General features: G+C 51.6%; 2 protein-coding genes and 4 long non-coding RNA genes across 8 annotated transcripts in view; 1 reads left to right on the top strand and 5 right to left on the bottom strand.

Annotated features, from left to right (window-relative positions):
• The window catches only part of FOXF1 (forkhead box F1), a 4,045-nt gene extending 580 nt beyond the window's left edge, over positions 1 to 3,465 (bottom strand). Inside the window, exons 1-2 of the mRNA XM_027513869.1 lie at positions 2,415 to 3,465; positions 1 to 984 (exon numbers count right to left, since the gene is read on the bottom strand). The exon at positions 1 to 984 is cut by the window's left edge and continues 580 nt beyond it. Of these exons, the coding sequence (XP_027369670.1) occupies positions 824 to 984; positions 2,415 to 3,402 (1,149 nt within the window). The 5' untranslated portion in view covers positions 3,403 to 3,465 and the 3' untranslated portion in view covers positions 1 to 823. The remainder of the gene's footprint in view (positions 985 to 2,414) is intronic.
• Positions 3,466 to 200,914: 197,449 nt separating this feature from the next.
• Positions 200,915 to 449,660, top strand: LOC113875455. Its single transcript, XR_003506248.1, has 5 exons — positions 200,915 to 201,149; positions 202,572 to 203,079; positions 285,908 to 285,956; positions 441,387 to 441,551; positions 449,383 to 449,660. It is a non-coding gene; the product is annotated as an uncharacterized LOC113875455 (long non-coding RNA).
• LOC113875454 lies at positions 267,530 to 272,200 on the bottom strand. Its single transcript, XR_003506247.1, has 2 exons — positions 270,920 to 272,200; positions 267,530 to 269,858 (listed from the first exon to the last, which is right to left on the bottom strand). It is a non-coding gene; the product is annotated as an uncharacterized LOC113875454 (long non-coding RNA).
• LOC113875456 lies at positions 397,995 to 400,555 on the bottom strand. Its single transcript, XR_003506249.1, has 3 exons — positions 400,175 to 400,555; positions 398,514 to 398,653; positions 397,995 to 398,207 (listed from the first exon to the last, which is right to left on the bottom strand). It is a non-coding gene; the product is annotated as an uncharacterized LOC113875456 (long non-coding RNA).
• A 28,105-nt stretch (positions 449,661 to 477,765) lies between the features above and the next one.
• On the bottom strand, positions 477,766 to 499,439 carry IRF8 (interferon regulatory factor 8). 3 transcript variants are annotated; one of them, XM_027513873.1, is made up of 9 exons: positions 499,373 to 499,439; positions 495,337 to 495,511; positions 489,177 to 489,360; positions 486,614 to 486,702; positions 485,494 to 485,599; positions 484,423 to 484,470; positions 479,998 to 480,384; positions 479,232 to 479,347; positions 477,766 to 478,790 (listed from the first exon to the last, which is right to left on the bottom strand). In XM_027513873.1, exons 2-9 carry the CDS (start codon positions 495,508 to 495,510, stop codon positions 478,614 to 478,616), a joined length of 1,281 nt encoding a protein of 426 aa, XP_027369674.1. In that variant the 5' UTR covers position 495,511; positions 499,373 to 499,439; the 3' UTR covers positions 477,766 to 478,613. The 3 variants fall into 3 exon arrangements, with proteins under 3 accessions (XP_027369674.1, XP_027369672.1, XP_027369673.1); XM_027513871.1 differs by having other exon boundaries at positions 484,423 to 484,473; XM_027513872.1 differs by having other exon boundaries at positions 484,423 to 484,473; positions 499,288 to 499,412.
• A 68,393-nt stretch (positions 499,440 to 567,832) lies between these two features.
• LOC113875458 lies at positions 567,833 to 570,000 on the bottom strand. Its single transcript, XR_003506250.1, has 2 exons — positions 568,124 to 570,000; positions 567,833 to 567,969 (listed from the first exon to the last, which is right to left on the bottom strand). It is a non-coding gene; the product is annotated as an uncharacterized LOC113875458 (long non-coding RNA).
• Between the last annotated feature and the right edge of the window lie 3,865 nt (positions 570,001 to 573,865).

Genomic DNA, 573,865 nt, shown 5'->3' on the forward strand with positions numbered 1-573,865 from the left:
CAGCTGGGTCTCGGGAGAAAAAACACCCACCAAACAAGTCAAAACAAAGTTCGAAACCAAACCAAAAAAGCCTGAAGAGAAGGAAGGAGAGGAAGGCGGAGGAGGACGGTGGCAGAGGCCGGGAGAGCCGCCTGCTCCTGGGCTCCTGGTTTCTTTCCTAAGATGAGCAGTGGCTTCAGAAATGCAAGTTACTCGCACAAGGATCCACCTGTGGCTGACGGGAGGACTTCTGAGGTGGGGAGGGAGAGGGCGACTTCTTGTCAACCCCTCCTTTCCCTACAAGAGACGGCTCTAAAAAGGAGACGCGCATTCCAAGACATTCTTTCCAAAAAAATTAAAAATAAAACGATAAATACTCAACCAAAAAATAAAAGTATTTGATAATGACGGTTTCACACGTTTGCCTTTCTCCTAAAAACCTTCCCCGACATTTGCCGTTGGAGGGGAAGAGGGGGAGAGACCGTAGCAGAAATGCGTGTTCAGATGTTGAGAGTTCTTCCCCAACACAGCACCTTCTCAGCCGGTTTCAGTCGGATCAAAAATAGATACTTATTTATCAACAGCTGCAGTCAGATCAGGCCCCCGCCATCACCATAAAAAAAAACTGCTGAGGGAGTGGTGGTGGGGGGAGGTGCCGACCTCGATCGGTCTTTGCCTCACGGGATCCCTTTCCCAATAATCCGGTTGGGGAGGGGTCAAACCCTTTTCTTCTGCTGACGGTTATACCTCAAAAAAAATAAAAAATAAAGCAGTTTCTGGTGACGGGTTCCGAAGTCCCTGCGCCCGGCTGGCCCCTGCCCGGAGGGGCCCCGGAGCTGTGGCCTCACATGACACAGGGCTTGATGTCTTGGTAGGTGACCTGCTGGTGGTAGTAGGAGCCGCCGCCAGCCGAGTGCATGGACGAGGATGCCATGGTGTTGAAAGAGAAGACGAACTCCTTTCGGTCACACATGCTGGGTGACTGCGAGTGATACCGCGGGATGCCTGCGGGGGCGAGGCGACAGGAAAGGGGGCATTAAAGGGTGGCCTCCGGAGGCCCAGGCTCCAGGTGGAGAAGCACCATTACTGTGGGGGGTGCCCCGGGGGGCAGGCCTGCCTGGCTCGGCGCTGGGCCGAGGCCTCCCCGCGTCCCAGCTCCCGGTTTCAGGTCTCAGTCGGGCCGGCGCCCAGAGGGAAGATTCCCCAGACACGGTCAAGGATCCCTGCAACCCTGGGTGCCCGCTGCCCCAGCCTCTCCCTCCGTGGACACTGAGCCTGGCTTGGGAGGCTTCCGGTGGCGGACAGGGAAGGGGTGAGAGGGGCCAGCAGGGAAGGTCCAGCGGCCTCCACTTCCAGGCAGCCTGAGGCCTGGGCCTGGCGCCGGGCAGCCACCTTCCAGCCCCTGGAGGCAGCAGTGTCCCCAGAGCAACGAGCCAGGCCAGCAGGGGCCAACACAGGGGCAAAGAGGGCTTCTCCAGAGGAAGGGTCTTTGGGGAGCCAAGCCTGCGGGACCTCTGGAACCCCGGCTGGAGTTTGAAGCAGCCGCAGTTGTGCGACCCCCGTGGAGAGAGCCCTCCATTCTCCAGGCCCGGCTCCTGCCTCCCGCTGGCTGCTGACAGCTGACTCCTGACAGGCCTCTGCTTGGATCCCTCCAAGCTCTTTCAAGAACCAGACCCAGAAGCCTGCTAGCGTGTGCTGAGACGGAGGGTCCAGAGGAGAAGATGGCTGTGCATCTTTTTTCTCAGGGGGGGATTGGAAGCGGAGCGGTACCTGTGGGCCTGGAAACCTGGATCCTGAGAAACAGAGTCTGTTGGGGCCCGCAGTTCAGACCTTCAATCTGGGGCCCTCTCAGCCTCTATTGCCACAAAAAGCCCCCAACTCAATCTGGTTCCCGAAAGGCCGGGTTCTGAGCCTCTGAGTGCCAGCACCAAGCCCCGCCGGCTTTGGGCCTAACTCTTCCGTCCAACCCGGCTCAGAGCAGAGGCGGCTCTCCCGAAGCAGGGCGAACAAGCCAGCTGCCCTGGGGACAGGCCAGCTCCATCCTGGGAACTGGCCCAGGTGTCAGGGAGCTAAGGGACCTGAGGGGACTTAGAATATTGCAGTCTAAGTCTTTGAGGTGAGGATGGGGCCTACCTGGCCAGGCTGGGGCTGCCAGCATCTATCTGGGTGTTGAAACAGAAAGGAAAACGGAATGTTAGTCTATGGGGGGACTCCAGGCTGCACTCAGCCCTCAGATGGGGAGAGGTGGACAGAGAGACACCTTAGGGAGCTGAGGCCTCCGTGGTGCAGTTTGGGGACTGGCACCCCACGGAGGTGGCCGCAGGCTCCAGACCAGGGCGCAGGCAGTCTGGGGGCTAGGTCTGTAGTGCGCTCACAGATGTCCACCGTAGCCCCCACCCCCCAGTCCTGGGGACAGCTCGGGGCTCCCCACTCACCTTGCAGCTCAGCAGGGGTGTTGTGACTGTTCTGGTGCAGATACGGCTGGTCCAGGGAGTGCGTGGAGAGGCTGCCGGACAGGGGGTTGGCCGTGGGGTTGCAGGGGGACAGGGGCTGCTGCTTGATGTAGGAGGCGCTGCTGTTGAGAGCCGCCGAGGCGGAGGGAGGCCAGGCGGCCGCGGAGCCGGAGTAGACGGCGTGGGGCTCCATGACCCCGCCTGCCGCCGCGGGCAGCAGCGGGGAGGCGGGCACCGAGCCGTCGTGGTGCGGGTACTCGCCGGCCGCTGTGCCTCCGCAGCTGCCCATGTACGAGTGGCCGCCGTTGGCGGGCAGGTGGGGCACCGAGTGGCTGGGCAAAGCCATGCCGTCCACGTTGCCCGGCAAGTGGCCGTTCATCATGCCCAGACCTCCCTCCAGCGCCAGGCTGTTGGGCGGGCACGAGAGGCCGCCGGCAGAGCCCTGGAAGCTGTAGGTGTCCGGGAGGTGGTTGAAGCCGAGCCCGTTCATCATGCTGTACATGGGCTTGAGCGCCTGGCATTTCCTTCGGAAGCCGCGCGGCCGCCGCCGAAAGGAGCCCTCCTCAAACATGAACTCGCTGGCCGGGTCGATGGTCCAGTAGTGGCCCTTGCCCGGCCGCCCGAGGCCCTTGGGCAGCTTGATGAAGCACTCGTTGAGCGAGAGGTTGTGGCGCACGGAGTTCTTCCAGCCCTGGTAGGAGCCGCGAAAGAAGGGGAAGCGGCTCTGCAGGAACTGGTAGATCTCGCTGAGCGTCAGGCGCTTGGTGGGCGAGCTCTGGATGGCCATGACGATGAGCGCGATGTACGAGTAGGGCGGCTTCTCCGGGCGCCGGATGCCGGCGTTCGTCTTCTTGGCCTTGGACGGGCCGGACGACGCGGGGTCCATGGCCGCGCCGCCTCCCCCGCCGCCGCCGCCGCCGCCGCCGCCGCCGCCGTGCGGTGGCTGCTGCTTCTCGGGCGCCGAAGACATCGGGTGGCTGCTGCCGCCGCCGCCGCTGCCGCTGCTGCTCTGCGCGGCCGACGAGCCGGGAGGAGGAGGAGGAGGAGGAGGAAGGGGAGGGGGAGGGGGAGGGGGCCGAGGGGGAGGGGGCTGCGCGCGCGGGGCTGGCTGCACCTCTGCCGTCATCGGCGGCCGCTTCTCCGGAGCTAGCCTCGGCGCGCCCTCCCCCGCCTGCCCGTCCTCCCCGAGGAGCGGCCAGGTCCGCGGGCGGTTGGCGCTGAGCCCCCCGCTCTCCCTCCCGTTCCCTCCTCCCCCCTACTCTCCTCCCTCTTTCCCTCCCGCCCTCCCACAAGGAAGGAGCCGAGCAGAGGCTGAGAGCAGCCTCTTTGCAGCCTGGGCGGAGGCCGCGAGGAAGCCCCCACCACACACACACCGGTTTTTTTGAGGGGGGAGGCGCCCCCCTCTCGGGCCTGTGGCCGTGCGCCCCCGCGGGGAGCAGCGCTCGGTCCTCGCCACCCGCGGCGCTCGGCTCCACGACTCCAGCCGAGGCCGCCCGCTCCGTGTCGTCTCTCGGCGGCGGCGTCTCGCGCGGGCCGGCGTAAGACCCTCCAGGAGTTCCCTCCCCTCCCAGCCCCCCTCCGGCACCCCGCGGTGGTGGGCGCTTAAAGGGCCCCCACCCTCGCCTCCCAGCGGCCGCCTGCGGAACCCGCCCCGCCTCCACCAACCTGGCTAGCAAGTGTTAATGCGCCCTCGGCCCGGGGTTCAGCCCAGCTGCGCGCTGGCCACCACCCCCCGCCCCCCACCCCGCCTTCCCTACCCGGGCCGCGCGGAGGAAAACGCAGCCGGAGTCCCAGGCCTTCCCCGACGCGTACTGCCCGGTGGCGAATCGCAACTGCAGTGGCGGCTGTGACCGCCGGGTCGTGGCCATCGCGGGCACAGCCGGCTCGGCTACGAGTCCCCGCGGCCGGCGGGCGGGTGTTCCAGCGAGGGACCGCCTACCCTCTCTCCCCGCCCCGGGAAGGACTGCGCCGCGCCCGGGACTTTTCGGACTCGCCCAGCAGCGCGCGAGCAGGCGGGCAGCCGCTGGAGCCGAGCGCGGGCGGAAAACGAAAGCGCAGGGCGGATCGCTGCAGCTTTGTCTCCGGCGCCGCGGGTCGTTCGGGGAGCGAGTGAGAACCTCTGGCCTTGCGGGGAACCAGGACCCCACGGGCTCCTTCAACAAGTGGCGGGGCGCGTTCACTAACTTGTGCACTCGTGCGTACACTGATGCACAGGCAAACGCGATAAATTTCGCAGACTCAGACCTGCAAACACAACCGCGTTCGTTCCCACTTACGCACACATGGCGCTCAGGCATGTGCGTGCCCACTCACGCGCTCGCTCACGCACACACAAAAGGCCCAAAGGAGCTTCAGTTCGCACCTACTCTCACTCGTGTGTACACCAGCCACGCTCTGATCTGAGCCCACACATAGCTCAGCTGACACCCCCACCCCCAACATACACGCTGAAAACCCGCCTATTTGGCCCCGCGATGCTTGTGTCCCCGCTTCGCAAGAGCAGGTTCCGATTTCTCGCAGATGGTAAAGGCCCTGGCAGGAAGTTTATACGGCTCAACGTAAACACGTTCTGGGGGATTCTTTAATAATAATAATAGAATTCCGCGTGCGCGGGGGGGAGTTGGCCTAATGCCCCTGTGGGCTCGGCCTGCCGCCGCCGCGGGGGCCTCTGACACTGCGCGCCAGGCCAGGTTCCGGAAGACAGTCTGCGCGGGCGGGGAGCGCGGGCCCGGGAGGCCCTCGCGCGCCAGGCTGCCCGCAGCAGGGGGCTCGCACGCAGCCTTCCTCCGCCACCCTCCGGGAGCTGGGGTGCGGGCTAGGACGAGGTGGGGGGCGGAGGCGCCGAGCGCAGGACGGCGCAGGAGCCGGGCGCGACGTCGCACGCGGGGAGCCAGGTGAGTGCAGTTCGCTCCGCAGACTTCCGAGGAAGGAGGCGAGGGGTGTTTTCGCGGGTCATCTCGAGGAGCCAGGACGCCGTGCCCCGGCGCGAGCAGGGGCGAGAGGCGTGTGCTGGGCTCGAAGTGTGGCACCGCGGCGCTTTTCAAAGCCCACCGGCCTCCCTGGTTTCTCTGGCCTCCTTGTCACCCGCTGACCCACCCCTCCCTCGCTCCGACGCCTGCAGCCTCGGCGGTAGACGCCTTGTCGCCTTCGGGGCGCCTGGCACGTCCGTGCGAGGAGCTGGGCGTCTCGGCGGCGTAGCCTGCCCTGGCGGAGCGCGCTCTAGGCAAAGCCACCTTCTCTGCGCCGCGCTTCCGCTCGGCTCTCCCGGGGTCTCGGCTCCGCACGCTGGCAGGGGCCGGCTGGGGAAGGGGAGAGTGAGAGACGTGACCGCGTAGTGTGTGGTTGTGTCTTCGCGCAGGTAGACGCGCGCTGGCAGACCCATCTCCGCTTGACACAGCCCGGCCGGCACCCGCCGAACGCAGGCATCCTGAGCAAGGCGCACGGCCTCCATCCGTCTTTCCAAAGAACACCCCTCACACGGCTCAGGCGCCCCAGCCCTCGCACGAGCGCTCAGGCCCTGCCTGCCCACGGAGGACACACTTTCGGTTACGCGCAAACACTCCTGCCCTGCACGTTCGCCCATGCACAGCCGGCCGCACAAGCACAGCAGCTCCACTCGCGCGCGCACACGTCCACGCACACGCACTCTCATATTCTCTCTCCATCACTTTTTTTTTTCTTCCACCAAACGGCCGCTGCAGGGTAGGCGGCCCCGCGGCACCGGGAGGGAAGTTCCCGCGAAGGGGTCGCTACCGCCCGCTGCTGGGAATGCGTCTGACCTTTATAGAAGAGAAGCTAGCCAGGGAGATGGCCCTCTCCCAAGGCAGCGAGGGGCGAAGGCTCCCAGAAAGTGATAGTGACACCTCCCTTTCTCTCGCTCCTCCCCCACTGACAGCTCGCCTCCAAAATGAGGGGACTGTACGGAGCATGAAGATGGGGGGCCTTTTCCCAGCAACCCCCTTCCCTCTAGGCCCTCTCTTAGGTGGGGAGAGGGCTGCAGAGTCCATCCTTGGGCTAACCGCAGATCAGTTTTCCTAGCTTCTGCACATCACTGTTTTTTCACCGGCTCCCTGTGGGGCCCCTGTGGATTGGGGAAAAGCTTTGGCCTTCCTGGAAGGAAGTGTGGAGCTGGGCCCCACCTGGCCTCCATTTACCCCTGAGGTCTAGCAGTAGAACAGACTTTGCAGGGGTAAGGCCAGCAGTTACTGTGCCCAGGGAAGGGCTGAATGGCCTCGGAGCCTCGGGAGTGTGGCAGACGGAGGCTCTCCCGGCACCACATCTCCACCGGGGCAGCAGGTAAAGGGGGAGGAAATGTGCTCCGGCTCTGTGATCCGGAGGCCCCCCATTCTGGAGAGAACCTCAGGCATGGTAAGGAGGGCTTTCCAGGTGCCCAGAGACCAAGCTTTAGGCTCTTTAGATGCTCCCGAGAGCTCTCGCAGATCGTAGATTTTGGAAATGGAGAAACTGAGGCCCTGGCCTGGCTCGGCCAGTGCTGCCAAGCGAACACCTCTCCGTGGTTCTTCTCCACCTCCAAAGGCTGGCTGTCGGAATTTTGCCCTCCCAGATGCCTCCTCACAGGCCTGGGGTGGAGGGAGTGAATTTTAGAAATCCTTCCTTTGCCCCCACCCCCATCCCTGGCTTTCCAGGCTCAAGGGTACTGAGACCCATTAGAGAACCGATGGCGATAGAGTAATAGACGACACAAGCATGTGGTAATAACAGAACTTACCGACCGTTGGCCACGCACCCAGTGTTGAGGTTTGCCTTATGAACACCTCCGGATGTTCTTAACCTTTCTCTGGGCTGTGACTCCCTTTGATAAGCTGTTGAAATCTACAACCTTCACACACACCCCTTCCAAAGGACACATACCTGCGACATTTGTAAAATGATTTTCAAGGTTTCACCAAATTCGTGGAGCCCACCCGTGAATCCACAACCTCGCATCCATAAACTGAACCCAAGACTCTGGCTAACACCCCCGAAGATACTTTTCTAACCTTCACAGACAGTCCTACCAGGTCAATATTGTCCCTTCCTTTACAGATGGATTCAGTGACTTTGCCCGGTGTCCTAGGTCACCCTGCAGAACTAGGATACAGCCCCCAAGTACAGGGCAGAGACCCTCAACCTGTAGACCCACAATCGGACGTGGTCTGGGTTTGAATCCAGCCTTCAGTGTGTAGGAATGCATAAGCCATTTGTGCATTAGTTTCTCCTGGTTTGTTGGTTGTTGTTTTTTTTTTTTTTTGGCAGGGAGCGGGCAGGAGTTGTTGATTTATTTTTCCCCAGTTGACTCATTGGGTAAATTTCAGGTGTGCAGTTGATTTGATACATGTATATGTTGCAAAATGACTCCATCCTGTCACATAGTTACCATTTCTTTTTCTGCGGTGGGAACATTTAAGGTCTCTTAGGACCATTCAAGTATATGATACAGTGTTATTAGCTGTGATGACCTAGTGTCTTCATCTGAAAAAAAAAAAAAATGGGACTGAATAACGGCATCTTTTTCTTAGAGCTGTTGGGAGTTAGACAAGACTGCCCAGAAAGCCAGGCTATCCAAACAGACAGAAACAAACAAAACCCCCAGGGGCCCAGCTCCAGGGACGGTCGGAGAAAATGCAGACGGGGGATTCCGGCTGCTTTCTGCTCTCGCGTAAAGATTCATCAAGAACCCCCTGCCACCCCAAATCAAATCTGCGCTCCAGCGCAAGCCCTAGGAATCCCCAAATGGGGAGGGGGCTGTAAAAACAGACACGCCTGCCATGTCTCCCACTCCCCAAGCCCGAGGTATTTTTACTGGCTAATTGCTTAAGTGAAGCCGCCCGGGCCGAGAGCGCGCCGTAACCCGAGCAGGGAACCAGATCCAGCTCGGATTGTGCCCGGGCCGGCAGCGCGGGCGGGGGCGGGGGCGGCCGCCGACCACCCACCGCGAGGGCAGCCGCCCCGCCCGCCGCCGCCCCTGCTCTGCATTACCGCCGGCCCGCGCCGCCCTCGTCCCCGCTCCCTCGAACCCCTTCCCGGGCGACGTCCAAAGGCGACACAAGGTAGTGCGGGCGGACCCCAGACCAACGTGGGCGCTGGGCAGTAAAGGAAGCCGCCTGGCTTGGGCGCCTCGGTGGGGGTTGGGGGAGGGATATTTGTGGTGAAAATGTAGCCCCCGGGTCGGGAGACTGGGGCGGGGGGAAGTCAGGGTCAGGAGGAGAGCGGGTGTCCTCCCCACGATTGTAGGATGGTCTGTGCACAAAGCGGGATGTTTTTCTCTGCAGACTCTAAAGGGGCACACGTATGGCGAGTGCCAATGTGCAGAATACCGTCCAGAGGGCAAGAAGTGTAGAACTAGAGGGACACCCAGTACAGCCCCATAAGCATAAGCGTGATTGTGTCAGGTGGGTGTACAGCGGCAGGCCTGTGTGCACAGAAGAGCACGAGGTGTGCAAACATGATGCTTTCTTATGCTGAACGTTACTAAGGTGGGTGCACGTGTGCTGAATATGTGAAGATGGGAGTGATGTAGCACTCTGTGTGTGGAATATGGAGTGCACCAGGACTCGTCCTGTACACCAGCTATCATAAAGTGGGTATAGTATATATGGGGTTGCGCACACGGAGTCGTCAGGGGCGTGCACAGGGCCACGTATTCTGGACAGAATGCCACAGGCTCTGTGGGCTACATGATGCAGAGCTGTGTGCACTGTGGTCAGGTGTGCTTCTAATGGGTTATGTCAGACGCGATAGAGCGGTTTTACACATGGTGCATGCCTGTGCACACGGAGCGCCCTGGGCTGCCTCTTGCAAAGAGAGGGATCTGCACAGGGACGCCGCATCTACCCAGAGCGTCAGGCGGTGTGTTTGCAGTGGGGTGTGGTGATGTGAGTAGGAGACTGCACTCAGCCGAACACCCGAAAGCAAAATGCAGAGATCACACAGCTAATGGTCATAGAGGCCCGACCCTGGACCCTTGCTAGGCACCTCAAGGTCCACTCTAGCTCAGAACCCCTCACTGTAACCCTGGGAGGCAGGTTCTGTTTGGATCTTGGGGTTCTCCTACTCTGTCTGTAGCGACAGAGCAGCTTTCCTGCCCTTAGATGTGCTGGGGAGGAGGCATGGCTTGGAGGACCATCTGCCTTCTGTGCGGGTCTTTGTGGGGTTGTGACCGCAGAACCGTGCGAGCCTCTGTGCAGCCCACAGGAAAGTCGCAGAGATGAGAAATGCAGGCAGAGTGAGCACTAGAAGGGGGCTCCCAGGGAATGCCACTGGCAAGGCTCCCACTCCATGCTGCACTTGCCCCATTGCTGCCAACCAGACTCCAAACCTAGTAAGTCCGCTGTTTTCTCTTGTCAAGGCAAGCCAGAGTCTGGGGCCCTCTGAGAGTCTTCCTGGGGTACCCCAGGTGAGGAGGAGAGAGCCACACCCTCTGGCCGCACTGGCCTGGCCACACCCCCTAGGCTCAGATGGGGCTCAGAAACCCCACCTGTGGGGACTCCCCCCCACCAGGGCCATGCTTGGGGGGCAACTGTGGTGGGGGCTATCCATGACCCAGGCCTGGCAGTTAATCTTCCCCGTCAGTTGTACAATTGCGGAGAAGTTCATGTTTTGGTCAAGGGAAAAAAAAGAGAGAAACTCGTATTTGTGCTGCTGCAGTCCTGAGCTTGCCCCTCCACTTGGCCTTTTACCCAAAAGCACGCATTTTCCATGACGTTCTTCAATGAAATATTTGACAATGCTGCAACCCAGGAATTTACAGCCCTCTTCCCCGCGAGATTTTTGTGAGTTTTCTGGCCTTAGCGGTGCATCCTGCTCTGAGGAACAGAGAGCACTCCGGGGACAGTGCGCGTCCTGGGGCTCCCACCCCGGATGCCTGGCCCTCGGCTGTGCTCCTTCCCACGGGCGGGCTCCAGAGTATCTGAGGTCTCTTCATCCCAGCTGCCTAGACGGCTGCACTCAGAAAGACGCAGAGAAGACGTTAGTCCCAACGTGGGGGTGGGGAATGAGGATGTGTGTGCCAGAGAGAGTGCCTCCCAGATCTTGTTTTTGAGCAAGGGATCCGCACGGAGGGAGAGAAAGGCATTTCCCAAAAGGTGCAGCAGAGAGAAAGGGGCCAGTCCTCAACACTGGCTCACAGGGTGGAGCAACCAATGGAAAGAAGCCCTTTGGAGGCTGGGGGAGTGGATAGTGAAGACCGAGAAGGCAAAAACGACTGAGTTTTTTTTAAAAAAAAAAGAAGGAAAATACAAATTAAAATTTAAACATCAGGTATTTTCTGTTTCTCAGATTTGAGGGGGAGATACAATAACCCACACAGTTTGTGGGGAAGAAGGGGTTGGCAGAAAGTGAGACGAGGGAAGCGGGAAGCGAGGACCAGGCCAAGCAAGGCCAAGGTGCGGGGGCGGGTGCTCAGATTTGTTTCTTCATGAAAAGTTGCAATTTGCTCCCAGAAACCTGCTGGTGTGTGCGAAGTGTGTGCCTGTTCACCTTCACTGGCAGCTTGCAAAGCTCTATTCCCTCTCAGAGGGTATTGAAAACGCGGAAACAAGTGCTGTTTCTAGGGAGCAAACAGAATTGGAGCAGCCCAGGGAGGCTAAGGGAGGGAGAGGCTTACCTGCCTGAGGGCAGCCCACAGCCCCCTGGTCTGCTGAGGAAATGGAGGTGATGCCCCCTCCCCATGCTTCCCCGACTAGGTCAGGTTTGGGTCCTTCTGTCCCAGCAGGGTTGTATCCAGGCAGCCCCAGGGCACGACCTCCCCATCCCCCCAGGACTTGCACATGGGTGTGTGGGCTTGCACAGCCTCGCCAGTGTGTTTTCTGCACTTTCAGTGGGGGAGCCAGCTCTATGTGTGTGATGCGGGAAGAGGACACAGCGCCCTTCAGGGCCAAGTGGTACCGGGAGGCCTGCCCTGTGCACCCAGAGTGGAGGCACGGGTGACTGGAAACAGGGAGACCCTTTCCCGCCCCAGAGAGGTTACCAGAGCCCAGACACTCAGCGAGAAGCAGGGGCTCCAGCAGAGGGGTGCAGGGGGTTTGCTTGAGGACAGAGTGGACATCTAAGGAGGAAGAGACGGATTCAGAGGGTGTGTGTGTGTGTGTGTGTGTGTGTACACATGGCCCCAGCTGAGCACAAACTGGACATCTCCCTCTGGGGTTCCAGGCACTGGGTGGGCAGTGGCCACTCTGATATGGAAGTTTCTCTGTGTCCCATTTTCAGAGGAGCGGGTCCCAGACCTCATCCCCGTTAACCCTGGGGTGGGCTTTCCCAGGAGAGGCTGTGAGGCCCTCTCCAGTGTCCCCGAGGGCCCGAGAGGGAGGAAAGCAGGGCAAGGAGGCCAGGGCAGCACAGAGCCAGAAGAGCCTTCCCAAGTGACTTCACCTCTGGGTGCCTCCGGTTTTCCTTATCTTAAAGTGGGGAGTAAAGTCAGACACTCACAGGGCAGCCTGAGAACCAGAGAAGAAACGGAAAAGAGCTCTGACCAGGGTGTGAGAGGGGGCTAAAGGTCGGGGGAGCAGCCACATCCATGCAAACCAGGGCAGAAGTCTTAAATAAAACTAGAGAGACTTGGCTTCCACTGCTCATTGTGTGGCCTGGGGTTGGTGGCCTCACCTCTCTGTGCCTCAGTTGCAGAACCAGTACAGGGGCAGTACCTCCTTCTCGGTGGCAGGTATCCAACTGTAAGTAAGGCTTGACCTGGTTGTTAGCACTGGGGGTGCTCCCTCATGTCTGGTGTTTGGGGGTGAGGTCCTGTGGGTCTCACCTTGGTGGACTGAGCTTTGGCAGCGTGAACTCAAATAGAGGATCAGCTCACATGAGACTTCAGACAGGTCCCCTCCCCTGGGCACCCTATTTTGCCCCCACCCCTAATAGTGTGGCACCTACTTCAGAGGGCAGGGCGTCATCAGTGGGTTGGTGGAGGAGAGCCTCTGCTGGCCGGTGACAACTCAGAGTTGACGTGCTGACAGCCGGCAGGTTGATGAAGTCTCAGGTGTGCCCCTGCACCAGCCAGGATTGGTCCCCAGTCACCCTCTGCAGTCAATAGAGCCCCGTGAGGGCTCCCATCCCTCGTGGGGAGGGAGCTCTGGGGCAGGGGCCCAGCCACCAAATACCTGGGTTAGAATCCCGCCCCCTCTCCCTTTTCTGGCCCAGCTGCTAGGCAGTCTCTTTTTGGCTTCCAGATCTCTTCAAGCCCCTCTTCTCATTTGCATGGTGGTGAAAATATAGATATGCCACCCTGGGGCCCCTGTGAAGACCACAGGAGAACAGCACTGCCTTTGGGGAGCCACTGAACGCCTGCTGTGTAGCAGTGCAGGGCTAAGGAGCTGCTGTTGCTGAGCCCACTTTGCAGACTGGAGTGTGGGGCTCAGAGTGAGGGCCCCAGTTTCATTCACTTCCCTCCTCAAAAGGGCACTAGTGAGGGGGGTCCCAGCTCGGGCACTGCCAGGAAGAAAAGGGGAGGCTCTGCTTCACTTCCCCCACAGCTCTCTGCTTTGAATAACAACAAAAGAGTACCCTCCAGCCTGTAACCACCGCAGCATGGGACAGGGGCTCTGAATCACTGCCCCGCACTCCCCAAGAGCCAGTTTCCCAGAAATGCCAGGGACAGTGAGCGATGGGGCCTGGCCTGAACATCCCCGCTCTGAACAGGGAGTCTGTTTTGCTAGGAGTAGGGGCTCATCAAGACCATCAACTGCCCTCCCCCATGGCGTCGCCCTGACAAGAGGGTATTGCCACTCTTTTCTGAGGAGTTAAATGGGTGCAGGAGGATTTGGGGAAAGACAGACATTGGAGCACACTGGCTCCTTGGGGGCCTATGGGTCCCTGTCTCCCCCAAGAGCAAACCTCCAGTGGGATCCCTTGCTGGGTTGGGGGAAGGGGTCCTGACCAGCCGAGGCACTGGGTCTCCACTTGAGGCAATTGCAGAGCTGGCCCCTTGCGGCTCCTTGCCTTTAAAACTGCTTCGTGTCCCTTGATACTATTCTTATTTTTGCATCTCAGCCAATGCCCACCTTCCTATCAGCCAGCCGCTTCATACCCCGTAGAATTTAAAAATTTACAAAACAGTAGTGTAAACATAAAGTAGTCACTCACACTTTCTGGTTCTTTTATTTTGAAACGTACTTTCTCAATGCTTGAGCTACGCCAAAGCTTGGAGCAGTTTGATCACACACGGCTCCTCGAGGGGGTTCATTTGAAAAACTTATTTCCTGGGGGCACTTGGTTTTCATTTAAATACTTCATTCCTCTCCTCCAGCACCAATTAATTTTATCCCAGGTATTTTTCTTAATAATCAGAAATTAATTACATGAAAAAATTCTATCCCCGACATGGGAAGATCTGCTATTTTAAAAAGCACAAACCTCAAAATGTTTTAAACATTTTGTTATATCTCAGGGTTAAGATGATCGTTTTATCTCCGTTCTCCTCCCACCGCCCTTTCCCCTGTTAAAATTTAAGAATGAGTTGGATTCACGTGGTAGCTGCAGGCTAAGCTTCCGCGGGGTCATCCCCACCCCACCCCTAAATTGGGCTAAGACCCATGTAATTCGCCATGAAAACTAACTCAATTAGGAGTCAAATTTGCCCTTTGTAGGAGACCAGTAGTGAGTATCCTAACACCCCTTCGCGATCACCCCCACGCTTTCTCCACGTTTTTTTGCAAAGCAGCATTTTCTGAAAGACTTAGCTTCAGTCTCAGTCAGCCCCTTCGCCGGCCGCCTACCTGCCCCTAACTTCTTTCTCGCTTGCTCTTTTTTTTAAGCAGCCAAGACTCACTCTAGCTTTGCGAGTCTGACTCGAGCCTTCTTTAGTCGCCTCCCAGAAAATAATTGTGGAGTGCTGGCGTTCGGCCGAAACGGTGGCTTCTGACTCGCGCAGGAAGCTCAGAACGCGTTTCTCTCCGCGGGGACCCAGGCCCACCGGGGCTCCGCGCCGCGCGCGCCACCCCCCGGGGTCGGGGCCGGCCTGGCTGCGATGTGAGTCGTCGTCCACCGAGGCCCCGGAGGCGGCGGCGGCAGGGTCCGGGCAGACCCGGCTGGTTACTGCCCCTCTCCTTCTGCGACGAAGCAATTATTTTAACCGTGGTTTGGGCTAATGATGGGTTCTGCTTGCTTGAACGCGGTGTTTATTTTACCTCGACCATCCCCGGGGAGGGGGCGTGCGGCGGATGCTGGAGTTGCAAATTCGAAAACTCTCGGGCTGGGGCAAGGTCTTAGGAGATGAGGCAGTGAGCTCTCTCTTCTTACTCGCTTGGTCCTGCCTGGGTGGGAGCCGAGGAAGGCGGATTCAGCCTTCTCCTGCGGGCTTCTGAGCGGAAAGGCCGGGTTCTGGGCGCCCAGACGCACCCAGGACTCTCGCTCCCGGAGAGGCGCCTTCTGGAAGCCAAGTACGAGCGCATCTCCGGCCCGGTCGCTCCCCTTCAACAGTGGTGGGACTGCCTATTCTCGGATACGGCGGGCGCTGGACGCACGAGGGGAGAGGGGTGGATAGGAAGGGTCTCCGCTGGACTCTGGATGCAGCCTAGGTTACCACTAGAGGGTGAAACGCCTAGTCAGACTCTAAGGTTCAGGAAGCCCGGGTGCCTCCAAGTGTTGTTTTCTCCTCTTTTCTGCAAAACAGGAAAATTCACTTAAAGTGCAAAATTGCTGGGGATGTGTCTATATGGGTAACGGGAAATAGCGGAGACCAGAAATTAGATAGTAACGTTAAGAGGAAAAAATCGTCAAAAGTCTCTTCCTTGGACAATTCCAGCTACGTTTTGGGGGGCTTGAATTAGACAGGGAATCGACTCTGTTCTTGACTTGCCTGTGCCCGTGGGGAGACGCAGTCTGGACCTGGGGCCTGGACCAGGCGGGCTCATTTCCAATTGCGGTCTCCAAAACCCTCTCGATTTTTAATTCGTGCGTGTGTGGGTCCCGAAATGGGTCCAGAGAGGGGTGGAAGAGAACGAAGCTCAGACCCTCCGCTCTGGGCTGAGTTCTTGTTTGGGGCGGGGCGCGCTGGAGGAGAGCCCCGTCGGCGCAAGGATCGAGCGCACTCCGTGCAGGGTAGGGGCCAGGCCTTCGTGGACGCGGACGCGGGAGACCGGCGCTCCAAGGAGAGCCACCAAACGGTCGCCGCGTCCGTTTACGTGGACCGCAGAGACCACCCCGCAATTATTGCTCTTCATTCACCAAAAGCCCACCCCAGGCCGGAGGTCCCAGGCCGCGTGGACCCCCCAGCCTCCGCCCCGGGCTTCTTCCTCCATCCTTCCAGGCGTCCAGCTGAAGGAAGCCCGCGCGGGTCCCAACCCAATTAGCTCGCCGCAAGGCCGCCGCCAGCCACCAGCTCCTGCTGCAATTAGGACCGCGCCGGCGAGGGCGGGGGTCGGGCAGGTAAAGAGGGACCAATTTGCCCCGAGGCTTTATCAACAAGTGGCTTAACTAGGAATTTACATTGACAACTCAGCACCTCCGTCGGGGCTCCGGTGGCGGCCCGCAGGGATGACAGGCTGAACTGGGGCGGGGGGTGGGGGGGGCGGCCCGAGACCCAGGAGGCCTCAAGCCCCAAAGCCACACAAAGGCGGCCTCCTCCTGGGCCCCGCGCGCCGCTTGGATCGCGTGGACCCGGGCGCCCAGGGGCGCGCCGCGAGGGCAGGGGTCTCGGCCGGCGGGGGCCGGTGGGCGCTAGGCCGTCTTTCCCGGCAAAGTAGGTGGCCCTGTATATTTTTGTTCAAGTGGTGTTTATGTTAATGAAAAAAGGATGGAATTACAAACAGCCCGCCGATGGAGCTTCAGCCTTAGGCCCTCGCGGTGCTCGCCTCCCAGGCCCAATCAAAAGGCGCGCACCCTGTGTCGCTGGGACTCTCAGCGGAACCTTCTAACGGGGAGAAATGATCATGGGTCCTCCCTCCACGCAGCAGAGTGGGGACTCTGTTTGCTATCACCCACCCCAACGACCACCGCCACCCGCAGTAGCACAGTCAGGTTTCTGGGTAAGAAAAATCCCGATTCAAGTCCTGCAGTGTCCCTAAGAGCACCCAGACAGTTCCTTTGGGACCGCCCGCAGCTTCAAGCCTCTCCCTGCTGCCAGTCTTTCCCTTGTCTCTTTTCTTTTAAAATAATTACCCCAAGCTTTGACGTTTGCTTTCTGGCCCTGATGACTTTTTTGCTGGGGAAAAGCCGTTGGCTTTCCAAAGGCCACCCCAGTTCACTCAGATCAAGAGACTGTTTTCTCCTTTTCTCCACACCCATTGCCCTCTTTTCGTCTGTTGACTCTCAGCACGGCATGTGCTGGCTTTCGCCTCCTTTTCCTTTAGCTGAACGAGAACCAGAGCAGGAAAAGCAGGGCCCTGTGGAGAGATGCCGGGAGGGCTCCCACCGCATTCGGGAGGCATGCTGGGCCAAGACAACGATGCTTCCTCTTGGAAACTCACCCCCAGCCCTTCTCCGAACACTGTGCCCTGGGAGTCTGGCAGCTGTATGGTCAAGTGGGGCCTCATCTAATCTCCTGGAGGGCCGGGCTGGGAGATCTCTACAGCCCCTCACCACGCTCTGTTTGCATGGATGCTGTTCCCACCTTCTGGATCCGTTCTGCCCCTCCCAGCTCTGTGTACAGGGCGCCCAGAAACAGTCCACCTGGGCTTTCAGCTTGGGGAATTGGAGCTACCAGCAGCATCCGGGCACCACACTCTGGGTTCTCAGTCTCTTCTCCCGGGTACTACAAAGTCCACAGACGATGCTCAGAGAGGCTTTGCTGGCCAGGCTCAGCCTGACTCAGCAATCAGACTAGAACCCAAGCAGTAAAGAGGTCGTGAGACCCAAAGAGAGGAAACTTTTTCCAGGAAGAGGAAAATAGGGAGTTGTCCCTTAGCCATAGAGTTCTGCAGGTGGACTCCTCCCGGACTGGAGGGAGCACCGACTCCAGGTTTAGGTAGCTTGTGGGCAGGGTTGGAGAGGACTCACTCCAGGAGAGGAGGTAACTGGAGGGCTGTGCCCATTCCCTCTCTCTGCCACTTCAGGGTGCCACGACAACCCCTGGGAGCTGACCTGGGACCCCTCTGTTGGGTCTGGGAGGTTGGATCCTGGCGTACTTCCCGGGGCTTAGGTAATGGAGGCAGTCGAGCTGTTCGGAGCTGGGGGTGGGTGTTCTTAAGTCAAGACCAAAGGATCTTGAGGTGGGAGGTGCGTTGGGGAGAAAGCATTCCTGTAGCTTTCACTGCTGTGCAGAGTCCCTTTCTTACACACTCTCTCCCAAATAAGAACCACCAAGATGGAATAAATTGGGCCCAAGTCACGGTTATTGGCACTCCTTTCTTTCAAACAGTTACCATTTGTCAAAGCCCTCCGCACAACTGACACTCCCTTGACGGCTTTTGTAGCCTTGACATTGAGCAGCGGAGAGAAAAATCCAAGAGGGTGACCGGGTGCAGCCTCCGCTGCCGCAAGCCGGAATCCACCCCTCTCCTCCGGGGGCGCCGAGGTCACAGGCCACGTTTTTCACGCAGAAGCCGCGGGGTCGATGGCCCAGAGGCGGGTCGCTCGGCGGAGCCCCTCGCGAGTTTCCTCCCGGGCTGCGAGCCGCGTCACCAAATGGTCCGCCTGTGCGCGTTTCTCCCTCTCCGTAGCCTTCAACAGGTGCCGGGCGCCCGCGTTCCGGCTCCCTTCTCTCCCCTCGCCCTCTCCAGCTGTGTGTGCTGGGAACACTTCAAACCGCTATTTAGTCTGTTGCGATTGGTGGATATGCACAACCCAAGCTGAATGCCCAACTAGCCGGCCTTGCCTTCTGCCAAGGAGAAGGGGAGCGGTGGGAGGGTAGCAGGGGCTTTTTTCCGAGGGGCTTTGGAAACCACGGTCCAGGCAAAAAGAGGGAGTTAGTTGCCACAGGGCCACGCTCCATGGTCCAGCAGCGGCCCAAATCCACGCACACCCAAGGGTTCCGGGAGGCGCTGACATGGACCGCATGGCTGCACTTGGCTCTTGAGCCCTTCGACCTCCTCGGCGGCCCAGGCGCCGAGGGAGCCGCTTTCTCCGCCTCACCACTTTCTCCGGGGCTGGCGGATGCCAGATGCCGAGCTCTGAACTTGCCTGCGAGCTGGCGGGGCCCCTTCTGCGCGTCCCAGCCATTTATTCCATCCTGCAATTAAACCCGAGGTCAAATATCTCCTTAACGACGCTATCAGGCCAGCGGCTCATTATGGCGTATATTTAGCCATAAACTAGGGGTTGTAGCAAGGAGGAGATGAAAATTATTGTGTTCTGGGAAAGAATCCTTTTAGCAGAAACCAGAGCTGTTATTTACCAGGGAGAACTAAGTACAGGCTCCGGCTTCTAGGCGACCCCAGGCAGGACAAGCTGCGCTGCCGGCCCTTGCCGCCTTTGCCCCGCGCCCCTGCCCCAGGCCCCCGCCGGCTTCCCAGGACCCAGAAGGCGCGGCCCCAGGGCGCAGGGAGCTGCCCTGCAGAGGAGCTACGTGAATATGCCTGCGGAATGGTCTGGAGTTGGCGGGTGGGGTGTGGTGTCAGAGCATGTGGCTTCTAGAGTGAGTCTCTTTCTCCTGTGCAGCCTTAGGTGGGTGACCTAACTTCTCTGCACCTCAGTTGCCTCATCTGTAAAATGGGGGAGAAGTAATACCTTCTCCGTCGCAGCTGAAGATAATAAGTCTGACCCAGGAGGAAGTTTAGTAACTGATGGCCCAAAGAAAAGTCATGAGGACGCTGATTAAAAAAAAAAAAAGCAACTTCATAGGGTGCTAGAATGAATGATTGAATGAATGCAAGTACTTATGTAAGGCTGGGGGAGACTTGGAGTCCAGGGTTGGATGTGCCCAGTTTGAATGAGGCCCAGACCATTACCAGCTGTGCTTCCATACACACTGCAGATGCTCAGGTTGGCCCCTGCAGAGCTGAGGGGACAGCGTGTGTGGGTCGAAGCCACCCCAAGTTGAGCCTCTCAGGAAATGACCAAGTGACCCACAGGCTACAAATATTTGGACAAATGAAACAAGGGAGTCCCCAGTCTAAATGTTTGCCCAGGGCCTCTGAAGGAGGAGATTAATCACAAGGCTGGTGGGCCCGCCCCCTCCCCAGGCCGGGCAGGTGTGTCCTAGGGAAAAGTGGCTGTGGCCCCTCACCCATGCTGGCCAAGGGCCAACTCCCCTGGCCTCTGGCCTGAGCAGGACACCAAAATCCCATCCCTTCCCCCATAGACATCTTGCCCAGAAATTCTGGGAGCTCCTGCCGGATGGATGTGGGTTGTGTTGGGGTGGGAGCGGATCCCTAGACCTTCCTGTTGAACACACATACGATACGTGCATACACACACACACACATACATGCATACACACGTATGCACACACATACGTGCACACACACACATTGAGCAGCCAGGTCACCCACTCTACCTCCCCTCTACAGGCCCTCACTGCCCCGGGTGCAGTCCTGTCAGCTCAGCCACCTCCCTGCTCCCATGCTGCCCACCTGCAGTGAGACAGTAGCCAGTCCTGGGGGTCCCCCTGAACTTCTGGAAAGGGGAGGAGCACCAGCACTCTCCAGTCATGGCTACTTCCAGAGGGGTTTGCAGTTCTGAGAGGGAAGTGCTGGGTGCTGGGCCGTGCTCTCTGTCACAGCTCTGTAATCATGGCCAGGTGCCATCCATCTCTGAGCCTTTGTTTCTCCTTCCGGGCAACGCAGATCCTGTGTTAGCACTCAAGAGGCCAGGCCGGCTACCTCTCACGTTGGATGTCAGGCCCTCCTTCTCAGTTTGATCAGCTCTCTCTCTCTGAGGCACCAGCCCATCACCTTTAGGACACACACACCAGGGACTGCATAGACCTTTACCCCTGGGTGATGCAGATCCAGGCTTTTCCAATGGCACAGGGAGAAATTCACTACTTAATCACAGGCTTCACTGGTGGTCCAGGGGTTAAGAATCCACCTTGCAATGCAAGAGGTCCCTGGTCCCAGAAGATCCCTCAGGCCGAGGAGCTGCTTACCCCCAAGCACCACAACTATCTGAGCCTGCGCTCAGAGCCCAAGAGCCAGAACTACTGAAACCCTCCCACCCAGAGCCCATGCCCTGCCACAGGAGAGGCCACTGCACTGGGAAGCCTGCGCCCTGCAACGAAGAGTAGCCCCTGCTCGATCCAGCTAGAGAAAGCCTGCACACAGCAACGAAGACCCAGCACAGCCAAAAAAATAAGTAAATCTTAAAAATACTTAATCCTATGGCGTTCTGATTAAATGAGATCACAAGATGTAACTTTTGTTGGTCAATTAATATAAATGTATGTATGGTCTATTGCTAGGGATCAATGTGCTTTAAAAGCTGGAGTGTCTCTGGGCTGCACGCTGTATTACTCGGAAACTCCACGGGGCAGAGACAGCAAAGAATGACACAGGCAGTAAAGGCGGACGCGCATCCCCAGATGTGTCCACTCACAGTCACTGGCCTCAGGTGGGTCCCGAGGCAACAGCTTAGACAGGCTGGGGTTGCCTTGGAGACAGGCTCACCGCCAGGGCTGGGCTCCTTGCTGCCATTCAGGTTGTGTTGCTGGGAGGGTCTCTATCCAACATGACAAATGCACTCAGCCCGGCATGGAGACGCTGCTGCCCAAAACTTTTTATTTCATTAGAAGCGTGTTTACCACCCGGAGGGCTGGCTGCTCGGGTGAAGAGCCCAGCCTACGATACACAATCCTCCAGTTGTCCCCTCCAGGCCTTTGAAATGGTGGCTCCTGCACAAACTAAGTTCGTTCTGTTCAGAAGAGTGTTTCTATGCTTTCTTCCCCTGCAAGAAGAATGCCTGCCTTGTGTCAGGCTCACTCAAGCGGTGGAGGAAATAGCAGAAGATCCAGAAGGATTAGGCTAATGAGACAACATTTTCCCTCTGGGATCATATTTTGGTCTGTTCTCTCTTGGGTTAGCCTGGGTTTCTACAGCTGACCTGTAGGAAGACCGGCGCTGTGCACAGACTGACACTGGCCACCGGCAGCTGTCATCTCAGTTAGGACACCAGAGTGATGGCCCCAGGACAGCGGTGTTCGTGGAGCACTTCCCATGCATCAGGCGCCACGCAGAGTGTTGTTACCTCCTTCAGTCCCCCAAAGAGCTTTCTGAGAGCGACTCTGAGAGGCCTGCCCCCATCCTGCAGATGGGGTCGTGGAACCCAGAGAAGGCCTGGCTCATCCCATCACAGGTTTCCGAACGACAGAGCCCAGGGCCAACACAGCATCTGGCTCCAGAGCCTCAGTCCCCAGGGGTCCTGGCTGTCCACTCATCACCACTGACACAGACCCTAAGATGCAGGGTGAGGAGCTGTAGGTGGTGGTGCAGGAGGTTGGGGCCTGGCATGGGTAGGTATTCAAATAAACGGCCCACTTTCCATACTGTGTTCAGAGTTTTCTGAGCACAGTGGACTTTGAACCATCCTAGAATCACTCCTGAAGTTCTAAAAATTGCTTTCGAAAAAATTGAGTGTGAGCGCAGACATTCTTGTGTGTGATAACTGAGTGTGAGCATGGATGTTCTTGTTGATGCCTGAGATGTCTGTGAGGCATCTGGAACATGTGTTCTTGATGAGGGGACTTTTCCAAACTGCAAAGAGGTGACCCAAATTTGAAGACAGCCTTGGGATGCAAAATGCTTCGTCTGAGCAGCGGTTTGTCACCGTCTAAACCAGCTCCGTCCTTGTCTTTTAAAGATACTGAGTGAGATATGTACCGATGGGGTGCGCTTCAGAGTAGCCCAGGGCTCGGGGGCAGGGGAGGGGTGGAGATGAGGCAGGATTGGACAGCAGTTGGTAAACCGTGGGCAGTGGGCAGACGGGGCTGGGCAGAGCATTTTCTTCCCTTTTCTGTACTTGATGATTTTTATGGTGAAAATATTTCTTTTAAAATAAAAATCACCTTGTCCTCATAGGGACCAACATGGTGGGGTGGGGAGTGGGGGCGGGGAGCAATGTAGAGTTCAGTGATAAGGGTGGGTTGTGTGCACACACACCACACCCCCCCACATATAAACACCACATCCACACACCACACAAACACACACCACATACGCACACCACATACACACACACCACACAAACACACCACACAAACACACCACACAAACATACACCACATACACACACCACACAAACACACACCACATACACACACCACATAAACACACACCACATACACACACCACACAAACATACACCACATCCACACACCACACAAACACACACCACGTACGCACACCACACACACACACCACACAAACACAACACATACACACACCACACAAACACACACCACATACACACACCACACACACACACACTATACATACACACACCACACAAACACATACCACATATACACACCACACACACACACTACACAAACACACACCACATACGCACACCACATACGCTCACCACACAAACACACACCACAAACACACACCACATATGCATACCACAAACACATACCATATACACACACTGCACAAACACACACCACATATGCACACCACATACACATACCACATACACACACCACACACACACCACACAAACACACACCACACACACACCACATACAAACACACATGCACAGAGAGAGATGAACAGAAAGGAATCCTAGACATTTACAGCTAGAAGGGGACTTGACATGGTTTCCTTTCTTTCTCCCATTTTACAGTGAGACATAGGGAGCCCAGAGAGGGTAAGAGGCTCATCCAGGCTGGCACAGCAGGCTCAGTGCTGGTGCCAGGACCAGATCACATGTGACACAGGTTTCTGCCCCTTCCTCATTAAAAAAAAGCCAAAAAACCATGTCATGTAGCATAAGAAAAGGATTTTGTATTTGCTGTTGTACACAATGGTCGGAGTGGCTGGTCAACCAGGTCTCGTACTAAACACCTGGGTAGGAAGGTGAGCAGTGGACTTGGACATTCCGAATATCTGCGTACTTCTTGGTCTTGTGCCCAGTTTCCATGAGGTGGGCTGGGGCCTCCCATGTTTCTTGGGATGTTTTGAGATCTGCTGAGCCATCTGTATAAATGTGGAAGCTGTACACTGCACTGTCATAGCCTTTTCATCTACTTACACATCCCAGCCATGACGACGGACGTGACGATACCCTCCAAGCATTTTACGTAGAATGGGGCTTAACACAGGGGATCTGGGCCTCCAAAATGATCAGACAGCCTAGAGGAGTGCATTCTAGCGGGGCTTCTAGAACCGACATTCCGAGAGCTGCATTATCAGCTCAGACAGGAGGCAGGGGGTTGCCACTGGCTCTGCCGAATTCAAGGATGGCTGTGCCTGCCGTCTAGGATCAGATTGGGAAGCCGCGCCCATTGCCTCCCACCCCCATCCTCTCACCCCCACCCCCTGTGCCGAAGGTGGGCAGTTGGATGCTGGGAGCTGCCACACCTGCAGAACCCAGCAGGAGCCGAAACTGTTCCAGGCTGCCCTCTCTCCGCCTCTGGCTGCGTCTCATTGGCTGAATCTCATTTGCAGCTAGCACTTTGGATGCAAGGGAGTCTGGGAAATGTAGTTCCTGACTCTCTGGATCAGGAAGATGCATATGAAAAGGGAGTGGGTGCTGGGAGCCAGCAACACAGGTCCCGCCTTCTGTGTCCAGAGAGAGGGCTCTGTTCATAGTTCCGTGTCACCACTCCATCCACTAGCTACCCATCTATTCATTCAAGAGATGTTTACCAGGTGCCAGACATCACTGAGGTGGTGAACACGGAGCTTCCATTCTGGTGGGCAAAGAGTTAGTAGCAAGGACACGCCAAACAGAAAAGCTAGTTTCAAATGGAATGAAGTGCAATGAAGATGGAAAACCAGGCAGTGAGATGGAGTGATGGGAGAGGAGGGCTCAGCTGAAGTCAGCAGGGCCTGATGACAAGGAGGCTGTCCTCAGCAGGTGCAGAGGCCCTGATGTGCAACAGGGGGATGACTGCCAGAGTCCTCCCCAGGAGGCTGGGGTGCCTGAAGTCAGGGAAGAGGGAAGAAGAGAAGGCTGGGAAAGTAGAAAGAGAGGAGAAAAAGTGGGCAGGGGCCAGAGGGATCCTGCCCGTCTAGTGGGACTCGGAAAGTGTGGGTTTTGTCCTGAATATGGTTCAGTTCAGTTCAGTCACTCAGTCATGTCTGACTCTTTGTGACCCCATGGACTGAAGCATGCCAGGCCTCCCTGTCCATCACCAACTCCCGGAACTTACTCAAACTCATGTCCATTGAGTCATTGATGCCATCCAACCATCTCATCCTCTGTCATCCCCTTCTCCTCCTGCCCTCAATCTTTCCCAGCATCAGGGTATTTTCCAATGAGTCAGTTCTTCGCATCAGGTGGCCAAAGTATTGGAATTTCAGCTTCAGCATCAAGTCCTTCCAATGAATATTCAGGACTGATTTCCTTTAGGATTGATGGTTGGATCTCCTTGCAGTCCAAGGGACTCAAGAGTCTTCTCCAATACCATAGTTCAAAAGCATCAGTTCTTCGGTGCTCAGCTTTCTTTATAGTCCAACTGTCACATCCATACATGATTACTGGAAAAATCATAGCTTTGTCTAGATGGACCTTTGTCAGCAAAGTAATATCTCTGCTTTTTAATATGCTGTCTAGGTTGGTCATAGCTTTTCTTCCAAGGAGCAAGCGTCTTCTAATTTCATGGCTGCAGTCACCATCTGCAGTGATTTTGGAGCCCCCCAAAATAAAGTCTTTCACTGTTTCCCCATCTATATGCCATGAAGTGATGGGACTGGATGCCATGATCTTAGTTTTCTGAATGTTGAGCTTTAAGCCAACTTTTTCACTTTCCTCTTTCACTTTCATCAAGAGGCTCTTTAGTTCTTCTTCTTCCTGAATATGGTGGCTGACCATTGAAGGTTTTTTGGCAAAGAGAATGGTGGTTTTGAACCATATCTGAAAATTCTTCACTCCCCCTTCTCCCAGAAGGGATGGAGGTCTGGATGCCCCTCCCTGGAAGCTGGGCAGGACGTTGAGGCTGCCTCAAAGATAAAATGTGGTGGAAGTGAGGTGGGTGATGTCCAGGGTAGGGGAGCAAGGGGGCAGCTTGTTTGGCCCTCTGAGGACACATGCCTTTGAGTCTCAAGTGGCCTTGAAGGGAGTCAGCTCCTCAGAAGCCCTGTGCTGGAGACACTGTGTGGAGAGGTCTCATGGAGACAGGAGGCCCCGAAGTCCCCGCAGTCCCAACCCTATGGTTACAGGCTCCCAGCCCAGGGCCCAGACGTGTGAGTGAAGGAGCCGGCGGATGACCTCGCCTGGCCCCCATGGAGCATCGACCACATGAGAGCGCCCGGCCAGAGCCATCCAGCCTGCCCCGCTTGGCTTTCCCACCCACAGACCCGGTGAGAAATAGTAAAGCCACTGCACTTTGGCACGGCCTGCTGCACAGCTGTAGATTACCCGGAAAAAGTCTCATTTACATTTTTCAAGTAAACTTTGTATTGAAATAAAACCTCCACACAGAGAAGTCCACAAATCAGCTGGATGAGTTTTCTCAAAGGCAACCTGTCCCCAGAGGCCCCTCGTGCCCCTTCCAGTCACCCCCCCACCCCCAACACACACACAATGGCCTGGAAGTCTGTGTCCCCAGGTTCCTTACCCCAGGGTGATGGTTCATGGGACGGAGGCTGTGGGAGGTGATGAGTCCACTTGTCCCCCGCCTTGGGGGTGTCTGGGACACCCCGTGTGTACACGTGGTGGACCACGAGGCAGCAGAGAGAGCCTGCCTCGCGTGAACACTGCATAAAGGGGCCACATGGTACCGAGTGTGCCCCTCTGGCCCGGCGTCTGTCTGCCCTCCTTGCTGTGTGTCTGGGGCTCACCCAGGTGGTTGCCGGAGCCGCAAGGCTCATCCTCCCCCATGACTACATGGCATCCCGTGGTGTGATGGGACCCGGCTCTGAATTCCTTCTGCTGTCGCTGGACGCCATGTGCTTGGTTCTATGTGGAGTCCATCACCATCAGGGTGACTGTGTAGGACGTGCCTTTTGGTGGACATGTGTGTGCATTTCTATTGGACCTTGTTTCTGTATCTCTTAGCAAGTAAGAGACCATCCTACATGTAGTGACTTAAAACAATCACCCTCTTCTTCTTTCTTGAGGTTCTGTGGATGGACTGGGCTCAGCTGGGCAGCTCTTCCACTCCCCATGACGCTCCACTGTGACACCCGGGCTGCACGCCCAGGCCGGCCTGCTCTCCTGGCCAGTTCTGGGAGCCCAGCTGAGAGTTTCGATCGGAGTGCCTCAGTTCTCCTCCCAGTGCCCTCACCATGTGGCTCTGCATCTTAACAATAGGTGCCTGGACCCTAAAAGGAGGGAAGTAGGGGCTTTCAGCCTCTGTAGGACCTGGGCTCAGATGCCCAGGACCATTGTCCTACTCCCCAGAGCAGAGAGAGGGCCAGCCGTCCTGGACAGAGGACTTCCCTGTGCCTCCAGGGGGCTGGCACTGTCAAGACCATCTTTGGAGCTTATGAGTAGATTGTGGGTTGATGGGCACTGGAGAAGGTCCACTCTGGTCACTGTGGGGAGTGGCCTATGAGCTCAGCATCCACCAGGACTCTAGAATCCCTTCCTGGCCCTTCTCACCTTGACCTCAACCTCCACATTAAAAGTTGGCCCTCTCGGAGCCCCTGACTATGAGCAGAGAACAAGTGTCCAGACTCCCACAGCCTGCATCCTGACTGATGGCCAGAGAAGCATGCTGAAGTTAGTCCCCGGCTCCTGCCTCTGGCTTGGGTTCCCAAGGGCACACCCACCTCCATGAATCAGATGCCTTCATGGAAATGGTCCACACTGCACCCCAAACCCAGATCCTGCAGTCCAGCAGCAGTGTGGGCATAAACTAAGTCTCATGTCTGTCCAGTGTGGAGCCAGTTAGACTGTTCCTCAGCATGGAGCTTGGGGAACCTGGAACATGGGTTGGCCCAGATGCCCCTCTCCAAGGGGATGGACTGGACGACCGAGCTGTGTGTATGTGGTGGAGTGTGTGCAGTGCTGAAACCGTGGAATGGAGCTGCTCACAGCCGCGTGAACAGCTTCAAAGCGTAGGACCCTCAGAACCAGGGTGGAGGCAGTGGAGCGTCCTGAGGTGGAGCTCAGCCTCTGGAGCTGTAAGGCGAGGGTCCAAACCCCCACTCCCTCACTGACCATGACCTTGGGCAGATCACTTACCCTCCTTGGGTGCTTACGCCCTCAAAATATGCAGGACAGCGGGCTCCTGTGTGGATGGCTGCTCCTCGCTGCCCCCTGGGGCCGTCTCCACGGACAGGACGGGGAGAGAGGGGCGTTGCTAGGATGCTGAGTGCTCGCCAGAGGTGTGGAGAACCACTGCCTAGTGATAGAGAAGGCACAGCTAGGGCCGCCCCGTATCCTGGGACGGGACAGTCGTGCCTGCTGTCTTAGTTTTTTTGTTTTTTTTTAATCCAGCTTAGACAAAGATGGACAATAAGGGTAGTTTTAAAAATGGTATAAAGACTTCCCTGGCGGTCCAGTGGCTAAGACTCCACACTCCCAATGCAGGGGGCCTGAGTTTGACCCTTGGTCAGGGAGCTAGATCGCACATGCCACAACTAAGACCCGGTGCAGCCGGAAAAAAGAGAAGGACGCACAGAGTGGAGAACCGCACGTGAGATGCAGGGAGAGGCCACGTGGCGGCAGAGACGGAGGCTGGAGCGCTGCGTCTACGTGCCGAGCGCCGCTGACCCCGCCAGCGGCCGGCGCAGGGAGGCCAGGGGTGGTGCCTCCAGAACGAACCGGCCTTATGCACACCTGGACGCTAGACTGCCCGCCTCTGGACCTTCGAGGGGACACATTTCTGTAGTTCTAAGCCCTGTGGTGCTTTGTTATGGCAGCCCCAGGGAACCCATACAGATTTAAGTATATAATTTTGTGTGTATTTGTTACATAAAAGATATTTGTAAATCTTTGAGCAGTGAATAAAATTCATTAAATTGTGTTGTAAAACAAAAAGATAAATAATGTTATCTATACATTTTCTATGCTTGTAAGGAAAAACATCCAAGCCTACAGAGGGTTCCTCTTGTTTTAATTATTTCATTCCTTTAAACAACAAACAATGTGGCTAGAATAAACAGATTTTTTTTTTCCCTCGTGAAACAAACAGAAAGGGTTCAATGACTTAAATAGGTAAACCATCCCACCAGCGTGGAATCCGGGCTCGGGCTCCAGACAGAGTCGTGTGTGTGGCAGCATCTGTGGAGTTTGGGGCTTTGCCCGTTTCGTGGGAAGGAAGCGGGGCCTTTTCCGAGAAAGGCTCCCCAGCGCGCTGGGCTCCCTGACTGGCTCGGGGTGTGAACCAGCTTTAGAGCTGCTCTGCATCCCCAAAGCCAGCAGCCTCCGCCCTCCAGACAGGACTCTGCTCCTGGGACCCCATCTGTCCCTGAGTCTCGGGCCACAGCCGTCAGAACCTCCAGCGGCTGGCCCTTCAGTCTGGAGAAAAGAACATCCACTCATCCCACTCTCCAGCGCTCCTGGAGTTTCCCCGGGGGCCTCTTGTCTGGCCCGAAGGTGGGAAGGTGTCAGAAAATTCCAAGGAAGTTGCTCTTACTGTTGGGAGTCATCAGTGATGCTAAGGGGATGCTGGAGGTCTGTATTCCTGCCTTGAAGAGAAGTCAAGGCCACCTGAGCAGGACGCCCTAGGAGCAGCAAAGAATGAGCCGAGACACAGAAACCTTTTATTTTGAGTCAGAAAGACGGAGGATTGTTCGAGACCCCTGAGGGCTGATGCAGGATCTGAGAACCCGGTGTTCTTTCCTGCCTGCTGTCTACTGGATCCTGTCGGGTTCATGCAATGGACTTGCAAGGCAACTGCTGGTTACATAGGAGTTCACCAGTTTCTAAAGCTCCTTCTCTATATAATTGGGAACATCACAGTGGGGAAACAGGAAAGGACACCAACATATTCTAAGTCCCCAGCACAGCAGGTTCTTCTTTTATTAATTTTCCCAACGTTAGGCAGAATGACCCCATTTTGCATCTGGAGACAGTGAAGCTCAGAGAAGTTAAGGAGCTTGCCCAAGGCCACACAGTGAAGATGGGACTGGGCGGGGCTTTGAACACAGATGCGGGTTCCAACGATGAGTGCACCAGTCTCTCCTGGTCCTCACACTCCTCTAGACCTTGCCGCCCCGCCTTCAAGTGTGGACCTGGGCCCTCCCTCTGATTCCCGGCAGGCTCCGTGACCACCCCTACCGGAAGCGGACAGCAGAAGCGACAGGGTGTGACTTCTGAGGCTTTGGGATGCTCATTCCTGGAGCCCAGCTGCCGTGCTCAGAGGAAGCCCTGGCAGCCTGTGAGAGCCTCACGTGGAGAGGACCCAAGGCCCCCGGCCCACAGCCCTGGCTGGGCTCTCAGTTGCGTGGGTGGGTGGGTGTGCCATCTCGGAAGTGGGTCCTCCAGTCCCATTAACCTCCCCTACTGTTGTTGTTCAGGCCCTCAGTCGTGTCCGACTCTTTGCAACCCCATGAACTGCAGCACGCCAGGCCTCCCCTGTCCTTCATCATCTCCCAGAGTTTGCTCAAACTCATATCCATCACGTTGGTGATGCCATCCAACAATCTCATCCTCTGTCACCCTCTTCTCCTCCTGGCCTCAGTCTTTCCCAGCATCAGCGTCTTTCCCCATGAGTTGGCTCTTCACATCAGGTGGGCCAAAGTATTGGAGCTTCAGCTTCAGCATCAGTATCTTGGGTAAGCTTTGGCAAAAAAAAAAAAGGTAGGCACTGTAATCAGGTAGCTGTGAAAACAGCTGCCGTCTTTGCCCACATCCAGCATGGGGGTCCTGGGGCAGAGGTGGCTGGAAGGGCACACACCACGGGGGAGAATTCATGATGGCTGGATGGCAGCCAACCGCCGGGGCTGGGCCTGCCCCTCACCGCTGTGAGGCTGAGTCCTCGTCCTCACGATGCCCCTGATGGCCAGTCTGGACAACCTAGCTCTGGACAGCTGGGTCTGTCGGGCCCCAAACAAACACGCAGAAATAGTCACCCGGTTTTACTGGGCTGGCACTGTGTAGCATTGCGCTGAGAGCCTTGTATTTCAAAAGTTGTTCCATCCATCCTCATTTTATTCGAGAGGAAACTGAAGCTCAGAGAGTCACGCTGCTAGGAAGCAGCAAGCCGAGAATCCCAACCTCCCAGACCCGCCCCCCACCCAAGAGCCTACCCTACTGAACCTGAACTCTGGATCATCACAGGCTCCCCCTGCCCAGGTGACACTGCTGCTTTCGGGGTTATAACGTGGGTTTGGGGACTTGAGGCTTCACTGTCGTCTTGATGGTCCCCAGTGTGGCCCCAGGTCGCCCCTTCCCAACGCCTTGTAACTCTGTTCCTTAAATTCCTCACATGTCCTTCCGCTGACAAACCCTCTTCTTCCCCACACCCCCACATGCTGTCAATTCAGTCAGGATGCACCTGGCTGCACTTCACAGAGAAACTGGCTTCAGCAGTGAGGACGCGTGTGTTTCTCACATAAAGCGTCTGCTCTTGGGGGGCCACGTCAGATGTGGTGTCTCAGTGCATGCATGCACATGTGTGTGTATTCGTGTCCAGCTCTTTGCAACCCCATGGCCCGTAGTTCACTGGGCCTCTCCGTCCATGGGATTTTCCAGGCAAGAATACTGGAGTGAGTTGCCATTTCCTCCTCCAGGGGATCTTCCTGACCCAGGAAATCAAACGCTCATCTCCCGCGTCTCCTGCATTGCAGGTGGCTTCTTTACCTTGGAGCCACCGGGGAGTCCCTGTCTCAGTGCTTATCCTAGAGTCACTGAGGACCCAGATCTCTTCATCCTTGTTCTCTGCTGTCTTCTGCACATGGTGCTTATCTTGTCACCTCATGCCTATAGGCTGCTGCCATAGCTCAGACGTCACACCCTTTCTCTCACATCCCGAACAAGAAAGAAGGCAGCAAGTGAAAAAAGACACTTTGCTTTTAAAAGGGAAGAGCAGCTTTCCGAGAAGCCCAGCCGAGATAGATGGTTTCACATCATTGTTTTGAGCTCAGATTCTGGACAGACTGGGTTCAAACCCCTGCTCTGCCCTTACTAGCTGTGTGGCTGCGGGCAAGTTACGCCATCCCGCCCTGTGCCTGTGGCCCCTTCCATGAAACAGGGCCGGCTCTGGGAGTTAGGAGGATTAGGGAGCAGGGTGTGTGAAATGCAGGCACAGGGTGCGCTGCCACTGCTCTTAGCCTCGCCAGCCGTTCTGTGGCTGAGGCTGCGCAAAGGGTGTGGCGCAGAGGTATAAAGGGTCTGCCTGAGAGCCCTGCAAAAAACGAACCGTCTCTCGGGGACTTGTATTACAAGCGCGTGAGTATGAGGCATGAGAGCTCTGCTTGTTGCAGCCGCTGTGCTGGGGTCTCGCTTGTTGTAGCTTTATATGACTTGTAACTGAGTGTGTGCTGAAGTCTGAACCCCTCTGCACTTCCCCGAGAGGCAGCAGTTCACCCCGGGAAGGATTAGCATGTCATGGTAGGAATGCAAAGAGAGAGCTTCCACTTCCAAAACAGGCCCTCGGGGTCTGCGGCTTCCTGACGGTCTGGAGACTTTGAGAAGACAAGTGTTTCCTGCATTCTAGTCACTGCCCTTACGCTTCCAGAGGCAAGACCCTCGAGGCAGGCTGGGGTGGGGGGAGGGTCACTTGAGCCCAGGTGGTGGGGCTACACTCAGGCCCCAGCATTGAGAAGGGAAGCCGGAGAGCAGTGAAGTAAGGCCGCCAGGCATGGGACCAAGGTCCTCAGAGTCGACTCTGATGGGGTGTGGGGTGGTAGATGCCATTGGAGAAGCAGGGATCTGAGAGCCTTGGGGCTGGTAGCAAGTCCCTGGGTCACTTGTCCCCTGCTTTTTACATGGAACCACACATCTTCTGCAGAAAGGAGACAGAGACCTCCAAGGTGGCAGAGAGCAGTAGTAACCAGTGTGTGAGTGTCCCGTGGCCCTGAAACAAAGGACCACAAGCAGGGTGGCGTAAAGCAGCAGGAGTCATTCCCAGAGAGGCCAAAAGTCTGCAGTTGGGGTATTGATGGGGTGTCAGATACACACCCCCAGGGGCCATGCCCCCTCCAGAGGCTCCAGGGGAGGGTCCCTCCTGCCTCTCCTGGATCCTGGGGGCTCCAGGAATCCTCGGCTTATGGCTGCTTTGCCTGGTCCCTGCCTCTGTCCTCACCTGGCTTCCCCTCTTCTCTGTGTGTTCTCTTCTGTCACTTATAAGGACACTGTCCCAGGATTTAGGGCCACCCCAGTCCAGTCTCAAGACTCTTAACTTACACGCGCAAAGATCCTTTTTCCAAATGAAGTCACTTTCCCAGGTTTCAGGGGTTAGGACACGGACATTTCATTTTGAGGGATCATCACCGACCATCAGTAGCCATTCAAAGGCCCCCAGCTGCACTGAGATAGTGGAAGTTGTAGAAGAAACTGTCCCATCTCATTTGCCTGGAAAGCAAAGCTGGAGTGTGGGGGCGGGGAGGAGAGGGTGGAAGATGTGTTTGCAGGTGTGGGCTTGGCGGCGGCCATAAAGGTCCAGATGCTGTGTGTCTAAACGAGGGAGAAGCTAAAGCCCGCCCGTGGGTGGCGTCCCACACAACGTGTGGGGCTGAGGGGCGGGTCCATGGTGTCGGGGGCCAGAACTGTAGTTTCTCTGGTTCGTCGGCCAGCCGTAGACTGCTGCCCCCGTGTGCATGGCTCCACATGAGCGAGTCCAGTGCTGGGCAGGGGAAGGACGCAGGGGCAGGGTTGAGGGGCGGGCACCCCCAGGGCTGGTGTTGAGGTTGGTGTACATGATGGCACGGCCGCCCAGGTTCCCCGCGGTCAGCGTGTGTATTGGTTTCTCGGGGCCTGTCTGCTCTGCTCGTTCACTGCTTGGCGCCGCTTCCCTGGAGGGCACGTTGTGCCGTCATCGCACCAGCACCTGGTCACGTGGCCACAACTAGCTGCAAGGAAGTCTGGAAGTGGATTCTTTACGGACAGTGGCCAACTGCTGAGCGGAAAATTCGATTACCATGAAAGAAGGGGGAAAGGAGGTGCCGGTTGACAGACCGTGTCTGCAAAGGAGGGGACTGGCATTCTGGGGACAGGCTCAGCTTCTCCTGACTCCTCGGCTGCCTGGCATTTGCTGGAGGAAGGGTGATGGATCTTGGCCTGGGAAAGCCCTTGGCCTTCACACTGACCTGGGTCCTTGGGCATAGCAGCCATGGGCCGTCACCAGCTTAGCCTTCTCCTTGTGCACCAGCTGGCACCCCAGCATGGCAGGGGTCCAGCTCTGTCCTCTGAGATGCTGACCCACTTCCCGTGCAGAGCTGAGGGGAACTGCGTTGACAGATCGCTTAGACGCCACACACCACCTGGGCGGCTGTCAGTGTGCTGTGCTTGTTGAGAAGCTGCAACGCTGTCCAGCCGACAGCCCTGTGCAGAGTGGGGCCAGACACCCCCTAGAGTAGCTTGTCCACGGCCATCGGGGGCCCGCAGGCAGCTCCAGCACCACTCTTCTTCGGGATGTTAGGCAGCCAGCAAGCTCAGTGAGGTCACTGTCTGCAGGATGACGAGGCTGCCTCCACTCCCTGGCAAGGTCCTGCTTGCCTTGTTTGTTTCAGATCCTCCTGCCAGACCCCAAAACCAAGCACCCGCCCCATCCCGTTGTCTTTGAGGCTCACTTCATTTTCACAATGGAAAATGAAATTGCCTTTTGTGGGAGGTGTAGCTCTTCCTTTGTCTCCCTACTCCAGCTCACCCCCTTCATTCATTTATTCAGCAAATAATAAGGAAGACACATACATTCACTGAGTCCCTGCAAGGGGCCAGGGCCTGTGCCAGAACTTGCCAGACATCTTCTCCGTGGCCAATCGGTGTGTGATGTCATGGCTAGGCAGACACAGAGGCAACAATACCACGCATAACTGTTGTGTCAAACGCAGCATGGATTGTCCACGAAGAATATGAAAATGGGCCTAGCCTCACTAGGACTCTTGAGGAAGTGCACATAAAAACATCCAGGGAACCCCACCTCTGGGTATATTTCCAAAAGAACCGACGATAATGTTTTGAAGAGATATTTGCACATCCGTGGGTGGAAGCAGAGCCAGTGTTCATTAGTGGATGAGTGGATAAACAAATATGCTCCATCATCTAACGTAGTATTGAGCTGTAAAAAGAAAAAGAGCAACGTGGATGAATCTTGAGGGCATTATGCGAAAGTGAAGTCAGCCAGTCACACAGGACAAATACTGTGTGATTTCACTTATACAAGGTACCTAGAGTAGCCAGATTCATAGAGACAGACAGGACCATGGTGGGTGCTGGGGTCTTGGGCAGGGGAGATGGGAGTTCAATGGGGTTTCAGTTTGGGAAGATGAATAAGTTTAAGGAGATCTGTTTCACAACAGTGGGAACATACTTAACACTCCTGAACTGTACACTTAAAAATGGCCAGGATGATAACGTTCATGTTATGTGGCTTTTTCTTTGGTGGGGGGATTCCCTGGTGGCTCAGACGGTAAAGAATCTGCCTGCACAATTTTAAAAAAAAACAAGGAAACATTTTTTACCCATTGAATTATATTAATGGTGGGAGTGTCAATCAGTAAATAATTTCTAGGAAAATAATCTAGAAATGTCCTTAACATCTTAAATGCACGCATCCTTGGATGCCTCAGTGTCTCACTTGAAAATCTCTAGAAACAAAGAAGGTGGCTGGTTGGTGTAAATGAGATCCATGGAGTCCCTCAGCCCTGCGCCCAGCACCCCACAGCACTCAGACGTAGCTGTGGTTACAACCATCACAGCATTGTAACAGTGACCCCTGCAGTCAGGGGTCTCCAGGGCAACAGAAACAATAGAGTGAGTGTAATGTATAGGAGAGATACATTATACGTATGAGGTATGTGAGGAGAGTCACTTCAGGGAACTGGCTTTTTGCAGGAATGCCATTGCAGAGGCTGGCACCTCCGAAACCTGCAGAGCAGGCAGGAAGCGCAGGCAGACTTTCTTCCTCTCCAGGAAACCTCGGTTTTGCTCTTAAGACCTTCCCCTGATTGGACGAGGCCCACCCACACAATCCAGGGTCACCTCCTTTACTTAAAGCCAGCTGACTGTCGATTCTGTCCACACCTCCCAGATATCTTTGGAGCAACACCTGGATGAGTGTCTGATTGAATAACTGGGCATGACAGCCTGGCCAAGTCCTCATCAACCAGACTGTTGCAGGGGCTCACACTGCCAGGCTGGGTCCCTCTTCCCTGCAGGGCTCTGGAGATCAGGCCGGGCAGCGAACAGCTCCGTCAGTGTCTTCTATGGTTCCACTGGCTCAGCCCATCCAGGCAGAATTATCTCAAGGGATTTGCTGTAACATTGAGGTTTTAGCTACTCATCCTCCATGTCTGAGTTTGTCAGTTTGACCAGAGAAGATCTGGGTCTTCACCATTTGCTGGCCTTTCTGCCTCCAGGCAAGTGGACACATGGACGGCCTGCCGATTAGAGGTGGACCCTGCCCATGGGTTGATGGTGGGGCCAGGAAGCGAGGATAGCCATAGCCGTGATTCCTGAGCACTTACTAGGCACCAGGAGGCTTTAATCACGTTACAAGTATTAACCCTATCATCACACAGCTGGATACTGATTGTACATGCGTGCTCAGTAGCTCAGTCTATCCAACTCTTTGCGACCCCATGGACTGTAGGCCACCCCCACCACCACCCCCGCCCCCGCAGGCCTTTCTGTCAATCAGATTCTCCAGGCAAGAACACTGAGGTGGGATTTCCTCCTCCAATACTGGATTGCCATTTCTTCCTCCAGGGGATCTTCCCACCCCAGGGATCAAGCCCACATCTCCTGCGTCTCCTGCACTGGCAGGTGGATTCTTTACCACTGCGCCATCTGGGAAGCAGCACTATGCTGCTGCTACTGCTGCTGCTGCTAAGTCGCCTCAGTCGTGTCGTACTCTGTGCGACCCCAGAGACGGCAGCCCACCAGGCTCCCCCGTCCCTGGGATTCTCCAGGCAAGAACACTGGAGTGGGTTGCCATTTCCTTCTCCAGTGCATGAAAGTGAAAAGTGGAAGTGAAGTCGCTCAGTCCTGTCCAACTCTTAGTGACCCCATGGACTGCAGCCTACTAGGCTCCTCTGTCCATGGGATTTGCCAGACAAGAGTACTGGAGTGGGGTGCCATTGTCTTCTCCGCGGATACTATAATTACACCCATTTAAGGACAAGGAAACTGAGGCCCCAAAAGGCTAAGTCACCTCCTCAGGGTCACGTGGCTAATACATGGGGAATCAGGGTTCAAACCCTGACCCTCTGGCTCCAGAATCCATCCTCCTGTGCCTATACTGTGTGCCATCCTAGAATGTCACTGTCTGTCCCTTTGTCAGGCTGGGGAGGTGACAGCTGAGGGCAGGGCACACATCTGGGAGCCTCAGCCCCAACTCCAAGCTCCTCTTTGGACAAACCCAAACTTCCTCTCTCCCTTGAGGACGCATCTCCTTGTCCAGAGCAGGGCTTAATCCCCTCTGTCTCTTCTCTGGAATGTTTCGAGAATTTGTGTCTGTCAAATGCTTTGGAGAAACATGAAAAGAATTTTTTAAATGCCAAGTCTTTTTTTTTTTTTAAATCAATTATAGATTTGCCTTTGGAGGTAACCCTATGACAACCTGAAATCCCAAACCCTCATCCTACCAGAGCGAACACAAATAATCGCTCCGCTGGGCTTTCAGCGATCGCTTAGAATTTCACGTTCACAGGCACTGAGCCGAGAAGTGGGGTCTGGAGAGGGAGTCTGGAGCCTCGAGCCCCGCATGCTCCCTAAGCGGAGCCGCGTGGCACCGCTGCAAGTGGCGTGTGCACCGTCAGAGCAATTCTGGCAGGCCCTCTTGAGGGGCCTGGTAACGAGACACTCCGCAAACTGGAAGACATTAGCCCCAACCACAGACCATCCAGTTGGTCCATCTTCCCAAATGTGTGAAGCACTTGGTTTTAGAACAACAGGAAGACGGGAATCACCTGGAACCGCAGATCTGAATTTCATCCTGGCTGCCATGTCCCCCAGGGAAGCCCTGTTTCTCTGTCGGCGAAAAGTGGCGGGCACAGCACCACCTGGTGCCCCCACCTCCATCTTGGGGCTGGCATATCTCAGGGAGGGTGACATCTCCATGCCCTGCATCCCAGCCTGGCGCGCTTGCACAACGAGCCCGCCATCCAGCCAGGCCTGGAAACATGAGTGCCTCCACTGAGTCCACCAGGCCTCAGAAACCACCACAAAATCACTGCCTTCCCTCTGCTTTGCTTTGCAGAGCTGCCCCCCTCTCATGGCAGCTCCAGGAGGCCCTTCTGACAAGAGAGCATTGTGGCTGGGGTCTGGCCCCTCCCCGCCACAAAAGGGCCTTTCAGGGTTGTGATCTGGGAGGTGGGGACCGCACGCCTGCTCATTAGCCAGCTCCGGGCGCGACGGCCCCGGCTCACCGAGTGAGCGGTACCTGGAACCAAATGCTCTCATCTGGAATCAAGCGCTTTATTTGATTTTCAACAGGGAGCTCTCCTGCCGGCAGCAAACTTGTTTGTCCAGGGGGAAGTGGTTGGCTGTTTACACCAGCAGATGACATAGGACGCTCGTAGTCCCGCTGTTGGAAAAGCGATTGCCTTCTGGAAGAAAGGCTATGTTCAAACGGATGGATTTATGGCGTCGCTGGTTTCGGAAGGACACCAAAGGGATGGCCGGCCCTGGTCACGTGCGGGGAGCTTGGCGGCTTGGAGGAAGGACAGGAGGGAAGGAAACTTCATGCTCTGTCCTTCGGGCCCTGGGAGCCTTCAACCACCTGAACAAACAGCTAATTCACAAGGCCTCCATCCTTAGAAGGCGTCTGAGAGAGGGCGGGCGGGTGTGGACGACAGCCGGCTCGTGGAGAGCGGGGCAGTGTGCGCGTGCCTCCGCCGGGGATCTCAGATCTAATTGCTTTCAGCAGAGCCCGGCCCGCCGTGTAATTAAGCCAAGGGGGCTGCGGGCTCCCAGGTCTAAGTGATTTCATGTGCTTTCAGTGATTGTGCTGAGCTCCTTGGATGAAAGTGCTGCTTTATTTTCACCTACAAGATGGTTCCCAGGGAGGACCTCGCTGGGGCTGGGGGCTGCTTTCCTGCGGCGGCGGTGAGGGTGGGTAGAGCAGGAAGAGGAGCTTCGGGGGCCCCGCCACGTCAGCCGGGGTGGCCCTCGGGCCCCAGGTCCACGTGGATAGCCGGAGCCAGCGTGTGCCTCCTTGCAGGACCCTCTCGTCGAAGCCAAGGTTTTATCACTGGAGCCTCGAGTGTCCCTGCTCTTTGATCCACCTCTATTTTTGTCATTAAAAATGATCAAAATGACCCAAAATGTAAGTAAGGGAGGAGCTGGGCAGGATGGAGACTGCCAGAGTGTGGTGGAGCTTTATCCATTCAGCCCATGAAAGCTGCAGAGAGGAGTGGTCCAGGAGAGATTCTGAAATGGGGGGAGAGGCACCCCAACTGGGCATCTGGGGAGGAGGGAAGAGCATGAACCGGATTCCACCCTTGCTTGAAAAGTACCCCCAACAGTTCAGAGTGTGTTAATTTTCAAAAATTTATTCTGTTTCCCCTCATCATCTGATAATACCCTCTGGCCATGTGGCCTCGGGCAAATTAACTTCTCTGAACCCTTTAATTTTTTTAAGGGGTAAAACAGGATGATAATACCTACCGGCTGCCGGGGAGTTATTGCAAGGATGGAATGAGATATGTGTGTTAAGATATACACCTGTTGACCTAAAAAAAAAGTGCATATTGTATTGTCAAATGAGAAAGGAAAACCTGTTGTTAAAAGATAAGAGCAATGGCAAAACCTCGCATGGCAGATCCTAGGCTCCGTATACAACACTCACAGTGCGATGCGGCTGGTACTATTATTAACCCCACTTGGCAGATGAGGGAACAGAGTTACAGAGACACAAGTAACCTGCCCCCAAACACACACAGCTTTAAGTGGCCTAGCCAGGATCTGTGCCCTAAACCACGGTGGTGCCCCCCATTACCGCCCCCTGTTCTGTAAACACAAACCTCAGTAAATCCCCGTGTGTTTATGTCAACGTGGAGCAAAGTGTGAGAGGGCACACCCAGACACAATCCCCCAAGGTCACCTTGGAGCAGGAGTGGCAGTGGGAACAGAGATGGGGGGGGAGAATATTCGCTGTAGGTCTGGGTCATCTTCCATCACTTGTCATTTTAAAGATGAATTTAATAAAAAACTTTTTGAAAAGAAAGAAAATGGTTTGGACTCCAGAAGCTTTGCGCGACTTCTCAATTCCCCGAGTCCATTTGTTTGGCATCTTCATGAGACTGGAGCAGACAGCAGGTGGGCTGTTTTGTGGTCAGAGTTGGTTGTCAGAAGAACAATGGTGTGGGCTTAGGGTGTGTATTCCTGAGATCTGGCCTGAGTTTCTTTGCTTCTGGCTCAGCAGTCCTGGGTGCTCGGCGGGGAAAGGGCCTGTGGTCCTAGCAGTGCTGAAGCTCCAGTGGGGACAGAATGACACTGATGAATGCCAAGTCTCCCAGGATTTTGTATGACCTCCTAGTGACCCCCTCTCCCGGCCCCGGCCCCGACAAAGGGCAGGCTCTTCTCTAACTGAAGCCCCTCATGCTTACCTTTACATGAGGTCTCGGTTCTTGGCTGGGACAGGCTAACTCCCGTCTGGAGGCTGACTGTTGGCCAGCTTGCCGTTTCTTGCTCACTTGTCAACCAGACCCAGGATCTCTGCTCAGGGGCAGGCTGGAGCAAGTGGATTTCTTTCTTGCTCTGCTGACATTCTTCCAGTATTAGTGGATATGTTACTTTGGCCCAAAATATGGTAAAGCCTAACGATGTTAGTAAAATGGATTACTGTCTGCTCTCCCTCACATTTCCTGGCATAGGAGTCAGGGCAGAAATACAGCTATTGTGACTTGGGGTTTCTTTGTCATAATCATTATATATATATATATATATATACTCACACACACACATATATATATACACATACATATATTAGAAAATACAGAGGGAGTCTAACCTACATGAAGTGAGCATCTCTCTTGAGTTTCATGAGCTGGGGTTCAGAATTCTTGATCTCCTGCTGTCTCAGTTTGGACCTCCAAGAAGCAAAGCCTGAGCCAAGACCTGGGTGGTGTGGTTTACTTGGGTGAGGGGAGCTCATGCAGGACACATGAGGGAGTTTGCAGACTGGGACGGGGAGGAAGCAAAGGGTGCCGTAATGCACTATGAGTGAGTGAGGTCCCCAGAGGCCCCCTGAGGACCCTGGTGGACTGTCCCAGACCCCGGGATGCGGAGGGCTGGGGTGGTTGTCCAGAGCCTGCTGGTTGAGGATGCCCTGGACAGCAGCCTCCTGTACTTGACAGCTGCTCCTATACACGTCTGGCCAGTTCCCTTGGGGACAGAGGAATCCCCAACCCCCTCCAGTGGGTCAGATGAGGTGGGACATCATCAGCGAGCTGGGCAGTGTGCCTGCTGCTGCAGGTACCATCAGGTGGGCCAGGGGCATTGGGGCCAATGCGTCAACCCCCCTGCCCCCCCCAATATATTCGTACATGAAAGGGTTTAGGTCCTTGAAAACCTTCTCTCACTCCTGTTGCCTCACTCGTCAAGAAGTATGTCTCAGGGAGTAAAAGTATTGCTAAACGTCTAAGGAGTACTGTCATTAAAATTAATCATCATGTACCCATAATTAGAATTAGGATTGGCTTAAGATAAGAGATGCACAATAGCAATTGCTAAAGTCACTGATTCTCAAATTTTAATCTGCACATAGATCAGCCAGGAATCATGTTTAAAATGCAGATTCTAATCCAGTAGATCTGGGATAGGGTTGAGCTTCTATATTTCTAACAGAAATGCTGGCTGCTGGTCTGTGAATCACAGATTGAGTAGCAAGGGTTTAAAAGTTAGAAGTTTGTCTTTCATGAAGATACTGACAGATAGCCTGGGCTAGTATGCATTTTTCTATGTAGTCCTCAGGGACCAGACCTCTCCCATCTTGTTACTGTAATGTGAGCAACCTCCATTCCCCAGATCCAGTGGATGGCCCAAGATGGCTGCCTCAACTCCAGCCATCTCACTTACATTCCAGTTAGCAGGAGACAAAGGGAGGAAGAGGGGCCAAGTTGCTGTGGTTTTACAAATTTAAGCATTTTGTAGATCCGCATGCATTTGTAAGAAATAATGCAGAGAGAGTTTATGTACCCTTCACCCAGTTTCTCCCAATGACAACACCTTGAAAAGCAATATTACAGTATCACTAACAGGATATCGACATCAACATAATCCTCTGTCTAATTTAGATTTCTGCAGCGTTGCTTGTACTCGTGTGTATGTAGTCCTGTGCCATTTTATCACCTGTCTGTGCTTGTGTATCCACCACAGTCAAGATATACAACAGTCCCATCACCAAAAGGCTCCTGGGCTGCCCTTTATGGCCATGCCCACCTCCCTCCCACCTGTGTCTCTGGTCCTTCACTCCTGGCCGCCAGGGGCAGAGAGTTTTGGCCAAGGTTTTTTTTTTTTTTTTGGATGCACCATGTGACATATGGAATCTTAGTTCCCCAGCCAGGGATGGAACCTGTGCCCCCTGAATTGGAAATGTGGTGTCTTAACCACTGGACCACCAGGGAAGTACCATTGGCCAAGATTCTTGATTCCAATCATCATAGTAGTATTTCCTGTCCTTAAACTCCATGTAATAGAATCCCAGAGCGTATACTCTGTATCCAGCTGCTTTTTGTCGGCATGCTTTTGAGCTTCATCCCTCATATTTTCCACATCAGGAGGTGTGTGTGTATTTTTAATTGCCCCTCATTCCATTACTTAAGTAAACGATAATGTGTTTGTCCAGTCACCTGTTGAGTCATTTGGCTTGTTTCCACTTTTTGGCTATTATGAATAAAGCTGCTATGAAAATTTGTACCCCTGCCCTTTTAGGGAACATTTGTTTTCAGTTATGTTGGGTAAATGCTCGGGAGTGGAATTGCTGGGTTGCAAGGTAGACATATGTTCTGCTCAATAATACACCACCGAGCTGGTTTCCAAAGTGACGTGTTTGGTATTGTCAGTGGACTTCGTTTCAGTCATTCTGGTGTGTGTGTGCTGTCTCTGTGTGGTGTTGGTTTGCATTTCTGATGGCTAATTATGTTGAGCATCTTTTCATGTGATAAATGGCTTTTTGTATAACTTCTTCCTTTTTTTTTTGGCCACAGCATACAGCATGTGGGATCTTAGTTCCCTGACAGGAATGGAACCCACACCCCTGCAATGGAAGCTCAGAGTCTTAATCACCAGACTGCCAGGGATGTCCCAGTATATCTTCTTTTATGAAGAATCTGTTCAAATAGTTTGCACATCTTAAGCATTGAATTCCCTTTTTTATTATTGAGTCATACGAGTTCCTGTATTTTGGATATGATCCTGCGTTAGACAAATGTTTTGCAAGCATTTTCTCACAATCTATAACTTCCCTTTTCATTTTCTTAATGGTGTCTCTTTTTTAAAAAAGAATTAGTTAATCAATTATTTATTTATTTTTGGCTGTGCTGGGTCTTTGTTGCCGAGCGGGCTCTCCTCTGGTTGCGGTGAGCGGGGGACGCTCTTCATTGCGGAGCGTGGGCTTCTCATGGCAGTGGCTTCTCTGGCTGCGGAGCACAGGCTCTAGGGCGAGTGGGCTTCAGTGGCAGGGGCGTGTGGGCTCAGTAGTTGTGGAGTATGGGCTCCGTTGTTCCAAGGCATGTGGGATCTTCCCAGACCAGGGATCGAACCTGTGTCTTCTGCACTGGCAAGCAGATTCCCTGAGCCACCAGGGAAGCCCCAGTGGTGTCTGTTAAAGAACAGAGGTTTTAAATTTTGGTGAAGTATAATTTAGCAGTTTTTAATTTAGTTTCTAGTACTTTTTGTGTTCTCACTAATAAATTGTATTTTGTCTATGTGTCTTGGCTCCTTAGGTATACAGTCCACCTCAGATTTTTGTGTATGGTGTCAGAGAAATATCAAGGTTCATTTTTTTCTCCCTAAGGATATTCAGTTGTTTCAGCAGCATTTGTTATAAAGGTCATTTCCCACTCTGAATTTATAATAATTATTGATATTTACAATTTGTGTTTTCTCTATTTTTTTGCTTGATCACTTGACCTAGAGGCTTATCAATTGTATTAATCTTTTTTTTTTTTAAAGCTTTTGGCTCTTAGTTTTTTCCTGTTACTTGTTTTTTATTTCCTTGATTTCTGCTCTTTATTATTTCAGTCTGCTTGCTTTTACTCACATACTTATTCTTCTTTCTCTGGCTTTCTACCATGGATGTTTAGACCCGACTTCAGACTCTTCTTCTTTACAACAAACACACGCCATCAGACCTGTACGCTTCTCCGTGAGGAACACTTTAGCTGAGTGCTGGAGATCATCACGTTTTGCTTTCATCATCATTCATTACAGATTATTTCATAATTTCCCCTGTGATTTGTTCTACAGTCCATGGGTTCTTTAGAAGTATGTTCCTTAATTTCCAAGTATTTGGGGATTTTTTTCCCCCAAGCATCTTATTGCTGTTTATCTCTCATTTAACTCTGCTGTGGTCAGAGATCACATTCTGTGTGCTGGTCCCCATGACAGACGCGGCTTGTTCCATGGTCCAGCGTGGGGGTCTGTCTTGCTTGTTCCGTGGTCCCGTGTGGGGTCTGTCTTGCTTGTTCCGTGGTCCCGTGTGGGGTCTGTCTTCCTTGTTTCGTGGTCCCGTGTGGGGTCTGTCTTCCTTGTTTCGTGGTCCCGTGTGGGGTCTGTCTTCCTTGTTTCGTGGTCCCGTGTGGGGTCTGTCTTCCTTGTTTCGTGGTCCCGTGTGGGGTCTGTCTTCCTTGTTTCGTGGTCCAGCGTGGGGGTCTCTCTCGCTTGTTTCATGGTCCAGTGTGGGGTCTGTCTTGGGGACTGTTTTGTGTGCTCTCTGAAAGGCCCACCTTCTATAAAGGTGGTTCAGATCGCTTCCGTTTTTACTGATTTCTTTTGTCTGCTCATTCTATCAGTTATTGAGAATGGGATTTTAAAATCTCCAGTTACAACTGTAGATTTTTAAATTTCGCCTTTTTTATTTACTGTGTAATTTGGCTTTGTGATATTTTGAAGCTTTTGTAATTCAATGCATACACATTCACCTATCTACATAGACTTATATATATTTACTAATCACCATATATACAATACATGGTACATACATATGTGTATATAGCATATGTACTTATATACCATATGTAAATATATACAGCATAAATATGTATATGTAAATATTGATACAATATACATTTATTTACACAATTGTATATGTGTGTGTATATATGGCTCATTCTCATCTCTGTGGCCCATCTGTCCAGTTTTTAGCTTCTCATCCCCCTGGGGGCCTCCTTGCATAGACAACCACTTTAATTCTTCCAGAGTTTCTTTATGCACATGAGTAAATGCACATGTATATGGTATTTTTCTCCCTATACAAAAGTTAGTCAATTACATGCACTCTTTCGAGATTTGACATTGCCATGATGATAAAGAGGTGGCAAGAATAAACAGAAGAACTGTACAAAAAAGATCTTCACGACCCAGATAATCATGATGATGTGATCACTCACCCAGAGCCAGACATCCTGGAATGTGAAGTCAAGTGGGCCTTAGGAATCATCACTACGAACAAAGTTACTGGAGGTGATGGAATTCTAGTTGAGCCATTTCAAATCCTGAAAGATGGTGCTGTGAAAGTGCTGCACTCAATATGCCAGCAAATATGGAAAACTCAGCAGTGGCCACAGGACTGGAAAAGGTCAGTTTTCATTCCAATCCCAAAGAAAGGCAATGCCAAAGAATGCTCAAACTACCACACAATTGCACTCATCTCACATGCTAGTAAAGTAATGCTCAAAATTCTCCAAGCCAGGCTTCAGTAATACGTGAACCATGAACTTCCAGATGTTCAAGCTGGTTTTAGAAAAGGCACAGGAACCAGAGATCAAATTGCCAACATCTGCTGGATCATTGAAAAAGCAAGAGAGTTCCAGAAAAACATCTATTTCTGCTTTATTGACTATGCCAAAGCCTTTGACTGTGTGGATCACAAGAAACTGTGGAAAATTCTGAAAGAGATGGGAATACCAGACCACCTGACCTGCCTCTTGAGAAACCTGTATGCACATCAGGAAGCAACAGTTAGAACCGGACATGGAACAACAGACTGGTTCCAAATAGGAAAAGGAGTATGTCAAGGCTGTATATTGTCACCCTGCTTATTTAACTTCTATGCAGAGTACATCATGAGAAATGCTGGGCTGGAAGAAGCACAAGCTGGAATCAAGATTGCTGGGAGAAATATCAATAACCTCAGATATGCAGATGACACCACCCTCATGGCAGAAAGTAAAGAAGAACTAAAGAGCCTCTTGATGAAAGTGAAAGTGGAGAGTGAAAAAGTTGGCTTAAAGCTCAACATTCAGAAAATGAAGATCATGGCATCTGGTCCCATCACTTCATGGCAGATAGATGGGGAAACAGTGGAAACAGTGGCTGACTTTATTTTTCTGGGCTCCAAAATCACTGCAGATGGTGACTGCAGCAATGAAATTAAAAGACGCTTATTCCTTGGAAAGAAAGTTATGACCAACCTAGATAGCATATTAAAAAGCAGAGACGTTACTTTGCCAACAAAGGTCCGTCTAGTCAAGGCTATGGTTTTTCCAGTGGTCATGTATGGATGTGAGAGTTGGACTATAAAGAAAGCTGAGCACCAAAGAATTGATGCTTTTGAACTGCAGTGTTGAAGAAGACTCTTGAGAGTCCCTTGGACTGCAAGGAGATCCAACCAGTCCATCCTAAAGATCAGTCCTGGGTGTTCATTGGAGAACTGATGCTGAAGCTGAAACTCCAATACTTTGGCCACCTGATGCGAAGAACTGACTCATTGGAAAAGACCCTGATGCTGGGAAAGATTGAGGGCAGGAGGAGAAAGGGACAACAGAGGATGAGATGGTTGGATGGCATCACCCATCAATGGACATGGGTTTGGGTGGACTCTGGGAGCTGGTGATGGACAGGGAGGCCTCATGTGCTGCAGTTCATGGGGTCACAAAGAATCGGACATGACTGAGCGACTGAACTGATACTGATGATAATCTTGGCACCATTTTCATGTTGGCCTGTGACAGCTCCCTTGTGACAGCTGCGTAGTACTCCAGCTCTGCTCATGTTTCCAGCCCCACTGAGGGATGTGTGTCTGGTTACAGCCACTTCTGGTCGCAGTGCTGCCTCTCTGTCCTGCTTCTGGATTCCTCGCTGCCCTTGCCTGCTGTCTATACCCCAGCCCGGGAACTGGGCAACCAAACAAAGCTCCCTGTCTGCTCCAAAAGGTGGGGCAGGGGACTGTAAACACTGTGCCTTTAAATCTTCCCCCTCTCACAGACGTCAGTCTCACCCTCCTAGAGGCTCTGTCTTCATGTCCAAGCATAAAGCTGCCCACCCCCCACAGCAGCCAGTGAACAAGTGTTTGTGTACGAAGTCCTTTTGTGCACATACTCTGAAAACAGCGATGGCATTTTGCAGCTACTGCTTCTGTCATAGGCACTATAGTCTAGTGATAACAAGTCTGGCCCCAGTTCTGCTGAGAGTTTGCTGTGTGCCTTTGGGAAGCACTTGGCTGTGGGCACTAGAACGGTTTATTTGTTGTTTAGTCGCTAAGTCACGTCCGACTCTTCTTCGACCTTATGGACTGTAGCCTGCCAGGCTCCTCTGTCCATGGGATTTCCCAGGCAAGAATACTGGAGTACTGGAGGGGGTTGCCATTTCCTCCTCCAGGGAATCTTCCCGACCCAGGGATCGAACCTGCGTCTCCTATATTGTCAGGCAGATTGTTTCCCACTGAGTCACCAGGGAAGCCAGCAAGCATGCTGAGGGGGGTGCTATCCTCTTAAGAGCACTGCAGATGTAATCCCTTCTGGTCCTGCTACTTTCTCCATGGATCCTTCTGAGGCACAGAGAGGTTAAGTATTTGCCCAGAGTCACACAGCTCAGCAGAACTGGGATTTAATCCCAGCAACCTGGATTGGGGTTATTAGGACAGTCAAACCCATCAGGGAACAGAGAGCATTTAGACAAGGACCTGGTGCACAGTATGTGCTCAGTAAGTGTCAGTTAGCTCTGGTTGTCATCACCTGCCCAAGGAATTGGAAGGCAGCTCGTCCTGCCTAGGCGGGGAGGCTCACTTGGAAAAGCCAAAGACTCCCATTCACCCCGTACAACTTTTAAGCACACCGAGTCCACGGAGTAGAGGGCGGAAGAGCAGCTGCCACTGAGATCAGGTGGGGAGCGCCTGTGAGTGGGTGAGCCTGGGTCACCGGTATTAAAAGCCAAGCTGGAGCCTCCCTTCCCGTCCGTCGTGCTAGCGTGGGACGCTGTCAACATGAAATGTGCAAGTGATTTAGAGCCCCTTTGCTCCTCTCTGCAGCAAACAGAGAAGCAAAGAAGTTAGCAAGCTTGTTTTGGCAGAGGAAAAAACATAAAATGCCCAAACCACAGAATTCTCAAAAATATTGCTAAGCACTAATTTCACTAACATGTTAGACAGCCTTTCGGATCTAGGCAATCTTGTTCCTCGGCTGGAAACAGTTCCCGAAAGCCATGTGATCTCAAACCCACCCTGGGCATGTGGGGCTGATGAGAAAGTCAGCCCCTGCCTTCGTCCTTGGCCTCCCAGCACAGCCGAGCCGGACGTTCCCAAAGAATCAGCCCAGGACCTTCCCGAAGGATGCTGCTGGTTTGCAGAAGCCCCCGCCTGCCCGCCCACCAGGCCTTCCTGAACTCAGTGAAGCTGCAGAGGTTTATGTGCCCTCGAAATACTGTTAGACCAAACCCACCCCCTGGGTCAAAGTCACAGACCCAGAAAGACGACTTAAGGGTGCACACGGAGCTCCTTGTTGGCATATAACCCATCTTTCAAGGTCAGTGTCTGTATTGAAAACGGGCAATAGAGCAGCAATAGGCAAATAGAACAGCATCCTTGTTAAGAAGGTAATGAGTCACAAATGCTATTTCGATGGTTTTCTTTGAAAGAAATACACATAACCAAACCAATTTTAATTAAAGATCTTGTCTTTGTAATCAGGCAGCCACAGATGAAGGCAAAACCGCTTTCATGTGGAATAATAAACACAGCGCTGAACTCGTTTTCCCATAAAAGGGCAGGGTGGGTTTTTTTTTTTTTTTTTTTCAAATAAGAAAATAGTTTGTTCCTAGCAATACGGGGGATACAAGAAAAAAAAAAAAACTGCCTTTTGCAAAATACAAAATTTTGAATTGCCCTCACACCACCCACCCTCCCCGAGAAGCCATTTGTTGATGTTAAACCAATTGGAATGTTTGCCAAATTCACATCCCAGTGAGGATTATCTGCTCTTTGAGATTAGACATGCGATCCTGATTTCTAAGAGAAAAACGCGGTCAAAAACCAAATAAACATACCTACAAGTACATCTAAGGCGCAAATGGTGGAGACATGATTGTAACACACCACAGTGTGTATTTCGGCGGAAGAAAGAACCCTGGACATCAAAAATGATGTTTTGATTTTTAGTTTTAAATGACAACAGAATTGAAATACCTCCCCTAAATACATCTTCCGTAACCTGCAAGGAGATAATCATCTTCACTGAAATATGCATGTAATTCAATGATCCACGGAGAAGAAGGCATCGGAGGTGGCCTGAGCGTGGCCGCTCACTCCTGTTTCCTGAGTCACATCTTTACCACGGAGTTCCCGGGTGGAGGCCCGTGGACCGTCCTGCACACCACGCCCATCGTCGGGCTGAGCCTGCTGTCGGACGTGGCTGGACACCCTCTGACCAAGGATGGCTGCGAGGGCAGTGGTCACCTTGAAGCCTCTTGGCATTCCCAGTGCCAGGAGCAGGAGGCACTGGGCCAGTGTCTGCCGAACTGGACGACCCTCAGGGCAGCAGGATGGGGTGACCACGTTGATCCTGGGGGGCTTCCTTAAGCATCTTGGGTTGAGTAACTGTCTGTGCTGGTCTTACAAGTGAAGAACTTGTCTGGCGATAACCAGAACGTGTGATGGGGAAACAGCGAGGCTTGAAATGGAGGCTAGCTTCTGTTCTATCTGAGTGTCCTGCAAGGAGACAGGGGCACTCTCTGCTGATGCCACCAGGCAGGCTGGTACCCGCATGCTGGGCAGCATCTCATAGCCATTCTGAATGGCACATCTCTGTTACCTGCTCACTTGGGACCACATTCCATGTAGCAGCTGGCCTATCCCTGTGTTTGGTCAAATCTGGTTCTGAGAATAGCAAATTGGCTCTCATTATTACTGTGTCTGGGGAATCCCTGATAGGAGGCGGAAGACATGGCCCTTTCCGCTTGCCCCCATGTGAGGCTGGTGGCCCAGCAGCACCCCAGGTGCTCAGGACACACTGGCCATCCTCGTCCTCCTCCTCGAAGTCTCAGAGCCACATAGAATTCCAGCCCAGTGGGGATGAGTGTGGGAGGCAGTGCGGGGCTGCACCCGCCTCTGGTGTACTGGCTATGGGACAGCTTCTCGTCAGCAAACGAAGACGACAGCCACCCTCGCCCAGTGGAGGCAGCAGCCTGGCCCAGGTTTTTGTATAGATCACACTCCAGAGGCTGAGGACGAGAGCAGAGTGGACCTGCCTGCACACGCAGACCATGACCACTGTCCTGCCAGAAGACAGGAGCACGCTCTGCCCCACAAGTCAGCACTATGTCCCCTCCCACAACGTTCCTTCCTGCATCCATGTTCCAGGCTATTCTAGGCTCTCTTCTCAGAATGCCTAGGAGTGTCCTGGGACAGAGCTGGGCAGGGGGGTCACCACAGTGACAAGGACAGCAGGGATGGAGTCCACCCCTCAAATGGCCTTTCTGGTGTGTGGTCTGGAACAGTTTCCCTGAGCCTGGAAATGGGGTGGCTTTGTTCCGGCTCCTCCCCTCCCCTCCCCCAGCCCACTGGGGACTTGCTGGCATTGAAGAGAGAAGAGGACCATGACTGAACCTAAGGAGGGGGGCACTGGCCATTTGGCCAAGGGACACGTGGACCACAGACAGCAGGTCATCGAGTCCTGAGTCAAGAAGCCACCTGAGAAGCCACTCCTGGATGACCAACCGTTGTGCACGTCGACACGCGCCCCCCATCAGGTGCTTGCTAGTCTTTAAATCAGCCGGCAGCGTTTCAGCCTCAGGGGCAAATGACCTTGCATTTGTTATAAGTAGTGAGTGTCTCCCTTTAAATCAAGGACGAGTTCTTTTAAGGCCTTACCTGCAATTCATTGTGTAGGCTTTAATTATCTTCAGGGCAGGGGGTCCCCACCTCCCTGAAGGACCCAGTGCCTCCCCAAACACACTAAGCTCCCTCTGGACTTCCTTCTTCCTGAAATGCCTCCACTGAACCCCGCCAACCTGCCTCTCCCAGTCAGCACACCCTGCAGGTTGCAGCCATGCACAGCTGCCCCTAATCCCCGAGACTGGGCCACGTGTCCCCTCTGTGTAGCCAAGGCTGATGCTCCTGTTGCAGGGTCATCACTTGTGTAGGTTTTAATTGTCTTCAGCTGGAAACGATAGAAACCCAAAGTAACAGTTGCTTAAAGTAGGCAGTTTTGCTTTTTTTTTTTTTTTTCCACACCTAAGTTTGGAGTCAGGCAGGTCAGGGCTGGTCTGCTCCTTCATAATGACCTCAGGATGAGGTTGATTAACCTACCACATAGGTCCTCTTTGTCCAGAGCCACCTTGCTCATGGTGGCCACTTCAGCACCGGCCCTTACATCTCCATCCCAGTCAGCAGGAAAGAAGATCTCTGAGAGGGAAGGGCAGAAAGCCAGGATCAACTGTGTTGTTGTTTGAAGGAAGGGCCGCCACACTCTGCTTCATCTGATTGGCCAGAGTGTAATCACATGGCCATGTCTAGCTGCAAGGGAGGCTGGAAGATGTAGCTTTCATTGTGGGTGAACATGTGCCAGCTGAAATCAGTTCTATTACTCTGGCCGGGGGGGCGGGGTGGATGGGGTGGCAAACATGGGAGGAGAGCTGCCGCCTTGTCCACACCATCTCTTTATTCCTAGTGCTCAGCTTAGAGACAGACTGCTGGATATTCTGAGTGGATAAGTGATGCTTGAATGACTGAGTGAGAGTCCATGGTGGGCAGCAGGACCCGGCCATGGGCTCCACTCTGCAAGGGGGGGCCCTCATGGGATGGCAGGCCCAGGGCATCCTCAGCTCAGCTGCTCAGCAGCCCCAGGGAGCATTGTGGTAAAGAGGGTCAGGACGCTTTGATTTCCAGATGCCCAGGGCCAGGGGCTGTGAGCAGGCCTGCAGGGGAGGGGCCATCTCAGCACCCGATGGGGCACTTGGTGAGGTTCCTCCTTGCCTCAGCTCCTCTCCCATCTCAGTGCCACCGTCCTCTCTGACTTCTGGGGTCTGAGCCTGGCACAGAGCTTCAGCAGGTAACCCCGCCCCATTGTCTGTATTTAATTTACCCTGTGTCACTGGGGCCTGGCTTGCAGACAGCTGTGCAGAGGGATCATCTTTTACAATCCAATTAGCAGCAGACCCCCCAGACACTGGGGAGACCCGAGGCGGTCCCCTTCCCACAGTGAGGCTTGCTGCCCTGCCACGGAGCTGGGCTGCCTGCTGTCTGGAGGGAGGGAAGGGGCAGGCAGAAAGGAGGGGGTGGTGAGCCGATACTCTGGCAGGGGGAAAAGGAGGACTCTCCTGAACTTGGCCCGACCGAGAGTGAGAGGCAGGAAAGGCCGAGCCACCCACGCACTTCCCCATATGGCCTCCCAGCTGCGACTCCTTAAGCTCCACTTGGGGCCAAGCTTGTGGACGACTCACCTTCCTTTCTCTCCTGGCAAGAAAATGACAAGGGGCCTTTTTTCTGTGTCCCCCATCCTCACCTGGGGTGGAGCAGAGAGGAATCTCCTGAAAGCCAGCAGGTGTCTGCAGCCGTCACATCCAGCCTGCTCCTCCTAGAAGGAGAAACTGAGGCTCAGAGGGGGCCCAGGAAGTGGGGGCTGGCTGGAGACCACCCCCCATCATCCAGTCACTAGCAGCCTGCTAGGTCCCCCAGGAGGGCCTGTTTTGCACCATTTGCCACCTTGCCTCAATTATGCCTCTACCAAGAAAAGCACGCAGTACCGGATGTCAGGAATTTACCCCAATTTCCCGCTGGGAGGCTCAAAGTACCTTGTTTCGTAATTTCCTCCACCCACTTGACATCATCGGAGGCCTCCTCCTGGGATCACGCATCCCTTCTCTGGATGAGGAAACTGAGGGATGGGCCAGCTGATGAGGGAGAGAGGGGGAGCCCCCGGAAAGATGCTGCCGGCGGTCCCTTGGCCAGGCACCAAGGCTGGTCTGGGTCCCCAGGGGCTGCCTGTGGCATCATTCTTGTGTGGCTTTTGCCCCCCCCGAGCCCTCTTTCAGCTGATGGCATCCGTCAAAGTCACGGAAAGGCATCACTAAGAACAGAGCCCCCTTTGAGTCCCGAAGGACCAAACGACCCCCCAGACCGAGAGTGAGCTGGGCTGAGGAGGTGAGCAAGCCTGGGTCCCAGCTGGGGTAGGTCGCTGGGTAACCGTAGATGCCCTGAGTGGCAGAGAACTCCTGCTTAAAACAAGGCTGGGATTATATGCCCTTCACCTTCCCGCCCTGGCATCCCATTCTTTATTTTTCAGTTCCACGTCAGATGCTCCGGACCCACGAGTCCAGTTTAGCCTCCTCCCCCGTGCTGATATATGGTACTGAGCTCCCCGCCCTACATGTCTTCCTAGGGGCTGGGGTGTGCCCGCAAGTCTCCTGGTTTGGGAGATCGGCTCACAAACTTGGCCCCTTGCTAATTATCCCTCCCAGTTGTCCGGCCTGATAACTGTTGCATTTGGAAACAAATGACACCCTTTTCCTACATCTGCTCCAAATTTGTCTCTCAGAAATTAGAGAATTTAGTTATGCGGTATTACATGGCAGTCCAGCCGGGCCTTGGAGTGTGGAACTGATTGGATATTCCACCCAAAATAAGTGGAGTTTCGAGCTCTTTCCAGGAAATTGAGTGGAACACGCAAACTGACATCCAATATTAAATATTATATTTGTATGGTTGTTCTGTAGAGTTCCCTGGCATCCGACATCTGGGAGTGAGATTTATAAATGCAGAAACTGAATACCTGGTTAGAACAGTGCTCATCAGAGCTGAGAAATTAAAATATTACTGTGTGCACTCCAAGGCAGGCTGCTTATAAAGGTAGAGCTATTAAAATATGATTAGCTGACCCGTATTTTGTCTCAAAAATGTCATACACCATTAAAGTTGAGAAGACTTTGATGCATATAGCCCTGGCACAGGCTTTGCCCCGTCAGCAGCAATGTGCTCGGGAATGTTCACTGCAAACGTACAGGCCCGAAGAAGGAGGGGCAGCCGCCAGGGCCGCAGGACACCCAGCACCTGGGGACTCAGGCGCCAGGACTCAGGAGCATCTCAGGCCGAGGGCCAGGTTCCCCAGAGTGCATGGGGCAGCCGCAGGAGTGGGTACAAATGTAAGGGAGTGCCAAAAATCTTGGTAATCAAGATAAGTTCATATTTTAGTATAATATTAAAAATCAGAATAAAACAGACCAGAAAGAAAACCACCCTGGCCAACTCCTACCTGCTGTCTGGCCTGTTTTTATAAATAAAGTTTTATTAGGACTGGGGCCAAGATGAGGGTGTAGCAAGTGAGCAAGTGTTGTGCCAATTCAGGACCAGATTCTGTCCTTACTTTAAATTTGATATTTTGTCCATCAGGTTTTTAAAAAAATTCATGTATTTGTCATCCATTTAAATTTGGGGCTCAAGGTAAATACCTTATTCCGCCCCCGCCCCCCCCCTTCCCCCCGCCACAGCCCCAGCCCTGGATGGGAGAGCAGTCTCAAGTAGTGACCCTCTCACCCCCAAGCCACCTTCTTGTTCTCAGTGGTTCTTCAACTGGACCCTGCTTCAGGGCAGGCCTGGGAGCTTCTGAAAAGATTGCCGCCTCCCACCCCAAGTTTCTGATTTGGTAGGTCTGGGGCGGGGGCCAGAGGCCATTTCCCTGGAGCTGGTGCTGCTGTCAGGGACTTCACATCTAAGGATGTGGGGAGAGGCTCTGGGAGAGGGAAGCCGAGGGTGAAAACAGGGAAGCTGGAAGCAGACTGTGTCCTAGGGACCCTTGCAGTGCCGGAAGGAGCGCCAGGCTACTGCTGCGTTTCCTCAACGTTGCTCCCGAGTCTCCATAGGAAGCTTCTGTGAAAGACGGATTCCCAGGACCCACCCCAGACCTTCTGAATCGGAGCTGGCCAGGGTGTAGGAAGGTTTATCTTTGACCCCCTCCCAGGTGGCTCTGATGCCCACAAGTTAGAACCAGCCATGATACTTACCCCCCACCTCCTCATTATGAATTCTTGGCAGGGGGTTATTTTAAAATACCACTTCCTGCACCCAACTCAAATCATCTGAATCCAGATTTCTGGGCATTGCCTTAGGTATCGCTAGCTTGTGGGACTCTCTGGATGCTTCTGCTGCTGCTGCTGCTAAGTCACTTCAGTTGTGTCTGACTCTGTGCAACCCCAGAGACGGCAGCCCACCAGGCTCCCCCCGTCCCTGGGATTCTCCAGGCAAGAACACTGGAGTGGGTTGCCATTTCCTTCTCCAATGCATGAAAGTGAAAAGTGAAAGTGAAGTCGCTCAGCCGTGTCCGACTCCTAGCGACCCCATGGACTGCAGCCTATCAGGCTCCTCCGCCCATGAGATTTTCCAGGCAAGAGTACTGGAGTGGGGTGCCATTGCCTTCTCCCTGGATGCTTCTAATGTGCTCCATCAGCCAGGCCTGACGAAGCTTGAGTTCAAGGGCTTTTCCAGGGTAGGCTCCTCCCCTCACCACCCATCATCACCATTGAGAGAAAAGAAGCGCCCGTGCTGCACCAGCTCGGGGAAGGACGGGCGGCCACAGCTGAGGGACCACATCTGGGCAGACAGCCGTCGAAGAGCGGGTCGATGCAGAGTCATCGAAGAAAATTGCATCTGAGAACGTCGGGCAAATCACCGTGATTCTGTAGGCTGGTTTTCCTTGCAAACCACTGAGGCCTGGCATGGGCCCAGATATAATAGAATTGACCATACTGCCCGCTTAGGATGCAGGCCTCGCAGCCTCATAAAGGGCCTGAGAGATCTGTAAACTGAAGCACCAGCCCCATCTGCACCCCGTCATTTGTTTGGCTTGGCAGAGGCGAGAGTTCATGCCTGGCATTATTACTATTATGATGGGATTTTCATGGTGATTCACCTCCCACAGCTCAGCCTTCCCCTCACAGCCTGTGAAGGAAACCTCTCTGACGTCGGTGTTGCCACTAAGATTCGTCAGGGTGGTTGGAGCCCCTGGGCCTGAGTGGGGTCGCGGTCGCTGGGCTCTGGCTGCTTGGAGGGCTGACCTGTCTATGTCCTCAGGGGCCTTGACCCTCTGTGCGTGGCGCACATGGTGGGTGCTGGCTTCACTCGGCCAGTCTGCTCAATGCTGGGCAGGAGGAGCCTGAATTCATTCAGGGGCTGCTTCTGGCTGAAGTGGCCAGCCCCGTGGCTCAGCCTTCCCTCAGCCACCAGCCCAAGGAGGAAGAGAAGTTGAGTTAACCTCAAATGTTGGGCAAAGTTGAACGCATTAGGTGCGGGGCAAGACTAAGTGTGTGTGTGTGTGTGTGTGTGTGTGTGTGTGTGTTACTCTCAGTTGTGTCTGACTCTGTGTGACCCCATGGACTGTAGCCCGCCAGGCTTCTCTGTCCATGGGATTCTCCAGGCAAGAATACTGGAGTAGGTTGCCATTTCCTCCTCCAGGAGACCTTCCTGACCCAGGAATCAAACCCAGGACTCCTGCATTGCAGGCAGATTCTTATACCATTTGAGCCACCAGGGAAGCCCATGGGGCAAGACTGCCTGGGTTCACATCCAAGCTCTGACACAGACCTGCTGGGTGTCCTTGGACATCACCTAAAAACTCTCCATGGGCCTCAGTTTTCCCATTTGTTAAATTAGTATTTAACTCCAGAATACCACATGTGCTCACTCTGTCGTGTTGGACTCTTTACAACCCCAGGGACTGTAGCCCACCAGGCTCCTCTGTCCTTGGGGTTTCCCAGGCAAGAATACTGGAGTGGGTTGCCATTTCCTCTTCCAGGGGATCTTCCTGATCCAGGGATCAAACTTGCATCTCCTGCATTTCCGTATTGGCAGGCAGATTCTTTACCACTGTACCAGCAGGGAAGGCCAGAACACCACCTAGGGTTGTCTAAATATAAAATGGAATCAGCCATGTAGAGCAATCTTGGAACAGTACATGACCATGAAATTAACTTATCAGATGTCCGTCTGTCTAGCCATATCTCTATACATCTTTTTTTTTTTTTTTTTTAATTTATAGGTATCAGACTTCCCCTCTGGGGTCCAATTATTTAAGCTGAATGCCTGTGTTTAAGGTTTTCACCATGCACATTTGCAGTCCCTACTGAAAGGCAGCTGGCCCTTGGTAGCCTGAGGGATGGAGTCAGAATCTGGAAATTTCTAGGCAGAAGTAAAGGAGGAAGAAGGACTCCAGGGCGCTCCAGGAAGAGGGAGTTTCAGGAGCAGAGGTGCCCACTAAGGACTGGGCTTACTGAGGGCAGAGGCTGAATGCCAATCATGCCACCCTCCCCTCTGTAGGACTTGGCACAAAGCCGGCTCATCAGAGCCTCGGGCAGGATGGCTGCAAGGCTGTCCCCAGGGTGCCATCCTTGGCACCTTTCTGGGTGCTGCTGGAGCAGGTGGATCTGTGGCTCCACTCACTGGACCGAAAGGGCCTGTGGGAAAGTTGGCCTTTGCTCTCCCCAAAGAAGCCGGCCTGGGGGCGGGGGTAGGATTGTGTTCCCCCACATAACTGTGGGAAAGTTCAGACACAAGGGCAGTTAAAGTGCAGGTACGGCAGTCACCCACACGCCCGCCACACCTCAGCTCTCGGGCTCACACCTTACTGTTCTTGCTTCACCTGTCCATCTGTCCATCGCTCCATCCATCACTTCTGTATCAGTTTTATTTTATTTTGTATGCAGGCATCAGATTGCTTGACCTCTGAGGCTAACTAACTGTAGACGAATGTCTCTGTTTGAGGTTTTAATAAAGAGGAGCCCCTAAGAAATGCAGCTGGGGCTTCTCGATGACTCCCTCTTGACACATGTGGACGAGGGTGGGAGGGCGGTTCCTCGGGACAATGGCCCTGCTTCCTCACCTCTCATCCTCCTCCAAGAGTTAACACTGCATTTCCTCAAGCTCAAAAATAAATCAAAAATAACTCTGCCTAGCAGGTTTATTTTTTCCTTTTATAACATCATTAATCTTTCCACTCACCCATCCATCTATTCATCCATCCACCCATCCTTCCATCCCTCCTCCATCTACCCACCCACCTACCTATTTAACCATCTACCCATCCACCCATCCATTCATCCATCATCCATCCATTCACCAATCTATTCATCTATCTACCCATCCACCCATCCTTCCATCTATCCACCCATCCACCCACCCATTTATCCATCCACCCATCCATCCATCCATCATCCATCCATCCATCCATTCACCCACCTATTCATCTATCCACCTATCCTTCCATCTATCCACCCACCGACCCATTTATCCATCCATTCATCCATCCATCCATCCATCCATCCACCCACCCATTTATGATCCACCCACCCATCCACCCATCCACCCATCCATCCATCCATCCATCCATCATCCATCATCTATCCTTTCATCCATGCAAAAGGCATTTACCCAGAGCATCATTATTAGTTACCCTATGTCTCTCATTTAATTCCATGACAAGTCTCCCAAACAGGTACTATTATTATCTTCTTTGGCTATGTGAAGAAACGGAGGCACAGAGCTCCCACAGGCAGCACTAGGACTTGACCCCAGGCTCAGGGCGCTGTCCACACCAGTGCTTAGAGCTGTCTGACTCTTTCCCTCACAGGGCCCTGGCAGTTCCAGAGGGTCAAGAATGGAAATGGGTGACACCACCCTCACTTACAGAGCTGTGATCTCAGAAAGTGACATCATGGACCCCAAGTTTTAGGGAGCCCCCAAACCCAGAGTGTTCCTTCTGGGGAGCTGGGGTTTCATTTCACCCCCATCTGGAATACAGGGAGGGTCAGCTTTGAGACTGGCTTTGGGGACTTGTCCTGGAAGGAGCGTGTCCCACCCACCAGAGTCTCGTGCAGTCATGTCTGGGAACAAAACCGCATTTCCTGTGTTTACCAAAGCTGTTCTGTAGAATGAGTGGAGACCCAGGTCACTCAGCCCAGGCACATTCCAAAGGGACCAGCCACCCAGGAAGCAGTCAGGATCGGGTGCTGGGTGGGGGCTGTGCAGGCATTAGCCCCAGGATTGCTGGGTGACCTTGAGGTGCACGTGCGGTGGATCCTGAGCCCTATCGCCCTGCCCTCTGGTGCAGTGAGTGAGGGTCCTCAGAGCGCTCCTGACCCTCTGTGTGCCTGGGCAGGATGAAAACAACTCTAGAGATGGCTCCAGGACAAAGGCGGGGAGGAGGTGGGAGCCCACCTCAGTGGTCCCTCTGGTTGATGCAGGGCCTAGTGGAGCTGCTCTGTGGAAGCCCACCTAATTCTCCGGGACCCCCAGCTGCTGGTCCTGTGTCTGCAGGGTGAGGGCTGACGGACCCACCTTGAGGCAGCCCATCTCCAACTTGATTTGGAACATTGGTAGCACCAGACGGCGTGTTAACCCACAGATGACCTGGCCTGCCCCTGCCCCTCTCCCCTCAGCTTCATGAGGGCTGGGTGACACTGGAGAATTGACTCCACCAGGTTCCAAGTGATGCTGTTGCTGTAAGTCTGGGGGGCCAGACCTTGAGAAGCACCCCCAGGTGCGTATCCATCACTGCTAATGGCATGTGGGCCAGTCCTGCCTGTAGGCACAGGGGCCCTCAGTCACTGTAACACAGCCAGTTCTGACGGCACAGCCACACAGAGCCCCTGCGGAAGACACAGCCACGGCTCCCAGGCTTCACCCACTGGTCTCCTGGCCGACACGGGTGTACCAGCCGTGAGCTGTGCCATGTTGGAAGCCAAGGCCCAGTGGAGCTAAGACCCATAGGTCTTCCTTGCTGAGCGCTACCCGCGGCTTCTCATCCATGCAGTGGGCCTAAACCCTGTCTCAGATGAGGTCATGTGTGATGAGGTCATGGGTTCAAATGCTCAGCGCACAGCACACACAGGCAACTGGTGGCACCATGGCCTGTTGGGCCAGCGGGCCATCTCTTTCCTGCCTGAAGCCTTGCTGGCCCCTCCTCAGGAGTTCCCGGCTCTGTTTCTGTCATCATAAAAAATGATCTTTCCGTGAGCGAGCCTCTACCCGTGGAGGCTCGTCAAGAAATTTCCCCAATCTACTTCCCTCCCTTCACCTCCTTGAGGTCAAGTGGAAATGGCCGCCAAAGCAGGGCCCATGGACGCATCAGGGCCGCCCAGTTGGCCCCAGCCCCTGCCCTGGGCCCTGTGCCCCGGTGGCCTGATGGACGGGTTGGGCGCAGGTCCTGGCCACTGCCCAGGTGTCAGGGTGGGGAGGGGGTGTCTGCGGCCAGCAGGGGCGGAAAGCGCCAGGCAGGGAGAGAGAGAGGCGCATGAATAATCCGCTGACCTTTCCTCTCCGTGTTTGGGCGAACCTAAGCCTGTTTACAATAAACCCCAGGGAGATTTTTCATCCTTCCAAATGGAACAAGGGTTATGTAAGCAGAGAGACCTGGAGCTCGGCAAACACCTGCTCCGGGGGGCCCCACGGAGGGAGACGGGGGGGAAGAGGGGCCCTCCGCTGACTCATGACCAAGTTCAAGATGACATGGGCTCCATCAAGCAGGAGGCTGCTGGGAAGGGCAGAGGGTGCTTCTGGGGGGCATCAGATGGGCCGTACTCTTGGGCCACCCTCCTCCACAGCCTGCACAAGTCAGGAGGGCTCACGGTCTTGTACCACTGCCCCCCACGGCCTCCAGGAGTCTGCCCATCTCTAGAGTTTATTTCAAAATGACCCTGGGTGTCCTCCGTCTTTAAACACGGGCCTGCATATTTCCTGATGATAGTAAGGAGGACAAAAGCCACTCACCCCTCCTATGTTTTTGTCTTTCTGCTTTCTGCATCCTTGGGGACCATCAGCAGCAACTCGACTCAGGTTGTTTATGTACAGACACTGGTCTTTCATCTTGGGGTTTAGGTAGGTGTGTTGTGCTAAGTAAGTTAAGCCGGACTGGGAGCGTGAGGTCAGCAACCAACGCTTTGGAGGGTCTGAGGGATTCCTTTTGGAGGGTCTGTGGGACCAGCTCTAGGCTGGTTGGCACACTGTACCCATTCATGATTTGGCAAGGCTGGCTCAACCCCACTTGGGGCGACCTCTCCCCACAATTTCCCAAATACAGACCTCGACTTGCCAGTCCAGAGTGATCTTGACCTCCAGCTCAGACCACACCATGTCACAGGAGAGGAAGGAAGGCTTCTATAGTGCCCCCAAATGTCCCGCTCTGGTTTACAGACTCTCTGGCAGGCAGTGGCGGGTGGCATTTTCCGAGACGGCTGCGAGGAGATCCCCCACCCGCCACAGGTGGGGGTCTGCGCTCTCCTCCGTTTGCGTCTCAGTGGCCCCGCGCCCACAGCAGAAGTGGAGCCGTCTGACTGCCCCGAGGGGGCCCGGAGAGGGGACACACTTCTGTGTGGTCCTGTCAGGACATTCCTTCTGGGAACCCGGCCACCGTGACGTGGGGAAGCCGAGAGGCCCACACGGAGAGGTCGACGTGGAGGGAAGCGAGGCTGCGGATTCCCAGCTGACAGCCAGCACCTCCGCCAGCACAGCGCCATCTTGGAGGGGGGCCTCCAGCAGCGCCCAGTCAGGCCGCCAGGGCTGCCGGAGCCAGGTCTGCAGCCCTGGGGGTCCGGCTCCAGAGCCAGTGGCTTCTCCTGCTGGCAGCCATTCCTACGGGTTACGAACTCTCCTACCCCTCAGGCCCTTTTCGGCAGGGCCCCACTGCCTTTCCCAGGCTCCTCCAAGGCACCCACCACTTATCCAACCGTCCAGCCATGTGCCCGGTGATCCGCCGGCCGCAGACCCCTCCCAGGCTTCCTGCCACCATTGCACCACTGTGTCCTGGGTCTGGAATGTCCTCCATTGTAGAAAGCCGCCCACCCATGTATGAGGCCAGTTGGGCTTCAGAGCTTCTGCTGGGGTGTGAAGAGGGCAGTGACTCCCAGAGCTTTGGACACACAGAAGAGCCCAGCCGTGACATGGGGCGGGGGGCACATCTGACTGTAACCTGCCGAGGATCCAAGGACCACCGCCCGCTCTGATTCCCTGTCCAGCCCGGCCTGTGCCCGTCTCGGGAGCCCTGTGCCCTGTGCCCACGGACTGTGGCTTCCTGTGAGCTCAGGGCGAGTGTGTCCTGCACGTCCGTGCACTCGGCCCCGAGAGGACCAAATGCAGGGTCACTGCATGTTGCCCGGGTGGTGGGCTGCCTGCCTCACTGGTCCACCCTGCTCACCCAACACCAGCTCTCCTTTCGTTCATCTCATAGGCCCACCCGCCCCACCGACCGGGCTTTCTCTGGGTCCCACATCCATTGACACGCCCACCAGCAACTGGGCAAAGCCTGGTCCCCTGACCCCAACTCAGGGTTTTCTGTTGCACACCACTCCCATAGAGTGTCCTGTTGGGCTTTCACAGTCACCCCAGTAATGAATCCTGTCTTCATCTTAAAGACCTGGGGTCCCAGGCCCAGAGAAACTGAGTCACGTGCGGAGGCTGCACGCTTAGGAAACAAAGCCTGAACTCGGCCTGTCTGCTGACCCACCGCCTCTCTCCCCATCACCCACTTCGCAGCAGTGCCACCTGCTGCCCCCGCTCCTGCAGCTTGCCAGCCTGGCTTGCAACAGCGCTGAGGTCCTGTCAGTCCCGTCCTGTCAGCCTCCCTTTGCCCGGCTCCCTGGCACTGTTCCCGAGAGTGGTGAGTCACCCAGCTCCAGGGCAACCTTGACTCACTCGCCGCTGGAGCCCTCCAGCTGGAGTGTTCTCCTCACGCCAGAGCCCATTTCAACATAACGGGGAAAAATGGCTCAGAGTGAGTTGTCCTGGCATTGATGTTCCCTCTCCTGGCATCCCAGAGGCCCCACGTGCCTCCTCTGTGCCTGGTGGACTCCCAGGTACCTTAAGGCTTTTGGCTCAGATGCCCCTTCCCCCAGGAAGCCCTCCTGGCTTCCTCCCCCGTCCACTCCAGATTTGTACACCCTCATCAGGGCCTTTCCCCAGTGTTCTTATTGCTCGTTGCTGCCCTGCAGGACCCTCGGCCTTGACTCCCCCACCTGGCCCTACTGTGCCAAAGCTCAGAGAGGTTGGGACATTTGCCCAGTGTCACACAGCTGGGAAGTGGCAGAGCCCAGCACACGCTCAGACAGATTGGAGCCCAGTGCTTTGCCTGCGGGCAGTGCAGCCTAGTGGCTAGGGAGGTGAAGAGGGCTAGGAGGCTGCTCCTGCCCCTGGTGTGGGGTCTTGGGCAGGTGACTTCACTTGTGACATTGTTTTCGAGGCACCTCTGGACTCTGAGTGACCACATCCCGGGCTCAGACAGGAGGACAAGGCTGGCCGGCCAAGGAAGGCTGCCTGCCTGTGCCTTCCCCCACCCCCCAACTTTGCTTCGTTGCCTCTGCTCTCTGCTTTAGCCTGGACCTGACCCCTGACCCCAGGGCTCAGCAAGCAGTGCTGAGTGAGGTGTCTGCACCTGTACAGTCAGGCCACTCATGGTGGTCGTTCTTTGGCTGGCTGGCCACGCCCTGCCCGACCGACCAGGGCATGCTTACCTACCATCCCCTAGCACGGGACTGACCTTCCTGCATGCTCGCCCCAGGCCCCAGGTGGTGATTGTTCTAATCAAAGGGGCCCCTTGCGGCCACGTGCCCACTGCTGATTTCCCTGGTAACTAATGAGCCCACCTGAGGTCACTTCCCCTGTAACTGGTAACCTGCCCTTTCCCGGGAGCGAAGCCTGCCACCGTGTCCTGCCTGCCGTCCACCACACACAATGGGGCGTCTCTCCGGGACTCTGCTTCAGACGTGTAAGCTCCCCCACCCATTAAACCACAGATGTCTCTGTCGCTGCCTCTGGCTCTTTCTTCAGCCTGGAAGCTGCACAGACACGGGGCTTGCAGGCCTGCAGTGTGCAGTCCCACAGCTGGCAAAGCAGCGAGGAGACCGAGGAAACTACCATGAGCGCCGAGATGTCGGGAAACACAGGACGGGGGAAGGAAAGTTATGGGGGCGTCCACTAACATGTGGACACTGACGCATCGCTGGGGGAGTCCCGCTTGGCTGTCCACTGGGGTGGGCCCCGTGGTGACTAGTGGAGGGCGGCGTCTGGAGAACAGTGGCCTCTAAGTGTCGTCTGCTGGGATGTCAGAAGTGAGTCTTCTGTAGTTGGCTATGAAGGCTGAGTAGAAGGAATTGGTATTTCTCTTGTGCCTTTGAGATGTAAATGGTCTCCCTGGGCTTGCTGGGACTTTGTGATCTCTAAGAGTAAAGGAGAAAAAAAACTTTTAGGTAAGCTCTATAAAAATAATTATGTTTTGGGAATGTCTATCTAAAATAGCTCTCCAGACTTTGATGACCTGAAACTAAATTAAATGAAGAGAATCATTGATTACCTGGGTCATTTAAAATAGGAGAAAATACTGGGACATTAATGACTGGACGGGTCTTAAGTTTACCTACCCTTGCTTTCTTAGGAGAGAAAGACTAAAGCATAAGTTTTCCAATCAGGAAATGCATGATTACATACTTCCTGGTTTTTGCCAGAGATTAAGGTTTCAAGGGTTAAGATTATATTCAGTTGTAATTCTTATAACCAAGTTTATCGATTACATTGGGTTCAAATGTTTGTGCCTTTTTAAGTCTTGTCATTTTTAGACTGCTGTACTCTGATGCTTTGGCAAAAGTGCTTCATTTTCAAGATTAATAGCAAGGACCTGTTGACAATAACAGATCTCTGATAACTTTCAGATTATATTGCTGAATTGGGTAAGAACTTAAAGACTGCTAATGGAAGAGTTGATGGCGTCATAAAAAGTTTACGAAAAAGATTGGTTACTGAGCGAACCGGTGAATATGGTTGTATTTTTTGTGGGTTTTTGTCTGCGATGTTTCTAGTGTGTTTTTGCTTTTTTTGGCTGCATCTGGTCTTAGCTGCGGCACGTGGGGTCTTCGGTGCATCACGTGGGGTCTGTCTGCAGTGCATGGACTCTCGTCGTGTTGCACAGGTTCTGGAGTGGCAGGTTCGATAGTGGCTGCATTCAGGCTTAGCTGCTCGGTGGCACATGGGACCTTAGTTCCCTGCCCAGGGATCTAACCCGCTGTCCCCTGCACTGCAAGGTGGATTCTTTACCAATGGACCACCAAGCAAGTCCCTGTTACTGGCTTCTATCTGTGTTTTCCAGGTAGAGGGAAGCCCGTCCCCTCAAGTTGGTTATGATTTATAGGAATTTGGTCAACTATACCTGTGGGTAGGATTAAAAGTTTTTTCTTTTCTCTCTGCCTGGTCTCTCCAGAAATTGGGGACCCTTAGGTTCCGAGCAGCCTTATCAGCTGAATGGGAAAGTCTATCTCCTGGCATGTGCTGGAACCTCAGTATCTGGGGGACGGCGGGATCCACCGAGGTAGAACCCAATGGAAGGGCTGGGGCGTGACTTTCCTTGAGAAGCCTGTTGGGAATTCAGTCTGAACTCCTCCTGGGGGGTTCTAGCTCAGCCAGTTTGGAGAAGCCTATGTGATTGCTTGACCTGACTTGTTTTGCAGATAAAGTAGTCTGGAGTTGACTGTGTTTGGTGGCGATGAGGGTAATTTTAGAGAGAACAATACTGTGTCTCAGTGGATGCCAAACTCTACTTTGGTTAATTGTGGTCTGTATTTTTGAAGGCAATGGCACCCCACTCCAGTACTCTTGCCTGGAAAATACCATGGACGGAGGAGCCTGGTGGGCTGCAGTCCATGGGGTCGCAACTGAGCAACTTCACTTTCACTTTTCACTTTCCTGCATTGGAGAAGGAAATGGCAACCCACTCCAGTGTTCTTGCCTGGAGAATCCCAGGGACGGGGGAGCCTGGTGGGCTGCCATCTATGGGGTCACACCGAGTCGGACATGACTGAAGTGACTTAGCAGCAGCAGCAGCAATGTGTTAGCCACACTGCCGCCTTGATGTTCTGAATGGAAAGATAACTGCTTAGTGAAACTGTCACCGAGTATAACCCTCATGACGTGACACTGCTTGCTTTAGGTCTGCGGGTAAAAGCACACCTACAGTGTGTGTGTGTGACAGTTGGGTATAAGTGATCAAATGTATAGCCTATAAAGTGTTTCCCCATTAGCATACCCCTGCGATCTGACTCATTTCCCCTCTCTGTGAATGACTAGGTGAATGGAAAGGAGGCCTGGCCCCTAGGGACAGGATCTGAACCTGGTGAAGGAGCCAACACCCCCAGCATTGCAGGACAAATTTTGGATCATCCGTGCTTTCTACTGAAAGACTTGCAATCCAAAGGGGAAATGATGGAAGAACCTGCAGGTATTGAGTATGGGGAAGTCGTTCTGGCTTATCCATGGTTGAAGGTAAACTTCACCGACCAGAGCAGCCTGTTCTGTGGCTTTTAGACAAGCCTTGTATGCCTGCTGTGGCCGTTGAGTGAAGGGATGCGTTCAAAAGTCAAAGTGGAGCGGCTGAGGTCCAGATGTCCAACGTGGCTGTCATAGACGTGATTTTGGACATGCTCTTGTGTTATTGAAAACCTGAGTTTTCTGAAGATTATTGCAGACCAGGAGAAAACCACCGGTGGGTGTGGCGTCATCTCTGAATGCGGTCACTGTGTGTATTTTGCTCAGTTGCCACCACTGCCCCTGTGCCAGGCCCGTCAGGGGTCTTTCGTCTCGTCCCTAGTCTAAGGAGGGAACTCCAGTGGAGGCTGAGCAGCCTCGCTGGCCTCACTGGAAGTTGAGTCTAGTTGCTGGGGCCACAGCAAAGGGCCCTGGAATTTCAGCTTCAGCATCAGTCCTTCCAATGAATATTCAGGACTGATTCCCTCTGGACCTCCATGAAAAATCGACCCAGCCTCTGGGAGGATGACTGACCATGGGGGGAGAGACTCCCTGCCTTCCTGGCCCTCATGCTAGTGCGCCAGAAGGACCCGCTGGTCAGCGTTAGTGTGTGGCTGGCTGGCCGTGAACCCCCCGGGCCAGGCTGTGTGGGTGGAACAGGCTGGCTTCTGGATGCACAAGTCCAGCGAGTGGAGCCAACTGTTTGGAAAGACCTGATGGGTCCTCTCCTCATGGCACCCAACATAATGGGGGGGGGGCACACCTGTAACTGTGCTGACTCCTGGCTCGGCCCCCAGAATGTTCCATTTAGAGCCAGACCCTCCCCTGACCGTGGGAGCGGCTCTGGGTTTGTGAAACCCAGGAATGGCATGACTGTCCCTGTGACTGCACAGGGCGCTGCTATTGAACCCTTCTCTGTTGACCCGGTAAGTTCACCCACATGCTGGCTCAGGGCTGTTCTGAGCAGCCAGGCCTCTTACTCTTGGTCCTCACTGGCGGCTGCTGTCTGTGCTGCACCTGTGGTGTCTCTTGCACAGCCCGCTGAACATCTGACCCAGGGGTATGGCGGAGGAGGGGCACCAAGACTGGGGGAGTCCTGAACATCTGACCCCAGGGGTATGGCGGAGGAGGGGCACCAAGACTGGGGGAGTCCTGAACATCTGACCCCAGGGGTATGGCGGAGGAGGGGCACCAAGACTGGGGGAGTCCTGAACTTCTGACCCCAGGGGTATGGCGGAGGAGGGGCACCAAGACTGGGGGAGTCCTGCACGGTTTGCATGGGTGGGGTATGTGGTCAGGCCACTCTCTTGCCCTACCAGTGCCAGCTTTACCTACCCGCTACACACAGGACTGACTTTCCTGCCTACTCACCCCAGGCCCTACCCAGCTGGTGACTGTTCTAATCAAAGGGACCGTGAGGGGCGTGCCCCTCTGCTGGTTTCCCTGGTAACTAGTGAGCCCACCTGATGTCAGCTTGCCTATAACTGGTAACCTCCCCTGCCCCGGGGAGTGAAGCCTGCCACCTTGTCCAACCCACTGTCTGGCCCACCTAGTGGGGCTTCACTCTAGGACCCCACATTAGACAGCGTTAAGCTCCCCTACTCATTAAACCACTGCTGTCTCCGTCGCTGGCTCCGGGCTCTTTCTTGGGTCTCGAAGCTGGACAAGCACAGGGCTTGTGGGCCTGCGGAGGGCAGCCCAGCAGCCCCTGAGGTGCCCTCGCACCTGCCTCCCTCCCCCTGCAGACAGCCACCCCTGTCCCAGCTGCAGGACTCAGTCCTGCTCACAGAGGTGCAGGCAACAGAGGGGTATGAGTGTTTAATTTCTCTGGCCCCTAAAGGTAAGTTTTGTCCTGGTCACACACATCTATGCTACATGTTCCCAGTAGAAAAGGTAGAAAAACCAGGAGAAGCAAGAAGGGATTGTGAGTAATCCTCCACCTAGAGATTAAGTATTTTGAGTATTTGTGTCCTTCCTTCCTGCTTTTGATGTGGCTTCAAGAATGTGCTTTGTTGCATTCGTTTTCCTTAGATCTTACATGTATTATCTCTCTTTATCCTTAAACAGTTCTATCAGGTTTGCATTATTATAAACCCCATTTTATTGAACTGAGATGAAGTAACTAGGTGGGTTATAAAGATACTAAATGCGGGAACAGTGATATAAACTCAGCTAAACGATTGATTGCAGACTGTATTCTTGCCCACATAGACACCTCCCCACAACGCACACACGCAAACGGACAAAGAGATGAAGTTGAAGGCAGCTTTGATTTTTTTTAACATAATAATAGAGCAGGAATGTGTTTCTATTTCACTAAATAGGATCCCCCTGCATTTTTGGCCCCTGTCTCCCTAGTCAGCCTGTTAGTGTTGAATGTCTAGATAAACATCACAGTGTTGAACATCTTAGAGTTAAATCTCTTTGCACACATCCTTAATTATTTCCTTTCTATAAATCCCTAACAGCGGGGAATTCAAGTCACTGTTTATTCATACTTGCAATTTTGGTAGTTATTGCTAAATCGCCTTCCAGAAAAGCCGAATACATTTACACTTCCAAGAGCTGTATCTGAGCAGGATCAACAAGGGTTTGAAAAATCTTTCTTTGCTAGGGTTCTGGTGTCTTAGAGGCTTTTCTGGCCATTAGCACCCCGACCATGTTCCAAGGAGGAATATTCCAATTACCTGGGAAGCCGGGCCAGCACTCTGTGACGCCTGGGAAGGAAGGAAGGAGGGAGGGGACAAGGGACAGGGAGGCTACATCCTGCTTGAAAAAGGCTGTTCCTGGGGTGAGGGCATTTTGTCTTCCACCTTCTCCTGGATCAGGAAGATCCCCTGGAGGAGGGCATGGCAACCCACTCCAGTATTCTTGCCTGGAGAATCCCATGGACAGAGGAGCCTGGAGGGTTAGAGTCCGTGGGGTCACAAAGAGTCGGACACGACTGAGTGACTAGAGCACCATTCCTGCACGAGGCTAGTCTTTTTAAGGGAAGGAGAGAGTTTACCTGTACTGCTGGGAGCGCCCCAGAGCACCACAAAACCTGTGTTCAGGTTTGAGAGAAGACTCCAGGAGGAGGGCTGAAATGACAGGGCACGAACTCAGGAACTGTCCCCACTTAGCGCAGGGCAGGTGAAGGGGTTGAGTACAAGTCCCCACTGGTTGGCCATGACCCGGGAGCGCTGCAGGTTCCTGGGGTTCACAACCAGCCACGCCTCCATGGGCTTTTCACCCGTGAACCCCAGAGGCTTCCTGCCAACTTGGATGCCAAAGCAAATGGCTTTCCAAAGGGCCCGCAGTTCCCTGGGATAAGCAAGAGGAAGACAGGCTAGTGCAGGGCAAAGACAGGTTCCAGGCTGGGACAGACCTGGGCTGAGATCCAGTCTGTGTCAGGCCAGCCCCTGGGGCTCCTGACGAGGGTCTTACTTCTTGGCTTCCCTTGGGGCAGCGCAGCTCCTGGGTTGCAGGGCTGTGAAGACCACAGAGGGTTGACCTCCAGGGCCTGGTGCACAGACCACAGACGCCCGTAAATGGGACCTGTGCTAACTTTTACCTGAAATCGAGAAGTGAATGAATATGACCCCAAACTAGAGCCTCCCCTGCTCTACCCCTGCCATGGCAGCAGCTGAAATATCGGCTGCAGGTGAGGTTAATAAGCTCAGTGATGGCTTTTCATCATTCAATTTTTTAAATCTTTCAACAATCTCACTGAGCCCCCATTTTACAGATGAGAAAATAGATGGTCTGAGAGTTCTAAACAGGGTCAGCTGAAACCCACATTCTTTCTGGGGAGTGAAAGTGTAAATCGCTCAGTCGTGTCTGACTCTTTGTGACCCCATGGACTGCAGACCACCAGGTTCCTCTTCTGTGGGGTTCTCCAGGCAAGAATACTGGAGTGGATAGCCATTTCGTACTCCAGGGGATCTTCCCAACCCAGGGATCGAAAGCAGGTCTCCTGCATTGCCAGCAGATTCTTTACTGACTGAGCCACCAGAGAAGCCTTTCTAGGGAGACTACCCCCCAGAAAAACCCATGTAAGAAAATGGCAATTCATCTTCCAATGATTGTGGAGTGGGGGCCACACACAGTCCATGCCTGGGGAGCCAAGGGTGGGGGCAGGGAGGCAGGCTGGGAGAGGGGCCACAGGGTCAGCCCCCAGACGTGCATCACAGGGCAGTCTCAGCTCTGCTGGGAGAGCCCGCCAGCTGCAGAGCTGCCCCCCAGCCCAACCAAGAGAAGCTGTATCTGAGGAGGTGTTTCTGCTAGGCTGTCTCACGTCGGGTGAAACTAGGAAATGGTTATTAATGCTTCAGATTTCATAAATTTTTCCCCAATTAGAAAGGAGGTCCTGAAAAGCCATGTCTGCTTCCCATAATTGGCAAGTGTTCCCCAGATGGCTGTTCAGCCACCTTGAAAATCAATGTTTTCACGACCCTTGACCCCTCCCGTGCTGACGAGTGTCTCCTGCAGGTTGGTCCCAGGATGAAGACAATAAAAGCAAATATATAACAGCAAAGGCCCGAGGTTAATGTCTTTAACAAGATAATGTTACTTAAGGGAACAGTAACGCAAATCATTCCAAAATTCCACGTATTCGCTGCAGCTCCAACTGTATTCTGAAACCAAATGTATGTGCTGCCGGCGCGTCTGGCCGTGCACGGGCTCTGTGTGTGCGCTGCTTACTTTGATCATATGTCACACAGTCATTCAAAACCCCTAAAAGCCATGGAAGGTGGTTTGGGGCGACTGTGGAGGTTCTTGGTCCTCAGGCCTCATGTTTTCTGGATTAATGGTTGTCCCACTGCCAAGCAAGACTGACGCCCCCTCAGGGACCCTTTGCCAGCGAGGGTTGTTGTCCCATCACTCAGTCCTGTCTGACTCTTTGTGACCCTATGGACTACAGCACGCCAGGCTCCTCTGTCCTTCAGTGTCTCCTGGTGTTTGCTCAAGACCATGTCCATCGAGTCGATGATGCCATCCAACTCTCTTAACCTCTGTCGTCCCCTCCTCTTGCCCTCAGTCTTTCCCAGCATCAGGGTCTTTTCCAATGAGTCGAATTTTTGCATCAAGTGGCCAAAGTACTGGGGCTTCAGCATCAGTCCTTCCAATGAATATTCAGGTTTGATTTCCCTTAGAATTGACTAGTTTGATCTCTTTGCTCACCCTCAGTAAAGGTGACAACTGAAAAACTCTGCTTAGCAAACAGGTGTTTTGATTTCCTGATGCCAGACACCTGGCCTTCTGGAAATGTTCAGATTTAATCTGGATTTGGGCATCAGGGGAATGGGTTTGCACCCTGGTAGGTAGATTCCATTTGTCATTGATATGACATTCCATGCCATTGTATATCCTCCTCTCAAGCCACAGTCCTCAGAGAATAATCTCAAGAGACTGAGCACAATGGTCTGGGACCAGGAGCATCACCTGAGGTTTCCCTCATGTCTGTGTCATCGTCCAAGGTGGACCACGTCCTGGGGCTGGGAGGGCAGATTCAAACCCTGACGGCATGGTGCACGCTTACCAGGGTGGCTGGAAGTAGTCTGGGCACCTGCAGCGTGTGTTGGCCAAGTGGGGAGGGGTGGGCAGTCCCGCTGCAGGGGGACTGGTGCCCCCATGGAGAGGGTGCTCGGGTTGAGGGGTTCCCCTTGAAGCCTCACTGGAGCTGGGACTTGGAGGCTTGACCAGAGACGAGATGAGAGGGGATGCCCCAGGGTGGGGGGGGGGTCTCACCAAGGCCCAGGAGACAATCTGGCCTCGATCCCACTACTCAGAGACCTTTCAGAAACCCACCCCGGGGGCATTGCCCTCCTTCTCAGAAGCCCTCTGGGACACACTGTCGGCATCCAGCTCATCCCTTGCCCCCAAGTCCTGCCTCTGAGCCTGTCTCTGCTTTCCAGGTGGGAAAGACCAGCTCCCTCCCCACTGCCTCCCTCTAGGCTTCAAGGGAGGAGAAGGGTGCTGGGTAGGGAGCAGATGGAATGGGCGGGCATCCGTAGCACCTTCTGCAACCTCCCAGTGCAGTTCCATATCCTCATCTCCATCAGCCCAGGCCCAAGAAGGCGAGCCGAGTCCAGCCCCAAGCGGGCTGTGGGTAGACTTCAGGCTATTTCAGGTTTCCTTTTTGGACTCTCAGGAATTTTCTCAACTATACACACATTGCCTCTGTAGTCAGGACAGTGGTTTTCAAATTGAAGTATAGTTGCTTTACAATGCTGTGTTAATTTCTGCTGTATGGCAAAGTGACTCAGTTATACACACATATGCCTTCTTTTTTTAAAATTCTTTTCCATCATGGTTTATCCCAGGAGATTGGATATAGTTCCCTGTGCTAAACAGTAGGACCTTGTTGTCTATCCACCCTATGCATGTAATAGTTTGCATCTGTTAATCTCAAACTCCCAGTCTGTCTGCTTCCTCTTTCCCTCGCCCTTGGCAGCCACAGGTCTGCTCTCTGTGGCTGTGAGTCTGTTCCTCTTCTGTGGATAGTTTCATTTGTGCCACATTTTAGATTCCACATGTAAGTGATATTATGTGTTGTTTGTCTTTCTCTTTCTGACTTACTTCACTTCACGTGATAATCTCTGGTTGCATCCATGTTGCTGCAAATGGCATTATTCTGTTCTTTCTTATGGCTGAGTAATATTCCATTGTATGTATGTACCACATTTTCTTTACCCATTCATCTGTTGGACATTTGATGGACATCATCTGATGGACATTTAGGTTTCTTCTAAGTCTTGGCTGCTGTAAACAGTGCTTCAGTGAACATAAGGGTGCAGGTATCTTTTTGAATTATAGCTTTGTCTGGATACAGGCCCAGGAATGGGATTGCCTAATCATAGAGTAGTTGAATTTTTAGTTTTTAAAGGAACCTCCATACTGTCCTCCATAGTGGCTGCACCAACTTACATTCCCATCAACAATGTTGGAGGACTCCCTTTTCTCCACACCCTTTCCCGCGTTTGTTATTTGTAGACTTTTTAATCATGGCCATTCTGACTGGTGGGAGATGGTACCTCACTGTAGTTTTGATTTGCATTTCTCTAATAATTAGCCATGTTGAGCATCTTTTCATGTGCCTGTTGGCCACCTGTATGTCTTCTTTGGAGAAATGTCTATTTAGGTCTTCTGTCCATTTTTTGATTGCATCATTTTTTGTTATTGAGTTGTATGAGCTGTTTGTCTATTTTGGAGATTAAGCCCTTGGTTGCATCATTTCCAAATATTTTCTCCCATTCTGTGGGTTGTCTTCTTTGCTTTTTTAATGGTTTCCTTTGCTGTGTGAAAGAGGAGAGTGAAAAAGCTGGCTTAAAATTCAACATTCAGAAAACTAAGATTATGGCATCCATTCCAATCACTTCATGGCAAATAGATGGGGAAACAATGGAAACAGTGAGAGACTTTATTTTTGGGGGCTCCAAAATCACTGCAGATGGTGACTGCAGCCATGAAATTAAAAGTTGCTTGCTCCTTGGAAGAAAAGCTATGACCAACATAGACAGCATACTAAAAAGTAGAGACATTACTTTGCCAACAAAGATCTGCCTAGTCAAAGTTATGGTTTTTCCAGTAGTCATGTGTGGATGTGAGACTTGGATTATAAAGAAAGCTGAGTGCCAAAGAATTGATGCTTTTGAACTGTGGTGTTGGAGAAGACTCTTGAGAGTCCCTTGGACTGCAAGGAGATCCAATCAGTCCTGAATATTCATTGGAAGGACTGATGCTGAAGCTGAAACTCCAATACTTTGGCCACCTGATGCGAAGAACTGACTCACTGGAAAAGACCATGATGCTGGGAAAGACTGAAGGTGGGAGGAGAAGGGGATGACAGAGGATGAGATGGTTGGATGGCATTACTGACTTGATGGACATGAGTTTAAGCAAGCTTTGGGAGTTGGTAATGGACAGGGAAGTCTAGCGTGCTGCAGTCCATGGGTTTGCAAAGAGTTGGACACGTCTGAGCAACTGAATTAAACTGAACTTACTGTGCAAAAGCATGTAAGTTTGATTGGTCTCATTTGTTTATTTTTGTTTTTTATTTCTATTGTCTTGGGAGACTGAAGTAAAAAAACATTGGTACAATTTATCAGGATATCTTTTTAAGAGCAGGAGAGGGCTGTCCTGTGGTGCCCATGAGCCTGACTTTACTTTCTGGAACCTGTGGGGAGAATCTCAGGCTTGCCTTGTTTAATCTTTAACTGGCTGGTGCCCACAACTCAGTATGGGCACCCATCAAGATGGTTTTCCCATCTTTAAGGTGATAGGTCTTGATTTTGAAGATCCTGTCTGCATTCTAAACTCCTCTTCAGGTACTTAGTTCTCAACACATCTCAATGTTTTTAAGGCACTGGAGGTTTCAGAATAACAAAAACATTACTATCTGAAAGTGTGAACTACCTTCAAAATCCCTAGGCAGACCCAAGGCACCCGCTCCTGGCCTGCCTCCCCTTCTCTGAGGCCAGCCAGCCCTCCTCCTCCCACAAGCAGAGTATTTTTAGAGCATTTTCAACCACTTTTCACTGAACCTTAGTTTTTTTCCCTCCCCCGCACCCACCAAGTACCTGAGGTGTAGAAATGAATTTATAACAGGAAGCCTTTGATTTTAGAGCCTTTATGTTTTTGAAGTCTTCCAAAGCCGGGCTGTAAAACAACAGGCTCCGTTTAAAGGAATGTCACATTCTCCACGCGGGGGCTGGCACCGTGCTTTCCTCGAGGTGGGAGGGGCACGTCCTTGTGCCGGGAGCAAGGAAGCGCCCGCCCCACCGAGGAAGTGGGGGTCTGGGGTGACGGCACCTCACCGCGGGTGGCCATGCACATCCCTGCTCCCGACTGGAGGGCCTCTGGGGAGGGGTCCTGTCCTCAGCCTGTGGGTGATGCTCGAGGCCACCTCCACGGTGACGTCCCTGTGCAGGTTTGGGAGCTATCTCTCTGTGTTCAGTCCTTCTTCCCCAAACCCCGCTGACCCTGAGACGCACACGGCTTGGTAGCCGCCTTTACTGCAGAGGAGGATGGGAAGGCATTGCATTACACGCAGGTGTTGATCCAAAGAGGTCTTCTGATTTCTAAAATGCTAAAATGTGATCGTTATGCAGCTTAGACCTGCGGGACTAAGATACATGAGGGCTGGCCCCTCAAAGGCTTTCTGATCTGCCCGGAGGGCTGCCCAGGGCCTCCAACTGAGACTCCCGGGCCCTCCCCCAAGCAGGGTGGCTGCCCCAATCCTCCTGTGAGAGTTCCGATTCCAAACGGGAGGTCCCCTCTGACCCACAGTGCACGGCCCCGGAGCCTTACTCGTCCTCGCTGTAACACTCCCGTGTGCCCACATTTTTCCTGTTTTACATGTGAGGAGCCCGAGGCTCAGGGCAGCTGGGCCATGCACAGGGTTGCTATGGCAATGCTGGAATCTCTAACCCTGGTGCAGCCCGCCCTCCCGTGCACTCGCACATGCTTGTCTCATTTTTTCTCCCATCCTGGGTGGAAAAGAGGATCCTCTGGACTCGACTAGGGCAGAGTGGAGTCGTTGGGACAGAGACAGTGTGTATTTTGTGCAAGAGGAAACAGCTTCAGAGAGGTTGAACGACTTGTCCAGGGCTACACAGTACATGGGGGAAGCTGGGCCTCCATCTAGGTCAGGGGTCAGCAGACAATGACCCAGCATCTGCCTTTGTAAGTGGAGTTTTACGGGAACACAGCCGTGCTCACTTGCTGGCCCATTGTCTGTGGCTCCTCTGGGGCTAAACGTCAGAGCTAAGCAGTCGTGATATTGACCATGCTCCCACCAGGGCAAAAACGTTACTGTCTGGTCCTTTACAGAGAAAGCTTGCTGATCTCTGGTGGAGACAAATACAGTTTAAGATAGTGGCTGCAGCAGAACCAGAGCGGGGGCCCCAAGTGTGGCAAGACAGTCTCTTGTTAGTCTGGATTAAACATCAGATGGAATCTACTGCCCGTGTTCGAGGTCTGCATACGGGGGGAGCTTGTGATGTTGTTCAAGGGCTGGCAGAGCGCTCTTGGCCTGTGGACCCCCAGCTTCCCACAGAACCTTGCACGCTTTCTCCCACATGCCGGCCAGGGGCACAGACAGACCCTCCACTGCGCCTGCCTGCACCCCGCCCCTTGTCACGCTTACGGCTGCTCACCCCGTCAGGTCGCAGCCTCTGCTCCTCTGTGAGCCTTCGCGGCTCCTCCCAGGGCCCAGGTGCCCAGTTTCTAGCCTTCTAGCCATCAGCACCAGCCACATGTCTGCTTCCTGTTCTGCCCTGTGTCCTGTGGCCTCCTCCATGGACGCTGTGCCCCCATCCCACACGTGACTGTGACGCGCTGCCCGTCACAGGGGGATCGACTGCCCACCCCTAGACTCAGCATGTGTGACTGACGTCTCGCCCACTGGAGGATGCAGAGGTCATACAGGCGAGGATCCTACCCTGCTGCTCTTGAAGTTTTTGGCAGCCACTCAACAAGGGACCCCAAACTCCATGTCAGGGAGACCACACTAGAGGACTTGAGGCCTCACGAAGAGAGGACCCCCACCATCTGTTTGCAGCACCACCTTCCTCCTGAGACCCTGACCACGGAGTCCCTGGGAGTTCATGGTTTGAACTGTGTCCTCTGGAGAAAGACATGTTGGGGTCCTAACCCCCAGGACCTCAGAAAGGGACCTTATTCAGCGATAGGGCTTTCACAGACACTGTCAAGCTACAGTGAGGTCATTAGGGAGGGATTGAATCCAACACGACTGGTGTTCCTGGAAGAAAAGAAAAACTGGACAGAGAGACACGGGGAAATACCAGGTGAAGATGAAGGCAGAGGTCCAGGTGATGCTTCTGCAAGCCAAAGTGGCCGGCAGCCACCAAAAGGGATTGTTTCCCAGAACCCTCAGGACCAACCAGCCCCGGGACACCCTGACCTCAGACTTCTGGCTTCCAGAACGTGAGACTACACCTCTCTTTTCTGAGCCACCTGGTGTGTGCAGTCCTTTGTTTCAACAGCGCTAGCAAAGGAATACAGGAGATAATAAAATGGTTGTTGTTTTCAGTCAAAATTCAGTTTGGGTCTGGTTTGTTACACAGTACTACCCAGCTGGAATATTCTCCCACCAAAGTGGAATCTCCCTGAAGGCAGGACTCAATGAGCGCCGGTTGGATGATCGGCTGCCATTGCCCTCAGATGCGTCCCTGGGCAGCCCCACCGCGCCAGGTCCATCCTCCTGGGTGTAGGGAGCCTGGGCTGCAAACTCAGAAGCGACTGAGCGGCCATCATAGGCCTGGGAACCTGAGTGAAACCCCCCCTGGTGATGCATTTCCTGAGAGAGCTCGTGCCTGGGAAAACAGGAAGGTTAGTGCCTATGCGTTTTTATGGGCACCCAACGTGAGATTTCAGAGGATGGAGGCCTGGGTGGGAACAATGTGTGTGAGCTGTTAAAAACCAGCGGGAGGCATATGCTTTTGCATTCAAGTGGGACACAGAATTGAATGGATGCTGAAGAGGGCTCATGTTGATGACAAAAGACAACCCAGCTTGAGTTCTAGACTGTCTCCCTCAGTGCAGGGCACCCGGGGGGCCAAGAGCTAGGACTGTAGGATTGTATCCTGTTAGGAGACCTGGAGGTCACGACAGCCAACCCCCTGCCTCCAGGTCACTGGGTGCCTACCATCCAAAATGGAAGGATTCTTTTCTTACTTAAATTATTTTTTCAGAAGTATTAAGGTTGAACGTTGATATGATATTTGAGTTTTATTGGAAGGTATCAAGACATACGTAATACACATTTGGGTCATGGAATCAGCTGTCATGTAAGGAGAGCTTTAAGGATAAGGAGATAGAAGACTGGTAACAATGGTGACTCCCCCACAAGCACGCAGTTCCTCGGGGGCTGAGCTGGGCTCGTGCTCAGGTCCCCCAACCCTGGAGCCATGATCTTAACTGCTGAGCTGCACACAGTGGAGCTGCATAATTGCACGGGCTGCTCCTGCTGCCAGATGATTAGGAAGAACAGCCAGTGGATGCCTGCCAGTCAGTGGGGTTCAGCAAGCATGTGGGATCCCTGGGGGCTGGCGGTCCACCCACCCAAACGCCCCCCACCTATCTGTCCATTTGACAGCAGTGGTTTTCTTTACATCATTGGGTATCTTGAAGCCACATAAAGACTCTTAAATGGTATTAGTAGCCCCGTTAACTCAGAAATGGTAATGAACTCAACCTCGCCACCTTGAAAAGCCAGCCTCTTAACTTTCATTTCCTTACATTCTCCGTAGGGACTCAGCGTATTTTAATGAACACACACGCTTTTTTCCCTTATTAAAATTTTAAACATTGCCTCCTTTTATCTTCTGTGTTGTGTGTGTGTGTGTGTGTATTGCTCAGTCGTGTCCAAGTCTTGCAACCCCATGGACTGCAAGCATTGCCTTCTTCTTCTACCGTCTGGCCAGGTCACACCTCATCACGTGGATGATGTAGCACTTCTGCTGGTAGATTTCTTCAGATCCGCTCTTTTCTATTCTAAAGCTATTGTCACGAACATTTACATGCTTTTTTTTTCTTTTTTTTTTAAATTTTATTTTATTTTTAAACTTTACGTAATTGTATTAGTTTTGCCAAATATCAAAATGAATCCATCACAGGTATGTTACTTATTTCCTTGGGATAGATTTCTAGAAGTGAGATTTTTACTACATGACTATTTTCTCTAGTTCTTAATCTGTCTTTTAAAATCATTTCCCAAAGGCCAGTAAGACTGTTGGGGATGTGGCCACACCAGACATTGGCAGCTCTGAGCAGGAGGGCTATCTGAAGCTGCAATGATTTTAAAATATGTAAAAGTTCTGAAAATCTGCAATCAGGACTTGCGTCTGTGCAGGAAAATGTGTATTTCTTTCTCTTTTTTTTGGCTTCAGTGAGGAGCTCAGGGAATCCATGGTGTCTGCACGTCCATATCCCCTCATTTAAGCCAGACCAACCTGAGGGCTAAACGCATTCTCTTTCCCGGTATTTATTTATTTATTTTTCTGCGCAAGAAATGCTTTTCTTCAGCTCAACAGAACATGGAAGTCTGAAAAAAACCTTACCTTCTACAGAGGATGTGAGCTGGCCCACGGCCAGCGGCCGGCCTGCACCCTTGTAAACACCTCCCTTTCCCGTCAGGGCCCAGAGATAAGCCATTCAGGATTCTGCCTGGACGGCTGGTACCCCTTCCATCTGCTAGAGAGGGAGGCCCCGTACCAGCCGTGGGGCCTGCCCCCTGCCCTGGCCCCAGGAGGCAGCTCCGATGAAAGCGCGTGTCTGTTGCCAGGCCTGGTGCGGAATGTTCCGTACGTGTTGCCCAAGGAGAACCTTTCACATTTTTTCACTTTCCAGACTGCGGGCCGGGTGAGTCCTGGTGAAGCCCTGCACTCGTGGGTGCCCAGCCTCCCCCAAAACCCCAGGTCCCCAGGCTGCATCACCAGCCTCTGGCTCCTGCCGCACACTGAGTCTCCTGGGTGGCGCCTGGCCAGATGCTGGGCGTCCAGGGTACTCATTTCCGGGAGACTGGTGTCCCTGGTGTTGTCAGAGAGTGGGCACTGACTGCACAGCTTGGCCCCAACCTCCCTAGCCTGCCAACCCCTCGCTGCTGCATGTGTTGGGGCATGGGGACAGGAGCCCAGGCCAGGGACGCACCTGCTTTGTGCGGGTTTCCAGGAAGGGACGTGCCGAGCTGGGTTTGCAGCTCAAATCTTTGACAGAAGGAAGGACTGGAGCTGCAAACACGCTCCCTGAAAGGGCTGTGAGGGTGAGATAGTGTGTGCAGGTGTGTGTGTGAGTGTGGTTGTGTGTGTGAGTGTGCATGTGCATGCCCTGCCACCACTCACAAGTTCCCACCTGACCTGCCCGTACCTCTCTTTCTCCCTAGCCTCTTCCCCACCTCGGGGGCCAGCACCCTTGCCCTGGACACCAACCACCCAACACCCTTGTTCTTGCAGGGCCCCTGCGCTCCTGCCCCTTGGGCTGCCGCTCTGATGCCATCACCAGCCCCCACACCACCCGTTCCTTTGCTCACACATCTCGTGACCCCCCACCCCAGTTACCCTCTCCTCCAGGTCAGTGTCCCCACTGCCTTCCCCGCGCCGCCCCCCCCCCCCCCCACCAACCCTGAATCCTCCCCGGCCACAATGTGGGCACTCAGGACGCACGCGTTGAGTGAAAAGTGACTTGTTTATTTTTTAATTAATTAATTATGCTTTTAACCTTAAATTCCACAGCGCATTGACTCAGGAGGCATTTGTCATTAAAAGATCTCAGGGCTGACTTTTCAACCCAGCCGAGGGGGTGGGCTGGAAGGGAATCTCTTTTGAAGCCCTGACTCCAGCTGCTCCCAGGGCTCTGCTGGGCTAAGCTGCTGCTCTGGGCTTGTTTCTGCCTTAACGTGGATATTTCCAGAACAGACTCGGCCTGGGGGGTGTGTTCTTGCCACTTGGAGAAAAAAAAAATGTGTCTCTGTATTCTAGGGAGCCTCTGCCCGGGCAGAAAGACTCTTTCTGAGAGGCAGCATGTTGCCTAAGTGGCAGTCAGCAGTTTTCAAGGCAAACGAGGCATTTGCTGTGGTGACTCCGTGATTTCTGGTGTCTTCAGCTTAGCTGAGCCTCAGGTTTCCTAAGCTTAGCCTTCTCGTTGCTGAGGCCGCATCATGCCCCATGACCAGATTTTCCCCAGGCTGGGAGATGGAACGTGGGGTCACCAGGCCTCAGATGGTGTCAGCTCAAGGACTTAGGCCTCTGACTGATGGCTGCTGCCCTTGGCAGTGGCTGCGAAATCCTGACACTGGGTTTGAACAGAAGTGGCCCGGGGAGGTCTCCACAGAGGAAGGAAAGTCGTCGCGGGCGAGCCACCCTTGACGTTCACAGTAACTTGACTCGGGGAGCGCCGGGCACACGGCTGTCCTTCCTGAAGAGTCGGGCTGCTCCGAGGAAGCGGCTCTGCTCCGTCCATTGTGCCTGGCCAGACTGCCAGTCCCTAGGGGCCTCTGTGCAGGACTGTCCAGACGGCTCGTCTACCAAACCCATCTGCAGGGTCAATGACCATCCATCAGCAGCCTGTGCTACCAGGCTGAGCAGGCCTTCCCGTGATAAGAGGGCATCGTCAGAAGGCACAGCTAGTCCTGGCTGTCACCCCCAATTTCTAGCGCTCCCCAGGCTCCATGAAGCCCAGCTCCACGAGCATCTCCAGAGCTTCTCAGCTGGGGAACATGTCTGGATTCAGCAGTGTCTGGAGTTAGAATAGTTGATTAACAGTATTTAACCTGGATAGATACGGGCAGGGATGTAGAAGGTACTTGTAGTGAAATTGCTGTAAGAAATGTCCAACGTGATGCCTGGCACTGGCCACAGGTTTGGCTCTGAGTTCTGTCATCCCCTGTTCCTGACCTCTCAAAGTTAGAGGACAATAGAATGATACTGAAACTTGCAGTACCCATGAAATAAAAACGAAGCCATTACTCAGAGGATTTCTGATACCTAGAAATTTTTCCCTTCTGTATCTGGTTGTAGAAACTTATCATGAAAGTGTTGAGGTTTGCCAGACAACTCCTCTGCATCTATCGAGTGTGGTGTGTGATAGTTTGGAAGTGTTTTCATCCTGCATTCTGTGAGTGTGGTGTGGGATAGTTTGGAAGTGTTTTCTCTTCTTTAGGAGTGTACCTCAGTATAAGAAATGCCATGTGTGAAAAGCCCACAATTAACATCATTCTCAATGGTGAAAAACTGAAAGCATCTCCTGTAAGATCAAGAAAAGACAAGGATGCCCACTCTTGCCATTTCTATTCAGTAGACTACTGAAAGCCCTTACTAGGGCAATTAGGCAAGAAAAAGATATAAAAGGTGTCCAAATAGGAAAGAAAGAAGTAAAATTATCTATTTGCAGGTGACACGATCTTGTATGTAGAAAACGCTAAACATTTCACACAAATACACACATAACTAATAAAAAAATTCAGTACAGTTATGAGACACAAAATCCACATATAAAATCTGTTGCATTTCTCTACCCTAACGATGGACTATCTAAAAAGAAAATTAAGAATACAACCTCACAATAGAATCAAAATAGAATAAGATACTTAGGAATAAGCTTAACTGATGAAGTAAAAGACTTGTACACTGAAAACGATAAAACAATAATGAAAGAAATTAAAGAAAGCATAAATTAGTGGGAAGACATCTCATTGGAAGAATTAATATTGTTAACATGTCCATACTACCCAAAATGATCTACAGATTCAACGCCATCCCTTTCATAATTCTAAAGACCTTTTTCATAGAAGTAGAAAAAGCAATTCTAAAATTCTTAAAAAACCACAGAAGACTCTGAACAGTCAAAGCAATCTTGAACAGAAGTAAAATCTGAAGGCATTACACTTCCTGATCTCAAAATATATTACAAAGCTACAGTGAAAGAAAACAAGTGTTGGTGAGGATGTATGGAAAAGGACACTCTTGTATTCTGTTAGTGGGAATGTAAATCTGTACTGCCATTATGGACGATAGTAGGGAGGTTCCTCAGAAAATTAAAAATAGAACTACTATATGATCCAGCAATCCCATTTCTGGATATTTATCCTAAGGAATGAAAATTAGGTTATCCAAGAAACAGCTGCAGTCCTCTGCTCATTGCAGTATATTCATGGTGGCCAAGATACACAATCTAAGAGTCCGTCGATGGATGAATGGATAAAGAAAACATGGTAGATGTAGAATGGAATATTATTCATCCTTCAAGAAGAGGGAGAGTCTGCCGTCTGTGAAACACGGATGGACCTAGAGGATGTTACGTTATGTGAAATAAGCCAGGCACAAACAAATACTGCGTGATCTCACTTATACGTGGAAGCTAAAAAAGTAAGACTCAACGAAACTGAGCACAGAATGGCGGTCGCCAGGGCTTGGGGGAGGGGCGGTCACCCCGCAGGGGGAAAGTTTCAGTGATCCAAGGTGGCCACGATCTAGGGGCGCTGTCTACCACGGTGCCCACAGTGAACAACAGTGTGCTGCACACTTACGGGTTTGGCAAGAGAGTAGATCTCACGTGTTCTTACCACAATTTAAAAAAAAAAAAAGAAATTTCACCCATGGCATTTTTTAAGAAGATAAAAAGCTGAAATTTGAAATGTCAGCGGGAGGGGCGTGGTTAGGGAAATTAAGTTAAAGCCACCAGATGAATTATCATGGGGCTTTTAAACTATTAAGATTTAAATGATATTTGTGTAAAAGTGTAAAGAAAGAAAGACATGCGAAGCGTGCGGGCACCAGGATGAGGGCATAAAGAAACACATTAAGCTAAAGACCACATTTGGCGCTTTTGCAAAATTGTCTTATCCGTTTGTGGATGTTTCTTCCGTATGAAGTTTAGAAAACACACTTGTCAAGTTCTTCTCACGATAGTACAGAACTTGCCATCCAATTTTGGGGGTGTAGGCATCCTTGGAGGGGGTGCCGCTGCACACGTTCTGTTACCCCCATTCTCTCCTCATACGTTCAGGCCTGCCTTTGCATCTTAGTAAGGTTTTAAGTTTCCCCACGAAAGTTCTGCACTTTCTCGCAAAGGAGTCTCCTGATAATTCCTGAGACGGCATTGTATTTTGGACTTTGCCCGTGTCTTGTCGCTGCTGTTTGCCTCCCTCTGGGGTGGCTGTGGATCTGTGTGTGCCGAGCCCATGCACAGCCCCACTTGGCTGTGGGCTCTACTCATCTTTCCGGAATAGTTTTATGTCTGCATGGATGTAGAAAGATGGGTGCTGCCCCTCCCCAACCCCGTGGATGGCTCAGTGGAGTTCAGTGCCCCAGGAGCAGCCATCGACCAGTGTGGGTCATTGCCCCAGCTCTGCGGTCTCTTAGCTGGGATGACTCCCCGAGGCACACTCCTCGAGCCTTCCTTCCAGAGGTTTCCAGCGGGGTGGGGCTCCAGGTGGAGCTTCTGCAGTACCTTCCGTTCCCCAACTCATTTCTCCCCTCTCCTGTGGTGGTTTCCCCAAGGCCATCTTCCAAATGCACTGTTTTCATTCCCTGCCTCAGGGTGTGCTTTGGGGGGAGCCCAGCTGAATCCTTACCTTTGTGGGTGCCCCACTGGACAGTGAGCCGAGGGCATGAGGGAAGCATCTGTGTCAAGTTCCCAGTGCCTGGCACAGTGCTGGCCCATAGCTAATGCTTCAACAACTGTGTGGTCAATGGATGGCTGGGCTGGGTGGATGAATGGAAGGAGGGATGGATACCTGACGGATGGATGGAAGGAAGGAAGGAAGGAAGGATGGATGGATGACTGATAGATGGCTGGGCTGGGTGGATGGATGGAAGGAAGGATGGATACCTCACAGGTGGATGGAAGGATGGATGGACGAATGGCTGACAGATGGCCGGGCTGGGTGGATGGATGGAAGGAAGGAAGGATACCTCAGAGGTGGATGGAAGGATGGGTGGACGAATGGCTGACAGATGGCCGGGCTGGGTGGATGGATGGAAGGAAGGATGGATACCTCACAGGTGGATGGAAGGATGGATGGACGGATGGCTGACAGATGGCCGGGCTGGGTGGATGGATGGAAGGAAGGAAGGCTGGATGGCTGATGGGTGGATGGAGGGATGGATGGAAGGAAGGTTGGATGACTGATGGATGAATAGTGGAGCATGGGTGGGTGATGGTTGCCAGGGAGACGGCAGGGCAAGCCCAGGTCTCCTCAGATCATGTTCCATCACTTTTGGGTGGACTGTTTTGCACCCTCCTCCCCCACCTCTGCCAACATTCCACATCCTTCTCTGGAAAAGTTTCTCTGGTTGCCCCAAAGGTAATGGCTCTTTCCCCACACTTTCCAGGAATCAGCCCACCAGGATGCCATCCTCCTGAGGACTTGTGGGAAATGAGCGAAACAGAAGAACCACAGAGCCAAGCTCAGGTGCATGTTATGAGCTTTCCATCTGGCTCGGAGACAAGGCTGAGGGCATCCCTGCCATCAGGTGACACAGCCCCAAGTGCCTGATGGGGTACACGGTCCAGGGCATCCAGGCAGGGAGCAGGGTGGGGATGTCCACCTGGTACTCCAGGAGGGGCTCCTGCCCCCTGCCTCTGCCTGCCAGCCCAGACCAACCCCCATCCCAGGGGGTGTACCACCTCATCTGCAGTGAAAACTCAGGTGCAGGCTCCCTGGGCAGGGCAGGGCAGCTCAGCGATTTACATGACAACTAATATTAGATCTTTTCCGAAAGCTTAGTTTAATGAGAGGAGAGAGAAGTCAGTGTGTGGGTTTTTGAACCTGGGAAGTGTGTTAAGAACTTTGGAGGGACAAAGAAAAAGGCCCTGGGCAGGGACAGAGTGAGTTAGTAAATTGTGATAGTCTTGCAACTGGCCAAACAGAGAATTCCAACAACAATAATAGTTAACATTTGAGGGTTTACCGTGCGCTGGCGACACGCAGTGGCTCATCTGACAACTTTGTTAGAACCTCTGGGACAGCTGTGCTGAGTGGGCTCCATGACCAGCCTTCTTATAAATGAGGACCCGAGGCACAGAGAGGCTCACTCACTTGTCCCGCATCACACAGCTAGTTAGCAGAGGAACTGGTTCCAACTCTCTGTCTCTGCCCTTTGCCACAACATCACCCCTTCTCTGCCCGATGTCCATTAGCCTCAGCACCGCCTCATTGGATGTGCCTGATTCACCTCTTTGGTCATTGCCTTCATGAAAAGGACCATTTGCTTACCCCCACACCCCGACCCCAGAAGAGACAGCCAAGGGCTGTGAAGACATGTGTCTGTCCCCAGTGCCTTAGAAAGGGCACAGGAGATCCAGAGGCCAGAGGACTCACTGTCAGCACTCCAGGGAACTGAATGACACCTCAAGCTGGTCACTGGTCTTCTCTGAACTTCAGTCTCTTCATCTGTCAAGTGGAGGAGGGCATGCTTCATGTGGCAAGAGTTCTTTTTAGCACTGAAGTTCCAGAGCGCCTCCCCCCTATTTGCTCACTGTGTGAACGTCTGAGTGCTGTAAACTCCTATGCCTCGATTTCCACAGCAGTCCAGTTTTAGTATGAATTGTGCTTCCTCTGTGAAGCTTCAGTGGGATGGTGCATAGAGATGTACTCCATGCAGTCTGCAGGTCAGACTCACGAGGATGGTCTTCCTGCCACAGTACACAGCCCCTGTGTTTGAGAGGTTCATGTACGGAGGTTTATATCTTGTTCACACAGCAGTCCAGCGCCGACTTGACTTCCACAGCTGGGCATCTCTTGTGGAAGTGCTGCTCCTTCCTGTCTTCCGCGTCTGCCTCCTCCTGGTCCTTGGAGGCCTCTCCACTCAGCAGGTAGATGAAGAAGAATGGGGAAGGTTGCAGATTCATGTCTTATGGATCCACCGCGGAGCAGTCAACACCAATATCTTCACACTCCATCACCCCTAGCTGCACGGGAGGCCGGAGATGTGGGTGTCTGTGTGCCCTGGAGTGAAGGGGAACAGTTTCCAGGACAGTTCATCCATCTCTATCATAGAAACCATAGTCTACAAGATCAATGAGAGCCATCTTGATCCTTTTGTGGAAAGAGAGACCCCTTGATTTACCAGGATTGGGGAAGTCTCAAGATAATCACTGTGTCAATATGTGTGCGAGTATGTGCGTGAGTGCATGTTCCCCAGAAACCAAAGCCCGAGGCAAGGCTCACAAGCTCCTGCCTTCTTAGGAGGTGCAACCCCAGGAAGCGGAAGCGAGGGCAAGGAGAACTAATAGGAAGGTCCAGTCTGAACTGACCAGCACCTGGTATTAAGAGCCAGCCATTGCTTGGTTTTATGGGGCCATCTTCCTAAAGTCCATATAAACAGTTGCTGCTCAGGACAGGTTATTCAAGGAGGAGAAAGAAAGGACATTTATCCACTGGCTTCTGCTGCTCATTGGCCAATGATTCATCCAGGTTGCAAGAACTCTCTCAGTCATGCAGGGATAGGCTCTAGGCAAATCCTACGGCATCCCTGAGCCCCCGAGGCCAGGAAGATCTTCAGAGCAGGGAATGGAAGGTGCCTGGCGTGGACATCAGGTGAGGCACCTGCCGAATCCAGTTGGAACCCGTGGAAAGATCTCTGGTGTCTCCTTTGCCAAGCTTACAGAAGACAGAATTGGAAGGCACCAAAATCCAGATGCAGGTTGGCACCAGGCACCGGGTTAGCCCACAACAAGACCCTGCCCACAATGAGACCCCACCCACAACGAGACCCTTTCTGAAGCTCAGCGGGGTTCTGCTCTGCACTGCATCTGACCTCTGGAGAGTTCGAGTGTTGCTGCAAAAAAAAAAAAAAAAAACATGCACACATGATTCTCCAGGGCCGAGGCCCTGTCATCCTTCACCGAAATGAGCCCTTCAACAAATGTAAATACCTTCCATGCTCTCCCGGAGGCCCGTCCTAACAAGGCCTTGCCCGGGCTCCTAGTAATCCCGGGGATTGCTGAAGCTTTTAGATTTCACGGGGTAATTTGTAAGGCGGCCTGACTTGCAGCCGGCCCTGTGGTGACTTGCCTGGGGTGGCTCCCGGGTGCCTTGGAGAAAGGTCGGGCTGGACTTGCCCAGCGCAGGTGAGCGGCTGGCTGGCTCTGCAGACCGCGGACCCAGAGGCCCATGGACCTGTGTCTCAAAGCATCTCCAAGAAGACCAGGCAGTGGCAGAGCACCGTCCTTGCTGGGGATGGGGCTCCACAGCCGCCACCGCTGATAGCACGGAGACAGCTGCAGGGCCAGGACAGCGCGGCTGCAGGCCACCGGCCGAGCGGCCTCACCCGAGTCAATTAGTCTGCTGTCCCGTCTCCCCCCAACAGCTTCCAAAGCCAGGGCTCAGGAGGGCCGCACGTCGGGCCCTGCCCCTCACCCCCTATCTCGTGCCTTGAGGGCCTCTTCCCCAGCCATGCATTTCCACTCTGCCCCCCATGTGGTGCCCACCAGAAGTGCCCCATGGAGTCTGTGATATCACCCCTGCCTCCTGGCACACAGCGCACTTCATCCCCCACCCCAGCAGTCAGGTGGGGCCCTGAGACTGGCTTCCAGCTGATGGATACAGGAAGGAGCGCCCTGTTACCATGGCCAGCCTGGTCCCTAAACTTCCATCATCTTCCACGATCCCCTGGCCACTGACTGGACACTGGGATCTAGTGGGAGACTCCACGACCCTATGAAAATGGGCCTTAGGTTCTGGAGTGACCATGTGGAGCGGATCGCCCATCCCACATCCTGGGCTGGACCTGATGAGAGAGGACCCTGTGTCGGGCTGAGATCCTGAAGCCTGAGGGTGCTTGTTCCACTGATCGACACACACTCAAGAAGCGACTCTGGCCTCTCGGAGACTGTTTTCTCCGTCTTGAAAAAGGGGACAAGACATACATCTTGTTTAGCCACAGGGGTTGCTGTGAGCACAAACAGGGTAGCCGTCCTTCCAGCCTGGCATCGGACAGGTGCCCAGGCTGCAGCCCGCCAGCACATCTCAGAGACTGCACACAGTCCAGGCTGGACAAGGTCATGCGGGTGAAGGTCGGAGAGTGCCGGAGAGAGTGCCCGGGAGAGTGCCCGGCAGCCGCAGCAGGCTTCAGTCCCCGGGGAAGGGGTTTGCTCAGCCCCACACTCTCCCCAGCCCTGTGTCCCACTGAGCCCGAGGAGGAAGACAGTGCACCTGGGCTCCCTGGACCTCCTCTCTCCGGCTCACCGTGGGATTCCCCAGGGGAGGCAGCAGGAGCCCGGGGCATGGAGGGAGGCTGAGAGACATCAGACTCTTCTTGGCCCCCTCCTTTGCGGCACTGAGGCCGCAACATCCCCTCCACCCATGCCTCCCTCTCCCACGGGCTCTGGGGTTCTGCCAGGCTCTGAACGCCGTTTTCCCCCAGCTCAGATCTGAGTGTGTCTTTGGCTTCCAGGAGTTGCTGGTAGCCCCTGCTCACACCTCTGGGAACATCCCCTCCACTCCAAGTGTCTTCAGAAACCCGACCGAAGGTGAGGTCTCTCCCTTGGAGGGAGACCCAGACCGTTGCCCTGGGTTGATATCACTTAGGAATCCGGGTTGGAACAAGATCTTCACTCTGGCCTGTTCTGGGAGCGAAGGCATTTGGAAAGGCGTGTTGGCGAGTACACAGACTTTCTAGAAGGTTGTGACATGTGTGATGAGAGCCTGGAAATGAAATCCTGAACCAGGCTGGTGGCCCCGTGGCGACCCCCAGGGAGCCTCGCCTCCAGACCGGGATGTCGGTGCCAGGTATCTTGTGGGCTGGACTCAAGCTACCCGCCTGCACCCCGGCCACAGGGGGAGCCTGCACCATGAGCCCTGAGCGGTCAGCACATCTCAGGGCAGTGTAGACCCCAGTGGGACCCCTCCTGCCACCCTTTCTTCTCCACTCTGCCCTTGGAGGCTGTGACTTGCAATACATTGTACGGTGTTAATGGAGCTCCCGTGGCCTGGCTTCCGTGTGAGTTCAGCCAATGAAAGCATCAGCAAGCGAGCAGGCGGTGGGGGAGAGCCAGTGGGGAGTCTGTGGGGCTTGCTCGGGCTCACGTCATCCATGTCCCTCTGGGGAAGGCCCCAGCTCCTGCAGACAGGCCTCTCTCCCAGAGGCCTCTATTCCAGGGGCACTGGGATCTCCTCCCGCCAGCCCCTCCATCAGCCGAGCAGCCCCCCATTTATGCTGAGGTGGCTGCACTACCCCTTGTAGGTCCCTCATAAATCCTCCCCTAGTTAGCCCTCTTCAGGTCCCCATTCGAGAGCGACATGAGTTTCTCGCTGACGCTCTGCTACAGAAGCTAAAGATAAACAAGCCAGCAGGCCAGTGGACCGTGCTGATGGGGGGAAGCTCTCCTCCCAGCTCCCTGGGGTGTGTTGGAGTGTGCTAGAGTCCTAACCCCCAGGACCCGTGACCGTGACCTTATTTGGAAATTGTGTCTAATCAAGTTACGATGAGGTCGTGCTGGGTTAGAATGAGCCCTAATCCGATGACTCGTGTCCTTACGAGAGGAGGAAATTCGGACTCAGACCCACCCACACCGAGAAGACTGTCGTGTGACGACCGCTCAGAGCCAGGACGGGGGCAGAATGGGCCAGCGAGGCAGGGGCAGGCGCCCTCCGAGTCCCCAAGCAGGACCCAGCCCTGCTGACCCTCGGGAGCTGGGAGAGCCTCCCGGAGACCACAGACGCCCCATCCCCGTGTGAGGGAGACAGGCGGCTCAGCCCTACACTGTGTGACATTACATCTGTGCGTGGGCTCCGGAGATGGGCCTGCCTGGGAACCCAGCTCCTTCCCAGGCCGACTGGGACCTTGAGCCAGTCCTCAGCCACTTCTTATGTGAAGCTAGGAGAATAATCACACTTGGTCTGTGAGATGGCTCTGAGGGTTCCAGGAGACAGTGTGGAGCCCTCAGCAAATAAAGTTGGCCCCACAGGGAGCACTCACCGAGCGGACCCACTGGAGAACATATCCTCTGGTCCTTTAAATCCAGCCCAGGGTGACAGGGATGAGGGAGGCCTTCCTGAAGGCTGCAGGGCCTGAATGGAGACTTGATGTGAGCAGAGGATGACAGCTGGAATCTACTCAGAAACAAGCCTGAGCAGGAGAGGAGAGGAGCGTGGAGGAGCCTGGGAGACGGGAAAGGACATGTGCTGGGCTCTTCTCCTGGCCCTGCTGTGTGACCGCAGGGTGATTGCTTACCTTTCCTGGCCCACTGGGGCTGTTAGGAACACATCGAAGGCCCACCAGAGTGGTCTCCTAAGACCCTTCCATAGCAGGAGCTGTTCATTATCCCCAGGATCCATTCTCCACCTCTTCCCTAGTCCTCTGCTGCCCGCATGGCACTGGGAAGGAAGACTCACCTCCAGACTCTCTTGCAGCTGGGCATGGCCATGTGACTACATGAGGAATTGTAGAGAAGTGAGAAGCAAGGGGGCACGTCACGCGGCACCTCTGGGAAGTCTCCTCAGAAGGGAGGGGCATGAGCTGTTTGTCTCAGCCAAGAGGAGCCTACGGGGACGTGATGACCAAGGGTGAGGTGTGAGGGCCCTGGATGGAAGCCTCAGACAGAAGAAGGACATTAGCTGAAAACTTGGGGAATCTGAAGAAAGTATCAGTTCAGTTCAGTTCAGTCACTCAGTCATGTCCAACTCTTTGCGACTCTGTGGACTACAGCATGCCAAGCTTCCCTGTCCATCACCAACTCCTGGAGCTTGGTCAAACTCATGTCCATTGAGTTGGTGATGCCATCCAACCATCTCATCCTTGGTCATCCCCTTCTCCTCCTGCCTTCAATCTTTCCCAGCATCCAGGTCTTTTCCAATCAATCAGTTCTTCACATCCGGTGGCCAAAGTATTGGAGTTTCAGCTTCAGCATCAGTCCTTCCAATGAATATTCAGGACTGATTTCTTTAGGATGAACTGGTTGGGTCTCCTTGCAGTCCAAGGGACTCCCAAGAGTCTTCTCCAACACCACAGTTCAAAAGCATCAATTCTTCGGCGCTCAGCTTTCTTTATATTCCAACTCTCACATCCATACCCAAATAAAGTATGGAGTTTCATTAATGATAATGTATCAGTATTGACTCATTAATTATAACAAGGGCTTCCCTGGTGGCTCAATGGTAAAGAATCTGCTTGCAATAATGCAGGAGATGTGAGTTCAATCCCTGATCTGGAAAGATCCCATGCCATGGAACAACTAAGCCCGAGCACCACAACTACTGAGCCTGCTCTCTAGAGCCCAGAAGCCACAAGAGCTGAGCCCGTGTGCCAAAACTACCGAAGCCCACAAGTCTAGACACCATGCTCTGCAACAAGAGAAGCCAGGGCAGCGTGAAGCCTGTGCGCTGCAACCAGAGAAAGCCCACACGGCACAGCACAACCCAGCACAGCCAAAACTAAAATAATAAAACAAAAACAGTTCTAAAAAACTCCTTTTTTTCTAAAAAGAAGGAAGGCCTAGACCTTCTCTCCCTCCATCCTGCCATCAGAACCTTGGATGTGATGGCCAGGGCTCAGGCAGCCATCTTGGAGCATAAGGAGGTGGGCCACCCTGTAGGAGCCTGAAAGGGTCTTGTCCCCTGTTAAACTCATGGAAGCACCACGCCAGACCCGCATATCTTCTTTTACGCTGAAGAATCAAATATGGTGTGTTTAAGCCACCATCCATTACTTATTTTTGTTTGTTTGTTTTGTCTTCCTCATTGGAGCCTAATCCCAACGGAGACACTGTCTATCTCTTTAAATGACATCAGACCTCAGAGAAATTCCATTTGGGAAATTTTCCCATACTATGTGATCTTAGAAAACAAGTAGCCTCTCTCTCCCCATGTCCTCCCAAAGTTCCCTCGTTAAGTGTTTAGAGGCAGGCCCACTGGACACTGATCCATGACTCCCTGGGTGAACGGGATGAGACAAATATGTTCCATTCCAACTCCTTAAAAAACATCCAGACCAACTCGATGGCATTTTGGTAGTCTTCCAGTTGCGGGAGTTAAAATTTATGTCCTGTTCATCAAGATAACACAGAGGGCAGGGTCTGGTGTTCTCAGTCCTCACACTGGCAGGTAAAGCTGATGCGGCTTCGGCGTCACACCGTAGAATGAAATGCACAGAATCAGTAGAATGTGATTTACTCTGGTTCTGCTGTCCTGACGTTTACACAGATGTCAGATGAGTGGAGAACGCAGCGGGAGGAACACATTAGGGTAAATTATTGCATCTGAAAAGAGGGAGTATCGTAAAAACGTTAAAAGGGAAAGTAAGTATTTATGACTCGAGTTGCCAGTAATTTTATCCCCCATTTGCCTCCTTGTGTGAGGTAATTAGAGCCTCCTCCACGTGAAGCTGCAGCTTCCAATGGGCTTGGGTGGGGCTGATGAGTCCCCAACCCTGACCCCGCCTGCTGAGTTATCCTCCCCAGAGAAGGCCAGGCATGCACCTGGGGGCGTGTTCTCTGATGTGGACAGGAAGAAGGGGCTGAAGGCTCTGGGAATGAGGGTCGTTAGTGGTGGACACGTAGCATTGTGTTTCAGAAGCCTCATTTCCTGGACCCTGATGGTATGAGGACCGTTGCACCCATCTTACAGATGAAGAGACTGAGGCCCAAAGTGATGTTTGGGCTAAGAAGCAGCGGAGCCCGCTTTGCGGTTCTGTCTTCTGCTCCTGAGCTGTTTCTTCATCTGCCTTCCCCTCTGCTGGACATCAAGTGTCTCAACAAAGTCCACTTGAAAGGGTTGGTCCCTTTGGCCTGCTGTTTTAGAAAACCCAGACTGTGGCTGAGGACCAGAGCAGAAATCCGTGTCTCTCCAAGGGCAGTGACCCCCAGTCCTCTCACCTGGGGACCACGGTGCAGTGCAGACCCCTCGCCCACACCTGGACCTCCAAGCTGAGCACATCTGTGGGGCCACAGCTGGAATCTGCATTGCAACATCTGCCTGGAGAAGAACCTCCTGAACCAGGGTCTGAGACACCCTGGCAGAAAGATTGAGAATGCCAACTCTGGACTTGGCAGCCGCCACACATAGCAGGGCTTCCTGATTGGCTCAGTGCAGTGGTAAAGAATCTTCCTGCCAATGCAGGAGATGTGGGGTCAGTCTCTGGGTCGGGAAGATCCCCTGGAGGAGGAAATGGCAACCCCCTCTAGTATTCTCGCCTGGAGAATCCCATGAACAGAGGAGCTTGGCGGTCGGCAGTCCATGGGGTCACAGAGTCAGACATGACTGAGCGGCTGAACAACAGCAGCACCCAGCAGAGTCACACACACTGTCCCCTGGTGTGACTGGCTCGAGACGCAGTTTCTGCAGACAGCTTCAAACCCTGGCCTGTCCCCTCCACCCCGTGTGTGGTCTTTCCAAGACTTGGTTTCCTTGTCTGTGAAATAGCAAGGTCAGCATCTTATCTCGCAGGTTGTCACGAGGCCAGAGCGCTCTCTGCTTCTCTCTGTCTCTTTGCATAGATGGTCTTCTTGTGCGTGGGAAATGCACTGTCCATCTCACTTTCCCAGAGAAATCTACACAGTGGAGCCTGTGTTCCTCAGAAAGGGGCTGGAGTCCCTTGTCCTTAGAAATGACCACAGACTCTCTAACCAAGTGTTCCCAGGTCCTAATCAAGCCCTGGGAGATATTTTAATCCACTCAGTGGGGCTTGCTGGTTGACAGCTAACCACAAGTGATCTCTCTAATTAGTAGTCTCAGGATATAAGCACACAAGCTTCATGAATACCCACCCCGTATATATTCCTAGACTCCCTGGCTTATGTGTATCATGCATTTAAACACAGGGAGCCACCATCCTAACCACTGTCATTGCTACAGACTGGATGTTTGTGTCCCTACCCCACCCCCCTTCCTGATCCATCCATTGAAACCTAATCTCCAGTGTGGTGGTACGAGGAGGTGGGGCCTGGAGGTCATTATATCCTGAGGATGGAGCTCTCATAAATGGGGTTAGTGCCCTTAACAAAGATGCAGGGGTCTCTTGCCTTTTCTGCCATGCGAGGACACAGCAAGAAGGTGGCCTTCTATGAACCAGGAAGTGGGCTCTCAGCACACACCAAATCTGCCAGCACCTTGACCTTGGACTTCCCAGCCTCCAGAACCATAAGAAATAAATGCTTATAAGTCACCCGGTCGAGGGTCTTCTGTCCTAGCCACTCACGTGGACGAGGATAGTCATCAATCACATCATCGCCATCACCACCTTCACCCTCATCACCGTGACCATCACCATCGTCATCCTCAGAACCAGCTCACGTCACACCTCCCCTGCGCCCGGTGCTGTTCCAAGCAGTTTACGGGCGTACCTTATTTTACTGCGTTTCGCTTTATTGCACATCACAGGTATCAGCATTTTGTATAAAGCAAAGGCTGTGGCAACCCTGAGCGGAGCAAATCTATCAGCGCCATTTGTCCAACAACATTTGCTCAATCCACGTCTCTGTGTCACATTCTGCTAATTCTCTCCGTACTTTGAACTTATTATATTTGTAATAGTGATCTGCGATTAGTGACATTTGCTATTGCTTTGATGTTATAGCCTTGTTAACAATAAAATATTTAACAATGAAATATTTTTACTTGAGGTAAGAATTGCCTTTTACCTTGCACATTGTTTTTTTAAGACTATGGTCTTGTAATAGTAATAATAATAGTAATGCTATTGCAATCCAGTAGACCCGAGCACAGTGTGAACGTAACTTTTTTATTGAAGCAGAGTTGATTTACAATGTTATCTTGGTTTCGGGTGTACAATATAACTTTTATATGCACGAGCAATAAAAAAATTTGTGTAACTCTCTTCATTGCAACATTCGCTTTCTCGCAGCAACTGGATCTTAAGCCGCTGTGTCTCCAAGGTGTGGCTGTACTTGCGTTAGTTCAACACAACAACTTTTTTAGATAGACACATTATTGTAGTTACGTCCTCCCTTATTTTACAGATGGAGGAACTAAAGCACAGAGAGGGTAAGAAATCTGCCCAAGGGCCCCCAGCTGGAAAGCCAGAAGCCTGGCAGTTGGGCATTAAGAGTTTATGCTCTTGACGTTCACTCCAAATTGCTGTGCAGCTGGAAGGGCCAAAAGAGAAAATTCCATTGCATTTCCAACACAGCCTTTCAGAATGGTTGAACACACTGTTGTTGTTGTTTTTTTAATTTAGCATTTATAATCTATATTTAAAGAGTAAACTCCTCAAGTTATAGGGGAAACAGCCTTTATGTAGGCAGAGATGTGCACGCTGAGTTGGGGGGTGTGTGTGTGTGCCTGTGGGCTAATTTCATTCAGACTAGCCCATCTGATCCAGAGAACTAGGACCGGTCCACATATTCTTCCAAGTCAGATGGACTGGTAGCTGAGGCCATTGCTCTCCTGGAGAGGTCTATGGACAACCTTTATGAGCATCCTTGCAGAGCACATTATTTTAATTTTCCCCACCTTTGCAGCAGAATTCTTGCCTGCAGAGTACCCTTCTTGCCTTAAAGGTGTGTTGAAACCCGGCTTCTGCTCACAAGCCTCAGTTCTGCTGCCTAAAATAACACTCCAGGATGCTGGCAAGGGAATAGTACACTTCCTGCGAGTGTTCAATCCACATTCTCCCAAAAATAACACGGAGACTGTTAACACCTGCACTTTCCAACGCTTCCTCGCTAACAACGGAGATTAATGGGCTCCACTCAGAACGGACCTCTCTGACCTCATCTATGAAGTCGGCGAACTCAGGAAATTGCCTGCTAATCCAAATCTTGATAATCCCAGCATTCTGACATTCTTTTTTCCCTCCCCCTTTGCAGCCCCCAAGTGCCCCATCTGAACTGAATTACAGCTTTCAAAGTTTTGATAAGATACTAAGCAGATTATGCTCCACAAATAACTTCTAACGTGGCTTGTGCAGATTTGTTGAGTGGAGAGATCAAAAATGATGCAGTTGAACAGAATGAAAAGTGGCCTGATTAACCCCAGAGAGTCGGTCCATTAGCAGAAAGAAGGAAATAAGAGGAAGGAGGGGAAAATGGGAGGCTGGAGGTCTCCCAGGGGCGGTTCTTTGTCCTGTTGCAAATGTGTTGGGGGTGGGGGGTGAAGATGCACGCCTGTTTCCACCTGTGAGACACCTCGTGGACCAGAGAATCCCCGTCCACGCCACCCTCAACCCCCTAGTGTAACTGTCCACAGTAGGTCCTTGGAGCCCCATTTGTGAATGGGTGAGGCAAATGAGGATACCCAGGGAGGGCCCGGGCTTGAACCCCAGTGTCCCAGCTTCCCTCCAGTTGGCTCTGAGCTCCTTCGTGTTTCCATTGCAGAGCCGACCCCTGGCACACAGTAGGTGCTCTTTAAATATACCGTGAAAGTCAAATAGCCTGCACTGGTCCCTCCCCCTCTCAGCTGGCAAGATCTGTGGTCTCTTGGTTCTAGATTCCCTGGAACTTATGCCTACTTTGCTTGTTACTTTATTCCCATGGAGGCGCCTGTTAGACATTTCCATTCATGCTTGGGCAGTATATGCCCGGGAAAAATCTTCAAATGTTTAAAAGGGTCTATGGGGGGAAAGTTATCCTCCCGCCCACGTCTGTTCCCAGCTGGCCGGCACTAATACTGCACAGAGGTTCTCCACCTCCGGGTGCAGGTAGATTTCCATCTCCTGGCCCCCCAGTGGCTGGGGGATCACGTGGCAAGTGCCGACCGGGGACTTATGAGCAGAAGTGACGTGTTAGGGACATCGCTGATGGTCCAGTGGTTAAGACTCTGTGCTTCCAATGCAAGGGGTGAGGGTTTGGACCCTGGTTGGGGATGTAAGATCCCACTTGCCTCACAGAGTGACTCAAAACAAACGACGCATGTTACTTCCAGGCTGGAGCTCACTGTCAGCACAAGACCTCCAGAGCTCTCTGATGAACAGCATCGTCAGAGATGGTGACAGCTCCGTCAGCCTCCATCCCTGAGTGATCTATGAGCAGACAGCCCCTGCTGTCCTGTGACCGTCTTGTACAGATGAGAACCAAACCTCTGTCATTTAAGCCACTTAGACTTAGGGGGTTGTTTGTTACTGCAGCATCCACATGCCTCCCCTGACAATACACCCAGCTTCTCAGATACCCCTTTGGAAGCACCAACTCTTACCATTTGCTTAATATCCTTCCAGATATAACCAGAATAGGTACCAGCTGTGTTCTCTCTCGCTTTTATTTTTAATTTCAGTTACTGTATCTTGGAGATACTTTCGTATCAGTGTATAAATACCTGCCTTATTCTTTTTTTGAACAGCTAAATCATATTCTACCCAAAGTATATACCATCATTCATTTAAACAGTGCCCACTTGTTGGGCATTTAGTTTCCAATCTTTTGCTACTCCAGTGCTGCAACAAGTGACTTTGTATGCGATTATATCTCAGGCCATTTCATCACTAGAGCAGCTGAGGTGCTCTGTTTCTTCATTTATAACATGGAAATGATGCTAGGACCCACATCTCAGTGTAAGTGAAGTGCTCCAGCATGTAATGAATGAATGCACATGTAAAAAATCATTTTTATTATTGAGTTTTGGGTAAACTAGTGAGATCTAAAGAAGCAAAACACATTCCCTACACAGAATAACATTCAGCGAAGAAAGGGGCTGAAAATGTTAGTGTCACGTTATTATTTTTTCCCTCTTAAATTAACTTTTTATTGGAGGACAGTTGCTTTACAATGCTGTGTTGGTTTCCATTGTGCCGCAAGATGAATCAGCCACACATGCACGTATGTCCCCTGCCTTTGGGACTTCCTTCCCCGTTCACCAGAGAGCATGAGACAGAGCTCCCTGTGCTCTGCAGTATGCTCACTCCTCACCCATGTTAGGCATAGCATCAGCAGTGTGTATGTATTCCGGTCTCCCAGCTCTTCACGCCTCCCTCACGTTGTTACTAAGATTCGTCCATTATCATTGAATAAGCCACATACAGCGGGTTTCCTTCCTCTGTTCCCCAACTTGTTCCTTCTCTCACTCGGCGGCCTTTATTTTCTGAGCATCTGCTGTGTGTTCCCCGTGATGCTGCGACAGGGAACACCAAGGGGCATCACACACAAAAGCATAAGCTACCGCCATCCCCACTTGACTCGAAAATCAGAAATAAAACTAGCATCATTTTCTGTATCGCCCAAGACTTTGCTCAACTTGGCTGCTTTATGCAGATGTATGCAAGCGTCATGACAGGCAGTTTAGAACGTTTCGCCACCTCAAGCAGAAATCCTGTGCCCTTGAGCAACCTTTCCTATTTCCCCACCCCCAGCCCAGTCAGCCGCTCAACCTGCTCCCTGTCTGTACGGATTAGTCTGTTCTGGATGTCCCTTATCCATGGAAGCACACAGTGTGGGCCTCTGCGTCTGACTTCTCTCCCTCAGCAGAGTGGTTTCAAGATTCACCCACACTGCAGCTTGCGTCAATGAGCCCTTCCTCTCTGTGACTGAGTCCTGTTCTATTTTGGGCACGGACCACACTGCATTCAGCCATTCACCTCTTTTGATGGACATGTGAGTTGCTTCCACTTTTCGGCTCTAGTGGATAATGCTGCTGTAATTGTCTGTGTACAAGTGTTCATGTGGGCAGATGTTTTCAGTCCTCTTGGGTGTGTACTCAAGAGTGAAACTCCTGGGTCATGTGGTGACTCTACATTTCATTGTTTGAGAAACCACCAAATGATTTACCAGTAGCCATACCATTTTCCCTCCCCACTGCAGAAAACAAGGGTTCCACCTTCTCCACATCCTTCCTAACACTTGTTATTATCTGACTTCTTAGAATGACTTCTTTTTCCTGCCCTGAATCCAGAGGGAAACAGTATCTAATTGAGGAGGAGCATCATAGTTACACAGCCTGCTCCTGACGTAAGTCTCCCATCTGTTGCTGACATTTCTATAAGGTGTGACACTCTGCAAAGTGTCTACAGATACCGAAACTCACAGAACCTTCCCAAGATCTCTGGGTGTTGGATAGGGAGGTGTTAGTCCCATTTTACAGATGAGGAAACTGAGGCTCACACAGGTTCTAAGCCTCCTAAGTTCACACCGCTGGACTAGCACCCAGGTTTTCCAACCCCCAGTCCAAGCTTCTCTCCATTACAACCCCAGGCTCCCCTGGGAGCCCTGTTTGAGGCATTTCATCCAATACATTGGCCAGGTCAACCAGTTGCTCTGTAATTAACTACTCAGAGGAAACAAGAACAGCCTGAGGCTGCCATTTTAGATGCTGGCTTAATCAAAAGTTTTAAATTAGTTCTGAGCAGCTTGGTTGCGAAAGCAGGATTGAGCTTTTTGTAGTGACTTCCAGCAGCGAGGGAAGAGGTCGTGCCACCGAGGCTCTATTGTTTAGCATCTCAGGGCCCCAGCTCGTCACAGGAAATCCACAGCAAGGTGAAGGCCGTGCTTGCCAAGTCTTTGAAAGCAGTTCCTCCTGCCAGAGAGTTCCTTACAGAAGCCACAGTCCACCCAGACTTCCCGGGGCACTTTCTGCAGAACAAAGAAAAACTGTATTTTTCTGGACCAGACACAGTACAGAGCTTGATATTCCTCAATGGAGGTGAAGACTGAAGTAATATCCAGGGTTTGAAAACAAACCAAGTAAAACTGGGAGCTGCAGGGATGTCCCCTAAGAGTGTCGGTTAATAGACGATGGCCCGTGGATTAGACACAATCCAAGCATCCATTAAAACATTCTATGTGAGAAGATGCCTATGGCCTGGAAAAACACTTCTGGCATCTGAGGAGGTGAAACAAGCAGGTAATGACATAGCTGGTTCCCAGCTGGGGAGGAATGTCTGTGTAGCAGCATCTGGAGACATTTTCGGTTTGTTAAAAGTTGGGTGGGCTCTTGGCATGTGCAGGCAGCAGATTACCACCAGACATCCTGAAATCTACAGGGCAGCCCCTCACAACAGATAATCATCCAGCCCTCATGATAGTCGTGCCAAGGCCGAAAAAACCCTTCCCATAATATGCATCATACGATTCCCCTTCCTATTGCATAAAAATGGTACAGATGATCAGAAGAAGTACGCCAAATACACAGTTGCTTTCTTCTCGGCTAAGGGAGAAGGTAGACGATCTGAAATTTTTAGGCTCTTCTGTAGTTTCCAATCTCTATGAACAAAAGGCATCTATTACTCTGCAGTCAGTTAAAAAGTAAAATAAAGCGACACCATGACAGTGACGAATAGGGGAGCTCCGTCGATGAGAAGCTGCTCGTCTCAGTTTCTCAAGCTCCGCTGGGTCGCGACCAGCCCGTGGTTTGCGGCTGAGTCATGGAGCCTCTCCACGCCTTGGTGTCCCCTTCCGAAAGCTGATGTTTCCTATTTGCACTTCGCTTCTTCCCGCTATCATTTTTCTTCCCTCTTCAGATTCAGTGTAGCAAACATCAGTTATGCTTCTGCAATGAGAAGACATTCCTAGGAACTGAGGGCTCTAGGGATGAAGGAGGTCTGTGCCAGGGCCCGGAGTGAACCCTGATGTAAGCATGGACTCCGGGTGATGACGACGGGTCAGTGCAGGGTCAGCGGTTGTGACACACGCACGGCTCGGGTGGGGGTGCTGGTGGTGAGGGAGGCTGTGCCCTCGGACAGGGCCTCCAAGCACAAGAGAGCTCTCATGTCTGCACATTGACAGCAGTTATGCATCTCGGGCGCTCTTGGGGAGGTTAATAAACCAATGTGGGGCAATGGTTGCATTGTAGGCCCACAACAAATGCCTTTTTTATTCTCCCTTAAGGCTATGATACGATAGTTCAACGATAGTTCGTGTATTCTTTATAATTTAATTCATGTACTCTTCATTCACTCATCAATATTAATTTGAATGCCTACTGTGTGCCAGGCACCATACTGTGTATTGGCAGGTCAGCAGCAAGGAAAACATTTCTCTCGTATCACGCACCTCTTATTGTGTGACAACTCACCTCCAACTTAGTGGCTTAAAACAACCAACAATTACCACCTCCTCATTTCTGAGGGTCAGGAACTCAGGGACAGCTTGGCGGGTGTTTGGTGGGGATGCGGCTGGAGTGTGGCGGGGATGCCTTCCCATCTGATGGTTCAGCTGGGGCTGGAGGGGCTGCTCCCTGGTGTGGCCACCGGCAGGAGGCCTCAGTGCTTCCCCTCGAGGGCTCCTCCAACGGGCTGCTCGAGCATCCTCCCAGCAGAGCCGAGGGCTCCCCCGGAGGGAATGAGCTGAGAGAGACCAGAATAGAAGACGCAGCATCTTTAATGACCAGGTCTCTGAAGTCACACCGTCATTTCCACTAATTCTATTTGTTCGAGGTGAGTCACGACCTCTGGCCTGTTCTCAAGGGGAGAAGACTTGGTTTCCATCTCTTGAAATGCCAGCCAGATTCGCTCACGTGGAAATGCCGTTCGCCAAGTTTGGCGATGGTGTTCAATTACGTAACCACCCCCAAGATCAAGACGGAGCACCTACCACCCTCTGAGCTCTGCGTGTGCCTTCCGGTCAGCTGGCAGCCCTCCTCCCCATCACCAAGCAACACCAATCTGCTTTCTCTCACTATTGATTACTCCTGCCTGTTTAGGACCCTAACCCAAAGGAAACCACACAGTATGCATTCTTCCGTGTTTGGATTCTTTCTTTCATGTAATGTTTTAGGGGTTCATCTGTGTTGTTGTTTCTTTGATTGCCGAGTAGCATTGCACTGTATGGATGGATCGCAGTTTGTTTATCCCATTGCCTGTCGATGCTCTCTGTTTATGATCGTTGGCTGTGACTTCTCTGTCCCTGTGTCAGCGTGTAGCTGGTCTCCTGTTACCGAACCACACCCCTTTGGATTTTCTACTTCCCTGGGGGGCTGGCTCAGGCGGGCTGCACAGGCCACATGCATCTCTTCTGTCCAGTTTAAGCTTCTCGAGAAGCTGGGAACTTAAAAGCTGTGTATTCCTCTTCTCTGGGTTGATGGAGAGGTTGGAGGAGGGAAGGGCTGAGATGCTCCAGGTGAGCATCTGTGAGATAATTAGGTAGGTTCCTGCCCAGTAAACACTGCCACATGTTGGAGACTAGCAAGTCAATCCAAGGAGCCTTGTGCTAGGGGTCCAGCCCAGAGCCCCACCAGCATCTGCACAAACTGGGGCTGGATCTCCTGGGTTCGCAGCACAGCATCCAGCCTCTGTGTGCGAGAGAGGGGCCAGCAGGTGCAGCCTTGCTTTGTCTTCAAGTCTTGGACACTGGGGGCCGCCTCCTGAGTCCAAGAAGCGGGTTCAGTCAGGGTTTTTCTCATAGCTGGCAGCAGCTTCTGGTGGGCCATGGGTTCCCTGGGAAATGAGCCCTGAAACAGAGAGGTTTCTCTTGAGAGTTTTGATAGTATCTCCCTGTGTTGGGAGTTGGTGGGGGTGAAGCACTGCCCAGGGGAGGTTGGACTGTAAGGTCATGATCACAAGGCCCTGGCCTGTCCCGGGAGGAGCTGTCCTGGATCTGAGGCTTGACTGGTCACTAGAGGTGGGCTTCTCCCTTCCACTGAGGGCAGCGTCTGAGTAGGCCTTAGCGGTGGGCCATCGATGGCCCCTGGGGTGAGGGACAGGTGGGCATGGAGGGGCTGGTTGGGGCTGCACGTCACTGCCAGCAGGCCCGCTCGTCACCTGGCCTGCAGGAATGCTTCTTTGAGCATGCTGCAGGGGTAGACTTGAGACATTGCAACAGAGACACACAGTCAGGAAGCATAGAAGCTTTGCTGTCTGGCCCTTTAAGGAAACCTTTGCCCATCCTCCCTGATCTATTATCCATATAGTGCATCAAGACCAGCATTAAAAAGATAAATAAATAAATGAGGATAAAAATGATCAACCTCTTGGGGAGGTTGGTGTCACCCCATGAGCCTCTGCTCTGGGTTCTGAGATCTAGACTGTCTGTCTGAGTCAGGGGGTAGGGGGGTGGTAACAGCCCCCAAAACTTGGAGGCCCCGCTTTGTGGTGATCATTTCTCCCTCCACTTGTCCCCGGCGGGTACCAGCACACGTAAGCACAGAACCCGTCCTTGAGGAAAGCCTGAAGGAGCAGGGCGTTGCGAACCCGTTTGGAAAGCCCCGGACATCCATCTCCAGGCAGCTGAGTGCTGAAGGCGGTGAGGTCTCTGAGCAGCGTGGTTGAGGGCCCTTAGCCAGGCCAGCCCCGGGGGTCCTGGCTCAGTGTTTTCCCTTCTAAGTAGTTCCTGCTCTGCTTGAACAGGAACAGCACAGGCTGAGGGCAGCAGCTTTCAGGTTTGGGAAAGTGTCACAATCCTCCCCCACTCCGCCTCTGCTGGGCCTTCGGGAGGGGCTGGGAGTTCAGATCCTGTGGGGCTAGGCCGGGGCTGAGACGGCACATCTCTTACAGGCTCCCGGGGGTAGGCGATGCCGCTGGCCAGGGCCCTCTCTCTGAGAACCATTGCTTTAGACCACAGAGTTCTTGAATGTGCAAAATCACGGACAGCAGGGCGGCTGGTCTTGCCATGCCTCCCTCCTGGCCTAAATCCTTAATTATTTAGTCTATTATTTATTTAACTGGATTCCCCTTTTACTTTTTAAATGCATGTATTTCAAAAAGGAAGCTCTGCCCCTCTAACTGTAAACAGAAAACCAGCATCACCACACAGAAACAGTAACTGCAGATAAAAACTGAAAACAAGAACACTGCTGGGGAGTTCAGGTGGGTCTCCACCTCAGCCCTGCCCTCCCTCTGTTAGCGGCACAGGGTGGGGCCCGGTGATTCCTGCGGGCGGCGGGGTTCCGAGCACTAAGTGGGGGGTCTCTCCCAGACTTGATCAGGAGGCTGGAAAGCAGCATCCTCTGTGGGGGAAGGGCAGTGTCTCTCAGTGTGGGGGTCAACGTGATTCACTGCCCAGTGGACCCGCTGCGCTTGGCCAGAGCTGACCTCGGGTGTGGCCACTCTGCGTGTCCCCTGCAGGACAGCTGTCCCAGTCGGCAGCGACCTCATCGGTTTGCTCCTCTGCGTCTCGGCTCTCTGCCTGGCCTGCTGGCATGCACCTCCGTTGGGGAAGTGGACACCCCTGCCCGTGTCCAGCAGTGGCTGCGGCACCCAGCACAGGGCCTGGCAGGAGAAGTGCATAAGGCAGCTCCCTTCTTAGAGGGTGATGCTGGGCTCATGACACTTCTCCCTGGAGATGTCCCTCCCCAGTGTTCCCATGTCCTCTGAGCAAGACCCCTTGGGTTGCTCTGATGTCTTTGTGGGCAGGAGCCCAGGGCCCCTCGGGGCCCTATTTCTGTATCCGACCATCTCCCCGCTGGACCACAAGCCCTTGCACAGGCCAGGCCCTGGCAGGAAGGGGCAGGCACACTGGACCAGGGAATCACAGAGAGGTTGGTGAAGGGCAGGGTCCACGGAAACTAACAAGCGCCCTGAGTCTAGAACCTGGAGCCTTCCCCACCCCCACCTGTCAGACTCCACCCCCTCGCCACCCTCTGCTCCTGCCAGAACCTCTCATTGACCAAACTCAGCTGGAAGCCAGAGGCCAGAGGAGTCCGCTGGCTCCTTCAGAGGGGGCCCCGGGCAAGGAGCATGGGAGAGGGGACGAGCAGAACAGGAAAAGGATGACCGACCCAGGTGGCAGATGGCTCACAGTGGGCAGCCTGCCCATGTCCCCTCCACCAGCCTGTTCCTCCAGCCTGCTCAGGGCTCTCAACCACCCCCTCCCTTCTCTGCAGAGGTGCCCTTGGCCCAGTGGAGGCCCTGAGAGGGAAACTGTGCCCACCCCGCAGTCCCAAGGCCTGGGCCAACAGCTGACTTGAGGTGGAACCCACTTTAGGATGTAGCCCCCACTCCGGAGAGACCACCTTCTGGCCAGCCCCCTCCTCCTCTCCTGGCCCTGTCTCCACCACTGGAAAGCCCTGGGTGGTTGTGCACCTCACCATTTCCTGTGTCACATTCTGAGCACCGGCAGCTTACCTGGAAAAAGAGAGAAGTGGGTTTCAGAATGATGTCGAAAGGGATACTGTCTGAGAAATAGAGGTCGCCCGTGTAATTCTACGATGAGCACCTGTACAGAAGCAACATGTTCACAGGCCAACAGTGTTTCCCTCCCAGCTGGGGTGGTTCTTATTTTCTCATTTTCACTTATTTGTATCTTCTAATTTGTCTTCACTTGTTTTATTGATATACTTTTTAATGAAAAGATTTATGCCATTAAGAAGAAGGCATAGCACATGCAAGCGAGAATGATGCTGTGAGAGGGAGAATAAATCAGGTCTAAATTATAAAACAGGAAATAATTTACAAGATACAAAGAAATTTGGGACTTCCCTTGACAGTCCAGTGGTTAAGATTCTGCAGCTTTCACTGCAGAGGGTGTGGGTTCAATTCCTGCTTTGGGAACTAGATCCCACATGCTGTGGGGTGTGACCCCCCCCCCAAAAAAAAATTAGGTCTAATTTAAAAAGTGTATTTTGTTGTTCAGTCGCTGTCGTGTCCAACTCTTTGCGACCCCATGGACTGCAGCACACCAGGCTTCTCTGTCCTTCACCTACTCCCAGAGCTTACTCAAACTCATGTCCATCGAGTTGGTGATGCCATCCAACCATCTCATCCTCTGTCGTCCCCTTCTCCTCCTGCCTTCAATCTTTCCCAGCATCAGGGTCTTTACCAATGAGTCGGTTCTTTGAATCAGCTGGCCAAAGGATTGGAGCTTTAGCTTCAGCATCAGTCCTTCCAATGAATATTCAGGATTGATTTCCTTTAGGAATGACTGGTTTGATCTCCTTGATGTCCAAGGAATTCTCAAGAGTCTTCTCTAGCATCACTTGAAAGCATCAATTCTTTGGCACTCAGCCTTCTTTATGGTCCAACTCTCTCATCTGTACATGACTACTGGAAAAACCATAGTTTTGACAATATAGACCTTTGTTGGCAAAGGGCTGTCTCTGCTTTTTAATATGCTGTCTAGGTTGATTTATAAATCAAGTCTAATTTATAAAGCAAGGAACTAATCATTTGCATATTTCAGCAATTCCAGAACTTGAACAATTCTTTCTAGCAAGTTTGTCATGACTTGCCACACAGGGGATCCCAACTCATCCGAATGTCAGAAGCAGTGGCTGAGAATATCGGATGGACAGGGAAGGCCCTCCAGGAGGAGCAGGCAAGCAGAGCAGAGGCAGGCTGTTCCAGATCCAAACTGGAAATAATCATATTAATAACAGCAGCTAGAGTTTTCTGAGCTTTTGCTTCATGCCAGTCACGGCTCTCTTAAATTCTTTCCATGGATTAACTGCTTTCACCCTCTGAAGCGGCCCTCTGAAGCAGATACTGTCATTGTCCCATTTTACGGAAGACTCACTGAGGGTGAGGCAGCAGGTCGTCAGGGGCAGAGCCACGGCCGGGACCCAGGCCGCCTGCCCAGAGCCTGTGTCCTTTGCCATCCTCAACACTGGACAACCCGGGGCAAGCCCAGCTCTCTGTGGGGCTTTTAAAGTGTCTGGGTCCCAAACTTGGATGTAGGCTTGGGCATAATGAACCCTGTATGCCATGGAAACCGCCTCAAGAGTTCTTGGAAGTGTGTACAATTTTCTGACTTCTTTCCAAGCTGTAAAAGTTCAGCTAATGGAAAGGGTGGGCTCAAAGAATTAAAAAATCTACAATCTCAGGGAAACTAACGAGCGTTGTGGCCTCGTCTTCCTGACAGAGGCTCCTGGAGTTTGTAACATGTCACCTGGGTGTCAAACAGCACATGTCAAAACCCCCGGGGCCCCCACTAAATTGAGCAGGCCAGGAATAAAGTCGAGGAAGAAGGAAAGGTGGACAAGTCTGGGGGTGGGGGTGGGGCAGAGTGCAGATCAATCAGAACTGGCAAGAGTCAGAAGAACTGATGGAGACCAGTCAGTGCCAGGGTCTCTGCTAAGCACTTAAAAGATACAGTTTTTCCTCAACCTGTCCACAAAATGAATTAGGTCAGAAGCATCATCTTCATGTCTCCATGTTATTGAGGTTGAAGAAACTGAAGCTCAGAGATGCTGAGTAAGTCACTTAAGGTCACACAGCTGGTGCATCAGTCAGGACAGTTGAGGTTCTGATGAAGTTTAAAAAAAAAATTAAAATCAACCCTCAAGTCTCAGTGTCTTAAAAAGACAGAGGTCTGAGTATATTCCTGTCCCGTGCTCGTCCTGGGTTGTTGGGAGCCCAGGTACCCCTGATGGATCAGCTGCTCATTCCAGGCTTCTCTAGGGAAACGAGCACGTCTCGGCCAATGTGTAGGCAGAAGCATTGCCTCACGGGCCTCAGCTCTGAGCAGAGCTTATCTGACTTGCCTTGATATCAAGCCACCGAAAGCACAGCAAACCTCCTCCTAAGAGTAAAACAAGATACTTTCAGGGTAAGGACAGCTCCCCAGGGGGTAAACTTCCCATTCAGCCCATGGATCAGTCAGGTTCAGGCTCAGCTGCTACAACAAACAGGCCCCTCCAGATGGTGGCAGCTCACACCCGTGGAGCCCAGCTTCTCTCTCAGGGGTGGGCAGTCCAGGAGGAGGGACCCAGCTTCCTGCAGCCACTCTCCTGCTGTCACCTCCTGGGGATGTTCGTGCCCATAAGATAGAAGCTGAGCCCCACACCAGTGCTTAGACCAGGGCAGGGAAGAGTGGATCTGAGGGATGTGAGGGTGTGGATCGCATCCCTACATGCACCCACCCCCACCCCAGCAAGAACAGCCACGTGACCATCCCCAGCAGAAGGTAGTGGAGTCTACCTTGGCAGCCATGTGTCCTCCTGAAGCTTTGGGAAGGGCTTTTATTCCTAAAAGGAAGAAGGGGGAATCCTGCGTTCTCCCATCACCTCACCCGACTCTCTTGTTGAGCCTCCTGACACTGACTTCTCATCATGTCATCCTGGGTCTCCATCCCAGGTTACTGCCTGGCGAGTCATCTCCTCCTCCTCTGTGTTGCCCTGCTGCCTGGGCGGCTGTAACCGAACACCGCAGACTCCGGGCTTAGACAACAGACATGTGTTTCCCACAGCTCTGGAGGCTGAAGGTCCAAGATCATGGCACCGGCGGGGTGAGTTCCTGGTGAGGACTCTTCCTGGCTTGCAGACTGCTGCCCTCTTCCTGTGTTCTTATGTGGAGCAGGGTCAACTCTCCTCCTCTCTGCTTGGTTGTAGTTATTGCTGTGGTTTAGTCACTCAGGCGTGTAAGACTCTTTGCGATCCCGTGGGCTGTAGCCTGCCAGGCTGCTCGGTCCATAGGATTCTTCAGGCAAGAATACAGGGGTGGGTTGCCATTCCCTTCTCCAGGGGATCTTCCTGACCCAGGGATCAAACCCACATCTCCTGCATTGGTAGGCGGATTCTTTACCATCTGAGCCACCTGGGAAGCCCTCCTCTCTGCTTATGAAGTCATTCATCCCATCATGAGGACCCCATTTTTGTGACCTCATCTAACCCTAGTCACTTCCCAGGAGCCTTGGCTCCCAATACCTTTACAGTGGGGTTAGGGAGACAACACTGAGCTAATGGAGGAGGGGACACAGTTTATTCCATTGCAGCAAGACTGGAGTGCATCTCCTTCTCATGACCAGTGCCACTGCCCACAGAGCTCGGCTGTGCCAGGACAGTACCAACACAGGACACAACTCTATTGTTCCTTACAGATTGGTTGCTATTTACATGATTCATTACATGGGCAAGGGAGAGGAATGGAAGCCGGCCACCCCGGGGCCCAAATTCCACCCTGGATGATGAATAAGCCTCCTTTCCAGTCCAGCCCCGCGGAGCTGATGTACAGGAATGCAAATTTGTTATAAGCCAATGACCACCTCTTCGCCAGGTCCAAATATCTCCAGGGCTTCCCAGCTCCTTCCTGCAACCCACTGCCAAATTCAACACAGGCATCCACTTGGTAAATGTGCACCCAGACGTTCAAGGGTGCAAAAACAGAAAAGAGACCAAGGCTGGCCCGCTCTCACAGAGCCGCCTCCTCCGGGCAGCTGAGAACACGGGGCCGAGGAAGCCCAGGGCTGTGTGTAATGGGATTCACAGGCTCAGCTTCCGACAAGCCTTGCAAACCTATTTTGGGGGATAAATGGCTCCTCAGAAAGGTTCACCCCTCTGTGCAAATGTGATTTCACACTCCACTCAAAACGCCCCGGGAAGTTGCAACAGAAAATGGGCGCTCAGACAGGCCCCTCAATGAACAGATCCTTGTGCCCGGGTGATGGGCGGCTTGGAAAACTCACCTTGCTTGTCCTCTTTGCAGCTGGACACAGGCTCCTGCAGCCCAATGGCTGAGGCATTGGTCACCTTCCTTCCTTGGCTTGTGTCACTGCGAATGCTCCCTGTCCTTGCTGCTCCAGAGGCCTTTCCCGTTTATCTAAACCTTTCTCTGCCTTCCCAGCCCAACTCTCTGCCACCTCCTCCTGGAAGCCCTCTGAGAACTCTCATTCAGCTCCATTTTCATCTCAACGTCCCACGTGGTCCTCGCTGTCCCATTCCAGCCAGACTGCTTGACCATAGCTCTCTGCCCCTTGAGGGGAGGCCCCTGGGCAGAGTCACTTAGCAGCTGTGGAATCCACCTGAGCGAGTCAGTAGCTTCCTTACCCCAGGTGAGCCCTACGCCTCTCTCTGTGCCTCGGTCTCCCCGCTGCCAGGGGAGCCAGTAGATGGACGGGATGCTGAACCCGGTGCCTGCCCCCCTCCACCTCAGCTCGTGGGCTCTGTGTGTCAGCTCACAGCCATGCTCAGCCGGCTGCCCCTCCTGCCCCGTCCTGGGAGTCTGGGCCATGTGGGAGAACGTGGAGGACGGGGAGGCTGGACTGCATGGGGACGGGGCCTGCGGACCAGGTTAAGGACTTAGGACATTATTCCAGAGGACTGGGCAGGACTTTGGCCCAGGGCGTGACACGGTCAGAGCTGCACCGGGAAGGTGGAGGGGAAGGGCGGGGCGGGGTGGGAGGGTTGTCTATAAGGATGGCGCACAGCTCTGAATGCAGAGCACCAGGCACATCCCCCCCTCCCAGTCCCCTGTCCCCCGCTCCCCACCGCTCCTTGTGCCGGAGCTCACTCCACTGACACTGAGCAGACCCTCCTTGCATCTGCACTGTGGACAGGAGCAGAAGGCCCCGCGTTCCGAGCACCCAGGGGGATAGGGCTGGCTTCCAGCCAGGAGGCGATGCCAGGCTCCTCGTGGGGCATTCCTGGAAGCACACTCTGTGCCATGCCTGGCACACATAAGACAGAACCCCGACATCCACTGGGCACCCGTCCAGGAACTCGGGGAATCTCTGAATCTGGGAACACCACCGTTTCTAAGACTTGCGGCTTCAGAGAGGTCCTGGGGAGGAGACACCAGGCCTCCTGGCTGCTCAACCTGAATGAGGCTGTGTGGCCTGGGTGAGTCGCTTAACCTCTCTGGGCTTCTTCCTCTTAGTCTCCCCTCAAATCAAACCCTGCGATGAGGACTTGAATAGGGAGGGGTTTTTTTGAGAGGTGGTCGCAGGAAGAACACGCAGGGAGTGGGGAGGGGCGACCAGGAGGGAAGGAGCCATGCAGTCATGTTGTCAGGACAGTAGGTAATGGGGGTTGTTGGAGCTTAAACCCACTGAGGAAACTGGGGAAAACAAAGGAGAACGTGCACTTCAGAGGCACTCAGGGCAGCGAGGGAGCTGAGGCATTCACACCCTGGGTTCCATAATCCACTGTGGGAACATCTCTCTGCAGGAGGGTGACTCCTCAGTTCTCCCACCTGCTTTATGGACCCAAAACCGACCCAGGACATTGACCCCACAGCCTAGAGGGTAGGTGCTGGCTCCAGGGGTCGGTCGGGGTGCAGGGAAGGAGTCACAGTGAGGACCAAGAGTTGGGCACCTGCCACAAATAAAACGGGGGTCATTCCCAAGATCAGGGTGAGGACACATGAGATGATGATCTGTCGAGTATCAGCGAGATGCTTGACGTGGAAGGAAAAGTCAGCACACGTGAGCTCATCCTCACTGTGCGAGCTGGGGCAGGTCGGCTGGGGGATATTCCCTGACCTAGAAGGTGGAGGGAGGAGAGGGACCAGGGGTTCAATCCCCAAGGCTCTCCCTGCTGGTCCCTGGGGGTCAGCTGCGTCTGCTCCTGATGTTCTCTTAGGGCTTTACTAACCCTGCCCCCACTCCCCCAGCGCTGGACTCTGCACCGTCTTGGCGATTTCCACAACAGTTTGTAAAGAGTCTCCTTTTATTAAAAAGTCTCCTGGACTGTCTCCTGCGGGGCCCTGACTGACCACTGGCTCACCTGTGTGAGTGGTGACTGCCTCTCATTCTCCGTGGCCCCCAGCACCCCGTCTGTGTTCAGGGGGTTGCCCTCCTTTTGTGCTGAGAAGGGAGGAGGCAGAGACCAGGAGAGAAGTACAAGTTCCAGGTAGTCAGCGACCCAGCCCCACTACGGCTGGGCTGTGGGCACATGGGCTGGCTTCCACCAGCCAGACATGCCCGCCCTGGACTTCAAGCTGGGAGCTCGTGGCCGCAAGAAACAGGGGCCATGGCTGGTTCTCTTTGGAGGGGTGGCTGGGGAGGGGTGGGCACTGGGGAGCTCTGCCTGGATCCCCCTTCATTAACAACTTACCTTTCTGGGTGCTGAGAGGATGTCCAGTGATGTACTCTCTTTGGGGATGGCCAGGCAGGACACATATGGCCCAAGAGCATGTCCTGTCTGTGCGTGGCACCCGCGTCTGGCGACCCAGACCACAGGGGTGTGATCCCAGCCCCTCACCCTGACTTGGTGCAGCTCTGAAAGTGCAGCCCAGCACCCAGCTCCCCATGAGGATGGCGGAGTCCTTGGCCAGGACCGCCTCACAGCTCAGCGTGCCCCTCCGCTCAGTTCCTCTTTTCTTCTCCTCCCTCTCAAGACCACTCCCTGATGACTGGCTCTCGTGCTGACCCCACTTCAGCATCTGCTCCCCGGGGTGCCCAGCCTCGGCAGGGGGGCAGGCAGCATCTGCCGCAGCCGTCAGGGTGGGCAGGGCTCAGCACACAGGCGCCGTGTGGGTGTCACCAGTTCTGCGCCCACAGCTTCTGGGTCTGATTCCCCAGCCCCCCTAGTTAGCAGCAATCAGCCACAGCAGGATCTTCCAATAAATTCCTCTTCTCTTTTATCAGCTGGAAATGGTTTCTGTTGCTTTCAACTCGTAACTCTGACTGCCAGTTGATGCCCAACAGTTAAGTTCTCAGTTGCTAAGAAATCTGTGGCGGGACCTCACAGATGCCCATAAATGGGTTTTGGGGAAGCAGATGACCCTTCCCTGGCAGAGCCTGGATCCGTGTGCGTGACGTTATGTTTATGCAAATTACACACATCATTTCCGGAAGCGCACATCCAGAGCTTCTGTCAGGTTCGGAGGCGGGGGCGGGGCTTGTTGATTAGGCCAGATCTTGGCACCAGTGCCCCGCCGCCCCTCCCCTGGCCTGGGCGGGCGCTCTGGTCCACTCGGGAGGCTGGTCCTGTGCCTTAGACTCGATGCATGGGCGGAGTCCAGCCTCTTGAGTTTCTTGCACACTCGCTGTCTAATGAGGCAGCTCCTGGGTAGTCAGTTGAGAGCCCAGGCTCCTTCTGCCTTGTGGCTCTGCCCTTCCTGGTGTGCTAGAGGCCTCTGCACCCAGCACCCAGTGAGCAAAGAGAGCAAGGCAGGACCACATGTCCTTCTTCACCAATGGGTCCCCCACATCCCTTACTGCCCACCGAGTCCCATTCTCCCCCTTACTTGCCCGGTGGGCCTGGAAGCGCAGGTCCAGGCTGGATAGCCGTCCTCCAGTGGCAGCTCTAACAGGGCAGGAGCTGATAGACAGTAAGCTGCCCAGGCCACCCCCGAGGGGACAGTAATGCAGCAAGAGCCCCAGGGAAAGGGCCCTGGTTCCACACGGTCCTCCGCGCGGGAGGGCTTCATTGTCACGCTGGGACTCAACTCAGACCTGCTGACTGAATAGATGAAGGGGTGAAGGATGAATGAGAAAAGCCACCAGACTCTGTCAAGCCCAGGGACCATGTCCAGGCGGTTCTGGCTCCTTGGAAAGCATTCTCAGAACGGTTCTCCGGTCGAAAAGGGAAGAAGAGTTGGCTGGACGAGGATGCCATTTTTCTCTGAGACAGTGGAAGGAAGCGTTTGGACTCTTGTCCAGGATGTCCGGAGCCGGGCGGATGGATGCCTCGCCCCAGCCAGGCTCCTTCCCTGAGGCTGTGTGTTTACTCGGAAGGGGTCTGTTCCTGCCGCAGGACAGGTGTTCCGCGCACCGCCGACGGGATGTGCCTGGAGACCCGGCTCTCTTGCACTGGCTCGGCTGCCTGGAAATTGATGGCCTTTCTTGTTTCTCTGGTGGGAACTGGGAGTTTCCCAGCAAAAGGTAACCTGGCCTGTGGACTATTATTTCCTGAGAAGCCCTGGATTTTCCCCCATATTAGTCATCGGAGAATGTATATTATTTTAGCTCTTGGACTCAGACTTGGGTTTTCAAGCACCGGAGGCAGAGTGGAAAATTGCTGGCAGGGCTGGCAGTGACGACTTAGGAGGGGGCAGCTCTCCTTTGCTCCCCTGGAGGTGACATTATGCTCCCCAAGGGCGTGGAAGAGCCCTCTCCAGGCCTGGGACTGGGTGATCTTTCGGAAGTGATGTCCACCTACTGGGTCTCTCAGGGGCAGATGGGGGCAGAGTAGAGGGAGGTGGCTCAGGCAGTACCAGCTGCACAGAGGTGCCCAGAAAGGGTTAGTGGGGCCTAGGTAATGATCACCTACTCCATGCCAGGCACCCTGGGGGTGGGGACAGGTAGGCCACTTGGCTGTGGATGGCAGAGGACACAGAAATGTCCATGCTCAGAGGCAGTGCCAACACACTCCTTGTCGAGAGGAGGGTCCCCCAGGAAGTGGGGAGCTCTCCGGATGACAGCAAGGCCCCAGGATCAGTTAAAGCAAGGCCTCAGAGGCCAGGGAGGGCAAGGGTCCTCAAGGAGCTGAAATGACACCCCGGCCCCCTTGTCCCCCACCTCCGGCCACAGCCCTCTGAGTCTGGCCAAGATGCTGGCTGCCTCGGTGGGAGGCCCCCAGCAGCCTCTCTGCGGCCCTGCTGCAGACTGGGGAAGGCAGTGAACTTGAGTGTTCCCACTTATCTACGGGAGAACATCGGGAAGACTCGAGGGAAGGCAGAAAGCAGCAGAAGGGGCCTGGGGCTGTCAGAGGTGACCACACTGCTTCTGGATGGTGGCCAGCTGTGGGGACTGGCCGAGTGCAGCCCTGCCGGGGCTTTCACGCCAGCTGGGCCCCCCTAGTCGGCCCAGTTCTCAGCCCACTGGTGGGGCCCTGAGGAGGCTCTGAGCACCTGTCCCATGGTACCGGGAAAGATCCTGTTGGATAGTTGGCAGGTGAGGCTGACTGGGCATTTGAGTGAGGGAGTTGCAGCCAGACCGCCTGGGTTTATGTCCCAAGCTGTCCCTTCCTAGCTGTGTGGCCTTGAGCCAGTCCCTGTGACCCTCAGTGTCCCCGAGTATAGCACAGGGAAGAAGCAGTGTCTCCTTGATAGGGTTTTGCAGGTTGCATAGGAGACGTGTAAGTGCCAAGCACCTCTGAGCAATGGTTTTAAGCTTTGATGAACTGATATTTTGGGTCCCTCTTCTGTGTGAGATGCCCCTCCTCTTTTCCTCTTCATGGCCCCTCTTCTCTTCTTGCTTCTCATTCCCTCTTTCTTCTCCATTTCTGTCCCCTCTCTCCTAGAACTCAGGAGCCTGTTCTGTATAAAATTCCCCTCTCACAGAAGCTAGGGACAGCATTGAGTGTTCCCACCACTTGGTCAGAGCAAGGGACAAGCCTGGGGGTGGGGCTCTGCTGGCCGCCAGGACCAGGTACACCCTTCATGTTTGTTTCCTGAACTGCTGCTCAATTCTAAAGGCCCAGATCAAAGTCCCCTCCTCCAGGAAGTCCTCCCTAACTTCCTCGAGCAGGCAGTGGCTGCCTCTCCCACTCCCCTACCACCCTGGACATCTGTGTGAAATGCTGACCCACTTAGGCTCCAGTCTTCTCTTCCCATGTCTGAGTTGGAGTGGGGGAGCGATTCTCAGGCTGCTGCCTGATTAAAACCTGGCTGGAGGTGGGGCCACAAGCTCCAGCTGTCTGCCTGGAACACCAGAGTCTAGATTAAAATAGCTGCTTAAATATTGAGGGGGACCAAATGTGAGAGTCCCTTGGACTGCAAGGAGATCCAACCAGTCCATTCTGAAGGAGGTCAGCCCTGGGATTTCTTTGGAAGGAATGATGCTAAAGCTGAAACTCCAGTACTTTGGCCACCTCATATGAAAGTTGACTCATTGGAAAAGACTCTGATGCTGGGAGGGATTGGGGGCAGGAGGAGAAGGGGACGACAGAGGATGAGATGGCTGGATGGCATCACTGACTCGATGGATGTGAATCTGAGTGAACTCCGGGAGTTGGTGATGGACAGGGAGGCCTGGCGTGCTGCGATTCATGAGGTCGCAAAAAGTCGGACACGACTGAGCGACTGAACTGAACTGAAAGGTGAATGAACCACGGAAACAGCCTACATGAGGACTTGGGTCTCTTGTCCCAGCCCAGGGTCAGACCAGACCCTCCCTGAGAGAAGCCGCTTCCAGTGCAACATCTTCCTCATCCCTGTTTCCCTGCCTTATTTCCCTTGTCTCTCTGTTCCTTTTTAATCCCAGGAAAGGTCTTCAGATACAATTTGTTATTGGTTGAGTACATGTGATCTGCAGGCTACATGGTTTACAGCTTGCAACCCAGCTCCACCCCAGGGTTGCCTGTGACCCCCGTCTCTGCAGGAGGCACCGTCTGGCTGCAGGAAGTGATCCAGAAAAAGGAATCCTAGCTTTTAGCTCAGGGGTCAGCTGACTATTTCTGTAAAGGGACAGTTAGGAAATTTTCAGGGATGCCTGTCACAAACCTGCTATCATAGTGCCAAGGCAGCAGAGACGACTCCCAAGCGAGTAGGCATGGCTGGGCTCCGGTTAGGCTTCATTTACCAACGTAGATGGTGGTCTGCCAGCTCCTGCTTTATGTGCGTCTTTTTAAGGCCGTCCCCGGACGCCAGTTCATCGCCCACAGCGGCACATCTCGTGAAGCACTTCCCTTCAGTCTCTAACTCTCTTTGGAGTTTCTTGTAGGGGAGACCCCACGTCCTCCGCCAGCCCGGTGGTTTCCCATGCAGCTTCCGCCTCTTGCCCAGAGTCAGGCTGTGAGTAGACGATGGGGCTGGAGTCCAAGCTGGGTCTGCTGATGCCCAACTGCTGCCCGCCTCGTGCCTCCCCCGGGTTCAGGATGCCCGCTCGTGCCCGTCGTGCCACCCTCGTTGTACCTGCAGCTCTGTTTCCTGTGTGCCCTCAGGGGATTTGCATCCGGTCTCTAAGCATGGGCTTCAGTGATAGGCAAGGCTCCTGTCCTTCCAGGGACCTCCCAACCCCCTCACCCAATAATTTCTCACTTGGGACCCCTTCTTCCCAACAGCAGCCACAGGCTAAGGAGCTATGGCCGGAAGGAGGGGGCAATGAGAGCACAGGGGACCCCAGGGTTCTCTGCAAACAGCACTGCATGGGGAACTCTAACCGCTTTGCACTTGCTGTACATGTGCCCGTGCAGGAGGATCCTTGCTAGCACCCTAAACTGCGGCTCTGTTACCCTGTCTTAGGGGTCAGGGCTGGGGCTCAGAGATGCTGAGCAACCTTCTCAATGTTGCACAGCAGGCTTCCAACCTGCCGCACACACAGCCTTCAATTACCCTACTGGGTGGGGTCGTGTCCCCCTAAATCCATGTCCAACGCAGAGATGTGACCTTGTTTGGATGTAGGATCATTGCAGATCGGACGAGGGGAGATGAGGTCATGCTGGAGTATGTGGGCCCTTAATCCAACATGACTGGTGTCCTTATAAGAAGAGAAAAGACACAGATGGACACACAGAGGGAGGGCAGCCAAGCAATGACACAGGCAGAGACCAGAGAAATGTGTCTATGGCCCGAGGAATCCAAGGATTGCTGGAAGCTGAGAGAAAGCCCTAGAGCCTTCCCTGGAGCCTTCAGAGGGAGCACGGCACTGCTAACACCTTCATTTCCAACTCCTGGTTCTAGAACTGTGAGAGATTGCTGTTGTCTTAAGCCAGCCAGCGTGTGGCACTTCATCCTGACAGCCCTAAGAAATGAACACAGCTACTAAGCCCCATTACTCGGGATCTGGGGAGTCCAGACTCTGGTCCACGGTCAGTCCAGCCTCTAGAGTCAAAGCCTTGAAGGCCGCGGTGGAGGCCAAGGAGGCAGGAGGAACCTGGAATGGCAGCTGAGGTCCCACAGGAGGGGGTTCTTCCCCAAACATTTGCAGACGTCAGTCTCCCGAATACCCAGGAGACCTCATCACTCCCAGACTGAGGCTTTGTCCACAGACAGCACAGGGCTCCTCTGAGGCCCCGAAGGACCTGACAAGGTGGAAGAGGCGGCCCAGACTCCAGGGCCCGAAGTGGCTCAGAGCCAGAGCTTCCTGTGGGGTCTTCAGCCTCTCCCAGCAGATCCTATGGCTGATCATGAGACAGAAAAGGGGGGCAAAGAGAACAGGGAAGAAAGCCAGGAGTCAGGAAGGCAACAGAGACAGGAGAGAGAGATGGAGAGACAGGAGAGACAGACAGAAATGGGTGAAAACAACCGGGAGAGCGAAGACAGGGATGGAGAGAGAGGTTAGGACAAAGGGACAAATACCCAGACCAGTCACGGATGTTGACAAGGAGACTGAGGGAGAGACAGAAAGACAGGAAGAGTGTGAGGCAGGGGAAGGGGCAGGGAGAGGGTGATGGGGAGCTAGACAAGCGACAGAGAAAGAGGGGGAGACGGGAGGGGCCGGAGGAGGAGGGCTGGAGGATGCACCGAGCCGCGTGCCCTCTTGCAGATGGCCTGTACTCAGCATTCTTGACTGCGTCGTGCCCAGGGCAGGGCGAGCCTTCAGCCCTGGCCCTGTGAGTGCAGGGCAGAGACGGCCACTGGGCCAAAGGCCACGCTGAGTCCCAGCCCCCAGAACCGTGCTTCTGTGCATTCCTGGTGGGGTGATGTGAACTCCCCGCCTGACAGCAGCACATGGTTAATGTTCTTGAGTCCATGAGCCTCGGCCCTCAGTTTTAATTAGGCATTTAACTGGAAGGGGGCGAGGCTCCCCATTCCCACCCATAGCCAGCTGCCAGCTTTATCGTGATCCCCTGCAGGACACTGCAGAGAGATGGCTCAAATGAAAGAGGATGAGGAGGAGGAGGTGTCAGAATCGCCCAGGCCCCCCAGCCCCGCTTTTATGAGATTGGAAAAAGCATCTCAGCTGGAGAGGCTCCTAGTAGGAGAAGTGGGCTTTACTTTGATCAGAATTTAACCCTTCAGAAGCATTCCTGATTAGTTCTCTGACACTTAGGGGCCCCGAGGGAGTGAGTTATTGTGTCGGGGAAGCCTTGGCTGCTTGCAAATGTCAGGAAGCCCAACTCAACCTGAACAAGTTAAAAACAGAAGATTGGCTCAATTACCTGAGAAGTCCAGGGACATGTCAACTTCAGGTCTGGCTGGATCCAGGTGCTGCAATTTGATCAGCAAGCTATCCTTCGCTCCTTCTCTCATCTCGGAGCCCATCTGGACACAAAGCACTGGAGTCCTCCTCCCACACCCATTTTTAATGCACATTCTAAGTATATGACTAGAAACGGGGGGGTGGGCATTGGCAGGGTCACTGTAGATTTTTGTCTCTCTCTTGCCCACTTTCTCCTCCCATCATTCTGGACCTTCTAGAATCAAGAACTGAGACTCCCAGCTTCTCCCCTCAGGAGCATTTCTTCTGTTGGCCAGGCCACTGCTGGGTAAAGCCCCCAACCCCCAGTTATACAGTTATTATAATACAGTTATAATGACTTTAACAGTTCTTGTGTACTAAATTTATCATCTGTATTATTTCTTACTATTTTAAAAATATTTGTTTGGTTGCGCCACGTGAGATCTAGTTTCCTGACCAGGAATCAAATCCCGGCCCCCTGCATTGGGAGAGGGGAGTCTTAGCCACTGGATCACCAGGGAAGTCCTCTATTTTTGATGGGCTGGTTTTTCTTCTCGTTACGGGTTGTATTTTCCCAATTCTTTGCATCGTGGAAGACAGTGAACTGGAGGCAGATACTGTGAACCTCGCCTTGCTGGTTGCCAGATACTTTCATATTCCTGTAAATATGCTAGAGCTTTGTTCTGGACACAGTGGAGCTACTCGGAGACTTGATCCATGCAATTTGTGTATGGTCAGAAAGCGACCAATGGCAGTAAATCCTTTGAGCATCTGGGATGTATACAATCTGGACTAAATTCTGTTTTGTAAGGAAGAAGGCAGGCAGTAGACTCATGTTTGCAGAGTGCCCTGTGTGTGACTTTCAGGTCAAGAAATGGGTCTGCAATGGGCATCTTATGAGCACTGGCTGATCTCACGGTGTGCGGGTCGCTTCTTCTGTGGTCAGCAGTAAACCCAGTTACAGGCACTTTCTTCCCACCTGCTGTGGTGATAATGCCATAGGGATTTTCTTAACTGTCACTGAGCCAGCACCCACAGCCACCTTTCAGGGCAGCCCCTGTGTGGGACTAACACATGTGAGCGTAAGGCATGACTTCTTCCCTGAGAGGTAGGCCACAGGGCTGGCCTTGGCAGTGGTACAGAATGCCGCCGGTGTCGCCTGACAGGTGCTTTCAAACAGGCCTTGGAGACGGTGAGTTCACATCCGCTCTGAGAACGGTGGGGCCTCTTGGCACTCTGGGGTGGTCCCAGCAGCAGCGTCGAAAGCACTGATCACACGCCTGAGGCGTTTCTTCACCACAAAGCCTGTTGGAATCCCAACAGGACCTCCTTTAGGGAAGCTGGCAGCTTTTCTTGTCTGTGACTCCTGATTTAACTCACACCCCCACCACCGCCCCACTTGCCCACTGCTCTTGAGACTGTCGTTCTGCTGGTGGGGAGGCGGACTCAGGGTTGGGACCTGGTGGCTGGGGCAGGGGTGGGATGGGAGTGTGTCTGCCACCCCCTGTCACCCAGGCCCCATCCTGCCTCTTTTCAAAGTGAGTCACAAGGAAGCCGGCAGCCAGAGGGCCAGGAGAGGTGGAGAGAGCCCTCGCCCCCACTGCACGTTCATCAGAGGCCGTGTTGTAAAAGATCACTTGGCAAAAGATGAGCAATAAATTAGATTACTCAGAGCACACACGCTGCAATCAAAAGCATTGTCTCAGAGAAGCAGAGCTCGCCTCTCCAAGCTGGGCGCGATCACAGGCCAAAAGGCGCTGCCATCACCCGTGGATGGGGGGCTCAGAACCCCGAACGCAACCAGGGGCCACCTCCGGGTCCCCGCCGCCTCCCTAGCACCCTCCTGGGGTGGCGCCCCCCCCCCAACTCCGGCCTTGCCTCTGAATGTTGAGGGGGCGGCCCATGAGGAGGAGGCCCAGTTCAAACGACACTCTGCTCAGAGACCACAAGTTTATGAATCCCAGAAGTTTCGCTCGCTCAGGTCAGGAGCAGAGCTTGGCTGCAGTTGGAGAAGACATTTTTCTCTGTCAGGCCACAGAACGCAGCACAAAGACGCCAGCTGCGAGGCCTCAGACCCCAAGTCTCTAATTAAAACAGTGGAAAATGAGATAACTTCACAAATTCATCACCGCCGCCACCGGCTGTCAGGGGAAGGGCTTCAGGGGTCGCCCCCACCTCCAGCTTATGTGCCAACGGGGTCCCTCCGCTGGGCCTGCGTGTGAGTGTGTGTGCACACGCGTGTCCACATTTTCTCTACCTATTGTCCTAGGCTTTCTGTTTTTTTCTTTTCTTTTTCTCTCTTTTCGTGCCCCATCCGCAAAATTTAGAGTCTAGTGGTCGACCAAGAACGGTGAATTTCCTCAGAGGAGGTGTCACCGTCCCAGGTGACCTCCTGTAACATCTCATTTCATTCAATAACCAGAAGAGACGGTTTCATCAAGCCCATCTTACGCAAGCGGAGACCGAGGCTATGTGCGTTTGGTACCTGGTCCAGGTAACGCAGGTGAAGGCTGAGCAGGGCTTGTACCCAGTCCTGTCCTTCTGAGAAGACCGTGCACCTCACCCCGACCAGACCTGAGCCCACGGGGACTCTGCCACCGCCGGGTGTCCGGCCCCACCCTGGGACCCCAGGGGCTGTGATGGCCGCCACGTATTGTGTTTCACCCGCTTGGTCTGCTTTTCTCACCCAAAACAGCACAGGTTAGGGGGTGTGAATATTCCCAGTTAGAGGAGGGAAATTGAGGCTTAGAGATTGGAGATGACGATATGGGCCTTCCAGTGCCCAGCACCCAGAGGCCTGAAGTCTCCTCTGATCACCGAAGCCTGCTCCACGCCGAATGTGGGCTGACCCTCAGTGCTGGGTTCTGTTGCCCCAGGAGCAGAAATGCCTGAGGCAGTATAACTCTGAGGTGTGACCTTCATGATTCCACAGGGGTGGGGGCAGGTGACAGCCAACAAGTACACACGTCGTGTGATACAATGTGAAGTGGAGACACGTGTGGCGAAGAAGCAGAAAGCCGAGTAGGGACTGCCGAAGACGGGGATGTGCTGGTGTACAAGGGCTGGTCAGGGAAGACCTCTTGGAGGAGGTGTTGACTGGTGTACAGACCTGACGACCGTGAGCCAAGGGACCACAAGGAGGTTTGGGAGAACCCCTGAGGCAGGCAGAATGGAAAATGGTAGTTGTTCTCATTATCACCAGCACCATCCCCATATAATGTCTGAAATTATCACCTTCATCAGCATCACCCTTACCACGATCACCCACCATCCCCACCTTCCCCATGACTACCACCATCACTATCTTCATTCCAATTCTAATTCAGTTGGTCTGGGGTGGGGCACAGTGGCATTTTTTCAAGCTTCCCTGGTGGCTCAGATGGTAAAGAATCTGCCTGCAGCGAGGGAGATCCGACTTTGATCCCTGGGTTGGCAAGATCCCCTGGGGGAGGGCATGGCAACCCACTCTAGCATTCTTGCCTGGAGAATCCCATGGACAGAGGAGCCTGGTGGGGTACAGTCCATGGGGTCACAAAGAGTCAGACACGACTGATCAACTAACACTTTCACTTCCACAGACAATTCTAATGTACAGTCAGGATTGGGAACTACCGCCCTAGGCTGACACACCTTATTGGCAAAGTTCCACCTTAAAATTCCATACTCATAAAAGCTCTATAAGGTTGATCTTCTTACCCATCCATTTTACAGACAGGAAGACAGATAGAGAGAGAGTAGGGCCTGGAGGGAGACCACAGCCATCGGTTGTGTGATGTCTGTGGGGCACCCACCCTCTTAGCTATGACCCCACAATCCACTGAGTCAGCAGCACCTTCAGAGCAGAGTGTGTGCCCAGGGAATACCTGTGGGTAGGATGAGGCTTGTTTCCTACCCAGCATCCCTGACTTCCACCCCAGGACACCTCCCCTTCCCACCCGTGCCGCCTTTCAGAAAAGAGAGCCATCCAGGAGAGACCATGAACGGACAGTATCAACACAGCTGCTGCCGCGGTTGCTGCTTCTGACATAATTGAGCCCCACTCGGTGCATCACTCTAAGAAGTGTTTCCAGATCTATTAATTTGCGGCAAACCTACAAGAGGACTGCCAATTAGTTCCCTGTTTCCTTTGGATGAGCCAACCCAAGGCACAGAAAAATCAAGACACCTGCCCAGGGTCCCAAAGCTAGTGAGTGGCTGGAGCCAAGGTAATGTATAAACGTGCACGTATGGGGACCCCCAACTCCATCTCCTCCACCCTTCTCCTCACCCCCACTTTTGGGGGAAATCAGCCTGGACACCAAGGCTCCAGGTCTGAGCAGTGAGGAGTGCAGGCAAGTACTCTCTGAGCCGCAGCTTTCTGGTCTGTGCGTGCGGGATGGCCCTGTGTGCTCCGCTTCACTTCTAACGCAGCTACGAAGTGGTGTGGCCACATTCCGTGAACCGCCCGTGCCCTGCCCCTCTCACCCTGCGTTGTCTGGTCATGTACGTGAACATGGCCTTCTCAGCCCCTCAGCTCCCCGCTTCCTGCTGGAGGAGGCCCGAGAACAGCCACTGGTCTTCCAGAGTCCTCCGGGTTCAGGCCTGAGCACAGACTGGGGGTTGGGGGCGTCCCGTGCCTCCACCTGCTTCCTCATCTCACAGCCGCCACTCGCTGCCAGGCTGGATGGCAGGACAGGCCCAGTGGGCAGGCCCAGAAGCCAGCGCAAAGAGTGGGCTGGGGGCGGAGGCTGGCAATGGGGACTGGGACGGGCCTGGAAGCAGAACCACGGTGTGGACACCACCGAAGACGTGCGCGTTGGAGCCCAGCACGGGCAGGGCAGTGGGGAGCTGTTAGCAAAGCTCCCCAGGCACTCTTGTGGCCAGCAGATCTGAGACCCATGAACTGAATGTTTGTTTGTTCATCCAACAAGCATTTATTGGGCCTGCTCTGCTTGCGGAGCGCCCAGAGTTCTCGCTGGTTAAGGGGCAGCTCTGGAGCTGTGGCGTCTGGGACCGCATCTGCCCTCTCATACTCTGGGCGGGTCATTTCATCCTGTGGCTTGTCCATCAGTAACAGTGACAAGGGCTACGGGTATTGATGCTTCACTGCAGGCAGTTACGCTGCTGGGCTGGTAAACGTTCAACAGCCCTCTGAGGGGGGAAACATCCTGATTTGCGGCATCTGCCAAATGCCATGCTGTACATGCTCTCATTGTGGCTGATTTCCAGCTCTCATTGAACATGGATGGAGTCAGGAATGCTCACTGTGCAAGTACTTGGTGATTCAGGGGGCATAAAGAACCTAAGAGCAGAGATAATAGTAAAAATATAGTAAAGTAATTAGGAAGTGGTGAGTCTGAAGTATTAATTTTGTTTGCCTTTATATTTACTGATTTGGCTGTGCTGAGTCTTAGTTGCGGCACGTGGGATCTAGTTCCCTGACCAGGGATCAAACCTGGGCCCCCTGCATTGGGACTGAGCAATCTTAGCCACTGGACTGCTAGGGAGGTCCTAGTTTTGAGTATTTATTACCTTTGTTTTTAATACAGCTTACTTAGTTTCAAGTATCTAGAATTTAATTTTTAGTTATGGCCAGCTTTCAAATTTTATTAAAGTTTAATAGTTAGTGCTTGCAAGCTGGCACGGGTTGGTCTCAACCTTCCATTGGGTAGTGGCTGTGATTATCCCCATCTTACAGATAAGAACCCCGAGTATAGAGAGGCTGAGTGACTTGCTCAGGGTCCCTGGCTGAGCCAGGATCCAAACCCATTAGTTTGGCTTCAGAGTCCCACCACTGGGGATATGTCCACACCGACCTCCTAGGGTTAATATGAAGGATTCACGCATATGATGCATTTAGTACATGCTCAGTCAACGCTGGTTGCTGCTGTCCTGTTACTACAGGTTGGTGATCCAGGTACATCAAACACAATTCCTTTCCTTGATGAACTTAAGCAAGGTATAACAGAAGTTTCCACAGCACATACACTGCATGGGCCCAATAGAAGAGTAGATAAGTTCTCTTTATGGGGCCAGGGGGCCTTCATGGTGGAAGGGATATTTAAGTTGGGTTTTGAAGGATGAGTAGGAGTTCACCAAGCAGTTTAATGAGTCAAGTGGATAAACCAAGTCACCTGTTTGGCCAGAGGAGTCTTATCTCCTTTTACTGCCCCATTGCCCTGACCCATCTCACCAAGAAAGCTGATGCAGATTTCATTACCACGTGGAGGCTCGATGACTTATCTGGAGAAGTGAGTCCCTCACACCCTCAGGTCTAACCTTGGCTGAGCTTGCCTGGCTGCATCTCCCAAGGAGGCTTCTGGGTTGAGAGAGTGAGCCTGGTGGTTATGAGGGATGACACCTCTGGGTCTGAATGCTGCCACAGTGGGGAATCTTGACCTATCTCAGTTTCCCCATCATAAAGGGGGAGCCGTGACCACTCTGACCTTGCCAGGCTACACACTTAGCACTGTGCAGAGCAGCTCCCAACCAGCTGGCCTCAGAGTGTGGACCAGCCCTGGCAACGGTAATGGTCCACACAGACCGCAGCTGCAGAGGCTGTTGGGCGTGGAGCCCGGTGAGCTGGGTGGCACATGTGGGAGCAGGTAAACACCCAGGAACCACAAAACTCACCCAAACCCAGCCCTGCAGCCCCCTACCAGCTCGGCGTGGGCGTCAGGAAGCTGGTGGCTGGGTCAAAGCAGGCTGTCACTGTGCCCTGTCCCACGAGGTAAAAACATTACAAGTGATGCTGCCCTGCGGCGGCCCCACCTCGCAGCCCTTCCTTTGAACTCTGACGGCAGCTTCACATGTGCCTGTGGCTGCCAAGCCAGCGTGTCTGATGTCCTTTCCGGCTTTTGTAATGTCACTTCCCGCCAGGGACGGGGTGATGCGTTACTGATGTAGGAGAGTCACTGTTTGGCATAAAGTTCCCGACATATAGAACATCAGCTTGAAGGGACCTTCTGGTTTGAATGTGAGCAGGTCAGCTTCTTGGACTTTTTCATCTCATTTTTTCTTCTTCTAAGTTGGCCACTTTGGGGATTATCCATTTGGGGAATGTACCTGTGGGAACAGTGTCACCAAGGGGAAGGCCATCATTTCTGGGGACACTTAGTTCCTTGTAAGTTCATCATTGGTGGGTTTCGTGTGAGAATCAAATACAAAGAGACCAAGAAATCGGACATGCAAAGCTCTTGAATCTTTGTTGGGTGGTAGCCTTTGCCAAGACTGTGGTACAATCTAATACAATCAATAAAACATATCAAAGTACAATATAATACGGTGTGATAGAGGATGAGCAGTGTAGAATGTCAGCAGGCATCTTTGCAAAGGAGCAGGTAGTAAATATTTTAGGTTTTGCAGATTGTACTGTCTGTTTCGCTCAGCTGTGCCATTGCTGCAGGTAAACAGCCCAGGTGATCCCGCGAGCGATGGCCGTGGTTGTGTTCCAGGGAAACTTTGTGTGTTCTTATGAGGTATCTCCTGTTTTCGGTGGTGGTGGTGTGAACACGATCTGGCTGTGGTCATGGGCACCCCTGGCTTGGAGATCAGGACAAGTTACATTAGAGCCTTGGCTTCACTTTTTGCCGGGAGAAGTGAGACCCTTGGGAAGGTATTTCATCCCTGGGAACCTCAGCCTGTGAAGTGGGGCTGAGGGCAGTGGGGGAAGCTCTGGCTTGCGGGGAAGTAAAACAGGAGACTGGCATGAGATGCTAAGCCCGGTGCCTGGAGGAGGGGCTGAGTTCACGGGGGCAGCCCTGACTGAGAAGGAGGAGGAAGCGGAGGAGGAGGGGACTTCCCTGGGAGGGGCAGGGGCTCTAGACCCTACCTGGCTGCTGACCTGGGTGACCGGGGCAGATCCATGCCCCGTCCGGCTTCAGTCTTCTCACCGGGCAGGTAAGGAGGTAGGACTGCTGATGCCCAGGCTACCTCTTCTGTCAGCACCTCTGGGACCTGCCGGTCCCTTGAGGATGCTGAGCCTCACAGCAGGCACTAGCTGGACCGGTGCTGTTATAGTGGAGCAGGGCGTCAAGGACGGAAGCATCATGGGCGAGTCGCCATCCCAGGCTCTGCCAGGCTTGAGCAGCCTCACCTGCCTGCATCCACTCATCCACGTGCTCCTCCAGGAACTCTCGGGCGTCCACAGTGAGCAGCCTGATGCCGGCGGGATGAGCAGATGAGCTCGCGGACCACAGGACTCACTCTCACGGTGACCTCTGCTGCCGGGAGGGTCTGATCTGGCTGTGGTCACAGCCGTGGGTTGCCTTGTGTCCCCTAAAAACCATGTCCACATCCTGGCCCCCAGAACCTGTGAGACGACCTGGTTTGGAAGTGGGGTCTTCAGAGGTGTGATTGATTAAGGATGTGGAGACGAGGTCACCCTAGACTTAGTATGGACCCTGAATCCCAGGACACATGTGCTTGTGGGAGGTGGGAGAGGAGAGCATAGGCCAGGGGGAGGCCGTGGACAACAGAGGCAGGGGTCAGAGTGGTGGGGCCACAGCCAGCAGCTGCCCGGGGCCTCCAGATGCTGGAAGAAGCAGGACGGACCCTCCCCCTGGAGTCGTGACCCTGGGACACCTTGGGTTTGGACTTCTGGCCTCCAGAGTGTGGGAGAATAAGAGATTCCTTTTGTTTTAGGGTGTGGCCATTTGCTGTGTCAGCCATAGGACGCTGATCCCGTCACTGAGAAGGGGCTCTGGGGCAGGGGGGTGGGGTGCTGAGCCTGGATTCTCTCTTGCACTCAGTCACGCCTGCAGCATGACGCTCATGTCCCTTGAGGAAATGCCATCTCCTGATAAGTGGACAGATTTTTTTCAGTAGAGACATTGCAGGTCCACACTTGTTAATGAGGTTCAATGTCCTATTTCAATTCCTGGGTCAGTGCTGGTGCAGAAAGGATGTTTCAGATTCTGTGTGGTGCCTGGACCAATGAGTTCAGCCAAGTGTGTGTCAAGAAGGGTGTGTGTGTGTGTGTGTGTGTGTGTGCGTGCGTGCATGCTTGTTAATTTGTTATTTATTAGGGATCCAAAGGAAGTTTCCTAAAAAAATTACAGAAGCTCCATGATGTCATGTAAAATACAAGATAACACTACAATGGTAATTAATTAACATCCCACATCCTATCTTTTCTGGCCAATTTGTTTGTTCCTGTTTTGAGTTCAGTTTGGACTTCGTTGCTCATTGAAGTTTGGTCAACAGATTTATTCATCGCGTGCAAGACCTTGCTGGCATCTGCTTGATTGCTCTACCTTGGAGATTTAGTAGAGTGTTGTAAGTTTCAGTTTCCTCATTAAAAACAGTGCTAGCACAGGGGACTCAGGGTCCTTGTGAAGTTGAAGGAAGGAGCTGCTTTTCCGTGTAGCTCAGGCCCCACCCACCCACATTGGTGCCTCATCCAGGTCCTTCTCTGGTGATGAGCTGTGAAGTGATGCTCACTGAAATCATCCTTTCCCGGCACCGTCGAGAAATGAAACTCTCCCCCCTGTAGCTTTTGGAGAATTCTATGTTTCCGAAGGAGCCCCCTCCTCCAGTGTCCTCAAACAAAGCCAAATAAAAACCCAATCCCACCTTTGACAAAAATGATTCTAACCTGGAGGTGGCATCGCAGGCCAAACTCAGACAGAATACCTTGTCCGCAGCTGATGTCATTGCCCAATAGAGGGGTCAGGCTGGGAGAGGACATGGGGGATGGGGAGGGGTGGACCCTCACTCCAGGGCCCCTGCCCCCAGACTGAGTATGTCTATATTCCTAAAGGGGACAAGGCTCTTTACCCGTGACGATGCAGCTTTGCTGTCGGGGAGGCCTGGGGTCACAGGATGGCCCAACTTTGGAGCTAAGACCCACCTGGGCTTGGATTTGGGTCCCCACTGTGAGCCCCAGAGTCTGTTTACAAAAGCTTCACATAAGAAGGAGCTGAGGGAGGGACTGAATGAGATAGGAGGCCTGGAGATGGTGATGGTCCCTCCCTTAGCATATCAGAACTGTCCAACAGCGCCTTCCTGTGCTGCAATGAGTTCTCCGTTGGGGAGGGGCATCCAAGCCCGTAAGGGGGTCCTGCAGAGAGAACTTGAACACAAAGAAGAGTGTTGCCCTGAGGACCTCAAGGTCCCACCCTTCTGCAGTCTCTCTCGCGTCATCAAGCACCTTTGGGCTGAGTCCAGCCCCAGCCTTTCCCCTGTCCCTGCTCCGTCCATGGGGACAGTGACCCTGGAGCAGAACCACAGGCTGCCACCAGCTACTACCCACTCAGTCTGGAGCCGCTTCTAAATAGTGTTCACTCCTAGCCCAGAAATAAACATGTTCATTTTATAATATTTTAGAACTTGCCAGGCTTGCCTTAAAAGAAACTTTTAATACCGAATCTCTCTCTCTTTATATATCCGTGGCAATTCACTGGGGGAGAGGCTCTCATCGTTCCCCACCCCCCGCCCCCCATTATCACATCCCCCTCTTGGAGCCTCCGTTTTGAAACTTTTTTTTGCTACCAAATGATAACTGCTTCCTCATTCCTCGTTCATCACACACACTTGTGGCCGCCAGTCTGAGCATGAGCTAATCAGCATGGCCAGTGCCAAAAGCAGTGAAACTTGACCTTAAAGTCACTCTGACTTTCGGCCCTGTGCAGTTTCTATTAGGTTCTGTGAAGTTAGGAAAATAGCTCCTGGGTCACCAGCATAATCTGCTCAGAATGTGGGGGCTGCCGCCTCCCCCGCCCCCATCCTCTCTCCCCTCTCTCCCTCTCTCATTCCTTCGGTCGGTCACTGCTCCTTTCATCGAGCATTAATTGGCCATTCATCCCTTGCATCCCCCACCCCTTCTGCACTTTCAGCAGGTCTTTATGGGGTGGATCCTTCGAGCCAGGTTGCACCAGCCCCTGGGGATGCAGCAGGGACACGCCATGTCCTGTCCTCATGGATGCTGTCCCGGGGATGCGATGATGAGCTGCGCAGAGCAACCAGCAGTTTCAGGACCATGAGGTGAGGGAAGTCCTGAACCTGTCGGAGGATGCTCAGAACTGACGCCACAGGCCCAGGGCTTCCTTTGTTCGCACAGCGACAATGTCTAGCCTGTCCGGACTAATACAGAAATCCATGCTCTAATAAAAAACCTAGAACATGTGGCATTGGCTCAGAGGTCAGACAGCTGGAACCTATGATCACCGGACCCACAGCCATTCTGTTTTGTTTGTTTAAATATTTGTTTATTTATTTGGCTGCAACGAGTCTTGGTCGCGGCGTGTGGCACCTCTGATCTTTCTTTAGTTGATCTTTGGTTGCAGCTTTTGAACTCCTAGTAGCAGCATGTGGGATCCAGTTCCCTGACCAGGGATGGAACGCAGGCCCCCTGCATTGGGAGTCTTACCACCAGACCACCAGGGAAGCACCCTCCCCAGCCCCCCCCCCCCCGAATGCCAATGCACGTGTTGAAATTGACCATGGTAATGGCCGCACATACGTGTGAATGCACTGAAAGCCATTGAATTGTGCACTTAAAAATGGTTTTGGAGGTACAACCACCTCTTGATTAATGAAATGAAAGATTGAAGTAAAAAAACAAACAGGTATTGTCACAACCTCCACTTCATCTTCCTTAAGGGCTGCTGGACAAGACGAAGGTCATGAAGCTGGGTTTTGGGGTCAGGGCCGCTCCATCCTGGCTATGCGACCTTGGGCACGCTCCTTAACATCCCTGAGCTTTGGCTGCTGCTGGTAATATGGGTAAAAATAGGATGACAAGAGCACCTGCCTTTCAGGTGCCATTGTTGAAGATGAAATACGGTTACCTAGGGCGGCGCCCTGAGCAGGCCTGCCGGCAGGGAGCTGCCCCAGGGCAATTGTCGGGCCATGGTTGCTGCCGTACTTTTGCGGAGGGGACAGTCGAGTTCAGAGAGGTGGGGTGGTCCTCAGAGGGTCTCGGAGGCCGGCCCTTCCTGTCCCCCTTCTGGATTCTGGCTGCAGCCGAGTCGGGACGTGGGCCCCAGCTGGCGGGACCCGCTGCACCTTCCTTGGGGAAGGAAGCTGGGCTCGGTCGTAGGCCTGGTGCTTTCCTAATGCCAGATCTCCAGCAGGCCCTGCACTTGTGGTTTGGAGAAATAAATGACATGCTGATTACTTAATCCTAAAACAACGGGAGTTTTCTCCTTTTCTAAGGGGCAATGACAGGAAGCTGGCAGCGCTGCAGGACCGGCCACGGGAGTCTCAGGCTCCTTTCTGGGGCAGAGGGAGACGTGGGTGCTGGAGCAGGGCTGAACCCGGGCTGGGGGTGGCCTGTCCCCTGCGCTCCCCTCCCGGAGGCTCAGCCATCTGCATTTATGGTGTGGCAGCAGAGCACGAGCAGTGGGAGCAGAGGCAAGCCCCCACGGCCCCTGCCCCCCGGGGGGCCCTCCTCAGGCCGTGTGTAGGGCCCCTACACCCACCCTCGGGTCACCTTACTCATCTCTGGTCCCATCCCGCTAACCTGCCTCATCCAATGTCTTGGGATGAAGAAAATTAGGAATATCCACCTCCCTTCCCCGGGGATGCAAGTGCTGGACCAACCCACTCAGCTCTGTTCCCTTGCACGGGACCACCGGGCCAGCAGATAGGAAAAACAAGAAGCGATGGCAGAGGCACCTGGGGGCTTCTAGCTCTGGCCGTTTAGTCTTGCAGGGGTGGCCACGAAAGTGAGGAACTGGACACACGTCATTTCAGAGGATCTCTGAGCTTTGCCTGGAGCTGCTTCTGCCCCTTCATGGTTCTTCCTCCCACCCCCATCCCACCGGCCTCAGTGGAAATGCCACATCACTGCCCTCACCTGTTCACAGGTGCCTCCTCAGTGCCGTGATTGCGCCTTCAAGCCTTTAAGACAATGATTTGTGTCCTTCTTTTCTGATGATCAGTTGAGAGGGTGGGACCGTGGGCTCAGCATAACCACCCCCTCACCTCCTCTCCTCCCAGGGCCGGGCATGGGGCCCGTGCAGGGAACAGTGGTCAAGTGACAGGCCATCCTGAGAACGTGTGTGGCTGGTGGTGACTCTCCAATCTGCTCGATCGTGCCCACGGCGTGGACTTGAGTTCACACCCTGACCCAGTTTCTGCAGGCGCAGAGAAGCACAGCAAAGCTTCCCAAACAGTCCTGGCCTTATTTAGCCTTTAATATTTCATCCTATTCAATACCATTTCATTTCTTGAAAAAAAAGTGCTGGATTCTGTCCATTACATTGATTTCATGACCCACTAGAGACCCACAGTGTAAAGAATATTGCTGAAGAAGGCACATGTGTTGAAATGCCCCCTCTTTCTGATTTTGGGGGGGCGGGAAATGGAGGCGCAAGCACACAGAGTGGCTTCCTGGGGCCAGGGCTGCTCTGGGGTCTCATCTTCCCCCTCCAGAGCATCACGAGTGTCCTTCCTGCCTCCCTGGGCTGCTCTGTTCATGCTGGGAACTGGTTGTAGAATCAAAAACTGGACAGACTCATTTTTTCAGGAGACGGGAGCTCAGAGAAGGTAAGTAGCTTGTACAGAGCTGCTCAGCTGGAGAAGGGACGTGAGGATCCAGTCACTGATTGGGGCCTGGACCACGGTTCCAGGGGACTCTGCAACCTTGGATCCCTTTGGGGTGTGTCTCCAGCCTGGCTCAGGGGGCGCTTTGTCCCCCTTGAGCTGAGCGAACCCCCCATATCAGCCTCTCCCGGGGCCGTCCTCCCCGGCTCCACGTGGAGCAGCTGGGGGCCTTCCCGGCTGCGAAGCCGGCCGCGCCTGCACACAGATGGCGGTGTCTTTGACAATCGAAACGCTCGTGCTGATTGACAAATGAGCTGGTACCTGAGTGTCTGAAGCAGAGTAATGACACGGAGTGTCAGCCCGAGGGCTGGCGGGCAGGCCAGATAAAAACAAAAGGCCAGGACGGTCTGGGGGCAGCCAGCTGGGCCCCCGCGGGCGCAGGGTCTTCCTGCAGGATGGGATCAGTCAGTCCGAGCGCGGAATCTGGGCGTGCTGGGTGGCCCTGTGCTGGCCGCTTGTCAACCCCTGCTTCTCCCACACCTCTTCCCCTTCTCCGAGGCCTGCCGACGTGACAGGTCCCTCCCGTCAGTCACTCAGCAGTTCAAGTATTTATTAAGCCAGACTTGCCCCAGACCCACAACAGTAACAGTGACAACAGGCACAGCAGTAATGGCAAGGCTCTTCAAGTACGCGTGACTGGCATTTGTGATTCATGGAATCTTCACAATAGCTTTCTGAAACAGATACTACTTTATCAGCTTTTATAGATGACAAAGCTGGGTTACAGAGAGGTGAAGCGGTTCACCCCCTGCCATGTAGTAAGTGTTGGGGGTAGGATTCATTCACTCCTTGAGCACGTCTGTCTGGCTCTAAATGGGAGAGGGGCACTTGGGTAGAAAGTACGCAGATCTCCTCTAGGCTGCCATGCTCTTAGAAAGAGACACAAAGAAGAAACAGCTTGTTTTTTCCCATCGGGTACTGGGACATCTGTCAGTGACAGCTGGAACTGTGGCAACCATTTTGTGATAGTGAGGAAGAGGCTGATTTGCTGAGGATGGGCAAGCAGCGAGAAGGAAAGACATGGGTTCTTGTTGATGACACTGGGTTAACCAGCCCTGGAACCTCTGAACCTCCAAACTAATTTTCCTGGTAAACAGTATGTTTTCCTTGTTGTACAAACTGCCTTGGATTGGGTTTCTGCTACTAAAAGCCAAAAGCCTGTCTGATTCATGTCTAGGAAGGGAGACACCCTTCAGAGTAATCTTCCTGCAGAGAAACTTCACAACAAATGTAAGTGCTCAGTAAGCGGGGGTCATCATGACAACAGAGGGGACAGTGACAACGGTTACGCCAACGATTCTGCTTTCCCTGTCACTTTGGGAGACCTGGCTTCTGGAAGATGCAGGTTTAGTATTCACAACCCATTTCCACTCAGGCTTGAACCGAAGACTCTCAGGGGAGCCAAAGGGTGATGAGGAGCACTGATTTGGGCTGATCCTGGGAGGCCGGCTTTTGCTTCTCTGAGTGGCTGCCGCGAGCTGAATCACAGCATGTGCAGGGCCCTTGTGTGCGCACGTTCCATCCCCAAGTCCATCCTGTGAAGTGGGTGCCATCCTTATTCTCCTTTTACAGATGGGGAAACTCAGGCCCAGAGGTATTTACGCAGTTTATCCCAGACGACACAGAAGGAACTGGGGAAACCAGGATCTGAATTCAGGTCTGGCAAATTGTTTAATCAGGAGAGCGAGGGGGCAGAGGCCGTGTTCATCAGGGCCGGGGGACTGCAGGTTGCCATGACCTTGAAGACAGCCACATGCACTGATGTGGCCACAGATCTCTCCTCAGAACATCCATCCTGTAGAAGGAAAAACACCAGCGTGTGAGGTCATGTTTACAGGAATGTCTATCACAGTGTCATATGGACTGTGACATAAGCAAGAAAACCGACTGATAAACCAAACAACCTGGATACAAGTGGAGCATCCCTCCCTGGAAGGTGCTGCAGGGTACCAGGAAGCGGTAGAGAAGCAACAGGGAGGTGTCCACAGGAGGAGAGAAACAGCCCAGCCTGCAAGGTGATTTCCATCTTGCTGGGGTAAAAAGTGTGGGAGAGAAACCTCTATTTAGCTCTATATGGTCGTGTTTGACCTTGTAAGCACGAGGCAGGGATGGAGGGATGTGACAGTGTTCACACACAGAAACTAACAAGAGGAAGTGGAGATAAGCATTACAAAGTACTGCTTCAAAAAGTGCAGGTTCCGTTTCTAAATGTACAGGAAAATAGAGAAAACCAAATGTGAGCAATGGACCATGTCCTCGGATAACTCCTGTTAATGTTCCTCAAGTCAGTGTTCTGCATGTGGGGGACGGGCAGAATCCACATGGCTCGCTGACCTCCCCACCCCACCCCACCCCACACCCACACTTCTCTCCTCTTGACTGTAGGCAAACCTGTGACCTGCTTCTAACCCACAGAAGATGGCAAAGGTGAAAGGGTTTTGCAGATGTAGTTAAAGTCCTTCCTTAGCCAGCTATTTCTAGGCGATTAAAGAGGTGGTTCTTTGAGTGGGCCTCGTTCAATCAGGTGAGAGCCCATAAAAGAGAGACAGAGGCACCCTCCTGGATGTCAAAGACTCTCCCACTGGCCTCTGAGATGCAAGCCGCCATGAGCTCCACAGCCGCAAGAAGAAGAATTTTGTCAGAAATGTGGGAGAACTCAGAGGCAAATCTTGCCCTCATGGAGCCTCTGATGAGGGTGCAGCTTGGCCGGCCCCTGATGGCAGCCTCCAGAGAGCCCAGTGAGGCTGCGCCCAGACTCTCGACCCTCGGAACGGTGAGATATAAATGTGTGAGTTTATGGTACATTGTTACACCGTGATAGAAAAAATAACACAGCGCCCATGACTAGAAAACTGAAACAGTACAGAAAGGAATAACATGCGAAATCCAAGTCTGGCCCCTTTCATCCCCCTCCACCCCACGCAACGTTGGCCTCTGCGGCGACAGAGAGCTCCTTTCCTGGGCACGGGCAGCGCAGCAGCAGGGGCAGGCTTTGTCTTCACGTGTGTGTCAATGACGCCCCTTCCCCCAGCTGCCACACAGAATATGGAGTGCACCCTGCCTTAACCCAAGCTTACTTCTTTTCACTTAACAACGCCTCTTACTACCTTGTTTATTAGCTCCCTCAGGCCTCCAGGATTCTCTTTCTTTAATGAAAATGGGTCTGGCCAGACCCTTTCCTCCATTCTCTCTGAGACATGGACCACGGGGGAAGCAATCTTCCCTCATTCCAACTTCCGACAAGTGACGGTTTGGCAGAACCACAGGTAACTTTGACTTTCAGGTCTCTGAAAATGATTAGGTCAGCTAATGGATGCTCAGAGCCTATAAAATTCATGAGGCTGTCGAATCATTTCCAGACGTGGGAGGGATGTGCCACAGAAGGGCTGTGAGCTGCAAGGCTGCCTCAGCCCAGGGGGAGGACGGGGGGCTTCATAGAGGCAGGAGGCCGCGTGAGGTAGTGGTTCCACTCTGACACTGGGTGTTCTGTTCGTTTGAATGTATTTTATCAGATTCTCTCTATTATAAAGGGAACTAGATGATTCGTTAATCAGCCCAGCAGTTCAGAAGTAGGTAGACCAAATGATGAGCTAGGAATTCACCTTGAGATACTGTGCTGAAAACTACACCAAGGTATGTGTTCAGGAGTGTATTATTCAGCAATGTGATCAGCATTGCTTGCAATCACCCCTAAACAGAAACCCCCGGGTTAGTTAAAGGAGGACCAGTTAAATACAGCATGGTGCATCCAGGTGTTACAAATGAAGATATGATGAAATCTCATACAGTGACGAGAATAAGTGAATCCCACCTAGATGGTGTTGAACAAAGGCAGAAGCCAAAGCGCGCACACACTATTATTCCATTTGCAGACAAGCATAAAGGCAGGCAAAGCTAATCCCTGCTGCTAGGCCACAGGATACGGGTTACCCCTTGGGGGAGAGAGACAGAGGGTGGAGGTTTTCTGGGGGCTGCTCATATCTGTTTTTGATCTGGGTGCTGGTTACCCAGGTGTGTACAGCCGGTAAAAAAGTCATCTGCTGTACACGTAGGATTTCTGCACTTTTCTGTAGGTGTGCTGGATTTCAACTCAAGGTTTAAAGTGGGGTACCTTCTGTCATGACAACATGTGACCTATTTATAGTTCAAACACGGCACGTTGTGACAACACATTTAGAAATCCAGTGAAAATGGATTATGGATGATTAAAAAATAAAAAAGTGAAATAATACCATTTAAGAAAATTAAGCAGGGTGGGAGGTGGGAGGGAGGTTCAAGAGGGAGGGGATATATGCATACCTATGTCTGATTCATGATGTTTGGTAGAAATCAAGACAATATTGCAAAGCAATTATCCTTCAGTTCAGTCAGTCACGTCCAACTATTGGTGACCCCATCCTTCAATTAAAAATAAATTTAAAAAGCAAACACAAAAAAGAAAATTAAGCAGTTTCAGGAGGCCCATGGAAGCTGATAAAAGAGGGCCATAGGAAGCTCTGTTAAATGAAAGCAGCAGGGCTGCACCCCCTCCTCTGCTTGTCAAGCAGGAAGGGAGGAAGCAGGATCCAGGAAATTGGTTTCCTAGCAACGACCCCAGCTCACATCTCATTGGTCAGAATGGCTTCACATGACCACCTATAGCTGCAAGAGAGCCTGGGCATCAAAGTCTTGCGCGGAGTTCTATTAGTAGGAGAGAAGGAATCTTGAGTACACGATGGAGTATATCCTCCACACCTTTTAAGAACAAAATTCACCTAATAAACCTATTTGCGGAGTCCCTGGGAATGAAGCAGGAATGCACCTTCTAGCTTGAAGACTGGGATGTCTTAGGCCTGCGCATGCCTCTGCTAACCATCCTAGTATCTTTGGCTCTGGCAAGGACCTCCCAGAACTGCTTGGCTGTTCAGGATCATTAAGAATTAAGGCAATTAAGGGCAATTAGGAGGAGGAAGAGGAAATTGCCACTTGTGGAGCATTTCCCATATGTGAAGCCACGTGCCTCTCAAGGGTGCTGCCCAGCATCCTCCCAGCATTTTGAAAAGCAAGAAATTATCACTTCATTTTACACATGTGGTAAAGGGAGGTGAGTGCCGTAGGGTGACGCTGATAATTCTTCGGGGGACACAAGGTACTTTATTCTAGGTGCTGGGCATGCTGTGAGCTTTGCCTACATCCCTCTAAGTCTTCCCAGGTGGCACTGGTGGTAAAGAACCCGCCTGTTGATGCAGGAGATGTAAGAGGCACCGGTTCGATGCCTGGGTCAGGAAAACCCCCTGGTGGAGGAAATGGCCACCCACTCCAGTATGAGAAGACCCTCTGGAGAATGGAATGCCTACCCACTCCAGTACTCTTGCCAGGATAATCCCATTGACAGAGGAGCCTGGTGGGCTACCATCCACGGGGGTCGCAGAGTCAGACACAACTGAAGCGACTGAGCACACGCACTCCAAGTCCAGGTCTAGGAAGCACTGTGCTCTTGCTATTGTACAGAGGGGAAGAGGGACCCTGGAGAAGTTCAATGACACCCTCAAAGTCAAAGGAATTGACCCCCACTCTGTACCTCCAAGCCTCAGCTCTCACTCCCGCCCCTGGTGCGTCCTGCCAGAGCACATCAGTAGGTCCAGACCAAGGCTGTGAGCAGGGCACCAGAAGGCTCTGGATGCAAGCTTTGGCTCCAAGAGGTTGAGGAAGTCAGCCAAGGCCATAGAGTGAAGGGAAGTGGGGCCTGCATGAAGCCCAGGTCTGCTGGGCACCAAAAGGCAGGCTTCTCCACCGCAGCCCTGGCCTCAGGGGGACAGCTCTTCCCATCCATCCACCCAGCCCCTACGGAGCCCAGCGGAGGGGCTCCCCACCCTGTGGGCCGGGGCACCCTGTGCCCCATGCAGAGGAGAGACCTCAGACTCCCTAACACAGCCCATCCTCAGGAGGTCCTCCAGGGCACCCGAGGGGCTCCCTCCCCGTGACCCGGAGCCCTGGGTTCACAGCAAGGACAGCATGCATCCGCCGGCCCTCTCAGGCCCGGTTGTCACCGTGGCACGTTCGGTGGCAAGTGGCCGTCCGCGTGTGTGGCTCCTGCTGCGGGTTGACATCCTCGGGGCCACTGAAGCCGGGAGGGCAGCCCCACATGCCACAGGCATCTGCCACCTATGCACTGATCTTCTGAAGCCCAGAAGGCTGGCCTTCTCTTGCTGCACTATCTCTGCTGCGTTTTGAAAGGATCCAATTTCCCTTTGGCATCTGGCCCCAGCCACTCCCAGGTTGGCATGGAATATACAAAGGGGACAGCTCTTTCTGGGCTGATGTATGGGCCCCTTGCTGGGGGGTGCCATCTGTCTCCTGTACCTGCTCCTCGGGCCAGGTATTGCTGGGGTTACGGCCCTGAGAAGGTCGCCGCGGGTCAGATGAGGGTGATGTTGAGTCTATCAGTGATATCCATGCAGTGCAGAGCCTGAGCGATGGGGCTCTGCTGGAGGAATTTGTGAGATCCGTCATGAGGGAGGTGAGGGTCATTGCTGGCTAAGGTCACAGGGTCAGTTTGCCTCAGTGACCAGTGCCTTGTGGGGGATGCACATGCCCCCTAGCCCTTGCTAAGCCTGCCCTGTGGAACGCTCCCATCCCCAGACAGTAGAAGGAGAGCCCCAGGCAGTGACCTGAGAGCCTAGCCCATAGTAGATGCTCAGTTAATTGGATCTGAATGAACACGTGCACGCATGGATGAATGGACTCACCACCTGACCGGGCGGTGCACACCTGCTTTGTCTCAGTGCTGCCCAGCCTCAGTCCACCTTGGTCAGAGCACTCTGACTTTGCTTCAAAAGGGTTTACTTCTGTCCTGTCCTCCCAGGCAGAGATGGCCTCGGGCCTTGGGAGATCTTGTCCTGGCCTGGAAGCTGGTCTGTGCACCAAGGGCGGGAAGGGCTCCCAGCAGCTGGAGTCATTCATCCCATTTTGGGTACCAGGAAGGCATGTCTTGGCTGAAGGGTTGCGGAGGGTGGTCATCGGCCTGTCCCCGGTGCCCGGGCAGTGACTCCTCCCCTCAACCCCTCCCTCTTTGGTCGTGCATTCATCCAGCAAAGCCTGGTTATGCCCCCTCTGCATGCCACACCCCCCAGGCACTGGCAGAAGGTGTGAGTCCCCACACCACTGGCTCCTGGTGCTGTGGGTGACAGAGGACTCCACACAGGGGGGGCCAACTGGAAAAGAGAGGCTGTCCAGGCTCAGGGAGCTGGGGGATCTGGGCCCCCCCATTCCGAGGAGCTGGAGGCCACGGAAGACTGGCCACGGGCGCCCAGTGGTCAGGGGTGGCCGTGGAGATAGGAGGCTGTGGGTGAATCTAGGGCCTTTCCCCTTCAGAGAGAGACTTATACAAAGGGACCAAGAGGCCAACCTGAATGCCCCCTCTCCCCCCGACCTTGCCCCCCACCCCCTGTTTCTGGAAACAGCACAGGAAGTGAGCATTTTTGCACAGCCATCCTGCATGTGCAGGGTGAGCGCCCATGGGAAAGAATTCTCTTTAACTTGTTGTTTTCTCCTGGCATGAGCAGCCCTTTCAAAGGGGATTTTCTCAGCCACTTTTGTTACATGCCATTTTGTTTTCCTGGGGGGCGAGGGGGAGGGCTAGGTGCTGAGTAATGGGGCCTTTGAACGCTCATCCTCAATAATTATAAGCCAGCTCCGCGTCCCCTGAGGACCCTGGCGCACAATTCTTGGAACTGTCCAGTTCGCTCCATTATGTTACAGAAAGTGCAAACGCCGGAGGCATTTTTCTGGAGAATCAAGATCTGAAACCAACATTATCTTACTCTCTTATTCTTGGCACGGGAAGAAACCCAGGCCTCTGCCAAGGGAAACATGTCAGACTTCCATCAAGTTCCTGAAGGTCAGAACCTTTGAGACTGGTGAATTTTGATTTCATCTTAGGAAAAACTCAGAGTGTAATGCCAGGACACAGTGAATATTTTAAGTAACTTTACACATTAAGTAGAAAACAAAAAATACTGATAAAGAAAAAAGGAGATGGCCGGTCCACCCCCCTGCAGGGCAGAGGAGGTGAGAGAATAAAGAACAAAATACGAAAGGATCCTCAAAAATGCCGAGCCTGCTCTTTGTTCCCTCAGCCTTGGCCACTCTGTGCTCCGAACATAGCTGCTCTGTGCCTCTCAGTATTTTATTTAATCTCATTTTGAACCCAGATTAGATGTCTTGATTCTGTGACACCTTCCTGTAATCTCTCCAGTCCAAACTGGTGTTTCTCTTCTCTGCAGACTCACACTTTTGTGTTGTGTTACCTGGTGTTTATTGTTACCATGGTCATTCACAAGTACACCTGTCTCCCCCTCTAGACCCTAAGCTCCCTGATGGCGAAATGCTGCAGGTCTTCCTGGGTGCCTGGCACATTGCCAGGTCCTTGGCAGGAGATCAGTATCCACTTGTTCCACTAATCGATGAGATGATTTATAGAAACAGGACCTGCTGCACATTTAACGGCGTTGACTCTGCTGGCTCCCAGAATCAGTGTGCCACAGCCCCCAGTGCAAACCTCAGTCACTGCCTGCAACGTCTGGATGTATTCCTTTATTATTTATTAGCCGCCAAATGTAAAAAGGAACCAGAGCCGGCTTACAACTTAACACGCACATAAACCATGAGAACTCACAGTTAAAGGCCGATCAGAAATCTCTGAGCAGGAGGCGGATCGATTTCCAGGAATCTGGAATGAGTTAGGTGCTGTAATTAAACATAAAATTTTACTCTGAACTTCCTGGCAGCCAAGACAAAATGGAAATTATTCAGGATCATCAGCGCCTTCCTGTTATTCAATTCTAGGAGAACTTGAAGGAGCCGGTCCCTATTTAAGGTCGCTGGAAAAATGCTTTTGACTTCTATTTTGTTGAAGACACAAAACATTAGTCACATATTCAAATCGGAGGTCATTCAAAGGTGATAGGAAGAGGACGCGGGGCATACGGAACCCTGGAGGGCTCAAGTCCTCCCACGCCAGTGCCTCCTCGCTGGGATCCTGTAACAGTTAGGATGACTGCTAGCTGCCATGACAACCGCCCCCCTCATCTCAGGGCACGCGTGGTGTGCAGGTGGTGTGGGTCAGTCACTCTCTCCCCCGGTGAGGTCACCCAGGATCCTTTGTCTGGGGTCCTCCTCACCCAGCTAGTGGTTGGAGAAAAGGAGAAAGAAGCATGCACGCCCGCTTCTGAGCCGGTCAGACTGTGACGGGACCCTGTCATGTCCACTCGCGTGTCACCATGAGAACTTGTCCCAGGGCCTCTTTAGACTCAAGGGGCTGAGAAATGTAGTTCCTGGCTCCACAGTTAAGGGGATGCACAACCATATGTCAGAATCTCCAAGGACACACTTGTTAAAGCCTCCTGGCTCGGAGCATCTGGGCGATGTGAGTGTGTGGGTTTGCACAAGCTCTGGCAGTGACTCTCAGGCACGTTGATGGAGGAGTCTCCATCCCATGCCCACCTCCCACCTGACCACATGCATTGGTTGGACACTGTCCCCCCCACCCCAACCCCGAATCCATGTCCTTCTCGGAACCTCAGAATGTGACTTTATTTGGAAATAGGATCTTTGCAGACATGATCAAGTCAAACCAATGACGGGGGTCCTTCTAAAAAGAGAAGAAGATGTGGACACAGACACACGTCGAAGAGATGGCCCTGAGGCTACCTGGAGAAGGCTGCAGGCTGAGGAGGCAGAGGACAGTCAGCAAAGCCAGGAGCTGGAGGAGGCCAGGAGGGTCCTCCCCTGGAGTCTTTGGGGAGATGCTAGCCCTGCCCACACCCTGACTTTGTGTGTGTGCGTGTGTGTGTGTGTGTGTGTGTGTGAATTTTGACTTTATTACTTAGCAGGGCATGTGGTACTGACATCTTGAAGCTTCATTTACTTTTGAGAAGTGGGGATACTAAAATCTATCTCCCAAAATAATATCAGCAACATGGCTTTGCACAGAGCCTATCATATGTAATAAGCACTTAAAAACGGGAGCTAATACACCCCTGAACCAGAAAAGCGATTAAATTACTCAAATGCAGTTTATGAGTAGTAATTGCACATGTAAACTAGAAGTCAAAGTTTACATATGTAAACTTGTTAACATTGTCATCCAGGAATTAGTTAGCAGCATTTTCCACAAAGCAGACCCATATAGGATTCTTCTCTGCTGAGGCACAAGAGAAGGGTATCTAGCAATAAATTATAGTTACCTCCCACTGTATTCTGAAAAATCTTAGATCAGTCTGCATGTGTCGTGCTCAACCATGTCCGACTCTTTATGACCCCGTGGACTGCAACCCACCAGGCTTCTTTGTCCATGGGATTTCCCAGGCAAGCGTACTGGAGTGGGTTGCCTGGGTCTTCCAGACCCAGGAATCGAACCTGTATCTATGTCTTCTGCATTGGTAGGCAGATTCTTTACCACTGAGTACCTGGGAGATCTGCCTTTAGCTGTTAATTCTCTAAAATAAGTCAAGTGCATCCTCATAGTTAATTCTTCCTTTCTGGGCGAGTTTCTTTCATAACTACCTTTTGCCAGGTTCAGTGGGTGTTTACTTGGGGAAAACAAGTGTATTTTAGCATTTTGTGTAATACATTATTTTTTTTCACACTTTATTTTGGGACTTATGAACTCTAGAACCATGAGATAACATGTCTCTGCTGTTTTAACCTTCCACTCTGTGGTCACTTGTTATGACCGTCATGAAAGCTCATTCACCATCCAACGCTGTAGTGATTCTGAAGGGAGCCAGGGCTGGAGAATCTGTGTCACTCTGAGGCTTCAGCCCTCTGGCAGGGGCCTGGGAGGGCTGAGCTTGACACTGGAAACCAGGCAGCCAGACTGCACGTAGGCCCCACTCTACAGGGAGCGCCCGTGAACACCTCCCCACTTTGGGCTTCCTGCTCCTCGATTGTGAAACAGAGGGCTGGGCCTGGGAAAGGGGGTACTCCTGCTGTAGACACCACGGCTGGGAGTCTCGTGGAAAGTGGCGACATGGGGGCTCCACTCAGGCCCTTTGAATGGGCGTCGTCAGGGCTGTGGTCGGGGGCTGGGCTATCACAGGCTTCTGTAAGAGGTGGTCCCGGCACACACTTGGCAAAGGGTCCCGTGGATGAGTCGGGGCGTCGGCGCTATCCTTGGCTGGTCCTCAGTTGTGGGACAGCAGCTTAAGTGGTGGTGAAGCTGGGTATCCCTCCTTTCTGCCTGTGGGACTGAGCTTTCCTCCACGTGGATTTGCTTAAGAAGATGCACTGGATTACAGGGGCCAGGTTGGGAAGGTTGGTGGGGAGGAGAGGAACCTCTTTATTGTGTTAGAATAACAGCCTCAGCTGCTATGTCGAGTTGATCTGAGAAGACATTTTTTAAACACAGACTCATCGTCTAGGCAGAGAGAGTAACAAATAAAGCACATGGAGCCCAGCAGAGTCTAACAGCCAAGGCGAACTTTATTTTCTGGAACAGAAGGTATGACGTCGCCTCCTTTGTTTCTCTCGTTCCTAGATTAAACTGGTTTTGCCCAGTCTTAATATTTACTAATTTTTTTCCGTGTCAGTTGGGGGAAAGTTGCATATCGTCTTTTTCTAAGCGTACAGGTAAAGAAATCATAGAGAAAAAAGACGAACCCTTTTGAGCACAGAAAACTTTCATAAAACTTACTATAAAATCCATTAAAAAATCAGAAAGCAAACAAGAAATTGGTGGGAAATTAGCAACATCCATGCAAGACTTTCTAATCGGCCTTCAGAAGGCTGAGCAGAGATTAATTCTAATAAATGTCTAACACGAATTAAAATACTTAGTATGCAAATAACGCTGCTAAATCATAAGGTCAGGCAATTAATGCAACATTCAAAAGGCAATGAGTATTTTCAAGCAATTCACACAAGAAATTCAAATGGCCCACTACCTGGGCCACCAGCAGTAGCCATCCGAACAAAGACGCTGAGACTCAGATGTCCTGTCTGTTTTCTGCCTACCAAACTTGCTACGGGTTTTAAAAATTACGGTGTTCCATATGAGATTTTTGAGAAAAGTAGTCTTATCAGATATAGCTGCTGAGACTGCAAGTTGATACAGCCTTTACGGAGTGCTCTTTCAGACATTTTTATCGATCGGCTTATTTTTGGTTGTGCCGCGTCTCCGTTGCTGGGCACGGGCTTTCTCTAGCAGCGGTAAGCGACAGCTCCTCTTCGTTGTGGTGGGCGGGCTTCTCGCTGCGGTGGCTTCTCTCGTTGCAGGGCACAGGCTCCAGGGCGCCTGGGCTCCAGAGCGCCGTCTCAGTGGTTGTGGCGCACGGAGTTAGTTGCTCCGAGGCATGTGGATCTTCCCCGACCGGAGGTGGAACCTGTGTCCCCTGCATTGGCAGATGGATTCTTAACCACTGGACCACCAGGGAAGCCCTGTAGAGTGAATTTGACATAGGGTATTGAATGCCTTGCAAGTGCACACTTTCTAAGGCAGCTCTTATATTTGTAGAAATTGAGCTAAAGGAAATGCTCAGGTGCTGTAGCAAATTCATAGCATTATTTATATATTCTGAAAAAATGGCAGTTACATAAATAACTGCTAACCCGGCATTGAGTAAATTAAAAATGAGACATGCCCACAAATAAATGCTTTAAGTCATGTTCTTAAGAACCCGCTTGCCAGTGCAGTAGACTTGAGACATGGGTTCGATCCCTGGAGGAGGGCATGGCAACCCATCCCAGTATTCTTGCCTGGAGAATCCCATGGACAGAGGAGCTTGGTGGGCTATCGTCCATGGGGTCACAAAGAGTCGGACACAGCTGGAGAGGCTTAGCATGCACGCAAAAAATAAAGGGGAAAGACGTGTTTACAAAATACACAGGGCAATTATATAGATGTTAAAATAACTTACCAGACAGGACAAGTGTCATGATTTTAAAGTTAAGTATTTTATCTCTTGGTTTGTGGAGGGGAATAAAAACTGCTTGAAATGAATCTGAATCTTAGCACAGCAGTCTGACTTTATGTGTTCACATGTGAAGTGTCTGGACAGCTGAAAAAGCATTGCTGTTTGATTTTAATCTTAATTAGGGGCTTGCCTATATGTCCCAGATTTTCTACAATGAACGTGTATTGTTCCTAGGTTTTTGAATGATGTGGCATGCTCGCCTCTGTCCAGTCCCTTCTTTGTGTTGTGTGCCTGATAGTCATGAGCTCAGGTGGGCTTTAGGTGCGGCCCTGGGCTGTCTGAGGGAAGAAGGGACAGGATGCTGGTAAAAAGCCGTGAGGGCCTCTTCCTGGTCTCATTCATCTCCGCTGGCTGAGGACCGAGGGTGCTTACACGCCGCAGCTCCGTGAAGAAGTGGCTTCCAGAACCAGGCCAGCTCAACACCGGCTTCCATCCTCTCCCCACCAGCTGCTACCTGCGTGGCCTGTTGGGCTTTCTGCAAATACACTGGAATAACGGGCTCTGTGGGTTTCAGCAGTTGATATTGCGATTTATAAGAACTGCATCATTTGGTCTTCCTTCTAGTCAGGTGCTCCAGCACCTCAAAAGCCTTGGGGTTTCCTCAGTGAGCAGAGCCATCAAGGTATCTTGTTAAGTTAATGGGGGTGCTTTGTGCAAAGTCCCTAGGTCACCTAAGGAGGGAGCTGATGTCCAAGTGCCCCAACCACGTGACTAGAGGGTTGAAACTTCCAGCCCCAGTGCCGACCTCCAGGGCGGGGAGTCGTGGGCTGGAGATCCAGTTCCAGTGGCCAGTGGCTGAATCTATTGTGCCTGTGTGCTGGAGCCTCATAAGCCCTGAGAGCAAGTGATCAGGAAGCTTCCAGGTTCTGAGCCTGGGGAGGACAAGAACGGCATGCCCAGAGCTTGGAAGCTGCTTCCCCCCACTCCCGGTGCCACCCTCCCCCCCGACTGTGGCCTGGGCATCTCTTCTGTCTGGCTGTTCCTGACTTACAAGCTTTTACAATAAACCAGTGATCCAGTCAGTAAAATGTTCCTCTGAGTTCCACAAGCCACTCCAACAAACCAAGCCGACCCGAGCAGGGGTTGGTAGGAACCTCCGGTCTATTTACAGCCAGTAGGTCGGGATCGTAGGTGACGATCTGCATTGGCCCCTGGCATCCAAGGCCTGGGGAAGAAGCCTTGTAAGACTGAGCCCTTAACTGGGAGTGGGGGTAGGATGGGGTGGGGGTGGTCTGACACTGCCTCCGGGGCTGAGTGCATAGCTCAGAGGTGTGATAGAAATCACATATTGGAAGTGGCTCGAGAAGTTTGCTCTGGGGCATCATGGATCTTTGATCCACCGAAGAACATGGGTTGGGCCCCGTGAGACCAACTTGACGTTCATGGGTTAAGAGTATGGAAGGCCCGGTGGGGAACTGGAAGAATGGTAGTCCGAGATCACGCCAATGGTGTGGGGGCCGGCTCCCTCCTTCAGAACTGTAGCTCTTCTCATCCTCACAGCAGCCCTGGAGATAGGGACTCTTAAGAGTCCCACTTCACAGATGGGGAAACGGAGGCCAGAGTTGCAGGACTTGAACCTGAGGCTGGCTTCAGAATCCCTGCTTCTAAGTGGTCTACAGATGACGTGTATTGGTGAGGGCAGGACCTCTGGGGGTGGGCGGGCAGTGCCACTGATTCCCGGGATGCTGTCACCGGGGTGTGGGCAGACGGCTGAACCTGGGAGCACAGAGTTGTCTCCTGGAATCACGAGTTGGGGCTCTTCCTGAGAAGGTGTGGACACCTGCTCAGGGTCAACAGGTTGATTGGCTGCTCCTGCGAAGATATGTCCACACCCTGCCCCTGGGAACCTGTGAACATGGCCTGACATGGATGAGGGTCTTTGCAGATGTGATTAAGTTGAGGGTATCAAGGGGAAGTCATCCCGGATTATCCAGGTGGGCCCTGAATTCAGAACACTGTGCTTATAAGAGGCACGCAAAAGAGAGATTGGGGGGGCGCAGTTCAGAGGGATGAAGCAGAGCTTGGAGAGATGCTGTCTGCTGCCACGGACCACCTAGAGCCACAGGAGCTGGAACAGGCAGGAGGGCCCCTCCCCGGAGCCTCCTGAGGGTGCCGCCCTGCCCACACCCTGACTTCAACGTCTGGCCTCCAGAGTTGAGAGAAGATGGATTTGTGTTGTTTCAAGCCCCGGCGTTTGTGGTCCTCCGTTCCAGCAGCCCCAGGGCACAGATAACAGGAGGAGACGCAACAAGGCACTCCTTGTGCCTACTTGTGTTGCCCTGGACGGGCCGCCCCAGCCCTCGGTGTCTGAGAACAGTCTGCGTAGGCTGCTGCCCGGCGAGACTTCCTGCACGGGATCCACAAGGCTGGCCTCCCCGAGCCCTGGCCGGGACCTAGAAATAGCTCTGGCCGCAGCGCCCTTTTTTGGTTAATGGATTGGGCTTGCGGTGCCTGCCACTTAAATAGCTTCACCAGCGGGGAGGCCGCGGGGAGCCTGGCTCCATTCCTCCTGCCCCATCTTATCATGATGGATTGCCGCTCCGGAGTGAGATGGAAACTTAAAAATGCCTTGCTCCGTACAGCTCCGGGCAAGGCCTTGCTGGTTTGCTTCGCAAAGCCAGGGTCATAAACTTAAAAATAGGCACCAGGCTGCCAGTCTTGTGAAAGGAGACTGTGATTTATCGCGATGCACCGTCACCACTGCAGATGGTTCTGGAACTTGCCGGAAAGACTCTGTTGGTTGTGACACTCTTTATTTCTCTCATCCTCCTCAAGGATTTTCTGGATACCCTCCATGGAAGGCAAACATCTATCGCTCTATAACTGCTTCCACAATGGTTTGAACCCAGAGGTAATCACCGCTCTTTAGAGACCGTTTGGACCAAGGAGAAAGCAACTGTCTTGAGCTGCGTTTTTACCGAGTGTGTGAGCACGCATGTCTCTGGAATAGGGGATTAAAAAAAAAAAAAGTGGGGGGAGGAGGGTGGGACATGTGCCACCCTGAGAACGTTGCTGTTAAAAGTATATTTAGCCAATTCCATTTGGATAATAGTGGAAAATGAAATTTGCCAGGACTCAGCTGACCCCTTTACGGCTGAAATCAGATCCGCTGAGTGAGAGGCAGAGGGGCTTCCTAACTGCCCTTATTTCTTCTTTTATGGAGGCAAGAAAATGCGGAGACAAACAGTAAGGAGGAGTCACTTCTAATCCTGCCACTTCAGGATGACCCCCACTACACGGGCCGCGGCCCCTAGCCCCCGGTCCTGCGTCTGCATACTGTGGGTGTCCGCCCGGCCATTGGCAGCCCTTCCCCTGCTCAGTGCGTGGCAAACCTTTCTGCATGCGTTGCGTCGTTGATGGCCTCGCTTCAAACGACGAGGTTTGTTGTGTGGGTATACCGTGTCTCTTGCTGCACCCTTGGCAATAATAATCTGATTAAAGACTAATCTGTGATCCTGGGAGGGACCCAGAGGCAGGTTCTTTGTCCTGTGAGTCTCCTTCTCTATGCTGAGTGTAATCTGTGATCCTGGGAGGGAGCCACAGGCAGGTTTTTTGTCCCACGATTCTCCTTCTCTATGCTGAGTGCACGGGCCACCTCGGACGCCAGCTTTTGTCCTCCTGCGGAGATTAGATGCGGTCCACAGGGAAGGATTTCTCACTAGAGTGGTGAGTTAGAGGCTGTCATTTCAGCCCTCTCCAGGCAGGGTTTGGAGCCCGCTGATGACAAAGAAGAACATGGACTCCACCCAACAGCCTGTGGGTCCCGAGGAAGCTGGAACATTCTTTATCTGATTAGAGGAGGAAGAACATTTCTGAAAGTGGGTTTCTCTGGGCACAGCAAAAGCCCCAAGCAGGGTCTGTTCTGGAGAGCTGGCCGTCAGGAACCCCACTGATGGCGTATGTCATTCAGGAGTCGAATATGATGCTGTTGGCAGAAATCCCCCAAAGGGTGGGGCATGTAAATGCACAAGGTATATAACTTTTTTTTCAAGAGTTGAGAATTCCCAAGGTGGCAGGGGACAGCATCGTTCAATCCAAGGCTGTCAGTATTAAGATCTTTTCACTTTGGGGGGTGGTGGTGCTCCTTATTGTCTTGTGGCATCGAAATGATTGCCCGTCTCCACCCCCTGTTGTACATACGTCCTTGAGACTGTTCCACACCCAATAGTCTGAACCTCCCACTCCCCCATCCTTACATGGCCACCCCCACAACTGGTAACCACTAGTTTCTCTCCTAGATCCTTGAGTCTGCTTCTTTTGTGTTTTATTCACTAGTTTGTTCTGTTTTTCAGATTGCACATGTGATAGCATAATAGCCCTCCAAGTTCATCCATGTTGCTGCAAATGCATTATTTCACTCTTTTTTATGGCCGCATAGTATTCCGTTGCATATATATACCACATGGTCTTCACCCATTCCTGTGTCAGTGGACACTCAGGCTGCTTCCGTGTCTTGGTTGTTGCAAATAGCGCTGCTTTGAGCATTGGGGTGCCTGTGTCTTTTTTAATTAGTGTCTCTGGTTTTTTCGGATATATGCCCAGGAGCGGGATTACTGGGCTATATGGTAGTTTCTGTTCTTAGCTTTTTGAGAAACCTCCATACTGTTTTCCACAGTGAATGCACAGAAATAAAGTTCCTTTAAAAAAGAACCTGTAAGTAAATCAGCGAACAGCCCTCCAGGAGCACCTGCCACAGGCGGGCCTATAACTCTCAGGAGTGAAGCTGGTAGGAACCACGTGCTGTCCAAGCTGGACAGAGAAGCCGGCCGAAGCCCAGCTTTGCCCTCTTGTCGGCACAAGTGTTAGGTGCTAGGGAGGGCACCCACCTGGGGCCTCCTGCCATCAGAAGGCCAGGCCATGCAAGGACATGTGGACGGCTCCTTGTCAGCTGGTGTGACTTAGCACCACATCACCTGGGCATCAGGGCACCCCTCTGGAACCCTCACTGTAGGAAAACGGTCTCTCCTGACCAAACTGTTCCTCCAAACAATTGCACTGCAAACTCTGGACTTGCCCTGGTGCCCTGGTCTGTTTCCTCCCATTTCCCATGGACACCCTTGGCCCTGGACATCTGACTCTGGTTGGGATAATAGAAGTCACTGAAAAGAGTGCATGTGCACACGTGTAAATGGCCGTGCTCACTATCCCCTCCCCCAGTTTAATGCTCATCCCTGTAAGGGAAAATATCTGACCCATGAAGTTCCTTGCCTGCCCCCATAGAGAGTTGAGTCTGGGAACCCCCCTCCTCCACTCTGCGTGGTAAAGCAGACTTGAGAAAGCACTGCAGTTGCGCGCATGGACACACTCACAACGCACGTGCCCCCAAGCTCACAGGACACCTCCAGCTCCCCTCCCACACGCTGACCCCGTGGCGCGGCCTGATTTGTTTCTCCTCCATCCCTATCAGCCACCTTCTCTGGTCCCCACTCCAGAGCTGAGGCCAATGACCATCCACGGAGGGCCAACTCAGAACCACACGGGGGAGCAGGAGAGGGTGGCAAGGAGGGCCCCGGGCTAGTTCACTGGCTGCCTTAACAAGGCACCACACTCTGGGGTCAAGTCCAACAACAGAACCTTATTCTTCCACGGCCAGAGGCCAGAAGTCCAAGACCCGGGTGCCGGCAGGGCTGATGCCTCCAGAGCCCACAAGGAGCTGTCCATTCCAGGCCTCTCCCCCAGCGCCTGGTGCTTGCTGACAGTCCTTGCTGTGCCTTGCCTTGTAGAAGCACCACCCTGATCTCCGCCTTCATCCTCACACCTTGTCCCACTGCGGGGGGGCGGGGTGGGGGGTGGGGGGCGGGTCTCTGTGTCCAGATTTTCCCATTTTATAAAGACAGCAGTCATCTTGGATTCAAGTCCCACTTTAGTATGACTTCATCTTAGCCTAACAAGGTCACACTCTGAGGCACTGGGGGTCAGGACTTGAGTATAGACACAGTGGGGAAGCAATTCAGCCTGTATGCCAGCTCTCCTGCCAGACTAGAGAGTCGGGGAAGGCAGCTTCAGCCTGTGAGATGGAAGGAGTTACTTCATGCTAAGGAAGAGGCGAGCCAAGCTCCGGGCAGAAGGAACAGCACGTGCAAAGATCCTGAGGATGCAGAGAGAACAAGAAGTTCTCTCTGGACAGAAATTCTTGAGGAGGGGCGGCTGACACCCAAGAGGGATGGGCCCAGGATGTGTAAGATCTGCACACAGTAAGATCTCATTTTGTAAACTCACAGTCACAGTCATACACACTCAGGGCAAGACAGCAGAAGGAAAGATCTGAAACGCTGCTTGGACCATCCCTGGGCAGCGTGGAATGGGCACTCAGGGCTCAGGGTAACTGGGACACACTTGGGAGTCTCTGGTTCCTGAGACCATGTCACTTCTGTGAGGAGACATTTTCCCGTGCAGAACGGTCTGGGCCGGGCAATTATGAAAACTTTTAAAGGCTTATGCAGCAACCCCCTCCAGAACGCTTCACTTCAGCCCTCCTCGTAAACAGATTGTAAAGACGCAATCAGCCCAGAGCCCACTGCACTGTGATAATCTGATGTAAGCCAGGCGCTGATTTATACGCGCCAGTCCAAACAAACATACCTGTAGACCATCAAACTGGAATTTCTTCCATACTTTCTTCTTATGCATTAAGGAACTGCTTTTATTTCTCTCTTGCCGGAGGGAAGTGATATATTTACTTTGCGGAAGAAGACAAGCCACGTGCAAGATGCGAGGTAAAAGCGGCGAGGGACGAGGTCGGCCGGGTGTGGGTTTCAGCTCCTTTACAGACAGGCCAGGTCAGGACTGAGGGGCTGGACAGGAGTGATGTCCAGTTCACTTCGTGATGATGTTTAGAAACAACTCGTTAGGTGCTTGTTAGGGGCCAGGCACTATTCTGAGCGCTCTGTAAAGACTAGCTTTGAGACTCCTCCCTCCCCATTTTAGAGATGGGTAAACTAAGGCATCAGTGGCATCTGTTTCCCCCTGGGTTTTGGTTTGCCCTCTGCCTTCGCCTCCCATCACTCTTGAACTCTCAAAATTTGAGACTGGATTGTCTTAGTCCTGGCTGGTGAAAACATCCAATTCAATGACTTTCACCCATCCATCCACCCCCTCCCTCCCTTCCCCCCCCTCCCCATCCCCCTCTACCTAATAACATTCCTGCAAGGCTCAGCATATGAATCACAGGGTTGCCTCCAACCCCGCCTCCACGGCTTTTATCACGTGATACCCCAGTTCCTCTGCACTGAGCTCATCCACGTGATTTTGTTTGGTCAGTAGCATGAAGGAGGGGTGACAGCACTCTGGTTCTGAGCCTTAAAAGACCGTGCACGTTCTCTTTTCCACCACCACTGCCGAGAGGGTCATGTGTCCAGGCTTCTCCCATCCCAGGAGGAGGACGGGGAAAATGGGAGCAGAGCCGTCCTAGCTGGGCTCGACCTGGGTCAGCTAGCTCTCAGCCTACCCCGAGCCACGAGCTACATAAATACCTCTCACTGAGATTTGTGGCTGTTTGTTACGCAGCATTTTGTGAGCCACAGATGACTGCTACAATGTTCCCTGGAGCAATTTTGCCTCATACAGAGAAGGATGAAGAAGACAGAGTCATCTGTATTTTCACCATGCTGAGACAGGCTGTGGGAACACTTCACGGTCTTTTCTTGGGCTGTCTTACTCTGAGTGTACATGTCTGTGTCTGTGGGTTTAGAAAACAAGATCTCACCACGTATGTATCACATGGGCTGGTTACCTGTTAGGACTCAGCAACCCGTCCCCAGGCATTTCAAACCCTGCTCACTCCAGAAAGCACCACTTTTTGTCTTCTCTGCATCCTCAGGACATTTGCACATGCTGTCCCTTCTGCCTGGAGCACGCCTCTCCTTGTCCTTGGCTGAGCAACTCCTCCTCACCCCTCAGGCTCGTGCTCTGCTCGAAGCTGCCTCCCTGAGCCTCCAGGCTGGGGTGGTGGCCGCTCTGTGGTGTGCCCACAGCCCCTGTCCTCGTATTTGACAGCCCACCTCACATGCGCCTGGGTGCTTGCCTGGTCCCTCCCCCAGACCGTGAGTTCCATGAGGGCGGGACTTCGTCTGATATTGACAAGATGACACCATGGACAGTTTTCCCCACGTCATTGAAGGCCAGCTTGACTTCAATGGGAAGTTGTCTGAAGCATTGAGACGCTTAGGATTTCGTGCAGCTAGGGCAAGATATTTCTGCCTGTTTCCCTGAGCCAAGGCTTTCAGAGTTTCATACAACGTAACAGGATTCTTCCCCAGATGAGCTCTGTGGTAGTACCCTGCCATCTCCCACCCCAAATATCTTGGTTGCCAACTCCTGCAGCCGTGAGCTCCCTTTTTATGATAGGACTGCCCTGTTGCATAAACTTCAGTGGCTCCCTAGTTCCCTGGCCGAGTGTGTGCCAGGCTGATCATTTAGAAGTTAGGTACAGAGTCACCGTCATGGTGGAGACTAGGCGGAGGAGAGGTGAGCAGGGCTTTGCCAGGCTCCCTTGGCCCCAGCTTGGTGTCCTTCGTGACTGCGTGCTCCCTGAAGACAGGAAACAGGCCTGCCCTTCTTCCACCAGGGTTGGGAGCCCTCAGGAAAGGTTTGATGACTGTGTAAATGACCGACTGCCTCGTCGGGCTCCGGACCTCTGCTCCCTCCCTCCCTCCACAATCCCGCTGGTCGCACCTCTGGGTTTTAGGAGCCCGGGCCTCCCCTGTGTTGGTCTCACCCTTCCTTGGTCTTTAACTGGTCACCCCGTGGGTCATGAGCTCGCCTGCCTGGCATGGCAGGTGCCGCTCTGACTCTTGTGTTGAGAGGTTGCCTGACTGCTACATCTCCAAGTGTGGCACGTGGAGGGCCACGCTTGGCCCAGAGGAAGTAAAATGCCGACTCCAATTACAGACAGAAGGTCAGCAAACCCTGCCCCGAAAGGACGGTCAAGGACACCCTAACTTGCCCCCTGGGGAGCCACCAGGTCTCAGCTGTGGGGCCGTCTGGGTTTAGGTTCCCCAGAAGCACACTTGCTGTAAGTGTTTTGAGCACAAAGGGTTCGTTTGGGAGATGACCCCGGGAAACAGCAGTGGGAACCAGGGAAGGCGGACAGGGTGGGGAGGTGGCTGATGAAAGGGTGGATGAAGGGACCCCCTGAGGGCCCTCAGGGCACCGTGTGTGGCCCCTGAAAGACAGTGCTGGCCACGTCAGCCCCAGAGCTCTCCCTCTGGAGCTGGGGTATCCATCCCCCAAATCTCTCTCCCTCACTGCTGATGGCTGCTTTGGGGGGTCCCTACAGCCTGGCTGCCCTGTGTGTGGACAAGTGTGCCCCAGAAGAGATCAGCTCGGGGGGAACGGCCTAGGACTCTCGGGGCAGCCGGAGGAGGAGAGGTGAATATTTAAGGAGCCTGGCAGCTTGGGTGACAGCTGGTTCGAAGCCCCTGGAAAAGTCGGGGGGTCTTCATGGACAGAAAAGGTGTCCGTGCGGGATTCAGTTAGAGAGAAGGGAAGCTGGAGGAAAAATACACATGGCGCGATGCTATTCCTATTCAAATACATAATGCATAGGTATGTTTCCCTCTTGAATAAAAATAGCACACGAGGCCACGTCCACACACGCTGTTTAGCAAGCTGGGCACGACAGTGGGGACAGGTCTGTCGGCCCTGCTCACCTCTGAGTTGTTTGATTGTGTTGGCCTCGTAAAGTAGGAGTCAGTAAAAATCCACAAATGCTGCTATATGGGGGAAAAAAATGACATGGTTCATGGCACCAAATTAGTATTAAGTTAATAAAGTGGGTTGTAAAACAGTCTGTAGGATTTTTGTTTGCTTGTTCAGTCGTTAAGTCATGTCCGACTCTGCGACCCCGTGGACTGCAGCACTCCTGGCTTCCCTGTCGTTCACTGTCTCCCGGAGTTTGTTCAAACTCATGTCCATTGAGTTGATGATGCTATCCAACCATCTTGTCCTCTGTTGCCCCTTCTTTTCCTGCCCTCATTCTTTCCCAGCCTCAGCGTCTTTTCCAACAAGTCAGCCAAAGTATTAGAGCTTTAGCATCAGTCCTTCCAATGAATATTCAGGACTGATTTCCTTTACAATTGATTGGTTTGATCTCCTTGCTGTCCAAGGGACTCTCAAGAGTCTTCTCCAGCTCCTCAGTTAGAAAGCATCAATTTTTGGGGGCTCAGCCTTCTTTATGGTCCAACTCTCACATCTGTACATGACTACTGGAAAAACCATAGCTTTGACTAGACAGATCTTTGTCGGCAAAGTGATGTCTCTGCTTTTAAATATGCTGTCTAAGTTTGTCATAACTTTCCTTCCAAGGAGCAAGCTTCTTTTAATTTGGCTATAGTCACCATCCACAGTAATTTTGGAGCCCAAGAAAATGAAATCTGTCACTGTTTCCATTTTTTCCCTGTTTATTTGCCATGAAGTGATGGGACCAGATGCCACAACCTTGGTTTAGGCTCCCCCCCCCCCTTTTTTTTTTTTTTGCCATTTTTCGTGTATGTGTGTTTGTAGGTGTGTATGTATATATGTGTGTATTTTTCTATGTCATGTGTATATCCATCCATCTATATGCATATCTCTGTATCTACCTCTGTCGATCTATACCATCTTTCTATGCCTGTCCATCTGTCTATCTATCCATCCATCTATCTGTCCACCTATCTATCTAGGGAAGAGAGGGAACAAGATCTCTGGTTGACTGTGGTGGTTTGGATTCTTTGGTGTTTTTTTTTTTTTTTTTTCCGTGTTTAGATTTTTCACATTGGACATCGGTTACTTGTACACTTGAAATTACGAGGCCCTCCAGCTCCTGCGTCTGGGTGTATGGGTGTCCGAGAGGAGCCCTGGGAACAGAGGGAGGAGGGTCGTCCTCTTGGTGGGCAGGTGAGGGCCGCAGGGCCACTTGAACCCTGTGGCTTTTGTCAACTATCGGTGCAGCCCATCCGGTGGAGGGCTGGCTCAGGATCTGAGGTCACAAGGTTACGTTTCTCATGCTTCCCTGCCCCTGCGGGAGGTGAATGAAAGTGGAGAGGACTGGAGTCATTCAGGAGGGCTCGTGAAATGAGCAGAGGAGAGGATGGAGGGCAGACTGCTGGGGTCTTCCATGTGGAAGGGGCATGGAGAGAAGAAGACAGGAATATGGAGGATGGGGCAGCTTCCTACAACCACGCCAGAGCCAAACCTCCCCAGGCCTGGCTCATGCAGGTGCTCACTCAGCCAGTCATCATCTCTGTGCATCGCACACCTCCAAGGACCGTCCAAGCCCAGGGCCTTTGCACGTGCCGGGCCCCTGCCTGGGGTGCTGCTTCTCAGCTCCTCCTCATTCCTCCGTCTCAGTTCGGTTGCCATCCTGGCTCTCCCACCCCACCCCATCCGGCAGTGAGTGCTCTCCAACATGTCACTGTCCGTTTTCCGCATGGCCGTGATTGCCACTCAGAACGCTCTGGGCCCTAGTTTGTTTTCTCCATTATTATCTGCCTCCCCACCGTGAAGGCGAGGACCTGGCCTCTCCAGTCCACTGCTGGGTCCCTCGTGCCGGGGGACGTAGCCAGTGCTCCATATGGCTTGGTTCCCATCACAGGTCTGCCCACCCCGCAGATCACGGGACCTAGGGGGATTGTTGGGGTCGAAACCACGCAAAGGAAAAAGACTTTACAGCGGGCGAGCTGGCCCCATGCTGCACTTCCTGTGCGAGTTCACAGTCAGCCCTGCCCCTGGAACTGCCATTACGAGTTTAGATTGTTCCAGAATCCCACTGCCGACGGTTCAAAAGGCGCCCAGCTGCTATCAGGAAATGGCTCAGGAAGGTCTCCGCTAAACACCAAGAAACTGAGATGCAATCAGCCGGGCTGGAATTCAGGAAAGCGCTGGCCCTGGGGCTGGAGGAGGAAAGACCACGTTTCAAGGCTAGAGCAGGCCCATCTGCCCTCCTTCCACCTGCCGGCCGGGGCGGACCCGCTTCCCGCCGCGGCCACCGCCCGGGGCACCGTGCCCGCAGGCCCGAGACCATGATCCGGCTGCTGGTGGGCAGGAATGTTCTGTGATTGCTGCTCCTTCCTGCTCCTTGGCACCGGCCAGTAATCTTTCAGTTGTGGTCTCGAAGGCCAAACACGAACCAGGATTTTCCATGATGGTTGCAATTTTGGCTTGTAATTTTATCACTCGAATCTAAATCCACTTCAGAAATGCCATAAACTAATTGTCACTGAATAAACTGAAATTTTTGAGGAGTTTATAAAAGTGATTTAATGAAAAAAAAAAGGAAAGGAAAATAGAAAACAAATGTTGCCTACAGAATCGCTGGCAAAAAGGTAGAAAGTCTCTGTTTCTTTTGAAAGCATGCCCTGGTCTGGGCCTGAGCCCTGCCCGCCGAGGCTTCAGGGCCCAGTGGCTGGTAGGCTGTTTGTGTTGGAGCCCGTGGCGTGGATTTCACATTTGTCCCCAGGGAGGCTGACTGGGTTGCGGGTGGGGGGCGTCGGGGGCCAGGAAACCGGTCAGGTCACCTGAAGATAAATGGCCACAAATCAGATCAAACCCTGATCCGGCAGAACGAACCTCGTTTCCTCGATTAAAAATAAAAATAATAACAGAGTGAACATTGGGGTTAAGTAAATGTGAGTTAATTACTAAACTGTGACCAGTTTTCGCAGTTTCTGAAGATAAACACTTCAGTGCGAGTTGTCAGTTTACATTAGGCAATAATCTGAATGACTACCGGTTAGCGGTTTCACTTCATTCATATTAAGAAACAATATACAAAGGGTATAAAGTGATCAAGCTCTGTTTATGCTGAAGAGGAGGGGTGTAACGTCAGCTCCCAGGAGTGGGGCAGAGTGAGAGCTCGTTCCTGGCTTTCCATGGGCTTCTGCTGATCCCGAGTGAATGAAAATCTTTGGGGAAACTTCCAAAGATCTGACAAGTCTGGGGCTGGTCGAGCAGAGGCTATCAAAGCATTCCCAGCGCCAACGGGGGAGGAGAAGAGTTTCGCTGGGGGCGTATCTGGTGGATAAGAGTTGTCTGTGAAACAGACAGGCCCTTCCGGGTTGGAGAGATCAGTATTTGGGGGTCTGCTGAATTCCTGCGTGAAGAATCCAGCTGGGACCCAGGAGATGGATTCCAGCATTTTCCCTGACTGCTGGGGTGGGGGCGGAGTGCTTGTGGAATTCTGAGCTTCCAGGTTCGCTGGGGAAAGTGGGGTCAGGACAGGGCCTCCCTCCTTCCTAGGCCTCAGAAAAGCCTCAGAACCAGGTGGCCTCAAACCCTGGAAATCTCAGCTCTTCTGTGAAAACAGGACACACACACTGTGGTCAGAAATGGGCCTGGAATCCCAGGACCGGGAGCCTCTCACATGTTCTGGGTAAAAGAGCAACAGAGAATCCTGCAGAAGGCCAAAATGTTTCCTTTAGTTGAGCCCCTTGGAACAGGAGGTACGGAGAAGCAACTGCAGCTGTCCATCAACATGTGAACAGATGCCGTGGTCCACCCCCCAAGTGGAGTATTACTCAGCCTTAAAAAGGAAGGAAATTCTAACAACAGCTACGACAAAGATGAACCTTGAGGACGCTGCCAAGCGAAACAAGCCAGTCACAGAAGGATGAATGTCGCCCAATTCCACCTGAATGAGGTCCCAGGAGGAGTCACATCCATAGAAACAGAAAGTAGAACGGTGGGGGCCAGGGGCCGGGGGAGCAGAGGATGGGGCATTAGTGTTTAATGGGGACAGAGTGTCAGTTTGGGAAGATAAAAATTCCCTGCAGACGGAATGCGGTGATGGCTGCACAACTGCAAAAGTGTGCTTAATGCCACTGAACACCTAAAAACGGCTTAAATGGCAAATTTTAGGCCATGTGTATTTTACAACAATGAAGTAAAAACAATGTAAAACAGGTGTGAAGTTGACATGAAACGATGCCTCTGAACAATTTAGGCTTGGTTGGCAAATATTAAATAGTAGCCAATCTTGTGTTTTAAATTGCCATCGTCGTCGTTATGACTGGTACCCCAGGACTACTTTGAAACACTTTATGAGAGAGAAAGTAACAGAGAGAGAAAGCGAGAATTAACTTCTATTTTTGATCTGTACAGCAGGATGCTAGATCCGGGGTTGTTGAAAGTAGGATAGTCCCTGTGATGCAATTTATAGTATAAAATGGATAGACCAGGTCTTTAAAATTAGAGAGTCCTTTCCAGCAATCACGGCTCCTTAAGTCCTTGTGGGGCAGCAGTACATTCTCTGCTGCCCAGAGCTGGGATCCACCAAACCAGGACCCGGGGCCTTCTCACGAGTCACCTCTTACATTTCAGATGAGCCAGTGAAGTGAAAGTCATGCAGTCGTGTCTGATTCTTTGCGACCCCATGGACTATACAGTCCACGAAATTCTCCAGGCCAGAATATTGGAGTGGGTAGCCTTTCCCTTCTCCAGGGGATCTTCCCAACCCAGGGATGGAACCCAGGTCTCCCACACTGCAGGCGGATTCTTTACCTGCTGAGCTACAAACGAAGCCCAACCATCGTCCAAACCCTCTTGAACTTCCCTCCATCGTCCCCAGGACACCATGTGGAGCAAGGCAGGATTTGTTCATGGGGAGGGGACAGAGGCAGCCGGTCCTGGCCTGGCAGGGCCCTCCCCACCAGCAACACCCACCCATACCCTCCTGGTTTCTGTCTCACCACAGCCCCAGCCTCTTCATGGTCAAGTGTTTTTAGTCAAGGAGCTGCCGAGTTGTACAAACACAGGGAAGGAGAGAGGGAATGACTTGGCCCTTCAGATGTTACACACCTCCAGTAACAGGGCCCGTGTCATGGCTGATGGGTGCAATTCCTACAGACGCCTTCTCTTAGAGTCTGATCTTTAGAAATGCGTCTTCTGTAGGAAACCGTCCGTTTCGCTTTCTCTCTCTCTGTCCCCCTTCCTCTCTTTCCCTCCCTCTTCACCTCTCTTCTCCCCTTCTCTTCGGCCTACAAGTAGCTTCGGGGCGGCTGCCAAGAGAGAGACCCAAGGCTGGGCACCGAGTCCAACTTCTGTGTTTACGAAGGAGCCAAGAATCCCTCTCTTGGGGGAGAAAGAAAGAGCACATGTATTTTTTTCTTTCTTTCAAGTGGAAGCTATTCCCGTGGCTAGGTCCGCAGAAAGGTACCCACTTTGCCTAACGCCCCCAGAGCCTACAAAGCTCAGCTTGCTTCTCCAGGGTTTAAGGAGGTTCCTGGGGTTGCCCTGTGGCTGCTAAAAGCAGGACATCCCCAGGTCAACCGGGCCCAGCTGGCCACTCCATGTCCCAAGCCAGTCTTCCAGCATCTTGAGCTTCTCCTCGGGTTTGAGACAAATCACTGCAGACCATCGGAGTCTGGCTTGTCCTCAGAGCCCTAACAGGCTATCTGGCAGTGAACGGAGGCCTCTGATCTTATCTCCGTCTTCTCTGGCAAGCCTGGCTCCACCAAAATAACTTTTATCTGGAAATAAAATAATGCGATTAATGTCCTGTCTGATGCCCTCTCTGGTGATCTCAGCCGTAATGATTTAATGGGTGTCTTCCATCCGCTAATTACCTCGAGCATTTATTGAGTTAAAGGCACTCAGCCCAAAAGCAAGGGCGTGCCCTGCCTGAGGACCGTGTGGGATGGAGCGGGTCCACAGGCAGGGTTTTTCTTTTTTTCCTTTTCTCCTTCCCCCCCACCGTCTGGCTCTCAGATGGCCCCGCACCCCACCCTTCCCGCTGCAGGAAAAGTGCACGCCACTCGCGAGTGTCCTGGCTGCATTTACGTCACCTAAAGGATTTTCTTTTTCTGGCTCACCCTCTGGCATCGCCCGGCCGAGAGGCTCCAGGAAAGTCGTAAACCCCACTGAATGGCACCGTGGTAACGGCCTGTCCCATCGGACCGCATTTGTGCTTTTCGTCTCATAATGTCACAATGAACTTGGCCGGGAAACTGAAACCGCCAGCTGTGTGTGGGTTTGGCTTTCTGCATTTCTAGGGGGAACCGGGCGGCAGAGTGGGGCTGGGGGGGGCAAGCCGGCTCCCTCGGCGTCCTGGGGAGAGTCCCCTCCCCACTTCTGTAAAATCAGGCTGCCAAGAATCAGGCAGGGACCCCCGCGGAATTGCCCTCCCGGCCCCGTGAGCACTTCCTGAAGCTTCTTTTCCGCACTCAGGGCTGAATTTGCCACAGAGAGGCCCTGCGTGAAGGTGAGCTCAGCTTGACTCTGCCACCAAGGAGCTGTGTGACCTCGGGGAGGCAGTTCACCTCTCTGAGCCCCAGTTTCCATGTCTGCAGAATGAGGGCTCATTGGACTAGGATGTGTCTCATCCTGGGATCTTAGTTTCTATGGAATGGCTTAAAGCCGAGATCTGCTGGAGGCCGGCGGTTGGTGCTTTGGTCCCATCCGCCGAGTGCCCCCGCCACCCTCATCGGGAGGAACCTGGGGGGGTGAGCCTCTCAATGTTTAATAAATGTGCCACAAAAAGCTCCTGGAATGGAGTTTCAAGCTCGTAGTTCTTTTTTTTTTTCTTTTGAATTTTTGATTTTGTACTGGGGTATAGCCAGTTAACAAGCGATGTTGTGATGGTTTCAGATGGACAGCAAAAGGACACATCCGTCCATATGCGTGTGTCCAGTCTCCCCCAAACCCTCTCGCATCCAGGCTGCCACATAGCCTTGAGCAGAGTGCCACGTGCTGTACTCCATTTAAAATATTCAAGCTCATGGTTCTGTGTTCTGTGATTTGCCAAGACCAGTGTCAGCTCGTCCATCTGTCTGTCTAGCTAGCCTATCACCTTTCTCTGTGTCTCTCCCTCTCTGTATCCTAACGTCCGTCCATCTACCTTCTTTGCCCCTTGCTCCCTCTGTTCTCTGTACTTCTACTATGTATGGCTCAGATTTGCGCTCATTTGTTCCCAAACTTTGACCTGTCTGAGGACCCCCTGACATCTCTGACCCAGGGCCTGGGGTGGAGTCCGAGTTCCGCGTCTCTAACAAGCTCCAGGTGGGACCAATGCCGTCGGCCCCCGATCATGCGATGAATATTTCCTAATCTTCTTCTGCACTCGCAAACACTGGAAGTGTCTTCCTGTTTGGTTTCAGAAGCTTTTGAAGAAAGTGAAAAGTTTTATAGAACAAATAGTGTAGATGGTCACTGAATGACGATGGTTCGACTTAGGATTTTTCCACTTGAAGGTGGTGTGAGAGCGGCATCCAGTAAAAACCGTGCTTTGAGTTTGGATCTTTCCAGGGCTAGTGGTTTCTGGTCTGGCCCTCTCTCGTGCTGCTGGGCAGCCCCAGGATCACGAGGGCGAATGGCCCGTGCGCCTACCCCCTTCCTGGTTTTCACTTTGTACTGTACGCGATGAATTCCATGAGATGGTCAACACTTGATTATAAAACAGGCTGTGTTGATGATGTTGCCCAGCAGTGGTTTGATGTAAGTGTCCTGCACATGTTCGAGGTACGCCAGACCGAGCTGTGATGCTCGGTAGGAGAGGCGCATTAAATGTATTCATGACTTCAGGTGCATTTATCAGGACATAGCCCCACTTCACTTACACGCCCGCAGGATCACCATCCACGATGCACCTGTGTCCCACTCTGAAGTGGCTTTTCTGCAAACCGAGACCCGAGCACATTTGCATCATAGGACACTAGTATTTATCAGACTAATGATTCTTCCCCTTATGGTTGAAGCATGAAACTCTGACGAGTTGCAGTCAGATTACGTGTTCACATATCCCAGGGGCCAGGCCACCCTGGGTCAGCACCCTGCAGAAGCCTTTCACATCTGGCCCACACAGGACATGAGCAGAGATGTCCATCCAGGCACTGTTTGTGGTGGTGAGGATGTAGGAGTCTGCCACCAGGGCACTGGACAGTACGTGGGAAGTGCCCACCCCTGGGTGTGGGGCACCAGTTAGGGTCCACGGATTGAGTCCATCCAAACCATGGATTGGTCTTTGTACTGTCCTGGCCGGGGCGGCAGGGGCAGGAGGTGGGTGAAGAGAAGGAGAGGGAGGTTTTTTTTTTTTTGGTCTCTTTAAAAAAATTGTAATTGGAGAATAATTACTTTATAATATTGTAATGGTTTTTGCCATACATCAGCACGAATCGGCCATAGGCATACATGTGTCGCCTCCCTCCTCCCACCTCCCTCCTACCACCTCCCTCCAGGTTGTCGCAGAGTACCAACTTCAGGGAGAGGGTAGTATTTGACACAAGACCACCTGTGCAAATTCTTTGCCCACAGAACTCTGCACAAGGATATACATGGACACAGGGACACGCTGGAATGGGGAAAGCGCATCTGAATGGGGACACAGTCAGAGGGCTTTAGAGAAATAAAACAGGAAGTTACAGAAGGTACAGAGGCTGCTGGAGAACTGAGTCATCTTCCTTGTCTGTGGATGCCCACCATTTTAACTTTTTCACTTTTTTTTTCTTTTTTTTAATTTTTATTGGAGTGCAGTCACTTTACGGGCTTCCCTGGTAGATCAGTTGGTAAAGAGACCACCTGCAATGCAGGAAACCTGGGTTCGACCCCTGGGTCAGAAAGATCCCCTGGAGGAGGGCGTGGCCACCCACTCCAGCATTCTTGCCTGGGAAACCCCACGGACAGAGGAGCCTGGGGGGCTACAGTCCATAGGGTTGCAAGAGTCAGACACGACCGAGCACCTAAACTACCACTAACTGCTTTACAATGTGTTCTTTTCTGCTGTACAGCAAAGAGACTCAGCCATATGTATACACAGCGCCCCTCTGCTTTGGCTTTCCTTCCCACTCAGATCCCACAAGCGCCTAGTAGAGCTCCCTAGGCTGTACAGAGTGATCTCACTGTCGTCTACTTTGTACATAGTACCAACAGTGTGTATGTGTCAATCCCAATTTCCCAATTCCTCCCACGCACTTTTTCACTTTTCAAGTATTTATTTCTTATTGATTGTTTAGTTCTGACTCCTTTCTCCAGCGGCCTCTGTTACTTCTGGCTGCCTCTTCTCATCCACAAGGTGCCCAACGCCTGCCCCCCTCCTCAGGGTGTCATAGACTGGGGAACCTCAGGCATGGTCGGAAGACTAGAGAGACACGGAGAAAGGACTCACCAGGCTGCTTCTTCCGCTGTTCTCCACATCCCTGTGATGCTCAGTGATGGTGTGACTAGTGTTCTTTGTGGAATTTCAGTGCTGCCGCCCTTTGCGGGTGAGCTCATGATTAAAAAGCAGACAGACAGGTAGTCCAGACACGCCCCCCCCCCAACTTCATCACAATCAACCAAGGCTCTTGATTTAAAAAAAAAAACCTACATTCCCAGTGCCCACTGCATACCACGCTCTTCCAGGCTGGGATTAAAGAATCTGCAGATTCTTTTGTTAAAAAAAATTGTTTAACATAAATTTTCCAGGTATTTGCAACTAAACCCAAGTTAGAACAGGCAGTGTAAGCCTGAACCTGGGTCTCCAGGTGCGGAGACTGGACTCCTCTGCGCCCCCTGGTGGCGAGGATGACGCACACGTGGTCATCCTGGGTGGAGAGGCGGGGGCAGGTGGGCGCAGATAGGAGCCAACTGTGCCGTGAGTGTCTGGGGGAGGGAGGTGAAACCACTGCCCTGTCGCAGGAACTTCGCATCCCTTGCGTTTCCGTCTGTCCCACAATTTATTGCCAAGGTGTTGTCTGGTTTTGTCTCATTTGTGTTTTCACGTGTATCTTTCCTAAGTCCAGAGGGTGGCTTTGATGGTGGAATTCTAGTGGCTGCAGCTAGATATCAGGGAGAGAGGGCTCTTTGTCTGCATCAAATGCACCTCAGAGATGAGAAACACAGAAGCACCAGGAGAAGGAAGACCCTGTCCCAGCCATTCAGCCAAGAGCTGGGAAGCTAGGGTTCCCCAGAGCCCACCCACTGACCGCTCAGAACAACAGACACGTGTGAGAGAGCCAATGGATAAATGGATGGTCAGATGCCAGGGGCAGACACGGTCGGAGGTAGTGCTTTATCTTCCCCGTGAGTCCCCATGGGATCAGCGTGTCCCTGTGAGGAGTGTGTGGACGCCAGGTGCTCATGGTTTATCACCTCTCTCCCACCTTCCCTGGCTTCCCAGGTGGCTCAGTGACAAAGAATCTGCCTGCCGACACTGGAAACACGGGTTCGATCCCTGGGTCGGGAAGATCCCCTGGAGGAGGAAATGGCAGTCAACTCCAGTATTTTTGCCTGGAGAATCCCATGGACAGAGGAGCCTGGTGGACTACAGTCCATGGGGTCACAAAGGGTCAACACAACTGAGCGACTAAACCACAACCCCTTCTTCCCACCAGCTCCCTCCACCAAGCCGTCAGGGCCTCCAGAATTCTTCAGGTTGCAGCACGCCTTGAGGGACAGCATCCTCCTGAGAGTGGCAGCAAGGCGACAGCCGACCTGGCAGCTGCTTGGCGCTCCGGGCACGGCAGAAGCAAGGGGCCAGATGTAGGTATAGCAGCTCTGCAGGTGCTAGTCCACCGCACCCCAGGCCCACACGCCCTCTGGAGCACTGAGCAGCACTGGCCAGAGACAGGCATCTGCTCCAGCCCCTCTCTGAGGTCTGCCTTTGGGCCCGCTCCCCACACTGGACCTCCGTCTGAGACTGGTAGGACTTGTGTGGAGGGACTCAAGACGGCCGGCCTGACTCCCATCTGGAGCTCTCCCCTGCAGCCGGGTCACCGGCCCTAGGCCCTCCCTGTGCGGTGGGGGGTGGGGGGGTGCTGGGGGGTGCTGGGGTGAAAGAGGAGGGGCCCTGGAGGGGAGGGGAGTGATGCGGAGGAAGGCGGCGAGGGGCCGCACCTCCACTCCTAAGAGGACGTTTTCAGAGAACTTCCTCCCTTGAAAAAGCCTTGCAGAGATGAGGCAGATGGCCCATTTCAGTTCAGGACGAGTTTTTAAAGAATCAGCCAGGTCCCAGGGGGGGCGTTTGCGTTCTGAGTGTCCTGAGTGGACGAAGCTGTGTGTTGGGGAAGATGGTGAGTGGAGGATGGAGGCCTCCTGGCCCGGGGACCCCAGGAGCCCACCCCCCAACCTGCTCGCCCCTGGGGAGGGCGGGGACGTAACTGTCGGGTGGGCAGCATCTGAGATGCAGCGGGGTCCTCTCAGGGGCTGTTGAGTGGATAAAGCCACTTCTTGGGGATGACGCTGCCACCCCCGGGGCGTGGCCTGTCCCTGGCTGACCCAGGCAGTGTATCGGAACGTCCCCCGCCCGGCCCTCCGGTGCAGGGCAGTGTCTTTCTCAGGGTCCCCTTGAGAGCTGGTGGGAAAAGCACATAAAACAGCCCCCCGCCCCGGGAGGTTTACGAGAGCGGTCAGTTCCCCTGGGCAGTGCCCCAAGATAAGAGGCTATTAAAATGTAAAGGGGGCCGAGGGGCTCTCTCAGCCGACAGAAGCAGCTACAGGGGAGAAGGGACCGTGCATTCCTCTTCCCAGCCCTTCCTGGGTCCTGGTTCCCAGGGACGCTGCGTCTAGTTCGGCGCAGTGACCGTCCCTGAACCGGCGCCCGGGGCTGAGGCCTCCCAGGCCCTGGGAATTCACAGGAGCAGATAAGGCGGCCCCTGTTCCTCTGAGCCCGGAGCCCGGCAGACCCGCTGAGCGAAACCGCTTGCTATGGGAGCCTGATAAGCATCGGGATTAAAAAATAACCCTGGTCGCAAAACTTAAAAAACACCCTTAAAAAAAAGTGCTTATTGAAATATGCATGTCATAGGCAGGCAGCTTGATGGATTTTTGAGAGGTAAACACTGGCCTGGAACCAGTCCCTGCAGCCCCCAGCACCCCAGTGCCTCCCACTCCCCTGTCCTGATAAGGCTTATCAGCCCGGCCTCGGCCAGGGAGGCAGAACTACCCTGAGTGATGCGACGGATTTATCATAGGGACAGGACCGGACATGGCTGTGGGAGGAGCTGGGGAGGGTCAGAGATGAGTTCTGCCCCGCCTTCCAGAAGCATTGGTGCCTTGAGTGCGGTTTGCAGGGACTGACCTTGGAAAGCAGGCTGGCACGTGTGTTCACTGGCTGGAACCTGGTCCCTCGATGGATGCGAGCTGCTTCTACGGTGGCGGTCCAGGGGTCACTGGCGGTCCGCGAGGCAGGCGAGCAGGAAGGAGAGGGGGACAAGGTGCACCGGGGGCACTTGGGGCACCCGAGGGGGGCGTGTTGCGGCCGCTCCCCTCTCCCTTCCAGATCAACTGCACGCCCCTCTTTCCGCCACGACAACCTGGGGCCACTCAGCGAAAAGTGGGCCCAGCTCAGGCAGGTCGACATAGCCGGACACCCGCATGGGTGCAGATCCGGGTCATCTGTCTGAGTAGGTGTGCTAATGCCTGGCTCAGTGTGACGAGGGTGAGAATCACCCCCGGGGCCGTGTGCAGCAAGGTTTGTTCGGGCTCACGTTTGCAGGATAATCATGTACAATTACTCCATAGTGACTTATTCTTGGAGCTGTGGAGAGGCGCTGAAATAGTTGCCAGTCGCTGCCTGTTGGCGATAGTGCTGCCTGAGTATTCGGTGCCTGTCTCCTGGGGGCCACACACACACTTGGGAATATGCCTGAATGTGGACTCTGTCATGAGCTAGGCCTGTGCATGCGTGTGTGCTAAGTCACTTCAGTCGTGTCTGACTCTTTGCAACCTCATAGACTGTAGCCTGCCAGGCTCCTCTGTCCATGGGATTCTCCAGGCAAGAATACTGGAATGGGTTGCCATGCCCTCCTCCAGGGGATCTTCTCAATCCAGGGATCAAACCCATGTATGTCTCTTAACATCTCCTGCATTGGCAGGTGGGTTCTTTACCACTGGCCTAGGCCTGTAGATACAGCCAATTCCCCAAAGTGGTTCGTTATGTTGAGTGCTGCTTGTCCTTATTTGTTCTGCGTCATGAGTCCAGATTTTGACTCCATCACATAGAAGCCAAGTGGCTATTTTGTTTTTTGGCTGCACTGGGTCTTCGTTGTGGTGGGCAGGCTTCTCCCGTAGTGGAGCGTGGTCTCCAGAGTGCATGGGCTCTGCAGTTGCAGCACGCAGGCTTCGTTGCCCCAAGACACATGGGATCTTCATTCCCTGACAGAGGATCGAACCCACGTCCCCTGCATCGGCAGGTGGATTCTTCACCACTGGACTCCCAGGGGTGTTTCAGAAGCTGGGTTTGCACCCAGTGCCCCCAGGGTTGAGAGGAGGGACATACCTAGGAGGAGGAATAATATACACTCTACGTAAACACATTTGTTCCTTGTTTACTTGTTTCTCATCTGCCTTTCTCCAACCCCGAATTGTGCGCTCTGTGGGGTCAGAGACCATGAAAACAGGATGAGCCCCCCACTTTGGTCCTCACCCCCAGAACCTGTCAAAACGTTGTCCTTCTCCCCCTCCCGCCATGGCAGAGGGCGATTAGGGTCACAGGTGGCACTGAGATTGGGAGACTCTCCCGGATTATTTGTTGAGCCCACGGTAATCACAGGGTCCCTAAGAGTGGGTGGGAAAGTAGAACTGGGACCCTCAGAGCCAGAGTGATGGCTCCCTGATGACCCTCGACATGTCCTGGCTTGGAAGGTGGAGGGAGGGGTCCCTGGCCAAGGAGTGCTGGTGCCTCTGAAGTCAGGGAGGGGACTCTCCTGGGGGTCCAGTGGCTGAGGCTCCGTGCTCCCAGTGCAGCCGGCCCAGGTTCGATCCCTGGTCAGGGAACTAGATCCTACTTGCCACAACTAAGTGTGCAGGAGCCCCAGCTGAAAACAAGATCCCATGTGCCGCTAATATGCCCCGGAACAGCCAAATCAGTAAACAATTTTATAAAATAAAATCAGGGAGAAGCCAGGAAACAGATTCTCCCCTAGCGACTCCAGAGATACGTGCAGCTCCAACACCTGGTTTTAGCCCGATAAAACTCTTGTTGGACGTCTGACGCCAAGAACGGTGAGAGAATGCATGTGTGCCATTTAAGCCACCTGAATTCATAGTGTTCCTTACAGCAGCCACGGGACACAGGGACTGTCTGCTCGGGGCTGTGTCCCTGGCTCTGGCCCAGAGCAGACTCATGATGAATGTTTGTTGATTGAATCAACCGAGTGGGGAACTCGCTGCTGAGTGCATGGTGTTCCAGCGGCTTCATACCCAGGGAGGGTTGCTGGCTGCAGTCCCTAAAAATACAGGGCACCCAGGGAAATTTGAATTTTAGATCAACAGTGGGCCGTATTTTATAAAAGTATGTCCAATGCTATACCAAAAAAAAGAAAATCACTGTTTAGCTGAAATTCCGCTTGACTTGGATGTCTTGTATTTAATCAGGTGGCCCAATGACTTCCCATGTGGGAGGGTATGTCTGAAATTCGAAGCTGGTTGGGGGCAGACCTGAGGTCTGAGGAAGGCCCCAGTGGTTCCCAAGGCCCCTGCCCCTCCTGCCCCAGTGCTAGCTGCTGCTCCAGGGAGTGATGGGAATGGTCCATCCACATCCTCCCGGGGTCCCCTCACCATCCCCCAACAGGAACCCTATGATCTGGGGAAACGGGTTCAAGGCACCCTTCTACTGAGCAGAACCAGGGCCAGGAGACCTCCAGGAGTCTCTGAGCCATGTCCTGTCTGGTCCACGGGGAGGAAGGAGCTGCAGTGGGACCCCCGGCCAGACAGCTGAGAGTCCGGGAGACCTTGGCCGCCTGCTGTCTTCCTGCCAAGCCGGCCTCCCGCTGCGCGGGTCCGAGGAAGCAGCAGGCGAGGGAAGCCCTTCCCTGGGAGGCAGAGCCCCCGGAATGCAAGCCGCACAGAATCTCGCTGTTCTATTTCAGGGAAAAGAGTACAAAAATAGGGTCCACACGGAATTCTTTCTCCCGGAGCCGCACGGCTGCAGGAGGACCGGTCAGTGGCTTAAGGGAGCCTCACAAACACCTCCAGGAAACACCTTAGCATGCTTGCCCAACACAAAAATAACCTCTGAGCTGAGCCCCGGGGGGTGAACTTGCTTTGGCAAAGGGCTTTACTGTTCTTTTCAATAGTAAGGACTTCAGGCCACCTCAGGTTTTTCACAGAAGTGAAAGCGCAACTGGTCCAGGGCTCTGCCCAAGGCCATGGAGCACAGCCGTGGCTTCTCTGCCCTCCAGCCCCCAGGCAACTGCTCACCAAGGCAGGGAGTTGGACCACCTCTCCTCTAAGACTCCCAGGGCAGTGAGCATCCTGACCCCTCCCCTGGCCCCGCAACCCTCAACGCAGGTCACCTGACCCCGGTGTGAGTCTTCCGAAATGATGCCAGCTTCACAAAGACGTCAGGTTTTGTGAGCTCGACTGCAAATATGATCTTCCTGGAGTTAAGTCAATTTTGAATCACTCCCCAGTTCACAAGGTGGAGGGAGGGGGCAGCATCAGGCTTCTGGGAGGAAGTGGAGCATTGCAGGGTCAGATTGGGACATTTGAGGGGAACTGGATAGAAGGACAGCCTGTAATGTTGAGGACCGTTGCAGGGCCTGTGCAGAGCAGGGCAGTACCGGGGGGCGGCACCCTGGGGGCTGCCACTGCTTCGGGGCATGAAAGAGGGAGGTGTCAAGCTTGGAGAGGTGGGCCGTGTGGATGCCAGGGACTGATGGACAGTGGGATGAGCCCTGTGGGGTCAGACTAGTCAGAGCTATAGAGGGGCCAGGTCCCTGGAAGAACGATGCTGTTGTTCAATTGCTAAGTCGTGTCCAACTCTTTGCGACCCCACGGACTGCCGCTTGCCAGGCTCCTCTGTCCTTCACCGTCTCCCAGAGTTTGCTCAAAATCATGTCCATTGAGTTGGTAGTGCTATCCAGTCATCTCATCCTCTGCTGCTCCTTCTCCTTTTGCCCTCAATCTTTCCCAATATCATGGTCTTTTCTGATAAGTTGGTTCTTCGCATCAGGTGGCCAAAGTACTGGAGCTTTGGAAGCATCAGTCTTTCCAATGACTATTCAGAGTGGACAAGCCTGGCAGGGATCCATTATCAAACAGTCTGGGGAAGGAAGGCACGAGTGTGGGCATGGGGTGTGTGAGGGTGGACGGGCTTGGCAAGCAACCTGTCTCCCTATGGCTGATTACAGCCTGATTGACTTACACAGACAGATGCACACCAAACCTTGTCCATCAGATCTTTGTCTTCTGGGGAAATTTATGAGACTTAACTTAACTTAACCACATCACAGTATAGAACTGGACTATGAATAGTAGATAAAATACAAACACGCACTTTGCCCGGCGAACATCATGTCTGTAAGTCCCAACGCATTTCAGCTAAAAGCCTTTCTCACTTAGCTCCTGTGGGGGGACTTTTCCGCCTTGGCCGGCCTGGTTGCGGGGTCCAGAAGTGTTTCCTGAGGATTTAAGCTTCCAAGGGGCTGAAGCTGTGCGCCCCTGGTCCACTGCTCCAGCCCCCAGCCCGGCACACAGCTGGGGCTCCAGAAATGTTCCTACAACCGGAGAAGGGGCACGGGCTACTATCGTCACCCCTAGAAGACCTCCCTGGAGCAAGGTGGGCCCCACTCACGACTTGGAGGAGCTTCTGTCTTGGTTTGAACTGAGGGTCCTCTGCCTGGAAACTTTCTGGTGCTGATTCAGTGTCCATGAAATGCTTTGGAATGTCAGTTCGGAAGGGGGGAGCAGTATCCATGGCAACACAGCTTTCTCTGACGTGGTCCTCGCTCCAGGCTGGGCTGAGTCACTGAAACACGAGCAGGGTGACTCACCCGGGGTCAGAGTTCACAGGGATGGTCGACACGTGTTTTGGTCCTTATTCTGGAGTCCCCATTCTTGACAATAAGGACCCTCAAAGCAGGGGTGGTGGACAGGGAGGTCGCCAGGGGAATCTCCCTAGGATGGGTTTCTCCAGAAATAAGGAGGGCAGCAGACTTGCTTCAGAGATTAGATTCTGCCCGGGATCCCTTGGGCTGAAGGGTCCTGGCAAGTTTGTTGTTTAAAACAGATTCGAGTCTCTGCCCCTCTTACCTGCAGGGCTGGTGGGAACATTCAAAGAGATGGTATTTGTAAAAAAAAAAAAAAAAAAAAAAAAGGTGCCTGGCGCAGAGTCTGCTGGGGTTGGAGATATTTCTATTTCCTTATCCCAGGATGGAGTTGTCCTGTGCACTAAAATAGCTGTTATCTGTGAAAATCCCCATCTCTTTGTGCAACAGGCTGTCCAGCAAAGATACTTCATGTGTTCCATTCTATCTTCCCAACCAGCCAAAAAGAAAACAGATGCTGGAAGGGGAGCCAAATGCCGTAGGCGCTGTTCTCTCCTCCAGAGCATTACGGCATCCTCCTTGCCGGCGGTGTCGAGGGAGGTCTTGTGCCACGGACATCTCCTGGGCTCCTGACGATGCCAGGAATCTGGCCACTGGGGAAACCTCTGGGCCATTTCCATACGGATGAGGGAACCCTCCAGGACTCCAAGCTAAACGCCAAGGCCAGAAAGTCATCTTCCAAATCCAATTACCTGAGATCATCAGCGGCTTTGGACGTGTCCCCGGCCGACCGTTTAAATCCATTGCTGGAAAGCAGCCTCGCCAGCACTCAGTGCAGGCAATAGCCCCAGGGCCTCGGCCGGTCCAGCCCTGCCTCAGTAACTGGTTGAGGAAGTTAACAACCCCGAGTGTGGGCTTTTCCGAGTTTGTCCTTCTGTCAATGGCTATTAAGAGAATTACGGTAACACAAGCATTTAAAATGGCCCTATGGCCAATTCTCGGGCTATGAATCATTGACCAACGTGGTCAAATTCTGTTGTCAGTGACCCGGGGAGTTTGTTGGGAGGAAGGAATTGGATTCAACATCGTGCAGACACTTATGCTGGGGAGCACCGGTGAGGACAGGCAAGTTTCCGAGGAGGGAAACTCATGAAGGGGGACTTTTTTGCTTTTTGTTTCACTCGAGCGGTAATAGCAGCTCCTCTGGGAGCTGTGGGACCTCATGGTGGACCTGGGCTGGGCATTTTCCATCAAGTATCTCCTGAGATCCTCCCAGCAGCTGTGTGAACCGGCGTGAGTGTCCCCACGGACACACACAGAAACAGAGTACCCACGCAAACCTTCTGTTTTGAAATAATTTTGGACCTTCAGTAAAGTTACAAAAAGAGTAAAAGAATTTCCGTAAACCTTCAACCCAGCATCCCCAAAGGCTAACATCTTACCAAACTTGCTTTGTCTCATCTGGCACATGTGATATCGTTTTACCTCTAAACATTCCAGCATAAATTTCCTAAAAACAGGAGCACTTTGGAACATAACCACCGGAAGGATGTCAAAAGGAGGAATTCATCCCTGGTACAATACTTTCATCTACTTTGCGGAGCTTATTCAAATGTCACAGGTGGTCCCACAAGTGTCCTTTAAGTCCAAGAGAGGGGCACAGAGGTCTCTCACTCTGATTGATTCAAAGTCAAATCCAGGACCACAGGTCCCGTTCAGTTATCCTGCATTTTTAGCCTCCTTTATTCTGGACCATCCCTCAGTCTTTTCTAGTCTTTGAAGAGTGTGGCATTTTTGATGAGGGAAGGCCTGTTATTTTGTTGAATGGCTCTCATTGTGGGTTTATCTGATGTTTCCTTGTGATTAGATTCACTCATGAGTTTTTGGCTGGAATGCCCCAGAAGTGATGTTGTATCCTTGTCAGGGTATCATCTCAGGAGCCCTTTGTCCCACCGTTGGTGATGGTAACTGACCACCTGGGCAGGGTGATGTCTCTGCTCTGTTAAGTCCCCGTTTCCCGCTTTGTGGTTGATAAATACCTGTAGGGAGCTACTTTGAGTTCAGTTCAGTCCCTCAGTCACGTCCGACTCTTTGTAACCTGCAGCATGCCAGGCTTCCCTGTCCTTCTCCATCTCCCAGAGTTTGCTCAAACTCATGTCCATTGAGTCATTGATGCCATCCAACCATCTCACCCTCTGTCACCCCCTTCTCCTCCTGCCTTCAATCTTTCCCAGAATTAGAGTCTTTTCTAAGGAGTCAGTTCTTTGTATCAGGTGGCCAAAGTATGGGAGTTTCAGTTTCAGCATCAGTCCTTCCAGTGAATATTCAGGACTGATTTCCTTTAGGATTGACTGGTTTGGTCTCCTTGCAGTCCAAGGGACTCTCAAGAATCTTCTCCAACCCCACAGTTCAAAAGCATCAATTCTTTGGCACTCAGCCTTCTTTATGGTCCAACTCTCACATCCATACATGACTACTGGAAAAACCATAGCTTTGACTTGACAGACCTTTGTTGGTAAAGAAATGTCTCAGCTTTTTAACATGCTGTCTAGGTTTTTCATAGCTTTTCTTCCGAGGAGCAAGCGTCTTTTCATTTCATGGCTGTGGTCACCATCTGCAGTGATTTTGGAGCCCAGGAAAATAAAGTCTGCCACTTTCAGTTGTCTCCCCATCTATTTACCGTGAAGTGATGGGACAGAATGCCATTCTTAGTTATTTGAATGTTGAGTTTTAAGCCAACTTGTTCACTCTCCTCTTTGAGGCTATGCAAAACTCCTTTTACTCAGCATCCTTTCTCTTACTAGTTTTAGAACCCATTGGTGCTAAAACTTGGCCCCTTGTCTACATACCTTGTGCAGTGAACAACCTGTGCAACTGTACCCAGGCCCAGATTCCAAGAGAGCCCTGGATTTGTTTTTCTTTCTGCTCTGGGTTGTAACCTGTGATCAATAATATATATTCTGTTGCCCCAATCGTCCTAGGTTTGGCCAGTGGGAGTCCCTGTGGGTTGACTTTGAGAATGCCCCATTATTCATTGAGCACTTCTGTGAGTTGAGTCTGTTACAACGAGAGGCTCCAGACCGTGAGCCAGTCTCCTCTGCAATTTTCACTTCCTTTTTCCCTCGTGCTTGCATCCACCATGCTGCTGCTGCTGCTAAGTCACTTCAGTCGTGTCCAACTCTGTGCAACCCCATAGACGGCAGCCCACCAAGCTCCCCCATCCCTGGGATTCTCTAGGCAAGAATACTGGAGTGGGTTGCCATTTCCTTCTCCATAAGCAGCATCTAAATCCCTTGGCTTGTACTCAGGTACTCTATATTTTCATGCGCCCACTTCAACATCAAATGTGAGGGGGTCTCCTCTGGAAATGACACTCGAGGACCAGCGGTTGGAAGGACTGAAAAATAAGGTGGGCCCAGACAGGTTTCTTGGATCCGTGCAGGTAATCCAGCCCATGGTTGTCAGTTAAGGAAGCATGCTCGTTACCCAGGGTTCACTTTAGCGTCGCCGATTCAGTTCAGTTCAGTTCTGTCGCTTAGTCATGTCCGACTCTTTGTGACCCCATGAATCGCAGCACGCCAGGCCTCCCTGTCCATCACCAACTCTCGGAATTCACTCAAACTCATGTCTTGAGAAACCTATATGCAGGTCAGGAAGCAACAGTTAGAACTGGACATGGAACAACAGACTGGTTCCAAATAGGAAAAAGAGTGCGTCAAGGCTGTATATTGTCACCCTGCTTATTTAACTTCTATGCAGAGTACATCATGAGAAACGCTGGGCTGGAAGAAGCACAAGCCTCGCCGATTAACTTCCTCCAATTTTGCAAGCAAAGCCTGGCTGATGGACATTTATTGTTGCAAGATAGTCATTTACCTTGGAGAGAGGAGGATTAAAGCAGTCCTAAGTCAGGATAATGCACCAGGGTAAGGACGCTTAATCTCCAGGGAGTGTCCCAAATCCCCACGACATGCTTTCAATGCTTTCTGTGCATTTGGAAGCCTTGTGATGAGCAAAAAGAGGTAGAAACTACACAAAGACAGGAGTTGTAATCAGTCAATGATCTAAGCTGTCACTAGCTCATATAGTATCTGTGTACAGATACTTTTTTTTCTTTTCTCCCCCTAGTAACTATAGCCCAAGCCATGTGGAAGGTTTGCAAGGGAAGTGTGGGATAGCCACTGTCCCCCTGCCTACATACCTTGTGCAGTGAACAACCTGTGCAACTGTGCCCAGCAGCCCAGAGTCCAAGAGAGCCCTGGGTTTTTTCTTTCTGCCACAGGGAGTGCTATGGACAGTCCACAAAGAATAAAGGGCAGTGGCATGGTTAAATGTCAGCATTTGGCTGTGTACAGATGTCAACTCCTTGAAATACCTGCTTTCATGAGTTCCTGTCACCTGGGCAGGCTCAACTCCTGTTCAGAGGAAAGTAGGTTAATAGGCCTCTTGTCAGCACCTTTCCTTTGTTTGTACCTGTGAGGTGGGCAGAAGAGTACAGGATGGAAAAAAAAAAGAAGAGTACAGGATGGCTCCCTTGGAAACCTGCCCTCACCCGGGGGTGGGGGGTGGGGGTGGGTTTCCTCCCAGGAAGGTGGTGTCTCTGGAGCTGCTGTGACTGCTTAGTGGCCAGATCATTAAGCAGCTGTAACACGGGTAATCGGGTTGCTCCAATCACGTGCCATGAACATCTGAGAATACGGGTGGACATCTCGGGGCAGCGACAGGCTGTAAGGAGAGTGCAGAGTTGGAGGAGGGAGGGGAGGGGTACTCGGGAGGCCGGGAAAGGAGGCCCCGCTGCCTCAGGTCTGTCTGTCTCACGTTGGTGTTTTTATCTCCATTTTACAGAAGAAACTGAGGCTCAGGAGCTATGAAGCAAGTGCCAGGTGTAAATAAATAATTACACCCTAGTGTAATCATGTGACAAAGCTCTGTCCAGATGGCATAGTTTGTATTTTGAGCCTATATATTACCTCACTAACCTTTCTAGGCGGAGAACGCAATGGCATCCCACTCCAGTACTCTTGCCTGGAAACTCCCATGGGTGGAGGAGCCTGGTGGGCTGCAGTCCATGGGGTCGCAAAGAGTTGGACAGGACTGAGCGACTTCACTTTCACTTTTCACTTTCATGCATTGGAGGAGGAAATAGCAACCCAGTCCAGTGTTCTTGCCTGGAGAATCCCAGGGACGGGGGAGCCTGGTGGGCTGCCGTCTATGGGGTCGCACAGAGTCGGACACGACTGAAGCGATTTAGCAGCAGCAGCAGCAACCTTTCTAGGATTCCTACGTTTTCACAGTTAAGGAATGGAGGTGTTAGGATTAGTGAGGTACATTTACAGAAAACTCCAAAGAACAGTGGCTGTAACATACAGGGGCTTTTCTTTTTTGTAAGACAAGTCTAGAAATAGGGAGCTCAGAGTCAGTACGCTGGCTCCACAGCCATCAGGAATTCAGATTCTTTGTGTCCTTTGTTCTACCAGCCTTAGTACCTCCTGGTTCAAATATTGTGCGCCAGCCATTGTGTTTGCCTTCCAGGAAGCAAGAAGGAAAAAGGGAATGTACTATGTGTCTGTTTTTGTCTCAAGGAGCTTTCCCAGATGCCCTGCCCAAACATATTCCCTTACCTTTCATTAGGCAACCTGAGCTGCAAGGGAGGCTGGCAAATTATAGTCTCTCTGTTGAGTACTCAGTCTTCTGGGATAAACAAGAAGTTCTGTTAATAAGCACACGAATCAGGGTAGGCTAAGTGCTGAAACAAACCGACCTCCGGTCTCAGAGATTTAATAAGATAAATGTTATTTGGTGCTCACATTGGGCTTCCTGGGTGGCAGTAGTGGTAAGGAACACACCTGCCAATACAGGAGACGTGGGTTCGATCCCTGGGTCGGGGAGATTCCCTGGAGGAGGGCATGGCAACCCAATCCAGCATTCTTGCCTGGAGAATCCCACGGACAGAGGAGCCTAGTGGGCTACAGTCCATGGGGTCGCAGAGTCAGGCTCAACCGAAGTGACTTAGCATGCATGCGAGCACGCTCACATCTAAGGGGCTTAGACAACGAGGCAATGAGGACTGGGAGCAGGAGGATCCGACACCCCACCCCTGCTCACACTGGCTGGACTCCGTCATAAGGCCACCTATCTGCAAGGAGGCTGGGAAAAGTAGTCTCTGGGGCGCAGATAGAAGGGGGCACAGGGGCAAACACCAGGGCTATCAGCTGGCCAGGCTGCAGAGAGGGGGACCCATGAGGCCCAGAGGAGGAAGAAGGACGGCTTCCCTGAGCAGCAGAGCTGAGAGCTCGGGGCTGTGCGGGGTGATGCTCCAGGCTCGTGACACCCCTTCCAGGTAGCAGGAAGAGCCCCTCCCTGGAAACACGGGGCCACACCACCTCCCACCGCACTTCCTCCGAAGGATACAATTAGTGGAGCACTCCAGACAGGGGCCGAACATTGAGGCCTCCCCCACGCCATGACCTGAATGGATCATTTGTGGCTCGAATGACAGACAAATGCAATAATTAGGCCTATTTAGTAAAGAGGAGGTGAGAGGTCAAACTAGGAGGCCGAGGTCTCCTGTTACTGGCCTGGTGACCAAGCTGGGTGGGTGGTGTTCTCACAGTTAACCGCCTCCCCATCCCGCCAGACTGAGGCTGCCGCCTCCCTGGGGCTTTCAGAGGCGGCTTTTAAAACCCCCAGGAGCCAGCCCCAGGCTTGCAGGATCCAGCCTCCCACCCCTCTCTGTAGGGCTGTATCCTGACAAGGCCCCGGGGGGCTGAGCTGCCTGGGCCAGACGTGGATGTGACCTCGGCGGTGGCGTCCACAGCGGGGTCAGGGAAAATGGACTCGGGTAATCCACCAGACAGTAGTCAGCGCTCCCTCCCGCCCTGCACGCTCAGCCCCCCGCTTCTCTCTTTCTTCTTTTCTTCCCTAAAAATCTGATTTCTTTTCACTTTAACCCAAAACAGATGACCTGGCTGCTTCTCACCCTTTTCATTGCTCCCTGCCTGAGTGGATGTCCTGAGGGTCCCTCAGGCCTGGGAGGTGGCGGTGTGGCGGGGGTGGGGTGGGGGTGGGGTGGGGTGGCATAAACAGGGCAGGGGCTGCTGGGCATGGGCTGGGCCCACCCCCCCCCCACCCCAGATCAGGCGGCACCTGGGTGCAGAGGCCCCTCATCAGTACTTAAAGATGATGCAAAGCCTTCACTGCACGGGATGGGTCCTTCCTGCTTTAACGTTCTCTGCTCCCTCCCACCTGGTTGTTCTTGCTTCAAAGGGCGATTCAGCTGGGAGGGGGCAGAGGTGAGCGTCCTGGCCTTTGTGGGGAAGGCTTCCTCGGCCCGGTCACTCGGCAGAAGCGACCGGCCCAATGTTCCGTCCCCTTTGGCCTTGGAGCAGCCAGGAGGCGCCAGGCCAGAGCTGGTCCCCACCCAGATTTGGCAGATTCTACCTTGAACTCACGGAGCCTTTGGTGGTGGTTGGGGCAGAGTGGGGAGGGTTCAGTTAATTTGGTCTTAGACAAATGCAACTTCCTGGTTCACAGGACAGAAGGATTTAAAACAAATTTTTTTTTTTTTAAGTTTCCATCTCTTTCCTGTCACATCACTCTTTGCAAAGCAACACTGGGGTGAATGACAGGAACAAGGGTCAGAGACCAGCGGACCTGGGGGTGCACTGCCACAGGGAAGGAAAGTTCACAGTCCACCCTGTCTTGGGGTACAGGGCCCTGAGGGGCCAGGAGAAGAGGTGGGGGACACGCGAGATGCTTGTCCAAACTCACATGGCCCCTGCCCCGCGGGATCCAGGCCAACCCTGCCGTCGCCAGTGGGGGTGAAGGTGCAGAGGCCCTGCCCCAGCCAGGAGGCCCGGCTCTGTCTGCGGGGAGTCGAGTCAGAAGGAGGCCTGATTTGTTTGTTTGTTTGTTTGTGGAGGAGGTCATTGTGTGCCCTCAAAAGCCCGCTGGAGTCCAAGGGACAAGCCAGTCCCTCGGGAGAGGTTGTTTTTGTTTTATTGTGCAAATTAGAGTTCAGCCGTGGAAGTCACCAAAATATATGGGCCTTGAAAATGAAGACATTGCCAACGAATTGGGCTGCGGGGGTTAAGACAGCTTTGTGCAAAAGCAGGCAGGATGGAATGCAACTCCCTGGCACCCATGACCCTCCTCAGTTCCTCGAGGGCTTGGCCTCCCTTGAACCCAGCGCTCATGGTGCAAGGTTGTTCTGGTAACTGGCAACCACAGCTGGCTGTTCCCGGGAACTCACCTTTGATCCTTGCGGGGAAACCCGAGCTTGTCGCTTCTGAAAGTCCCCAGGGGGATAACATTTGGACGTGTTTGGAGCCGAGGTGGGAGCTGGGCTAGTGAGATGGATTCCGACGGGGCACCAGCCTCTGCCAAGGAGACGGGCGAGTCAGGGTCAGCACCTTCTGGTCCAGCTTGTCCTGGGCTTGGGTCTCTGTGTGTGTGGGGTGAACCTAGCAGCCACTTGCCGGCTCTCGTGAAGCACTCATGGTTTGAGGGACCCCATCGCTACTTACCCTCCCATGCTGTCGGCGCCTGTGTACAGATGAGGAGACCAAGGCCCAGACGCCAAAGTGAGCTATGGAGCCAGGTGTCGACTAAAAAAAGATGCACAGCTTGAGAGTTGTGAGTTAAGTTTTATTTGGGGCAAAAGGAGGACTGCGGCCCGGGAGGCAGCATCTCAGATGGCTCTGAGAGACCGCTCCAAAGTGGCAGTGGGGGAAAGTCAGTATATAAGGTTTTGGTGAAAGGAGAGTTCAATACCATGAAGCGCTCATTTTACGAAAGGTTTTTTGTTAGTCACGAGAGTCTGATGTCACCATGAAGGGATTTAGTGCTTCTCTAGATATGAGGAGGTGCAAGGGTTGAGATCTTAAAATCTGTTCCCCCAGACATCCAACTGTCTGAAGACCTGTCCCACCAGATTCCCTGGAGCACAGAGTGCCTCACTCCACCCTGAACTCCCTCAGGGGTTGCTGAAGGTCAACAGCTAGAGCAGCATGGGGCTCAGTCTCCCTAGAGGCAGGGGGCAAATGCCTTTGTTGTTCAGTCTTTGGCAATGCTCTTAGTAAGTGCCAATCTGTAGTTGACACAGGCAACAAACTGCTTTTGGGGAACCTCGAGGCCCTTCTTCCGGAGCCTGGTACACATGTGTAGGAACCATGCGATACTGCCAATTGTTGATTAGTCACTAGCTCACGTCCAACTCTTTGCGACCCCATGGACTGTTGCCCACCATGCTCCTCTGTGCTTGGGACTTTCCAGGCAAGAATACTAGAGTGGGTTGCCATTTCCTTCTCCAGGAGATCTTCCCAAACCAGGGATCGGATTTCCATCTCCTGCGTTGGAGGGCAGGTTCATTACCACTGCGCCACCAAGGAGGTCAGAATACCCAGCTGCTTTTGACCTATGAAAATGGCAGTTTTCTGAGGTCCAGGCTAGTAAGGAGTATCTAATAAGGGGAGCCGCTACCCAGGGCCGCTCACCTGCCTGCCGCTGAGCAGGGCGTGTCCTGTTCTCCAGCGGCCAGAGCCAGCCGGGCCAGCCGGCAGTCCCAGTGCAACATGAGTGTTTGGGCAGAATCCTCAGGGGGATTGCCACAGAGCCCTCAGAGAACACGATGACCCTGGGGAAAGAGCCACTTCGCAGAGGATGTGGAATCAGCTGGGACTGGGTGACCGAGCCATTTTTAAACTAGAGATGGAAAAGGACCCTCCCACCTTGGACATGGCAGGTCTTGCTGGTATCACTTAACACACATTAGGAGATCTGACTTTGGAGGATGAGTTTTTGGTTTTTTTAACTTTTGGCTGTGCTGGGTCTTGCTATGCACAAGTTCTTTCCCTAGCTGTGGACAGCAGGGGCTACTTTCTATTGTAGTCTATAGGCTTCTCATTGCAGTGGCTTCTCTTGTGGGGGAGCATGGGCTAGTTGCTCCCTGGCACGTGAAATCTTCCCGGACCAAGGACCGAACCTGTGTCTCCTCCATTGGCAGGCAGATTCTTATCCACTGGACCACCAGGGAAGTCCCCGCAGAGTGAGTTTAACAACATGAATAATCACCGGGCCTCACGTACTGACTTCAGTTCCTGCCTGTTACCCAGGCCTTGGGGATCTTGAGGGAATAATCGGATATTTCTGTCCCCATTTTAGGGATGAGGAAATTTAGACCAGGAAGAGGTGTGTGTTGAGCGTTAAGCCAAGAAGCTACATGTGGATTCCTAATCTTTCATTCCAACGAATCAGAACTGTTTTCTTCTCCACTCTTACTTCTTCCTTAGGAGCTGTGTGTTTCCGGGCAATGCCACTGAAACCAATTAAAACCTTTAAGCTAATACCTCACTTTTAACCTATCGCAAATCAGATTCAGTAATAATCTGATTTCAAGTCTCTTGTAATGGGTAAAAAGGAAAACTCTCTTCTCTGTGAGATTTTGGTTTCGCTGCCTAATTAGGTTGGTTCCACCATTATTGCATTTTAAAAGTAAAACATGATTTTATAACGAACAGTGAAACCACAGACGAGATGGTGTTGCAGTGGGAATCGTTCAGATAAGCAAGAAAGTCGTACCAGATGCCTGCCTGAGACCAGACTCGACAGATGTTTGGCTGTCTGGGGTTGTCCCAAACATTCCGGATTTAAACGACCAGCCCTTCCCTTGATTTCTTTACTCTATGTGAAAGGAACATTGGAAATGGGAGGGCAGGGATGGGTCAGGCTAATCAGAGTCTTTTCCAAAATCCAACCCGATCCAAAGGCCACCTTGGCTGCCTCTCTCTTCCCACTTTAAAGACGCTGGGCTGGTTTTTGGCGGCTCTCATCCCCACCCTCCCTGGCGTGCTTGGCTTTCTGGTTTCCACCCTGGGGCAGACAGAGATGGTCCCCAAAGAGCCAAACTCCAGTCCTTGCTGGAGGAAAGGTCCAGGCCAGGCCAGCTGCCTCAGGTCACAGAGTCTCTGCTCAGGTCTCCAGCCTAACTGGACAGCGCCTCAGTAACGGACCCTGTTGGGCGGGGTTTCCTGAGACATAGGAGGCTCCCCTCCCCATTCTGAAGTCTGCCTTAGAAGCCCAGAGAATAACTCGGCCCCAGGGCTGTGATGACAGTGGAAGGTACTCCGGGCCAGAAGTAAGTCGGAGTCAGGCAGAGCTGTCAGGGTCGGGGGAGGATTTGAACTTGCCCCAAACACGCAGAGTGTAGCATTTAAAAAAAAAAAAAAAATAGAGCAACCAAATTCCCATGACTTTCCCCACAACCTCCTCTCTTTCCCTACTCTAGATCAGAAGTTCATGCCCGAAGTTTAAAACTTTGAAAGAAGACGTTAAAATAAAGAACTTCAGAAAATAACACACGTTGTGCCTTTGGCATGCTAGGTCGCTTCAGTCGTGTCTGACTCTTTGTGACCCCGTGGAGTGTAGCCTGGCCACTGGGCTCCTCTGTCCATGGGATTCTCCAGGCAAGAACACTGGAGTGGGTTGCCACGCCCTCCTCCAGAGAATCTTTCCCACCCAAGGATCGAACCCGCATCTCTTACATCTCCTGCATTGGTAGGCAGGTTCTTTACCAAAGTACATTAAATATGTCAATTTAACTCTCTACAGATCAGGTTCTCAGTTATCTAGTATACAAATGATAGATGCAGTGGCATTAACTAGCTAATAGGGGCTTCCCAGGTGGTGCAGCGGTTAAGAATCTACCTGCCAAAGCAGGAGATTCAAGCGATGTGGGTTCGGTCTCTGGGTTGGGAAGATCCCCTGAAGTAGGATATGGCAATCTGCTCCAGTATTCTTGCCTAGAGAATCCCATGGACAGAGGAGTCTGGTGGTCAAGCTATAGTCCAGGGGGTCACAAAGAGTTGGACACTGAGTGACTGAGAATGCATGCATAACTAGCTAACAATTTGTGTGTTTGGCAAACATGTATTGAGCACCTACTGTGTGCCAGACCCTGTGCTAGGTGCTGGGGAGACAGCAGAGGATGAAAGACACAGAAATCCCTGCCCTCATGGAGCTTTCATGGGGGGAAGAGGAGAGAACGGAGAGAAGACAATAAAATAAATCAATAAGCAGGATGGCAATAGGTGTTTTGGAGAAGAGAGAAGTAAACAGAGGGAAGGGAGATGGGTAATTGCACTGGTTTCTATTTCATGTTTATATTGGAGGATAGTTGATTTCCAGTGATAGCTTCCTGTGTGCAGCAAAGCGATCCAGTGATATACACGTTCTTTTGCAGATTCTTGTTCACTGTATGTTATTCCAAGGAATTGCATGCTGTTCCCTGTGCTGTGCTGTGTTGGTCCTTCCTGCTGGGTAACTGCAGTTTTAAACAGGGCACTCACAGATCACTGCCTGATGGCCTGCTGTGTGCTTTGAGGTCAGTGTGTTAATGTCTATGCCCATTTAACAGATGAGGAAACTGAGTCTCACAGTGAGTTGAATGAATACATGAAGGCTGTCAAGAGAGTGGTGGGACTTGGGTTTAAGTCCAGATTTACGTGATGCCAGTGTCCAAGCTCTTAACTATTTTTTTTATTACTCGTTTTGGTGTGTTTTTTTTTTTTTTGTTTCTCCTAATCACGTAACGTGCCATCTCACACCACAGCCACCCCACCCCCAGCAGAACTTATCATCCTATTTATTTTATTTATTTATTTTTTGACCACACCATTTTGGCCACTCCCCTGCAGTGGAGGCATGGATTCCTAACCACTGGACCACCAGCGAACTTCCCTGGTCCCGTTTATTGACGAGGAGATGGAGGCCCAGGAAGTAATCTGTCAATGGCCCCACCAGTGCTGGGCAGCTGCCCAGGACGGGCCATCTCTGGGCATGAGGTCAGTAGATGGGCTCAGTGGCTCCGTCTTGCTGGAACCATGATAGTGAAGGATGCTCACATCTGGCCAGAGCTGTAAAAAGTGACAGAGTGACCTCTGACTTGATTCGGTCTGCAAAGGTCTGGGCTGAGCTGGCCGTAAAGCTGAGAATGTGAGATTTCAGTGAAGATTGAGGCGTTTATCACAGGAAACCCTCCTCAACTGCCATTAACGTAAAGCCCTCTGCCCTGCAAGACTGCAATTTGTGCCTCAGGCCTCGGGGACAGAGAAGGGGACTGACTGGACTTGTGAAGGACCCCTAGGAGGTGGGCAGCGGCCCCTCATTCTCTCTTCCACTCGTCTGTTTCTGGTTTTTAACTAAAAACGACAGCAAGAGTGTGGAAGCAGCTCACGGACCCGCCTGTGCTGGGCAGGGCTGGCCTTCCCAGAGCCTTCCTGATGGCCGCAGAGGAGGAGTTGTCTTTGTCAGGGCTGCCGTGCCCTTGGCTGCGGGGGCCTGAAGCTTCTCTCGGGACGGCTCGCTGATGCCTCACCCAGCCTCGCTCTGAGAAATCTCCTGGGGGAAGCTTTCTTCCTTCTATTGTTTAGTCACTAAGTCCCGGCCAACTCTGCAACCCCACGGACTGCAGCCCACCAGGCTCCTCTGTCCATGGGATTTCCCAGGCAAGAATACTGGAGTGAGTTGCCATTTCCTTCTCCAGGGGATCTTCCCAACCAAGAGATGGAACCTAAATCTTCTGCTTGGCAGGGAAATTCTTTAGCAGTGAGCCACCCGGGAAACCCCCTTATTCCTTCTATAGAGATGTATATATATATTCAAGTACCCCGCTCCTTGGTTTAACTAGGGAAAGAAGAGATGCTCATCTGAACAAATGCAGCCAATACAGATGAATACAAAGAGGACCTGGCTCCGTCTCCAGGTTCGCTGTCCTGCAGGGAGGAGCCCTGTGGGCAGACAGGGCAATAACGTCCAGAATTTTCCAGCATTTGTTCAAATCTTTTAGCTTTGTACTTTCTTTACAAAAAGGGGACCACTGTATATACAGTGTCCTCCCTCTTGCTCTGTTGCTTACTAATTTACCACGGATAACTCTCAAAGTCATTGTGAAAAACTGATCCTTTCCCAAACAGCAGGATTAATTCAGTGACCCAATTAAATCAATGTCATTTTAAAAATCAGTCTTTTTCTTTGAGCAATGAGAATCACCTCACTCAACCCATTTCACCTTTTCCTTTGGCGGCCAGAAAGCCCAAGCTAAATTCCATTTCTGGCTGCAACCAGGCATTCTGTCCTCTGTGCTTGCCTTGTACTCAGTGGGTAATACTGCCCAGCACCTGCCATTTCTACACATGCTGCTTCCTGCTCGAGGTCATAAACTTCTGGCTCATAATCCAGAGGAGTGCATATCAATGCTCTCTTCATCCAGCACCTAGCATATGCATGATGAATTTTGTTTAATAATTAGTGGTGATACTTAGTGGGGCCCAGTATCATCTGCTCCTCTTCTTTTTTTTAATATTTATTTTTATTATTTGGATACTCCAGGTCTTAGTCATGAACTCTTAGTTGCAGCATATGGGCTCTAGTTCGCTGACCAGGTCTCCTGCCTTGGGAGCACAGAGTCTTGGCCACTGGACTACCAGGAAGTTTCCTGTCCCTCTGTTCTTTTTCACTGGATTTTATTCTGTTAGAGTTGTTCAATAATCCTGGTTTCCACTCTGCTTTGTTTTAAAGCATGTGTTACATTATTTGGGGAACCAGGTAAGATATTTTTAAAAACTTAAATATGCTTAAAAGTGAAGTCCATCAAAGCCATGGAAACAACTGATCAATCAGTTCCAAAGTATCTGAGAAGGGTAGGCTCTGCTTCCCCTGCGTTTCTTCTCCCAGGTTAGAAAATAATGTCACCAGGAAACAAACAGGGAGGCATTCACTAACTGGGAATTATTCTGTCTTTAAGAGTTACAGCAAGAAAGCAAAAAGGAAAGATGGGGTAGCTTCTATGGGTTCCACAGGATACGAGCAGGTTGAATAAATATGTCAGATCATAGAAATGACTCCCAAAACGGCGAAATGATCCTGATGCCAGGACAGCCTGGGCAGAGAGGGGCCTGGTCGTGGTCGTCATTTGTTTGAGTGACTGTGAGCACCTCCCGCCTGCCAGGCCCCATGTTGGGGGATGAAGAGGACAGACCAGGGCCTTCCCGAGAGGGGATAATCTAGGATGTCTACCCCCAAGGCCTGGGGCATTGAGCTTTACCTGTTTCTTTTACCCAGGACATTCGGGGGACTGCAAGGAGAGCCTGGTGGAGAGTGAGAGAGAGCTTGGAGACAAGCAGGGGAAACTGCACGGAAATTCTCCCAAATTTCACCATGGCCCCTAACCCCATAGTGGAGGAGACCTGGGAGCAGTGTCTGCTCAGAGCCACAGCCCCCGGCCCCTCTGTCTGCAGTCACCCCTTTTCAGAACCTGCTCCTGTCCATTTCACTCTGAGCATCAGCAGCCCGGCGCTGGACCACAGAGGCCCTTCCTCCCTGGCAGATATGCACAGCGTGCACAGGGCACTCAGCCACGATGCACCCTGACTGTGACATGAAGGCCAGTGACGTTCAGGGAGGCCCAGCAATGCCCCAAGATGCCCTAGATGGCCAGTGATGCCCCCTGGGAGCAGCCCTTTCCACAGCCCCAGTGCCAGCCCACCCTGAGCACACACCCTGGGCCACTCAGCCACACAGGCTCCTGGCTCCCCACCACTGCCCTCAGATGGATCTGCTCCACTGAAGCGCTGCATGCCCCTCCTCACTCCCGCCCCAGAGCTCCAGTGCTTCAACCCCACTCACGCTTGTGGACAGTTGTCATTACTCCAAACCATCCGTGTTTAGCTCTCGTAAAGCCTTCCTGACAAATCCGTTCAGCTCGTTCCTTAATCATCCTGTTGCAATTCTCTAAACAACCTCCAATTTGTTGACATCTCCGGGCCGTGCAGCCAAGAGCTGTACACACAATCCAGGTGCAGTTTCAACAGTCCAGATAAGGAGGGGCTGAGGGGCGGCGCCCCTTCCTGAGCCTAGGGGGTTCCTCCGCGGGTCCACACGGACAAAACCAAGGGGCAGGGAGGCAACTCCCAGGGTAATCTTCACCCGCGTAGATGGCAGTGTGGACAGTGTCTCCAGAGGCATCAGGGTTCGGATAGCTGAACTGAGTCCTTACTTGTTAATGAGCTGATGCATGTTCCCTGGGGGACAAATGAGAACTCATACATGCAGAGAGGGAGGGGGGCCTCTGGGATGCCAAGCCCCAGACGCGACGACCAGTGCTGGCGCCACCTCATCGCCAGTCTGGGGCCGGGGAGGCATGGATCTGGGCTTAACTACCTGGGTCCAGGTCCCCGCAACGCCCTCTGCCTTGGTTTCCTCCTTCTGAACAGGATGCTCAGCACAGTAGCAGTGCTGGGCCTCTGAGTGGATTCCTCATGTAAATGTAACCAGACGACCGGAGCGTACGTGACCACGTGTCTCCAGCACACTGGCCCTCTGTCTCCAGCGCTCCTGGAGACAGAGGTGAGCTTTTCCCCTCCCGGAGGGCGTCCCCTGCACAGTTGTCCTTCCAAACACTGGACTCTACCATCGAGCACGTCTCCCTCAACCTGTTTCTTAAACAGCTTACGGTGTGTTGCGGACTTTTAACGTTGGCCAAGACTCTTCCTCAAATTACACGTAATGACACGCACTGTTTCAGAGACTGAGAGCGGTGTGTTGGGTACCACCTTCTAGACGGATGGACTAGGAAAAAAGCGTCAGGCAGCTTTTTTTTTGGCCAGGACAGAAGGCGTCAGTGGCCATCTCTGCAGCCCAAGCCGTGGCCCACTCCTTAATTAGGTCCCCAGGGCCTATGCCTAGAAACGCACACTCGCAAATGAACGTCCTGCTGAGCCGCCCTTCTGGAAGTTTCCACCCACTCGTACGCCCAGCAGTGCCAGACTGTCCATCTCCGCGACACACTTTTTAGAGCCTGACTTCCCCATTGTAGGCTTTCCCTCTGGACTGCACGTGGAGCGCATGGGAGACATTTATTCATTTATTTACTCTTGAGCGCACCGGGTCTTTGTCGCTGCGTGGCGCGCGGGGGCTCCTCTTGTTGTGGTGCGGGAGCTCCTCTCCTTGCGGCACACGGGCTCCTCTCGTTGCCGCGCGTGGGCTCTAGGGCGCGCAGGCTCGGTAGTTGCAATTCCTGGGCTTGGTTTCTCCAAAGCATGCGGGCTCCTCCTGGATCAGGGATTGAACCCGTGTTCTCTGCGTTGGCAGGCGGATTCTTAACCACTAAACCCCCAAGAAAGTCCGGTCAGGAGATTTTTAAAAGGAAAGTATTTTAAAGATAGTTCCCCAGGATAGTATACTGGCAGTCAGGCCTGACCACACTCAGAAGGCCATTTGCTTGCTCACATATGCCTTTGTCCATGGGGTCAGCAAGTGTTTATAGAGCATCCACTGGGAGTCTCACAAGCTGGAATCAAGACTGGGGGGAGAAATGTCAACAACCTCAGATATGCAGATAATGCCACTTTAACGGCAGAAAGTGAAGAGGGATTAAAGAGCCTCTTGATGAAGGTGAAAGAGGAGACTGAAAAAGCTGTCTTAAAACTCAATATTCAAAAAACAAAGATCATGGCATCCGGTCCCATCACTTCATGGCAAATAGATGGGGGGAAAATGGAAACAGTGACAGATTTAATTTTCTTGGGCTCCAAAATTACTGCAAACAGTGACTGCAGCCATGAAATTAAAAGACGCTTGTTCCTTGGAAGAAAAGCTATGACAAACCAAGATAGCATATTAAAACATCTCTTTGCCGACAAAGGTCCATCTAGTCAAGGCTATGCTTTTTCCAGTAGTCATGTACAGATGTGAGAGTTGGACCATAAAGAAGGCTGAGCCCTGAAGGATCGATGCTTTCTAACTGTGGTACTGGAGAAGACCCTTGAGAGTCCCTTGGATAGCAAGGGGATGCAACCAGTCCATCCTAAAGGAAATCAGTCCTGAATATTCATTAGAAGGACTGATGCTGAAGCTGAAGCTCCAATATTTGGCCACCTGATGTGAAGAGCGGACTCATTGGAAAAGACCCCAGTGCTGGGAAAGACTGAGGGCAGGAGGAGAAGGGGACGACAGAGGATGAATGGTTGGGTGGCTTCCCTGACTCAATGGACATGAGTTTGAGAAAACTCCGGGAAATGGTGAAATGCAGGGAAACCCGGCTTGCTGCAGTTCATGGGGTCAAAAACAGTCAGACACAACTTAGCGACTGAACAACAACAACAACAATGGGAAAACCAGGGACACAGCCTCAGGCAGCTGCCCCGAGGCCCAGCCACGCTGCCACCTTTTCCTGGAGCTTCTGGGGGTTCAGCCACACAGGAATGTCAGATTAGAACTGGAACCCCATGTCCCGAAAAGGCTTGGGAGGCTGGTGCAGGGAGAAAACATTTCTTGGGGACAGATGTGGAACCTTCAATGGGAAAGAGTTGGGATGCTCAGAAGGAGGAAGGTGGGGAGGAGGAGAGAGAAGGTAACCTGTTCCCGGAACCCCCCACCCCACCCCCGCCATCGAAGCCACCAGCAAGGGGCTCCCAGGTGTGTGAACAGCTCCACAAACCCTTCATGAAATCTGTGAAACAATGGGGTGGGACGCCTGGCTCTGATGTTCTAGAATTCCGTGAAATCGTCCCCATGCTGGGTCATGCCCAGGCTAACAACACCCATGGACACGTGCCCTGCATTTGCACCGCGATTGCAGTCAGTGACTATTATTTCATTACAAGAACAAATCATTATTATTGCTGAGCAGAGGGCCAATGGGGCCTGAGGGTTATTGAAACCATACTTCTGAGGGCTATCAGCTCCCGTGCGAAGACATTGATCTCTCCTCCCGGGCAGCAGAGCCTGAAGAAATCCGCTTTTAATTACCGATCAGCATTGACTTAATGTACCATAGCTGTCTTATCACATTTAAAGAACATGTCTACTTAAGATATGTAATTTAAAGTGATATCCGTAATTTCCCCATGCTTTCCAAGGTTTATGCTAACTCTAACCTGCTAGTTTGCAAACACACTCTCTCTTTGATTACCACAGGTCAAGTCCCCACACGTTTACCTCCAGTTACTTCAGCGGTGATACCCAAGCTCAACTTCATCAGCACCCCCCTGGCCTCATGTACACGAGGGGCCGCAGACAGTCCTGAGCTGGCCTGGCATCCTGTGAGTCGGGCCCGGCGTTCAGACTCCCAGCGATCACACTGCTGGCTGACCCTGACCCCATGCTGGCCGTGGGCCAGGCACGGGGGTGGTCTGCATGCAGCATCTCCCGGCGTCCACCCAAAATGCCAGGGTAGAAGCCCTCGTACACCCATTTGCTGAGGAGGAGGGTGAGGCCCTGGCCACACAGCTGCCCTTTTAAACACAGTGTCCGTCTGGACAGACGTCATGTACTGGCCCCAGCACAGGGTGCACGGGAGGACACCAAGCCCTGCGGAGGTTTGGCCCAGCTGTCAGTCACCCTGAGCCCCCCGAGTGGCCAGAGCAGGCATCGTCCAGTCCACTCGGTGTGTGCCTTGCCTGGGTCACCCACCTAGTAGGTCGTGTCCACTGGGAAATCTCTGATGTTCTCTCCCTCTGTTCCCCTCTTCCCGGATGACCACGGACATCACTGCATCTCAGCTGATGGAGACCACCATCAGGCCTGGCCTGGAGGGCAGCAGATGGGCTTGGCCAGGGGAGGGCTTGCTGCACAGGTCCGAAAGGGAAGGACCAGGTCTGATCTGCAAGTCTGATATTGGGATGCAAGGGTTCAGCCCCAGATGGTGCTCCACGCCTCTGTCTGCTCCCAGTGAAAGTCACTTAGTCGTGTCTGACTCTTTGTGACCCCATGGACTGTAGTCTGCTCCCAGAGAACCCCGTGAATGGAGGAGAGGCACACCCCAGTGCATGTTCTGTCTGTGCTCAAGGATTATCTACTTTAAATGACATCTTCCCCCAAAGGCAGCTCGAAACCTACAAATTCATCCGTTTATCTGGCTGGTCACCCTCGTCGCTTTGCCTGAGTACCTTCTGCTTAAGTCGCTTCAGTCGAATCCAACTCTTTGCAACACTATGGACTTGTAGCCCTCCAGGCTCCTCTGTCCACGGGATTCTCCAGGCAAGAATACTGGAGCGGGTTGCCATTTTGTTCTTCTCCAGAGAACCTTCTGGTTTGTTCGTTTCAGGGGAGGAGCTGCCTCTTTTCAATTTTATAAAATTGAATTTTTTTTAATTTAATTTAATTTTAATTTTAAATTCAATTTTTTTAGCTTATAGATTAAAAAAAAATTCTTTATATGGCCGTGCTGGGTCTTAGTTGTGGCATGCAGGATCTTTAATTGCAGCATGTGGGGTCCAGCTCCCTGGCCAGGGATGGAACCCAGGCCCCTGGCGTTGGGAGCATAGAGTCTTAGCCACTGGACCACAGGGAAGTCCCCAGATTATTTTTAGGATGAGAAAATGTGTGACTCTACATGGAAGACTGTGATATACCACAGCCCAGTGTAGAGGATGGACTCTGAGGCTGAGCTGCTGGGGCTGGGCCTCTGCTCAGGAACCTGGTTGTCTGAGATGGGCAGAGAGCCCCTCCTGTATCCGTCTGTTCCTCTGCAGAGTCGGGGTGGCCATAGTTACGTGTCAGGGTTGTCGTGAGGGTTAAATGAGCTCTATGTGAGACCTGAACAACTCCATAACACTTATAATCACCATGTCAGTGTGAGATGTATTATCATTATTAATGAATCAATAAGTATATTGTATTATGGGCTTCCCTGGTGGCTCAGACAGTAAAGAATCCATGTGCCAATTCAGGAGATTGGGGTTTAATTCCTGCATCAGGAAGATCCCCTGGAGGAGGGCATGGCAACCCACACCAGTATTCTTGCCTGGAGAATCCCATGGAGCCTGGTGGGCTACAGTTCATGGGGTCGCAAAGAGTCGGACACGACTGAGTGGCTAACACACACACACACACACACATATTGTATTATGCCGAGTGTTTGGTCAAATGCAATCTCAAAATTCAGAACCCTTGTGCATTGCTGGTGAAACTATAAAGCAGAACTTACCTGAGAAGCTTCCTTCCAGATCGTGTATTTCACTTTTTTAATATTTCTTTTTCTTTATTCATTTTGCCCACACTGGTCTCAGTGGCAGCACTCGGGACTTTCAATCTTCATCACAGGACGTGGGATCTTTAGCTGTGGCATGTGGACTCTGGGTTGCAGCATGTGAGATCTAGCTCCCTGACCAGGGATTGAACCCAGGCCTCCTGCTTTGGGAGAGTGTGGAGTCCTAGCCACTGGACCACCAGAGGAGTCCCTCAGATCATTTAAATCCCCACAGTGTGTTGGCTGTCTCAGATCTGTGGGTATGTAGTGGGTTTCCCCCCCTTTCTGAACAATTGATTGAATTTAGAATATGAAATTGTAACATAAACGATTCCCAGACTTTTAGTCATCAAAGTCAAGCCATTTTCATCGCATCCATTCTTCTTGAAGCCTCTGGCCGCCAATCTTTATCCTAACGTTCTATCTGCATCTCAGGATTTTCCACAAGAACTAACAAAACACTCTATCAGAAGTAAAAGTACTGAGTGTGCCCATGTGCCAGCTTGTGCCAAGGAGTGTCTGTGCTTTACTTCCTTTCTGACGAGGCAGGCACCCCATTTTACAGGTGAGAAAACTGAGGCCTTCAGGAGTTTGATGAATTTTCCAAGGGCACACATGGAGCCTGATGTTGCAGTGGGTCCTTACACCATAAAGGAACCAAATTACTAGCCAAAGACTGCATGTGAATCTCTGAGTTGGGCACCAAGTCATTCCTAATTCCATCACATAGCTCATGATACGTATTCCCTGTAGGAGAAATAAGTGTGACTATTTTAGTTCTCCAGGGAGCAAAACAATGCTCATTTTGTAACTCTTCTAAGTTTGCTAAATAGACATTGCGGATTTTTACTACTCATAAAATCATCTAAAAGTTTCACTTTGGGGGGTCACTTTTTCCTCTGTAATGCACCCAATGTAGTAAGTTTCACAGAGATTTTTATAGTTTTTCAGCTTCAGCAAAAACAAATGTTTCCCCTCTTGAATGTCAACAGTGAGTGCTCAAAAAAAAAAAAGTTTTATGATTTTCCCAGAATTATGGGTGGAAGAGATTCAGGGATAATTTTGAAGTTTAATCACTGAGGACCCTATGAATTAACCCTGCACCCAAGAATCCCTTAGGGGTTCAGTAAAGGGTCAAGAGTTGGGACCCTGTGAAATTTGCCTGGACTCTTGGGAGCACCTCCTCTGACACAAGCTCTGCGCTTTCTATCCTCTTGTTCTCAGTGCAACTTGAGACTCACAAACCCTGAAGATGGCCCCCTCAGCCCCCCTGACGGGGCGCCCCTCACCTCCACCCCACAGCAAGCTGAGCCCTGCCTCAGCTCAGGACCCTGCCTCACGTCTCGCAAGGAAATGGTCTGGCCACTCCCCTTCCTCTGGTCACTATTGGGTCAATATTTGGAATCCACCAGGAAGTAGGCACTTGGGTTAACAAAAAATGTCTAATATTTTTGACCTAATTTCAGGAAATCACAAATAACCATTCCAGAGCAGCTATTCTATTTTTTTCCACCGGTAAAGGAAGTTCGCACACTTTAAAAAATTTTTTTTCCACAAAGAAATCAATCATAAAATAAATTATGGCACATCCATAACATGGCATATTAGGCAACCATTAAAATGATGTTTATAAACAACCTCTAATGACCTGGCTAAGTGCTTATGAGGTATTGACAAGTGAAAAAAGCACAATATAAAACTCCTAACACGGGCTTTGTAAAGGATGCATCGTATAACACACAAAAACACATGCACACTCACTTGAAAAAAACAGATCAAAAAGAAATTTATCACCATGTTAATAGTGGTTACTGCTGCATGGTGAAATGTCACATCACTTTAATTTTCCATTTTAAACTCTTCAAGGTTTTCTCACAAGAAAGAGCTTTATATTTATAACAGAAACCAACGGATTATAACAGAACACGTCTCTTTAAAAGGAAAGATAGTTGAATCAAAGTACAAAGAGAAAGTCAGCAGCAGCGATCCTGTTGTCAGTAGGAAGGTTTCAAAACGATCCTTAAAAAACATAGATCCAAATCGCACGTTTTAATTATACTTTTGAAAACCGGCAGATCCTGTTACATATGCTTCTTTATTTTCACATTTAAGCAGCTCAGTGGAGGAATCAGATTCTTGTCTCCCTGTCTGCTATAAAACTCGTGGGCAATTCTGTTTTGGGGGGTTCTGAGGGCCATCCAGGTTAACCTTCTTGCCAGTCCCCCCTCTGTGGTCCAGGGGATCATGACTCCAATCCAGTTTGTGGTGTGGATCCCCATCCAGGCTGATCGCTTCCAGTTTTGTCTAAAAAGCCAGAGGTTGACGCCGGCCTTGGGGGAGCGAGTCCCCAGAAGGTACGAGTGTGAGAGGGTGGTCGCTGCAGACCCGCTTTGTGTTGGAGTTTCCGGGCCAGAGGCGAGCCCCCAGCGCCCAGTGGGAAGGGGCTGAGCCTGACCCCCACCCCCACCCGCAGAGCAGCCCCTCGCCAGCCCTGCTCGCTCTCGCCCACAGTTTTTCCCAAGCCGGCGGTCTGGATGCAGCCCCTGGGGTCAGCGCCAAGGCGCGGCGCAGCCTCCCAGAGCTCACGCAAGGGTCCTGTGCTGAGGATGGAGTAAACAGACTCTCCGTAAAGGTCACCTCTTCAGACTCTGGCTCCAGTGGCCGGAGGAAGCTGCAGTCATTTTTCAGGGCTGTAAATGCCAGAAGAAAAACGCACTGAGTCACAGCTTTCCTCCGTGCCCCTGCTCAGCGAGCGCCTCTCTCAAGGCACTTCCTTGCCAAATAAAGCTTCTTTTTTTTTTTTCTCCCCCTGCCTGAACCCGGAATAGACCTCGAGTAACCTTTGCTCAAGGGTCTTGGGATGCAAGCTTTTAAATTTAGTTTGCAAGCTGTGGTGGTTCCCAGCTAGTGGTTTTACACGGAAAGATTTAGACTCAGAGTGGCATCTTTACGTTGAAAGGGATCACGGTGTGTGCTGCTGTTTAATTTACTTTTTACTTTTTTTCATTGTTGCTGTGGAGTGTTGTTTGCTTTGGTTTGAAACAAGATGAAAGATTTTATTTTGATGGCCTAAACTTCCTCTGATTAGAAGCAGGCCACTGTTGAGCCTATGTTTATATGTCCTGAAGACAGACAGGTGCCCAAGCAAGCAGAAAGCTGCTGAGATGAAATTTAAGGATTAATTTCAGTGAAGCTGAGCAGTGTCCTCTGCAACTAAATGTGACTTCCCCGCTGTCCAGTTCACAGACATCCAGCTCAGGGATGAGCATGCACCCTGAGCATAAGTACTCCTGGTAAGGCGTGCCTACTTAGTTTGTTGGACTAATTCATACTAATGTGTGACTGACTGATGCTACAAAGGATGAGGTTTTGAAGAATAATATGAGGCCTAGGTAGCTGGGGAACAGGTGTCAGGTAGTCAGGAAGGTGGGGCCCGAGAGTGGACAAATGAGGTCATTGCATCTTGTGCGGATGTTTTGCTTAAGAGCATTTCTACAGGTAGAAAAATCTCTAAAAACAACTCTCAGTGGGGGAAGAAAAATATAGAGGTGAGTGCTTTGGAATAATTTGGGGGTCTGCATCAGTGAAGTCATACTTCAGACTTTTTTTCCTTGTGTGACATGTGAGTCACAGGGCATCTTTGAGGCCGGGCCGCCCTCCTGCTTCTCTGTGGCCTGGGCGGCCAGCAGGGCTCCCCACACAAAGCCCAAATGCAACTGGTGTCTGCCGGCAGCTGTAGTTTCCTTGGGCAGCTGAAGACAGCGTCTGTAGGGGAAGAAATCTTTACAGATCTACAGTTTGGGCCGGCATTTTCTAAGTTTGATTTCTAGCCGGGTTGAAGTTTCCTTCATGAACCTTTAAGTGGTGCAGTTTCCATGTGTTTGAGAAACAACACAGCTCAGCTACTGGCCCTGCTGCTGCGTCGCCCTGTGACCCTCAGCAAGTCCCTTCTCCTGCGTATCTCCGTGACCTCGACTGGAACAACTTGGGAGATAGTGGGCCGTGCTTCCAGCCTTCTTGGAGGCTTGAGATGCTGTTCGTTGCAGGGCTGAGCACAGCTCCTGGCGCGGCACGGCCATTCCATACATACTGTCTTTTAAAGGTTAGCAGAGCAGGGCTGGGAATGCAGTGGCCCCTCTCGCACAGTGGTGAGCTCTCCAGCTATGGGAGTATTCAAGCAACAGGAGCAACTGAGTATTCAAGCAACTGTTTCTTTTAAGAGAGACAGTTGAGCTGATTCAGATATTCAATGGCCAAGTGGAGGGGTGTGTGTGGGTGGTGGAGGGGTGGAGAGGACCCATTGGCCACTAAAGTGATAGTTGCTCAGTTGTGTCTGACTCTTTGCAACCCCTTAGACTGTAGCCTGCCAGTCTCCCCTGTCCATGGGATTCTCCAGGCAAGAATACTGGATGGAGTGCATAGCCATTCCCTTCTCCAGGGGATCTTCCCAACCCAAGGATCAAACCCGGGTCTCCTGCATTGCAGACAGATTCTTTACCGTCTGAGCCACCAGGGAAGCCCAGAGATCTTCACAATATGAAGATGTAGGACTAAGTCGCTGCACCAGTTCACAGGCACGTAAATGACAGGAAAAAGCAAGCAACCGTGAGCTGCTCCTTTGTACCTGCAGCATCAGCAGAGGGAACAAACAGGTGGTGCCCTGTGTGCGGCAGGGCTGGGAACAGGGACCCAGGAGTAGCTGGGGCCCGGGTTTGTGGAAGGAAAACTGATGGTTCCTTGTTTGTGGGTGGCTTGCTCAGGCACATTCATATTCCCAGCGTGAAAGCCTTGTGTTCGTTACCCCACCTCTAGGAGTTGACCCGAGGAAATACTTAGGCAAATACTCAGGGCACCAAATGTCCACTGCAGCGTGGTTTATAATGTACATCAACAAAACTTGGGAAAAGTCTGAACAGCGGCACTGGGGCCTGTGGGACACGGTAGAACTGTGCGTCTGTTCTGTGTGTCTGAACTGTGTATCTGTATCTGGTGTGGATCTGTATTTCCTGACATGAAAGTGCACCCATGCCGTGCTGTCGAGCTAAAAAGAAAAGCGGGTCGGCTGTAGCACGTGTGAAGTGACCCCACTTTTGTAAAATAGTACATGTGGATCTCTCTGGGTATCATTTGCATAGACAAACCTTTAATGCAATATTACCATTATCCTGGGTGATGAGGTTTTGGGTGACTATTACTTTTTTATTTATATTTTGATGATTTTTTTGCAATTTTTAATAAGAAGCATTTATTAGCACTTTAAAAGAGTATCTATGTCCTAATTTTGAAAATAAAAGTGAAATAACTGGCCGAGCCCTGCAGGAACTCTCTAGACTCCCATATCTGGCCTGATCCATCTAGGAAGATGACATTCCAGGACAGGGAATTTGCGGGGACGGAAGACAGTTGATGGATGGCAGAGCCCTCCGGCCTATCTGGCTGATGGGCTGATAACCCCTCCTGCGGCCCTGGCTCACTCCGGACCACAGGGCTGGCCGCAGAGCCCGCGGTCCCCAGCCTCCCTCAGAAGTAAACAGGAAGCAGAGGCAGCAGCGCCAGGAGCAGAGAAGACCCGGGCCCCTGCTTGGCCCAGCATGAAATTCCCAGGAAACAGGCAGCAGGCGTGGGCGCAGGAGGCTGCGCGGGTGTGAGCAATACACTGGGCTCCTGGCTCCCCTCGAGGGGAGGGACCCAGGGGGACAGAGACACAGAAGGGGACACCAGGGCACCATCAAGCAGAGGGACAGGACACAGAGAGACAGAGGCCGCCCGAGGGAGAAAAGGAGGACAGATCCGCTTTATTGGGGTCATTTCAGGAAACCAGGATAGGAATGGGACATCAAAAGGGAGAACCCAGGAGCTTCCCTTTTTGTCCAGTGGGTAAGACTCCATGCTCCCAAAGCAGGGGGCCTGGGTTTGATCCCTGGTCAGATGCCACACGGCGAGGCCTGCCCACCCCCCAGAAAAAGAGAGGAAACCATGAAAACTGTTGTTATCCCCTTAGTGTGTGGACACTGGTCATGATCACTCCAGACAATTGATGACAACTTTCAGGGTCCTCTGGGCTTAGGCTGGATGCTGGGAAGACAGAATCCCGTTGTTCTACTTAGCATGTGGGATTTCAAAGGTGATTGAAGGACAACATAGATGTAAAATCATTAGAAAAAGTAAAACACCGCAGCGATACATGGCATCACGTTTCTATTCTAGAATTACTTTGAGCAAATTACACTCAGAGTCATAGGTTACTTTGAGTTAAACACACACACACACACCCCCACAGAAATGATCTGTCCAAAATATGCCCTACAAAGCCTCCTGGGAAGTGTCCTCTCTGTAAGGCCCGTTTCGTTTTCCATTCATTCGTTCGCAGTTGTGTTGTGCTCGTCCTACGTTCCAGCCCATTCCCTCCCAGAGGACAGTGCAGGGAACAAAAGGCAGAAAGCCCAGCCTCTGCACAGGCAGGAAGCAACAGACGCCTGTGGGAAGCTTGTAAAATACGCGGCCCCTGGCAGCCGAGAATCACGCGGCTGATGGATACTGACGGACCCGCTGGTGCAGGACGGACCTCATTCCAGGATGCAGGGCAGGATGGGTGCTGGTGGAAACACGAGCTAAAACCCGCAGCCTGGAGCTGACCCCACAACGGCAGGCTTCCGCATCCACACCGCACGTGCCCCTAACGTCCACACTGCACACACACACACACACACACACACACAGAGGCCCTTTGACAACCACGGGGCCTGGGGGCCCTGAGTGCACAGTGACAGCTTGGCCCCCGTCGCCCGCAGCACAACCTCCCAGCTTGTGCGTTTCCAAGATGAGCACCTACCTATGACAAAAACATCTACCTATGACAAAAATACCCTAAAACAGGATTTATCAGAAAGCGACTTTGGTAGGGCTTTCTTTTTGCGTTATCGTTATTTTCACCGTGCTGTTTCAAGGCACACAGAGCAGTTAGGTGACTTGCCCCCGGTCACACAGCGGGCGAGGGGCTGAGCTGGGATTTGAACCCAGGCCTGGCGATTCCATCATCTTGTGTAATCCCTTCACTACACAGCCTCCAACTCTGGGCAAGAGTGAAGATGAAGACGTGAGTCACCAGAACACAAAGCCGTGTCGGGCTCTGCTGGTCGTCTGCTTCTCACCTCTAATTAGCCCACACCCAGGGGGGCTAAGTCCCAGCTCCATCCCCGCTTTACCAGTGACGGGGACACCAAGTGACCCATGGGAGATCACAGGCCCAGACAGTGGAGGGTGTGTGACACAGGCGTGGTGTGACACAGTGGCCATAGAGACATCAAGCATAAAACACAGGAAACAGAAACCAAAAGAGCGTCACTGGTCAAATGACTATTCCATGTGGATTGCACGAGTCCTTGAGTCCCTGGAGAGGATAAACCTTTGGGGAGGGAAAAAAAAAACTTACCTTCAAAAAAAAACCCAAACCCAACTTAGCTTCTCTCCCAGAAAGACCACCGGTTTGTGAGAGCTTACACTCCCAGCCTGCGGCGTGCTGGAAGCCAGCAAACACGGAGGCCCCGCTCAGATGCCTCTCCCGGGAGGGCGGGAATTAATCAGGGAATGTTTACTGCACGCCCGGGAGGGAGGCTGCACGGAGACTGTGCCCAGGGAATCGTGTCGGCCTGGGGGGCCTCACCGTCCATAGGAGGGCCGTCCGCCGCAGGAACCCTCCTCCTGGTTCTCTCCCGGATGTCAGGCTCACCACGCAGCAAGTGAAACCGGTTTCTGTGGGGCTGAACCGCTTTCCCTGGGCCTGCGCGGGCAGCCGCCTCTGGATCGCATTAAGCTGCATAAATAACAAGGCTGTTGTCAGATTCCCCCTGGTGAGGAGAGGGCAGAGGGGGAGCCCTGGGGCTTGACCTCCGTGTTTCTCAGCGGGAGTCAGACTGCCTCCGGCCGTGGAGGGTCTGTGTTGTGCTTGCCCTGGGCCCTGACAGGCAGGTGTGGTTCCCGTGGGGGGCTCGTGGTCGGGCTGGGGGGCGGGGGTGACGTGGGAGGATTGCTGGCTCTGTCTGTCTGTCCGTCCGTCTGTCTGTCTGTCTGGCGGGACCTCAAGCCTTGCAGCAGAGACCACAACAACCAAGTGTGGGTGGCCCTCTGTGGCTATGGGGCTGCGTGACCGCTGCACACAGTGACAGGTCATGCATGCTGGGGACTCCCGCCTGGCCCTGAGGAGGGGCTCAGGCAGCACCCACCCCCAGGTCCAGGAAACGCAGGCGGAGGCAGGGCCCCAGCCCCGCTTCTGGCCCTGACCTGGGTCCTCCCCTGCTTCCCCAGACACATGGGTCGAGCTCACACGCTCCGTTTGCAGTGGCTGCTTTCTGCGTCCTCGCTGGTTGTTTCTCCAGTTTTTAAGTTAGTGAATTAAAAAAAGAAAAAATGGAAAAGGCATGGACAGGGAGACATGGGAAGGAGAAGGAAGAGGGGAGAGAGGCAAGCTTACTGCTCGCCTACTGTGGGCCAGGTGCCTGCTCACAGCCCTCCTGGGGACAGGGCTATAGGCCCATTTCACGGGGCAGCAAACCGAGGTTCCCGGAGAGTAGTACCTTGCCGGCATCACACCCACACATAGGGCGGGGTCCAGAAGTTCAAGTGAGTGGAGGCCTCCGAAAGAAAACAACAGTTGCCTCCTGTTTCCTGAAGGAGCTCCCAGGAATCCCTTCCTTTCCAGCCAGGTCATTTCTCTGCCCTCATGGCAGTGTGGCTTTCATCCCTCTTTACATTTGCAAGGCACAGCAAGACCTGTTTGAGCAAGACAGTGATTTCAGGGTCTCTTCTCTTTGGAAAGCCTTTCTTACCCTTATAATTATTCACTAATAACCAAATACCTTCCCACGGAACAGGGCAAAGTGGTAGGAGGAACCTCGAGGAAGGGGACCTGGGGTCCCCTCCCTGCCACTGACGGCAGAGTATCTCCGGTATCTGTTTTTCTCCACCTGCAGATTAAATAAGGCGTGTCTCCCGCGGGAACAGGTCTCCCTGGGGCTGGGCCTGAGTGAGTGACCTCATGCAACCCTGAAAGCAACTGTAGGCCCATTTTCCAGGTGGGGAGACTGAGGCCTGGTACGCCAGGCAGGTGGACAGTGTCTGGATGGCATTCCCAACAAGTGTGGAGTCTGGAGCCCCGGCCAGAGCTGCTCTGACCTCTGGGTCTCCACCCCGCCGTCCTGTCTGGTTGTCTGGGGTCTTCTCCTCATTCTCTGAGAGTCTTATGTACATCTGCTTCTTCTCTGCTTCTCCTACAGGTCGAGGCCTCTGTCCTTGGAGTCAGCGCATCCTTGGAGCCCAGGCCAGTGACCCGCGTAGTAGGGGCTCAATAATAATGGACTAGCTGGTGGAAGGAGACGGAGCAGGCAGCAGTGTGAAGTTCAAAGGCTCGGCTCACACCTGATTCTCCCAGGGAGGGCTGCCCCCAGGACCGAACCCCCCTGCTTATATGAGGGGGGCGACCACCATGCGCCATGCTCTGCAGAACTGCAGCCTGGATGGGGGGCTTCAAAGCACGCCTGCCGATAGATCAAGCGTCCTTTCCAACAGGATAGCCCCCTCCTTGCTCACCTCCCCAAATAAACCTGCGTAATGAAGACAGATGGCCTAGCTCAGTGCCGCCGCGTGCAGGTGGGGCCAGGGCGGCCCGAGGCCACACACCCCACCCTGGAGCGGGGCCTGAGGTGTCACCAGGACGGAGACCAACCTGCACCCCCTTCATCACCGACCCCCCACCAGGGGCAGCATCTCTATGTGATAAGCCAGGTGAGTCAGGAGGTGGGCCCCTTCCAGGGCACTGACGCCTCGTTAGGGCAGAGTCCAGGGATCTGGGGGTGGGCTGAGGGGAGGGTGGTGGTGGTGAAGGGAGGGGGTGAATAGTTAGGAGGCAGACACCGAACCGTCCCCTGGCTCCCGCACACCTTGGGCCCCAGGCCGGGAGAGCTGCTTGGCGGGACCCAGGGCCTCCTCCAGTTGGTGATGGCCTCCTGGGCCGTCTCTGGGCACGAAAGGTGTGGCCAGCCCTGGGCCAGTGTGTATGGCCTCTGGAGGGTGCAGGCCACGGCCTGAGGGGCTCTGAGGGCCCCAGGGGTCCCAGAGCCGAGCGATGGGCCCCGGGCGGCAGCGTCCACACACACCCTGCACACTGGTGGCTATTATTGTCCCAGCTCGCAGGCAGGGACACTGAGGCCTGTCAGAGGGCCGTCCCCCCACCCACGGGTGTCTAGACGCTTCTCCAGCCTCCCGGGGCGCAGAGGGCCTGCAGTGAGCAGAGGCCGGGCCTGCGTGCGTGCGTGTGGGGAGGCAGACCGGGCAGCCGACGCCTGTGTGGTCCGAGGGGGCTTCGTGTGTGTGGTCCGCCACCAGCCCAACGCTGATCATCTGTCCAAAGGCTGCTAACTGCCTGCCCGGTGACCAGTCTGTTTACTTTAGTCCTGTCTGCACCAACTGAACTCGGAGCTGTCTCTCTCCAGCTGGACCTCCTCAGGGGGAGCGGGAGGGGGGAGGGCCGGAGAGAGATGGGGACGGAGAGGGGAATTGGGAAGAAAGAGAAAGTGCTCCGGAGGCTCTCTGGGGGTAGGCTGTTCCTGGGGTTCCCAGGAAATCAGGACCACCACCGACGGGCCATCTGACCCCCACCATCCCTGTCACCGTCCAGCTGCCCGCTGCGGGCCTGGGACCCCTCCCTACCCCACCCCCTGGCGCATTTGCTGACATGGTGATGAGTCAGCCCCGCCGAGTGTGGCCGAAGCCTGGTCTGTGTTCCTCACCGGTGACATCAGAAGATGGCGGGTGTGGACATGCGGTGCTGTGGGTCGGCGAACGTGGGGGAAGGCGAGGCCGGCCGCCTCGGAGGCTGGGCGAGCGTGGGCAGGGTCTGCCCCTGGGGTCTGGCCATCCGTCGCATGCTGGGATTTCAGCCCCCGCTGAGCCTCCCCGGGTCGGGGAGGGGGACGAGGGCATGTGCTCTGGGGGTGAACATGGATTGAGTTTACGATCTGCTGCCACGCAGGGTTCCATCCCTTCATCGTGTGTTCCAACAAGTCCACGCGTAGGATCCCAGTTTTCAGTTTTAACTGATATTTTTCCCCATTTCATATTTTCACGTGGTGATTTACTCCTTTTTATTATGTATTTCCTATAAATCATATCAATATGATAAGGAAAGGAGGGAGGAGAGACAGAGGAAGAGAGAGAAGGTTCTAGAAGGTCTGGTTTGTATGGATGAGTGGATGTCAGGCTAGAACTTTTGTGTTAAGACCTGCACAGTCTATAAAAAAACGACCCAACGTCGTGGGTAGAGAGGTTCCATTCTTCAGAACACTATTTTTTGAACTGAAAGGAATCTTGGTGATAACTTAGCTCAGTCCACTCACTCACGGCCCCTTCCCGTGGTTTAGACAACAGCAGGGCCCCCTGCCTCAGGACAAACCCGTCTTCTGACTTACATTACCTTACCCACATCAAGGAAATTATTAAATATACAACCTGGAGATAAACAGATAACTTCATTACATGGTTTATTTTACAAAAAAGCATTTTTCCCACCCCACCACCAAAATCCACGTAACAGAAATTCACCACTTTAAAGTAGGTGACTCAGTAGCATTTAGTACATTTACAATATCATACAATCACCACCTCTGTCTAGTTCCAAAATATTTCATCCCTCCAAAGGAAACCCCCAGACCCGTTCAGCAGTTTCTCCCCGTCCTTCCTCCCCGAGCCCTAGGCACCCACAGCCCGCTTTCTGTCACTACAGATTCACCTAGAAAATCAGGCATCTTGTAATTCAGCAAACGTGTTAAATGAAAATAGCTTTGCTGCTTTTAAATTACTATTATTATGAAAAACAACTCATACTCTGTGTAGAAAATCTAATCACTACAAAAGAAATACAAAAGAGATGTTTAAAAGAATGCCTCCTCCCAGTATCTCACCCTAAGTGACTAAAGTCAGCATTTGGTGTCTCCCAACCCTGAGACCTCTCTATATAAACACTCCCATAACACACCCTTTTAAGAGCTAGTGGAATCACATTGGAACCTGAATTTTTTTTTTTTTTTCAGTTCAGTTTGGAGCCTGATTTTTTTTTTCTTTTTTAACCTAACAACACACATCAGGGACATATTTTCACGTCAACACATACAGTACTCCGTGATAGTTTTCGTCTGCCTGGGGGTTCCCTCCTGCAGACCCGCAGTGAGCAGCTTTAACCAGCCCCCGCTCAGGCTGGGTGATTAGGCGCTAGCATCTAGTCTTCATTCAAAAGGATTGACTTTCTGGGGTCGTTAATTGATTGGATTTAGGGGGCTTGCTCTCAGGTGGGAAGGATTGAGGAAGGGTTGGAGAACTCTCTGGAGGAGTTCAGGGTTCCCCACCACCACCAGTGAGGCCCCAGAGTCCTGCAGACACGCCCGATCCTGCACCTTCGCAGATGCACGCGGAGACGACCCACGGTTAGAAGGAGCTGCCCAAGGACAGCCAGCAAGCCCACCTAAGCAAGGGGCGTATGCAGCCGGCCACTCAGCCCAGCAAGCAGGGGCAGGTTCTGAAGCAGGAGGTGTGGTGTGGTGGTTGTTCTGGGAGTGCAGTGAAGCCAGCGGAGATGCCGGTTGGTGGGTGCCTACGTGTGGCTGTGTGTCTCAGAGTGTGTCGGCCAGAGAGGAAAGAGAAGTGCCCCTTGAAAGGAGGGCTGTCCATTTTCCAGAATCCTCCTGAGAACCTTGTCAGTCAGTCCTGCATCTTGCCTTCACAGCATAAACAGCAGTACACGGAGATTTGTTTAAGTGGATAATTTTGTCAGAGTTTTCTCAGATCCGTGCTTTCTCTCTCCACCTCTTGGGAGTTTCTGAGGCCCAGGCAGCCTCGGCCCCTTGCTGAGCCCTCCAGTGCTCTGTCCCTGTAATTCACACAGACACCCTTGGGACGCCTTCCCATCCGGAGGTTTCACCCTTCCCACCCTGTCCCTGTCTCCCCAGTTAAACTGTTTGGCTCCAAGGGCAGGGATCTCTGAGACTCGGCCCTGGTCAGTGTGTGAGCCTGTGGATGTGTGTGAGGGCCTGCTGGCAAGGCCCCTCACACCCGAGTTTCTGGGAACACTGCCGTCCAGAGGGGTGACCATGATTATTTACAGGGCAAGGGTGAGGGAAATGAGATCCTGGCCTGGGGCACAAAATTGAAGGGGTTGCCAAAAAAAAAAAAAAAGCTGCCAAGAACCCTCTAGTCCTGGCTGACGTGTCTTGTCCAAGGTCAGTGGTGGTAGAACCAGAATACAGACCTCACTGCCAGGGGCCAAATCTTTTCTGTTACACTCTTGACCTCGAAAAGTGTTAGTTGCTCAGCCGTGTCCGACTCTGTGTGACCCCATAGACTGCAGCCCGCCAGGCTTCTCCATTCATGGGATTCTCCAGGCAAGAATACTGGAGTGGGTGGCCCTTCCCTTCTCCAGGGGATGTTCCCGACCCAGGAATCGAACCCAGGTGTCCTGCATTGCAGGGAGATGCTCAACCTGCATTGCAGGTTGACCTCGAAGTGTAACCATTAATACCAGTCATCAGAACCCCGAATCTCTCTGTTACATAGTGTTGATCTGCCTGGGTTCCTTGGGTTCTGGGTGGAGCAGATGGAGAGAGGGATGAACTAGGCTGAGGTTTGAATACCATGAGCATCCAAGAGGGTGCACACAGAAGGTGCTTCGTAATTCTGCTTGTTCAGTCCTTTCCCCTCCTGACTTCCAACGCCTGTCCGCAGACTTCACAAGAAGTCTGAGGTTAGCAACGCACTTAAAACTCCCTGGCATCACATTGCTGTCAATATAGGGTCTTGTCATGCCAGCCACAGTGGTGATTCCATCTGAGACTTGTATTGAACTCCTGGAATAGAGTCTTTGGAGAAGAGTCATGGATTTCATGTGAAATGCACATCTCGCCACGTGAGCTCATAACCTTGGTGACAAAACACCCTCCTCTTTGCACTCAATGTGTGATTTTGGTTTTTATTAAGATGTTTCCTAAACTCAGACCCTCAGAATCTGCAGAAGGGAGAGTTTATAGGATACATGGGAAGGGTCTTTTATCAATTGATTTTGCTGTTGACCAAATAGTTTTGCCTTAAAAAAAAAAAAAAAAATTAAATGCTAAGATTCTTAAACCAAGGCTCGCCCTCCCCCAGGTGGAGCTCTGTTTTGCTGAGATCCAGGCTTAGGACCTAGGCAGGCTGGCGGTAGTCCTGGCCGCAAGGGGCTATTAGCCTGTCGGCTTTAATTAAACTGATTGGCCAATTCAGTAAAACAACAACAACAGTGTAATTATTTGGTGGATTGGGCATTTCTCGAGCTGAATTTGTCTACCATTAAGACAGACAGAGGAGGAAGCGGATTGTGACAAGGAAGGGTGGGCTGCAGACCCGCTCCATCCCACCCTGGCTGCCTGGCTGGAGCTTCCTGGCCACCTCACGCTAGCTCTCCTTCCAGAAGGTTCTGATCACATGGTTGGGGCTTGCACTGTGTTTGGCTCAGGACCTGCTTCCAGAGGGTGTCCATGGCCTGTCTGCCCTCATCTTCCTGATCCTCACTGAACAGACACTATGCTGAGAGGCAAAATCTTCTCAGAGTTGGGAGGGGAAGCCACCTGTTCTAAGGGTCCAGAGGAGTTTTTGTTGGACTTTGATGTGTGTGGGGAGGCTAACTGAAACATGCTTTTGAAAAGTGCTGTTTAATATCGCTCACTGATCATCTAGTATATGCAAAGGACTCCGCTAAGCTACTCAGTGCATGCATGCTCAGTCACTTTAGTCATGTCTTTGAGTTCCCATGGACTGTAGCCGGCCAGGCTCCTCTGTCCATGGGATTTCCCAGGCAAGAATACTGGCGTGGTTGCCCTGCCCTCCTCCAGGGGACCTTCCTGACCCAGGGATCAAACCCAAGTCTCCTGCATTGCAGGGGAAGCCTGCTAAGCTACTCCAGGAAACCCTGAAACCAATCCAATCCAGTCCCCTGGAGATAACAGAACTGAGGGGACCCCAGCTAGTCCGGAGGAGGGAGGAAGCCCGCCTCTTACCAGCACCTCCATGTAAAAGGCTGCTTAAAACGGCTTTTCACTTTTCTTAAGGAAGAATGTGGGCTTCCCTGGTGGCTCAGACGGTAAAGCTGAGTGCAGTGCAGGAGACCTGAGTTCGATCTCTGGGTCAGGAAGATCCCCTGGGGAAGGAAATGGCAACCCACTCCAGTACTCTTGCCTGGAGAATTCCATGGATGGAGGAGCCTGGTAGGCGACAGTCCATGGGATCACAGAGAGTCGGACATGACTGGGTGACTTCACTTTCAAGGAAGAATGTAGAGAAATGGTTTACAAACGTAGCATGTATTTTTCGTAGGCTATCTGGAAAATACACAATGACACAAAAGGGATTTTAAAAACTCACAAAGATGCCACCACCTAGAGAGACTCACTTTTCCCACTTAGGGATTTTGGTCTGTAAGTTGCACACACATCCGCCCAGTGCAGAGCAGTCCCTGGTGTCCAGCCGGCACCCAGGCAACATCAGCTATTGTTACCAGTTATTTATTTTCTCTTGTCCTCAGGAAAACAGGATGGAATTGTACATGTGCTGTTTTTACAGCTTTCTTTCTTTCTCTGATTGCTTGAAGATCTTCTTCGCCTTTCAGTATTTTTCTGCAATATAATTTTTCATGGCCAGAGAGTGGAAAACTGGTTTAAACCTCAACTCTCTCCAGGGCCGCCTGGCCTCACTCCTGAGGGTCAGAGCGCCTGCCTCCCTGTACAGCACAGCTTCCAGGAGGGAGCGGGTGGAGATGCACAGAGGTGCTTCGGGGGCTCCGCAGGCTTGGGGGAGGCTTCAAGGCAGAGATGTTTTGGCGCAGTTGACATACATCTTTGCCCTTTCGTGAACGTGGCTCTTTATCCTAAAACTCCTGCAGTCCTACACGGATGCCGCCCAGGAGAGGGGAGGAAGGAGAGCAGAGAGCCCAGGCTTGTATCTGCCCTTTTGTGGCTCTGCCCGTTTCACTGGGGGACAGCAGTGACACTTCGGAGGCCACCCCCACCCCCACCTTCCAAATTGGATTCTTGAAGACCCAGGCATGGGGGAGGGGCAGTTGCCAAGTTCCAGGGGAGCAAGGGCAGTTCCCGCCAAAGCTACTGCACTGCCCAGGGAAGGGGCAGACCCAGTACAGTCTGCAAGCAAAGGCAGAGAAATCGAATTTCAGTAGTTCACACACCACACTTACAAGTGTGACTGTTGTAACGCCCCCACTAGTATTAACGCTGGCTCCGAGGGAGGCGGGCACTGTTCTAAAGGCTCTTGCAGGAACTCCTTCTGTCCTGTACCCCTCCTGAGGAAGGTACCATGCCAGATCCTGGCAGCGGAAGGCTGAAAGTCTCCCCGGTTGCACATAATTCCCTCCCACCCCCCAGAAGCCCATCTGATTTATTTTACTTAGAGAAAAAAAACAACATTTGCAATATTGCTCTTTTGTCTCCTTATTACAAAAACAGGGAATGTTTGTTGCCCCATTTTCAAGCACCATCAACTTATAATGGACGCTCTGCATCCACCCACGGTTTCTTTACAAAATGGGGCATTTCTATTCCTTCTGTGGAGAACTGGCCTTTCTCACACACGCGCCGCTCTTGCTGGCTGCGGTGCCCTCCGAACGTGAGTGCATTGGAATGAAACTGAGAAAGGCAGGGGCTGCCTGACAGGGCTGATGGCATTGAGCAGAGGGGTCTGTGCCCTGGTTTCCGGTTTTCTGCAACTTTGAATCTGGCCACTCGGCTCTGGCACCCCGAGCTGAGCTCTGAATCTGGGGGTATTCTGTAAGTGAGGGCTCTAATAACAGAGCCTGCTCCAAAAGGCTTGGAGTCTGCAGGTCACTATTAACACTGCGATACCATGACGCTGTCACCTCCCCGCTGAGGTTCCCAGAGCCAAGTGTGGGAAGTGTGGGAGATTCCAAAATGACCTTCCCAGTGAGCAAGCTCGGCTTCAGAGGGTCCGTTCAATAAGCCACTGGCTGCCTTTTCTCTTTCCAACCTGAACTCAAACAGTGCACATCTCTACCCTCCAACTGGTCCACCGGCAGTGCCAGACACAATGGGCTTATCTGTCATTTAAACTCTTTCTTCTTAGGAATTTGTCCTCCCTACTTTTAATTAGAATTTTAATATTACACGGTCAGATCATAAATGGAATCAAGGTTCAATTTGACCACCTTCCTATTGCGTTCATATATTCCAAAGGGAACGAGCAATGGCTAGGTTCCGAAGCCCGGTAGGTCACTCCCCTGCCCCGCGGAGCAGAAGGGCGCTGCGGGCGCGCACCGAGCCTGGCGCCCCAACTTTCCCCGCACCTGCCGCCCGACCCGACCCAGACTCTGGCCAAACTGCTGGTGCTGCCGATGCCGGAGAGGGGAAGCGGGTGCTGGGAGAGGGTACAGCTTGGTAGCTTGGGAGCTGCTGGGATGCTCAGAGATGGGGAGTGAGCGGGGGACAGAGAAGAGCAGGCTGGGAGCTGGAGAGGAGAACAAGGAGTGAGGAGACCAGAGATCTCTTTGGAGAAGGGCGAGGAGGGTGGCCAGGAGAGTGCAGACGGCATCCACAAAGACCCTTGCCCTCCCTCGGAGAGGAGTGCACCCTGCCCCGAAGAGTCTCGGCAGGGGTGGGGGTGGGGAGCCGGGATGGGAGTTGGGGAGGGGCAGGCAGAACGGAGGAGGAAGTGGGAGACCAGGGGAGCCGGGAGGGAGCCAGAGTGGGACCCGCCGCAACTCCAGGGAGGATAAGTGCTCAGAAGCTCAGCGCTTGCCTTCTGAGTGTGAGAGTACCAAGTCCTGACCCCTTTGACATCACCCCAGTCAGCCCGGGTCAGGAAGCAGATCTGGAGGACCTCCAAGTCACAGGTGAGGAAACTGAGGCTGGAAGCAGCTGAGCAGGGAGCCCAGGGTCAGGGCCCGGCTCCTTCGAGGTTGTTGAGTTGAAGGAACCTGGAGCCAGAAGCTGTCATCAAGGGACACCAGGTTCACAGCAAAACAAAAAACAAAAAACGAAAGCTGCAGCTTAGAATCCGCCTTCAGTGCCCAGAAGCCTGTGTTTTCATCCTGTCACAATCTCAAGCAATCCTGCGAAGTACTGTTCCTCCCGCCGGTTTTACAGACGTGGAGACCGGGGCTCCACCTGGAGGACACCACCGCCCTGGCTCTCAGTGTATCTAGTCCACGCGGAGCCTCCTTGCAGAGCCCAGGTTTCTCCTGCTGGCTCTCCCATCCCCCACCAGGCTCCCCTGGGCTGAGTTCTAGTTGGGCAACTTCCATGAAACAGTGAAACCGGCACCCTCTGGGCACCCAGGTCCCCGGGCCAGCCCCACCTCCCTGGGGGAACCTTGCAGTACCCCAGAGTTTCTGCACCGGAGACCTCCCAGCCTTGGAATCCTGTGAAGCGGTGCGGCCAGCTCTTCAAAGGGAGGCCCCCGGGAGAGGACCCGTCATCGACTCTGCTGACAAGACGGGAGCTGACTGGCAGGTTTTAAACAACACCTGGATGACAAATTAGCTGATGTGCCTTCATTTGTTCTTGGGAGGAACCCAGTGCCAGAAAGATGTCAAGGGGATGGCATCCATATTATGCAGCTTAACGGGGACGCAGAAACTGCATTCCCGCTGGCTGGCCTCCCCAAGTGGGGGTGGCATGGTGGCTTTTGTGAGGTTCCCGGGTACCAGCAGTGGGCCTTTCATGGCCAGCGTGACTAGGAATCCGCCCTCTCAGAAGGCTCTTCAGGATTTCCCTTCCCTTGGCCTGAATCAGCTGAGGTTGGGACCACTCAGCGTTACAAGGAGCTGTCCCAGGTTCCCGTGAACAAAGGCAGTCAAAGTCTGAAACGCGGAGGAAGAGCAGCAAGCCTTCGCTTGAGAGAAGACAAAAGTAAGAATCCAGTGCTGAGTTTTTCCTAGAGGTGCGGTTAGTTACCATCATCCTGGGCCAACGGAATAGCCTCACAAGCCCAATACCTTTCCATAGGAGCATAGTGATGGTGGGAGGGGAATGTTCCTTCTATTCTGGTTATCCCTGAAGTGATGTGAAAGTCACTCAGTCGTGTCCGACTCTTTGCGACCCCATGGACCGTAGCCTGCCAGGCTCCTCTGTCCATGGGATTCTCCAGTCAAGAATACCAGAGTGGGTTGCCATTTCCTCCTCCAGGCGATCTCCTCGACCCAGGGATCGAACCCAGGTCTCCTGCACTGCAGGCAGATTCTTTACCATCTGAGCCTCTTTGTCTCTTCTGGTTATTTATTCCTGGTATGAAACAAGTCACGGGAAGTATAGTAGCTAAAACAGCCATATTCTTTTGCTCATGACTGTGTGGGTGAGGAATGCAGGAAGTGCCCAGCTGGGTGGGTCTCACTAGGGATCTGTCTTTTGATTGTAGTCGGATTTGTGCTTGAGGGCACACTTTAATACCTACCAGTCCATGCTCGCTGCCTTCCAGGTACTTCCAGGCTGAGGACTGGAGCCCCAGCACAGGGCTCCTCTGGCAGGGGGTCTCAGTGCTGTTGGACATCTTACGTGGCAGCTGACTTCCCCTGAGCCAGCATCCCACAGGGACAGGCAAGAGCTTCCTGGTCTGCTATGCCCTTGCATTTCTGCGCCTGGAGCTTCTTTGGATTTTACTGTGGGAATCACACAAACACATATGGCACCAACAGTTTTTGATAGATATGGTAAATACTCCTTTCCCTCTGCTGGGGTAACAGCTAGTCTACACCAGCTGCTAGAGTTTTCCCAGCAGAGCGGTGGTCCATGGGTGGCCCATGGGTGCCAAGTGGCCCCGTGACCTACCCTTCGTGGGTTGCCCTCTGCCCCCCTTTCCCTCCCCCACTCATCCGCTGATGCTTCCTGGGACTGTCAGCTAAACAGACTTCTTGACTTGAATGCTGTCTCTGCATCTCTTGGGAAGAAACCCAAATGAAAACAGTCCCCAAGAAGTCTGGCTGCTTCCTCCAGGCACGAAGGCCTCCCCAGACCAGCCATGCGTGGAAGACGCTCCCAAGAAGTAAACAAAAGTGAAGGACCTGCAGACTCACGGTGTCTTTCGCAACCAGGGCCGCCCCCCACGAGGCTCAGGGAGCATCCTCCCTGGACATGGCCCAACACCAGATCCTTGGGCCTGGAGGGTCTGGGTCTTAGCAGGGTGAGACCCTGCTCCCACTGTCACCCAGAGCTGAAGGCAGGGGTTTGTGAGAAGGAACTTCAGCTGGTGGTTGGAGAGGGTCCCGATGGGGGAGACCCTGCGTGAGAGGCAGCAGTTTGTCTCACATCTGGGGGGTGATGTGGGCCTGCTCCGCCTGGCTGGGGGCCATGATGAAGCGGTCTAAATCCTCTGCAAATTCCTGAGCCAGTCTCTGAGTCTGGGCACTGTCAGAGGACAACGTGAACAGTGGGCTCTCCCATCCTGATGCCGGCAGAGTCAGGATTCATACTCCCGGTGTTGGCCTCCCTGGACATGTGCAGTGGCTGAGGGCTGGGGGCTTTGCTGGGTGGGATCTTGTGCTTGTGGTCAACCTGGGGGAAGGGAATTTATTGTATTGCCCAGCTCAATAACCAGCCATAAGGATGGAAAACCAGGCTCAGGGAAAAAGGGATAATCAAGAAAGCACCAGAGTCCATTTATGAAACAGGAACTGTTTAATGGTCTCTGTAAGTCACCACTACTGGGGGCTACTGTATTTTTTTAAACATGCTGGCATGTTGCTCTTACTTATATACAGGCACATGTGTTTAACCTTCATAACAATGCTATGAGGTCAATAATTTTATTATCTTCATATTTTAGACAAGGAAACTGAGACAAAGGAGAATTTAAAATGACTTGCATATGGTTAGTGGCAACCAGAGTAAGAAGCAAACAGACTTAAGATTTAAGCTACAGTAGTTGGTTTTTGAATTATTGCTTTTATCATTAAAAACGAAAAAGGTCAAAAGATGGGGGTCCTGTCTTTAGCTACTTGGAATTCTTCAGAATTCATTTTTATCCACTTTGCAAGCTTCTTTTTCTGAGATCTCATGATCCAAAAAGGCTGCTGATGCTCCATTCATTGCATCCGTATTCCAAGAAGAAAATTGGTGGTGATGGGAGGAGGAAGACAAAAGATGGCTCTTTCAACTGAGCCACCATTTTAAACTGTTTTCTTGGAAGTTCCTACACAATAACATTTGCTTACCTCTCAATAACAATAATAAATAGGAAAATAATAAATAGAAATCCTTGCACCAGCTTTCCTCTTTCTGGGAACAGGTAGTAAGAACCATGTGAAGTTATAATAAAATCTGCCATATCCTGGTTAACACTTGAATTCCTACATTTTAAAATGCGTTAGGTAACTCATTACCACCACAGCCTTATGGAGTACATTACAGGGATGTTGGTGGGCTTAGTTAAATCATTAGAGTGAGCTGCTAGAGACCTTCTTGTTTCTGTATTTAGATTAAATCAGCATTACTGACTTTCTGTGGCAAGGCTTGCTTTCAAGTTCTTATTGGTGTAATTAAGTGAAGTAGTTTGCAAAGAAGACGCCCCCTGTTTACTCTTACACCCCGGGAGACCCAGCAATTACCTCCTCCAGCCCTGGGAAGGTGTGAGAGCAGACACAGCCCCTGCTCTCAGCTGGTCTGACAGGCATGCCGTTTCATGAAACCCAGATTTAAGCACCGGATCATTTCAAGTAGATGTCTGAGCTTTGTTTGTTTTTTCCCCACTGGGACAACTTCATCTGCGTCTTTGAGGTCTTCAGGAGTTAGGGATGGGTAGGGTCAGGGCTGTGTGGCATCAGTTTCAGGGCAGGCTTCATTCTGGCTGTTTGGTCTTGTCCCCTGAGTCTGGGAGAGAGCCAGCTTTGCCAGCCATGCATGGACAAGTGTAAGTGACGTAGCCTCTAATGAGCCGTGTCATCCTGGCCAAGGTGGCTTGCCCTTTCTGGACCTCAGTTTCTTCACCTGTAAAGTGGGTGTAATCCATTAGTGAGCAAGAGGTGTTTCTCTCACCAGCGGATTTTGATTAGCCATGAGGCTGTTCAAAAACAAAGGGAAAAAACACAAAGGGCAGAAGAGGGAAGCCAAAACTCACTGGAGAGCAAACAGCTACCCCTGCCCTCAAACGCGATTCCTCCCTACCTGTGTAGTTCTCCCTTCCCATTTTGACCCGCCTTCCCTCCCCCAGGCCATTCCTTCCAAGAGGGGTTATCAAGAGGGGTGATCAAGAGTCAATCAATAGTTTTTGACAAAAAGGTTTAAAAAAATTTGAAAAAAAAAAACTGAAAGCGTTAGTTGCTCAGTCATGTCCAACTCTTTGTGATCCCATGGACTGTAGCCCACCAGGCTCCTCTGTCCATGGGATTTTCCCAGCCAGAATACTGGAATGGGTTGCCACGTCCTCCTCCAGGGGATCTTCCCGGCCCAGGGATGGAACCCGGGTCTCCTGCACTGCAGGCAGAGTCTCTAACATCTGAGCCACTGGCTATGCTGGGTCTTGGTTGTTGCACTCAGGCTTTCTAGTTGTAGTAGGAGGGGGCTACTCTCTGGTTGCTGTGATGGGCTTCTCACCATGGTGGCTTCTCATTGCGGATCACAGGCTCTAGGGTGTAGGGGCTCAGCAGTTGTGGCGGGTGGGCTTAGTCGCCCCACAGCATGTGGAATCTTCCTGGACCAGGGATCGAACCCACTTCCACCTGCGTTGCCGGGTGGATGCCTAACCACTGGACCACCAAGGAGGTCCACAAAAAAGTTTTGAACAGCAAGATACACTGCTGGAGACACTTGTGTTCTTCAATGTGTTTGACGGTATCCTGTATCACTATACAGAATATATCCTTTGGGGTTTAAAAAAAAAGAGTCTGTTGAGAAAAATGTCCCCCTCCTGGACATTTCTGGACATACTCAGATGAGGCCAGTCGACAGAGGGCCGGGGTGACATCCCCGCCATGCCCCTGCTGCGGGCAGAGGCTCAGATCCTGATGAAAAGCCTTTAAAGCTGAGCGTCCTGGTGTCACAGGAGTCTCGGAAAAGGTATTGAAGAGGCTTGTCAGTGCCTCTCCATCAGCTCCCCCTGGGGTTTTCAAATTTGATTTCCTTGGCTGCGAATTCAGTTCTTGGCTTAACCACAACCTCATGAAATATTAACAATTTCCCCTCTGGAAATCGTGTGTTTGTGTGTACATGTGAAACCGTAACTTCCTTCTAGAAAACGCTGAGAATGCTGGGGCCGCGTGCCCTGGGGACACTGTTGCCGTGCGCCTGGACTCTTACCTTGTGGGATCGTCCTGATACCCCATCGGGCTGGGGTTCTTTTACTCCCATTCCAGAGATGAGGACACCGAGGTCAAACAGGAGCCCTGAGGCTCACAGGTGGTCAGGGTAGAGTCAGGGCCCCTTAGTCACAGGGGTAGGGGACCCCCCGACCCCAGAAGAATGAGCCCGACTCCAATTCTGGAACTTTCCACAGCAGTTCTTCCCAGTCGGGGAGTGTCTGCACCTTAATGAGGATGGACCCACACTCCCCACGGTTCCCTGGCCACCCCTGGAGCCCACCGCCACCCATCTGTCGGCCCCAGGGAGCTCAAGCCTCTTGCGCTTCCTGGCAATGTGCCAACCTCCTCCATCGCCCCACCCTGCTTCTTTCTGGCACCTTCCGTCGTGGATGTGGGGACCAGGCGGCTCTGGGGCCCAGCGTCGCTGCTCTCACTGGCACCAGGGGCATCTTCTCCCAGCACTTCTGCACCCGGATGTACCAGAACCCTGTTCGCCATCAGACCCCCACGCCGGGAGGAGCTGCCAAGGCCGAGGGCATCATCCTCTCCAGGGCGGGAGGAGCCACTTGTGGTGCTTCAAAATGGGGTTTGGGATCATTTCTGCGGGTGACACCCTCAAAAGCCTCTCCTGGGTTTCACCGTTTTTGAAGTCTGGATAGACTTCCTTTCCTTTTTTTCAAAAAAAAATTATTTCTTATTTTTTTACATATTTATTGAATTAATTAATTAATTTGGCTGCATTGGGTCTTAGTTGCGCCTTGCAGGATATTTCGATGCGGTGCACAGACTCCTTAGTCATGGCTCACAGGCTCCGTAGGTGGCTCACAGGTTCAGTAGCCGTGGCTCACGGGCTCAGTAGTCGTGGCACTCTGGCTTAGTTGCTCCACAGCACATGTATGTCTTAGATCCCCAACTAGGGATTGAACCCTTGCTTCGCAAGGCAGATTCTTAACCATTGGGCAACCAGGGAAGTCCCTAGACTTCCTTTCCTTCTGAAGTCGGTCCCAGCCAGCGTGTGAATCCTAGCTCTGCCACTTAGCACTGTGTGACCTTGGGCAAGTGACTCAGCCTTTCTGGGCTTCATTTTCCTCATCTGTAAGGTGAGACCAGCATCACACCCGCCTCACGGGACAGTGTGGGGCCTGCACTGGTTAGCGCGCACGCTTAGAGCCATCCCCAGCACACAGTTAGCACCAACTGTTTGCCGCCGTTTCTTTGACCATAGTCAGCATTCAAGAGACCCCAGAGCCTCTTTCAAACAAGTGATGCGGTAGCTTCACAGCTTTTGTGGGTCTTGGGGTTCAAGTTGAGGGGCCCTAGATAGAGTCCCCCTTTCAAAAAGTGAGTTCTGTGGAAACCTGACCTCTTGTAGGTCCTTGTAGTAGTGTTCTACTATAAGGAAATGACACCAAAGAAAATCAAATCGTATTTTTCATCCAGCCAACTTAAATGCCAGTCATTAAAGGAAACATGGGAATTTTCTGGCATTAAAATACTATTGCTCAAAATAAACCAGAGAATACACATTCCTAGGAGCTCTGTTGAGCTGAGGTTCCAGGAGAAGGTTTCCAGAAGTCCTTGGAAGGCTGTTTGACCAGGGTCACCAGACTGAGTTGAGCCCATGGGACTCAGCTCCCTGGTTTTGACCACGACGCTTTCCCATGATCCTACAGCAGGGGAATACTCCCACTGGCCTCCAGTCACCTCCCAAGGAGTGACTATTTAAGCAAAGCTGAGATTTTCTTAGCAAGGCAGGATATGGGGGAACACCTTCTGGTATATATAGATGGATGGAGAGAGAGATGATAGTTGGATGGATGGAAAGAGACAGATGATGGATGGATGGAGAGAGATGATGGTTGGATGGCCGGATGGATAGATAGATGATGGAAGGATACACACATGCATAGAGATGCAAACATCTGGGTAATTTGAACCTAAGTTTCCTGGTATCCAGGAAGAGAGCAGTTGTTGCGCCTTCTTCTCCCTTCATATGTCCACGGAGATTCCCCATTCTGGTATTCCTTACGTAATTGCTGAATCTCGTTCCTATTTTGTCTGTGTAGAAATAACTTGTGCATACAATGCATCATGCCTTAGCGAATTAACTGAGCATGGTCATATTGCCTACTCCGGCCCGGCCATCTCTAGTTGTCTAAGACAATCATGTCTTTGAGTGGATGAAGCCCTCTTCCAGGCACCCTAATTCAGCAGTTATCTGAAAGTGATTCATCCATGTTGCAGAGGAAGCCCTGCTTCCCACCAAATTCAGCTGGGGCATTTGATGGGGTTCGGCCCTGTGTGTAAATGTCCCTGGGTCCCCGTGGAGCTGTGGAAGCGTGTGATGGAGCAGGGACGGCTCTGGGGGGAGTCTAGGGGCCCTGACCAGTTTTCCAGCTCCAGACTCTCCTGTCCTCGGGTTCTTCATTTGTAACGTGCAGGTCCCTTGGAGGTAAGTTTTGCACCTCTGAGATCTGAGGGTCCAGGAGGAGCTGTGGAAGAGGAGGCCAGAGTGGGCGAGGACGAGGGACCCTCCTGCAGGGAGGCGCAGCTATGGGTACGGAGGGAGGGTGGGGGCGTGTTCTCTCCTGCCGTCTTAGTGAAAACTAAATAGGTCTTTAAAAAGAACACGTGCTTATGATTTATTTATTCGGCTGCGCCAGGGCTTAGGTTGCAGCACGCAGGACCTTTGTTACGTCAGGTGGCTCTCTCTTTCCGGTGCACGGACTCTCTCTAGTTGTGGCTCCAAGTCTCAGTTGTTGTAGCACGCAGGTTTAGTTGCTCTGTGGCATATGGGACCTTATTTCCTCTACCAGGGGTCGAACCTGCATCCCCTGCTTTGCAAAGCCGATTCTTGACCACTGGACCACCAGGGAAAGTCTCTAAACAGATCTTTCGTTCTTCATGACTCCCTCTAACCCCACGTCTGAGCCTCTGATCAGGGAATCTGTCAACGGCCAGGGTCTCCCAGGGCAGTTTCCAAGAGCCGTGGGGTGGGAGGGCTCACCTCATGCCCATGTTGGAGGGAGACCCACCGGCCCTTGCTGTCGATGTCCACGTGGGTCTCCCGCAAGACAGCCGCCATCCCTTGGGACCTGCAGCTGTGGTGGCTGTTTCCACTCCAGGCCAATTCTGTGATGCTGACTATTGCCCTGCCTGTCTCAGTCAACTCACAGTATCCCCTCTCTGGGTCTTCATTGCTTTATTACAAGACACACACTCTCAATTGCATAATTTAGGAAGGAGGCTCAACTTATATAGCAGACACCCAAAGCTTAAAAGTCTGTATTTCTCTCATGTTAGACACAAGCAACCCAACTTGAACTTCACCACTAACTAGGTACAGGGTGTCAGCCCTGGGGGGTCATCAGGGGACCAGGATGTTGGATGGTTCATCAGTGGGTGCTAGAGACGGGTTGAAAGGACAGTGGCACCAGGATCAAAAAGCATTCAGTCAGCCTGTGGAACCCATCCCTGACGGCAAACTCCAGTAGCACGAGATTGCCCAGAGACGGTCCAGATGGAAGATCGTCGTGAGACCAGGAGCAGGCAAACATATGTCTTTGTGAGTAGTCACTGAAGGGCTGAGCCGGGTGTCCCCACTGTGGGGCTATGGGGTCCCCCAGGGAAACCGTATTATCAGGAGACCTATAGTTTCATCCTTCAAACACCCCCACCTTCTTGATTAAGCCCAGGCTTTGCCCTTCCATCTCACACTGGCCCATTGTCAGACAAAGCCCGAAGCTGCCCTCAGGGTCAGCTAAAGCTGGATCAGAATATTTCCCCGGCTGCACCAATCTCTTAAGCCCAGTTGCAAACACTAACTGGGAGAGAAGCAAGGCTTGGCTTCCAGATTTCTACAACTTTAGCTCCTTTGGCCTCTGCTGTTGACGACTAGGGGGCCGCGGTTACTGGAAGAGACGTCCGCTGTGTAAACAGGGCGGCTGCCTCCTCACATGGTGGCTCGAGCTTTTATATCATCCAGTTTCTGGTCTCTTCTCGGGGACTTTCCAAATGCCTCCCCTTTTCCCAAATTTAACACGGAAAAAAAAATGAATTTGAAGTAATGTGGGTTTAGAACTGAAAGCATGTCCGTAAGGATTCTCAGTTATTTGAAAAATTCTGTTCCGTGATAGCATTGATGAAGACCAAGAGGAAAGTGGGTGCAATAAGAGGCTGAAAAAACAATGAAAACTCATAAAAATAATTGCTATTTTTGTGTGAGCCTTACCCCCTGGCCAGGCACTGTGCTCATTAATTCACACACGTGACCTAGACGCTGGCATCGTGTCCAGATTACAGGTAGGGACATGGAAGGTCTTCTTTGTTTTTGCTTGTATTCATTCATTGATCGATAGATTGAGCTAATACTCAACTTCTGTAGAGAACTCACAGCTTTTGCATAAAAAGTTGGGCAGAAAGAGCTGTGTTATCCCTTGAGGGTCTGTCTCTATTACTTACCATCAAATGCCAGGTCACCCTGGCATTGGCCTTGACTTTCAGCTCCTTGCATCTGTCCTGTGTCTTCCTGGCCCCCAGAGACTGGAGATCAGACCAGGAGATTGAGGCTTTAGCGTGAGCGGATGGATTCTCCTTGGGCCACCCACGAAGCCCTAGACCAACAAGGGATTAAAATGCCTCTATCCTGAGCATCTCTTTGGAAGGGGACTGATGGTGGAGCGGGAACGTGGAGGGTCGGGTGAGGAAACCTGGGGTCAGAGGACTCCCGGGACCCCCACAGGAAGTGGTCAGAGCCCACACTTTGAGTCAACCTCCAGCTGAGAACAGGTGTGGAGGGCGCACCCCAGAAGAGCAACGTCCAACCACGCCTGGTGACCCTGTGAGGCTGGGGGCACCTGGAGGCTAGCGTGACTTTAGCCACGAGTCCCAACTGGAGCTGAGACTGTGACACTGAAAGAGAAATGTCCCTCCAGCCCGGATCCTGGAGGCAGCTTGGGGACAAATGAGGCAAAAAGCAGGGGCTGAGGAGGTGGGGACTTGGGTTCAAATTCTCCCTCTGGGGAGACATCTGATTCCTGCCAAGATGGAGAGTGACATCCTCCTGGGCCTCCCTCCTACAGCTTAAAAACCCGAACATCACACCAAGCGAAGAGCAGGCTCATTGGAAAAGGCCCTGATGCCAGGAAAGATTGGTGGCAACAGGAGAAGGAGGTGGCAGAGGATGAGATGGTTGGATGGCATCACTGACTCAGCGGACATGAATCTCAGCAAACTCTGGGAGATGGTGAAGGACAGGGAAGCCTGGCATGCTGCAGTCCATGGGGTCGCAAAGAGTAGGACACTACTGAGCAACTAAACAGCAAAACACGTGAAGACCCAGAAAGGGGGAGAGTTGAAGCAAAAATCATGGCACCATCTGAGGCGGTGCCCTGTGTACAGAGGAAATACCTAAGACAGTTATATTTTACTTTATTTATTATTATTATTTAAATATGTATTTGTTTATACTGGCTCTTCCGGGTCTTAGTTGCAGCATGCTAGATCCAAGGTCTTTGTTTCAGCATGCAGGATCTTTAGTTGTAGCCAGCGAACTCTTACTTGTGGCTTATGGGATATAGCTCCCTGACCAGGGATCAAACCCAAGTCTTAGCCATTGGACCACCAGGGAAGTCCAAGACAGTTACATTTTAAAAGTTGGGAGGGTGCAAGGACTTAAATGGAAGTAAGTATTCTATACTCCATGCAAAGTGGTAAAACTCTGATATCAGTGGACTCTGATGAGTTATATCCATAGGTTGTCATTTTTAGGATAGACCCAAGGGAGCTGTAATAGCCATATACCCAAAAACATTACAGAATAAATCAAACATAAATAAATAATCAAAAATAAATCAACATAAATAAAAAAAAATAAATAAATAATCAAAAATAAATCAACATAAATCAAATAATCAAATAATCAAAATAATCAAATAATCAAAAATAAATCAAATAATAAATAAATAAATGAAAATAATAAAATAAAACAAAAATAATAAAAATAAATAAATAAATAATCAAAAATAAATCAACATAAATCAAATAATCAAATAATCAAAATAATCAAAAATAAATCAAATAATAAATCAACATAAATCAAAAAATAAATCAACATAAATAAATAATCAAAAATAAATCAAATAATAAATCAACATAAATCAAATAATCAAATAATCAAATAATCAAAAATAAATCAAATAATAAATAAATAAATAAAAATAATAAAAAATAATAAAATAAAATAAAAATAAATAAATAATCAAAAATAAATCAAATAATAAATCAACATAAATCAAATAAATAATCAAATAATCAAAATAATCAAATAATCAAATAATCAAAAATAAATAATAAATCAACATAAATCAAATAAATCAAAAAATAAATCAACATAAATAAATAATCAAAAATAAATCAAACAAATAAATAATCAAAAATAAATCAAACATAAATAAATAATCAAAAATAAATCAACATAAATCAAAAAGGAATCAGAAAAATGTACGAGACTTGGGCAAGAAAAGAGAAACAGAGGAATGAGAAATTGACTCAACAAACAACAAACAAAAAATAAAAAATAAAATGGCAGACTTAAGCTGTAGTGGATGCATAATTACTTTAAATATAGACAATCTAAATACAATGAAAACAGAGATGGGTAGAGTAGATTAAAAAAAAATACCACAGAACTATGTACTGTCTATAAGAAACTCACTCCAAATGTATCGATGTAGGTAGGTTAGAAATGAAAAGATGGAAAAGATGTATTATGCAAATGTTAATTTACGAAGAAGGAGCAGCTATAGTAACACTAATACCAGGTAAGGTAGACTTCAGAACAAGGAAAACTACCAAAGAGAAGGAGGGCTCTTGTGATGTCGGGAGGATTCGTTTACCAAGTCTCACCTCCGGCGTCTGCCGTCTCTGCTGACAAGCAGTGTAATCTCTGTGAACTTGGTCCCTGTTCTACCATGGAGACAATGAATACTTTGTAAAATACTAGGAAGCTCAAGTACTTAGTACAGGTTAGCACAGGGTAAAAGCTCAACAGGGGCTTCCCTAGTGGTGCTAGTGGTAAGGAACCCGGCTGCCAATGCAGGAGGCGTAAGAGACACAGGTCGGATCCCTGGGTCGGGAAGATCCCCTGGAGGAGGAAATGACAATCCGCTCCAGTATGCTTGCCTGGAGAATCCCCTGGACAGAGGAGCCTGGAAGGCTACAGTTCATCGTGTCCCAAAGAGTCGGACACAACTTAGCAACTAAACAGCAACAAGAAAAAAAAGGCTCAGTAAGTCGTGGCTCACCATCATATTTAGTAACGTGTACCTCATCATCACCACTGACGTGATGTGGATCAGCCAGGAAAGAAGGAACCACAGCAGTCATTGTGTGAGAGAGAGAGAAAATACACGTAATGTAAACGTCACCATTGTAACCACGCGTGGGTTACAATTCAGTGGTGGTGAGTGCATCCACGCTGTTGTGCAACCTTCACCACCCTCCGCCTCCGGACCTTTTTCGTCTTTTCCCAAACTGAACTCAGGAGCCTCTGAAAACGCTGGTTACTCTAGCAGAGAGAACTGAGTACAAAGAATCTTTAAACCAGGTTTTGGAAGGACGAGTAGACTCGGCCAAATGCAGATAGACGCAGCCAGCACCTATAGGGCTGCGGGGGCAACAGGAGGAGGTGGGGCTGGTGGGAATTTGGGAGCTTGAAAGAGGGGTCCTGTGGAGCTGGGACCCAGACCCCCAAGGAAGAAAGCTGAGCTCTGGGGGTGTGGTGAGGCTGGTTCTGCTGCCGTGATGCTGGCAGGTCAGGAGGCGGGGGCTTCACCCCTACCCCTTCCTGGGCTTGGCAGCAGGCTCCCTCTAGTACCCCCACGTGTGGAAGCCACAGGGAGAAGCTGGCAGAGGTGTGGAGGGCAGAGTCCAGCTCCGCCTCACTATGCAAGGACTGAGGGACAGGTCTGAGTGTCCAGGGGTGGCCGTAGCAAAGCGGCAGCCCAAAGTGGTACTCAACTGTACTGTTGAGTACAGTACTCTACAGTACTCTACTGATACAGAGTACTGCACTCAACAGAGTACAGAGAGGTGCTCTGTCCCCTCTCAGAAGCCTGAAGGCCGTAGTCAAGGTGTCAGCAGGGCCACCGCGCTCCATATAGAGGCTCTGGGCAGGGTCCCTCCTGCCTCTTCCAGCTCCTGGGGGCCCCAGGCTTTCCTTGTCTTATAGACACATCCCTGCAGCCTCTACCTGCATCCTCACGTGGCCTTCTTCCTTCTCTGTGTGTCTTAGTCCAGATTTCTGTCTTCTTATAAGGATGGACTGGGGCCCACCCTGGCTCACACACACCTCACATACATTCCAACCAGAGCAGGTGGGTGGATTAGAGCTGAGAGACAGTAGCCTAGTAACCAGCACAGGCACGTTTCTGAGAATCAGGGTACGTAGGCTCACATCTGCCCACACAGATCCCAGGGACCTTTCAGAACCTCAGTTTCCCCATCTGTATAATGGGAGTGATTAGAAAACAGGTGGAGACCAACCAGGGGTGAGGCTGGCTGTAGGATACGAAACAAGAAGCCCAGCTGCTGTGGAGAGGCTCAGGGCGAGTGAGGGTGGCCCAGAACCAGAAGGCAAAGGCAGGGCACGACGGGCCCCATGCCGGCCTGTGGTGTGCACACAAGCTGGGCTGACGTCCCGGGGGACGAGAGCTGCCTGGCTGGAGTGTGGCTGGGGTTTATGGATTTATAGGATCACACTGCCTTTCCCGAAGCATTTGGATGGGATTGAGGGATCCCAGACGGGGCACAGAGCTCACGAACCTGATGCAAAGTGGTTTTCAAAGGGCCGGCTCCCATCTTCGTCTGACCCCGAGGAATGTAAACTGCCTCCTCCACCAGACCTATGGTTTATTTGTACAGTTTGGGTCATTTCTGTAAATGTTTGGCCCCTTTGGAAATCCAATCCAAAGGGAAAGCAAGTGAGGGTTTTTTTTCTGTGCAGCGGCGTCTGGGTCGATGGTGGTGACATTTACCTGTTGCAGTTTATTAAATGCATCGTTGATAAGCACGCTAAAGAAAGGACCCGCTTTGTTTGGTTCTGTCTTTTTTTAGAACATCTCAACACCAGGGAGGAAGGAAAATGTGTGGATTGGTGAGGAATGAGGAGATGCGGGACTAAATGCTCATGGTGGGGGCCCCATAGGCTGTGGACGGATGGAAAGCCCCAGGGATGGGCTATGGGGGGTTCAGAACAGGGGTGCCCAGGCAGGTGGGTCCCCTGAAGGGACACACAGCCCTCCCGTGTGTCAGAACACAAGGAATCCTGTACGAGCCATCGAACGCGCCGCAGTGCCGCAAGTGTACTTATTAAGGAAAGGATCCTCGACTTTCACATAAAATGACTAATCACTGCCAGCCTCTCTTTAAATGATGTATATCAATATTCATAAAGTTGGGCTTGCTACCATTAACATGTCAGCGTGAGAGGGTGTGCAAGCAGCTGTCAGTTATAGTGTGAGCCTTGTAGGATCTTAGGTGCATAAGAGATTCCTAATTTTTAAAATTATTATATCGTTGTTACAATTTTCTGGGATTGGAGACACACTGCAAACAGCAGAAAAGTGTAAACAGAGACAAATGAACTATCAACAGTTCCTTGCTTGACAATTCAGGGCGATTTTTCAGATCTTTAACCTGGGCACTGGCCACTCGTGCAGCTGCTGACCAGTCCAGTGAGCCCTGTCCTTACTGCCTTTTCTGCGCTCGCCAGATGGGACGCAAAGCAGGCACTGCAGAGGACCCTGAGCAGGAGAGCTGCAGCTCGGAGCAGGGTGCCTGGCCTGTGTTAGGGGCCACACTGCAGTCTTCACAGGGGCCACTGAGAACCTTGTTAAAATTCAGACTCCGGGGGCCTCCCTGGAGGTTCTGATCCACTGAGGCTGGGTCGGGGCCCTGGGATCTGCATACCCACCACGGCCCCCAGGGTCTGCCCTGGGCCGTGAAGACAGAGGACCCAGCTGCGCTGTGGTCTGCATGGTGCCTGGCGCACACGTCTACAGACATAGCAAATGCCTGCGATGTGTCCCCAGACTCCTGAGAAGTGAGGGATGTGTGTGTCTCAGCTGGGGTCCCAATAGGAAACGGACGGATGGACCCCTCGAGTTAGAAGAGTTCGAAGAGGATCAGTTTAATAAGGGATTTTTATATGAGCAGGGCTAAGGTTTTCAGAATGGACAGGTGGTCTGGAGGGGCCACAGAAGGCACATCATGAATCTTCCTAAATTCGTACCAAGTCCACAACGCGTCTCTGCGCTGCCGTCTGCCACCACCACACTGTCTGCTTCACACCTGCGCTGTCTCTTGCCTGGTCTAGAATCACGGCTTCCAAACTGGTCCCCCTCCCCCAGCCTTGCTCCCTTCCAACCCACCTTCCAGACATTTCTAACATGCATATCTGATCGTGCCACCTGCCTGATAGATTCCTTCCAAGGCTCCACTGCCTGGCACAGAACAGGGTTCCATCTCCAGCCCGGCCCCCGGGGCTCCCACCAGCTTCCCTGCCTGCTCGTGCAGGCACCACACTGGGGAACCAGCAATTCCCAAGAGGTTCCTGTCTCCTTTGCGCACCTGTTTTCTCTGGCTGGAATCCTTCCCCACTAGTCGTAGAAGGTGCCTCCATCTTCAAGAGTCTGCCCCCAGTGCCACCTCCTCCAGGAAGCCTCCCTGACCTGCATCAGGCCTCCTTTCTCTTTACCCATGGCCTGGGCCTGGAGCCCTGGTAGCTGCTTGCAGGGGGCAATGCCAGGCTCGACTCTGCTCACTAAGAAGTTTCTTTCAGTAACTGCAGTATCCTTCCGGCCACCTCCCCCTCCATCCCCAAGCCCTGGGTTTGGATCTCGTCCCCATCTGGAGCACAGGGGAGCCTCTATTCCACTACAGCCAGGTCCAGCCTGATCTGGGGCACTCACATTTCAGCTAGGTCTGCGGTCACATCCAAGCTGTTCAATTTCACCTCAATCAGCAGCACTCAGGGTGCGGAGCCCAGCCCTGTGGGTTTGGTGACCATCAGCGCCAATTACATGAAATGCCAGTCGCCAGGGCAATTCCACGTTCGCGCAGGCTGAAAGAAGAAAAACTGTTCCTAAAGGTAATTGAAACCAAATGGAGACCACAGGGCTCCTTCTGGGGAACTGACCCTCCCAGCCCCGCTTCCTTCCACAGTGTCCAAGCCGATCCCACCCACCACACATCCTGATTTTTTGTTCAGTTCTCCTTTGCTGGAGTCCAGGTTCAGTTGCTTTGAGCAGTTTAATCGACCATCCAGGTGGCACTGGTAAACTCTAGGATTATAAAAATAATATATACAGAGAGAAAAGAGAGCAGTGTGGCAGAGTCAGAGGGCTATTGGGTTACTTCTGAGACCCACTGACTTCTAGAACCCATCCAACCTTCTTTTGCGTCCATTGTGCTTAAATTGACTATGAATCATTTGCCAGCAGTTCCTCTGGCCCGACTCTGAGCCCAGCCCATTCTCTGGTGTATCTATGATTTTTCTATGGAGCAAAGGCTTGGTTAATAAGAAACCAAAATTAGTAGTTAAGGGCATTCGGTCTTGAAATCAATCCATGACGACTGATGATTTTATCTTTATTTTTTCAAAGGTGTCTTTTTAAAAAGTTTACTTAGTGTTAAACAGCTTTACTGAGGTATAAATTCAGATACCATATCATCTACCCTTTTAAAGTATACAATTCAATGGGTTTTGATATGTTATATACTTTTTCTTTTAATTGTGGAATAGGGGCTTCCCTGGTGGCTCAGATGGTAAGGAATCTTCCTGCAATGTGGGAGACCTGGGTTCAGTCCCTGGGTTAGGAAGATCCCCTGGAGAAGGGAATGGCAACCCACTCCAATACTCTTGCCTGGAGAATTCTATGGAACAGAGGAGCCTGACAGGCTACAATCTGTGGGGTTGCAGAGTTAAGATACAACTGAGCTTCTAACACTTACACTTCACATACAATATAAAATTTTGGATTTTCACCCCTTCTAATGAAATATATTCATTAGAATGTGCAACCATCCACATTAGTGCCAAAACTTTTACCTCACCCACCAAAATGTCATCTTTATCAGAGTCTTTGTTAGCCTTTCCAGAGGTAGTCAGACTATCAGGATGAAAAGTGAAAAAATGTCAGGTTTCCCAAAGGTATGAACCAAGCCAAAGGGCAAGAAGCTATTAGAGAGTTGTAGAAGCTGCTGGTCCTTGAACCTGGGCTCCATGGAGAAGGGGGATTTGACTCAGTGTCTGCAGCATCAAGACTGGTGTCGGACACATGTCAGCACATAGTCAACGCTGCTGAGCCTTGCTCTTGGAAATGTCTTGAAGTCAGGGTGCTGTGGGAACCCCCGTAGTGAGCTGTGAGCTTGGCAGCCCAGGAGGCAGGGGTCTCTGTGGTGCCCTGAGGGAGGTGATGGGGTCTGGGATCTGCCATGTCCTGGGACCACTCGAGGTCCCAAGCTGGGCGCCACCCACCTGTGTTCTCCAGCCTGAAGCAGCTTGCATCTGTCATAACACTAGATATTTTTCCAGGACTGTTTTTTCTTTTTTTAAGCTTTGAAAGAATTTTACAATGAGAAAATGCTTATACCATATTCATAAAAATGCAAAACTGTATTGTTTGGGAAGGAAGATGTTCTAGTTTTGTGTTAAGGAAAACACAGATATGATAGAATTCTCTGGATTTCTGGAAGAAATTAACCATGATGCAAGATGCTACATGGGTGGTTTGTGAGTCTCCAAGTCCGTTGGGCTGTAATCCACCACCCTAACCCATGGCACAGTTTGGCTGCCAGGCAAGCCCCTCAGCCCGGCCTCTACCCAGCAGTGGGGTGAACCCAGAAGATTCAGGTCAACCCCCTGAGCCACAAGCCCTCACCCCACATCAGTCCACCTCCGCCTGCCCTGCTGGCCCATCTCCTGCTTCTCCCTGAGCTCCTGCCACTCAGGCTCCTGTCTGCTCCCCAATTACTAGCCAGTTCCTCTGTCTGGGATGGTCTCCCCCGTCTCTGCTAATTAGGCTGTAAGCTTGTCCCATTGGCCCCAGTGTTTGGGACACTCCTTGGCACATAGCAAGTGCCCAACTAATACTGCCTAATGGTCAGGTGATGGGAGAGCCATCAGGAGTCCCGCCCTCCTGGCTGTGCTGACTGCCTCCCGTTCTGCCCCTTGGGACCTCCACTCCTCCTGCTTCATGCAGGATATAACAAGCTGTCCGCACCAAAGGGCTCACATTAAGGTGGCCCCATGGCCAGATGCCTGGGGCATTTGTACTTGAACAAATAAACACCTTGATGATCTCCTGCGTGGGCTTCCAGTCTTCCAGGAGCCGCCAGAGGAGTGATCTGTTTTGTGACTGGGCTGCAGATCTCTCAGCAGAGGGTGCCTCTGAGCCCTCTCAAGCAGCCAGCCCTGCTCAGGAAGGGGGCCGTCCATAAATCTGGGGCTGTTGCCGGGACAAGATGACTGTCCCTGAGCTCCTGACACTGGCTCCTCCTATACTCTCCCCGCCAGGCTGCCTGGAGCCTCGGGTGATGGAGAGACCCAGCCTCCCAGCCTGCCTGTGCTCAGAGGTGAGGAGACCCATAGCTGGCAAGGCCGGTGCCAGAGGCTTGACAGAAAGCCGCCCGCCAGGCTATGGAATCAGGGCGTCTATAAAAAGAAGTCAGAGGGTGATTAGCCCCGCCCTTTGGTTATTCAGCACTGACCATCCAGGGCTCACACCAGGCAGAGTGGACCCCTGTGGGGCAATGACACGTTTATGGTCTCATCAAGAAGGATGAGAGTCCCAAGCCCCATGAAACGCCAGGCATTGCCTGCTGGCCTGGCTTGCAGGGCAGAGGCGTCAGAAGCCAGCTGGGTCCCCTGGCGCCATCCGTCTTGCCAGGCGCCCCAAGAGATTAGACAGATGCTGGTGCCCGCCTCCCAGGAACGTGGAGCTTTTCTGGGACCAAGGAAGATAGGCAAATCCCGCATATGAAGGCATAGTGTTTGAAAAGGAATGGGCTGGGGTTTGAATAATGAGACATGGGCGAGGGGCTTCCCGGGGTAGAGAATGTCAGCCATGGGCCTTCCACACACTCTTGTCACATCACCGGCTGGAACTTGGTTTACAAATCTAGAAGCGGGAGCCTCATCCAGTAATAATAATAATAGAAACAACCATTGGTGTTTGTGGATTTTCTCCTTTCTTTAACTCTCAGTTTCTCCCACTCAGACACACACAGGTACCCCACAAGCAACACACCCAGATGCCTCGCACTCAGCCTGAATCCTTTCCAGACGTGCTCTGTGCTGGGCCTGGTGCTGGCAGGGGAGCCAGTGGGCCAGCCCCTCCCCCGGGGAGCCCAGTATCTGCTGGGGAGACCCTCATAGATCAGATAATCCCACAGCTAGCAGATCACACTGTGACAAGTGCCAGGATGGCGCAGTTTAACTGGGAGATAGAATCTGACATGGCATTTTGCCGACGGGGCTTCTGAAGCCCAAGTCTGGGCCATGGGACAGCTGAAAAGAAGGGGAGGTGGCTCCTGAATTCAGAGTTCCCTGCTGGGCCCCTCCAAGCCCTACCCCAGACATGGAGAGTGTTTGAAAGGGCAGTCAGGAGCTGAGCTGCCAACTAAATTGAAGACTCACGGGCTTGGGGGGCTGATCTGCCTGCCCTGGGGCACTGTGAAATGACTGGGTTCATTGTGTGATGCCAAGCCCCACGGCGGAGCGTGGCGGGTCCAGACCTCGTTGGCCTGGACACTCAGTTGTACAATGAAGTGCTGTCCAGGGACCCGCTGGACACATGAAGCCTCACGTGTAAGCTGGTGTGCCTGCTGCCGGGAGGGGCTGAGTTCTGGGCTGGGACGGAGGCAGGTCAGATGAGAAGGCAGGTTCCAAAGACCCAGGGGTGAGGGAGCCGCTCCCAGGATGGCACCGCCCAGTGCCCTGCTGTCTCCTGCACGCGTCCACACACACAGCTGCTGAGCTTGCGTCAGGCTGGGCCTCACCAGCCCCGGTCTTCCTGCTGCTCAGGGGCTATGGCTGCCTGGGATGGTTCCCTGTCTGTGCCAGATGCAGGCAAGGGTGTGCATGCGTGCAAGTGTGTGCCCCGGTCTGTGGGAGAGTCTGGGGGCCAGGGAACCTCGGGTAAAATGGGGAATGTCCATTAGCTCAGTGCGCTCCCCTGCCCAGGGAACTCCCCTCCAGACATGCCAGGGAGTTCCTGGAACACCCAGAGTGATGTCAGGACCCTTCCAGGGGGAAGCTGCTTCCTGACCCAAGAAGGAAAACAGCACCCCAAGCCAACGTCTTTCCAGGCAGTTGGAAGGGGGCTGACAGCAGAGAAAACGAATGGGTCACTGGGGCTCCAAGGAAGCAGTCGCTCTGCCAGGAAGGACCGAGGAGAGGGTGGGACTGGCTTTCCCGGTCCACTGGGAAGCCCTACAGACTCACCCCTGCAGGACATGCGGAGAGCCTTTCCCCTTCCCCCTTTTATCTTGTGCTCACAGCATCCCCAGAGTCAGAAAAGAAAAAGAGGATTGTCTCCATTTTCAGACACAGGATTGAGGGCTGGATGAAGTCGGGTGACTTGTCCGGTGTCACGAGGTGGCAAAGAGCCAGTTGGGAAAAGACCCCTGGGGGTCCCGGCTCCACGTGGAGCCTCCACCCAGAGTCAGCAAGCGGGTACGGGCTATGTTGTCTGTGGAAGTATTAGGTTCACATCCGGGCACCAGGCAGCTCTGAAAAGCTGAACGCCTTTTAACATCCTCAGGATTAACGTCCTTTTAATGTCTCCAGCTGCCATGTTTGCTAGTGGCTTGATTGTATTTATTCCTTCTATGTATTCCAAATATTCACATACGTGTTTGAGGTGGCAGTTTGGAAAAATGCTTTGGGATGGTGTACTAGCTACACCTCCCAGCTTCATTCACTCCATCCAGATTATTTGCAAGGAATCAGGCGGCTCAGCCACTCGAATAGTTTGCCCACACATCTCCCAAACTGCGCAAGACGCGGGGTCCTTCCTTTGCCTTCAGATGTCCGAGGTTCCGAAGACACGGCTGCATGGGGAGCGCGACGGCTGTTTATTTATTGCCATCCTTTGGTTTACTGGGGTCTCCATAAAACCTGCTTGTTGAGTCAGAAGCTTTATGGTCCGGGTTGTGTTCTGGGGATTTCAGGTTCTGCCGTGTGTTTGGTTTGTCATTTTGAGAAAAGCCACAAGTTTTGTTTTGTTTTGTTCTGTTTTAAACAAAGGAATTTCAGGATTTGTGGGGAAGCTGGAGAGAACACTGCATCTTGAAAAAAAAATGGGAAGAAAACATTTTCTGGGGGCATTTTCAAGGAAATAGAAGTTACAAAGATTTGGGACAATTTCTTATGCTTCAGTTCTGAAGTTCTTAAGTCTCTGTCTCTCTCTCACACACACACACACACATACACACACACTAATGAAATAGGTAAATGAAATGAAAAGGAAAGCTTTGGGAAAATAAAAAAGTTACCTCTGTAAACTTTTCAAAGCTTTCCTAGTTTTCAAAGGGAAACACAGTTAAAGCTTGTTTGCCAAGGTGAGAAAAATGCCTCACATTTATTTGGTTAGAATGTCATCTTTTATAAAGACATTTCTCGTTTCTTCTGTGGAGAATGTACATTTTATTTTATTTTATTTTTGTGAATGTACATTTTAAAACTAACTGAAAACTGGTTGCCTTCGTGCCCGATTTCTCCTAAAAGATTCATAAAGAAATCCAGGGCACTTCACCCTGGAAATAACACACAGCCGCCGATTTCTCTGTGTGTTTATCGGGAGCGAGCGAGCATTTTCATTTCACGCTGCTCGAACGGCTCTCCTTCTCTGCTTCTCTGCTACAGATTCTGAAGTAACTGCCAGGGCAGAAAAGCCCATCCTTCCTCTTTCGAGTCTCTCTTTCCCTCCCTGTGGGTTTTGCTTTCAACTGATAACTATTAAAGAGATTGTTCAACTCACAGAAATAACCCGGTCATCCTGAAGGCAAACTTCTGATCGGCAAAGGCATTCTGAAAGCTTATTTTCATGCAAATGCCACTCAAGATATAGTTCATCTGTTTGTGTTTTTATGCACATTAAAGGTCCAAAATGGGTGCCAGTCCCATGCAGTAGGATCACACCCTCCAAAACAGATGTTATTAGGTGTACTACGATGCCAGCATAGCACAAACCGAAATGAGCAAGGAGAATTCACCAGCAGCTCACACACGATAACTGACTCCAACAGGATTGATGAATGCCTCCTCATGTGGGATTTTATGAATAAACACCCCCTCCTTTGGCGTTAGGGGAGTTGGTTCATTAAGTAACAGCGTAAACAGCAAGCAACTCAGCTTCTTCACATCATTCCAAACAGGTGACAAATGTGGGAGGTGTTAATTGATCACAAAGAGCATTCTCACTCCCCCTCAGAACAGCCAGCATTTCAAACGACATGCCCCCTGCCCTCGACCCCAGCACACTGCAGCAGTGTGGTGACCACGGCTGCCCCAGTAACTGGGGGCAGACTCACTATCCGAGCCCCACGCTGGAGCCCGGCAGACCAGGGAGGGACCGGTCGGCTTGCCAGACTCCCACTCGCCGAATGGCCAGCTGATTTCACTGTGCAAATAATTGTCTCCCTCCACGTCCGATGAAGCAGTGCGCCCGCTGCAAAGGGAGAGATTCTGAGGACCTGTCGTTTTTGACATATCTACATCAGGGCTTAAAAAAAATCCACATCAGGCAGGAAATGTGTCCCATGGCTGACAGTGTTGAGGTCTTTCATTTGGATTTCTGGTGTCGCAGACGCGATCTGAAATATTTCTGCATCGTATCAAGAAACGCTGACAGTTATGTGACTACCCTGCTCCCTTATCTCACCAGCCCTCCTTCCCACAAGCTGCTGAGAAGTGTGGCTTCGCTGAGACCCTGAGCTGACACTGTCAGCTGGGCCCTGCCCCGATCCAGCACTGGCAGAGCTGAGCCCAGACGGGACCGTGTCCCCCACACACCACTGCCTGCCACGCGCAAGGGCAAGGGGACAGCCCAGGTCACACCCCAGTCTCTCTCAGAGGTGTCCCGCCTGAGACGATCAGCTAAATAGTCACCCTACATATGAAGAAGTGTGTGGACATATATTCCCTTATGCAGTCCATGCGGTGGCTGCATCCATGGGTGTTTGTTCATAATCTTAGGCCAATGAAACAAACCCTGGTTCCCCTACACACACACACACTCTTTCTCTCTCTCTCTCTCTCTCAAGTTAGAACCAAGTGAATTGCATCCACAGGATGCCTGTGTTCCCACCACGAATTGCACAGCCCAAATTCGGATATTTGATTGGAACTCTCTGCAAATGGGGGGGCAGGCGGTGTTCGCCTGTGTGTAGCAGAAGAGCCTGCCGGCGGGTGGGAGGTTGAGGGGATGAGGCGACACAGTGGGGCGAAAGACAAACTCCGGGAGCAGAGAAGAAAGAAGAGGGGACCAAGTAGCAAGGACAGAGAAATCCAAACCCTGCAGAGTTTGCAGCAAAGAGGGGGAAAGTGTCTCTCTGCACAGACTCCTGGGCACGGCTTCTGATAGCTGCAGCTTAGATTCAGCTTGCTCGCTCCAGAGGCAGGGTGCAGAGGGCAGGCAGGGGCTGCCTGAGTGAGTAAGAACGGTGCATTTTTGGAGCTCAGACCCACACAGGGCGACCCAGAAAAAGGGAAATGACTTACTAAGTCCTGAAGTATGGAATGAGGATCTGGTTTGGGGGTGGGTGGCAGAGAACCTCTGGTTCGGTCCAGAGACGTTTTTTCCCTGCCATCTGGTGGGGCGTGGGTCAAGGGGGAGGCGGAGACAGTCTCAGCGCCTGGGGGCTGCCAGCAGGGCATGGTAGGGGCTGGAGCCCGCCTGCTGGGGTCTCTTGAGTGACCACGGCCAGGTATCAGTCCTCAGCAGCTCGGCCTGCTGCGTCCCCCCACCACCCCCCCACCGTGCCCCACCTTCCCCCAGATGTGGGTGGGCTAGGGGGAGGGGTTTGCACACCAGGACTCCCAGGCCACCCAAGGAGCCGCTTGTGGCTGAAGCAAGCCATCTTCTGTTCTTAATGGACAGGCGGGCGAGGCTGGCAGGGATCACGTGTAAAGTCGGGATCTGATCAGATTCCCAGCGCAGGGCAGGTACCGGCCACCACCAAAAAGCTGCCGCTCCCCGCGGGGGCACCGGCTGGGAGGCAGCGGTGGGCCGTTGTGCCATCAGCCCTGGTAATTCAGTCCCTGCAGATATAAGTGAGCTCCCTGCCGCCCCATGCAGGGCTCATCCAAACCAGTAACAGCCCTTCCCACCCCAAATTCTGTGGCTCTAAGTCAGCATGTGATTGTCCCCAAGACCATCCCCCATGCAGCCTCTGAAAAGAGTGAGAAAGGAGGCTCAGTTCCGAGGCGCCTTCTCCCTGAGAGCCCCCTCCCCAGTGAGCACCGAAGCTCACGGGCCAACCCTTGTCTTGGCCCTGGGCTGGCGGTATCCGCCTGAGTCCGGCCTCTGGCTCGGAGTGTGTCACGGGGTCGGGAAATGAGAGTGACTCAGAAAAGTGCCTTAAGCAAAGGAGAGGACAAAAATGCAGTCAGGTTTCTATTTATATTTTAGAACATGCGTCACACCCTCGCCCACCCGCGTGAACAGCTGCTGGTGGGAGTGGGAACGAGCCTGTGGAAACTGGCTCGGCATCTCCAGAGCCGGGCGTCCCACTCGCCGGGTGGCCACGTGGTCCTACCTCTAGGTGCACACGCTCTGGGGAGGCAAAACGTACAAGCCCCCTGAGCAGCCCCAGAACCGGAAACCACAGTAGCCCCGGAACCGGAAACCACCCTCAGTTCGGAACCGGAAACCACCCACAGCTCCTGCGCGGGAGCGAGGACTCATGAGCAGCCTCGAGATGCCCCAGCGCCGCAGCAGACCCGTCTCACCTATGGCGAGACAGTGCACGGTCCGAGACCGTCCACATAGGGCTCCACGTAGGCGGAAGCACCCCAGGACGCCAAAGGGGAAGTCGGGGCTGGGGAGCAGTGTCCAACCGGGAAAGGGTTCGGGGCTGCTGCTTCCATTTTCCTTCTTGATGAGAGTAGGGTCACACGGATGTGTTCACTGCCCATAGTGCATGGAGCTCTGCACGTGTGCCGGACACATTTCTGTGTGTGTTTCCCGGAGAATTTTTTTTTTTTTTAACTCTGTAAAAATGATCTGAAAACAATGTTCACACACAAATGGTATTAGGAAGAACACTGCACTAGCTCTGGGGGAACCAAGGCCAGGCCTGCACCACGACTGCTGGGTCACCATGGCAATCTGAATGCCTCTCTACTCCTTTCTCGGAAAAACGAGGGGTTCGGAAGGCCTTCACCTTTGTGAGAACATGAAACCCTCAGAAACCCTGCAAATCCTCACGCAGCAAAAATGCACAATGTTTTGCATGCAGATTCCGGGGCCTCTGGTCTCCCCAGGCCAAGGAGCTCTGCAAGGGGTGGCTGTAGGGTGCCTATGAGGAAGCAAATTTCAGAACCTACAGACCCAGGGTTGAATACCCCTTCTGTCCCCCCTTGCCTCAGCTTCTAGTTGTGGGGTCTCGGATGAGTGACTTGTTGCTTGGGCCTCAGTTTGCTTATCTCTCAAATGGGGACAATAAAGCTCACAGACAGCACAGGAGGATACTTGGAGACAAGGCTCCCCCATGCTTAGCCCTGAGCCTGTCCCACAGTAAGAATGCTGTAAACGTCCGCGGCTGTTACGAGGTGGCCTGGAAGCCTCCTGTCAGCCCTGACATTCCAGGATCTATTATCTACCAAGAATTCCACCCTGATCTCAGGCCTGGGTAACACGAGTCCGCGTGTGTCCTCCCCGTCAAGGTCAGATTTCCACTGCGGAGACGTGGGTTTGGCTCTCTCCATCTCTGGAAACCGAAGTCCGCTCACAAATGAGATTTCACATGTGTCTGGCAATGGCGTCACAGGCCTCCTGCGTGCAAAGAAGTTTCCAGAAGGATGTCCGCCCCAGCCCTGCGTGGTCTCAGGCTGCCTGACGCTGGTTTTATAGCAATCAACCCGGGGCCAGAAGACCGTGCGGAGCCTGCCTGGGAGCCTGCCCGCTGCAGTTGGGAAATGCATGCCACATGCCTGGGATTCCCAGGGGGCTGGGAAGGAGGCTCTCCCCTGGGGGCCCTGGCTCTTCCTCCACCAGGCTTATCTCCTTTCATGCCAATAAAAAAGAAATATTTGCAGCAATAATAAAATAGGACCAGGGATTAACTGTGTTCCTCCCTTGAATATTAGGAAAATGTTTGCCTGCCAGAGAAGCGACCAGGGATTAAAGAGCTCCCTGCTGGAGACGTGGGGCTGAGAGCAAAGAGGCTGGACGTCCTGCAGGCCAGCCTCTGCTGAGGTGGGAGGGCAGGGAGGGGACGTTGCTCTGACAGTCAGACCCAGGCCTGATGCCATCCTCAAAAGCTAGGTTACATCTCTTCCAACTGTCCCACTGTTGAAAGGGACCACAGAAACCTCTGAAGGTTTTATCAGAATGACCATCCTTACTGGACATTGGTAACATCAAGAACGGTAGCCAATCTTTGGTGGGGCTCCCTGTGAGTTAGTTGCATGAAACCCTCATACACTGTCTACACTAGAGACCATTTGCGCCCATTTTACAGAAGAAGAAACTGAGGCTTAAGGAAACAGTGTCTTGACGACAGGCCAATTGTGAATTATGGAGCTGGGATTCAACCCGGAATTACCAGTAAATAGGAACCCACTCCAGTATTCTTGCCTGGAAAACTCCATGGACAGAGGAGCCTGAGGACTGCAGTCCATGGAGTTGCAAAGAGTCAGACACAACTGAGCACGCATGCACCCCAACAGTAGACCTAGCCACTGTTCCTCAACGTTCTCGTGATACAGATAGGGGAGCACTTTCTTCATCCCCACTTGTCAAAAGGGGCTCATAAACTGACTAGCACATTCATCCAAAAACAGTGTGGATCCCAGCCTAACCATGAGCAAACACCAGGCATGTCCCAACAGAGGGACATTCTACCAAATGCCCAACCAGTATCCCTCAAAATTGTTAAGGTCACCAGAAACATGGAGAGATTGAGAAACTGTCCCAGCTGAGAGAAGTCTAAGGAGATGTAATGTTTGTCATCTGGACTCCTGGATGGGATCCAGAAAGAGGGCATTCCATGAAAATGAAGAAAACTTGAATAAAGCATGGACTTTAGTTAATTGTAATAATAACATGTGAATAGTGGTTCATTAATTGTAGTAAATGTGCTATGCTAATGTCCAATGATAACAATAGGGTAGACTGGTATGGGTATGTAGGAACTCTGTACTATCTTTGTAGTTTTTCTGTGAATCTAAAACTGTTCCAAAAGTAGGCTATTAAAAACAATTAGGAAAAAAAAAAAAACAATTAGGAAAAAAAACAATTAGGGAGGCTGGCTGGAAAGACGAATGGATGGGAAAGGATGAAAGGAGGGAAGAGAGGCAGGAAGGAAAGTGATCAAGCAAGAATCACAGGATGCTGACAATTGCAGACTCTCAGGAATACGTTGGTATTCACTGTAAGTTTTCTGTGGGCTTATCAGGTGGCTTAGTGGTAAAAAAATCTACCAAGAAGGGGACGTGAGTTCAGTCTCTGGGTCAAGAAGATCCGAAGCAGGAAATGGCAACCCACTCCAGTGTTCTTGCCCGGGAAATCCCCTGGACAGAGGAGCCTGGTGGGCTCCAGTCCACGGGGTCGCAACAGTCGAACACAATGACTAAATAACAACAGCTTTTCTGCATGTTTGTAATTTTTTTTTAATTTTACTTTTGGCTGTGCTGGGTCTTCACTGCTGCATGGGCTTTCTATAGATGCAGTAAGTAGGGGCTACTCTTCATTGCAGTGTGCTGATTCTCACTGTTGTGGCTTCTCTCGTCGCAGACCACGGGGCTCTGGGGTGCTCAGGCTTCAGTAGTTGAGACTCCTGAGCTCTAGAGCACAGGCTCGGGAGTTATGGCACACCATCTTAGTTGCTCCTTGGCATGTGGAACCTTCCCAGATCAGGGATCGAACTCATGTCTCCTGCATTGGCAGGTGGATTCTTAACCACTGGACTACCAGGGAAGCCCGGTGTGTTTGTGATTTTTTTATAAAACAGTTTTGAGAGAATAAAAAGGATCAGAGGCTAAGGGGTGAATGCCAGCCTTCTTTCTCAGTTCCTCTGCACTACTCTGCCAGTGGTGGGGGTGAGCTTCCCTGGAGTTGAGCAGCCTGGTCCCCCTTTACTTGCAAAGCAGAAGTAAATTTCCAACAGGGCAGGCATTGAAGGCTAGGGATGGCAGGGTCAGCTGGGCACAAAATGATGGAGGCGAGGGCCCTAGTTCATCCCCATTCTCTCCTCACCACGCACAGAGCCAGGGCGCTCAGATGGGGTCCTGGGATATTTGTGAGCATGAGCTATGAGCCAAGCCCCTCCTTCTCCACGCAAGGAGGGTCTCACACCCTGGAACTAAAGAACCTGTCGGCGCTTCGGAAAAGCAGGACAAGGAGGACAGTGCGTCTGGTGACAGGGAGACGACGCTGAGGGAAGGATCTAGAATGGGGCATGTTGCTGCTACCGGGAGGCCCCACCCTGCCTGATTGAGGATGGGAGGCACACGCAACACAAATGCTTCCAATCTGGTCCTTGAGGAGAAAGGATATTTGTGGTCACGGAGAAATTTGCCACCCAGCGCTGGCGCTTTGGTGTCAAGTTTCTGCAGTTGTAAGTTACTCATCCGAAGTTGATCTGTGCTCTAGGAAACAACGAGAGAAAACATCCATACTATAAAATGAGATTTGAAGTGATCTTCCATCCCAGGCTTGATATTTGGGGTCATGAAAAGAAAAGCCAATCGAAAGAAAAGAAGAAACTCTGCTAGATTGAAGAAGCCTTTTCACTTTGCCCTTTAAAGGCATTTCTGTTGCTTTAACATTAGGCACTGGGCTTCCTTCCCTGGAGCGAAGTTGGTCTCCCTGCTGTAGCTCAAAAGGTCTGTGTTCTGCCTACGGTGGACACTGGGGCAACTTCTCAAACTGCCGCCAGAGGTGGATCCCCATTCTGATGGTCATAAACATACCACAGACCCTCTCTAAGACGGCAGAACTCCCAAGACTTGTCTTCCCCACCCTCCTGCCTCCCCTGTGAGGAGAGATGCTTTTTCAGTCCACCTTCCTGGCCGTCCCTAGGTAATCTTGCCAATCCCGCCATGGCAGCCTGCTCATTGGAAGTGCAAAGCATGGGCATCTGGTCAAGCTCCCCTGCCCACATCCGCAGAATGGATGGCTGGCCCACCGTCCCCAACCTGGGGGGTGCAACCTTGAGGAGCTGACCATCCCCAGTCCTGAGGCACCAGGTTATACCACCTCCCAACTCGGCTCCTCTGGGGGTGTCAGACTGGGGTCCAGTCCCAGCGCTGCTGTGTGATTGGTAAGATTGCTTGAGTCTTGATAAGCTTCAGGAGCCTCATGAACAAAATGCCAACGTGGTAACAGCCAGCCCTGGGATCCTATGGGAAGTGGTGAGCCAACCAGAGTGATGGCCCAGCTGTGATTACTGGGCAGACTCAGCTCTGGAGGGTCTAACCTGTCTCCCCAGAGCGTGGGCCTAGCCTGCCTGCAGCTATGAGGTGAAAGAGCTGAGAGTCTGGGCTCCTCAAGAGTCTTCCAGGAGTGCTGATAGAGGGATGGCTGGAGGCCGAGCCACCTGCCATTAGGATGACCCATTTGACTTGTAAATGCCTTGGTTAGCCCACCCCTTCTCCATCCTTTCCACATTTAGGGAGCACTGTTTGTCCTGATTGGGCCCTTCTCAGGCCTGCCCCATTCCAGCCTGTCAACCGACGTGACATTCACGAAGTGACATTGATAATCATCCATCTCAATAAACTCAGTTCAAATTGCTCACAGGCCACTGGCCAGAGGACAGGCCAGTGTTGCTCCTCGCCTTTCCCCAGAATGTCGAGTGCAGCTGTATGTCTTTGTTAACAAGCATTACAGTGTGGCCAGCTTGTCTTATTGTTTCTTTTGATGATGGACTTTCTGGGAAAAGGAGGGAGATTTTGAGCTGTTTAGGGAAGGGAATGAGCTGGCCTCAATGGGTGGCCCAGCTCCCCAAAGCACTGCTTTACACTGATACCTGGACTGAGGGTTAATAACCAAATGGCAAGGGTGAAGAAGTTCATTGTGGGTGTGGGGTCATTTCGGGAAGTGTCCATAAGTGTAGAAAGAACGTGCTCCCCAGGCATTGACCAGCCCCAAGTGCCCTTAGAAAGCACTCTGCTTGTTTGGGATGACATCTGTCCACCCACCTCCCCCACTGCTGAGCTCTGCCTGGAGGAGCCTGGGAGCTGCAGACAGAGCCAAAGGTTTGGGACATCAGAGGCCAGAGGCAATCCTATTGGTTGGGATTCCTGGAACTAATCTACCCAGACGCCATCTGGTTCTTCACCCATCCATTCACTCATTCATTCAACAAACACTCATTTATTCAACAAACATCCATGCTGCTTCCCCTGGGTCAGGCTTGGTTCTGAAATAATGGATGACGGAATACCTCTGCACCCTCAAAGCCTACCCGAGCAGTGCTTGGCACCTGGTCAGAATACACTTTTGGAAATGGATGGATGGATGGGTGAGTGAGTGGGTGGGTGGATGGATGACTGGAGAGACAGATGGACAGATAGGATGTATAGGTGGCTGAGTGGGTGGCTGGCTAGACGATTGGATGGGTGGATGGATGAACACTCAGGTTGTATGGGTGGGTGGATGGATGAGTAGGTGGGATGGTGACCCTTGCCCTCCAGGAAGGTAATCCTCACAGTGTTCCTGTAAAATCCAGACCATTTCTGTCTTTCACTTTTTCTTTCTGGAAAGAAGTGCACAGACCACCCAGACACAGGCGCGGCATCTCATCCCTACAGCCTCTCATGTTCCACATTGATTGGGCATCTGTCCTGTGTGTGCAGTTCAAGTCTAGATCCCCAGGGTCCGGGTCACTCCCTCAGCTGCCTGGTGAGGCCAGTGTCTGCTCTGGCCAGGCTCTGAGGGTCCATGCCGACAAGAATGGGGGAGGGAAAGACAGAAGGCCATGTGCGGTTGTAGGACAGGCTCTCACCACTGGGATTCAGAGGGAGGAGGGACGTAGGGGCTGGAGGACCCAGGGGCGGCTCCAGGGGGGACAGCCAGGCAAGCAGTTGGCAGTGGGTTGGGGCACCCTGAGCTGTGAAGGACGAGGGTGAAAGGGACCACCTTCGGTGAGGCCTGCAGCGGAGCCAGCCTCAGATTCCACGGACCCCGAGGCTCTCATCCCCCCCCTCCCCTCCCCCACCTAGCGCCACCTACCACCCGAGACCTCACAGAGGTGCCAGGCTACACAGACTTGACCCTGACCGTGCGTGGGGCACCGAGCTGGGAGTTCTACTTGTATGATCTGGTCTGAGGCTCCTGAGGGAGAACCACAGAGGCGTCGGGGGGACACCCTCATTTTATGGATGAATGATGAAGTCAGGCTGGTGGAAAGTTGGTCTGACCTCACCTGGCTGGACCAGGGCATCAGCGTCCTGGACCGGGGAATGAGGGCAGGGGTGCTGCTGCCGCCGGTAGGGATGCCCAGGGATGCTGACCAGCACCCTACACTGCACAGGACAGCCACGCCGTGAAGGGTGGCCCTCCCAGGTGTGCCCAGGTAGAGAGACCCTGACCTAGCGGGTCTCAAGCTCCCAGAAACTAGCTAAACGCTGAAGCTTGCCAGAGATGGAATTGTCCGTCTGAATCCCTTAAAAGAAAGAAAAATCCCATCTTTTTCCCAATCCCAGACCCAGAAAATATTCTCCAGTCTCACACATGTGAGTCCTCGCAAAGCTGGAGTGAATGCTGGGGAGTGACTGTGATCCAGACAGGAAAGCAACTTAATTCCCCAGAAAGAACCCCTATTTTATGACTATTTAGTATCTGCACACGATTGCAAATCCTTTCTTACTGCTGCTCGGTGCTGGGGCAGCAATTTCCTTTTTTTTTTTTCTCTTCTCCTTTTTCCCCTCCCTGCTGCCCTCAGATTGAAGCTGGGTGAACTCTGGCGTGGGTTGTAAGAACGTCTTTATAAAGGGTTGCACGAGATTTCTTACTATATCGGAGTTCCTGAGGATGATGTATCATGTTACTAATTCCCTTAATTGCATGTCTGGGCTAAAAACAGACTTTCTTAGTTTTCCTAAGAAGTTACATTCTTAATGACATTAAAACACTGTGGTAAATGAATCAAAATGTTAACTGATGTACTTAAATCATGAATCAGTATATAGAGTGTTTACCTAAACTTGTTTACCCTTCTTGGTCACTCATTTTGTAGGTTTTGCCAAAAACTGAGAGAGGAATAGTGGTGTCAGATTCAGTATCTGGAAATGACTCAAGAATTTTTGTTTTCTTTCGATTTTGGGCCCCAGACTGAGTGGATGCTGCAATCACGTAGTAATGAAAGAATCAGAGCAGAAGGCTGCGGGCTGACTCATTTCCCTGGACTTTTGCAGAGGATGCGGAGAGCGGCGGGGCTGTAAGGAGAGATGACGTTTTTCCCCCAAGGATGAAAATCTTAACCTTGCATTGTTTGGTTCTTTCCAATTCAATTTTTTTAAAAAAGCTAAAAGCAAAGGTAGGGAGATGAGTGATATATAGCAAGGGAGAAGAGTTAAGGAGCACCCCAGATGCCACATGGTCTTCTAAGCATGCTGCGTCTTGGAGCTCACAGAACCCTCCCACAACCCCAGGAAGTAGGAAGCAGCGTCCTTCCCAGACCAGGAGGCTGAGGTCCTCCGGAAGGCAGAGTGACTTCTCCAAGATGGCACAGCCAGCAGAGGCACAGAGGCTTGCATCCAGCAGGCTGATGCCAACACCCCTGACCTCATTACGCTTCCTGCCTGAGAATCTAGCCCTGGAGGTTGCAAAAGGGGACAAGCTTTCTGGGAACAGAAATGGTCCATAACTGAGCCCCATCTGTACAAATCTCCCTTACTTGTAAATCCCTTTCCATGAGATACATTATCAGGTCAATTCCATGGTCTTTCTTCTCTCTGTGGGTTCAAAATGCTGTTTCGGTTGGTCTGTCTCGTTTTCTGTCTTTCCCTTTCCCCATCCACCTCTCTCTCTCTCAGCCACATTTTATTAGTAGATAATTTATTTTTCAAGTAGATAACGCATTGTCAAAGCCATCAGACGGACACTTCAGAGCTGCACATCTGACTCTATGTGAATTTTATCTAAAAAAGGAAAATCCATAAACAAATACTGAACTCCAGTTAATGAGACACATGGCAGAAATATTAGCAGGAAATGCACTGATATGTGCAGTTTACTTTGAAATGCATTAAAAAATAATAAGAGGGGTTGGTGGTTATATGGGTGGATGGATCGATGGATGGGTGGATGCAAAGCAAAGCAGGTAGGACATCATGTGAATTACAGAGCTGAGACGGTGGGCACGTGGACGTTCACTGTCCGGTTCTTCAGCCTTTCTACATGTTTGCAAATTTTCATTTCAAATATTGAAAAAAATAGAGAATGCAGATATTTGCCAGAAATTCAAAAGGCACAAGTTAAAACTGAGTCCTTCTCTATCTCATCCTGACCTTCAGCCTCCCAACAGTATCCTGACAACAGTAACCCCCGCCACCTGCGGTTCTTCATGTTCCTCCAGGGATTACCTATGCCTGTATCTGCTTTCTTTTCAATGGTGATGGTGATGGTGATGGTGGTGACATAAGAATTAATAAGGAATGATTATACTGCTCTTTCTATATGCCAAGCCCTGTCCTAAATGTTTAACATATATTGATTCATGAGATCTTTTCAACAGCCCAATGGCATAGACGCTATCATCACCTGCATTTTATAGGTAAGAAAGGTGAGACCCAGAGGGGTTAAATGACTTGCCCAGCACGCCCCAGCTCATCAGGGGATAGATAGTGTATATACTCTTCTGTCACTCAAAGGTCCTCAGCCATGTGTCATACGGTTCCACGTGAGGAGTTGAGATCTGCCTCTTTATTTAAGTCTGTGTCGCTTTCCGTGGTGTGGGACATCCCATCATTTATTCCAGTCATCCCTACGAACCAGCACCTAATTTGTCTCCAAAATTTTGCTACTAAAAGTGCTGCAATAAATAACTAAACCCAAGTATTGTCTAACTGTGGGACAAATTTCCCAAAGAGGAATTGCAGCACCCAAGAGAAAATGCATCTTTAATTTTGGCAGTAATCATCATATGTCTTTCTGAAGGGCTTGTACTGAATCCTGTACCAGTCAGTGGTGTATGAGCACACACTGGGTCCCTGCACCCACCCCAGGACACAGATCCACCTCTCTGCATCCCACACACAGCAGGTGAATGGCGCCCCCTGGGTGTGTGCTGGGTACAGCACATGTGGTCACACCTGCTGCTGCTGCTGCTGCTGCAGCTGCTGAGTTGCTTCAGTCGTGTCCGACTCTGTGCGACCCCATAGAGGGCACCCCACCAGGCTCCCCTGGGATTCTCCAGGCAAGAATACTGGAGTGGGTTGCCATTTCCTTCTCCAGTGCATGAACATGAAAAGTGAAAGTGAAATCGCACAGTTGTGTCCGACCCCTAGCGACCCCATGAACTGCAGCCCACCAGGCCCGTCCATCCATGGGATTTTCCAGGCAAGAGTACTGGAGTGGATTTCCATTGCCTCCTCTGGTGGTCACACCTAGAAGCCCCAAAATACTGGTAAAGGAGCATGATTGTGGTTGGAATTCATATTTCCTTTGATGTACATGGAATAGAGCATCATTTTATAGACTTAAATTCACTTCTACCATATTTCCTTTGACTAGACCTTTTTCCCTCACAAATTGTTGGACATGAGATTGGCACAAGGCTTATTCCTCCCTCTTAATGTTCTCATTGGAGGTAAACTGGAAAATAATCTTCACTGGAAAAAAAATCATTTATTACTGCCCTGAAGGAAGGAAAGAAAACCATAAAAGGAGGGAGGGAGACATGATGGAGGAAGAAGAAGCAAGTTGAGTGGTGGAAGCCAGCCGACACTCGGGCCAGATCACTCACTCGAATCTCATTACGGTCAAATCCTGTCGCAACATTTTCCAAAAGATCAAGAAAGTAAAAATGCTGGAAGTGGGGGGAGGGAAATACAGGGGGGGAGCATATACTTCAGCGTGTGTGTGTGTGTGTGTGTATGTGTGTGTGTGTGTACACATACTCTGCATGCAATCTAGACTCAGATTTACAAAGCCCCAGGGAAGAAAAGAATAAGGAAGGAAATAGAACGCGAAGTTTACATACCAAAGGCAACCTATGGGAGATATTGCCGGGGGGTGGTGGGCTGGGTGGGTGCCTCGTCATAACTGTGAGGGTCATTGCAGAGGGGCTCTTAGTGTTTAGAACATCCAGTGCAGTACGCATGTGTGTTCTCGGAGAGGAACTGTGGCTCCCTGTGCTCTCTGCGTTTATGAGAAGACCACAGCCTAGCGATCTCATCATGATCTAGTGCGTGTGGAACATAGCTCAGAAGGGGGCACCTTCTGTTTTCTTGAAAAATTTGTCTCTGATCCTCCGTGGCTTGGAAGCTTGTGGTTCCTGGGCAGCTCCTGAACCCACCTCATCAGGGAGATATGTTCCCCAGGACTGGGAGAGGAAAGGCCAGGTTTTTTTTTTTTTTTTGGTTGTTTTCCTTTTTTTTTTTTAAATTGTGATGAAATTGCAAACTTCCATCCTGAGACGAAAATTAAATGGAGGGAAGTCGGCCGTCGTGGGTGGTCTTCCTCAGGCGTTGGGAGGGAGGAGTCGGCTGGAGCTGGAAGAGCGTGTTAGCAACGTTTCCAATAGGGTAATGACAGCAGGAATGATGGCTGTCCCACTCGGGAAGGGAACTCTCAAAGGCCTCCGCGGGACAAAAATAAACAAGCGTGCAAGGCCGGCTGAAGGGGCCTGGGTCCTTTCTGAACTTGAAAAACATCAAAGGGAATACAGTTATCAGGCTGTCCGGGCTCCAGGCTCCATTGCGTCCTGCCCAGAGCTTTTATCAGCCTTGGCCAAGCTCAGAGGATGCCGGCTGGTGCAGCAGCTACGGGAAAACATGCTGGACTGTGGAGTCTGGAGAAGGATTTGTTCAGGCCTCCGCAGATGAAGCTGAGCAGGGAAGCACGCCATCTCCCACACTTTGGTCCCCATGGTGCTGGCCACGCGAGGCAGCTCATTCTGAGCTTCAAGTCCACCTAAGCTGGCAGGAATCCACACCCGCCTGGACACACAGTGGACACCTCTGAGCCCCAGTGCTCCATCCACAGACAGAGGGTGTGCTGAGGATGAAAGCACGTAACATTCAGCCAGTAAATACATTTCGAGTTTCTGCCCTGTTCTAGGTGTGGTTCTGGCCCTGGGGAATAGATCGGTGATGAAATCAGATTTTAAAAGATTCTTGAAGATGTTCAATTAATAAAAACTTCTAAAGAAATAAAATTAAAACCATTGTGGTTTGGAGATGTTTAGTACCAGGACTGTGGTGATGGATACACAAACCTGCTTGAGTGATAAAATGCGCAGAAACACACATACTCGGTAAACTGATTGGAGCCAAATGGGTGGACTGTGTCAACATGAACGCCCTGGTTATAACACTGCAGTAGAGTTCTGCAAAATGTGACTACTGGGAAAGACCAGAGAAAGTGTATTGGATCTCCCGGGACTATGTTTCTGTCTCACAGTGATCTTAATGCGAATTTTATTTAAAGCAAAGCAAAGCCCTGACCTTCTGGAGCTCATGTTCTGGTGGGAACTTCCAGCTGGACTCTGAGATATGAGAGGGTGTATGCAGAGCCCCAGACTCCTGTTAGGCATGAACAACATAATCAGGGACACAGGATCCATGAGGGCCCTGCCCAGCTGGAAATAAATGACCCCTCAAACTGGGTTATAGGCTAAAGAAGTTTTAACAAAGGCAGTGTTCACAAGTGTGGACAAGCCCTGTGGAACTGGACAGGGCAGGCAGCAGTGGGAGATGCAGGGAGAGAACGGAGAGGCGACAGGAGCCAAGGTGGGGTGTCTACAGGGAGAGGACCCAGCAAGAGCTGCAGTCTTAGAGAGGAGGACACAGTGAGCCAGGTGGCCTGGCAGGAGGGTCTGAGAACACCCAGTCTCCTTCCCCGAACTCTCTCTTAATCTGCTGAGCTCCCCGTGGAAGCAGAGGGCAGGGCTAGGATGGTGGTGTCCAAGCAGAGCATCCCCCTGGCCAGGGAGAGGGTGGAGAAGGCAGACGTGAGTCTAGAGGGGTGGGCAGGAGGCAGAGGAATCATTCACTGGGGTGAGCTCGGGAAAAGCTGATTAGCGTAAGCGTCCGCCTTCTTTGCCACTCGCCCATCACCTTCTGTGGCACCTCTGCAGCGAGCTCACTGCACTGACGGAGGCAGGGCTTTGGGGAACTTCCAGCCAGGATGGGGGTCTCCAGATGCCAGTCGGAAGGGGGCTGCCTGAGGCCAAGGCCCTGTGACATCAGGGGCAGGGGACAGAAGGACTCAAGGCAGTGATGGGGGGGGTGGGCACCAGTGACCTACTCCCTATTGCCCGGAGCGTCATAAGCCCTTGGGCAGCCTGGAAAAAGCCTGGGTATCCGGGGCAGTGGAGGTCAGGGTAGATTCGGCCAATTCTGAGAGGGACAACATTTCACAAAGTAAAATAGAAAGTTGGACAGTGCATGCATTTTCCTAGGCTGCCATAGATGATTATCACAAAGCAGGTAGATCAAAACAACAGAAATATATTCACTTTCAGTTCTGAAACCGAGGCATCAACAGAGCCGCCTCCCTCCGAAGGCTCTAGGGGAGGCTCCTGCCTGCCTCTTCCAGCTCCTCGTGGCTCAGGTGTCCTTTGGCTCATGGCCGCCTCCCTCCAGCCTCTGCCTTCATCTTCACACCACATATCCTGTCTCTCTCTTCTGTCTCTTATAAGGACACCCGTCCTTGGACTGAAGGCCCACCCAAGCCTGGTGCAGGATGAGCTCAGCCAGAGAACCTTAGCCTAATTACATGTACAGAGAGAGGAGTCGAGATGGCGGAATAGAAGGACACGGAGCCCAGCTCCTGCCGAAGATACAGCCACTGGACGCTGGCAGAGGATACCAGATACCCCGAGGTACAAGAAAGAGCTCCACATAACCGGCTAGGATGAAACCAAAAAGAGAAAAAGGAATCGGGACGGGACCTGCACCCCTAGGAGTAAGGTGGAAAGGAGGAAAGGTCCCCCCACATGGGGAGCCCCTTCTCGGGCGGGGACCTTAGCAGGGACAGAGGGAGAGCCTTGTAGGCTCAAGGGAGATGGCAGCGGCCAGTTGGTGGCAGCCAGAACAGAGAGCCACACAGAGGTTCCACGCCACCTGTCTGTGGTCCCCAGCCCGAGACTTGCGGCTGCTGGTACCTGCAAGGCTCGGGACTGAAACTCAGGCTTCAGAGGACTGACCTATGGAGAGGACTGGGGTTAGAGACAGCCTGAAAAGGGCCGGACTGTGATGCTGAAACCGCACAACTCAGACTGAGACTGGAACCCAGGGGCTGGGAGTGGAAACCGCTGTCTTCATTGAGAGCACACGCTCAAGTTCTTTAGTCTCATCACCGAAGGAAGTCCGTGAGCGGCAGTGATAGCTAAGAGGTAGATTTATTGGGATGCACACTCCACAGAGTGTGGTCCATCTCAAATGACATGAGAGCAGCCTCAAAACATGGGGTGACTGGTTTTTACGGGCTGGGTGATTTCATAGGCTAACGAGTGGGAGGATTATTCCAACTATTTCGGGGAAGGGGAGGGGATTTCCAGGAATCGGGGCACCGCCCACGTTTTGGCCCTTCGTGGTCTGGGCCTCGGAGCTGTGCTGGCGCCCGTGGGTGTGTATTAGCTCACATGTTACAGCGAACGGGTCCTGAGGCTCAGGGTCCTCTGGAAGGCGACTCTTCCGCCATCTTGGGCCTAGTAGGTTCCAGCCCATTTTTGGCGTGTCCTCAACGGCTCTTTCTTTTAAAACCTGTGCCCTGTCCCCTCCTTCCTGACCCAGTACCGGCCTCACCGGGGGTGCTTGCAGAGGACGCCTGGGCACCACAGAAGCGCAGCGCCCTTGCTAAGGGGCGTACAAAGGGAGGGGCAGGGTACCATAGCAGCCTCTTTCTCGTGGCGCCTCTCGAGCTCCGGGAGAAGCCCGCGGGGGCTCCCGTGGCAGGGACAGTCTGGCCTCGGAGACTCTGGGCTCTGTAGGCGCCTGCACTCAGAGGCAGGGCCAGCGTCCCTGCTGCTTCCAACGGCCACTCCAGGTGCGCGACCACTGCAGTCCTGGTCCTGACTTCAGTGGGTAAGATCTGTGCTGGTGACCCTATGAACACAGCACTGGGGGGCTGCCAGGACCCTTGCCATCCCCGATGGACGGCTCCAGGGAAGGAATTCTCCATGGCTACTCCCCCAGCAGGACTGTCTCACCTACCACACAGCACAGCTCAGAAGTGGGTCTAGGGGCTTCTACTCCAACAGTGAGGGAGCAGACCCTGTCCTGACAGGGCAGTGACAGCCACAGAGCAAAGAGGAGACTGCACTCACCACCTGCTGTAGCTCTGGTCACAACACCAGTCACACCCCCTGTCAAGGGGATAAAGGCCAGCACACAGTGAGGTAAGAGACAGCAGCATCCATACCAAACAGCCCTCACACCGAAAATATTAAACCCACACGGGCTAAACAAGCATGCTCTCACATAAAAATAGTCCTCCAAGACCACAGTAGACAATTGTTTCTCCTAAACTCATAGATCAAACCAGCCAGTCCTAAAGGAAAGCAACCCTGGATATTCACTGGAAGGACTGATGATGAAGCTGAAGCTTCAATGCTGTGGTCACCTGATGTGAAGAGCTAACTTGTTGGAAAAGACCCTGGTGCTGGGAAAGATTGAGGGCAGAAGGAGAAAGGGGTGACAGAGGATGAGGTGGTTGGATGGCATCACTGACTCAATGGACATGAGTTTGAGCAAACTCCAGGAGATAGTGAAGGACAGGGAAGCCTGGTGTGCTACAGTTCATGGAGTCACAGAGAGTCAGACATGGAGTCACAGAGAGTGACTTGTCATGGAGTCACAGAGAGTCATGACTTAGCAACTGAACAACAAAGTCATACAGCAAGAGAAATATAAGTAAAATGAAAAAGCAGAGGAACCACTCCCAATGAAAAGATGGAGAGAATGCCCCTGAAAGAACCAACAATGAAACAGACCTCCTCAGTCTGATAGACACAGAGTTCAGAAAGCAGATAATGAAAAAGGTGAAGGAATTCAGAAGGGCAAATGATAGAAATGCAGATGCCTGTGAAAAGGAACTAGAAACTATAAAGAGGACTAAGAAAAATCAGACAACTCATTTGCTGAGATGAAAGCTGAGCTGAAGACCATGAATAGCAGGATGAATAATGCAGAAGAAGGAATAAGTGACCTGGAAGACAGAACAGTGGAAATTACCCAATCAGGACAGCAGGCAGAAAGTCAAATGAAAAAAATAAAAGCAGTATAAGAGACCTATGGGAGAATATAAAGCATGCCAACCTACACAGAACAGGGATTCCAGGGGAAGAGGTGAGAAAGAGGGACTGAAAACGTCTTTCAAGAAATTATGGCTGAAAACTTCCCAAACCTAAAGAAGGAAACATATCCAGATATAGGAAGCACAGAGGGTCCCAAACAAGTTGAACCCAAACAGACCTACACCAAGACATATTATAATTAAAATGGTAGAAGTTACAGATAAAGAGAAGATTCTAAAGGCAACAAGAGAAAAACAAAGATTTAATTACAAGGGAACCCCCATAAGGCTGTCAGCTAATTTCTCTACAGAAACACTGCAGATCAAAGGGAGTGGCGAGATATATTCAAAGTCCTGAAAGGGAAAGTCTGAGGACACGCAACCCAGCAAGATAATCATTCGGAATACAAGGACAGATAAAGAATTTCTCAGGCCAGCAAAAATATGGTAGAATACAGCAACACCAAACTATCCTAAAGGAAATATTGAAAGATCTTTACTAAATAGAAAAGAAGCAAGAGGCTATAGGAAAGAGAAAATCATAGTTGGAAAGTAAATCACTTAAGCCAGTACACAGATTAAAAAATAAATTTTCTATAAAAGTGATGATAACCACAATGAACAGCAAAAGATTGAACATGAATTGAACAAAAGATTGAACAAGAAAGAAGACATCAAAAGCATACAATGTGCAAAGGAGCGTAAGAAAATGTAGATTATTGTTCCCCCAGAAAGTGTTTGCACCTATATGACTGCCAGACTGAAGTAAGCAGACATACGAAGCGGGTAACATACCGTTTCCAAAGACTCTTTCTCCAAACAAGGTCACATTCACAGCGTCTAAGGGTTAGGATGTGAACAGATCTTATCGTTCAACCCCCACAGATGGTTACAGGTAGTGGGGAGCCTGAGAGAGGAGAAGAAGGAGGGGACCTCTCCAAGGCAAGGAGAAAGGTGGGGGGTGCTGGAAGGCCCCGTTGGCCCACAGCCATCTGTCCTCCCCAGATCGCCATGGCGATGATTGTAATCAGGGCTCAGATGAAGCTCCCGGGGCCCTGCCGGGTCCAGCCCTGCCCTGGCCTCTCGTTTCCGGGCTGCGGTGTTGCCGCCTGCTGGGTTTCACGCTGTGGCTGGTTTTGATTCTTGGCTTTGTGTTTATTCGTTTGGATTGATTACTGCGTGTTATATAACCTGAGTGGCTACAGCAGCAAGCTGTATTTTACAATGTCCAGAAAGCCTGCAATGGCCCCGGGTACCCGAGTCGGCAGCCTGGCCTGTGGAAGGAAGGATGCTCCCAGGCAGGGGGCCTTGTTCAACGGTGCTGAATTTCACGAGGGTGACAGGCAGGCATTAAACCCACTCAGACCTTCTGACAGGGCCTGAGGGACAGCATGACGGGGCCCTCACTTTGGTGGTGATGGGTTACGGCCGAGCTTTCAACCCAGCCTGCTCAGGACAATCACCAGGGGCGACTCAGAAACAACAAACAGACTAACTTATATCCAGGCCCAGAGTGTCCTAGTGGCCCAGACATCAGCATGTTTGTTTGTTTGTTTTAATATTTATTGCTTTTCTTGGCTGCGCTGGGTCGTAGTTGCGGCTTGTGGGCTCTTCAATGCGATTTTTTTTCCAGTTGTGGCATGCGGGATCTTTAAGCTGTGGCATGTGAAATCTCTAGTTACGGCAGGCGAAGTCTTAGTGCAGTGTGCGTGATCCAGTTCCCTGACCAGGGATCAAACCCGAGCCCCCCCGCCCCACATTGGGAGCACAGAATCTTAGCCACTGGACCACCAGGAAAGTGCCTACATCAACATATTTAACATTCCCCCATCCCCTGGTCTTTTCCTTAAAATGGGAGGCATTCTCTCCCCCAGAGGCCTGCTGTTCCTTGGCACGCAGTCAGCTGAGTCGCATGTCGAGGGCTTGGCCCCTACCTTCTGCGCCTGCCTGAGCTCAGCCCACACATCCCCAAGCCACCTGTGAAGTGAGGACATCAGCTGGGAGCTGACAGGGCAGGTGGGCGGATGGAGGCCGCCCAGCTCCCGGCAGGCCTGCCAAGGTTAACTGTCCTGCCATTCCACTTAACTAGGCACTCTGTGCCCGCACAAGTGGACCCCAGGTCTCATGACTGAATCGGCCTGGGCACAGAGTGGATGAACGAGGGCCCACGCATCCCGGAGCCCTTTCCTGGCTCCCTTATTTGGGCTTCCTGCAAACAGCAAGGATCGGCCCAAGCCTTCACCTCAATTAAACAGCCCCTCTCCCGCCCCACGCCAGTGCACACGCTCCCGCAGCCCCAGCCCACACGTGCGTTTATGGTCTCTGCTGTCCACACTTCTCCTTTTATGGTTCCTCCAATCCCAGTCCTAAAGCTGGTCTGATTTTGTTCAGAGCCCGACGCACAGCACTGAAGCCCACGCCGGGCTTTCTGGCGCAGGTCAGTGGTGGCGAGGAGGGGCCGTCCTTCCCTGGGCGCCCGTGGGGGTACTTCTGGGTGCCCACCGTGCTGTGACCCTCGAGAAGGCCCAGAAAAGTCAAAGAGCCAGCAGTGGGATACAGGGGAAGGAGGCAGGGCAGGTGGTCCAGAGGTGGGCCATCTGGGCGCCATCCTTTCCCAGTGGCCTGAGCCCGGTCAGATACACAGGCCCTGCTGAGCTCAGGTGCCTCACCTGTAAACTGGGCTTGAGGAGCCTGCCGTGCTCTGAGGGGCCACTGGAGGGTGAAATGAGCTCCTAATGCGTCAGTTACCTGTTTCTGAGACTGGTGGGTGCATGTAGCCCCCAGGGCCACCGTCCTCACGGTCTCCCGCCCCTCCTCCACTCACAGGCTGAGGGCTCCTGGGCAGGTGTCTTTCCCTCTCTGAGTGTCAGTGTTTTCATCTATAAAGATGGACATGAGGTTGTGTCCTGATCAGTGCCAGGCATTTAGTAAATGGATACTCAGTGAATAGGTTTCCCCTTTCCTGAAGGTGCTGATGGTCTAGGGAGGACCTCGTAAGTCAGGCTGGGTCAGGAGAGGGTTGGAGAGGGTTTCATGCGCCGTTTCTGGCATCTCTGGGAAATCACACCCCAGCTCGCGTCAGTGGATACTCAACCCGCTTTCCATCTGTGCTCCCAAAACTAAGGTTGATTATTATGATCCCAATATGTTGCTTTTACTTTTGAAAAGTTTGAATGCCCCATGGATGTAAGAGTTGAACCGTAAAGAAGTCTGAGCACTAAAGAACTGATGCTTTTGAATGGTGGTGTTGGAGAAGACTCTTGAGAGTCCCTTGGACAGCAAGGAGATCAAACCAGTCAATCCTAAAGGAAATCAACCCTAAATATTCATTGGAAGGACTGATGCTGAAGCTCCAATACTGTGGCCTCCTGATGGGAAGAATCGACTCATTGGAAAAGACTCTGATGCGGGAGAGGATTGAAGACAGGAGGAAAAGGGGATGACAGAGGATGAGATGGTTGGATGGCATCATTGACTCAATGCACATGAGTTTGAGCAAACTCCAGGAGATGATGAAAGGCAAGGAAGCCTCAGTTCAGTTCAGTTCAGTTCAGTCGCTCAGTCGTGTCCGACTCTTTGTGACCCCATGAATCACAGCACGCCAGGCCTCCCTGTCCATCACCAACTCCCGGAGTTCACCCAGACTCACATCCATCGAGTCGGTGATGCCATCCAGCCGTCTCATCCTCTGTCATCCCCTTCTCCTCCTGCCCCCAATCCCTCCTAGAATCAGAGTCTTTTCCAATGAGTCAACTCTTCACATGAGGTGGCCAAAGTACTGGAGTTTCAGCTTTAGCGTCATTCCTTCCAAAGAAATCCCAGGGCTGATTTCATTCAGAATGGACTGAGTGGATCTCCTTGCAGTCCAAAGGACTCTCAAGAGTCTTCTCCAACACCACAGTTCAAAAGCATCAATTCTTCGGCACTCAGCCTTCTTCACAGTCCAACTCTCACATCCGTACATGACCACAGGAAAAACCATAGCCTTGACTAGACGAACTTTTGTTGGCAAAGTAACGTCTCTGCTTTTGAATATGCTATCTAGGTTGGTCATAACTTTCCTTCCAAGGAGTAAGCGTCTTTTAATTTCATGGCTGCAGTCACCATCTGCAGTGAAGCCTGGCGTGCTACAATCCATGGGGTTGCAAAGAGTTGGACACAACTGAGCAACTGAACAACAATTCTTCAACTAACATGTTTGTAGTGGGATAATTAGAAACCACAGATACACAAAAAGAAGGAAACCCGAAACCACCCAGCAATCAGAGATGAGCAGTTCACGTCTTGGTGATACCCATCCATATTTTCTTTTTTAAAATGCGGAAGAGGGATCACCTTTTCCCCCCACAATCACATTTTGATTAAACACCCTCCAGTCTGGCTTCTCACACCTGCAGCCACTAACCTACCCTCACCCAGGTCACCAGTAACCTCCGTGTGATCCATTTCTGTGGTCACGTGACTGATTCCTTGAGCCCCTATTTCAAATCTGCCCACTCTTCTAAGTAGCACTGCAGTAAACATCCTTACTGCTAACACTGGCCACGTATCTCATTTATACACAAACCAATTCTTACATTAGCCCCTCCCCAAATGTGCAGCACCCTAAAGAGACGGCAGTGGCAGAGATTACATCTACCCTCCCCCACTTAGGGGAGCCGTAGCTCAGGGAAGCCCCACCCAGGACCTGGTGTAACCCCCGGGCCCCCTAAAACTAAAGGGTGGGGGCAGCAGAGCACAGCGGGAAGCCCACCCCCAGAGATGGGACGCTCCTGGTCCTGAAGGGACCAGGAAAGTGGCCCCAGCCACACATGGGGACTGAGCGCTTGAAACATGTCTGGTTGGAGCTGAGACACCCTGTGAAGTACCCGCCGTATTCTGAATAATTCATAGCAGAAAGCATTAAATATCTTGATAATTTTATGTTAATTGCAGGATGATGTATTTTGAATACAGTGGTTAAAATATTTGAAAAATCAATTCCACCTGTTCCCTCTTGCGTCTTTTTGAATATGGCTGCTAGAACATTTTAAATTACATATGTGGCTTGAATTCCATGTCTGTTGGACACTGGCCTAAACATCTCCCTTTTCACATACACAAAATATGTGTCTCCCCCAAGGAGCTCTGGCTTGCCCGCCTTGCTTCATTTGCTTTCACAGCCCTGGAAGGTGAAAATTCCTCCTCCTCATCTCACAGATAAAAACGTACCTCCTGGTGAGATGGGAGACTAGCTGGAGATCATGGCATCTGGGGCAGTGGCAAGCATGATCCAGAACCAGACCTCTGGCCATGGTCAGGGCGTGTCCCGTCCTCCCCAGGGAGTCTGCCTGCCTGGTCTCCAAACCCAGGTCTGCCAAGGCCTGCCATGACCCTGCCTGGAGTCCCTGCGGGAGGGGTCTGGGTCCCCAGGGCCATCCTGCTCTGATTCTCACACCTTAGGGAGCCACCAGACAGCTGGGGGAAGAGAGCAGGGCTGCACCCCTGCTCAGCATGCCTCCCCTCCACCCCTGTCCTCCCCTCACTGCCCCAAGAGAGCAGGCTGGGGGAGGGCGGGCAGCTGCCCCTTGCCGGCCGGGTCCTGTCCCCATCAGGGTGACTGTTGACAGGACCACATCCCAGCAGATGATGGATGCTTGTCCTCTCCCACAAGTCCTCAGACCTCAGAGCCAGAGGTGGCCCTGACAGGTCTTTTCTCAGTAAATCACTGCATTTATTTAGCCCTTAAGGGACTGTGTACAGAGCCCACTGGGCTGCAGAGGTAGCCACGTCCACACCCTCCTGGACAGCCATCCATGCAGGACAGACTGCCCCCTCCACCGGAGGCGACCTAAGAACAGTCTGGTTCAAATCTCCACCTTTTGCCATTTCTTCAAGTTTCAGAAGCACCTTTTCCGTCTTAGTTAGTTACGGTCCTGACAGTACATTTTACATGACTTGTAGCTAATTAAGATAGTGAAGAGCACCAGCTGGGGGAGGGGGGCCGTCCTCAAAGTCAGGATGCCTCTTATGGCCCCTGTCCCCCACTTTCTGAGTGTGAGCTAACAGCCACTCTTAACAGAATGCCACTGTGAGCTGGGCACTGGGCTTGCAATAGCCCTTCAACTAGGATTCGGATGCCTTGTTCTCTCAATAGGGAAACTGAGCCAGGAGGAGTGTCATGATGCCAGGAGATGGGGGAGGGGGCCGCTGCCTGCCAAGGGTCTTCCATAGAGAGCTGCCCGCACAACAACGTGGGGGACACCCCAGCCCCCCACAGTCCACACTGGGATCGTTATGCAGACCAAGAAGGCAGAACGGTGCCTCTGGAAAGACGCTGTTCATTTAAGGCTGAGCTGCGTTTCCCAGGTGGTTCACTGGTGAAAGAATTTGCCTGCCAGAGACGCAGGTTAGATCCCTGACCCGGGGGGATCCCACACGCCCTGGAGTACTGAGCCTGTGTTCTAGAGCCCGTGCTCCTCAACAAGAGAAGCCACTGCAAAGAGAAGCCTGCACACCACAACCAGAGAGTAGCCTGCACGCGCTGCAACTAGAGAAAAGCCCGCAAGCAGCAGCGAAGACCCAGCACAGCCAAAGTAAATAAGTTAAATTATGTACACATAAAATAAGGCTGAACTAGAGAAACTGGCAAAAAGTTGGGGGGAAAATGTAAATAGTGGCAGATTTTATTTTCTTGGACTCCAAAATCACGGCGGACAATGACTACAGCCGTGAAATTAAAAGACGCTTGCTCCTTGGACGACAAGCCGTGACAAACCGAGACAGTGAGTTAAAAAGCAGAGACCAGACTTTGCCGACAAAAGTCCTCAAAGTCAGAGCTGTGGTTTTACAGTAGTCCTGTACGGATGTGAGAGTTTGACCATAAAGAAGGCTGAGTGCTAAAGAATTGATGCTTTTGAACTGTGGTGTTGGAGAAGACTCTTGAGAGTCCCTTAGACTGCAAGGAGATCAAACCAGTCGATCCTCAAGGAAATCAACCCTGCATATTCATTGGAAGGACTGATGCTGAAGCTCCAATACTTTGTCCACCTCATGTGAAGAGCCAACTCACTGGACAAGACCCTGACACTGGGAAAGACTAAGGGCAAGAGGAGAAGGAGCAACAGAGGATGAGATGGCTTGATAACATCACCGACTCAATGGACATGAGTTTGAGCAAACTCCGGGAGATGGTGAAGGACAGGGAAGCCTGGTGTACTGCAGTCCATGGGGTCGCAAAGAGCTAGACATGACTGAGCAACTGAACAACAGCCTCAAGAGAAAGTGGAACACTCGTACACTTCTGGTGGATACATGAATGGTGCTGCCGCTGTGGAAAACTGTCTGGCAACTCCTCAAAAAGTTAAACATGGAGTCACCATAGGACCCAGCACTCCACCCCTGGGTGTGTACCTGAAGGACTGATTACAGGCACTCCAGATGTTCACAGTAGGCAGCAGTGTTCAGAACAGGCAAAAGCTAGGAACAACCCCAGTGTCCAGCCGCAGACAGACATGGTCTGTCCATCCAGTGGACTATTACTCAGCCATACAATGGAAGAGAGCGCTGATACGGGCTACAACGTGGATGACCCTTGAAAGGGTTATACTGAATGAAAGAAGCCAGACCCAGGAGAATCGTAATACATGTTGCGCAATTCCATTTAAATGGAATGTCCTCAGAAAAGGCAAATGTGTACAGACAGAGAGGAGATGAGGGGTTACCAGAGGTCTCTCTCCTTTTGCCTCTTCTGGGGATGTTCGGGGAGGGGGTTGGGGGTGAAGATGGTGACCAGTGGATCCAGGATTCCCTCTTGGGGTGATGAAGGTATTCCAGAATTGGATGGAGGCCGTGAGTTTGTAACATCACAAATGTACCAAATGCCATGGATGTGTATGCTTTAAGGGGTTCGTTTGATGGTATGTTAATTCCACCTCAGTATTAAAAACAATCAAAAATAAGCCTGGGCAAGGAGAGAAGCAGATAGCCAGGGCTGTGGAGCCTCAGGATTTCTCTGTGCTGTGGAGCAGGGGCTCAGCAGCACCCACCAGGCACTTGCGTTGTTCCTGTTTCAGGCAAGACTGAGTCCTCCAATGCCCCAAGCCCCATCAGGCCAAAGAATGCTGAGTGACGGGCGGGTTGGTCAGCCTCGGGGGCTGGGGGAGTGGGGAGGGGGCAGTGGGCAGGTCACCATCAGCTCCACACGTCCACCCCCTGAGGACAGACTCCAGAAGCCCTCTGGGGACCATTTGCTTTTTAAAAGGGACAGGCTTCTTATCAAAAGCTCCTTTCAACCCCAGGTGAGAGTTTGCAAGTCTGCTTGCCCTTCCACCCCACCCCCTACCCCCACTCCCCCAAGGAGCAAATCCCCCCAGGTGGCAAAGATTGAAAACCAAACCGAGCTGGGGGTGGGGGTATTGCAGCCTGAACTCCTCAGAACCTGAACTCCCCAGATGCTCTCCCTTGGAGGGACTCGTGGCTAATCCAACTCCCTCCCTCGAGAGACCAGGCTCAGGAGGGTGTTTCAGAACCAAACTAGAGAAACCCTGGACAACAACAAAGAAAGAAAGTTAAAGGTGTCACTGCTCAGCGCCGTCCAAGGCCGTGAGCGGCTTTCGCACACACTGTAGGGAGACTTGGGTGAACGAACCTGCAGCCTTCTTCCCGTCCACACGCTTTGGTCCCTGACTCCTCTACTGGGAGATTATTGCAGGAGGTGAACGGGGAGGTTCACAAGGACTTACATCTAAGCATCTCTGTCCACAGCAATGTTTATAAAGATGAGTACTCAGGAGCAGCCTCGGTGCCCGTGAGGAGGGGATGGGGTCAGTAAACACACAATGAGCTTCAAGGCTGACATTAACCCCACGTCCTCACCGTGTGTCTGTCCTGGCTTTTCCGTCCATTGGCAGAATCATCGTCCCCTCTGGACTTTGCCTTCTTCACAACACGGTTTGTTTTTCCGATTTTAAAATACGTGAGTTCCCAAGGATATTGAAAGAAATGAAAATATCTGATGATGAAATAGTAATGAAAGAACAACGGGATCTAAAATTATATAATAATTCAAGCTGTATTCTACAGACACAAGGACAGAGACATAAAATACGGCAAAAGATACAAAGCAGTGAATCCCAGGATGGCAAGATTATAGTTAATAAATCACCCCTTAAGCATTTACATTTTTCATACAGTTTCTATAATAAATATTTTGTTTTATAACAAACATGTTATAATACTTAGTTTTCAAAAGAAATAAATGCAAGTTTGTTTTTGTTTTTTTAATGTTTTTTATTGTGGTAAAAATCACATAATATAAAACATACTAGTTTAGCCGTATTTAACTGGACAGCTCTGTGGCACCAATTACCTTCACTTTATTGTGAAACCCTCACCATCATCCATCTCCCAGATTTTTCACCTTCCTAAACTGAAACTCTGTCTCCATTAAACACTAACTCCCCAGCCCCCCAGCCCCAGCCCCGGGCATCTACCAACCTACTTTCTTAACCTGTGAATTTGTCTGCTCTAGGTATTTCGCATAAGTGGAATCAGACAGTGTTTGTCTTCACCTAGTGTATGTTGGAATGCATCGTCAGGGTTTACATTCATCCATGTCCTTGTACGTTCATTTTTAAGTCCCTGCCCACCGTGAACTAAAACGACTGTGGAGGAGCACGCAGGAGGGGCGTGTGTGTGTGCAGTCTCTGCCCTGGGATGCCCCGCTTGCAGGGCCATCCTCCCAGGAGGCGGGTATGGGCTGTGGAAACTCTGGTTCTGTGGGTCAGGAGTGCTAAGTGGCCCTGCCGTTTGCCAGACCTTCTCCGGAGCAGAGGCTCCCAGGTGAGATAGAGGTCAACACCCACTCTCTAAGGAATCCTTTCAGGGTTCCCGGGGGAGGGCCCACTTGGTCCGCACCAGGCCCCAGAACAATGGAGGGTGTGAGGCTGTTTATTGTTCAAAGTCAGCGGAATTAGCAGAGACTTCAGCTCACTCAATACCTAAGATCCAGCCACCCTCCAGAAACCCAGCCTTCTCCAAGTGACACAAATTGTTCTCAAATCTCTTATTAGCGATGCTCTTAACTGTTGAAAGATCACAGGCCATGGGGCAGACAAAGCCCAGAGACTGCAGAGGGCAGCGGTGGCAGCTTCCAGAACAGGCAGCCTCACAGGCTGCGGATGGGGGGTGGGGCGGGTGGTTCCCTGGGTGTCTGGGGAGGACATACAGCTCGGCCAATTGTGCTGAGATGCACGGGACACCGCAAGCTGGACAGCTGACCGGCCTTGCCTCCCCTTGCCCTATGGTGGGGAGCACTCAGCCCATTTTATAGACTTTTTTAAAAAAATTATTTTATTCAAGTATAGCTGATTTACAGTGTGTGAATTTCTGTGTATAGCAAAGGGATTCAGTTATATATATATATATATATATATATATATATACACATATATATATATAAAATACTCTGTTTCATATTTCCCATTATGGTTTATCACAGAATATTGAATATAGTTCCCTGGGCTCTACAATAGGATCTTGTTGTTTATCCATCATGAAATAGTTTGCATCTGCTAATCCCAAGCTCCCAGTCCTTCCCTCCTCTACCCTCTTCCCCCTTGGCAACCACAAGTCCCATTTTACAGATTTTTTTAAAGGGAGTTCAGAAAGATGACAAAGCTCTGAAAAAAGCATCACCCATTTATCCTTCAGCTTCTCAGGTGTCTCAGTGGTAAAGAATCCTTCTACCAATGCAGGAGACGCGAGTTCAATCCTTGAGTGGAGAAGATCCCCTGGAGAAGGAAATGGCAGTCCACTCCAGTATTCTTGCCTGGAAAAATCCCATGGACAGAGGAGACTGGTAGGCTACAGTTCTTGGGGTCGCAAAGACCACTCGGCCACGACGTGACTGAATAACTGAGCACAATGCATTCATCCACCTATTTAAAGATACTTGCTGCAGTCGTATGCGTTGGGCACTGTTCTAGGTGCTGAGGATATGATGTCAAACCCAATAGACAAAAATAGTTGACGTCAAGGAGCTTACATTTTCTGGGTGAGTGCAAACTCAAGACATGATATCAGGCGGTACTGAGTAAGAGGCAGGAAGGAGGTGAGGATCAGAGGTGGAGAGCTGAGGGGACGGCTCAGCAGACATGGTGTGTGCGCCTCTCGCATCCCTCTTGTGTGTGAATTTCGTAGGTGGGCTGCATCGGTGTTGTTTTCTGGTGGTGACTCTCTATAGCTGTGCCGGCTGTCTAAGAAAAAATTATTTTTGACCAAAACCCAATAATAATAATAACTCCCACCTCTTGGGTACCTGGAGAAACTGGGGAAGCTGAGGGTTAACAGCCCTTCAGGCTGACCATCTGGGATCAGAGATCGGCTCCAAGTGTGACCTTACTTAAATTTCATAACTGCTCTGTGCCTCAGTATCTGCATCTGAAAAATGGGTTCACAGTGGTGCCTCTCTCCTCTGGTTGGTGTGAGAAGATGTTTATAGACAGGAGTCCAGCCTGTGCTCTTTGCTTTTTGTTGTGATGACTTTGGAAGGCTGTGGAAAGCTCTGGGCTGCTCTTTCATGAACGTGGAGTGTTGCTTTATGTAATCCTCCCAGAGCTGAGATTTCCTGATTGACAGGACCCAGAAGGTGTGGGGGATTCCTCCTTTGGATTTGCAGAGAGATGGGATCCAGCTCTTGGACTCCAGGGCTGCTGGCAGCTCAGCTCCACAGGAACCACAGTGTGTCTGTCCCCCTGCCGTCTCGTAGAGAAACCAGAGCTCAGAGTCCTCCCTGTCCCGGGGTCAGAATGTCAGAGGGTCCCTGAGCCAGCCAGGGGTCCTGCTGCACGTCCAAGCCTGCCCCACTTTCCTTGTGCCTCAGCCTCAAGGTTTGTCCCAGCAAAGACCGGCTTGGTATTTCCAGAAAACATTCTTCTCTTCCTTAAGAACAGAGCCCAGTTTATCACAAACCAGAAGCTCAGGCGTCAGGCCCTGGAAAGTATGGAGGAGGGGATTGGTGGTCTTACTTTTGGTGGCGGAAAGGAGTGGAGGCAGCACACCCATAGGACCGCTCTTGCTTTATGGGAGAGAAAACTGGGCTTGAGAAAGGAAAAGTGACTCAGACTCACAGAGAGCGGCAGGGCTGGCTTGGGGCTGCGTCTCAGAAATTCTCCTAAATAACAGAGTTCCATCTTGCAACTCGGTATTGCCTGCCTGGCTCCCCAGCCCTGCCCACCTGTGGAGCCAGACCACCTGGGTTCACATCTGACCTCGCTGCCTCACTTATCCAACCTGTAAAATGGACACAAAAGTGATGCCTGCACGGCAGGGTCATTGCCACAGTGAACTGAATGAAGCCACATGAGGTTTCCCAAACAGTGCCTGACTTGCTAGATATCCTGTGTTAACGTTCATTAATGGTTGTTGTTCAGTCACTAAGCCGTGTCTGATTCTTTGCAACCCCATGGACTGCAACACGCCGGGCTCCCCTGTCCTTCACTATCTCCCTGAGTTTCCGCAAATTCATGTACATTGAGTCAGTAATGGATTGCAATTTACAAGGCAGTGAGGGGCAGTGAGACATCAGAATTACTTCAAACAAATAACTGGAATGTATGTTTCAAAGTCATCAAGACTTGATCATTTTTTTAAGAAGATTTTAGAAGTTTTGTCAGAACTGTTTTCGGAAGACATTTTTGTATTCTGTTTTCTCAATGCGTTTACTAAGAAAGAGAAGGCTGTGTGCTGAGACCAGGGATTCTTGTGCAAGTCAGGGTCTCGGTTCAGAAACTGTTCAGAGCTGTCCAGTTCATTCTCTTGGTTTTGCCAGTGGGGTGGGGTGGACAGAGAGGCCGAGGGGTGGGGGTGGGGCACACAGGTTAACGAGGGAGGGGCTCCTTCACGGTCCTTCAGGCAGACCACCTCAGGGGACCGAGCAGAGCCAGAGCACCCAGTACATCTGCCTCACCAGGCCTCAACCCGAGTGTCTGACCGATGGAGGTAATGCTTCTGTATAGACGAGGTGGCCCCTGGACCACTGCAGGCTTTCACCCAGTGCGGGTGCTGATTAAGGACAGACAAACCTCTGAAGTCCCCAGCATGCCAAGTGCAAGCTCATGAAGGAAGTTGAGTGTATAAATTGAGGCTCAGATCAGGGGACCGCCTGGGAGCAGGTAGAATGTGCTGAAGCTGGATTCCACGCCCGATGCAACCCCCTCCGAGTCTCTGGGGTGGGGTCGGGCATCTGTACCATCGGAGCTCTCGGGGACCAGAAAGGACAGGCAGGGCTGGGACCCACCGGGCCGGGGGGATGGGAGGTAGAGGTGGGACGAGCAGGAGACAGAGTCTCTGGGGCGGACGTGAGCCAAATGGTGAAGGGGAGAAAGATGCAAGACCCCTGCCGCCTGCCCCCACCTCCCCTTCCCCCGGCCTCTCTCATCTCCACCTCCTGCCCACCCCACTTATCTCCTGATTCTCAGCTGCTGCTCCGCAGGTCTCCGAGGCTTTCTCCTCCTGTCCATCTGTCCCCCCTCCCCAACCATTCTCCTCTCTCCTCCTGTGTCCCAGGCCAGCCACACAGCCGGTCCTGCGATACCGCCTCCTTCCTGGCCTTCGGTCCAGGCTTTGATGCCGGAGGTGTAAGGTTGCTGCAGCCTCGGAGGGAACTAGGCTCCTGAGGAGTTGCTCTTACTGGGTCACCGAAGCAGCAGCAGCGTGGGAGGCTTTGCTAAAGCAGCAAGTGCCTGGAATCCCCCTCCTTGGGGCATGTGAGACACAGGTGGCGGGGCTTCCAGGCCATGCTGAGAACCTCTGTCCCAAGGCATGTTCGGCTGGACCCTCTGTCCAAGCTGGACAAGGACCTAGGAGGGTCAGTGCAGTCCCACTGGGCTGCAGGATGCATGGTGATTTGAAGAGTCTGCTAAGAAGTGGGGCAACAATGCCTGCCCAAGAGTGAGGGAGGTGACATGGGGAGGCCCCCCGGGAGCTGCAGGGGCTGTGGGTCTGTCCCCGTCCCACCTAGTGCTTCCCCGGTCATGCGCAGGACGCGGACACTTGCTGCCTGCACCGCTGGACGGCACTGCTCCACAGGAAGGAACCAGGCTGGGTATTGAAGTGGGCACGAGCTGGAAGGCGCACTGCTCATTGTCTGTGTTGGGAAAGGGGAGACAATTTCCCAGCAAGGGCCTGGGGCAGATGAGGTCTTAGCGGGGGAATCTGAGGAGCTTGAGTCACTTGGAGACGAGATGTGGCTGAAATGCAGGAGATAAAGCAGAGCGGGGCTGTTGGTTCCTGAGTCTGGGTGCTGAGTCAGTTGACAGCAAAAACAAAGTGAATAAAATTCCTGACCTGTATTTTCAAAGCACCTTTCAATCCCCTCTGCTGTGAGCTGGATGCTCTAAGCCCACTTTGTTTTCTTACTTATTTTCTTCTTCTTCTTATTTTACTTATTTGTGTTTCTCCACTGTGTCGAATGGCATGTGGGATCTTAGTCCGTCGACAAGGGATCAAACCTGAGTCCCCTGCAGTGAAAGCAGTTTTAACCACTGCGCCACCAGGGAAGTCCCTCTGAGACCACATTTAGGGGTGAAGCAAGAAAAGCCGTTAGTGATTCCAGGACCCGAGTTCACATGCACGCTGTGCAGCCACTTTCTCAGGTCTGCTCCGAGCTGCCTCTCAGGGGTCCCTGGAAGGGCTTTAGGAGGACACGGTGACCTTTAAGCGGTGCAAAGGGTCACAGTGCTGGGATGTGCCCCAGCCTTTTCACAGAAGGAGAAAATGGGGCCCAGAAATAAAGACGGGCTCCTGGTCATGCAGTTAGTGGGGCACAGGCCCCATCGCCACCTCCCTGACCCCCCGAGAGACCCCCAACCCCGGCTCCCAGGTGGCGGGCACACACACACACACACACACCTCTGGCAGTGGGAACTCACAAATGCCTGAGATGCCACCGGGTGTGCGGAAGGGGTGGGATCTTATATTCCAAATGATTTTTTTTCTTTTGAATGTAGACATCTGGCGTCCTATAAATAAAATTGAAAATGTAAATATTGTAAAACTCATTAGAGAGTGGTTTTCAGTTTGCTGAGAGCACGGGTCAGCTGCGACCCCACTGCGCCGTGGTGGGAAAGCCACCCCACACGCCGGCGTTCCAGCACCGCACGTCGTCCCGGTATCCCCCGGCTGGCCAAGCGGAGCTGAGTCTGACGAATAAACATTAAACCGTGGGTCGGTTGTCTCCTATTTATTAACTCGCATTAACAGTTTTCAAGAACTACATAAAAACCTTTCTGCTTTCATTTAATACACAGGGAAAAAAAATACATCATGAAGGGAGAATATCACATTTTCTGTCGTAAGAACACGGTTCCGGTGCGCACCGATCGAGCCCCAAGACGTGCACTCGGCCAGATTCCTAATATCAGGTTTACAGCACTCTTCAAAAGACGTTTTCTGTCCGAGACACATTAAACAAGCTTTATTTAATAACGCTCGATTTGACTTATCCAATTTAAACATTTGCTCTGATCAGCAACCATTTGATCCTGCCTTCGTTTCAGGCAGCAGAATAATTTCTCTGGGTTATTTTTCTTTGGTGCAAGGTTGATCCCGGAGGCAGAATAACTTCTCTCAAATTCTGTGTGTTTCTCTAATTCGTGCTGCGAGTGGAAAGGGATAGAGCCATAAAAAGCCTGTGCTGAAGGCTGCTTTTATAATGTTTACGTTGCTCGTCCTCACGTCTGTCTGGCTAAAGACAGGCGATATCATTTAAAAGACCCCTCCTAGCCCGATAATTAGGAGAGACCTTTTTCTTAACTTAGAGCATCAGAACATGAAGAAATTCTCAACTTGGCAGTCTTTGCGGGAATATATTTTGCCATCTGCCATCTACTTGCCCCCACTCAGGGATTTTTTTATCAGTGGAGTGTACCAACCGAATGGTTATCCATTAAAAGTCAAAGAATTTAAGACAGTGAGGGGGAAGAGAGAGTTTAATATCTTAATTCACTGTTTTAAAAGAGGAAATGCCGCTTTGATTCTACTGTCCCAGGGGTTATTTCATATAGCTCTTTAGATTACTGCTATTACTCCTGTTATGATTTTCCTATCATGATATTAAAGCACAAATCATCTTTTTTTAGGGTTCATATTTGCATGCCGCCCTTTACAAATATCCAGCTCGAAGCCGGTAGCCCCGACTCCCGCCTGTAGGTATGGTAAAGTCATTCATAAGGACAGAAACCTCTGACAGCTCCACTCCCCCAGAGCAGCGCAGGGTAAGTTGGCCAGAAGGGAGGGTGGGAGCCCCCCTGGCCGTTATCTGAGCGACCTCCGGGCAGGCATCTGCTCCCAGGCCCAGAGGGGGGTCTTTGTCGGTGAAAGGAGCATTTGCAGGGCCGGCCAGCGCCTGGTTTATGGACCTGGCCGGTGGGAGAGTGCACCCCGCCCAGCCTGCATCCAGGCCTGAAGTGTTTACCCCTGGGGTGATTTACATCACCCAGGTGTTCATTCGGGGAAACATCTCGGCTCCGAGCTGACACGGTGATTGCCCTGGAGTTGCAGACTTCGGCATTCTTCTGTTCGTAACGTCTGGGGGCCAAAGAGATTTTTAAAAACAGAAAGTCCTGGCCCAGAGTGGTTCGTGTCCTGGGGTTTTCACACAGGAGGGCCGAGGGACGTCTGAGCCCGGTGCCCCTCGCCCTTCCCCGGGTGGAGGAAATTCTCGTCGCCCAAACTGCGGCCCTCCCCACCCTCCTGCAGACCCCTGTCCTCCGCAGGCTGCTCTGGCCTTTCTGTAGCTGCGGACACGCCGCATCAGGCTTCCCCACTGCTGTTAGCATCCCGGGGCTCCCCAAACCAAAAGTGTTCTCCTCAGTCAAGATGCGGGAGATGCGGGTCTCTGGGAACACAGACGTGTCCTTGAGAAAGACCAGAGCTGGTGTGCATTTGTTCCACACGGATCCACCTCTGCTGGTGCTGACGTTTTGAAGACTCGTTCCGTAGGCACTCCTTTCACACCAGAAGCCTGTTCTGTGCTTGCTGCTCACATTTTGAGGCAGGTGGTGCCGTTGCCGTTTTGACCTGTGTTTGCACTGAGGGTTCCTAACGCCTGTACCGGGGTAGCCTTGTGCCGTCCTAACACCAAATTAAAATAAGCCCCGAGGAATCGAGATTTTGTTTGTTTTTCAAAAGCACATATTTAAAATGTTGTTTTATCGAACCCATCCCACCCCTATTTTGAAAGAGTTGGGACATATATTACATGTCCTTTTTTACACTTGTATCCATTATTTCTCCAGCCATTGCTGATAACTGATGAGGAAGAAAATAAGTGTATTTCTGCCACATGGAAATACATATTTGTGTAGGAGACAGACAAGGACAATTATGGGGAAATTGAGAATGCTTCTTGTCTTTTTGTTTTCATTTTTACAAATACCTCTTTCTCTGGTCCGGAGAATGCTCAGTTGATTCTTAGAGCTGGTCTCAATTCAGCTGTTTCTCTCTCTCCTTGACAACGTGTCTCCCAAACCCATCATTTTGCCTCTTTATGCAACCTGCAGATAGAAAGCATTTGGTCAAATGCTGGGGGCCATCAGATCTGGGTTAGCAAGTGATAGAATTCCTTCTGCTCTGACCTCTGTGTTTAAAAGAGTCTTTTCAGCCAGTGATTTGTGTACTAACAAATTCATAGAAGCACTCACATTTCTCCTATCTGTACCCCTTTCTTCCAAATTATAGATATGTAAACCTCCCCAACACAGAAAAAGATCACTGATTTGCTGTGCTAAACTGGGAGATATTTTCACCACCAGCAACTGTTTAAAATTCCCACCCCTGGAGTGAGGGGGAAAAAAATCCATCAATAAAACAAACTTTGATTTCCAAACGTCAGGCTAAATGACCACGGACCCGCTTGGGAAAAGGTTGTTCTCTGTGACTGCTCACAGCCTAATATTGAGAACAGTGGAAAATGTCACACTGATCATAAGAAAAAGAGCCAATGTGTAAAAGAACTAATTTTTCCATCGCTATGGACCTCTTAATGGTGTGCATTTGTGAATCTCTGGTGTGAATCTAAGATGCCTCAACACATGCCTGTTTTGAATGTGGGCGCATGAAAAGACGCGTGTCCACAGTCTGTTTTAACAAACTGCCTGAGAATTCTACCCACTCTGCAGGGCATCAATGCCACTAAGAGAACAACGTCACTAAACTACCAAACTCATTTATTTTAAACTCCGCTGAAACAGCTCCCCCAAAGCAGGTGACTATCGAAAGATTTTTTTTTTTAATTCTAAATAACAAGAGAGATAAAAGTGAATGTCATTCTATGAGGTCTGAACGTTAAAATGTTAAGAGAGAGTTAACCAGGGTCTGGTAAATGGCTAAACAGATTAGTAGCCTTACTTTTTAACATATAAACATCTGAAACCCGTTTCCTGTTTAAGAAGAAGAAAAAAAAAAAAGTCTAGGTGGATGACCTCGGGCACTTTTTTTTGATTAACAAATGTGAATTGTACATCATGGTGGAAAAAAAAAAATGGCCCACGCTTGGTGGTCTTTCTCCAGTCTGTATACGGGAGAGAGAGAGAAAAAATACAAAAATAAACGTTACCTTCTCACTTTCCGGGTGGGCAATGCCATTTCTGCAGTGGCGTCCAGGGCTCTGGCAAATGTTAAGGCTGTCACTGCGGACGGAATCCCTGTGGTCTGCGAGCCTCCGGAGAGTCCGAAGAAAAACATTCTCCGCATACTTGCTGGCGGGTCCTATCTCCAGGCCCTGGCCCGGCCCTGCAGGCTCGTGTCACCGGGCCGGCCGCTGGGACACACTCATCTGACCCCACGCCTCCCTCGCGGCTAGACCTGCAGCGGGGTGCCAGCCGGACCGGTTCACTGCCGCAACCCAGAGGACACACGGAGTGGAGTCAGCCTCCGGGACCAAGCGCCAGCTGCAGTCTGTTCAGCCGAAAAGAGCTTAGCGGTTCTGACACATTCTGACAAGATACATTTTATAGGGTTTGTGCTAAAATTTGATATTGGAAGTGGGGATTCCAATTTTATGTCTCGGATAATAACAATAACAGCTGGGACCTTTAAGAAATGTGTGTATTCCTCCCATTAAGAGTCACATAATAAAAACTATTTATGTCAAACACCTTATAAGGGAAAGATTTAGCCTGAATGTCAATATAACATATAATACTTTTTTATATTCAGATTAAAAAAAAAATCTGGGGAAAAAAATCCATTATCAATGTTAACTATTAGTTTTGACTTAGACCAGTGGATATGTGGTGGTTTTAAAAATCTAAAGTTGGCATCTTCTTGCTTTAATTTGCAAAGTCATTGAAGCGCCTCTTTTTGGTATTATTTCTGTATATATTAGAAGAAAAAAAAACAAAAAATGCTGATACATCTTTTTTTCCTTCAAGTCCTTCTGATGAAAAGATACAAAAGAAGGACACAGTTTTATGTGGCTTGATTTGATTTTGATAATTTCCAAGCCTGCAATAAAAAGAGTCGCTGGCCCTTACTCATCGGTGCTGTTTTTGTTCTCGGAGAGCAGCCGTGGCTTCGGGTCCAGGCTGGCGGCCCGAGCTCTCCTCATTCTGCTGGACAAACGGGGCAGCAGCTCAGATGGACTTCTTCCTCGGGAAAGGAATCTTGACATCTCGGCTCAAGGCAACGTCTGCAGCCAGATTTCAAAGGGGCTTCCACTCGACTCTGGCTTCCCTGGGGTCATCACACCGACACGCTCCCAGGGGAATGAGCCTACTGCCAAACCGACCAGGATTCTCGCCCGGGCCGGTCACTTAGAAATGGCTGCGCGGCCCTGCTAGGCCGGCTTGTTAGGAAACCCCAGCTTCCTTCCTATCTCATCTGCTTAGACGAAGAGCAGAACCTGATTGGGATGAGAAGAGAACCCCAATTAGCAAAGCCAAGAGACGGCCATCCGTCCTGCACCCACATCCCTGGGTCAGGTCCGCATGTTTTTTTTTGACTCATGGACTCGTGTGACCGCGGGTTAATGAGAAAAGCCCATGGTGGCGGGAACCATCATCCAGGCTCGCTGAGCCCCTACCCTGGCCCCCAGCGCCTCCTTGACAGGATGGCACCCCTGTCCATGGAAGGATGAAGAGCCCATGGGGACCAATGCAGAGCCCCCTGCTCCTCAGGTCCTGTTGGAACCAGCTGACACCAGCCTAAACTCGGCCAAATGCCAGCTGAATTTCTTTTGTTATTAAGTCACAACTTGAATGTTACAGCCCCTGAGTGAACACAATCTTAAAAAAAAACTTCCTACAAAGCCTCTCCCTTCTCTTCTTTGTCAGAAAGTTGCTTCAGCCTAAATAGAAGCCATTTCCCTTTTCTTTTTAAAGGAGAGGGTCACCAGGTGCCCCCTGGGGTCCTCTGCCAGCTTCACCCTCCAGTACCAGCACTAATAAAGGCCACACCCCTGTGTTGGTGGCCATATTCCACGCGCTGATTTAATGCTGGCTTCACGGCTGCTATCAGAGAGAAGTGTGCTCCCAGCCAGGACTGCAAGGGCGTCTGAAGACACGGTGAACATTTGAAATTAAAAACGTGCAAGTCCAGAGGATGCTGCAGACACTCGGAACACCAGCTTCACCCACCTCGTCTCCCATCTTCTCAGTGACCCTCACGGTAGCCATCATCACCCACACGTGACACGGGGACGCGGAGAGACAGGAAGATGGGTACCCAGGGAAGCTCGGCAGTGCTCAGGGATGCCTGGTCAGAGCCAGCCTTTGACGGGACCTGTTAGATGCTAAACATCTTCCCTGCAGTCTATTGGCTTCAGGGAAAAGTTTACTTGACCCCCTCTGTAACCCCAGGGCCTTCCCAGGTGGCACTGGTGGTAAAGAACCCGCGTGCCAATGCAGGTGACATGAGACACGGGTTTGATCCCTGGGTGGGGAACATCCCCTGGAGGAGGGCATGGCAACCCACTCCAATATTCTGGAAAATCCCATGGACAGAGGAGCCTGGCGGGCTGCAGTCCATGGGGTCACAGAGTCGGACATGACTGAAGCAAATTAGCACCCATGCACGTCACTGCAGGAGCCAGGCTTTCTTATCGCGTGCATCTCCTAGAAGAGGAAACAGACAGAGAGGTCAGTCCATCTCTGAAGACCAGAGTGCTGGAAAGTGACAGAGGCGTCCCGCAGAGCCCGGGCTGCAGCCCCTGAGCTGTCACATCAGGTCCAGTGTCAGCTGTGAAAGCCCAGGTCACAAGCTAGCCCGTCACCTGGGTGAGTGGCTTCACCAGCTGGAGCCTCAGTTTGCTCACCTGTGAAGTGGGGCTGGAATGGGCCCCACCTTGGAGAGCTGTTTCAGGCTCACACGAAACAGTCCAGGGAAAGTGCACAGCACGTCGGAGGCACCGCACAGTCACCGCGTGCAGACCTGGGGGGTGGAGTCTCAGCCCAAGGCCTGTTCTATGTTCTCTGAGCGGCTGCGGGCTACACAGCTTGTGTCGGGGACCCATCTGGGAAAGCTGGGCCACGTCCTCAAATACCAGGAGAGCAACGTGCCCGGGCGGCAGGCAGCATGGTTCCCACATCAGCCAGGCCTCAGCTGGGCGGTCCAGGTCTGCCCCATGGAAGAGCTGGCTGGCAGCAGGTGCCCTGGGGTACAAGGAAGGATGTGCAGGGCCCCCTCCTCACTGGGGGCAGCACATGACATTATCACAAGACAGCACGAGAGATCCACAGGCCCCCTGCCCGCTCACCAGCCTTTCGCTGCCCCGGCTACACTCTGGCTTCTGTCGAATCTGTTTGGATGGTCAACCCCCACCAGAGGCCCCTTCCTTCTCCACCCTCTTCAGACACATCAACGGCCGCACAGACAGCCCCAGGAACAATAAACAGCCTCACATCCCGAAGCTGGCTCTGCTGGAGGCCTGGGGGCTTCCCGACACTGGCTGGGCAGCATGGCTCTCGGAGGCTTGGGGGGTCCAGCAGAGCCAGTTGAGAGCCTGCTTCTGCCTCTGACGAGCTGTGTTTGTTCAGGCAAGTAGCTTGCCCTCTCGGGATCCCACTTTCCCTGATTGCACAAGGGCAGCAGGGATGGGCAAAATGTTGGCTTGCAATAAATAATCAATTGCTGTTTTGCTGTTCAACACAGACCATGAAAGGAAAACACCCGAATGGATTGAGAGCAGTAGATTTTTTTTTTAACAGGATGCCACCCCCTTACATGAGAGGCTAGAAAAAGAGTAGACTGTAAGACCCCAGGGACTGGCTCAGTAGTATACCAGGAAATCCCACCATCAGGAAACCTGGGTTTGGGTTTTTTTTATTTGCTGCTTAGCTGCAGCACGTGGAATCTTCCTTGCAGTGTCTGAGATCTTTCACTGTGGCGCGGGGCTCAGAATTTGTGGCATACAGGCTTAGTTAAGCCCCTTGGCATATGGTGTCTTAGTTCTCTGACTAGGGATTGAACCCACATCCCCTGCATTGGATGGAAGAGTCTTAACCACTGGACCACCAGAAAGTCCCTGGTTTGCTTTTTGCCACTCAGCTGCTGTGCCACCCTGGGCATATTACTTACCAAGTCTGGTCTCCTTTCCCCATCTGTAAGTGGTGATCCGTAAGGTTGCCTCCTACCTTCTTCCTTTAACTACCAACTTAAATCTTCGGCCTCCAAGAAATCGCCTTAATAAACACACTGTTCTTCAAGGTGCTAGAATGTTCTTAAAGTACCCACACATATATATGATTAAAATGATGGCAACATTTTCAAATACAAAAATCTTAAAATAATAGAGTGGTGGGGTTGTGGGTGATTTGTTTTTCTGTAATTTGTTGTTGTTGTTCAGTCGCTCAGTCATGTCTGACTCTTTGCAATGCCATGGACTGTAACCTGCCAGGCTCCTCTGTCCCTGGAATTCTCCAGGCAAGAATACTGGAGTGGATTGCCATTTCCTCCTTCAGAGGATCTTCCCAGACCAGTGATCGAACCTGTGCCTCCTGCATTGGCAGGTGGATTCTTTACCACTGAGCCACCAAAGTCTTGTATCTTCTTAACTTTTTCTGTGGATTTCTTCTTAAATACATATAGCTGTGACCGAACCCCTCGACTCTCAGACATAATCCTGTGGAAATGCCCCTGGACATTTGCCTCCAAAGTGAAAGGACCACAGACTTTTACTGTGGGAAGTGGACTTCATGGGAAAAGGCTTTTTTTTTATTATTATCATGAGTTCTTTGGAGGACATTAGCTTTCATATTAAGGGATTTATTTACAGAAACTATGGGGAGAACATTTCTGTTGATTAAGAACATATGTTAAAAAAAGAGAGAGAAAGGAAGAAAAAAGAAAAAGCACAGATTGTCACATCAGTATAAGACAATCCTGGAAGTGTACTATCTCTTAAACCCACACCTGTGAGTGGTGGAGGGAGGTGGCCTGAGCTAAACCACAGATGTCAGGGCTGCACGTGGGGACTCCTCTCATCCAGGGCCCTTGTGTGCAGTGCGCACACAAGCCTGGGGGTCTGGCTGAAGTGCAGGTTCAGATGAGCAGGTCTGGATGGTACTGAGCTTGTCCCTCATCAGCCAGCACCCAGGGATGCCCAAGTCACCTGGTTCAGTCTGTGAACCGCTCAGGGTGGCCGGGTTTAGAGCAGACCGACCGTGGGCTTCACCTGCTTGGCGGGGGTGGCTGCCCAAGCTCCTCCATTGGGAGCAAGAGTTCTCGACCTGGACCACACTTTAGAGTCACCAGGGGAGAATTTGAAAAATCCAGTGCCTAGGCTGCACCCTAGACTAATTAACTCAGAATCCTTGGGGGTGTGGCCCAGGCATCAGGTTGCTTTCAAAGCACCCAAGCACCCCAATGTGCAGCTGGCTCTGAGGATGGCTGGTTTAGACACTGCCTCCCTCAAGGCTGGGGAGGAGGGAGTGAAGATGGATTGGTGATGTCTGTCAGGGGGAAGGGAGCGGAAGATCGATTGGTGATGTCTGCCAGGATGCCAGCATGGTGGAGAAGGATGAGGGACTTAGCATCCCTCAGGGCTAGGTGCCAGGTCTGCAGACTCTTGCCTACAGAGCCCAGCTTTTATTCCAGGATGACACACAGGCAGAGGTCCCTGTCTGAAGTACACTCCTCAGGACATAGTGTTCAGGCTTCTGGTGCATTGCTTGGCTGTGATTGGTTGGGCAGGGTTGAACGTTGACCTTCTGGGTCAGCCATGGTGGAAGGGGACAGGTTGCATGAGCAGGAGGCCGTGAGAGGTTGAGCCATGACTTGAATATCACCCCAAAGACAGGTTGGGGAGTGGGGTACATTCATGTAAGCCCCAATCTTAGGGATCCTGGAAGTTTGCCAGGAAGGATAAAGACCCCAGTGGGTTGCCCACATCCCAGTCAGGCCATCCAAAGCAAGAACGTGATTGAGGAATTCGGTGTTTCTCCATATGCACTGACGGTAGGGTCAGAATAGAGGCCATCTCTGGGGAGGGTTTAGGCTTTGAAGGAGCAGGTCTTCTGGCTGGGGGCCCTGGGTGCTGGTGTATACCTTGTATTGAGGTGTACAATCATGTAAAACCATCAAGCTATAAATTTAAGACTTGTACACTTTCTGTACTTCCCTGGATATAAGTTAGTGAAAGGGGTTCATTCGTGTCTGACTCTTTGCGTCCCCATGGACTGAACAGTCCATGGAATTCTCTAGGCCAGAATACTGGAGTGGGTAGCCTTTCCCCTCTCCAGGGGATCTTCCCAGCCCAGGGATCGAACCCAGGTCTCCTGCATTGCAGGTGGATTCTTTACCAGCTGAGCCACAGGGGAAGCCCAAGAATACTGCAGTGGGGAGCCTATCCCTTCTCCAGCAGATCTTCTTGACCCAGGAATTGAACCAGGGTCTCCTGCATTACAAGCGGATTCTTTACCAACTTATCAGGGAAGCCCTATGGATGTAAGTTAAACACCAAGAAAAAAGGAAAAGAAATTAAAGGCAAGAAATGTAAATCTATACAATAAGTAAAATGTTCCAAAAGAATGTAGAAACACACAAATAGAAGTGATTTTTTTTAACTTTGTATTTTATATTGGAGTATAGCCAATTAACAGTGTCGTGATAGTTTCAGGTAGACAGCAAAGGGACTCAGCATAGGTACACGTGTATCCATCTAGGCTACTACATAACTTTGAGCAGATAAAAAAGACAATTACAAACAAGCCATTAGATGGGGGAAGCAGGGAAACATGACAAAAAATTGTAACAAATCTGAGGCTCAATGAACAGAAAAGAAAGTGAACCAGTAAACCAAATCACATTAAATATACTAATTGTAAATATAAGCACAGCCCTTAGTTAGCACTTTGCTGAATTTCCTTACCTCCTTTTTCGTGATTGAGTACTACTTTTTTGTTGAATTTCATAAAGGCATGGGGATAGCACCATAATCTTTTCAGGGTTTGTCTCAATCTGCTCTGGGCTGGATTAAAGTGTTGAAATTAATCAGGTGATCCTTGAGGACTTGGAGGGAATATTTTTAAGGATCTGAGATCTCAGAGGTCTTGAGCAAGGAGAATCCATGCAATAGCCAGGATGGATTAAGCCAAAGCCTGAACAAGGCTTACAAAGATGTAACTGAAAACAAAATCAATACTAAACTGTAAAGTGGAAATGACATGGCAGCTTTTCCTCCTCCTTTCAATGTATCAAATATCAAATCCATCTTTGAAAATGTAAGAACTGTTTTTCGGAGAAGGGGACTGGAGGAGCCTGTTTTTCCTGGTGAGCTGAATATGGTTTGCATGGGGATGTGGTGTGTGGGTGATGATGGGGCTGAGACGAGGCCCTGGTTTTGGAGAAGAGAAGGAGTTTGGACACTATTGTTATAGGCCAGACTCTCCAGTGCACATGTCTGTGATCAGAAAGAGACAGAGCAAAGGGGACGTGTCAGGTGTGGCAAGGAGTTGTGGGACACTGCCTAGAGAAGCAGGCACACTTACAGGGTCCTGGGAGTCTGGATAGTCGGGGGCAGAGAATTCAGGGTTCCTCAGAGAGGGATCTGGAGAAGGAAATGGCCATCCACTCCAGTATTCTTGCCTGGGAAATCCCATGCACCAAGGAGTGTGGCAGGCTACAGTCCATGGGGTCACACGAGTTGGACACAACTAAGCAACTAAGCTACCACCACCACCAGAAAGGGGTGGCACAGGTAACGTGCCTGGCTCACCTGTTCTCACGGGCATGTTTTTCTGGGGAACATCACTTTCATTCACCGTGAGTTGTGACTTACAAAATGCCCTCCCCAAGAGGGACAGAAAGGCAGTGACAGAAATTTATACCAAGGTGTAAATGACTACCTGCAGGCTCCCTTCCCCAAACCAGGATTGATGAAGAGATTTGGGAAACCCAAAGTGGGCTGGAGAGGGGACAGAGGAGGACTCTCCAAAGCAGGAAGGGTGGGGCCAGGTCAAATCACCACTCACTTTGAAGGGACAGCCCTTACAAGGAGCACAAGGGAAATTCCGGGTCAGCGTTGGTTCTCACCATCAGCATGGAAGATGTGGGTGAATTCATGCATCACTATAGCTTCCGAGGGGCTTCCCTGGTGGCTCAGTGGTAAAGAATCTGCTTGCCAATGCAGGAAATGTGGGCTAGATCCCTGGATCAGGATGATCCCCTGGAGAAAGAAATAACAACCCACTCCAGTATTCTTGCCTGGGAAATCCCGTGGACAGAGGAGCCATGGGGTTGCCAAAGAGTCAGACACAACTGAGCGACTAAACAACAAATTTCTGAGTCCCATTCAGCTGCATGCAGAGTCAGTGTCAGAAGACCGTGAGTCTAATGCAGGTGGCCCACAAGGAGAAATGCTGCCCTGTGAGCACAGGTCCTGGGAGGGGGTGACCCGAGAGCCCAGCCCTGAGGGGAAAATCCTGAAAGGGAGAGGGGGCCCCTCCTCCAGCCGCATTTACTCCTGGGTCACCCAGGACAAGAGTAAATGAAATGAGCAAAGTGACAGGGGCCAGAATTGCTGTAACTGACTGTGGGAGCAGGAGCCCCACCAACAACCTAGGAATCCACTCTGACCTACCCCTTGCCCCTCCCTGAAGCGGACAGCCAGGGGTGTCTGCTCCAATTAAGCATTCCGGAGCAGAGGAAGTAACCACAGGACAGGTTTGGGGACCCACTGGACCCACTTGGGGACAGGACTGAGCTAAGACTCCACTGATGCCCTGAAAGGACCAGTAGACGCAGTGCCATGGCGAGCCTTGGCATCAGCGTCTGTGCCCCGGACTCCCCAGGTATCTGATTGTCTCCTTCCTCCACGTGGTCACCTTGGCGGTCGGCTGTTCTTCCCCACCCAACCTCGCCCCTCCAAGACCTTCTCACATGGCAGCCAGTTGGCGTGCCACTCCCCAGATGTTGGCAATCATCCTCTTGCTTAAAATCCTTCATGGAGGGGAGGTCACCCATACAGGGCTCCAGTTGTGGGGTCTTGGCCCCGCACTGACTTCAGTTGTCCCTTGGCTTGTGGCCGCCTCCCTCCAGCCTCTGCCTTAACACCACCTCTCCTCATCTTTCTCTTCTGTCTCTTATAAGGACACCCGTCCTTGGACTGAAGGCCCACCCAGGCCTGCTTCAGGATGAGCTCAGCGGGAGACCCTGAGCCTAATTACATGCACAGAGAGAAGAGTCAAGATGGCAGAATAGAAGGACATGGAGCCCAGCTCCTGCCAAAGATACAGCCAAAATACATCCCCACATGGAAGAGTTCCTGGAGAATACCTCACTGGACGATGGCAGAGGATACCAGACACCCCGAGGTGCAATAAAGAGCTCCATGTAACCAGCTAGGATGAAAACAAAAAGAGAAAAAGGAATCGGGACGGGACCTGCACCCCCAGGAGGAAGCTGGAAAGGAGAAAAGGTCCCCCTACATGGGGAGCCCCTTTTCGGGAAGGGACCTTAGTGGGGACAGAGGGGGAGTCTCGGAGGCTCAGAAGAGATTGCAGCTGCAGGTTGGTGGCAGCCAGAACAGAGAGAGAGTCACACCACCTCACTGTGGTCCCCAGCCCAAGACTTGAGACTGCTGGTACCTGCGGGGCTGGGGACTGAAACTCAGGCTTCAGAGGACTGACCTGCGGAGAGAACTGGGGTTAGAGACAGCCTGAAAAGGGCCGGACTGTGATGCTGAAACCACACAACTCAGACTGGGACTGGAACCCAGGGGCTGGGAGTCGAAACCACTGTCTTCATTGAAATTGCACACCTGATCTGAGGACTTCGTGAAGCTCTGGTTCTATATGTGTCCCCACAGAAGGAATTCAGTGAGGAACTAAGTGATAGGTAAGAAGTAGATTTATTTAGAGAGATACACACTCCCCAGACAAAATGTGGGCTGTCTCAGAAGGCGAGGGAGTCCCTGAAATACAGGGAGGTTAGCTTCTATAGGCTGGGTGATTTCACAGGCTAGTGAGTGGGGGGACTATTCCAACTATTTTGTGAAGTGCGTATGTTTGTGTGCTCAGTCATGTCCGACTCTTTGCAACCCCATGGACTGTAGCCCACCAGGCTCCTCTGTCCATGGGATTTTCCAGGCAAGAATACTGGAGTGGGTTGAAAGTGGTGGGGATTTCCAGAAGTTAGGCCACCAGCTACTCTTTGGGTTTTGATGGCTGGCCTCGGAATTGTAGATGTGTCATTTAGCCGATGTGTTACAATGAACGTATAATGAAGCTCAGGGTCCCCTGGAAGGCAAATATTCCCCCATCTTGGCCCTAGTAGGTTTCAGATTTTGTCATGTTCTTGATGACTGTCATTCTTTTAAAGCTGTGCCCTGCCACACTTCCCCCATGTCTCAGTACCAGCCACATCTGGGGGTGTTTGCAGAGGAAGCCCAGACGCCATAGAAGCCAAGTGCCCTTACTAACCAGCTTGGCTTGCGAAGGGAGGGGCAGGGCCACCATTAGCAGCCTAGCTTTTGGCATTCTCGTGGCGGGTGGGCACCACCATTGAAACCCCGCTGTTAACGTGCATGCATGGGAAAGGAGTGATGGGGGTAACCTTCCAGTTTGGAAAAACAAAAAGTCTAAAGCCCTGTGCACGCCTGGCCTCTTTGCCCAGCCTCAGGCCTTTGTACCAGGCCTCATCTGGTTCACAGTCCAGTATTGTGCTGTGTTAGTCGCTCAGTCATGTCCGACTCTTTGTGACCACATGGACTGCAGCCCACCAGACTCCTCTTGTCCATGTGATTCTCCAGGCAAGAATACTGGAGTGGGTTGCCATCCCCCCTTCCAGGGGATCTTCTCCACCCAGGGATAGAACCCAGGTCTCCCACATTGCAGGTGGATTCTTTACCGTCTGAGCCACCAGAGGCAGGTGTGGAGGGAGAGACATGGGGACAGGGGTCCTGTGGGCAAAAAGCATCTGTGGGAATAGGCACCAAGCATCTAGGGGTTAGATAGGGTGTCCAGAGCCAGTCTACATAGCGCCTCTGCAGGAATTCTCCAGATGGTGCCCGTCCTGGGCTGACCCAACCCTTCCCAGGGTGAGCAGCTGGGTGACTGTGGTGGGTGGAAGCGCCCACTCTGCTGGGCAGGGAGCAGACCCCACAACTGCTCACAGCAGCCCTGAGATGTGGGGACAGGAAGTGCCAGGATCAGTGGGGCTGTCTCTGGGTAAGGGTTCCACACAGAGCATCCACTTTCTTCTGTCCACCCCCAACCCAGAGTTTGGCCCACAGGGGTCCTTTGCAAAAACAGCTGCAATAGTGAAGCCCCATCTTTCCAGCGGGAGTGGCGGCTCCCCATTGCTTTATGTCATAGCAGTGCTATTTCCTTTTATTATAAATAGGAATTTCACTCAAAGGGGTGCAGCCTAATACCCCTGGCCGCTTTGTACTTTAATCAGAGCTTTCCTGCCGAAAAATGTTTATCTTCCAGCAAAGAGGTGCTAATTTTATCTTGCAAGAGTGGGTATCTGCTTACGTCCCTTCTACCTTCGAGAAAGATAACCCCAAACGCATTATGTCATCTAAATACAGCATCCTTGGAGATCAAAGGGTAATGTACACATCTGCCAAGGTTGATGGAGCGGCCATTGGCGGGCCCTTCCGCCCGGCTGCGTGTGCTCCATTGATAGACGCACTTTGCCATTTCTATGAAAGAAACTCCCAGGCGCTCTGTTTGTGCCAGTTGATTTTGGCGATATTGGGACGTTTTGAAATGAGACTCCAAAATAGATATGCCCTTCTCACCCCTCTATGTAAGCCCGCGCCACAGGAAATGGCACAAGTTCAAATTTTTGTGATGGAAGCAACTCAGGACCAGATAAGACATATGTCCCTGAGAGGGACATTTTCGTGTTTAAAATAGAGTCAGAATGATCCATAGCCCAGATCCACCTGAGTGTGTTTGCCTTTCGACTCCAGTCCTCCTCCTGATCTCAGTTCAGTGTTTTTCATTTTCTTGGATCCCAGTGCATTATAAAAGAATACATCCCAGCACGCACACACACTTGAAATAAAAGCTCATAAGACGAGATGTAATCTTACGCTATGCACTGCACTGACATGTCTTGTCCATTCCCATCTACCTCTCATCCTTTGCTTCTCAAAGTGTGGTCCCTGGACCAGCAGCATGAGCATCATCTGGGTTAGAAATTCAGAATCAAGGGCCCTGCCCCCAGCTGCACAGTGACCATGTTTGAGAAGCACTGGTCTAGCCTATTCATTTTTTTGAAGCTTTAAATTTTTTAATAACTTCGTTGCAGCTCGCTAAAAGGACTCTCCACTCACCCGCACTTCCTGATCTGGGATTTGACAAACCTGCTTCGGGGCTCTGGAGCCAGGGTACGGAGGGCTTCAGGCAGCTCTATTGTGAGGAGAAATCAATACGTCCTACACCTCTGCCCTGGCGGTCGCTTTCTGCAGACACCCTCCCAGCCTCCAGACTAGAGGGGATGATCTCAAAGCCTATCCCCCACTTCCACGCCCCTGTTGCTGCCTCCTCCTCGGCCTTCTCCTGGGAGACCCTACCACCTCGCACACCCCCAGAGGTCCCCAGTATGCTCAGAAAGACGAAGATTTCCCACTCAATGTGTTTCAGAGGCTTTGTCACCACTTGGAGTTTAAGCCCCTGTGTTCTGTGGAGTTTGCAAAGAATTCTAAAGCTTAGGGGGAGCTGCATAGAGAGTGGCCTACCACAGGCAAGGAGCCTGGCCACTTGGGCCACTTACTATGACCTCGTCTCCCTGGATCCCTCATCGTTAAGGGTCCTCTCAGAGCCCTCAGACCCAGGAGGGCCTCTGGGGCAGGACAGCTGGTGGGCGACGCGGGATGAAGGAGGACAAGAGGGAAGGAAGCATCAGATGTCATGGGGAAAGGCTGACTCCCGCCTCCTAGATTTAGAGTTGAGAATAAAACCAAAAGTCCTGGAAGCTCCTCAGACACCCTCACAGGGAAGGGCGATTGTCTTCCTCAGCTCAGGGTGGCTTGCTATTGTTGTTCAGTTGCTCAGTCGTGTCTGACTCTGCAACCCCATGGACTGCAGCAAGCCAGGCTTCCCTGTCCATCACCAACTCCCCGAGCTTGCTCAAACTCATGTCCACTGAGTCAGTGATGCCATCCAACCGACTCATCCTCTACCATCCCCTTTTCCTTCTGCCTTCAGTCTTTCCCAGCATCAGGGTCTTTCCAATGAGTCGGCTCTTTGCATCAGGTGGCCAAAGGACTGGAAGGATTAACAGGGTAGAATGACAGTATAAAGGCGTACAGCATCGGGATGTACAGAGCACCTTGAGCTGGCCAGGCTGGGGCAGCAGGGCAGCTGGCTTCTCCTACAGAGTGGATCCATCCCCATGCTGTAAACATGCACCGCCTCACACAATTTTATCCTTTTTAAAAAAAAATTTTCAGGGCCTCACTCAGTGGTCCAGTGGTTAAGACTTTGCCTTCCATTGCAAGGAGTGCGGGCTCAGTCCCTGGTCAGGGTGCTCAGATCCCACATGCCTAATGGCCAAAACCCAAAATACAAAACAGGGGCAATATTGTAAGAAGTGCAATAAAGACTTTTAAAATGGTCCATGTCAAAAATATATATATATATTAAAAAAAACACCTTTTTTTTAATAAAATAAAATTTCAGAAATAACCTCCATCCTGGAAAATAGACAAAAGCCCAAAGAAACAACAAAACTCACCTGTATTTTCCTTATACTGAGAAAACTTTGCTGGATATCCTAAAGACCTTCCAGCATCCTTGCCATCGAGAATCCCATGGACAGAGAAGCCTGGAGGGCTACAGTCCTTGGGGTCACACAGAGTCGGACACGACTAAGAGACTAACACTTTCACTTTTTTTCACACAGACATAAATCTGTGTACACAGAGGAGCTGCTGCCTTGCATGGTTTATAAACATAGATGGTGTAATACCAAACACATTCAGGAACCCCCCCTTTTCTCCCAACAATATCTTAGAAGTGCTTTTGTTTTTCAGATTTTTGCCCATACTGCACAGCAGCATGTGGGGTCTTAATTCCCTGACCAGGGGTTTAACCAGTGCCCACTGCATTGGAAGGCAGAGTCTTAAACACTGGATTGCCAAGGAAGTCCAAAATCTGTTTTTTTTTTAAATTGCAGTATAGCTGATTTACAATATTATATTAATATCAGGTGTGCAGCAGAGCGATTCGATATTTTTTACAGATCATACTCCATTAACAGTTATTACAGGACAATGGCTGTAAGCCCCCATGCTGCACAGTCTGTCTTGGCTGTTCACCTCGTGTATACGCAGTAGTTCGTGCCTCTTCATCCCCTGCCCCTGGTTTTCCCCTCCCTGCTTGCCTCTTCCCAGAGGTAACCATTGGTTTGTTCTCTGCATCAGTGAGTCTGGTTCCCTTCTGCACATACATTCACTTGTACTGTTTTTTAGGTTCCACATAGAGGTCTTTCCATGTCCTCTGTGTTTTGGCCTCGTTGTTAAGCCAGTGCTCAGTCTTTCGTACGGTTTTCAAACGCCACAGTTTGCTTTGCCATGTTCATATCCATCGTCATTTCAGTTACTTTCCATGTCTTCTTATAACAAACATGTTTGCCTGAACATCCCCAGACCTACCCCTCTGTTCTTACGTGGGTATGTCTTCACCAAAACTGGGTTCTAAGAAGTGCAGTGTCTAGGTTGTCAGACGTGTGGGTTTGCAGTTTGAGTAGATCCTATCAATCACTTCTGTAAAAAACAGCGGTCTGTGGACCCATGGTGGCTAAGCTTACTCCCCATCCTCTTCCCACTGCTGGCCATGGCCAGTCTCTGCATTATGACTAACATGTGAAGTAATAGCAATATCCTGTTATTTTAATTTGTTTTTTATTTAGAAAAAAACTTATTTATGTGACCACGCTGGGTCTTAGTCACAGCATGTGGAATCTTCTGGTCATGGCATGTGGGATCTACTTCCCTGACCAGGGATGGAACCCAGGCCTCTACACTGGGAGCTCGGAGTCTTAGCCGCTGGCCCACCAGAGAGATTGCTGTATCCTGTTAATTTAACTGGCGTGTTTCTGCTCCGCGGTGTGTTTGGACATCTTTTCACACCTGGCATTTGTGCTTTTCTTTCAGGGGCTGCCTCCCCTTGTCCTTTGAACAGTTCTGCTTGGACGTCCTGTAGGTGAGTGTTTATCTTCTTTTAACCTGATCTCTAAAAGTGCATTAAATATTTTGGATGTTGTTCTGTGCTTTATATTTTGCAAGTATTTTTTCCCAGTTGGTCGCTTGGATTTTCAGTTTGTTTATGGTGTTGATTGTTACGCAGATTTTTGACTTGGTTTGCTTTTGCATTTATACTTTTAAGAAAGCGTTCTCTATCTTCCAAGTCTTCTACATTTATTCCTAATAGTTTTATGGTGTAAGTTCTTTGTTTGTTTTTTTTTGCTTTTGCACTTTTGCCAATTGTTCTAATGCCGTTTATTGAGTGGTTGGTCCTTTTCAAGATGTACTGAAATATCTTTGTTGTCATCATGTGAGAAATGCCCATACATACGTATGGGCTGCTAAACACCCTGTTCTGTGGGTTGGTCTGTTTATTTTTTTTTTTTTCAATATGCTTTCATGGCAATAATTGCTAGACTTCACTATGGTCAAAAAATATGTTTTGTATCATTTCAACCTTTTTAACTTTACTGAGACTTGCTTTATGATCCAGAAGAGTGGAAGGGCAGATTTTTCTGTAAAGGGGGGGATTGCAAACAATTTAGGGTTTGCAAGGCAGGTAATGTCTCTGTTGTGTATTCTTTGTGGTTTTGTTTAGTTTTATTTGGGACAGCCCTTTAAAAGTATGAAAACCATGCTTAGGTCATGGACTATGCAAACACAAGCCATGAGCCACAGTGGCCCAGCAGGTGGTCGGCCAGCCTTGGTTGGCTCTCTGTGTGCTCAGGAGAAGCGGTGGGCTCTGCTGTCGTTGGGTAGCACATTCTGTCAATGTCCCTCAGGTCGAGCTGGTTTATAGAGTGCAAGTCTTCTATACCTGTCATGATCGTTGTGTTTGCTTGTTTTTTTGGATCATTGAGAGAATCTCCACTGTATTTGTGGATTGGACTCTCTCTCCCGTTTGGTTTTTGTCTCCTGCATTTTGAAGGTTAAGCACTTACTTCATCACTTGGCCTCATGAAGAATGGTTACATCGAACTGGTTTGTTGAATTAGTAACTAAAATATAATCGATGTCTTTGCTGCTGGCAGTTTTACCAATAACTCTCTCAGATTCTAAGCTGTGAAACACCAGTCTTCAGTTTGCAATTCTTCCAGAATCCAATGGTGAGGACATTCTGATGGGTCCTCAGTTTTCTCATGTGTAAAATGTAAATAATAAGGCTCCTTGGTTGGTTGGGAAGATTAATTGGGATGATCCATGTGGAGGCTAGTAAAAGTAGGTGCTTGGTGCATTTTAGCTATTAGGATTAGAGGATTACTATTAGCATTCTTTCCTAAGTACTAGAGGCAAACACAAGAAAGCTTTTGCTTGGCATGTGGCTGTGGTTGACCAGGAAAGATGGGGAGCAAGTTGGGAGCAGTCACTGACCAGACTTCAACCACATGGCATGGATTGTATTCTGACTCCCAAGTTTGCAAATGGTATCCCTCCCATTCTCTCTGACAACCACAAAAGATAAAGCCCACTCACCCAACATCCACTTCTATAGTCTCCAAAATGTTAAATCCTAGACTTTGTCATGAATGCAAATAATTATGAGAACCACAGTGAAAACAGTGTTGTGGGGAGAGGTGCATGGATGGTAGAGTCAACAGACTTGAGCACAAATCCTGACTTCAGTGCTTACTGGGTGTATCAGTTAGCTTTTGACATGAGAGTGCTGCATAACAAACCACCACAGAACCTCAGCATCATGAGAATGCTAAGTATGTATTGCTTGTACATCTGGAATGAGCTGGGGTTCAGCTGGGCAGCTCTGCTGATCTTGGCTGGATTCACTCGTGTTCTGGGATTGGCAGTGGGGCTGATCTATGCTGACTGTTCCTGGGACAAAGAGGGCGCCCACTCGGCTGTACTTGTTTCTCATCTCCAGCAGGCCAGCTCGGGCATGTCCTTGTGGCCATGGCAACATCGCCAGAGAGCACGTCCCAGTGTGGGGCCACTTGTTAAACCCCCTTCCCTCATGGTGACCAACACAAGTCATGCGGCTGGGGCCAAAGTCCAGGGGTGGAGCCTGTTGCCCTGCCCATGGAGTCAGAGTTCTCCCCAGTTACAAGGCAAATGCAAAAATGTAGGCAGGGGTGAAGAACTGCCACTGGCCATCTGCCACCCCAGGTGTGTGATATCTCAGGCCCAGTTTGTTCATCTGTGACTGGGGGACCGTTCTCTATCTCACCTGTCTGGTGAGAGGTTTAGATTAAAGAGAGTGTCAAGGGCAGATGGTATAGGACCTGATGCAAAAGAGATGTCCGACTGGGGGCAGCCCTTCCTTTATTAATGATAATGATTGATGGATAATGATGATTGTGGATTCACATTCCACAGCTGAGAACCTAGCTTTCCCTAGTCTTCCTTCCTAAAAAGAACAGATCAGTCTCTGTGTTCTGTATTTCCTGCAGTGTGAAGCTTCGCCTTTTGTTTTTAATAGTACTTTTTAAAGAGCAAATGTTTTTAGGTTTGAATTTTATCCATTTCTTTGGTTAGTGCATCTTCTATCATGTCTAAGAAAACCTTACTTCATGAAGATATATTTCTTATACTTTTTTTAAAAAAGTTTTATAGTTTTAGCTCTTGTGTTTAGATCTTTGGTAGATTTAAAATTAATTTTTGTATATGGTGTGAGGTAGGGGTTGGAGTTCATTTTTTCCCCACATGACTATCTGGTTGCTCTGTGCATTCCTTATTGGCTAAGTGTTGAATTCTATCAAATACTTCTTCCATACCACATCACACATTGAAATACTAACAAGCATGAATTGCAGAAATAGATTGATAATAACCACCAGGACTATGAACGGGAATGGAAAGAGGACTCATTCCTTTGGGTTGGTTTACTACCTCCATAGCTAGAGGCATGTGACAGACAGCCACATGCAAATCTTCCTCTCCTCCCAGATAATCACCTTTCCAGCCTCTTACTGCCAGCAGTGAGCACATGACCCAGTTTGGGTCAATGGCCCATGAGAGAAAGTATGCTGTGAGACTCCTGGAAAAGAGGTTTTCTCCCCAGTGAAAGGAGAGAGGTCACTTGTCCATCTCCCAGACCTTGGAGGAAGTCCTATGAGGACATGATGTTTAAGGCAACCCCTGCCGCCTTGTAACAATGCTGGGAAGGCCACGAGAACTTCAGAGATGCTAAGCATTACTGGGAAACTCATTCCATCACAGGGCACTGAACCCAGACTTCCTATTTGGGGAGATAATTTACTTCTTTATGATGTGTGCCACATTAGTTGATATTTTATTTTGTATAAACCATATAGGCTCCTCCCCCAACCCCCAATCCCAGTCCAGTCTAGAATGAATATTTTCTAGCAAGTCCACTAGGTATTTTCATCATCCAATTCTCTCCAAACATGGAAATGGAGGAGATGCTGATTCCATAAGGTGTAGAGTCCTGGGATGGGACCTATGGGCACAGAGGAGACAGCGCTAGGCCTGGAAGTTCCAAGGCTGGGTTCTCACACTGCTGGCCTCCCCAGCACCTCTGGGCTTCCTTCATTCTCTCCTGTCCCAACCACCTTCTCTTGATAGAGCCTTCCTTCCACCTGAAATACTCCCCTTGACATCTGCCCTTCCCCTTGTCTGGCAGGCCCTCCTCATCCTTCAGGCTTCAGTTTAGTGATTACTTTCTCAGGGGGTCCCTCCCAGGCCCTCCCAGACTCTCTCTTAGCACTCTGAATGTTCACTTGTGGCAGTGATCCCAATTGAAATCAAGTGTGTGATTTGCTGTAATCTGTCTCTTCCACCTGACTGTAAACTCCCTGAGGATGGGGGTCAGAGCTGCCATTGGGGCCCCATACTCAGCACCTACCTAGTACAGTGCCTGCCATCTTAGAAGCATTCAGCACACATCTCTGATGGATTGATGGGGGGTGAATGGATGGGTGTATGGAAGGACTGATGGGTGGATGGATTTGTGAATGGATGATGGATGGATGGATTGTTGGTTAGATGAACTGAATGGCACTCCCACAACTTACAAGATCGAAAGCAAGTTACTTCCCCTTTCTTGGCTGTAGTTTTCTCATCTGTCATATAATGACCCTGGACTAGATGGAATCTAAGACTCTCTCCACTGCCAGTTCTTCATCAAATTGAATCCAGATGCTCGGATGTGGCTTTCCTTTCAGAATTGGCCCTCCCCCCATCTATCCATTTTCTTTACCACTGCTGGTGACCCTGAAGTTGTCCCAGAAGCTCATTCCGTGTAAGCATCCCACTGAGGACAGCTGGAGCTGGTGACCTTAACCACCCCAAGATGCTGGTGTGGTGGTTTCCAGGCTTGGGAAGGCTTCAGTGTCTGGTGGTTTCTCCCAGATGCCAGCTCCCAGTTCCCTTGTCTAGTGATGGGTAGGCAGACATTTTGGTGGGCTGGCAGCAGCTGGTGGAGATGTGCCTTCATTTCAGCCCATCTGTTCAGCGTCACATGCATGGAGAGTAAGAAGAGTCCTCTTTTCAGATTAAAGATCGGAACCAGCGCAGTGTCCTGCAGTGCCCATTCTGGGCTTTTACATCTGTGTAGTGGGTGCAGCAGGGGCTCCAGCCTGGGCACGTGGAAAGTTATCCTAGAAACCCATAGCATCCACACTGGTGTCTTAAATCTCTTTATCACAATACCCACTGGAATCAAGGCGACGACCCATCACTTGTACTTTTCTTTCTACCTACCTCCCCTGCTCTGGCAGGAATCATGGTCAGAGGGGACCATTTATTGAGCCCCGCAGTGCCAGGAGCAGTGCTGGGGCCATTTCCTGCTTTCTCTCAAATCCTCACAATAGTTCTCACTGTGCATTCTCACCCTCATTGGGTAGATGGGGTAACTGAGGATCAGAGGTGCCCCTAGATCTTCCCAGGGCCACACAGCTTTACATGGTGGGTCTGAGATTTGAACCCAGCTCCAGACCTCTGAGGCTGTGTGTGTGTGCTCTGTCCAAGGGGCACCCATGGCGGCCCCACCCATAGGGGATCAGAAGGTGGAATCAGAGCCAACACCCCGGCTGCCTCCCCTCGCCTGTGCTGATGCCCTGCAGTGATGCGGGTGAGGCAGAGACAAGCCATGAGACCGGCAGTGGGGATCCCTCTGGGCTTGTGGCTGCTCCACTGACCCACCACCTGTAGCCAGTTCTGTGGGATGGTCACACATCTCTTTGAAATGAAGATGATGACGTGTTGTTGGTGAGTTTTTTTTAATATATTCATGTATTTATTTGGCTGTGTTGGGTCTTAGTTGCATAGCACGGGATCTTTCCTTGCAGTGCATCATGACCTTTCTAGCTGTGGCACACAGGCTTAGTTACCCTGTGGCGTGAAACATCCTAGTTCCCCAGCCAGGGCTCGAACCCACGTCCCCTGCATCACAAGGCAGATTCTTAACCACTGGGCCATTAGGGGAGTCCCCGTGTTTTTAAGAAGTGAAAGGAGGGTATTTAGAAGGACGGGATTCAGGGGCGGGGAATGTGTAAATAGAATGCTTAGAGCTGCTGCAATACCTTGGGCTGGAGACAGTCTCCAAGATGCTACCTTGGAGCATTGATGGAGCTCAGCTACCTGCTACCTCCATCCCTCTTGACCTGTGAGAAGAGTCACCTCCCAGGTTTACCTTCTATTAGTCTTGAGTGAGTTACTTGCAGCTGACAGCATTCCAAACTAGTACACATTCTAAACCACAAACCACCTTTCAGACGCCCAATGCCTTCGAAGACTGTCCAGGGGAAGATCCAATTCCTTATCCCCCATTACACAAACGTCTGAACTCTTCCCCCCACCCCTCCCAACCATCTCAGGCAAGCCTCCTGGTGCACTCTGCCTCTCCATGACAAAGCCCCACAGCAAATTCCATCTCATCCATCGTCAAGGGCTCCTTAGCCACTGTCTGTTCTCTAGCCACATTCCAAATTACAAACAACAGAAAAAAAAATCATAGAGAGAGCTGGCCTCCCCACATCTCCAACTCCACAAACACAATCAGATGATGGGAGGCAAAAATCAAACAGCCTGGCGTTCCATCTGCATCGCGAATCTGCAGTCCAGATTCTCCCGGGTAGCAGCGCATGCCTCCCGCCACCACATCATTACCCAACCCTGCCATTAGGGATGGCAAACCCGTACTTACAATCAAAATGAACGTAATATGGAACCAGGAGGCAGCTCAGTTCCAGGAACAGCGGCGGAGCCCGCCCGTCCCCTGCCGGCCCCTCCAGCTCCTGCCATCGGCAGCCCCGGTTCTGCGCTCAGCAGACATTCACCCTGACGTCAGGACCTACACTGCCATCCCTTCCATGTCCGCCTCCTGCCTCCTGTCCCAGAGAAGCCATCTCTTCCGCCGTGCATTTTCCTCCTCTCTCACTCTGATCTCTGCCTTTCTGATCAGACACTCTCTAACTTCAGTGAGACCGCAGCAGTGCAGAGTCAAGATCCCTGGGGCCGAAGCTTTTATAGTTTACAGCAGCAGTACCCACTGTTGGGCCTGGTGCAGGGGAAGAGGGCAGCGTCCTCTATTTGGCTTGGCGGGGTGTGAATCGAGCCGCCAGCCTGGAGCACAAGGCGGCCGTGTGTAGCCAGCCCTTCCTGACGTGCGTGTCCATTGGCCCAGCGAGTACACCTCCAGTGATGTCCTTTAAGGAAAAATCAGAGCTTACGCACAACTGTGTGTGCACGGACCCCAAAATAAAGCATTATTCTTATAGCAAAGCACCAGATATTCAATAACATGGAACTCTTAAATCATTAAATGATAAAGATAAGAAAGAGAGGCTAATACGACCGACATCATCTAAGCTCCCACGGATGAACAACGCAGCACACCTCTCACAAGAATGCCCGGGTAACGAGCTCTCCTTTGCTGCTCACTACGTGCAGGGTGCCATTGTAAGCACCTTGGAAGTTCCCTAGTGGTCCAGGGGTTGAGAATCTGCCTGCTGACCCAGTGGACACAGATTTGATCCCTGATCTGAGAAGATCCCTCAGGAGCAACCAAGCCCATACACAGCAACTACTGAGCCTGAGCTATACAACTGCTGAAGCCCTCGCACCTAGAGCCTGTTCTCTGCAACAAGAGAAGCCACTGCAATGGGAAGTCTGTGCACCACAGTGAAGAGTAATTATTAATTAACTGATTTAAAAAATAAGTACCTCAGTATCCAAGTAACACATTCTAAGTGCATGCATTCATTCCCTCAGTTATCACAGCAGCCATGTGGGGTTGGAGGACAAGCGGGAATAAGCAAGCAGACCAACACGATGGGCCTTGCACAGCATGATAAAGCCCTCCTCTCCACAGGAGGCCCAAGGAAGGGGGGAAGCGGGAAGCTGTGCATGGATGTGTGTGTGCGAGCAGGTGGAGGCGTAGATACAGGCACGGGTCTGGAGTGCATGTGGGCGTGAAGTCTGCCGGGCCCCTGCCTTCCAGGAGGGCGTATTGTACCTTGGGATCCCATCCCTCCCACCCACCCACCTCCTTACCCTGGCCATGGCCGACTGCATCAGGGCTTAGCACAGTCCATAGGAAAAGCAATTCACAAGCTGGCCAGCAGTCTGTAACCTCAAAAATGTTCAAAAAGCTCATTTGATTCTTTCAAAATCCAGGGAATTTGAACTTAAAAACATGGAAGGAGTTTTCTGGCAATGGTGGAGCTGGAACAGAGAGGGACGATGGGGAAGGTGCTAAGGAGGCCACCGTGTCACTGTCCAGGGGCCAGGCATATACCTTCACAGATGCTGGGAGGCAGGCTGGCAGGGTGGAAAGAACAAAGGCCGTGGGGCTGTGCAGAATGAAACCTCAGAGATGCAAAAGAAAGTGGAGGAGAGAGACAGAAATACAGAGAGAAGAAACTAACTCCACTGAGACCTCCCCGGTTCAGGCATTCTGGATCTGAGCCCATTAAATCCTAACAATGGCTCTCTAAACAAACAAAACAAAAATGGCAAGTACCTTTCAGTGTCTATTTTATTAATTGCCCCATTATTTTGTGAACCACAGAAGCCCGTTGCAAAACAATTTGTAAGATGCCATCCATTATACAATGCACCCTGATTTCAGAGACGCTAAAAAGTGGGGCAATGAGCATCTTAGAATAGACAGATTTTGAAGTGGGCGACTACTCTCCCCTTACTCTCTCTATGGCAGACATTACTAATCCATCATGGCATTGTTTCCCGCCAGTTCTATATGTGGTCTCCACCAGTCATGCCAGGAGCCACCACTTGGTCTAAGTAGCAAGTTGAAACAAGGCCAATTTGTTCACCCTGGTCAGGGCCTAGGTTTCTTGAGTGAGATAACGAGGGAACAATTCCCACAGTGTGGTGGGAAACCCTGGGACAAAGCACTACTTCCTGTCCTAGAAAAACAAGACGATGATTTAGACAGGCCACCTAGAAAATCATTTCTCAACTATGCCCATTTAAAATCGCCCTCCACTTAATCTGTCTCTTCCCTTCCCAGGGAGATCTTTCCAACGAGCTCTCATGGGTGACCATCCAACATCTTGGGTTTGTTTCTCAAATAGCACACAGAACTCAGATAATTTTAGCAAGAGCTCATGCTCTCCTAGCTGTTAGCAGTGGAGAATTAAGAATGCACACACACACACACACACACACACACTCAGCCATCCGTCAGGCGGCGTCAGTCTTCTCTGAGGTTTTCCATTACAGTTCATTTCATCTTCTGCTGGCAAACAGATACTGGCAGTAGCCTCCGGGCTCAGAAAAGCTTCTGGAAGAAAGACTTAAAAGACAGGGTGCTCGCTGAACGTGGTCTCCCCTTCATGTCCCTGCCCCAAACGTCCATGTGGGGCAGGTGGTGGTCCACGGCACCACCATCGCGGCAGGTCCACGTGATGGTGCTGGTGGTGGGTGAAAGAGGCACATCACTTCTGGAGTTAGGCATGGGAGAACTGGCCCATGACCTTCCTAAGGACAGGACCAGCCACAGACTCCTTGTGAGTGAGAAATAAGTCTTGGTTGAGCAAAGCCAGCGAGATCTGGGGTTACTTGTTACACAGCACATCTGGCCTATCTTGATGAATACACAAGAGGAGATTCCTTTCTCTTGCTGAGACTTTTAGTAATGTGGGGAAATAGCAGCTTGGCTTTCCTCCTGGAAAATGGCCTGGCCTCTAATTGCATGGAGCATCTTCTAGGAGGGAACACTCAAGTGTGAAGGCAGAAACTTCCAATATCTGAAGACCCAGACTCAGAAGTATATAGTGGCACTGGCACCACACTGTGTGGGTCAAAAGAAATCATGAAACCCCTATTTCCTTGCAGGACACCAGGCATTTTTTTAATGTTTAGTTTTATCTATTTACTTATTCTTGGCTGCACTGTTGCTATGCACGGGCTTTCTCTCATTGCAGCAAGCAGGGGCCACTCTCTAATTTCATTGCATGAGCTCCTGAGCGCAGGCTCAGTAGTTGTGACACACAGGATTAGTTGGATCTCGGCATGTGGGATCTCCCAGACCAGGGATGGAACCCATGTCCCCTGCATTGGCAGGTGGATTCCTAACCACTGGGCCACCAGGGAAGCGCCACTCAAGCGTTTTTGACACTGGGAGTCTGCATGTGGGCTTCACTCCCTTTGTGCTGCTGCTCTGCTTCTGTCACACAGCTCCCCCCTGGCGTCACCTGGACTGGTCCCTTCCCACTGTGAGAAGGGACGCGATTGTCCTGAGCCCCTCTGTGTTTTGCCTTCAGTCTGGCTCTTACCACCACTACTGACAAGTCTCCTAAAACTGGTCATTATGTAGACTTTGTACCCTGATAGGCCACTTTGGCTACATGTTTCACATGCTCCTTTCTCTTCCTTTTCTTTTATTCTCGGAAAAAAAAAAAAAAAAAAGGAGAGCGCTTGACCCTGAAAATGCAAGACGCTTCACCAGTACCGACAGTTTGTCCCCATCAACCAGTTAGCACTGGGACGGCATTCCCGAGGGAATGCGAAATGGAGTGTGTGGAGTGCTTAAACTAAACCGTGAGCCTGGGAGCCAGCCCCCCGGGGCGTCTTCTCAGCTCCGTGCATCTGTGTGGTCCTTGAGAGGGGGCACTCTTTGCACCCCGCCCCCGCCTCTATTTCCCAGCGGAAGTATAAATATCAATGTCCTCTCCTGCTTGAGGCTCTTCTCTCCCTGAAACTCAAATGTTGAACTAAAAATATGTGTTCAAATGTGAAGATGAAACCACAGAAAGTCATATCGCATAGGATAACGGATCCTCTCTTCCTCTGTGTGCATGGTGTAGCGTCCCAGGAATCTACACTGATAGCTGGACACCCAAGGTTCTAATCCAGCCTGGAGATGAGCTAGCTAGCACCAGGCTCTGCACAAGTAGTGTCATCACACATGCATACACACACACGCTCTCACCCCCTGGCCCCAGTTTTGCATGAGCAGAAAGAAGAATGCTGGCCCAGATGAGTGGCCCCCAGCCCTGGTGGCACAGTAAAGTCATTGGGGGAGTTTTTTTTTAATGTTGATGCCCACACCTCACCACGGACCCATTACATCCACATTTCTGGATGTAGAGCCTGGGCCCTGGAATTTAAAAAATTCCTTAAGTGATTCCTAGTGTGCAGCCAGGATTAGGAAGCTCTGAATTGTGTTCATGGCTTCAAAACTATTTTTAATCAGAGACTTATTTTCCTTAAACAAAACTTATGCCAGAGGCCCTGTGTGAGGAGCAGGCACACATGGGGCTGTTCAGTTGGAGCAGGAAAGAGGCCCCGAAGTTTTGCCCACTGGCCTCTCCTCCCCTCATCTTCTCTCCCTGAAATCAGCCCCTGGGACCCCCAGGACCTTCAGAAGACCTTCCGGGCTGTGCAGCCCAAGAGGGTTGATAAACACAGTTTAAAAACTGCTGGAGAGTACACAACCTCCAAGACTGTTTAAAGAACTGAAGTTCTGAAATCACGTGAGAACACTCAGCATCTGGAGCTCTATCTGGGTCATAAATATCCTCACAAATCTATGTGCTTGATGAAACCTAGTTTCCGCCCTATTTCGTGTCTGGTTGTGGAGCCAGGGACCACACCGGACAACGGTGAGGAAATTCCACCAGCTGCTGACTCCCCTGGTGCTGCTCCCGCCAGCCATGGGGCCGCCAGGTCCATTTCTCCCCACGACAGAGAAGAAAGGGTCCACAGTCTGCATGGTGCTTGGGTGAGGAATGGCTCCATCAGAAAGGTCCCCGGAACCATGCAGCTGGGGCTAAGGAGGGAAGTTTATTCCTGTTACACAGGAAGTGCAGGGACTGCATCCTCCAGACTCAATGGTAAGCTCTGTTGTTGAAATCAGACCCCAACCAGGAAGCCCCAGTTCTAGCCCTGAAGTATTTAACTTCGCTTGGCGGTGCAAGATCAGAAAGTACAAATGTGCCAATACAGTCTAAAGGAGCAGGGTCAGGTTGCCCTCCCACCCCCCATGGGTGTCAGGTGGCACCTGGAGGAATGAGGACATGGAGCCCTTCCTGGGGTCACAGGAAAAGTCAGACAAGGCTGAGGCGATGGAGGCATCTGCCCACTGGCAACACTCCAGGGCCACCAAAAAACTGAGTGAGCAAGATTAAAAATCTTTTAATGCAGTTTAAAAAAAAAATCAGGGCTATTTTTTAAAATAGGGCTTCCTTGATAGCTCAGTTAGTACAGAATCTGCCTGCAATTCGGGAGACCTGGGTTCAGTCCCTGGGTTGGGAAGATCCCCTGGAGAAAGGAAAGGCTATCCACTCCAGTATTCTGGCCTGGAGAATTCCATGGACTATATAGTCCATGGGGTCACAAAGAGTTGGACACAGCTGAGTGACTTTCACTTCATTTTTTAAATCAAGATTAATGAAAACAATTCCATGATAAACTATGAAATTAAAATGGAAGATCAGTATTCCTGATTTTTCTTATTGCCACAGGCTCCAGTGGAGCTCAGCTTGGTCCTACAGTCCTTTGGAAGGAAGCAAAGAAAGCCTAATTTAGCCTGTTACTCATGATGATTCTTCTGAGAGTAAACCAAAGCCACAGCATCCTCTCCACCAGCACTACCATCATCACCATCATCTCCATCATCCAACAGTTAGGATGCTGAGGACCTGCCATGGTCTAGACATTTCATCACTGTCATCTGCATTTCATTTTCACAACCATCCTGAGAAGAGGTTTATTACCACTTTACAGATGAAGAAACTGAGGCCTCAAGCGAAGAGTAATTTATGCAAGTGTGAGAGAAGGGAATGTGGAGGCTATAGAAAACCATCTGCAGAACTCAGCCCAAGGGGAAGTCTCTGGGGAAAAGAGTCATCCTGGCCATAGTTTTCCCCAGGTCCTCAGCCAGGAGTAACATTCGTACCACCAAGGACCACCATGTGTCCTTCTGGTCTCTGCCTCCAGAGCCCCGGGGCCTTCTCCCTATGCATCTCTTTCTGTTTGTCCTTCTCTGCCTTTTAGGAAGGCTCTCTCACGGAACTTACAGCCCACCCTACTGCAACACTAATGTGTATGGATGCTCACCTTAAACACATTGGCAAAGATGCTATTTCTTTTTTAAAAAAAAAATATTTATATATTTATTATTTATTTTTGGCTGTGCTGGGTCTTTGCTGCTGCATGTGGACTTTCTCTAGTTGCGCTGAGTAGGGGCTACTCTCTCGTGGTGTGTGGGCTTCTCACGGCAGCAGCTTCTCTTGTTGCAGAGCACGGGCTCTGTGCACTCGGGCTTCAGTAGTTGCGGCTCTTGCAGTCTAGAGCGCGGGCTCAGGAGTTGTGGCACATGGGCTTGGTTACTCCGTAGCACGTGGAACCCTCCCAGATCAGGGGTCTAACCTGTGTCTCCTGCATTGGCAGGCGGATTCTTTACCACTGAGCCACCAGGGAAGCCCCACAGATGCTATTTCTGAGTAAATCACACCTTCTCTTGTTTGTTCACCCTCTGGAAGGGCGTGGGTTGGTGGGGGCAGCTAACAAAGCACACACGCCTTTTACTGCCATTCTCCCCTTGTGATCCTTGCGTCTGCCTCAGGTGACAGCCACCTCCCTGGGGGCCAGGCTGTGCCAACTTCGCTCTGTAAACTCGGCCTCTTGCCTGGAGCCCCAGGAGAACATCTGTTAACTCAGTGATGGATGAACAATCAGAGCATCTCCCCTCTGTAGGCACCATCCGGAAAGCTTCCCAGCTGTGACCTCTCCCGTCTCAAACACCCTGCCGAGTTCCCCCATCCCGAGGAATCTAGGAGGAACAGAGAGAAAATTAAGTTGTTCCACGGCCGTGCAGTGTCCTTTACTTTTGTTGGGTTCCAGAAGCTCTCAAGGCCAGCAGCCAGGATGATTTAGGGAGTTCCAGGGCCCTGCCGCAGAGGAGTGCGAGGGGGGCGCCGGGGTCTGCGCTCTTCTGTGTGGGCGGAGAGGCCTGCACTGAACCTCTTCCAGGATGCGGACGGAGGGCAGAAGCTGGGTGACTTTTTACGAGTGTTTTTTCCAGCTGTTGGTTGGCGAGTTGGTTTCTGGAGCAGCTGGAACCAGGCAGCGGGGCCTCCAATTCCAACCTGCTTTGCAGCCTGCTCTGTATTTACCAAGAAATGACATAGTCTGGGAGTTGGGTCATCCCTCCCAAACCCCAAGGGCCCCTGGCGCAATGATGCCCGGCCAGTTGGCTCTCAGCCCCTGGTGCCCCAAGGACCTCAGCTCACCCACCCACTAAGGTCTGCAGGTTCTTTATGGGGGCCTGCAGGGGTGACAGCCAGGCCTCTCTATTCTATTCCAGTCCCCTCTTGATCCAATTTGCTGCCCAGGACTGTCTCCAGGGTCACAAAGTTGAGAGGTAGTATATTCCCTCTGCTCTCCACTGTGCAGAAACGAGAGCCCCTTCCTTAGCATCCTGTGTCACCCAGGGACCTAGATCCATCCAACTCACTGGGCCACAGGTGTTTGGCCCCTGTCCCCAGGTTGCTGGGTAAAAAAGGAAGTGGCAGGAAGGCATTTTCCTTAGAAGAAAAAACACAGAAAGTGAAAAGCCGCTCAGTCGTGTCTGACTTTGCAACCCCATAGACTATACAATCCATGGAATTCTCTAGGCCAGAACACTGGAATGGGAAGCCTTTCCTGTCTCCAGGGGATCTTCCCAACCCAGGGATCGAACCCAGGTCTCCTGCATTGCAGGCAGAATCTTTACCAACTGAGCTACCAGGGAAGCCCAAAGATGCAGAAGCTGCACAGCTATTTCCACTCTTGTTCTGAAGGTGTGAACTTGGTCCCAGACCCACACCCAGCTGTGGGGGAGGCTGCAGATGTGTGTTCAGGGGCCTGATTAAAACCCAGGGGGCTTTATTAACACAGGGAGACCTTGGTTTACTGCGCTTTGCTTTACTGTGCTTCCAAAACAGCTTTACAAATTGAAGGTTTGTGGCTACCCTGCTTCGAGCATGTCTATGGGGGCCGTTTTTCCAACAGAATTTGCTCACTTCGTGACTCTGTGTCATGTTCTGATAATTCTTGCAATATTTCTAACTTTTTCATTATTGTTATATTTGTTATGGTGATCCATGATCTGTGATCTTAGATGTTACTACTGTAATTGTTTGGGGCACCACAAACCACAGCCCTATAAGAGAACAGACTTTATCAACAAATCACATGTGTTCTGACTACTCCACGGACCAGCCGTTCCCCATCTCTCCCTCTCCTTGGGTCCCCCTAGTCCCTGAGACATAATATTGAAATTAGGCCAATTAATAACCGTGCAACAGCCTCTGTTCAAGTGAAAGGAAGAGTAGTATGTCTCTCATTTTAAATCAAAAGCTGGAGGTGATAAAGCTTTGTGAGGAAGACATATCAAAAGCCAAGACAGGTCAAAAGCTGGGCCTCTCACACCAAAACAAACCTCTCACACCAAGCCAAGTCGTGAGTGCAATGGAAAAGTTCCTGAAAGAAATTAAATGGCTGCTCCAGTGAACACATGGATGATAAGAAAGTGAAACAGCCTTACTGCTGATACAGAGATAGTTTGAGTGGTCTGGATAGAAGATCAGACCAGCCATACTAATGCAGAGCAAGGCCCCTACTCTCTCCAATTCTGCAAAGGCTGAGAGAGGTGAGGAAACTGCAGAAGGAAAATGTGAAGCAGCAGAGATGGTTCATGAGACTGAAAGAAAGAAGCTGCCTCCTGAGCAGATAGTGGTTCCTCTGATGGCAAAATGGATTGAAAACCATCTGGAAAGGAGTCACCAGTCTAGATGCCATTAAGAACAGTCATGATTCTTGGGGAAAGGTCAAAACGTCAACATACGCAAGAGTTTGGAAGGTGATCCCAGCCCTCACGGATAACTTTGAAAGGTTCAAGAGTTCAGCAGAGGAAGTAACTGTAGATGTGGTGGGGAAAGCAAGAGAACTACAGTTAGAATCGGAGTTTGAAGATGTAGCTGACTTGATGCAACATCACGATAAGACTTTCACGGATAAGGAGGTGTTTCTTATGGATGAGCAAGAAAAGTGGTTTCCTGAGATGGGATCTACTCCTGGTGAAGATGCTATGAAGATTATTGAAATGACAGTGAAGGATTTAGAATATCACATAAGCTTAGAGACTAAAGCAGGGACAGGCTTTGAGAGAACTGACTCCAGTTTTGAAAGAAGTTCTACAGTGGATCAAATGCTATCACACAGTATTGCCTGATACAGAGAAATCACTTGTGGAAGGAAAAGTCAATCCAAGAGTCAATCCATGTCTCATTTTAAGAAGCTGCACAGTCACCCCACCCTTAAGTATCCACCACTTTGATCAGTCATCAGCTATTAACATGCAGGCAAGACCTTCCACCAGCAAAAAAAAGGTTATGACTTACTAAAGGCTCAGAGGGTGGTTAGCATATTTTAGCAATAAAGTATTTTTAAATTGAGGTATGCACATTTTTTAGATATAATGTTATTGCATCCTCAGCAGTGCAATAGTGTAGTGTAAACATACTTTTATGTGCACTGGGAAACCAAAAAATGTGTGTGACTCACTTCATTGCCCTATCACTTTATTGCCATGGTCTGGAATCAAACCTACGGTATCTCGGAGGCACTCCTGTCGAGGAAGGCAGGAAGGAGGATTCAGAAGGGCAGTGAGCGTGGTGCACAGCAGACACTACGACACACCCACCTGCCAGCAGTGAGTGCTTGTGGTGATGGGACCCAGGGCTGCCACGTGACATGGGACGATGCGTACTGTACACTGCAGCCTTGGGCTCGCCTCTTCCTGGTTCTGGAAGGGGAAAGGACATCTGCATCCATCTTAAGGGTCGCTGAAGGAATGCCCCAAGTTAGGTCAGAACAGGTGACGTCCTGCTGCAATAGAAGGTTATAGTTTGCAGCACGCTATACAATTTGGAAAGAAGTATCAAGTTTTAAATATACAAGTTCTTTGATCTAGCATGTAAATTTCTAAGAATTTATTTGACAGCTGTATTCACAATAAAAGGCAAAGACCTACATGAAAACACATTCATTGCAACATTATTTGTAATAGCCAAATGCTAGGTATAACCCACACATCCAATAATAGGGGACTGGGTTTAATAAATTATGGTATATCCACAAAGGGGAATAGTATACAGCCATCGAAATGAATAAATCGTATTGATGTGTACTGATGTCAATCCTCAAGATTATGTATGTAATATTGTAATAGTATTGTAAGTGTAATTAAGAGGCCAGGTAGAGGAGAGGGCGAATAGCCTATCTCCATGTGTGTGGTTGGGTGTGGGGGCAGAGGCCAGCGTGTAGGAGGCATTTGTGCATAGTGTGGCTGTCACGCAAGGAGCTGGCAATGCTGGTGGAGTCCGGGTAGAGAGATAGAGTCTGGAAGGGGAGGAAGAATTTCTCCCACTGTCTGCTCCTCTTTGCACACATTGATTTTTGTGGCTGTGTGAATAAATCATTTCTTTTCATTTAAAAAGACACATGAGGGATTCCCTGGTGGTCCAGGGGTTTAGAATTCACCTGCCAACGCAGAGGTGTCACTGGGCAACTAAGCCCACGCACCACAACCACTGAGCCTGAGCTCCAGAGTCCATGCTCTCAGACAAGAGGAGCCACCGCAGTGAGAAGCCCGCACACCGCCACTGGAGAGTAGCCCCCTGCTTACCGCAACTAGAGAAAGCCACGTGCAGCAACAAAGAGCCCGTGAACCACAGCAAACGCCCATTGCAGCCCAAAATAAATAGAAATAAAAGACAAATAAATAAATAGTGGGTAACTGGGGTTTAAAGATTTATGGGGGCGAAACCTTCCATTTCAGCTGTGACCCTCCCTGCTAGGATTGACTTAACCCCTCACCCGCTGGTCTCACCCGAGCCCATCCCCGGCTAGGACAGGCGCTCAGCTCTGGAACCCATCATGGCGATTCTCCTGTTTACAGAACCTGAATCCAGCCGCCCGACAGAAACTTCCCAGATCCCCGGGCAGGTTTCCCTCCCCGCAGCAATTTTTACTGCTGAGCAGTCATAATTGCAGTGTTTACTGGGTCTCCACAGTCAAATTAGATCTATTCTGTCCAGAAAACAGATATTTCAAAGACTTGTCAGGACACGAAACACTCTCTACACAGCGATCCCACGTGTGTTAAAGACAACAATATAGGCAACAAAAGCAAACCTAGAAACATAAACCAACTGAAACAAAATACGAAAACTGGTATATTTGGAATTACATGTGCCACGGTGCCCCTATGGCTTATTTTTAAGTGGTAGGATGCTGTTTTCTGTTTTATTTGGGGGGTGGGGAGGGCTATCTGTCAGTTTTAATTTTTTTCAGTGAGATCAGATACCAATAAAATGTAGTATGAAGGGATTTCCCTAGCAGTCCAGTGGTTAAATCTTCCTCTGATAATGCAGGAGGTGTGGGTTCGAACCCTGGTCAAGGAACTAAGATCCCACATGCCTTGGAGCCAAAAAACCAAACCATAAAACAGAAGCGATATTGTAACAAATTCAATAAAGACTTTTAAAATGGTCCACATTTTAAAAATCTTTAAAAACAATACGGAAAACAAGGTCACATACTTGTTAACAGCTTTATTGAGATTAATTCACATATCAAAAATCCATGCATTTAAAATGTATAATTCAAATGTTTCTAATACATTCAGTGGTTTGTATAACCATCACCTGAGTTGATTTTGGAACATTTTCATCACCTCGGAAAGAAACCCCACACCCTCAGTCATCACTGCCAATTTCCTCATAACCCTATGCAATCACTAATCTAATTTGCATCTAAGCATGTGCCTGTTCTGGGCACTTCACATGATGGCTTTTTGTGACCAACTTCCCTTAGCAAACTGTCTTCAAGTTTCACTGTGCTGTGGTATGAATCAGAACTCCAACCCTTTTTTATTATCATACAATATTCTATTTATTAGATATAACACTAATTTTTTTTAAATCCCCACATTTTAACCATTATGGTGAAAATAACCATTCACCATAATGTATTTGCCCAGAGCCTCTCAGTTTCCATAAAGATTGCACAACTACATGTGTATCACCAGACCCTCTACTTGGCGGAGGTGGGGAGGGGGGTCACAGCCTGTCAGGACCCCCACCCCAGTGCTCGCCTCGCTGTGAGGTTTGCCACACAGCAGCTCACTTTCCCCTTTGGCTGTGACTTCTGGTCCAGGCAAGTCGAGGGACCAGACAGGAAAGGAATTCGAGCTGGGGAGAAAATATCTTTAATAAACATCAGACACTTGTGGGGGTCTAGCTCTCCACTGAACCCATCCCTATGCTGTAGCGTTCCATCTTTGGGAGGGAAGATGGGAAGGAAGGAGGACCCCACGGAACATTTGTTTGTGGGCTCATAGAAACAGTCACAGCCAACGAGACAGGGCAGTCAGGCAACAGCACTCAGTTAGTATCTGATGAATGGATGGGTGGATGGGTGAGTGATTTTGTCTTGCTGACTAGAAACACCCGGAAGGCAGAGATGAGACCCTGGTCATTCCCATGAGCCCAACCCAATCCCCTGCATGTAGTAGGTGTTCAAGTGCCTGCAGTCTGTGACATCATCGTAAGTCACAGTCGTTTCTCTTAGAGTTTTGAACTTTTCCCCTCTTCGTTGGATTTTTTTTTTTTTTGCTAAAACCCTTTACTTTGTAAAGGATCACATGGTGATGATACAAGCCAAGCCTGGACTATCTGTTTAATCTTCTTTCCCCTAAATATTAGCTCAGTGGGGAAAGGAGCCTAACCTCTCTGTATATTTTTCTCTGTATATACTTTTGGCCAGAAGGCTGGAAAAACCAGGACTCAAGCAGGATGCCTAGAGATTCTGAGAAAAGATGGGGAGAAGCCGCCTGCCAGAGGGAGGAAGAAGGGGTGTCAGGAGTGTGGGAACAGATGTGACATGTCTTTTCTGGACAGGCCCTGTCCGAGGATTTGCCTGTCTTACGTGTAAGCACTTGTCAGTGACAAGCCACTTGCACCTCCCTGACCCCGAGGGGAGGACAGTTTCCATCTGGGCAGCTGCTTGGGCCAACCCTGGGCAGGCTGGGGGTGCCCACCACAGAGCCCGAAAAAAGCAAGCTGGAGCCTGTGTTCCAGACCCTGCTGCAGTGAACACATGGGGCTGGACTGTGCTGCTCATTGCATGACTCACCCATTTACCAAAGATCACTGCATTATACTCTCAAACTGCATGGGTTTTATGGTGTGTCATTGACAAATCCATAAAGCTATGAAAAAAGTAACACATGCTCCCTGGAAAAACCTACATATTGTTAGTGTACATATACATACATGCAGAGGTGTGTGTTATATATCTACACATACACAGGCACTTATCCATCTATACATATGAAAAGTGAACATGTTCATTGCTCATTCGTGTCTGACTCTTTGCAACCCCACGTACTATAGCCCGCCAGGTTCCTCTGTCTGTGGGATTCTCCAGACAAGAATAGAGGAATGGTTAGCCATTTTTTTCTCCAGGGGATCTTCCTGACCTGAGGATCGAACCCAGTTCTCCAGAATTACAGGCAGATTCTTTGCTGTCTGAGTCACCAGGGAAGCCTGAACAGAAATACCAATGTGTATAACATGTGTACATATTTATGTAGACACACAAATGTGCCTGCATACATATGTGCACATAGATATATGTGCATGAACAGCTGACCATATGAAGAAGAAACGTCTTCTCTAGTGGAGAGAGCCCAGTCTGAAAGGCAGGAGACCCCCTTGTATTAACACTATAGACCTGACTCTGCTAGCAACGTGTGGAGTGACCCTGAGGAGAAGTCACTCTCTCTCTCTGGACCACACCAGTCGCTCTTTCCTTGTTCTCCCTAAAAACCACGGCTCAGCTGCCAGAGTGACCCTCTGAACACATCAGTCCTCCCATCAAAACCTGCTGACGGTTTCCCACCCCTCTCAGAGCAGAAGCCGCTGTTCCCATGACAATCCTTACAAGTCCTGCCAAGGCCCCGGAGGGCACAGGCCAGTGGAAACTTTCCTGGAACAGTGGAATGTTCTAGATATGCAACAGGGCAGCCACCGGCCACATGTGGCTGCTGAGCACTTGGAATGCAGCTCGTGTGGCTGAGGGGTCAATCTCTAGCTCGATTTTACTGTCCCCGTGTCCTCTCTTCCCCAGTCACACTAGGTCCTCGCTGCTCCACCAGCTCTCCAGCCCAGTCCTGCCCCAGGGTCTTTGCATCAGCCATCCGCTCTGGACACAGTCCTTGTTGATTTCATTTCTTGTTCATTCTCCATCTCCTCCCTCCAGAATCTTAGTTCCATGGGAGCAGGGACTCCATCTGTTCAGTGCATTCATGCCTCCCAAGCTTCTAGAACAGCACTTGGCACACAGCAGGAGCTCAACAACATTTGTTGAATAAAGACTTGAATGATGACCCCTGATCTGAGTTTGCTTGTAGAGGAGGACAGTCTGGTCACTCCCTGTGCTATGTCCAACCTCCCTGGCGCTTCCGGGCTCCCAGGATCCGGAGCCCCTCACTCTCTCTCATCCAAGCAGATGGAAGGCTTTGGGCTAAAACAGCAACCACTGTTCCCAGGCAACCTGGCTTTGTTAGATGCACACTGACCACTTTTGAGCAGCAGCGATAAGCTGGCAGGTGGGGTCGGGGAGGGGCTCAGCCTAGAGAGGGCAAGCCAGCCAGCTCTGCTCTGGTGGGTGAGTCCCTGCAGGGGCCACCCCCGGCCTGCCCCCTTGCCCACGCTTTGTAGACACCCTTCAAAGCTGAGTGAGGAGCTGGGATGGGTAACATGTGTTGTTGGGGACCTTCCAGACAAATGTGCTCCCCCACCCGCCTTCCATGTGTCTCCTGAGTGGAAAGTCATGGGTTTGGATTCCCACAAACACTCAAAGCCAAGGTCCTCCAGACCGTGCCCTGTGGCGTGTGCTTCCTGGCCTGTATCGTTGTTTAGCCGCTCAGTCTTGTGTGACTCTTTGCAACTACATGGACTGTAGCCCACCAGGCTCCTCTTGTCCATGAGATTTCCAGGCAAGAATACTGGAGTGGGTAGCCATTTCCTTCTCCAGGGGATCTTCCCGACTTGGGGATTGAGCCCGTGTCTCCTGCATGGGCAGGTGGATTCTTTACCGCTGAGCCACCCAGGAAGCCCTTCCTGGTCCAGACGCTGTTCTTTGTTAATTTCACCCTTTGAAAGTCTCTGAGAACTGAATGCTCCCAGGATACAGATGCGTCCTGGACTCCGTCCCCTCTAGAAATTCCGTTTTGTTTTTCCTTTGCTCTGGAGCGTTTATCCACATAACGATACCCAGATCTCCCAAAGTCTGGGGAAGGCTGTTGGTTTCCTGGCTGCTATATCCCGTCATCCCGAGCTCACTGGTGCTCTGAAGACGCAAGGCCGCTCTGCTCGCCGGGGCAGCACTTTCGTCTTGGGGCCAAACTCACTCTGTAAATGGTAGAGAGGCGTTTCGATTTCTCTTCTGCCCAGCTGACAGTGGGTTTACAGTTTATAATCTGGCCTTTGTAAAAGCATTTGTCAGCCTGGATATTTCATTCTAAGCCCGACCACCCATGCAGAGGGACAGGCAGGAAGTGGCCCTTCATTTGCACCAACAGTCAACTTGGAGGTTGGCTGCAGAATCAGAGAACCCAGTCGCACGGGGGGACTTTTTTGGCATTATCTACCTCGCATCTCGGCGGCGAAAGCAGCCCTTGTTTATACGAAGCGATCCCCGCATGCTAAATTTGGAAATTCTACGCATTTCTCTAATCCTCCAGGCCCCAGGCAGGTCGGGGCCTCCTCTAAGAAACTGCCCCACTTCCCCGCGTCCCTCGGTCTCCGGCCCAACCGCCCAGCGCGACAGGGAAGGCCTGGGGTGAGGAGGCTCGGGGCAGCCCGGCCCACGCCAGCACGGAACTGAACACTTCTCCCGCCAGCCAAGGAGGCGCTCCGAGGCCTGCCGGCAGTTTTATTTTTAAGTGTCTGTGTACACATGTATATAATACGGCTCCCTCCGGGCCGGCCCAGCCTGATCTTTGGCAGAACCTCAGGGCTCCAGTCCACGGGAGTGGACCGGGGACGAGGGGGAGGCCTGTGCAAAGGCAGCCTGAATCGATAAGGAGCCTCAGTAGCCCAGGCTGGCATGATAACAGGGAAGGAATGCAATATAATAAGGAACACTCACATTTTATCTCTGTTCTTGAAGACGTTTGCGAGGGAGGAAATAACACCATTTTGGGCAACAGATAAAGGAGATGGAGCTGTGATGGTTCATCTGCAGAGCTCACAGCTCTCCCCCTCCACGACCTGCTCCCCCACACCCAGCCCCCATCCTCTACCTGCTTGAAAATGCTGGAATTTGGCTTTGAGCCTTCTTGCTGCTGCTGCAACATCTTATCACATACCAGCCACCTCCCCAAGGCTCCAGCCTCCCTCTAAGGCTTCCTCCCATCACAGCTCACACCTCCAGCAGTCTGAGATCTGAGACTGCACCTTATCACCTGCAGAAAATCAAGGACAAGCTGGCTGATGGGTACCCAGAGGCAATAAGACCAAGGCAGAGCTCCAGGCGGCCTCCTGACCATCACTCCTTGCTCTGAAGCTGAGGCTATTTCTTTGCCAAAACCAGGCATGTCCCAGGCCCTAGGGCCCACCCAGGGACAGAAGGAAGAAGTCACTCCTGTGTTTGGAGTGCAGGCTACGTGCCAGCGACTGACTGACGTCGGGTCATCTCATCCCGTCTCAGGGTGGGTGTCTCCCAGGCAGAGCCTGAGACAAGGGTTCTCACACAAATGGATGAGCTGGGGACGACTCCAGGAGACAGCAGTAGGGAGGGAGGGAGGAGGAAGACAGGGAAGGGAAGGCGCCAGTGACTCAGTTTCAGGCCACCAGAGCATAAGCCCCTCTGGGGAGCTCCGTGGAGGAGAGTGGACACATACCCCAGGGTAACCCACTTCCCAGAGGGGACAGCGAGCTTGGGCAGCCGCCCGCTCACTCCCAGCACCAAGAAATGCCTCCATGTGGCGCCCTCCTCTGAGCCTGTACCCACCCTGGGTATGCGGGCACAGCCCATTCTCATAGCCAGACAGAACCCTCGGGCCGAGCAGCACAGGGCAGGCAGTTAGAAGCCAGACTGGAATTTTCCAAAACAGCCAGAGTAAGGGATGCAGACAGGCACAGAGAGCTTAAGGTCACTCACCTGGAAAGGAACAGAAATGAAGGCCATATCCTGGGGGTCTCACACTCTTAGCCAATGCCCCATGGCCCCAGCTCTCAGACGTGAAGCCTGGCTGGCTTGGCATAGAGCCCTCTCCCCAATCCAGGCTTGGTTTCTATTCGGGGCTTCCCTGGTGGCTCAGACAGGAAAGAATCTGCCTGCAATGTGGGAGACCCAGGTTTGACCCCCTGGGGAAAGGAATGACAACCCACTCCAGTATTCTTGCCTGGAGAATCCCATGGGCAGACGAGCCTGCCAGGCTACAGTCCATGGGGTCACAAAGAGTCGGACATGCCTTATTAATTCAGATGACTGTCCATGAAATCTTCCTGGCTTCTTATCAGGAACATATACTTTATTTGGATATGTCTTTCATATGCTATGTTGCAAATACTCCAAAGGTTAATGTTACCCTTTAAGTGGCCATAACCAAATTCTGTAGGGACTACCTAAGCTATAACCAGATTCAACAAATGTTTATGGCAAAACATATTTTCTCCTCTAAGAAATAAAATTAAGAGTCTAATAGATAGGAGAGTTGTGAAGACTAGTTTTTACTGAAAGGCTATGTGGATATTGGTTTGGCCTGAACATGTACTCAGGTAGATGTGTGTGGAATGCCTCCTGATCCCCTAGAACACTGATGACCTAATGCAACCACTTATCTAAAAAAACAGTCCAACCTAGAGTGAAGTCTAGAGTCACCAGTAACAGTATTACAGTCTGGGGTGAAGCTACTTGTAGAGAAGTGGATATAAAAGTGGTTCATGCTCATTTATCCAGCGGAACAGGATGGTCTTATACTATTGTTTGTTTTTACAGATATTTACAGATAATTTTAAGAGACACAACATTCCTCTTATCTGAGGATCAATTTAGCTCACTGATTTTGCTGAAGGTCACATAGAGGCAGCACGTGACCTAGAGATATCTGTGTAGTGGTTTGTCAATTTTTTCATGTTACAGCAATTATTCATCAGAAGTCTTTTTTTAAGATTATTGGGTTTTTTTCTTTTTCTTGGCTGTGCTGGGTCTTCATTGCTGCGAGGGCTCTCCTGTAATTGCTGCGAGCAGGGGCTACTCTCCAGGTGCAGTGCGTGGGCTACTCATTGGGGTGGCTTCTCCTGTTGCAGAGCGTGGGCTCTAGAGCACAGGCTCAGTAGCTGCGGTCACATGCTTTGCTGCCTTGAGGCATGTGGGATCTTCCTGGACCGAGGATTGAAATGGCATCTCCTGCATTGGCGGATGGATTCTTTACCGCTGGGCCGACAGGGAAACCCTGATTATTATCTTTAATATTTATGTATTTATTTGGCCGGGCCAGGTCTTGGTTGTGGCACACGGGATCTTCAGTTGTGGCGTGTAAACTTAGTTGCAGCATGTGGGATCTAGTTCCCCAACCAGTAATCAGACCTGGGCCCCCTCCCTGCACTGGGAGCATGGAGTCCTAGTCACTGGACCCCCAGGGAGGTCCCCCTGTGAAGTCTTATGTAGAACTTCAAGATGCGAGATAGAGAAACATGAAGCTGTTTTGATAGAAATTGGGTAAGGGGTTCTAGGTGAAACCTCTGTTTCCCATCCCCATCCCACCCGCCCCAACCATGGTGCTTGCTCATATACCTCCATGCAACCCCAAGGACTGGGGGGAAAAAAAAAAAAAAACAGCAGGTAAAGCACTAATTAAAGGCCAAATCCAACAACTGAAACATGAGAAAAGTAAAGGACAAGCAATGTTAACACATTAAAGTGGTAGTTTCTATAAAAATCCCCCAGTCAAGAATGTGTTAAGTCATTTGCATAACACAACAGAGCAAGTCTGAAGACAGGCTCAAATCAGAATTCAGCTTTCTTGATTCTGGGCCGCCCTCTAGAGCCACAGATAAACCAGAATACTCAGAAGAGATTCCAGAAGGGTCCTGACGTAGCAGTCAGGCTGAAGGGACCCTAGAGTAAAGGCTAACAAAGATTAAAAACAAGCCTCAAAAGGATCAAGCTGGTTTTCAAGTAACTTAACCTCCTGCCAAAATAAATTTCAACCCTCTTTAGTGGAAGACAACCAAATCCAACAACTCAATAAATAACAAGCATTTGTAATGTTTGGCATCCAATCAAAAATGACTAGACACATGACAAGCAGTAAAATGTGACCTATAACTAGGATAAAAATCAGTCAAAAGAAACAGAGCCCAAAGTGACAGTAATGTCAGAATTAGCAGGGAGGAACTATGAACAGATTTTACAGATATGCTCAAGGATTTAAAGAAAAACATAAACATAATGAAGAAAGAATTGGAAGATATGAAAAAGAACCAAGTGAGATATTACAAACTGAAAATACTGCATCTGAAATGAGTGTTTCACTGCAGAGAAGATTCATCATGGCGGAAATAAGGGATGCGTTCAAACTGTGGTGCTGGAGAAGACTCTTGAGAGTCCCTTGGAGTGCAAGGAGATCAAACCAGTCCATCCTAAAGGAAATCAACCCTAGATATTCACTGAAAGGACTGTTGCTGAAGCTCCGATCTTTGGCCACCTGATGCGAAGAGCCAACTCATTGGAAAACACCCTGATGCTGGGAAAGATGGAAGGCAAAAGGAGAAGGGGATGACAGAGGATGAGCTGGTTGGATGGCATCACTGAATCAATGGATGTGAGTTTGAGCAAACTCCAGGGGACAGTGGAGGACAAGGAAGCCTGGTATGCTGCAGTCCATGGGAAAAGAGAGATGACTTGGCCAACTGAACAGAAACAGCAATCCCTGTGGAAGAAGTCAAAGAACTTGTAGGCACAGCAACGGGAGTCATCGAAACCGAAACACGGTTGCTTGGGACAATATCAGCCTAAAGTGCATGTAATTGAAGTCTTAGAGGAGACAGAGAAAGGAGTGGAAAAATAATTGAAGAGATAATGGCCAAAATCTTTCCAAATTTGCTGCAAACTATAACCCGCTAATTCAAGAAGATCACTGGAACTCAAGCAGGATCAACACAAAGGAAAAACACCAAGGCTGATCATGATGAAATTGCTGGAAAACAGTGATAAAGAGTAAAATTTAAAAGCCAGAAGGGGAAAAAAGACACACTGAATTCAAGGATCGAACAATAAAACTCCCCAGAGATGTCTCATTAGGAAAGGCAGCCATCGCAGCTGCGAAGCTGATGAATAAGGAGCCGGCTGAGTTAGGAAAGTTCCCTTAAGTGTCCGGCTGGAATGGCATTCATCCCACCCTGCAATGATCTACACTGGCACAGTATGTGCCCGGTGGCTGTCTCTCCACTCACCAGGTTGAGCCCCTGCTGTAGACAAGATCATTTCTCAACAAATATTCACTCCCTCCCCAACCCAAACCTCCACGGAACAATTGTATCTCTCCACTCCACCGCTTGACCCCGAGCTCTGCGCTGCAGCTTGCTCGGGCTAAGGCATTCGCAGACAGCTTACTCACAGTCTCAAGGAGACCTTGCACTCCTGAGTTTTCCCCTGACAGTCTTGTCTTTGACCTTGAGAAGGACGTGCCCCATGGCAGCTTGTGGAGCCTAGCTCAGCCAGCCCTCAGCCAGTCTCAGCCAGACCTCTTACACCCATTGCATGGGCCCCTTTAACTCATTTTGAAATAGGTCTGAGCATTCACTCTGTTGGCCAGGTATGTGTAACCCCAAGCAAACCACTTAACTACTCTGGGTCTCAATTTTCCTCTTCTGTAAAACAGACATATCAGATGGGATCAATATTTTCTCCACAAAAGGCCTCTTTTATTGTTTTTCCATTCAAAACACATTTGGGGGAAATTCTCTGTTACATGAAGAAAACGACTCTGTTGAATTATAATTGATTAATATAAATGAGAAAATCAAATTCATGTATAGCTAAGAGTAAAATGGGTGGAAAGACATGAAGTAGTATCCCATTTAGGGTATTTGATTAGCACAAGCAAAAATAATCACAAGGTAGGGTACCGTTTGCATCATTGTTGTTCAGTCTCTAAGTCATGGACTGCAGCACAGTATCCATGGAATCTTGTAAAATATTGAAATGAGCCCCAGATCCCTTCAAGACCACTTCCCAGGGACCTATGTCGGGGATTCTCCAAGACTTTTACATCTACAACTTTTCTACTCAATGGTGTTTGCAGAGAGGGTCATGCCTTCTCCAGAAGCAAAGGGGTGTTCTTAGCAGGTAGATCTTCCCATGACCACGTGTCTTCATTGCCTCTTTCTGGACCAGCACACATGCATTCCCCTGACACACTGACCTTTCTCCACGCTCGGGACAACCAGCTAGTCCACGAGGTTGTATTTTCTTTGTTGTCATTAGTTTGCTTTTCAGATTTTGGCTGCCAGCTTTCCCTTGTCCTTGACTCTCTCAGTTCTTCTGATTCTCATTTCTCGGCCCAATGTTTGACCCACTGCCCCCGGCCACAGCTGTCTGTGTGGGTCCTGCTGAAGGCAGACCCTGAGCCTCGAGTGCCCCTGGTTTCTCTGGGAGGTAACCCCTGGCAGCACAGTGAGGGCATGGGAAAGTGAGTCAGGGCAGGGCGGCATTAGCGGGAGGGCTACTGTTGGATGATGGAGAAAGCAATGGCACCCCATTCCAGTGCTCTTGCCTGGAAAATCCCATGGACGGAGGAGCCTGGTAGGCTGCAGTCCATGGGGTCGCTAGGAGTCGGACACGACAGAGCGACTTCACTTTCACTTTTCACTTTAAAGCACTGGAGAAGGAAATGGCAACCCACTCCAGTGTTCTTGCCTGGAGAATCCCAGGGATGGAGGAGCCTGGCGGGCTGCTGTCTCTGGGGTCGCACAGAGTCGGACATGACTGAAGCGACTTAGCAGCAGCCACTGTTGGATGTAACGGGGGTTCAGTGCTGCTGGGTCCTCTCTAATGAATGTGCTTCACAGTAGTCCCACTAAAGGATGGGGGATCTGGGTGTTTACCCACCAAATCCCACCCTTACTCACTCAAGGACTGCCCCTGGAGGCATTAAGTCGGGGCGTCACTAGGCTGCCATACATGTGAGCTGACACAGTCCCCATGGCACTGGGGAACGCTGTCGGAGAGGAGAGGAGAGGAGAGGTGCGGAGGCACAGGGCCCGGCCAGCAAGCTGGAGGTGGCCTTCAGGGTGAGCTGCGGACGGCACCCCAGCAACACTGCCACCAGGCCGTGGGCACTGTCAGAGCCCGAGCCCTGCGCTTCGTGGGCATCACGTGGCTGGCCTCCTTGCTGATTCTGTTTGGCAGGTTTTATTCTTGCTCCCATTTCACAGATGAAGACAGCAAGGCTTCGAGAGGTTGTATGGTCACCTGGCTCGTGACCAACACAAGCCGGATTAGACACCCACCTGACTCCAGCCTGGTGAGCAGCAGGCCACTCCTCCGTCCACTGACCCGTGACTCCAGAGACTCCACGAGCTCTGACCGCTGGCACATCTCAGTCCCACTGCCCCTCTTGGCTCACGAGCGGATGGATGCCCACCACCCTCACCCCGCAGCTCTGGAGAGTTCCACAAGCCTACCCACTCCGGGCCCCAATGGAGGACAGACCCCTGCCATCCCTGGCCGTGTGGCCTTGCAGATGAGTGCAATTAGAAGGCAGAGCAGGGCAGTGTCGGGAAACACGGTTCTTTGGAGGTTGCCACAAGAGGTTTGTCGAGAATACCAGCCTCATGTGACCAGTGCCCGGGGAGCGAGGCAGGCGACCGCCATGCCTCCCGGGTCAGCGCCAGCTCCTCCTCCAACCGCATTTAAGAAAAGGCTTGCAGAAGAACAAAGAGTCGGCGGGCTGGACGACCGGCTGATCCTGGCCTGGCTGGTTAGGGTGATTCCAGGACAGACACTGATTAAGCTGCTTATGGTTTTGGCTCTGAACCCACAGAGCTCAAGGCAAAAGAAGAATGATCTGAGAGCCAGGCCCACGCGGAACCTTCAAACAGGGCTCAGAAGGCTGTGGCCAAGCCCGCCCAGCCCCCACGCCATCTGTCCCTGCCGCCCGGGAGCCTCTGGCTCAGTGATGCCGTGGGAGACAGGACTCGGGGGGAGAGGGGCAGGCAGCAGCATCTGGGGTCACACTGCTGTCCCGTCACCAACTAGCCTGTTTCCCAGGGTTCCCATAGCAAAGTACCCCGAACTGCCTGGCTTGAAAGATACAAAGCTCTGCTGCCACAGCTCTCGAGTCCACAGGTTCAAAATCAAGGTGTGGGCAGGGCAGAAGCCTCTTCAGCAGCCTCTGAAGGCTCCAGGGGACGGTCCCCCGCGTCTTCCCAGCTTCCGGGGATAGGAGCCGTCCTCGTGTCCTTGGTGAGCTGCACCCCTCCAACCTTCGCCCCCATCTTCTCATGCCATTTATCTCTGTGCCCCAAATCCCCTCTTCTTATAAGCACGCTGATCATTGGACTAGGCCCCAGCCCAGCCCAGCAAGACCTCACCTCAACTGTGTCCACTCACACCCTCTTTCCAAATAAAATCACCTTTTGGGGGCTAGGACTTGAGCGTGTATTTGGGGTCCGCTCAAAGACACACAGCGGCCCCTTAGCATAAGCCTCCTAACCATCCTTCCCAGCAAAGGCCACTCAGAATGCATTTAGAGGACCAGTGCCAGGCTGGGCAGAAACTTCACAGTGGTATGACATGGCTGTGGCATGCGCTGTTACCGAACTATCTTTGGTGAAAGACTAGGTCTTTATGTTTCCAATTTTTCAGGGCTGGAACCATAGCCATGCTGGGCTGGTGCTTGCTGTTCAGGGAGATGAATCTGCTGAATGTGTTGATGTGGTGCTGTGTGTGTCACTCATGCACACACACGCAGACACACACAGACACACACATACACAGATGCAGACACACAAACACATGTACACACACCCACAGACACACACACACACACATGGGGTGTCCCCCTCTGAGACCAACCCTGGTGATCTTACACCAAGCCCCGTCCCTCTGATAGACAGGTCTTTGCCTCTTCAACCAGCAGTAACTCTTCAGAGCCCTTCGTCCTGGTTCTGCCAACAGAACCCACCCCTTGGCTTAAGAAATAAAATTTACAGATACCACTATAGCTTCCCGGGTGGGCTTTGCTCTTGAATTGTCCTAAATAGGCTCACGCATGCCTGCCTGCTTTTACTGCACATACTTGTCTCTATTAATAACGTACAGTTGAGTTTGACCCGTTTCTCAACGTCATATAAATAGCATCGTCCTGGCGTCTCCTTCTTGTCTTGCTCTTTTCAGCGTCACCTGAAGGAAATTCGCCCGTGTGGATGTGTGCAGCTGAAAATTCATTCACATTTCACTGCTGTGCAATATTCTGTCCTGTGAGCAGATTACAGTTGATTTTTTTTCAGTCACGGGGCAGTGAGGTTGTGACCACTTGTTTGCCGTTACCAATTGCCCTGCTCTTGTGGCTCAGATGGTAAAGAATCTGCCTGCAATGCAGGAGATGCTAGTTCGATCCCTGGATCGGGAAGATCCCCTGGAGAAGGGAATGGCAACCCACTCCAGTACTCATGCCTGGAGAATTGTATGGACAGAGGAGCCTGGTGGGCTACAGTCTATGGGGTTGCAGAGTCAGACACGACTGAGCAGCTTTCACTTTCACCATCCTTGGCGACTAGCTTCCTTGCGCACATTTAGGGGATTTTCTCTAGGAAGTGGTCCTCAAACCAGTAGCAGCATCAGCTGCGAACTTATCAGAAATGCACGTTCCTGGGCTCCACCCCAGACCCACTGAGTCACTGTGAGTGGGAGGAGTGAGTGAGAGGATGACCCCTCCCCAAAGATCAACTCAGCCTGAAAGGATTTCTGAACCTAGCGGGTGGTGCGGTGGGGGACATTAACAGAAACTCACCCAGGTGAACAAACCAGTCAAAAACGGGCGAATGATCTGATATTTCTCCCATGAAGATTCACAAATGGCCACTGTGCACATGGAAAGATGATGAACATCATCAGTCATTAGGGAAACACAAATCAAGACCACAATGAAGTATTAATAATGCTCGATACCCCCTAGAATGGCTCAGATCAAAAAGACAGATCATAAGTGTCGCAGAAGATGGGGAGAACTTGGAGCCCTCATACACTTCTGGTAGGAGAGCGAAGTGGTACAGCCACTTTAGAAAACAGTCCGGCAGCCCCTCAAAAGCTTGAACATGGAGTCTCCCTATGACCTGACAATTCCACTCTTAAGGTACGTGCCCAGGAGAAGTGAAAACAGGTTCACACAGACATGTGTCAACAGATGTTCATGGCAGCGTTATTTAGAATCGCCAAAAGCAGAAACCACGCAGAGGTCCATCAGCCGACACACTGGATAAAAGAAACGGAATATTACTCAGTCATAAACAGGAATGGAGTTGTGACACACGCTACCGTGTAGACGAATCTTGGAATCCTTATGCTGAGTGAAAGAATCCCAACACAAAAGACCGTCACACAGTGTGTGATACCATTTATATGAAATATCCAAAATAGTAAGTCCACAGAGACAGAAAGCCCATTGGTGGTTACCTGGGAACGGGAGGCAGGTAACCTCCCAACAGACCAGGACTGCTAATGAGTGTGGAATTTCTTTTTGAGGTGAGGAAAATATTCTAAAACTAATTGGAGGGGTGGTTGCAGAACTCTGTGAATATACTGAAAACCATTGAATTATACACAAGATAGATGAATTATATGGAATTATACCTTAGTAAAGACGTTCACACACACAGAGCAAGCACATGAGAAATGTTCGTGACCTGCCCTCTATCTGGGGGGCAGACTGGAGAACAGGAGAATTCTGTGGCGTGTTCAGGACACAGTCCCTGAGTCAGACACTGGACCCTAGTCCTCCCCACCGTGTAGGAGTCGTTATCAACCCAGATGAGGGCCTCTGCTTCTCTGCCCTTGGTTTGTGCTCCTTTGCCAAATAGATGCTAACAGGGCCTCATTCCAAATGTGAGCACAGGTGCCACAGGGCCTTTGCACGTTCTGGGTCCGCTTCTGTGTTACCACGCACCCTCTACTGTTGCCAGCCACAGGCCAAGGGCCGCTCAGGACCCAGGGAGAGCCACACCCCAGGGGTTACAGCCTGGAAAATCCCAAGTTGGAACGGAGTGGGCGGCAAACCCTGGCCATAAGGCATTTGAAATGAGGTTGAAAGAAGGTCCAGAGCCTATGAATGGGTTTGTTCCTGATACAGACTGACTTCACACTTCAGATCAGAGACGGTGAAAGAGATCCTTCTAAGCTCAGGGACAATCTCCACAGAGAAAAGTGACAAAAGACAGGGGACACTTTGCTCCGACTTCAAAAGGCTGCATCTGAGCGGGGCCTGGTGCTACCAGGGTCTCCTCCCCATCCCCCACCTCTGCTTGGAGGAAAAAAAAAATCCTTGGACGGGATCCATCCTTAACTCACTTGCTGTGTCTGAGGTCCAGACACACGCTGTTTGGACAGCCTGTTTCGGTGGGTGGTCAGGCGGGGGCCCCGCACACAGAGTTTACAGAGGGTCCTGGCACAAATGAGCTGTTGACGACCAATTGGAAGGGCTCAGTGAAATCACAACATGTGAAATACGGAAAGGGGGTGGAACGGGGAGAAAAAAGGAAAGAAAGGCCCATTTGGAAGGGATTCAAACAAGCACAATAAGGCAAGGCCCAGGAGTCTGGCCATCAGACACATGTGCCCCCCGTGAGAACCGGCCCCCCTCTTCCTGCCCCGCCAACACACACCGCCTTTTAAGAAAATTTCATAGATTTAAATAGTTTTTCTGCATCAAATACAAGAAACAGACCGACATTTTCTCATCCCCTGTTATGTGGCAGGCTAATATTTGGCCATTTACGCTCCATTGGAGACCATTTCTGGGAGAACGCGGCCCTCTCCAGGTTGGTGGCCGCCCACCCGGCCACCCGCACCCACCTTGACCGCCGGTGCTGGGCTGAGGTCTGAGCAAGGGGGCTGCCCCTCCACTGGTTTGGGGCACAAAGGGCTGAAAGGGGGGTCAGCTTCCGACCTGTCAAATTGAGGCACACGGGGCAGCCTCGACGGCAGGGAGCGGGGAGATGTGGGAAGGTCCCCTCTGTGGACCCAAGTGCCGAGCAGCCATCAGGGTGGGCAGCTGATCTGAGCGTAAACTCTAGAATTTGCCCACAGTGGCCTCAGGCTCCTCTTGTTTCAAGAGCTGGAGCGTCATGGGCGATCTGGAGACCCCAGGACTGCCTCCCCTGAAGTCCCCTGGTGCCATGCCCTGCTGTTCTTGTAAGGGTTTTTGCTCTTTGCTCTTTATTCTTAGTTTCTCCTGGATCCCAAAACAACCTACTGCTTCGTTTTGCACTCTTAAAGAAGTTTTAAAAGCATCTTTATTGACGTCTCCTTCTGAAATGTTTCAGTGTTGCTCCACATCCGTTTTCAAAGTTTGTGGATGTGGGTACACAGCGTCCCTCAGACGGATGCCTCTGCCTTCCCCGCTGTGAGCAGGGCACACGCCACCCACTCTGCTCTTATGAAAGCGGCCGCAATTTCTGGGATGGGTCTTCCATCCACACCAATGAATACAGGCAGGCGTTTGCAAGAATTTCCCCAGAATATGGGATCCGTGCATCGTGGGGCTGCTTATCTTCAATTTCACCAGTGATTGCCAAATGCCGTCTAACGCAAGTGCCCTGAACTGTGTTCTGACCACAGCAGACGCCCTGCCGGCCACTCTGCTCGGTGTCCTGATGAAACCTAGGCTCCACATGCCTCTAGGCTGAAGCGTTGTCATGCTGTTCATGTTTTCCCAGCTACTGGTGGCGATCTGTGCATGTTTTGTTTCATCTTCTCTAAACCACCTGCTCACGTTGTTGTTGCATGCTCTTCTCTTGGGTTGTCTTTTACTATTTATAGATATGTTTGTAAATAGTTCACCAGTTGGATAATTACAATACTGACAAACCCTAGTGCCTATGGTATGTGGAGTGCTGTTGTAAGTACACCTGAGATGTCATTACTCATAACCCATGACAATTTATAGATGAGGAAGTGGACGGGGTGTAGCCAACTGGGAGGTGAACCACTAGTCACCTAGAGTCCTTACTTCCGGTCTGTGGCTTCCCCCAACCACTTGAGGAGAATCTGGGTTTTAATTTTAATATGAGCAGATATGCTGAACTCCTTTGAGGTCTGTGGTGTTTGTGTATCATTTGTGAAAGCTGTCCTGTCTCCAAGGCCACAAAGATATCCCCCAATAGTTCCTGCTTAGAGTGGGAACATTTGCCTTCCACATTTAGATGTATGTCTAATTTTGTTTTCATAGACAGATAATTCTATTTATTTTATATTTATTTATATTTAATTTAAAATTTTTATTTATTTTATATTACTCTATGTTTATTTACTATTCTATTTTTAATCTTATTCATTTATGTCATATTTTGTTTTTAGGTTTGTTTTTTTTTTAGTTTAGCTTTATTTTTTATTAGTTTTGATTTCTTAAATAAACACCTACCCTGACTTTGTGGACCCATTCATCAAATTTTGTGACTTGATAAGCCAGATGCCCGATACACTAGGACTCTGCTGAAGGGCTTGGAGGTGGTGTGGGAATGGCTGGAACAGTCATTAGATGGTGTTCTGGTCATAAAAACATTGAGAACCCTTGATCTGCAACCAAAGTTTATTGCCTTTGGGATTATCTGGAGGAAAGAAGGTTACAATCGCACAACATTTTTTAGGTGTCCTCTGGCCCTGTTTATAGATCAATCCTGCATCCACTTGGCAACTGCCTGGGTCTGTGGGACACCCGGGTCTGCAGGCCCAGGGTCTCCAACATAGAACTCAGGCTGTGCAGGAGGGAGCCGTGTCAAGAACAGCTGGGTTACTCCCACTCATCCTTCATCCCCCCTCTGCCTAGAAGCAGCCTTTGCCCAGGGACCCCCGCTGGAATGCAGAGGCAAAGTGGATTCCAAAGCTGGTACTCCCTCTCTGCTCCAGAACTTCTCAGCATGACATGTCCCCACCCTGGGGACAAGCGAATGATTCATGAGGTGTGTAGACAGCACCTGATTGTCTCCATAGTTACCTATTTATTTCAGCCTGAACTGGGGAAAGTATACTCACACTTCAGCTCATCACACAGCTTAGGTGAAGCCGGCGGGCGGGTGTGGTCCGTTCCATGCACGTGCATGGAGCCACCCTCCTGGGTCAAAGCCCAGGCTGGCTGTGTGGTCTCAGACCCTGGGCCGCTTCCTTGCCCCCGCCCCCAGCGTGACACAGGACCGTCCGGCCTCCATCTCAGCTGGCTGCTGCAGACTTTAAATGCCGAGAGCTGAAGAATGTCAGGAGCTGTGCGTGGTACCAAGCGGGCGTGCAGTTACGTGTGAAGCGTCGGTGAAGATGTCTAAAGTGACCGCTTAAAGACACCGCTGTCTGAAACACTTTAAATAAGATATTTTAAGTATTTTCTCTTTAGGGGAAACGGCACTAGCTTTCTGTGGATGAGGAGATGACGGCCCTGTCACACCCTCCATCCCCTGTGACGCTCGGTGCTCTCAAAGCAGGGTTGTCCTGTCCTGGTTAGGCTTGAGTTCCAGGGGGAGCTCTCGGGGCGCCCAATGCCTGGGCCCCCCGCCTCAGACCACTCAAAGCAGGGTGCAGCCTGGGCATCAGGAAGCTGCAGATCCCCCAAGACGGCAACTCACAGCACATCCGAGAATCACTGTGTCTGAGCACCTGCCCTCCCTGGGTCAGGAGGACCTGGGGGCCCAGGTAGCCAAGTGCAGCGTGGTGGGGAGGGCAAGGACGTCTTGTCGGGGGTGACTGTCACTGCAGATAAGATAGTGGGCCATCCTGAGCAGTAGGGTTAGAGGGCCGGCACCTCTGCAGTGGGGGAAGGGGGCACTCTGGGAGCCCAGAGGCCGTGGTGGACGCTGCACCAGCCTGAGGGGAGACCGGGAGCCATATATTTAAATTGAGGTAAAGTTTACAGAACCTAAAGTTAATCATTTAAAAACGAACGATTCAGTGGCCTTTAGTGCATTCATGACTCTGTGTGACCATCCCCTCCATCTCATTCCAGAACCTTTTCTCACCCCAAAAGGACACCTTAGCAGCCCATCCCATGCCTTTCTGCTCCGCCCCCAGCCCCTGGCAGCGGGTAATCTAGCCTCCAGGGATTTATGTATTCTGGATATTTCACATAAATGAAGTCACATGATACCAGTCTCCTTCATCTGGCTTTGCTCACCCAACATACTGCTTTCAAGGTTCTCATGCCGGGCCACGTGTCAGCCCTTCATTCCTCTTCATGGCTGAGTGGCCTCCCACCTCGTGGATGGACCACATTTTGTCTGTCGATCCAGAGGATGGACGGTTGGGTGGGTTCCACCTCTCGGCTCTTGTGAATGGTGTGCTCCTGTGAACACGTGTGTACAGGTTCTGTGCAGACCTGTATTCACACTTCTCTTGGGCAGACGCTAGGAGTGGAATTGCCAGGTCACGTGGTCAGTCTAGGTTTACCCTTTTGAGGCCCACACACCACTCCCCAGCCATCTGGAAGAGTGGTGGGTGGGTGGCCATGTCCTTGCTTCCTTCTGGTGGAGGTGTCTGGGCAGGAAAATGGGACCATCAGAATTCCCTCCCGGGAGCATCTTTGGGGAAGACAGCTGAGCCTAGAGCCTCCAACCCCCTGTGACTGAGAGAACTGGGGGAGCTCTCCCTCCCACTCACCGCCCTCCCCCCATCAGTTCTTTCAGAGGACCTCGGTGAGGCTGCTCCTCATTACAGACGCTGTGCTGGGTGCAGCACGGGACCCTCTGAGGGAAAAATCCTACTAGTCAAGGTGCTGAGGGGTGTGCAGAGCACCAGGGAGTAAGCAGGCACAGCTGGGTTGCCCAGGGAAGGCTGGAGCGCTGGTGGCTGGGGGAGCATCCCAGGAAGGCTTCCTGGAGGAAGGGCTGTCCTCTGCCCTCTCCCTCCCCACTCCCAACACCCAGCACCAGCCTGGCATCTAGTCTTCCCAACTCTCCTCCACACACACATAAAGGCCTTTCTATCTCTTTTGTGTGGACTGGACTAGATCACCTATGAGCCTGAGCATCTTTCTTCTCTTCCTCAAGAGAACGTGGAAATCCCTCCAGCCAGATACACATCTAAGTATCCAAACCAGCATTATCCAAACCCAAGTGGGGGGATGGAGGAGGGGACGGGGAGGAACAGGGAGAAGAAGGCAGACAGGGTCAGGGAGAAGCTGGTTTGAGCGCCGAGGAGCCCACCCTAGTATCTCTAGTCTTTGTCTCAAACACCAGCTTTAATTACACATAGGGGCCAGCAAAGAAAAATATGAACCCCACAGGGGTCATGACCTCAGAGTATGTCCTTAAAGATACAGAGGGGCTTCCCAGTTTGCTGCTCCTGGAAGGGCAGTATTTTTATGCTCTCCCTTCACTAAAATCTGGTGATGGCTGTCAGCCAAAAAAGCCATGCCACCTTGACCCTTTGCTTTGAACATTAAAACAGGTTCCTGGCTGGAGTTTGTGGTTAGAGAGGAGATGCTCACCCCCTGTGAGTGGTCCAGCTCCTCGCCGCCATCACCCTAGATGCCCCTTCTGTTCAGAGAAGAACTGAAGAGTCTCCTTTAAAAGGACAGAGGCAGAGAGGTGAGCAGGCAGAGCAAAGCGTACTGGCACTTTCCAACATTTAAAATGAGGGTGTTGTGTATTTTCTTATCAGGAAACACGGGCCAGGTTAGGAGTCTCACTCCCCGATGGGTGGTTTCCTTGGCAACAAAACTGTCCGTGACCGCCAGGCAGCTGAGCAACTTCATCAGGTCCCCACATTGTTTGCGCCTCTTTAATCAACCAAACTTTTTTCTTTTTTTAAATTTCAACCATTTTTTAATGGAAAATATTTTCCAAAACGACTTGCACATTTCTCAGAGGGTTTAGACATATTTTGAATTTCTCGGGATGCCTGGGGGCTGCTGCTATGAGCCTGGACCACTGGGCTGGGCTTCATTTATTTTACCCTCCTATGCCAGGGAGGCTGGGGTCACTGGGGATTCACGGGGAGATGAAACAGACGCGCTCCCCGCCCACTGGGCACCGACCTTCTCCACGAGAGGACCAGCGAGAAGCACAAATCACGCAACGCTGGTGTCGGGAGGCACTGAGTGCTCTGAAACCAGAGAAGATACACGTGCTGAGAGGTGGGCCCCATTCCTCAGAGATACGGGGCATTTGCCTCTGTGCTCAGCTGTCCCCGCCGTCTAGTCCTTGCATGATCATGGCGATGGTGGTCTGTCTGACTCTTTGTGACCCCATGGACTGTAGCCCCCCAGGCTCCTCTGTCATAGGATTTTCCAGGCAAGAATACTGGAGTGGGTGACCATTTCCATCTCTAGGGATCTTCCCCACCCAGGAATTGAACCCTCATCTCCTGAATTCCTGGAGGTCTCCTGTCTACAATGCAATGCATGATCACTTTGATTATTCGTTTATGCTATCTTTCTCCTACTGCTTTTGTCCTCGAATGGGAATTTCTGAACAAGCCAGAGAAACGGCAGGAAGTCTGGTTCACTAAAGCGCTCCCCCAGGCCGCTCCCCCTTCACTGGTCACAGGCCTCGGACCCCCTTTGCTTATCTGGCTGCCACGTCAGTGAGCATTAGAACTGAAAGGGGAGAGGACCCCCGAGTGGGAAGTAGCCAGTGCTAAAAGACGGCAGCTGCGCTCTTAACCCATCACGATGGCTCCAAAGTTCTTAAATTCACCTTCAGATACTTGCCTGAATTCAGAGGCAAACCTCCTGACTGTTAAGGCTGTTTCTGCTGTGATCTCAGTCAGGTCTTGCTGGATTAACCAGGAACCGTAAGAACTAGAAGAACGGTGGTGAGAGAGGAGTGCTTTCATGGCAAAAGCAACACAGTCCCTGAGGATCTGCCCCACCCATGCTGGAACCACTGTCCCCACGGGGACAGGGCGGCCCTGTGACCACAGGGCCTGAGGCCCCACTGTGTGCTGGGCACTGGAGGCAGCTATCCTGCCACAAGCAGGGGACCTCTCGCCCGTGCCTGGAGCAGGGCAGCCTGGGAGGAGAGGCCAGTGGGTCTCCAGATCTGTGTGGACCAGCTATTAACCTGGCCTTCCATCTGCATGTTTCTGTCTCTGTGTGCAAGTGCGTGCTCAGTCATGTCCGACTGTTGGTGATCCCACGGACTGTAGCCTGCCAGGCTGCACTATCCACGGATCTCTCCAGGCAAGAATACTGGAGTGGGTTGCCATGCCCTTCTCCAGGGGGTCTTTTCAACCCAGGGATCAAACCCGAAGTCTCTTGCATCTCCTGCATTGGCAGGTGAATTCTTTATCACTGCACCACCTGGACTTTCCTGGTTTTCTAAAGTGGAGGTTAAAATAGCCTTTGTTTCATCAAAACGTTGAAAGGAGTGAATGAGTTCATCCGTGTGAAATACTTGGGGGAATACAGTAACAGATGACTGTTATTCCCATTGTCACCGTTATGCTCAGCTGGGGAGGTTTGTGATCTAGCATATGGTTACAACTCTAAGGGCCTGCAGCACAAGGCTCCATACAGTCCTGGGGTATCAAGAAATATCCACAACGAATAAATCTCCAACGGGTGTCACTCTGCCACCCCTCAGAATCCCCTGGTGACCTTGAAAACTCCCGATCCTCCGGGTAAATGTTGATTGTTGTTATTCAGTGGCTAAGTCATGTCTGACTCTCTATAACTCCATGGACTGCAGCATGCCAGGCTTCCCTGTCCATCACCATCTCCTGGAGTTTGCTCAAAATCATGTCCATTGAGTCAGTGATGACATCCAACCATCTCATCTTCTGTCGCCCCCTTCTCCTCCTGCCTTCAATCTTTCCCAGCATCAGGGTCTTTTCCAATGAGTCAATTATTTGCAACAGGTGGCCAAAGTATTGGAGTTTCAGCTTCAGCATCAGTCCTTCCAATGAATATTCAGGACTGATTTCCTTTAGGATGGATTGGTTGGATCTCCTTGCAGTCCAAGGCATTCTCAAGAGTCTTCTCCAACTCCATAGTTCAAAAGCATCAATTCTTTGGCACTCAGCCTTCTTTATGGTCCAACTCTCACATGACTACTGGAAAAACCATAGCTTTGACTATACAGACCTTTGTTGGCAAAGTGACGTCTCTGCTTTCTAACATGCTGTCTAGGTTTGTCATAGCTTTTCTTCCAAGGATCAAGCATCTTATAATTTCATGGCTGCAGTCACCGTCTGCAGTGATTAATGTTAAATATTCACCAGAATCTCACTTCACCAGAATCTCAGGGGTGGGATCCAGACAGCAGGAGATGGCACAGCTCGCAGGACATCTCATCATGCAGCCGAGAGGGGTCTCGTATTGACCTGAAGCCCAGGTTCTCAGTGAGGGTCCCCAAGCTCGTAGCACTTCACCTGGGAGCTTGCTGGGAATGCAGCTTCTTTGGCCCCCACAGGCCTCCTGAATTAGACATGCTGGGAGTGGGGGTCCTTCAGAATGTGGATTATTGATGAGAACACGGTGATCCCCTCCGCCTCAGAAGCTCCTGGGTCACGGGAATTGCAGAGGGAGGTTCCCTCAGGGCTGTGGGCCTCACCAGCCCCTGAGGCAGCGGCTTCTCCTCCTACCCCTCCATATCTCTTGTTCCCCAGTCCCCAGCCCCAGGCACCTTTCCCCGACACTCCCCCGCACCCCAAGCCCGCAGCCTCTTCACAGCTCACCAGGAAGCGGCCTATCATGGCCATTTTTCTCCTGTCTGGGCTCTGCCATGTGGCTGATACAGGCGGCCTCCGCTTGTGGAGTCTCCACAGCTAATTAGATCCAGATGCGGCCTCATTAGGCCGGCGGAGGCAGCAGGGCCTGGGCCCGGGGGCACTCCCCACTGTCCGGAGGCACGTCTGTCGGGGAGAGGGGCCCGAGGCCTCCCAGTCCCCGAGGCTGGAGGATGCGGGCAGACAGGAGCACCTGCTGAGGAGGAGGGCACAGGTGTGCAGGGCTGTCGTGGGGCCGGTGGGGGCACCTTCTTGGGAAGAGGTCTTCCCACCAGCCCTTCCTCCAAGCCCATTGACCCAACTGTCCCTGCAGTCACCAGGGGGACTGTCCCACAGGTCCCCAGAGGGCGTTAGGCCGAGAGGCTCCTCTGCTGGACTTGAAAGCCAGACTTGGACCTGCAAAGGTCGTGTTCCCTCCTGCAGGCCTTGTCAGAAATGAGAGGGTGTGTGTTTTTCTCTACCTTAGAACCTTCTAGATTAGTTGTTCTCAAACTGTATTACTATCAAAATCACCTGGAGAGAAGGTGTGCTCATACACACATTGCCAGACCCCATGCCCAGCATCTCTGACGCAGGACTCGGCTGGGAACCACCAGCTACGTTTCCAGCAGGTTCCCAGGTGCTGCTGATATTGCTGGTGCAGTGACCTCACTGAGACTCTGATCTGTGTTAACACAGGGTCTCCAAGTCGGCTGACATAGAAATCCCCTGGGAAGGCTTCAGTATCTCACAACCGTCCACCCTCTATCCCGGAAAGTAGGACAGGGTGGATAGTGGGGTGCCTCACTGATCCCTCCCCTCAGAGGGGAGGCAGATGAGCAGCACTGAGGACAGAGGGAAACCCAATGCTCAGCAGCCTCCTGAGATGCCCTGGGATGCTCTGGGTGGGCCTTAGAAACCCCATTTTGCAGATGAAAACACTGAGGCTCAGCAAGTTCCAGGACTCACTTGGGGTCTCTGCTAGTCAGGCACTGCCTGATACCAAATTGATGCTGTTTCCATGAAGCCCTGTGGCCTCTCTCAGGGGTTAGGGTGAGGGGTATATTTACCCCAAAAAAACATTTCCGCAATATACTTGGTCACAAAATGTTCATAACAGCCTTAATCCTAAGAGCCCCAGACTGGAGACAACCCAGTGTCCATCTGCAGGTGAGAGGGGACCACATGTGGTTCTTTATGGCATGAAGAACTGCTCAGCAGTCACGTGGATGAAGTGCGCGCACACAGATACACACACACCGACACACACACTCACACACACACACACACACACACACACACACCTGTGGGTGAATCCCCACACACCACCCAGCAGAAGAACCCAGAAAGGAAGGGGCACTTTCATAGCAGCAAAGCCACTCTGAAGTGACTGAAGGCAGACCATGGCCACCCAAGGCCAGCAGGTGGAGAGAGTGGATGGTAGGGAGCTGGAGCACTTTCTAGGAGGGTGATGCTCCATATCTTATGGGGGTGGTTACAGGAGTGTGTTGTTTTTCTAGTCACTAAGTCGTGTCCAACTGTTGCGTCCCCATGGACTGTAGCTCACCAGGCTCCTCTGTCCACAGGATTTCCAGGCAAGAATACTGGAGTGGGTAGCCATTTCCTTCTCCAGGGGATCTTCCAGGCCCAGGGATCAAACCCACGTCACTTGCATTGCAAGCAGATTCTTTACCGGTGAGCCATCTAGAGAGCCCACAGGGGCTTGTACCTGTATCAAAATTCATCAGGCTGCACGCTTGTTCAGCTTGAGTCTTGAACGACACAGGCTGGAGACCCTCCACATAGTCAGAATCTAAAGTATAACTTCCAGTTGTTCCCCCGTATCCATGGCCCCACTGTATCCAAAACTCGGCATCTGCAGATTCAACCAGCCCAGTTTGCAGGGCTGTGGTGTTCACTGTGGAAATGACCCGTGTCTCAGTGGACACTTGAAGCTGAACGTGTGAATGTGCAGGCAGCTACCCAGCTTCACGGACACTCGTTCGAGTTCTCTACCCCACACCCTGGGAGTTCCCTGGTAGACTTTTTGTCCCTCGTGGCCAATGCCACACCTTACACACAGCAGGCTTTGAGTAAAGACCAGTAGGATAAGATGGTCTGGATAAGATTTAGTGGATAAGATGGAGTCCCAAAGAGGTTAAAATTTCCTGAAAGTCGGCAAACCAGTAGATGGAAGGGATGGGGTTTGAACCCAGGAAGCCTGGCATCAGTGACCCTGATCTTCACAGTCACATGATTCTGCCTCTAGCTAGCCTTCTGACCAGCCATCTGTCCATCAGGTGTCCTTCCATCCAGCCTGCTGCCTCCCTTCCATCCACTCACCCAACCCTCCAGCCATCTGTCCACTCAACCATCCTTCCATTCAAACATCCACCCACTGAGCCATTCAACCAGCTCAACCAGCCAGCCATCACCCATCCAAACAGAGAGTACTTGTTGGGCACCAGCTGTGTGCCAGAGAGCAAGCAACACAAAGTCCTCACTCTCCCGGAAGCTCCAGTCCACAAGAGGACACCAACATGAAAGAAGACCGTGGAGGGTTGGGGAGTGGTGAGCCAGAGTGGGCGGGGACACAGATGCTGGGCAGTGAGTGGAACTGACCCCACCTGGAGGGAGCTGTCCTTGCACATGGAAGCCAGAGCTTGGGCTGGAGGGCCTGAGAGTTTGCTCTGAAGTCCTGCCCCACGGGGGCTGCCCCAGGAGCAACATTGTGCAATCACGCAGCTTGTCCACAAACCTTTCTTTCTGTTTGGAAACATCCACACCCACACCAGGGGCTGTCACGCCATGCTCTGAATGTCAGAGCCTCCCACTCACTGAGGCTTCCTGGGCTGTGGAACTCTCCCCCTCCTGGCTGACTTGTCCCGGGCTCCAGACCTCAAGCCCCTCCCTGTGCTGATGACAACCGGTGTCAGTGACTTGTTCAGATAACTCCCCGTTCTGCTAATATGCTAGTGACCATCACCCCATTAGAGTAGCAGCAGGTTACAACCCAGGAAGAGGGCCTTGCTTCGGAAGGGCTCGATGGGGGTGTATCATTTCAGGCACCAGACTGGACAGTCACCCCTGTTCCAGGGACCAGCCTCTCCATGTCCTTCCAGGAACTATCCTTCTCATGCTCACTCTACAGTACTCGGGTGGTAGACGACACCCATCCCTGCCCCCATTTGAGGGGCAAACACAGGACCCAGACAACCCAAGTCACAGTGATTGGCTGAAGATGTCACATGACCAGCCAGTAAGCATCAACCCCAGGGTGTTGCCAGGACAACAGAATGGAGAACGATCTCCGTGTTTATATCACTAAACTGGCAGAGTGTAATCGGAGCTGCAGGAGACCAGGAAATTAGCTCTGTAAATGAAAACAGGCTAGAGCAAAGGAGAACCTGGAGGACAGAACAAGGCAGACGACCACAGCATTCAAGTGCCTGGATCCAGCTGTGCCTGAACCCCAGGGACTGGGTCCTTGTATCATGCGATGAGCCCTACAGACTTTTTTGTTTTAAACTGAAATGTGAAGTGAGTCTGTCACTTAAAACTGAGAAAGGCTTGACACAGGAAGAGTCACATGGGAGCACACAGGGTCAGCCCCGTAGAAACACAGCAGGCAGAGTCCGGACACCCCTCCCTTTGAGAGCCTTCCCCAGCTCCACCCTCTTCTCTCCGGGGTGCATGCAAACTGCCTCCAGGAAGGCCTGGAGGCACCACTCCAGAGCCAGGCGTTTTGCCTCTGCCAGGCCCTGCATCCTCATCTGTCAAGGCTGGGTGAGGGCAGCAACCTTGCCCCCGGGCCCTGCCCCGCTCTGGCCACTGCAGTGACTCTGCGGGTCTCTCTTTAGGCCTCTCACCTTCTCAATGAAGCTGGGTGTGTGTCATTATCATTTGAAACGAGTGAAATTAGGCAGTGGGTACACACAGATCAGCTTCCTCTTCCAACGTCAAGGAGAGGAGGGGCAGGGGCTGGGAGAGGGAGACCCTGGAAGGACAAGACTAAAGTGTTAAAGGTGAATTATTTCTGAGTGATAGGGTTTCAGATGATTTTAATTCCTAATATCTTTTTAAAAGGTATTTGTTTATTTTTGGCTGTGCTGGGTCTCTGTTGCTGTGAGGGCTTTTCTCTAGTTGCGCCGAGCAGGGGCTACACTCTAGTTGGTGTGCACAGGCTTCTCATGGCAGAAGCGTCTCTTGTTGCGGAGCACCGGCTCTAGGCGCGCGGACTTCAGTAGCTGCGGCTCCCGGGCTCCAGAGCACAGGCTCAGTAGTTGGGCGCACGGACTTAGTTGCTCTGTGACACGTGAGATCTTCCTAGACCAAGGGTTGAACCCTGTCTCCTGCAGTGGCAGGTGGATCCTTTACAACTGAGCCACCAGGGAAGCCCCTTCTTATGCCTTTTTGTTTAGCATTCTCTTTAGGGATATCACAAAGGTGTATCCCTCTTCTAATCAGAGCTAAAATAAATTTCATTTTAAAGGAATTAAACCCAGAAATATCCTAGACTTCAAAGTTGGCAGGAGGGAAGAAGTTGGCCGCTGACATAATAGAACCAAGGTGGAGGGGATTTTCCTCGAGAGGAACACTTAATTGTTGGCGTTCTCGTTGTCCTTTGGAATTTTGTTCTGCTGTACTTGATCTAAAATGTCAGTAAACAGGAGGTTTTCTTGCTAAGACTGTAAAGAAAGTAGGCTGCTAAAGCCCAGTGCAGCCTGGGTAACAGAAATAGACAAGCCCCCTCTACCTGCACACCCCAAATAAGATGGTCAGAGTTTTCCAGTGATAAGCTCTTCTGGTATGGAAGGAAAGTGTATGTTAGCCGCTCAATCATGTCCAACTCTTTGCAACCCCATGAACTGGGGCCTGCCAGGCTCCTGTCCGTGGGATTTTTCCAGGCAAGAATGCTGGAGTGGATAGCCACTCCCTTCTCCAGTGGATCTTCCCAACCCAGGGATTGAACCCACATCTCCCGCATGGGCAGGCAGATTCTTTACCCCTAAGCTGCCAGGGAAGCCTTCCGACCAGCTGGGAAGCTGCCAAACAACTGAGTCTGGTCCCTCACCCCCACCTTCAAGCCCTTGTACCAGGGACCCTGTCCTGGGGGAAGGCTGCTGTGTGTGGGTCCCCCTCTATCCTCACCTAGAAGGCTACCCACGTTCCAGGATGGCTGTGGGAACCCAAGGTGGGCAGAGATCCTCCTGGTGGGAGTGTGCCCTCCAGAGGAGGCAGGGGAGGGGCTGGCGAGGTCCAGAGCCCACCCCGAGGCCACACGTGATTGCCAGGCTATTTTTAACTGATACCAATCTGCACCAGGGCCTCGGCCTGGCAGGCCCCTCCTCCCGGGGGGCACTTCTGCAGGCCAGGGATGGGGATACCACTCTGGCCCAATCACAGTTTCTGGGATTGAGTCGTCTTTCTCTAAATAAGTAAATTAGCTCTAATACCCTTATTTGCTATCAACCTTATAAACCTAACGCAAACCAGATGGGCCTCGCTTCCCGAGCCCCCACGCCGTGTGGCCCAGCCTCCTCGGGTCTGCCCGTGGCTAACCGGCTTCCTTGGCCCCCACACCCCTCCCTCCTCGTTCCCACGTTAACAGCCCCTCCCCAAGGAAAAAACTTTTGGATTACTGCCCGTGTGAGAGGCTTCCTGGGTCCTCCCAGACCCCCCTGGGAAGCAGGCACAGGAACCAGAGATGACTCATTTTCAGGGTCAGCCCAGCGGCACCTTCTGTTCTCCTATCTCATACTTTATTATTTTGTAGTAAAAACGCATTGACGATTTTTCTTCCTTATTGCCAAAGAAGTGCTTTCATTTTTGAAAGAGGCGCAAAAAGAAAAAAATCCAAAATCGCCTCTAATCTCTCCAAAGAGATAGTTAACATTCTGGGAGACAGCCATGAACGTCTGGAGACGTTCATCCAGAGCAGAGGTTGACGCTTTTTTTTTTTCTATAAGAGGCCAGATAGTGAATATCCAGGGCTTTGTGGCTCTTTCTGGCTTCCCAGATAGCTCAGTTGGTGTGGCTCTTACTGTCCCTGCTGCAGCTGCTAAACTCTGCTGGTATAGTGCGAAAACAGCCATAGGCACCATGCCAAGGAATGGATGGACTATGTACCAATAAAACTTTATTTACAAAAAGACCCCACAGGCAAGCAGGCTTTGGGCCACCTTGAACCCAGGAGCCGTAACTAGCTGACTGACCCCTCATCCAAAGCAGAGCTATAGAATAGAAACAAAGTGGGAACTACCTGGTAACTTAGTGTTTCCCAGAAGTCCCTATTAGAAAGAGTAAGAAGCAGGTGACCTCTGTGTGCATAATATATTTTACTTAACCTAAAATAGACAAAACAGGCTTCCTGGCCAGCTCAGTGGTAAAGAATCCACCTGCCAATGCAGGAGACGCAGGTTTGATTCCTGGGTCAGGAAGATCCCCTGGAGAAGGCAGTGACTACCCACTCCAGTATTCTTACCTGGGAAATCCCATGGACAAAAGAGCCTGGCGGGCTACAGTCCATGAGGTTACAAGAGTCAGATACAACTGAGCGACTAAACAGCAACCGTATAGACAAAATACTATTTTGATGTGAAACATGATTCTGAAAACCTATCGATGAAATGTTTTACATTTTTGGGTACCAAGTCTTCAAAATCCAGACCTTATTTTATACTGATAGCACATTTCAATTCGGAATAGTCTCATTTCAGATGCCCAAGAGCCAGGTGCGGCCAGAAGCCACTGTTCTGGGGTGTGAGTCCTTACCACACTTCACCTCCCATGCTGTCTTACAAGGCGGCATCCTCCACCCTGCATACCTGGTCACCATCAGCTACTTAACCTCTCTCTGTTCTAGTTCCCTCATCCATCAAGTGAAGATTATAAGTGCGTATCTCATAATGTGGGTGTAGGGACTGAATGAGAAGATGCTTAAAAGTCTAGCCTTAGGTCTTGTGAACAATAGACGATCAGTAAGTGTAAACTTCTAGGTTGGCTGTGGGCATGAAGGCAAAGCCAGAGAAAAAACTTGTTCTTGTTGGTATTCTCCTTATCCTCAACACCAAGACTGCTTTAGAAAAGAGCCATCCAGGGCTTCCCTGGTGGCTCATTGGTAAAGAATCCACGTGCTAGTGCAGGAGACACAAGTTCGATCCCTGATCCAGGAAGATCCCACATGCCATGCAGCAACGAAGTCCACACACCACAACTATTGAGCCTATGCTCTAGAGCCCAGGAACCGCAACTGCTAGAGCTTGTGATACGCACACACACACACACACACAAAGCCACCACAATGAGAAGTTTGAGCACCGCAATGAAGAGTGACCCCCCAACTGGATCACTCACCTAAATGGAAGATGTACAGCTATAAAGTTCCCAGGAAAAAACCCAGATGATAAAATCTACATCACCACGCGTTTGGCAACGAGTGCTTAGATCTGGCACCAAAAGCACAACCTATCAAAGAACAAAATAAACACATTGTCTCACATCAAAGTTAAAAGCATTTACTTTGTAAAAGTAAAGAAAACATTAACAGAATGAAAAGATAAGCAATAGACTTGGAGAAAATATTTGAAATCATGTATCTGGTAAAAAGGACTGGTATCCGGAATATATAAAGAACTCTTAAAACTCAACAATAAGCAAACCAACCAACCAAATAAAAATAGGCCAAAGATCTAAACAGTCACTTAACTTCAGCAAAGAAGATATATGGATGGCAAATAAGCATATGGAAAAGTGTTCTGCATCATATGTCATTAAGGAAATACAAATAAAAACCTAAAGAGAGGGACTTGCCCAGTGGTCCAGTGGTTAAGACTTCACCTTCCAATGCAGAGTGTTCAGGTTCGATCCTTGGTCAGAGAGATAAGATCCCACATGTGTCTTGGCCAAAAAAAAAAACAACACATAAAACAGAAGCAATATTGTAACAAATTCAATAAAGACTTTTTAAATGGGCCACATTAAAAAAAAAAAAAAAGCTTAAAAAAAAAAAACCTACAGAGATATCATAACATGCCTCTCAGGACAACTAAAATCCCAGAAGCTGATGGGAATTCCCATTCCCTGATGGTGCCACAAAATGGCACAGTTGCCTTATAGGCAGTTTGGTGTTTTTTTATACAGTTAAACATATACTCATTATTATTGCTCAGGCTCTAAGTTGTGTCCAACTCTTTGCTACCCCATGGACCGCAGCACACCAGGCTCCTCTGTCCTCCATTATGTCCCAGAGTTTGGTCAAATTCATGTCCACTGAGTCAGTGATGCTACCTAACCCTCTCATCCTCTGCTGCCCCATTCTCCTTTTGCCTTCACTCTTTCCCAGTGTCTGGGTCTTTTCCAGTGAGTCGGTCAGCTCTTCGCATCAGGTGGCCAAAGTATCGGCGCTTCAGCTTCAGCATCAGTCCTTCCAATGAATATTCAGGGTTGATTTCCTTTAAGAACACTCATTATACACGCTAGCAGCCCTACTCCTGGGATTCATGCTTTTGCCATGTGGGTCTGTCAACTAAATGCCAGGGCCATGAGGCAGGAGCCCCCAAGCAATGGGAGTTTGAGTTTCCTGAGCCCCTTGCCCACCTGCGTGGACCTCACACCTCGCCCCTGCAGCTCAGTCCTGTTCTCTGTGTGGAGTCCTCTTATCTGTACGCTTTCTCCTAGATTTATGACATATAACCCACTCGTCCTTAGGCTTCCCTGGTGGCTCAGACGGTAAAGAATCTGCCTGCGATGCGGAAGACCTGGGTTTGATCCCTTGGTTGGAAAGCTTCCCTTGGAGAAGGGGATGGCAACCCATTCCAGTACTCTCGCCTGGAGAATCCCCATGGACAGAGGAGCCTGGCTGGCTCCTCTGGGGTTGCAAAAAGTCAGACACCATTGAGCAACTAAGCACATACAGCACCCATTCTGAAACTTCCCACCCAGACACCCCTTTGGCGAGCGTTATCAGCGCCGCACACGGGCTTCAAAGTCATCTTGACCCGGGCTTCTCAGAACCTCGCTGCTCTAGACCTCACGTGACCCATGGGAAGGTGAGGAGAAAGCCGGCAATTTGCTCAGACTTATCAGACCACAAACTGGTTTTTTCCCACCGAGGCTTTCATGGGATTTGAAGGTGGGGAGATGGACCCTCACAGAGCTCCCCAGCAGTCTTCCAGACAGGTCTTGTTATCAGCCCCATTGTGCCGATAAGGAAGTCGAGACCTGCAGAAGTTAGAGCCTTTGTTTGCTCAAGGACACAAGTGTGTAAAAATGTGCTGGATTCTGACCCAGGCAGCCAAGCTCCACAGCCCACCCAGGGTCTGGCCCACCTGCCCTTTGGGGTCCCGTCCCAGCCCTACAGGGAGCTTTCAGCCACCCGGACCCCTCCCACCCTTGGCTGCCCCATCCCCCCCGTCCCCATTGCTCTCAGACTGTACCCCCACTTTCCTGGATGCCAGCACCCTAGAACCCAAAGCTTGGCCTTCTGCCCCGACAGGGGCTACAATGGCCAATACCTGCCCTGCGGTCCTCAGGGGCTGGATGCTCCAAGAAGCTGACCTGATGTCAAGCTTGGTGGGGACCTCTCTGGGGAAGTGAGTCAGAGTTGGGTCACCCAGCGGAAGGCCAGAGCTTCCACTCCCAGCAGCATCCCTGGAGGAAGGCCCAGGGCCACAGGCGGGCTCGGCGCAGGAGGCCGGCTTCCAGGCCATGGCCAGATTTATGCTTATCACGTCTGCAGGCAGCTTGGCCTCCAGGTTTGCTCCAGGCCTCAGAACTTTCCTGAGCTCCTGGCAGCCTCTTGTGTCCTAGCAAAATGGGCCACCCAAGGCCATGCCCTTATCTGGGGCGCAGCCCTCTCCCTGGGCCTCAGGCTCCCCAGGGAGTCGCTTTCACCCAAACCCACAAGAACCCTTGGCAGCTCCCCTCTTGGGAGCCTGCCCACCTGGCAATTTAACGTTTGCCTCCCTCTGGGTAAAAAAGACCGCCATCAAATTTATTCTAGAAACACACCATCCTGCGGGGGAACCAAAAGAGGGAGTGAGAACAGAGCTCCTGACGGAGATGGAATTCTCCAGACAGAAAAGGTGGAAGTGAGTAAGTAGTTATCAGCTTCCTCAACTGCGGAACGGGGCTAAGGTGGTTCTTATCTGGGAGGGTAACTTGTGAAGACAGACGAGGCCATAAACACACAGCTCCTAGAGGAAAAAGGGCACAGGGTTACTCTACACTGGTCATCGTGGTAACTGTTACTGCTTCAGTAATGACCTTCATAACAACAGCAACTCTTGAGACTCCCTTGGACTGCAAGGAGATCCAACCAGTCAATCCTAAAGGCAATCAACCCTGAATATTCATTGGAAGGACTGATGCTGAAGTTCCAATCATTTGGCCACCTGATGCAAAGAGCCGACTCATTGGAAAAGACCCTGATACTGGAAAAGACTGAGGGCAGGAGGAGAAGGGGACGACAGAGGATGAGATGGTTGGATGGCGTCATCGACTCAGTGGATGTGTTTGAGCAAATTGCGGGAGATGGTGAAGGACAGGGAAGCCTGGCGTGCTGCAGTCCATGGGTTTGCAAAGAGTCGGACACAACTGAGTGACTGAACAATGACAGCAGCAGCATAATAACCACAACACATGGACATCACAGCCGCACTGTACACAGCGATGGACCCTCTCCTGCTCCATCCCGCTCCTGCTCCATCCCGCTCCTGCTCCATGGGGACAAATGAAGACCCGCAGTTTCCAGTGTGGAAACCAAGACTCCTAACTGTGAACTTGAGTCGCTGCCCACACACCCCTCCCACCCCAGCCCTCGGCTCCCACGGCTGCCTCTCGACTCTTACACAGTTTTGCCAGGTTGGGGAGGAGGAGTTCAGAAGAAGTCCAGACCTCCCCACCCAGACATCCATGTACATCCTATGGGAGGCAAGGAGGAACTCCAGTGGACTGAGTCAGTTTCCCCGCACGTGGCTCCTGCATGGGGTGCTGCCTGGCCCCAGGTGGTGGCCCAGATGCCCAGACTCAGCTACCTCCATCATGAAGGACCAAGAGGGTTGTTGTGAGGGCTAAGAGTTTGGATAAAGAGCACTGAGCCCATGAGGTGGGTTCATAGCCTCTAACACTTTCTGTCCAACCCCCAAAACCTTGCAGGTGGGGTGTTTTTTGAAGAAAGGGTCTTTAAGGCAGTAATTAAGTCAAGGATCTCGAGGTGAGACCATCCTGGAGTGCCTGTCTGGATCCTGGATCCCATGACAGGTGTCCTGATAAGAGGGGAGGAGAGGGGGCTGTGGGACAGACCAGCAGGGAGAGATCACCTGAGGATGGAGGCAGAGACTGGAGTGATGCGGCCACAAGCCAAGGACACTCGGGGTCATGGGTACTGGAAGGACCCTCCCCTGACTTCACACCTCTTCCTTCCAGAGCTGAGCAAGGACTCCTGTCTGTCATTGTGAGCACCCCAGGCCTAAGCCCCCTGGTTTTGTTACAGCAGCTCAGGCTGCTCCCAGCATGTGGCTCACGTTTGGTAAGGGGCAGCTGTCCTCCCATCAGCAGGCACCTGCATGCCCCCACACCCAGCCTGGCACCCGGGATGCAGCAGTGATGGAGACCTGTAAGATCACAGGGTCTTGAGATCCTCGTCGGCCAGGAAGAGACCAGAAGCACACCTGGGCTCCCATCACCCACCCCACTAAAAGCCTGCAGTCCTCACGCCCCCAGAAGCGAACCAGAACCAGGCTACTGGGGCCAGCGACACTGCCTCTGGGGCCTCAGCTTCCTAGTCTGTAAAATGGGCTTATTAGGAGCTCTTCACCTGCAAACACCTGCACGTCGGATATTATTATATCATCTGCATTAAATCGTGGAGGTGGACACCACAGTCTATTCAAGTTAGGGACACCCTGATTCCAAGCGAAGAGTCCACTGGCTTCTTCCTTACAGAGAAAAACCATATCAGTCCTCATGCACGTGAACCCTGAGATCCCAGAGAAGTGAGTTCAGTCAGGGCTGGCCCAGGAGCAGCCGAGTCCTCCAGCGGCCACCTCCCCCAGGCCCGGTAGGGACTTAATCCATCCCACATGCAGCCCTGGCAGGCGCTGACCTTTGCCCATTAACCCCAAGCCCCACTGCCCTGGCAGAGAACTACCGTCTGTCCCCGATAACCTCCCCGACATAATTCAGCCGGCCTCACGCAGGCTGCAGAGATGGGCCGATAACACCGTCCGTTCTGGGGTCAAGTTAGCGGGGCACAGCTGACAGCCCTCACTGCCTGTAAAATACAAGAGCCCGTATCGCCGGCTTTAGGAAGTTACTGCCATACTTTCTTCTCCCTAGAAACCCAGAGGAAACAGTAGAAGGCCAGCAAGGCTGGGAGGAGATGCCATCCCCACAGACAGCAGCCGGGCCACCCCAGAGAAGTCTCTTGCACACCCCTGAGCCGCCTTTGGCTAACAAAGAGCAGTGTGGTGCTGGCCTCGGTCAGTTTTCTCAAACAAAGCTGTAAAATGGGCCCAGGGTCCTAAGGGAGAGCCCCAGGGCCCAAGGCCACAGCCAGCTTCCCCAGGGAGAGTGTGAGGCCCTGATGCTCTCACGTGAAGGCAGGTGGGCGGGCGGGGGGGCGCAACATTGCAGGGGTCCAGGAGCTCAGCTGGGCAGGGCCCCCTAGAAGGGGAGCAGGGCCCGCCCCTGAGGGCTCAGAGTCAGCAGGCCTGGGTCCAAGCCCAGCCCCCACACCCACCTGAGCGAAAGCAGCCTTGGAGAAGTCACACGGCCTCTTGGCCTCAGTCTTCTCATCTGTCAAGTGGGGGTAATGGGAGCGGGTTGGAGACTGGTAATCCTGGAAGCTCTAAGTGCAGAAGCTAATGGTTCAGTCAAGAGCGTCTCCTGCTCCTTCAGGCCTTGAGGTCGCGCCACCCCGATAGCTCCTCACTGGGCGGGCAGGCGAGCCAGGACATGGCCCCACAAGTCCAGCTGGCCCCCAGGCTTCAGGCCTGGATCCCTGCGGATGATGCTGCTGGAGCAAGTCCCCCACCCGATCCCTGCCCAACTCCCCCATCCGGGACCCCTTCTCACCTGCGAACTCGAAGGGGGAGGGCTATCCCAGTGTCCCCGCCACTACCCCAGGCAGGCTGCCAGGACTGCTACCCACATAGCAGGTGTGGTCCAGCACAGCGCCCACCGCCCATCCCGTGGGGCTCTGTGAGCGGAGGCCCTTAGCCCGCGGCAGCGCCCACCGCCCGTCCCGCGGGGCTCTGCGAGCGGAGGCCCTTAGCCCGCGGCAGCGCCCACCGCCCGTCCCGCGGGGCTCTGCGAGCGGAGGCCCTTAGCCCGCGGCAGCGCCCACCGCCCGTCCCGCGGGGCTCTGCGAGCGGAGGCCCTTAGCCCGCGGCAGCGCCCACCGCCCGTCCCGCGGGGCTCTGCGAGCGGAGGCCCTTAGCCCGCGGCAGCGCCCACCGCCCGTCCCGCGGGGCTCTGCGAGCGGAGGCCCTTAGCCCGCGGCAGCGCCCACCGCCCGTCCCGCGGGGCTCTGCGAGCGGAGGCCCTTAGCCCGCGGCAGCGCCCACCGCCCGTCCCGCGGGGCTCTGCGAGCGGAGGCCCTTAGCCCGCGGCAGCGCCCACCGCCCGTCCCGCGGGGCTCTGCGAGCGGAGGCCCTTAGCCCGCGGCAGCGCCCACCGCCCGTCCCGCGGGGCTCTGCGAGCGGAGGCCCTTAGCCCGCGGCAGCGCCCACCGCCCGTCCCGCGGGGCTCTGCGAGCGGAGGCCCTTAGCCCGCGGCAGCGCCCACCGCCCGTCCCGCGGGGCTCTTCGAGCGGAGGCCCTTAGCCCGCGGCAGCGCCCACCGCCCGTCCCGCGGGGCTCTGCGAGCGGAGGCCCTTAGCCCGCGGCAGCGCCCACCGCCCGTCCCGCGGGGCTCTGCGAGCGGAGGCCCTTAGCCCGCGGCAGCGCCCACCGCCCATCCCGCGGGGCTCTGTGAGCGGAGGCCCTTAGCCCGTGGCCAAGCCCTTGAAAAGCAGAGTCAGGACTTGATACCTAGATGTGGGGAGCACAGAATATATACCTGGAAATATGAACGTGGCTTTGGACTGGGTAGCAGGTCACGTCTAGGAGAACTTAATGGGAAAAGCAAGATGGCCTTGAACTGCTAACTGAAACGTGGAAGTCGAGGGTGGCTGGCGAGGACTCGGGAAGGGGCAGGCGTGGGGGGCCCGGGGGAGGCAGCAGTCTGAGAGAAGACCCGCGTCCCTGAGCAGGCTATGCCCACCCTGCCGCTCGTGCCCTCTGAGCCTGGGAAAGCAGCAGAGGGAAAAGGGAAGGAAGGAGGAAGGGGGTCGCAGGAACCCAGGTGCTGTCCAGAACCACATCAGGGAGGTCTGGGCCACGGAACCGCAGCAGCAAGAGCTGCTGGAGGAAGCCATGCTAGGCTCAAAAACAGAGGGAAGGGGCCGCTTTCTCTGAGCCGCTTTGCCGGTCTGGACTGATCAGTTTAGAGACTCTCTACCCAGAGCAGGGTCCCCGGACCAGCAGCTGCAGCAACACCAGAAAGCTCGCTGGAAATGTGGAGTCTCAGGCCCCACCCCAAGCCCTTCGAATCAGAGATTCTGAGAGGCGGCCAGCCTGCCAGCGTCAATAATGTGAGGGGTTTTCTGTTTCTATGGACATCTCCAGCTTGTTTGGAAACAGCAAAAAATACATGCTCTTATGCACACATAGTAATATATGCACATATGTGCATATATATTGTATATACTTATACATAAATATAGACGTGTATAGGAATATATATAGTTATAAATCCCGTGTTCGTAAGATTGCTTGATAGAGATGTTCTCTTTTACAGCAGTTGAACTTGTGAGTGGTCTTTTTAAAAAATATTTATTTTTGTGTTTATTATTTAATTGGCTGAGCGGGCCTAAGGTTGTGGCACGTGGGATTCTCCGTCTTTGCTTCAGCATGCAGGATCTTTAGCCGTGGCACGTGGCCTCCAGTTCCCTGATCAGCGATGGAACCTGGGCTTCCTGTATTGGAAGTGCAGAGTCTTAGCCACTGGACCACCAGGGAGGTCCCGTGAGTGGTCCTTACAAAAATGCTGAGCAGCCGTGTTATTTCTCAGCCACTGCATGTTCATTTAGCCTTGATGTTAAGAATGCTTTTCTGAAATGTAAAATAATGTACAGAAAAGTTTGTTAACTATGAGTACACGGATCAATGAATCCTCTTAAAGTGACCCTGTCGTGTACACAGCCCCCCGGACCAGGAGAAAGAAGGTGACCTGCCGTCCCCCACCCCCCCCCACGGCCCCTCCCAGTCACTGTTCCCCGCCCCAGGACCCATGATTCTTTAACAGCCTGGTTTTGGCCCTCCCACTGTATCTCATTCAAACAAGAAATGTATAATCGACACTCTGATTCTACCCATATGACTTGTTAGACGATGAGGCAACATCATCTACTTACATTTATTGGCAAAGAGTCCAGCCCCTGCTTTGCTGGGCACCCTCCATCACTGTAACTCGGGGTCCCTGCTCTCACAGCCCCTCTCCCCCTCTGGCCTGTGCTCTCCGCTCCCAGAGCCCCCCACCTCGTTTGTTCAGGAACCACCGTCATGGGTGGAAGAGGACGAGGGTCAGGGTTCAGACCCCATCTCCACACTCTGCAGCTGGGAGACTCAGTGTGTCACAACAGCCTCATCTGTAAAATGGGCGTCTTGATAGGCCCTCCCTTGTAGGTGGCTGTGAAGGTCAACTCTGTGGGCAGCCCAGCCCCTGAGGAGGGGATGCTGGCGCCGGCCCTGGGGTTGGAGCCCCAGCTCCCTGACTGTACCATGGGCCTGGCAAGAACCCCTCTTACAGGGTCAGGGGGAAGAATGACGTCTGTGAAAGGTCTGGCATGTAGGGAAAGAGTCTTGCTGTCCCGATGTGTTATTTATGTTATTATTATCATCATGGACCTGGCTCAGGAGGGCCACCTCCTTGAGGCAGGTGGAGGTCACGCAGAGGGCAGCAGAGGAGGCCTGGACCCCCCCCCACGTTCCCCCCTCCATGTGGGAGATAAAGTCTATCAGGGACCATCTGGGCTGGGATGTGTCAGTCGTAACCTCTAGGAGAGCAAATGTGTCATCAGCCAGAGGCCAGCTCCCTGGGGCTGCAGATAACCCAGAGACCCTCATGGACGGTGCTCACCCACAGAGAAGCAAGGAGGCACCCCCTGCCCTGGGCGCCCCATGCAGAGCCCTGCCCTCCTCCACTCCTACCTACCCGCCTTCAGCTGGCCTCCACCTGGCACCAGGAGACACGCAAAGACACTCGTGTGATGAGTGAGCTGGAGAGGTGCTGGGTCCCCTTGGCCACTTGGCACGCTATAAATCACCACCCTCTGATAAAGCCCAGCTTTCCTCCACCCAGGACGCCGGGCCTGGGAATTCCACCTGCCTTTTGACATCTGCTGTGTGACCCAGCAACCCCATACACTTTGGAGAGCGACTTGTTCTCCAAAGCCAGGAAGCAAGGGTGTGCGTCAAGTTACTTAAGAGGCAAAAATACAGGAGCCTTACAATAATGGTGATGATTATCATCTCGCCCGTTGTCTCAAGGGGCTAATCTGCCAACCTTCGGTTTAAAAAATGATATTGATTTGTTTTGTAATTCCAAACATCATCTGAGTCCGCAGAGGAGCTGGAAGCCGGGCAGCAGGAATGTTTATGTTGCCGGGCAGACAAGCACCGCTGCCACTGTGGACAACGCAGCCTCGCCAAGGCCCGGAGGTGACCAGGCAGGTGAACCTGGGGAAGGGCTCATGAGCATGGGGTGGAGGGAGGAGCCGGTTCTCAGACCCGCTCTGAGGACAGCTGCTGCGCATGTGACTAATGGACCTACATGCAGGCTCCAGGCCAGATAAACGCATCCCCTGGCCAGGCCATTTTTCCACCGCTATCTCCTGTTGAGGCCACGCTAACACCCCGTCAGCTGCCTCTGATGGATGGGCTCGGGGGGCCCAGCCCACCCCTCGTGCCGACCCTCGGGGGAGCTTGGCAGAAGCAGCCTGCTAATCTTCAAGACTGGTTCTCTTTGGGGGTGAACACCCCCAGACTAGAGCTTCTCACACTCTACAGACACCTATGCACACACGCATGTGCACGCACACATGTCCACACACACACACACACTGCTGTGCTCGGTCAGTCAACTTGTAATGCTTGAAACTCAGCAAGCTCAGTTCCTAGAAACTTGTCTGAGTTCACAACCCCGGACACTCAGCTTCTTATTAACCCTCTGTGAGTCTATATAGGGGTTGCACTCAAGTTCCCAAGGGACTTCCCCCATGGTTCAGATGGTTAAGAATCTGCTTGCAGTGCAACAGACCTGGGTTCGATCCCTGAGTCAGAAAGATCCCCTGAAGAAGGGAGTGGCAACCCACTCCAGTACTCTTGCCTAGAAAATCCCATGGACAGAGGAGCCTGGAGGGCTACAGTCCAGGGGGTCGCACAGAGTCAGACATGACTGAACAACTCACACACTTTCAAGGTGCCCACAGAAGGAGCTGGGATGAGGAAGCTAGCTGACCACCACTTCCCAGGAAAGGCCACACCAGCCTGTCCACTTGCCCGCTGAGTCAGACCCCAATGTTTCCTGGGAGAAGCCAGCCAACAGTCCCTGTGCCCCTTAATCCTCAGACAGCCAGAAACAGTACAGCGATCCTGAAGCCTTGTGCCAAACACTCCACCTTCAAGCCATAAACTTCCTGTCAAGCAAAATAGAATGAGCTGCACGGGCTCCAGTTACAAAATGGACGTGGAAGCGTCACGTGGCCACGCCAGATAAACAGTGGGCTCCCCGACCGCCCCGGCTGCTCCGCGTTCCATCCATGCCCGTTGTAAACCCCACCCCTCGCCCCAGCCGCCTCCGGGGAAATGACAAACACCGGATGGAACCAGTGGGACCCCGGAGGCCGGATGCCCACCGTCCAGGACTGTTTATGCTGAGGCCGTCCTGGAAGAAAAATGTGAGAATGCCTTTTCAGAACATGGTGGCAAGCGAGGCCCATCCGGGTGCCAGGGAAGCCACACAATAGGGGCGAGTGCGTAGCGGAAGGACAGGGCTGGGCACGGCCGCCCTGGGGATGGAGTGGCCCCTGCCCTCCGCTTTCGGTCCAGGTTCTACAGAAGGCGCTGGGTCCCGTTCTCCAACTGGTACTCCGTGTTGACCTCCCTCGACCCGGCAATTCATGGGAGCCAAATCCATCATCCCGCTGATTGGCCAGGAAAACACTGAGTTCTGGGCAATGGACACTCAGGTGGACACGCGGTTCCCTTGTGAGAGTCATTCATACAAGTCCCTGTACCAATACAAGGTACCTAAACAAGTCTGGAAGCAGGTTTTTTATTATTATTTCAGTTCAGAGGCTACTTGTTCATTCACAGGCAGGCGAGTTTCTCCAAAAAAAGCCCTGTTTGCCTGAGCTCTTGGCTACATTGGCTGCTCAGATGATGCTCCTCACCCTTTCGCAAGGAGGAATCTGGACACCCACGGGTCCTCAGGGACCTGCAAGAGAACCAGGCTCCTCGGCAGCATCACCCTCACTAGTCTCCTATCTCACCAAGAACTGAATTTCTTGAGACAGCAGCCCAGAAAAAAGCCAGTAAATCGATGCTTATGAAAGCTCCATGCAGAAGGTGCTACTGGTTAAGACTCACCAATCCCAGAGGCAAGCGCTGGTTGCTCCTTGGACTGAGAAATCTCACCTTGGATTTCCAGAAGACTAGCTTTGGGGGCTCCTCAGATACTGTGTTTCAAGTAAGGGCTCTGCCTTCCTATTGATCGTAGCTCTGTGACTACAGCCACATGAACTTGCCCCTCTCTGCCTGGGTCTTCTCTGCAAAATGGAGATAACAATCATGTTTACCCCTCGCCAGAGGCCGGTTGTGGGAGCCGAATGAGAAGATGCACATAAAACTCACAGCCTTGCTCTCGACCTCACAGATCTGCACTGGACAGAGGTGGGGTCGGGCTGCGTCTAACAGACCCCAGCTCACAAGTCCATCTCTCTCCCTCACAGCAGTCCAAGCTCTGCTCCGCAAAGCCCACAGCAGGCAGGGCTCCCTCCATCCTGCTCTCCCCCACCTCGCATGTCCTCATCCGCTGGGTCCACAAAGGGACACAGCACATCCAGAGCCACACCACCTCAGCCCGCCGGCCAGCACTGCTCACGTGACCACATCCGCTGCAAGGCAGGCTAGAAAGGGGGTCTCTATTTGGGACCATCATTTCCCTCGCTCGAATTTGGGAGTGCTGTTCTTCAGGGAAAGGGAAGATGGATATCAGGGGCCCGCAGACAGTCTACTCAGTCTATGAGATAAGTATTGTCCCCATTTTACAGATGAAGATGCCGAGGCTCAGAGAGATAAAGGGCACCGCCCCAAAACACACAGCTTCTTACATCTGAGCCTCACCCACGGGGCTTGGCCCCAAGGGGCCTGTGGTCACAAGGGGCCTGTTTTCTCCACACTAACTCGTGAGTCTCGGTGAACAAACAGGGTGGTCATCTGGGAGCAAGGGGAGGTTTGCAGGCCGACCTCTGTATGTCACTGGGCCTCCCAGGAAGAGACCGCAACTGCCCAGGGTGGCAGGGCAGCCTCAGGAAAGTGGCTGCTCCGAGGCGGCCCAGGAGGCCCTCTCCACACAGGCCAGTTGTTTTTGGAGTCTCCAGGGATTAAGAGAGCAGAGAGGGAGCCTTTCCCAAGGAGCTGAGGGTCCTCCACCCTACTCCAGCCCAAGCGCTGTCCTCCCCAAGCCTCGCTGGGCAGCGTCTGGTGGGGCAGCAGGGGCAGGGAAGGGGCAACCCTGGACCCCTGCTCCTCTCTGAGCTGACGTGGCCGGGGGCTCATCACTTCACCCACTGGGCCCAGGGCCAGGCGCCCCACGCGTATCATTAACTCTCGAGGACTGGCAGCGGCCCCACGTGGCTGCACCGCCACCATGCCTTCCCCAGCAAGAAATGACTCAGGTGGCCCTGGAGGGGCTTGGAAGCCAGGTCACCAGGCACCTGTCTACCGGCCTCGTCCCGCACGGAGCCACCGTCTTCTTCATTGAGGTCAAGCTCAGTGGCCACACGGCTCCAGGCGCCCTTCGCTGTAAAGGCTTTTACACGGGTGTTCTGGAGCCACCCCGAGGACAGGTCTCAGGAAATTGAAGAGATTCAGGTTCTGTGGCCACGCTGGGTGTTCAGCCCAGACAACCTGCGTGCAGACTGACCCTGGCCTTCCTGGCTGTGCTTCCTATTGAGACAGCCCCCCACCCCCACCCCACGGCCTCAGTCTTCTCGTCTGTGACCTGGGGATGTGAGTGACCATTGGGCGGGGCTGCTGGAAGAAAGCTGTCTCTTCAGTGCTGGCAGTGGTGGGCACTGGCATCTTTGTCTTTCTCTTGAGCTTTCCTTTACATTTGAAACGAGATCAAAGCTTAAAATAATTAAATGCACGGAAGGAGAGATGGAGGTAGATCTACAAATTAAGGAAACCTCAGCGTCACGCTTGACCCTTGAAATTTAAAGCCTGGTGCTTGCCCCCTGAGAAGCTGGTCTGGGACACAAATAACTGCAACCCAGGGAGAGGGGGCGGGGGTGGCTCGGCACCAGCCCTGAGCCCAGACGGCCCTTGTGCGAGGCTGCAGAGGAAGCCTGGCTCCTTGAAACCAAGCAGCGCCTGTTGCAAGAACATCACTTCCCCCCCGTGAGGAGACAGAACCTCAGGGGGGCCAGGGTTATGGGTCACCCCCTCCTCGGTGGAGGCTAGGATCAGCCCACTGTGGGCTCAGTCCTGAGCCCCTGTTCCCAGGGGAACCAAGGTGCCAGGCGGTGGTGTCTGAGCTGCCTGCCAACACTCACGGAGACCGACGTGGCCGGGGCAGGTGGGGCGGGGGCCGCGGTGCGGGACTTGCCCAAGGCGTCCATCCCAGGGGAGATGGAGCCGAGGTCTGCGTCCACCAGCCCCGACCTGTCCCAGGCTCGGGGCGCCCTTTCTGGTCTGCCTGTGGCCGGGCCTTCTCTGAAGCCTCAGGCTGACTCCAGGTACACGGGGAGGAGGCCAGCGGTTCATCAGGAGGCTGGAGGGCCAAGGGGTGGACACAGGGCAGCCCTGCGTGTGGCCGTGTGTCTGCTCCTGGCGCACTCGCCCTTTCTGTGTCCCTCCCTTTGCCACACTTTCCTAAGTCTTAGTATCTTTGATGATAAGAAAAGAGCAACAGAAGTCATTGTGAATTCTTACAAAAACACAAGAACTGTTTCCCCCAAATTTCTCCCCAGGAGAGTCGGCTTGCAGTGGGGGTACTTGAGCACAGCTTCCTTCCAACCAGGTCCTGCCTCTGGCCTCCCGCCCCCCCGCCACCGCCCTGCCTCCCCGGACACCTGTGGCCCATCGGGTGACACGTCATTGTGTATTTGAACAAGCAGCGGTGTCCATCAGCAGCCTGAGGCCACCACTGCCCGGCTGTGATGACCCGGTCCTGACCAGGCCCCTTTTAGACAGAAATTCCTCACTTGCTGATGGTCAGGATTGGACTGACCCCCACATGGGAGTTTCCCTTTTTGATTCTGGGATGTTGAAATGATTAAACATCGCCTGGGGTGGGGTGTGGGGCATCCATGGGGAGTGAGGGTCTGTACTGCTTGGGGGTTGGGGGTCTCCACACAGAGAAACAAGTCCCTTCTCCTCCCAGGCCCCAGCCAACCTGGGGACGCGCGACAGAGAGAACAAGGCATCAGGCCAACCCAGAGAATTCCAAACCAGCTCATGGGAAACCACTTGTGCCTTTTCTCCCGACACAGAACCAGGGTCATCCCCTGATCAGAATAAATTGAGAGCCAGTTCCCTGGAACTCTGTGTCTCAGGGGATGGAGGCTGAACCCGAAACCCTGCAGGAACCAGTCATGCCACGTGACCTCGGGCAACTGACTTAAATTCTCTGCCTTCGTTTCATCCTCTGAAAAAAAAATGGAGACAATGAAATCTACTACTGATATAAATTTTTAGAACACCTGATCTTGTGACTGCCATAAAATAACAGGGCAAGGCTAGTAAGTGGGGCCATGGTGGCTGTGGTGGGGATTTGATGAGTTGCAATGTTTGGAGAACTCAGCAGTTGGCTTGGCACAGAGCTTGGCCCTCAAGTAGTTATTATTATTAGCGCCACGGTCACTGTGAGGCAGAGTGTGGTGGAGGAGAAAGACTACTGGCTTTGGAGACTGAGAAATCTGTGGACTCGGCCGCTTACTGTGTGTCTTTAGGAGAATCGCCTAACCTCTCTGCTCTTAGTTCTTCATCCATGCCTTCATTTTGTTTTGGGGGCAGATATGAACTCTGGGAGTTGGTGATGGACAGGGAGGCCTGGTGTGCTGTGATTCATGGGGTCGCAAGGAGTCAGACACAACTGAGCGACTGAACTGAAGATTATGCAGCATTTTTAAAAATGTATAGCATGGATGTTTGGGTGGTAACAGATGATTTTAGGTGATGAGTGGGCAGATTTTTTTATTTTAATGGTAAATGTATTTCTTTTCATGCTTATTAGGAGAAAATGCAGAACTAAGTACCAAACCCATCCTTTTTCAGGAATCGTTACTGGGACCGAGACTCCTTTTACATATGCTTGAATGTCTTCTATACTGAATCTATTTATAGAAAAGTATTAGTAAAAAGTACAGGGGGCACCAAACACACAGCAGGAGTGGGGGAGGTCGTGCCTGGGTGAAGGTAGGCTCGTGCCCCGTGTAGCCCCTGGAGCGCCGGCATCCTCGCAGCTGCGGCTGCCCCTCTCTGCTTCTCACCTGCATGGGGCATTGCTCCACCCTGCTGCCAAGGGAAGCCTGGGAGCGCCTCACTTCCCATCCAGCACCTCGTGGGCACAGCACTGAGGGTCCCCAGGGGGCTGAGCCCCGGCTGCCCGCACACTTCCTAATGACCTTTTCAGCATCCCTTGGCCTGTGGCCCCTTCTCCATCTTCACTCAGCAGGGTAACATCTTCAAGTCTCTCTTCCATCTTTCAAGGACCCTTACGATTGTACTGGACCTCCTCAGATAGTCTAAGATAATCTCTCTATTTTCTTGTCTTTTTGTTGAAATATTTTATTGAAGTGTGGTTGATTTACACTGTTGTGTTAACTTCTGTCCAGCAAAGTGACTCAGCTATACATATATACTCCTTTTCATATTCTTTTCCATTCTGGCTTATCACAGGGTATTGAATATAGTCTCCTGTGCTCTATAGCAGGACCTTGATTATCCTTGTTCTATATGCAATAATTTACGTCTACTAACCCCAAACTCTCACTCCGTGCTTCCCCCAACTGCCTCCCGCATGGCAACCATAAGTCTACTGTCTGTCCGTGTATCTGTTTCTGTTTCATAAATGTGTTTATTTGTGTTGTGTTTTGGATTCCATGTTAAGTGAGACTGTATTTGTCTTTCTCTTTCTGACTTACTTCATTTAGTTGATGATGTCTGGGTCCATCCATGTTGCTGCAAACGGCATTATTTCTCTTTTTATGGCTGAGTGGTATTCCGTTGTCTGTTTGTCCCACATCGTCTCTATCCATTCCTCCGTAACAGACATTCAGGCGGTCTCCCTGTCTTAGCAACTGTAAGTACTGCTGCCATGAACACAGTAGTGCATGTATGTCTTCCAATTATAGTTTGGTCTGGATGTATGCCCAGGAGTGGGATTGCTGGATCATATGGTAGTTCTAGTTTTTTAAGGAACCTCCAGACTGTTCTCCATAGTGTCTGCATCAATTTACATTCCCACCAAGAGTACAAGGGGGCTTCCCTTTTCTCCACACCTTTTCCAGCATTTGTTTTTCGTAGACTTTTTTCTGACCAGTGTGAGATGGTACCTCATTGTAGTTTTGATTTGCATTTTTCTAATAATTAGCCATGTTGAATATCTTCTCGTGTGCTTGTTGGCCATCTGCATGTCTTTGGGGACCATTATCCTGCCAGCCACAGGATTCCTGGATCACACTCCCCCCAAAAGCTACCTGCCCCCAATCCTTATCTCAGGCAATGCTTCTGGGGACCCAACCCCCACCCCGAGACAAAGCACACCACCACTCAGCCTCAAGGGTCCCCCGTCCTGTGCTCTTGGGAGCCCGTGTGAGACTTCTGCGTGTGGAATTGACATCACACTCTATGACTCCCTCTCGGAGCCAAACACACCCACTGGAAGCCACTGTTCCCAGAAACTCTTGAGTTTCAGCTGCAGGAATATGAAGTTTTATTTCAAAGTTACCCTGATGGCCTGTTCACCTAAAAGAAAGACCCTAAACAATATTGGCTGCTTTCCCCTAAACTTCTCAGAGCCCCTCTATCTCCAGTAGCAGCATTAAGTCCAGTAGGTCCCCGAGCCCTTGGCAGTCAGGCATGTCTTTGGGACAGAACAGATTCCCTGCTCAGCTGAGGTGGGGAAACAATAGGAAACGGAGTCCTTGTGAAAAGGGAAGATTTTTTTCCCCAAGCTCTGGACTTGGGAGTGGAATCTGGTTGCCCCGGCTTTGAAACCCAGCTCTTCTCCTTCTTAGCAAAGAGAAACTTCATTTCCCCAAGCCTCCATTTTCCCATCTGTAAAATGGGGTGATAACATTCACCCAGCTCCAGGGGTGATATTCAGAGTGTCTAGCAGTTCACACAGAACAGGCATCAAAAATTCCAAGCAGGGCCAGGCATAAACAACCTATACGGGAAGCCAGCACCGTGAGCAGAGCACCCGCCTCGCCCATGCCAGGACCGCCTTGAGGACGTGATGAGAACTTGGGCAATGCAGCGTGTCCTCCAGCAGCGGGGCCACAATGGCCTGCCCTCATCCTACCAAGGCCATCAGGTCACATCACTATGCTGAGGACAAGTTCCTCCACTGGAGGCAAATTAAGCCTTTCCTAAAGCAAGTCCTAGCAACCACAGGGAGGCCAGACCTTGCTGACCATGCCGGGACCAGGCAGCAGAGGCCGCTACGCTCGAGGGAAAGCAGAGTCAGGTCCCAGCTCCACCACGTCTGGACTTTATCTTGAAAATCAGGACACGTCTCACTTAGGCTTGCCCCAAATTGCTCAATGCGCACATCAGATCTTGGCATCGGCTGTCTGGACAGAGGGCCATGTGGAGAGGAGTCTCTGAAGCCAGGGTCCGGGGTGGGGGGTGGGGCGTGCGTGCTCCCCTACTCCTCAAAGGGCAGCTGGCTGGGCTCCGAAGGTGGGGGAGCCTCGGGGACAGTGTGACCTGGAGCTCGGCGAGGCCAACATCTGCAGATCCTGTCCAAGCCGCAGCCAGAGCCCAGCTGTCCTATTCTGTCCTGTTACCTATTAGGGGACACGAACCCTGCAGAGACCCGGCCTGGCTTTGGAAACCCAATGTGGGTGATTCCTACACCCTGAGTCACGCCGGGAAGAAAGCCTTGGTGGGTCACGTTGCACAGGGCGGGTTCCTGTTTCCCATTTGTCTTTCCACATTCTCATTCCGCTTTGGGCCTGCGGCAAGGTGGGGTGGGGTATGGAGACAGGGCAGGCCCTCACCTTGGGGATCCTGGCAGGGAAACGGAACAGAGGAAAATGACGGATGGGACACGCGCCACCCCTGCCGGCCTCATGGGGGTCATCCCCGGGGGGTGGGGGAGGCAGGGAACCTCCCCTGCAGGCAGCTTGGGAGGAGGGGTGAGGCTCAGAGCCCACCCTGCAGCTCCATCCCTGAGTTCCTCAGAGAGGTCAGCCACGGAGTCACACACAGCCACAAACAATTTGCGTGCAGAACCCTTTACATATATTATCACATATGATTTCATTCAGTCTTCACAGTACACCCGCAGCAGAAGCCAAGGCCCAGAGAGGTTATGTAACTCGCCCAAGGACACACAGCCAGCAAGTAGTGGAGCCTGGACTTGCCATCTGGCCCATGAGATGCTAAAGCCCCCGGGCACACAGAGCGGGTGGAGCTGTAGACGCACTGTGTGTCCTCTTTGAGGAGCTCAGTGGACGATGTGTCTCAGGCAGAGACACGTCAGAAGTGCATCAGGCAGAGAGAACAGAGTGTGGTGGTTCACAGGAGACGCTGTTTGCTCAAAAGCAAGGGCTTTTTGAGGGAAATGAGGTCCTGGGACCAGGAGATCCTGACACCAGGGCCAGGCCCTCTGACCACGAAGCCCCCAGCTGAAAGCCCGTGCTCTGGTTCCCAGTCTAAGTGAATGCCGGCCGGCACCGTCCCTTTCAGGGCTCGAAACATCCAACTGCCGGCGCTAAGGTCTCCACTCTGCGTGGTGCCACCCCTCATCATGCTTGTCCATTTGGAAATCGCGTCTCTGCTGAGGTGGTCAGTTACAATGAGGTTATGCTAGATGAGACTGGGCACTAAATGCATCGACTGCCATCCTGATGTGAAGGCCTCATGAAGACACCATGGTGGGGGCCTGGAGTTGGGGAATGGAGAAGCCACGTGAGGATGCAGGCAGAGGTCGGGGTGGTGCAGCCACAGCCAAGTGACACCTGGGAGAGCCGGCAGCCTCGCAAAGCTGCGAGCCAGGCCAGGAGGGCCTCCTCCTAGAGCCATCAGAGTGACCCTGTGACACAGATTGCAGACTCCTGGCCTCCAGCTTGTGACAGCAGCCTGAGCACAGGTAAACTGGAGGCGTTAACACCCCTCAGAGCAGCCCTCAGCTGACGACACGTGAGAGCTGATGAGTAGATATGGGCCCCTCACCCCATGGGTGGGACGGTCCACTTCCTAAAGCCTTAGTGGGAAGCATCTTCACCACTCACTCTTATTGGTGAGAGCTAGTCACGTGACCCCTGTGATGCAGAGAAGTCTGGGAAATGTAGTCCCTGGCCAGGCATGCCGCCTAAGGAGCTCTATGGAAAGGGGGTCAGTTTTTGGAAGATGACTAGCCATGGATGCATAATAAGTATTTGCTTGATTAATTAACTAGTGTATTAACTAATGAATGAGCAAACAAACCACTTGGAAAGGCCCATTTCATAAATGGAGGCTGGACGCTGAACTGCCTTGTGTGTGTGTGCTAAGTCACTGCAGTCGTGTCTGACTTTTTGCAACCCCACGGACTATCGCCCGCCAGGCTCCTCTGTCCATGGGATCCTCCAAGCAAGGATACCACAGAGGGGTGCCATGCCATGCTGAGCTGCCTCCCGACTCTTTGCAACCCCACAGACTATCACCCGCCAGGCTCCTCTGTCCATGGGATTCTCCAAGCAAGGATACTGCAGTGAGGTGCCACGCCTTGCTGAGCTGCCTCGAGGACCCTCAGATCAAACATTCTGGGCCACAGATCTGGAAGAGAGCCTGACGTGGGCCCTGTCAGCCCCCTGCCTGATTCCCTCCCTGCACCAGGTGCTTCACCCACTGGTGGGGCTCCCTGCACCAGGTGCTTCACCCACTGGTGGGGCCTTCCAGGGGTCCTGGAGGCCAGCCCACCTGCCGCTGCCTTTCCCATGGGGAGAAGTAGGCCCAGGGTGGCGTGGGGACAGGCCAGGGTCACGAGGAGAGTTTGTCAGTGAGGAGCCAGGCCCCTGGCTGCCTGACCCCAGGCCAGTGCCTGGGCCACTCAATAGCTGCTGGACCCTCATTGTTCAGCTAATTACTGCAAGTCCAGGCCTGTGCAGCGTCTGTGTGGGGACGCTGTGTAAACATTTCCTCTTAGGCAGAGCAGGAAATGAAGGGATGATGAGGTCAAGTGACTTAACTGGGCCCCTGCCGCCCTGCCCATCATCTCGGCCCCCACCCGAGCCTGCCTGCGGCCCTTCCCAGGGCTTCTGAGTCAGGTCAGAGGGACGGCCAAGGGGCTGTGGGCCCTCCATCACCTCCTGCGCCTGGACCGGGGAACCCTGGGGTTGAACCCTGCCCTGCACTTCCTGGCTGGGTGCTCTTGGGAAAGTTGCTCAACCTCTCTGAGCTCTCATTTCCTTCTCTGCCAAGTCCCTTCCTCCCTCATGGAGTTGTGAGGATCGAATGACACCATGTGGGCAAAGCATTTGGCACAGGCCCTGACAGTGGGTTCTCACTCTTTTCCTAATTTCTAAGCTCTTTTGAAAAGATTAGTCACTGAACTCTACACTTTAAAATAGATAATTGTGTGAATTTCACTATAAATGTGAAATTTATATTTATATTTCATTTCAAATAAATGTGAATTTCACCCCAATTTAAAAAGATTATGTTTTAGATTTTTTCTCCACTGTCCCCCCATCACATACATACTTATACACACTCAAAACTCACACATCCACATACTCTCTCTCTCTCTCATTCAATTGTTATCACTCTGGGAACTCACAACACCCATGTAGAGGTATACACCCATCCTGGGTAAACTGAGGCTCAGAGAAACAAGCCACTGGAGGTCACCGTCCAGTTAGTGGCAGGGCCAAGAGCCAGCCTCAGTTCCACTCCAAAGCTGGAAATAAGCACTGACTGCAGATCCACCCAGGTCTGCCCCGAGTCTCACACAATCCAGGCATTTATGAAGTGCCTCCAAGGCCTGCCCTATCCCAGGCACTGGGCTTGGAGCCCTCCCCTCCCTACGGACCTTTGTGTTCAAAGGAACTTCAAGATGAGTCAATCTGGCACCCCATTTAAAGAAAAGTAAACAGACCAGAGAGGTTAAGTGACTAGCCCAAGGTCACACAGCTAATTAGTACCAGACCAGACACACAGCTGAGGCTTCCTGTTCCCCCACCCTCTCCCTGGCCAGGGCAGCCCATGGCCTTGCTGCAGACATCTCCTGGGGAATTCTGCTCCAAAGACAGAGCCCTGCGGCTGTGACGCAGGCAGGCAGGCCGGCCGGCAATGATGGGCTGCAGGAGACTCGACAGACTCTGAGAAGTCTTGAGATAACAACTCCACTCCTGGCTCCTCAGAATCTGAGAGCCATGCCACAGGTCTCTGTGTGTCCTAAAAAGAGAAGAGTCACTTTGAAGCTTAGGAGGAGACAGTTTCCCAAGTGCCTGTGTATCAGATCAAGTCATTCTCCCCCTCATGTGGACTGTGGGATTTTTGAAAAAAATATTTCCCATTAAACTTAAAAATAAGTTCAAAGAGAAAAAAAGAAGCCCTTCTGAGCAAGGCAAGGATCTCAAGCTGTCAGGAATTGGCTGCCCTCTGCTGGACAAAAGCAGCACGGCCACTTCATAATCAGCCCTTCGACACCCCAGTTAGCCTGGATCTGACATGAGGGTAGCTGTGCTTGTCAGACGTGGGCTTGCCTTCTCTCCATAACTAACAGCGACTCAGAGATCAGAAAGGCGTTCCGTGCATGATCTGTGCTGTTCACTCACTCATCCGTTCACCCGGCCACACATTTTGATGGACCGGCTACTGTCTGTTGAGCCACATCCTGGGATGCTCTACAGAGCGAACACATTCCAGAGGGGACCACAGATGACAAGCATATTAAAAACTAACAGACAAAGCGAATTAACAACAGGAAAAAAAAAAAGCCAAGTGGCTGTAAATGCTGTGACATTAAATCACAGAAGCAAGCAAGGGGCCGTGGGGGCCTCACGGAGCACAGACTGAATGCAGTGAGGAGTGGAGTCACGTGGGGGGAACAGCAGTCCCAGCAGAGGGAACAGCCAGAGCGAATGTGGGGCAGACAGAGCGCATCTGCCTGGTCAGAGGAGAGTAAGGGGCTGGCTGGCTGGATGAGGGACGGAGAAGAAGGCGGGGACGCAGAGGATGGGGCCATTGCCCACAGCTCCCCCGACATCCGAATCAGAGTGGTGCAAACTTGTGTCCTCTGTCCAGACCATGGACAAAGGAAGCAGGGGCTCTTTGCACTAGGGGGACCCCCGAGGACTGCTCCTTGGAGGAGCTTGGGGGTGAGAGCAGGCCTGCACATGTCTCCTCCAGCAGGGAGTCCCAGGGCCCCCCGCTCAGGAATGAGACAAACCTGGAAAAGAACCTGATATGTAGCCTTCCCCTCATTCATGGGGAAGGGGTCGGGGGCACCACTCACGTCAGGAAGAGCCAGCTAGATTCTAAACCTCAGCACAGGATGGATTGGGGCTGGTTTCCCTGTGGTCTGGGTCTCGCCACTTCCCCCCAGGGAGGGGGCCCCTGTGGCAACCGGGGCACCCAGAGGCTGAGCGGTGGAGTGGGGATGAGCAGTGGAGTGGGGAGGGCCTCAGCAGGAGGCTACAGGCCCGCCGTGCTGAGTACAGGCGCCTGTGTCCCACACTCGGCTTCCTCTCAGGAAGGGGCCCGCCTCCCTCCAGCTCGGGTCACGATGACGAATGGAGGGCAGCTGACCCCTGGCCCCGGGGTCAGGCACCCACGTGTACCCACGGCCAGGCAGCACCCGAGCAGCCCGCAGGCGGGCACCTGGTCCCTGTGAGTGGTGGCGGGGAGGGCAGGGCTCCGCCCCATTCCTTCCTCCTCCCCAGAGCTGCCTTCCCTTGAGGCGAAGGAAAGAGTGGCCCCAGCCTGGGGGCATCCACATAGCCGAGGCCAGAGAGAAATTCAGAGTCTCAGGCCCGCCCACCCTCTGAACGTGCTCACCCCCGTGGTCCCAGTGCACTGGGCAGGTGAGACCAGCCTGTGCCATGCCAGCCTCTCCTGGCTCCTGTGTCATCCTCACTGAGGGCTCCAGGCAGCCCACGAGGGTCAGCTCTGGACGATGCCAGGTGCTCATCCATCCACCCTGCCGAGGCCCGGATACTCCAGCACCAGGGCCCACCCCCCCGCCTTGCCCTCTCCCTGCCACCAGCACCCAGGCCTTCCAGGCAGCCCCAGAAGGCAGCAGGGCTGCCACGCCAGCTCACAGCCGCCAGCGCTTCCCAGCAGGCCCGAGGGAAAGCTCTCCTCAAGCACTGACATGTGAATGTCTGGAAGGAAGAGGTGCCAGCTACGCCGGGGACACCCTGGCTCCACTGCCTCAGGGTCCAGGCAGCCCCAGGGCCAGCCCAGCACAAGGGCACTCACCAGGTGGCTGAAAGGTTGTGGGAACAAGGTGTGGCCATGACACGCAGGGTATGTGAGGGCCTGGCTGAAATTGTGTGCTGGCTTTGGGACCCCCGAGGTGCAGCCCGCGGACCCCAGGGCAAGAAGCAGGCAGTCAGCCCCCGGCCAGGCCTGTGGTCAGCCAGCAACTCAGCTGGAGACTGCTCCCACGGGCTGAGTCCTCTTCACGTGCAGACACTTGCCTTGAGGGTTATCTGCCCTCAGATGAGTCTTTCAAACGTTCATTATGAAATTTTTCAAATTGAGAAAATGAGTAATAAAAGTGAATGGTTCCCATATATCCACAACTTCGACTCAACAATTACAATCTTTTTGCCTAATCCTCTTCTCATCTGAGGATTGGAGAGGTGTGTTGAGCATTTTAGATTGTCTGGCGGACAGCAGGACCCTTTCACCCTAAATACCACAGCACGCATCGCCAGAAAGCCATCCTTCCACATGCTCACCATGCCATCTGCTCACCTAGCAAAGTCAGCATCCGTCTCCTAACACCGTGGGGTACCCGGCCCACTTCCAGATTTCGCCCAGTTGCCCCCGTCATGTCCTCCAGGGCTGGCTTTTTAACTAGGACCCAGTCGAGAATGACAAGCCATGATTGGCAGTTCCAACATCTTGTGACTCTGGATCGGTGTCCCCCACTCACTCCAACATTACCCTGCCGTGGACTGTCAAGCTCGGCCGTGTGACTCACCCTCTGGAGCCCCGGCGGGGTCAGGCTGAGGCTGGTTATCGCCAAAATTGCTGCTGGCCTGGCTTCTTCTTTCTTTCTGATTGCTTCATCCCTTCCTGGTTTCTCCCAGAGTCTGTTTCTAGCAAATCCAATATATGACAGTCAGTTGATTACCTTCCCGATTAGCATGCTTAGAAATCTTATAAATCAATGCAGCTGCTCCCCAGGGAGAAACAAGTCATATTTACATAAATGTGCATACAGTTCTGGGTCCCCCAGAAGTCTACTGCGCCTGCCTTGAGACCCTGAACCCCAGGTGAAGATCTGCTGCCCATGTGTGTTGTGTGAGTGTGTGTGTGTGTGTGTGTATGTGTGTGTGTGTGTCCGTGTGTGTGTGTGTCCAGTGGAGGGGGATGGGCAGGACAGGAGCCTGCATCTAGATATCAGCCACCCACCAGCAGGTTGAGTGGCCTTGGGCAACTTTTTTCCCTTCTCTCTGCTCAGTTTCCTCACTGCAGAAGTGGGTATGACACCACCACAGTCTCAGATTCTCATGGCGACCTGTTATAATAATCCATATAAAGCCCTTAGCACAGTGCCTGAACTCCTGGCAAGAACAGTATAAATGCTGACACCGTTATTGTTGTTATTCTACGGTTAGCTGCTCACATCGGTACTGACTTGCTTGTTATTAGGATAATTAAACGTGCCAAACCACTTGGTGGCGGTTCAGTCGTGTCCAACTCTTGAGACCCCATGAACTGTAGCCCACCAGGCTCCTCTGTCCCTGGGATTCTCCAGGCAAGAATACTGGAGTGGGTTGCCATTTCCTTCTCCAGGGGATCTTCCTGACCCAGGAATCGAACCTGAGTCTCCTGCATTGCAGGCAGATTCTTTACCTACCATCTGAGCTATTGAGGGAAGCCTAACCACTGAGAGGCCATTTAAGAAAGGTCTGACTCACTCCCAGGATCCAGGTCTTTGAAATCGTATGTAGTAGCTACTTTCTACCTTCGATCTCGATTAAATCTGAAGACAGGTCTGTGAGGGGTGATGCGCCCAGCCAGGGACGCCCAGGTGCAGAGCGGGCGGCAGGGGCCCTGCCCCAGGTTGCGCACTCGCACGACTGACGTGGGCTGGTTCGGGACCTGCCGTGACCGGGGAGACCCCCAGGTGTCACTTCCAGCGTGTGCTGTTTCTCTGGAAAGACTCCTGGAGGACCGGAAATCTGGACCTGTTGTCTTAACCGCCACGTCTTCTGCTGTTCATCAACCTTGGAAAGCAGCTGCGAAAACTCCGTTTCCGCCTCGCGGGTTCCCATGAGCTGGGGAAAGTGCAGCGCTGTCAGTGGTTCACAGCCTTCACCCTTTCCTCTCCTTTCCAATTCAGGAACTGAGTCTAGTTCCTTTCTCCGCAAATGCGGGTGAGAGAGGAAGCAGTTTCTGCCCCCACCGCAGCCTGTGCAGGCAGAGACGTGGGTGGGCTGCTGGTTTCCTGCCTGCCCTTTGCCCCCTGATTCTCCCCCCAACCCCACCCAGCCCATCCTTCACGAACCAACGGGCTGCCTCCAGCCACAAATTCCTGCCGTTCCTGCCAGGCAGCCCACCTGGATTTCAACCACTCACCAGACAAGAACTGTGGTGCTGGAGAAGACTCTTGACAGTCCCTTGGACTGCAGGGAGATCAAACCAGTCAATCCTAAAGGAAATCAGTGCTGAATATTTATTGGAAGGACTGATACTGAAGCTGAAGCTCCAATATACTTTGGCTACCTGGTTCGAAGAGCTGACTCATTGGGAAAAAAAAAAACCTGTTGCTGGGAAAGATTGAGGGCAGGAGGAGAAGAGGATGACAGAGGGTGAGATGGTTGGATGGCATCACTGACTCAATGGGCATGAGTTTGAGCAAACTCCAGGAGATGATGAAGGACAGGGAAGCCTGGCGTGCTGCAGTCCATGGAGTCACAAAGAGTCAGACATGACTGAGTGACTAAGCAACAGCTAGACAAGAACAGGCAAGGATGGCCAAGGTTGGCAGAGGGATCTCCTTTGAGATAAAAGGACGAGCTTCCTTCACCAACGACACAGCCATCTGTCCATCCCCTCCAGGCAGCCACCAACCACACTGGGGTCCCCACTGCTCAGTGGGGAAATACCTGGAGCAGAACAAAGGAACTAAGCCACCCACAGTGGCATCAATAAAACCAGAACGACACTACTGTGATGGACCTACTGGACCAGGCTCTCCTCCTGCGTCCCACCACCTAGAATCTTTTTTTTTTTCTTTTTTTATGCACACATACTCTGTTGGAAGCACTGGTGTTATAATAATTTGATTTCTAATTTAAAAAGAGAACTCTGACATCTATGTGACATAGATTATCAGATAAAGAGTCACAGAGGGTGCTAGCAATTTGAAGGCTTTGGTCTAGGAGAGAGATATTGGTGGTTTAGACAATTTGAGCTGATGAAGATGATGGCAAATTAAACACGGGTTTGAAAGATAGGGTTCATGGATCAGGCCAAGGGTTTCTGTTCTGAGCAGCTTGGTGAGTAGTGGTGGCATTTTCTGCTATATGGGCATGGAATAAATACTGTATGAGTTCAGGTTTTCCAGGGAAATATCATAACCATCCTGTTACATGTCATGATACTCTTTTTTACATACAGAGGCAAGGTGGCATAAGAAAGAAAGAAAGTGAAGTCGCCCAGTCGTGTCCGACTCTTTGCGACCCCACGGACTGTAGCCCACCAGGCTCCTCCATCCATGGAATTTTCTAGGCAAGAGTACTGGAGTGGGTTGCCATTTCCTTCTCCAGGGGATCTTTCTGACCCAGGGATCAAACCCAGGTCTCTGGCACTGTGGGCAGACGCTTTACCATCTGAGCCACCTGGGAGGGAGGTAATGAAAACTGACAAGCAAATATCATATGATCTCTCACGTGTGGAACCTAAAAAAAAAAAAAAAAAAAACAAATAAAAAACAAAAGAAAAGCAGATACAGAGAACAAACAGATGGTTGCCAAAAGGGAGGGTGGTGGGGGTGGACAAAATAGGTGTAGAGGATTTAGAGATACAAACCTCTAGTTATATATAGTAAATAAGTCACAGGGTTGTAATATATAGCATAAGAACCATGATCAATAATATTATAATGACTTTGTATGGAGACAGATGGTTACTAGACTTGTGATCATTTCATAATGTATATAGGTGCCAAATTATTGTATGCCAATTGTATTCCAATAAAAAAAAATAAAGGAAAACTGCCCAAATGTACAAACCTAACATCATCGAGATATCTCATATAAGTTCAAAGGGTGTGCTGCTGCAGCTAAGTCACTTCAGATGTGTCCGACTCTGTGCGATCCCATAGGCGGCAGCCCACCAGGCTCCTCCATCCCCGGGATTCTCCAGGCAAGAACACTGGAGTGGGTTGCCATTTCCTTCTCCACCACCACCTAGAATCTAGTCTAAGACCTTGCCTTGTCCAATGCTTGCATCGCCAAGAAGATGTCATCCGGCTTGCCTGCTTCCAGGAGTGGGGAGCTCATTCCTTTCCAGGGCTGGGAAGTTCATTCCCCATGATGAGATGAAGCTGGCCTCCTGCCTCCTCCTCCATGGAACCTTTAGAGCCAGCCCCACAATCGAGCCTCGTTATAGCCCAAGAGACGCCTGAATACAGCTGGCATCAGCTGAATACAGCTGAACACAACACCCTTTAGTTCCTTTACCCTTTCTCTGGTTTCATCCGCATCAGACCCCCTCTCCCTGGACGCAGATGCCAACACTGACTGAAGGCGTCCTTCATGCCAGGATATCCTCTGAGTCTGCACAACAAGACGGCCACACTGACACTATTCTCATCCCTGTGTCACAGATGACTTAGGGATCTTCCAGAGCATCTGTAAAAGAGCTATGAGCATGAAAAGATGGAGTGAACGTCTTACGAACTGATGTGGAATGTTCTTCTGGACATGACGTACATGTGGCATGTCTGCCTAGAGAGCTTTACAACTCATATCCATTGAGTCAGCGATGCCATCCAACCATCTCATCCTCTGTCATCCCCTTCTCCTCCTACCTTCAATCTTTCCCAGCATCAGGGTCTTTTCCAATGAGTCGGCTCTTCCCATCAGGTGGCCAAAGTATTAGAGCTTCAGCTTAAGCATCAGTCCTTCCAAGGAATATTCAGGGTTGATCTCCTTTAGAATAAGTTGTAAAGATCTTTAGGGAGGGGCTTTAGGGAATGGAGGGGACAGGTCCTTTTCACCCTCTGTCCTTTTTCACTGTTCAAAATTATGTTTATCCTATGTAATTATCGCCTCCTTGAAATGGTTTTCCAAATAGAAAAATAGCAACCTCGGGAGTGGGGAGACCATGGAATAGTCTTCTGTCCCCTACAGGGAGACAGGGTTGGGGAGTGGTCCAATATCTGTTTGAAAGGAGAGGAGAGGAAAGAGGATCGCCTTTGGGAAAACTTTAGCCAAATTTGATCACATAGCAGGCATCACGTGTTGTGCAGGGAGAACACTGGGATGAGCTAGAAAAGGGCCAGAGATCTGTTGTGCAGATCTTCCCACTTGGCCAGCGCGGTAGAGTTCCGGTGGACACATGACTTACCGAAATCATACCCTTTCCCGCTGACCATGGCAGCCATCGCTCAGACACCAGCAGAAGATGAGGGAAGTTTCCCTTTGGAGAGGGCGCTCTGGCCCTTGGCCACCAGCTCCACCCTGGCCAGGCGAGGTCCCTGGGCAGTGCCCCAACCAACACTGCGGGAATGACCTAGACCAGGAGGTGTTTGCTGGGGAGTGTGGCTCCGGGCCTGGCCTGCCTCCCAGCCCTGCCAGGCAGAGGGGCCTCCCACTCGTGGGCCTCCCACCAGCTCAAATATTTCTCCCCGCGGGTGCCAGACCCTTCCCCCGCACACCTCCACTCACAGGCCCTCTAGAAGAGCAGACCCTGCAGGCTTTCACCACCTTGTCTCAGAGAGACCTCAGGTGGGGAGCCAAGAGGAAAAAGGCTGAGTGGGTCCTGAAGTTCATCGTCAAGGACAACTCACACACTGATAGGTGTTGGGCTGCGGAACTGGCCCCCATCCACAGCCTTAACCTCCTGCTCTGAACTCAACCAGGGAAGCCATTTGATGGCAAAAAGACAGCTCTGAGGATGTTTAGCTCAGCATGGTTATGACAGCAAATAATGGGAAACAGCCTCAGTGTCCCCCAGGCAGGGCCGGGTGATACAAAGGAGGGCAGAGTCACAGGACACAGCGCTTCCACTGCCATTAAAGTGTGGGTATGGCAGTGCTTCTGTGGGTGTGGAAGTATGTTTTCCAGATGCTGTTAAATGGAAAAAGGAAGTTACAAAATAGTGAATGTCACGTGACTCTGATTTTGTAAAGCACTACATGCATATGCACGACCTATGTACAAAGTGCCTGCAGTGTCATTTGGGCTATGGGCCAAATACTCGCAGTATAATTTCCAAAGGGTGGAGTTACAGGTCGTGTGTGTGTGTGTGTTAAATTTCAGCTAATCTGTGCATTCTATTTTTTTATGAAATGATAAGTGTTCTTGAACTTTTATATTTATTTATTACTATATTATTTCATTTATTTCTATATTATGTTATTTATTTTATATATATATTTTTTTAATTTATTTATTTGGCTGCGCCAGATCGTAGTTGCAGCACACAGGATCTTTAGTAGCAGCAGTGCTAACTCTTGGTTGCAGCATGTGGGATCTAGTTCCCTGACCAGGGATGGAACCCAGGCCCCCCTGCATTGGGAGTACAGAGTCTTAAGCTGGACCACCAGGGAAGCCCCTTGAGCTTTTTAAAGGTATAATTTGTGTACAATGAAAAGCACCCATTTCAAGTCTATGTTTCAACAGATTTCAAAAAATTTATGCCACCCAGGTAAATACTGTCACAAACAAGGCATATTTACAGGACATCCCATCATCACCCCCAAAAGTTCTCTCGAGCCCATCTTCAGGCAGTCCTTGCCCCTCCCCCAATCCTGGCCCAAACAACCATTGATCCACTTTCTGTTACATTAGATTTCTTTTCCAGAGTTTCGTGTTAGGGGAATCATACCGTATACCTTCCCTTCTGTATATGCCCTCTTTCACCAGCATCTTTTTAAATTCACTTTACATGCATCAGTCGGGTTTTCCTCCCTTTTAAACTGAGTAGTATTCCACTGCATGGCTATGCCATACTTTACTTATCCATTGACCTCTTCGTGGGCATTTGGACTGCTTCCAGTTCAGGGTCACAGTTACAGAGTTGTTGCGAGCATTGTTGTTCAAGTATTTCTGCGGTCCTGTGTTTTCATTTCTCTGGGGCAGAGGAATAGGAGTGGCATCACTGGGTCACGTGGGAAATGTATGTTTGGTTCTACAAGACGTTAGGACATTGTTTTCCATAGTCATCATACAACTGCACATGCCCGTCAGCAGCTGAAGTTCTAGTGGTTCCAGTCTTTGCCAGCAGTTGGTATTGTTAGCGACCCTGATGGATATGCATCCCGTTGTGATTTCCATTTGCATTTCTCTGATAACTGGTGGGGTTGAACATCTTTACTGTTTACTGACTGTTCACTTATCTTTCTGTGCAGCAGTTTCACACGCCTCTAGCAATTCTTCCATCTTTTTCATGGTGTTGTTGGCTTCTTATTAGTCAATGTAAGAGGTTCGGAGATGGGCTCGTTTGTTTTCTTACTTTATCAAGGACTGAATACAAGTCCTTCGTCAAATATACTAATCATGAATACCTTCTCCCAGTCAGTGACTGGAATAGGCTTTTTTGTTTCCTAACTGGTGTCTTCTTAAAAGATATTTATTTATTTATTTGGCAGTGCCAGATCTCAGTTGTGATACGCAGGATCTTTTTTTTTTTTTAGTTGCAGCATGTGACCCCCTTAGTTGGGGTTGCAGGGCCTTTACATGCCACACGTATCGGCATGTAGAATCTTTACTTGCACGTGCAGACTCTTAGGTGCAGCACATGGGATCTAGTTCCTTGACCAGGGATCGAACCCAGGCCCCCTGCATTGGGAGCAAGGAGTCTTGGCCACTGGACCACCAGGGCAGTCCCTTTAAATGGTATCTTTTGAGGAAGATAAGTTTAAATTTTTTATTAAGTTCAATTATCACTTTTTCTTTTATGGTGTATGCTTTTTGTGCTTTATCTAAGGGATCTTTGACTATCCCATGGTTATAAAGATACTCTATGTTTTCTTCTTGAAGTTTAATAGTTGCGGCTTTTATATGTAGTTCTATGATCTGTTTCAGCTTAATTTCATAAGTGGTGTGAGACAATGTTCAAGGTGCATTTTTGCCCTTAATTTACACTGTTCAGAATCACAGCTCGTGGCCACAGGTTGCTGCTGTGCACTTAAGATGTGGTTAATCTGAACTGAGATGTGCTTTAAGCATAAAATACGCATCAGATTTCGAAGACTTGGGACCAAAAAAATTATGAGATGTCAGTGTCAAAGTGACAGTGTTTTGGATAGATTGGATTAAGTAAAATAACATTATTAATGTTAATTTCACTTGTTTCCTTTTACTTTTTAAATATGACTGCCAAGACCTTAAAATTACCTATATAACTTGCATTATATTTTTTAAAATAGGACAAACTATGTGTGTGTGTGTGTATATATATATATATATTTTTTTTTTTTTGGCTGTGTTGGGTCTTAGCTGTGGCACACAGGATCTCCTATCTTCTTTGCAGCCTGCAGGGTCTTTAGTTGCAGTATGTGGGATCTAGTTCCCTGAATAGGGATTCAACCTGGGCTCACTCCATTGGGAGCACAGATTCTTAGCCACTGGGAAGTAGCTTAGCCACCAGGAAAGCCCCTGCATTGGATTTCTAATGGGCAGCACTGGTCCATATGGTTATCCATTCAGCACAGTTTGTTGAAAAATCCATCCTTCCCTTGATGTCCACTGTTGTGGAGACTCAGCTGGCCACATGGGTGCGGATCAGTGAGTGGGTGCTTTTCTGCTCCCGTGGTCCACAGGAGTCCTCAGGCCATTACCACGCTGTCCCAAATATTGTTGCTTTATAGTGTGGTTTGAAATCAGGTCACACACTCCTTCCAATTTTATCCTTGTTCTCCAAAACTGTTTTTGATATCTTAAGCCCTTTCCATTTCTGTGTATAGGTTATGGAGTCAACTTGTCAATTTCTTTTTTTTTTTTTTTAAGGCTGTTGGGATTTTTTTAATTAAGATGGCATTAAATCTATAGATCAATTTGGGGGAAATTGTCTTCTAAATACAGTGACTCTTTTGATCCATAAACATGGTGTATTACTTCTTTTATGTAGGTCTTCCTTAATTTCTCTCAGCAATACTTTATGGCGTAATTTTTCCTTAAATGTGTTATGATTTTGATATTATTTTAAATGGTACCTTAAATTTTTCCTCTTCTGATTATCAATGACTGCTATGTAAAAACACAACTAAACTAATTTTGGTAAATTGACATGGTAAATTGCTCCCTTACTGCATTCACTTAATACTTCCACAGTAGTCATTGTAGACACCCTAGGATTTTCTGTGTCTACAACGATGCCATCTCTAAAAACAGTCCGAATTCTTGAAGTGTTTTTCTTTTTTGAGTATATCAAAACAGCCATATGGTCTTTCTCTTTTCTGCTGTTAATGTGGTTATTTCATATGTTTAACCAACTTTGCTCTCCTGGAGTGAACTAGTTGATCACAGAAGTGCTGGGCTCAGCACAGACACTGAGCGCTCTTCCGTGGACTCATCAAGGCTGGGTCCCGGCCCTAATCCTTTCATCTTAGAGCCCAGGACCCTGGGCGCCAGTGAAGGGCAGGACTCCCCAAGGCAGGGTGGAACTGAGATTGCTCTGCGTGGGTCTCTTAACAGACCCCTTCTGCATGCTAGGCGGGGAACGCCCCAGGGCGATTCTCCACTGCAGGGAGAAAGACTGAGCACCTGTGCCTTCAATTGCTTGGTGGGGCTGCCCGGGTCAGATGTCGCTCGGGTCAGAATGGCTGGCCTGTCCCCATTGATATACTCTCAGTTTCCAGCTTTAGTTCAATGGGGGCTTTGTGGATACACACACCCTCTACACCAGTGGGTGGTCCAACGCCGATTGGCCGAAAGCCTCACGCAGTTGAGTGTCTGGTCAGTTATGCTTTGCGGTAATTCTTGGGCAGAGAGGCACCTTGATGCTTCAAGTCACTGCCAAGGTCACCCTCCCACAGCCCTGTGGGAAAGGGAGCCTGTGAAGGCCCGAGACCGTGAAGGGCCCACCGGTCCAGCCCGACCACGGGAGCTCCAGCCCCATGCCTGTCATCGGGCCCATTTAATCCCCAGAAAACTCCGCCCTCGGGAGCGCCCTCGGCAGCACGGAGGACGTAAAGCGTGATTAATTGCCGCGGAAGCGCGTCCTTGTGTACTCCTACACCGCCTTGGGGAGCAATCCCTCAGTGTCAGCGCCGGCCCAGGAGAGGTGGCGGGGGTGGGGGGCATGGGAAGAGGGACGCGGACCGCCGTGTGCGCCCTGCCCGGGGACCCTCTCCAGGACCGCGGCCAACCTCCTTGGGCCAGGAAGACGTCTGGCCGCAGAGTCCTAGGAGGGGCTCCGGGGACCCTGTGTGACCGGGTCCCTGGGCCCAGGGGAGCAGCACTGGCCCGTCCTCACTTCCTGCCCTCTGGCCCGGCTGCCCCGGTTTTATTAGAACCAGTTGCAGATGAGTTTCCTAGAAACAAAGCGGCTGATCTCACCGGCCTCTCCCTGAGCAGAGGAAACGCGGAGCCCAGAGCTTCCGCCCTGGGCTCAGAGCCGGTCCAGACCACCTGTGGGCCCTCGCAGCCCCCCCCAGGGGTCACCGCCAAGGAGGGGAAACTGAGGCACAGAGAGGCTGAGTGCCCAGCCCCAGGCCCCACAGCTGCATCTAGCCGGTGCCCCTCAGGCCCTCTGTGGCATTGCTGTTGGCATCAGCGGGCCCGGGCCTGCCCCCAAGATCCGGCACCTCGGTGTCCTGTCCCACTGTCCTCCCAGAGGGAGGGGGGAGCCCAGGGATCCTGCAGCCCCAGCACCCAGGCTCCTCTGGACTTGGGGTTCCCCTTCAAGGGGACAGGGAGAGGAAGAGTCCGCCCCTCACAGGGGTTCCTCGCTTTTCCAGTGAGGGGCAGGTGCCCCTGGGGCTCAGGGCTCGTTCCCCACCGGGCTCTGTGCTGCCCGCTCCCCGGGCTTTAGCTCCTGTGGTCCTAACAGCTCGCATTACCTTCGGGGCACAGACAGAGGACAGGGACCTGAAAGGTCTGGGGATCCGAGCTGCAGGAGGCAGGGCCAGGACTGAGGCTGGTGGTCCGAGGCCTCACCCTGACCTCCCACGAGGAGTGCGGACACCTCCCCACAAACAGCACCCGGCACCAAGAAATAGTGAGGTCTCAGTGAGGCCTCGGCACAGCCAGACTCGCCCACAGGGCTGAAGGCTCCAGAGCAAGCGTCCCCCCCAAACTGGTAAGAAGTTGCACAGCCTTTTCCAACCCTGACTCAGAGCCACCCCGAGTCACGTCCTCCGCAACCTCTGCTCCGAGGCCACCGAGCCGACTGCCCAGGTTCAAGGGAAGGAGACAGTGTCACCTCCAGGCGGGAGGCGGGCTGGAGGAGGCGTGGACATGTTGTGAATCTACTACAGACGAGCATGTGTATCATCTCCGTCCTGCAGATGACAGAGGCACAGAGATGTCAAGTGAGCGGCCCAGGGTCACACAGCTGCTTTGTTACAGGTTTTGAAACCAAGAGAGTCTGCCCTTGACTACCTCACTGTGCTCCAATGTCAGGGGTTCGTGTTTTCCTGACATTCCTACCCAGATCCCAGGCCAAATTCCTAGTTCTAATTAGAGCTATATGTTGAATCCTCAATTTCCGGTCCACTAACATTTTCCAAGTCCCACCCCCACCCCCCGCCCCAGGCCCTGGGTTAACCCGTGGTGACGCTAATGAGGACATAGTCCCTGCACTCACGGAGCTCCTGGCCAGGCAGAGAGATGGACTCGTCCCCATCAAACTGCCGCCCACACAGCTGGCTTCGCGGGCAGGAGAGGAAAGGGACACTGATGCCGGGGACCTGACGTGACAGGCTTAGAGCAGGCTTCCTCAGCCTCAGCCTCGGGGGAGACATTCGGGGCTGTCTCATGCCAGCTATCTCAGTGGTAGACAATCCCCCTCCAGTGCAGGAGACATGGGTTCGACCCCTAGGTCGGGAAGATCCCCTGGAGGAGGAGATGGCAACCCACTCCAGTATTCTTGCCAGGAGAATCCCCTGGACAGAGGAGCCTGGCAGGCTACAGTCCATGGGGTCATAAAGAATTGGACACGACTAAATGACCAATTTAGGATATTCAGCAGCATTGTAGCTTTGACCAGTAACACACACGCTGTCATCTTGTGACAGCCAGAGACAGCTCCAGTTAGCGCCAAAGGGTCCCTGGGAGCAAAGCTACTTGTAGCCAAGAACCACTGGCTGAGGGGAAGGAGTGGGCTCTTTTCCAGGTGGAAAATAAACAAAGGGCATTCCGGGTGGAAGAAAGGAAACAAAGTAAATACGGGCAGCTTCAAGGAAGGACCTGAAAAGTAAGGCTTCATCGCAAGATAGGAAGCCAGAAAGAGGAACTTAAAGTGAGACTGGGAGAGCCTTGGATGTCTTGTCAGGAAATTTGGACTTGATCTTGTAGGCAGTGGAAGATTATTAAGCACGGGAGTGACACGATACAGTTCACTATTTGAAAAGATCACACCTCCCTCGTGGGCCACTGGCTAAGATTCTGAGCTCCCAGTGTAGGGGGTCTAAGTTCAATCCCTGGTCAAGGAACTAGAGCCCATGTGCCACAACTTAGAGTTTGCATGCTGCAATTAAGACCTGATGCAGCCAAATAAATAAATAAAAATTTAAAAAATAAAAAGATGACTTCACCAGAGATGTAGAGGCAAGGACTGATGTTAGGAGGCTTCTGCAATGGTCCAAGTCAGATAATACATGCACACGCACAGATAGGAGCGTCACCCTACAGCAATGTGTGCCCGGGGTCCTTCCTGTGGGCACAGTGCTCATTGTGTGGGTTCGTTGGTCATTGTATGGGTTCGGTGGTCATTGCCATGGGCTAAGTGGTCATTGTGTGTGCTCGGTCATCATTGTGTGGGCTCAGAGGTCATCGTTTGGGCTTGGTGGTCATTGTGTGGGCTCGGTTGTCATTGCCATGGGCTAAGTGGTCATTGTGTGTGCTCGGCCATCATTGTGTGGGCTCAGAGGTCATCGTTTGGGCTTGGTGGTCATTGTGTGGGCTCGGTGGTCATTGCCATGGGCTCAGGGGTCATCACATGGGCCAATAAGGTTTTGAGATTCATCTGCACCATTGCCCACTTTGATCCTGGCATCTATCTCTCCTGCTGCAGAGTAGCTTTCATCATCTGATGGTCCCGCAGTTGGCACATCCATCCTTCACCCAGGGACCCTTGGGTTATTCCCAGTGTGGGGCTGTGACCCATGAAGCCCCCGTGGTCATCTCTGTAGGAGTCTCTTGGTGGCCGACATGCTCGGTCTCTTGGGGCTGCCTCCAGGAGGGGACTAGGGAACCACTTCGCTGCACCCCTGTGTAACTCCGTGCCCCGCAGGCAGGCGTGTCATCCTGGCCCCTCTGCACCTCCTCCAGTCCTCAATCCTCTGCGGTGGGAGCTGTGTGTCTCGTGACTTTGTCTCATTTCTCTGTGAGGGGTGATGCCCAGGAGGTGTTTCTTCTGTTCTCCAGCCATTCAGGGCCTGCACCTGGTTTTTACCCAGCTGTCTGTCTTTTTCTTATTGATTTGTGGGATGCTGAGAGTTCTTTATATCTAATGTGTTTTCTGGGTGTGAGTCCTTGATCAGATATGTGTATTTGGAATATTTTCTTCCAGTCTGTGACTTTCCAGTTTCTTAATGGCATCTTCTGATGAGCAGAGGCTTCCCTGGTGGCTCAGACGGTAAAGAACGTGCCTGAAATTCAGGAGAGGCAGGTTCAATCCCTGGGTTAGGAAGATCCCTTGGAGAAGGGAATGGCAACCAACTCCAGTATCCTTGCTTGGAGAATTCCATGGACAGAGGAGCCTGGCGGGCTACAGTCCATGGGGCCACAAAGAGTCAGACATGACTAAGCGACTAACACTTTCACTTTCTTTGATGAACAGAAGTCTTTAACTTTGACGAGGTCCATTGTCGCAACCTTGTCTTGTAGGATCGCCTTGTCTGGGTCGAGTTTAAGAAAGCTTTGCCTGCTCCAAGGTCCTCAGCGCCCATGAGTGTGCATGTCCTGTGCCCTATTCCTTCAGTCCCAGCCCTGAGGCCGCCCTTGTTGCACCCCGCCCTCAACACAGTGCCTGGCACACCATGGGGGCTCCCCCCGATGTGTGGCTGCGGGAGTTACTAGGTTCCCCCCCACCCCCACCTCCTGCCTGCCTCTTGATAAGGAAGGACATAGCCCTTTGATGGAGCTCTCAGTTCAGAAGGCGAGACGGCTGAGAGGCCCCAACTCCCTGTGATAACTGCCCGACAGCGTCCCCAGGGAGCCTGCCTGGCCACAGCCCAGGACTCAGCATCTTCTCAGCCTGGCCTGGACCCCAGGCTGTCCCCCGAAGGGAAGATGAAAGCTGGACTCCACTTCAGAGGCAGAGACTCCACTGGGTCCCAGGGTGAGTGAGCACAGAGATAACCGTGGGCTGACAGTCGAGTCACTCGAAGCCCTAGCTCCTCAGGCTTGTGGAAGACTCGCCAGACTCGCGCATCCTGGGATCCTGGTCGAATTAGAAGTCCCTGGTTTAGAGGACACAGCGTGCAGAAAACTCACCCAGGCGGTCAGAAACCTGAAGAGGCACCGTGAGAGATTTCTAATCTCCCACGTGGCAGGCGAGAGCTCGTGTTGGTGCAAGGACTTTGGAAATCCGGTTGACAGCATTTGCTGCAGCCGAGCCCAAGTGCGATTCCCATGTCGTGTCGTGTGTATCCACAGCCCTGCACCCACGTCTTCACCACAGTAACAGAGCCCCAAACCGGGACCCAAACCCTGTCAACAGTGGGACTGGGGACAATTTGGAGGAAATGAACTTGCTATTGGTACTCACAACAACACAAATGCCTCTCACCAACACGGTGCTGAGAGAGGAAGCGTTCTGTGAATCTGTCATAGGGTGAATTTCAAGATCAGATGATCTGTGCTGTTGAGGGCAGGGGGTGCAGAAGGGGGTTCTGGGGGCTTCGGAGGCTGCTCTGGTTCTGCGTTTTGACACAGGTGCTGCGCCTCAACTGTGCTCAGGTGGTGGGGACTCAGTGAGAGGTCCGTCATCGACCGTGAATTTTCCCACGTGTCTGTTACACAGCAGTGAGAGGGGCTCTTTTTTAAATTAAATGATAGTTGGTCTACAGGGTTGTGTTAGTTTCAAGTGTACAGCAAAGTGACTCAGTTGTATATCCATACATATTCTATTCCACGTCATTTCCATTGGTTTTTATCACAGGACACTGAATAGAGTTCCCTGTGTTATACAATAGGACTTTGTTGTTTATCAGTTTTCTATATTAGCAGTAGTTTGCATCTGCTAATCCCAAACTCCTAATTTATCTCTTCCCCCGCCCCTTTTCCCCTTTGGGAACCATACGTTTCTATCTCTGTGGGTCTATTTCTGTTTGTAAATAAGTTCATTTGTATCATTCTTTTAGATGCCACATATGAGTGATAGGATATTTGACTTTCTCCGTGTAATAATCTCTAGTTACACCCAGGTTGGTGCGAGTGGCATTTGTTCGTTCTCTTTCATGGCTGAGTAGTGTTCCACTGTCTATACGTCCCACGTCCTCTCCATCCGTTCCTCTGTCGATGGACATCTAGGTCTGCTTCCCCGTCCTGGCTGTTGTGAATAGTGCCGATGTGGACACTGGGGTGCATGCATCTTTCTCGAGTACGGTTTTCTCGGGATGCGTGCCCAGGAGTGGGCTTGCTGGAGCCTATGGTGGTTTTAGTTTTTTAAGGAACCTCCATACCGTTTTCCCTTGTGGCTGCACCAGTCCACATTTGGAAGGGGTGCTCTTTTGTAAGGGGAGGGTTGTCTTGGCATCAGAAGAACCTGGGCTCGCACCTGGAACCACCCCCCCTCCCTTGGCAGGTAACTGTGGCCCTCGGCCCTCGAGTCCCCCCCATGAGACAGCGGGCAGCGCCGCCACCCCTTGCCTTGCAGTCAGTATACTGAGGAGGGAGATTGCCCTGCAGGTGTGGGCTGAACCACGGAAACTTCATCTGAACATGAGGAAGCCAGTGCCTGCCGAAAGGAATAAAAATGAAAGAAAAGTTACGTTATTTGACAGGGTCCCTGAGTTTTATTCAAGGACTGAGAAATACAGATCGAAACAAGGAGTCGCAGAACAAAGTCTTGCAGTACGAGGAACAGATTTGCCTTTCAAGCCAGAGACAGGCTATTTATTTGAACAAGAACTTGCACAGGTCTCTTTTCATCCCCATTGGAGCATATTTTATGTCGCCAAGAATTTCATGGCTATTAAAAGCTGCAAAGAAGAAAACCTTTTAAGACCGTCTGTAGCACAGGATGCCCAGGCTTCCCCAGACCTGAGGATGGCAAGGCTTCAGAAGCGCATTGAAAGTCGATGGTCCTCAGAATCTACTGAGACTGTGCCTGCTCCCCGACCTGGGACCCAGCAATACCATTTCCAGGTGTCCTCTCACCACAGGGGGTTGTGTGCTCACCAAAAGACATGTACTAGAATGTTCGAGACGGCCCTATCCAAATGTCCATCGAAGATAAATCAGACGAGTGAGGACACGGTCTCACCATCGAATAGTATACAGCAGTGAACATGGAAAATCAACAGTGACATACTCACAAATGCAGCCAGACACAGAATTCGATTTGCTCATGAAACCCAAAATGAAACAAAGTGCTCTGCGGCAGTGGAGGTTGATCCTGGAACAGGGTGGTCGTGGGAATGGAGTCAAGGGGGCTTCGGGGTCGAATCATGTTCTGAGCCTTCACGTGGGTGCTGGCATCACACGTGCGCACACGCGACCATCGCGCAGAGTTGTTCTCACGATGCTGTGCTTTTCTGCATGGGCATTCTACTTCAGTCAAGAATTAGTAAAAGTTTAAAGCACTTTTTTAAAATATGGCCTGGCTACACCTTGGGTGCAGAGTTGGAAAATCACCCTGAGTATCTTCCTGAAGGACCCCTTGCCGGGGAGCAAGTGCAGCCAGGCTCACACCCAACCACACCCGGGGAAATGCATGCCCATGACTTCTTCTCCCTGCTTCCCTGGCCCTAACCCGGGCCCTCTGAATGCCAGCTCGGAGAAGGAGTGCTCCCGGAAGACTTCTGGGTCCAGGCTGAGACAGGAGGCCGAATCTAGAGCCAGGAGCAAGTGCTCCTGCAAGACTGGAGGACAGGAGGAAGACGGTGGTCATTCCATAGCACCTCCTCCTGGTTGTTTGTCGGATGCTCATCTTGATACTGCTCGGGGGAAGATTTTGCAAGTGTAAGTCCCTAGGAGTTTGCTTTAAATCAATCTGAAGGGAGCTCATCTTGAGTGGGCCTGGATTAATCAGCAGGAGGGTCTTTACAAAAGGAAATCGACTTTCCCTGAAGGAGAGACTCCAAAGAGCCCCAGGGTCATCAGTGTCCTCGCTTATCTCTGAATCCTCTTTCCACAAGTCTGCCGCCTGGGGGCAGCTTTGCCCGAGCCTGCCAGACCCAGCCTGCTCCCCATCTTCCCTTCCTGGTGCCTGCCCTGTGGACGTTGATCGTGCTCATCCCCCACAGGGGTGTGGACCACAGCCCGTGCTCAATCTAGCCAGCCAGCCATCTCTGTCTGTCTATCTCCCTGTCCCCATCCATCTAGGTAACTACATCCATCGTGATCTGCCCCATCTGTACAGCCAAGTCGTATGTACATCTTTATATCTCCTTCTGCCTCTGCTCCTCTGGTCCAGCCCGGATGCAGGTGCCTCGGTTCCCCCACCCAGCAGATGCTTGCTGGAGTGTGAGGTTCAGCACACACAGTTCCCCCCACCACTGATTAGGTCATGATGCTTGGCAGGTTACTTCACCTCTGTGTCTCAGCCTTCTCTTCTGTAAACCGGGGATAATGAGAAAGTACACTCCTCCCAGGGTTGCGGTGAGAATTAAGTACATTAGCACATTTAGAGTGCATAGACAAATGCCCGCACTTAACAGGTACCACACAAAATAAGTATTAGCTGTTATTTCCCACAAAACGGAACTGAGAAGAGTATCCAGTACCTGCTCCGTGGCGGAGTGGGGGCTGGGCTAGATCCGCATTCCCTAAGTTTAGGTCAACAATATTTTTACCGTTATCTGCATGCCGCTTGTATTTTTGTCTGTCTGTCTGTTTACTTAACATACTTATTTTAATCAACTTCTTTGTAACTTGCAATTTTATTGAGAAGGAAACCATGCATTACCGAGATAAAAGGGGAATCAGCCTCTCTTTCCATAAATGGAGGGCACGATTCTCCATGAAAATCAGCACAGCTCCGCCACCCCATTCTACTAACCCCAAACCCTAAGGCTCTGAACAGCACATCATTATTTGGGGGGTTGTTTGGTTTTGTTTCGAAAATTTGGTGCCATACCTGACCTGATCTGACTTGCGGCTCTTCAGTCTATTTGTGCTATTCCACTTAGCACAAAAATCATGTTTCATTGGAGAAACAGAAATAGCAAAGAAATGGCCACTGAAGGTGATAAATAAGTCACCACATAAGCACCTTATTGCCCATCTAAAAAAACCCCAAGGGAGCAAGGATTTCAAGATACATCTGGCTAAAACTTTTGATGAAGAGGAGGCACTGAAGAACCCTGGGTTGTACAAATGCAGTTGCGAGGGAGCGGATGGTTCTGTGTCCACGCCGCCCGTGACGGGAAGGTGCAGAGCCTCAGTGTCTGGCCGAGCTCCAGACGCAGGTGTCGGCTGGCCTGGGAGTCCCAGCTGGCAGGTGACGCGACCTCCCTCCAGGACGGCAGCCTCGGGGAAGCCAAACGGCCCACATGGTGGCACCAGGCCGAAGCTGCCTCTCTCCTCACCTCGCCCAGAAGCCACACGACCTCGTTCCTGCAGACAATCTCCGTCAACTGGTCAGAGAGACTGCCCAGACTCCAGGGGTGGTAGATGGAGCCCATCCAACAATGGGCTGGGAATCAGAGAAGGCGGACCGTATTTTACAGGCGTTAGTGCTGCCTGAATTTCTACAAGCAGCTACCTGAGTTTGTACTTCTTTCCTGATTGAAAAAGAAGGCATCTGCGTTTGTGTTTTCTCTGCAGCATGGGCAGAGAGTCCAGAGATTCCAGTTCTGTCATCTACTGAGGATCCCAGGCTGGTGACTCACTGGGCCTCAAGGGCAATGCTCCCCACTTTGACCAATGGGCAATGGAGCCCATTTCCTGTAACTTTGACAATTCTGTCACGTCTCCCCCCGCCACCCTGCCCCCAGCGACAGTTATGCCTCCACTGGATGCTGGAGTGCCCGCAGGAGGCAGAGACCCCCACGGAGCCCCCTACCATGCTACGCCGGCCTGGTGACCCTGGGCCCCGCCCAGGCCCCTTCCTTCCCCACCCCACCCCCAGGTCCCTGCAGACCCCTGCATGCTGGGAAGTCCAAAAGCCTCCAGCATCCTCATCCTTCCTCCCGGTGCCAAACAAGGGCCCAGGGGAAGAGAAGAGCCTCAAGGCCAGGGGAAGATGGTCATCCAGGCGAGTGGAGGCCAGTGGTCCCTCCGAGACTCCGTAAGGACCGTGCTGGGCAAAACATCGTCGGAGTTCTAGGTGGTTTCCATGGCTCGGAACTTATAACCTTATTTTCTGTTTTCCCATGTAGAGAAAACGCCCTGGCTCCCAGCCAGCCCCTGACCAGCAGCTTCTAATTATCCACGTGTGGAGGAGAAAGGCAGGGTGGAGACTGAGAAGAGTGTGCTGGATCGTGGGGATCGAGGGCAGGAAGCCCAGAAACTTCCCTCCTTTCCAGGCCACCGGGAAGCCTGGCCGGGGAGGGCGGGCCAGTGAGGGGAGGCCTGGACATTTTCACAGAGGTCTCAGCTACCTGGTTCCTGTGACCCAGAAGTACAGCCCCTTAGGTCAGGGGGCCCCAGCACCCCTAAGGATGGTCTACTGGCCGATGCACCAGCTGCTATAAAAAATGGGCCCAGAAACTTCAGGGGCATCGCACATTTCTCACGCAGGACGTAATCCAGAGGCGAGTCCGCACGGTGCACCACTCCACACCCGTGTTCAGGGACCCAGGCCTCTTCCACCTGTGGCTCTGGGTCCCCAGACGGGTCCGGTTTCTTCTCTTGGATCCTCCTTTTCCCACTGGCAAACAGGGGAGGGGGAGAAGGTGGAGAAGGAAGATGGTTCTTAACCCTCCTCCCTCTCTGTGAATTTGTTCCTCATCCCACAGACCTTCCTTCCAGACTCTTAGGTGGCTCTAGGAAACAGCAGGTGCTAACTCCATTAGCATCGAGGCTACAGGCAAGTGCTCTTCAATTTAAAAATGCTCTGCACCTATGTTCTCTTCCCGTTGAGAAATCTTGGCGTTCAACTTCAGGCAAATCAGGAAAGGTTCTGTTGTGTGGTCCACAACCGGCCCAGAGTGCCCAGCGACTCGTTTGTAAATTCCATCAGCCTCCCAGCCCTCAAGTGGGGATAATGTGAGCTAGTTCTCTGCCCAACCAGTGGGAAGGAATGGAGGTCATCGTATTAGGGAGTTTTGAAAGCCCCACCCCCTCAGTCTCCCTCCAGTAACCCAAATCCACTGGTGCAGCCCAAACTCCTCAATTTGGTATTGGGAACTTGAGGGTCTGATGGACCTGGGGCTTTCCCAAGGTCACAGAGCCCTGTTATTGATCAAAATCAAAGCAGCAGATAAGTTCAGACCTCCAGTTTGGCCATCTAGACCAGCACTGCCCCCACCCCCAAATGTAATGTAAGCCACATGTAGAATTTTAAACCTTCTAGTTGCCTTATTTTAAAAAGTAAAAAAAGGCGGGGAGGGAATAGCTATTAATTTTAATAAAATATATTCTTTAACCCCATATATAGTCCATGGAATTCTCAAAGCCAGAATACTGGAGTGGGTAGCCTTTCCCTTCTCCAGGGGATCTTCCCAACCCAGGGATCGAACCCAGGTCTCCCGCATTGCAGGCGGATTCTTTACCAGCTGAGCACACGGGAAGCCCAATAGTATATATTCTTTACCCCAATATACCCAGAACACCAACGTGTAGTGAGTATACAAAGCATGACTGCATTCTGTATTGCACACTAAGTCTTCAGAGCCCAGTGAGTATTTTACACTGGTGTGTGCGTGCATGCTCAGTCGTGTCTGACTCTTTGCGACCCCTCAGCCAGGCTCCTCTGTCCTTGGAATGTCTCAGGCAAGAATACTGGAGCGGGTTGCCATTTCCTACTCCAGGGGATCTTCCAGAGCCAGGGATGGAACCCACGTCTCCGATGGTGGCAGGCAGATTCGTGACCATAGGCACCACGTGGTGAAGCCCCACGCTACAAAACCAAGTGCAGTCTCACACTTCCACATCTTAACTCGGAGGGTAGATTTTCACTGAGAATACTTGTTCCGTATTTACAGTTCATAAAACTTATAGTTGAAAAGGTAGATTCACACGTCAAGTGGATGCAAACAACCTTAAGAGTTTTCTTAATCCCTGGAGTATCCATTTTCAAGTTGAAATGAATGGAAATTAACCACAATTGAGAATGCAGCTCATGGGTCACCAGGGTCGCTTCTCCAGTGCCGAGAGGCCACACCAGGCTCGTAGAGACGTATCCAAAGGCGCTCTGGAACTCCGGCCAGATCTGCGGTGACCCCGGGACCCTTCATTACAAGGAAATCTGTGAGAATGACTGTTTCCCCAGAAAGATGCCTTGGTGCTGGGAACGCAACGGAGGCTCTGAGACAACACATTACTCTTGTTTTCCTGCGGTCATGCCTCTGGTTTCCCAGGACTCCTGTCTGATCCATGGCAGCATTGCACCCACAGTGGGAGGGCAGCCTGAATCTCTGGCAGGAGGGGCCAGGCAGAGCCCGGGGCTGCCCTGGACGAGGCCCGGATGTAGGTGCCTGTGGATGGGGGGTCTGTGGGTGAGCCACGTGGCTCTGGAGCAGAGCCAACATCCTGAGGCCCTGAAGGCCCACAGGCCACGTGAGCAGGGAAAGGCCGGATTCCGTGACCAGCGCTCAGAGGGCAGGCTTTGGGTCAGCCGCCGTGTGAGTTTTCTGGGGCTGTGGCCCAGGTACCGCTGTTGGGGGGCAGAAGTCTGAGATCAGGGTGTCCTCAGGGCTGGTTGCCTTCCAGAGGCTGCAGGAGGGTCCTTCCTGCCTCTTCCAGCTTCTGGGGTCATTGGGAATCCTCGGCTTGTAGACACATCACTCTGACCTCTGCCTCTGTCGTGACATGGCTGTCTTCCCTGTGTGTGTCTGTGTCCAGATGTCCCTCTTCTTATAAGGACAATGGTTTTTCCAGTAGTCATGTATGGATGTCTGAGTTGGACCATAAAGAAGGCTGAGCGCCGTAGAACTGATGCTTTTGAACTGTGCTATTGGAGAAGACTCTTGAGAGTCCCTTGGACTATAAGGAGATTCAAGCAGTCCGTCCTAAAGGAAACCAACCCTGAATATTCACTGGAAGGACTGATGCTGAAGCTGAAACTCCAATACTTTGGCCACCTGATGCGAAGAGCTGACTCATTGGAAAAGTCCCTGAGGCTAGGAAAGATTGAAGGCAGGAGGAGAAGGGGACAACAGAGGATAAGATGGTTGGATGGCATCACCGAGTCATTGGACATGGATTTGAGCAACCTCCGGGAGATGGTAGAGGACAGGGAAGCCTGGCATGCTGTAGTTCATGAGGTCACAAAGAGTCGGACACGACTTAGTGACTGAACAACTATAGGGCCACCTGAATTCTTCTGAGCTCATCCTTTCTAAAAATATTTGTTTACCGTGTATTAATTTGGCTGCCCGGGTCTTAGTGGCGGCACTCAGGATCTTTAGTTGCAGCCCCTGGGATCCTAGTTCCCTGACCAGGGATGGAACCCGGGCTCCCTGCACTGGGAGCAGAGAGTTTTAGCCACTGGAGCACCAGGCAAGTCCCCTGAACTCATCTTAAGTTGATCACATCTGTGAAGACCACGGTCCCTGAAAGACTGCATTCCCAGGCACCAGGGACTAGGGCTTGAATATATCTTCTGGGGGGACTTGAGCCACAGCAGACCTTCGCAATCATCTGTTCACTGACCTTGATCTGCCCCAAGACATTGATGTCCTCAGGATCTCCATTTCACAGATGGGAAATGGAGTCCTAGGGCTGAGGGGACATTGCCCAGCTTGTCGCTGGCATCCTAGGACCTGCAGCTGGCCCTTCCCCAGAGCCCATGCTCGCAGGCACTTCCTGGGCCTCCAGCTCTTCCAGCTGAGAAACTAGGACACTTGTTTCGCAAAACAACTTGTAAAACCAGGGCAGGCTCCAGCCTCCCCCGCCAAATGACCCAGGAGGACAATTCTGATTGATTCCGAATGCTTGCCCAGGGACTCGTCCAGGAGTCTGGAAAAGGCAACCCGATATTTCTCTGCTCCTTCCAGCTCTGCAAACTGGACCACAACATGGGAAACGCCAGACTCAACATGCGAGCATGAAGTTTTCCTCTAACGAGCTGGCGCAGGCGGTCGAGGATGGCTTGGCTCCCTCTTGCCGAGGGACATTCCCCGCTCCGGGCCCCCTTCCCTGGCCTTAGCTCGTGGCATCTAGCTGGCCCAAGTGGCACAGAGGACAGGCAGGCCTTGAGATTACCCTGAGGAACGAGCCATGCCGGGCTGGCGAGTTGGAAACCACACAGGCACAGCACCGTCGAGGGAGGCAAGAGAAACGGGAGAGTTCTGGAAATGTCCATAGGGTCCCTCCTCAAACCTGGCCAGACAAGCTCTGGGGCTGGTGATGGTGCCAGCAGGGGCTGTCAGGAGAAACCCAGCTGCCAGCTCCTCCTCTCCCAGCAGAGAGGTCGGCCCAGGGCACAGGCTGCTCTGCCAGGATGGGTCCCCCACCCCCACCCCGCCAACCCTGGATGATTCCTCCGGGGAATCAGGAGAGCTTTGAAGCCTCTCCCCAGGTGTCAGCAGGAGGGAGGCTCCTCCAAGCTCACACAGAGCTCCAGTTTGGGGGAAGTCAAGGCTTTGATCCCGGGCCTGCGTCTGCTGCTGGAGCCTGACCGTCTCCCTGCCTCTCATTAGGGATCCCCGTGCAGCCAGCGTGTAGGACAAGCCTGGCATTCTCCGTCTGACCTAATAAAGCCTCGCTGAATTGCGTCGGCTCTCGTTCCTGAAGAAATGAGGCCTCTCCAATTACTCCCATAAGAAAAGGCCTCTTAGAAAAACACCGAGTGCAAGCAAGGCCGGCCCTTCCTAACATCCCAAGTGCCTTCTGCAAACAGACCCAGAGTGGAGCCAGGTGGAGTGGAGGGTGAACCAGGAGGAGGGGGCCCTGGAGTCTCTCGGGGCAACACTTCCCTCCCTCAGGATAGGGGGCTCTTTTCTCCCAAATAGGCAGGTGAAATTGAGCATTAAGGGAAAATTGGCCTGGCCAGGTCAGGGTGGAGGCAGAAAGCGCTTGGCTTTGGTAGGAAATGTAGCGAAGAACGAGAGAGAGAGAGAGAGAGAAAGGCTTTCACGAGGTATGGGTTTCCCTGAGTTAGTGGTGGATCGAAGCCCTGTGGGACTTGGCCTGAGGTTGTCCAGTCCGGCTTTGGAAAACAGGGTGGGGCTGATTTAGCTGCTCCTGAGAAACCTTCCCTTCCTTCCCCACCCCACCTCCCCACCACCAATTTCTTCCCGCCTCCCCTGCCCCTCTAAGGAGGGAGAAAGCTACGCCTTCCCACAAGGGGCTTTAGAAAGCACAGGGAAGCTTCCCCCAGCTGCGGGAAGCTGACTCCTGGTCTGCAGGGGCTTTGAGGGGTGGGGTGGGCAGCGCTCTAGGGAAAGGAGAAAAAGGGAAAGAGGTGGCCTGGGCAGTGTGGAAGCTGGGCTGGGATGCCATTTCAGAACGGGCCTTAGTTGTCCCCCCAGAGAGTAGCATGGATTCAGTGACCCTTCAGAGCTGCCCCAACTGAGCAAAAGTCCCCGGCCTTTAAACCCCCACATCGGTCAGCTGGATGGGAGTTGCCCCCACGCAGTCAGAAACTATAAAATTATGCAAAGCCAGTGTACGCACTGGTCTAAGAATTAGCTTAGGGATGCAATTACACATCAAATTTTATTAAGCAGCATATTTTATTTATTTAGTTTTGGCTGGGCTGGGTCTTTATTGCTGCACATGGGCTGTCTCTAGTTGTGGCAAGTAGGGCTACTCTTCATTGTGGTGCTCAGGCGTCTTATTGCAGTGGCTTCTCTTGTTGCGGAGCAGAGACTCTAGGCACATGGGCTTCAGTAATTGTGGCACACGGGCTTAGTTGCCCCATGGCATGTAGGAACTTCCCAGACTAGAAATTGAACCCATGTACCCTGCATTGGCAGATGGATTCTTAATCCACTGGACCATCAGGGAAACCCCAAACAGTATATGTTTTAATGAGTTTATTTTCATAATTTGGGGGTTTGTGTATGTGTTTTAATATTTATTTATTTGGCTGCTCCAGGTCCTCTTGTGGCATGTGGGATCTAGGGATCAAACCCGAGCCCTCAGCACTGGGAGCATGGATCTTAGCCACTGGAACACCAGGGAAGTCCCGCGGCTTGTATTTTTAAGATGGAGGCTCAGTTGACTGAACTTTCAGTTCATCTTAAGCAGATTCACTTGTTCTGATGATAGCATACTTGCCACCACTTCGCATCCATAGCAGGCATCACTAATCAATCACCCACGGCAGGCATCACTAACCAATCATAGGGCACATCAGTCTCCCTCTAATTCATAAGCACACTTCCTGTCCCTTCCCCTGGCTGTGGTTGTTGTTCAATCGCTAAGTCCTGCCTGACTCTTTATGACTCCATGGACTGCAGGACGCCAGGCTTCCTTGTCCTCTATTGTCTCCTGGAATTTGCTCAAAGTCATATCCACTGAGTTAGTGATGCTATCCAACCCCCTCATCCTCTGTCGCCTCCTTCCCCTGCCCTCAATCTTTCCCAGCATCAAGGTCTTTTCCAATAAGTCAGCTCTTCACATCAGGTGACCCAAGTATTGGAGCGTCAGCATCTGTCCTTCCAATGAATCCAGGAATGGGCACGAAATCCATCTGGAGTCTATGAGACATGACAGGGAGCTTGCTAGAGGCTTCTGGGAAAGAAGAAGCCTCCCCTAAAAATGAGCTCTTTCTCCTTGTAAATTGGTAGTGTTTAGGTGTGATGCCTGGAACTCTTGCAACTCTTTTGCAACCTAGAGGGAGGTCAGCTTGAGCTAACACTAATGAGCTAATACTGCAGAAATAAAGAAATTGGATCCTGGTAATACCATCCAGCGCTAAACCAAATGCTACCCCCATCTCCAGAACATTCCTTACATGAATCAACAAATCAAATCCTCTATTAAGTCAGTCAATACTACTGAACTCAACTCCTGCTTCCCACTTCTCTGACTTGGCCCCTTGTTTGAGTCACTTAGCCTCATGGTCTTGGGATCCATAGGGTCCAGCAACAGCATCGGTGCTTCCTCACTATGGGCCCTGTACAACTCACATCACCAACTTGAGCCTCCATTTCTTCAGACCAAGAATGTGGTTTTAAAGGAAAGATTCCTCTGGATCGGCTGTTAGAAGTTACTTCTCCTTTGACACAGGCGGAGCCTGCGCCCTGGCAGCTGACAGTCACAAGGAGAATGGACGTCCTTCAAACCCCAGGCAAACCATTGGACCAAGGGTCAGGGCCCCACATGGCTGGCTGTTTCTGGAACAGATGAGTATATTTTTTCAACAAATACCAATACAGCACTTACTCATTGCCAGGTTCTTTTCTACATGCTTTGAAAATATTAACTTGTGCGTCATCAATGACTCTATGAAATGGGTGCTGTGATTATACCCATTTACAGGGGAGAACACCAAGGCCCGGGGAGGTTAAGTGACTTGCCTGAGGTCACAGAACCAGTGGGTGGGGTAGCCTGGGTTTGAACTTCAGAGGCTGGTGGCTCCAGAGTTGGAATGTTTAGTCACCCTTTCGTGTCTGAATAATCACGTGTTTGCTGTGTGTAGGCGCCAATCATGAACTGTCTCATCTGATTTCCCCAGAAGCCCCATAAAATGTGTCATGACTTTGATATTGTAACGGCACTATCTCTATTTCGCAGAGAAATAAAATGGCACAGTCATGGGTGAATGAACGAGGGGGTGAGTGAATGTCCATGAGCCGGACCTGCCGGTGACCTTGGCCTGAGCCCCGTGCTCCCGGCTGACAGTGGGCTCAGGAAGTCCCCGTTACCCGGGGCATGCCCTGGGGACCCACAGCTTCATTCTGTCCGTGATCCCTGAGAGCAGGCCTGGGCACTGAGTTCCCAGTAGCTTCAAAGGGAGCCGAGCCATCGAGCTCCCAGGGGGGCCGCAGGCAGCGGGAAAGCCGGCCTGGCCCCGCCCGCCAGACGTCAGAAGCGCGAGGCGGCTTTGGTCTCGGGCCCTGGGCTGATGGAACCAGGGCAGTGTGGAGCCAGGCCCTTCTGGGAACCCTGCGCTGGCATTTCCTTGTTGTGTCAACTCCACCGAAGGGCCCCGGAAACCACATGCAGAACAAAGTCTCCAGGCACTGTCTGGAAGGCGAGAGGATTAGAGAGGGGAAGGAGAAAGTGCCGCGGGGCCAGCCTTCTGGGGCCTGGGAACTTCTGCCTCCCGGGAGATGTCAGCTCCGCCAGGAAGTCCCAGGGACCTCGCCTGAGTCCCCGCCTCAGCTGCGGGAGCCACCCACCTGGTGCCGAGCGAGGTTTGTCCGCCAGGTGTGCTGGCCAGGTGTGTCTCAGCCATCCTCAGGCCCCGCCCCCGGGGTAAGGACCCTCACTGTCCCCGTTTTACAAATGGGATCAACAAGGCTGAGGACAGTGAGCAGCTGGCAGGTGATGAGGGTGGTTTGGAAAAGCCCGTTTCGTTCCCAGGGCCGAGCCTGGGAAGTTTGTTTGTTCCTCTGTTTGCTTGTTTTCTTGGATTGAACTGAGTGAGATGAGTGTTAAGCCAGCTTTTTGACTCTCCTCTTAGAAAGAAAATGAAGTCGCTCAGTCGTGTCCGACTCTTTGCGACCCCATGGACTGTAGCCCATCAGGCTCCTCCATCCATGGAATTTTCCAGGCAAGAGTACTAGAGTGGGTTGCCGTTTCCTTCTCCAGGGGATCTTCCCGATCCAGGTATTGGACCCGGGTCTCCCGCATTGTAGGCAGACACTTTATCGTCTGAGCCACCAGGGAATCCCGTTTTCACGGATGATACGGTTCAAAAATGAGGATGTGGAGATGGTACTGCCTGAGTGCCCGCATGCCTTATCCGCGAGGAAGGGGAGGCTCCGCTCTGGAGCCCGCCGGGATGTGCCTGGAGGGCTGGAAGGAGGACTCTTGGGGACTGTGAAGCAAGGCCACACACAGGGCCACCCGGGGTTGGCATGCAGGAGGGCAGGTGGGAGTGACCAGAGTGAGTGACGGGGCACGTGGAGGTGGGGGTCCCGCGGGGCCAGCCCTCTGCTTGGGGTGTGGCCCAGGTCCTGGACATCCTGCCCAGCCGGCGACCTACTGGAGGCCCTAGGAGGGGGCTGGACCTCAGGATGAGGAGCGGGGTTCCTGCAGGGAAGGGACACCCCGGGCCGGCACACACAGGCTCACATTCGTGCACCCACCGCCCAGGATCCCCCCACGGTTCCAGGCAGGACAGGAGGGATTGAGAGGGTCCAGTCCCGACAAGGAGCCCCTCCCCGCTCCCGGCACGGCAGGGGGCTGTGTCCCCCAGTCTCTGCGCTCTCCCCACTCGTCCCCTTCTCCTCCACGTGTCCCCCGATGTGTCTGCGGGTGGGTTTCTTCACAGCCCTGTGCGTGCCTCTGTCTCCCCTCCGGCCTCTCATCCCTTCTGGCTCCACGGCCTCCTCCCTGAGTCTCCCTCTGCCTTGGCTCACTGTGTATTTATTTCTCTTCCTATGTCTCTCTTTCCCTCCCCCCCGCCCCTCCATCCCTCTCCCCATCCAGGGGTCTCTCCTGTGGACATTTCAGGGCCAATCCTCTAAAGAGGCCGCAGCTGAGCCCCCAGGAGTCCTGCTGAGGCCACGTCCCTGGAACCAGGGGCAGCCAGGAGGCAGGAGTGGACCCCGGATGGGCAGCTTCTCTGGGCAGTGCCGGGAGGCAGGGCGTGGTGAACCCAGCTGGGCACCGCTCCAGCCATCCTCCACAGCAGGGCTGGGGGCTCCTGTCTGGAGGGGTTTCCATCTTATCAGCAGCGCCTCCCCCATGCCGGGGGCTCCCAGGAGTGCCTTCTCTCTAGCTCCCCTGGAATGTGCGGAGGGACCCGCTAAGCTCTCCTGGAGATAAACCCTGTCAGGGGGTTGGGGGAACAGAGTTTTCAAAGGGAGACATCCCTGAGCCTGCTCTTCTTCGCCATGCGCGGACCTGGTCCACTTACAAACCCTGAACCTCCTTGAGGGGAAGGGCTGAGACTTCCAGGTCTCTGCTGGGTGCTGGACGGGATGTCTGACGGGTCCGGTCTGCCCCCGGAGGTGGGGGTGGCAAAGCCTCCACCCAGCCTCAGGGTCCACGGTAAGAAAAGCGGTGAGCGGTTCCTGACCAAGGGCCGGGGGCCCAGGTGGGGAGAGAGACAGTGAGAGATGGTCAGAGAAGAGAGACACAGAGAGAACTCTGCCAGAGACCAGTTGCGAAGCAGAAAAGACAGAGATGGGGGAGGGCGGAGGGAGGCCCTAGGCAGCCCGGAAGAGCCTAGAAGGTAGAACGTGGGTGCAGGCGTGGCTGGCGGGGATGGGGGCCACGCCCACTGCGCTTGGCCGCCTCGGGAGCACACGGAGCTGCAAGGCAGTTGTGCCCAGCTTCAGACCCCCCATCAGCCCCTCACCGGCTGTGCGGCCTGCAGGAGGTGATTCAGCCTCTCTGAGCCTTTGTTTCCTTATTCCAGAAAACAGGGATAGTCGTCCACACCCTGGGGCTGTTGCGAGGGCTCTGTGAGTTTGTGCAAAGCGATGAAGAGCCTGCTTGGGGTACCCCCTGCCAGGCTGCCATGAGGTCCCTGGCATTCCTGCCTGAGCCGGGTCAGGAAACGTCAGGTCTTCCCTAGTGACCATGGGTGAGGCATCGGCCTTCCAGTGTGGGGGACACGAGGCTTAGATCCCTGGTTGGGGAACTAAGATCCCACATGCCGTGGAGCAGCTAAGCCCACGTTCCTCAACTACCGCGCCTAAGCGCTCTGGAGCCCGTGTGCCACAGCTAAGACCCAGCGCAGCCAAAGAAATAAATAAATATTAGAAGAATTTGCCTCATCAGGAAACCAAATTGAGAGGCATTCTATAAAAGAAGTGGCCTGTACTCTGTCAAGGGCAACTTATTGGGATGATTGGTGAGACCGGGATGGCGCCCGAGGCCCACATGGCAGGGCTGGGTCGCTGTTGGCCTCTGCAGGTGTGGCTCTTTGGCCTCTGCAGGTGTGGCTCTTCAGGGGGTCGTCCTGTGTGGGACACACAGGCTGACCGACACAGAGCGTGGTGTGCGGGTGGGAGACAGCTGACAAAGGCCGATTCTCCACACGGGCAGCTCTTCTGTAAGTCTGAGGTTACTTCGATTTTTTTTTTTTTTAATACATGGAGAAAGTAAAAATAATAAAATTGGATCTGAAACAAGGAACAATAACAGGAAAACCTCAAGAGAGATTAACAAATGGTCAGGACCTGTGGGCACTGCCTGTAAATGATCAGAAGGCCTGGAAGCAGCCTGTTCCCCCCAAGTTGGAGTCTGTATTTTAGGGCTCAGCCCCAGTCAGTCCCCCCACCCCTGCATTTGGGGAGTGTTGGTGTCCTAGGAAGAAATCAGGCTGTACTGTCAGATAGATGTGCCCAAAACCCAGCTCTGCTTTCTAGCTGGGCAGCCTTAGGCCACTGGCTCACCCTCTCTGAGCCTCAGATTCCTCATAAGTGACCACTGACGGCTCCCCTGCAGTGACTGTAATTAAATGAGACCAGCAGTCAAAACGCAATAGAAAGGTGGCTCCAGGGGTCTTTTCACATCAGTTCTCCAAGACCAGGGCTCATGTCCCTCTTTTGCTGTCTCAGCCACAGGTCTGGAGGCCAGCAGGCTCAGGGGCCAAACACAGGCCACCTCCTGGCCGGATCAGTTGCCTCTGGAGCCACTGAGCTCCATTCAAGGCCTGGGAGAAATGGAGCCATAAACGCCCCCGCCCGCCCCTCCTGTCACTGGAGATCAAACCGTTATCAGAATCAAAGCCGGCCCACTGATGGATGAGCCCGGGGACAGGGCCCAGGCCTCCAGCCCCGTCCTGGTCGTGGAGTTCAGAGCCCGCCAGCACCTTGCCAGGAGCCCCGGCATAGTTTAATTGGGGCCAGAACACCTTCTGCCCCTTGTCGCCCCTCAGGAAAGCTGCTTATCTCCCTCTGCGGGGAGGAGGGCGCAGAAGTGTTAGCAGGCCGGCCAGATGACGAGCCTGCGCCGACAGGGAGGCCTGGCTGGCGGCCGGCCCCTCTCCTCCGACAGGCCTGGAGCCCCAGGTGGCTCTCCAAACCTGGGGAGCCCTGAGATTAAGACACGGCCGCAGCCAACAGATCTGCCAGAGCCCTTTATTTCGGGAGGCTTGGCAGGAGAGAGACCAGGGGCGGGGTCACCCTGGCACCCTCTGGACTCTTGGCCTCCCAGGGGAAAGGAAGACATAATACCCAGGGGTCAGAAGATTCCAGAAGAGCCTGGCCGAACTGAGAGCTGACGCCAGCCCCCACCTCAGGGGACCCCAAAGGAATTCACGGAGCTGTCAGAGATGTAATCGTGACCACGTCAGCACCCTGGAAGCTTCAGATAGAACCTTGAGAAGAAAGGAACGCAGTTGCTGCTGTTGGAAGCATCAAAAGAAGTCTGGGTTGCCCAGCTCATGGCCACCTGACTCCCGCTGGGTGACTCCAGCTGTAAAATAAGGAGGAGTGAGAGGTCATGCTTCCAGCTGTCCTGGTGTGGACGACGTGAGCCAGTGAGGTCGGTTTTAGCAGTGCCTGTCAGTCCCCAGTGTATTATTATATTATTATTAGGAACTGGCTGTGACATAACATGGAATGAAAATTCAAGTGACAATGAGTGGGGCCTGGAAATACATCAGTATGTCGGCAGTGAACTTGAGTGTGCAACAGAAGCTTTAATGTCTTTTCCAAGGCCTCCTTAATAAACCTGTGTTCCCTTGTAACTGTGAAAGCTACAGCTGCTAAGTTCTGTAAGAGGCGCCCACACGGGCAGGGCCCACGCAGGGTGGCTGGCCCCTGGGTGCTCCTTCTTGGAGAAATCGCGAGCTGCCCAGGGTCACACTGGCCGGTCTTACCGGGTGCTCCAGGTATCTACAGCCGGTGTAAACGCCTATCGCTGTGCGCAGGGAATTAGATGATGGTGACCTTGCTGCCTCTGTGTATGAGCCATTTCCCGGCTCTACCTGTGGCATCTGGTCTGAAAAGCATGCTGTCCATGTGCTCCAAGGCGGAGTTCTGCCTGGCAGGGCCGCAGCCTCGCTGGCCCTATCGGCCACAACTGGCCCCACCAACTCCACCAACCCCACCAAATCAGCCCCGCCACCCTGCATGCCAGCTGCCTGCTCTGGGTCTGCATGGCTCCGAGTGAAAGATTTGCTTTCAGCTTCATCACCCCGCGGCTTAGCAATGAATGAATGAATGAGTGGGAACATTGTTAGGTAGGATGGCATGAGGAGGGCAAGCTCGGGCATGCAGGAAAGACTGATTTTCATCGCAGAGGCAGAACAGGCAAGTGGAGGGACCCTGGAGGCAGAGGGGCCTGGGTTCAAATCTGGCTTCCATCCCCCACTAACTCTGCAGCCCCCCGACAAAGTGTCTAATTCTGGGAGTCTTCGGGTTTTCCTATGCAAAACTGGTTAACAATTTATCCACATGGGTTTTTCATGAGGGTTAAATAAGATGATATATGAACCACTAAGACACAGTAAATGTTCGCTAGATGCAGTTGTGACGATAAGGTAAGGAATATCGACAGCCCCCTCCCCGACCCCACCAGCCCAGGCCAGCAGCTCTTGACACCAGCTCCCGTCACAATCACCCGGGGAGGTTTTAACACCACGAGTGCCAGACCCTGAGCTCCTTGGATAAATGGCTGATTCCAGGCTGGGCAGGGAAGCCGGGGTGAGCCTGGAACTAACTAGTCCTTAGGGGAGGGTGTTCGGGGCCGAGCACCTACAGGAGAAGTGTTTATGGGGCTCTCTGTGTGCATCACCTTCTCCATCCTTGCTCTAGCCCTACTGGTGGGAACTATTCCAATATCCATGTCATGAGGTTCAGAGTGAAACAGCTTACCCAGAGCCCACAGAAGAATGTGGCAGAACCAGGATTTGAATACAGAAATGCATAACTCAAAAGCCCAGTTTTTCTACTAACCCGGGGAGATTCCATCCTTGTTTTCCCTGGGCGGGGTGGGGGGGGTGGGGGAGTGTCTTTGCAGGAATCTTTAGCTGGAGCACTGTCATCCCTAAAATACCTTAGCATAAGTATCTGCTTCACAATTCCAAAATATCCACAATGTGTCTGTGTGTTTCAGGAGTCTGGTCCTCTTGGCTGTGTGTCGTTGGGGTGGTTGCATCCCCTCTCTGGCTGGGCTAGAAGCACCTCTAGACCCAGTCACCTCTGGTGCTGCACCTGCGAAAACCAAAGCTGAGCCCAGGAGTGTGGACTGCAAGAGCTGCAATCCCAGGACGTCCAAGGGTCCCACCTCCATGGAAGGCAAGGAGTCCCTCAGGCTGTGCGAGCCTGGTGTTCCACAGCGACACCCTGTGGCCAGAGCCGGAGCAGCAGCTCTAACGCGCGGGGCATTAAGCCTGTCCACCTGCTGTCCACAGGCAGCCTGACCCCCACCTTGCACCAGGAACGCTCCAAAGCTCTTGGTCACCAGGGAGGCAGGGCCTGTAAGAGGTGGTCCACCAGGCTTGGAGCAAATAAGGACAAGTTGAACATGAGCAATTACTTTTTTGAAGCATCATGTGGTCATATTTGACCTCCAAACTGGGAGAAGCCGGGGGAAGCTGAGGGCAAATGACTTCTATGTCATCACAGCCCCCACGATCGCTTTGTGGGAAGGCCAGCACGAGGTCCGTAATATCTAACATCTGTCAATGAGAAAAGGGTGTTTGAATTGCAAACATTTGATGAACGCCAAACTTCCAAGGCTGGGCAGGGAGGTGGGTCGGCTTCTGGGGGCCACTTGCCCAGCACCAACTCTGACCGCTTCCTCTTACTCTTCTGTGTGCGTGAGTTCCCCAGAGGGTCTTTCCTCGCCTGACCCTGCCATGTTCTCACATTGTTCTGTTTTTCTGACAACAGCTGGTCGCCAAGGAAACCACTGCGGAGACCATAGTCAGACCCGTGTCTTCCCTGCAGGGAAATTCAGCCCTTACTCATCTCTCCATCCACAGCCGCCTCTTGGCGTGACCTCGGAAGGCGCTGCCAAACCCCAAGCGAGGAGTCCCCTCCCTCTCGCCGGGACCTTTCCCCAGGGGGCTGAAAGAAGGAAGCAGGGCTGGGATGAGAAAGCCTAGGGCAGCAGAGCAAGCATGGCCCTAGAACCCTGTCATCAGCCCGTCCTTGTTTCAGCGTACATGTGTTACTGGAGTGTAACACACAATATACAAAGCAGGAAAAGCACCCTTCACATCTCCCGCTCCCTTCCCCCTGCGTCCAGAAAGGTGACCACTCTCCTGACTTCTAACAGCAGACCTTTGCTCCGCCTGCTGCTGCACTTGACATCTTAATACTTAGAATCACCCAGTGTCTGCTGTTTGGAGTCAGGGCCGTGTCTTGAACACTGTGTGGCTGGAAGCCACAGGCGGCCTGGCACACGCACGCAGCCTAGGGCTTACGCTGTCACAGGCACCGGGGGCAGTCCCCAGCTCTGTGTGAAAGGAGCGGCGTTGCTGTGAGCTGGCCTGTCTGTGTCTTTGGGTGAACCTCTGTTTACGCGTCTCTTGAGCATCCATCCAGGGTGCGAGCTGCTGGGCACGGGAGGATGGCTGCAGTAGCCACGGCCAACAGGGTTCCCAAACGCCGGTCGCAAATGGCACTCCCACCACCGTTCCTGTCCTTGCCAGCACTTGGCATTGCCTGCCCTTTGCTTTATGGCCGTTTTCTGCTTCTTTCATGTTGGGGATAGGGATCCTGAGGCCAAGGAGACGGCCACTCTCAGGGTCCCAGGAGCAGAGGAGCCAGCCCCCACCTTGAGCTAGCTCTCCTGTCCTGCCAGAGGCACCCGTTCGGTTTCCACGTTGAGTCTCATCCAATGAAACCATCCCTGAAGTCACGGCGGGCTTTCCACTGAGCAATAGCAAGGAATACAGTAATGAGTTGCGTTTCTTGGACCCTGACTGAGCGCCAGGACCCCGGGAGAGCTCTGCCTGCATCGCCTCTCATGGTCCACATGTGACCTCAGGACAGAGACACTTCTTTCTGTCCCTGTGGTAGAGGTGGGGAGCCCAGAGAGGTGGAATAACTCGCCTGAGAGCACACAGCTGGCGAGGGGGAGAGCTGGGACTCAAAGCCTCGCCCTCTGCCTCTGGAGCCCAGTTCGTTGGCCTGTCTGGTGGGGCACTGGGAGCTGAGGCGCTCTCCCAGGTCTCCCCCAGGTTTCTTTCTTTCTGGGCTCAGCCTTAACAGGGAGTGTTTGTCTTTTCAGAATCTGCTAATCTGAAAAGTACATTTTCCCAAAGATTAGGTAGCCAAGTAAACCTTTCCAAAGCTGCGTGCTTTGCAGGTCTCTTGACTGACACGTTAAGTTCCACAGCGAATCCGCACGTGTTCGCCACATGTGCACGTGTGTGTCCTCGCCTCTCGTTTCATCCCAGGTCTCTCTGCACCGCGTCCGAGTGTACAGGCCAAGGGTCGCCTGCCTGCAGGGGTCTGAGGCCATGCAGCCTGTCCCCTCCATCTATCTACGAGGCCTTTCTCCCCCCATCCATTCATTCCTTCACTGACCCACATGTTGTGTTTCAGCCCCATACGCCCGGCCCTGGGACACAGCGTGAAGTTCTGGCACAGCCAGTCTCTGTTCTTACACAAGGCAGACCCAGCACAGTGATGGAGACATTCGGGGCTCTGAGAGTGTGGCCACATCCGCTCACGGAAGACAGAGGCTTGGAGAAGGAAGCTGAGACCTACAGGGTGGGAAGGAGGAGCTGGGAAGGATGTCCCCAGCACAGGGAGGGCAGGTGCATAGAGGGAGCTGGTCAGGCAGCAGCTTGGAGCTGCCTCCAGGGGGCGTTGTTTCTAATACGCTTATTTAATACACTAATGCGAGAGGTGTGTGCGTCAACCCAGTCGTGTCCGACTCTTTGTGACCCCGTGGACTGTAGCCCACCAGGCTCCTCTGTCCATGGGATTCTCCAGGCAAGAATCCTGGAGGGGTTGCCATTTCCTTCTGCAGGGGATCTTCCCGACCCAAGGATCACACCCTGGGTCTCCTGCACTGGAGGTGGATTCTTTACCACCTGAGCCTCCAGAGAAGCCCAGTATGCTAATTAGCATGCAAACTTAATATGCTAATTCACCGTGCTTTGTTTATGTGCTAATTTAGAGTGCTAGTCTACACTCTGAGCCTCCACGAGCATTTCCCAAACTCTTCAGCCAAGGAAGACAATTCCCCAATGATAAAACCTTAAAATTCACAGAACACCCTTTTCCTGTACTGTATCCTTTGATCTTTTAACCCCTCTGGCCTCTGCACTGGCCTCCCCTGGGAGCCGATTAGAAGGACAAGGTCTCAGGCCCCAGCCCAGACCAACTCCATTAGGACTCTCGTCTTATCAAGATCCTAAGTGACCCGTATGCAGGTGAGAGTCCAGAAGCATGGCTGCCCTCAGAGTCCAGGAAGAAGTTTGTTGTGCTCATTTCACGGCGAGGAGATGGAGGGCCGGAAGGACCGAGTCCACAGTTAATAAGTAACTGGTGACTTCAAATCTTGTTCCTCCCTCTCCGATCCAACCTGCTACTCTTATGCAGTGAGAGCGCAGAGGCCCAGAGAGGGCACATGCCTTGCCCAAGGCCACACAGCAAGGCTGGCAGCCCAAGTTGTCAGACTCCACAGGCATCCTGCTGTTCTCCCTGACCTCAAATGACCCGGGAGCTGCGGTTCCCAGTGTGGTCAACGTCATCCTGCATGCTAGTTAGGATGCATATTTCTAGGCCCTCCCCAGAGCTGTTGAATCCAAACCCCTGAGGACAAGGCCCCAGAATCTGCATTTTAGCAAGCTCTTCTCTTTCTTAGGCTCACTTGGGAAATTGCTGAGGACCTTGAGGGAACACCATGCAATTCTCAGATTATCCACTAGAGGGAGCCCGCACCCCAGAGACACAGCCTTTCCACGTCCTGAGCCCCCAAGGAGCAGTTTCCTGTGTTTTTCTCCTGGTGGATCCACTGTGGTTACTGTTTAGGGAAGAGCCTCAGGTCACACCAGTCAAGAGGTTCAGAGAAGGGAGCATTTTTGTTAACACAGGAGGCAGGAACCCTGAGTTGATCTCATGCCATCCATCTAGACCGTCACATGTAAGCCTGTCGCAGGTGGATTCATGGATGGCCTCAGCAGCGTCCTTCAACCTCTGAGCGTCAGCTTCCTCCTCTGCAGAGCGGGGCTGTCAGACCCAAATGTCCTGAGTCCCCAAATCCAGCCTCGATATTTTACAAGGCATCTGTTAATGTCTGCAGAAAGTTAGGAAACGGAAGGCATGTTGTCATACAGACATTCACAGGGTGTTTTTGGAAGGTTCTGACATGATTGCATGTGCTTTTCATGCAGCTCCATGAATCACAGGCTCTCCAGTCACAGAATGTGATAGGAAGTTGTTGTGCTTGGATGTAAGGGCTGGAGCTGTGGCAGCCACTTTGGGCCCCTGCAGCGAGATGTTTGGCTGCCCTCCTGAGACCATGATTGCTCATGACTGCAGCACAGGTGCAGAACATTTTGGCACAAGTGAGTTCTACTGAACAGCAGCTTGAATAATACATACAGGTTGTTTAATGGGGATAATTACTTAACACTGGAGCTTTAAGTTTAGAAGTTTTTTTTCCCCTGTCTGTCCTCACAAGAACGCTGTCAGATCTAGATCAATATATTGTTATTTTCAATTTTAATGAGGAAACTGGGGCTCAAAGAGAGCCTTGCACAAGGATGTATGGTGTGTATGTGTGTGTGTTAGTCGCTCAGCCTGGACTGTATCCCACCGGGCTCCTCTATCCATGGGATTCTCCAGGCAAGAATACTGGAGTGGGTGGCCATTCCCTTCTCCAGGGCATCTTCCCAGCCCAGGGATTGAACCCGGGTCTCCTGCATTGTAGGCAGATTCTTTTCTGTCTGAGCCACCAGGGCAGCTAGGATGCATGGTTGGAAACAGCAAAGCCAGGTTGGAAGCCTGATCTTCTGGCTTCTCATTTTAAGGTCATTTGCCACCGCTCCTCCAGCCTGAACCTTTCACAGTGACACTTTCCTCATCAGCTCGATGAGGCACTCCTCAGAAGGAGTTTCAGAGTTTTACAATTGCTGCCCTTCCTGTGGATGAAGTAGAAAGTGCTAGAATTCAGGGAGCAACTCTGCTTATTTCTGAGAACAACACCCAGCAAGTCCACGGCCCTGGAGCCATTTCTGAAGATGCCAGGACTGAGGTTCTCTCAAATGAACAAGTTATCTTATTGCAAAACTGTCATCAGATCTCCCCTGAAATACAGCTTTGCTCTCCCTGAGCAGAAGTGAAGGGCAATCGGGAATACGGTCAGAGGCCCGTGGTGCTCGCTACTGATCTAATCATCATCGGGGCTAGGAACTGGACTTCAAAAGATGACTGTACCCCACCCACCCTCAAAAATGAGCGCTTCTAAGAAGCTCATTACTTTTCCTCCTGCATGAACCCTGCCCCAACAGCCCCTGTAAACTCTTCATTTGAGACTGTACACAGCTGACCTGGAAAGGGAGAAAGCCAAAAAGCCAGGAACACTGACCACGGCTCTGTGATGCTGCTGAGGATAGTGATGGTGGTGACGGTGGTGGTGGTGCTGGTGGTGGTGGTTAATGATGGAAATCACAGCCTTGCTGGTACTTGCAACGTACCAGCCCCTGAACCACCTGCTGGCCACCTTACTACTTTTTCCTCGCCCCGCCCCAGGCTCTGAGGAGCATCAGCTCATAAACTCTGGTTGCTTCCATGAGCTGGGACTCACAGCATTCCCCACGAGTGTGTGTGGTGGAGAAAGCACGGGTTCAAATCCTTGTCTGCTGCTTCCTGGGCATGTGACCGTGGGAGTAACTTCCCCTCTCAGTTTCCGCATCAGTAAAATGAGGGCAGCACAGTCCCTACCTTAGCGGGCACCTGGAGCAGTTACACAGGGTCCTGGGTGCAAACAGCTGAGACAGGAGCACCGAGCAGGTGCCCCAGAGCCTGTTTCCCTGCCCACGCCGCACACAGGCTCTTGGGCGCTCGAGCTCGTCCTTGGGATTGCAGGGACGCCTACTATGGGAACTTGCCGACAACTTCCACGTGTCCCAAACTTTGATGACATAACAGTCACCCACCCCCAGAGCTCTGAAAACATCAACTACCTGGTCCACGCCCCAGGAGAGAGAGATGAGAGAAATTAATGTAATCAAATATTTTATTTAACCCAAATAAAAGCCAGATGCTATCACTTTCGCATGAAAATCCAGAATTGAAGAGTCGCCGGTGAGAGACATTCCGCTTGTTTCCGGTCCCAAATCTGTGACCTCTGCTGAGTGTTTCACATGCAAGCCCATCTCGATTCGCACTCTTCTGTCTCCGGTGGCTCGCGGCTTCCACTCTGCACACCCACCTGGCAAGAAGGGATGTCCCCACGTTACAGATGAGGAAACTGAGACTCAGAGGGTGAAGGGACCAGCCCAGGCCACGCAGCTGTGGCGACTCAAAGCCCGGTGTCCTGGCCGCAGCCAGGTGCCCCCCACCACCGCACATGACCCCATCCAGGTGGCTCCTGGCTCCCCTGTCCCACCCCAGACCATGGGAGAGGAGCAGAAGAGAGCACCCAGGGGCTGAACCCCCAGACTGGGCCTGTGGGGTCCACACCCATCCTCGGATCCGACCCCTATATGGGGGTGATTTCACCATTGTCCACACTCACCTCCCAGCTGCACTCTCTGGGTGGGTGGGACTTGGGGCTCTTTGCATCTTGCTCAGCACAGTGCCCGGGGCCCCCCAGGCACAGGTGAGATCCCCAGAAACCAGAGTTTGTCATCAGGAACCCCTGAGGGTAGCCGATCCCTAGGGAAGAAACGTCCAGGGGGCATGCCACACCAGAAACCCTCTCTGGTCCTGAGAGACCCTACGAGGTGTGCTCAGCCCCCCTGCCCACTGCTTGGTTCTGCTCCCATCGAGGGTTTGGTGGGGGTCTGTCCCTGCCGCTGGAGTGGAGGCTCTGGAAGTGAGGCTCTGTGTCTATTTCACCTCCTGCTGCATCCCCACTCTGGGGGCCTGGCAATCCACAGCTCCCTCCGCAGACGCTTGTGGAAGGAACCCACTCATCACCTCCCAGTTCCAAGGGACCTGGAAAGCTTCCTGCAGCTTCTAAGGACTCCACGCTTAGAACGGGGAATAGAGGGGCCCTGGAAGAATCTGACCCCACAGCTCCAAGGGGAGATGTCCCACATCTCTTCTGCCATCAGATGAGCGGGGTTCGTTTCCATTTGTTCAGGCGAGGTGATGCAGTGGGCCACCTGAGCCAACTCAGAGGGCCGGGGGGACCTTCAGTGATGACAACACTTGGTCAGGGACTTCAGACAGTAACTAAGCGTTGGGGAAATAGACCTAATTTCCCACCAGGGCAGATCCCGGCTAGAGGGAAGCACGCTGGAGCAACCAGCATCTCAGCATATCATAGACGTGTGGCCTTTGTAAGGGCTTCCCCGCTGGTTCAGCGGTAAAGAATCCGCCTGCAATGCAGGAGACCCAGGTTCAACCCCTGGGTGGGGAAGATCCCCTGGAGATGGGAATGGCAACCCACTCCAGTATTCTCATCTGGAGAATCCCATGGACAGAAGAGCCTGGGGGGCTACAGCCTATGGGGTTGCAGAGTTGGACACGACTGGCCTCTGTAAGCCTCTGGCTCTAACCTTCATCCCATCTTGGAGGACCTGCATTCCCTGGGCGGGTGAGTTTCCCTTTCCATCACCTCTGCAGCCTCCCCATGTCACCTGAGAGCCAGGGTGCCACGGGCAGTTTCCTAAGGAAGCCCTCTGAAGCCCTGGCATCGCACTTAAAATCTCAGAAGTATGTTCAGAAATAGATGCTGGATAGAAAAAGAGAGAGCGGACTTGTGGCGTCAAGGGACGGGGGCGGGGGGAGGAGGGATGACTGGGAGTGTGAGGCTGGTAGATACAAACTATCGCAGACAGAATAGAGGCACCAAAAGGTCCTACTGTAGAGCACAGGGGACTATATACAGTGTCCTGGGATAAGCCAGAATGGAAAAGTGATATTCAAGAAAAAAGAATATACATGTGCAATGACTGAGTCACTTTGCTGTACAGTAGAGATTGGCACGACATTGTAAACTAACTGCACTTCGATTTAAAAACTAAAAGAGAAATCGGTGCTGGAGAGTATTTGTGGCCCCCGGGCAGAAGGGGAGCGGCCCAGGTGTTCTCCGAGAAAAGGACGTTTCGCAACCACTCGCCCAGCAGAGCCCACACCCCAAACCCAAGCACATTTAAACCAACTTCTTATATAACTCAGTTCACTCTTCCTCATCCTTGTGGTTGGAGTTTTCTAGAACCCACCACCAACCTTCTGGCTCATCTTCTGGTTTTGATGTGCTGCTCTCCGCCTCTGAAGGGGGAAATGGTCCGGAGACCTGAGGTCTTGTTCTGTTTTGCTCTTTTTGATCTTTAGTCATGATGGTGGGTGGCCGTGCTCCGTCCGAACGCTCCCTGGAGGGAGACCTGGGCCCAGCTGTTCCAGGGAGGGAGCGCAGACCCTGAGAAAAGGGAAGTAGGAGCAGCCCCAGGATGCGAATCGAGACTTCCGTGGAGTTTGGGGAAGCCAGAAGGCCCTCCTTGCACTGTTCTGATTCTCTCTGCCGTTCGCTGTGCTCAGCACGGCCCTTACGTCTGAGCTCAACGCTCTTGTGTGTTTCAACACGCTGATTCTTAAGGCTGCCTACTGTGCGACTCTGACTGTGACATTCTGGCAAACTGAGAAGCCTGTAAAAAGATCAGCAGTTGCCAGGGGGCCAGGCCCACCCAGATAAGCCAGCATCATCTCGCTAGCTGGAGGTGCTTAACCCCAATCGCATCTGCAAAAACACCTTTTGCCGCATTTGCTTTTGTCGTTCAGTAGCTAAGTCGTGTCCAACTCTTTGCAGCCACATGGACTGTAGCCCACCAGGCTCCTCTCTGTCCGTGGGATTTCCCAGGCAAGAATACTGGAGTGGGTTGCCCTTTCCTTCTCCAGAGGAATCTTCCCAACCCAGGTTTCAAATTTGCGCCTCCTGCATTGCAGGCAGATTCGTCACTACTGAGCCACCTGGAGAGCCATAATGTAGCATATTTACCAATACTAGGGGAAGTGGGATGAACGCTTTGGAGAGGTAGTTCATCCTGCCTACCGCAGCATCTCTTCCTGTAAATAACTCGTACATAAACGTTCCCAGAAACCTTGTCATCTCCAGAAACTGGAACCAGCACCCACATGGAGGTAGATAAAGACTGAGTAGTATATCTATACAATGCCATGCTCCTCTGCAAGCTACAGAATGAATTCTTGATACCTGCTGCAACGTAGCTGAACCTTAAAGTAATTATACTGCATGGGAGAAGACAGCCTCCCCCTAAAAGCCATTCAAACTATGTCATTCCATTTGGATAAAATGCTAGAAAATTAAAACTCATCTCTAGCAGCAGGAAGTAGCTGCCACGGGTCCAGGGTGGGATGTGTCAGGGAAGAGCAGGTGGGAGGGACAGCAGAAGGGCCTGGCTAAACCTTGGGCTGATGGGTCTGTTCACTGTCTTGGGGGCGGTGGTGGTGAAGCATCCATGTGCCAGATGTGAATGCACTGAAACCAGGTAGTAGCTATTCAGGTGCTCACTGGGTGTCAACTTCTCCAAACACTTGACAGTTCTCATTAAAAAAAGAAAAAAAAGGTGGGTCGGGGTGAGAATCCAAGCTTTGGAGTCAAACCTGCAATCAAGTCTGATTCAAGTCGTATCCTAGCTGTGTGAGCTTGGGCAAGTGATGGGGCGAAATAGGCCTAATCACCCGTGAGCGGGGGCTTCCCTGGTGGCTCAGATGGTAAAGAATCTGCTTGCAGTGCAGGAGATGCAGGTTCGATCCCCAGGTGAGAAAGATTCTCTGGAGAAGGGAATGCCTACCCACTTCAGTATTCTCGCCTGGAGAATCCCAGGAAAGAGGAGCCTGGTGGGCTACAGTCCATGTAGTCACAAAAGAGTCGGACACGACTGAGCGACTAACACACACCCATTAGCAGAAGTCACTGGACTGTGAACATGAAATCAGATCAGTACACAGGCTTAGCAGAAACCTGGGATGCAGTGAAGGTTCCCTGAAGGTAGCTGTCGCTATTAATTCTTATCTGAGAGACATGGAAACCGAATTAGAAAACTCGGGAGACTTAACTGAGGTCCCACGGCTCCCGCCAGGTCGGGGTCTGGCCGTGAAGAGCTACCTCTCTGGATGTCTACCACACTTCTTAGAACTCTGAAGTAAATAGTTTATGCAAATACGGCCAAGCCACCCCACCTGAGATGAGGTCCTCGGTCTGGCCAACAAAGGAAGCCAGGCCCAGCACCCAGAGGTATTTTTAACAGGGTGGAGATGTGCGCTTTGCATATTTTGCCTTCTTGGCAGCTTGTGGTTCAAGGTCCCAACCAAAACTAAATGTGTTTACTTGTTTGTTTAGACAGGTAAGATCTCACAGTCTCACACCCCACAGTCAGAACGCCTTCTCTAAACTGCAGACAAAGGCTTTCCTCAAAACACTCATTTGGTTACTCAGTTTGTGCTGAAGCCTTTATCCTCCAGGTCGCATGAGGGTTGGCCTGGAGTGTACTGCAAAGCCCCCATGTATGAGCCCACAGAAGCCTGGTTCTGTCAGCTCTAAGTCTCTGAGTTTCTAAGTGAGAGGGCGTTCTGGGGAAGCAGGGATATACGGTGGGCGGTTCTAGCCCTCTCAACTTCTGGAGATGTCGCCGCTTGATTTGTTAAGCGGTTTTGTTAAAGGGAGCCTGAATGTAACTGCAGAGAGGAGGAAGTTGAAAGGTGATAGCTACAAAGAGGAAAACGGACTCTGGGGGATTGCATTTCTCTTCTACTTGTCTCCTTACACGCTGACCTACCCACTTACCTAGAACGCTATTCCTGTGGCTACGAGCGCTGAGGGCTCTGAGCAGAGGACCTGCTGGGCTCAAATCTGTGCTCCTGAGATCACAAGGAGCCATGTGGGCTGCTGTGGAGTTTGCAGAAGACAGAGCCAGGGAAGGGACGGGGTCTGAATGGAGACGCTGGATTGAAAGAAGTGGTGGGAAGCACAAGGTAGCCATCAGTTTGGGGAGCCAGGGAGAAGTGGGCAATGACTCTGGGTAATGGGGAAATGAGTTGGCACCACTAAGAACAGAAGCAAAAAAACCCAGAGGGCGGGGGATGCTGACTTCACCTTGGGGATGAAAGGTGACGGTTTACATAATTTAAAAAAAGGGAAAAAAAGGTGGGTGGGGGTGAGAATCCAAGCTTTGGAGTCAAACCTGCAGGGGCAGTCAGTCTGATTCAAGTTGTATCTTAGCTGTGTGAGCTTGGGCAAGTGGTGGCGTGAAATGGGCCTAATCACCCATGAGCGGGGGCTTCCTGGTGGCTTAGACGGTAAAGAATCTGCTTGCAATGCAGGAGATGCAGGTTCGATCCCCAGGTCAGGAAGGTCCTCTGGAGAAGGGAATGGCTACCCACTCCGGTCTTCTTTTCCACTTATTTTGACTCACTGGGCAGCATGCGAGATCTTAGTTGCCCATCCTGGGGTCGAACTGTCGCCCCCTGCATTGGGAGCACGGAGTCTTAACCACTGGCCTGCCAGGGAAGTCCCCACCCTGGGGGGGTTTTCATTCTTGCAAACGGAAGAACACACAGGTGGAAATTTCCATCAGGCAGTAGAAACTATAAGCAGCCAAAGGAGAGGTCAAGCCGGGTGCAGCCAATGAACCCAGGAGGTGAGGCCTATCAAGTCGATGTCACTGATGCCTGAGTTCAGGGATCAGCTCTGGGGGAGACGCCTGGCCTGTGGTGTTCACCAGTCCCCGCGCGGTGTCACGCCCAGCACGGCCTATTCCGCACTGCCCTGTGACGCCACGGACGGGAGCTGAGCTGATGCTCACAGGGGTTCTCTCCAGCCTGGCCGGCTCCCCGACACCTCCTCCAGCTCCCAGGGCCGGGGCAGAGCCGGCACACTGCCCCCCACCCGCCCCCCACAGCCCACACTGGAGGACGACCTTCTGGTTTTCATCTGCCCAGATGGGAGGCAGGCTTGGTCTCTCTGAAGACAGGGCAGCTGGGTCTCACAGGAGGCGGTGTCTGCATCCCAGTTTCTGCCTGCCGGCCACAGTACTAGTGGCTCCTGTGGTTTTACGCGGGAGGCCTGCAGCGGCCTTTGACTTAAAACGGGATGGCTGGGGCTCATCCCATTCCCCCAGAGACACATCATATCTCCAGACCCACGGCGGTGGGAGTCGCTGCCCACAGACGTTGGAGGCGGAGCTGAGATTCCTCACCAGGAGGGGAGAGGAGTTCTGAAATGAGAACTCCAGAGAGAAGTGGCACGCGAGGGCCCCACGGGGACTGCGTGGCTGACGGGGGCTCGAACCGATTCCCATAATTCCCTTCTTCCCTCGCGCTTTCCTTCTGTCTCTCCCCTCTCCCCTGCACATCCCTCTGATATGTATTCAACTCTGTCTGCCGACATTCACAACCGTGGCAGAGACCGGCATCTCTGCTCCTTGGGCAGAAGGCCCACTTTGGCAGGGGCAGGGGGGCACCATGCGCTCTTTTCACTGCGTTTTAAAGTAGAGACATCATTTACATGCCATGGAACTCGCCCTTTGCAGCAGCCGTCCTGGAGTCTTTAGCTCATTCACCATCTTGGTGTGTTTAAGACCCGGCAAGCCTTCCATTCCGAGGTCCGGCCCTTCCTGGGGTCACTGCTGTGGAGAGTTCCTCCAAGTGTCAGAGGGAGATGGTGATCGCCCTGACCCCAGAGCTCGGACGCTGGACTCCGCAGACAGCTCACAGGAGATGCCCTCATGCGGCAGCTGTCATCACGCCTCACTCAGTGGTGGGCCCTGGGTGGCGTGGGGACCGAAGGAGGGGAGCAGCCAGACCCCGCTGTCTAGAGGCTCACAGCCCTTGGGGTGCTCGCTAGTAACTGCTGGAGAGAAGGCAGGGAACAGCTTCCTAAGGACTGCGGGCCTTCAGGGGAGCCTGTCCCACGCTCTGTGTTCATGGCTCTCACCCACCCTCTGTTTTTCGAACTTCTAAAGACAGGTGTTTACGTGACTGATCAGGGCAGGGTTGGGAATGCCACCCCCTGCGTGGGAAGTTGAGGACAGGTACTTGGTTGGGAGAGCTGCCTGGGGAGACGGGGTGATGTGGGGGTGTCGGGCAGTCAGGACTTCATTCCAAAACCCCGGATCTTCCTCCTGTGGCCTCTGCAGAATGGAAAGTGCTGGTTTCTCGTCCCACCAGGACTCAGATGTCACCTGTCCTGGCTCTGCCATTCATTACCCACAGGACACTGGACCAGGGTGTCTCTCCAAGTTCCCTGTCTCCCCATGCGATGTAGAGACAGTGGCCGCGGGCATCACATGGGTGGCTCACTGCCTCCCTCCCCAACTGCACCTGGCTCCCAGGGAGCAGTCAGGGGGTCTGGACGTGATCGCAGCTGTTTCTGCTCCGGGGACGTGCTGGGAGGCCGTGGGGAGTGGTCCTCGGGTCGTTCTTTCTCACCGTGGTGCTCCTCTCTCACCAAAGCCTTGTTTTCCTCCTCTGTAAAGTGGGGGCCATAAGTGTACCCATCATGTAGGATTGAGGGAGAGTGAAGACGTGCAGGGGATGTCTTAGCACCGTGCCTGAAGCCGGACCAGGTCTTTCCCCTTTCTGTGCTACGTGTCCTAGAACTCGCTCCAAACAGCTGCTCCCGTGCGTGCGTGTTCCAGACTTAAGGAGGGACCCCCATCTCTCCTCACCTGCATCCTGAAATTATGCACATTGACCCACCCTCCAGCAGAAAGGCCTGGAAGTGGGCATCTCATGGAAAAGCAGTTTACAGGATTCAACAGTTAAACTCTTGCCCCCGAACAACCATCAGAGGCCAAGAGCCATTCACGAAATGATATTAATACATAACCCAGCCTTGAGTGACAAGGTGAAGGTCAGGAAAACACGGGCTGATGGAGCTGTTAGGTCTGAGCACAGACCTTCCTTGCACGAGCTGCAGGGCACACATCCCTGTGAACACGAGGGCAGCGGGTGCTCCTGAGAGCGGACAGCCCCACGCCTGCCGTGACCTACAGGGGCTGTGGTGACAGCGACGAAGCAGTTTTCCTGGGACGTTTCCCACACATGGGCCCGGGGTTATGCAAGCCTCTGGCCTCCTGGACACTTCCCTCGTTTCAGCAACCGTCTGGACACCCAGCGCATACACTCTCTGCTCGCACGCTCTCTGCTCACTGTCTCTCCTCCTCCTGGGTCCATCTGTCCTTCAAGGTGAACTCCAAACCTACAGGGAAGACCTGTCTGATTTTCCCTTTTGTGTTTTTTGTTTCTCTTTTCCTTTCTCTATTTGGCTGCACTGGGTCCTAGTTGAGGCACACGGGATCTTTAGTTTTGGTGGGCAGCATCTTTAGTTGGGGCACACGGGCCCTAGTTCTCTGACTGGGGATGGAACCTGGGCCCCTGCGTTGGGAGCATGGAGCCTTGGCCAATGGACCACCAGGGAGTCCCTGCCCATTTTTCCTTGAGAGAGAGTCAGTGATGGCCCCTCGCTGTCGTGGGGTCGGGAAGCTCCAAGCTGGGCTTTGTGTCCAGTGTCTTGACTTCCCCTGAGCTGCTTCTCCATTCTGCTTCAGGAACCCACGGCCCTCTTCTCTTCCCCCAGAATCCCTAACTCAGGCGTCCTCAGACCTCAGCTCACAATTTCTCCTTCTCCAGTGCAGCCTCAAATGCTTGCACAACGCCTGCCCCTTGGCCCTGCTGGGGCCCCCGGTCCACTGGGCACCTCATTCCTCTCCGTCCGCCCCTCCTGCCCTGCTCAATTCCATATCCAGGGGCCCATGATTCATAGCCACACTCTCAGAGTGCAGCCCCCAGGGCGCTGGAGAGAACTCTCATCTTGCAGGGCCATCGACGAGTTCTTGTTGATCCAGCATTTTTTCTAGTTTAACCACTGTCTGTGGTGGCGGGATAGAGGAGATGGGTGACATACAAGCCAACCCCCCTTCCTCTGGAAAAATCAGATCAGAAATAACACTTTCTCTTTAAGAATGATGAGCAGCTTCTGAGCAGTTCAGTGTGAGGCAGCAAGAATAAAGACCACAGAGAAGATTTTCAGAATTCACTTGTTTCCTTTTTGCCTTTATAGGTGTGAATCCCACCTAGAGAAGGAAGAATTCTGCTGGTGTGAATAAATGTGACTGGTTCCTTTGCTTACGGATGTTTTAAAAATCTTTTATGGCCTTTTGCTCGTCTAAGAGCCTTGGAAGCATGTTGGATGATTAGATGAGTCACAAATTAATTATCGTGAAATGCACTCTTTTCATATTTTTATTCAAATTTTATTTCTTTAATTAATTTCTATTGGAATACAGTTGCTTTACCATGCTGTGTTGGTTTCTACTGTATGCAAAAGATGGGGTATATATACAGACAGTGGGGTGTTGTTGTTATTGTTCAGTCGCCTGGTCACGTGCGACTCTTTGCCACCCCATGGACTGCAGCACGCCAGGCTTCCCCGTCCCTCACCATCTCCCAAAGTTGGCCCAAGTTCATGCCCATTGCATCAGTGATGGCATCCAACCATCTCATCGGTGGAATATTATTCGGCCATAAAAAGGGGAAACATTGGGTCACTTGTTAAGATGCAGATGGACCCAGAAATGAACTCTTTCAGATGGCATCATTTGATGTACAGGACCTGGGGGTGAGCTCCAAGGCCTCCCGCAGTGTGGCATGCCCTCAGAGCCTGGGCCACCACCACGTAAGCTCCCGGTGTGAGGGGAGCTAATTGAGGTGTAATTAGCATGCTTTTCCAGAGAAGGCAATGGCACCCCACTCCAGTACTCTTGCCTGGAAAATCCCATGGACCGAGGGGCCTGGTAGGCTGCAGTCCATGGGGTCGCTAAGAGTCGGACACGACTGAGCGACTTCACTTTCACTTTTCACTTTCATGCATTGGAGAAGGAAATGGCAACCCACTCCAGTGTTCTTGCCTGGAGAATCCCAGGGACGGGGAGCGTGGTGGGCTGCCGTCTATAGGGTCGCACAGAGTCGGATACGACTGAAGCGACTTAGCAGCAGCAGCAGCAGCAGCATGCTTTTACACTTGATTTAGTTTTCCTAAAATCCAAACACAGTTTGACGTTTTCTTCCATTCGGAGGTGATCGGTCCCCTAAAGTAACAGAGGAAGACAAAGCAAAGACGAGACACATTGCTGTCTGCTCTGGGGTCCTGAGGCATCGTTTGATGACCCCCTCTGCCTAGAAATGGGAAAACCGAGGCCCACAGCACCCAGTGAATGACAGAGTCCCAAACACCCTCAGCAGTTCTTAATCCCAGTCTGAGGTATAACCTGAGATCCAGGTAATCCCCCTGGACAAACCCAGCTTCCCCTCGCCTTGCAGGCAGGCAGAGGACCCTTGTCTCCAGGCTCCAGCCTCACTCCCAGCTGTTGAAGCAGACCCCTGAGCATCCGTTTCATTTCTCCCTGTAGCATCTCGCTCATGGTGTAAAATTAGCTCAGTCATGAGTTTCAGGAACAAATACCTGCAGCCCCTTCAGTGGCAAGAAAAAGAAACCAGTGGGGATTTCCTCTCTCCTGCTGCCAGGGCTGGGCCCTGCGGTGCAGGGGTGCAGGGGAAGCTCAGGAAGGGGGGGCCCCCACTGTTCACCTTCGATGCCCAGGAGGCAGAGGAAAGGTCTGGGCCTTTTCCCGTCTCACTCCCTCCCGACCCTGGGCAGCTCCTCACCACCCTGAGCACAAAACCTAGTGTCTCTGGGTTTTCTTGTAAACCTGCTGTCGCTTTACCAGGTCCACGCTCCTGAGCACCTATGGAAGGGCGACTCACGTACAGAAAAGTGCACACACCGTACGCTCGATGCGCTTGCACACGCATGTAACAGCAGCACGGGAGAAAGTGGTCCATTATCATCCCCCAGCGGTAATCCCGTCCTAGCCTCCAATAACAGAGACCCGTCTTGCCTGGCTCTGAACCCTGTGACTTGGAATCACAGCATGCAAACTGCTACATTTCTGGTTTATTTTACTGAATATTCTGTCTGGGCAAAACTCCACACGGTGTCATGTATGTAGATCATCCCTTCCCATCGCTCTATTCTCTTCTGTGTAAATGCACTGCAATTCTTAAGGTCACACGACAGGACATTCTCGTTTTAGTAGGTTTAAAAAAAAAGCAAAACTGTTGGCAGCTCCCTGTGATGCCCTTTAGTGTTTATCCGCTCACTTATTTCTGGTAAATCCATGGCTTTGTAATGTGCTCTCATCCCGTTTTGTTTTGTTTTTTAAACTTGGCAGGGTTTTGGGTTTTGTTTTATTGGAGTATAGTTACATTACAACGTTGTGTTGGTTTCTGCTGTACAAAAAAGTGCATCAGCCACACATACACACGTATCCCCTTTTTTCTGCATTTTCTTCCCATTTGGTCACCACAGGGCACTGAGTTCCCTCTGCTACACAGTAGGTGAGAACCTCCTCGTTAGTTGCCGATTTTATCCGTAATGTCAATAGTGCATCTATGTCAATCCCGATCTCCCAATTCATTGGCGTTTTGTTTTTAAATTCCCCGGTGCTGCTGTCTGGGGTCCAGTCTGTCCTGCACGCACGCCCTCCATGTGGCCCACCAACCCCGATGGGCTTCAGGAGGGCCCCCACCCCTGCATGTGCCGTGAACATCCTCACTCATGACACCTGATGGGCCCAGGTGGAAGTTCCTTGGGAACCTTGGAGTGGAACTGCAGGATCGTCGGTATATCCTCTGTAAGAATCTTCTATCCTACGAACGTGCTGTAGCGGGCCCAGCAGTCCCAAAGGCAGAGTGTGGACCCAGCGGTGAGCAAACGTCCTCTGGTTCCAGGGAGGGGAAGGGCACGAAGTGGGGACCAGCCAGCAGGGGGTGCTGCTTCCCCGGGGATCCCAGAGGCCCAGGGGTCCCAGGTATTGGGAGAGGTGGCCCCACGGCTGCTGGTCCAGCGGTCCCCGTGCTGGCTCAGTGACCCCAGGCACCATCTGCGGTGGGCCTGAATCTCAGGGGCATCCATCAGCAGGGCCGGGGCTGAGAGTTATAAGAGTGTGCTGGGCAGAAAGGGCCCCCGCAACTCACATACCAGGGGTCCTCCTCGGCTGCCACCTGCTCATCAGGGAGAGAGAGCAGAGGACAGGGAGAGACCCTGGGGACCCACCCCTGCACCACAGGGGTCAGGACCCAAGCTCCCAGCCAGCAGCCTCCAGACCTTGTGCTGAGGCCTGGGCCTCTCTGTGGCCCAGCCCTATTGGACATCTGGACTTAGGAATTGCAAAGGAAGACCAAAAATGAAAACAAGAGAGAAAGTTGAACAAATATTGCCAGCGGAGGCCGGCAGCTAAGTGCCTCCAGGCCCAGGGCACAGCTGACCCTTATCCAACATGATAAGCGTTGATAACACTTGAGCCTTGGGCTTCATCTCAAGCCCGAGCATATGCCCTGGAGACCGGAAAGCCTCCTTGTCTCTGCTCCTTCTCCCACGGAGACTAATCCTTTTCATTCATCCGTCCTTTCCCCACTCAGAATCTTCCGGATACCTGCTGTGCGCTGGGCGGGGTGTCAGCCCGGAGACTGAGTGGCCACACAGCCGGGCGGTGCCCCACTCGCGAGGCGTCTGCATCTCAGACCCATCCAGGTCTCCATGCCCACCATCACAGCGTTTAGAGAAGACACCCACTGTAGAATGGTCAACTTCTGTCTGTTTCTGCAAAGCCATTTTGGCATTTCTGGGTTTTGCTTGTCTTGTCTTGGTGCCACTGCATGCCATCTTTTATTTTTTATTTTTATTTTTAAAACTTTTGACTTGTATTGGGGTATAACTGATTAACAATGTTGTTATAATTTCAGGTGAACAGCAAAGGGACTCAGCCATATATATACATGGATCCATTCTCCCCCAAACTCCCCTCCTATCCAGGCTGCCACATCGCTTTGAGCAGAGTTCTGTGTGCTATGCAGTAGCTCCTTGTAGGTTATCCATTTTAAATACAGCAGTGTGTACATGTCAGTCCCAAACTCCCTAACTATTCCTTCCCCCTCCCCCAGCAACCACGAGATTGTTCTCTGTGAGTCTCCTCCTGTTTTGTCAGTTCATTCGTACCAGTTCCTTTTACATTCCACATATGAGGGATATCATACGATATTTCTCCTTCTCTGTCTGACTTAGTTCACTCTGTGTGACAATTTCTAGGTCCCTGCATGTGGCTGCAAATGGCACTCTTGCATTCTTTTTAATGGCTGAGTAGTACTCCACTGTATATATTTACCACATCTTCTTCATCAATTCCTTTGTCGATAGGTCATTTCTGTGTCTCGGCCATTGTAAACAGTGCTGCAATGAACATTGGGGTGCATGTATCCTTTTGGATCTTGTTTTGTTTTGGCATCTCTTTGTCGTCGGCATTTCTTTCAACGTGTCCCTGAACGAGACCAGCCGCAGGCCCTCCAGGGAAAGGCTCTTGCCTGCTTTCACAGACCTGCCCGCACTGTGTTTCTAAAGCAACCGCTCGTTGGTATGTGAATCCTCGGGTGGATGTGAGCTCACCGTCTCCACGACCATGGGCAGAGCCCTTCTGTCCTGAACACAGCATGTTTATCCACTTAGAAGAATCCCCATGCCACAGATGAGGAAGGCAAGTCACAGGGGAGCCAGAACGCTCTTTCAAGGCCACCTCGGGAACCCATGCAGGAAGGGGAACAGCCCAGGGCATTGGGGCCTAAGCCCCTCGAACCCCGTGCTCTGCTCCATGGGACTCGCACAGACCAGAGGAGCCCCCCCACACACCAGTCCGCCTCATAGGTGATGGGCATCTGGTGTGCAGGAGAAGGTTCTAGAAACAAGGATTTTCTCCAGCCGACTCCAGGATGGCTCCTGGGAGGGCAATGTCCTTGGTCTCACGGCTGTTCAAGCTAGAGCAGGACAGTGTTCACCAGAAACATGGTGGTTTTATGACAGGGCCCTCTCTCGTAAAAGCGTTTGCTTGACTTTCCTTTTCACTTTCTTTTTCTTTGAGTTTTCTCTCTTTTTAATTCCTCATCTTGTGTTTGTTGGTTTGTTTTCTTTTCCCTCCAGCGTTGCGTTTTTCCTGTGCTTTCTAGGTTTTCTGCATCAAGTCTGCATAGTGTTTGACAATAAAAGTTACTTTATGCCAGTAGAGAAATAAATGCTTGCTGCCTCTAAGCCACAGGTCAAGGGAAAGAGAAACTACTGGAGTGATTCAAGCCAACGGTCAAGGTCACTTGGTTGTGTCATCTTCTCCGCATACTTCCTAGGCAGACATGGCCCTGAACAAACTTCTTTGAAAACTTTTCTCCACGTCGGGGTGAAAATGAGACCCAGGCTGGGGATGCTGAGGGGCGGTCAGGGTGCTGGTGTTACAGGCGAGGAAGTGAGAACCAGAGAGGTTCAGAGCTGCTCCCACAGCCACACAGCTGACTCCCGAGAAGCAGACCCCAAAGCAAACTTCTCTTTGTTCAGAGGAATGAGGGTCTGTCTCAGCTCCATCAGCCCTGCTAAGACCAAGTTGTCTCAGAAAGACCATTTCCTCTGCCCAGATCTCAGTTTCCCCTTCAGCAAATGAGAGGGCCAGTCAAGAGAGAAACCGCTGCTGAGGTGTGTTGCAGGCCGGGCATCTGCCTGTGCAAGAGCTTTGTCGATGTTGTTGTTATTTAGTCGCTCTGTTGTGTCCGACTCTTTGCGACCCCCTGGACTGTAGCCCGCCAGGCTCCTCTGTCCATGGGATTCTCCAGGCAAGAATCCTGGAGGGGTTGCCATTTCCTTCTCCAGGGGATCTTCCCGACCCAGGGATCAAACTCGCATCTCCTGCATTGGCAGGCAGATTCTTTACCACTGAGCCAGCAGGGAAGCCCGTAAGAGCTTCACCTGTACCGTTCTCACCAGATCCCCGTGCAAACAGGTAAACTGAAGTGGAAGGCGATTAAATCCCACCAGAGACCATGTCTCAGCTATGAGCAAGATCGGGCTTTGAACCAACCCAGGGCTTCTGACGCCGGAACCAGAGACCCACTGTCCCAGCAGTCTGCTCCTGGCAGGTGTTAGCCGCCCTGCTGGTTCCCTGTCCTGCTCCAGGATTCCCCTCAACAGAAAGAATTAGGTCCCAGGACATGTCCAGTGTGAGTGGACATTCACGCGGCAGCTCCACCCACACCAGGGCAGGTATTTGCCCCGAGACGCTGCTCTCGACTTCCTATAAGTGAAGTGTTTGGGGCAAACTGGCTTCCCCAATGTTCGAGAGGGCAGAAGAAGAGGACAAGGTGGGACCAGTACAGAAGCCTCAGATCTGAGCACGTGGGCCTTTATTTGCCCATCTGCACAATGGTCTGACGGGGCTGATAACTGCCGTCAGTCCCCAGTCAGGGCGCAGCTTGGAGCACCACTGCCCACCCTCTGAGGAGGTGATGGTCCCACCCCCTGCAGGGAGCACTTCCTATGTGCTGCTCGGCCCAAGCCTGGAGGGGCGGGAGCTGCCACTTTGCCCCCACATCACTAACGTGGACACCAAGGCGCCGAGACAACTGCTAGGTCCCATGGCTACAAAGCTGGGGGGCTGGCAGATGAGCCCCACGGTGGAGTCCCCCTAGGCTTAGGGCTGCCACTCCGCAGACCTCCCCCGACAGCGGACACCATTATCCCCACCTGGATCCCCCGGAGCCAGGCCACACGTGGTCCTGTCCCCGCCGCACTGTGACGCGGGCGAATGGCCCAGAAGGCGGTGAGAGCTCAGGGAGCAAGGACTCCGTCCTTCATCCTGGGCCAGGAGGGGGCAGGGGCCCCGTGGGCGGCTGGGCCAGGCGCCCACGTGGCCAGCGCGGGCACAGCCCCACTCCGCATGGGAGGAAGCACGGCTGGGCTGGGCCGGCTCCCGGGTGGCACAGCCAGACACCAGGAAGGAAAGCCGCGTGCCCTGCTGCCCTTCCGGCAGGCAGGAAGCCCTGGCCGGTGAGGAGTGGGGCTGCAAGGACAGGCGTCCCCCGTGAGTCCTGGAGCTGGGGGCCTCAGTGAGACACCCTGGAGCAGAGACAGAGGGAACAGGCCCTAGAGACAGGGGACGACTATTTCATCCACACTCGCGCAATTCCTAGCCGGGGGCCTCGGAGCCCAACAATGCCCACCACCACCGCCATGTGGCCCCCCTCCCTCAGGACCATCAGTGCAGCCACGGCCTGCTGAGGGCTCCCTGCAAGGTCGCCAGATGGCTTCCCAGCCTCCGGAGGGCCCGGGAGTAACAGGATGGGTGCCCTGCTGAGGCCACAGCTGCCCAGGCGGTGCGGGCTGGCACTCGAGGTCATGGAGTGGAGTTTTCAGGCGTCGGCCCTGGAAGCAGCCTTCCTCCCACCCTGCTCCAATGCTGTGTGACCTCAGGAAAACGACTCCACCTCTCTGGGCTTCAGGTCTGCTCCACTCAATGGGACAAAAACTAGTTCTTATCTCATAGGCTTGTAATTTCTATGGACTGGTGCAATGATGTGCTTATTAGAACAGAGCCTGGCACCTAGTAAGAGCTCAGTCAGTTCCATATCTATTACTACTATCTGTCCCCTGGCGGACCACAGCAGCCCAGGGTCTGTGCTGGGGCCCGGCAGACGGCTCTTCTGACTGTCCTTGGAGAAGAGGGCGCCGGGGCAGCCTGAGACCCCGAGGTCTCAAGGAGGGCTGTGGAGCCACTCGCTGGCGCACACACGGGCAAGCAAGGCCACGCAGGCCTACACATGCACACACGCACACACACAGAGGCTCGGTCACACACGCACCCCAGCAGCGGCCTCTCCTTGCCCTCCGTGGGAGCCGGGCAGGGCAGGCAGAGGGCCTGGGGCCCAGGCAGAGCCCTATTGCTCAATGCCAGGACCACGCTGGGTCTCAACCGTCAAGGACCCGCCGTCAGCGACCGAGGGGCCTTGCAGCCAGGCCTCTGTGGGCCACAGGCTTTTAATACTTTTAGAGAAGTTGGGTTTGTGCCGAGTTCCTCTGCCTCAGATTCTTCCTGGAGCAGGCGTGTTCCCACCCCACTCAGGTCTCAGCCTAGAGCTGCAGGGGCTGAGGAGTCTCCGAGGCCACCACGCTGCCTGGTCACCCTCCTGCCTCCACGGGAGGAGCCGGGCCAGGCCCCCCAGCACCCCCCAGACCTCAAGTTCAGACCAAGCCCTCCAGAGTTACTGCATTTTCTTCCTGCCCTCCAACCCCAGCTTCTGGTTTTCTTTTCTTTCTTTCTTTTTTTTTTTTTTTTGTCCCCTTTGCATTTTTTTTTAATGTGAAAGATCCGGGTCTGACCAGCTGTGAGCCAAGAGGGACATTCATTTCACCCTTTGCAAGGAAGGCACCTCCCCCTCTGGTCAGGAAGAGGCAGTGGGGTTTGGGCACTGGGGGGCAGTTTTCCTCTGTTCTGTCTGCTCAGACAGACATCTGGGCAAAAGTCACTTTTCCAGTCTCCCGCTCGGTCAGAGTTCAAAGCCAGCTCCCAGCCGGGCTGAGCACTGGGCCATTTCCAGCTCAGCGCGGCCAGAACACGGCCTCATGCAGCCATCTCGGGGGTTGAGGGGTGCTGTGGGCTGGGGGTCGGTCGGCCCCATGGTGCCCCATGCCACACTGGCGGCTGGCATCATGGTAGGTCTGGCCCTGCTCTGAGGCGGCACTCAGTTACAAAGCAGGAGATTCGAGTTGTAAAGTCACTCATCAATTCGGCTGCTGTTGCTGCCATAACGTATGACCACAAATTTAGCAGCTCACGATAGCGCCAACCTGTTATCCGAGTTCTGGGAGTTGGAAGTCTGGCGTGGGTCTCACGGGCTGAAGTTGAGGTATTGGCTGGGCTTTGCTCCTTCCGGAGGCTCCAGGGGGGAATCTGTTTCCTGGCCTTCTCCAGCTTCTAGAGGTACTGCTTCCCTTGGCTCATGGCCCCCTCCTCCACCTTCAAATCCAGCAGCATGGCAGCTGCGTCTCTTGACTCTTCTTCTGTCCTCACATCTTTCCATGACTCTGACTCTGTCTCCCTCCTTGTGGTTACCTGGAGCCACCCGGATCATCCAGAAGAATCTCACATCAGGGTCCTTAATCATGTCTGCAAAGTCCCTTTTGCCATAGCAGGCAACACATTCTGGGGGTGTGAGGGGAGTCATTATTCTGCCAACCACACTAACACTGGGCAACTTACTAGACACAACAACGATGATGATGTTGATATTGATGATGGTGATGATAAACATGGTGATACGATGATGAAGATGGTGGTGTTGATAAAGATGGTGATATGATGATGAAGATGGTGGTGTTGATAAAGATGGTGATATGATGATGAAGATGGTGGTGTTGATAAAGATGGTGATATGATGATGAAGATGGTGGTGTTGATAAAGATGGTGATATGATGATGAAGATGGTGATAATGGCGATGATGGTGGTGATATGGTAACTACCCCTATGGAATTGTTGGGAGGATTAAATTGATTCATATTTACAGTTCACACAGAGATTAAGAATTTGCAGCTCAGTCTCCATCTTTCCCAGCAGGAGAGGTCTGTGCGCAGAGCTAAGTGGAGGGTTGGACTGGGGAAGAGGGATCGAACCCAGTAGAGGGCTGGGGATGCAGATCTCTAGGACCAGCTTAAGACATCCGAGAGATAAGCTCTAAATTCAGGGGTGCACTCAAGCGTGGCCGTCGGAGTCCTCGCTAAGTAACAAATCATGACTGTGTCTATTTTTACCTTATCTTCATCATTCCCAGTGGCGAAAGAGCTGTGACAATTGAGGAAGTGGTGGTAGACCTCTTTTTTTTTCTTAATCAAAGTGCAAAGCTTTCCTTTAAGATTCCAGCTTTCCAGCAGGTGTACTGAGCAGCCAGAAGGGCAGGCGGAGGTGTCAGCTGCTCTAGAGGGAATCCTCTGCCATCCCTCGTAACTCGAGACCTGGTTCCCCTGGGGCCGACATCAGAGTGGCCCTGGGAGCCGTGTGTTGTGACATCTCCAGGGTGGGTAGGGCCAGCGCCTCGGCTCCACGCTGGTTTTGAAGGTTGCCCTTGAAAAGTCTCTCTCAGGGTCCTTTCATAATGTGGCTCGGCACATTCCCACAAACCGTTACAAAGTATTTTAGGCGACACATTTCTATAACTGTAATGCTTTTTAAAACATTTTTTTTCAGTTTTGCCCTTTTGCAAAATAACTGTGTTTATAGTGATTCAGAAGCTCTTTCTTCTCAGAATTATTCTTGGCCAGAATGGCTCTAGCATCTGACACGACAGGGAAGCCGAGATGGGGGCACATCTCCTCCACATCTAGCCAGGGTCCTGCTGTGGAGACTTGGCCCAGAGCAGCGAACGCCAGGGCCTGGGCCCCAGAATCTTCATGCTGAGTATCCAACAGGGAAACTCACACGTACTCTCCTCTGTAACAGGAAAAGCCATCCCCAGTGAAAGCAACCAAGGAAACAAGACCTCACGGTGGTGTCTGGCCAACAGGAATCCCAGACGTAGGGCTGGGCCAACCGGTCACCTTCAGCTATACATCTTTGTGGAAAAAAAAAAAAGCGAACATCCTCCACACACAATATCTGGACATCGCAGGGTGCAGGCAATGCATTCAGTATAATCCTATTATAAAAACCACACTTTAAAAAAAAAGAGGGGAGAGGGAACTTCCCTGGTGGTCCAGTGGTTAAGACTCCACACTTCCAATGCAGGGGGACATGCATTCCCTGGTTGGGAACTAAGATCTCATATGCCTGTCAGTGTCACTAAAAAGTAAAGTTAAAAAAAAATAAAACCACACACATTCACACGTATACATGTGCACTCCCCCTAGCAGAGCAATAGCATCACTTACCTCTCTTTGGAGATTTGGGGGTGACAGATTGCTTCCATTTTTTGCTTTTCTACTTTTCTCCACTGTGTAAATTTTGGGGCAGAATGCATATATTCCTTGTGTGTGCCTCATACATTTGTATATATTTTTCCTTTAAAAAAAAAAAGCGGTTAAGGGAAAATACCATCATCCACCGAGTACACGCAAGACATGAAACTGGATGTTGAATGTCGGACAAAAGGGAGACGTGGCAATAAACGCCGTCATTACCATTTTACTTAATTGAGTGTTTACTGCGTGCCCAGCACTGTTCTAACCACTTTGCACACAGGATCTCCTTTGATCCTGAAGCAGCTCTTTGAGGCAGAAGCTAGTATTCTTCCCTCTCTGCAGGGGAGAAATGAAAGTTAACTCAGAGTTAAGCCATTCAGCTGAAGTCCCCTGTGTGGACCCCAGCCCGCGGGACCAGGTTTGAACCAACTCAGGAGCCTCCGGTCTGAACACGATGTCTCGGCACCGTGTGGCAGGGAAAGAAGCGGAGAACAGGGGGCACGGATGGGGGATGGGAGCTGAGATGCAGGAGACGAAGGTGTGAGGCTGGGGCTGTGCTGAGCCAGGAGGGGTCTTGTACTTGCAGACAGCTGGAGGGAAGGAAGCCCAGAGGAGGAGGAGCTGGTTTTGTTTTTGGCTGGGAGGCCTCTGTTGCTGCACGCAGGCTTTTCTCTAGTCGTGGTGAATGGGGCTCGTCTCTAGTTTTCAAGCTCGGGCTGCTCCTTATGTGGCTTCTCTTGTTGCCGCTCTAGAGCTCAGGCCAGTAATTGTGGAGCACGGTTCTAGTTGCCCTGAGGCATGTGGATCTCCCTGGACCAGGAATTGAACCCTTGTCACCTGCATTGGCAAACAGATTCTTAAGCCCTGGCCCACCAGGGAGGTCCGAGAAGCAGCTCTTAAGCTCTGCAAAACGTTTTGATGAAGCGGGGGTGGGGGTGGGGGTGAGTTGGATTGTTTATCCAGAGGTGCCTTTGACAACCTTGCTTTGAGATTCTTCAGTTTTTATGGCATATTCCCATTTTTCTTAAAAACACTGCTGTTGTTCATCTGTTTACACTTCACTGGTCCATCCGCGGATGCCAGACCGACGAGGCTCAGGAGAAAGCTCCTTAAGCCTCAGTACTTTGTGATATGGCCACACAGGAAAGCCAGACGCGGGAAAATTCTCGCTGGACTCAGCATCATCCGGAAATTGGATCTCAAGCCACAGAGTGTTGGAAAGAGCATTTTAAAGTGAATTTTGCATAGCGTGCATCTCATGGGAGCATCGTTCCCAGAGTCATTTAGAGACAGTGAATTGGGGGGATGAGGACTTACGGGAGCAGGTTCTTAACACACAATCGGTTTGAGGACATTTCATTCCATGCCATTGGTTTTCTGCATAATTCTGTCTTTCCAACTGCAGTGGAGCAGTCAGGCTGTTTTTGAGGAACTTAACTGCATGGGCAGCAAGAGATTACACCACTGAGTTTTCAAGGGCAATAGATTGGGTGTTCAAGACTGGGCTGCCATACACAGTGGTGAGGTTTGTGGACTGCACAAAGCACCTGGCTTTCAAGTGGCACTAAAAGTAACAAGGTGTGTGCTACCCTGTCTGAAGCAAGGGGCTCCTTTTTCTTTGCACAAAAGGAATGGCAGTCTCTTTGCCAAGCCCTAGGCCTGCAGGTTTGCATCACCTGGCTTCCCTGATAGCTCAGTTGATAAAGAATCCACCTGCAATGCAGGAGCCCTGGTTCATTTCCTGGGTTGGGATCAAACTACTGCACAATTGCTAGCAAAGTAATGCTCAAAATTCTCCAAGCCAAGCTTCAGTAGTACGTGAACTGTGAACTTCCAGATGTTCAAGCTGGATTTAGAAAAGGCAGAGGAACCAGAGATCAAATTGCCAACATCCGTTGGATCATAGAAAAAGCAAGAGAGTTCCAGAAAAACATCTACTTCTGCTTTATTGACTACACTAAAGCCTTGACTGTGTGGATCACAGCAAACGGTGAAAAATTCTTAAAGAGATGGGAATATCAGACCACCTGACCTGCCTACTGAGAAATCTGTATGCAGGTAAAGAAGCAACAGTTAGAAATGGACATGGAACAACAGACTGGTTCCAAATAGGGAAAGGAGTACATCAAGGCTGTATATTGTCACCCTGCTTATTTAACTTATATGCAGAATACATCATGAGAAACGCTGGGCTGGATGAAGCACAAGCTGGAATCAAGATTGCTGAGAGAAGTATCAATAACCTCAGATATGCAGATGACGCCACTGTTATGGCAGAAAGCAAAGAAGAACTAAAGAGCCTCTTGATGAAAGTAAAAGAGAAGAGTGAAAAAGTTGGCTTAAAACTCAACATTCAGAAAACTAAGATCATGGCATCTGGTCCCATCACTTCATGGCAAATAGATGGGGAAACAATGGAAACAGTAAGAGACTTTATTTTGGGGGGCTCCATAATCACTGCTGGCTCAGGGCTTCCCTGGTGGCTCAGAGGTTAAAGTGTCTGCCTACAATGCGGGAGACCTGGGTTCAATCCTTGGGTTTGATCCCTGGGTCGGGAAGATTCCCTGGAGAAGGAAACGGCAACCCACGCCAGTATTCTTGCCTGGAGAATCCCATGGATGGAGGAGCCTGGTGGGCTACAGTCCATAGGTCGCAAAGAGTCGGCGGACACAACTGAGCGACTTCACTTTCATAATCACTGCAGATGGTGACTGCAGCCATGAAATTAAAAGACGCTTGCTCCTGGGAAGAAAAGTTATGGCCAACCTAGACAGTGTATTAAAGCAGAGACATTACTTTGCCAACAAAGGTCCATCTAGTCAAAGCTATGGTTTTTCCATTAGTCATGTATGGATGTGAGAGCTGGACTATAAAGAAAGCTGAGTGCCAAAGAATTGATACTTTTGAACTGTGGTATCGGAGAAGACTCTTGAGAGTCCCTTGGACTGCAAGGAGATCCAACCAGTCCATCCTAAAGGAAATCAGTCCTGGGTGTTCACTGGAAGGACTGAGGCTGAAGCTGAAACTCCAATACTTTGGCCACCTGATGCAAAGAACTGACTCATTGGAAAAGACCCTAATGCTGGAAAAGATTGAAAGTGGGAGGAGAAGGGGACGACAGGGGATGAGATGGTTGGATGGCATCACTGACTCAATGGACATGAGTTTGAGTAATTCCGGGAGTTGGTGATGGACAGGGAGGCCTGGCATGCTGCAGTCCATGGGGTTGCAAACAGTCAGACGTGACTAAGCGACTGAACTGAACTGAACTGAGAGGGCTGCCATTCCAAGCCCACAGGAAAGTGCCATATAGGCCAGCTGGCCTCGACTCTGGACTGGGGGAGCTCAGGGTGTGAGGCCAGGAGCAAGGCCGGCCTGGCAGGGCTCCTCTGTTATGGGGTCAAAAGGAGGAAGAGAAGCCCCAGGTGTGGGCTGATGAAGGGAAAAAAGGAGGCACTTTCGTGAGTTCAGCTCACAGGGGTATGAAACTTTCATGAGGTCTTCACCTTGAGGTTGGCCTCGAGCTCTCTGTTAAACGTTAACCAACACCATGGCAAAGGCAGGGGGAGCTTCACTTCAAACCACACCACAGTCTTCACTTGTCCAGGGTGTGGGGGTGGGGTTAGGGACCGTCCTGCATGGGCCAGGCTGGTGGTCTCCCACTGGCAGGGTTGTATTTAAACAGCCCTCATGCCTGCCTGCCTGAAATCTTCTCATCAGGAACTGGTCAATCCTAAAACACTGGCCAGGAGCCCTCTGTAGTTGCTTTTTTTTTTTTTTTAATATTTATTTATTTTGGCTGCACCAGGTCTTAGTTGCAGCATGCACAGTTTTTAGTTTCGACCTGTGAACTCTTGGTTGTGGCACATGGGAGCTAGTTCCCTGATCAGGGATGGAACCCAGGTGCCCCGCATTGCGAGTGTGGAATCTTAGCCAATGGACCACGAGGGAAGTCCTCCTGCAATTGCTTTAAAGGTTTTGCTCTGTTGATTTAAATCCCATGAGGTGTCAGTGGTGAGGCCAGACCCCTGAGGACAGCAGGGCATTCCATGAGGGAGAGGTCATGGTGGAAGGGAGCGGGGGCCGGGAGAGCAGAGAGAGAGGAGGCTGTCCAGCCCCGTGATCTCAGCTCCACAGGTCTCCTTGGTTTATGGCATCTCCTTGCCCTGGCCGCTGCCCCACCCCAGGACCTAGCCAGGGCTGGAAAGGGGAATCGAAGGCAGGGTCCCTGTCCTCAAGAGGCTTCGTCTCTAACATCAGGATGCTGCGTCAACCACTCCACTCAGCACTGTAGCTGCGTCATCTCGTTAATTCTAACGTTAATCCCCAGAGGCAGGGGCCCATTTCACAAAGGAAGAAACAGAGGCTCCGAGAGGGGAGGCGACTTAGCTGAGCTCACACAACCGGGACCGTCTGGCTCCAATGCCAGTACGCTTCCCGACTCGACTAGGGTGTGGAGAGTGTCTACTGAAATGGACATAATGATCGTAACCATAGCAACCACAGTAGCTGCAGTAGTCGTGGTGATGGTGATCATAATATAACCCTAGAACTAGGAGTCACAGTAGGGAGGAGGCACTTAGCACACGCTGGGGGCCTTGCTACATGTTTTCACATACTAATTCATTTAATCCTCATGACACTATGTGGTCGGCACCAGCCTTGTCCCCATCGTACAGATAAAGAAACTGAGGTCCGAGCACAATAAGTAACGTACCCAAGGTCACCCAAGCCTCAAAGCTCAGATGTGGACCCAGGAGGTAAAGGGTCCTGTCGACTTTTTTTTAAACACACAACACGAGAGCTGTAGGTCACATTTTATTTGGGGCAAACTGAGGACTGCAGCCGGGAGACAGTGCCTCAGAGAGCTCTGAGAGACCGCTCCCAAGAGGGCAGGGAGGAAGTTCAGTATATATGTGATTTTGGTGAAGCGTGAATACATGCAATCAAGCAAGCATTTTTCTAGAAGTTTTCTGCTTGTCACCAGAAACAGTCATCATTATGAAGGACGTTAGTGCTTTTCTTGATATGAGGAGACTCAAGAAATGAGCTCGTAACACCAGCTCCTGAGAATATCTAAGCATCTGAAGGCCTGTCCTGACAGTTTTCCTGGAGCACAGAGTGCTTCAGTTCAGCTCTCCACCCTGAACCCCTTTCAGCGGGTGTTCAAAGTCAGCAGCTGCAGCCGCACATAGATGGCAAGTGCCACTTTGTAGCTGACAGTCCTAACGATGCCCACGCCTATGGGAGGAACACAAGACCTGCTTTCTTGAGGCCTGTGGGTGGCAGTGCTGGTAGCCATGTGGGGGATCAGACCGTCCATGTGGCCACCCGCCGCTGGCTGGGCACCATTCAAGTCTAGAGCATCAGCCCTTGGGAAAGTGAGGACCCTCAAGGAGAGGAAAAGGCGCTGGGAAGGAGACGCACGGGCTGAGGAGTGAAGAGTGCTGATGGGTGGATGTCTCAGGTGGGCAGGGGTCAGGGCAGTCTCCCCAGGAGGGACACCTCAGCAGAGATCTGTAGCCCCAGGGATCCGGGAAAGGAGCATCCCAGGCCAAGGAAAGAGCCTGAGCAAACATCTGAGAAGGAAGAAGCCTGCAAGGTCCCTCCCTTGTCACAGCCCTGGACAGGGAAACTTTTTTATTAAAACTTTTTGAAAGCTATTACAAAAACACACCAAAAATAAAAGGCTTGTTCATAATCTTGCCACTTCTAAGGCAGTGAAAATCCCCTCTTCTGTCCTGTTCCCCAGTCAAACTGGGAGGACTAATTGGCAGAGGAAGCGTGCCCATCAAAGAGCACAAAACCATATGCATCAACTCGACATGTCTCAATGGCCTCTGTTTTCATCACCCTCTTGAAAGCATGTTGAAGGAAAGTTACATGGCTCAAAATAGCCTGGAGTTAAAACTCCCCTCTAGGTCTTCCCCACCATTCTATGCAAAACAAAGAACTCTCTCACCCAAAGAAAAAAAAATGGACACTAAGATTGATTACACCCAGCTCCCAGCTGGTCCAGCCTCTGGGTGATCTCCAGAATTCCTTGCCCCAGCCGTTTAAGAGATAATTACTCCGAACAGCCTTGGGGAAGAACAGGCCCCCTTAAGACAGTAGCTTTCCACATATATGCCTATATATACTTACTCTTTTCTTGGGTTAGTGCAGCAGCTCACTAATCTGACTGCTGCCCCTTCTCGCCTCATTAAAGGTGATCTGTTCCTGTAAAGTGCCGGTCTCACTCTTTTTCTGAACCTCGCCTTCTCTAACTCCCTTACCCTACACATGTGACTGTCTTTTCCTCAGAAGCTCTCAGCCAGCCCAGGTCTGGCAGCCCAACAAGCTGCCGTGGCCTGAGCACTCTTAAAGCAAGAACGTTAGAACTGTGCATAAACCAAGGTTAATAGGCTCTGAGCAAGCCTGGAGGTCCCTCATCTTGACCAGAGCCAGGACTGGAAAACCTGGTCTTTGGGTCACATATGTGGACCTGACGCTTTCTGTCCTCATTCTGGTTCTCGCAGCCACTTTCTGAGGCCTGGAATTTTTTGACATCTGATTTCTAGATTCACAGATTGTGATAGTGACCAGTGAGCCCAATAAGAGAAAGAACACAGCTGCTGGAGCCAAAAGGAATCAGAGTAACTCAGACCCAATCTCTCAACAAATGGGGCAAAAGACCCCAAGTGACCCTCAGAAAGATTCAGGATGCCAGGACCCCCCTCCAGCCAGGGAGTCACAGCATAAATTCACGGGAAACAGCCCCTGACATCTTTCAGAACAAGTGGAAACCGGGTGACCCTCCCAGGAAGAGAGTCAGTTCTCAGGGCTATTTTCAGCACATCAGGGGACCAGATTCCAACCACAAAGGTAAATGAAAAACCAGAAGCAATGAAGTGATCTAGCCAGAGAAAGCCGACTTTGGACGCAGAAAGTTTCATATTTTAGGTAATTTCTTAAAAGAGCAAAACTAATTACGGGCCTTCCCCTCTCCCAGACGTGTGAAGTGTGACATCTTTTCTCATATTGTTATCTTCAGTCCTTTCTCTCTCTCCTCCCTCCTAAGTAACCATTATGATACACTTAACACCAAATGCTTTCTGGTATCTCTTTCCTGTTGTAAAACTCCATTAAACCTCGCTCATTCATTCTGCAAAAACTGTCTTGAAACTTTATTCTGATTCCATCTACATCATATTGCAAACATCAACTCCCAATGGATTGCTGTTGAATATGTAATTGGAATTCAGACATAGCTTTTAAAGATGTTGTTTCTGAATCTTATTCTTTTTTCTTTTTTGTTTCTTTAAGGGAGGCATCTCCTTAAGAATCTTCCACAGTTTGTTGTGATCCATACAGTCAAGGCTTTGGTATAGTCAATAGAGCAAAAGTAGATGTTTTTCTGCAACTCTCTTGCTTTTTCGATGATGCAGCAGATGTTGGCAATTTGATCTCTGGTTCCTCTGCCTTTTCTAAATCCAGCTTGAACATCTGGAAGTTCACAGTTCATGTACTATTGAAGCCTGGCTTGGTGAATTTTGAGCATTACTTTGCTAGAATGTGAGATGAGTGCAACTGTGTCGTAGTTTGAGCATTCTTTGGCATTGCCTTTCTTTGGGATTAGAATGAAAACTGACCTTTTCCAGTCCTGTGGCCACTGCTGAGTTTTCCAAATTTGCTGGCATATTGAGTGCAGCACTTACACAGCATCATCTCTCAGGATTTGAAATAGCTCAACTGGAGTTCCATCACCTCCACTAGCTTTGTTCGTAGTGATGCTTTCTAAGGCCCACTTGACTTCACATTCCAGGATGTCTGGCTCTAGGTCAGTGATCACACCATCGTGATTATCTGGGTCGTGAAGATCTTTTTTGTACAGTTCTTCTGTGTATTCTTGCCACCTCTTCTTAATATCTTCTGCTTCTGTTAGGTCCATACCATTTCTGTCCTTTATCGAGCCCATCTTTGCATGAAATATTCCTTTGGTATCTCTGATTTTCTTGAAGAGATCTCTAGTCTTTCCCATTCTATTGTTTTCCTCTATTTCTTTGTATTGATCACTGAGGAAGGCTTTCTTATCTCTCCTTTTATTCTTTGGAAGTCTGCATTCAAATGGATATATCTTTCCTTTTCTCTTTTGCCTTTAGCTTCTCTTCTTTCCTCAGTTATTTGTAAGGCTTTCTCAGATGACCATTTTGCCTTTTTGCATTTCTTTTTCTTGGGGATGGTCTTGATCCCTGTCTCCTGTACAACGTCACGAACCTCCGTCCATAGTTCTTCAGGCTCTCTGTCTATCAGATCTAGTCCCTTGAATCTATTTCTCACTTCCACTGTATAATTGTAAGAGATTTGATTTAGGTCATACCTGAATGGTCTGGTGGTTTTCCCTACTTTCTTCAACTTAAGTCTGAATTTGTGTGGATCACAACAAACTGTGGAAGATTCTTAACGAGATGGGAATACCAGACCACCTGACCTGCCTCTTGAGAAATCTGTATGCAGGTCAAGAAGCAACAGTTAGAACTGGACATAGAACAACAGACTGGTTCCAAATTGGGAAAGAAGTACATCAAAGCTGTATATTGTCACCCTGCTTATTTAACTTATATGCAGAGTACATCATGAGAAATGCTGGGCTGGATGAAGCATAAGCTGGAATCAAGATTGCGGGGAGAAATATCAATAATCTCAGAGACGCAGATGACACCACCCTTATGGCAGAAAATGAAGAAGAACTGAAGAGCCTCTTGATGAAAGTGAAAGAGAAGAGTGAAAAAGTTGGCTTAAAACTCAACATTCAGAAAACGAAGATCATGCCATCCAATCCCATCACTTCATGGCAAATAGATGAGGAAACAATGGAAACAATGAGAGACTTTATTTTGGGGGGCCCCAAAATCACTGCAGATGGTGACTGCAGCCATGAAATTAAAAGACGCTTACTCCTTGGAAGAAAAGTTATGGCCAACCTAGACATTAAAAAAACAGAGACATTTCTTTGCCAACAAAGGTCCATCTAGTCAAAGCTATGGTTTTTCCAGTAGTCATGTATGAATGTGAGAGTTGGACTATAAAGAAAGCCAAGCACCGGAGGATTGATGCTTTTGAACTGTGGTGTTGGAGAAGACTCTTGAGAGTCCCTTGGACTGCAAGGAGATCCAACCAGTCCATCCTAAAGGAAATCAGTCCTGAGTATTCATTGGAAGGACTGATGCTGGAGCTGAAACTCTAGTACTTTGGCCACCTGATGCAAAGAACTGACTCATTGGAAAAGACCCTGATGCTGGGAAAGCTTGAAGGTGGGAGGAGAAGAGGACGACAGACATTGAGATGGTTGGATGGCATCACTGACGTGATGGGCACGAGTTTGAGTAGGTGCCAGGAGTTGCTGATGGACCGGGAAGCCTGGCGTGCTGCAGTCCATGGGGTCACAAAGATTCAGATACGACTGAGTGACTGAACTGATCTGAAGGGAGGTATGCTTATTTATTTGTATTCATGCACAGGTACAGACTGGCTCTATAATCTAATTCAACTTGGATTTTTATTTTTTTAATTTATTTATTTTTAATTGAAGGATAATTGCTTTACAATATGTTGTCAGTTTCTACCATACATTAACATGAATCAGCCACAGGTGTAGGTAGGTCCCTTCGCACTTGAACTTTCATCCCAGCCCTGTAGGTTGTCCCAGAACCCGGGTTTGAGTTCCCTGAGTCATACAGTGAATTCCCACTGGCTGTCTGTTTTACATACGGTAATGTGTATGTTTCCATGCTGCTCTCTCCATTCTCCATTGGCCCCACTCTCTCCTTCCCCCACTCCTCCCCAGGCCCATAGGTCTGTTCTCATGTCTGCATCTCCACTGCTCCCCTGCAAATAGGTTCATCGGCGCCATCTTTCTAGATTCCATATATACATGTGTTAATGTATGATATTTTTCTCTTTTTGATTTACTTCACTCTATACATGTTTGTAGAGCTGATATTGGCAGTGGCAGCATAACAGACCCTGCACCAAGGTGAGATTAAGGCTATGATGAGTCTGGAGTCATCATGAGGTCCCTGGAACCACCTGCCTGTCACCCCAGTGTCTTCTTTCCCCTCTGACGTATCTGCTTTCAATCTTTCATGCATCATGGGAGCAGTCAACCTCAGGAACCATCTTTTTTTTTTTAAGACCCACTCAGAACTTCCCACATAATTCCCCATCAAGTACACCTTTGATGCTGCTCAAAGTGTGGTCTGCAACTGGCGCTGTGGGGTCCCCAGGGGCTGGGGAAAAACGCAGCCTCAGGCCCCGCCCACCATCACTTCTTGCTGCTGTTCACTCATCCATTTGCACCACATGGTGTTTTGAACCCTTGCAACTCTCAAAGCACCTGCCTGCCTCCTGGAGAGGGTAAAAAGTGTGAGATGGGGTGCTTGCTTCAGGGGTGACTCCCCAGGGGAGGGCCGAGCACCCAGCCTTGAAACCAGTACTGGCTACCCCGCCAACACCCGGCTGCATGCCATGCGTCAGGAGCAAAGATATGGTGTCTTTAGCTTCTGGACCTCTGTAACCCAGAGGTGTGATGCCTCTGGTTTTGGTAGAAGAGAAGGCAGACACCCATGTGATGTGATGTCACCTCTTCGAGGAAGACTGTCAGTGTCCAGCCCCCCTGAAGTCCAACTGCATATTGGCATCATCTGCGGCAACTGTTTGAAACGTGGAGGCCGAGGCCCCTCCCCTCATAGCAGAATCAGGAAATCTGGGCTGGGGCCCCAGCAGTTACCAGGGAGACCTCTGCACACACCACGCTCCCAGTGTCCCCAGTTTGCATGTGCTCTGTCCCCTGTGGAGACGGCTCACCCCGCCCCCACCCCATCCGCTGGGTCAGATAAAGCTCACTGATGTCCCGCAGCGCCCGGCTCTCAGCTCTTGGCGTGATTTTCTACTTCTCCGCCTGCCCCACTGGACTGCAGGCTCCCGGAGGTGGGGAGCTGTGTGTCTGCCGTGTGTCTGCTGTGTGTCGCCAATGCCCGGCACACAGTCAGGTCTCACTAAGTGTGTGTGCCGTCGACCCACCAGCCCAGGAGGGGTGGTAAGAATTTGGTGCCCACCCACTGTTCTCCACAGCCTCGCCCAGCCCCAGGTCCTCCACGCCAGGGCCCTAGCCCCTTTGCCCCTGTCAGCCCACAGTTGGCCCCACTGGACCCCTTTGCAGGGCCGGCCTCACCTGGGCCTCCAGGGTCTCAGCAGCAGCACCTGGGCTGTCCTTCAGGTTGACTTTGGGCAGCTGAGCTTCCGTCTCCCTTGTTCTTGAGCCTTTTCTGCCCATCTCATGCTCCAGTTAATGGTGACCTGCATCTCTCTCTCGCTCTTTACCTCTCATCCCCTTGTCTGGGTCTGTGATTTCTTCTTCCTGATCCCCAAAGCACAACTGTTCTCTGATGACCTAGAATCCTACACCTGCTATCAGGGCCTCCTACACTGCCCAGAGCCGCCTGCACAGATGTTGGGGCTCCCGTCTTCCCAGCCTCCTTCCAGCTTTGCTCTGACTGTCAGGACCCTCTTCCCTGCCCCTTTGCTGGCTGTATGTTGGCCTGTGATGACCACCCCCTAACCTACCCCTCACAGACTCTGACCTCCCAGCCTAGGTTTAACCTGCTCTTCACCATTGCAGCTATGCCATGGTCCCCCACTCTTATACTTGATAAACCTATCCTTAATATTTTTTTTTGGAAGAGACCCTGATTCTGGGAAAGATTGAAAGCAGGAGGAGAAGGGGGCAACAGAGGATGAGATGGTTGGATGGCATCACCAACTCAATGGACATGAATTTGAGCAAACTCATGGAAGCCTGGCATGCTTCAGTCCATGGAGTTGCAAAGAGCTGGACACGACTGAATGACGGAACAACAATCCTTAATATCCCATTCTTTTTCATTTATTTTATTGATGTCTAGTTGATTTACAATGTTGTGTTAATTTCTTCTGTATAGCAAAGTGACTCATATATACATATATACGTTCTTCTTCATATTCTTTTCCATTATGGGTAATCGCAAGATATTGAATACAGTTCCCTGTGCTCTATGGTGGGACCTTGTTGTTTATCCATTCTGCATGTAATAGTTTGCCTCTGCTAAACTCCATCCCTCCCCCTGCCTCCCACTTGGCAACCACAAGTCCTTCTCTATGCCTGTGAGTCTGTTTCTGTTTTGTAGACAAGTTCGTTTGTGTTGTATTTAGATTTTACATATGTGTGATATCATGTGACATTTGTCTTTGTCTGACTTCATGTAATAATCTCTAGGTCCACCCAAGTTGCTACAAATGGCATTATTTCACTGTCTTTATGGCTGAGTAATATTCCACTGTATATATGTACCACATCTTCTTTATCCATTCCTCTGTTGGTGGACATCTAGGTTCTTTCCGTGTCTTGGCTGTCATGAATAGCCCAGCTATGAACATAGAGGTGCATGTATCTTTTTGAATTTTGCTTTGTCTGGCTTACTATGGCATTCTTAAGTATCCCATTCTTAAATATCACACACTTTAGCTCAACAAATATTTGTCATTGGGTGAGAAGATGGATGGTTGAATGGAGGTGGGTTGGATGCATAGATGGATGGTTAGAAGAGAGGAGGAAGGTGGAGGATGGATTGACAGACTAGTGCACTGACAGATGGATAGATGAATGGTTGGACAGATGGAGTAGTGGATGGATAGAGAGAGAAATACAGTAAGTCGGTTGAACTATCTCAAACCTGAACGTCCAACACGTGCAGCAGAGATGACTGGATCAGCTCAGAGAGACATCTAGAAAAGTCACCGGTGTGCTGAGACCAGTCTACAAAGCAAGAGGGAGATGGCCCCGCTCGCACAGCCCTCTGAGTTCAGAGTGCTTGGCCCCAACCTCCAGTGGGAGCTGGATGGACAGGCCACAGACAAACTGACCATACCCCTGGTCATAGCCAGCGCTTCCGTTGCAGGTCAACATCACTGCTGGGCTGGCTCCTTATCTGTAAAATGCGATGTCATTCCCTGAACCTGTGTGTGGTACTTTCCTAGGGGCTGCTCTCACAAGTTACCTCCAACCCGCTGCCTTACACTAGCAGAAGTGTATTCCCTCCCAGTCTGGAAACCAGGAGCCAGGAATCCGTGTCAAGGCAAAAATTCAGGGTCATCACAGCCGTGCTTCCTCTGGCGGCTCCAGGGAGAACCCATTTCCTCACCCTTTCCAGCGTCCCGTGGCTGCTGCCTTTTCTTGGCTTGTGGCCCTGTTACTCAATCTTTGACCACATGGCTTATACTCTTCTCTGTGTGAAATCTTCTGCTGCCTCTGTCTTAGGACACTCGTGATCACATTAGGGCCGGCCCAGCTCTTCCAGCATAATCCCCTCATCTCAAGATGCTTAGCTTGGCCTCATCTGTAAAGTCCTGTTTGGACCATATGAGGGAACATTCGGAGGTTCCCAGGATTAGGAATTAGGACATGGTCTTCGGAGGCCATTGTCCAGTCTGCCATAGCGTCCCATACACAGTCACTGCTCAATACGTATCAGCTGTCTTGATAGTAACAATTATCTAGCACCACACTGACCATCTGAGAAGTGGGAAAAAAAAAATATTGTTCTCTTCTCTGCGTCTAGAAAAGAGAATCGTGACTGTCTCACGCGTTTGTTTGGAAAACACAAACATCTGCTGTTTGTCTGACTGAGGGCCACCCCACCGTTTTGTGGCCACAGTCACTGCGGTCACTTCCCCCAAAGGGTCAGTCAACAGAGAGTACTGAGAAAGCTGCTTGGGGGAACTGTTTGTTGCCCCAGAGCCTGAGGATCAGCAAAGCAGAAGGCAGCCAGCCATGGCGGGATTATTCAGAGTCAAGAGAACCTGACCCAGCAAACGCTCAGGAGAAACGGAACCCACTTCCAAGCGAGCTGCTGGACGCCAGAGAGACCGCAGCTCGTGCCAAGACCCCAGAGCCTTCCCAGGACACGGCCCTTGAGATGCAGATTAAAATGCCATCTGGTTTCTGCCCTATGTCTGACCTGAAAAAAAAAACAAAACACTTTGAGAGATGGACGTGGGGGTAGAGAAAAGGATAAGGAACACTTCTGGGAAAATTGTGTGTGTTTTTCCCTGTATTTTTGGTCACTTTAGAGCAACTTTGTTAACTCCTCCCAGGCTGGAAGAAATTCACTTCTTTTCAGATTCAGATTAATCCCAATGACGGATGCGTCACTGAGAAATTTTAATAGGGGCTGGATATTAAAGATGATATTGTCTTTTTAAATTTTTATTGAAATATAGTTGATTTACAATGTTGTGTTAGTTTCAGATGTACAGCAAAATGATTCAAAAATATATTCATTATATATTATATATATAATGTATATATGTGTGTGTGTGTGTGCCCAGTCACTTCAGTCGTGTCTGATTCTTTGAAACCCCATGGACTGTAGACTGCCAGGTTCCTCTGTCCATGGGATTCTCTCAGCAAATATTCTGGAGTGGGTTGCCATTTCCTTCTCCAGTGGATCAAACCCATGTCACCTGCATTGCAGGTGGATTCTTTACCGTCTGAGCCACCGGTGAAGCTCATATATATACATATGTACCTATAGGTATATATGTATGTGTATTATATAGGAACATATATGTGTATACATGTGATGGGCTTCCCTGGTGGCTCAGATGGTAAAGAATCCACCTGCAATGCAGGAGACCTGAGTTCAACCCCTGGGTTGGGATCTCCTTCTGAAGGAGGGCATGGCAACCCACACCAGTGTTCTTGCCTAGAGAATCCCCACAGGCAGAGGAGCCTGGTGGGCTGCAGTCCATACACACACACACACACACACACACACATTCTTTTTAGGATCCTTTCCCATTATACGTTATTACAAGATAGTGTAGTTCCTTGCTCTGTACACTAGGTCCTTGTTGGTTATATGTTTTATATATACTGTAGTAATATGCTAATCCCAAATTCCTAGTTTATCCCCCCCCCCCCGTTTCCCTTAGGTTCATTTTCTGTGCCTGAGTCTATTTCTGCTTGGCAAATAAGTTCGTTTGTGTCATTTTCATGTTCTACATATAAGCAATGTCATATTTGTCTTTCTCCGTCTGACTTCACTTAGTGTGACAATCTCTAGGCCCATCCATTTGCTGCAAGTGGCGTTATTTCGTTCTCTTTTACGGCTGAGTAATATTTCATTGTGTGTGTACACCACATCCTCTTTATCCATTCATCTGTCTATGGACACTTAGGTTGCTTCCATGTCCTGGCTACTTTAAATAGTGCTGCAGTGAACATTGTGTGTGCATATATCTTTTTGAATTATAGTTTTCTCTGAATATATGCCCAGGAATGGGATTGCAGGAACATATGCTAGCTCTGTTTTCAGTTTTTTAAGGAACCTCCATACTGCACCAACTGACATTCCTATCAACAAAGTAAGAGGGGTCCTCTTTCTCCATATTGTCTTTGCCATTCATTATTTGCAGACTTTTTTGATGGTGGCCATTCTGGCCCATATGAAGTGGCACCTCATTGTAGGTTTGATTTGCATAAAGAATGTTTCTTTGGTGTGATGCTAGCATTGGGATTCCGGAGGGGAAGTCTAACGTATTTGTGTGCGGTCTATGAACACACCTTCAAGTTTTCTTTCAAACAGATCCACAGATACATAAACACAGACCTCTGAAGCAAATATGGCACAAGGGTAACAGCTGTTGAATGTGAGTGGTGGGGAAACACTGGTGTCCACCACTCTCAACTCCTCTGCATGTCTGAAAAGTCTTCATAACACCAAGTTGTGGGGTGGAGAAAGAAAAGACGGTTAAAGGAAACAAAGAGTTCCACTGAATATTGTTCAAGGCCCAGGTGGATGGGCTGGGGCACCATTTAAGGTTGAAAGGAAACCTTCAGAGACCGGAGGCTCCTAGGAACAAAGATACAAAATCTGGGCTTCTGGGGCAAGGACTAAAAGAAGGAGATGGGACAGGGAGAGGATGCAGTGGTGAGGCGCTTTCCTGGTGTAAGGACATTGGCGGAACCGAAGCCAGAGCACCAGTGGGGCCGTGGGGAACTGCGCAGCACTGTCAAATCACTGGGTGTAGCTCAGTGCATCAGATGCCAGCCAAGGACTGTGTTAAATGTCAGTCAGTAGCAGGAAACAGGGTGGGTTCTGAGAGTTTGAAATGCAGCTGCTCTGAGTCTGCTGTGTTGGGGGAGTTTGCTCTGTCCCTTTTAACACAGACGAAAAGGGAGACCTGGATTTCCAGGGGGAAGAGCTCCACCAGGATCCTGCAATCATGGGCTTTTAGGCTGTAGTAGACATCGAGGCTGACATACTCAGCCTTCCTCCCCCCACTCTCCATCTTTAGTCTAATCCAATCATCAGTCCCACCCCTCCAGAGTGATTGGCTCAGGAAGGGACATGTGACCAGTTCTGGCCAATGAACTGGAAGACAGTGACAGCCAGGGGCCTTCTGGGAGAATCTCCTGACTTCCAGGAGAGCACCATGGGAGAGATGGTCTCTCTTCTTCCGTGATGCCTGGAACCACGGCCGCCATCTTGTAACCAGCATGAGGACAAAGCCAACGTCATGGTGGGCAAGACAGGGTGACAGGAAGGACCTAGCTCCTTGAGGACACCTCTGGGCCATGGACCAGCCAAGCCTGAAGCCTCCCTGTAACTTCCTGTTATGTGACATCATACATATCCTTATTCTGGAATTCTGTCAACTTCCATGCAACTTCCATGCCTGTTCCTGATACAAGACCAGGAAGCTGAAGCTGTGCTGGTGTGCATGGTGCTTTTGCCCGAGTCAGGGAAGCCGTATCTTCCCCAGCCTGTGGAGTGGGCTACAGTTGGCTTTCAACCCAAACTGGCCCCCTACTCCAGGAACCCCCACACAGCGGACAGCCCACACAGCGGTCACAGAGAACATCTGGCAAAGTCCCCAGGTCCCCCTGCCAGACTGGTACACCTGCAGAGACCGAGAGCTCCCTCCCTCCATTCCAGATAATGCTGGCCTCAGAGAAGTTCAGGTGGGGGCGGGGGTGCCAAGGGCTGAATGCAACCCCCCTCCACCCCAGCTCAGTCCGCCCTTCATGTGTGCTTTGTTTTGAACAATTCACATTTCCTCGAGTCTTACAAAGTGCTATTTCCGTGCAACTTCGAGCCCCACCCCACTTCCTTTCCAACCAGAGTGACCCCTGCATAGCTCTAATGGAAACCCTGGAGCCGACGAGGCTGGGGCCTGAGCACCTCCGACCATGCTCCCCCTCGCGTCTACCCAACCCGGCCCGGGGCCGCTGCCCGCTCTCGGCTCAGCTGTGGACCTGACGGTGGGTGGATACAAGTTTCCCGTGAAAGGTCCTCAGCCCCATGCAGATGTTTCCAGGGAGGATCCAAGCCTGCTCTGCTGGCCTCCCCCGGGATTCGGGCCCCGTGACCCCGGAAGTGAGAAGGCGCGAGTGGGGCGGGACGAGGGGAGGTGAGGCCAGACGGAGTTCAAGGGCCAGGATAGTACTTTGGTCTTGACTCCTGGGGTTTCAAGCGAGAGGTGGCCAGGCCCTTGACTTCTGTTTCTCACTTGAAGAGGAGACAGTTCCGCCTCCTCTCTCGACACGGAGCGAATCCCCTGGTGGGGCACGCTGGTCGGGAAGATACTGCCTAGGCTTCTGGAAGATGCGGGTGTGGCCAGGGCGGTGGAGATGGGGTGGGGAGCCAACCAGAACGATACAGCTGCTTCAGCAAGCACAGGCACCAGCCACCTTCTCCAGCCATAAACCTTTGCTGTCCTTTATCCCATTCCAGGAGCCAGGACACCGTAAAGATGCAGCTGTGTGCAGTAGTCAAAGATAGGAGTTTGGAGTCAGTTGGATACAAGTTCGGCTTGTTGTCAGCTGTGTGACTTTCAGCAAGTGACTTCACCTCTCTAGTCCTGTCTACGAAACAGGGATAACAGTAGCTCCCTCCCGGGGCTTTTGGCAGAACTTATTATGCACAGAGCATTTGACACACTCCCTGGCACATAGGAAGCATCAATAAACATGTCTGGTTATTGGTAAGAGTTCTCAGCACTTCACAGTTTGCAAAGCACTTTCATGACTGTTCTCTCATCAAGCTGAAGAACTGTTGCTTTGGCTCAAAAGGCAAAGTAGCCCATCCTGAGCCAAGAGTTCAGCTGACTCCCAGCCGCATTTCCCTCGCCCACCCGTTTCCTGCAGCCTCCACAGCCACTGACCCCGCAACACAGCACCCCCAGGCTGAGTTTCAGTGTTGATTCTAACTCGCCAGATGACTGGAGGCCAATCACTTCTTCCCCTTTCTTGTCCCAGTTTCTCCATCTGCAAAGTCAAATGCTGGATAGACCCCAGAGTCCCGTTTCCTTCCACCTACTGAGATATCTGCTAGACATCTGCCCTAATTGTGTTTTGAATATTTATTATGTGCCCTTCTCTGTCCCAGACACCATTATTCCATCAACATATGATTTCTAACCCTCACAGCAAACCCTGGGAGGTGAGCCATTTTATCCCCATTGCACAGATGGGGAAACCGAGGCTCGAAGAGGGGAAAGGACTTCCCAGTGTGAGTGGGGTAGAGATGGGATTTGAACCTAGGTTGGTCAGATTGAAAACTCAACCTTTAGTCATAAGATTGCCTCCAGTTCAATCCCTCCACAGACCCATGAGGTTCTTGGTAAATGACCAGACTTCCCCTTGGTCGACCACCTTGGAACTCGGTGGTACCGGTGAGACCAGGAAGACCAGAATCCTGGATGGGGGAGCCCTCTGGGTACCCAGCCCCTGACTGTGGCATGAACATCCCCAGTGCACCTGTGCCGTGCCCGTCCTGGGCCAGGTGTGCAGTTATGAGCAGACCAGAGGTGCCAAAAGTCACCAGGCAGCGGCCGAGCCACGTAATCGGAGCCTGGGAAAGTCCAGCAGGCTCTAGCCACGTCTTACTTTCCATCACACCCTCCTTGAGTCCCTCCTCAAGGCCGTGAGCACACCAGAGCCCCACCCCAAACACATATAACCCCCCCAGGAGCATCCGCAAATGCCTCACTCACTCCTGCGGTGCCTGGAGTAAACGGCAAGGAGTCTGTGTTCAGCAAATACTGTCTCTATTAGCTCGTGAATAAATGAGTCCGCAGAGGAGGGAATTCGTGGGTCTCACGCTTGAATCTAGAGCTCTTTGTTTCTTGTACATGCTGTGTAGTTGTAGAGCCCCTGATGTCATTTTATTCACAACATCTTTATTCGCTACTTAGATCCTGGGACTCTGTGTGTGGACAAAGAACTCACCTGCCTGCAGGTTGGGAGCTGGGTTCTATTGGTGGCTTCATTACTAATTCCCCGAGGGATGTGTAAACAATTTTCCCATCTCTCCAGCCTCTCTAGACCTAAGATTTTAGTATTCCACAGAGAAATCAGGGTTCTGACCCTCAAGGTCTTTAGGGAGCCGCTCCCACCAGCAGCTCCCACCCTGCCTGTGAGTGCCAACTGTGTGTGTCTCTCCCCAGCCCCGTGCTTAGAGATATCACACCAGGAGCTTAAGAGTTACACCATGGACTTTGACAAAGGCCCTTTATGCTTCCCTGAAGAACCTGTTAAATCTCTACGAGCTTATTCACTTTAAAAGGCCCAGATATCTTATAAGCATTTGGTCTGATCTTTAAAATTACTGTGCGTTTTGCAATAACGTCACAAAACATTGTTTTTCATTTTAATGAATCACTTTTAAATGTTTTTTATTTGGCTGTGCGAGTCTTAGTGGCGGCACTGAGGTTCTTGGATCTTTGTTGCATCACGCGAGCTCTTTAGTCACTATGCAAACTTCAGTTGCAGCACACGGGATCTAGTTCTCTGACCAGGAATGGAACCCAGGCCCCCTGCAATGGGAGCAGTCTTAGCCACTGGACCACCAGGAAGTCCCCATGAATCATTTTGAATGACCAGTTATATTCCTTTATCCCCTCCCCCAAATAGGCTATTGAAACACAGTCTGCCATGTGTGTCCTGGGTCTTGATACATCTGCCAGCCACTGGATTTTCCAGCTTAAAAAGCAGAGTACTGGGGAGGGGATGATGAGGGGGGGCGGGGGAGCAGAGAGGATTTTTAGGGCAGTAAAACTGTATGTGATGCTCTGACAGTGGATACATGTCACTCTGTGTTTGACCAAGCCCATGGAATATACAAGATCAAGATTGAACCCAAACTTAGACCATAGGATTTGGATGCCAACTGTGTGTCAGTGTAGGTTCATCAAGTGTACAGAATGCACACTCCAGTGGGACATGGGGATGGCTGGGGGTCACCGTGGGGGCCGTGGTAAGGCAGGGGTATGTGGGAACCCTCTGTACTTTCCACTCAATCTTGCTCTGAACCCGCTCGAAAAATAAAGCCAATTTTCTAAAAAATCAAAATTCAAAAGGAAAAAACCTCGGGGCATTGCCTGATTTCTAAGTGTCCTTCCAGATCTAAGAGTCCCTAGGGTCTTGTCTCCTTTAATGAGCACCAGTGAAAGTAGGATTTCCTCGTATTGGTTGTGGGGGATGTGCCTCGGTGCTCACAGGTGCCGGCCCACCACCATCAGATGTCTTTCCCCGTGTGGTCAGAGTTTGGGGAAGATGAGCAAGGGGAGGCTTGCTTCTTCCAAGGCTGTGGTTTCTCCAAGTACCGTTGGCTGCCTGCTTGGGCATCACCTGCCGAGTTTATCAAAATGCAGACCCCCAGGCCCTGGTGTGGTGGTGGTGGTGGTTTAGTCGCTGAGTCATGTCTGACTCTTTGCAACTCCATGGACTGTATAGTCCGCCAGACTCCTCTGTCCACAGAACTCTCCAGGCAAGAATACTGGAGTGGGTTGCCATTTCCTTCTCCAGATCTTCCCCACCCAGGGATCGAACCCACAACTCCTGCATTGGCAGGCGGGTTCTTTATCACTGAACCACCAGGGAAGCCTCCGCAGGCCCTACTGAGACCTGTTTTGATGATAAGCCTGGGAATAAGCAGTTCTCTGATTGCAGAGGACCAGTGCACAGGCTGGAGATGCAGGCAAGCCAGGCAGAGTCATCCCAGGCATGGCAGGACGGCCGAGTCTGTGCACCTCAGCTAATGGAGAAGGGCCACCTCCTGACCCAGGCAGCCCCAGGGCCACACCCACCTCCACCACCTACCTTGTAAACATCCCCCTCTCTGAGCCCCTGTGTCCTCAGCTGAAAAGTGGGGCTGGGGGACTCCCTCCCCAGAGTCGTGGGGAGAATTAAACTGGACACCCATGATCAGAAAGCACTTGGCACAGGTGAGCCCTCCAAATGCGGGTGTGCTCCTGGGGACACACCACCCAGCCCCCCAGGATGGAGACAGAGTGATGCCCCAGACACCACCCTCATGACGCATGCCATCAGCGGGAGGGCACCAGCCAAGGTCATGTCACACGGTGACAGGTGCCCCCAGGAAAATAAAGCCAGACATGCCAGGGAAAGTGAGCCTCTCTCAGAAGGTGACATCTGAGCAGACTCCAGGACAAAGGAAAGGAAAAGCCACATGAAGGACTTGGAGAAATGTCCAGGGAGCAGCCGTGCAGAGGTCCTGAGGCAGGACCACGAATAACACGTTTGAGGACAGCAAGGAGCCTCGTGCTGCCACAGGGGTGGAGGCGGTGAGGGGGCGACTTGGGGAATTGACCGGGGACTGGATCACATCGGCCCCCCAGTAACGCCACTCCTGGACATCATCCAAGAGAACAGTTAGCAAAACCACACACCCACGGGCATTTGCAGTATCCTCCCTAAGGATCACAAGCTTCCAAACTACCTGCCCGGCCACCTACACGGGGGCAGTTTCAGAGTGTGACACACCAGCCTGGTAGGTGCTCCCCAAACTCCCCAGGCAGTTGTGAAGATTGTAGCAACGAGGACAGTGTGCATGATATAATATGCTTTAAAAAAAAAATCACAGTTCAAAATACATACTTGCACCAGAATGAGACCGGGGGCTGAGAGGTTAGCGGTGGGCGTGCGGGGGTGGGGCGGAAAACAGTTCTGTTTTCCTTTTTCAAATTTTATATAATGCGGTTGCTGTATTATTTTTATAAATAAGGGGAAAAATGTGTTCAAACCAAACCAGTGGTGGGGTGAGGAGAGGGAACGGAGAGGCTGGTTTCCCTTCCTCATGATACCAACCCCCCCAACACCGATGTTTCGGGTTTTCTCATCTCCATCATGTCCTGGACCCAGCCAGCCCAGGGAGTGCAGTGCTCAGCCCGCAAAGGGCCGCGTGGATTCTTAGGAGCAGGAGAATCCTGCCCTACACTCCAAGAAGCAAAGCATCCAACGCGATGTCCAAAGCACCACTAGGTGTTTGTCCAGAGCAGGCAGAGGGGGCAGGGAGGGTGTTCTCACAGGACAGCTGGGAAAACCGCGCCCCTAAATACCCGCTGGCTTCTGCCTTACGTCCTGCCGTCTGAGACACATGTGGTCACCACGTGATGGAGGCTGACCTCCTCTCCCTCACGGCCGCGTTCAAGGTGAGGCCAGCCCCAGCTCCGGCTGAGCTCTGGGCTCACTGCCTCTGGCCCAGGGAGTTAAACAGCCTGTCGGCCCTCTCAGGCCACCAGTTCCCAGGCTCGCAGGCAGACCAGAGGCTGCAATGCCCCGTGTGCCTGCACACCGCCCTTGCAAGGGCCGAGAGGCCCAGAAGGACTCAGAAAACCGAGCCCTGCTCCTGCTGCTGCTTCTGTCCCCTCTCCCAGGCTGCCCTCCCCGCCTCCCCCAGGGGAAAGCCAGCCTGCTGGCTGCTGTTTTTCAGATTCCCAAATCCAGGGAGGCAGTTGGGGCACTGTTAACAGCCCCCAGGGTGGATCAGTGTCTGGGAATCCTGAGCTTCCACCTTTAAGTGTTTGCTTTCTGGCTCCTGACAGAATCTTGCTTTGTGTTGCTTTTTATTTCTGGGTCTTTGTTGCCACGGTGGACTTTCTCTAGTTGCAGTGAGCAGGACCTTCTCTAGCTGTGGTGCACGGGTTTCTTATGGCGGTGGCTTCTCTGGCTTCGGAGCACAGACTCTAGGGTACTCGGGCTTCCATAGTTGCCCGAGTACAGTAGCTGTGCTCAGTAGCTGTGGCACGTCAGTTTAGTTGCTCCACGGCACGTGGGATCTTTCCGGACCAGGGATCGAACTCATGTCCCCGCATTGGCAGGTGGATTCTTAACCACTGGAACACCAAGGAGTGGGAACTCCTGCCAGAATCTCTAGAGGGGAGGCAGGGCCGCAGGAGAGGAGTCCAGGGGAGCAAGTAGAAGGGAGGCGGGAGTGGGAATCTGTGAGACGGGTTGGGAGCCTGTGCGGCCCCTGACGGGCAGCCCTGCCCCAGGAGTTGGGTCTCACTTCACCACTCGCTCTCCGGGTGGCCTGGATGGGCAGGATTCCGGGGGACCCAGTGTCCTTACCAACACACAGAGGTCCGTCAGTCTGTCTTTAAAGGGCCTTCGGGCCCTGAGCTCCTGCCCCGGATGGTGTTGTCCCAATTCCTTCCGTGTCAGGCCAACACATCACCTTTGGCAGAATCACCGCCTCACTGTGGACCTTGTTTCTAATTCTAGCGGCTCCCTCCAGATCGCATCACCATCCCGATGACTATGGACTCCATAGCTTTCACTCTCAAACCCACCCCAAGGGGACCCACAGACGGAAAACCCATCATCAAAGAAGCTTCTACTGTGTGATTCTCCAGAACTAAACCTGCAGGGCTCCGAGGACCCCTCCAGGTGAGGTCCAGAGTCTGAATGGTTTCGTATTTTTATAACCCTCCCAGCTGCTCCCGACTCAACACGCGATGGGTCCGATTCGATGAACAGAAACTGGTTGGGAAGGGTGTGGTGGGGTGTCTGGTTGAAGCCCATCTGTTCGACGAGGAGCTGGGAGAGGGGTGGGGAGCGAGGGCCCCCCTCCATGTCGTGTGTGGCTTCTGCAGCTGCCCCGGCCGCAGGGGTGGGATGAGCCTCGGTGTCTAGGGGACAGTGATGCGGAAGTCCGTAGCCCAAGGCAGGCCTGCAGAGGCTGGAGAGAGAACGCCAGGTCCTGGCCTCCGCACGAGGGGCCCAGGGGTCCCGCGGGAGCCCTCACTTGCCATGTGGCCACTCAACCAATCTGAGCCTCCGGGTCCCCATCTCTGTGATGAGGACCGGGTGAACAGGGAATGGCACCCAGTGGGTCCCCTAGGCGGGTCCCACCCCCGTTCCCAGGGCCTGCGGGTGCTTCAGATCACACGACAAAGGGGAATAACTGTTGACAACGAGTTAACACAAGTTAATCAGCTGATTTAAAGACAGAGAAATTATTCCAGAGTGACCAAGGGGGTGTCCATTGTCACCGTAAGGTCCTTAGATGTGGAACAGGCAGGGCAAGGAGGGAGTCAAGGTGCGAGGAGAAGGACTCCACAGGTGGAGGGACCCGGGGCCTCTCAGATCTGGAACAGGCTAAAGGGGGCTACTCCCCAGCGCCTCTTTACCCCAAGAGCGTGTCAGCCCTCACCTTGCTCGGCTTGGAGCTGTGGGGCGTGGCCACCCTCTGCATGGGAACACTAGGCCAGGAGGGTGCCAGAAAGAGCCTGCTGTGGGAGAGGGCTTTGGGCAGGCAGTTTGGGGAAGGTCTGAGGATGGGGGTTCACCCTGGACTGGCACTGTGGGAGAGGGGGCTGGTCCTCTGATGGGGTCGGACTCGTGTACAGGAGAGGGGGCTGTAATGGATAGAGAAGCAGCAACTCCTTGTCTGAGCCAAGCAGAGACAAGGTTTGCTGGTGCGGGGGTGACCTGCCTCACTTTATCAGGACCTTGTGTGAGGCTGGGGTGCTCTCAGGTGGCTTATGCCCATCAGGAGGCAACACAGCCCGGCTGGGAGCCAGGCCAGGACCCGGGTGTCAGGGGGGCCTTTTGCTTCCTCCAGAGTACTTTGAGACCCCATGATCTGTAGCCCGCCATGTTTCTCTGTCCATGGGATTTCCCAGGCAAGACTATTCGAGTGGGTTGCCATTCCCTTCTCCAGGAGAAATCTCCCTGACCCAGGGATCGAAGGCGGATCTCCTGCATTGCAGGCAGATTCTCTACCATATGAGCCACCAGGGAAGCCTCAACAAGAGTGAACCTTTTTCAAATACTCTATGATTCTTGCATTTCACATTGGCCCCCCTCTGTTCAGGCTCCGGATGGGGTCTTGAACTCTTCCTGGCTCCACACCACAGCTGGTCCATCTGCAGAACTGAGCCCTGTTTCCCAGGGCATTTTCCATGTAACACTAGTTTCACCAGAGTGGTGGAATAAAAGGGTTCCCTGGACTACTGAGTTTGGAAAGCACCAAGTTCCCTGCTGCAGGACTTCTCAGAGCCTTTAAGAGGCACCTGTGTGTTGTGAGATGCCTGGAAAAAAACCGGGATACTCTCAAAACTTGTTTGGATAGAAAACTCTTGGGGGTTTTGTTTGGGTTTTTTTCAAGGTGCAGTGACCTATGGAATAGAGTTTATAAAGTGCTGAAATAAAGGAGGTCTAAAAACTGATGTCCACCCAGGAGGCTGTGGGCTCCTGAGGAGCTAAGGACACTGACAAGGGGTCCCCATCCCGCTGTTTCTCACACACACATATGTGACCCCTGGTCAGATGGACTGGAAGCTGCTGTGATTAATTAAGGACAACTCTGTTGGCTGAAGCATGTAACAGAATTCAGCACCTCATTGGGTACTGGTGGGGGTTCCCAGTGTGTGGAGATTTAACGTGAAGCCCCCAAAGAGCCCCGGGTGGTCTGCTCTCACCCTGATGTCCTGGAGGCCTCGGGTGCCTCTCCAGCCGAGCCGCTTCCCTGTGCAGGCTTCACCCTTGCCACTCCCTCCATGGGGATGCCCCAGCTCCACCTTGCCCACAGCAGCTGCCCTCCCTGCCTCTCGGCCAGGCCAGGGCCCTGCTGCATTCTCCGGCTTCCCCCCCCCAGTCTTCTCCAGCATCTTCCACACTGTGGTCTGCATGGATTCCTCTCTCCTCTGGTGGTGTCTGTTTTGTTCTATCGCAGACACCAGGCTTGGTCCACAGTAGATGCTCAGTAACCACGTGTTGAGTGGATAAATGAATGGCCTCTGCAAGGGGTTTTAACACTGAAAAGGCTCTCTGAGACTCAAAACCCTGTGGACGCCACCGATCAAAAGGATGAATTCAAGTAGTAACAGTTAAAAAATACGTATGTGTGCGTGCTCAGACACCTCAGTTGTGTCCAACTGTTTGCGACCCCATGGACTGTAGCCCACCAGGCTCCTCTGTCCATGGGATTTCCCAGGCAAGAATACTGGAGCTGGTTGCCATGCCCTTCTCCAGGGGATCTTCCTCACCCAGGGATCAAAGCCGAGTCTCTTATGTCTCCCACATTGGCAGGCAGATTCTTTACCACTAGCGCCACCTGGGAAGCCCTAAATACATAGGTGAGGCGTGGCAGCCAAGGAGTGTGGGGCTGCCTGGGGGAGGGAGCAATGAACTTGTTCTAAAATGGACTGTGGCGACGGTTGCACACCCTGGGATACTCAAGGCCATGAATGGCACACGTGGCGGCGAGTGGATCGTACGCCAGTGACTCAGATCTCAAAGCCGTTACAGACAAGAGCTGAATCTGGGTGAGAAAGTAGTAGAGTGTTCTTTGTGCTATACCTAAAGCTCTTCTGTACACTTCAGATTGTTCCCCCACCAAAAGATAATCTTCTAAATGGCTGTATCACGTTCCTCTGTCTGGAGAGAGCAGGGCTTTAGGGTCCCCCCCCACCTCCTTCAACAGGCACTGACTCTGCATTCAGGCTGTGCCTCGCATGTCATTGTGAAGAGGACCCTAGGTGGGTTCATTTGCTCCATCCTCAGCACCTCCCTGGGACCTAGACCTTATCCGCTGACCCATCGTGCAGATGAGAAAACTGAGGCCCCTGAGGAGAATAGCTGGGGAAATTGCCAGCACCCAGTAATGAGAGGAGGAAGACCCTGACCCAGGACGTCTAACCAAAGAGTCCAGACTCCTGCCTCCTGAGCCGCTGAATGCAGGATGGGTGTCAGTTACAGGCTGTGGGCCCAGAGACCAGCCCTGTGAAACATTAGGCGGGCTGCTGTTTTTTCCAAGAGGGTCTAATTCGGTCTCTGGCACATGTCTTGCCCACAGCACCTGGGCCGCCTCTGACCAGAGGGGCCACAGAAACCTCAGGAGCCCGTGTTGCAAGAGCGCAGCCCTGCCACACGGCCATGCCAGCAGCTGCCCAGGAAGACACCACCGCGGGTGGCCGGGCACAGGTGTCACCAGGGGTCGGGCCGCCCCAGCAATGCTTGGCGGGGATGCCAGACCTCCCCCAGGGACCCTCCGTGACCCCCCACCAGCCGGGAGGTGAGGTCCTGAAACCAAACCTCCCCGACCAGTTCCCCTTCCAAGGGCCTCGAAACATGGGACTTCCACCCAGGGCTCCTTTCGGGGAGTCGCTTGTTCCTTCGGGCAGGACGTGGAGCGCTGGATTCAGGAAGTCACAGGGCGCCTACTTCGTGTTTTCGCTTTTCTTATCAGAAAGGTGCGTGACTAATCCCAGGAGCCGGGCACCTTGGTGCTGTGGAACTACCTTGGTGTTTGGGGTCCTTGAAACTCCGTTTGTTTCTCATGTATGCACGTCAAGGTAGGGGCCTGAGCCGAAACGAAATTCATAATGAGAAGAGCCGAAATAGAAAGGAGAAGAGTGGGAGACGCCCCGGGAGCCAGTCACACGCTCCAAGCCTAAGCCACCACCAGGGTCTCTGCACGGGTGGGCACCCCACTCCCAGTGACCTGGCTGAAAATCAGCATCATCCCAGCAATAGCCAGCTCCTGAGCCCCCAGAAATCTGGGCTCCACCAATGGGCTGCTGCCCAACACACATAATCACTCTTCTCCTCCAAGCCTCAGTTTCCACATCTGAAAAATGGACGACAGTAACATCCACCCACTGGGTTGCAGAAGACCAAACTGACATGCCCATAAATTGGTACTATTAATTCTAACTGCTTATAATTGCGATTTATTCTATCTGACAGTGTGATCCAGCTGCAACTGTTCCACCCCCTCGTGCTCTAAACATCATGCCGAGAGTTGTCCCCGATCCTTATACAACCATTAGAGCAATCTGGTGAGGAGGGCTCATTATTCCTAATTTTAGCAACTTACAACCAGAGGCATATTAATACGTCTTTCATTACCTGAATGTCATTGACCAGAGTGTGTCAATATTCCCTTACATAACAAATTGCTGGCCACAGGCGTAAAGTTTCTGCAAAATTTTCCTGGGCAATAATGTGTTAAAGTGAGGAAACTGAGCTTATTAGCACCACATGGCCTGTCCAGAGTGGATTGAGATTTGGGGCCTTAAACAACTTGTTGTTCAGTCACTCAGTTGTGTCCAACTCTTTGCAACCCCATGGGCTGCAGCATACCAGGCTTCTGTGTTCTTCATCATCTCCCGGAGCTTGCTCAAATTCCTGTCCATTGAGTCAGTGATGCCATCCAACCATCTCATCCTCTGTCGCCTCCTTCTCCTCCTGCCCTCAATCTTTCCCAGCATCAGGGCAATTTAGGATCCTCTTTAAGAGAAAGAAAACAATAAACGAACTGAATTTTTAAATTTTTAAATAAAAAGAATCCAAAATTCAGCACCCAGTCCAGTAAAGAACCTGTGCAAAAAAAAAAAAAAAAAGGAGCACTAACATGTCAGCTTCATGAGCCCTGTGGCACCTTTGGTACTGAACCAGCATCCCCCAAGGCTGAACAAGCCCAGACCTGGGCCTCAACATCCTCCTCGTGCAAGCAAAATGCATGTCACCCTGGGCCCTGCAGGAGGAATAAGGAAGGGGTACAGATGGAAGGCCGGCATGGAGCCATGGAGGTGCTGAGGGAACCAGAGGGCAGGGAGAGGCTGAGAGGGAGACACGTGGGAGGGAGGTGGGGAGGAGGTGGCCAGACAGGTGGATGAGGGGCAGCCCAGAGCGTAAGCCATAGAGTGTGCCGCTGCCACTGATGGTTAAGCAGTGTGGGACCCGGCCACTGGCCCACTAAGAGCCCCTAGGTCATTCTCCTTAGCTTCTGTGTGGATGATGAAGCAGAGCAAGCAACCTGGAGACCAGTTGGGAGGCTGTCATGACTCAATTATAACTAATGTAAATAGCTGCCTGGACCAGGGGCCACCATACTGGACAGCACAGCACCAAGTCATCATGGGGTTCAGGCTAGGGACTTGAGATGGCATCAGATGTGTGTGGCTCATGGCCAGATGTTGGCAGGAAAACAGTTACCCCACTAGGGTAGTAGTCCAAGGCAAGAGATGGTGGGGGCCTAGAGGGAGCCAGGTGGGAAGGGTGGCACTCAGGTTTTTAGACTCTGCAGCTGTCCTTAACTGAGAAGCCAGGAGGGGAAGCAAGCTTTGGGGGTGAGAGCAGTGGTTGATGGTCTTCCCAGATGGCTCAGCAGTAAAGAACCTGCCTGCCAATGCAGGAGACGCCAAGAGATGAGAGTTTGATTCCTGGGTCGGGAAAAGCCCCTGGAGGAGGAAATGGCGACGCAATCCAGTATTCTTGCCTGGGAAATCCCATGGACCGAGGAACTTGGCGAGCTATAGTCCATAGGTCACAAAGAGTCGGACACAACTGAGTCACTGAGCTCACAAAGCAGTGGTTGATATAACGAACTCAGGTTAAGACAATTTGAGTTTGAGGTGATGGTGGGCCATCTTGGCAGAGAAATCAAGGAGAGGTTCATCAGACAGTTAGGGAATCTATCACACTGGTGCTGAAGATGTGGATTTGGAAGTCATCAGCCAAGGGTGGTGGATGTGAGCCGGTGATGGTACAACCCTAAGAGGTGGCAGACGAAGTAACAAATACCCACCTGGACACTTCAATTATGACAGCAGCCACCGGGCTTGCGTTTCCTTGACAGATGCCCATCAGGATAGCAACAGCTATGTGTGTCAAGCTCTGTCACTACCAAGCAGGCACTCTGTGTGAATTACACATCCCTGCTGCCCCACTGTGCGTTCAGGGCTGAGGTTGCCACTACATGGGGGGAAGCTTCTCTCTTCACACACTAGAATCAGGATTTAAAAATAAAGAAAAATAAACCTTGGTTCAAAATTAGCACAGGACTCGCTACAAAGAACACAAGACATGGCTTCCTGTATGTTTTTTTCTTCAGCTTTTTTTAAGACTTCCAGAAAAGTTTCCTCTGCAAAGCTGAGACCAAAAGGGTAAAAAATGCAAATGTGATGGTCCAACTTGAACCATCATCTGTATGCACCCGGCCCAGCACAGTCACATAGAGACTAGAGAGAGAGGTGTCTGAGTCCTAAAGTCTGCAAACAGGAGCTGCCTGGAATTATGTGGGGCTATGGGAGGGCTTCCCTAGTGACTCACTGGTAAAGAACCTGCCTGCCAAAGCAGGTGACATGGATTCGATCCCTAGGTCAGGAGGGAGAAGGAAATGGCAACTCACTCCAGTATTCTTGCCTGGGAAATCCCTTGGACAGAGGAGCCTGATGTGCTACAGTCCACAGGGTCACAAAGAGTCAGACACACGACTTAGCAACTAAACACCAATCAAGACTGTGGGCTCCTTTGGGGCAGAGGCAACTCCTTTAACTATGTGTCCCAAGTCTGTCCTCATGTTTGGCTTAGTAGATGGATAACAGATGGATGGAAGGTGGACAGGTCGGTGGTGGCCCATTGAATGAACAAACTGTAGTCCTAAAAACTCCATTACTTGATGGCTGACAAGCCCCAGTCAATCCCCTTCCACCCTCTCCACTCTGACACTAGTCATCGGCCCAGCTGAACCGTCTCCCTTTTCTTGTAGCCAGTCAACACAGATGCAATATGGAGGGGACACCCACCCACCAAGCTGAAGTGGATATTCATTCATCCCTGACTTGGGTCACTCTGCCTCCAGAGCCTGGCAGCTGCCAGAGAAGCAACCCTTTCTGCAGAAGTGAGGAGAAAATGCTAGTCCTCAGTTCCCAGACTCTCTTGCAGCTGGGCAAAGCCACATGACCCAGGCTCACCAATCAAACGCTAGTCCTCACTTCCCAGCCTTCCTTGCAGGTGGGGGCAGGGGGTGGTGGTGGCAGACATGTGACCCAGGCTCACCAATCAGACACTAGTACCCACTTCCCAGCCTCCCTTGCCAGTGGGAAGCAGGTGGCAGACATGTGACCCAGGCCCACCAATCAGACACTAGTACTCACTTCCCAGCCTCCCTTGCAGGTGGGGGTGGTGGGATGGTGGCAGACATGTGACCCAAGTTCACCAATCAGATGCTATCCCTCACTTCCCAGTCTCCCTTGATTGGGTATCCTGTGACACAGGCTCCACAGGCAGACACTCCCGCTAGGTGAGTCTTACTTGGCTACCTGGCTGTGAGAAGTGAAGCAGTGGTCAGCTTCCTAGCCTCCTGCCACTTATTCCACCCTTCTGGTGTCCTGTCAGCAAACTCTTTTCTGGCATAACTAACCCTAACTTGACGACAGTTGGCATCTGCTGTTTACAACTAACGTTTGCACCTGGTTCCCACCTGTAGGGATTCATACAAGGTGGCTCTACCCTCAGAGAGCCCGGGACCTGGACCCAAAGGGCTGCAATGTCATCCTTGGAGGAGGAGAGGAGCACCGCCGCCCCATGCGGCCTGCTCCAGCCGCCCCCAGGAGGGCGGGGAAAGGAGAGCCTTGCTGTATTGCTGGCTGTAATCAGCCGCCATGAGACCCACCCTGAGCACCAAGGAGAAGTGGAAAGGGAGGCCTGTGTGCAGAGGTGTGACTACCCAGGGGGTGAGCACGTGTGTCAATGGCAGAGAAGGAGCTACAGGTAAGTGGAGCGAAGGCTCGCAGTGTTCTGTCATGATGAAGGTTCTGCCTGTGCCTTACTTTGCCAGTGAGGCTTCACTTATGTTGTGGTCCATGCACAGGTCTGGCCTGGCTGATCACAAACTTGGTTCATCTCTGTTTTTATAGCAGGGGAACAAAGAGATGGGGTAGAAATCTCGCTGTCGTCTGCTGATTAGGTGTAGTGTGCGTACTTACTTAAACGGAGAAGGAAAAGAACAGGATAACCTTGTATAAGACATAAAGGGACAAGACATGCTGCTGCGGAAGGCTCAAAAATTCTGCAGCATTTGCACCATGGCAGGAAGGGTGATAAGGGTCTGGTGTGATCTGCTCCCGCGTTTTGAGGCCCTTCAGGCTTATCTTGTTCTTTTGTCCTCTGGGCACCACAGCTTACACGCTGTGAAATGGGCAGCACAGTAGAGGCCATTCTTTCCACTGAGCAAGGGGAGGGAGGTCCAGAGCCATGATTTCTGTGAATGACCAGGCGGCGCCAAGAGCAGGCCACCAGCAGAGTCCCTGTGCTTTTCTAACAGGTAAGGGAAGGGAGGTCAAGAAGAGACGAGGAAGAGGAGCCAGAGCTGTCACTGAGGTCCTACAGTTTAGGAGGCTTTGGGCAGCACAGAGCAGAAAACTCCAGGTTCAAGGGACTATCTGCCCTTGAAAACAAAAATAACTAGGCTGAGGCAGCCTGAGGCTGGCACTCCTCTGCCACGCCCCCATCCAGGTGTCAGGGTCACCTGCAGGCTGGCAGTAAGGTGGCGGTGGCGGTTCCATACGTGCCCAGCAGAGAGGGACCTGCCCTCTCATAGGAGGAGACTGCCAAGAAGCCCCTGCAGGAATTGTGCTTATGGCCCACCGCCGTCACTCAGCCCGCAGCTCCTTCCTGAACCCTCACTGTCAGAACCACTGTCTTAGGAGTCAGGAATTCCAGCTGGCTCTGAGAATGGGACCCCTCTCCCTGAATCAGGCAGAGGAGGAGATGCCTGGATAAAACCTGGGCTCAGTGAGCAGGGAGGACGTGGGGAGAGGGACGTCAGCCCTCAGACAGCAGTGTCCCATCGCTGGCCACCCTCGAGGCACGCTCTGGTCTGTCAGCCAGACCTGGGCAGTTTCCTCGATCTGTTTCTTCATCTGGGTGTTGGGAACGACGCTCCCGTAAGGTTGCCGACGAGATGACAGATTCTCAATGGCTGTGCGTTCCTTTCACTATTATGAAGATGCTTTGTTGTCTCCTGGTTTCCCTACACTCTAAACCCTCCTCTGGGCCTCTAGTCACTGGTGTCCTTCGTGAGCCAAAGCCTGACAGGCTGTTTCCTCCAGACTCAGGCAGCTCGCTCCCACCTGGGCCACAAGGAAGTGCACTTTGGTCCCCATTAAGCAAGACTCGGGAACATCGGCTCCACCTGATAAACAGTTCAAACAGAGGCAGAGCACGAGGGTCAACTCTGGGACGTCTTAGTTGCTTCAGAACGTACTGCTGCCCAGCTCACACATTCATTCGTTTGGTTGTTCATTCAACAGACATGCCCTGAGCACTGACTACATGCTGGGGAGTAAACTGGACACCTTGAACACTCAGCTGCTAGGCTGAGTCTTTTTTTCTTTAATTGGTAGAAAATTGTTTTACAAATGTTGTGTTGGTTTCTGCCATACAACAATGTGAATCAGTTATATATATATATATATATGTATCCCCTCCCTCTTGAGCCTCCTTGCTCCCACATCCCACCCCACCCCTTGAGGTCATCACAGAGAGCCAGGCTGGGCTCCCTGTGTTACATAGCCACTTCCCACTATGCATCTGTTTTACACATGATAGTGTGTATGTTGATGCTGCTTTCTCCATCTGTCCCACTCTCTCCCTCCCACACTGTGCACAAGTCCATTCTCTACACTTGCGTCTCCATTCCATTCCTGCAAATAGGTTCATTGGTACCATCTTTCTCAGTTCATCCCACCCTCACCTTCCCCTGCTGAGTCCACAAGTCCCTTCTCTACTAGGTTCATAGTACCATTGTTCTAGATTCCACGTACATGTGCTGATGTACTTGTTTTTCTTTTTCTGACTTACTTCACTCTGTATAACAGGCTCTAGGTTCATCCACTTCACTACAACTGACTCAAATTTGTCCCTTTTTATGGCTGAGTAGTACTCCATTGTATGTATGTACATCTTCCTTATACACTCGTCTGTCATTGGACATCGAGGTTGCTTCCACGTCCTGGCTGCTGTAAATATTGCTGCAGTGAACGTTGGGCTACACGTGTCATGCGTCTTACAGTCTTGTGGTTTTCTCAGGGTACATACCCAGTAGTGGGATTGCTGGGCCGTATGGTAGATTTACTCCTCGTATTTTAAGGACTCTCCATACTGTTGTCCCTAGTGGCTGTATCCGTTTACATTCCCACCAAGAGTTCAGGAGTGTTTCCTTTTCTCCTCGTCCTCTCAAGCATTTATTGTTTGTAGATTTTTTTGATGATGGACATTCTGACCCATGTGAGGTGACATCTCATTGCAGTTTTGATTGGTGTTTCTCTAATAATGAGCAGTGTTGAGCATCTTTTCATGTGTTTCTTGGCCATCTGTGTGTCCTCTTTGGAGAAATGTCTGTTCAGGTCTGCCCATTTTTTGATTTGGTGTTTCTCTGATATTGTAGGTTGAGTCTTTATGGGAAGAACAGGCTTTTTTTTTTTAAATACCTTTGGCATTTTTGAAGCATTCCTGTCTTGAAATGAAACAGAAATTGTCTCACTTAGAAAATAATTCCTTTCCTCCCACACACCCTGAGACAAGGTGTCAGATGATGTTCAGATTTTCCAAGTACAAATCACCTTTAGGTCAAAGCCCAGTAACTCAGTGGAAGTAAAGGGAAATTTCTTAGGGCTGTGCTCATAGTGGTTTTAAATGGAAACATCTTGACTGTAACAGCATCATGGTTTAATTTCACACTAGAGAAAGGAAGAGCCGCTGTTAACCTCAAAACGAGGAAGACCATAATAGTCACCAAAAGAGAAAAAAAAACAACAAAAAAAACCCCAATCCTCTAAACCAGAAGCCCCTGATCGCAGGCTGGCCTGGAAACGTGTCAGGAATTTTTCCAAGGACAGACACCTGGAGGCTGACCCACCTCTCCTCACCCCAGGATGGCTGAGAGCTCGGCTTTCGGAGAACATGGGCTGAGTGGGAATTGGGTACGGGGAAATGCCAGTGAAGATGCTGGCAGAAGCGAGTCAGGAGGAAGTGGCTTTGTGAGTTGTCGACCTCACAGCAGGCCGAGCAGCAGAAACCGAACCATGCTGGGTACAGAGCTATTTTCAACCTTGGGGTTTTCACCCCCCGTCCCCACCGTTCTGGGCAATGTAGCTCCCATATGATACAGTCAGAGCCATGGACTCGGGACGGAAGACAAGGCAGGCCTGAGAAGCAGAGGCAGCAGGGTTCCCCCAGTGGCGCCTCCCCACCATGGAACCTTGGGCACCTGAGACCCACTTCCCAGGCCTCTGCTTCCTCCCCTGCTCACTAAGGACCTGAACCAGTGTCCTCCTGCTGTAACACGTGACCCCAAACTTAGCAGTTTAAAAGAATACACACTGGGACTGCCCTGGTGGTCCACTGGCTAAGACTCCAGACTTCCAATGCAGGGGGGTGGGTTCGATCCCTGGTCAGGGAACTAGATCCCACATGCCGCAACTAAGACCTGGCGCAGCCAAACAAGTAAGTAAATAAGTACAAACACACACACATGCACACACACATGCATTCTCTCATAGTTCTGGAGGGCAGGAGTCTGACACGGGCTCACCAGGCTAAAATGAAGTTATCTGCTGGGCTGGCTCCTCTTGGAGGCTGCAGGGAGAGCTTGTCTCCCTCCCTTTTCCAGCTTCTAGAGGCGCCACTGTCTGTGGTTCCATCTTCTGAGCCAAAGGGTGGCATCTTCTAGTCTCTGACTCTGACCCTCCCACCTACCCCTTTGAAGGACCCTTGTGATGACATGGGGGACACCTGGGGAATCCATGACTATCTCCCCACCTGGAGGTCTGTAATGTGTTCACATCTGCAAAGTCTCTTTGGCCACAAAGGTCTCTAGGACATGGACATGTCAGGTCATCTTCCCGCCTACCATGGGTTCCTTCCCTCTTGAACTTTCTAAGGCCGGGTAAGAGCTGCATCCTCCATGAAACCCGCCGTCAGTTACAGCGGTGGCTGTTGTTCACGCAGGCCCTCCTCCCCGCCCCCTGGTTCCCAAGATGCCCCATGTAGTCCACAGCAGCCCCCTAGAGTGAAAGCCTGTCCACATTCATGCGGAGGTGAGCAGCAGAGCTGGGAACTGTGCCCCCTCCTGCCACAGCCTGAGCTGTCAACCATGTCTGTGACTGTCGCCCCGTGTCACCTCGTTGAATCAACAGGAATCAGAGGTTCAGAGAACAAACTCAGCCCCAGGACTTGTTGCTGGTGGGAATCAGAACATGCAGCCACTTTGGAAGACGGGTGGGCAACTTTCTCACAAAGCCAGTCATAGACTTGACTGTGTGATCCCCCAGCTATTCTCCTAGGTGTTCACCCAGAGGAGCTGAGAGTGGGTGTCCACACAGACACCCATGTGAAGGTGCCGCAGCAGCTCTACTGATAAATGCCGGGCAGGACTAGAGCTGGAGCAGGCGGGAGATGGAGGCAGACAGGGGTCCCTGAGGTGCCGCCACTGACATCACAGTGCCGTCTGAACTCCTGGCTTAGGACGGAGTCCAGGGAGAAAGACCCACACCTGTCACCTGGTGACAGACGCAGCCGCCTCTGACACCCTCTGGCTCAGCATCCCCACCCTTGCTGGTTCCCACACCCCACGCTCATGTGCCCCGACCTCTGGCCTCAGCCATGCCCTCTCCCCACTCGCCATCCTGACCCCTCTGTGTTCACTATAGCCAGGACAAAGCCCTCCATCCATCTCCCCTGTGCTTCAAGAGCGGATAAGCGGACCTCCTGGCGAGGGGCATCTCTCCATCTAGCTACTAGTCCATACCACTGTCATGGTTTCCTTTTCCTAGACGGTGAGCTGGAGGTGTCGAGGTGGGGGTGAGGGGGCCAACCAGTGACGTTCCCAACTGGCCCCAGGTCCTAGTGCCGAACCTGGGCTTCCAGAGCCCTCAGTGGACCGCTGGACAGCAGCTGGGTCCCTTCTCTGATCCAGCAGCCCCACACCATCTTGGGGTTTCCTGGACGCACCCCAGCCCCTGCACGCCCGGCCCAGTGTAGTGACAAGGCAGGTCCCCGAAAGCCCTGCTCTGAGAACCTGGGTGCGCCCTTCATCTCATCTCCACGGCAACCCTGGGAGAAGGGCGATTATGATCAAATCCACTCTGCAAGTGAGGCGCTGAGGCTCGGAAAAGCTGGTGACTCGCACACCCTTGGAGCCAGAAGGCGTCAGGGCCGGGTCCATACTCATCTTGGTGCGTTCTGTGCCCTCTGATGGCGCCCGTCGTCCGTCTGGGCAGTCCGTCTAACCCACAAATCTGGCATGGGGCACCGCGCTGAGGCTCTGCCCCCCAGGCCTCGAGGCCACGCCCTCAACTCGCCAGTCCCGCCCCCATCACCCGCGCGCATGCCCCGGGCCCACCCCGCTGTTCTCCACCGCCCTTCTCTCGCTCCCCCTGAGAGGCCCTTCTGCTTTGTTCTAACTCAAGGCCGGGTCTAGGAGTCATGTGTTTCTGTGGAAACTCAGCTGCCTCGTCTGAGACAGGGGCCTGTGACGTGGGCAGCTGACAAACTGGGGCTGCGGTTAAAGCCAGAGAGGGGAATGGTGGGAGGCCGAGCTTGGAGCCAACTGGACCCCTTGGTCCAGGGCGGCAACAACGGGCAGACGTGGTGAGGGGCCTAGGGCTGGGGTCTGGGACGCCAGGAGCCACGAAGACCTGGGAGAGGAGCCAGGATAAAGGCTAGAGTGGGCAAGTGTCCCTGGCGGTGCCTCCACACCCTGTGTGGCACCTGCATCATTGGTGGCTTCAGACCTCCTGTTGGTGTTGCCATCATTGGCATCTACCCAGGGCCCACCAGGGTGAGCAAGGGGCTGAGAAGATGTTTAGCATCCTTGATATCCCACCCGGCCCAGACACTCAGAGCCACTGCCAGGCCCACAGAACAGGTGCAGGTGCCCATGCAGAAACTGGGAGAAAAGACAGCTTGCAAAAATGGGCAAGAGCTCAAATTAATGGCCCCTAACAAAGCGGCTGCCTGATAGGCGACGAGCAGCCCAGTGCCAGGAGCCTCAGAAAGGTGCCAGGTGACAGCAGGTGGAGATGTCAGGGCACCACCGGACTGTCCATGACACGAATGACTGGCAGTGCCAAGCGTTGATGGGGACACAGCTTTGGGAACCCTCACACCCCAGCAGGAAGGCGGCCAAGCATGCCTGCATCACAGGAATCTGAGAGGACCCGTGTATCACACCTGCATGCAGGACCACCGAGGACGGCCCCAGACTGGGAACAGCCCAGTGCCCCGGCGGTGGGAGAAGGGAACAGTCATGACACCATCACTCACGGATGCGATGCCACCTCGGCAAGGAGCGCTCGACAGTGGGTGACGCTCCCCACGTGATGCTGGGCGAGTGAAGCCAGGCCTGGAGGTTTGATCTCTGGGTCTATTGTGGAACATCCCCAAAGAGGCATACGTTGAGAGATGCTGGGAGAAGAAGCATACGGAAAGGCAGGGACGCGATTACCCTGAAAGTCAGAACCATGCTGTCCTTCCACCCCTGTCCCCACGGGGAGAAGAGGGTGCTGACCAGCACTGGGCAGGCCCGGCCCAGCCATGAGGGCACATCTCCCCTCGTGCTCTGCAGCCTCCAAGGCCCTTCGATAAGACACATCACTGTAGCTTCACACCCATTTGCTAGATGAGAAAACTGAGGGTCAGACATGGCTGAGCACCCCTAGGCTGTCGCAGGAATCCTGGGGGCGGTCAGCAATGACCTCTGGTACCAGCTTGTCCTCAGGCCTGAAGAGGAGGGAAGTGATCCCAGTTCACTCCACAATCAGGAAACGAAAGGCACAATTGAGAGAATCACCTTGAGTTTCGGGCTGGCCAAATTCTACACCCTCGGCCAACACTTCCAGAAAGCAGGCTCATGTTGAGTAAAGTTTGCAGCTTGGCTGGGCCAGGCAGGAGTGCTGTCTGGAGTCCTATGTTCCTCCTCTGGCCACACAAAGGCCCTGGTTTGCCTGCAGAGACCCTCAGATGGGCCCCCATTCCCCCACCCCCCACACTGAGCCCAGGCCCCAGCCTAGGTGCCAGTCCACAGGCCACCCTGTCCTCCTCCTCTGTTGGGGGTCTGCTGAGCCCCTGCAGTAACCCTCTGGCTCCATCCTTGGAGCCCCAGGGTGGAGTCCCACCCTGCACGACACACAGTGCCTTAGGTCTAAGTGGTGCACGTCCGTGTGAGGTCCTGCGGGGCCGTGTTTGCTCCTTCATCAGGAACTGTCTTCTGAGCACGTACTGTAGGCTGGAGATTTAATAGTGCACACGACAGCCGTGGTCCCTCCTTCCTGGACACTCATGCCATCTCCTTCTGGGGCCCCACGGGCTGAGCTCGGCTAGAGGCCAGAGGGCAGGGAGCCTGTTAGTGTCCACAGCAGTCAGCCCTCCAGAGAGCAAGCGGGGTGGACACCGGGGCCCGTCCAGCGCGACAAGCTCAGAACACTGTGTCCATGCGGGTCCTCACGCGGACCTGCACCACCTCCGTGGATGGGCCCTTCGGGAAGATCTCTCAGCTCCTCCTGTTCGATGCCACATCCACTAAACAGTGTCCCCAGTTGCTGCCTACGCCATCTGCCCGCGAATCCTCACAACAACCTCAACAATGAGATCAGGGCAGTGAATCCTCACGCGTCTGAGTGAAGTAGGAACAGTAGGTAATTTATAGCCAAGGACACCGAAATTCAGAAAAGGGAAGCCATCACCCCAATGTCTCACAGCTAGTTGGCAACAGAGTCAGGCTTTGAACCCGGGTTTAACTGACTCCCGGCCATGTTAGAGCTGGGGAGGAATTCAGGCACCGTTCCCAGCCTGTTTCCCCCTCTCCCTTTCTCCTCTGTGAACTCCACCCCAACTCTCCTCAAGGAAGGGCTGTTTTTGGACAACTGAGCCTGCCGCCCAGCAGTCAGCCCCCAGGGCTCCCTGCTCTGTCCTGTGGCCCCGGCTGGCCCCGTGATGCAACAGCCTCCACCAGCCTTGCAGTTGAAACATTCTGAAATGTACAGTAGACCCGGCCATCTGCTTCCTCCATACACTGCCTTCTGCTCCGTCGGGACCCGGAGCAAACGTGCAGGGACACCAAAGCAACAGTCACTTTATTTCTGGGCTCAGGATTTCTAACTGGCCTGATTGCTCAATGCGTGTTTTGGACGGAGGAGCAGGGAGGTCAGGAGGGAGGCCCTACAGACGCAGCAGGAGGGGAAATGCTGATGGAGAGATAGCATCTCGGTCTGCTAAGTGCACTGTGATTTTTTTCCCCCAAAAGCTCTTTCAGAAAACAGTCAGACTCCCTTCCTCTTGTGTTTCTCCGAGAGATTTTTATTTTCAAGATTCTCTGTTCTTTTTAACATGCTTTTTGTGCATGCTCAGTTGCTCTGTCGTGTCCAATTCTTTGCAACCCCATGGACTGCAGCCCACCAGGCTCCTCTGTCTGTGGAATTTCCCAGGCAAGAATACTGGAGTGGGTTGCCATTTCCTTCTCCAGGGGATCTTACCCCACCCAGGAATCGAACCTATGTCTCTCGAGTCTCTTGTGTCTCCTGCTTTGGCAGGTGGATTCTTTACCACTGAGCCACCTGGGAAGACCCTAACACCCTGGTCCTTACAGTGTAACACAAAGGTGAAGGAGGGGACACCTATGGGTACCGGACACTTGACATGTGTATATGTGACCCTTAAAGACCCAGGAACAATAAGGCTCATTCTCAGAAATGTCACTCCACGTTAGCTCACCTGCCCTGGTTTCGTGGATTGAGAACCATGAGGTTGACCTGTGCCCTGAAAGGTGGCACCTTCATCATACAAGAAAGGGCTACATTCAAAAGAAGGTACACAAGCCTGTCATGCTCCCACATTGGAGTGAGGAAGAATCTACCTGCCTGGAATTCAAGGAGCCAGGGCTTCCAGGTCAAGGGCAGATTTAAAACAAAAACAAACAACAGGTGGGCAAGCAGCGAAGGAGAAGGTACTTCTGGGCTCCGAGTACAGTGGCCTGTTCCTTGACACTCCTGTCATCAGGAGGTGGAGCTCTGCCCACTCCCCTGAATCCAGACAACCTCGTGACCACTTTTACCAAGAGAGGTGGCAGGAGTGATGCTAAAGGGTGTCTGGGGCTGGGTCATAAGCAGCCCTTCAGCTCCTCTGTGTCCCCTGGGCCCCCTGGGGCCGCCATGCTGTGAGGAAGCCCAAGCCACCCACAGAGACCACATTCAAGTGGCCAGTCCTGGCTGTGCCCAGCCTCCAGCGCTCCCCACCACACACAGGACGTGGGTGAGAAGCCTCCCAATGCTGCCCACAGCTATCCAGCTCTTCCCAACTAAGCCCCCAGATGCTACGGGTACCATTGTACCCTGTCTCAATCCTGACCCACAGAATCTGTGAGCGAGAGAAAACGTTCCTGGTACCAACAAGTCTGAGGGTCGTCTGTTACACTTAGACACGTGGAGCCAGCCCCACCCTGGATAGACGCCGTCTAGTCTGAAGGCAACCCAGCCAAAACAGGAAAGAAGACACGCTTTCCTCTCAGTGCCCGAGATCTTCAACCAGGGCGAGGCATTGCACTCCAGAGGCTCAGCCAGGTGTGACATCAGGGCAAATAAGCAGAAGAAATACTGGATTGCGTGAGTTTCTCACCGCGAGAGTGAGCTTTTGAAACCCCAGAGTACAGTGCTCATGTCCCAGAGGAACATGACGCCTGGGAGTGGGCCAAGGTGCTTGCAGCTGCTCTCCCACTCTTGGAAAAAGAAGCGGACTTTCCACTGAGAAACCAGCTCCCCAACTCTCAGCCCACTGGCTGTTAAAACTAGTCATTGGTTATAGATCAGTCTTTAGCGAGAATTTCTAGAGATCTCTTGAGTAGTCAAGTTTGCAGAGGTCTCTGAGGGGTCAAGTGTCTAGAGGTCTCTGAGTAGTCGAGCTGTGACACTTTCTATCATGGAGAGTCTGAATCACTTACACAAACGGTGGCCTCCTGGTTCCCACAGTCATTTCCTGGTAGAGGGCAACTGTCCCCGGGGCACACAGACATGCCTGCCCAGGCTGTGCCTTTCAGGAGAACTCTCCCAGGTGTCCCTGGGCCAGCTGATCCTGTGGACGCTCATCCCACGGCCATTGTTTTAAACCATCTGGACTTTACAAAGGAAAATAAACATTTTGCATCCCAGAGGGATTTTGCAAGTTGGTGTACTAAGTGGCAGTCACAAAGCAGTTGTTGAAATGTCCTAATTCTGCTAATGTCTTTAAAACAAAAAGAGTGGAGGTTACTGGTTTTCCAGAACATCTCATCAGCTCTTTCCAACGAGCTGCCTTTCCAGATTCCAGAAGCTAACCACACAGAGGGACCAACATCTCAAAACTTAGTGCACATAAAGGACCTTAGCAACATGGTCTCAAAGCTCTGGTTTATACTGAAGCATCCTGTCCTGGAGTCCTGGCTGCAGCTCCCCACCTCACCCACCGAGGTTGCTGCAACGCTAGCAGGAAACGTTTGTCCACTGCACCAGGGTCTTGAACTCGCGAGAGAAGCAGACCTTATATGTGTCCACATCTGGCCCTAAATCCACTAGACAGAAAAGGGCTCACTTGTAAAAACAACCTTGAGCTGCCGCGTGCGGGGACCTTGCAGCCCACTTCTGACCAAGCTAGCAACTCTCCCGCCCACTGCCTTTCCCCGCTGTCAGCCAGCTGAAGCAGTGCACGGCCGGCTGTCCCCCCAGGTCAGCCAAGCACGGCCTGTGCCCCCATTGCCTCATCTGTAAGCTGAGGGTAAGAGCCATCGCATCCCACCGGGGTCACCCACGCTGGAGGGAGAAGGCCCAGGACCTTGACAGTGTGTCCCATAGCTTGTATCTGCCCTGCAATCCACCTGTGTGTCCTGGGCGGCTCACTGGGCATGCCCATGAAGCCATCTCCATGACAGCTGGACTGGGCCCCCATGTCCCCGCTGTGTCCCCAGGACCAGCATGGTGCACATCTGCGAGTGGGAGGAGGCACCCCCATCATGCGTGGTTCTCTGACAGATCATTTCCAGCAGCTTCTGGATGCTTCTCAGGCCAGCCCCCTCCTTTCTCCACACGCTGCACACTTGCCAGTCAGCTCACAGAAAGCCAAGCGTGAAAAAACTCTCAGGTTTTATAAAAACATCACATGCCTCCACATTTTCTCCAAGAAGTTCTGTAGGATCTTCAGGTCTCCAGCTGTTGTTGCCATTTACTCAGTCATGTCTGACTCTGACCCTGTGGACTGTAACCCACCAGACTCCTCTGTTCGTGGGATTTTCTAAGCAAGAATACTGGAGGAGGTTGCCACTTCCTTCTCCAGAGGATCTTCCCAACCCAGGGATCGAACCCGCAGCCCCTGCCACATCTCCTGCATTGGCAGGCAGGTTCTTTACTGCTGAACCACCAAGGAAGCCCACATGTCTCCAGACCTTTCTGCTATTGTTCTGAGGATGAGTACAGAAAAAAAAAGCAAAATATCCTTAAAATCACAGTGCAAAATTGTTTTGCAATTCCCCTTTAAAGAACCTGGAATCTGGTGAAAATGATAGAAGAGTTGACAATGACTTAAAAAAAAAAAAAAGAATTCACATCAGCTTTAAAAAAAAAAAAACACCACTTTATTTTAATAAAGAGTAAAAGAGATCAGTCATGGGTCATGGTGGAGAGTTCTGACAAAACGTGGTCCAGTGGAGAAGGGAATGGCAAACTACTTTAGTACTCCTGCCTTGAGAACCCCTTGAAAAGGGGTATGAAAAGAAAAAAGGGTATGTATGAAAAGGAAAAAAGATAAGACGCTGAAAGATGAACCCCCCAGGTCGGTAGGTGCCCAATATGCTACTGGAGATCAGTAGAGAAATAACTCCAAAAAGAATGAAGAGACAGAATCAAAGCAAAAACAACACACAGCTGTGGATGGGACTGGTGATGGAAGTAAAGTCTGATGCTGTAAACAGCAAATAGGAACCTGGAATGTTAGGTCCACGAATCAAGGCAAATTGAAAGTGATCAAACAGGAGATGGCAAGAGTGAAGGTTGACATTCTAGGAATTAGCGAACTAAGATAGACTGAGATGGGTGAATTTAACTCAGATGACCATTATATCTACTACTGTGGGCAGGAATCCCTTAGAAGAAATGGAGTAGCCATCATAGTCAACAAAAGAGTCTGAAATGTATTACTTGGATGCAATCTCAAAAATGACAGAATGATCTCTGTTCGTTTCCAAGGCAAACCATTCAATATCACAGTAATCCAAGTCTATGCTCCAACCAGTAATGCTGAAGAAGCTGAAGTTGAACGGTTCTATGAAGACCTACAAGACTTTTTAGAACTAACACCCCAAAAAGTCCTTTTCATTATAGGGGACTGGAATGCAACAGTAGGGAGCCGAGAAATACCTGGAGTAACGGGAAAATTTGGCCTTGGAGTACAGAATGAAGCAGGGCAAAGGCTAAGAGAGTTCTGCCAAGAGAACGCACTGGTCATAGCAAACACTCTCTTCCAACAACACAAGAGAAGACTCTACACATGGACATCACCAGATGGGCAACACTGAAATCAGATTAATTGTATTCTTTGCAGCCAAACATGAAGAAGCTCTATACAGTCAGCAAGAACAAGACCAGGAGCTGACTGTGGCTCAGATCATGAACTCCATATTGCCAAATTCATACTTAAATTGAAGAAAGTAGGGAAACCCACTAGACCATTCAGGTATGATCTAAATCAAATCCCTTATGATTATACAGTGGAAGTGACAAATAGATTCAAGGGATTAGATCTGATAGAGTGCCTGAAGAACTATGGACGGAGGTTTTTGTTCACGTCCTTCTTGTACAGGAGGCAGTGATCAAGACCATCCCCAAGAAAAAGAAATGCAAAAAGGCAAAATGGTTGTCTGATGAGGCCTTAAAAATAGTTGAGAAAAGAAGATAAGTTAAAGGCAAAGGAGAAAAGCAAAGATATACGCATTTGAATTCAGAGTTCCAAAGAATAGCAAGGAGAGATAAGAAAGCCTTCCTCAGTGATCAATACAAAGAAATAGAGGAAAACAATAGAATGGGAAAGACTTGAGATCTCTTCAAGAAAATTAGAGATACCAAGGGAACATTTCATGCAAAGATGAGCACAATAAAAGACAGAAATGGTATGGACCTACAGAAGCAGAAGATATTAAGAGAAGGTGGCAAGAATACACAGAAGAACTATACAAAAAAGATCTTCACGACTCAGATAACCACGATGGTGTGATCACCCACCTAGAGCCAGACATCCTGGAATGTGAAGTCAAGTGGGCCTTAGGAAGCATCACTATGAACAAAGCTAGTGGAGGTGATGGAATTCCAGTTGAGCTATTTCAAATCCTAAAAGATAATGTTGTTAAATTGCTGCACTCAATATGCCAACAAATCTGGAAAACTCAGCAGTGGCCACAGGACTGGAAAAGGTCAGTTTTCATTCCAATCCTAAAGAAAGGCAATGCCAAAGAATGTTTAAATTACCGCACAATTGCACTCATCTCACACGCTAGCAAAGTAATGCTCAAAATTCTCCAACCCAGGCTTCAACAGTACGTGAACGTGAACTTCCAGATGTTCAAGCTGGATTCAGAAAAGGCAGAAAAACCAGAGATCAAATTGGATCATCGAAAAAGCAAGAGAGTTCCAGAAAAACATCTACTTCTGCTTTATTGACTATGCCAAAGCCTTTGTGTGGATCACAACAAACTCTGGAAAATGCTTAAAGAGATGAGAATACCAGACCCCCTGATCTGCCTCCTCAGAAATCTGTATGCAAGTCAAGAAGCAACAGTTAGAACTGGACATGGGACAACAGACTGGTTCCAAATACGGAAAGGAATATGTCAAGGCTATATATTGTCACCCTGCTTATTTAACTTATATGCAGTGTACATCATGAGAAATGCTGGGCTGGATGAAGGACAAGATGGAATCAAGATTGCCGAGAGAAATATCAATAACCTCAGATATGCAGATGACACCACCCTTATGCAGAAAGTGAAGAGGAACTAAAAAGCCTCTTGATGAAAGTGAAAGAGGACAGTGAAAAAGTTGGCTTAAAACTCAGCATTCAGAAAACTAAGATCATGGCATCTCGTCCCATCACTTCATGGGAAATAGATGGGGAAAAAGCGACAGACTTTATCTAGGGGGGGCTCCAAAAACACTGCAGATGGTGACTGCAGCCATGAAATTAAAAGATGCTTGCTCCTTGGAAGAAAAGTTATGACCAACCTAGATAGCATATTAAAAAGCAGAGACAACGCTTTGCCAACAAAGATCTGTCTAGTCAAAGCTATGATTTTTCCAGTAGTCATGTATGCATGTGAGAGTTAGACTATAAAGAAGGCTGAGCGCCGAAGAATTGATGCTTTTGAACTGTGGTGTTGGAGAAGACTCTTGAGAGTCCCTTGAGACAGCAAGGAGATCCAACCAGTCCATCCTAAAGGAAATAAGTCCTGAATATTCATTGGAAGAACTGATGCTGAAGCTGAAACTCCAATACTTTGGCCACCTTATATGTAGAACTGACTCATTTGAAAATACCCTGATGCTGGGAAAAATTGAAGGTGGAAGGAGAAGGGGACGACAGACGATGAGATGGTTGGATGGCATCACTGACTCAATGGACGTGAGTTTGAGTAAACTCTGGAAGTTGGTGATGGACAGAGAGGCCTGGCGTGCTGCAGTCCACGGGGTCGCAAGGAGTCGGACACGACTGAGTGACTGAAGTGAACTGAAAAGAGATTAGTAAACTTTTTAATGAAATCAAAAATAGTTTTTCAGCATATTAAAGATGTGTGCTTTGACAGTCCTTGGAGCAGAGTCTAAAACCTATTTTTATCTGACTAAACTTTAGAAAACAGGTCTATTATCCTTAAAAATGGAGTTCTGGCTTTGTTGGCCCAAGTAGAAAAGCCAGTCCTCCCAGGGTTGTTCTGTGGGCTTATGTGAATTTCAGCACGTCCAGAACCTGCATTAAGTCTCGCTCACACCACACCTCCCTCACCCCCACACAATGGCCACAGGAAGGATTAACAGGCACTCCCTGGCTTTTCAGATTTTAAATCAGAGACTCTTACGGTTGCAAGCCCACTAGGTTGGCTGAGCTGGAGCAGTCCTATCCCCCAGCCCCAGTTGCTCTCACTTCTCAAAGCCAGGGTTGCCTTTTCCTCCTGAGATTCTCACTCAGTGAGGGGACCCAGGCTGGGAGAAAAAGAGTAGAGAGAGTAGAGAGAAAATTCTCCTCCCCACCCAGGAGAGTGAACGAGAAGCCAAGACCCTCACCAACGCCCCTCCCCAAACTGCCTGGTGTCTACCCTGACTGTGGGATTGACTCTGCCCTGGATGTCCATAGTACACACCGTGTCTTTCCAGTCCAGGCTACACCAATCCAGCAAAATAGTGTTAGCTTTCTTAGGAAAATTGTTCACATGCTTATTTATGTACGTTTTATAATTATTATTAGAGCACAGTTGACTTACAATGGCATGTTAGTGTCAGGACTACAGCAAAATGCTTCAGGAATATAATATTCACTCTTTTCCAGATTTTTTTCTCACATGGGTTATCACACAATATTGAGTATAGCTCCCTGTGCTATAGAGTAGGTCCTTATTAGTTCTATATTTTATATGTATATTTTATAGGGTCTTCCCTGTAGCTCAAATGGTAAAGAATCTGCCTGCGGTGCAGCAGACCCGGGTTGGATCCCTGGGTCAGGAAGATCCCCTGGAGAAGGAAATGGCAACCCACTCCAGTATTCTTGCCTGGGAAATCCCATGGACAGAGGAGCCCGGCGGACTACAGTCCATAGGGTTGCAAAGAGTCAGACAGGACTGAGTGATTAACACACCACAGTGTGTATATGTTAATCCCAATCTCCTAATGTATCACTTCTCCTTTGTTTCTCCTTTGGTAACCAAATCTTTGATTTTTATATCTGTGAGTCTGATTCAGTTTCATTGTTGTTGCTGTTCAATCACTTAGTCACGTATAACTCTTTGAGACCCCATGGACGGCAGCACAGCAGGCTTCCTGTCCTTCACTATCTCCCAGAGTTTGCTTAAACTCATGTCCATTGAGTCAGTGATGCAACCTTCTTGTCCTCTGTTGCTCCTTCTCTTCTTGCCCTCAATCTTGTCCAGCACCAGGGTCTTTTCCAATGAGTCAGTTCTTCGCATCAGGTGGCCAAAGTATTGGAGCTTCAGTTTCAGCATTGGAGCTTCCAGTGAATATTCAGGGTTGATTTTGTTTAGGATTGACTGGTTTGATCTCCTTGCACTCCAAGGGGCTCTCGAGTCTTCTCCAGAACAGTTTGAAGCATCAGTTCTTTGGCACTCAGTCTTCTTTATGGTCAAACTCTCACATCCATAGATGACCACTGGAAAAATCATAGCTTTGACTGGGCGGGCCTTTGTTGGCAAAGTAATGTCTCTGCTTTTTAATATGCTGTCTAGGTTTGTCAGAGCTTTTCTTCCAAGAAGCAAGCATCTTTTAGTTTCATTCATGGCTGCAGTCACCGTCTGCAGTGTTATGGAGTCCAAGAAAATAAAGTCTCTCACTGTTTCCATTGTTTCCCTGTCTATTTGCCATGAAGTGATGAGACTGGATGCCATGATCTTAGTTTTTTGAATGTTGAGTTTTAAGCCAGCTTTTTTACTTTCCTCTTTTACTTTCATCAAGAGGCTCTTTAGTTCCTCTTCACTTTCTGCCATAAGAGTGGTGTCATCTGCATATCTGAGGTTATTGATATTTCTCCCGACAATCTTGATTCCATCTTGTGCTTCATCCATCCTGGCATTTCACATGATGTACTCTGCATGTAAGTTAAATAAGTAGGGTAACAATATACAGCCTTGACATACTCCTTTCCCAATTTCGAACCAGTCCATTGTTCCATGTCCACTTCCAACTGTTGCTTCTTGATCTGCATACAGGTTTCTCAGGAAGCAGGTAAGATGGTCTGGTATTCCCATTTCTTTCAGAATTTTCCACAGTTTGTTGTGATCCACACAGTCAAAGGCTTTAGCATAGTCAATGAAGCAGAAGTAGATGTTCTTTTGGAATTTCCTTGCTTTTTCTATCTTCCAACAGATGTTGGCAATTTGATCTCTGATTTCTCTGCCTTTTCTAAATCCAGCTTGTATATATGAAAGTTCTTGGTTCACATATTGTTGAAGCCTAGCTTGAAGGATTTTGAGCGTTGCCTTGCTAGCATGTGAAATGAGCCCAATTGCACAGTAGTTTGAACATTCTTTTGCATTGCCCTTTTTTGGAATTGGAACGAAAACTGATCTTTTCCAGTCCTGTGGCCACTGATGAGTTTTCCAAATTTGCTGGCATACTGAGTGCAGCACTTTAACAGCATCATGTTTTAGGATTTGAAATGGCTCAGCTGGAATTCCATCACCTCCACTAACTTTGTTCATAGTAAGGCTTCCTAAAGCCCACTTGACTTCATATTCCATCATGTCTGGCTCTAGGTGAGTGACCACACCATTGTGACTATCTGGTTCATTAAGACCTTTTTGTATAGTTCTTCTTTATATTCTTGCCACCTCTTCTTAATCTCTTCTCCTTCTGTTAGGTCTTTGACATTTCTACCTTTATAGAATCTATTTTGCATTAAATGTTTCCTTGGTATCTCTAATTTCCTTGAAGGGATCTCTAGTCTTTCCTATTCTATTGTTTTCCTCTATTTATTTGCACTGTTTACTTAAGAAGGCTTTCTTATCTCTCCTTGCTATTATCTGGAACTCTACATTCAGATGGGTATATCTTTGCTTTTCTCCTTTGCCTTTCACTTTTCTTCTTTTCTCAATTATTTGTAAGTGCTCCTCAAAAAAACATTTTGCCTTCTTGCATTTCTTTTTCTTGTGATGGTTTTGGTCACCAGCTCCTGTACAATAGTGCAAACCTCCATCTATAGTTCTTCAGGCACTCTGTCTACCAGATCTAGTCCCTTGAATCTATTCATCACCTCCACTGTATAATCAGAATGTGGTCCACTGGAGAAGGGAATGGCAAACCACTTCAGTATTCTTGCCTCGAGAACCCCATGAACAGTATGAAAAGGCAAAATGATAGGATACTGAAAGAGGAATTCCTCAGGTCGGTAGGTGCCCAATATGCTACTGGAGATCATTGGAGAAATAACTCCAGAAAGAATGAAGAGACAGAATCAAAGCAAAAACAATACCCAGCTGTGGATGTGACTGGTGATAGAAGCAAGGTCCGATGCTGTAAAGAACAATATTGGATAGGAACCTGGAGTGTCAGGTCCATGAATCAAGGCAAATTGGAAGTGGTCAAGCAGGAGATGGCAAGAGTGAACGTCGACATTCTAGGAATCAGCAAACTAAAATTGACTGAAATGGGTGAATTTAACTCAGATGACCATTACATCTACTACAGCGGGCAGGAATCCCTTAGGAGAAATGGAGTAGCCATCATGGTCAACAAAAGAGTCCGAAATGCAGTACTGGGATGCAATCTCAAAAATGACAGAATGATCTCTGTTCATTTCCAAGGCAAACGACTCAATATCACAGTAATCCAAGTCTGTGGCCCAACCAGTAACGCTGAAGAAGCTGAAGTTGAACGGTTCTATGAAGACCTACAAGACCTTTTAGAACTAACACCCAAAAAAGATGTCCTTTTCATTATAGGGGACTGGAATACAAAAGTAGGAAGTCAAGAAACACCTGGAGTAACAGGCAAATTTGGCCTTGGGGTACGGAATGAAGCAGGGCAAAGGCTAATAGAGTTTTGCAAAGAGAACACACTGGTCATAGCAAACACTCTCTTCCAACAACACAAGAGAAGACTCTACACATGGACATCACCAGATGGTCAACACCGAAATCAGATTGATTATATTATTTGTAGCCAAAGATGAAGAAGCTCTATACAGTCAGCAAAAACAAGACCTGGAGCTGACTGTGGCTCAGATCATGAGCTCCTTATTGCCAAATTCATACTTAAATTGAAGAAAGTAGGCAAAACCACTAGACCATTCAGGTATGGCCTAAATCAAATCCCTTATGATTATACAGTGGAGGTGAGAAAAAGATTTAAGGGCCTAGATCTGATAGATAGAGTGCCTGATGAGCTAGGGAATGAGGTTCGTGACATTGTACAGGAGACAGGGATCAAGACCATCCCCATGGAAAAGAAATGCAAAAAAGCAAAATGGCTGTCTGAGGAGGCCTTACAAATAGCTGTGAAAAGAAGAGAAGCGAAAAGCAAAGGAAAAAGGAAATATATAAGCACCTGAATGCAGAGTTCCAAAGAATAGCAAGAAGAGATAAGAAAGCCTTCCTCAGCAATCAATGCAAAGAAATAGAGGAAAACAACAGAATGGGAAAGACTAGAGATCTCTTCAAGAAAATTAGAGATACCAAGGGAACATTTCATGCAAAGATGAGCTTGATAAAGGACAGAAATGGTATGGACCTAACAGAAGCAGAAGATATTAACAGGAGGTGGCAAGAATACACAGAAGAACTGTACAAAAAAGATCTTCATGACCAAGATAATCACAATGGTATGATCACTCACCTAGAGCCAGACATCCTGGAATGTGAAGTCGAATGGGCCTTAGAAAGCATCACTACGAACAAAGCTAGTGGAGGTGATGGAATTCCAGTTGAGCTATTTCAAATCCTGAGAGATGATGCTGTGAAAGTGCTGCACTCAATATGCCAGCAAATTTGGAAAACTCAGCAGTGGCCACAGGACTGGAAAAGGTCAGTTTTCATTCCAATCTCAAAGAAAGGTAATGCCAAAGAATGCTCAAACTACCACACAATTGCACTCATCTCACATGCTAGTACAGTAATGCTCAAAATTCTCCAAACCAGGCTTCAGTAGTACATGAACCGTGAACTTCCAGATGTTCAAGCTGGTTTTAGAAAAGGCAGAGGAACCAGAGATCAAATTGTCAACATCCGCTGGATCATCGAAAAACCAAGAGAGTTCTAGAAAAACATCTGCTGCTGCTGCTGCTGCTAAGTCACTTCAGTCGTGTCCGACTCTGTGTGACCCCATAGATGGCAGCCCACCAGGCTCCTCCATCCATGGGATTTTCCAGGCAAGAGTACTGGAGTGGGGTGCCATTGCCTTCTCTGAGAAAAACATCTACTTCTGCTTTATTGACTATGCCAAAGCCTTTGACTGTGTGGATCACAATAAACTGTGGGAAATTCTGAAAGAGATGGGAATACCAGACCACCTGACCTGCTTCTTGAGAAACCTATATGCAGGTCAGGAGGCAACACTTAGAAATGGACATGGAACAACAGACTGGTTCCAAATAGGAAAAGGAGTACGTCAAGGCTATATATTGTCACCCTGCTTATTTAACTTATATACAGAGTACATCATGAGAAACACTGGGCTGGAAGAAGCACAAGCTGGAATCAAGATTGCCAGGAGAAATATCAATAACCTCAGATATGCAGATGACACCACCCTTATGGCAGAAAGTGAAGAGGAACTAAAGAACATCTTGATGAAAGTGAAAGAGGAGAGTGAAAAAGTTGGCTTAAAGCTCAACATTCAGAAAACTAAGATCATGGCATGTGGTCCCATCACTTCATGGGAAATAGATGGGAAAACAGTGTCAGACTTTATTTTTTTGGGCTCCATAATCACTGCAGATGGTGACTGCAGCCATGAAATTAAAAGATGCTTACTCCTTGGAAGGAAAGTTATGACCAACCTAGACAGCATATTTAAAAGCAGAGACATTATTTTGCTAACAAAGGTCCATCTAGTCAAGGCTATGGTTTTTCCAGTGGTCATGTATGGATGTGAGAGTTGGACTGTGAAGAAAGCTGAGTGCCGAAGAAATTGATGCTTTTGAACTGTGATGTTGGAGAAGACTCTTGAGAGTCCCTTGGACTGCAAGGAGATCCAACCAGTCCATTCTAAAGGAGATCAGCCCTGGGTGTTCTTTGGAAGGAATGATGCTAAAGCTGAAACTCCAGTACTTTGGCCACCTCATGTGAAGAGTTGACTCATTGGAAAAGACCCTGATGCTGGGAGGGTTGGGGGCAGGAGGAAAAGGGGATGACAGAGGATAGATGGCTGGATGGCATCACCGACTCGATGGACATGAGTTTGAGTGAACTCCGGGAGTTGGTGATGGACAGGGAGGCCTGGCGTGCTGTGGTTCATGGGGTGACGAAGAGTTGGACACGACTGAGCGACTGAACTGAACTGAACTGAGTGGCCTAGTGGTTTTCCCTTTTTTCAATTTGAGACTGAATTTTGCAAGAAGGAGCTGATGATCTGAGCCACAGTCGGCTCCAAGTCTTGTTTTTCCTGACTCTTCAGAACTTCTCCATCCTTGGCTGCAAAGAATACAAACAATCTGATCTCGGTATTGACCATCTGGTGATGTCCAAATGTAGAATTGTTTCTTGTGTTGTTGGAAGATGGTGTTTGCTATGACCAGTGCATTCTCTTGGCAAAACTCTGTTAGCCTTTGCCCTGCTTCATCTTGTACTCCCAGGACAAATTTGCCTGTTACTCCATTTATCTCTTGACTTCCTAATTTTTCATTCCAGTCCTTTATGATGAAAAGGACATCTTTTTTGGTTAGTTCTAGGAGGTCTTGCAGATCTTCACAGAACCATTCAACTTCAGTTTCTTTGGCATTAGTGGTTCAGGCACAGACTTGGATTACTGTGATATTGAATGGTTTGCCTTGGAAACAAACAGAATCATCCTGTCATTTTTGAGATTGCACCCAAGTACTGCATTTAGGATCACAAAAAACTCTGTGGATCACAACAAACTGTGGAAAATTCTTAAAGAGATGAGAATACCAGACCACCTGACTTGCCTCCTCAGAAATCTGTATGCAGGTCAGGAAGCAACAGTTAGAACTGGACGTGGAACAACAGACTAGTTCCAAATACGGAAAGGAGTACATCAAGACTATATCTTGTCACCCATATGCAGAGTACATCATGAGAAACATTGGGCTGGATGAATCGCAAGCTGGAATCAAGATTGCCAGGAGAAATATCAATAACCCCAGATATGCAGATAACACCACCCTTATGGTAGAAAGTGAAGAGGAACTAAAGAACCTCTTGATGAAAGTGAAAGAGGACAGTGAAAAAGCTGGCTTAAAACTCAACTAAGATCATGGCATCCAGTCCCATCACTTCATGGCAAATAAATGGGAAAACAGTAGAAACAATGACTGACTTTATTTTGGGGGGCTCCAAAATCACTGCAGATGGTGATTGCAGCCATGAAATTAAAAGACGCTTGCTCCTTGGAAGAAAAGTTATGACCAACCTAGACAGCATATTAAAAAGCAGAGATGTTACTTTGCCAACAAAGGTCCATCTAGTCAAAGCTATGGTTTTTCCATTAGTCATGTATGCATGTGAGAGTTGGACTATAAAGAAAGCAGAGCGCCAAAGAATTGATGCTTTTGAATTGTGGTGTTGGAGAAGACTCTTGAGAGTCCCTTGGACTGCAAGAAGATCCAACCAGTCCATCCTAAAGGTAATCAGTCCTGAATATTCATTGGAAGAACTGATGCTGAAGCTGAAACTCCAATACTTTGGCCACTTGATGTGAAGAACTGACTCATTTGAAAAGACCCTGATGCTGGGAAAGATTGAAGGTGGGAGGAGAAGGGGACAACAGACGATGAGATGGTTTGGATGGCATCACTGACTCAATGGACATGAATCTGAGTAAACTCTGAGAGTTGGTGATGGACAGGGAGGCCTGACATGCTGCAGTCCATGGGGTCACAAAGAGTCAGACACGACTGAGCAACTGAACTGAACTGAACTGAACTGTATTTCAGACTCGTTTGTTGACTATTGGGCTACTCCATTCCTTCTAAGGGATTCTTTCCCACAGTGGTAGATACAATGGTCATCTGAATTAAATTGGCCCATTCCAGTCCATTTTAGTTCACTGATTCCTAAAATGTCAATATTCATTCTTGCCATCTCCTGTTTGACTGCTTCCAGTTTTCCTTGATTCATGGACCTGACATTCCAGATTCCTATGCAATATTGTTCTTTACAGCATCAGACTTTACTTCCATCACCAGTCACACACACAACTGGGCGTCCTTCTGCTTTGGCTTATCCTCTTCGTTCTTTCTGGAGCTATGCATCCACTTCCCCCTATAACATGCTGGACACCTACCAACCTGGAGGGCTCATCTTTCAGTGTCATATCTTTTTGACCTTTCATACTGTTCATGGGGTTCTCAAGGCAAGAATACTGAAGTGGTTTGCCATTCCCTTCTCCAGTGGACCACGTTTTGTCAGGCCCTGACTAGCAGGGCATGCCCTTCAGCCGCTCCATGTAGCTGGATGACATGACCGGCACCCTGGTTGTCCCACTGCTGGTCCTCACTGAGTGTATAAACCTTCATCAAGCTGTTGGATGTTGGTCAACATACTGCCCGGGGGTCAAGGCAGAGGCCCTGCTGGAGTTGCAGGGAAAGGGGTCTGGGGAAGGCTGGAGCCAGTGTTGGAGGACGCCCAGGGGCGGAGGGCAGCCCAGCCTCATGGCTGCTGCTGGCCACCCTGGGGCCAATCTGCCCAGTTTCTTAAGATTTCATTTGTGCCATATTTTAGGCTCCAGATATAAGTGATATCATGGTATTTGTTTTTCTCTTTCTGACTTACTTCACGTAGTATGATAATCTCTAGGTCTATTCATGTTGCCACAAATGGCATCATCTCATTCTTTCTTATGGCTGTAATATCCCACTGTGTGTATACCACGTCTTCTTTCTCCATTCCTGTCAATGGACACTTAGGTTGCTTCCATGTCTTGGCTATTGTGAATAGTACTAAAATGAATATAGGGGTGCATGTTTCTTTTCAACTTATAGTTTTATCTGGATATATGCCCAGGACTGAGATTGCTGGGTCACATGGTGACTCTATTTTTAGTATTTTAAGGAGCCTCCATACTGTTCTCCATAGTGGCTGCACCAACATACATGTCCATCAACAGCGTAGGAGGGTTCCCTTGTCTCCACAGCCTCTCCAGCATTTATTGTTTGTATACTTGTTGATGATGGCCTTTCTGACTGGTGTGAGGTGATACTTCATTGTAGCTTTGATTTGCATTTCTCTAATAATTAGTGATCCAGCGGATGTTGGCAATTTGATATCTGGTTCCTCTGCCTTTTCTAAAACCAGCTTGAACATCTGGAAGTTCACAGTTCACATATGGCTGAAGCCTGGCTTGGAGAATTTTGAGCATTACTTTACTAGTGTGTGAGATGAGTGCAATTCTGCGGTAGTTTGAGCATTCTTTGGCATTGCCTTTCTTTGGGATTGGAATGAAAACTGACCTTTTCCAACATCCTCTGGATCATCAAAAAAGCAAGAGAGTTCCAGAAAAACATGTTTCTGCTTTATTGACTATGCCAAAGCCTTTGGCTATGTGGATCACAATAAACTGTGGGGAATTCTGAAAGAGATGGGAATACCAGACCACCTGACCTGCTTCTTGAGAAACCTATATGCAGGTCAGGAGGCAACACTCAGAAATGGACATGGAACAACAGACTGGTTCCAAATAGGAAAAGGAGTACGTCAAGGCTGTATATTGTCACCCTGCTTATTTAACTTATATGCAGAGTACATCATGAGAAACGCTGGGCTGGAAGAAGCACAAGCTGGAATCAAGATTGCCAGGAGAAATATCAATAACCTCAGATATGCAGATGACACCACCCTTATGGCAGAAAGTGAAGAGGAACTAAAAAGCCTTTTGATGAAAGTGAAAGAGGAGAGTGAAAAAGTTGGCTTAAAGCTCAACATTCAGAAAACTAAGATCATGGCATCTGGTCCCATCACTTCATGGGAAATAGATGGGAAAACAGTGGAAACAGTGTCAGACTTTATTTTTGGGGGCTCCAAAATCACTGCAGATGGTGATTGCAGCCATCAAATTAAAAGACGCTTACTCCTTGGAAGGAAAGTTATGACCAACCTAGACAGCATATTGAAAAGCAGAGACATTACTTTGCCAACAAAGGTCCGTCTAGTCAAGGCTATGGTTTTTCCAGTGGTCATGTATGGATGTGAGAGTTGGACTGTGAAGAAAGCTGAGTGCCGAAGAAATTGATGCTTTTGAACTGTGGTGTTGGAGAAGACTCTTGAGAGTCCCTTGGACTGCAAGGAGATCCAACCAGTCCATCCTAAAGGAAATCAGTCCTGGGTGTTCACTGGAAGGACTGATGCTGAAGCTGAAACCAATACTTTGGCCACCTCATGCGAAGACTTGACTCATTGGAAAAGACCCTGATGCTGGGAGGAGTTGGGGGCAGGAGGAGGAGGGGACGACAGAGGATAGATGGCTGGATGGCATCATTGGCTCGATGGACGTGAGTCTGAGTGAACTCCAGGAGTTGGTGATGGACAGGGAGGCCTGGCATGCTGTGATTCATGGGGTCGCAGAGTCGGACACGACTGAGCGACTTAACTGAACTGAATAATTAGTAATGTTGAACACTTTTTCATGTGCTTTTTGGCCATATGTCTTTGGAGTAATGTCTATTTAGATCTTCTCTCCTTTTTCTGATTGGGGTTTTGTGGTTGTTGCTTTTCTGATACTGGGCTGCAAGAGCTCTTTGTAAATTTTGGAGATTAATCCCTTGTCAGTCACTTCATTTGCAAACATTTTCTCCCACTTTGTGGGCTGTCCTTTCACTGTTTATGGTTTCCTTCACTCTGCAAAAGCTTTTAAGTTTAATTAGGTCCCATTTATGTTTTATTTTCATAAATCTAGGTGGATCAACAAAGATACTGCTGTGATTTATCTGAGTGTGTTACACCTGTTTTCCTCCAGTTTTATGGTGTGTGGTCTTACATGCAGGCCTTTGATCCATTTTGAGTTTTTGTGTATGCTGTTAGAGAGTTCTCTGCTTTCATGCTCTTACACGGAGCCGTCCAGTTTCCCCAGCCCCATACTTGAAGAGACTGCCTTTTCTCCAGTGTATATTCTTGCCTCCTTTGCCACAGATTAGTTACGCTAAGTACCTGGGGGTCTGTCTCTGGACTGTCTATCCTGTTCCACTGACCTGTACTTCTTTTTGTACCAGGACCATATTGATTTCATTACCGTAGCTCTGTATCAATAGTACAGTCACAAGTGAGGGAGCCAGATTCCTCGGGCTGTTTTTCTCTGGGAGGTGGCAGGGAGGTTCAGTAGGGAGGGGACATATGTGTACCTATGACTGATTCGTGTTGGTGGATGGCAGAAACCAATATTGGTTTGGGTTTTGGGGATATTTTGTGTTTCCATACAAATTTTAAAATGTTTTGTTCTAGTTCTGTGAAGAATGCCATTGGTTATCGAGTGTTTTCGAATCACGAAGGTGAGTAAATGGTTGCAGAGGCGTGTGCCATCCTGCGCAGAGGAAGCCATGAGCCAAGCAGGCCGCTGTCCTCGGGCTTCTGCCTGGCTTCTCATGAGTGTCACAATTGAGGGTGGCCCCGTGGACACATTTCTGGGGAGTAGAGCCATGTTCTTTGCTAGCAATAGGGTAAGTTCTCCCAGGACTAAAACTGGGACGTCTCCACTGAAATTATACTGTGTTGAAGGGCAGAATTTGACGTGTAGTGGGGTTATCGTAAAAAGTTTCGTGTGTTTTACCACAATTTTTTACTATAGTTTTCTTTTTTATAATGTATTTTTAACTGGAGGATAATTACAATGTTGTATTGGTCTCTGCCATCCAGCAACATGAATCAGCCCCAGGTATACATATGTCCCCTCCCTCTTAAACCTCCGTCCCACCTCCCACCTCTCCAGCTGGTCACGGAGCAGGGGATTTGAGCTTTGTGTCGAAAAGCAAACTCCCATATGTAAAATAGATAGCTAGTGGGAATTTTTTTTAACTTATTAGCCAGTGGGACATTTTCTTAAAATTTTGCTTGATTTTATTAAAAAGTATATCTGACTGGCATGTTGTTAATTTTTGCTATACAACACAGTGATTCAGTTATATGTATATTTCTTCATGTTGAATATAGTTTGTGTTATACAGTGGGACCTCGTTTATATCTTCTGTATCAAAGTTTCCGCCCGCTAACCCCCAACTCCATCCCTCCCTCCTCACTGCCACCTTGGCAGCCACGTCAGTGTGCCTGTGAGTCTCCTTCTGCTTTGGTGACAAGTTCACTTGGGTCATATTTTAGATCTCAGTGTAAGTGGTATCATATGTATTTATCTTTCTCTAACTTTACTTAGTGCAGTAATCTCTAGGCCTATCCGTGTTGCTGCAAACGGCCTTATTTCCTTCCTTTTCTATGACTCATGTCCCACTGTGCGTGCATATATAAATGCATACATATATATATATCTCATCACAGCTTCTTATCCACGCATCTGTTGATGGACACTTAGGTTGCTTCCATGTCTTGGCTGTTGTGAATATTGCGCTGACTACAGGGGTACGGGGATCTTTGCAAAGTATAGCTTTGTTTGCATACGTGCCCAGGAGTAGGACTGCAGGATGCTGAAAGCCCTGTTTTTAGTGTTTTAAGGAACCTCTGCACTGTTCTCCACAGTGGCTGCCCCAGTGGACGTTCCCAACAGTGTAGGAGGGTTCCCTTCTCTCCACGCTGAGCAGGGTCATCTTTGACCCCCAAGGAGCACTAGGGCCAGGGGACCAGTGTCATGGTGAAAAGCAGACACATCCCATCCAATGTCCCCGAGCCGCCCTCACACATCCCACACCCCTGGCCCATGAATGGGTTGACTGAATCAAAGGCACAATCAAAAAGTCTATTCTATCCACATATTTTTGAACTTGTGGTTTATATCTTGCCCACTTTATATAAAAAAGATTCAAGACAGTTTACAATAGGACCATTAATTTAAAAAAGATAATGAAAAGTACAAATATTTAAAAAATAGGTCAAACCATTGAAAATGAAAGAGTTGTATGTTGGATGATTTAATTACAGAAATGAAAAATAAATTCAGCTCTAAGCTTCCTGGCAACAAGGGCCCAAGAGGGAAGTTTTCATCATCTGAAGATGGAGACACCAGCTCACCTGGCAGGGAGACGCGTGCCTGACACCAAATTCTAGGACGAACACGCCTTCTTCCGAAGAGCCAGGAGTTCTGCTTTCACTTATGAAAGGTAGGCTGGTATCCAAGTGTTTTTAAATCTTATCAACATGCTTAAAGGTAAGGAGACACTTCACTGAATCAAGCACATGGAATCCTAACTCTAGCTCTAACCAAAGATAAAAACAAAAGTGGTCTTCTGCTTTTCCAGAATTTCTTTCCCGGAAACAGCTACCTGCTAGTAAAACTGAATGCCAGGTCTCTGGAAACATCAGGTAGCCCCAAATGCTGAAAGAGTCATAGCAACTAACGATGATCAGAGGGAAACACAGGAAAGAATGTCCTAACCGCAGGACACAGCTCAGCCTCCAGAGCATCTGCTTGAGTTTCGATGCTTCTACCTGAGTGACAGAAGTGGGCACGGCGCTGTTCCCCGTCGGGTCCTCAGGACGCCCTTACTGAACGAAGAGCAGGGTGAAGCCCTCCACCCCCGGCAGGGGCCTCCACATCCGACAGTAATTGTAATAATGAGATTCTAGCTGTGGGGGTGGGTGGCCGGCAGTGCCCTGGAGACTTAAACTGTGATCTGTTGGTTTTCTCTGAAGAAAGGTCTCTGGTGGGAGGCACAGATCTCTGGAAACATCCGGAAGACCTGGTCTGGTGGGGGCTCCTCGGGGGCCTGCATCAAGGATCCGGGGCCGCAGCCCTTCCCCGCTTCTTCCACCAGCTGCCGGACGTATAGCTGCTCCACCTGGGACATCAGCGGACGGGTCAGAGATGAAGCTGGCGGGGTGGGGGGGGGCGGCGCTCTGCGCACCTGGTCCAGAGCTGTCACCCAGAACCTCCAGGACCCCCAGAGAGCACGCCACACCCTCCCAGCAGTGTCCCAGGCTGGTGAGCCGGGGCCCACAATTCCACCCGTGGGGTTCACTTCTGACTAGAGCTCACCAGGGCTGGCAAAACCCTCATCTATCGCCTAGACCTTAAGAAAACTGAACTGGGAGACTTTCTGAAAAGGCGGTTTCAAGTTTTTAAAAAAACTAAAAGTGGAAACCATGTAGATTTTGAGAGTCCTAGAAACTGAGAATTTAGTTCAGAGGTGAAGAGGATCCTCTTGCCCACTTAGGGTCTCACCCAGGCTTGCTCACACGTGAGTCCCTGTCCCCGTGGCCTGGGCCCACCCTGCTCTCACCTGGACAAGGATGAGCTTGGAGCGCAGTGGGGTTGTGTCCGGAAACTCCTCTCCGAAGCATAGCACCACTCTGCTGTCGGGCAGCCGGCTCTGGCTGTTGTAGAACTGCTGCAGCTCTGTGGATGGGGCAGGGGGTCGGGGGAGGTAAGGGGGTTTGGTGAAGCCCGGCCACCCACCCCCTTGGCTAGATGGAGTCAGGGCTCTTGCACCTACGCCCGCCCACCCTTCCTGGTCCCTTCTCTAGGAAGCCCCCTAGGAGGTGTCTGGCGGCAGATGCTGCTGCTACAGAGAGAGGATCAGGGCTCTGGGGACTGGCCAGAGCCTCAGGACCAGAGTGAGTGATCCTCCGGCCTGAGCTTCCAGGGGGAGCTCCCGCAGCGGGAGCTTAACCACCCACCTCACAGGCAGAAGCAGCCCCAGGCAGCGCTCCCACGCTGCGTGCACAAGGTCAGCGTGTCTCAGGATGTGGACACAGCCCCTGGGGGCCTTGTTGCCAAGATGTGGGTTCTGACCCCACGGGCCGGAGGTGGGGCCTGAGACTGTTCCTCCCAGCTCCCCGGCAAGGGGACAGCCCACAGCAGCGGGCAAGGCTCTCAGTGCTGTGACTCTCCCTCAGCAGTGCCCCCTCCAAATGGGGGGGTCAGGAAAGAGGGGCCTGGATGGCTCGGGGAGAACCGGCAGAGCTCAAAGGCAGGGGCACCCCAGCCCAGGCCCCTCGGCAGGCCAGCCCTGGACGCAGATAGGAGGGAGGCGCGTGGACACTGACCTCGGAAGAACTGGCTGGTGTCGAAGACCCTGACCACCTCGTCGCGCTCCAGCTTGTTGGGCCGGTCGCGGGCGGGCGCGGCGTTCCCGCTGTAGAACACGCGGCCCTGGCACAGCCGCTTGACCAGCACGCCCTGCCTGCTGCTGTGCAGGAGGATGCCGCGCTCCAGGTGCCCAAACAGCTTCCGCGTCACCTGCCGCTGCCGCTCGCTGGGGATGGTGTCAGCCGGTGGGAAGCGCACCAGCTCCAGGCCCTCCGGCCCGTACAGCTTCCCACCCAGCAGGCCAGGCTGACCCAGCGACAGGCGGCAGCCCTCGGGGCACGTGGTGGTAGTCTGGCCCACCAGCTTGCCCCCGTAGTAGAAGCTGATGACCATCTGGGAGAAGGCTGTGGGGAGACGGGGACGGTCAGGGGCCGCGGCGGGGCGGGGGCACTATCCCTGCTGTGCCCACCTGTCCCGAGCCGGCCTTCCCGGAAGGGTGGGAGGGGGTGGCCCTCTGCACCTGGGGCCTCCTCACTTTCTGGGGAACTTCACGCACCCCTTCTAGAAATAACGTTTTTATAAGCATGAATAAATACCGAGCATCACCAAGGAAGCCAGTGAGTCAAAGTAGTAATATTCACTGTGGTACCCCCACCCCACTTCTGTCTCTCAACTGCTGTAATTTACAAGTCACAGCTGAGGGTCAGCGGTGTTAATTTCTTAGGAAAACAGCTCCACCTCACAGGCACTGCTACAGCATTGACATACCACAGCATGCAATGTTGGACTACGACGTGTACCCATGTATATACATATATATAAATGTACATACATATGTACACACACACAGCACTGCCCACATTCATAATGAAAGGAAACGCTAGATGTGATTTCCAGGTTAGGGAAAGCAAAGATGTAATCTGTTTCCTGGCAAATTCACAGTCGCTTTGGGGTTGCCTGAATTTCCAATTAAGAATCTCAAACCTTTCATCCAAACCTATTCTTGGGAAGAAGTCTGAAAAGTACTCAATTTAAGGCAATGTTTCCCAAAATGTGCCACACATAAGATTACCGTGGGGGGAGGAGTAGAGACAGCATTTAATAAATGAAAAGGTTATCCCACTTTCCACACACTCTCAGTGTCTGGTCACCTCAGGAAGAAAACCCCAGTGCGATGGTGATGAGTCTTAACAATGCCGCCCACCTCCCTCAGACCAGACAGAGGCCGTGAGCCGTGGGGGCGGACGGCGCAGGGTCTGGGCTCCCCTGAACCTGCTGTGGCCTCGCCTTCCTACTGAGAGCAAGCACAACTGGTTCTGTTTTACAGGCAACGATGGATGATCTCCACTTAAGTTTAAATTGTAAAAGTGAGACTGACAGAAAACGCAAGACATTGACAGTAGTCTAGGCAACACCCTGATGTGAGAACCGATGGCAAAGGTGGGGCCTCAAGCGACTAATGTTGGGGCACCTCTGCGGTGGGAGTGAACAGAGCATCAGATCCTAGGGACCACCCCTTCCCCAGAAGGACCTCTATTGTCATAGGACTCAGTAACACCCAGCATCTGCTACAAGAACCACACACACACTACCGATGGGCCTGGGGCCCCAGCCCCACCGAGGGCCGCCTGCGGAGCCACACCAGCCGTGAATGGCCCAACTCCACTGTGTCCCCGAATGTGTGCGGTGTACCAACCACCTGCCCCACTGTTGGGGGTGGCCCTGCAGGCGGCCACCTGCCAGGCCCAGGCGGACCCTCGCGCTGGGCTCTGCACAAGGAACCCCTGCTCAGATGGTGAGGCTGCCTGCTGCAGCTGCAGGCACCATCTTCTCCCAGCTGGAGCTCAGCGGGGTCCCGGCTCACACACTGTTGGGGTCTTCGGGTGCCCTGGTCTACCTCATTTACTTGACTTTCGGGAAACTGAGCCCCCAGGGCTCTGCGCCTGTGTCCCCAGCCCACATCTCATCCCCTCCCCCCACGCCTCGTCTGCACGCCCGACACTCCCTCCCCTCCAGAGCAGTGCCGACCTTTGTCCCAAGTGAACAGAACACTCCAGCTCAACTGTCACCACTCTGCCCCTTGGCCTTGTCATCACCGAGGCCTTATCTCACACCAGCGCCTCTGACCGTGTGAACGTCTGCCGCACAGGTGCTCTGGAGAGGCAGGGGCAAGGGGGTGGGGGGCCCAGGAGGGCCTGAGCAAGGTCATGCACCCACCCCAGCCCTGCAGAGGGGGCCCCGAGGAGAAGCGCCTCAGCACAGCCCCCGGTGAGCCCACCACAACCCTGCCCTGCTCCTGGAGGATGGCCCTGCTGGGGGAGAGTCTGACCATGGCAGCGGCGCAAAGACACCAGGAGCAGGGACCCTGGGACCCGGCCACCTGATGCGGGGGCCCAGCCAGGGGTTGGGGCAGGGAGTCCCCTGCTCCGTGCCTCAGTCTCCCCCTCAGCAAAGTGGAGACGACAGCCCCGCCAGGTGGCTGAGGGCCATGGGAGTGTGTCTGTCTGGCACGAGTAAGCACCGTGTCAGCAGTGGCTCCATGGACTGGGATGACACGGAGCTGAGAGCCGAATCCCGTCACAGCCCCACTCTCAGCTGCACCAGGTGCCGTGCCCCGGCCTCGCTCACCGAGTCCTTGCACCCACCCGAGGACGAGGCCATCACACCAGCCTCCAGGCGGGGGTCGCGTGCACAAGGTGATGGGCTAACCCTGATCACACAGCTTCTAGGTGGGGACCTGGCCCCAGCCCTCCCCGGCAGACCGCCCCACGTCCACGGCGCAGTCTGCTCCAGATGTCGCCCGCGACCCCGGCCACCGCATGGACACAGCGCACACCAGCACCCAGGCACATGTGGACCGCTGGCGGCAGGGGCCCTGAACACGCATGCGCTGCCCACATTTTGTATGGAAGGTTTCACACAGAAACCCAGATGCCGAGTCTCTAGAAAATGTGGGGGAGGTGAGCCCAGCTGTGTCTGTGTCTACAGGGCCGCCCAGAGGCGGGGGCCCCCGCTCCCCACTGCGCCCTCCCGCCTCGCTCGCTGCCTCCTCCCTTCAGGGCTGAGGACAGGGGACCCTTGACGACCTGTTTACCCAGCGGGGCGTGTGTGTGAACCGAGCAGAGGGACCGAAGTCCACCACCTCCGCAGGAGCAGCGGTCGACTTTCCTCACTGGGCCACGGCCGTGGGTCTCCCCACCTGCTGGACGGCTCCGGCACCACCCAGGGCTCTTCCTCCCCAGGCTGTCTTCTCGCCCCCAGGCCCCCAGCCCTGTGCCTGTGACTCCCTGGCCCAGAAAGCACCAGTTAGCAGGCTACCCTAGACGCTGCCTCTGGTGGGCACAGATGCCCAGGTCTGAACCCTGAACCCTGCTTCCCTGGCTGTGGGACCCCTGGCAGAGTACTGAACCTCTAAGCCTAGTTCCTCCTGTGAAGCTGAGTCCTGACCACCCCCAGCTCACAGGCTGCTGGCAACGGCGATGAGCTCTAAGGCCGGGGTAGTTTCCCCTATCCTCCTGCCTGGGGAGACCCAGCTCCACCTCCCCCCAGTACCCGTCTGGTGAGGGCCATGGTCGAGACATGGCCCACCGAGCCCTGTTCCCTCTGCTACACCGGGAAGCCCAAAACCCACAGCCCTGATATCCCGTGGTCCGTCTGGATGAGCCAGGCTGCTCGCTTCTCACAGAGCCGGGTAGCTGCTGGGGAAGACAGCGCCTTCCTCCGCCCTGAAGATGCCACTGCTGAGCCCGAGTGTGAAGCCAAGAGGCCACAGTCCGCGCCCCCAGCAAAACGAGACCACCAGAAAGCGGCACAAGCACCTCTGCTGCGGGGACGGGAGCACATGGGGCCCGGGGCCTCCGAGCCTGTGCCAGGGCAGCAGCAGCGGCACCTGCCTGGAGGTGGCACAGTGATGAGCGGCGTGGATCCAGCGCCCAGCTGGAAACGCGTGCAGTGACGTCCGCCACCGCCACTACCAGAGTCATCGTCGTAAGCTCAGGCGTGGGGACGGGATGTCAGCAAAGCAGACTGACATCAGCGACAGGGGCCAGCAAGCTGCAGTAACGCCACACCAGCCCTCAAGGCGCCGCTGGGGGGGCTGTCACGGCTGTTCCTACTTCATGGAGGAGGAGCCCGAGGCGCCGACGCTTCGCTCAGTCCACCTGGGCTCACCGAGTCCCCACACCCATCCTCCTGCAGGATCTCACCTGTTGGGAGCTCTGTGGCTCCGTCTGTGGGTCCAACCCAAGAACAGGCCCTGAGAGGCCGGTCGCTCACTCCCCAGCAGTGAGGAGGAGGAGCCGGGCTCCCCACCTCCAACACCAGATCGCGCTCATTCACAACCCTCGGGGCACCCACTGATCCTGAGAGCTCTGTCTTCAAAGAACATGCTGCCCCATCCCCCCCAAGACCCCACCCTGCCCTGAGCCCCCGAGCCCCACTACCTGAGTGGTGGGCGTCATAGGCGCTGTACCCCGGCACCAGTGGCAGGCCTGCTGAAGAAAGAAAGCAGCGTCAGAGGCAGCCCCGTGTTCCTCCAGATTTCGCTAAAGGCCCCGCGCGCTCCCCAGGCCCTGCCATAGGCCTCCACCGTGCTGTGTTCTCCCCTCCAGCACAGCGACCATGTTTCAGAAAACCGGACCTCAACCTGACCGGCGTGGAGGAGACTTCCTCTGTCCTGTGGGACTGTGGACCGGTGACACTGTGGGGCCACACTTCCTTCCCACCCGGGGGGCTCTGCTCCTGAAACCACCTCTGGACTGTGGCCCCCACCCCAGCTTGATCTCGGAAGGGAACCTGGGGCTCGAGAGATCCCCATGTGTGTTGCTGCGGCTCAGGGACTCAGGGCAACACCAGGCCCTGAAGTCTGGCCACCTCTGAGGCCACTGGGCCAGCGGTCACCTCCTGGTCTACCACAGGGGACAGGGGACAGAAAGGTGAGGGAGGAAGCAGAGCAGCCAGTTCCCGGGCGAGGAGGGTCGTTTCAAGGAGCAGGACGGGGCATCAGGAGCTAATGAGAGGGCGGAGACCTCAGTCCATCCTCACGACCCTGGGAGTGGGTCCTGGTGTCTCCACTTTATATCCAGTAAAAGGGGGCTCGAGGCAGGCACGCAGCCTCCGGCACAGGCTTCAAATCCAGGCTCTGTGCTCCCTCCGTCTCAGACACGCTGGGTCATCCCCGACTCCAAGGCCTCAGTGTCACAGAGGCTGACCTGACAGATCTACAGCCCCCGTGGCCTCCTGCCCCTCCGCCCACTCTCGCCAGGACCCCAGTGGGGAGCGCCACCTCCAACACGAAGGACACATTGCCTTCAGGGGACAGTGGCAAGCGGGGCCTAGCCATGGCCGGGCTCTGCCTGTGGGGTCGGAAGCCACCACAGTTCACTGGGCGCGGTCACCCTCAGGAAAACAGGAATCAGGGCTGCCCTGCTGCCCGACCGCCCCCAGCAGCAAGGCATGAAGACTGATGGCCGTCAGGGCACGTCCGCCCCACGGTGCGGGGCTCCCGCCCTCACCTGCGCTGGGCTGCTGCACCCACCAGTCCGGGAGGAGCTGGCTCCGGCAGGCCTCGGGCGGTGAGGGGCTCCTCTTCACCATCCCCATGTAGTCATCCCCGGGAGGCTGCAAGAGGAGAGTGAGGCCATCACTGGGCTTCCAGTCTTAACTAGACCCATACCATCACCTCCATCACACGAGAGGAAGGGGAGACCCAAGACGATAAACCCACCAGGCTGAGCGATCACAGCACGTGACCGAACCACTAGCCTCTGCGGGGCCCTCACCTGTTCTCTGGCCTTTTACAGGGAACTGCCCGCTGAAGCACCCATAAGCCCAGTCACCCGGCTGCCCTGACGCCCTTGGGGAGCCCGCAGCGATGCTAGGCGGTCTGCCACACTCCAGCCGCCCCCAGAGACGTAATGGCTGTCACCTCCAGGGAGGAGGGCAGCCCAGAGGAGGCTGCACTCAGCTACCTGCATCCTCTACCTTCAAGCTTCTCCAGAAGGTTCTGTCACTGCCCTGCGGGTTCTGAGAACTGCTAGAGCACCTACACCACCTTCTACAAAAGCTGCGTGGGATTACTTTAGCTAGGCAGTGTCAGCCTCGCGATGGCCACAGAAAGAGAGCTAAGGAGCTAAGGTAGCTATAATCAGTATTCAAAACCATGTGTTTTGCCTAAGGAGACCCTGGGAAGCCTTTCCTTACAGCCTGTGAATTGTGAGCTTACATACGATTCTAATAAGCCTGGTTAGACGGCTCTCCAGCTCCTTGAGGACTAGGAGCAGCACCCACAGGACAGGCACCAAGCCGCCTGAGGGCTGGTGGGTAATCCGTGTCATGAACCCAGCCCCCAGCAGCAAGGGAAATTTATGGGTTTTTTCCCACTGCAGCCTGCCTAAAAAAGGCCAGGTGATACATGGTGCCATCCAAAATGTTCAAAACCTGACAAGTCTAGGGCTGAGGGGAACTCGGTGGATGCAGAGGCAGCTGGGCGCCAGCCCTCGGGACAAGGGACGGAATGCGAGCTGCAGGCGCTGGCAAGTGGGCGAGGCCAGGCCCTCCTGTCCCATCCTGGCAGGCGTGCCAGCCCGAGGCACCGCTCTCCCCTCGACGCCCTGGACACGCCGCCCCGCTCACCTCCTTGATCAGCTCATCGATCTCAGATCGCCCACACTCCATCTCCACAGCCTCGCTCACACAGCCCGGGGCCGCCACACCTAATTTGCCTAGGGAAAAACGGACAAGCGCGTGACAGAGGGCACCGAGGCGTCACAGCCACCACCAAGGCCACAGGCGGCGGTTTTCTAAGGCTAGGTTGAAGGAAACAGAAGTCAGCGTGTGTCTTCTCTGGTTTGGGAAAGGCCGCGCGTGCGTCTTCCCATGCTGCACCAGTCATCTAACCAGCAGGGTCGAGGAGCAGCTGGCCGCTGCTGTGCCCAGCGCCCCAAGGGCCGAGGCAGGGCTTGGGTCTCTTCCTTCTGTCTGCCAAGATCTAAAGTGAGCTCATATCCACTTTGCTCCACACCCAGCAGGGCTTACAGTTATAAGCTTGGGCATCTGAAAACACGCAAAGATTTCCTGGCAAATGTGTGTGCAGGCTGGAGTCTTTTTTTGAAGTCAATGGGCAGGAAATCCCTTTCTGGCCTTTCCAAATATACACATGTGCATCTGTGTGCACACACGCTGAGCACCACAGGCTCAAGGGTGCCCAGGCTGGAACCCGACCGCAGCAGGGACCGTCCACAGGCGCACCAGTGTTCCCATGACAACCACTCTGGACCGGGCTATTTTCTCCCTCTATCACCAGGCTGCTTCCTGGGCCAGAAACTCGCCTCGTTATACCTGTCCAACGTATTATGACCAACAAACACTGGTTTGCTGGATTTCATCACTCCTCGTCATCTGGAGAATCAACCCACCGCTTCACCCGGGCTGAACTTTTTGGATTCCATTTTGACAGATTTGGGAATTCACTTGGAAGCTGCTGACGGGGGAAGCAGGGGGCAGGTGGGGCACCCCCAGGGCAGCCAGGAGAGTGCGCCCACCTGGACATTATGCAAATGCATGGCTCCCTGGCCCCTGAGAACCCTGTTTCTGTAACATCCACCCTGCAGGTGACGCTGGCTGCACTCTGGGCTATAAACACACCAGGGTCACCTGCCTGGTCGAGCCTGGCTGACCCTGGGGGCGGGAGATTAGAGAAACTTCCCTATTCCTTCAAGTCACAGTTTGCTCCGTGCTGATGAGAAATGATACAAAACTGATAAGTAAACTGGGAAGAGAGCCTCCCAGTCTTCACTGAGAGACGTCCCCCTGAGGGGAGGCCAGCAGATCCCCCAGGGGAAGGTCAGTCTGTCTGACTTACTGCTGATTATCGATGAGGGTTCAGACTGTAGAGCTGGGTATTAATTTACAGACAACTAAGCTACAAATGATCAGCAGAAGAGATCACCCCCAACCATGGCCCGGCAGGATAGGCAGTTTCGGCTCAGCCTCCTGCCACTGACTGTGGGCCACAGCAACACGTGTTGTCCCGCAAGACTTCTGACCACGCAGGCACCCTTGTTAACTGGCTCAGCACCTCTCTGACCCAGGCTCACCACATACTGGGTTGGCCAAAAAGTTCGTTTGGGCTTTTCCATAGGATCTTGCGGGGAAACCCAAAAGAACTTTTTGCTCAACCCGGTGTTTGTGACAGTCCCAATTTTTAACTTTGCAAAAACTACATGTCAACATCATTTTCAACCTCCCTGCAGTGCTAAGAGCTCCGTCAAAAATTCTGAATTTCTGCCCAGCCCTAGGCAGTTTGAAGGTTCAACTTCTTCCCAGCTGGCATGACTAGACGACTAAGTTAAGTGGCTAAGGACAAAAGGATGCTGTGCCAAGACTAACTGCAACGTCAGAGGCTAAGAGAACCAGGATTAGAAGATTTTAAACCCAGGATGGTAATGAGGCTTCATCCCGCTGGGCCAGCTCTGACCTGGAGCGGCCACAGAGCACAGCACCGTGAAAACGACTGAGGCCAGACCAGACAGCCACACCAGATGGATTAGTGATGTCTGCCCAGAGCAGTGCGTGGGAAGCAGGACCATGTTCTGAGGTGGCTTCGGTTATTCTGCTGTAATCGCCTCAAAGTTGCTTTCCTGGGGATTTACAGCGGGAGGAGACTGTGGGAATTATCACATCCTGCAGTTCCCAATTGGCCATCAGGACCCAGCATCTAGAAGCCTATCCAGTCTCCAGCCCTGAAGCCAGCAGTGTGCCACATGCAAATTCACTCCAGAACCTTGCTGGAGTGAATCACCTATCAGCCGTCCCTTCTCTGTCCACCTTCCTCTCTCCTAGCCCACTCTGTGGGCTGCTGGGAAACAGAAGGGATCCCTCATCCACACCATCGGGGGAGCCTAGCTCCCATCCAGGCTGGTTGCTGGGCCCCAGGGAGGCCCCAGCACATGCTCCTGGTCCTATGGTCAGCGGGCCCCTCACCAGCAGCCGCCCCATCTCCCCACCGCCTCTCACCCACCATGAGGCTGCCCCATCAGTCGGCAGATGGTGGGTGAGGTCAGCGGAAAGAGACCTTGGCCTCTTCTGACACAAGAGAGAGAGCTATTTGTTTAGCTGGACCCCGTGGGCGGCCACTCGGATCCCAGACCCAGGCGGTCTCTACTGGGCCGAGTGCCCATAAAGAAAGCACACTTACATTTCTGCTCCTCCTCGGGGACGATGCGGTAAACTTTATACGGCTCAGAAATGTCCAGCTGGGACCGGTCTGTCACTTCCTCAAAATCTGGGCTCTTGTTCAAAGCGCAGCGTAGCCTCGTCTTCCACGTGGCTGGCTCAGCCTTGTCCCCTTCCTTAAACTTCCCTTTAAAAACGGCCCAGGCCTGAAGGAAGACAAGAAACACATGAAACATGCAGCTGGCCCCGGGACGGCACACCCAGGACCACAGGCAGGACCTGCTCTGCCTACCCCCCCGGAAGTCCTCCTGAGCCAGTCACGCTCAGCTGAGGAATTTCAGGGATCAGAGACCCCCGTCGGACCACTCGCTTTGACAGAAGTGAGAAGACACACACACACACATGCACACACACATGCAGCGTGGCTCTGCCTCCCGCACAGAAGTGAGGAGACACACACACGCACGCACACGCAGCATGGCTCTGCTCCCGCACAGAAGTGAGGAGACACACACGCACGCAGCGTGGCTCTGCCTCCTGCACAGAAGTGAGGAGACAGACACACACACACACGCACGCACATACAACATGGCTCTGCCTCCTGCACAGAAGTGAGGAGAGACAGACACACACACACGCACACGCAGCATGGCTCTGCCTCCCGCATACCCTCTCCCGGACCCAAGGAACCCAAGGTTAAGGGCACACAGAGAAAGCTGCAGTTGCCTGGAGTTCCACTAGAATGTTCAAAACAAAAAAGAATTTAGTTGCTTTTTCAAATCACCCTGGAGCTCAAACTCAGCCTGAAAAGGGAACATCTGCAAAAAGTCTGAATGTGCCCTGCTACTTGTGACAGAAATGTGGTTCTGCATTTTGGCCTTCGGTCTAAACCTCCCTGCCCCCTCTCTCCCCTTCCACTCCCCAGGGTACTGTTTAAGATGCAAAGAAGTGTTTTCCCTCTCTGTGGGTTTCTTCACAGCTCTGTCTTCTGACCTCTCCAAACCTCAGAATCTCAACTGAGACCAGAAAGTCGAAGCTGGAAACTTTAAGTCAAAATGTAAACTGGAGCAGTATTAAAATAATAATAATAATAATAATAACGTGGATGAGCAAGTTTTCAGATCTCAAAATTGGAATACAGACACACTGACTGGGAGCTCACTACTGTCAGGTCAAACTAACACTTGGCGTCAGGAAAATCAGACATCCTTCCCGCCTGAAGGGACAGATCGAGGAGGACTCTCAGCCCCGACTCAGGAGAAATGCAATCCTGAGAGCTCGCTCTCCCAAGGTGATCTGGTCTGGAAACCAGCTATTCTGACTTCCAAGGAATTTCAAGCCAGCAAGCAGCAGGTGTTTCCGACTTCAATGCACACCCAGTACCCGGGGAAACTTGTTCCGATGAGGATTCCGGGGCCTGCCCCCCAGAGTCTCCCTGGCTGTGTGGGTTACCTCTGGGAACCTGCACCTTTAGCCAGCGTCCCAGGGATTCTGACTTAGGCTGCTAGGAGGCCACACTTCTGGAAACCCCTTAACACCCCTGAGTCACATCCTCATTTAAAACAGTCTTAGATTTTTCCCTGGTGGTCAGGCCTGCACTGTCTCCCTGCTGATGCCCTGAGGGCGGGGTCTGCAGCCCTGCCCCAGGGGGAGAGACCGAAGGAGCACCCCGCATCCTACTAGAGAGCGTGAGCAGTCCCTCCCTCCTCTCAGAGACATAGGACTCCCCTCTAGAAGCCTCTGTGAAAGTAAACGGTTTCCAATCCTTTTAGTTTATTAACTGCATCACAATGCACTGATTTTTTTTTTCATGGAAATTGAAGAGTAAACTCTGTACATGCTGAACAGTAACTTCAAATTCATACTATGCCACATCTGAGTTTCTCCACCTGGCACCCCTGACACTGGTCACTCTTCACGGTGGGGTGTCCTGGGCTTGTGGGGACATCCCACAGCACCCCGGCCTCCTCCATGACAGGAGCAGCCCTGCTCCCCGCTGCGACACCCAAACGTCTCCACATACTGCTGAGTGTCCCCCAGGGAAATAACATCATGCCTCACAGACGGCCTCATTTGAGAACCACTGAGCTGGTTAATCCACATCACAAATGGGGCTGGAAGAGTGTGGATTTGGGGGCCATATCAGGATAGCAGCAGAGCCCACAGGGCGCTGCAGTGGGCGCTCACCCCCATGGGAAATCCAGGACACCCACGGAGCAAAGCAGGGGCCCCCGAGCCAGGACAAGCACTGGGCTGGCATCAGGTGCCAGCCTGTCCTGAGCCCTCTCTGCCTGGAAAATGCCACCCACCTCAGCTGGGTGACCTCTCAGGACACGAGACAGAACAGTGACCTGAGGCCCGACAACAACAGCCACGCATCAGCTCAGAACTGAGGTCTGCGGAGCCGAGGCCTCCTCCCTGTGCTGCTCTGTGCTCATCGGCAGCCAGCGCTAAACCCAGCACCACCAGTCCCCCCAGTTTAACACAGTGTCTCAGAGAACAGACGTGTGGGTGCCAAGGGGGACCAGACGGAGCGGGTGACTGGGAGGCTGGGCTAAGCAGACGCGAACTACAACAGACAGGATGGATGAACAACGAGGTCCTCCCGTAGAGCACAGGGAACTCTACTCAACACCTGAGATAAGCCTTAACGGGAGAGAATATGAAGAAGAATGTATATACACGTATAACTTAGTCACTCTGCTGTACAGTAGAAAGTGACAGAACACTGAATCAACTACACTTCAGTAAGATTTAAAAGAAAAACAACGTCATTGTCTCGTCTCATCTCGTGCTTTAAAAATCAAATGAGATTTTTTTTTTTTCTCGAAGGCCTACTGAATTTGAAACACCTGCCACTACATAGGTTCTAACTTATTCAGGCCTGTCACAAAGCCTGGTCAATGGCAGAAGAATTAGTGAATCACAATCCTCAGTTCTGGACATGAGAATTTGAGCAAACTCCAGGAGATGGTAAAAGACATGGAAGCCTAGCGTGCTGCAGTCCACGGGGTCGCAAAGACTCAGACGTGACTGAGCGACTCAACAACAACAACCCCCAGTTAACCAGATCTTCCCCCACCTTTATGAAAAGGAGGCAAAAATACTTTCTTAAAAATAAGTATGACCTGCCACCAGGGCCTCATCGGTACAGTCAGGGATGCTGGAAAATGAGCTGATGTCGTTCACTCTCCTGTCTCTGGTCCACACCACGAGGCTGACCTCAGAACGACACCTGGAGACAATGAGGGATCCTTTGGTATAAGTGGCTTCTTATGACCTGTGACTAAGGCCAGAATGCAGGCTCATTTTTTCTCTTAACTCATAATAAATGTTTGAAACAAAGGGTTCTCTACTTAAGCAGAAAACTCCCAGGATGGCTCAAGGCCTGACTATTGGCATCTTCCAACAGCAAAGTTCTGCTCGTGGACCTGGCAGAGAAGGCCCCTCAGAGGATGAACTGAACACAAGTCGGGGACAGGCCAGACAGGTCCCTCCACCATCTTGCACCCACCAGCCTGGGCTATCACCCTCCAGGGGGCCGCCCAACTCTGGGTGGGCACCCGGCTCCCTCCCGCCCCCATTCCTGCCGAGATTGTAGACTCATCTCAGATTGCCACACTGAGCGACTGCGTAATCAACGGAAACATTGGGAATCTTACACATTTTTCTCAACGCTGTTGAAACGGCCATGAAGAGCATTGCATAAGACGTATAAATCTGGGGCTCGATTTCATTACCCCCCGGAGCAGAGCTCACGCAGGGAGCAGGGGGAAGGCAGAGGCCTGCATCCCTGCAAGAAGCCACAAGCCGGACCGTGCAGCCGCTGGTCCCAGCCCCAATGGCCTCCCGAGGTGGTCTGACTGATGGTCAGCCAGCAACTGTGCCCTCAGCGCCCCACGCCTTCACTTCAACCTGCTTGTCCTGGTCTTGGTCAGCTCCTAGAGGGGTTCTCAATGGAGAGGGAGAGTGTGCCCGCTGGGGGGGCACCTGGCAATGCCAGGGAACTGCCTGGCTGTCATGGTGGGGTGGGGATGCCACTGGCATCTGGCCGGCGAAGGCCAGGGTGCTGCTGACACCCTTAGGTGCACAAGACAGACCCACACAAGCAACTGGCCCCAGGTGCCCACAGTGCCAAAGCCCTGGCTCGTAGCCATCTGTGATTCAGAACTCCCACTGGACTGGCTGGATCAGGGACAGCGGGCAGTATTAAAATTCAGACAGAGCCATTCCCAAGGATGTTCACTGTGACACCAAAGCCAAAACCTTCTCTGAGAAAAGCACCCACAACACGACCAAGAAGACTGGAGGCAGGAGCAGTGCCCAGGCTCCCAACCTGGGTCCCCAGGGAAGAACCACCAGAGGTCCAAACCGCAAGGGGCCCTGAAGGTAGCACAGAATGCCCACATGAGCCCACTTTTCTTGGAGAGACCAGCAACTGGCATCAGACCACCAAAGAGCTCTGACCTGGAAGAGAACCGCTAAGACGCACAGCACCCCCCGCAGACACCAAGCGGAGCCGTGAAGGACTGAAATGCCTCCTGAGCCCGCGATGACCACTGGTGCTCTGCTCTGGGCCTGAGGCATGATCTCTTATTTTGGTTGTGTTGGGACACTCATTCCCGGCAAGAGTCCAGGGCTGCCCTGGGGCCCTACAGGCCCTTGCTCCCGTCGCTCACGCCCATGAGGGTCTGGCTCTGGCCCTCCCCGCTCCTCTACACTCACTCACCCTCCCCTCCCAGACTGCCCCAAATGTCCACAATCACACATGGCAGCAGTCTGTAACCTGGACTTCGAGTTGGATCAGCTATAAGTCTGTTTGCACACAGGGAGGCCTGGGCGCACCTTGGCCTGGGCTCCAAATCTCCTGGGGTTGGGGGAGAATGGAGGCCGCACTTCTGGAGCCTCAGAGAAGCCCATGGGTGACTCTGACAACCTGGCTGGGCTACAGAGCTGGGCAGCCCCAGCTCCCAGCTCCTCTGCCTGGATCTAGTGACAGATACGGCCGGGGGCTGGGAGTCTGGATTCAAATGCTGGCTCCATCACCTAGGAGCGGGGAAGCCTTGGACAAGTCACTCCTCGTGGAGCCTCCACAGAGCAAGGACGGGAACAGCACCAAGTGCACAGGAGTATGTGAGGGGAGACAGCACGTGAGCCACGCCTGGAGCTGGACGAAGGCTCAGCGTGGTGCTGCCGTCACGACTCGCACCATGGAACTGACCAGCAGGTCGCTCCAGGCTCAGGCGAACAGACGATTCTCAAGGGAAGTGGGCTATTTTTAGACATTTGCTGCAGGTTCAGGACAGCCACATGACCTGCCCCGGAAGTCATGACAGATGGCGTCTCTCATCTAAGCTGACCCTCCACTGCCAAGCAGAAGTAAAAACTATGAAACAATGAAGAATTAAACCTTTCCTAGAACTGTAAGTGGAATTTAGGTGGCAGACCACGGGGGAAAGGTCTTAGTCTGAAAGAAGTATGTTCCCTATGAGTCTGCTAATCCTCATGCAAGTTTCCCTGGTGGCTCAATCAGTAGAGAACCCGCCTGCAGTTCAGGAGAGCCAGGTTCAATCCCCAGGTCAGGAAGCCCCTGGAGCGAGGAACAGCAACCCACTCCAGCATTCCTGCCTGGGAAATCTCATGGACGGAGAAGCCTGGTGGGCTACAGTCCATGGGGTCGCAAGAGTCAGACAGGACTTTAGTGACTAAATCACCATGCAAAGGCAATGGCAGAGCAGAAGAAAGTGCCCTTGGTTTCTTATAGGAAAGTGCCAGCTATAGAGAACTGACCTTGTAAGTGGTTAAATCATACGACAGACGTGAAGGCACCTACTACTGTGTTTTTTCTGAGACATGTTCAGCACTCAATATTTGTTTTAAGAAACTGGAGCGGGACTTCCTTTGTGGTCCAATGGTTGAGAATCTGCCTTGCAATTAGAGGGACGTGGGTTCGATCCCTGGTCGGGGAACTAAGACCTAGCCTGCTGCAGGGGCAAGTAAGTCTGCAGGCCATGACCAGAGTCGGTGTGCCACGATCAAAGACCTTTCCTGCCGCAACTAAGACCTGATGCAGCCAAATAAATATCTCAAAAAAAAAAAAAAAAACTCGATTCATTTTCAAGGGAAGAAGAGACATCAATCGCTCGACAGCTCTGCAGGGCCCCTGGGGGCCGGGTCTCTACCTTGAAGATAGAGGCGTCCACTTCCTGGTTGTAGTCCTGCTTGCCGGCGTGTTTCCAGGGGATCCGGAACATGGTCTTCTCGTCGTTCTCCCAGATCAGCCCCGGGTACATGGTGCTGTCGATCTGCTCAATCAGCCACTGCCGCAGCCGTCGGCCGCCGTTCCGGTCACACATCCTTGGGAAGAGAAAACACATCCTGTGAAACTTACAAACACAGTCTCATTATTCGCAGCGCTCCAGGTACTCAACAGCCAGGAGCTGCTAACAGGAAAGTCAGAGGATCTCAACACAGGTGGGGCTCGGGGAAACCCAGGGATCCAGGAACTCGGGCCACGTGCGATGAGAAGACAATGCACCTGCCTCCAGGACCTCCGACCCCAGCGGAAACCGAAAGCTCCCTGGGAAGTCTGCAGCCGCGCCCTGGCCAGATGTGGGCCCAAGCAAAGCATTGGCTACGCTCACCCCAGCTCTCACCCTGCTCTGTTTCATGCAAACAGCTGCACCTGAGGGCATCACTCATCACTCCATTTTTAGCACACAGTGGGGGAAATCACTTTCACCTTTTCAGGCTCCCTCAATGAGCAGTCCATCATTCTGAGAGCCAATTCTATTACTTAATGTTCGGCTGGAACATCGTATGTGAGCAAATGTGATGTTTGTGCTCTTGGAGAAAGAGGAGAAGTCCACAAGGCTGTCTGTCCCATCTAGAATGCCCTTCACAGCTGCTCTGGGAATGGGACAGGGCTGGGGTCCCATTTGAGTCCCACCACCTGTCAGCTGGGTGACCCTGGATCGTCACCAATGCTGATACACGAGGGTAACCTCAGGCACCTGGCGTCACTGTGGTGGGGACTCAGAGGACCCGTGGACAGCAGCCCACACAGCACCTGGACCTTAGAAGAGTGTCACTGAACAGGACATGTTGTATTACTGTCCCAACTTTCTTTCCTGGAAGTCATGACCAACCGGAGCCTCGCAATCAGGGTGCCCAGAGACGTGGCGGGGGAGGAAGATTCCTGCAGAGTGGGCAGCTTCTTGATGGCACAGAGAGAGCGCAGCCCTGTTGTGCAGACTCACAGCCCACAGTTACAAGAACAGGCTGGAAATCCCCCAGGCTGTTGGACAGACGCCCACCCAAAAAAAAAAAAAAAAGCCCAGCATTTCAATTCTTCCGATTAAAATGTGACCTCTTCGGGCCAAACAGTTTGAAACAATCAGCAGTGACAAGACATACTGTCCCTAAGAACATGGTCACATCCAGAGCCACTCCGGCCCATAAAGCAAGAAACGTGTGTTTTGGACACTCCAGCCACCCTGCAGGTGGCTCTGCGGTTGGAGACTGGGTCCCAGGCAGGAGGGGGTTCAGGCCCGTGAGCACCACCTGAAACCTTTTCATCCAGTAACTCCAGCTTCCTGCTTGTGGATTTACAGGAGTGAAGCGAGCGACGTGGGAAGCGGACTTCAATTCTGAAACTCTAGACCCCAGAGAAGGCTCTTCTCTAACTAGACCTCAGGAAAGCCACTTGGCCATCTCTCTCTCTGAAGCTCTCCTCATCTGCAGAGACAATGGATCTCAAAGTCCCAGAATTTGAGTACAGCCCCTCGCACTTGTAAGCAAAAAGGGAGAGACTTGGGAGGGACACCTGGTGGGAGAAAAAAAAGGCCACCACCACGCACCCCAGAAAATAACCTAGCCAGGCAGAGGTTTCCCAGAGTTTTCCCAGAAGAGAGACGGAACAGCTCCCCTAACCCCAGGAAGGAGCTGGGTGAAGGGCGAGAGGGGCCCAAACATGAGAGAAGGCAGGGGTCTGTCTTAACTCGCTAATCTCTCGATTAAATGAGATGGTCCCGCTTGGCAGCATTTTGCTCACTTCCTTAGTACAAAGTTCATAAACTGGAGTCCATGCTCCAGGAGTCTCCTGAAATAAAACGCAAAGCTTTTGTTTGTGCAGGCATTTTTCTAGAAAGTGGAGCAACACCTTCCCATCAGGATTTCTAATGGATCCATAACCCCCAAAACTGTTAAGAACAAACTCGTGGTGATTTAGAAGAAAAAGAAAAAAGAAAGTAAAGAGAATGGCATTGAGAGGAAGAGTGAGTCATAGAACATCAAATACTCTAGAAATCATCTAATCCAGCTCCCCTTCCTTCAAAGGAGGAAAAACTGAGGCCCAGGCCCCCAGACACCCCAGCAGGGTCTGGTTTCACTCACCTGGAGGCAAAAAACCACGGTTACAAGTGAGAACCTCAGCACATGGACAGCTCATCTCAATCGTCACTGACATACCCCACCCCCGCCCCCAGATTAGAGCCCTGCATTCAAAGCCTCTTACAGTGTGATCCATAACAACTTACTGAATACGAACCAATTAATTCCACCAAATGCCGAGCCGGGAAACATTTATAGGCGCAGTCACATGTTGATGACTTCCTCTTCCTTGATTTTTAGGTAATAATTCTCTTTACGGGCCAAGTCCTATCTGAAGCTAATCTGCATCTCTGCAAATCAGCCAGAGGCCAGGCTTCCCAAGCGGGAGGTGATAAAAGGCTGCTCTGGGCCCACCCCACGTGGACTCCAGAAAGGGTCTGGAGGTGGGACAGGTGCAGAACACTTGCCTTCCCCACGCCTCTCAGGGCGCCTGGTCTTTGGCCCTGGATGCCAGGAAGACCAAAACCATGAAAGCCATTTCTCCTTCTAGCCCCAATCTTGCTGAAATGCCTGTGTGCGGGCGGGTGTAGTCACTCAGTCGTGTCCTACTCTTTGTGACCCCATGGACTGTTGCCCACCAGGCTCCTCTGTCCATGAGATTCTCCAGGCGAGAAAACTGGAGTGGCTTACCATACCTTGTCCATGGGATCTTCCCCACCCAGGGATCGAACACTGCAGATCTCCAGCACTGCAGGCAGATTCTTTACCATCTGAGCCACCGGGAAAGCCCACTGAAATGCCTGTACTGGAGTGGGGTGCCACTGCCTTCTCTGACTGAAATGCCTACGCTCCTCCAGTTCAGGTGGGAACCTGACAAAATCCAAAAGAACTGTCTCCAAAAAGGCTGGCTCCTAATTTGGGTTTCAAAAAAAAGTGTTACATCCCTCATAAATTTGGGAGGTGGGGGGTAGCTGAAAACTCTGGAAAATTCCGTTTCTAGCTTCCATTCACGCTCTGAGCAAGGAGCACACCTCACCTTAGAGAGCCTGCCCTTTGCCCTGCAGCTCAAGTTACACTACAGAGCTCTCTCAGCTGTGACCCCTTAGCAGACTTTCTTGCTAGGAACGACTGGAATACGATGGAAGCAAAAGACCTCCAGCCGCACTCAGACATCTTAAGTGTCATCAATCAGAATTTAAAAACTCCTGTACGCCCCGCTTCACACTCTAACCCCACTCGCGCGGCTGCTCGGGGCGGGGGGCAGTTTCACTGTCAGAACTCCAGCCCTGTTTCAAGAGCAGGATTTGAGCGGGAAAAGGAGCAAGTCTTACGATAATGGGTCAATATTCCCCCTCTCTGTATGCGCCATTCTGAAGTTTTCCAAATAAAACCAAATTTTAAGAAAAATGGGGTTATTTTAAAGCACCGGCCAATCAATGGAAGCAGCCGCACCTGGACGGTCAGTTTGTATTCGGGAGGAAACAGGCCGCGAGAGCACGGGCGCCGCCTCGCCGCCAGGTGCCGTCCGCGCCCCGTGCCCGCCATCCACCTGCGCCGCCGGCCATGCTCCAGACCTCTGGCCTCCCCGGCCGCCGTCCGCGCCCCGCGCCCGCCACCCACTTGCGCCGCCGGCTGCTCTCCCGCGCCTCCCGGCCGCCCGCTGCCGTCGATGCCCCGGGCCCCGCTCCCGACCCACGGCCCCCGTGCCCGCCGCCCGCCCGCGCCCCACGGCCGCCGGCCGCACCCCCAGCCCGGAGCCCACCAGCCCCGTCCGCGCCCCGGGCCCCCAGCAGGCAGCCCACCTGCTCCGCGGGCCGCACCCCAGCCCGGAGTCCGCCAGCCGCGCCGACCCCGTCCGCGCCCCGGGTGCCCCTGCACGCAGCCCACCTGCGCCACGGGCTGCCGCCGCCGCCCGCGTTCCCACGTTCGCCGCTGAGCTCCGAAGATGCGCTTCTGCCCGTGGCGCCCGCGCAGATTTAAGGCCGGGGGCGGGCCCGGCGTGCGGAGCGACGGCCGCGACGGCCAACGGGCGCTGGAGGGCGGGACGGGCCGCCCCCGGGGCGCGGCGCGCCGGGCCCGCCTTCTTCGAAGCGCTCGGCTTTCCGAGAAATCACTTTGCGCGGAGGCGTCGGCGGCCCCTGGTCCTGTCGTCTTCCGCGGTTCGCTCCGGGGGTCCCGGCAGCGTCCGCAGAAATTCCCGAGGGCCGCGGGGGCGTCCGCCGGCCCAGGTCAAGGTCAGGGCGGGTGGTGGGTACCAGATGGCGGAAGTCAAGCCAGTTAGGACAGAAGCGGGAAGGCAGATGGCGGAGGTTAGGACTGTGGGGGGATGGAGGGAGGGTGTCAAACGGCCAGGTCGAGGCCGAAATGGAGATCAGATAGCGCAGGTCAAGGCTGGGGTGGCGGGGGTACAGAGGTCAGTGCTGCAGACGGCCAGTGGGCCCCCCAGAGCCCCCACCCTGGCCGGGTTATCTCAGCCAGTGTGGCCAGAGCGCCTGGGGCTGCGTGGGAGGATCGCCCCCATCCTGACGAAGCCCCTCGGAAGGTGTCCAGACAGTCATGACCGTCCACCTGAGATGTGGTTGAGGAAAGAACCAGCGACTTACAGATCCGGTCCTAGAGAACCAGTCACTTGCAATTCACTGGAGGTGTCAGAAAAGGAAAAAAAAAAAAAAAAGCCAGCTGAAGGCATGTCTGAAACCACTGCCTCTGAACATCGGAAGTAAAAGCGGCAGTGTCTATCTGTTAATGCTACAATGTCCGATTAGGGAAAAGTTTTCATCATAAGTTCTTTTCCCCAGAAAAGATCGGTCGAGAAGGGTCCCTTGCATGTCTCCTGCGTGTCAGCTAGCACTTGTAAATATGGCGGGGGGCGGGGTGGGGGGGTGGGGGGGGGACCGAAATAAGAAAGTTCTGGAAACAAAATGAAAAAAGAGGTATTTTTCAGTGTTCTGTCCTGGGGTAGCCTTAGAATAGAGAAAATGAGCTTTTCATTGACTTTTGCACCACATTGACCAGTGATACACAAGCAGCAGTGTTCACTGGGCTATTTTATTCATGAGGCTTTTCAAGAACCTATGAAAAGATTTGGGACTGAAAAAGAAATTTTATTAGCCCCAAAATGCAAGAAAAAAAAAATACACTGCAAATTTGAAGTGAATAAATGTTCAAAGAAAGATTCCCGAAATATAACATGTCAACTTCATAATTTATCTGTTGATAAACATGTCATTATTATTTGAAAACCACGTGTAAGAATTTCCTAACTCCATGATTCCCAGGAAGTCATAGCAATCATAAATAAGTTCCCCATTGCCAAACAATTTCCAGTGAAAACTATTTTAAAGCTTCAATTGTTTAACACTATTTACTGCTGCTAAGTTGCTTCAGTCATGTCTGACTCTGTGCGACCCCATGGACTGCAGCCTACCAGGCTTCTCCGTCCATAGGATTCTCCAGGCAAGAACACTGGAGTGGGTTGCCGTTTCCTTCTCCATTAACACTATTTAATGTGGGAGTATTCTAATATGTTTGTTATGATGTGGGTTGAGTGTCCAGAACTCAGAGCACCTAGGACCTTAGAAGTTCTTACAACACCCTGTATGTGTGTTTATACTCACATCTTTTCACAAATGTGTCCCTTAAGCCTACCCAGGCTTACTTACCTATAAATGCTGTTCACTGCACAATGACGTGTGATCAAATTTCAGCTGAACACTGCACTTAAAAAGAGTGATAAATATAGAGAAGTTGGTGGAAGGGTCCCAGCCTATATTATTGGCAGTAGGTGTCACTATATACATGACAGGAATTGTTCACAGTGCACAGGCTTGCATCAAAGCTGCTCCCGAAACCCCGTATTTTCAGTGTGGTAATTCCTCGCTGCTAGGAACAATTGCTGGGCTTCCCTAGTAAAGACTCGCCTGCAATGCGGGAGATCTGGGTTCGATCTCTGGGTTGGGAAGATCTCCTGGAGGAGGGCATGGCAACCCACTTCAGTCTTCTTGGCTGGAGAACCCCCGTTGTCAGGGGAGCCTGGCAGGCTACAGTCCATGGGGTGGCAAAGAGTCGGACATGACTGAGCAACTAAGCACCTGAACAATTACTAACCTTATCTGCTTAGTTCTGTTCTTATTTAATGAGCATTTATTGAGCAACTGCTATGCACTAGAGGTGGTGCCAAGGAAGGAGACCCACAAAGCCTTCCTTCACCGAAGATCACCTCCAGCGTCTCCCAGTCATGGTGAAGTTCACCCTGATCTCCATAGCAACCTACCCACCTTCCTGCCTCCATCACGTGTCCCTGTTTATCCTACTCTCTGCTCCCCCAGCTTAAGCCTTTCTATCTACACTGGCTTCCCCGTGGCTGCCATGGCAGGTCCAGACACTCATCCTGGCATCTAAAAACTGTGCTCTTCCAACCTTCTCTCTCCCCAGCATCCAGCAGGAGCCCCTTCAGGAGACAGCAGCCTGTCACTGCGCCTAGAATGGCAGGATCTGGAGTCAAGCCCCTGTCAAGTCTAAGCTTGCTAACTCACTAAATGTGTGGCCTTGAGCAAATGACTTGACCTTCCTAAACCTTAGTTTCCTCATCCGTGTAGTGGTATTGATGATATTACTATGTTAAATGATATGAGATTGTCTACTGGACTATTTTTCGATCTAAGGAAAGGATAGTTTCCTAGGGTAGAACCTAATCATTCCTGCCTCTAGGATTAGTGGGATCCAGTGGGCTAGGGTGGGTCGGGGAGGTTGGCCAGGAGATGAGGGAGAGAGCTGGGAGCTGAGAGACAGCGTTTCCATTTGTGAGTGCCTGCCTTCCCTGCACATTTCCCAAGCCTAAGTGCAGGAAGGGGGTTCAGGAGAGCTCTGAAGTGTGTTTGCTGAGAGGACAGGTGTCAGTGCTCATGAGAAAACCAAAGTCACCAAGAGCAGGGTTCTGACTGCCCTGGAAATCTTCAGGACAAGGGGGGCGCTTGGTGGTGGCACCACAACCGTGCCCATGTGCCCTCTTCCACACTCAAGCCCCTGTGATTACACATCCCATCCGCACAGTCCAGCACCTGCTCCCCACGTTAAGGTCAGCTGATTAGCAACCTTGATTCCATCAGCAACCGTGCTCCCCTTTGCCCTGCAAGGTGACATATTCCCAGGCCCCAAAGGTTAGGGTGTGGGTGTCTCTGGGGCCACTGTTCCGCCAGCCACCCTGCCCTTAAGATCCACGTCAGGTCATCTGTTTCCTACCTTAGCCTTCAGTGACTCTCATTTTAAAAACACGAGTCACCACTTTCTGACATAACTTGGGACTTAGTACGTACATTCCTGAATTATTTCATTTCACTGAATGCTGCTTTAGATAAAGGGTAAAATCTTATTCTGGTTCAGTATCCCTGCTTAGCACAGCACTGAATGAGGGGCACCTTAAGTAGGAAGGGTAAGTTCATTGCAAGATCTCGGGGGAACAGCAGGAAAGGAGCGAGAAGCATAGCCATAGTCTCTGTGCTCCTGGACGAGCTGGGGGTCTCCAAGAACATGTCTAGGATCAGTGATTCACTGGGAAGAGGTGGGCACTCAGCACAGAGCCGTCATTACAGCTGACCTATTACAGCAAGAGGATGCAGAGCAAGGTCAGCCCAGGGGCCGGGAGGTGGGTGGTGAAGTCCCGGGGACCAGCCCCCAGCGTCCTCTCCAGTGAAGTCGCACAGGACGTGCTCAACCCCCCCAGAAGCGAGCCGAGGGGGCACGTGCACAGTGCTGTCCAGCAGGGACGCGTCAGAGTCAGCGCCCAGGGTTTTTACTGAGAGGCCAGTCCCACGAGCACCCTCTGTCCAACACCCACTCTCACCCCAGACTCGCAGGAGGACAGCAGGCACCCAGTGCCGGCCCCGCTGTCTGTACACACGGCTTAGGACAGGGAGCCGCTCGCCATTCCTAGGGGGTGGGGGTTGGGGGGTGGGGGGGACCCTCCCCAGGTCCGAGCTCCCAGATGCCAGCCGAGGGCCCACCTTGGAAGCAGCCTTTCTGGGGACCCCTGTCTCGGGCCTCTGTGTTAACTCTTCTGCACATACTCCTAATCCTGAGGGGGACTTGACATGCAAACCTGCTGCACGCACTCCGGAGGCAACACACCCCTTGGCAGTGCCGCCACAGCTGCTCCCTCCTCCACCAGCCCCTTCTCTCGCTAGCTCTGCAGCGCCTGCTGGCTCCCGGCTCTGTCAGCCACGTGGATCTCAACAGGTCTCAGGTTTTCCCCTCTTCGGTTTGTCTCCAGTGTCTTCCAAGTATAGCTCAACACAGGAAACACAGATTTGGGGTATTCTTCCTGATTGCATATTTCCACAAGACACTAACATTAAAAGATGACTCTAATGAAATTGATCCCCTTCGACATATCAGGTTGACTCTAAGTTGAATTTTCTGCTTAAGAACACAGTGGCACAAGGCAACGATGGCCTTCCTCCAAGAAGGGCGGCACCAAATCAGACAAATGATCGTTCACTACGAGAGATGGCATTAGTGCTGGAACTGTGAACGGGCAGACCAAAGGACACCGGACGGACAGGTCCAAGACACAGGAAGTGTGAGAGGTCTATCAGGCAACAGATAAGAGAGGCTTTGGTAAATATCCGTGTGATGGTGTCAGGGCAGCTGGTAGGCTGGGAATTCAGAGCAGATGAAACAGGATGTTTGCAGAGAAATAAACTCACAGTCAAGAAAAGAGTTGGGCAGAGATTTCTAAACAGGACAGAGAATGTACTGACCAGAAAAGAATAGCTAGATAGATTGGACTTCATTATAATTAAGAGCTTGTGTTCAATGAAAGACAGCATGCAGATTAGCAGAGGCAAGCCAAGGCCGGGAGGAAAAGACACTAATATTTCCAAGAAAAAGCTTATACCCAGACATACAAAGAAATGCTATGAATCAATAAGAAGAAAGTTTCCATCCTGAATTCTCAGGCAGAGGCTGTTTACTTCGTGGATCTTTGCATATGATTTAACTTAGAAAATGCAATAGGGGCTGTGGCTATTACAGGATTGCACTTTGCTCAGTCATATTTGAATAGCTGCAGTGTTTAATGATCCACTTGGTCGTTACGGAAGAATTCTTAGCTGTAATTGGTGGTTGCACCAGAATAGTATATTGCCTGTACACTTCCCACTCCAGTGGATTTTTTATGGACCAAGTTTTAATAGTTTTGAGCCTGGGCAAGCACTTACACTTTTTAAAAGACATGTGATTGAACTGCACAAAGTTGATCTGTTTTGAGAGATCCTTAATGTCCTTGAAGTGGTTTTCGTGGGTATAAAACAAATGGTAAATTTGAATTGGTCCCTCTTGTAAGAGTTTTGAAATCAAGTCTGCTGAACGAAGTTATGCCCTTGCTCTAATTTTATATACTTGTGTCTATCAATAAATATTGTGATACCTGAATTTATAAAGAAAATAGATTGAATAGCCACTACACTAACCAAAGAGCCAAGAAGCACATGAAAATATGATAAAAAAGATTAGTCAGGAAAACGCAAATTAAAAATAACAAGATATCACTATGTAACCACCAAAATGGCTAAAATTTAAAAGATTAGAACTTTCCTACACAGGTGGTGGCTAGTGGTAAAGAATCCACCTGCCAGTGCAGGAGCCCTAAGAGACAATGGTTTGATCCCTGCGTCAGGGAGACCCCTTGGAGAAGGGCATGGCAACCCACTCCAGTATTCTTGCCTGGAGAATCCCATGGACAGAGGAGCCTGGCGGGCTACAGTCCATGGGGTTGCAAAGAGTTGGACACGACTGCAGCAAATTAGCATGCACGCATACTGCTGGTGGGAATGAAAACTGGTACAATCACTTTGGAAAATGTCTATCCTAAGCCCAAGAGGAAGGAGGATGTGAGGTACACTAAAGACACATACATGGAACTTAATTTTAGCTTTATTCCTATTAAGTCCAAATAGCAATCAGCTGGAGACCAGGAAAGCCGACCGTGGTATATTCTACAAAGAAAGGCTACATAACAATTAGAACAAAGCATTGATCATGACACTTGGCAGCAAAGATGAAACTCACAGACATTATGCTGGATGCAAGAAGCCAGGGCAAAAAATACTTTATACAAAGTTCAAAAACAGGCAAAACTAAGATGACAGAGGTCAGACAGGTCACTTCTGGGCAGAAGAGGAGGGTTGAATGGGAATTGACTGGGACGAGCCACCAGGGAGCCTTTCTGGGGCTGGAACATTTCACATGTGCTGTGGGGGTGGGAGGTGGCGCACACATGGGAAATTCATCCCACTGTACATCTATGGTTTGTACAAAACACGAACACACTGGCAACTGACAAATTTAAGGCAAATGACGAAGATATTGACTCAAGCAAAGATTCCTGATACACCTTCACTAGGTCAGGAGCCAAGCCCCAATTCCACACATGGGCAGCCCTGGGCCCCCAGGTGCTAGAAGGTACATGATTCATCCAGGAAAACCAAGGCGTACTTGAAAGCTGGCAGTTTATCCCGGCAGATAAGGAAAAGATTCATTTGTTAGTTTATCCAACATAGAAAAATGGCTACTGTGTATTGGGCAATTAAATATACAGAGTGTGTGTGTGTGTGCGCGCGCGTGCACATGCGCCCATGCATATATGGGTATGTGCACATATGGTCCGATTTTTCATACAAGAGGCTATTCTCCAGTAAAAGTGGGATTTCTTCACGGTGGAGAATCAGAGCTGACTGAAGTGCCTTGGGAAGTGAAATACTCAAAAACTGGGTAAAACCTGCCTGCTCTGAAGATGAGACCTTTACTCCCACTTGCTTAGGTGTAGTTTCTCTTTTAACTGAGTCAGTCTCTTTATTTGTTCAAGGTGGATTTATGGTAATTCATAGTTACTAGGGTTTCCCTGATAGCTCAGTTGGTAAAGAATTTGCCTGCAATGCAGGAGACTCCGGTTTGATTCCTGGGTTGGGAAGATCTACTGGAGAAGGGATAGGCTACCCACTCCAGTATTCTTGGGCTTCCCTGGTGGCTCAGCTGGTAAAGAATCTGCCTGCAATGTGGGAGACCTGGGTTCGATCCCTGGGTTAGGAAGATCCCTCAGAGAAGGGAAAGGCTACCCACTCCAGTATTCTGGCCTGGAGAATTCCATGGACTGTATAGTCCATGGGGTTGCAAAGAGTCGGACATGACTGAGTGACTTTCACCTTCACTTTATAGCTGCTAATACTGTCCTGATGTATTTCTTTACTCTGAAAGCATAATCTGAGGTAAGTCTATGTTTGTTTGTATCCTGAAATTCATCACTTTAAAAGGCACTGTGCATTAATTTATTGAATGTTTATCAAATTCCCGCTATGTGTTATGTATCTAATTCATAACCAAATTCCAAGGTGGGAGGGGGGTCAAAGCATATACAACTGTAATGTAAAAAGAATTATGTTAAGCCTTTGATAACTTTTTTGCCTCTCAAATGTAAATTTTATTCACATTAATTACTAGCAAAAGAGACTGAAACCATTTTGGAAAGTAACAGCTCTTCAAAGTAAAAAGATATTAAGCATAAGGAGTTAAAGCAAGTTCTAGGAGATGGTGAAGGACATGGAAGCCTGGCATGCTACAGTCCATGGGCTCACAAAGAGATGGACATGACTGAACAACTGAACAACAAAGCATAGTTCAAAAGTATCTATTGTTGTGATGTATGTCGGAGAGTGTTTTGCCTATGTTCTCCTCTAGGAGTTTTATAGTTCCTGGTCTTACGTTTAGATCTTTAATCCATTTTGAGTTTATTTTTGTGTATGGTGTTAGGAAGTGTTCTAGTTTCATTCTTTTACAAGTGGATGGCCAGTTTTCCCAGCACCACTTGTTAAAGATATTATCTTTAATCCATTGTATATTCTTGACTCCTTTGTCAAAGACAAGGTGTCCATAGGTGCATGGGTTTATCTCTGGGCTTTCTATTTTGTTCCATTGATCTATATTTCTGTCTTTGTGCCAGTACCATACTGTCTTGATGACTGTGGCTTTGTAGTAGAGCCTGAAGTCAGGCAGGTTGATTCCTCCAGTTCCATTCTTCTTTCTCAAGATTGCTTTGGCAATTTGAGGTTTTTTTGTATTTCCATACAAATCTTGAAATTATTTGTTCTAGCTCTGTGAAAAATACCGTTGGTAGCTTGATAGGGATTACATTGAATCTATAGATTGCTTTGATTAGTATACTCATTTTCACTATATTGATTCTTCTGATCCATGAACATGGTATATTTCTCCATCTATTAGTGTCCTCTTTGATTTCTTTCACCAGTGTTTTATAGTTTCCTATATACAGGTCTTTAGTTTCTTTAGGTAGATATATTCCTAAGTATTTTATTCTTTTCGTTGCAATGGTGAACGGAATTGTTTCCTTAATTTTTATTTCTATTTTCTCATTATTAGTGTATAGGAATGCAAGGGATTTCTGTGTGTTGATTTTATATCCTGCAACTTTACTATATTCATTGATTAGCTCTAGTAATTTTCTGGTGGAGTCTTTAGGGTTTTCTATGTAGAGGATCATGTCATCTGCAAACAGTGAGAGTTTTACTTCTTCTTTTCCAATTTGGATTCCTTTTATTTCTTTTTCTGTTCTGATTTCTGTGGCCAAAACTTCCAAAACTTTGTTGAATAGTAGTGATGAGAGTGGGGCATACACACCGAGGAAACCAGAATTGAAAGAGACACGTGTACCCCAATGTTCATTGCAGCACTGTTTATAATAGCCAGGACCTGGAAGCAACCTAGATGTCCATCAGCAGATGAATGGATAGGAAAGCTGTGGTACATATACACAATGGAGTATTACTCAGCCATTAAAAAGAATACATTTGAATCAGTTCTAATGAGGTGGATGAAACTGGAGCCTATTATACAGAGTGAAGTAAGCCAGAAATAAAAACACCAATACAGTATACTAACGCATATATATGGAATTTAGAAAGATGGTAACAATAACCTGTATGCGAGACAGCAAAAGAGACACAGATGTATAGAACAGTCTTTTGGACTCTGTGGGAGAGGGAGAGGGTGGGATGATTTGGGAGAATGGCATTGAAACATGTATAATATCATATAAGAAATGAATCGCCAGTCCAGGTTTGATGCAGGATACAGGATGCTTGGGGCTGGTGCACTGGGATGACCCAGAGGGATGGTATGGGGAGGGAGGTGGGAGGGGGGTTCAGGATGGGGAACACATGTATACCCATGGAGGATTCATGTTGATGTATGGCAAAACTAATACAATATTGTAAAGTAATTAGCCTCCAATTAAAATAAATACATTTAAATTAAAAAAAAGAAAATGGAAAAAAAAGTATCTATTTTTGTTTAGTCACTCATTTGGGTCTGACTCTGAAATCCCATGGACTGTAGCCCACCAGAATCTATTAATCAAATTCAGGTTCTTGCCAGGAGACACTGGTTTACCAAAAATATACTTTTTTTTTTGGCCATGCTTTGCACCTTGTGGAATCTCAGTTCCCCAACCAAGATACAACCCAGGCCCTCGGCAGTGAAAGTATGAGTCCTACCAGTGGATTGTAGGGAATTCTAAGATTACCAAAAGTATAAACTCTGACTTGCAGCATGTTGCTGTTGCTGTTTTAGTCACTAACTCGTGTCTGACCCTTGGCAACCCCATGGACAGGAGCCTGGTGGGCTGCAGACTGTATGTATCCCGTGATTAAAGCACAGCTTATTAGTATTAAATTGTTGTTGTGCTATTTTTACAGTCTATAGCCCACCAGGCTCCTCTGTCCATGGAATTCTCCAGGCAAGAATACCAGAGTGGGTAGCCATTTCCTCCTTCATGGAATCTTCCCGACCCAGGGATCGAACCCACATTTCCTGCATTGACAGGCCAATTCTTTACTGTTGAGCCTCCGGAAAAGCCCAACTTGCAGCATATATGAGTGTTTTTCAGTTTTAATCTGCATATGTAACATGGGGCACTTGGTACATTTGGGGTAAATGTATAATTGTTAGTCGCTCAGTCATGTCCAACTTTGCAACCCCATGGACTGTAGCCCACCAGGCTCCTCAGTCCGTGGGTATCTCCAGGCAAAAATACTGATGTGGGTTGCCATGCCCTCCTCCAGGGGATCTTCCCAACCCAGGGATTGAATCCACAAGTCTTATGTCTCCTGCATTGGCAGGTGAGTTCTTTATCACTAGCCCCACCTGAGAACCCAAGTAATCCAGATGAGCTAATCCAAATCCATCTCCAGGTTAGCCTCCCACACACATAACAAATAGATCTCCAATAAATGTTTGGCTTAGTCACAGAGAAAAAAAAAAAAAAAAACAGCATAAAAACAATGATTTACCTTGAAACAAGAATCACAAATTCTGGGAATTCTAAGAAACTTTTAAAATAGTGCGCTAGAACTCTATTCTATGCGGTATCTAAGGGACAAGACTGAAGACTGTAATGGCTTTATTTGTAAACAATCTTAACTTCAGACTTATGTGCCATGTGTGGCATTTCAGGCTTATGTGGCACGTGGCAATTGTGTGTCGGTGGGCAGAATTCCTCCCGTCTTCCCTTAGTCCACTTGATACTGAGCTGTGCTTTAGTCATCTTTCTAAAAATGGCACAAAGTGCCTGGAGAGGCGGGGACCCACCCTCCCTGGAAGCATGAAAGGCCAAGTGCTTGGTCACCTGTGAGTAATTTCTGCAGAACGTGTTCCTGGGTTACTCGGGAGAGTGCACTGCTTAGCCCACACGGCCCAGTCCCTTTAAGATTCTGTGATTCCAGTTCCACTTCTCTGTCACCTACGGGGTCTTTGGTAAATAACTCTTGAACAGAGGCAGTTAAACTCATTCCAGGCCATGATTTCTTTCACTGTCATCACATGGTCAGCTGTGATGTTCCCATAACCCGCTATGGAGGAAGGATGCAGAAAAGAGATCAAAGGTGGCACCAGGTCTCCAGGCCAAGGCAAGAAGCGAGACCCTTTTGTTCCTAGAACTGTGTTGCAGAACTCAGCAGAGAAGGCGAAGGGGAAGGACTAGTTAGTTGTGCAGACCTGGGTGAGACTGGCCATAGCAGCGTCGTCCTGCAGCCGCTGTCTCTTCTACAAAACACTTGATCTCAAATTGTCTCATCTGGCTCTCATAACAACCTAGAGGAGGGACACGTACGACTGTCCCCATTTGACAGATGGGAAAACTGAGGCCCAGGGAAGCTGAAGCCTCTCAACGTCAGGCTTCCAAGCTGCTCTGCTCAGGGGATGGAGGTGCAGCTGAGGCAGAGGGGTGCAACACACATCTGTCTCCTCCTCTGGAAAGTTAAAGGGCTAAGCTAGACAGGTGCTTTGGTTTCTTTTAGACCTAAATGCCTCATTTCTCCAGGCAGGGTTGTGCCAAACCAGAAAATGAAACAACTGGGAAGTCTTGGTGGGAGAGGCACTGGGGAGAGGACACCAACAGTCAAAATTTCTTTACAAGTTAGTCATTTCCTCCCGGACATCCTTCTTGTTCTGACCTCTTCATCTTCACCTCTGTCACCCACTCATGCCAACATATGCGTCATCACCTACGAGTCCAGCTAGAGATGAGTGCAAATAACACTTCATTCATGTCCTGCTCCCAGAACGAGGATAAAAGTCATATTCATATGAGGGTCAGTTTGCATGAGGGTCATGAATGTTCACACCAAGCCTTGGAGGTGTTCAGTTCTCTTTCCTCAGTCAGCTCCAGTTCTTTGGGGGTGCCCTTAGGGCCGCCAAGAGTTTGGGACCTTCCTTTTGTAGAATAATAGCCAGAGACTCTCTTTCAGATCTGTCTGTTTCATCCCAAGATGCAGGATTCCAGATGCTGCTTCCAACCCCTGAAACCCCCCACAGTGAACAGGCAGAGTTACTCTTTCAAGCTACACAAGTCAGATTTCTTTTCCCTAAAGACTATTCTTATGCTGTTATTTCCTTGTTTGTTGCTTGCATTAGATTATTGTTTCTACACCTAAATTTCCCTGAACGATACTATGGTGTGAATGTTTGTGTCCTCCCAAAATCCATATGTTGAAATCTAATGCCCAGTGCAATGGTTTTAGGAGGTGGGGCCTTTGGGAGGTGATTAGGCAAGAGGGTGGAGCCCTTATGAATGGGATCGATGCCCTCATACAGGACAGACCATTTGCCCTCCCCACTATGTGGAGGTCACAGCTAGAAGGCACCATCTACGAACAAGAAATCACCCTGTTACTGGATGTTACAAAAGAAAACATGACTGAATAGAGACTATGCCATGTTCATGGATTAGAAAATACATACCATAGGCAAAAGCCAAGACAAGCTGGAAGGACAATATGTAGGACTTACCCTCCCAGATGTCCAGTCTCATCATAAATGTGTTGGAACTAAGAGAATATGATAGTGACACAGGTTAGAGCCTGAAACTAGTGAATCCTCAGGATCAATCCAGTAACTGTCTCCCTGTATATATAACTTGATGTGTGATAAAGGGAGACTTAGAAATCAATGGAGAAGGACGGAAAAAGAAAATGAAAGTGTCAGTTGCTCAGTCATGTCCGACTCTCTGCAACCCACCAGGCTCCTCTGTCCATGGGATTCTCCAGGCAAGAATACTGGAATGGGTTGCCATTCCCTTCTCCAGGGGATTTTCCCGACCCAGGGATAGAACCCGGGTCTCCCACATTGCAGGTAGATTCTTTACTATCTGAGCCAGCAGGGAAGCCCAAAGAAAGGCAGGCTTACTCATAAATGGTGGAAGGACACTGACTATCTGTAAGGAAGTAAAAGAAAATTAGTTTTCATGTTGCACAACAAATATCCAACAAAATCCAGGCGGGTTAAAGGTCTAATTATAAAAGGCAACCTACAAAAACCCTCAGAAGAAGATGTACGGAAATAACTTCATGGCCTCAGAGTAGGGAGGATTTTTCAGACCAGACACAAAGAAGCACAAACCATACAGGAAATAAATAATATATTTAGGTTTTCTACACCACCAAAAAAGAAAAAGTGAATACGACCACAGCCTGGAAGATATGTGCAACAAGAATACAGAGACTTTTAGCCAGAAAGTGTAAGAATTCTGATGAAACAGGTGGGGGGGAAGTGGGGGTGGGGAGCAAGCAAACACTAAAAGAAAAATATTCAAAAGCTATAAGTAAAATATAGAATTACCATGTGACTCAGCAATTCTACTCCTAGGTGTATATTCCGCTCCTAGGTGTGACCCAGCAATTCCACTCCTAGAAATGAAAACACACGTCCATACAAGACCTTATACACAAAAGTTCACAGCAGCCATCACCCATGATAACCAAAAAAGTAGAAACAAACAAACTAAACACCCATTACCTGGTTACTAAACCAAACATGACACATCCTTACAGTGGACTATTACTGAATCTTGAAAGCAACATGCTAAGTAAAAGAATCAGCTACAGAGGACCACATACTATATGATTCCATCTCTATGATATCTCCAGAACGAACACATCTATAGAGACAGGAAGTGGACTGGTGGCTGGCAGGGGAGTTTGGAGGAGCGAGGGTAAGGGTTTCCTTTTATTCATGCTGTAAACTGATTGAGGTGGTGTTTGCAAAATTCTGTGAATACATAAAAGCCACTGAATCGCACATTTTAAATGGGTGAATCGTATCTCAGAAAAAATGTGAATTATATCTCAAAAAAGCTATTCTTGGGGATCCCAGGTGGCTCAGTGGTAAAGAATCTGCTAGTCAATGCAGGAGTTGCAGGAGATGTGGGTTAGATTCCTGGGTGAGGAAGATCCCCTGGAGAAGGAAATGGCAACCTACTCCAATACTCTTGCTGGGATAATCCTGTGGACAGAGGAGCGAGCCATGCAGGCTACGGTCCATGGGGTCACAAAGAGCTGGACGCAACTGATGCAACTCAGCATGCATGCACACAAAGCTATTCTTAAATATTTCTTATCTAAATGGATAATTCACAGAAGAGAAAAATCCAATACGCACTTGAAAGATGGTCATTTGCAACACTAATGAGGAAAAGGCAAGTGAAACAATGAGACAGAAGTTCATGCTCATCGTACCAGCAAAAATCTCAAAGACTAGCAGTGTCAAGCATGAACAAGAGAGTAGAGAAACACTGAGCTTCAGACACGCTGCTGGAGGGAAGCTGATGTCCCCTCATCAAAAACTCTGGGGATGTCGAAAAAGGGTGAAGATGCTCACACTCTCCAAGGCAACAATCCCACTTGCAGACAGAGACCCTGGAGACAGCCTCACACGGAAGTTCCAGAAGACACAGCAAAAGGATCTGGGGCAAAGTCTGCTACCCTGAAACGTGGGGACACAGATGTCAGTTCAGCAGTGGGCAGGTAAGCTGTGGTGTGGGAATACGGGAGAGTATGACCCCACAGGTCCCATGGCAAATCTCACAAATATAATCTTGAATTAAAACCACAAGTTGCAGACTAAGCATACCCACTATCATGTCATTTATATAAAGTTTGAAAGTATGCACAACAGAACTATGTGCTGCGTATGGAATCGTACATACATGAAAATAAAATCAATCTCCTCTAAATTCGTGTGAGTTGCTCCCTCTGAGAGGGAAGAAGTAAGATGAGCTCCTGAGTGTCCAGCCAGGCCGGGCTGGATCTATTATGGTTTGTGCAATAAAAACAGGCTGGTATGGGTATCATGTCATGTGAAGACGAGTCAAATTGGAGGTGGGTGATTACTGAGTTGTTCTCTTCTATATCTTTCGAATCTGCAACATTTTTGAGAAAAAGCATCGGTATCCATTGCCATCCTAAAGGAAATCAGTCCTGAATATTCATTGGAAGGACTGATGCTGAAGCTGAAACTCCAATACTTTGGCCACTGATGTGAAGAACTGACTCTTCGAAAGAACAGGTCTTTGAAAAGACCCTGATGCTGGGAAAGATTGAAGGCGGGAGGAGAAGGGGGCAGCAGAGGATGAGATGGTTGGATGGCATCACCGACTCAATGGACATAAGTTTGAGTGAGCTCCAGGAGATGGTGATGATCAGGGAAGCCTGGCATGCCGCAGTCCATGGGGTCGCAAGGAGTCAGACACGACTGAGCGACTGAACTGAACTGATCTATTGCTACCCTGCAATGTTCCCATGAATACATATGTGTTAATGTGGAGACCCCCAGGCAGCTCCCTGTGGTGGGTGGTGTCCAGAGAGACCAGAAGCCTGGCTGCCAAAGACCAGGTCCTGATGTGGTGGGGTGAGGGGTCGGGAGAGTGGAAATCGGGAACTCAGCAGTCAGAACAATGGATACCGGGCGCCCTGGCAGGTAGACCTCAGGAGCAGGTCTGGGAGCAACCACCAGTGGCCAGCAGGGCTTCAGCTAAAAGCAGAAATCAGAAAAAGGACACATCCAGAGATGAGCACCAGACAGAACAAGAGAGAGGCAGGCGAGAATCCGTGTGCTCACAGTGAAACACAGAGGATGAGGAGAGGGTTCTGGGCCTAGGACCACTGTTCAGAAAATGTACACACGCAGCGTATGCTGAGTAACCGGGAAGGACGGGCAAGAGGAACCACGTCTCCTCTCTCAGGAAGCCTGGGACCTCTGCCTGGGGAGGATGGGCCAGGTGCACAGATCACGGTAATTCAAAGCAAAGTGTTCATGTAGTCGGAGGGCTCTGTGTGGGGCACGAGAGACAAAGAGAGAACGCTGAAGTGAGGTGGAGGCCACCATCACCCAGCAGGACCCGATGAGGCCTTCCCAGAACAGACCCCTGCTGCATCCTCCGCTGCCTTTTGTCTGTAGAAAAACTTCAGTCAAGGCATAAATTTAATCAGAGAAGTGATAAAATGCAGGAAGAAAGGAAAACCGTCAAGCAAGATAAAAATACTTTAGCCATTAAACAAAGTTCAGTTGCTCAGTCGTGTCTGACTCTTTGCAACCCCATGAATCGCAGCACACCAGGCCTCCCTGTCCATCACCAACTCCCAGAGTTTACCCAAACTCATGTCCATCGAGTTGGTGATGCCATCCAGCCATCTCATCCTCTGTCATCCCCTTCTCCTCCTGCCCACAATCCCTCCCAGCATCAGGGTCTTTTCCAATGAGTCAGCTCTTCGCATGAGGTGGCCAAAGTACTGGAGTTTCAGCTTCAGCATCAGTCCTTCCAGTGAACACCCAGGAATGATCTCCTTTAGGATGGACTGGTTGGATCTCCTTGCAGTCCAAGGGACTCTCAAGAGTCTTCTCCAACACCACAGTTCAAAAGCATCAATTCTTCGGTGCTCAGCTTTCTTCACAGTCCAACTCTCACATCCATACATGACCACTGGAAAAACCATAACCTTGACTAGATGGACCTTTGTTGGCCAAGTAATGTCTCTGCTTTTTAATATGCTGTCTAGGTTGGTCATAACTTTCCTTCCAAGGAGTAAGCATGGTTTTAATTTCATGGCTGCAATCACCATCTGCAGTGATTTTGGAGCCCAAAAAAATAAAGTCTGGGGGAGGGAGGAGGGAGGGGGATTCAGGATGGGGAACACATGTACACCCATGGCAGATTCATGCTGATGTATGGCAAAGCCAATACAATATTGTAAAGTAATTAGCTTCCAATTAAAATAAATAAATTTAAATTAAAAAAATAAATAAATTTAGCATATGTTATTTGAAAGAAAAAATAAATAAAGTCTGACACTGTTTCCACAGTTTCCCCATCTATTTCCCATGAAGTGATGGGACCAGATGCCATGATCTTAGTTTTCTGAATGTTGAGCTTTAAGCCAACTTTTTCAGTCTCCTCTTTCACTTTCATCAAGAGGCTTTTTAGTTCCTCTTCACTCTCTGCCATAAGGGTGGTGTCATCTGCATATCTGAGGTTATTGATATTTCTCCTGGCAATCTTGATTCTTCAGGGACAACAGATAATATTCCAAGCCATGTCCTTTGAGCTGTTGAGCAGGCACTGAAACCCCCACCAGGTGGGAGAAGTCAACTGCAAGCTGCCCACAAGCACGTCAGATGGGCGGGAAGCACCTTAGATGGGTTGAGGAGCATGTCAGATGGGTTGGAAGCAGAAGGTTGATGATGCTGACGCCCCATTACCTCACCACCAGCCAATCAGAAGAGTGTCCATGAGCTGACCACGCCCTGCTCCTTGACTCTGGGTGGCACACATAGTCTTGAGGGCATTTGCCTGCTGTGGCCAGCTTTGCCTGGCAAATTTCTACTTCGCCCAACTCTGTCTCTGAGATTTCATCCAGCACAGGTGAACGAAGGCCAAATCTCGGCAACAACATCAACAAAGTTCCTCCCCAGGCTGCTTGCCCAGCTTCCTGACCATCAGGGAAGGCAGACAGCTGCCCAGCAGCATCCCACCCCAATGAACACATGCAGAAACTAAGAGGCAGTGAGGCCCCAAGAATCAACCTTGGGAGCAGAGAAGGAGGAAACCCAGATTCTCCGATGTGAAGGAAAGGGGCTTACTCCCTGAACGGAATTCACCCCTAGTCGGAACATTCAAGAAAGGCTTCCTGGGGAAAGCAGCATTTGGTGAAAAAGGCTTTTCACAGGTGGAGGAAGAGAAGACCAAAGCAGGAGAGATTCGTGCCAGGGACCCCTGGGGCGGGGGTGCAGAGACAGGGGATAGAAAGCCCAGTTTCATTCTTGGAACCAACGGTGCATCCTGCATGTAACAGCAGTGTTGTCACGAACACGCTGAGTGTGCCAGGGGACAGGTGTGACCCTGTGGGTGGTGTCCAGGTTACGGCTTGGAGAGAAAGGGGCACACTGGGGAGGGGTCGGAGGCCGTGCTGGGTCGACTCCTGAGCGGGTCTGGACATGGGCGAGGAGTCTCTTAGGAAGGTCCCCACAACGGATCACAGGGAGTATCTGAGGTGTCTCCACGTCGGGTCGTTGATAGGATGAAAGGGCGCCTTGTGTCACTGAGAAGAGTTTTCTGTGGGCGCTGGGTCTCCCTGATCATGACCCTGGGGCTTTCCAGGGTGGCAGTTCTCCTTCCTGGACTCCCTCCTCCCACCCTTGTCTTGTCCCAAACACAACACACTCTGTGCAGAAAACATTAATTTTTCATATCCTCAATTTTGTTAATGTGATTTTAATTCTGTGTCCCTTAATAAACACTACGCAAATCCCATATTCAGAAAAAGTTTACAACTATCTGCCTCTGCAGTAGCCACACGTCCCAACACCACTCCGGTCCACCTTGTGAGTGTACTAAAATCCACTCAACTGCACACTTTGAAACGGTGCATTTTTATGACATGTGGAATCTAACTCAATAAAAAGAAATGAAGAGAAACTAGCGTAAAACAGCTGTCGTGGGTCTGCGAATGGAAGCGTTTCAAGCTGAGTATAACGGTCGATTTTTAGCTACTGTGCTATTTCAGAAAAATTATAAGTGAACATTCAAACTAAAATCGCCAAAATTTTATTCTACCTAAGCTGTCGAGCGACATGGTTTTCACCCAAGATTTCCCACTTCTCTCTTCTGGTTTTGACTGGAGGAAATTTAAAAATTATGTCATCCCGAGGCATTGAGGTTGCCCGTCTGCTCGCTGTGTAGATATCATCAGGAAAGAAGAGAAGGGCAAACACAAGAAGCCTCGGGGCAGAGGGGGTGGTCAGGCAGCCTCGAGGGGGTGACGCTTAAGGTGGGACCTGAGAGAAGTCAGGTGGCTTCTGAAGTCGGGCGGGTAAGAGTGGTCTGGAAACGACAAGGCTCCCAGTCACCTCGGATCCAGTGGATGGGGGCTGCCAGCGTCTCAGGAGAAGTGGCAGGGAATGTGGGTGTTGAACTTGAGACTGAACTACGTGAAACCAACCACTGTCCCAGGCCCCGCGGGAGTTTCCTCCTCCCAAAAAGCATTCAGGAAGTTTCACGCCATCGGAAGGATGGGGGTTTTGACTCATGTCCACTCAGTGCTTTCCCAATTAGATAATTTGGGGGAGTTTAAAAAAAAAAAAGGTCAGTCCTCACCATAACTTAATCCTGTTCAGAAGCTCTTTAACGAATGGGTTCGGGTGGAAGGAGGTGGTAAACGGAATAAATTGTTATTTTCAAATCGCAAGACAAAAATGCAGACAAGCTACGGCAGCAAAAACCAGGAAACTGAAATTTTGTCAAGAAAAATTTGGAATCCTTTAGGAAGGTGGGGGTACCTCTTAGCCTTTTCTTGTGCCGGGGGCTCTCTGGTGAGTTCAATGGTGATCGCTCCAGATAGATGGCCACCTGCTAAGCCCCAGGGCCTGGGAATGTGACCTTACTGGAAAAGCGGCCTTTGCAAATAAAATTAAGTTAAGGATCTTGAGGTGAGGTCATCCTGGATTTAGGGTGTCCTTATAAAAAGAGAGGACTCAGCCACATGCAGAGGGAAGCAGAGATGGGAGTGAGGCAGCCACAAGACAAAGACCACCAGGGCAGCCAGTGGCCACCAGAAAGCAAGCACAGAAAGCACAGAGTGCATTCCCCTTCACAGCCGGCCAACACCTTGACTTCAGGCTTCTGCCTCCAGAGCTGTGAAAAAACACACTTCTCAACAGAAACCTTTTAGCAATTCATTACAGCATCCACAGGAATGGTGAGGCTTAATGCGCCCCTTGTCAAGAAGGTTTCTGAAATGTGAATATAATGAAGTGCACAGGATTGGGGAAACAAAAACAAAAACAGTTGTACTGAAGTACACGCCGCTCTCTGATAACAGAAGACACCCCAGGAACCCTGATAACTGGTGACTACCATGAATCAGAAACACTTAAGAATAGCCACTTGGCCAGGGGAGGGGTCACCTGTCTCTGGCAGCTGTGTATGAATTCCGCCATAAACACAGAGGGGTCCCGAGGCTTCCTCCCCAGGACATTCAGACTAAAATGCAATGCCAAGCTTCAGTGCCAATGTGAAACCCCGAACAATGGCTTTGAACAGGCATAAAGGGATACAAACCATTTCTGTCAAAAATCGTCCATTGAACTTCCTAGTGAAAGCCACTAGAGCACTGCACACCTTTACCTCTGGGAATGGGTGCACAGTTGACTCGTCAAGGGGCCCAGGTGGCCTCCAACACAGGATCTGCTCAAGTCCAGGCTGTGCCCAGAGCATGTGTGCATGGCCTGCTGTGGATCAGGGTTCCTCGCCCTGAAATGGGATCCAATATTCATAACCAGGTGGGAAAAAGGATTATGATGACCAGCTTCTCAACAAATACTGTTTTGCATTCAAAATATTCAAGATACTCTTGCCCTAAAATCACCACCGCATTCAGAAACCCCAAAAGAGCAACAGTGTCAGCATCAAATCACAGTGTCCCCTGGTCTGTGTACTCAGCAGGAAGACTGATCACCAGTTGGCTGTGGTCAAACCCTTGGGAAGATGGTTAGCTTGGAGAAAAAGAGAGAACTCCCAGAAACAATCACCAGAATCAGCACGACATCAAACTACAGATGCCTCGGCCCCTGCAGCACTTCCCCTTCCCCTCCTCCAGGGAGCCGCAGCCTTAGAACACCCCGTATACCTTACTGTGACATCCAGACAGGTAGTGGGAGGGCCTGCCACACACTGAGCCTCACTTGTAGTAACAGGGTGAACAGAACCCAAAACTAGCCCACAAGGTTTTCCATCCCGATCCCTGGATTATGAAGGGATGAGACACCACACCCTGACTTTGTTATTTTATGGGGCAGAAGGAGTTCGGCAGGTGTAATTAAGGTTACTCATCTGTTGGCCTTGAGTGAATCAAAAGGGAGATGATCTGGGTGAGCCTACTCAAATCACACGCGCCCTTAAAAGGCAGAGAATTTTCTCCAGCTGGTGGCAAAAGGGGAAGTCAAAGGGTCAAAGCATGAAGGGGCCCTGTGGAAAGCATGAGAAGGGATGTGCATGGCATCTGGGAGCAGAGACTGGTCCTGGATGACCTCCAGCAAGGAAATAGAGACCCTCAGTCCTACAGCCACAAGGACCCAAAGTCTGCCAACAAACTGGGTGAGCTTTCCCCAGCCGAGCGTCCAGATGAGAATGCAGCCCAGTTGACACCTTGGCTGCAGCCCGTGAGACCCTCAGCAGAGAACACAGTTGGGTCCCCATGAACTTCCAACCTGCAGAATCAAGATGACAAATGGGTGTTGTTGAAAGTGACTAAGTTTGTGGCAACTTGTTATCCAGCAATAGGAAACAGACACAAGTAACATTCCATCAGGAGCAGCCAGCTGCTTGACCAGCTGCTGCTGCTGCTGCTAAGTCCCTTCAGTCGTGTCCCAGAGATGGCAGCCCACCAAGGGCCCCTGTCCCTGGGACTCTCCAGGAAAGAACACTGGAGTGGGTTGCCATTTTCTTCTCCAAAACCAGCTAGAACAGCTCAATTCACATAGGGGCGATGCAGCAAGGAGTCCACATGGCACCTGTTACTGATGGTTCCATCTACTCCTTCTCCATCCAACAGGGCAGCCACCAGCCACATGTGGACACCACATATTTGAAACGTAACTGGTATACAATATACCAGATTTTGGAGACTCAGTATAAGAAAAAAGAATGTAAACTATCTCTTTAACACCTTTTATATTGATTACATGTAGCATTGATAATATTATGATTCTACCGGGATAAATGAATCTATATTATTAATGTTGCTGTTGTTTAGTCAGTAAGTCATGTCCAGCTGTTTGCAACCCCATGGACTGCAGCATGCCAGGCTTCCCCGTCCTTCACTGTTTCCCAGAGTTTGCTCAAACTTATGTCCATTGAATGGACGGTCCAGTGATGCCGTCCAGCCATCTCATCCTCTGTCGGCCCCTTCTCCTCCTGTCTTCAATCTTTCCCAGCATCAGGGTCTTTTCAAATGAGTCAGTTCTTCGCATCAGGCAGCCAAAGTATTGGAGCTTCAGCTTCAGCATCAGTCTTTCCAATGAATATTCAGGGTTGATTTCCTTTAAGATTGACTGGTTTGATCTCCTTGCTGTCCAAGGACTCTCCAGAGTCTTCTCCAGCACCCTAGTTTGAAGGCATCATTTCTTCAGCACTCAGCCTTCTTTATGGTCCAACTCTAATATCCGTACATGACTACTGGAAAAACCATAGCTTTGACTAGATGGACCTTTGTTGGCAAAGTGAAGTGTCTGCTTTTTAAAACACTGTATAGGTTTGTCAGAGCTTCTTTTCAAAGGAGCAAGTGTCTTTTCATTTCATGGCTGCAGTCAAAATCCACAGTGATTTTGGAGCCCAATAAAATAAAATCTGCCACTGTTTCCATTTTTCCCTCAGTATATGCCATGAAGTGATGGGACTGTATGCCATAGTTTTTTGAAAGTTGAGTTTTAAGCCAGCTTTTTCATTCTCCTCTTTCACCTTCATCAAGAGGCACTTTAGTTCCTCTTCACTTTTCTGCCATTAGAGTAGCATCATCTGCATATCCAAGATTGTTGATATTTCTCTGAGCAATCTTGATTCCAGCTTCCGTATTATCCAACCTAGCATTTTGCATCATGTACTCTGCATATAAGTTAAATAAGCAGGGTGACAATATACAGCCTTGATGTTATATGAACATTGATTTCACCTATTTTTTTTAGTTTTTAAATGTGACTTCTAGAAAATGTTAAATTAGGCCTATGGGCCACCTCATATTTCCACTGGACAGAGCTGATCTAGGTATTATCTCCTGCAATTTTCCTAGCTCCCTGTGGGGTGGGTGCTACCCAGTGGTCCAGAGGAGAAAACTGAGACTTTACAGAGTAAATTGATCAACATCACAGGGTGAGGGAGTGAACCAGAGATAGGAACCAGGTTCGCCAGAGCCCAAATCCCACTCTCTCCCAGGTTGGCAGATGACCCTCTCAAATGACTGCAAAGGCCTGCATTCTCAACAGAGGCTGCTTGTGCCTTAAATCAAACAAATGGCTGCAGATGGGGACAAAGCCACAAGCAGATCAGCTTAAGGAAGTATTTTGGGGTGGGGGGAGACTTTTCACCACCCTTCAAATTTTACTCTAAGAACTCACTCTGATAAGCCCAAGGAAAAAGATCTTAGAAATGAGAAATGAAGCAGTCATTAGGGAAATTTGGGGGTTCTTGGTCTCCTTTTCTGTGATATCCAAGGACATGTTATAAGAAAAAAAAGGTTTAGGGAATTCCCTGGTGATCTAGTGATTAGGACTCCACAATTTCACTGCCAAGGGCACACGTTTGATCCTTAGTCGGGGAACTAAGATCCCACAAGCTGAGCAGCACAGCCAAAAACAATTTTTTAAATTAAAAACAAAAGGTAAGAAGGGTTATTAAATGTCCATTGCCAGATGAATAGATAATGAAGATGTAGTGCATATATACAATGGAATACTACTCAGCAATTAAAAAAAGAATGGAATAATGCCATTTGCAGCATGGATGCAACTAGAGATTATCATACTAAGTGAAGTAAGACAGAAAGACAAATATCATCTGATATCACTTTTACGTGGAATCTAAAATATGGCACAAACGAGCCTATCTACAAAAGAGAAACAGACTCACAGACATAAGAGAACAGACTTGTGGTTTTCAAAGGGGAGGGAGGTAGGAGACAGAAGGACTCGTAGTTTGGGACTAGCAAATACAAGCTATTATATTGATATATAGGATGGATAAAGAACAAGCTCCTACTATAGAGCACTGCTGCTGCTGCTGCTGCTGCTAAGTCGCCTCAGTCGTGTCCGACTCTGTGCGACCCCACAGACCAGAATGGAAAAGAATGTATACGTATAACTGAATCGCTTTGCTGTACAGCAGAAGCTAACACAGCACAGTAAATCAACCATTGTGGGTGTGTTAGTTGCTCAGTCTTGTCCAACTCTTGTCCATGCGACCTCATGGACAGTAGCCCCCTAGATTCCTCTGTTCATGGAGTTCTCCAGGCAAGAACACTGGAGTGGGTGGCCATTTCCTTCTCCAAGGGATCTTCCCGATCCAGGGATCAAACCGGGTCTTCTGCATTGCAGGCAGATTCTTTACCACCTGACCCACCAGGGAAGCCCAAGTCAACCACACTTCAATTGCACAAAAGAAAGAAAAGAGAGGTTATGGTCCATCTTTATAAATGCCTTTCATAAGCCCTAGCATTTCAATTACTAATATATGGGTAAATTGTTGGTTATTTTGATGTAAGTTCCACCCAATATCCTTTCAATTACCCAAAACAAGGCTGCAGAGGAGCCAGCCCATTGGGCTCGTCCCGCTATGGACACAGTCTGGGAAAAGAACAGGCAGTGGTGGCCTGTGCCCAGCAGGACACAATCCCTCCACCTCCCTGAAGGCCAGCCCCTCAAGGGATCGGGGGCCAGGGTCACCCTTGACACCAGGAGAAACTGAGGGTTACTTTAGGAAGTGGCAGCTTACAGAGGTGGCTCAGTCCCTCATAATCACTCACTGTTTATCTGTTTTCAGTCTATCTGTTGATCTTAGTAATATTTTACGCTGCTAGTGTCCCATCAATTCATATTCAATTTGCACTCCTTCGTAGCAAATGTTGATCACTTACAATTCAGTGATCATTGTATCAAGGATGCTGAGCTATAAATTCCTTTCTTAGAAAAGCTGTTACTGTAATTGCCATGCCTATCATCAAGGACTCAAAGATCTGCCAGGCATGCCACCTCCCAGGAGGCCTCCTGGAATTGTTCTTGGGGTGGAGGTCGGGAGAGGTGGGATGCTATTGGTAGGGGGATCTCCAGGGTCATGTTTTGAAATTTGCTGTAGACTTGTTTTTGCTAATAACATGTGATACTCTTGGTTACTTCTCAAAAAATCTTGCTTCAAAGATGCTGACCTTGCTCACATGGACTGTGGCTCCAGCAAGGAACTAGGGTCCTTCCTGCACATCCCAGGATAGGCTGAGCATGACCCGGGAGACTGTGCTTCCTTCTGAGTCACACGACCACGTCGGGGTGACTGTGGGTCGGGAAAGACAAACACCCAACTCAAGCCCCAAGAGCTCCACAAGCTGATCATCATTTACATTGGAGATGAATTGAAATTCTTTGTTTACAAAATTATGGCTCTGCCCTTGAGCCTTTGGATATTTTAATTTTTATCAAGGGTTTTAACCTGCTGGCATATGGGCTAACTTTGGGTGCATTAACCTGAGTCTATCCTCTGCTTAGAATTAGGAGATGCTGGAATCCCCTAGATCCCCTCCTTCCCGCAGTGGTCCACTGATTACCTGATTTGTACACATATATTCCTAGCAGCAAGATTCCTAGTAACCAAAAGGCTGAAACAACCCAAATGTTCACTGACAGACAAAGGAATAAACAAACGCAGCCGGTCCATACAACTATTAGTCTTAAAAAGGAAGGAAATGCTGATACACGCTACATCATGGATGGGCCATAAGGACACTGTGCTAAATGAAAGGAACCAGACACAGAAGGACACATACTGTGGGATTTTGCTTACATGAGGTATAATCAATAGGCAAATGTATAGGGACCAAAAGCAGGGCCTGGGGGAGGAAGTAGGAGGAGTCGGTGTTTAATAGGGAGCGTTTCAGTTTGGGAAGATGAGAAAGTCCTGGAGGTAGATGCTGGTGATGGTTGTACAACAATGTAAATGCACTTGATGCCACTCAACTGCATGCATAAAAGTAGCTAAAATGATACGCTTTATGTTATGTATATTTTACTACAATTTTTTAAATTTTAATACTTCAGCAACAGGAAAACAGATCAGATGTTATCTTCAACCGATAAATATTAACCTCATGAGAATGAAAACTTTCCAATTCTGAAATACTGAATCAGTAGCTAGCCAGGGAATGCAGCATTGTGGGGAAAAAAAAATGAAATTGCTATTAACTTGAGTAGGAGAAAAACATGGGATATAAATACATATTTTGGATGTAAAAATATATTTTAAAATATGTGTAAAATTTTTTGAGGAGTTGAAAGAGAATATAAAGGTCAATTTCCATGTGAGTCTGTAAATTGCTTGTTTTCACTTTCTAGTTCTTTTGTTTGCCTGTTCTTCACTATGGATCTCACTTAGGGCTGCTGCTGCTAAGTCATTCAGTCGTGTCTGACTCTGTGTGACCCCAGAGATGGTAGCCCACCAGGCTCCCCCGTCCCTGGGATTCTTCAGGCAAGAACACTGGAGTGGGTTGCCATTTCCTTCTCCAATGCATGAAAGTGAAAAGTGAAAGTGAAGTCGCTCAGTCGTGTCTGACTCCTAGCGACCCCATGGACTGCAGCCCACCAGGCTCCTCGGTCCACGGGATTTTCCAGGCAAGAGTACTGGAGTGGGGTGCCATTTCCTCCTCCAGGGCATGAAAAGAGAAAAGTGAAAGTGAAGTCGCTCAGTCGTGCCCAGCTCTTAGCGACCCCATGGACTGCAGCCTAGCAGGCTCCTCCGTCCATGGGATTTTCCAGGCAAGAGTACTGCAGTGGGGTGCTATTACCTCTCCTTAGGGCAGTCCCCTACTAAAATGGTTTTATTTTTTTATAAAGATACTTCTAGGAAATGTCCACACTGTAGAAAAGCATAGGAAAAAAATTAAAATTCCCCCAAGTTAAATCACAAATCCCTAGCTATTCTAAGGGTTGGAGGTAGGTATTAGTTGGATAGATTAGTAGGATAGACAAATGATTGATAGATGGCTGGATAAATAGATAGATAATGGATAGATGATGGAGTGATGATGATAAACAGATAAAATTTACATAAATAGAATCATTATATTTATTTTCTCAGAAAAACACTGTATAGATCATTCCATGTTAAGGTATATATACCTATCTTCAGAATATATGATGATAAAATTCACCAAGAAGATGAAACAATCTAAATGTGTAGGCACCTAGCAACAGAGAATCAAAATAAGTGAAAAAATAAATTGAAATGAAGGGAGAAATAGTCAGATTCTAAAATCATGCTTTTAGGGAATTCCCTGGCAGTCCACGGGTTAGGACTTGGCATTCTCCCTGCCAGAGCCCAGGTTCGCCAATTCCTGTTTGGGGAACTAAGATCACAAAAGCTGTGTGGCACAACAAAAATAAATAAATTATACTTGGAGACAGGAATATAAAAGAGCTGAACAGCACAGTAACCAACTTAACCAACACTTACAGAACAGCCCATTCAACAAAAGAAAACTCTAAAGATGGACCATGGCCTCAGCCACACAACAAACATTAACAAATCTGGAATAACTGAAATCATACAAAGTAGGTTCTCTGACCACAGTAGAATTAAACTACAAATTAATGACAAAAAAAAAAAAAACTGAGAACCCTCCCCACAGAAAAAATATGTAGAAATTAAACACACACCTAAATAATCCCTGGGTCAAAAAGTAAGTCACAAGGGAAATTATGAAATGTTTCGAATGGAATAAAAATGAAAATACAAAATATCAAAATCTGCAGGATGCCAGTAAAGCAGTGCTTAGAGGAAAGAATAGAGACATCAGAAGCTTATATTAGGAAAGAAGGTAGTTTTCAAATAAGTAATCTAAGCCTTTACCTTAAGAAATGAGGAAAAAAGAAGAAGAGCAAATTAAACCCAAACCAAGCAAAATGAGAGAAGAAATAAAGACAGGAACAAGTGTGAATTAAATTAAAAAAGAAAAACAGAAGATGAAATCAATAAAACCAAAAGTTGGTTCTTTGAAAAGATCAAGAAAATTGAGAAACCTCTAGCCAGACTGACCAAGAAAAAATTAGGAAAGACAAACATCACCAAAATAAGGAATACCATATTATCTCAGTAATATTAGACAAAGAACAAAGTAATACTATAAACAACTCTATAAGCAATTTGACAACTTGGATGGACTTGACCAATTCCTTCAAGAATACAGACTATCAAAACTCACTCAAGAAGTAGATATTCTAACCAGTTCTGTATTTAAAGAAATCGAGTTTGTATTTTTTAAAAAATCTTCCAAGAAAGAAATCCCAAGCCCTTTTCCAAACATTCAATAAAGGAATAATACAAATTCTACAGTCTTTTCCAGAAAAATAAAAGATGGGAAAATTCCCAATTCATTCTGTGCAGCCCAAACCAGAGGAATAATACACAAGAAAGGTAAACGATAGCCCAATATCCCACATGAATATAGGCACAAAAGCCCTCATTGAAATAGTAGCAAATCTCAGCCATTCATGAGCAAAACACATCAATACCAAGTCGAATCTAGTCTGGAATTCTAGGCTAGATCAACATGAGAAAATCAAGCAATTAGCAGATTAAAGAATAAAAACCACAGCAGTATCTGGATAGATACACAAAATGCATTTGACTAAATTTAACATCCACTCATGACATTAAAAAAAAAAAACACAAAAACCTCTCTCAGCAAATTAAGAATACAGGGAAACTTCTCTAACCTGATAGAGGACATTTACAAAATCCCTACAGCTAACATTATACTTAATGTTAAAAAAAACTGAATGCTTTCCCCCTAAATTCAGGAATAAATTTGAGCAAGTCCACCCTCTCCCTACAGAACTGAAAACGTGTCTTTCCAAAAATCTGTACACAAAACTTACAGCTTTGGCTTTGCTCATAATTTCTCAAAAACAAAAATATAGAAATCCTTCAGTGGACGATTAGATATCGAAATCGTGATGTGTTTCCACATAGTGGTATAGTACATGGTACATTCCCACTTGACAGAATATTGTTGTTTAGCTGCTAAGTTGTGTCCAACTCCTTTGAGACCCCATGGACAGAAGTCTGCCAGGCTCCTCTGTCCATGGAATTTCCCAGGTAAGAATGTTAGAGTGGTTTGTCCAACCAGAGGTCCATGGTTGCCTTGGATTAGGGACAGAGGGGGAGTTCAGACTATAAAGGGGCAACCTGAAGATTGGGGGTGGGGGGCACACTGTCTCCTGGTCTGGGGGTGGCTGCAGAGCCTCACATAGTTATTAAAACATAAAGATTTGTATCTCAAAAAAAGTGAAACTTACTATATGCGTGCGTGTGTGCCAAGTCGCTTCAGGCATGTCTGACTCTTTGTGATTCTATGGACTGTAGCCCCCTAGGTTCCTCTGTCCTTGGGATTCTCCATGCCCTCCTCCAGGGAATCTTCCCAGCCCAGGTCTCCTGAATCTCCTGCATTGGCAGGTGGGTTCTTTACCACTAGCGCCATCTGGGAAGCCTGAAACTTAGTATATGAAAACTTTTAAATACATCTTGTAGAAGCTAGAAACACACACATACACACACGTCTATTTTCTAGCCATCCTCCCAGCTGCATTCTTACAGATAAACTTTAGATTAATTGTGGGGTTTTTTTTTAAGCTCAAAAATAATTTGCTTTGAACTGTACTAAATTACAACTAACTCATGAGAAACGGACATATTTTCAACAGTAGATCTTTCTATCCAAGAACATCTGTATCATTTTTTACACTTTTTCACAGAGTCTTCAATCTTTTTCACTTTGGATCCTACACATTTTTATGACAATTTTCCTAGGTTTTTAATGCATTTTGTTGTTACTGTGAATGAAATCATTTTTTTACATTACGATCTCTAAATGATCATTATGGGTTTAAAAGGAAAATATAGGTTTCTGAGTAGCTATTTTATAACTGGCCACCTCAACTGACCTCCTAGTTGGTATTAATTTCAGTTATTAATTAATAAGATGACACATGTGCTTGCATCACCCACAAACAGTGGCTGCTCTTGGCCACCATGTCTATGCCTGACTTCCCTTTTCTCACTGTGATGACTAACGCTTCGAAAACAATGTCAAGTAATTCCACTTTTATTTTCTAAGTTCCACCCGCAAGGAGGAGGCCAAGCAGCTCTCCAGCCTCTTGCGCTCCGGTGTCACTTTTCTAAACTCAAAAACAAAAGAGTGGAGCCTGTATACACATCTCTGTATTGCTCACAACATTCCAGTCATTAAAAACTAATGACTTGGCAACACTGGAAGTGTTGAAGGAAGAAGGCAGGTTGTTGCTCCCTTACCACCCCAGCCAGCCGCCGTCCGCTGTGTGCGCCCATCCTGTGTAATTGGCACTCAGTTGTCGTCAGAACATAGGAAGTGTCAGTTCAGAGGTTGAAAGCACTTCCTGGATTCTGCACGCAGACTCCTAGACCCAGCCGGGCATGTGTGCACATTCCCACCTCCCCATCAGAAACGGTGGTGAAAGAGTGGAGCGCAGAAAACATCAGAGTGGCAGCTCCTCTAAGGACCACGGTGAGATGACAGGAGGGGAAGGAACCGGGCGTGGAGGCACCCAGAGGGTGACAGAGCTGGAGAGGAAGAGGGCAGCTGGCATGGCCGCGCCATCAGGCTGGACCGGCCGATCTAGAGACTGGAAAGCCTGAGAGAACTGTCCCTGCCCTGGTCACTGGCTGTCTGGGTGACATGAACAACTCCCCTTAGTAAAGAGAGAAAACTGAATTTCCAAGGACACGTTCAGCTCCGAGTTCACGTATCTGTTCCCTAGGGGAAGCGAGGCACCCGGGATGAGGGCTGGGCTGTCAGAGCGAGACGACTGAGAAGCAATCCCAGGTGTTTCCAGACCATGAGGTCATCCGCGCTTTGTGTTGGAAAGGACCGGATGGCTGACCTAACATAATTCCCCCCGCTTTAGGAATCCCCTCTCGAACACCCTTGACATCCCGAGACTGATTCTGACCCTGTGTCCTTCCCAGGGATCTAAATGGCAGTTCTTAGATTCTGGTACAGGAACAATGCCAGTCTGAGACAGTCTTCATCACTGGCAGCTCAAATATCCTTTCTTTCATGAATGATAACACTGCCATATGGTAGGTAGTTTTTAAAGTACCTTATTACAAAATCAAGACATCAACTCCCCAACACACCCAGGTTTTCCTTCCAACTAGTAAATTCCATGGACAGAGGAGCCTGGTGGGCTGCAGTCCATGGGGTCGCTAAGAGTCGGACACGACTGAGCGACTTCTCTTTCACTTTTCACTTTCATGTATTGGAGAAGGAAATGGCAACCCACTCCAGTGTTCTTGCCTGGAGAATCCCAGGGACGGGGGAGCCTGGTGGGCTGCTGTCTATGGGATCGCACAGAGTCGGACACAACTGAAGCGACTTAGCAGCAGCAGCAGCAGTGTTTGAAAGAATCCACCTTCAATGTGGGAGACCTGGGTTTGATCCCTGGATTGGGAAGATGCCCTGGAGAAGGGAAAGGCTTCACTCCAGTATTCTGGCCTGGAGAATTCCAGGGGTCACAAAGAATCAGACATGATTGAGCAACTTTCACTTTCATTTTCAGTGTTTGAAACACAAGAGAGTAAGAAGCCTTCAGTTCGGTTCGGTTCAGTTGCTCAGTCGTGTCCCACTCCTTGCGACCCCATGAATCACAGCACGCCAGGCCTCCCTGTCCATCACCAACTCCCAGAATTCACTCAGACTCATGTCCATCGAGTCAGTGATGCCATCCAGCCATCTCATCCTCTGTCGTCCCCTTCTCCTCCTGCCCCCAATCCCTCCCAGCATCAGGGTCTTTTCCAATGAGTCAACTCTTCGCATGAGGTGGCCAAAGTACTGGAGTTTCAGCTTTAGCATCATTCCTTCCAAAGAAATCCCAGGGCTGATCTCCTTCAGAAGCCTTAGAGAACATCATATATGAGCAAACGTGTCATAAAAGAAGGACACCACACGAGAGCGTCTATGAGTTTCTGTGCAGATGATAAAGACAAACACAAACACATGCTTTATGGTGGAGAGGAATTCTTAAGTACATTTTCACCTTTCTGCCCCTCACACCCTTCATGGTGAGTGTCCAACACAAGATGGGAATGTGGGAACACACACATCATCTAACACTCACTTGTCTACAACTGATGAACTTGCATATTAATTACCGAGCAAAGGGACAGAAGTTTGCCTTGGTAGTCTTATGTCTGACATTTGAATAAGCAGCGAAGGTTTAAGACAGTCCTCGAAACTGGGAAACATCACCAAGGTGTGGTGAGATGGGGATCTCCTAGGTGTGAGGCAGGGCTTCTCTTGAACACTCCCCAACCTGGGAGTTGTGTACAATTAAAAAAATGCAGGAGGAGGGGAAGGTGTGTATTTCAGGTATAAGCTGTACATCTCATCCTCAAAAGACATTAGACCATAGTGACCATTTGTTCCCACTGTAACATGAGTTACGATATTTAAATTGTGTCCAGCTAAAAATGCTTTTGACCAGAGCATACTACAAACTTGCACAAACAGACAGACTATATTCTTCACAGGCAATGGAAATATTTTAATAAAAATGTAATTGGATAAAGTATGAATAGGCTTTCATGAGAGACACTGTGCTTAAATCTTACTTTTTCTGGAAAAATCAGAACAGAGCAGACCCTAGATCCACTTAGAAGAAATAGATCCAGTTCAGTTCAGTTCAGTCGCTCAGTCGTGTCCGACTCTTTGTGACCCCATGAATCGCAGCATGCCAGGCCTCCCTATCCATCACCAACTCCCGGAGTTCACTTAAACTCATGTTCATCGAGTCAGTAATGCCATCCAGCCATCTCATCCTCTGTCATCCCCTTCTCCTCCTGCCCCCAATCCCTCCCAGCATCAGGGTCTTTTCCAATGAGTCAACTCTTCGCATGAGGTGGCCAAAGTACTGGAGTTTCAGCTTCAGCATCAGTCCTTCCAGTGAACACCCAGGACTGACCTCCTTTAGGATGGACTGGTTGGATCTCCTTGCAGTCCAAGGAACTCTCAAGAGTCTTCTCCAACACCACAGTTCAAAAGCATCAATTCTTCGGCGCTCAGCTTTCTTCACAGTTAGAAGTGGCCAATTGATTTTCTATCAGTTAAAGGTAGAAAAGTGCCAAGGCAATTTAAAAGAGAAACAATAATCTCTTTAACTGCTGGTAGTCCCAATAGCTGCACAACTGGGCACTCATATAAGAAAAAAAAAAAAGAACAATGACTCGTATCATATGCAAAAATGAACTGAAAATAAATCTGAGATATAAATGTAAGAGCTAAAACTATAAAACTAGAAGAAAACATAAGGTCATATAAGTGCCTTGGGTTGGGCAAAGATTTCTTAAACGGGACACAAAAAAGTACAAACTAAAAAGGAAATATTTGATAAATTGGACTTAATCAAAAATTGTTAAGTTTTGCTCTTAAGTGACACTGTTAAGAAAATGAAAAGCCAAACCATAAAAAACAGTTGCAAAACATATACCTGACAAAAGACTCGTATTTAGAATATAAAGAACTCTTGCAACTCAATAATAAGAAAACAAACAACTGAGTTTTAAAAAAAACAGTCAAATAATCTCAACAGACATTTCAACAAAGAAGATAAATAGATGGCAAATAAGCAAGCGAAAACATCATTGGTCATTGGGGAAATACAAATTAAAACCACAAATTAAAGTGATACCCCTATATGCTCATTCAGTTAGTTCAGTCACTCAGTCGTGTCCAACTCCTTGTGACCCCATGAACCGCAGCAGCCAGGCCTCCCTGTCCATCACCAACTCCCAGAGTTTACCCAGACTCATGTCCATTGTGTCGGTGATGTCATCCAACCATCTCATCTTCTGTCATCCTCTTCTCCTGCCTCAATCTTTCCCAGCATCATGGTCTTTTCCAATGAGTCAGCTCTTCACATCAGGTGGCCAAAGTATTGGAGTTTCAGCTTCAGCATCAGTCCTTCCAGTGAACACCCAGGACTGATCTCCTTTAGGATGGACTGGTTGGATCTCCTTGCAGTCCAAGGGACTCTCAAGAGTCTTCTCCAACACCACAGTTCAAAAGCATCAATTCTTCAGTGCTCAGCTTTCTTTATAGTCCAACTCTCACATCCATACATGACCACTGGAAACACCATAGCCTTGACTAGATGGACCTTTGTTGGCCAAGTAATGTCTCTGCTTTTTAATATGCTGTCTAGGTTGGTCATAACTTTCCTTCCAAGGAGGAAGCGTCTTTTAATTTCATGGCTGTAGTCACCATCTGCAGTGATTTTGGAGCCAAAAAAAAAAATAAAGTCTGACACTGTTTTCCCATCTATTTGCCATGAAGTGATGGGACCAGATGCCATGATCTTCGTTTTCTGAATGTTGAGCTGTAAGCCAACTTTTTCACTCTCCTCTTTCACTTTCATCAAGAGGCTCTTTAGTTCTTCACTTTCTGCCATAATGGTGGTGTCATCTGCATATCTGAGGTTATTGATATTTCTCCCGGCAATCTTGATTCCAGCTTGTGCTTCATCCAGCCCAGCATTTCTCATGATGTACTCTGCATATAAGTTAAATAAGCAGGGTAACAATATAGCCTTGACGTACTCCTTTTCCTATTTGGAACCAGTCTGTTGTTCCATGTCCAGTTCTCACTGTTGCTTCCTGACCTGCATACAGATTTCTCCAGAGGCAGGCCAGGTGGTCTGGTATTTCCATCTCTTTCAGAATTTTCCACAGTTTATTGTGATCCACACAGTCAAAGTCTTTGGCGTAGTCAGTAAAGCAGAAATAGATGTTTTTCTGGAACTCTCTTGCTTTTTCGATGATCCAGTGGATGTTGGCAACTTGCTCACTGGGAGAGTTAAAATTAAAACACCAACACCACCGAGTGCTGGCGCAGCTGTGGAGCAATGGGCACTTTCTGCACTGCTGGAGGGGTATAGAATGGTACAGCCCCTTTGGCAAACATAAACCTATCACGTGACCCATAATTCCACTCATAGGTGTTTGCCACAAACACAGAAAAACGTATGCTCACATTAATATCTGTAAACAAATGTGTGTAGTAGCATCAGTCAAGGCTCCAGAAATTGGAAACAACCCAAGTGTCCATGAACTATGAACTGGTGAATGGATAAACATACTGGGTGTGTCCAGGTCATGGGTATCACACCCTGTTGCGGGTGAATTGTAAGAGTGTGACATCAAGTTTAAAAAGCCAAACGTGAAGACTACCTACTGTAAGATTCCATGTACATCCAATTATCTTAAAAGACCAAACCACAGCTCAGCTGGTAAAGAATATGCCTGCAATGCAGAAGACCCCAGTTTGATTTTTGGGTTGGGAAGATCCACTGGAGAAGGGATAAGCTACCCACTCCAGTGTTCTTGGGCTTCCCTGGTGGCTCAGCTGGTAGAGAATCCACCTGTAATGTGGGAGCCCTGGGTTCGCTCCCTGGGTTGGGAAGGGAAGGGTACCCACTCCAGTCCGCTGGCCTGGAGAATTCCATGGACTGTATAGTCCATGGGGTCGCAAGGAGTCGGATGTGACCAAGCAACTTTCACTTTCACAGTGAGAGAGCAGAGAGAGGAAGGAGGAGACTGGCTACGGGAGATGAGGGAACTCTGGGGATGATGGGAATGTTTTATCTCGTCACTGCAGGGGTTACACGCCCGTACACATTTGTCAAAACTCATCAGATTGTACACTTAACACTGGTGAGTTGCATTGTACGTAAATTACACACTAGCAGAGCTGAACCCCCGAAGCGTCCCGAGTCCATGACCAAGAACAAGTCCAGTGCTGCAGTCACAACAGTGGGGAAGTAAGACTTCAGTTTCGTTCTGCCAGAGGATTCCTCTGAATCTAGGTGAGTGAAAGCAAAACACTGCAGACTTTCAGGCTTTCCCTGACGCCTCCCCACACTGGGCCCCTCGCCCAGCTGCGTGGCTCTCTGGGCACGTGGCCCAAGACTCTTGGTTTCTCTTCTTTTTAGACGACTTTGACCTCGTGCCCAGAGGGGTTTTGGTTCTCAGCTGCCCTGTCAGCGTGGACTTTCCATGTTGCGTTCCCCAGTCGACATCCCAGTCCGGGTCATCTGAAAGCACTCACCCTCACCCTTGCCCTTCATTTTCTGTGACACTTGAGGAACATTTGCACCATGGGCGATCCTGAAGAGAAGGTTCTGCAGGTGAGGATAGGTGGTCCTGGGATCCACCTGGAAAGGCATGAGTCAGACAAGGCAGAGAGGTCCGCTAGCCCTCTGGGCCCACCTCCAAGACAGCCTGTACAAGGCTGCCTTCAAAGGGAAGGTCCTGGCCATCCTGCATGGCAAGGGTCCCAAGGAGAGGACAGTGGCTTCTAGGATGACCAAGCATGGTCCCTCGAGCAGTGCTGGCCCCGCTGGGAGCAGCCTCAACCTGTCTGGTAGGCCATCACCCAAATTTCCTCACCCTGGGTTGGGGGCGGGGGGGCACCTTTCAGCTTGAGGACACCGACCCCTGCCTGTCAGTGCACAGGCCTGCATGCAGTCTGAAGGGCAAAAGCCCACAGCACCAGAAATTCCTAGGAAGGGCTTTCCGTAACCCATCTTCAAGCATCAGAGTAACAGGATTCAAGAGAAACTGATGTGAAAGGAAACTGACTGGTCAGGCACCACTTCCCATCAGCGGGACAACCACAGCAGGAAGCGGGGGAGTCCCTAGGGCTGCCTGAGGTGCAGATGCGGCCTATAAAAGGCACCCGGAATACACCTGTCAAGAGTAGCCCACCACACAGACAGAAACCTGGCCTTCAACGCTCCTGGCCCCTGGGTTTTCTTCCCACTGCCTGGCTCAGGGGCAAATTCAAGCCAGGCTGGGTCATAATTCCCAGGCGTGAATGAGAAATAACTTGTGAGCTGGTTAAATGTCATCTATAACTGTGTTCTGGTGTCAGCTGATCTCTCACAACCAGCATGTGAGTTTCCTGAGGATTTACACTTCTGTGCCCCCCACCTGTTGGTCATGGTGGCCGCTCAAGTTTGAAAATGATGGTGATGGTTGAAGTTGGCCCTCCGGGTGACCTTTCCATGGTAAGCTCTCTGTTCAGACAACAGTCCCTAGTAGGGGCATCAGGCCCAGGGCTCCCCTCCTGCCACGTGTTCACGAGATCAAAGTTAAGAGCTGGGATTTCCCTGATGGCCCAGTGGCTCAGACTCCAAGCTCCCAATGCAGGGGGCCCGGGTTCAATCCCTGGTCAGAGAACTAGATTCCCCATCTCAAAACTAAGATCAAAGATTCCACTTTGCCACAACTAAGACCTGGCAGAAACAAATAAATAAAAATAAAATTTGTCTTTAAAATCACGGAATTAAGGGCATCCTTGGAGGAAAGTCCACCAGGTCTGCCTGGCTCTGAAGTGTGCGTCCCGCTGTTCCAGGTGTCCGTGAGCAACACTCCCACCTCTGGACCTGCCCTCTGTCCGCAGTGGGAGAGCCTACCTGCTCTGTACACACAGAGTGTCACCTACTTGGCCAACACCAAGCCTGGCTAAACGCCACCGTTTCTCCACACCTACGGCCCGTGGCGGGGCACGGCTGCGGGAGAGCAGGCACCGGCTGGCCGCCTCCCTTTGGTCCCGACTTTCGTCCTCAGTGCCTTTCTGCTGCTGGACCCGTCTCTCTCTCCCGCTCCCCCCGGAAACCATCGCATACTTTCTCCTCACTCTCCAGCACCCCCTTGATCTGGTTCCTATTTCACTGAGGAAAAAATGTAAGCAACCAGAAGAGAAAGAGACAGGAGCCAAGGTCTTCCTTTAATCAGGGTCTTCGTGGAGTGTTTACTCCCCAGAGCCCAGCTTCCCAGGTCTGGCACTGCCCACAGCCCCAGGCCACTTACGGAGGCCGTGGTGCTTACCTATGTGTGCCCTGACACTGGCTGGAAGCCCTGGGGTTCCAGTGCTGGTTTGGGGTTCATCCTCCCCTATTGCACAAACACATAGCTTGCAAGAGGACAGGAGTAGACCAAAGGAGGAAATTTCAATTCGAAGATCATTCAACCAGCATCCCTTGCTCAGTCCTGGGAACAGAACTGTGTGCAAGACAGAGCTTCCAGAACAGTGGGAGAGACAGCGCTGAAACATACACACACAGAAATCACCATGTGTGCAGATCCTGTGAAGGGAGTGGGGAGGGCGGGGTGCAGCGACGGCACAGAGAAGAGATGTGCTAAGGGTCTTGAAATGGGGGGTACCCTGCCTCATCCAAGCGTCTCTAGTGTCAGCACTAGCGTCAGGACTGAGAGAGTCAGAGTCAGGGAAAGGGATGTGATGACCGAAACCAAGACAGAAAGGAAGAGAAATTTGAAGCTGCTATGCTGCCGACTTTAAAGAGGAGGACAGGGTCCCCAAGCCAAGGAATGTGGGAGACTCTGGAAGATGGAAAAGGCAAGGACACGGCCCTCCTCTGGAGGGCCAGGGAGGAGCACAGCCCTGCAACACCAGATGTCAGCCCAGGGAGACCCGCGCCAGACTGCTGACTCCAGGACTGTGGGGAAACAAGTCTGCATGCGTTTTAAAATTGAGGCAGAAGAAACATACCACCTTATATTGGTTTCAAGGATGCAGTGCAAGGATTCAATATCTGTATATACTGCGGAATGATCACCACAGTAGGTCTAACATCTGTCACCAGATGGAATTACAGAGTTTTCTTCTTGTGATGAGAACCTTTAAGGTCTACTCTCTTAGCAACTTTCAAACATATGTGGTTTTGTTAACTAGAGTCACCATACCATACGTCATATCCCCAGCACTTAAATTTGTCTTGTTTTAGGCCACTGAATTGGTGGTGATTTGTTTTAGCAGTGAGAGGAAACTACATGATCTTAAATGTCTCCTGCTAATATTTATTCCTTGAATAATGAAAAAACAAAAAAAGCAATTCAGGTACTATGACAAGGCAGCAAGCATCCATGACGGCTAAGTTATTTCAGTCATGTCTGATTCTGTGTGACACTATTGACTGCAGCCCTCCAGGCTTCTCCGTCCATGGGATCCTCCAGGAAAGAATACTGGAGTGGGTTGCCCTGCCCTCCTCCAGGGGGTCTTCCTGACCCAGGGATCGAACCCACGTCTCTTATGTCTCCTGTACTGGCAGGCAGGTTCTTTACCACTAGCACAACCTAGGAAGCCCCAAGACAACGTGTCAGTTCAGTTCAGTTGCTTAGTCGTGCCCGACTCTTTGTGACCCCATGGACTGCAGCACACCACACCTCCCTGTCCATCACCAACTCCCAGAGTTTACCCAGACTCATGTCCATGGGTCAGTGATGCCATCCAAACCATCTCATCCTCTGTCATTCCCTTCTCCTCCCACCCTCAATCTGTCCCAGCATCAGGGTCTTTTCCAATGAGTCAGTTCTTCACATCAGGCGGCCAAAGTATTGGAGTTTCAGCTTCAGCATCAGTCCTTCCATTGAATATTCAGGACTGATTTCCTTTAGGATGGACTGGTTGGATCTCCTTGTAGTCCAAGGGACTCTCAAGAGTCTTCTCCAACACCACAGTTCAAAAGCATCAATTCTTCAGTGCTCAGCTTTCTTTATAGTCCAACTCTCACATCCATACATGACCACTGGAAACACCATAGCCTTGACTAGATGAACCTTTGTTGGCAAAGTAACGTCTCTGCTTTTTAATATGCTTTCTAGATGGTCATAACTTTCCTTCCAAGGAGGAAGCGTCTTTTAATTTCATGGCTGTAGTCACCATCTGCAGTGATTTTGGAGCCCCCAAAAATAAAGTCTGCCACTGTTTCCACTGTTTTCCCATCTGTTTGCCATGAAGTGATAGGACCAGATGCCATGATCTTAGTTTTCTGAATGTTGAGCTGTAAGCCAACTTTTCAGTCTCCTCTTTCACTTTTATCAAGAGGCTCTTTAGTTCTTCTTTGCTTTCTGCCATAACGGTGGTGTCATCTGCATATCTGAGGTTATTGATATTTCTCCCGGCAATCTTGATTCCAGCTTGTGTTTCATCCAGCCCAGCGTTTCTCATGATGTACTCTGCATATAAGTTAAATAAGCAGGGTGACAATATACAGCCTTGACGTACTCCTTTCCCTATTTGGAACCAGTCTATTGTTCCATGTCCAGTTCTAACTGTTGCTTTCTGATTTCTCAAGAAGCAGGTCAGGTGGTCTGGTATTCCCATCTCTTTCAGAATTTTCCACAGTTTATTGTGATCCACACAGTCAAAAGCTTTGGCATAGTCAATAAAGGAGAAATAGATGTTTTTCTGGAACTCTCTTGCTTTTTTGATGATCCAGCAGATGTTGGCAATTTGATCTCTGGTTCCTCTGCCTTTTCTAAATTCAGGTTGAACATCTGGAAGCTCATGGTTCAAGTATTGTTGAACCCTGGCTTGGAGAATTTTGAGCATTACTTTACTAGCATGTGAGATGAGTGCAATTGTGTGGTAGTTTGAGCTTTCTTTGGCATTGCCTTTCTTTGGGAATGGAATGAAAACTGACCTTTTCCAGTCTTGTGGCCACTGCTGAGTTTTCTAAATTTGCTGGCATATTGAGTGCAGCACTTTCACAGCATCATCTTTTAGGATTTGAAAGAGCTCAACTGGAATTCCATCACCTCCACTAGCTTTGTTCATAGTGATGCTTCCTAAGACCCACTCGACTTCACATTCCAGGATGTTTGGCTCTAGGTGAGTGACCATACCAAGGCAACGTGTACTAGTCATCAAATCAAATGTACCCCTGGTAAGCACATTAACAGTTGAGAGGCTTTCTAACTCCTGGAAAGAACTCAGCAAGAATTGTCTTGGGCTGCTGAGAACAGCTTCTCAAACAAAGACTCTCCTGCCCCCAAAGTGAGACACCTTGTGTTCATTATGTTCAATAGCCCCTCATAGAAAGATGGAGCCTGGGGGACAGTCAGGTGCTCGAGTGTAGCAGCTCTGGTTTAGCAGGCATCACCCTTGACGTCTCCTGGAATTGTTACTTCATCACTGATTCTCCAGGCCACTCACCCTGAGGAGTGCTATGCACAGTCAACTGCAGGAAGCAAGTCAACTTAACCACGAAAGAGTTTGAGGTCCTATGACCTTCTAGCCAGGCCCTGCACAGATCCGAGTCTGTCACGCAGTGCACTGAGCGCATAGCCTGCCTGCAGCACCCCAGCTTTGTGCTCCTGCCCCAAAGTCCCTTTGAACTGCCCTGAGCCTGTGTCCTCCTTTGCAAATGGCAGAGAGACATTTCCACCTCAAAGAGCTGTTGTGGGAGGCTTCCCTGGGAGTTCAGTGATTAAGAATCTGCCTTGCAATGCAGGGGACGTGGGTTCAATCCCTGGTCAGGGAACTAAGATCCCACGTGCCACAGCTAAGCCTCCGCATCGCAGCTACAAAGTCCGTGTGCTTCAACTACAGCGTCTGCACCCTGGAGCCCATGGGCCACAACTAGAGAGACCGTGCACTGCAACAAAAGATCCTATGTGCTACAAATAGGGCCTGACACAGCAAAATAAATAAGTAAATTAAAAGAGAGAGAGAGAGAGAGCTGCTGTGAAGATGAAATGAGACACGAGAAGCAGCTGACGCCCAGTAGGCAGTGAGGATAGCAGTTGTCATCTGCATCCATACTTTGACACAGAAGAAGCGGAGCGGAGAGGAGGGTGGTCGGAAGTGAAGGAAAGAAAGTCAAAGGATTTCGGTCATGCCTATAACTTAAATGATTAGGACTTTTTTTGGGTGGGGGCACACCGCATGGCTTGTGAGATCTTAGTCCCCCAACCAGAGATTGAACCAGGGCCCTCGGCAGTTAGAGTGGGGAGTCCTAACCACTGGACTGCCAGGGAATTCAGATAATTAGTCCTTTTAAGGGCAGCCGGGCTGGATGCAAACTCCACGGAGTTCAGAGGTCTGACTGATGTGGAAATTGAAGGAAGCCCTCACTTGATTTATATGGACAAGCACAGACACTGAAATGAGTGGCTAATACAAGATGTCAGCGGTGGCTGCACATTCCTCAGGCATAACCCAGGGACCCTGGGCTCCCCATTGTGTGAAAGGGTAGTTTTAAGAGCCACAGCCCTCTCAGAACTGCTCCCCCAGGTGATTCTGAGATGCACTTGGGTTTGAGAACAACTGCTCCAGGTAAAGTATTTTATTGCTTCCATGAGAGCAGTGCTCCCCAAGATAGGATCCAAGATCTTTCAATTGCTAGTTCCATAAACATGCATCCGAACTTGTACAATTAACATTGATGGATTACAGAAGGTTGAATGAATTATGGGAGGTCAAATCAGTCAACCCTAAAGGAAATCAACCCTGAATATTCATTGGAAGGACTGGTGCTGAAGCTGAAACTCCAATACTTTGGCCACCTGATGTGAAGAACTGACTCATTGGAAAAGACCCTGATGCTGGGAAAGACTGAGGTCAGGAGGATTAGCGGGTGACAGAGGATAAGATGGTTGAATGGTATCACTGAGTCAATGGACATGAGTTTGAGCAAACTCCGGGAGATGGTGAAGGACAGAGAAACCTGGAGTGCTGCAGTCCAAAGGGTCACAAAGAGTCGAACACATTTAGGAACTGAACAACAAAGGAGATAGATGGAAAAGAAATTGACATTTGACAGAATTTTCCAAAATAATTTTGTGAACAAACAGAAATGGAGCAGCAGTCCAGGTCACTGGGACCTCCCAGTGGTTGGGTCATTCTATTTTTTCCTTGTCCTTCCCCAAACTCTTAACTTCCTCATTGCAGCCCTCATTGAGTTGACCTCTCACTCCAGGCTCATTTCCAGAAGTGTTTAGACTCTCTGCTCTGAAAGTCTCTTTCTCTAAAGGCAGTATTTCATGATCCCTCAGATCCTGACTTTCCCTGACTGCACAAGGGGATCCACAGAAACCCTAAGTGTCTTCTGATACCGTGTGACTACCAAATAGCAGCTGCCAGTGACAGCGTGAAGCCCCCCTCACCCCACCTAAACTCATGCCTGTTGTGAAATCTAGGGTGTAGAGGGATGTTCAGAAAATAGCTTCTTCCTTCCTGTGGCCAATTTCATGTAGACATGTCAGAATTGCAGGGGGAAAATGAGAGGTTAAAAAAATACACTGGATTTGCTGAAAAAGTTATTTCTTGTAAAAGTTTCTCCCTTCCATTTAGGGACGACATGAACAAGCAGATTACTCTGTTTCCTTAATCTGCGAAGGTAGAGAAAAACCCACTTCAGCAAGGGCTCTGTGCCTGAGCCAGCCACCATCTCCAGCTGTAGGGTGAAAATAACATTGAGGGTCCATCAAACCAAACCCCAGTGGGTTCTGTTTGAACATTTCTGCAGTCAGTCAGTAAGTTCAGTCACTCAGTCATGTCTGACTCTGCAACCCCATGGCCGGCAGCACAGCAAGCCTCCCTGTCCATCACCAACTCCCAGAGTTTACCCAACTCATGTCCATTGAGTTGGTGATACCATCCAACCATCTCATCCTCTGTCGTCCCCTTTTCCTCCCACCCTCAATCTTTCCCAGCATCAGGATCTTTTCAAATGGGTCAGCTCTTCGTATCAGGTGGCCAAAGTATTGGAGCCTCAGCTTCAACATAAGTCCTTCCAGGGAATATTCAGGGTTGATTTCCCTTAGGATGGACTGGTTGGATCTCCTTGCAGTCCAAGGGACTCTCAAGAGTCTTCTCCAACACCACAGTTCAAAAGCATCAATTCTTCAGTACTCAGCTTTCTTTATAGTCCAACTCTCACATCCATACATGACCACTGGAAAAACCATAGCCTTGACTAGATGGACCTTTGTTGGCAACGTAATGTCTTGGGGAATTTTGAGCATTACTTTACTAGTGTGTGAGATGAGTGCAATTGTGCGGTAGTTCGAGCATGCTTTGGCATTTGAACATTTCTTATGACCTCAAAATTTAGTTATGGAATGGGGTCCCTGCAGAACCAGGCTGAGACGTGGGTAGATCTTGTATTCAGTCACTCCATTCCTGCCTACAGCCTTTAAAAGGTCTTTTATTTCAGGTCACTAGTGGTAACCCTCTGTGTCTTCACCTGAAATGTCTTTGTGTCACAATCCCTCCTGAGTGATGGCTTAGATTCTAGCTTGGCAGATACCCTTGCTCATCTCTTTGAAGATATTATTCTATTGTGTTCCACTTTATTTAAACATGCCAGGATAACTGGGCATCTATATGGGAAAAAAAGAAATTGGACCCTTACCTCACACCATACACAAAACTCAATTCTATGTAAATTATAGATCTACGTGTGAAGGCAATAATACAAAGTCTTTAAAATTAATATTAGAAATCTCTCTGCATGAATCTGGAATAGGTAAGTTTTCCTTAAGACAAAAAGAAGTCATTAACCTCAAGGGAAAGATTGATAAATACAACTCTATTGAAATTTAATATCAAAAATGTCATTAAAAATCCACAGATGAGAGAAGATACTTATAATACATGTACCAAACAGCTGGTTCTTATCCAGAATATATGAAGATCTCCTCAAAGCCGTAAGAAAATGAAACACCATAATTGAAAAACTGGAGGAAACTTTTTACAAGAAAGCAAGAAGGCCAATAAATCACGAAAGTATGCTCAACCTCATTAATAATAAGATAAATACAAATTAAAATAACAACAAGTTACAACTATATACCCTATGACACACAATTCCACATTTAGTATATGCCCAGCAAAACGCAAACAGCAGAATACATGTGAATATATATATACACACACACACACATGTGTGTGTGTCTGTGTGTATGTGTATGTATATATGTCAATTTCCAAAGCCTAGGGGGGAAAATGTCCATCAACTTTAGAATGGGGGAAAAAACCACATTAGAATGGATAAATAACGTGTGTATATTTGTGCCAATGAATAATACCCAGCAATGAAGATAAACGGCCTAGGGCTCCACACCACATGGATGAACCTTAACATGGTATTGAGTGAAAGGAGCCAATCCCACCCCCCACAAAAAGATGCAAATGATATGGTTCCATTGATACCAATTTGGAAATAAACAAAAATGGAACACTTCAGGATGAATACACAAGCAGTGGGTGCAGAAGGCAAAGTAGGGGTCTGATGACCATGAGGACAGTGGGACCTCCGGGGAGAGAGGGCCTGCTGGGAGGTGCCGCTTCTTGGGAACGCGTCAGTGGCACATTTATATTTTATGCACTTTTCTGTGAAACACAACACAGCAAAAAGGGGACGTTAAGGATTCCTAAAATAATAGGAACACAATCCATATCTTCCAAACTAGTGAATTAGAAAACCTGGGAAGAGGGGAGCACAGGGGAAAATGAAAAGATCAACAAAACTTAAAGCACAACGTTGGAGACAAGAATAAAACCAAAAGGAGAATAAATAGAAAGCACAACATAAATGCCACGGAGAAGAGGTTCAAACTTGTGCGTGCTCACTCATGTCTGACTCTTTGCGACCCCATGGACTGTACCCTGACGGGCTCCTCTGTCCATGGGGTTCTCCAGGCAAGAATACTGGAATGGGTTGCTATTTCCTTCTCCATGGGATCTTCTTGACCCAGGGATCAAACCCATGTCTCCTGCGTTGCAGGCGGATTCTTTACCGCTATGCCACCTGGGAAGTAAATTAGGGGCATCTGCTCACTGGGTGACTGCCCCCTCAATGCCCACCGCATGCCACTGAGAGGAAATAGAGGTTCCCACACAGAGGCACCGTTACATTCTGTCTTTGTTTAAAATAAATGCACCTTAATACAGTTACACATACACACCTACAAGTTCTAAGGGACCAGTCAGTAAAACGTTAGTTATCTCTGTGGGATGGAACTGTGGGTCGTTTTTATTTCTATTTCTAATATTTCTATAATTAGGCTCTGTCTCTTAGATTTTTTTAAGACTTTATTTTTTTAAAGCAGTTGTAGGTTCACAGCAAAATTGAGAGGAAGGCAGAGAGAGTTCCAATACACCCCCAACCCTGTTTCTACACACACAGCCTCCCCCATATCAACATCCCCACCAGAGGGGTCCATTCATCATACCTTATGGATCTACCCTGACGGGTCATCTCCCAAGACTACCGTCTACCGTCTACCCTGGGGCTCACTCTGGGCACTGCATACTCTGGTTGGACAAATCTATAAGGTCCTGTAGCCCCCATGACAGAGTCACACAGAGTATCTTCACTGCCCTAAAACTGTGTTCCGTTTACTCATCCCTCCCTCCCCCTAACTTCTAGCATCCTCAGATCTTTTCATTCTCTCCATCGTTTTGCCTTTTACAGAATGTCACAGAGCTGGAATCACAGAGTATGTAGCTTTTTCAGATGGGCTTCCTTTACTTAGTATTAATAATATGCATTTAAGGTTCCACCTGGGGCTTCCCAGGTGCTGCCAGTGGTAAAGAACCCGCCTACCAATGCAGGAGACATAGAGACAAGGGTTCGATCCCTGGATCAGGAAGATCCTCTGGAGGAGGGCATGGCAACCCGCTCCAGTATTCTTGCCTGGAGAATCCCATGGACAGAGGAGTCTGGAGGGCTACAGTTCATAGGATTGCACAGAGTCGGACACTACTGAAGTGACTTAGCATGCACACAAGGTTCCTCTGTGTCTTTTCATGTTTTAACAGCTCCTTTCTTTTTAGTACTGATGCTGCTTGGAAGAAAAGCTATGACAAACCTAGACAGTGTATTAAAAAGCAGAGAGACCACTTTGCCAACAAAGGTCTGTATAGTGAGAGTTTTTCCAGTAGTCGTGTACAGATGTGAGAGTTGGACCATAAAGAAGGCTGAGCACCAAAGAATTGATGCTTTCAAATAGGGGTGCTGGAGAAGACTCTGGAGAGTTCCTTGGACTGCAAGAGTATCAAATCAGTCCATCGTAAAGGAAATCAACCCTGAATATTCATTGGAAGGACTGGTGCTGAAGCTGAAACTCCAATACTTTGGCCACCTGATGCGAAGAGCCAACTCGCTGGAAAAGACTCTAATGCTGGGAAAGATTAAGGGCAGGAAGAGAAGGGAGCGACAGGGGATGAGATGGTTGGATGGCATCACCAACTCAATGGATATGAGTTTGAGCAAACTCCGGGAGGTGGTGAAGGACAGGGAAGGCTGGCGTGCTGCAGTCCACGGGGTCACAGTTGGACACGACTTAGCAACTGAACGACAAGAAGTATTCCATTGTTTGGGCATACCACAGTTTAATCACTCACCTACTTAAAAGATATCTCGGTGCTTCCAAAATTTGGCACAATTGCTTTTTAAGTAATGGGAGTGACGTGGTAGTCAAGCTGAAGCCATGGTATGGAGATCCTCATGGGCCACGCCAAGTTTAGATGTCATACGTCATACAGGAGCGAATGAAGATTCTGGAGCAGACACTCAATGGGACAGGAGCCGGCCTTGGGGAGGATCCATTCACTGAAGATTCGTGGTGTGGCGGGGTCAGAGGCAAGCGCTGAGCCAGAAGGCGCCCCAATTGGCCCAAAGGTAAGTGGGAGGGCAGGGATGATGCACAAAGGCCGGGGAGGAGAAAGGCGAATGGGGCTTTCAATTCTTTGAGGACATTTTGGAGGAAAGAAATAATAGAGCACAGTGAGATTCAGGCAGCTGGGTGGGACCCGGGAAGAGGGAGTAGTCAGGAAGAGGACGCCCAGCCTTGGAAACCAGGAGGGGAGGCTTTATTTAAGTCAGTTGGGGTTAACCTCAAGTACTCCCCGAATGTGTAAGATGATGCCCCAGGAAAGCCAGGTGCAGTTAGAGCATCTCCAAGGGACGAAGAGAGGCCGGTGAGGAAGCGCACTGGCCAGAGGGCAACTCGCCTGTCAGCTCTGGCGCCTCCCTCTGGCCCGACCGCAATCCTGCAAGGGGGGAAGTGTGGAGATGAGGACAGCTCCTCCCAGAGAGATGAGCCCACGTGTCCAAGGCCATGAGCAGTGGAGGATGTGACTAAGGTGTGAACTTGCCCCTCCTGTGGGCAAATCCCACTCTGCTCTCCGATAAACCGCTCCCATAGAGACGGTCCCGTCTGTGGGGCTGAGGAGCAGAGAAGGGAGCAAAGGATCCCATAAGTGTGTGACAGGCACAGCCTGCACTGTCTGGGGACCTGGCCTCCAGGTATGGTGATGAGTGGACAAAGACGCACAGGTGGTCTCGTAGAAGAGACCTCCATGTGTGGGCGACAGGGGTGGGGGCACCGCATCCCTGGTCCTGGGGGTGGGGGGCACTTCACACACACTGCTCTTCCCCTGAGCTGGCGCTCAGGACTATGGTCTTTCCTCCCTGTTACAACTGAGGAGTCAGAGGCCCCAAGGGGCTCACAAGTCCCAAGACGTCCTACGGCACAGGCTTTGAACACAGGCTTGGATCCAGGGCACAGGCTTTGGGTGTGGCTGTCTTGCTTCCCAGCCTCAGGCTCCCCATCTGTGAGATCGCAACCTCACAGACAGCTGTTACTCGCTAAAGCCTGTGAGCTATCATGATGTCTGCGGCTAGGACCTCGTCATAAGAACTAGCATTTGCACTGAAGTGATGGCTTGTATTGATCAAGCATTTTCCACATTTCATAGCTCTGAACTCAGTTTTTGTTGTTTTTTTTTAACTCTAGATCAAGCATGCTTTCTGGGATATTATGCCGTTTTGTTGGAAGAAACAGTCTGTGGAAAGAAAGAAAATGTAGATGCTTGAAAATAAGGTTCTGGCTGAGCAGGAAAGGCAGGAAGTCTCCCCTCATAGTCTCCTGCATTAGTTTCAGCCTTCCTGAGACCTTGGCTGGGGGATCGTGTCCTCCTTCCACTGATACATCCGGAGGTCAGTGAGGGTGTCGTTTACTTCCGGTTGTTTTGTGAGCTCTAGGTAACTGGGCCCAGCGTGTCTTACCCATAGAAGGGTTTTGATAAATATTTGTGGAAGGAGGGGAAGACGAGGACAGGGAGAGCCAGAGAGCAGCCTGGATGCAAGACCTCTGAAGACCAAGACCTCCTGTGCAGAGTGTTTGTCTTGCCAATGTATAAATACGGGAGTTCCGAGATTATACAACTTTTTTTTCCCCTCAGAACTGACACACTGCCTACGGGAATGAGTTCAGTGTGGATGGCCTGGGCAGACAGGCCTCCTTCAGGTTGAAAAGCAGTATCCTGTGCTAAAAATGACCCGAGACATGGAGAACCTGGCCCGGCTGGGAGAAGCAATCTGTGCCTCCCCATCTGTCAGCAACACGGGCATTCAAACAGCTGTTCTCGACTGCTGGCCGCGACCCTCTCTCGACCAATGAAGGGTCCTACGGGGCGCGTGGGATTTAGCTCCAGGGTCTGCCTTTTTCAGTGAGGTGAGACCCCTCCCCATCCTTTCGTCACACTCTGAAATTAAGAAGTGGGAACTTCTGGAACCCACGGGACAAGGTGAACGTCACCCTGCTGGACGAGGTCAGGGGCTAAACACGCGCCCGCTGCACATGCGGAGCCCAGCGCCCTTTGCAAGTGGACAACTTACACTGCGCTTGACCTTCACACACCCACAGGCTATAAACAGCGTGAGAGAAGACGCAGCCGGCAGGGATCCGCTCTGCAGGGGGAAGTGGCCGTGTCACTGAAGGAGAGCACGTTAGTCACTAAGCTCGGCCTGGTTTCCTTCCAACAGCTGCCTTTTGCTACGTTATTAGATCTGGAAACGTTCAAGCAAAGAGAGCAATGAAGGGGGTCAAAACAATAACACTCGGGAACAGACAGGCAGAGACCCCGAGAGACAGCGCTTATGGGACGGGCTTGCACGACACTCACAGGTGAGTCTTACCACACCACTGTCAGAGCCCGAGGACCTAAAAACTGCAGAGGCTGAAATGCTACAGAGAAATCAACTGACTTCTAAACGATCTGGAGTCAGGAGTTCTATTTGTAAAAGCCGAAGTTGAAACGCTGACGTGGATGACAGAATCAATCCCGCACTGGCGGGTCTAAGAGATGCAAAGCTGCAACGGTTTTGCCACGTAGGAGAAAAGGGCGGTGAAAACTCACAGACACAGAGGGCTTCCCTGGCGGCTCAGTGACAAAGAACTCATCCGCTGATGCAGGAGGCACAGGTTCGATCCCAGGTCTGGGAAGATCCCACATGCCGCAGAGCAGCTAAGCCCGTATGCCGCAGCTACTGAGGCCCCCAGGCCCCAGAGCCCAGGCTCCACAAGAAGAGAAGCCACGGCAGTGAGAAGCTTGCACACCGCAGCTAGAGAGCAGAGAAAAGCCTGTGCAGCAGTGAAGACGCAGCCCGGCCAGAAATAAACAAAGTTTAAAAAGAAAACACGGAGTCGCGGGGCATGGGCGCTGGGAGGCGGGGGTGAGGCACAGGCATCTCCGTCACAAGGACTTTGGGGCCAAAAGCGGAGTGTGGGATGGGGTGGGCGGGGGGGGGTGCTGGGATTCTGAGGAGGGGTCAGGGGGGTTCAGACATCTATACCCTGAAAGGATGTGTCGTGAGGAGGCCAGGGGAGCAGTGGAGGGACTCGGGGCAATGTCCGTGTGTTATCACAGAGACCTGAGACGGGGGTCTCCAGGAAGGACTGCTTCCAAGGTGGGCCCTCGGCTGGTGTCTGGGAGCTCGGACCTGGGGAGGGTCCCCCTGGCAAGTGGCTCCCTGTCCTAAACTGTGTACAGATAGCAGAGCCGGCACTGGGCGCCTGCTGTCCTCCTGCGAGCCTGGGGTGAGGGTGGGTGTTGGGCAGAGGGTGCTCGTGGGACTGGCCCCCCAGTAAAAACCCTGGGCGCTGACTTCTGACGCGTCCCTGCTGGACAGCTCTGCGCACATGCCGCCTGGGCTCACTGCTGGGGGAGCTGAGCGTGTCCTGTGTGACTCCACTGGAGAGGACGCTGGAGGTTGGCCCCCAGGACTTCACCACCCACCTCTCGGCCCCTTCGCAGTGGCAAAACCAGTCCCGGAACCCAGTCGGGCATCCTTGGTGTGGATGGTAAAGAAGAGAACCATGTTCTTAAGCGTCCAGTCACACGGAGGCTGACACGAGGCCACACACAGACAAACAACAGCTGAAGACCCGAAGCGTGTCATGAATTATCATGGGAATGGTTAAAACCAATTAAAGAGATAAAACAGGCCATGTTCTGCTTTTAGATGGTACTTCCAAAATCACTGTGTTCTGAATATAAGGCAGATTGATCATCAAACAAAACAAAAAACTCAGGATGCAATTTTCCTTGTCGTGGGTTGAACTGTCTCCCAAAAAAAGACACACAGAAGCCCTAACCTCTGGTATCTGTGAGTGCGGCCTCATGTGGAGGTAGGTAGGGTCTCTGCAGGTGGGATCCAGTTAAGCTGGGGGCCTTGGCGCAGTTAGCGGTGCCCTAAGAAGAGACACAGTTGGGGGTGGGGGAGAGTGTGGGGGAGGGCCGTGTAATGCTGGAGCCACACCTCTACCTCCTCAGTCACGGAAAGCCCAGGATGTCAGGGGCCACCAGTCAAGAGACCGGCAAGGAAGGAGACTTTCTGAGAGCCTTGAGAGGTTCGGTGGCAAGGCCCCACCCTCAATTTCAGGCTTCTGGCCCCGGCAACTGTGAGAGAACACACCTCTGCTGTTTTAAGTCATCCAGAGATCAGTATTTGGTTACTGCTGCCCCAGAAGCTAACATTGCTATTGCTATTGCTATTGCTATTGCTAAGTCACTTCAGTTGTGTCCGACTCTGCGACCCCATAGACAGCAGCCCACCAGGCTCCCCTCTCCCTGGGATTCTCCAGGCAAGAACACTGGCTGCTGCTGCTAAGTCATTTCAGTCGTGTCCGACTCTGTGCGACCCTATAGACGGCAGCCCACCAGGTTCCCCCGTCCCTGGGATTCTCCAGGCAAGAACACTGGAGTGGGTTGCCATTTCCTTCTCCAATGCATGAAAGTGAAAAGTGAAAGTGAAGTCGCTCAGTCGGGTCCGACTCTTAGCAACCCCATGGACTGCAGCCCACCAGGCTCCTCTGTCCGTGGATTTTCCAGGCAAGAGTACTAGACTGGGGTGCCATTGCCTTCTCCGAGAAGCTAACATACCCCCTGGCTAACTAAGTAGGGTGCGCGAGCGGAAGGCACCTTGTATGGTCCAATGTCAGAACCACAGTTTGACCTGCCCCAGAGGCATTCCACACACACGTGACACGTTTTCACCCTGTGTGACAGAGAACCCGCTGACCTCAGTAACCTGAAAGGCTTGAGGCCCAGCTCTAAAATCAATCAATCTTCTGCTCTGAAGAAGTGGCCTCTGCCACTCAGCTTCCCAACCAAAGGCACGCCACCCACATCAGGTCCCAGTCGGCAGCGGAAGGACACCCTTCCCTCACAGAGGGCCTTGGCTTGCTCACCAGGGGCCGAGGGGAGCCCCTCAGGATGCAGGCTTGCTGTCCTTGGGAGGATCAGCCACACACTGCCCTGCACCTGAAGGGGGCTGATCACACCTGGGGAAAAATGTTTTCAAATTCTATGTGCTCGAATTGAAAGATAAAAGTCTTCACCTTCAAAGCATTTGTCAAGCTCAAATTAAAAGTTCAAAGTTCAAAGACACACTGGAAAAGGAAATGGCTACTCCAGTGTTCTTGCCTGGAGAATCCCATGGACAGAGGAGCCTGGCGGGCTTCATAGCCTATGGGGTCGCATGGAGTTGGACACAACTGAGCGTCTGAACAACAAATTTAAAGTTCAAAGACACACTTAGGAATCATACCACAGAGTAATTTTTGTTTTTTTGGCTGCGCTGGGCCTTGGTTCCTGCTCGCAGGCTTTCTCTACTGGGGAGAGTGGGGGCTACCCTCTGCTGGGGTGCGCAGGCTTCTCATTGCGGTGGCCTCTCTTGTTGCAGAGCACAGGCTCTAGGGCATGCGGCTCAGTAGCTGCGGTGCATAGGTTTAGTTGCCCCCGGGCATTCGGAATCTTCCCAGACCAGGGATTGAACCTGTGTCCTCTACATTGGCAGGCGGATTCTTAAGCACTGGACCGCCAGGGAAGACCCCACAGAGTGGATTTTAAATCACATCCGTGCCAGGAACACCAAAAGGCCACGACAGGGTCCCTGAGCTGGGGCCAGCCGGACGTGGACATGGACAGGTGGATGGAGGGTTCACACCCCAGCAAATAGTCAACTCTGAAGAGGTTGTAAGAAATACTTTACATGGTGTCAAAACCCCTCACAACACACCTGAGTCAAAAGCACCTTCCAGAAGGGACCTTCCAGTTTAGAGTCTCTAATTCCCACATTGGAAGGGCTAGGAAATTCCATGCCTAGGGAAACAGTCACTTTCCCAGTTATCCAGAGAGAGGGAACAGGCTGGGCCAGTTTGGGGGCTCTGACTTGTGCACTCCCAGCACAGCCCCACCCCCCGATTCTGGGGAGAAGAGGCTAATGGGACCGACTGGAGTGGTTGAGAGAAAGCTTTGTGAAAGGCTGTCCTTGAGCTCTGAGGGTGCAGAGTCTGTGTCTGGGCTGGGGGTGGAGGGTACCTGCTGAGCGGGAAAAGGGAAGGAAAGACAGGCAGGCCCAAACTGAGCCCTGTCCTGTCCCCTGCGGAGCAGAGCAAGCAGGGGTGGGGGCACGTGTGGAGGCCTTCAAGGCGGGGGCCCCCAACTGTCATCCTGGGGGAGAATGAGAACCCTGAGGCTACAAGGGGGCACCTGTGTGAGGCGTCTCTGGGACGCCTGTGAGGATTCGGGGAGGCTTCTTGAACTCCAAATGCCCGAGTAGAGGCTGTCTGTCCCCACCCCCTCCTGGAGACCCTGAAGGATCCTGACCAGCCTGTGCCTGTGGGAGGTCACCCCCTGCCATGCCCCCTCTGCCCACGTGGGGATGGGCTCCGGGTCTCTGGACTCCACACTACCAGGTGTCTGGAGGTGCACATGCCGGCCTGGGCAGGGAGCTTCTGGAAGTGGATCTCAGGAGAACAGCGAGAGAGCCTTGTCCCTGGGATCCAGGACTGCTTCTTACTCCCGGCTTGTGGGTAAAAGCAGTGGCCCGGAATGCATGCTGCAAGGTGCTTTGGGCTTTGAATCCCATGAGTTTGAGCATCCCCTGGTCACCCCAAGTTTTGGAGGTGGGCTGTGTGGCTGTGACTGATCTTTTGCAGGTGGGGGTGGGAAGGTGCAGAAAGACTCCACTGAAAGGTGTCCCCTCGCCCCAGGCCACCCCTCTCATGGGGACTCATCAGGGATCCCTTCATCCAGCAAATGTGGGGAATGTGCCCTGCACCCTGGGTCTAGGGCTCTGTGTCTGCAGAGAGGAGGGTGGGCCGAGCTAAGGGGACCTGCACCACTGATCTGTAGGAAAAAGGAGGGGCCGTCCTGTACATGGGGAGAATGGTGCGGTATCCCTCACAGGGAAGGAAGGAGCCAGGTTGGAGGCGCCAGAAGGTCCTGAGAGGGGCTATCTGGAAGGAGGACGTCCACACACTGCCTTCACTTCCCCTAGGGACCCTGTGCTGGTGATTTTATTGCCTGAGTTTATAGAGGGGCTTGGAGGGATTGGTGCCTTGCCCAGTGACAACAGCACTGGGCTCGACAGGTAGCTGGGGACCCCTCTTTCCCCTGCACCCCGCGGGCCCCTGAGAGCCACACTCAGGACCAGACGGGCCACGCCCATGTCTCCATCCAGGCCGAGACAGGCGGCGGCACGCAGAGTCCCCTTCATAGCTGCCGCGCCAGCCGCAGGACAGGGACCACAGCCCCGCGGCCAGGCTTCCAGCTGCACTGGGCGACACCAGCCCTGGGAACGAGGGCTGATGGGGAACTGAAAGAGCGCAGCCTGGCCCAGCTGGAGCGTGGAGTCCAGTTCCCAGGGACCTGGCGAGGACAAGGTCAAGGCCACACTGGTGTTTGTGCATTGCTCATTACTGGAGCACCGTCAGCCTTGCCGTATTGGTGCCCCTACCTGCCCCGTCCTCGGGAACCACCCAGAGCCTGGTCACAGCTAACAGCAGGCAGCCCTCATCCCCCGACCCTCCCTCTGGAGCTGGGGCAAGACGGCTCCAAGATGGAGATGGAGGTGCTGAAGGGGCCATTGCCTGGAGAAGGCAGAGAGTGGGCAGGGCGATGCGGGGCCCATCCGGAGACCCCCGCTCGGGGACAGTCCAGCGACTCCCTCCTCCTTCCCCACCAAGTCTGCAGGCACGCCCTGAGTGCCAGGGGCCTGGGCACCCCAGGAGACCCTCAGCCTGCTCCCACCCAAGGCCCTCAGCGCACACCCAGCCTCCCGAGCCCTGCGCCGCCTGGGCCCCTGCACCTGAGGTGTGCACTGAATCACACCTGCCCCTCTCTCCTGGGACGCGCATCAGTGCCCACCCTCCACTTCATCAGTGAGGAACCCTCCGCCCCCGTCTCAGTGGCACACCTGGCTCCAGGCCACTGCTTTCTAAGGTCCCCAGCTCTGGCTGGGCCACCCCTGGCTGCATAGAATGCAGAAGGACAGGGTCTTCTGCTCAAATCAGGGGCAGCACTGGAGCCCCCGAGCAGCTGAAGGATCTCAGTCTGTCCCCCACCTGACTCTGGGTTTCATCTGTCCTGGCCTCTCTCTAGCGAGCCACCCAGCTCCCTGCCGGAGAACACAGTTCAGTGGGCTCAGAGTGTCCAGAGCCTGGAAAGGTGGCCGCTGACCTCTGGGAGGGACCCCCAGTCCATGTTAGAAATGAAACATCTGCATCCAGCCCGTGGTTTGTTAGTGGTCACCTGGGAGTGGCTGAGCTGTGAGGCTGCAGCCTGAGGCCTCACCCTGGGGAGCGGAGGGAAGGCCTGGGAGCCTCTGCTGCAGACAGCGATGGCGCTCACTCACGCAAGCTTGTGGCGTTTCCTTTCCAAGACTGAGGGCTCCTAAGGCCCTGAGGCACTTCCACCTCCAGAAGTTAAGGGTGTCTGAGTTAGGTGGGGTGGACCCACACCAGCTCCAGGACAGCCCCTGGAAGCCGAGTTTTCTTCGGTCATTTCTAACACCTAACAGCATCAACATTTCTTTTAAATTTTGCCTCTTTCTCTGAAAGATGGAATTTTTTAAAATTCCTTTATTCGACACTTTACTTCATGACGAATTCTCAGAACAGCGTTCACTCCCACTTCTCAAAGTGACCTAGACTCCAAAGGCAGACACAGAAGCCCTATTGACTTTGCCACTATTTTACTCTGAGGTTTGGCAAGAAACAACTGACCTCAAAAGGCAGAACCTGTTTTTGCATGTGACTTCACGGTGTAAGTCTCTGACTATTACTGGGGCAGCCGTCTGCTTACTTATAATAGCAACCTTCTAAATCACCTGAAATGCTCAGTGTTTCACCACCAGTTGATTCCATTTGATTCTTCCAACAGTTCCAAGCTGGGGGTTATGATCTTCATGACAACAGAGCTGGCTGAGACTCAGTGACCATGCCTTCCACGCCCTCTGCAGTGTCCTAGGGGTTGAGCTCACATCATCACATCATGGGCCCTTTCCAGCCCACCATGCCCACTGATGTTTCTAAAGCCCAGGTTTTGACAGCCAAGTGCCATTTGTAGTGGCTTCAAAGCCCCCGATCCACAGAGCTGTGGTTCTCTACTCTTGGTGACCCACTTCTTATACTGAAGTCTTGCCCTGCTCACAGAAAACCTGAGAAGACTCCAAACTAGTCGACGAGATTGCAACCATGTAAGGAGGCTCCCAGGGCACAGCAGGTCCCCAAAGCTGCCCTGTTCCCCCATGGCTCCCGCACGGCATGCGCTGCCCTCACTGGGCTCCCCTGTGAGGCGCCGCTGTCGGCTTCAAGAGACACCCTTGAACCTTTTCAGACGACTCTTGTTCACGGCTTCCCTGGAGCAGGGGGTAACTTTGGCATCCTCCTGTACACAAAGGGCAATTGACCTTCGCCCCAGCCGGTGAGGGTTCCGGGCCCACAGAGAGCACGGCTTTCCAACTCCTTGCTGGGTGACTCCACGTGAGTCTCGAGCTCGGCCTCAGTGACAGCATTTCCACAGTGATGGGCAGGCACTAAGGAATCAGGGCTCTCCCCCAGGCCAGCTGGTTGCTAATCTACCAGCAGCCATGAGGAAGGAACCGGAGTAAGTACGGGGCTGGTGTCCAGTGAGGGGCTGGACTGGGAGCTCTACCAGCCCTTCTGGCTTCAGAACCAATGTTCTCCAACACCTGGCACAAAGGGACTCGGAGGCAGGGCCCAGAAGCCTGGAGCTGCCCCCAGGGCTTCTGTGAGAACCGCCCTGCCTCCTCTGCAGGCAGCACCAGAACCCATGCATGCGCAGGAGCTCGGGCTGCTTGGTGTCTGTAGGGCTGCGGCCAGGCTCCCAAGACAGAGGGCCTCAGCCTGCCACAACTCCCTGGGCTGAGCACTACAATGCTTCCCGATCATCTTCAGAAACCATGTCCTGCTTCCGGATGAGGCTTCCACCCCAGGACCCCAAGCCCTATCCTGATACCTCTGCCACCAAAGAGTAGGATCTGGAATGCGGACCTCAGGGTGGCTGGGGAGCCCAGGTGGCATCGTCCCCTTGTCCCATTAATCCTGCTGCTCCGGGGCCTGCCAGTCTCAGAGACGTGGAACAAGTGCAGACTCCAGCTTGCCAGACTCGCTTGGGAAACCAGGAGGCCGCCGTGTTGATCGTCACTGCGACACCAGTGCGTTGGGGGCTGGAAGGCGCCTGTCAGCATTACCTGCATAGCCTCTGCCTCTAGACACATCTGCACGGGAAGCCGGGCCGTAAACAGGCAGTGTCTCAGCAGGCTCGGAGCCAGACTGCCGGGGCTGCCTGGAACAGATGAACTGCAGCCCCAGATAAAAGGTCTGGGTCCTCCGTCCTGCGGAGGATGGGCACCCACAGCCAGCAGGCCCGGGATGCTGCGGGGCAGAATTGATCCGGACTGCGCTGGGCACCGCCTGGAAGGACAGTGGCCTCTGGGACCCTCCCTTCTCCAGATATTCACGGCGGTCCTAGTCCCTCCCTCCACCGAGGAAGCTGGTCTTCCTTCTGCTACGCTGACACCCTCCACAGGGCCAGTCGGTCTGCATGGGGTGGAGACCATGCCCGCCTGCCTCTCTGCTCAGGCTGGCCTGGCCCGGTGGACGTCCTGTCATCAGTGGACATGGGGAAGGTGGCAGATTGCCACCCGCCTCTGAGTGCTGGGCCACGGGCACAGAGGTGTGAGGCCTGGGCAAGCCTGGGGGCTCCTGTGATGGAGCCTGGCACGCGTGGCCACACGGCACGAGGGTTCCAGCTCCGGCTTCACTCCCCTCCCTTGCCAGCTTTCCACACGCAAATGTAATTCCGATGCTCAGGCCAACAGTTTCCATTTCACGAGTAAAGCAGATGAAGCAGGAAAATAAACCGAGTGGAGCGGCCCCTCCACCTGCTCCGTCGGCAAGCACCGACCATCAGAAGAGCAGCTCTTTCCGACAGGCCCTGCGCTGAGCAGCAGCAGAAACCAGCCCCGCAGGGTGGACACGCTGCCCAGGCGGGTCTGGAGGACAGGTGGGCCTGGTGGCCCGGCTCAGCCAGGACCTCGGGCTCAGTGCCAGCCTCCCGGGACACTTGATCACCAGCCCGGCTCACCGGCTGGCTCGTTGTGACAGGAGCACAGCCCGCCAGGCAGGGAGCTCCTCCACGACACAGACAGCACGTGCTTGAGGGAGGGGGAGGAGAGGAGGGGTGAGCTGAGACTCCTGGTCTAGAGCCCACCTGCGAACTGCCCCCTGGCTCCATCTCAGACCTCGGGCCGCCCGCTAGACCTCTGTGCCAGAATCTTCCACCCACCTCCATCCTGTCCTCTCTGCCTGTGCGGCTCGGGGATGGGGTGGGGGTCAGCTAATGGGGAGCCCTCTGGGAGCCTGGAGGAGGGGGAAGGGCACTGTTGGGCATCTGCCTGCCGGGCACCCCCCCACTCCCACCACCGGCTGTGTCCCTTCACCACAGGCCCCTGCTCCTCTCACAGAGACTGTCACAGCACTTTCTCCTTCTGGTTCCAGAAACTTCTCCCCCCACACCACTTCTGGCCTAGGGTTGGAGCAGCTCCTCCTCTACCACCAGCTTGGGGCCCAAAATCTCCCCTTCAGGTCTGCTCACAGCCGCACAAAGGACCCCTGCACTCTAATCTGAGGAGGCCTCTGTGTGGGGGACTGGGTAACCCTCGCCCCGTAAACATGGATAGTCACGCCTATTTCCAGGGCTGCAGGGAGAATTCACTTGAGGGTGCCCATAAAAAGCTTGCATCACCTCACCCTACAGACCTGGCCACATCGATGCGGCTGGGTCAGCAGTAAGTTGTGGCATCAAATGCAAGTGGCAGCAACTGGCAGTCAGACCTGGAGTCCGAAAGAAAGGAGGCCTGGGGCCCCAGTGGTCAGGCCACAGGGAGGCCTGTGTTCACTGCGGACTCACTCTTGCAGACAGGCTGTGCTGACAGCGGTGGTGGCACGGGCTCGGCGGCCAGGGTGGCGGGGGAAGGGAAGGGACATGGCCGGTACCTGCAGACGGGAAGCTGTGGGGGACCCAGAAGCTCTCTCGCTGGTTTCTGTGACCCTTGAGGGGACAAGCATTTGGCTGTAGAGCCCACGGCTCCTGCCAGCAGGACTAGGTGGATGGAAGCTGCAGTGAGGTGAGTTTGGTTCAAAAGGAAGAAGAAATTTCTAGTAACTGGAGCTTTCTAAAATAGATGCTTCCCACAGGGAACAAGGTCCCTGCAGTGTTGTTGGGGGAAGTGGAGACAGATAAAGGGACCATCGATGGAACTGTCATGTCACGGAACAACGAGGCCATGCTCAGACAAAAGGAGCAGTTCGTAGGTCCTGCTGCAGGACAAGCCCTGTTGTAGACAGCTTAGTACAAAAGCGGCTTTCAGAAATGCGTCGGTTCGACGTCCCTGGGGGCGCAGTGGGCAAGAATCTGGCTGCCGAAGCGGGGGTCACGGTGCTGATCTCGGGTATGGGAAGAGCCCGCATGCTGAGGAGCAACTAAGCGAAGGCCACACTGCTGAGCCTGTGCTCCACGAGACCAGCTCCCACTTGTCTCAGCTAGAGAAAGCTCATGCAGAGCAACAAAGACCCAGCACAGCCGGCGATAAATACAGAAGGAAAAGAGGTGCATGGGTAATGAGGATGAAAGTAAACATCAGGAGTAACAGGGTCTGGCTTTGAATAAACAGGAATCCAGGAATGCACATTGACGTCAGTGGATAAACACGGACAGCTTTCCATTGTGCACTGTCCTACCCCTAAACACAGAATCCCTGAGAAGAACTTAGCATTGTTTCTGTGATTTTCCAGACAAAATGCGTAAATTGCATCTCATTGTGAGGAAACATCAGACAAACCCAAATCAAGAGGCATCTGAGAAAAGATTGGACTATTCAAACATGTCCAGGCTGTGAATGCCAAGGAAACACTCAGAACAGATCCAGGCAGACAACAGGTCATCCCATGATCCTGAATGGGGTCCCGCTGCCAGAGCAGGCTGGAGCCCTGAGTCCTAGCTGTCGGGAAACCTGAGTGGGGTCTCAGGGCGAAGGGCACACAGGAATGCTCTGAGATACTCTTATGCGCCTGCAAGTCCAAAAACGTTTCAAAATAGAGTAACAATAGATGTAAAGGAGAAAAAAACAAAACACCCAGTGACAGTGCTGACTGCCATCCCCCTGCTCGGTGCAAGGTCACAGGAAGGACACTGTGCCCTCTGAGGCAGGTAAGCTCGGGCAGGGCCCAGCCTGGGGGACACGGACACACGGAGACACGCGATCCACGTCAGCCTGTGAGACGTCCACCCACACAACAGCCCAGTCTCCTCAGCGAACGAACGGCCAGAGAAGGGAGGAATACAGGAGACTCACAAGGCACAGCAGCCTTTCCTGGATCCTGATTCAAGCAAACTGACTTCAGGGAGATGTTCATGAGAGAACTGGAGCGACGTGGACCCTGCCTGGCTGTCAGATGATACAAGGGAATCACTGCTAAGTTGTCTGCATGGAATCATGTTACGACTGAGATGCTTTAAAAAAAAAAAAAAGTCCTCATCTTTAAGAGTACTTTGACATATCCGCGGACAAAACACGACAATGTCTGGAGTTCGCTCAGACAATTGTGCAAATGTGCATTGACGGATGGACAGACAAAACGTGGGACACATGTATGAGAGTATTTATTATTCAGTCTTTGGAAGGAATGAAGGGCTGACACCTGCTACAACTCCAGTGAATTGTGAAAACATTATGTGCTAAGTGAAAGCCAGACACGAAAGGCCAAATAATTTTATTCCACTTATATGAGGCACCTAGATAGTCAAATTCATAAACACAGAAAGTAGAAAAGAGGTTCCCAGAGCTGGGGGTGGGGGGAACAGCAGGAGTTAGTGTTTAATGGAGACAGAGTTTCAGTTCGGGATGATGGAAAATTTCTGGAGATGGTGGCAGTGATGACTGCGCAAAAATGTGAATGTGCTTCATGACTCTAAACGGAAAGTGGCAAACTTTATTATGTATATCCTACCACCTTAAAAAAAAATACCAGGGGGGTGACGCACAAGCAGATAATTGCTGAAACTGGGTGACGAGTACCTGGAGATTACTTTTATAATTCACTCTCTTTTCATGCATGTCTCAAATGCTTCCACACTGAAGTGCATTCTTAAAACCTTACAGACAAAACAATGGTCCAAACACCCAGGGTTGATGAGCACAGCTATGAAAACCACTGCAGCTTGGAAAAACGTTCATGAGATTATGTTGGGTCAAAGGCTGGCTCTCCAATTCTGTCTATACTATGTGTGAATCACATGCCAAAACATGAATTAAGGAAAAAAGTCTGGAAGGAAACACACCAAATTTACAACAGCCCATAGTGTTCTGATGGTTGGATCGTGGGTAGATTTTCTTTTCTCCTTCTAAACTTTCTCTAATAGAGCTACTTGTATAGGTTTTGGAAATAAGTTACATATCCCCCAGGGCAGTCACAGGAGAGAGGCTGTTAGCAAGCAATTAAAGACTTCTCTGGTGGCACAGTGGGTGGGAATCTACCTGCCAGTGCAGGGGCCCCGAGTTCGATCCCTGAGCCAGGAAGACTCCACAAGCCGCGGAGTGGCTAAGCCTGTGCGCTGCTGAGCCTGTGCTCTAAAGGCCACCGGGAGCAGCTCCTGAGCCCACGTGACACAGCTACTGAAGCCTGCATGCTCTGGAGCCTGTGCTCCACAAGAGGAGCCCGGGCACCGCAATCAAGAGCAGTCTCTGCTCGCCACGACCTCAGAAAGCTGGCTCGCAGCAATGAAGCCCCAGCACAGCCAGGTAAACGAATCTCCGCTGTGCTGTACTCAGTCATGTCTGACTCTGGACTGTGGCCCGCCAGGCTCCTCTGTCCATGGGATTCTCCAGGCAAGGATACTGGAGTGGGTTGCCATTTCCTTCTCCAGGGGATCTTTCCAACCCAGGAACTGAACCTGCATCTCCTGCATTGGCAGACAGGTTCCTTACCACAGCGACACCTGGGAAGCCCTAAATAAATAAATAAAAATTTAGAAAACAACAACACACGAGCTATGAGAAAGCAGCAATCCATCTGGAGAGTTCCGGGCTGCCTGGCCTGAGGATTCGGGGACAGCTGCCAGCCCAGGGCAAGGGGTGGGCGGCCTCTGCTCCTTCCTCTGGGGTGGGAAGGGGGTCTCCGGGCTGTCCCCTCCCTGGAGTGCAGTGGGTGCAGAAGAATGCAGCCAGGCCTGACCCCAGGCCCACACACACAAAAGGGCCCCCAGGAGTCGGGCTGGGGGCGCTTCCTGTGCAAACGCCCGGCGGCTGCGGCGTCCAGGGCTGTGGTCGGCTGGCCCCAATCTGGGCTTGCATTGCTCAACCCGCCCTGCTTTTCCTGTTCCCCTTTCCCGAAGGCGCAGCCAAGGCTGCAGGTCCGGGGGCTCTGTGGGCTCACCACATGGTGGACCCCCCCCTGCCCAGGAGCTGTTTCCATGTCTCTGATTGTTTTCCCTCCCTGGGTTGCTAAACAGCTTATGAAGAAACCCCCTTTTGCTTTTGTATTCTGGGGAAGGAGCCCAGCACTGTTTGCCGAGAGGATGTGCCGTCTGGCCGAGCTGGCAGGACGCGCCCGGCCCCCTCACAGCCAGGTGGAGCGGCTCCCCCAGAGATGGACCCAAACCCACCCCCAGGTTGCACAGTGGTAACAACAGCTGACACCTACAGGGTGGGGGAGCTGTTCTCCTGACAGCCGTCCCAAGGGGGCCTGCCGTGACCCCGGTGTCTCGAGGAGGGGCTGAAGTGTCACATGGAGGTGACACGGTTGACCCAGGTCAGGTTGGGGGGGGGGGGTTGATCAGAACCAGGACAGGACCACTCGCCCTCGCAGGTCCCCTGCAGTGTCCCATGTGCCCAAGTGCCCCCAGGACCCCACTGAGGCTGCAGGTACAGGAGCCTCGGGGGTCCTTTGGAAGAGTGAACACTCACTCCTGAGGTCACTGCTTTGGGAAGGAAATTTCAAAGAGGTGGAGAAAAATGCCCATGGGGAGAAACATCTGTGTCAAGGAGAGTATCACCTCTGGAGCACGACTGAGAAGGGGTCCCAGATAATGTGTGTTTCATACATCACAGGACGGGTCCGTGGAGTTCACAGTGGTATCGTGCATACAGTTTTCTATGTCCAGAATATTTCACCATGATTTTAAAATGAAAACCAAACAAACCAACCTGACTGACTGCACAGGCCTCTTCTCTGACCCTGAGTCAGTACTCCAAAGAATGTCAGCCAGGGGCTGATGGTCTCAGCAGGAGACGCTGGGCTCCACTGTTTATCCCAAGACACACCCTCAGGATTGGAGCCCCTAGCAGACAGAAGGAGAGCAGAGCAACCCCGCCCCCCCAACTATGGAGTCGTGGCTTTGATGAGGGCCACCCACAGCCCCCTCTGGCTGTGAGGGAGGCGCCCTGACCAGGCTCCTGTGACAGGCCTGCCCGGGGCCATCCGTCCCCCCTTCACAAGATCCCCCAGGGAGACGACCAACCGCACTAACACAGCAACCCAGCCTCCGAGGAACCTGCGGTATTTTTCAAGCCCGAGAAAAGAAAAATTCCGGCTGCTCAGACATCTGAAACAAACACTGGCTTTTCTGATTCTGAGACCCATGGGGATCTTTATTACGTAAACATCTGAAGGATCTGTTCTGTGCAGATGGACAAAAATACATAATTCACTTACAACATAAATAGCTTAGCGTTCCACTGCTCCAGGCCCTGGTTATGTATTATCATTTCAAAAAACCTGTGGAGGGTTTTGTGGCCAGTGACCGAGGCTCAGTCACCATGAGCAGAAGTCTGGTGATGACAGGCTCTGTGTGGAGTAAACGTGGGAGAGCCTGGACACGGGTCCCCCAGGATCTGGCCGCGGGCTCCCTTTTGTGCCAATGGTGTGGGGGTGGGGCCACACTCTGAGGTTTTGTTTTTCAGGATTACTTCAAGATGAAGACACTTTTGTGGGCATAACTGGGAGTTATTGTAGATTCAGTTCCAGTCCTCGAAATAAAGTGAGTCACGAATGCTTTGTTTCTCGGGGCCCATGAAGGTTCTCTTTACACTCTACTGAGCCTGTTCAGAGTGCAGTAGTATTATGGCTAAAAAATCTGCATGCTGTGCTGTGCTCAGTTGCTCAGTTGTGTCTGACTCTTTGAGACCCCAAGGACTTCAGCCCGCCAGGCTCCTCAGTCCATGGGATTCTCCAGGCAAGAACACTGGCTGCTGCTGCTAAGTCACTTCAGTGTTGTGTCCGACTCTGTGCGACCCCATAGACAGCAGCCCACCAGGCTCCCCCGTCCCTGGGATTCTCCAGGCAAGAACACTGGAGTGGGTTGCCATTTCCTTCTCCATTGCATGAAAGTGAAAAGTGAAAGTGAAGTCGCTCAGTCATGTCCAACTCTTTGAGACCCCATGGACTGCAGCCTACCAGGCTGCTCCATCCATGGGATTTTCCAGGCAGGAGTACTGGAGTGGGGTGCCATTGCCTTCTCTGAAGAACACTGGAGTGAGCTGCTATACCAGGGGATCTTCCGACTCAGGGATCAAACCGAGGTCTCCAGCGTTGCAGATGGATTCTTTACTGTCTGAGCCACCAGGGAAGCTCAAAAAATGTACATACTTTAAAAAACAAAAACAATGACAATAGTAACTTCTAAGATCACTGATCACAAATAATAATGTAAAGGTTTGAAATATTGGGAGAATTACCGAAACATGACACACAGAAACAGAGTGAGCAAATATTTGCTGTTGGAAAGTGGCGACAATAAACGCAGGGTCGCCCCAAACGTCCAACTTGTAAAAAAAGGAAAAAAAGGCACCGTCTGCGAAGCCCAATAAAGCAAAGCACAATGAGACCAGGTACGCACGTGCAGGGGGCAGGCAAGGGTCTACACCTCCACAGTTTACCCCTCTGAATCTGAGCCTTCATCTATGGCCCGGGAGGGTGTGGGGCCCAGACCTAGAGTTAAAATGTCTCATCTGATCTCAGATGCCTCGGGCAGGCGACCAGAAACTTTTCAGCAACTTTTTCCAATCTGTTTCTTCCCAACTCTTGGTACCTAGAAGATCCATGAAAGACGTCCACTGAGCCTATGCGCTCGAACACAGGCTTGAACGTGTCTGTGTGCCTATACATATTTCTGGGTAGAGCGTTCTTAGCTTTTGTTGGATTCTCAAAGAGGGTGGTGAGTCCAAAAGTATTTGAACCTGTGTGTCAAGCTCTTTCTGTTATGAATAGGAAACAACAACAACAAAAATCCAACTTAAACTGGCTGGAGTAAATAAAGAAGAAAAAGGAATCTATTGGCCCGTGCAAGCAAAAGGTCAGGGAGATGCCAGGCTCAAGTAAAGCTGGATCCAGGGGCTCAAATCACACCAGAAAACCCGAGTCTCTCCAATTCTGGCTCCGCTTTCCTCCCTGGTCACCTCAGTATCAGGTGGGCTCGCTACATCCAGGCCTCCTGGGGTGCAGGCACACACCCTCACTGTTCTAGATGCAGCAGGATTTTAGCATCCCGGGGGCCCACTGCAGGTCACGTTCACAAACAAATCCTTCCGCAGAGGACTGGGACGCTTATCTAGGACGTGGGTCCTTGGTCTTCCCTGCAGTCCCAGAACAGGGGCTCTGCCAGGCTCATGCGGATACCAAGCTGGTGTTTTCCAGGGGGCCTCGAGGAGGTTTGAGGAAGTGGTGGCCCTAATAGCTGGGAAAGTCCTCTGAGGCAGCCTTGTGACTTGCTTTGCAGGTGACCCCAGCAGGCTCCTGATCAAAGGGAAAACCCCAAGAGTCCCCCTCCAGCCCAGCATGGTCACAGCATGTACAGAAATGCCTGGGAAGCACCAAACGCCAACGTGGCCATGGGCCAGGAAGCCCCAAACATGGAGATGCTGCCTAAAGCCCCTGCCAGTCACACCTTCTGGATACATGTGTCACCTCCAGCTTGCCCCCTCTGGTATCTGGACACTGACTTAGCACTCAGCAGAGAAACTAAATCAAAGCCAGCCCTGACAGAGCCAGCCTCTGAGCTGGAGTCCCACCTGACAGCTGTGCCCGGAGTCTCGGCCACCGCAGAGCAAGGGGAAATGTGTGAGCGCTGCAGTGCGACACACTGGGGCTTAGACTCTGGCCCTCCCATCTACCAGGTGGACAGCCTCTTTTAGGGTCCCCACCTGGAACGGGTAACTACACTTCTGCCCCAGGACTGCGGTGAGCAGTGACTGAGATGGAACACGACACAGACGTTAGCGTGATGCCAGGACAATGAAACACTCACTCAGCAAACGTTTACTGAGCATCTAACGTGTGCCAGGCACTCTCCCAGAAGCCAGGGTTACAGTGAGGACAAAGCAGATGCAGGTGTTTGGGGCTTGTGAAGGTGAAGGAGACAGTGGTGATGAGGATGGTGGTGATGGTGACGCAGGAGGGTGACGATGAAGCCAAGACTCCTCCCCAGACCATGAGACCCTCAGGAGCAGGAGCTCAGCTCCCACTTCCGGCCCCCTCAGTGTCTTGCACATAGTAGGTACTTAAGCAATGGGTGTTGTTGACAGACTTACTCTACAAGCCGCTCCAGGCAGAGGAGAACCCTTCCAAGATGGCTCAAACCAGCCTCCATGCGAATTTCTTTAAGTTGTGTGTTTTATCTTTAAAACGGACTTGAGTCTCTTTCCACTCTGTGGTCCACCCATGTTTGTTTTACTTGTAAACAACAAGAACCTTTTTCAAAACTTTGAGTGAAAATGATGCCCCAAGAAAACATGCCCTGTTTACTCCTATGGCTTTTGAGACACTAACACACTCACACAGGCACGCACATACACACTCATCCCCCTCAGGCCACCCACACACACAGCAGGTCTCGGAGGCCAGGGCCAGAAGCACAAACCCAAACTGATAAGCCTCTGAGAACACGCATCTCTCCTGGTGGTGCTGAGCCAGAGAAGCAAGGGCAGCTTAGCTCACCACGCTCCAGACAGGAGGCGGGAGCCGGCCACTCTGTGCTAAGAGCCAAAGGCTCTGAAAAGCTGGGAGCTTCGTTTTCCCCTTCAAACCTGGTGTTCCCATCACAGAGGCCACATCACCACCGGACGGACTCTGGAGGACACTTGGGGTCCAGGACTCAAGGCAAACAGAAAGCAGCCACTCTGAGTGGCCCGTCTTAGAATCTGCTCAGGAGTTCTCCCAACTCCAGCAAGGAGATTAAACCAGTCAATTCTAAAGGAAGTCAATCCTGAATACTCCCTGGAAGGACTGATGCTGAAGCTGAAGCTCCAATACTTTGGCCACCTAATGGGAAGAGCCGACTCACTGGAAAAGACCTTGGTTCTGGGAAAGACTGAGGGCAGGAGAAGGGGGCAGCAGAGGATGAGATGGTTGCATGGTATCACTGACTCAATGGACATGAACTTGGACAAACTCCAGGAGATGGTGAGGGACAGGGAAGCCTGGAGTGTGGCAGTCCATGGGGTCACAAAGAGTCAGACACTACTTGGCAACTCAACAATAACCACCACAACAACAACCTCCCAATTCCCATGACAAATGTTCCGACCAGGAAAACAGGCAGGAAGAGGGCAAGACACTGCCCAGAGCTGCTGGGCTGGCCAGGACCTAGTCAGAGCCGGCTCCCTGAGTTTCTATTTCCTCGTTTCTGAAGTGAGCCTTCTAGACCATCTCTCAGATGGTTTTCAGTTCTGTTACACAATATCCATCCTCCACAGATGGAGGTGGAAAGCAGCTCAAGGGCGGTTTGACATCGACACACTGGAATTTATGAGAGATGAAAATGCTTGTCACCTGATCCCTGAGGGTGGGGGTCCTGCCCTTCCCACCGCAGAAGTTTAGCATCGACGTGGAAACGGCCGAGGACACAGTCAATTCCTCCCCTGCATGAGTCAGGAGGCAAATGTGAGGTGTGCAGTGCTGAGAAGCCTACATGGGCCAGTGCAACTTCCTGGGGGCGGGGGGAGGCCAGTGTTACTTGCAATTTGTAGAAGTAACTATTTCTATATTAAATACAGCAGTTGTGGAGTAAAATACAAATTTTCCATGGATTTTCACAATCAAACACAGGATTGTTGAAGGCATGTCATGCACAGGGCAGGACAATTGAGGTCACTGCCCCACATTCCACATTGCACAAACTTCCCTGCCAACTTTTCAGTAGACAAGTATGACAAGAAGGAAAAAAAAATTTTTTTAATGCAGAGCCTGCCTCTGGGGTCTCCAGGACCAGCACGGAGCCTGGACGCCACCTGGTGTTCATTTGGGATATGACAGTCAGCATCCTGAAGGGGTTGGCTTCAAATACCTGTGGAGCAGTGGAGCAGGGGAGCCGGTTCCCATATCACTGTGGGAACCTCCCCACCCCTCCCCCAGGGGCCCCCTTTGTTAACACGCTCATTTGGGTGAGGTGGAGCCTCCCCAGCCTGGCCTCAAGAGCAGCACCGGCTTGTTAACCCCACCTCTGCTCTGCTCCCCTTGGAGACCCTGGTCCAGAAGCCCTGGGTCAGGCGGAGAGGTCTGTTTTCTGGCTTCTCAGGCAACCTGGGAATGAAGGCAGAGGTCTGAATTTGCCATCACCGTGGGCAGATTTTAAACCCTACAGAAGCACCTAATACTGATATAAGGCCCAGGCCTCAGTGCCTTTACACAATAGCCCAGGTGACCCTAACACCCACCCTGAGCTGAGAAACACTGGGATGAAGACTCGCATCACGTGAGTTTTCTGATTTCAGCGTCCTGGTACTTACCTGGTGGTCCAGTGGTTAGGACTCCACGCTTCCAATGAAGGGGCTGCAGGTCCGGTCCCTGGCCAGGGAACTAGATCCCACACGGCCGAAAAATTAGTTTTTTAAAAGATTTCAGCATCCTTGGGAAGGACGCCAGCAGTGAACCTGGCTCCTCAATCAAGTGATGAGCACTTCCTGGGATATCCTTTGGACCAAGAGGTTCAGAGAGGTGTAGGCTGCCCACATGGACGTGTCCCGTGTTTGGGGTCATGTATATCCTGCTCCTGTAGGCACTCTGTCGGGACACCCTAAATGTCCTCAGCTTTCTTCACTAAAACACAAAAATTCCACAGTTAGAGCTATTTTCTGGCACAGTAACTGGTGGGATCAATCAGGTAAACGACCGCACTAAGGACGCAGAGCTTTGGCGCTAAAACTGGGAAAACCAAGATAGGTTTGCCGCCCTCAACCTCACACCCGCCTCAGACCAGCAGCAGTACCTGGGGCTGGGCCTCACTGTGCACTGGAGAGGCGGTGGGAGTCCACTCAACTCTCGAAGGGTCTGTGACCCCCAGGATGACAATCCTGTGTTCCGTGCTTACCCACATTGCAGCCCTACGGGTGCACTAGAGTGAATCTGGCAATAGATTTAGGGAGGAATTGAGGTTCCTAACATCCATCCCAAGACCAGGTGCTGCCTGCAGGGCGGGTCTCAGAAGGGAAGGCTCAGGAGATCACTGGTCAGCGGAGAGCAGTGGACGTCTGAGTTCAGCTGGTTTTGTTGTTGACTTCTGGTTTGGTTGGGGGGAGGGGAGAAATCGTTTACAGGGCAAAAGATGAGGAAACCGTTTAGAACATTTCTAATTTTACAGGGTTGTTTTTGCTTGGGGCTGACAGATATGGCAGCTGGCCTTCTGAGATGTGGGGGCTGCCTTCACTTCCCCACACACCTGGGGCTCACCTCTCTTTCACTCCTGTCATCCCTGCCCCGGTCAATCGGATCCCATTCAGCAGTTTCTCTGCAATGCCGGTCTGTCTCAGAGGCCAGCCCAGGAGGGTCAGTGTCAGGACTGAGTGCCCCAGCCCCCTGGACCTTTTCTTTTTACTCTTTCCTATTTCTTTTGGCCGCACTGGGTCTTAGTTGCTGCACGTGGGACCTTCAATGTGGTGTGCAGAATCTAGTTCCGCGACCAGGGAATGAAGCTGGGCCCCCTGCATTGGGAGCACAGACTTAGCCCCTGGACCACCAAGGCAGCCCGCCCCTGCCCAGATCTTACCAAGGTCCCCAGAGTTCACTTGCTGTCGGACTGGGTAACCTTCCCAGCCTCATCAGATGGTTCCACCGCACCTCCTTCCTGGTAGAACCCTTGGCTACCCTGGGGTCTCAGCTCTCGGGTCCATCAGCTGTCCCTGCTCCCCTCTGCTTCCTCTGGCACCACAGCAGATACCGTGCCGGGCTTGGGGCCGTGGTTGATCTGTCCCCACCCATTTGTCCTCTGGGGGATCATAGGGGTGGTTCACAGTAACATCTCACCTAATGGTTCAATGTGTGCGTGCTCAGTTGCTCAGTCGTTTGTGACCCCATGGACCGTAGACTGTGAGGCTCCTCTGTCCGTGGGATTTTCCAGGCAAGAATACTGGAGCGGGCTGCCATTTCCCTCTCCAGGGGCTCTTCCTGACCCAGGGGTCTTGCATCCCCTGTGTTAGCAGGAGGATTCTTTACCACTGTGTCACCTGGGCTAGATAGAAGTACCAGTGGGATTTCTGGTTTTGCTCTCTAGTATCTGTTCCTACAATACGGAGGGAATCACAGAAATTCCAAACCCCTGCCGCCACAGCCTTCGCCTCTCTGGAACCCCCTCTCCATTGCTGTTAACCATCCAAATAGGCCACCGTCATCTTTGCTGTTGTGGTCAACCAGTGTCTGAGGATCTGCCCTCATGGTCTCCTATCCCTCTGCTCCCCATTCTTCCTGAATCTCACTCCTTTCTTCTGAACTATTCTCTCCTTCCTGGATTATGTCCTTCATTGCTTCGTCAGGGAAGACCTGTGAGTAACACACGCTCTTCATGTTTGCCTGTATCTTTCTTCCCCTTGCACTTGGTTAACAGGTTCTGCGTGCATGCTCAGTCACTTCAGTTGTGTCTGATTCTTTTCCACTCCATGGACTGTAGAGCCTGCCAGGCTCCTCTGTCCACAGGATTCTCCAGGCAATAATACTGGAGTGAACTGCTATTTCCTCCTCCAGGGGGATCTTCCCAACCCAGGGATCGAATCCACATCTCCTGTGTCTCTTGCAGCATCAGCAGGCGGATTCTTTACCCACTGAGCCACGTGAAATACTGTGGACCTAACAGAAGCAGAAGACATTAAGAAGAGGTGGCAAGAATACACAGAAGAACTATACAAAGATCTTCACCACCCAGATAATCACAATGGTATGATCACTCACCTAGACCCAGACATCCTGGAATGTGAAGTCAAGTGGGCCTTACGAAGCATCACTACAAACAAAGCTAGTGGAGGTGTTGGAATTCCAGTTGAGCTATTTCAAATCCTAAAAGATGATGCTGTGAAAGTGCTGCACTCAATATGCCAGCAAATTTGGAAAACTCAGCAGTGGCCACAGGACTCAAAAAGGTCAGTTTTCATTCCAATCCCAAAAAAAGGCAATGCCAGAGAATGTTCAAACTACCACACAATTGCACTCATCTCACACACTAGTAAAGTAATGTTCAAAATTCTCCAAGCCAGGCTTCAACAGTATGTGAACCGTGAATTTCCAAGTGTTCAAGCTGGATTTAGACAAGGCAGAGGAACCAGAGATCAAATTGCCAACAACCGCTTTATCATTGAAAAAGCAAGAGTTCCAGAAAAACACCTACTTCTGCTTTATTAACTATGCCAAAGCCTTTGACTGTGTGGATCACAACTAACTCTGGAAAATTCTTAAGAGATGGGAATACCAGATCACCTGACCTGCCTCTTGAGAAATCTGTATGCAGGTCAGAAAGCAAGTTAGAACTGGACATGGAACAACAGACTGGTTCCAAACTGGGAAAGGAGTATGTCAAGGCTGTATATTGTCACCCAGCTTATTTAACTTATATGCAGAGTACATCATGAGAAATGCTGGACTGGACAAAGCACAGGCTGGAATCAAAATTGCCAGAAGAAATATCAATAATCTCAGATAAGCAGATGACACCACCTTTATGGCAGAAAGTGAAGAACTGAAGAGCCTCTTGATGAAAGTGAAAAGGAGAGTGAAAAAGCTGGCTTAAAACTCAACGTTCAGAAAACTAAGATCATGGCATCTGGTCCCATCACTTCAAAGCAAATAGATGGGAAACAGTGGAAACAGTAGCAAATTTTATTTTGGGGGGCTCCAAAGTCACTGCAGATGGTGACTGCAGCCATGAAATTAAGATGCTTACTCCTTGGAAGAAAAGTTATGACCAATCTAGACAGCATATTAAAAAGCAGAGACATTATTTTGCCAACAAAGGTCTTCCAGTCAAAGCTATGGTTTTTCCAGTGATCATGTATGGATGTGAGAGTTGGACTATAAAGAAAGCTGAGGACTGAAGAACTGATGCTTTTGAACTGTGGTGTTGGAGAAGACTCTTGAGAGTCCCTTGGACTGCAAGGAGATCCAACCAGTCCATTCTAAAGGAATTCACTCCTGAATAGTCATTGAAAGGACTGATGCTGAAGCTGAAACTCTAACACTTTGGTCACCTGATGGGAAGAGCAGACTCACTGGAAAAGACCCTGATGCTGGGAAAGATTGACAGCAGGAGAAGGGGATGACAGAGGATGAGATGGTTGGATGGCATCACTGACCGAATGGGCATGAGTTTGAGTGAGCTCCAGGAGTTGGTGATGGACAGGGAAGCCTGGCGTGCTGCAGTCCCTGGGGTTGCAGAGTCGGACACGACTGAGTGACTGAACTGAACTGAACCACATGGGGTTAAACAGGTTAGCTGATTCTATCATTCTCGTTCAAATTACCGTTCCATTGCCTTCTGGCTTCCAGGGTTACATTTGATACATCCGCTGTTACCTGTATCTGATATTTGATGATTTGTATTTGATGATTTTTAAGTTCTACAGGGTAGAAAGCTGCCAGCTGGCCACAAGGCGAACTCCTGAGTGACAGGCAAGATGAAGACAGCAGGCTAGGGCACAGCACACTCCAACTGGCAAGGAGCTCTCCACATGCCAGGTGAGGGCGGCAGCCCCGGCAGGGCCTGCAACGGTCCCCAGCAGACATGCAGCGCCTGGGCCAGTCAGGGACCCTCACTCAGCAATCTCCACTCCTGGAGGACAGGGGCCCCTCTGGCTAAGCCAGTGGCTGCTCCGTTGGCCTTCACAGTGGTTCTCGAAGTCCTGCTCCGACCTCATGTTACACAAGGAGCGCAGCAGTCTCCCTGAACGCCCTGGGAGAGCTACGTGGGCACAGCTCCAAGAGCTCAGCCAGCCCCCTCTCCACACCCTTCCTCTCACAGGGCTCAATCCCACAGGTCGTCTTTCAGGTCCTGGAACCCAGTGAGCCCTGTCGTCCTCAAGGCCTTTGTCCACGGTCTTTCAAGTGTGACCGTCTCAAGTGTGGGTGACAGTCATCAAGCCCCAGCTCAAACGCTGCCTCCTCGGGAAGGCCTCCCACCGCCGACCTCCTCCTGTTCCCCTCCCAAGCCCTCGTGAGTAGTCTCAAGATGTTGCCCACTGTTTCACTTGTCCTCAGTGCTCCTGGGGGCCCCAAGAGTGAGCCCTGAGGGTTGTGTTCAAGGGTGGTGGTCACTATCACTCCCCAAGGACATGCAGACCATCTGGAAAGTGGTCAGCAGACCTCCAGCTTCAAGATGCAGGGCTAGGTCAAGCATTCATTCTGCTTCCTCTTGAATCACTACTAAAATGGAAATAAAGGGAATTTTTTTGAAGGACAGAGAGAAGAGAGAAGAGACCAGTCATGTCTTGGAGTCTGACAGGAGTGCTTCCAACGTGTTCAGGGGAAGCCCCAGGCCCAGGGAGACTGTGTGGAGCCACCAGAGGGGAGAAGCAGAGTCTGGAGGTCAGTCTCCACCACCCCCCATCCCCACTCAGGCAGCGCCCTCAGCCCCTAGCCAACTTCCAACCTGGGAAGATCCCCTCCCTCTTGGGGTCATTCTGACGTGACGGCGAGCGCCTCGGCAGGGCAGGTGCCCCCCCAGGGCCACTCAAGGGTCAGAAAAGCCACGTGGTGGGTCAGGTCAGTCCTGTAACAGGAGCCCTCCCCGGAAAGGAACTGAAAACTGCATCACCGAGGAGGAGGCCTGAGCCACCCAGAGCCCCCTGGTCCTCACAGCCAGATTTGCACCCTGCTGCGCCAACACTTCCTCTCCCACCAGAGGGCCTGGGGGAGATGGGGAAAGGGGATCAGCTGGCCCTCTGAGAACAAGCCAGAAGCCACCACAGTCGGGGGCTCCAGTTAAA

Source organism: Bos indicus x Bos taurus, chromosome 18, assembly GCF_003369695.1.
Source record: "Bos indicus x Bos taurus breed Angus x Brahman F1 hybrid chromosome 18, Bos_hybrid_MaternalHap_v2.0, whole genome shotgun sequence".
Classification (NCBI taxonomy): Eukaryota; Metazoa; Chordata; class Mammalia; order Artiodactyla; family Bovidae; genus Bos; species Bos indicus x Bos taurus.

Excerpts from the sequence above, each read along its gene's own strand:
- IRF8 (XM_027513871.1), bottom strand. The coding sequence starts at position 495,510 with ATGTGTGACCGGAACGGCGGCCGACGGCTGCGGCAGTGGCTGATTGAG. Across the intron at positions 489,361-495,336 it reads TGGACGCCTCTATCTTCAAG|GCCTGGGCCGTTTTTAAAGG; the intron begins GTAGAGACCCGG and ends GTCTTCCTTCAG. Across the intron at positions 485,600-486,613 it reads TCGATGAGCTGATCAAGGAG|CCTCCCGGGGATGACTACAT; the intron begins GTGAGCGGGGCG and ends CTCCTCTTGCAG.